The following is a 424,528-nucleotide window of genomic DNA, read 5'->3' as shown; positions in this document are numbered from 1 at the left end:
ATAGTGGCGTTTCCTATCAATTTATCCTTACTGCTTCTGTCTAGTTAGTTTAGCTCCCATAGGTAATCCCAATTAGAATTGATGAGTGGTACCTGATTACTGGCGCCGACTGTTCCAAAGAAGAGTACCTAACCTTAATAAGTACTGAGATAAAAAGTGGTTGTATACAAATTAATGTAAAATGTGTCCCGCAGTTATTGAGATTGTATACTTTTGGTTGGAACGTGTATATTTGTACTTTAGGGAAGGTTCGCAATAGAGCGCCTTGTAAATAATGTACAGATATCACAAACACGAATAATCATATTATAGTATGAAGCAGAAAAATATATAATAGAAAAGAATGGAAATTAGACTACTGGAATTGTTAAAACAGAATAAACGAGTCCAAAATTTTCTGTATTCAAATAGTTATAAACAAAAAAATTTAATATTACTACAACCGACTACAATACGAGGGCTGATTCTTTTGTTCTGCCTCTGACTCACTTGCAATTAAAAATTGGTAATTCTAATTCATCTCAAATGAAAGATCCTGAAACAACGAATAATATGACAACTGACAGAGTTCTTTCAGTACATTTCAGTAAGGGCTCCATATTGCGTAACGTCATAAGTATAAAATAAACCCTGAACATATGATACAAAGTAAATACGACAGTTAATCTAAAATAAGCGTAATTATTAAACTTTGATTAATCTAAAGCATGGTGTGTAAATTGTGTTTTGTGCCAGGATGTAGAGATACCACAACTAAAACACCTGATAAAATTTTTTAGGTGCTAAAAAATTCCAATATACAACAAAAATTGTTTGGAAGTGTTGGTCCTTTTAACAATCCTGAGAGATGTAATTATCTTTGTTGTCGGGATAATTTTAATGTAAGTAAGATTAAAATTTAACTTACTTTAATATTTTATTATAATTAAGTATATTATGCTTGGAACTTAACCTATAAAAATTTTATTCACTACATTCTTATATATAGAAAAGTGTTTGATTTATTAAAACCTGGTTGCCCTGATAGGACTCCTATTAGTATTCGTCAATTGCTCTTAGTTAGGTTGATACATTTTACAGATCTACTCTGATTATAGTTTCTTATAGTTTCCCAATAGAGTCTTTGCTTATCTCAGCCCCTGTAGGCTGTCCTAATAATTGATTATTCTCCTAATCTTCCGTGTTTTTCAATGCTTTTTCCATTGTTCTGTAACTGATACCACAGAAGGGTTCGGGTCCCATGAAGGGCTTGTCTGGCCCCGCTTTAGCGAGGTTATCAGCTATCTATTTTTCCATCACTCTGGTGTGTCCCGGAATCCATTGTAGTGTAATTTTATTTTTCATACCAAACTCGTTTAATTTTTCGTAATACTAAACGAGTATGGATGTTATGATATTGGAGCTTAAAGCTCTAATGGCTGCTTGACTATCGGACAGGATGAGGATCTCCTGTTTGCGATAGTTTGGTGCGCTACCCAGTCTTTCAGAGTGTTTGGTTCTGGGCCCGTACACTCTTATTCCAGTTCGGTCTGCTGTTTTTGATCCGCCCGTATATCATTTAATGGCATTTCTATTCATTTCTTCTATGGTGTTTTGATCCCGCTTGCTTTTATTATTGAGGTAAAGTTTTCCTCAAAGCTAAACTTTTCCGATGCAACGTCCTGAGGCATGACGAGGGGTTGGTCATTATTTAGGAACGGGTTTTCATCCTTAGTGATGTTTGATACGTAACTAGTAAGTAAAAACTGTTTTTTAATAGCTCACGCTACGTTGCTCATCAGGCAGACAACTGTTCAATGTTTTTATGAAACATATGACGTTACAACTAAAAACCAATGAGAATTGTTATCTTATGTAGTTAAAATAAATATTCTACTTTCCGACATAATTTCATATCAAGAACTTATAAAATAAGCAAAAAGTACATACTTTTTAAAAAATGCAACTACCCTGTTACAAATTTCAAAAAGCTTCTACATACGAATGATGGTATAATCATTGAAAATAAACAAGTACATAATGATAATTCTAGCAAAATCCCAAGCGATGAAGCAAACAAACATTTCAGTTTTGATGCTGGAGGTATGACACTGGTCATGCCTAGAATAAGGCACTTCTTTATGTCAAAACTGTATAAAACTGTATGTCGAAGCTACTCGAGACATATTATACTGGTCGTGTACTTTTTCGCTCCAGTGATCAGAATCGTATGATTTACACCACTAGGTTCCTTCTTATGGGATTAATCGAAGTCAACAAACCTACAATCCCTCAATTATTTCAGAATAAAAATAAACGCTATATCAACAAAATTCGGCTACAATTATGCAAAACAATCCTGTGAATTTTTTTATCGGTTTTTGGTGTAATAAATAATCATCAAAGTATTTCTGTTTGTAATTTTGTTTTCGATAATGAATTTACTTAATAACAAATTACCTTTCAAGGAGAATTATAAAAATCCTTTGCTAGTTGTGGAAATATGACGAACTAATTCTCGTATTAATGCTAATTTTTATTTGTTATTTTTGTTCTTGTTATTATCAAAATATGTTACCGGATTCTACCAATTAGTTGAATAGCTATGATTTTAGAGTTGAAATGCATTCAAAGAAATTATTTGTTTGTTTGTAGGGCTCTATGAACATATTGCCAAAGAAGATGACTGTGAATATTTATACATACACGCTATGCAAGACAATCCACAAAATTTATAAAAAATAAGTAAAGTTTATTATAACCATATGTACTTATAAATATTTCTTGCTTTTTAAGACTTATTATCATCCCTTCACACTTATTGAACATTCCTAAAATTAAAGAATACGTCAGAAAACAATATTACAAAAGTAACGTCAGCTGGTTTCAGCAATACAGGTTATATGTAGGTATATTTTGAGATACACGAAAACTACACTTTATTTAGGAAAATTATTTCATCTTAAAAACTTGAAGCCAGTAATCTTTTGGAAAACTCGCAGAAGGTTGATAATTTACTTTATCCATATCACCCTCCGTCGTGTAATTTTGACCACGGAAATGTTTCTTTAGGTTAAAGAGTAACTGGAAATCACACATTGCCAAATCAGGTGGATAGGGTGAGTATTTAATGATTAATACATTATTGTTACGTCAAAAATCAACTGTTGTGTGCGACGATGCAACAAAACAAACACCTACAAATATTAACTGACTAAAGACCTGCAGGTAAATATTTTGTGGTGTACCAGATTGCTAAAACGTACGTAGGAATATCATTAAATGGTATGTTTGTTTCATCACCTGTCACTATTTAAGAAATAACACGATCTTCACCATCTACTCGCACTGACTTTTCGAAATCGCTAAGATCATGTAAAATTGAATTTACTGTTGCGTATCTAACACCAAGAGCTACCTTATTCGTCTGATATCTGAAGAACAGGGCCTACCAGCATGTGCCTCATCACCGAATGATATCTACCATCTTTCAAATTATCTATAACAGCGAAACACAGTTGCTCGTGAAGGTCTTTCAACGCCAAATGCGTGTTGCAACCGTTAGGGATTTTGTGGTTCACTTAAAGCAACTTTGAAATTATGGCAATTCGCTCTGTGATAATAGCTCATCTAGTTAGAGCTTACAACTTAAGGATGGAGGTATTCAAAAAAGCAGTATTGCCAGCTCTAACTAATCTACTTTCGTGGCATCTCAAAATATAATCAGTGGCTTTCTTATCTTGAAAATTATTAAAACGGAAATAACTACTAACAAATTTCTCTTATTTAAAGCTTGAGAAGAAAATGACATATTTCTAGAAGAAATAGAAATTCATTTTTTCTCTCCAATGTATGTCATGAGCTATCGTAGGTTTTATCAAATTACAGATGGTCTAAATATTAAGTTCTTTCGTCGAAGTGGTGTAATTGTTTATTTCAATAAGCATATGAACCAAACTTTATTAACATAATAGAAGCTTCAATTATTTTTTTACTTCGTTACTAATATTTCGTAAATTTTGTGGATGATCATGTATATCACATACATTTCAAAGTTATAGTTAGAAAATACTGTAGAACTTAGATCAATGTAATTTATTATAATACATATTGAAAAGTAAGGAAAAATATTCAAAATGGGTGCGTTATTAATATTACTCTCAACATATTAAAGCTCATTGTATAATAATTATTATATTTTTGTTTTATTAACTTTCAAAAAAATTACAGTTTCAACTATATTGTAGCATAATGTATTATTGAATATAGAACATATTAGTTTAGAAAATTTTGTGATTCATGTGTCAATAACGGACTGAATAAAAAATAAATGAAAAAATTGTTTCAATCCTCCTTTCCTTTATGTCAATCTCAACGAACAAAGGAAAAATTACATTCTTCTGTCTATTATGCTTCGTTGTTTGTTTGTGACTGGATCCGCATTCTCACAATTTTAATTTGAATTTTAAGGTACTTCGTTCACTTCAAATCCTTCCCAAACTTGGAAGAATTAAATTAGATGTGTTTTTTTTGTTCCTGATATTCAATTTTGATTAGAAAAGTTAACTTTAGGAATAATTCATCGAAATAAGCACTTTCCATGTATAAATGAATATTTTTTTTGACACTTAATATAATATTCTCATTAGAAGGGCTGAAAAATCCGTAGGCTGACATATAGACGGCGCTACTAATAGTATTGAAGTCCATGTTATAGGAAAGTCCGGAGTGGTCGTTGTCGAGTTTTATGAAGGAAATAAAATTCATAGAAATGAAATTACGAAGAAAGACGAGTCAAATGTAAGTTTTGTTTACATTCACGACCGCCATTAATTTTTTGAAAAAAGAGAATAGAATAGGACAGAGTTCTCTATCTTACACATAGGTGTTATAGCTCATGCCCAGACTTTACTAGCTTTCCAGCATTGCTATTTGACAAAAAAAATATTATTGAAGCCAATTCTCGGCTTGATAAACATTATTCGGATGTTATCCCAGGAAAATCAACCGTTTAAAAAGTGTTTTGCTAAGTTTAAACGGGGTGAAATGAATGAGCGAATGAATATTTTGTTATGCGAAAGATCTGTTCACAATGCACTAAAATAACAAGGAATTGATGATTCTGAGCAGTGTTTATAGCTCTTCAATCGCAATCAACCCGAGTTTTTGAGACTATACGTGGCAATTAATTAATCTTGACACTATCATTACACCCTGGAGTCCAATCCACAGGCATCCAAGTGGACTGCACGTAATGAACCGACACCAAAGCGTGGAAAGACGCAAAAGTAACTGGTAAGGTTATGGCATCAGTATTTTGGGATACGCATGGTAAAAAGATAAAGACCATAAATAGCGACTATTAAGGTACCATTATTGGTGCGTTCAAAGGAAGAAATCGCGAAAAAACGACACCATATGTAAAAGAAGAAAGTTCTGTTTTATGAAAACAATGCTCCGTGTCACTAATCAATAAAAATTATAAGAAAATTGAATGAATTTTGCTTTGAATAGCTTCCGCATCCACCTTATTCTTAAGATCTGGCCCCTAGCGAGATTTTCCTGTTCATAGACCGACCGGCATCCACATGAATGCCCGCTAGAAGGGTTATCACCAAAACTCGAGCCTATCTTGATGCTAATGATCAATATATATATACATTGTGTACTTAACTGTATCTTAACATACGAAAAAAATCAATTTTACAAGGTGTCTTTTCAAAAAACTGAAGAAAGTTTAGTAAAATAAACGGAAACGGCACAAGTTTGATAAACCACCCCACAACGATTATCATTAAGCTATACAAAGACTATTGATATTACGAGAAATCGATTTATCACATATATTTTATGCGGAAACATTTACTTCCGGAGATACCGGAAGTGGCCATTATCTCAGGAAGGCTAACAGATATGGAACCATGGATAACTTTGTTCGATAGATCTCATCAAGATCTATCTGTGTGTAAAAAGTCATAATAATTGATGAGAAGTTTCTGTTCATCGTCGTGGGGTGGCTTATCATACTCTTACCTGAGAAAGAACAAAAAAACTTGCTAAATCAATAAAACACAAGAAATATATAATGAAAATTTATTAACAAACAATATAAATACTTTTACAATACGTATAAATTTGTGTTTAATCAGTAACTTTAAAATATTAAAAATATACTAAGTATAATAAATTCTACCGTCTATGAAAATAGTTTTTGAATGGATCAAATTGAAAAACTTGAACACAACATCTTAAATCTATTTCTAATTAATGTAATTAAGTATTTGATTCATTCATTTGAGCAGTTTAACATTCAATTTTTTAATCTATCCATAGGTACAAAGAAAAACTGTCACAATATAGTGAATTCAGAAGATACCATTCGTTTTCTTGAATATTTTCAGAATGTTTCTAGAGAAATAACTACCCATACTTCACAATGAAATCGTCACGGGCTGATATAATTATATAAATAATTTAAATATCTTTTGGCATAAAATATCATTCAAAACCGCAATAAAACTTTAAATATCGAAAACTTTACTATAAGTTTTTAGCTTTCTCTTCTGCAATATATTAGCTTTCGTTAAAATAATTTCAAAAATAATTATGACTACACTAGTATGTTTATAATAGGGATAAAAATATCATTTACCCAAGTATTAAAAGTACTAAAACAGAACAGTTATTATATCAAGCACATAAAAATGGAGATCAGGTCGTTGTCGGATTAAAAATTACATAAATATCAATAAAAACAATATCATTGATCAAGAATACTGACCAAAGCAACTGCTTTAATAGATTGGTGCACCAAAAATTTCAGACAGAATCAATTTAAACGAAACAGATATATCATATTAAAAATTAATTTGAAAGCAGTCAGAGCAACATAAAATAGACGAATTGTATGTAACAAAATTGAAAAATTTACTATTTATTCATACGAGGATGTATTGATGTCTAGTTAGCCTAGACCAGTTCCATACATAAACAAAATATTGCGTTACCATATCAACGAACAATAATATATTAGAAGTGTCAGTGTAAAGTATTTAAAAAAGTAAACCAATAAATTAAAAGAAAAAAGATGTCCACCGAAATTGTGGAAATAGAAAAATTGGTTTATCGAGCCATCATCAAGTACATGTATTTAAATGGGTTAAGCGGTAAGCAGATTTACGAAGATATGCTTATTACCCTTGGTGATCAATGTCCTTCGTATGGGACCGTGAAAAATTGGACTGGAAGCTTCAAAAGAGGTAAATTCTCCATTGAAGATGATAACCATTCGAGAGAGCCAATTTTTGTGTCAGTCCCCGAAAATATCGATGCAGTTCATGACATGATTTTATCAGACCGTCGAATTGGGCTAAAACGGATCTGAGCTGAAGCACTGAATATTTCATACGAACGCGTTCATCATATAGTTCACGTCATTTTGGAAATGAGAAAAATTGCTGCAAAATGGATCCCCAATTGTTTGAATATTGACCAAAAGCGTGCAAGGATAAAAGCATCGCGTTCGATCTGTGCTCAATTTGAAAACGATGTAGACTTCTTAAAGAGAATTGTTACTATGGATGAGACTTGGATACATTTCTACGATCCAGAAACAAAGCAACAATCGATAATATGGCGACACTCTGGTTTTTCAAGACCTGAGAAGTTTCATATCCAAAAATATGCTGGAAAAGTTCTTGCTTCAGTTTTTTGGGATTGCCATGGAGTAATCATGATTGATTTTTTGGAGATAACTGGAGATTACTATTCGACATTACTGACCACTCTACGGGAAAAAATTAGAGTAAAGACGCGTTAAGCTATCCAAAGGTGTTTTGTTTTTGCAGGACAATGCCCCTACACACAAATCTAATGTTGCCATGCAAAAAATTCGTGTTTTGGGGTTTGAATTACTAGAACACCCCTTTATTCACAAGATTTGGCTCCGCTCGACTATCATCTCTTTCCTCAACTAAAAAAGGCTTAAAAGGTCGTAAATTTTCTTCCAACGAGGAAATAATAAAAGCTGTGGGAGTCTAGTTTGCAGATCAAGAAGAGACATTTTTTTTAAAGGTCTAGAGACGTTGCAGGTTCGCTGTAATAAATGTATACAATTAAGAGGAGAATATGTTGATTAATAAACTATTTTGACATTGAAATTTTGTTGGTTCTATAGTAGGATAAGAATTTTTCAATATATCCTCGTAAGTAGCGACCTTAGATTTCTGGAGAAAGGTACCTTACAAGTTGGCACCTGTCATCATCATCGTCGATTACTTCGAACTGTGGTTCAAGTCGTCCTGCAAGGTGTCGAGTCGAAATATATTACGCATGAAGCTATTTGTCGAAGTCAAAATCCCACTTCAAACCGTTAAGAAGCTGGAACGCAATGAAAAGTGATGGGGTGTAATCATACTGCAATCAAAGCAGTATTAATGGAATCTATCAATGGTCAATGGTTCTTAGACTATTAAAGTTTTACGACTGCCACCGTATCATACAACTTATTTGGGATCAGACAAATAATTAGATAGCGCCACATTTGAAACTGCAGACGTGAATCATTTGATACGTAGTATTAGAAAGTTACTCTATTAGCTTGAAAAAATACTATAGAAGAAGAAAACCAAATGTTGGAATTGGATTTTCTGTTGGATATGTTATAAATCATATTTTTGTATAGGAAAACTGCATAGAATATCCTAGATTTATTTGGTAACATTTCCCTTTCTACCTTTGGTTAATAAAATATGGACAAATGGTCACAACTGCCGCCGTTCTTTATGGAAGGTCATATCTGAAGATATATATCTTATGTATAATTTTTTAAGACACTATTATGGCAGTTTTCCGTTAATTGTAGGAGATAACGCTTTGCCTATCTCTAAAATAAACATAAATCTAACAAAACCTTCAATGACAAAATTAATAATGAATAAATATAATGTCAATATAAAAAAGTAAATATTTAATGATATTTGTTAAATAAAAGGAAATGTTAATAACAGTAACAATAATTTTTGCGCGATATATTGGAGAGAACATATTTTTTTGAATATACCAGATAAGATATACGAACGATCTAGCTGCTATAGCTTTCATCTAAGTAAATCTTATTTAAATTATTCTGAATATACAGCACTGAAATCATAGTTCCATAGGGTTCAATCCAGATCCTTTCACTCAGACAAAAAATGATGTGCCTAAACTAATCCAGTAGAAAGGATCAGAAAAGACATATAACAATCCTATTCGACTCCCAATATTAAAATTACAAAAAAAAATTTCACTTATCCAAACACACAATTGAATAATGTGCACATGAGAAAAGAATGGCAACAAAGACTTATATTATGACAATATTCATATGTTTAAGATTTTAATTTAGTCAATTAGTTATCATACAGAGACAGAGTAAGAAAAAGCTGATCAATTTTCAAATGTTTCAGAAAATCTTCAATCAGCATTATGTATAAATTCATGTCAGCAGTTTCTACACCATCAATACTTCCATCATTTGCTGTTGTTCTCTTTGTCATAACAGCACTAATGACAGAGCCCCAAATTCCACAAATAGCTCCTGATACTTTAATACATCAATCCAAGTATTTTCAATTACATTTAAAAAAAAATTTCATTATAAGAAATTTTCAGACAATAACAATATCCCAAACAACAATATTTTGCTACAAGATGGTGCCCCACCTCACTATGCGTGTGTGGTGAAGTAATACCTAAATAATGTGTTTCCCAGAAGATGGGTTGGAAGGCGTGGTTTTATCGAATGGGCCTCGCAATTACCCGACATGAATCCTTTAGACTATTTCTTGTGAGGTCACTTAAGAAACATCGTTTATGAAACAAAGCCTGTCAATATTCAGGAATTAAAAGATAGGATTATCACAAAGATAAGAAGAATTGAGCAGTAAGGGATGTTGCAAGATGTATTGCAAAAGTTTTGAAAATCGCATGGCTTTTTGTATTGAAGTAAATAGACATTTTGAGCATCTGCTGTAATCGACTGTATATTTTCTAAAATTCGTAATTTTACTACTTCACAAATGTGGATCTAAGTCTAGCATGACACAAACATGTAAAGATTTGTCTTTAGTTGTTGTAGATTTTATGCGCCATGATTTGGATAAATATTTTACCGCGCCAGTTTCGTTAATATTTTTACTAATTTACTGACACAAGACCTTGTTTCGAGATTTGTATTAGCACATAAATTATTAAAGAATATTCAAATTAAACTAGTTTGGTCAATCGTAGCCATCTAAATGTACAATATTTATTGTAACTTTGGTGGAGATACTGTAAATGGAAATTGTGACATTTAATTATAGAGAATATTACATGAAAAATAATCAGTATTTCTAAAAACACAAAATATATAGGGAGATCCATGTGAAATAATAAAAAGCATTATTTTTCCGCAAAATGGAAAGACCTGACAACAATGTAGATACCGTACAAGCCGTTTCCGAGATAATTGAGGCATTCCATACGTAAAACTCACTCTGTATAGAATAATGAAAATAAAGAAGTGTTGAACGGCACTATATTTTTGCAATATAATGTAGTGTGTGGTGGTCTGTAAATGAACTAATTATAATAACAATTTTCCTTCGTGTCAAAATAATAAAGTATAATTTTATAGGAAGTCCAGGAATGTTGTTATTTAGATTGAAAAGTCTCATATCTAGATTCGAGAGCTTTCTGATCTATAATTTTCCACAAATTTCGTATGCAATGCAAGTGTCAAATCCAAAAATATATGTTGCAATACATTAAAGAAATCTCAATATAAAAAAACGAAAAATCTGACAACAATATCTGACCATATATCAAAAATGATGCGCATAAAATTTTAAAAAAATTATACAAGCCGTTTCAGAGATAATTGAAGCATTCTATACATAAAACTCATTGTGTATACAGCTATCTTTAATATTTATATCAACAGGCATTTATAAACTTGGATCAATATTTAAATATAGTATTCAACAAAATTTTGTTCACGTACTCAGGCCACTATATATTGAGATGAATCCAACAGATTAAAATGATTATTATTCACTTTTTTTGTTTTCCTACTGATTTGTGTTGAACTACATTGTAACAATAGCCTTATTAGAATCATAAATATTGAAAACGTAATAGATTTATATAATTCAGAATGAAAAGCACGTAACACCACTAATAAATGTTGGTAGTTCTGTAAACACTAAAACATGTCGGATATCTTACATATAAATTAAATTTGTTTCAAGTAATATTATATAAATTCAAATATACAATGTGTCCCATTGGATATAAAGACATTTCCATATTTTCGTTATTTTACAGAACGTCTGCGAACTATGTCTTGATTATCATAAAGTTGTTTATGTGATTATGATGTCGTTCTTCTTGGCTGTTTTTATACAGAGTTCCCGGTATGGATATTGATTGCTGACTTACCAAGGGGAATCAACTATATTCTTTGATATTCAGTTTTAGACTCTTTAAATGCAAGCAAGTTACTTTCACTAGTACGGCCCCAAAGTTGTATACTAGCCCCTTATTTTCAATAGTAAGTTGTGAGCTTCTTCTTAGCAACCAATTTAGTATTTTATATTTGAGTTGCAATTAATCTGCTTCATTTCTTAAATGTTCCTGCCACTTGAGTTTACCATCCAGATGTAGCCTAAATATTTGACAGTTCTCCATATGAGATAATCTTATTGTTAAATGTAACTGGGAGATTGTTTATATTTATAGTTAAAGACGATATGAGCAGATTATCCTAAACTGATGTTAATACTCCATTTGTTAGATAACTTTTTTTTTCAATGAATTTGGAATATTCTTGACCACCTCTCCAATTGATTTTCTAACAGCTAGTATTGCAGTGTCGTCTGCAAATATAGCCAATGCAACATTTTCCGTAACAAGGATGTCACAAGTATATAATAGATACAGTATTGGTCCCAAAACACTACCTTGAGGGAACACTGGTTCAGGACCAATTTTACAACTGGAGTTCAAACTATGGTTTAAACTCTAATTTGAACCAAAATGAAATTTTTTGCATTTTCTCTAGAAATGAAGTAGTGCTTTAGACTAACCTTGTGAAGAAATACAAAAGGAACAGTCGGATCCAAAAAAAGTGATGCGGTAACTTGGAAAGAGAAGGGAAAAGGTTGGGAGGAGTTTGCAAAGGGATTTAACGATGAAAATAACAAAATCTCTTATGTTCTCGATAAAATCAAAGCAAATTTAGAAAATAAATGGAACAATTGGACAAATAGAACGAATAACTTTTTGTTTTCCCGGCACGCCGACAATATTTATTTATTTCTTCATCGTCACCGTCGAGTTCATCAAATATAAAGTGCAAGTTTTCAATCATTTTACGGAAAACCTTCATAATATCGTAAAAATGTGAACAATTTAAAAAAGTTATGTTCGGATCCTACGTTTCATGTTAACGTTTAAACGTTAAAGTTTGTCGGTAAACACTATCTATAAAACGTGAAAAAAACGGTATCTATGGTTTGAAGTGACGTTTGAGGTTTGAATATCAGTTGTAAAATTTGGGCCTCAATCAACCGGAGCTCTAAATATTCGCTTTTTTGTCAACTTTGATATACTAGTCCCGTCAAATTAAACTAATAAAGCTACATAAATTCCCAGCTGTAAATCAGTGCAATTGTTTAAAATATAATTAAAAATGAAATTTGAAAATTCCCCATCATACAAACGTATGGAAAAGAATTTATTCAAGGTCAAAAGTCAAGAAAATGGTTTTTTTGCGATTTTCAGTAAAACGGTAAGTTTTATCATAAAAATAAATCAGACAAAAATTGTAGATCATAAAATTATTTACAAAGAACATATTAATATAGTTCTAAATGTTGTAATCGTCATAATATCCACGAGTACGCCACGTATATACATCTCTAGAGTTGTAATATATGTTGAAATATTTTTTTATCGGTCATTGTAACTTACACTTAAAATACAAATACAACTATTCTTGTTAGTGAAAATGTAGACTTACTCGTATTACTCACTGCTCTAGCTCCAACTGAAAAAACTATTTTCTTCTTAAGACCAGGAAAAGCTCAACATCAATCGGAAATTTATTCATCAAAGTTTATCTACTTTTGCAATGTATTGAAATCATGTACTATTTTTACACGCAATAATTGACTGTGACACGACATCAGCATTTTACAGGAAAGGTAAAATAACAGGTTTCAAAATGTTTGAAAAACAAGATTTAGTTCAATGTGCTAAAGTTTTTAAAAATAATAATTCAACTCGATAAGAAGGCAGTCGCTTTCTTCTTTCTATATACGGAGCTCCTTAAAAACCACCTGCATATAAAGTATCGATATACGTGTTTCGTAAAAATACTAAAAGTTCAATTGGCTTGTCTTCCTCCAACCTCAGTTGCTGCTCATCAACATCTGTTTCGGGTAGTTCAAGTATGGTTGGTTATCAGCTAGACCCTACAGAATGGGGTTGGAAGTTGGTCAACAATACATTAGAACCCATTGAAACTTTACTCCCACCTGTGCCACTGAACACAATTTTTTGCAAGTGCAAAAAAGGATGCAGTGCTAAATGTGGAGGATCGGTTTGATTCCGACATGAAATACATCGCTATTGACGCAATTTACATGCACTCAGAATGAAGATGGAGAGAAGAAGAATTTGAAAGCTACGACGATTAAATTTCACAACTTTTTTCAATTTAAATTGCTTTTATCTTTTCAATTTCTGATAATTTCCATTATTTTGCAGTAGTTTCAAGTTAAACATCACAACAGACGTGGAAAAGCTTACTCAGGAAACTACTACCTCATAGGTGGCGTGGAAACGTGTGCATATTATGACGATTACAACTTATACAACGTTTTGAATCATTATATCTCAGAAACAGTGGGTGGCTCGAAGGAAAAAAGTATTGATATGTTTTCAATTGATAATTTTATGATCTACAATTTTTGTCTAAGGTATAAACCGTTTTGCTGAAAATCGCGAAAAACTCATTTTTTTGACCTTTGACCTTGAATAAATGTGTAAATTGACCGGACTATACGGTCTTGCAGGTTAGATTGAACATAACAAGCATGTAAATATTTTCCGATTTTTAGTAACAATCTTTTATGTCACACCGTTGCCGGTTAATTAAGAAAATAAAATAATCCGATTATTTGTAGATCATGTTTGCCTTTGGGAAAGCAGGTATAATGAATTTCATCATAATTGTCAACCTAATCGAAAAAAATTTAAAAAAAATTATGCTTATTCATGGCGCTACATTTACTACTTATGGGGTTATATTGTCTCAAAGCTGGTTTACAGATAATTCCTCCCATTTGTATAAAAATTTTAAAAACCAATTCTCTCAGAATTAATATCTTGTGTGGACATCAAATAATATTCTTTAACGAATCATTGATCGTTTAATTATCTTTTTCGATGGTCAAACTGTGAGGTTTGCCCAAGTGTTCCAACCTCTTGGATATGAATACTAGGCATTCACCGATGAAATAGACTCTAGTTTCTTCCCCATCCATACTACAACAGTATTCCATATCGTTGGTGATGCCTATAGCATGGAGATGGCGTCTTAGATGACTGTGTTCAATTAAAAGGCGCTTGTATAAGTGAAGCAGTTGATTGGTAAAAGAGGTAAAAGATCTATCTATGTGTACCTTAGCTTATCTCATTCCAGGTGTTTCCATATATCTCCGCAGAATTTGTCTTACGAGCAGACTACTGAGAGATGTAATAGCTACACTTTAGGCTAGACCTAGCATAGATTCTGGACCCAAATAAGTCGTTTAATAGTTACAATATTATCATTTTTGTAAACTCATATTTAGAATGATTTGAAATTGAAAATTTTGATGGACTAAATTCTCCAGATAACGAAAATATGGAGGCATCTTATCTCTAACTCATAATTATGTAATGTTAAATGCTTCTCTCTAATTTTTCTGTATAATTCCGTTAATTACTATAGATCGATAATACAATCAGCTTTCAACCCCTGAAGCGTATTTGTTTGTGTAAAAAACGTTTCCTTCTTATATCGAAGAGTAAATATAGAAATTATTGTATAAATTGAAAGATTAAGAACAAAATCTATCTTTTAACATAACTACATAATTTTTTTTGAATAAAATTTCAAACAATATTAAAACCAAAGTATTTATCACAACAAAACATATCATAGATTCTCAATTTATTACATTGTCATACGTCAGTGCAAGAATCCATTTTTGTGTACTTTTTTTCGGTTCTTTCGAAGAAATGCATTTTACAAATCTGCAAGCATGTAGTACCATAAACCACAGCACCAAAGAACAGAACACTGCAAACTATAATAACTATAGTTTTCCAATTACTAGGTTCCTTATAGAACGGCGCTCCTGTAACAAAGATAATTACTATAATGTGGAAGATATTTACGATATAAAAGTTTATATTTCAGGATATGACATGTAATCACGTTTTTCACCAATGTATAGTTTTATAAATACAGCTACTTCTTGTACTATCCTAGAGTTGTAGTCTAGTCAAATACTAGATAAAGAACGAAAGGTTTTGAATTACTGAATCCTGATTTGAACTGAGGTTTCAATGAATTAAAAACTGTCAAAATGCTGTCACAAATATTCAATTGTGAGCTTCAAGAAAGAAAAAGTAGTAACTTTGTTTCAGGTTATACTCTTTTCATAACCCATATAAAACAATTCAATTTCTCGAGAAAAAAAAACTGTATTAAAAAGTGCATAAGTTGATTTAGTATTACTTGATATATGAGACTATTGAGTTTCGGGAATTTATTCATAAAAAGAATACAAAATTTAGTTATCAACCTGCACTACATTCAATCTACACGGCAATTTCAACGTTGCTTCCTCGATTCAAATCATCTTTGTTAGTCGTTTGAATTTAACTCGTTTGAGATCACGGTTAAAGTTTATTTTTATATTCTCTATAAACCATCATAATAAGTTCCTACAATGTGTAACATCATCTTGAGGTTTAGCGCGACATACTTGAAATGAATTCATTATCCTTCACTTCATATATTTATTTTTGAACGTTATCACTTTCCAGCTCCATATACTTTTCCCAGCGATCTACAATAAGTTCGATAATACTCGCCGTTGATAGTTTTTTCTTTTGCAAGATAATCAATGAAAATTATCCCATGCGCATCCCAAAAAACCGACGACATGACCTTGCCTGCAGATGGAACGGTCTTTGCCTTCTTTAGAGCCGGTTCTCCCTTTTAAGTCCATTGTTTTGATTGTTCTCTTGTTTCGGGTGTAAAGTGATGAAGTCACGTTTCATTCACCGCTATGAAACGGAGCAAAAAGTTTTCTGTGAAACATTACCAAACATTCGATGAAATCATCTTCAAGACGCCGTTGTTGTGAGCAAACGCGGCAACCATCTGGATCACAGATTTCTCATGTCCAAATTTTCAGTTAATATGCGATGTCCTGAACTGAAATGTCTGCTACTCGAGTACTTTCAGTTGACGATCATCCAGTACCTTCATGTGGATTTCTGGAGTCGTCACCTCATTTGGTCGACCACTGCGATGCTGGTCTTCGTAGGTCGTACGGCCTCGCTTAAACTCTGCTACCCAATATGTTGATAACGAAGGAGCAGTCTTACCCTGATCTTGTGACCTATCAAAATATATTTATGGTGTACAACGCTTCATAACTGAAGAAAACAATAAACATTGTCCTCACTTTGATTTTGGCAAGCTTTCAGGATGAATATGGAAGCTTGGGATCTATGAAGAAGGAAAATATGAAATGTCCAAAATTATAGAATTACGCCAAATCTCATCAACATACTTAGGTACAAGAAAAAACAGGAAATTTAAATCTAAAACTAATATACACATCGCGTTAGATATCCTTCGAAAATAAAAGGAATTGAACATTTGTATTCTTTCAGTAACATTGATTTTTGTTTCACAATACAAACTATTATGTTAACTACTTAAGATTCAATTTCTGCAACCTCCGGTATTACATGTGTTTAACTTCCGGGATAAATAACTAATACGAGTGGAAAATTTTTATTGTTGATTTAATTTTGGTAAAATCACTTTAAATCTTCGCATAAAGTGAAATATTGTGTAATTCGTATTAAATTATAATTATTTATAGAAGAGTGATTCAATCTTTTTATATGCTAGTAGCCAACACTGATAATTTTAATTAAATTTAGCTTTAATTATATACCTAAATAAACTTCATCAACTTTTTCTAATAAGGAATATTATGCCCCTAATCGAAAACATACCGATCCACGATCATCTTCCTAATTTCTCTAAGAAATTCAGCTGAAGCTTGCAAATAAGGCTTGAATTTTTTGCTGAAACTTTTCAAAAAAAATTTCGGTCGCATGACCTAACTGCGATATTAATAAGTGATAATTTCCCAGGCTTGACAGCTGTCACGTACGAATGTCATAATAGCAGAAGTATAAACGTTTTGAAATTCGATTTTTACTTACTTCTTTTTACGTTACAGGCGAATAAAGTAAGAAACCCTGAGTATTCTTTACAACCGATTCTTTGAAGTCCTCTGAATTTTTCTTTGTTATGTTAAATCCCAAATCTTTTAAGATTCTAGCGAGCTCTACTACAGATGTTTATTCTCCAATTATGTACTTTCGTTCTTCACAAAATGTCCAAAAATGTTTCCATACTGTTGATTTTGATTCCTTTGTATAGGACGGTAATAAGTTATCTACCTCAACTTTTATTTCTTCCAAACTTTGTTTTCAAAATGCAACATTTTCTTCTCACGAATAAGAATACAGCAAAAGAAAAGGTGATGTCATAACCACCTTAATTTATTAAGGCCAACCGCCCACGATGCAACTGTTTTGAAACAAAGGTTGCAAACCAGTTGATCTTGCAACAGTTTTGCAATCAAAATAAAACTTTTGAACGCGGATACAACTCGTAATCAGTATTAAATGAGTTGGTGCAGCAGTGAAACGTAATTTTTCATTATATTCAGACTCGAATGAGTAAGACATCATTGATTATTATCAATACCGCAGACAACGCAGGGTACAGAGAGAATATTGGATTCCTAAGTCAAAATGTGAACTCTAGACTGTTCGTAGCAGCATAAGAACTGTCTCGGATAGATAGAACGTTTCTGTATGGAACCATAATGTCTGACATTTGACAACTCACTATATGCAGATTGATAAATCTCAAGTTTTGTCACAAACTAAATTTCTGAACGCATCCACAATATTTGACATTTGACAACCAACTATTATGTCGATCCATCCTCTATGTCGATCAATATCTCAGACAAATAGTGCACCTTTCTATCTTTGTGAGTAACGATTACCGCTACGTGCGCGAGAACTTTCTTTACTTCAGTGATCCTTTGTGATAATACGATTTCAAGTTATGTGCTATTTTTGCAAGAAGATGAAACTGCAAGTGTGTTTGCGAAGCAGTTGTTAGACATTGGAAATAATAAAGTCGCAGTGGACACCTCGATCAGTTACCCACAGATTTCTGCCACATCACAGACTCAAAAGAGTAGCTTATTCAGCGTATTTTCCCAGATATAGCGCAACAGTTCAATAACCCTACTTGGCTGGGTGAACGAGCAATATTGGCGGCGAAAAATAAAGATGTCGAGAATCTCAATACGACCATTCAAAATTTTCTTCCGGGACAGTTGGTTTCCCTCAAATCAATCCACACCGTTATGAACCAAGATGAGGTAGTCAACTATCTCACAGAATTTTTAAATCCACTGGAATTGCTTAGATTACCACCTCACAATTTACAGTTAAAAGTAGGGTCAGTTGTCATCATACTGCTGTTTACAAATTTAGGTACGTCTGGCCTTTGCAATGACTATAAATAAATCACAAGGTCAGTCGTTGGAAGTTAGCGGAATCAGCTTGGAGTTTCCCTATTTCGCGCGTTGACAATTATACGCGCGTCGGAATACCGTCATCTTTATTTATTTACGCATCACAAAATAAAACAAAAAATACAGTTTATCAGAAAGCTTTAAATTTATTAACAGACTGTATCATAATTGTGTGTGTCTGTCTATCTCAAATTGAAACCTTCTAAATAGCCAGTATTTCAGATAAACTCTGTTTTGTAAGTAATTAATAAATCGAAAATGATAATAAAACTTTATTCATACTTTTTTTTAATTAAAAAAGGATTCCTTTTGTTTGTTTTAAGTAAATTTTATACAAAAGTTTAGTCAGAAATATAGAGAAAATGTTTCTAAAAAGTTGAGTGAGTATAATTAATTTTTCTTTCACGTCTTCTGATGTAGTATAATTCAATGCATATACCAGATAACTGCCCCTTTTTCAATGACCCTTTTTGCAAATCTATTTTCCGGCATCCTTTTAGTATGCTCCAACCATTTTCTATGTATCCATGCATCTTGTTATTCTTAGGTATCTATACAAATTCTCCAATACTTGGTTAGTTATTCTTCTCAGTTGACAGTTTCACTTCGATGATTTAGCATAACTTTAAACTTATAATTTTCTGAAATTATTTGTTTTATCCAAATTTTGTCTAAATTAATAAATAACAATGAATCTTATGCGTCGTCTAAAAAATGTTGTGTACGCCGCGGCTGAAATACTACTTTGTTGGACTCGTCTGTTGCTCGCCTCGCTTCGCGATTTTCGCAATTTTCAGACTCGTCCAAAAAAGTAGCACTTTCGAACAGAGAAAAAAACGTCTGAATGATCAGTGATTCAGTAATGTTTTTTAGTTAGATTAAAGGCAGAAAACGGAACCGCCAACACGGACTGCCGCGCACTACGGCAAAAATATTTAGTCTTTCATAGTGACCTCAATAAGGTGGAACTGTAATTCGTTATTACAAAAAAAGGACAGAAATAATGCTTGAGCAAGCGGCAGATCCCTTATTTGTCATATCAAAACAATTTCAATTTAATGGGCTCTTAATTAACTGATAACTATTTTCCATTTTTTTTTTTCATGAATACTATTGTCTTTAATATATTTGAATAACATTTTTCCGTTAATATCTTTAGAGAATTCTAAAAAACCTCAAATCGACATATTTCAATTTCGACTCTTAAACATTCTTAGTTTTTGAAATATTTCGATTTAATGATAAATATCCATCATGAATATACAAATATTTCCTGCTAGAAACTTCGTTCTCTGTTTATTTCTTTCAGAAAACATGATAGACCTGAAAATATTGTGTTCTAGAAATCAGGATAAATTCCAAATACAATGTTTCTTGGATCGTTTCCTCCTTTCTGCACCTTCAGATTTCATACATCAGGCCATTCAAGCAACGGAAAAAATTTATGACTGGACGATGAAAAGGAAATCGCAATCGTGTACTTGAAACGTCACCATAATATGGTTATATAATGATTTGTTTAAGCCGGCAGTTTTGAAAGGATACATGTAAACAGGGAATCCGCCATTCCCAAACAAAACTTTTCCTCAAGGTTGGGAAGGCAACAGGTACATTTTGAGGAAGCGTCTCAAAAAAACTAAAAAGAGAAAAGTTGAAGATCTACTCTCAAGACCTTCCGTTAGGTTAAGTTTCCCTGCTGAACTAACAAGGGAAAAGTTAAAACCAACTAAAATCGATTGATTGTCAATCAAATTTATCTCAGCTATGTCAACTGACCAGAGTGCGTCCACGAGCAATAAGTCAATATAAATTGTCCAATGTATTTTAATCAATTCATGTTTTCTGAATTTTATTTTTGTCATATTAATTATTATTTCGTAATTTCAAAAAAAACTTGATTTGTATACTAAATTTAATAGTTTCAAGTGATTAAAATTACTTTTGAACGCTCATGAAGAATGACTTTTGTCCAATTGCGTAGAGAGATTACCCAAGCAATTTGTACAAACTAAGCCTTCCCATCCATAGTAATAGTAGTAATACGATGGCGGAACTTAATAGGTAGTGGACTTTGTATAAAAACCCATGAAAATAGGAAATACCGTTACAGAAACCATTTAGTTTTCAACTCCCCAACAAGACAGTATGTCGAGGCAAAGTTAAATATAAATAACCAAGAAGGATGGATAGCACCTCATATTAGTAAGGCATGGAAAGTTATCCTGGATAATACACAGAAAAGAGCGTAAGAAAAGTAAAGAGTACATCATTAACTGATCAAGGAAGAACATAGCAGCTGTTAATTTGATAACGTAGAAATAATGGAATGAGGCAAAGCAAAAAAAAACAATACAAACATACCGCAATGAAAATATATTTGAGAAACATCAGTATAAAAACTTAATTCGAATCTACTTTTGAAATTTCAAAAGAAGAGCGTGGTCGGAATATTTTGAAATGTTACTTCAAAGTAGAAACAACTCAGAGATGGTAATGACGTAAAATCGAAATAGAATTCTTTTAGAATCATAATAACCATGGACTGATATATGTTTTCAACAAAAACTTCCACTCCTTATGGAAAGAATTGAAAGACTTATTAGGAACATATAGATAATATATAGTGGTTTGGAAAGCATACATGCAAAAGTATTGATTGTTCCAATTCAACTTAATAAAATTAGAACTTTCCTATAATTATTTGGCTACGACTTTAACAAACATCAAGTAACATACCGAATAGAACTGATTATAAGAATGGAATTCAATTTCTTGTCTTGCTTATAATTGAACTAGATAAATCTCTGCCAATTTTTTTCTAAAATGTATTGTAATAAAGATAAATGACATAGTAAATGACATGATTTCAAAATTTTGTAATAATCACAGGACAAACATACACCAAATTTGTTTGAATTGTTTGTTTTAGCAAAGTTTATGACTCGTTAATATCACTTATCATCGTTTGTTTGCTTTTTCTCGATAATTATCACGAATATCACTTACCTAACCTTACAATTTCCTCTCTTAAAACGCTCCTTTCGTATAGGTCATTTTTAACGTCAATCAGCCCCAGTTTTCCCTTCCCTTTAAGATAATAAAGTACCAATGATTTTCTTTCTCAATTTACCGCCTTCCAATTTTTTTAACATGACGAAACCATCAAAGTTTCTAGGAAGGCTCACATTTCAAATATCTTGAGTGTCCATATTTCGCTGCCACGTATTTTTTCCTTCTTAATAATTTCATTTCGTTACGTACATATTTCAGATTCAGTGTAAGTACAAACCCATTGCCTTGAAGTACCATATCTGGTACAATTTGTTTTATATACGGCACAACAATTCCGACAGGACTGTGGTGTCAATGTGCTAAGTTATATGTTGTTATGTGTTGAGATACTATGTAATTTGTAAGGGAAACTTTATTATGTATACGAGGTCTGGCTATTAAATAACGAGACTAGAAGGCGCCCTAGAGGGGTGGGGTAAAAAGCGAGTAGTGCGTTGGGTACCTAGATATCTTGTCTATGCACGTCCCAAAACACGTTTCCGTCACTATTACTATGATAAAGAGAAAAGTAGTTGTATCAGCGTTGTGATGGCGGAATAGTTATTAACCACTTTTTCACAATACCGTAGTTTTAGGTTAATTTTCCACAAGATTTATTGATTTATTGGGTTTAAATTGTCGAACACAAAATAAGCTACCACTAACTTCATAAAAGATTTGTGATTTTCAGACTACTGAATCTCGATCGGCAAACCGCGCTCAAGAACTGAAGTCAATCAAACGAGATGTACGAGGTGTGGCTATTAAATAACGAGACTGGGCGCCTAGAGGGCGCCCTAGACGGGTGGGGTAAAAAACGAGTAATGCGTTGGGTATCTAGATATGTGATAACGTGTGAATGCTTCAAGTATCTGTAAACAAATCAAATAGCACTCGTATGACTACACGTTCTGAGTATGTACACCATTAAAGATGTCAAACCTTAAGATGGCAATGTCAGATTTAACATATTCACATCAGTGATGCCATATCTCAAAAGTTAAGTAACAACCCTCGTACAATATAACCAACCTCAAAAATTACTTCAGACGAACCTTGATCATGAACTAAATCTAGTAAATACCAGTAAATAAATTACGAATGTGTAATAAAAAGAAATTGCTGACAGTTATTTTATGAACCATTTATAACCAAAGCGAGTTTTTGAAAGTATGAATAATGTATTGCACTATGAAAATTCTAGCATAACAATATTTTCTGTTATATATACAACTTGGTTTTTTAAGAATGAGGCAAAAGGTTGAAGAAGATCTAATTCTTTGTTATTGTTCACTTTTACCATATTTTCCGCTTCTTCAAGTAAGAATAGTACTACTTTACCAGCCAAATTAAATCTAGAATTATTTAGTGAACTATATAAAAAAATATACCTTATTAATCTACGTCTATGCACAGAGTTTCTGCATCAACAAAATTATAGAAAATATTAATTTAACGCTATCTACAAAACCTTGCTTTCAAAAACTGATACAGTTTCTTCACATATCGTATGAACAATTTATACATTAATATTCATAAGCATACTTATTATTCTACACATTAAAACACATACTGCGGTTAGGAAGCCCGTTATTCAAAGACGCATAATAAAGTGAGAATGTAAAGTAACTTTTTCTTGGTGTCCTAATAAAAAAAATGTTTTAATGATGGAAATAGCAAACAATATCAAAAGCCAACAAACAACAAATACGATCTTAACAGTATTATAACATATGGCAGCGAAGTGTGACAGATAAAACTATCAAATGACTTCTGAAGAAGAGCAGCGGGCAAATCCAGCAGGGATAAGATACGAAATGACAGAATAAGGAAGATAATGTGGGTCAAACACACATGAATCGATGACATCAAAACCAAACAACTAATCTGGTATGGTCATGTATAAAGAATGTTATACAACAGATCCTAAAGTGGAAACCACAAGCTAAAAAGAGAGTAAAGATAAGGAAATGCAGGAGAGAGGAAGGACTATATATATATATATATATATATATATATATATATATATATATTGGAACGAAGTCTTTGCCAACTAGATTATGAGCGTTTTCGTAGTGGGAATGTGCCACATTTTATCAAGAGTACAGTTGCTTTATTTTCTTTCAATTATTCTCTGTTTGTTTATTGACGATGTGTAGTATGGAATGCAATAAATATAAAATTCGTGCATTGTTAACATTATATTATTGGAAACGTTTGAAGCAGCCGTGGCAGCAAGAAAAATTAGAAGGGAAGACACAGTTACCGAGCGAATGGCACAGTGTTGGTTTAATCGTTTTAATAGTGGATATTTGGCGCTTGAAGGTCGTTCGTGCTCAGGTTGAGGTTAAAAGGGAAGGAGTAGAAAACCAACCTAGTACCTGCCGATTAACGGACTTTATTGTAGCTTCTAAAGATACCACACATTACCATTCAAAATTGTCAGTTTAGATCTATAAAAATTGCGATTGATGGATTTAACCAAACAACACCAACACGGAAAATCAATTTTTAAACTGAGGACAATCACCAGAGCACCTCACAAAGAGAGGTAGATTCTAGAAGAAAGTCTGGTGGAATTATGAATGTTTAGTGTACTTCCAGTTCATTTCAGATGATCGAGCTATGAATGCCGATGTAGCCAGTTAGCATCTGACGCGAATATATGAGATTTTCTGCAGTGCACCAATTTTTTGCACCTAAGATCAAAGAATAGTTTGACCGAGATCGCTGAACGTTGTGCTTAAACCATAGAATATGATGCGCTATATTACGAATATCAAGACTTTCGGTTTGTATGATTATTTATTAAACAAAACTAACATTAGTAAGCGTTATTATTTATGAGACACTATCTATTTATAACATCAACACCATTCCGTTTGAAGTTATCTCCATTATTTCGAGTATACTAATGTCTCCATTTTTTCTCTTCGCACTAATTTTTTTTCTCCTTGTAGATTTGTTATTATTAATATTTTAGAGAATCGAAAAATTGTAATACAATGACGTCGAATGGGTTTACATTTTCCATCACGTAATATATCCGTATTAACTGAGTAACCGAAATTATTACATATAATAAAACTCATGTTAAAGTAAACTAATCTTAATATGCCGCAATATAAACCTTGTCGATATAAACTATAAAGAAATTTATAGTTTCCTTATACCATTAAAATTCAATGGGATTTGTCCATGACATGTATGTTATAATAAATACCCCGAATGTCTTAATGCTTATTTTATAGAGATCATTTGGATATCAAATATGCCTCGTCCAAAATATTGTTACGAACAAGCTCGCGAAATGGGTCATTAGTCCGGCCCTGTCCAGCTACAATGGAATTTTAAAATTCGGCGAAGCGGCGCGGCGTCTTTCATCTGTTTTTTATAAATGGCGATCGCGCCTTTGATGAACTATTTATTATAGAAGGCGGTTTATTTACAGTATTTCCTCTGAATAATTTCTAGGAAAGTCTTTTTATTTATTTATTTCTTTTGGTTCTAGAACTTTATAGAATTTTATTCAGGTATATAAATGATTTGTGTGATTAGTGAAAATAATCGCAGAAATTATTTAAGTGATATTTATAAGTAAATAAGTAAATTATTATAAGTAAGTCTATTGTATAGTGTGTAAATTAATTAAGAACGTAAGATGGAAATAGTGTAAATAAATACGAAAAACATTACAGTATATTTTTTTACATTGAATTAGAATCGGGGCTATAGTAGATTCGGCCAGATAGCAGGTAGAGAACCTTTTGGTGTGCTGAATTTGCCCAGAGAAATTTGTGATACAAAGTTCGGCCAAAAAGCAAAAAAAAACTGAATATACAAAAATATGATTTAAGTATTCTTTTAAGTATACTATCATATTAAAATGTAAATTAGAGTGTACCGATTTAGTAAAAACCATTGTCCCTTTTCAATTAACGGATACTTACCTACCTCCTGTACTGAGATACCCGTGACGTTTTTAGGCCAAATTTACCACTGAATTTGAAACTGTAGGTCAGGTAAATGGAGATAAAAGACAAGTTACACACCGTGTATAGAATCAATTATTTACAATCGTCAAATTTTGGACAGTTGGATACAAATGTGGCCGTATCTGTTTGACTGACAATGAGCGTTCGGGATGGCCAAAAACTGCGAATGGTGCAACCGTTGAATTAAGATTAAAGAACTAGAAGAGGCTATTGGTATTTGCCATATACTGACTGAAGAATTATGCATGCGTACCTCTTCATGCGTTGGGTGCCGCATTTGTTCACTATGGGCCAAAAGCACAATCGAATGAACATATCCCAAACCGATAAAGGAAAAATGACTCAGAGTTTTTGCCTAATGAAAATGATAATAGTAAAAAAATGATTCTTACAGTATTAGAAATAGGAATACACCTCTTATTATAAACGAGAACGGTAAGTATCAAAACAAGAATATAGAGAACTGCTCCGAATACTTTGAAACGAAATATGTAGTTATCGTTGCTTTAAAGTACAAAGTAATGTTTCCAGAGGACGATATAGAATTTAGTGAAATTATGACAGAAAATTAAAGCGTCAAGGGAAAGTTTTTAAAGAAGACATTGTATACGGAAGAATGTACGTTCACAATTTTTTCATGTGAAAAGTGGAGATGCCTGTGGATATTGGTTTTGAACTTCAGTCGGTTGAAGTGTTCAGGAAAGACGTGCGTGGGTAGCTAATTCAACAGAATTGCAAAAGGAATCATGAACTGACTTTATGAGCATCTGCAAAGGAACTCTGTGTTCGTGAGCTATGTCTGCCTGTCAATTAGATCGTGCAAATATTGCTCTATGTATGATTAATGGGAAGTTAAATATACGATAAAACAGTCAGGTCAGAGACCCTTTCCCTGTACTCTGAAATGTCTACATTTCTGGTCAATTGCGGATCACCTTTAAGTCGAGTTTCTCTTTTCTGTATTGAGTCGAGCATCCTCAGGGTATACTTAGGGGCCGAAACGGAAGACAGGTAAACCTAAGGAAACGTGTATTAAAGACAATTAGAAAAGAGAGGGAAAACATGGCATCAAGAAACAACTATGGCAAAAAATAAGAATAAGCCAAGTTTATTCACAAAAAGAAAAAATAGAAGCGACTCGGCGCTACACCTGGATGGACAGCGTATGATTATTTGTCAGGAGAAATTGTAGATAAAAGTTCCTCAAGAATAAATATGTTCTTGTTGATTTAAAAGAAAACGGATACCGCTTGGAAATGAGGCACAACTGCTCTTCAGTTCCTGTTAATAGATTGAAACGTATGATCAAAGGAGATTCAAAATGCACCTATCAAACGATTGAGGCAACTCTTGGTGTGGGATCTGCAACAGTAAATTCAATTTTATATGATCATTTTCATATGAAAATGATCATATATCATATATGAAAATTGTTACTTATAGGGTGCTACAAGCGTTCAGCGATTTAAAAAAGGCAGAGCGAGTAAGAATCGCGCGGGATTACTGTAGCATCACAATAATGTATCGTGATACACTGCATAGTACATAGTTGAATTCTTATGTGAAAATAATCTAACAGTCAATGGGTATCCACCCACCCAATGCGCCATGTTTAATTTTTGGTTCTTCTTTAAGTAGCCGAAGTTTCACGAAGATGGGATACATGAAGACATTCATCAATTTTTTAATAGCATTGGTTTCAAACTTTTAAATTGTATCTCAAAATATATAGCGTGATTTATGTACTTATTAATATCTATAACTTAATTTTTTTGTCTTTCAATTCTGTTTAGTCTATATTATATATTAGCTTTGTTCGCGGGTCAAATTCCGAATCAGTTTAGGACCGATTGCAATTCAAAATTGTCGTTCGCCAGTCGATGACTTTACTCCCCGCTTCGGTTCTAAACTGATTCGGAATTAGACTCGCGAACGAATCTATTAGCAACAAACAAACTTCACGAACATTAAATTTCTAATTCTTTCGTACTACTTAATTATTGATCGAAGATAGTTGATTAACCTGTTACTATGCTATAGACATGAATAGTAAAAACTATTGATTTTTTATCGTTGCTTAATAATTGTAATCGAAGTGTTATACTGGGTGACCAGATATAATAGATAATCGCCTAGCTATTAACTAATTAGTTTTAACAAATACAGATGTCAATAATAATAATTCCTTGCAAGATCAGATTATTGCATAGACGAACATTGCACGTCGCTTGACATTATAGACCACTTGACATGATGCAATACAACGTGCAACGCAATGCAAGACGCAATATTTCTTGATAGAAAGCATGCGCAGATGAAATTCAACTGGTAGTTTCAAACAAAATCTCGCACTTGCAACATTCTCGATTTGATGCCATGTTTATTACGTGCGAATTGAAATTCTAGGGAGAAGTCTAGTTACTTTTCGCGTAACAACCATCCGGTCCATCAGGCTCAAAGAAGGAAACAGCGGCAGATATCATTATTGCCAATTAATCACTGACCACTTTTTTCTTGATCATTTCACTTTGCTTTGCTATTTTCATTTTTACCTGTCACAAAATATTAAATAAAAGTTGTCGTTAGGAATTTGTTTAATTTACTCATGGAATTTTTGGGTTAGAGTAGCGATGATGCAATAGTAAGAGACTTGAGTGACTTGTATAATGTCAAACGACGTGCAATCTTAATCTATGAAATATTTCGACTTTTGAAAAAATTGCATTCAATTTCTTGCAAGTAGTCCTGCATCATGTCAAGCTGCCTTATCCAAGTCTGTTGCCATTGCATCATGGCTGCCACTTACGAAAATTCCATAAAAAGTACTAACGTTTTATTTTGTTATCCAATATTTTGTGCATGCAGTTAAGAATGAAAATAACAAAGTTAAGTTTTACGAAATTCAGTTGTTTCGAGACTGGAATTTGGTAATTGTTAAGCCAAAAGTAACTAGTTTTCTCCCTAGAATTGTAGCTTGCACGCAATAAAAATGGCACAAAACCGATAATGTTGCAAGTGCGAGTCTTGCATGAAACAATCAGCTGAACTTCATCTGTTCATGCTTTTAATCAAGAAATATTGCGTGTTGCATTGCCTTGAGGTGGTTTGACATGATGAAATACAACGTGCAATGCAATGCAAGACGCAATATTTCTTATAAAAAGCGTATGTAAATGAAATTCAGTTGATTGTTTCATGCAATATCTCGCACTTGCAACATCATCGGTTCAGTTTTTATTTTCACTTCGGTACTTACCTACTTAGTTTGGCTATTATCGTTTTTAAACCGGTCACGAAATATTGAAACAAATTTTAGGTGAGGTATTTGTTTAATTCTCTTATGGAATTGATAGTGGCAACCATGATGCAATGACAAGAGACTTGCATAATATCAAGCGACGTGCAATATTCATCTATGCAGTATTATGACCTTGCAATAAATTGGTAGCAATTTCTTGCACGTTGTCCTGCACCATGTACAAACGGCCTATAGATCTAAAAATAACGCCTGCCAAGAAGGAGAGTTTTGTACATTAAATTTAGGTTTTTTTCCGTTGCTTTCATGTTAATGTAAGTTTTTTTCATCTGTGTTTCAACTACTTTAATGAAAAGAAATAAAATTCCATCATATAATTATAATAATGACCGTAATTAATTTTATGATGAATTTTCATATATCTACTTAATTCGTATGCTTACTTGACCCACTTTTCATTACACATCAATTAGTAAAGATTTCTTTTTGCACTACTTTAACTTTATATAATTTAAGCTGCCTGGTGTTAAGCGATAATATTACGGAAAATGTAGAGGAAGTGGTTAACAATATAACCAAATCCGAAATTTTTATTCACAGTGTATGTGATCACAGCTTCATTCGTTTTACACATAAAAATGTAGGAAAATGATAAGAATTAATTTGCTATATGTTACTTCAATTTAATTTTTTTTAATTAGTGATAATGTTAATTACTTATGATTAAAGCAGAATCGTGGAACACTAAAAAAGAGTTTATCAAATTGAAGGAAGAGCAAAAGACAACAGATAAATGAGATAAATGAGTCGGAGCAGTACAAGGTGTTGACTATGTGGACTATAAATTCGTTAAATATGTCGGGTAAACAAAAATGTCGATTTAAAATACATGCATTCATGAAGGCAATTACTAATAACGAAGAAGCCAAAAGACATACGGTTTCAAGGACCACGATTTTCATTGATGCACCAGGTATTACATATTTATTCTGTAAGGTGTTAACCATCTTGTACAAGATTTGAATACATGACATCAAGGAAGAAGGAAGCGTATTGCATATTACTATCAGGATTTCAAAAACGGTAAGGAGTCGATCTTTTACTATAATATAAGTATCTACAAATCAAGCTTTCTTATGGTATAATAAGAGAAAGTTCACAAATTGAGTGGTTAGTATTATAATGGGTGTATCATAAAGAGGTATGTTTCCAATCGTATTCTATGATTTTAACGGTCAGCAAGCTCATTAAGACCTTGGTAAAACCATTATTTGAGCTTGGATGCAAAAAACTGTCGTACTGAATTTCTTCTTCTTCTTTTGTTTTGAATTGTCCCCGCGCCATGAATCTGAATAAATAGTAATCTGACAGTGCTGGATGTGGAAGTTATTCTGCGTAAACTTTGGTTTAGCTTTGTCTTGTTGTAAAAGAACCTGCTATCGGTTAACTAAACCACATATATAGCATCAACTGTCAACTATATACCTCGGCATTGATAGCTCGACCATCAGGAATGATTACGAAGTACAATAACTATTCATTATACCACCAGACACACAACAATACTTTTCGCTCGGACCCACCTCTCTTTGAGACGGATTCTGATAATTGTCATTTGTAAACCAATCATTTTCCATGTTGGGGTTGTTTAAGGAAAACCATTTTTCATTGGCAGCCCAAGGAGCTGTTTACATGCCTCTACTTTACCTAATGATTTGAAATGGCGATAAATGGTATTTTTAGAAGGTCTGAGTCCGATAATCGGCGATTGCTCGTACTAGGTTGGTTAGTACTGCTTCCCTTATAAACTCAATATCCTATCGAAGTGGACGACCTGAGTACGAATAATCTTCAAGCATCAAATCTCCACTATCAAAAAAATTCAACCAATGCTGTGCCGTTCGCTCTTGAACGGTGTCTTTCCCTTCAATTTCACATGTTTTTTTGGCTGTCATGGCTGATTTAAAATTATGTTTCAAATAATAACCTAACAATTCACTCCATAAGAATTTTCACATCTAAATACCGACATTACTTATCTCAAATTTAAATAAACGGGACATGCATTTCGACGTACATCCGACTAGTGACATGACAATCGATTAAATCGAAAAACATGTTGACGGAAATTGAGTATCGTAATTGAATCCTGTTCAAATTACTGACAATAAATTGGCATATAAATTAAATGTGATATCTCAAAGGTCTATCTTAAATCCGGCCATGAAAAATCTTTCTACCGACTTGATTCCCGAGAGATTGATGAAAGTTAATATGGATTGTTATACATCAACGCACTTGGTCTAAATAATCGAATTAAGCTTGTCTGGGTACCTGGTCTAGAGTAAAGTTGGTGCGGAAAACTAGGTACTCCAGTCCATCTAATTCAGTCACTCGTGGCCACTGGTCCTTATCTTCCTCCATATCTTCGTACCACAACAACAGGTCACAACCTCACTCCAGAACTTTCTTCTGATAGCGCTAACGGTTATGATGAGTCAATTTCTCACTTTATCCTATCATAAAAGCCATACTTCATCAAACAATAATCACTAGCAATGCTCCAGGAATATCCTCTTTGGCTCGCATCACGTCGCCCTGCCGGGGCCTCGTGCACTCCAAGGATGTAAAAATGCTGGATTAGAACTTGAACAAGTAATGGACATTGCAACCCAAATAGATAGTGGGGTTGATCATAAATCTTTTGGTCAGGATATTTGTTACTCTACTTAATCAGGAAATTTCGTCTTAAGATCCCTTATATTTTTGCGCAATGGTGAAAGCAAAATACTGGATCCGCGTAAATATTTCGCGTGCATTTCCGGTGAGTTTATTTTCAAATGTCTGTAGTACGTCAACAGTTTATTGTGTTCATGCAAACAGGCGACAAACGTGAACCGCCTTTAACACGTGATTGCGAACTTTCTAAATTTAACATTCGTCAAACAAATAACTTTATTTTAAAATATTAGTAATTCATAAACATAAATGCAAATTTATTATGCTGCAGTCGTAAATGCAGTCGAACTGGAAGTAAACAATTACTGGGACTAAAATGTTCTATATTGAAACTATAAATTCGACTGGCTACTGTATATAATATTTTCATATTCAATGACTAACAGTATTTTTTTACTTTAATTACTTAGGAAAATAAAATTAAACCTAATTGAATATTTATTATATGCAAAATAAATGAAATAAAAGGAAAGAAACACAACATATTTATTGGTTATACAATAAAAATGGAATTATCTATTATATTGGAAATCTACGATTTTCTACCACGGAAAGGTTATAGTTACATTTAATAAATATGAGAATATGAGTGAAAAAATTCTAGAAAATTACTAAAAGTACATCGTTGAAATCAAATATTATGAATCTACTCAAACAACATACTTTGTTTGTTGCGAGGGATGAAATATTACATTTTGTGGAGAATTTGCATTAACCCAATTTGAAAACAGATATTGCTACTTGTACAGCTCGTATTCGTTTAGGTAGTAAAAGCTTCAAGACGGTTCAGGATTATTGAAATGACAAGATGCTTAGAAAATTATTCTCCTGTGAAAATCCGAGCCGTAAATTGACATTTAAAAACACCTTTTTAATTTAACACTTTAACGACTACAGCAGATGTATAAGCCCGCTCACTCATCCACCCAAGGGACCTCAGCGGGCGTATATTCTCGTCATTGAGATCAACAAACAAGTTCGTTCCATGAATCGATCAAATTCCAGATATGAGTGTAAATAGCTTTTGCTCAAGATTTAATTTTTGTGCCACTTTGGTCTTCATACGTCCATCAAAAATAGCACCCTGCACTACTTGTTATGGTAGTTTTGAATAAGGAAGGTAGCATATTTGCAAATATTATTCACAACTACACGATACACAAATGAATGAGACCACAAAAGTATGAGTTCAGATAGTAAAGATTTATTAACACTAGAAGGGTCGGCGAACATGCCATGTCTTCAAAGACCGCTACCGTCAGATTGACGGCGTTTGATGTTTATATAGATAATGTGATCAAAATATTAGAGGTTTGTGATTGAAGCAAAATTATGAATTTCAATTATTGTTTTTAATCATATGTGCAGTACAAACTCGATTATCCGGCCCTCAGTTATACGGATTAGCGATTATCTGGACTATGAACTGCGACCAATTAAGTAATATTGAGCCAAGTTACAAAATGTTTAAATATGTACTAAAAGTCGAATTTATAAAAGCACGAAGAAGTCGGAACTGGCATTATCACGCTCGCGCCCCACGGGATCACTGCCCCACGCGTTTCGTTATTCTTTTAGTTAGTTAGCAATTGTTATTCCGCTTTGATGTGCGGTACCAAGATTGTGATGATGATGATATCAAAGAGTGGGTCATTTGTGACAGTAATGGTCAAAACTTTCAGATTATGATGGATGACGAAATCGTAGAAAACATATTGGAGACAAATGAACAGCAGGAAATGCAAGAAGATGAAACAGAAGAAAATCTAGACGAGAGAAATGATGTAGGACCATCTCATGATGACGCACTTCAGGCTCTGGAAACAGCTCTCAAATGGTTTGACAAACAAATAGAGTGATACAGTGAGTTTACTACAGCTGAAACGAATTCTTGATATAGCAGCATTGAAGAAAAAAAGTAGCTTACGTCTAATGCCAATTACCAAATATTTTAAACCAGATTAAACTTATTATTATTTTTCATTAATAATATTTTTATTTATTAATACATATTACTATTATTAAACTTATTTTATTGCACAAAACGCGCTTTTCTTCATACACTCGATTATCCGGACTTTCAATTATCCGAATCCCTAACGACAACAATTAGTCCGGTTAATCGAGATCCACTGTACTTTAATTAGATGAAAAATTTAAGATAGTAAATTTTCTAAAAGCCTTGTTTTACGCATCAACAGGAAGTAGCATTTTGGCCATGGTGCAGTTCTCTTTTTACATTTTGAATTAATTTTCTGTTAACGTTTTTTTTTTTGATGTAGAACGCTGGTCTCAAGTAAAAACTGTAATATTATCTGAAGATAGAATGGTAATTGAACCCTATAACTACTACATAGGGAAAGGCGTCACCGCAAAAACTCGCACCACTTGACTCCTATAAACACTAAACACAAATACGCTCGTGCGCTGCCAAAAAAATGAGCGCAACGTTTTGTCTAATTCAACAGACGTTTTTGATGATGATGATGATGATGATACTGACATGTAGGTACGTATGTGTTGGAAACGAGCACTAGGGGCGTAGCTAGAACGTATCAGGAGCAAACAGAAAAAATAATACTACTGCCTGGTCTGGCCACTCTTGCGCCGCCCAGAATCTACGTCCTCTGTCTGGGCACCGGTGGCACCGCCCTATTTACGGCACTGGTTGTAGTCACAAAACATTAAGATGTAATAAAAATGTATGATAATTGTCAACGTCATTTGTCAAGATGAATAATCATTTGTTGGAAATTCCCAAACGCGTTCCTGATGTGTGTTTTAAATGGAATGAATTTTGTAAAATGCAATGCTCAACATCAAATTGCCGCTAATGTAAAAATCATTTCCTGGAAAATGATTTTACAAATTTCAATAGAAAACATTTGAAGTATAAAGCTATCCTACCTCTCATCTGCCTTCATTCCACAGAACTTTCTATAGAAGAGTCATTGCAGTTTTTAAGTGAATTTTCATACTCCATTGTTACAGAGAGAAAATTAGTACCTAGTTGTGACAAAGAAAAATCGGATTTTTTGACTGTAGCTAAAACTAGTAAGAACAATTTAACACATAGGGAAATGGTAATGTATCAAGTTCATCGGAATACAATCGCCAAAAATAGAGCAGTTAAAGACATTGAAGAAGATGTGTCAATTTGGAAAATGTGAGTATATGGAAAAAAGTAAATAATGTAACGAAAGAATTTATTAATTCACAGTTAAGAATCAGTCATAGACAGCAAAACCATTGACTATACAGGATAAAACCTTTGTTCGTTTTTATGTACAAAAGATGTCTCTACAACCTTTTATTTCAACTGTGATTCTGGTTAATATTAATTTACATATTACACTTTTCACTTTGTTTGTTGGAAAAATCTGTATTTTGTGAGTTTTCTTTTTTAAAGTGATATTGTAATCATGTCTCCTAATTTTACTTGGTTAGTTGAAAATGTATGTAAATATTATTTTGTAAATAAACGTATCCCAGTTCTAAGATGTTTATTTCATCGTGAATTTAGGAAAATGCAACAACATAGAATACAGTAGATATTCTTGGCTGTAAATTTAAATAAACCGCGAAAATAGATTAGTTCTGCCACGTACCATCGAGGGCACTAGCATAGAAAATTCGCCATGTTGTTTCCACTGAATAACAACTAAGTCCCAGACCCCTGCACACAAATCTCATTGTTGTCATGCAAAACATTCGTGATTTAGGGTTTGAATTACTAGAACACCCCCCTTATTCACCAGATTGGCTCCGTCCGACTATCATCTTTTTCCTCAACTGAAAAAAAGTTTAAAAGGTCGTAAATTTTCTTCCAACGAGGAGGTAATAAAAGCTGTGGAGGTCTGGTTTGCAGAGCAAGAAGAAACGTTTCTTTTTAAAGGCCTAGAGACGTTGCAGGTTATGGAATATGTTGAGTAATAAATTATGTTGACATTGAAATTTTGTTTGGTTTTATAGTAGGCTAAGAATTTTTCAATATATCCTCGTATGATACTTCACAACTTTTGCGAGAAAATACCAATTTGATCCAGGGATAAAGTTTCACTAGCTTAGTCGTTGAAGTGTTAAGCAAATGAACTTTGAAAATCTAGCATATCATGTATACCAAATAATTCACGGAAGTCTGTATATTATCACTTTTTCATATCAGTACCTGCGGCACATAAAAAAAAACAAAATATTTGAGCTATAAGTAGGGTTCACGCCAGCATGGCGACATAGCGACAATTGTCGCCAAATCATCAAGAAATGTCGCCAAAATCATACACATCGACGACAAATTTGTCGCCCAAAATATTTTTAAAAAAACCTGTTTTATATTTACTGTGCTGTTTTTGTATAAAAGAATTTATATATGCCGTAAAAATATGTATAAAAGTGTGTGTAGCATGCATATGTTAATTTTTTTACTTTTGTCTACCACGTTATATTTTTGGACCCCTAAATCATAACTTAGGTGGTCCTTTTGGACCACTAAATTTTCATTGCTAGTGTGAATCCTAGCTATAAGTCTATTGTTTCGACTGTATTTTTTGTTTCTGGGCTACAATAGTGTACCCGTTTCATCTACTGTGACATATTGATGGAAAAATCCATTTGGATTATATTTGAATTTTTAATGAGAGCGAGCTTTTTGTATCTTTGCATACATGAATGTAAATTAAAACTAGTCTTATATATCAGATCAAAGTAAAATGGCGGAAACTAACCGTAGTATTGTCATCTTTTGAAAAATAGCTTTTCCCTCAAATCGGCATCGTATATGAATGGGATCAATAAACCCTCTACGTATCTCTATATAACGACTGTCGAGGAAATAATTTTGAGAAAAATGTATTTTGTTTTAAAATAAATATTGAACTATACATTGAAAATGTATAGAGTGAATCATTTAAAAATAAAATTACGTCTTTCAAATTCTATAGAAATGATGCAATTCACACATTCAAACTAATTCGTATTTTATTACTAATATAAAAAATAAGATTAGTAATGCAAACAAAAAATCATTTATGACTTTGGCGGTAATTATTAACAGTAATTGAAATGAGACTGCTTAGCATAATATGGCAAATATTCAAATTATTTGGATAGAATATTGAAAATATACTTTAAATTAAAATTTGGCAGATTTTGATTTAATTACTTGAAAGTTATAAATATATGTACGTAATAGTGTATCAGATAAATGTATATATCCATAATTACAATACTTATTGAAACCATAAACTTTGATAACATTTAGGTGTGTTTCTAGCTGTGTAATATTTTTAATTTAAGACTTGATTTAAAAATCATTCTAAAACTGGAAATTCAAAACAAATTCATTCGATATTAATTAAATAGTGAATAATACTCACCGCTAAATTTACTGTGATTGTTATTTTTGTGGGATTTTGACTGTTGATAACTCAGATGAGGAAGAATAAGACCTAAAACATTTTTAAGTCAGGAAAAAAGTTGAAGAGGTGAGACGCAGGTGAAATTCGCAAAGCTTGTACCAGTTTTTTGTTTTTGACCAATGGCGATAAAAATTTGAATTTAGAGATGAAAAAGTTCCTAACCAAAAATTCACTAAATGGGAAGTTAGAGAAAGCATGAGATAACCCAATATTAATTTTGATGATCTAGAGCCGTTTCACACATTCATATTGTTTTTACCTAAATATGTGATGCAGTCGAAATAATAGTAAAGAAAAGGTGTAGAATTAATAAAAAGTATAATCAGAAAAAAATTATAAAATAGAATGGAAGAAATAGAGGAATATTGTAGCGAACGTACTTCAAATAGAATAATTTCTTACTACCATTTAAATTTATGTACCTTAATACTTGAAGGGCATCTCAAAATTCATACCAATATAATAATCAAATGAATTAGATGATAAATAAATAATAATGGTTTTTATACTCACAAAAAATTAAAAGAGTAGTTAGTTTATAATCCATCTTTGATTTAAAATATAATAATTCTATTCACAAAATTCACTTAAAACGTATTATTACTAAAGGACCAACCTGTTGCGTCCCTTGTAACTAACAAGGAGAACACCAATCGGCATCTGAAAAATAAGTTTACCACACCAATCTAGACATCGTAGGTCATAAATTTTATTCAAAACTTTTAAGCAACGTTGTCTCTTCAAAAAAAACGTATAAGAAACATTGAGAATTAAATCTAACCTAATACCGTATGTATTTTATCTTTTTTTTAATATGTAAATTTCATTTCACATACAGTCTCTATTCTTAATTTTCATAGCAGCCATTCTCCTCAAATTAGACGTTTACCTATGCGATAACGACCTCGTCTGATGAAAATCTCTCTCTTGAAAATAAAACTTCAAGGTTAGGAAACACTAAAGAGCCAATGAGGTGGCCATATCTGGTAATAACGGTGAATGATCAACCAATTCGAAAAGCAATGCATGAATTTCAGCCATGGCGATTACCGAAATGTGAGAAAGTGTATTGTCCTGGTGGAAAAGCACTTTCTTTGTCTTCAAATGCGGTTGATTTTTGGCACTTTCTTCCTTCACCTTATCAATCTATGATGAATGTACTCTCCTGTTGTTTTCCCTTTTTGAAGATAGTCGATGAACACAATCCCATTATATCTCATTAAACTTAATCCGACGGTTGTCCAGTGAACTTTTTCGATGATATCGCAGCTTGTCGCAATTTCTGGCCGTCTCCAAAGCTCGTCGCAAGTCTCTTTCAAAAACAAATATTTAATGACATCTTGATACTTATTTTTTCCATTTTCAAAAAAATCTTAACAACTACTCACTTATACTATTGTCAAAGAGAAGCTCAGCATCAAAAATGGCTGAAATTTTAGTGAGAATCTCTCAATGCACGCGCAAATATATATCCCAACTTATATTGATAAGTGCTGTCAGCTTCAGGTTAAAGTTGGAAATTTTGCAGGTAACCCTCGTATATAACAAATCATATACATCAACAAAATTGAATAAACCGAATACAGTCAAATGCAATTGTTGAAGAAACTAACTGGAAAAGTAAGAATAGAAGAAATTTTCATGGAATAAATATATGGAGATAGGAATAAGGACAATTGTTCCTAAACGAATAATTTTTAAAATAAAACGTTGCTGGATTTAGTATTTTCATAATAAGCTGAACAAAAAATAATTTTATTAAATATTTATGTTTTGCAGCATATTCCAATAAAGCATAGGCAAGCCGGCAACTATGCGAATTTATGACTAGAGAACGATAGATTATTCTGGTCAAAGCGCGCTGATGAATGCAACCAGCATTCCAGTCGATTCCACCGGATATTGGAGGATAAGGTACAGGGCTGTACTGTGAGAATTAAAAATTATATAAGGAGAAACAGATTTTAGGGATTTCAGTTATACTAATTGTACGAAACTATTATAGGGATTAAACGATCGGTCTGTTGGTTTCAAAAAAATTAGTCTCTATTTGGATTTGTTACAATTTAGAACATATAGGTATTTTTCATCCATTTTAGAAGGAATAATTAGGTTATGTTGGCCTCGTGCATATGAAGCATCGGTAAATAACGTAGGTGGTAGGTAAGGGGTCTTTAGTAATTTGAATTCATTTCCCTATACAAAAACCCCCAAGACGCCTTTGAATTAATTTTGTCACATTCTTCCGTAACTACTTCTTTTTCACAAAGCTTTGATAATACATTTCATAGTCTCATTTCAAGTATTTCTTCGATAATTTGTAATACTATTTTTTTGTTCATAATTTTTATTATTTTTAATTTGGTTCTCTTCTCCGCATCTTCCGGTTTCCTCCAATATTCCACTTTATATTCCACGTCTTTTTCAATTGGCAATGTATTAAAATTAATGTTAGAAGTCTATACATAACTAATAGTGAACAGCTATTTATTAGAAAAAATTTATTTTCCGAACACTGAAAATCGTTAAAAATGATATGAGTATGCACTCAATAAGAGACCACTATTTGTCTATTGGCAACATCATTGACGTACGACGTTTAAATATTGAATCTGTCAATTAAATATTGGTGTGTCTGTGTATCTTATCTAGTCTATTTGTACAAGTAATACTGGTAAGTATAATGTATATCAGTTGGGAGTAAAGGTTAGTAAAATGTTGTGTAACACTTTCATTTACATAATTTTGTAATAGGTTAGAAGAACCTCTAGGGAGCATTAACACCGATAATAAGCATGGCACCTCTAGCTCCAGCACCTCAAGTTGATGAGATTGCTGATGGGATTAAAGCTGTCTTATTAGGTCCTCCAGGTTCAGGTAAAGGAACTCAGGTAAATATGACACGAACAATCTTTCTCTATTCATGCTTTTAAATTAAACATTTTGTCATATCTAATGATTTAATTTTATTACAATTGAATTAAATGTGAAAATAATATACGATTTGTCTATTTAGGCACCACTTCTGAAAGAAAAATATTGTGTTTGCCACTTATCAACGGGAGATATGCTCAGAGCTGAGATTCAGTCTGGATCTGAACTAGGAAGTAAATTGAAAAAAGTTATGGATGAAGGTAAACTTGTTAGTGATGACCTTGTTGTAAATATGATTGACAAGAATTTAGATAAACCAGAGTGCAAGAATGGCTTCCTTCTGGATGGTTTCCCACGAACTGTGGTACAGGCTGAGAAGGTAGGAGTTCACTAAGTTCTAGTACATTGATCCTCCCTGTAACACTGCAGATTGGTTCAACATTGTAGGAAAATGCATTGCATATAAATTATCCATGTTTAATTTTTCTCGCTAGAGGGAGTTTAAATTAATTATGAAGAAAACACTATATTATAAACAAAATATGTAAGTTTCATTAAAATCAAATTAAACTAAGAACATTTTAAATAAAAAACTTTTATAACATGTTTATTTTGCTTTCAGATCTATCTAAAATAATGTTCCACTAACGTCTTCTTTTAATAGAATATCCAAACGTTTTACCCTTTGAATTTTTGTTATTTTCTAGATATTACAGCACTTCTAATTTTACTTTCAGTTTGTAAAATTGTTCATATTGTTGACTTAGCTTCAGATCCTTTGCTATTACTGTTGATTTTTTACCATTATTTATCTGATCCAAAATATCAATTTTTTTGTTGTAGAGAAATAATTTCCTTGGGTTTTGTTTCCTTTCCACTTTCATGGCTTAAAACTAAATATTTTTTTAAAAAAGAATTTGTCCTCCTTTTAATACACAATTTTTGTAAATCAATTTTATTTAATTTTATAACAACTCGTTTTACACATGTGCAAAACTATTTATGAACTGTACAAATCATTATAAATTTCACAGTACAAAATATAATGTTGGACATCCCCGTGTTATATGGGGGAATTCCTGTGTTATAAGGGGGATTACTGTATTACTAGTTAGGATCTACTATCAAGTTCACAGCTTAATGGCTAACGAAATCATACAAAAATTAAGTATTATTTATTTATTCATTTACTAGAGTGACATTACATTACAAGGTAATTACAAATCACCAAGTAATCTGACAGAGGAAAACGAGTTTTCTGTTCATCAGTCTGGAGATGCAAGACAAACATGACATGAATCTAAGCCATGCTTGTTCACCTTTTTTTATGAGAAGCATTTATACTTATATATAGTTCTTTCAGTTCATTGGGCAACTTATTAAATATTTATATTGCTTTAATTTTGTTTACTTACAGTTTTGTATGTTTTTGGAAGCTTTATTAATTTACCTCTTGTAGTATTGTTGGAGTTTATGTACATATTTTTAAAACGTTATAATTGTATTTGAGACTTTCTGATACAAGAATTTGTGCAAGATTTATTGATTTCTTTTTTGGAAAAGAATTTTTACTTTTTAGTATTCTGTTTTGGAGATTTTGTAGTAGTTGTAAATTGCTTTTATAACATGCAATATTGCCATAACTTATTTTACTATGAAAAAATTAGTAGTAGATTATTAATAGTGTATCTGTTGTCATAATATTCGATAATTTATTGTAAACAATAAGTAGATATCTTGTTTTATTGATAATATGCTTAATATGCTCATTCCATCTGTGATTAAAATCAAAAATGATATCTAAATATGCACATTTATCTACTTTTTATCTTTTCTTTATTTGTAGTTATATTTAATTCTTTTGAAACACTATCACCGTAGTTTCCAAAAGAAACATACCGTTTTTTTATATAATATACTATATTTTCAGGCATACTTATCAATAAATTTACATATATTATGAACAATAAAGATTGTACCTTACCTACCATAGGAGTACCTATGTCTATGTTTTAGAAATCGCCGACTTTTGCTTTCTACCATTAAGATAACTTAGCGTCTTTCGTCCCTTTATTTTTGATAAAGCCAAATTGTTTTTAACTCAGTTTTTTTGTTATAAAATCTGTTATTCTACCATAAATAATTTTTTCAAAAATTTTGGCATTATTGGATATCAATGAGATCGATCTATATCATCAATTTGACTATTAATAGATATTTTTTCACATTAGTCTATTTCGAAGCATACAGGGCTTTTAGTGAGGTCTCTAAAGTCCCCTTTTTCCATGTTTTGTCCGTAAAGTCCCTTTTTTGAAAAAGTTGTGTGCTAAGAGCCTTGATATTATTGAAAACAATTGATGGCCATATGCAAATTATTCAAAAAGCAATTCATAACTCTTAATGAGTAGTTCAAAGGAAATCAGATAATCTGCTCCTCGGTTATACAGATATGTGATTATGCCGACTACCATTACATCTTGAAATGACAATTACCCACTAATTTATGTTAAATAAACTACATAAATATTTACTTATATTATTTCAGGATTAAAGTTGAAGTATTTTAATAATTGAAGAAAATATGTCATATTCTAATAAAAAACATTGTTTTTTTTAATATGAAAAGCTGATTCATATTATTACATACCAATGGTACCCAACTGCAAGTTTTGGTCCCAAAAATTGTTGTACTAACCTTTTTAAATGCAGGCATTCATGTAATGGGGCACATATAATGTCAATTAATGGAATAACTTATCAATTAAGAAATATTGTGCTGACTGCTAGAGAAAGTTCCATTGTGTAAATGTGTGATCAGCACATGTTTAGTTTTTGATTATCTGACAAATTAGTAGTTGGTATATGATGATATATATGTATATATATATATATATATATATATATATATATATATATATATATATATCTTAGACCCGTTGATATGTTTATGTTTTCTAAATGTTCTTGATTTTAGGTCTCTTCTGTTTCAAACTTAGTTTTTTTAATACTTTTTAAAAGATAGATAAAATTTGACGTCTTTATCAAAATATTTTGATAGAGACTTGAAGAAAAGCGGATCAATGACAACTATTAGTCTCATATATGTATGTTTTCAGTTGGATGATCTTCTTGAGAAGCGTAATACTCAATTGGATGCAGTAATTGAATTTGGAATTGATGACAATCTCCTATTTAAAAGAATCACAGGTCGTTTAATCCATGCTACAAGTGGAAGATCATATCACGAAGAATTCAACCCACCAAAGAAACCAATGACTGATGATGTTACTGGGGAACCTCTAATTAGAAGATCAGATGATAATATTGAATCACTCAAGAAACGTCTTCATACATATCATTCTCTAACAAAACCCCTGGTGGATTACTACCAAATCAGAGGTATCCATCACTATGTAGATGCTTCCCTGTCTGCTGATAAAGTATTCAGCAATATTGATTCTATTTTCCAGAATCGCAAACGTGCAACTGCCAGACTTTAGAGAACTAATTGTTAGTACTCACTTGCATTTCAAAGTTTACTATGGTTTATCTATATTTTTGTATAACAGTTGTATTTTTGTATTGTTCAGTTTGATTGAAATTCCAACAATTTCTGACTTGTTATTTTGTTTTGAATAAAATTTTAAATGTACTTAAAGACTTTTAGTCATGAGTTTATACATAATTATGTAATTCATAGAGTAGCATTTAAAAAGTTATCTTTAGATGTCCAGTGTTAGTTACCCGAGTTCCAAGTATAATTGAGACTTTACTGTATCATTTACAATTTTTTATCATCCCCAATTTTTAAAATCCTGGAGTATCATTGCCACCACTCGAAAATATCAACCTTTCTTTAACCTGCCCACTTCCTTTGCCTTCTTCCCACCTTGGACCAAAAGTTTTCCCATAGTAGACACCTCACTTACCATTTACAATAAACATGAATTCCCTAGCGTCCTTGTAGGGAAAGCATTCCTAGAAATTCTGCATAAATAATCCGTCGACCTAATTCTCTATATGGATCCAAAACTAAATTCTGTGTCAATTGCGCAGTCACAAACCACGAACTCTTAAGTTTTTTCCGGTTACCTTCGATATGTAGTTTTTACACTGGTGAACTATACAGTATCCTTCAAGCTTTCAAATTTATCTCTCCTCCCCATAAATATATCTCCATATGTACTGACTCTCCTTCATCCATACAGTCAATCACAACCATATTCACCGACCATCCAATAGTCCAAAACATTCATGACATCTACCAAACTCTCATTGCTCTTGATATAACAGTCTCTCATTTGGCTTCCATTGCACACTGGAAACTAATCTGCACATCGCCATGGCAAAGAATCCTACTGAAATCCCAGTTCAGCTTGCTAATGATCTGAAGACTAACTTCAAAAATCTTGGCGTGACACAAGGAGCAAGAGTACTACAGCACTATACAATACCCACCTACCCCTAAACTTTTTGAATAGGAAAGAAGCTGTGACAATAAGAAGACTACAACACACAAAACTTACACCTTTTTTATGTCGTCAGAAAGTCACAAGTTAAGGTGGAATTTTTTGAACGTTGGTAATATTCATATTGAACACAGTGTTTACATCAACACTCACAATTATACTGACGCGCGTTTCAATAACCAAGCTATCGTCTTCAGAGACTGAAGGTAAACTAAAATCTCATGACTTCACTTACCTGTTTTATACTTAATTTTCCCACCAATAAACCTTCTCCCACGACAAATAATTCCATTAAACCTGATAATAAAGGCTCTCTTAGTCTGGCCAATATACTTTCCGTCACAATCACCACACTGACTACAGAGAATACTATACCACATACCAGCATTTTGATACGAAAACCAACCTCAAGGAGACACTTGAATGCCCGACAGAAATGAAAAAAAATCCTAGAGCTCTTAAAGCCACCAAGCTGTATGAGAGAATATGATTAATTTATGTATTTGTGTAATTGATTTTGTAACAGCCCTTTATTTAACTTGAGTATCATATGAATGTTTTTGTGTTCCAATGACCAGAACTGTCGTTAAACTGAAATAAAAAAAATTTACAATCCTAGAGTATTATTGCGTTTTTGTTGGGCAACAAGTATGGAAAGAAATCATTATTTTAAAATATCTCACATCAAGTTTATCACTGTGATACAGTGTTGGTATTTTTCTTTCTTACAAAAAATGGCACCATTTTTTTTATACCATATACCTATTGTATCTGTTCACTATAGTTCTCACTTCTATAGGATCTTCTAGGAATGTTTGGAAGTTTCATTAATATTAACCCCAATAGATATGCATCCCGCACAATTCCTATTTTTAATTTCATAAAAATTTATATTAGAACAAACCAATTAAATCAAGTACACAAAGACAACAAATTGACTACCACCCTAATGAAACAAAAGTTATTTTATTTAACGTTTATTTTGTTTTTTGCTCAACATGCTTATCACAGCAACTCAAGTGGACGTCTAATAGGGGTGCCAGATAGTAAGATTCTAAAAGCGTGAAAGTTCGAAACAAAGCTCCTGGAGTGGACACGAAATTTTATTTATCTACTTTCACAAAAATACGAACAATAAGTAGAGTTAACTCTTAGCACAAAATAAAATAAAAAATATCTAATAAAGGAGTGATGTATAAATAATGTAAATAAGAGATCTCATAAAATAAAATTATTCAGTCCGAATCTGCATCACTTTTATGGGGATACATTGCTCAGAATTTAATTTATCTCTAAATCTGTAGAAACATTAAAACTAAGTTTTTTGATGAAATGAACCCTTCCAACGTTGTGTTTGGACGATCATCAATAGTTCACACCATCACATGTAGATGATGTTCACATTTCGGAAAATATTATGTTATGGGATTCTATTCCTATTCTTGAATCTAGGAACGGCATTTCCTGTGTGATCAGTATTATTTGTTCTCTGTCAGGCAATTTAACGACAGCTCGCTTCAACTCTCGTATGGTACATTCTAATAAGCGTTCACGGCGCCAAAAATACCCTTTTGGGCGTTCCACATAGCGACTACGATCGTTCTGGTCGAGGCGAAAACATCATGACTAACTTTCACGACGATCCTTGTCATGAGGTGGGTCGAAATGAGCGTTGAAATAATTGGCGGAATTTTCAAAACTCAAGCAACGCAGATCGCAACCATGAATCTATCTCATTATTTGATGCGGTGTGGGATAGTAGGAGTACTTGTGACGCATCACCAAATATTTTAGGTACTATCGACACAAGATATATTTTACTTCAATGTAAATTAGTTAACCACTCCACTAAGAAATTCAATAACTTACAAATTATAACATAACCCCTTAAAGCTTTCGCTTTATCTTTTTTGTTTTGCCATTCGTTGATATGGATAGGCCCCATGGACTATTGGAAACTGAATTTTTCTCCTTGTACAGATAATATAATATTTTTAGTTTTGTTTTCATGTATTTATGTTAGTGTTGTTGAAGTATTATAGATATAATATGTATATTTTCAAAAATCACGAGAATAAGAACAAATATCGTGAGATTTCACTATAAATCGTGATCTCATAAGGCTGGTGTATCCCACAAATCACCTAAAATATGTGGTTTGTGGTTTAGCCTAACACAAGTAGTATACCATAAAACTAAATTAAAAAATGAGAATGTGCTAAGATTAGGCATTCATGAAATAATGGAGCCTTATTATTGACATTTTTTATATAATATTATTAGTATATTCCATATTATATAGACAATGTTACTGTAAACACTTAAGGAAACCAAATGTGGTCGGGTAGTATTAGATAGAGGGCAAAAAATTTTTAAAGAAGAAGAAAAAGAGAACATAACCATGTAAATAATGGTTTATTGAATCTTTAATTATATTTAATATTGTGATTGGTATAAGGTAAATACAATATGTATTCATTTTAATTTGAGAACAATTTTATTAGGACAGTATAAGAAGACATACTAAACCAATTCCCACTATAAGGACCAAAGTAAGTTTTTGATTGAAGAATGGTGTTTATATAAAGAATGTAATAAATTGCATAACAGTATTAGTTTCACGAGCTCTGCTTAATATTTCTAATTAAATGCCTACTCGATATAATTACATAGAATTTACTTGCTTATTCGCTATATAATTTGCATGTATATTATTAGGTCGCTATGGGTACATGGACATTAGAAGTTGCTAAAATGGCTCTATATGTTACATTTCCTGTGGCACTCTTCCATTATTTCAATCAACCGCAATATTTTGAAGAATGGGTGGTTAACACAAAACGAGAACTGTTTCCACCAGAAACTGAAGCAACAAAAAAATTTCAAGCAACACTTGAGGAGATTAAACGCAAACAAAATCTAATATCTGCAGAACAAATGGAGTCTGTAAATAAATAAAGTTTGTGATGTAACTTTATTGTCATCTTTGTTTAAAATATTGTTGATTTTTAGTATATTTGCAATTAATAAAGTGTTTTATGGATATCTTTTATTGATTTTTTGTCTCATCTTTGACCTTTCTCTATCTGTTTTAACTTTTACTTGAAACTCATATATATTAAAAACTTCAAAGTTCTTAGAATATGTGATACTCAAATGCTTCGAATAGAAACAATGTTTATAAGAATATATTTCATCTTCAGTCAAAATTCATTGTTTTTGGAATGGAAGAATTATGTGACACAGATATTTGAAAGCCATTTGGTGATTCTTCTTCTTATCATCCTAGAAGTTTTTCTGTTCCCAGATTTAACTTTATTTTATGAAGACTACTTGATTATCTAAACCTATATCAGATGGTGTGGATGTCTGTGTAGTGGTTGTGAATAGTTGGTAGATATTAGTTCTCTATCACCTTTGAGGAGTAATCCTGTTCCCATTTTCACTTTATTATTCAAAACATTGTCTTTAATTTAATAATGTATATATTTGTTCTTAGCATCGTCAATGTAAAATCAAATGAATCTAATACCCATTTGTAACTTATTGTTATGAGGATTTAAAATAAAACAATTATTTAAACCATCAACTGTTTATTTTTGGGGATTGAAGGAATTAAAAAAGGAATTTTATAAATATTTGAATGGATAAATTAAATAAAAAGCTACTGTAATTTTAATTACATCTAACAAGCTAACAATCACAGATCTTTGCAACATGGCCATTTTGCCAGTTTCTAGTTCATCTGTCCTAGCACCACACAAGTTAGTAACTATAACTATTCAAATTGTTATTGACTGTGCTGTAATACATTCTAGATCTCCATATATAATTTGTAGATTAATAATCATTACATTGACAAATTATATTTTATTTAAAAACAAGAAATAATATAATAAAGCTAGATAAACATTGTACAGTGCACATTAAGTTGTTCCCCTTTTCAATTTTTTAAACAGGAAGATAAACAATTGAAATTTGATAAGGAAGGATTTTTTATGTGTGCAAACATTGGTGTGTGTGTATAAGCTTTGTTTTTATACAAAATGTCGCACAATAATAAGAAATTGATAAGAAGCAGCAACATTAGTCACAAAAAGAAAATATAATTATTATGTTATGTTAAATAGGATTAAACCTACTATGTATTTAGGTTCACATATTTCCACGTATTTTTTAATAAGTAACTTCATATTTCTACTAATATACATTTCTTTGTAATATAAAGTACCATACTCGAAAGGTATTGACAGGCTTAAATAATTACATACTAAATGAATGTGGACAGGTTTCAAGAGAATAAGATTTTTTGAGTATTATTATCTTTTCAATAGATTACAATTTTTTTATAAAATGTCGGATGACCTACCACTAAGCTGCTCATATAGGTTATAATTATTAGTTACTACTTCAACACAAATCAATAAGAGGCCGCAATTGGTTATATTTTGGTGAATACTTTGGAATTAATTTTTATTTTCGAATAATAATTCACTAAACTGAAAAAAGTAACTGTTTATACAAGTCTCATTTAATTACACATTTACTTCAAAAAAATACCTATTGATGGTTAGTCCAGTGCTGAGATTGATAAATATCTATAAAAATTCTAGTTTTGAAACTTTTCAAAAAATAAGGCGAAGAAACTATTTAATATTTAAAATTTTTCTATTCAATTCGATGTGTTTTAGTTGACTATTCTGATATATTTAAGCTTTCCAATTAGTGTGATTCAATAGGGCCGGATTAAGCTAGTGGCTTGGGGGGGGGGCTATAGCCCCGGGCCCCATCATTTGGAAATCATTCTGTATTTTTTGATGTGTTGATACCACAAATCTAACGTATTGATATTATTTTGTGAATTTTTCCGGGGTTTCGAATTCCTTAAGGGTGCCCCGTCATTATTTTAGCCCCGGGCCTTATAAATCTTAATCCGGCCCTGGATTCAATCATATTCAAACAAGCCTTGAACGATTGCAATTAGGCTTCTAATCGTTTAGTATTTTACATCTCTTTGGAATATGTCTAAAAAACTTTTCTATATAGCGAGTCTAGATTTCTACTTCAAGAAAATCAATTAATCAACATTTTTGATTGCATTCATATTACAATTATAAAACGATACTCGCACAAAAATATAAAAAATCATTAGCACATCTACTGAAAAGATATTACCACAACACGTACTTCAAAAGTTATTAAGCAATATTACTTCAAAGCTTATTTTAACTGTTCACGCATAAAATCTTATGATTAGATTACAGTATTTCCCTTTTCGAGATTTTAAATAGAAAGTAGTATCCTGACTTATCTCAATCAACAGTCCTCAATTTTTATTCCCGCATTTGTTTTTTCAGTCGCCAAGAAACTATGTATTTATTAGGCCAGTGACTGCGAACCCATGACCCACCCAGGCTTTTTAAATATTCCACATTTTGATTTTTAAAAATTTATTTTTTATGTCAAAAAAGAATAAATACTCAAAAAACTGAAAAACTAAAATTTTTATATTTACAATCGAATTTATGAAAGAAAATTTTTCAACTGGACATTGTCTAGCTGATTTTTTATTTCTTCTGTTACTACTGTACCTGCGCAACTTGACGCATGCATATTCGTTGCATCGCAGGGTGGGGGGATGTACCAGTGCTAGACTAACAAATCATACTTTTGTTAAAGTATTATATGTAATATGTACATTAAGTAAGTTAATAAAAAAATCTCAAATTATTGCATTCTAAATATAAATACTTTTAATTGTAGCCCTGTACTATGACGGCATCTAAAAAATTAAAAACCTTATCAAACTGAATGGTTTGATAACTATGGTGTGATTGAAAGAAATAGAATGATTATATGTGTAATTTGTAATGAAAAAAAAAATAACTTCCAAGTATATATAATGTAAAAAGACACTTTGAGAAGTTTTATTCTAATCTCGGCGTGTCAACAGATGAAGAAAGAAAAACCTATTTGTTGCACAAAATAACATTACAGCTTCTAGTTTGCAAGTTGCGTATTGCATTGCTCGTCACGGGAAACGTCTTTCAGAAAGAGAATTTTTACGAAAAAAGCGTTTTTGGAATGTAATGCTACTTTGTTTGCTGATTTAAAAGAAAAAAACTTGATTACAAAGCGTATAAATGAGTTACTTATAAGTCGCAACACATTAAAGATCGAGTAATAGAATTAGAAAATATTTTTTCGCAAATACATAGTGACTTAAATTATGAAGAAATGTATTCAATTGCTTTAGAAGCCAGTAATGATATGAATGGTTATGCAAAATTAGCAATTTTTGTTCGGTATAAGTCAGGAAATATAATGAAAGAAGAGTTAATTAATAAAACAAGTAACGTTGAAAGGGAAGTGTATCGGTCTTGATATTTTTAAAGAAATTGACGCTGTATTTAAAGAAATGGATATTGACCTAGAGAAAGTAGTTTCTGTAATAACAGACGGTGCACCTTATATGATAGGAAAAACATTGTATTTATTTAGTATTTTAAGCTAAAAATTTCACATTTTCTTATTAAATTTCATTGTATAATACACCAAGTATAAGTTTTATGTGCGAAGCATGGTTTAAAAACATTTTCCGATGTAATATTAATTGTAATAAAAGTTATCAACATAAACTTAGGAGCTCTTAATAAACAACAATTGACACAATTCTTAGAAGAAATTGAATACCAGTATTCAGGGATTTTAACATACAACAACGTGTGATGGCTTAATTTCGATCAAGTCCTTAATCGCTTTGTAACATTATTAGTGGATATTAATATTTTGTTAATTGAAAAAGAGAACATGAATTTCCCAATATACAATGGTTAAATGATTCAATGTTTTTATGCGATATCACTCGGCATTTTAATGAACTGAATAAAAAAGTTCAAGGGCATGGACTGATTGTTTTAATTATGTTTGAAAATATTTATGACGAAACTTGATATCTCTACCAAAGATTTTTGGAAACACGGTTGACATTCAAGAAAATGCAATAAAAAATATTATTTAATGATTATGTAGGAAATAAAACACCATTTGAGGAGATATTCAATCAATTTAAAAAATTTTATTTTACATCCACACAGAATAGAACTTTAAACAATGGAGTTAGTTGAATTTCAAAACAGCGTAGTGTGGAAAACAAAATTTGAAGACTTCATTATGGAAGAGAAGGAAAAATGTCTGAAAGTAGTGTAAATAATAATGACTCCACAGTAAAAATTCAAAATATTATATTGAACGTATGAGATTTGTTACCAAATAATTTTGTATCAATGAAAAAAATTTCGAATGCTCTTTTAACGATGTTTTTGTCCACATATTCGTGTTGAAAATTGTTTTCGTCAAAGAACTTTATGAAATCTTTAAACAGATATAGACTTGATACTCAAGTTTAGTTTAAGGTTTATTTTAATTTTGGCTGCATAAACCATGCTATAGTGACCCACAGGCTAGATCTAAAAAATATTGATCAAAATTTCACCCACTTCTTCAAAAGGTTCGCCATCACTGGATTATGCCTTAACATTGTTTTAAATCCCGAAAGTTAGTGACAGCAGATAAAGCGGAATATAATACTTATGGAAATATTAACAAAATACCGTGGGTGACATAAGGGAGAACTACCACAATGTTCAACTAAACATTAACTATATACGTTTTGAAGCAATTGCAATTAAAACCTATGACTGTGACACAAACACATGCTGATGGATGCACACATAGGGGATATACTGACAGGTTTTTCACTAGAAGAGTAAGTTATAACACTCAACTTTCAATAACAATCATAATTCTAAATCCAGATCCATATATCCATACATATAGACTTTGATGTACGATTAACAGTGTATCCATAAAACGATTTAGGTACAATTTTTACAGTGGAACATGTAGAAGATAATTTCTTTGAAAATATTCTAGTGTTGACGTTACCTAGACATTTTTCAATATAATTGAAATTTTCTAACTATGGAGGTAACAATAGCCCCTTTAGAATGGGAATGTTGAAAACTATTTAAATTGTCGCATACTGTGATTAATATCCAATTAATCAAAAATAACTGAAAACAATACCACAAAATGGTATTGTAGTGAGAACGCTTTTTATATATTTTGGTTGATTTCATCAATAAATTACTTGAAAATTGGATTCACTTCATCGGAAATTCGGGAATTATTTATTATCCCAAACCAACCAAAATAATTCTATCGACATAATAAATTGATATTTTTTTATTAAAAATGAATATAATTCATTGAATCTCTGAGAATATTTTATGCAAAAATTCAAGTAAATATTATAAAAATTTTGAAGTATTTCCTTTGAAAAAATTGAGGATATTAGCTGTTCCATATTGCAGATCACAAACAAATTGCATTTTACGTACAATCAGAAAACAGCAATATTAATCTGAAGTTATTTTTATGTCCCCCTTCTTTATGAATCCAAATTCTATAAAAAATTGAATTTCTTACAAGGGCCAAAACAAAAAACTAATTTTTTATAAACAAAATTGTTCCAAATAATGATAGTATTCCTATTTTTAGGTTCATGTACAGTGCAATACTTTGAAGTAACTGCCATTTTTCAAAACTATTAGTTAAAAACTTCAAATTAGCTTGTACTTAAGTTGAAAAAGTCATTTTGAGAAAAACGCGTAGGAAAAACAACGGATATTCTGGCAATGGTCTACAATAAAATGACTGCTCCATAGAAAATGGTAGCTGGGTCAACAATCCTCCGCCCTACTGGTCAGGATCAGATTTTTATCTCCTACCTACCAAGGGCATCCCGTCCAATCCACTACATGTGAGAAAATGTAAGATGGGATGTGATTGTAACGAGTCTTTAAGCCATGTATTACAAAAATTGTCCTGCATCACATTAGTAACGACCAGCTCGTTACGCATACGCGAAAGATTGCCGAGAAAAAAGGAAGGGCAGTAGAAGTTGAACCTGAAGGAAAGCTACTCACTTTAATGGTTCTTACAACAGACCGAGTCGTAATTTCAATTTCAAATTTTGGAAATATATTTTTCAATAGTTTTACTAACAATTTAAAAATTCAAACAAATATCTTTGAACCGTCTAACCCTATTTCTCCCCTTGATATAGTATATTTGTAGCTCAAGATACTTCGGAAGTACATGTGTTCAAAAAAGGTATTAATAGTAAACCGTTTTTTAAATTTTCAAATGCTTATATTTTTCTGATGACATCCGAATACATGAATACCAGCTAACCGAGAGACCTCATGATGCCTTCACGATTTTACATATATAACCTACATTTGTTTACTTTTACGCTCAAAAAATTGTCACAAATTTGGAAAGTGTTTGTTTGGATCGCCGGAAGAACACCTTTTCATGTGCAACTGCTAGGCTAGGTTGTAACCACATTCAAAAACCGCGATAGGACGGAATATGACACTTAATCTCAGAGTTTGCATTACATTATGTCAAAACATGTTTCATGTTCTGAATTAAAGAAAAAGAGGTCTCGTTGACCCAATTTTGCCAACATCTGTATCAGTCCAGGCTTTTAACGAAAAAAATTCGCTTTTTGTTACAAGTAATTTTGTATGATTGAAGAAAATTGAAAGTTCGGCTAAACCTACTAAATATTAGTCAGAGTCATTTTCTTGTACTATTTAATGAAAATAACGAGTTTTTAATACGGCAATCAATCTAATTCAAAGAAATTATCTTATTCTTAAACATACATATGATAGAAATAGCAAATGTCGGTTTAGCGGATTTAATGTGTCCATGCAAGTTATTTTCATGTCACTCAGTTGCTCCAAAATGACAAGAAAACGTATTTAAATGTTTAGAGAATAAAGCTTGTATATTAGAACAGTAAGATTCTAAATAAACTACAATACATTTGCTGGCGAATAGTGCACTGAGGGGGACGTAGTAATCATAAATTTTTGAATTACTTTAGGCATAGAAAGGTCGTCAGAAAGCTATTTTAATATGGAATAAAAAAATTCTTGTCATTTGGTTATAGATGGGAAGATCAACCTGAAAAACTTCATTTCCAATATATTTAATAATAGACAATATGTATAGGGCATTATTTATTGTTTTATCTGCATTATGTCAAAATCTAATGCTTTCCATCGGAGGTTTCCTTGAGGTATTTTTTTGGATTGAATACTTAATCTTACTTAGAATTAATAATATTGCTTCTAATAGAAAAAATTTTAAGAATCTTTGTTTTTTGAAGTTTTTCATATCAATCTTCACATAAATCACCAATGCAATCCTTTCATTTTCATAAATCAACAGCTATGATCAAAACATTTTACGAATTTTACTAAATTTTTTGCTTTTAAAAATGCTGATTTCTGTAAGTTGGAACTTAAAAAAACTCAATACAACAAAATCTAGCAATAAAATATTTATTAAGTTACATATATTTATTAATATTAACCGAAAGAGATTTATCACAACCAACTCTGATATTTGCCAGAATATTCTGAAAAAAACACTTGAAATTCATAAACGACACCATGACAAAACAAACACAAGATAAAGCCACAGCAAATAAAAACAAGAGCATTTAGCCAGTTTATATGCATAGTACTAATGTATTATATAAACTATTTTACAGACTACTATATATAGAGAGGCCAATCACAATTTGGTAATACACAAATTTAAAAGGCGATTACTAGAAAATTGTTCACACTCAGGAATTCATAAAATTATTAAAAGGTTTTCAAAAAATACAGTTCAACATAACTTGACATTCTATATGATTAAGAATTTTTAAATTTAATTAGGGTTTAAAAAAATCTTGCACTTTTAGTAGAGATTGGACTTTACTTGAATATCACTTTCAAATTTGAAAATAAATAATGTATATATATATATATATATATATATATATATATATATATATATATATATATATATATGAAGAAATCAGCAAAAAGCTAGTTTTCTCGATTTAGTTTTCTTGTGCGGTTTTGTCATAATACGTTAATATAAATTTTTATTCGTGTTAACTGCTGTATCATTACATAGTCTTCTACTTTTTAATGTTACCTGGAGCTTTTTTTAACTTTTTAACTGAACTTTTGTTATATTTACGTGAAGAAAACTAAAACCAAATCGTATATGAAAATAAAAACATCTTTTTTGTGGAATCTAGTTTGATATGAAAATAATTGAAGAATAAATAACTATAATAAATTTACTCGAGGAAAATATAATACCAAAAAATTAAGGAACAAATTTTTTCAACTATCATTTAAATTGAATAATGGAAGTATAAACATATAAATAAAAAATGCAGAAGAAAATTCAACAATGATACTGCTTTTGCTATGTGGAACATTCGGAACTAGTAAATACTCAATAGTTAAAGAAACAGGTGAAAACTCCTCGATATATTCGAAAAATTTTATAAAGGATGTAAATAAATTCAATAATAAACATAAAAAACTTAGTCATAAAAAACAAGTGAGAATTCCTCGTATACATAACTGATGTAAATAATAATCATGAGAAAAATTTTGAAAACATTTGAATTACAATAAAACGTTAAGTAACTTATAATATTGGTTTTAACAGCAATAACTGTAAGAAATAATAATACAGAAAAGCTGTAAAATACCAAACAAATTAAAAAAAAGTGAAAACTCTTCAAACTATCAAAGGAATTATGTAACAGATATAAATATCTTCAATAATAGAAGAAAGAAATAGAACAAAGAATATAGGAAATTCTAATAAGCGTTAAATGAATAATAATTCTTTTAGCAACATGTGCTATAAGGAAAACTGGGAAAAACTAATGTACTAAGTAATTGAAAACAATTTATCTTCATTAAAGAAATTAACAAAAATTCAGAGAAAATTGAATAGGGAGGGAGGATAATATAATAGACCCCACATTCAAAAAATTAGTTATAGTTTGCAATCGAAATCAGTAACATCAAATAAGGAAATCTGTCATAATCCGACATAAATTAATGTTAATCCATATTACATTAAAAGAATAAAAATGTTATATATCAGCTACAATTTGACATTTTGATGTAAATATTAATTTTTATTGACTAGAAATCATATCAATAGTCTTCAATTTAACTTGTCTTTTTAAATGTTCAGATACTTATTACCAATGAAATCAGAAAAAGGGGTTTGCTTCACTCTATAAAACCAACACAAAATAACTCAATTTCCACCCGCCTCATAAGAAATATTGGATCGCCCTGTTTGTATAATATATGTATATATTCTTGTTAACAGTCAGTCTGTAAATAATCCATACAAATTATGTCAGTATTTGAAAAATGATTTTTATTTTCCAAAGAGCTCAACGGTATCTTGTATACCTTTATTTAATTATCCTGCATATTTTTTTCTTTAATGTTCATATCAATTCTTGTGATTGATATCAATTTAAAGTACATGTGTAGTTTAAAAAATACACTAGACGGAATACAAAGAAGGCGAAACGTAAAAAGAAAATGTGTTTTTGAGTCGTATAGGGGATAAAACTTCTATGTGGTGAAATAGTGTGGGTTAAAAGAATGAGATGGAATCCTATATGTAAAAGGAAACGTAAAATAACCATAACATTTATGGAAAAAAACGTAGATGTGAAATTTGAAGATAGTTGGGAGATGAAAGACGTTACCAACTGTAGAAACCCTACAACTGCCTTTATGAATTTAACAAGACTGTTAAATTCAAGACTAGTGCAATGAAATACAATGCGTCAAAATGTCAAAGTATTACTGTTTGTTGAGGTATCATTTCATATAATATTGGTGTTTTTGAATTTACCTTTCATATTTGATTTAAAAAAAACTCCATACTTTGTATGTTCGGGCTTCACATATTTCAAAGAAAAAGTAAGGAAGTTAATTAGATGGAACCAATGCGTTTCTTTAAATATAAGAAAAGCAATTGGAAAATTTCTAATGAAAAATTTTAGAGAACTTTTTTTTGATCGTTTTGAGAACCAGTTTTGGACAGGAGTTGAATCATCAGCATAAATGATATAAACTGACCCTCAATAGACGATTTTATATAAATGAGGAAGTTCTTAATTTAATGAATGAAAAAATAACGGCATTTTGACTCTGTTATAAATTAATGAAAATTACTGGCATTTTTTGCAATTTAAATATATACATAAAATATCAAAAATTTTCAATTACAAATCAATAACTTAAGTATTACCAATACACAAAAATTTCAGTATGCTTAATTCAATAATGCTATTTTGTACTAATACCTTCAGTTTATTATAGTTTCAGTGTATTCACTGTGCTTTTGTGAATTGGTTAGCATTTATTGAAAAAAAACTTACAAGGTTGTATTGATGTGTACAAATTTCGTATAGTAGTTAAAAAATATTGAACAAACTGTTTATTACCAATACACCAACAATTGGTTCTCCAAGGGCAATTGAAGTGTTTGTTTAGTTGTAGTAAAAGTATGGTCGGTATGAAATAACCATTTCAAAAAATCCGACAAGATAAAAAGCTGTACGGATGGGTGAAAATATGCCATTAAACAAAATTTGGTACAGGGGTAAGTAATTTCATGTCTTTGAAAATGGAAACTAGGATAATCAAAATTGACATAAGTAAGAAAGGCTTAGATGAATGGAAGAATAGATTTTTGAGAACATATTATTGATTCTTTGGTCTGAATTTAAGAGTGAGTTTTTTTGTAAAACATTTGCAGTACTGTGCGCACTAGCAAAACCTAAAGCTTTATCATCTTACCTTTACCATTGATAAAAAATGTGAGACTATTATTTTCCTTTATATGTCGACGATTGATAATTGATAACAAAATTTAATGATGTTGAGTTGATGGTATAGTATATGATAAAGGTAGTGAAGATGAACAAAAAAAAAATGAAGATAGTTATAAAACGAAAAAATATTATAAAAGTAATAAGAAAATAATTGGAAACATTGAGAAGACGACTAAAATTCAATTTAAAATAAAAAATTATCCACGTTGAGAAAATTTTTGCCAATATGTATATGTAAAGGCAAGGCTTTAAAAAAACAAATGGAAATAAACGCACACGAATTTTGTACAAAACCAGTAAAGGGTTGATTATAGACAGAAAAATTGTTTCGGCTATTTTTTCAATTCATTGTTTCAATATATATTCGAAGTTTTTTACTAGTTACCACAACTTTTTTGTCTTTTACAAGTCTTACATGGTTTTCTTATTAGAACTAAGGTTTCAATAAAAAACAAATATTCAATTCCTTTCACCCACTAAAAATTTTTTATAAAATAACTGAACTAACACATATTATACAATGAACAAGGTACATTCTGTTTAAAACGCTTGACAAAAAGTCCACAAATGAGCACCAAAATATATTTTATATACTTTGCATTTCAGTTTGCATTGAACAGCTAGAATATATAAACACGCACCCAAAACCGAAACGGGAACAAATAAAATTACAAAGCAATGCAATGAAAAGTCATTGTTGCTCACACTCTGTTGAGAAACTGGTTTGGAAATATCAACTAACAATATATACATTAATTATTCTACAAATAATTCGATAATAGCATATATCTCGACATATATTGTTCTGCTTCAGAATTCAGGAAAAACCTAAAAATAAAATCTATTAATGTAATCAAAATATCTTGGCATTCTAACTATATGTAAAGACTAATCTAAAAAGAATTCGAAATCTGAAAAATCTGAATCCTCTGAATCTGTAAAAAAAGAAACTAGATCCTCCAAATCATCTGCCAGAGATTGCCATGGAAAATCTCGTTCGTCGAGAAAATCCCATAGCATCACCTGCTGCAAAAATAAGCACATTTTAAATGCAAATAACAAAAAAATCTGAAATTCAGACGTGAAATCAAATAATAATTTAAAAACGATTTTACCTGAAGGACATCCATATCAGTGTCAGCATTTCTAGCACGCCTTTGTCTTGGTGGTGGCCCAACATCACATTTTCTGCCATCGGGGAAGGCGTGAAGGTAGAAACATTTGTTTCCAAATGGACAATTGCCTTGTCCCTTTTTAAAGTATTTGCAGTCTTTTTTTGCTAATGCCTTTTTATAATCTTCAATTAATTTATCTTTGTCTTCCTTGGTATCAACCCAATACATACTTGGACAGACAAAATCTGAAGTGACTCTACACTCAGGACAAGCTCTACAAAGTAATAGTGGTCAATTAGATACAGTGAAGACAATCAACGCAAATCTATCTAAACCGAGAGCCAGATACTCAAGTTTATACTATATCTAAATAAACAAAATATTTTTTTTATAAAACTGACGTTAAAAGTGACATTTTTAATTCTAACACTAGTGTTAAAATACCTTTATAAAAAATAAGATTTTTGAGAATTATTCACTTATTCTTCATTTAAAGTGAAATATGTAAGAACAAGGTTAATTAGTGGAGCATTAATTAGAAAATTTAGCACATTCTTTTATTTACTAAGTTTTAATAATATAATTCTCTTATTTGTATATATGTAGTAATACTTAGCAATAGTTGCTTATGCAGTGTTTCTATATGAAAATGACACTAGTGCTGTTTATCGCTATTTGAAGATGTTGCAACTGCTGATGCAATAAAAAGATCATCATGTAAATGAAATAGGAATAATGCTGCCAGCAATTTTATTCTTATTTACAATGGAGTCTCCTCAATGTACCCCTCAGTGACCATTGAGGACCTTGAGAAAGTAAAACGCTAACGATCTTCGATAGCAGTGTTCTATCCAACTGGTGCATTTATTGTTAACGTACTTTAAAAAAAATAGTCGACGAGAAATGCTAAGACAGTGTAATGCAGCATAATTGCGGTAATAACTGACGTAGTTTGATGGGATACGAAAACTGCGCTGGACTTTGGTTAAGTTATGTATTAGCAAAAATTTTTCCAATTCTTCTATTTCATCTAACTTCACACTGCATAACTCTTCACGGCGACATGCATCAAATATACCAACAATTATATATCACTTTCATCTTCAAATAATTGGTATCAGCAGCTTCATTTAAAAATTTGATTCCTTTGGATAGTTCCCCACATTTTGTGTCTACAGAAATGCAAGTGATTTGTGATCTTTGCTGCTTCTACATTATTTTAAATCAGCAAACTGGCTTTTATCATGGGATGGTTGGACCACATTGTTGAAGATTTCCACACCATCGATTTTTCCTCAAAAAAAGCCAAGAATACAGTTTCACTAAACTTTTATTCAGCTCGGTTTACACCATTGCATGAGTCTACTGTATGCAAAATCATTCATTCTCTGACTTTATTAAAAATTATTAAAAACAATGGATAAAAATAACATCTACTAATTTCGTTATTAGGTAATTCTTTTACCTAAATATCAAATTTTGTATTTTTCAGTTGATTGATTTTAGAAAGATCAAATGAAATATCACATCAATGGCTCCTAACTATTTTAATTAGTGTAAAAATGTTTTCTTGTAAGAAGAGTTTTATAAAAAATTATGTGATATATGTTAAAAGTGATTTTAATTTGTTCCTGGAGTTAAAAAACTCACTACGCTCGTGTTTTAATTATCTCCATTCACAAAATAAAATCTTACACCTTGTATCATAAACAATTCAACCCCACATTACAGTGAAATAATTTCAATGTGCCATTTCAGTTATCTCATAAAAATATGATTTTTGACAATCTGCTAGAAAAATGGATCTATTTTTTAATGAAAATAATTTGAATGTTTATTGAACAATCAATTTTCTACTATATAAATATATATATTATATAAGCATATCAAAAAAATCAAAATTCTATATCATTCAATCTAAACGTACAAATAATTATACCAAATGACAAATTTGATTATTAAATTACCTGATTATTTTATTTTCGAATTGACGAGCTTGTCTCCATTTTCGAATACAACTTAAGCAGAAACAGTGGTTACAGTTTGGCAGAATACCAAATCTTTGTTCTCCATTTGTTTTTTCCATAATAACTTCAAAGCATACACCACATGTTTTTTCTTGAGACCTTGCAACAGCAAAGGATAATTCCATGTTTCTTTCGTGTTGCTTTAAACATTCCTTAAAGAGAAGTATTCATAAGATAAAAATCAGTTTTTAACATAATGTAATGAAAAATATACCAACAATTTTCAATGTTATGGAAGCAGATAAATTACCAAAGAATGTTATGTTATATTATGTAGAAAACAGAACTTACTTGTCGATGCCTTTTCCGCTGTTCTTCATTATAAGGATGTAAAATAAGTCTTTCACACATATCACACATTTCCCCATGGATGTAGTTACAAACAGTCAAATTTTTACACAAGCCATCTTTGCTGAGATAAGGACACAGCTTTTTATTTGCATTATTTTCGGCAACTGATTCAGAACTGAGAGCTTCTGCATAACTTTTTGGTTTTGAACTTTTTGGCACAAATTCGGGGGCATTAACCCAAGAATCGTAAATATCAGTTAATGGCGGGGAAGCACAAGCACCTTCCTCTACTTTATCTCCATCAGGTTGAGGTTTATTGTCTTTATCTTTAATGCTAGATATAAATAATGTAATCAATACTTTTGTAAAGATGTAGAAAACTAATGCTAGTCTTTCATTTAATATATATGTGAATAATTACGAATTTTGTTGATAATATTAATTTGCAACAAGTATAGTGTTAACCACCTCTATACATTTGAAGGTAAATAAGTCTTTAAAGACTATAACTTTGTTATCAAAACATACATCACACATAGTAGTTTTATGGTAGAAGTGTGTTAAAGATGCTAACAAGGTTTTGTAGATGTACATAATTAATTTATTGGCAAGAGGAGCAGACACTGGACATTAGAAATATATTAGCTATAAAACATACATGCAATAAGGGATATTATATATCTCAAGTACTATTTGATGGTATACTTTATTCTTTTCAAATGAAGTAATACAGTAAAATTATCAAAATACCAAGCTTTAATATAGTTTACAAATTTGAAATAAAACTTTAATAAGAATAAATCTCTTCATCCTTAATTGAACTTTATATATATTATAGAATAAAACAATTAATTTGGTCAATGAAAATTTGATGCAAAAATTTAGTATAATGGCTTACTACCTCATTTAATCTGTGAATAGCAATAAATGGGAACTGAACCAGGTTTACATAATTTTACAAAGAATTTGAACATTTTTCAATACAGTTAGTGAACTTTCAGAAAATCTTACCAGGGTATAATTCTTTCTTTGTTTTGCAAATCTCTGCTATTATTTATGGAATTCTTATTTGTTACGGTTTCTGACTGGGATGTAGATGGCATGCAGTGAGCACTAAAAATTAATAGTACACTTTATTAATTACCAATAAAAAAACTTATGTTTATAATACAAATACAGATTTCAAATAGTTTCATTTTCAACAATAAAATTTGTGTGAGCAAAAGTTAATAACAGACAAATAGTTGATCACAACTTACTTTGCTCTTGGTGCTCTACTTGATCTTTCTATTCCTTTTTGTACACTAGGTATTTCATTAGTCATTTCATGACGATAACGACAATTCTCTTGATGGACACAATTACCTCTCAAAAAGAATCGACATATTCTGTGGTGTACTCTAATATGTCCCACAAAATATTCATTGCCTGGTGTGTAATGAATCTGTTCTACTTCAAATTGTCCTTTATGTGGATATGAACACTGATCACCATAAGGGCAATAGCTGCTGTTGAAATAGCTAAAGCAAAAGAACAAGTTAGTAAATTTTCACTTAAACTTTAAGGTACATTATTGAAATTTTAGCAAATTTATCAAAGCACACCTAAAACTCTTATTTATATCAAATGTATTTAACATTCAAGTATTTATAAATAATTTCATAAAAAAATATCAAATTAGAGACATCTCATAGCATAAATCACGTGAAAAGATTTATGATCAAAATTCAGCATTAAAAGCTCTCACAAGCTAATGTATTATTTAGTTAAATATTCTTGTTATAGAGTTCACATTTGATGTAGTATGGAAACTCTTTCATAGTTTGTACATGGAATCGAATGCTTATCATATCCAAAATCAGTAAAATGAAAAGAAATTGGTATCATTTGTGAAGAATATTAACATAAATGACAACTGGTCCCACCTGGATTAAAGAAATTTAAATAGAATATATACCTAAAAAATGTGTGGTTGAATACTCAATTGACATAATTTTTTGGACTAAAGTTAGAGGTGAGAAATGTGTAAAAACTAATATTTTAAACTATATATATAAATATATATAAATATAAGAACTGTATACCACATAAAACATGTATTAATGATGGAGAGTTCTTAAGAAACAAGTAAACAAATTAATTTAGAGAAGCAGCTTACAGATCTATTTTCTGAAAACCTTAGAAGTTTCAAACTAACATCTAATCACAATATTATCTTGTAAAAATGTCACAACGGATATCACTGACATATTTTTGCACTAATATACTGCAAATATTATATGTATGATAATCTTGAGAGCAGAGTATGTAGGAGACTCTGCATCTTTAACACCGAATCATAAATATTATTATATATTGTAAGCTATTTTCAATAAACTGTTTATTTAAATGTAGATTTATTAATTTAAGTATAAATATTGTACTTACTGAATGCAGAATTTGTCGAAAATATCATATACCTCCGCCATGTTGACAGATTGGAAATGTAACTAATTTGCTTTTTTGGTTAAAAAATACTTATGGCATTTCACTTATATTTTCACACATCCAAAAATATTCTAAGTTCTCCTAATCATTCAAACTTGTGATGGAATAAACGATTCGAAGCGGTTTAAATAAATACTTCGTTCAACATAAATTCAGTTTAAAATGACTATTCCATTTCGCCCATATCGAACTCCCAATTCTGAAATGACATCCCGCGCAACGACGCCAACAATGAAATAAAAAGTATAGACAGGGATTGTTTTAAATGGGTAGAAAGAAGAAGAGAGCAATCATAGAGACAGAGTATATGAGTAATTTATGTTTTTTGGGATATTAATAATTTGACTATTAGTTTATTATATGTCACTATGAAAAGTATCAAACAATGATATAATTAAAAGCTTAATATACCCGAAATTTAAGAGGAATTGACTTGAGCGTTGATAAACACCTATGCTAATTATCATTTGAAGTCACTGAAAGATATGGTATAATTGTGTTCAGGAAACTGTTATCCAGACATTTATATTATGGCGTATTTACTTAATGAAAAAATTTTAATATATTCATTAAACAAGTATTATTACATAGTAAAACTCAAAAACAGAAAAGGCGTTGATCTATAAAATAGAAAATTGTATATGAGAATTTGAATGTAATATTTAATTTAAAATTAGTTGCATGTCTTTACTTTTATTCTCTCTATGAATTCATTGAATTTTGACAAGATGACAATTACATAGCCTTGCAGCACTAAAAAAAGTTATGCTCGAATAAATTATAATGTATATAACAAACTAAGTTTATGAGAAATTTTTTTTAATATTATTACAAATATTGTATTATTGAATTGATAGCTCTTTATTTATTAATTGGTTGGTGGCTCCACCTTTGTAACAGTGTATAAACTTGACGTTGGAAAAATACGTCAACTCCTTGCCAATGAGGTCGGTAACCCTTTCATTATTCAGTTCTCTGAATGTAACATCATCTGGTGGTACAAATAGAAACTAATCCATTAGTTTGCATTCAGTGTCGGCATATCGGCAGTGAAAATATAGCTGCATCGATGTAATTTAGGAATATATAAATTGTTAGAGAACAGACACTCCCAAATGAATATTGAAAAGAAATAAAATATCTGCTGGAAATAAGTTGGTAAATAGAGTGAAGTTCATAGATGAGAAACTCGGAATGATGGCAAGGCACAAAGAAATCACGTTAGTAACTTTTCTCATAAAAGGTTTCAAAATGGAGTAGATATTCATTTGTTGTTGTTCTAATAAGACAACGTGTGTGTTTGTTTATAAGACTGCTGATAAAAAGTTGAGTACTTTTATTTATAAGACGTCCAATAGGTGAAGTATCTTTATAATTTGACGACAGTGTTATTGATGGTTTTGCAGTAAACATTTACTCAGCTATTTGGATGCTGGATCTATGTATGACCTTTGTGTATTTTCATTCACTCTTCACTTTAAGGTAAGAAAGCCATAAATATTTTTTGTTATTAATTTTGCATGTTAGTAATGCACGACAAACATTTTTAGATTATTAGGATTTGTGTTATTAATACAACTTTACATTAGGTAATTGAAATGTGAAGATTTATTGTTTACATAATATTTTATATTTTTATTGATTTGAATTATTAATATAGTATAAAATGAGAATACTTTATAAAAAATTTGAAGGGTTGAAAAATTTATACAAAAAAGTAACTATAAAATGAAATTAAGTCAGCTCAAGACCTTTTGATATGTCTATGTTTCAAAATCGTCTTGATTTTAGGTTTCTTCTGATTTTTTGATTTTTTGAAAGACATAAAAATTTGATGTTTCGACTATTTTCAGTCTTTTTCAAAATATGATTTGAGACTGACAATTTGTGTATTTATATTTATCAATAGATCACCTACATCATGAATATCAAAATAAACAGAAAATCAAAATAGAAATCTGTTTTAACAAGAAAAATTAATTTTTCCTTAGTTTTTAAATCTCAAAAATATGTAGCAGCCATCAATCAAATCATTTGTAGTTGTATTAAAATTTACAAAATAGAGCTATAAATTTTACTTGCATTATTTAGGTTTTTTTGTCATTTACAGCTTTTTCGTTTTTATGAATGTAATGCTGTCTAGATAGAGCAGATATCTCAGTATTTAGAGAACAGAATAAAAGATCATCAATATGATAAAAAAAAATAAAACTGAATTAACAAACCACGAAATATCAAAAAAAAATACAAATTCAAATATAAGGATTCAAAAATTATTGAAACCAAATCAAATACACAAAAAAAGAATTTTTAGAAATGGTTCACATTCATAAGAATGAAAAAGCTGTGAATGATAAAAAAGACCTAAATAATTAAAGTAAAATTTATAGCTCTATTTTGTAAATTTTAATACAACTACAAATAATTTGATTGATAGAATGTTTATTAGTGTCTATTCTTCTATACTAAAAATTTATCATAAAAAATTGCCCATGAAGAAAAAGTTCATTCATGAATTCAAATGCTTAAGGAGCTATTTAATTACTGAATAATTTGAATGAGGTACCTTTCCTGTTAGATTTTATTGACAATTATAATTCCAGATACACCTAGTCATTGCTAAATAGTTTTTTGACAGAGGCTATTCATCTTTCTTATATCTCATTATATTTTTCCTACTTCTAAGTTCCATTTCACTTTATACTATTTGTTTTACATCTCTACTCTTCTTGTTGCCTACAGTAAGTTCAACTAATAATACATATGAATGTATCCACAATTACATAATTCCTATTGAACCCAACTTAGATGATAATTTAATAATTATAACTCCTTTACATTTTGGAATTTCATGTTAAAGAATATCTATTTTGATTTTCTGAATATCTGTAAACGAATTATTGTTTTATTCATTACTGAAATTGAATTTTTCTCCTTGTAGAATCTACTCAGTTTTATTTAGCTATATGATAATAATACTTACCTTTAAACAATTATAAATATCAATTCTTTAGTAGCAAATATCTAATTATAATTTCTAATATTCAATTACAATATATTTTAGGTCCTATTAATTATATTGACATATTTTCTTTTCATTGTATGATTATGCAAATGAAAAAACAACTTTTGAATTTCAATGAGAATATATAAATTGAGTAGAATGTACTGTTGGATGTCTGGGACACTGGTTTTACTATCTTTTACTATCCCCTGTTGAGGTTTTGTCCAGTGATAATTCCTCTTTAACCATTTGTATCTGGGATAACCTCCAAGGACTAAAAGAGGATGTAACATATTTTCATAGTTATGTAACTGTTTATGGTATTTCCTGTTTTATTCTTGTATGATTTTGTTCATACAAGACTTTTAGATCTTCATGTAGTTGAGTTTGATGCATACTTCCATGCATCAGCTATATTCCAAAATATATTGGAATACTTTTGTGGATAATGGTTTAATTGGTTTAGACCACTTTCCTGAACTCGTTCGTAGTTTTATTATAGAAAAATAGCTCATATTCATAATTTAGTTGATTATCATATTTCTTGCTGTTGAGAAATAGCTAAGCAACATTTATCATCATCATTGTACTGTTTCATCTCTAGGATTATTGCTAGCCTTTGGAGTGCCTATATATCCCTTTATTGGGGTGGATAACTCCCTTGGTTTTTTTGTAATAGTTTTTTGTTTGTGCTAGCTTCGTTTGTTAGCTTTCTGCATTCTTTTCTATTTTTGCATTGAGCTTGCCAGTCTACTATTTCTAGGATTCTGATATCTTCTTCAATTTGATTTTTCCAGGTATCTCTTGTTCTGCCACTTGGCCATAGAGTTATCCATTGTGTTCTCTTCCTCACCATTTCTGTAGGTTTCCTTCTCATGATGTGTCCTGTCCAATTTAGTCTTTGTGCTTTTACATACTTTATTATATTTTCTCGTCCCAGTTCTTCTTTTATTTCTTTATTTATCTTCTCTCTCCATCTTCTGTAATATGTGTTCTGAGTATAGTTCTCAGTATTTTTCTCTTGATTATCTTCAGGTCTTCTTCTTTTATATATTTTTATTTTGTTCTTTTTTACCAATATTCTTGCTTTTGAGTAACTTTTTATTTTTTCCAAATGTTCGATACCTTTTTTGTATACAGATTGGATACAGTTTCAAATACATATTTCTGTGTCTTTAGGTGGTCTATTCCTCTTTCGTCTTGTTTTGCTGTCTTCATGTATTTGGTTTTTTCTTTGTTTATTTCTAGACCACCTTTTCCTGTTTTTGTTTCCAGTTTGTTGAATGCCTTTATTAGTTCTTCTCTTGTATTAGCCAAGTTTGTTACATCGTCTGCGTATGCTACTGCTTGTATTTGGTTTGTAATAATATTTTCATTATTTAATTTTGTTTTTCTCATTATGTTCTCGAAAATCATATTTATTAGGATTGGAGATATCATCACTTTGTTTGACTCCTTTGTTTATTTTTATTTCTTCTGTTAGTGTTTCCAGATATCTTACTTAGTCTTTTGTGTTTTGTTATATAATTTTTATTTATATCTTTAATTTTATGGCTATCTTTAGTGTTTCTAAATCATCTATCATTTTTTGACTATTTATTGAGTCAAAGGCGCTTTTAAAATCTATAAAGATTATTGTATTCCCATGTTCTTTGTATTATTTGGTCTATCGTGTGGATTGCATTGATTGTGGTGGTCTGAACTCATTTTGGTAGTCCGCCAGTATGCTATCTGTGTATGATTTTAGTTTGTTGAACTAAGCAACACAATGTATTGAAAAAAGTCGTCTAATTTAAAAACTTCTTGATTTTTTTCATTCCCTAAATACTAGACTGTTTACTTTAGGTTTTTTTCTTCAAAATTAATTTTCTTATAGACTGTTAGGTAAATTTTATTTTAATAATAATTTGATAAGATTAAAAACACTAAGTATATTGAAATCTTCAAGTACTGTTTAGAAGAGAGACCTCTTCAGTGCATGAAGAGCAATGATTCTATCATATTTTTTAATATAAACACTTCCAATCTCTTAAAAATTTACTTATTAGCTTTGACAATTATCACAATATTCCACTTTTGTAGTTCTTAGAAGACATTAATTGTTAGTATAATTCACAGCCTAATAAAATTTTATCATACCATATGGTTCCTGATTATACACATTGGAGTCTATAAAAATTTAATCACTTGCTTGAATATATAAATATGTAATGGAATTTAGGAATAGTGAAACTAAACTTGAGCTAAAAAATAAAATTGAAGATCAAATTTCCTGTTGATAAATTTTTAGTAAATTGTATCAATGTAACATAATCAGAAATTTATATTAACTTATTAAAACCCAGAGACAACTAATAAAAATAAAGTTAGTTTGAAAATAGAATTGAATATTAGATTTCCTGTTAATTAATTTTTAGTATATACTTTCAAAATCTGTTAATATATCATAAGAAATGCATATTAATCCAAGATTTTTTTTAAATGATTGTTATTAATAATATAGAAAAGTAGATCTAATTAATTACTTGAAATTGAGGTATGAATTTGTCAATATATCCTCGTAGGATTTTTTTGTTTATATCCAAGCTAAAATATAACTCGAAAGACGTAATTTACAATTATTCGAAAAAATACATAAAATAAAAGGAATGCCTTAATCTTTAGTGAAATTTTTTGACCAGTTTTGACCCGATAAAAATACCCACTTGGGGTGACACTGGGGAAAGACTTGTCTTAAGTGTTTAAATTCTTCACCTCCTTTATTTATAGCATTAATTAGTTCAATTTAAATATGAAGCAAAGACAAAAAGAGATTTTTTGGGTCTACAAGAGGAATGAATTTCTGCATTAAACTTTTTAATCAGTACATAACAAATTTTTCATATTGTAAAATGTATGAAATGCGGCATTTTTTATTCTAAAAGCTTTTAATTTTTTTCCTTGGCAAGTATATTCCACTTGTTAAGCGGGGAACTTAGAAATGATCAAAAAAGATCTGGATGGTGACTTAACCATAAAATCTTCACAAATATATAGAATTTTTCAGGGGAAATTCTACAATTGCTTGCCATTTTTGTTGTTAAAGATGCTATACAGAACCATTCACTATAAATCTAAAATGTAAACTAAATAGGCTTGGCCGGGGTAATTGTAAACTAGGAGTAAATATAAACAAAATTTCCATTTTCTTTTGAATAATGACGAGTGTTGGCAACATTGCAATATTTGACATATGTCCAGCACGATGTAAAAATACCGCGCTTAGCAAGGCTAAGAATACCACGTCAAGTGAAGATAATTTATGTTGTTACCAGCAAGCGAAGCATAAGCTTAACAGCACCAGCAATTCGCTTTGAGTAAACAAAACCCAAATTAAATATTTATCATTGACTACAGTCAAACTCTTGACTGAAAGACGTGAAGTTGTGTGGTCGTGTCGCAGTTCGAAAACCTTTGCTAATGCCTCAAAACAAGAAAAAACTGCTCTTGCCCATTAGGATTGGACTGAAGAGACTGATCCAAGATTGAGCTCCTCTGTTCAAAACTAATAATTTACATTCGACGCAGTGCCTAAGAAAAGATTATGCTGTGTAGTCCCAACAATCAAGCATGGTGGTGGCTCAATTATAGACTGGGGTTGCTTGTCTAGCTAGGGAACTGTCGATTTGTTTTGATCAAAATTGACGAATTTATGAAAAAGTAATAATACAAAAAAATTGAGAACAAAATGTCTTTCCTTCGGGTTTACAATTAATTGGAGATGGATGCATTTTCCAACAGGAGAATGATCCCAAGCATAGTTCCAAATTATATAGAGGATATTTGAAAAAAAAGAGGCACAAGAGGTGTTAACCCTCAGAGCTCGGATCTTAATCTCATTTACCTTTCGTCCAAAGAGCTTGATAGGCACGTCCGTAAATGTAGTCCATCCTCGCGAGAAGAAATGTGGAATGCTTCATGCGAAAGTTGGAGCAATTCGCTTTAAAAAAATTGATTGCTCGTATGCGAAGACTTGTGAAAAAAATCATAGAATGTATATATACATATACATTTGGGGTCTTTTATATACTGTGACCCAAAGGATCTATTCTATTGTACCCCCCTTTTTTGCTGCGATGCTGGAGAACTTTTAAAAAGTCTATAATATGGGATGGTTATGATTGCCAGAGATTTTCGTCTTCTATTTCAAGCGCTCCCATGTGCAACGCTTTGGAGTTCCTTAGTATTTCGCACTTTGAGAGAATGTGGATAGAGGTTTCGTCCTCTGTAAAACAAAATCTGCACGCCGCATTATTTACTAGGTCCAGCGTCTTCAGGTGTTTGTTGAGGTAACACTGCCACAATAGAACTCCTGTTAGTATTCGTAGATTGTTCTTACTTAGGTTGATATTTTCAGCATATCTTCTCTGGTTAGTTTCCCAGGTTTTCTTTGATGATTCCGTCTCTGAATATTTTAAGTGATGATCCCTCTGTCACGCTTTCCAGTACTATGGGGGAGGTGGGAGATTTAGAATTACTCCTAGTGTAGCTGTTCGACAAGATTTCGTGGTTTCAGTTGCACATAAGCAAGCCAGTCTTTGTAACCATAGAATGTAAAGGAGGATTTTAGTTTAGCTAACTATACCCTTTTTTTATGCATGGACTATTGATATTTCTTTAAGCTTTTTAAGCCTTAAAATGTGATTTAACAGTTTAACTGAATACTTAATATATTATTGGAGTTGTATTAAATTTTCCTACTTTAATTAAGGTGGTCTTGAACTTTTGGCATGCAGTGTATCTCCATTAGCTCAGGTGTACATCGAAGTTCCTTCCTAATATGTTGTTATTTCTTCTAATTATTAAAATTATATTTACACAACCATATGAAGGATTATTTCTAATCATAGGAAAATTGACAAGAAATAGACATAATTCGTATGACAGTAAATATTGATTTCCAAATGAAATAACCGTCTTTTTGTTTGGATTTCTTAAAATTATTTAGTATGTGGAACTCTTGTATATTATCGATCAAGTTGGATTGGAATTGCTTTGGTAAACAAAAGGCATACAAACAATATTAAAACAGGGGGAATTTTTAGGGCTCTTTATATTGTATATCAAAATACACAATAATATTAAAGCATAATTTGAAAATTATAATTTCAGCTGTATTGAAAAATATTTTTATACTTCTTTTATTAAGGATGGTTTTACAAAATCTGAAATAAGGAACGTATTTTTTACGAGAAAGTTATAAGACCAATTGTCACAAAAAATGAAGAATCTTCATAGTTACGAGAGTGGTCCCAGAAGTACCTGGCCCAACAAAGAAAACACAAACATTTTTAAGAAAAAATCATTTATTTTTAACGTTATCTCCTTTTAGCTCCATACACTTTTCCTAGAGATGTTCAATTAAGTTCGATACCCATTTTATAATAAGAATCGTCAAGCTCTTTAAAATAGCCATTGTTGGAAAATCTTTGACCTCCAAATCTGGCGAATAGGGTGCATGAGGTAGAAAGATAATAATTTAGATGTAAATAGTGTTAACAAAAGCCATATTAAACAAACTTTATCACAATACCTCGAGAAATACTCTTATGGGCATTTAAATAACATACTTTCAAGTACGTGACCTATTATCTACAGGGAACTTCTCATTTATATATTGAAATGCTTGTCGCACCACTTCAAACTCCTAATTCCGATGTACTTTTTTTATGTAAGCACCAGAGTTAACCCTATTACATTCGAATAGTTCGAGTGGTGCCTGCTGTATAGAGATGCCTGTGGATATTGATATTGGACTTCTGTAGGTTTTAGTGTTCGAGAAAGACGATTCTTGGTAGCTGACTCCACAGGCCTGCACTTCATTCCCATGATTTCGATGTACTATATAAGTATGTAAATAATACAACTAACAAATAGAATACCATCTGGATATTAAGTTGGAATTTCTGGAACAGTCAGTGGTATTCATACTGAACACTCTATTTACACTACCATTACACCAACACTCAAATTACACTGTCTGATGTGCCTTTCGATAACCAAATAATCGTCTTCAAAATGAATGTGAACTGTTTGTTGATGTAATGGTAGTGTAAACATGTCACTAAAGTTAGCAGAGCAATATGATCAGACATAGAAAACAATAAGCGGAATAGTGAATACACTGTTTACACCAAGACTCAAAATTACACTGTCTGGCGTGCGTTTCGAGAACCAAGTTATCGTCTTCAGAGACTGAAAGTAAACTGTTTACCTTCATCATTCCTTTGCACTAAGTATGCCTTAATCTGACGGTATGTCATATCACGATCTTGCAATATCAGTCTAGTACAACAGCCGATTTTGGACGACTTTCAAGAAATTCATCCTTTAGCGAAGTACGTCCACGATTGAATTTGGAAAATCAGCGAAACACGATTGAGATGGTGCTCCATCACCAAGAGTCGAAGCGAGTTGATCGGTACAGTGTTGTTGGTTTAATCCACGTCAAAAGTCGTGGAAAATCATCGCACGGAAATATTCGCCATTTAATTCCATTTTTTTACCAAGATGAATGTTTCAAGTATCTGTATAAAACTCAAATAACACTCGTATGACAACACGTTCTGAGTACGCTCACTATTAAAAATGTCGAACTTTCTGATGACAATGTCTGATTTGACATAATTAGATCAGTGCTGCCATATTTCAAAACTTAAGTAACAACCCTGGTAATAGAACAATAATGATATAAATTTTATGTATATTATTAAAGCTTTCCAAAGATTTTTGAATCTTTTTGTCCAGAACAATGGCTTTTGAAGAAATGTTTGGTAAGAGTTGATTGGTGAACCATTTTTAAAATAATGCCGTAGTCATTTACTCGTCGTAGTAAGCGTATGAAAGAAATTCATTTGATACAAAACCGGCTTTAGTTACTGCGGGAGTATTTAAGATACGATTACCAGAGTTATCGACGTAAACAGGTTTACTACGTCCTGTGTATCAAATCAGGTTTTGTTCAAATACACGATTCAATTAAGTTTTTTTTTACCAAGATGAATGTTTCAAGTATCTATATAAAACTCAAATAGCCCTCGTATGACAACTCGTTCTGAGTACGTTCACTATTAAAAATATCAAACTTTCTGATGAAAATGTCAGATTTGACATAATCACAACAGTGTTGCGATATTTCAAAACTTAAGTAACAACCCTCGTATTATGCTGCTAAGGGATGAAGTAATGTTATAGTGGAAACCCACTGTAAATACTGGACATAAATAACAAATGAATAATATAAAGCTGTATGCAGTTGTTATGAACACAAGCTTTTATTATCAAACTAATGCGCCCCGCCCTACATTTATATTTGAGAAAGTACATTCTCAGCTTATTTTTCATTCATTTCGAATCTTGAGGCTGTTAAATATTCAACAGGTGCGTCTTTATCCTCCCCAAATAGTCTAAAATCCCTAAGGTAGAATGTTTGCTTACTCTTTCGTCGTTCACCCTTTCGTTTCGCTACGTTTCGGAATTATAAAAAGGAAAGTGGGTCAGTGCCAGTGTAAGTGTCGTAATCCCTATCCCTACATTAATGCGTTAATTAACGCTATCAAGATAATAAAAATGAAAAATAGATGACGATTTTATAAGGCGCATTTTACAAATTTTAGTATTGCTTTTTGAATAGCTAAGCATCTAAATTCAGGATATAATAGTTGGATATATCTATCAGCCAAACTTATTATCACTTATTTTTTTGTGACATAGGATGACACGAATTGAAGTTCAAATATCTTGAGGACCAAGTTGGTTTCCTATACCATTCTGTTCTTATGTTTTTATCAATTTTTTATTTATTTATTTGAACAATGGTCAATTTGGCAACAAAATTTCTTCAGCACCTTCCATTCAACAAGTCAAGTTTAAGCTAGCATGTACTCAAAAAATTGTTGCTGTTCGGAAGGATTGGCCGATTTTTAGTTTCCATTTTATTACTTATTCTTTCATTCTCATTTGAACATTGTTCAATGTAGCAACTAAATGTCTCCATTTTCCGTGTAACAATTCGAATTCAAGCTAGCATGCACTAAAAAATTGTTGCTGATCGGAAGGATCGGCCGATTTTTATTGTCCATTTTGTTGTTTATTCTTTAGGCTCATTTGAACATTGTTCAATGTAGCAACAAAATTTCTTCGGCACCTTCCATTCAACAAGTCATGTTCAAGCTAGCATGTACTAAAAAAATTGTTGCTGATCGGAAGGATCGGCCGATTTTTATTGTCCATTTTGTTGTTTATTCTTAAGGCTCATTTGAACATTGTTCAATGTAGCAACAAAATTTCTTCGGCACCTTCCATTCAACTAGTCATGTTCAAGCTAGCATGTACTAAAAAAATTGTTGCTGATCGGAAGGATCGGCCGATTTTTATTGTCCATTTTGTTGTTTATTCTTAAGGCTCATTTGAACATTGTTCAATGTAGCAACAAAATTTCTTCGGCACCTTCCATTCAACAAGTCATGTTCAAGCTAGCATGTACTAAAAAAATTGTTGCTGATCGGAAGGATCGGCCGATTTTTATTGTACATTTTGTTGTTTATTCTTTAGGCTCATTTGAACATTGTTCAATGTAGCAACAAAATTTCTTCGGCACCTTCCATTCAACAAGTCATGTTCAAGCTAGCATGTACTAAAAAAATTGTTGCTGATCGGAAGGATCGGCCGATTTTTATTGTACATTTTGTTGTTTATTCTTAAGGCTCATTTGAACATTGTTCAATGTAGCAACAAAATTTCTTCGGCACCTTCCATTCAACAAGTCATGTTCAAGCTAGCATGTACTAAAAAAATTGTTGCTGATCGGAAGGATCGGCCGATTTTTATTGTACATTTTGTTGTTTATTCTTTAGGCTCATTTGAACATTGTTCAATGTAGCAACAAAATTTCTTCGGCACCTTCCATTCAACAAGTCATGTTCAAGCTAGCATGTACTAAAAAAATTGTTGCTGATCGGAAGGATCGGCCGATTTTTAGTTTCCATTTTATTACTTATTATTCAGGATCATTTGAGCATTGTTCAATTTATCAACTAAATTTCTCCATTTTCCGTATAACAAGTCGAGTTCAAGCTAGCATGTGTCAAATTGCCTTACTCAATTCAAATATTTTTATATTATCTAATTCAGTTGCTTTAGTTTTAAAATAGCACCCTAAAATTTGGACGAGTTTCCTTGTACAAATATATTACATCCCAAATTTCTTTGGTCGATTTTACTACAACAAAAGGTAATCTATGTGGCCGAAGTTACTACCGTCCTAAAAAGCTACTAAAATCGTGACAGTTTAATTACGCAATAGACATTTTATGATGATTGTAGCTTAGAACACAGTATGAGTAATTTTGAAATTAAGTAACCTATGACATATACGTCACTTTTCATGGTATTTATAGAAAAATTTATTTTTCGGGTGCATTTAGGCATTTCCATTACAATAAAATAGGAAAGCACATATAAGGACATCATATTGGAGTAAAACTTTCCTAGTATTCTCAAGAGAATTCTAAAATGGGGTGTCTAAATGGTGTGAGTGTAATAAAAATACTATAGTAGAGAGCTTTTTAAATTGTTTATTTTTCCGAGGATTCCAAGTATCTCTTTTTATATTCCTGTACTGCTATACGATTAAGATCCAATGGTGCGTGTTAAGTGCAGTTTTGTCGCATAAACCGATGTAATTGTTGGTATTTCCTTTAAAAGTATTCCTTTTCCCTTAACTCGAAATATGTGTCTTAGGTATAATATTATATTAGAAAACTTTACTCTGATACTTAGAAAATTTACGAAAAATAAATTGTTTTAGAAATTAAAAACTTAAATTATACAGGGTGTCCCACGACGAGTTAAAACTATCTGTATATGGCAAAATACTTAAAATCGTGAAAATTTCTACGTTTGAGTTTTCGGATACGATCTTTTTAACTAAAATATTTTGAAAGATGACCGACTTGCGGTTCTACCGGATTATACAGTAACTTTGTAATTTTAAATGGAACACCCTGTATATTAATACATTTATGAAATCTACGTAAAATTTTAGTTTACTTTTGTCTAAAAACTTTTTTCGAAAAATACATACTTTTTGAATTATTAATTTTTTTGTAAAAAATTTGACCATTGCAGACCCTTATAAATTATTTTTTACGAGAATACCCTTAAAGATATGAAAATGATTTCTGTTCGGTTGCTTTTAGAAAGTTTAGACGTATTTGAATCTATGTTGAAAATTTATTTATTTCATACAGGGTGTGTATAAAAAGTGTTGAAAGTTTAACTTCATAAATATCAAATATCGGCATTACTATTGTCAATAACTGGTTTAATTCGATTAACTTTTGATTCAAATGAACCGTGTAGCTTCAAATTGTTGAGGATCCTTTTAACTGTATGCGAATTTGGACGTGGTCTATCTGGATGTCTTGCAGCAAATAAAGTATATGTTCTTGTAACAACTTTGTCACATTCACCATGTATTAAAAGCAATTTTACATAATCTTCGTTATTAAATTGAGAATGAACCATTTTAACGATTTTCGAAAGCATCAACAATTGACTAATGGCAGTTGAATAAATGTCATTTGTTACAAAGCCTACTAAAAGTATACATAATAAATGTATGAGGTTAAACTTTGAAACTTTTTATACACACCCTGTAGGACATAAAAAAGTTTTCAACATAGATTCAAATACGTCTAAACTTTCTAAAAGCAACCGAACAGAAACTATTTTCATATCTTTAAGGGTATCCTCGTAAAAAAATAATTTATAAGGGTCTGTAGCGGTCAAATTTTTTACAGAAAAATTAATAACTCAAAAAGTATGCATTTTTCGAAAACAGTTTTCAGACATAACTATACTAAAATTTGATGTAAGTTTCAAAAATGTATTAATATTTAAAATAACAAAGTTACAGTCGACATCCGGTTCTACCTGAAATTTTCATGGTTTTTAATTGTTGGTTGTCTGGAGCACCAAAAAAAAACAGAAGGTAACATATCAACAAACAAACACAATGAAAACATTTTGGCGTTTAAGTGTTGCAAATTTAATTTTTGATAGGTTAACTTTAGTTATTCGTTGTTCGCCATAGGCACATGACAATTCAAAACTATGGAAATTTCAGTTATTCCAAGTTTCTACAAAAAGCGTTAATTCGAGATATATAAATTCACTAACGAAGTCCCCTGAATTTAAAGCGTAGAAACCAATGGTAAAGAGAAAAATAGGGGTTGCCATTTGAAAAAATTTTTTAGATAGCGAAATTCGGCACCATTTTCTGAACACCCTGTATAAATTTTTGTCAAGGTTTCCACAGATTTTGGAAGCTGTAAGTGTTATTTGTCCAAATTCCAAAAATATTTGACCTGACTCACTTAAATTTAGAAATATAATTTTTTTAGTGGCTTAGAGAGCTGCATGTGTCCAAAAATTTCGAAAATGTGAAATAATTAAAAAATGGTGGACTTTAGGCATACTACGTCTTATATAAAGTTATATTGAAATTTCGCGCTGATTCCAAAAATTTAATAAAAACCATAACATTCCGTTTAAAATTAGGAAGTTTGGGTCCACTCCCGGTATAAACGGAAGTTTTAGGAAACTAAAATTATTTTAGCTGAAACGAGCATTTCGGAAAACCCATACAAGCAAATTTGCAGAACACTAGTCGCAGTACTTTCCCATATACATATCGATTCAGTTCGTCGAGAAGGACCCTGTATATATGCTTATCTTAATTGAAAAAGCGTTTAGGGTTCTGGTGCATCTACGCCCCTTTTTTATATATAATCCTATGATAAATATGCGCTTAGGATATAACACCCTTAGAAATAACAACGACGCAAATAGGCAAAATATGAATGGCCAATGGAGATCCGTGATATCGAGAGGTAGAAAAAGTTTAATCCGGATTAAATTTTTGTAAAAAAAAAACTAAATCTCTATAACGGAACGAACTGTGAAAAGTGTATTACCCATTCCATTGCTGATCGCTACTTTATTTCCAACCTCGAATTTACGTCATTTGTAGAAGACAAATGGTAGTCAAACTCCACGTGAGAGAAAAGTTGAACCAACTTAGCGACAAAAAGAATTTCGACAATCTCTTTTATTGACTTTTTTATATGGTAACTTCCAGTTAACTAGCTAACTAACTGACGGTATGTATCACCTTTTTTCCGTTAATAATCTGACAAGACTGATGCATTACTGTTTAATATCTTAAGAACAAACTTTTATTGCTATTAGAAATGTGACATTAAATTCTTGGAATAAATGATTTGAAGATATTAAAAATATTTAAATGAATCAGAGCTTTTAGAGTATATTTGTTATAAATGGTTTTTAATAGTTGCTTGATTTTAATACATTTCATCTACCTTATTCCGTTATTTTGTTTGTATATTTAGTTGGAATTTTCCAATCAAATTCCAATAAATTTGAAGCAACCTTTTAAATAGGAATTTCGCATCCTTTATCGTTTCATATAAACTTTACAGAATTTTTAAATCTAACTTTAAAATTTTATTAATAGATAGCGCTACTAATTTCAAATTGATAATTATTAAGAAAATGGAAACAACGAAAAAAATTAATTTGATGGTATTGAGTCGATTTGAATTTGAAATATATTTTTTTACGTCTCCATTAGAGATTCTCACTAAAATTTCAGCAGTTTTAGACGCTTAGCTTTTTTTGACATTCTTATGAGCGAGTCATTGTGAAGATTTTTTTAAAAAAATTGCGTTGAGTCTTTTAATAATTAGTTTCGAAAGGAAATACGTAGACGTAGCCGTATCAGCTTGAATAAAGGCTGGGACACATGTATCATACACACTGCAATCTGGTTGTGCCCCTGAAAGCGGATAGCTGCGGGATTGAGATAATTGAGCACACATATTATACAAAATGTTAAAAAAAAATTAGTAATTGCAATGTAGCAATGATTGCACTGTGTTTGGAAGAGGAAGATGAGTAACATCGCAGAATTTTTGTTCAGGATACCAGAAAACGCGAATTTTGGATTTCTTCTGCTTGAAAAACAAGATCTACACAAGGAGAGTACTCCACATTCTTATCTCATTTGCTGGACGAAAAGTCAACATTTTTCCAGTCATATTAGAATGCAGCATCGACAAGAAAATCGCTCAGCGACACGCATTCCACGATACAACGAATAGACTGTACAATCGGACCATGATCGGAAGCAAGATAGGAGAAGGTGCGGAGTCGTAATGGAAAAATGTGAACTACACTGCTTCAACCCAAGTATATACCGGGACACACCTATCATGCATCCTTTCCATCCAACTACGATCATACGGACGAGTGTCTGAGAGCGAAATAAAATGAAGTTTGAACATCGTAGATCACAACTTTCCGACATGTGTCCGATCCCATTCCTACTCGAGATCGAAGATCATGCATCCGACCGTGCAGACTATTCGTTTAAGATCTGCAGGAAGCGCGCCTGTTGGAATTTGGAGTGTTTTTTTACTAAAATGGCAATAACATTAGGTATAAAACTGGAAAAGCTTGTTGAAGAAACAAGGGAGTATCCAGTACTGTAAGACCAGACAAACGAGCCATATCGAAACTCCGACTTCAAAGACATGATCTAGAAGGAAAGTTGAAAAGGAATTAAATGTCAAAGGTACACTTCAGATTGAAATATTATCCTTTCTTACTACATACAAAGTAAAGGCATAAACACAATTAATTTACAAAAATTTTATTGAATAGGCAGTACATTGTATATCTAATAAATCAGGACGATAATAAGAAAATAATAATGTACTCAAAACTTGCAGTTTCCTCCGTTCTATATGAAATGTCTGGTTGTCTTCATCTTCCTCTTCTAAACAAAGTGCTACTATGACTAAATTAGTTTCTAAAAATTTTTAACATTTCGCGCACAGAACCGCGATTTTAATTGAATCGAGACGGGCGAAAGTGGTGAATGTTTCGAGCCGGAGTTGGAAATCGTAAAGACCTCTGAAGCGTGTAGGACATGTGTGCTCAATCGTTCCGATCCCGCATTGATTTGTTCTGTGGAGGAAAATCGGATCGGAGTGGTATATGACAAGTGTGTCCCGGCCTTATAATTCACTTTTCACAAGGTGTGGTCGGAGTCGGGTTGGAAATATCTATGATATAAGTGTCTCAGCCTTAATCACGAACGTTCGGGACGGCTAAAAATTATGATAGCCAGTTATATCATCAAAAAAATGTACTCAATGGTACTGTGGACCATCGGATTCAGGGTAGAGAGATAGAAGAGGCTATCGGCATACCAGAAGAACGCATTTTCCTGTTATTGATGAAAGAATTATGCATGCGTAAGCTTTCCGTTTGTTGGGTGCCACATCTGCTCTCTTTGGTCTAAAATCACATTTGCTTCAACACTCACCGTATCCACCAAATCCCCAGTGACTTGCAGGAGAGATTTTCATCAGACGAGGACCTGTTTTGAGCAAAAAGACAGACTATGGCATGATGACTCTGTAAAACACGAATAAATGTCATCAAGGAAGATAATGACGACTATTTTTCGGGATATGCACCCTGAGCTTATCATTGATTTTCTCTTGTTTACTTTGGTTTTCCCATAAAATGTTTTTTCAAATTGTTATTTATATTTTAGCATTTTTCATCTTTTAGTTCGTCTGTGCAAATTCTCTATCTGTTTTCCACGAAATTGTTAATCAAAATCTCAACTGATGCAAAAAATTGGACTCCAATAAATGTATGCGGAATTATAATTTCACCCACCAATATCGCAATAAAACCTCAATTGAAATGAATGTGGGACCAAGAGGCCGAATTAAATATGTACCCCTTCATCAGACTCAATCAAATTCGCGCGGCTCTGTTTCATATTCTATAAAAGAAATTGATTGCATTTAAAAACATAGTTTAGTCACCCTATACATATGTCTATTAAATTATGTACCATTTGTTCTGTAATAAAATGTAATACTAACTAAACCCGAAGTCTTAAAACCCAGGTATATATCCCTATTTAATTAATTCACTGAACAGAGATAAACATATCTGAAATTATAAGTTTGTTTCAATTTGCTAGTCGGGACCGTACTTTGAACGGTTATCGAAAGCGTTTATAGATATTTTCTGCCCAATTTCCGGCTATGCACTATGTACTTGCTATCAAAAAATTATCGAAAAGACCGTCTCGGAAACGGATACCTAAGTCGGTTGGAACACAAATAAGAATCGTTTATATAACGGTAACCGCCCGGTTGGAACACGTAATCTATATTGCGCAGAATCGTCACTGTACCAAGGACGGTTTTTTGATGTGCTGGAACGAACCTATGATCATCTGAGATAACAGTCAACAAACCCCAACTCTTGATGGCCTTGAGCGTCACATGTTGAATATTTGAGTACGTAAAAAAATTATCCTGCTCATTGCTTAAGCCTATATCCAACTCCTCTTCAAAATATACATTCATTTATATAGGCGTACAATTGGAGGATTCAGTTCTATGTCAGTTGTTATTCTTATATATACATCCTTTATTTATCATTTTAACCTTTTTTTCGAAATTAGTCAATTATAATTTTATTCTGTTTGATAATACGGAATCATTATTATTTAAAAATTTATTTTTCCGAAATCAGCAGGAAAGTAAAATATTAATGCTGATTGGTAGATAGAAATAGGCAGAAAATCGCTTTTTAGTGCCTAGGCACTGAAGTAACTGAACTGTCATTAATACAAATAAATTAAAAGAAATAAGATTTTACAAAAATAATCACATTGCTACGAACAAGTCCGCCGATATGGGCCGTGGAGCCAGTCCTATCGGGTTGTAATGGAATTCTAAAATTCGGTGAGGCACGTTTGATATACCCGGAATTCGTTTGATATTAGTTTTTATATAATTTTTTATCATAGCAGGTGATTTGTTTACATTGCTCCTTTTGAACTAATTTCTACGAAGGCTTATTTATTTATTATTTTTGGTTCTTTATTTTCTAGAAATTTTGAGAATTTCGTTTGGATGTATAAATGTTTGTTTAGCGCAGTTAGTTTAGTTTATAATAGATAGTCATTATGAACAGAATGAAATAGAAAAATAACCGCAGAATTTAAATGAATTATGAGTGTTAGTGTTAAGTGAATTATGATAAGTTAGTTAAGTGTAGTGTATAGTGTTTAAATGAATTAAGAACGTAAGAGACAGTGTTTATTAATTCACGCTACGAATAGGAAATAGTGCAAATAAATAAGAAAAACATAACAATATTATTCAGCTGAGTAACTAAACGCGACACTCTTAACCTATTCAGCTCGCCTTAATTACAAATATTTTTGAATCTGGACGATTTCGAAAAAAAATATAATGTGTAACATTTTGGACAGCTTCGAGGAATGCTTGGGACCGTTGTCATCCTGAAAGATATTTTTTCTGCTGATCAGGCGCTGTCTAGAACGCACTACATTTTCCTTTGATTTCTTTCTTCAAAATCCCTTCAAATTTTACCAGGTCTCTAGTCGTTCTTTCTCTAAAACGTTCGCAAATTATTACTGAGCCTCCGCCGTTTTAACAGTCGGGATTACACATGGATCTAACATCCGTTCTTCCTTTGATCTGCGCACAAACATTCTTCTCTTAGACCTTAAAGAACCTCAAACTTTGTCCCATCCCAATCTTTAAGTGAATGATTTTTATGTTATTTAGTCCACTGCAACCTCGTAAGATTCTTTCACTGCCACCCTTCCAAAAAGGTCGGCTGGTCTCAATCTCCTTTCAAAATGAAAAAGAAATTTGTTAAAGTGTGTTATATATTATATTATGGGGTAGGCAAAAACTTTGGATCGGTAGTGCAGATCCACATAGTATATTTATAGAATTGGTTATGCCAACGATCAACCATTTTTTGTCCTCTGAAATATTTTAAATTCCGCAATTGGTGCATTTATGCATTTTTCGATCTCTCAAATAATATCGTTGAATGATTTGATGCAGTTGCCGGTTGGAACAATATTAGTCGATTCTGACCCACTTTTGATGGTACGTATCATAATTGTTGCCATTAAAATTTCCCGTATGGATTTTTAATGATATTACAACGTTACGCATTTGAAAATTGTGACGAACGTGGAAAACCTGGAATTTTATTTTCTGTTGTCAAATCAGGAAATTGCACGGAATACATTTGGATCTGGAGAAATAGGGTGTTTAGAATTTCACAATAAATCTACGTTTGATTTTATTCAAATGTCTTGAACAGGTTGTATTTTTAATTATTGATTTGATCTCGAACAAATCCAATTGTTTCGACATGATTAATTAGTATTCTGTCTAAAGTTCGCTTCTCCTATTTAGGATTGATTGGTTTTCAATCGCGTGAATGCACTGATTTTCCATTTACCGACAAACGAAAAACACTGTTTACATTGAGGATATTTGTGTTTTATAGTTTTTTGAAAAATGTAAGGCACTATCTTATACCTTGTGATCAAATTTGACACGAATAGATAAGAAAAACATTTATACGTTCATTCTCATTATATATACGGTCTTACATCCATTGTCAATGATAGGCGCTCTTTCAGGCTTTGTGGATTCATCTTTTGCGGTGAATCACTCCGCTTCGATTTTTTTCTTTACTTTACAGCCGGTTACAGCTTCTTGCTTGCTTCCCTCAATATCCTTCTTCCTATCCACATCTCCAATCTCTTTACTACAGGTTCAAATCATTCAAACCTTTGAAGCTTCATCATTTCCATAATTTTCTCCCACATCTCTTATCTATCACTCCCTCTATTGCGATGTTGATCAGAGTTGTTGATACCCAACACCCCTTTGTATTGGAAACACCTTTGTATATCTGTCCTTTGTCTATATTTTGACCTTAGAGTTTTTTCTCATCACCTGCTCTGTTGACGCTATAAAAATCTTTTTTAAAGTTTACAAACATCACATGCAGGTTCACTCCATTACATCTACTATCGATGTACCGGCTAGGAAACCCTGCTGATAGCCACCGAGTTTTTCTTCAACGTATCCCACTAGTCTATGTCTTATAAGAGTGGTTAGAATTTTTATAAGTTGTGTTTAGGTGTGTTATTGGTACATAACTGTCACAGAGCTTGGGGTCTTCCTTTCGAAGGATTGGAATGATCACTTCCATATTTCCTTGATAATGTCGTATATTTCTGTTATGAGACTTCTCCATTCTTTTTTAAATTATATCTCCTGGAGCTTTCCTTTGTCTCAAACGCTCAACTGCTTCAAGATATTTTTGATATGATTGTGCCTTTTGTTACACCTTCGTCGTTTCCTTCTAGATTATTTTCGTGTTGAAAACTCCTTCTTCTGACATCGGCTTCAAAGTATGTTCCCAATTTCTTTCTTCTACAACATTTTAGTGCTTCGTTCTTTTGTCTGTAACTCGCAAGCTCGTTTTCTTTTCTACCACAGCCATGCCTGTTTTATCTTCATCATTTGTGTCTTGCACTCTTTGCCAAATCTTGCTTAATGCTTAAAATGCTTAATCCAATTTTTCATACGCTTGTTATAAGTCTGGGCTGGAATGATCTCCAGTACCTTAATCGAATTACTTTTTTAACTTCAATAGACTTATCGTCCGTTTTTTAAGTTCCAAAAAGAGGAAAAGTCACAGGAACCCAAATTTGACGATTTAGCCATCTCGGTTCGTGATTAGTCAAAAAATCAGTCACAGTTATGTTGGAGACTGACGGAACATTACCAAAACAGCCAAGTAATTTTTTCAGTTTGGAGCGGCGCTGGTTAGATTGTTGGGCAATTCATAAACCCATATCTCATCACCAGTAATGATGCATTTGATGATTGTATGCATCTCTTATGGGTTTTCTAATAGACGTTGTTTTTGTAAAAAATTCAATTCTTTTAGTACGAATCGTGCATATCCAAAACATTAAACAAAATATGTTGAGTCGATCCAAATGAAATGCTTTGCTACCTCTCTGAAGACGATCAGCGAATTTTGAGCACCATTTCCCAATCTTCTGTTAAGATGGGTGGGCGACTTTAACTGAACTCTTTCTGCCACTCTGATACTTGCCTCCGTGATAAAGTGGACTCCAAAAATACATTTCCAACATTGTCAACGATTTCGCCGCCGTAAATTATTTTTTTTGAAAATCAATAACTTGTATTGTGAACATACAGCTGAAAAACAGACTAATTGAGATATAGCGCTCAAACTTCACACGCACATCAAAATATTTTATCAGATCCCTTATTACATTCTTAGTCAAACTTCTCAATAGTTTTCGTTTTAAGTAGAGAACATATGATTTTCCAAAGCTTGATTCTATTTTTCCTGTCAAGTGTAGTTGACGATCAAACAAAGAATTTGTTTCGAATCTTGTATTACTCATGAAATATTATGTACAGGGTGCAGCAAATAGAAAATAAATTAACAGTTATGTCTTAAGGCTACACAGAATTGGAACTCAATGGATATGTAGTACCTCACTCCGGCTCTGCAATAAACGATGTATTTCATAAATTTTTGATAAAATATAAACATAACCTATGAAAAAACTGCTCCCATTTCAGTAATATAGCTCTGGTCAACTTTTTCGTCAATCCCAAACTCCCAAGTATCATTTTTAAGCATCTGTTCTCAAACAGATGATCCGATTTTGGTCATTTTTTTTTATAATTTTCTTTGAACTATGGTGGATGGTTCGTACGGAGAGAAAAATTTCAAAAAATGCCTCTTCTATCCTCGATAATATAAGTGCTCGTGGAGAGGTTCAGAAAAGGCAGGGGTGGCGTTAGTATCAATCAATGTCAATATTTATACGATGGTAACAATACAAATTGTCCGTGGTAAAATGTCATTTGAAATGTAAACGTCTCTTTTATGTGCATCCATACCTAATATTACTAAATCTAAAAGCCACAAATTTCTATAAAATTAAAAAAAGTATTGTGTGTTTGTGACTTATTTATTCTCGACATTAACTAACTGCGACTTTGCAACGGCACACGATTAACGATAAAAAATTTACTGAATAACGTAATAGAAGCAATCATATTGAAAGGAAAATATAAAAAAGAAGACGTTTGGATACTCCGCATTCCAATGATTCCGACTGACGTACTATTTGAGTTTAAACGACTGCACTTTCCACTACGGCTTGCTTTCACTATATCTATAAACAAATCCCAGGGGCAGTCATTGAGTGTTCGTGGTATTAATCTAGAAAAGTCATGTTTCTCGCATGGTCAATTGTTAGTCCAGTCATTATAGTGGGTTGACCTATGAAAAGCGACATACCCAGAATATTACCACGTAAAAACTTGTATTTTGGCAACCTAAAACTATTCTCAAAATTCACGCAAGTTTTAAAGTCAGGGGTGAAAGGTCATATTTTGCAAATATTTCGTTTTCTATGAGTTTTACGCTATTTGTATTTATCATCAATATTGTAGAGAATTCAATTCTCTACAACTTTTGTATTTAACATTTTTTTATACCTCGAACTGTTTTCGAGATAGAGGGCGTAGAGCGTGCGGTCAGAGAATTATCTTAAATCAACCAGTAGTCCCAATTAAAAACTCGTAATATCAAGGTTATAATTAAATTAAATCTTTCTTTCTAATACTTCTAAAATTTATCAATTCAATAACACTCATCATCTCTTTCGGTAATTGAAAAATTACTAAGGGACATACTTCAATTACATTGTAATTATTTTCTCATTTACACTAATAGCATTTGAAGTAGAAAATAATTAAGTACTTCTTAAAAAATCCGTAAACTTGCTGTAGCATTTGAAGAAGGAAACTGTCCGGTTCACAGATTATTTGGAATGCAAACCTTATTAGCAGTTTATAATGCTCCGAAATCTGTAAATAGTATTGATCATCTCCATTATGCATTATACGTCAAGTCAACAAACTCGAATAAACCTGTGCAGTTATCAAATATTCCATCAACGAGTGGAGCAGCTCACCAACCAGGAGGTTGGATAATGCGTAACGAATTCCTGGAACCGATCATGACTATTTTACCACCTGCACCAGATGAATTACTCAATACAATATTTTGTAACTGCAAAAGCAGGATTGCAGTGCTCTTTAGCTTGCGGCCAGTATAACGGACAAGCTTGTCTCAATGCTGTCCAATGACTTGGAAGACAAATGTCGTTGAAGACGGTAATGAAGAGGAACTTGAAATTCTGCAGCAGAGAGGCAATGACGACGATGATGAAGAAAAAGAAAAAGGAGAAGAAGCTAATGATAATAAAGAAGATAATGATGATGAAGAAGAAGATAATTCAAATTAGAACCTGTTCTAGAAATTTATATTAATTTTGACAATGATAAATCTAAAATGACTTGTTTGTTAAAATTATTGATCAAAAGTTTATTGTTTCTCCTTTTTATTTATTTAGAAAATTATTGTTATAAATATATTAGAATTAAAATTCAATTTAAGTATTTTGTTAATTACATGGCGTTATAGGATAAATTGACACTTAATTAAAAATAGATAAGTAACCAAAAAAAATCAAGATAATTATACATTTAGCAATAAATTATAACCTTGATATTACGAGTTTTTGCTCAGGACTACCAGTTGACCTCAGATAATTCTCTAACCTCGCACTCTACGCCCTCTATCTCGAAAATAGTTCAATGTATAAAAAAATGTTAAATACAAAAGTTGTAGAGAATTGGATTCTCGACAATATTGATAATGGACACAAATAACGTGGCACCCGTAGAAAAACGAGATATTTGTGAAAAATTTAAAAAAAAATCGATGGTTGTAACCTTTCACCCCTGACTTTAAAACTTGCGACCATTCAATTATATGTGAATTTTGAGTATAGTTTTAGGACACCAAAATAAAAGTTTTTACGTGGTAGTATACTGGGTATGTCGATTTTCCAAGATATTCACTTAATTTGGCCTAAGATGACTGGACTATGTATGTTGTCCGTGTTGGAAAACAATCTGCTCTGTTTGCTTACACGCCAGGTAATCAAACAAAAAATATCACGTATCATAAATTACTACAATAAAAATAAAACTTAACTTGAAATAAGTAAGAATAATATGAAATATAATAAGTAGGCACCATAATTGAAAATATAAAGTCTAATTTTCATTGTCATTTTTTATTGACTATCAGAAGAATTTTACCTTTTTTATAAATTTTCATTTTGACATAATGTAATTGTTATTGTTCGCGAGATCGATTCCTAAAAATTCCTTAAAAAATGGTGTTTACGTTTTGAGCCGACAGCCCGTCCCTGTTTATTATTTTACACCCTTAGTCATTTATAATCTTGCTCTATCTACTAAAGTGGGTAGTTAAAATTTATTACCAGGATTAACTGACTACAATATTTTATCATGGAAATAATACCTTTTTACTTAATGAACTATAAGATAAGCCACAAAGAAAAAATGTTAGTAGGTAAACGACATTCTAAAATGTTGAGATTTTTCTAGGTTGCTATTTATTATTACAAGATTGTTAAACGCGTACAAAAGTCCATAATGAAAATGGCTCTATTCGATCGACAGCTGTTATTTTGCTCCATTTAATGTTGGAAAGATACATTGTAAGGAATCACGCAGGCCCGGTCCTAGGAGATAAGATGGCTGAAGGCTGCGAATACGCAGATATACACACATTCACTGAAACGTCCAGTACAGTAAAAACACATAAATAATTATTTTTCGCAATAGGAGAGATGCTCGTTGGGATTGATGTTTTTTTATATGCTTAGAAAACTTTCCTCTTCAGACAGAACGGCAGACACAATTGAATCAAATGCAGATTCTGCACTGCCATTTGTTAGATATATGAATCCATTAGGTTGCAGGAAAACCGCAAAAAACACCGAAGATTTACCTTATACCGATATGTAAATAGCTTAGAAAGGGTAGATAGTTTTCAGGAAGGTCGTGGTATACTTTTGCTGGCACTCAAAGGGGGATAAAGCAATTTACTGTTGGTGTTTTAGCGAGGTCTTTATCCTCATAAGTCGCATATAAATCAAGTTGCTCTCTTCTGTATTGAGTCGAACATCCTAAGGGTATGTTTGGTAGTCGATCACTAAATATGAGAGCAATACGCCAAAAATGGACGAATCCGAGCCTTGTAGAGGATTAGAAGCTGTTGCGGAGTATATACCTTTTTGGTTTTAAAGAGAGCTCTAAATTGTTGTGAAGCTGCCTCAGCTAATTCGGCCACGCGACTATGCCAGGACATATTTCACCCAAACTCAACTACCAAAAAGCCAGACCAGCAGCCTGGATCTTTGCTGCACTCAATGAGATTGATCCCTCTCCAATCCAGAATATTTTCGAGGTCGATAATGATGGTGGTAATCCGTTGTTGCCTTGATGTACAGGAGAAAGAGGGTAGAAGATAAGATGTATCCCTGGGGAACATCAGCGTTGACCTTAAATCTCTCTGAGGTGTGTCCATCCATAGCGACCTGAATGGGTCGATCTTTGAAAAAGCTACTAAGTCAGTCGATCAGTGAGGGCGACAAACCGTATGATCTTATCTTGTTTAGGAAGTTGGCATGCCAAACCCTGTCAGAAGCTTTCGATATAACCAGTGAGTGTGCTCTAGATTTCTCATATTTTTCTTTAGCTTCAGTCTATACATTGATGACAGGCCAAGAGATCCCCGGTTGACCTATGTTTATGATTGATGGTCGCTGATGATGTTAGCAGACTCAAAATATTTGAAGATTTGCTTGTTAACGACTTTCTGCATGAACTTGGCAATTGATGGGGCTAAATTAATCGGACGCTAGTTGTTGGGAACCGTCTTTACCCTTTTTTTTGTATGGGTCGAACAATTTTTGGGGCGTCTAGTGTTTGATTTTATGTTAGGGATATAAATAAAAATAAATGAGAGAAAGACAGCAATTTTTAGTTTTTAGTCCCCTCGAAAAAATTCAAGATACGGTGCCGAATACACATGAAAGACTCATTTTTATTTTATATTAGAAATGATTATTCTAGCAATTAATAACGTATATAAAAGTTTGACTTTCACGTTGATTAAAGAAACAACAAATATTGAGTTAGATTCTAATAAATCAATATCCAGTGGAGTGTTGATATCTTTGATTATGATTAATCAATATGAGATAGTCGAGTTACATCCTGTTGGATAAAAGGGATAAACGCAGTTATTGTTTTCCTTTAGGAAATTTATATTGAGGAGTTTCCCTTCAATTCTCCTGGCTTTTATTGAGTTGGGGAACTTAATGGAAATCGTAAACTTTTGAAAATTTCTGACAAGAATATTATTTGAACTTTATTAAATTCGATTCGATTTTTAATTATACTTTCTGCTTGTACAATAACAGTATAATAATAAAATAATTAAAGAATGTATATATTACCGTCTTTATATAAATTGGAACGAAGTCTTTGTCAACTAGTTAGTGAATATTTCTTTTTTTTGAGATTGTAGCAACCGTTTGAAAAGAATTCTATATAATACATTTGAGAGTTATTTGGCCATCAGACGAGGCTTGACGTCTAATACTAATTCTAACAATACTGTCGTACCTATTTATATACCTTATATATAAAATCAATTACCTCTAAATATTCTGGAATCTTTAAACAACTTTATATAAAGGTAACTTACATTCAAAACCTCACAATTAAATCTGTCTATGCTAAAATCAAATATCTCAATGAATTTTAAAAAATTTTTGTTTAAATTGTGATAAAAAATAGATTGGTCAATCTAAGCGGTCACTCATCAATCGGATAACCTCTCACAAGAGTGACAACCCTTACAGATGATCGTTTGTCGAACACGTTTGCTTTGCAGGTCATTTTATGATTTATAAATCTGCCAAATTTTCAACAACTAAAACCTGCAAACTAAGTTTTATTCTAGAAACAATATATATTGCCCATAATATCAGTATATTGATAAAAAAACTGATTTGAATAAGCTTATAATTTATGCATATTTTCTAGATTTTGAAAAAAAATTTATCGTCATCAGTAATCAACTAATTTTACCTAACCTATAAAAAATTTAACTTAATTCATAACGACACAATCTAATCTAACCTATAAAAAATTAAATGTCATTTATAATCTAACCTATGAAAAATTCAATGTCATTCATAATCTAACCTAAAAAAAGTCAATGGTCATAACAACTTAGCCTATCCTAAATTTTGACGTTTAAAAAAACAAATAAAAACAAGAATCAACAAACTCCAATCTATGTCATTTTAAATCAGATGAATTTAATACTTTATACAAAATTTCGAAACACCACAATCCTAAATTAATGTTTCCAATAATTCCTAAAATATGAATTCTGTAGTTGTCGGATGTTTGAAGGAAAAAGGTTCTTAATACACTTCTTTTAAGGATCAACCTTCGGGCTTAGAAAAAAAAGTGCACATAAGTTCCTTTATTTTTGACTTTCTGAACTACATTTTGTACATGAAATTTTAGTTAGAACTATTTAAATGTCAAATATTCCTAATTTCTTTAAATAGGTATTTATTTGAGAAGCTATCAGTGATAAATAAGTAGAAGAGTTTATTGGAGAATTAGTTGCTAAAGAAATATTTTGTTGCTTCAGTCGATTTTTCAAAAACGACATTATAGCAAATTGCTTCAAAAACAATATTTCTATGATTTTAAAGATATTCAAAATTATCTATGACGCTGGCAAGATATTTTTCTCAAAAAACATGTAGAATTTCCTATTTTGTTAATTACGAAGAAAGTTGAGAAAAGTTGTTATAGGAAAATGTTTGAGCTAGAAAAATTCAATTCTGATTCTGAAGCAAAACAATTCACATTTTGACATTTGATTAGCAACAAATTCTCCAGAAAGATTGTTTAAATGTTTTTTCTTTAGAATATGTAAGAAATATTTTCAATCCTTTGTCCAGTTAAATTTAAGAATATTTTTATTATGAGTTTTTGAAAATCAAATAATAATCTATTTTCCATTTTTTGTCCTAGAAGCATTTCACTCTGTTTTCTAATCGCGATATGAAAGTGCCAGGAAATTCCACTGAATGTACAAGCTGTTTACTCTTTTGTGGTGAATGTAAATGGGAAAATTGATTTTCTTGATCGTGCCTTTAGCCAAAGTTTCACTCGGATTTTAAGGGAGCTTGTTTGAAAATATTTTTTCTGTATAACATATAAGTACATAATTTCAAATAATATTTTGCATATATAACGCAGCTCTGTTCGCGTGTAATTTTCTGTTCCTCTTCAATCCTTTCATTCGCAAAGTTTCGAATCCTAGTTACATTACGACTTCCTCGGCAAAGATTAGATCGTGTTGGTCGCGGCATTTTTAATGGTCAACTCTCAATCATACTTGACCATAGATAACATTACGTTTAGCTGTCAGTTGCGTGTTGTTATTCCGTGACAGTTGAGTTTTGTTATACTATTTTAACAAAGGAACGGCTAGCCCATTGATTTCCAAACTTTTTTGTTCCATAGACCACTTTCAATCTTGGTGGATCCGGTGGACCCAGCTACAATAGATATATCTATGGAAACTTGCGCTGTTTGGCAGAGTTTCAACGACGAATTGACAGTTTTCGAAAAAAAAAAGTTAGAATTGATTGCTTGTCACGGCTAATTATTTGATGATAAAATCAACTGAACAAAGTTTAAATGAAATTTTTATTGATTGTGCTGTGAGTGGATATCAAAAAAGCAAAGTTGGCCAATAAAAAAAGTCAGTCCATCCAACTTTTTTGAAATTTATAGTGACTGACAGCACAAGAACCAATCAATTATCACAAATTTTACTTAGAAAACTTTCCATTTGGAGTGGTAAAAAGAAATATAGTATATTTTCTTGTGTTGTAGGTATTTATTCAAATATATTATTACTTAAATTAAACACTTAAACGTAATGTCTTCTTCTTACTCCATTTTAAGCAGATTGCCTGTTCACTCTTTGCAGTATGCCTATTGCCTCAATTGATTGTAAGGTTATCACTTCATCTTTTTCGTGGCCTTCCCATACTTCTTCTCCCCATGTCTCCATGTCGTCGCTACGTTCTCTGTGTAGAACCGTTTTTCCATCAATTTTTCGAAGAACTTTCATTTTACTTGTTTCCAGGAGCCTTTTTGTTTTTGCTGTATCAGGCCGAGTTTCTGCTGTGTACGTCATTATGGGTCTGATTACAGTTTTGTAGGTTCTTGACTTGGGCTCAATACTTAAGTATTTGTTTTTCCATATAGTGTCGTTCAGACATCCGGCTGGTCTTGCTGCTTTTATTGTTTGCTGGCTTACCTCTGTCTCAATATCACCATATCCGGATAGTTCTATACCAAGATATTTGAATTTCATTTCTTGCTGGATTATTTTGTCGTCTACGACCAGCTTGCATCTAAGAGGTATTTTTGATGTTGTCAGACTTTTTGTTTTGGAGGCAAAAACCATCATATTTAGAGATTTTGTTGTGCAATTGTAACTTAAAAGGTCACAGTTTGGGCTCCGACTAAGCTCATCATGTTAATGTGTGTTGTCAGGGTTCGTTGCAAGATTTTGCTGTGTTTAATATGTACAGAAATTTGGTATGTTTTCAAGTTCCAAATGGGTCGCCACTTTAACCTAAACTGAGAAAAGTATAGAAATAGGTTAAGGTATCTTTAGGAATAAAGATACTTGTTGAAAATAAAATACAATGATTTATATTTGAAATTATAAAAAAAACAGGTTAAAAAAGTTACCCGCAAAACTCATGAGTTTTGGTTTACAGGAAATAATGAAATAAATTTTACAAAAAAACTAATAAGAGTTGATCTGACCTTTAACAACACATGAGACTCCCTACTTGTCAGGAGAATACAAACAGAAGTTCATTCAGTCAATTTTCCCGGACTAGGTAGTTCCACGAGTCAAAGTTTGACGTTAAATCCAAATTAAGGTCGTCTAAGTTTTAAACCCCAATAAAGGTCCTGTGTCCAAAACTAGGTCCCTAATTAAATTAAAAAGAAAAAGGTACAGAATACAATCTGTGAAAAATTTCACCAATTTATAGACTACTAAAAGGAATAATTTATAAATTAATTTTATAACATTTTCTGAATGCAATAAAAAACGTAGTCTATAATTTGGAGCCTAACCTAGTTCATAAAACAGTAATTAGAACTATTTCTGCTTTTTCAAAAAAAAGGATCTTATCTTCCTTTTGAACGAAGGGAACTTATATCTACTTCTTCTTGGATGTCAATTAACAATTTAATAATCCAGAATTTTTGAAATCAGCGGAAGGCTCCTTTAGGCCGGCTAAATCCCGCTTTTCAAAAATCTCTGGAGAAATTGATCTTAACGCTACCATAGTCGCTGACCAAAAGAACAAGGTAACTACTCCGCCAATCGTCAAATTCTCAGTAGGAAATATTACGACTTCCGCAAATATAAAATTTGGAGCCCAAATTTTAAAAATTTATAATCAAATCCCTAATGAAAAATTCCACATCGGTTGACAGTGAAAAGGAAAATATGAATGAAGTTAGTAACAGACTTCTTGAGCAACATCGGATCACATGTCATGACGACAATCCAGACAGGTGCAAAAATAGCTCAATATCAAATACACCAGCTAACAAAACAACCTTTCAATGGACTGAGCAACCAAAAATCAATATCCCAAAAGTTATAAAATACTGCACGAATAACTTAATTCGTGAACAGTTAACTAGCTGTGGCTCTAACCTTCTAAGGGAAAGCAACTTGGTTTTTACAAGCAACATAATTCTGACCAAGACCTAGACTAAGACTTAACCTCGAAAGAAAATAAACCAAACATTCAATTTGTTTATATAAAAATAGTTCAACAAAAAGACAAATTAAACTGTGCTAAATTACTTAAATTCCAGGAACCCAATATGTCACCAACAAGTACATACAAAACTACAAAAGAGGTATGAAATATAATATATAAATATTTCTATTCAAAGATAATGTGACAAAATATCTTATAAAGAAAATTATTTACAAAAAGAAGTTGATAAGTATAGTATATAGTATAATGTTTATAACAACAAAAGTAACGCAAGCTGTGAGCAGTGAAAACGTTACACAATAAAAACGATATAGCAGCCTTTGGAGGTCGTCTTCGTTTTCTGCAACCAGCACAGCGTAAACGTAATGTAACTTAAACGTAAACCTAATGTAACTACAATGGTAATTTCAAAAAAATATAATTTTAATGAGAGGGATGTACTTGATGGATTGATAGCAAATTATCCATATTTGGCTTGAGATTTGTGAGGAATAACCCGTTTTGTGATATTAAATCTGCTCGCATTTTTTTTTGTTAATAAGTTTGTAAAGGCACTAAAACTTTTTTTCCGTTTAGGGAAATGCGATCAGAAACTGTTGCACAATTCCCCACAGTCGGATTTTGGTATTTCTACATGCAGCCAAAATTTTTGATACGCTCGTCATTAGTGTTAAACTCGAGTAGCTCCTCTTGTGATATCACATTATCCACTTCTTTTTCGTCAAATAGATTTATGATCCATGGTGTTATTTCCATCGGCAGAATATATTCAAATTCAAATACCTTATAGAAGTCTTTCCCTAGTTGAGTGATGCCAAATTAATGGAAGGTATTTTTATTGGGCCACAAATAAGAAAATTGCTGGACGATGACAATTTTGCGAAAAAGTTTACCAGACAGGAACTTGAAAGAGCATGGAAGGCATTTGTTAGTGTAGTGAGGGGATTTTTGGGCAACAATATGGATCCTTACTACCAAAAGTTAGTTGATGAACTTCTAGGCACATACAAATCCCTTGGTGCTCGATTGTCATTGAAAATTTATTTCCTCCATTACCATCTGACATTTTTTCCCAAAAATTTGGGAGCTGTCAGAGATGAGGAGGGTGAAAGGTTCCACCAAGATATTAGAACAATGGAAATTCGATATCAAGGACGATGGGATTCGGTCATGATGGTTTATTATTGTTGGTTTTTAAAAAGAGAAAGTACCATCCCTCATAAAAGGAAAAAATAGAAGTAATTGATATTTAAAATGATTTTTTTTTATGTTTTTGTTCTTAATAGATGTGAGGCATGTTTATTAGATGTTAACTATAAATATTGTCAATATATACGATTTAAAAAACGTGAAATTATTTTTTAATAAATATTAAATATTTTATCAATGAATATAGTTCTATAAATGTAAAATAAAAACCTTACGTGTTACAATTATTTTTGTCATATTTTCATTTTATCACAATATGCTGTTCATTCTTGTGTTACCACAAAAAATTTTTTTTATCGACCAGTGTTTTCAGCGAAATTGGTTCAGCGGTTTTTGAGTTACAAATGGTGTAAATAACATACATCTGTATCGGCGGAAAACTAAATCTATAAGTTGTTCGATGGTGAATACTTGATTTTGGACACTTTTGCGAAATCCACTTGTGCATCATTTAGTGTGTTCACTACTTTTTGTCTCAATTTGTTATGTCTTTAGATATAATTAAATAACTCAATTCACCAACTTGCTTTTTTGAAAAAAATTATTTAGTAAACTGAGGATTTAATAATTTAAAGTTACAAATAGTTACACCGATCTGACTGGCGTACTAGACGAATATTAAATTGCATGAACGAAGTATTAGTTTTACAGGCTTCTTGATATATTAGTATATTGTATTATATACAATAATAATTATAAAATTAGATAAATATATTTATGGTTCATTATAGTCACATTAATAATGAATAATTGAAGACAATACTTTAATGGGGTTGAAGTGGAATCTAGAAAACTGACAGACAGACTAAACACAGACAAATTTATAGCAACGATAACTTAATGGGATTAGAGTTCACAATAATAAATAAGTAATTGATGATGATGCGCCGCTGTGAAGAGGGTGGTTTTGGATTACTTAACTATATCTTCGCGGTATCCAAGCCTTGTTGTGTATTTTTGTGAATTAATCACCTATAGCTTTTGACATTTCAGGTGTTGTTTTGTGCCATCCCGCAGCTTTTCCATTTTTTAACCCTTTGATCGCTTCTATAACTTCTTCCTTCGTTATTTTTTTTAAAGATCCAAATGAAATTCAACTTAAAATAAGAACATAATATGAAGCTAAACCATAAATCGCAATATTTAAAAAAACAATAGTAGTAGTTCACTATCAAAACCTAGATTTGAACCTTTTAATGTCACTGGGAAAACTGTAACTTCTCATCTATAGCTACATGAAGAAAAGACTCTTGGCCCAACAATAGTGGTAATTTAATATAGAAGAAGCACGATATACGAATAAAAAGATGCTATGTTAAATTAAAAAACATTCATAAGAAGTATTATAAGAATTTCTCCTTTTTCGTTATAGAATCTGTTTGTTGTCTATCTACGTATACCTACCAGTGAGGTTTTATGAATTTTACTATCTCATCTTTCCATTATGCGTTGTGAATGGTATTTGAATATTTACCAGATCATCTGGGAACGTCAAGAAGGAATGAAACCAATGGTGCATGTCACTGGAATTTTATTACACTACTAATTAACACTTAAAATCCTTCTTAAACTTACACTTAATTACTTCTTATAATACTAATAACACGACTAAATTTAGTCAAGAGATCCCGAAGTACCGTTGCCTTCTCATTTGTGTTTTTGCACATTCAATAGCTGTATCCATGTGTATAAAAACAAGTTGTATATATTATTTTACGAACATGTATGTTGATAAACAATTCTCTTACGTTTTTTAGTCACATTTCTAATTATTAGTTTCCCATATTTTCTTTTTGTATAGAATAATTACTATTTACGGTAATCTTTCTCAGTCATGCACCGAAATCGTGACAAGGTTGAATACGTACTGAACACACTGTTTACACTACCACTAACACAAAACTCGCAATTACACTGTCTGACGCGCTTTTCGCATCTCTGAAGACAATAACTTGTTGATGAAACACACGTCAGACAACGTAATTGTGAGTGTCGGGTAGTGTAAACAGTGTGTTCATTATTAATAACCAAAGGTTCCACAAATTCCTAGTTAAGGTTGAATTTACGGATTCAATATCCGGTGAAGATTCTTATCAAGTTCGTTTCAACCCATGAAAAAACCGTCTTTGGTACGGTAATGATTTTGCCCAATAGAGATTAGGTGTTCCAACCGGGCGGTTACCGTTATACGAACGATTCTTATTCGTGTTCCAACCGATTCGTTTATTAACCGTTTCCGGGATAGTCTTTTCGATACTTGGTTGAAGTACTGTTACAAGAACCGTGCATAGCCGGAGTTTACGCAGAGAATATCTATTACATAACACTTCCGATAACTTTTCCAAGTACGGTCTCGACTAGCAGGTTGGAACAAACTTATCATCAATTTTCTACGCGAAGCACATGGTTTGTGCGGCATAATTGACAAAACACCTCTAATGACTGCTTTGTTAATGTTTTACTTGGTTTTGGTACTTAAGTTCTTGCTTCTTATAAATGTGTTGTGTTTCTAGTATGTTTGTTTGCATATATCGAGGGGGTTATTAATTTTAAAAACTGGGGAGTAACAATAAACAACCATAATGAACGAGGAGAGGAAATTCCGGTTTCTAATGCTCTGCAAAACATCAGTAGACGTACTAAAATGAAAATCTAAAAAAGAGCAGTAGCCAACAGTAACCTATGAAAAAGAAACGATGGTCGATGGAGAAAAACTTAACACCTTCGAAAGAAAAATTATAAGGAGAATTTATGAGCCAAAAAACTTAGGTGACGGACAATATAGAATATAGAAATCTGAAATTAGAGAAATCTTAAATAGAGAGACTATCATATAAAATAGCAGCAAATATAGGATACATAAAACGAATAAAAAATAATAGTGAAGTTGAAAAAATAACAGAATGGAAACATTGAGAAAACCGTTCCAGAGGGAGACCAACAAATCACTTGGCAAGTCAAGCTTCAAATGATCTGGGAGTCCGCGGATGGTGGAGTAGGACCCAGGACAGGAAAAAATGGTGAAAATTTCAGGAAAAGTGGAAACATGCAAGGAACTAGAGAAAAAAAACTAGGTGTACGGATTTAAGCGCGTTGGAATTTTGAAAATTCTTAACGTTTCGGCCCCCGTTGATTCCAAGGCTTTAATCTGAATACTCCTTGTAATTTCACCGAGGAAATGAAAAGCTGAAAAAAATATGAAATGATTAAAATAGAAAATGAAAATAATATGCTTACCATCGCGAACACTGTTGTTACTAACACAATCACTGCTGGTCTTGAGCTTACTCTGCGCTAACTAATTCTTTGCGTGGTGTAGGCAGATTGAGACCACGGAATCGGATCATTTCTTACAAACGAACGAATAACTACCCTTCTCTTCTCCAAAACGGGAGACGAAACGTCAAGAATTTTTAAAATTTCAACGCGGGTCAACCCGTGAACCAAGTTCTTTTGTTCATAATCCTGACCTGATGAAAATTTTTTATTTTATTATTTTATTTATTATTTCAATTTTGCCGCATTCCCAATGGGAAAACTTATATAAATAATATAATATATATATATATATATATAAATATATTTTGATTAAATATTTGGAAAGCTTCACTCTGTCAAAATTGTATTTTCCTCTTTTTATGGTGGTCCTATTTATTTTTTCTAGTGTTTATTTTTATTTTTTTATCATTTTTCCTATCCTGTTTTGTTTTTTCTAAGACTTGCAATTGCAGCCTCTTTTATTGCTCCCTCGAAAGCTATATCAAATAGGGTTTCCTACTCCTGGGTCCACGTCTGTCTGTCCTAACCTTATGTGGTTAGTACCTATATGATTCTGATCTTTTCATTGTCATCTGTGTTGATTCGATTAGTTTTATCGGCATTGAGGGTTTAACTACACCACATTGGGAATCACTAGAATATTTGAACAACCAAATAAATTCGTCACTACTCGAAACTACAAACAACTGCTTATGTGCCATGTTTATTTTTATTCGTAAATAAATAGATTGAACCACAAAGAGCTTAAATGAAAAATTATTTACAATAGCAGTTTCAATTTACTGAATACGAAGAGCTTCAAATTGCTGTTTTCTGTCCATCCTATCAATTTGGCATCACAGTTTTATGTTTGCAATTTATAATTTAAGCAAAAAATTTATATTATTCCTTCATCTAACCTTAAAAAGCAATTTCCTTAGTAACATAGGATTTTTACCTACATAAAACCAAAACATAACAAAACAGTTAATATCTTGGTAAATAACCTACAAACTTTAACATATCCTCGATTTATGCGGAATCTGGATGATATTGATCTTTTGGTTAACTTTTTCACACTATCTATCTGGTAAAGGAAAAAATACGGAGTACCGTAAAATGATTTTGTAGCGGACCAATAAACAAATTCAATATGAAACCTGATCTTCATCATCTCAACTATTCTCAACTCTATATACTCAACTATATAGGAAAAACACAGGGCGTAGTCCTAACGTACAGAGAAGAAGACAATGAAATCACAAACTTTTAAATCGATTTGCCCTCAAACTTATTTAGCAAACGGGACTTTTCTAAAAAATAAACATACGGGGGCCGTTTTATTCAACCTCCTACAGGCTATAAATGAAATTCATATAAAACTATAATTTTATTACCAAATTACCATTTTTATGTGGCTGTAGCACAACGCCGACTGACGCCTGAATGTCAACAATGGCGGAGTGTGTAGTGCGAGAGCTTCGCAGTCGCCTATAGCACATGCCCGCGTAGCGTCTGCACGAAGCAATTGAAGGTTGAAAAAAAACTGCCTTCGTAACTGGAAATTTGTTGGAAACATTTTATTTTTTCTATCGGCCCAATAGTTCTCTTTAAGAGATATTCGATAAAACTAATTACTTTTCAGGACCATTTCGGTAGGCGGATGCACCATGTTTCTTTACCATTTCTTTCGAATCCACGCACATATCCCTATGTTATTAACGTTAATGGCTGGTCAGGGTTCAATGTGATTCAATCTATTATTTTTGAATTTTGAAATTATTCGGGGAAATCTCGCTGGGGGATAGATCTGGTAAATATACTGGGTAGTCAATTTTTCGAAGTATAATTCGTGAATTTTAGCTATAGAAATCGCCAAGGTGTGAGAAAGGGTCGTTTTTTGCAATTTATTCTTCGCTTTACCTTATCGATGCAATGATCCTATTATTGTTGAACCTTTTTGAAAATATATTCGATGAACACAATCCCATGACTATCCCAAAAATAGGTCGTCTTCACTTTTCTGGCCGATGAAATCGTCTTTGCCTTTCGTTCTCTGCATTCCCTTCACTCGACCCTGTTTTCGTTTCGGGAGTAGAGTAAAATATTTAGGCTATATTTACAATTATCCATCGCCGCAAAAAAACGCTTCATTTTGCTTTAACAGCGGCAAGTTTTGGACATGTTCATTTGAATGCGTTTTTGGTTCAAAGTTAGCAAACGCGGCACCCAAAGCGCGCATAGTTTACGCATAGGGACGCAACCTCGTTCATAAAAAACATCGATCTTAGAAACATCCAAGATTATGAATGACTAGCTGAATTCGAATTGGTTTGGAATCGATAGGTGAAGCCGTTTAAAAGTTATTCCAAAAAAACCACATTAAAAAAAATTTCGTATTTATTTTTGTGATTTCTCATAATCTTCCGGTCCGAATCGGTCCAAATTGTATTCAAAATCTAATTTTGATCAAGCCCTTGCGTTATAAACAAATCTGGTGTGCTATAATGACGTACACATGCCATGCATCCTGAGCATATTCATGCATATGTCGCGGAATTCCGACGTATGTTGCTGTGTGATTTGTTGTTCTAACTACATTCTGTGCATTTCCATCAGCATTGATGGCATCTCGTAGATGAATGTATTCTTCAGAACCAGTTTTGCCTGGTACAACCTGATAAATGTCAATCGCTCACTTTCAACTTTCACGTACATATCCACAGCATATTAGTGGAAGAGCCTCATTTTCCCGAACCATCAGTCTGTATGAATAATAATTTCTTTTAATTTATCGCGTAACTTTGGTTTACTTTTTTGGCGTCAAATTTTATACTGACACTTCTAATAAGTTATTGTTCGTTGCTATGGTAACGCAATATTTTGTTTATGCATGGAAGTGGTCTAGACTAACTAGATATCAATACATCTTCGTATTTTATTCTTCATTATAACCGAAGTATATCACTTGTTGTGTTAGTAACGTTCAAGTTAGTCTATCCAAACTTACTGAAACTCCACATCAAATTGAACTTTTGATATTAGGCGTAATTGCTCTGAACTAACCGTGATGTACATTTAAAAATTCAGTTTTCTTACATCCTTTTTGTGGGAAATAATAAATTAATTATTTTACATGTATTTTTTATCAATAAAATAACTCCGATCGAAGCATTTGTTTTAAACATCCTCTTTGCAGCACGCATTCCGTCAATTCTATGTCAAACGTCTTAATGTTACATTAAAAAAGTTTATATTGTCCAAAGCGCTTAGGTTAGATTAGTAGTTAGTATTCTTGAATTTTCCGCGACATTTCAAATTTTTTCTTTCATAAGAACCTGCTCCTCACAGTAACCAGCACAATAAAAAAAATAATGTCCAGCCGTATAGATATATTTGATGATGTTTTTTAGTAGAAGTGAGAGACTATTTCATTTATATCCAGGAGTAGTTGGGATGCTTTAAAAATTATGGTTTTAACAATCTGGTGTCCAGTAATCGAATTTTCGCCTGGATGATAGTAGCTCCAGCAGAATAACTGCTCAGTAGATACCGAAGTTGCCAAGATAAATAGATTATCAAGCCTGGAAAATATCCCCATGTCATTCCACATCTTTTAACACATTTTCCTCTATAGTGGTAACAGTAGATGACAGGAACCTATGAAATTCTGTTTCTGCTCTAGTTTCATCTTGCGTACTTTTCCCACATGTTGAACATTATACTTTTTCTACAACTGCACAAATGGAACGAATAAAAATAATGGAATTTAATGTTTATTTTTATGATTAGTAAAACCAAAATAATACTAAAGTATCCTCTTAACTGTTGAATAATATTATTTAAAATAATAGTTGATTGTGAAATTTTCACAATTTTGTATAGTTAAACACGGAACGTCATTTCTTTTTATTAAATTTTCTGTTATGTTAATTTTAGATGTTGAGGGTTGATCGTTTATATACGGTGTATTATCTGTCTCCATTTCTGTAAAGGGATCGAGTGGATTTCCATTGGTTGACTATTTTATTAGCAACGTTAATTTTATTTTTTAAAGACTCTTAAACGTATCCTTCTGCCACGGTACTGGATTGCCATCCTCCATGGCGCTTCAGGGTTAATATGTCCCCTCCTGCATTTTATAAAATTGTTGGCAAAGAACTTATGAAACAGTGACCCGTGTATAGATGAGGGTTTTCTAATTTTAAAAAAATTTCAATTATCTTAGCCATACTACCGAATTTCTTAATGCCAACTATATGTCTACCACATTTTCTGTGCTCGTAATTTAAAAAGAAACGTTTTTCTGGCAAATCAATCGGTCGAAGAGTAGCATATTCTCCCTTTACAGTTCTTGCCTTTTTTGTTTTCGTGTTATCTAATTTCACAAGTAAAGCTGAATTTAAATCATCTAAATTATCGATTCTTAACTTCCACAACTCCTTTCTACGACATGCCCTTGCTACGCCTGCAAATAAAAAAACCAGAATTGAAATTTTACAAAAAATTCTTGCCATACTGAGTTCCATGCGGATTTTTAATGATTATTTGATTCTTTTTATTTACTGAAAAACCCACTAATTAGAAAAATGTATGTTAATTCAAGAAAATAATAAAATTAAATTCTAAAAATAGTTGCTTCTAATTAAATTTACCTTTATTAGTAGATATTCCTTGGAGCTTCGTTTAAATATCTCTGCAATGGGTCTGCTGTCAATATGTTTAATTTTTTGGGGACGTAATTGTCGGACTTTCTTTTCAAAAATTAACGTGGATATATCAATGTTATTTTTTATACTGATAATACTTCGCAACATTGAATATTGTGGCCAAAGTGTAGACGCCTTTAAAGTTTTCGACAACTCTTCTAAGTATACCAAAAGTACAGTTTCCGTTGTGTCAACTATTTAAAGTTGACAACAACCAACTAAGTTTTCGTCAATTTTTATTGATTCTCCATATAAATATATGTGGTGTGGGCAAAGTGCCGTAAGAAATGATTTTTCTCACAGTGCGAGCAATATGTGGTTTTGAAATTAAGTTAGATATGAGAAATACGTTACTTTTCTTAGCAGTTTTAGAAAAATGTTTTTCCTCATATTTACCTAACAACAAAAACATTCTTCTTATATGTGTATTGAAACTAATTTATTTGTCAAGTTTATGCATAATTTTGACAAATTACATCAGAAACGTCCCAGTTAAACCGCCCTCGTATTAAATAGTAATTTAAATTTGCATGTCTCGTATAAATTACTTAGTTACATTTTAAAACATGTAACTATTAATGACTTCTTCATGTAGTCATTCAAATATTAGTAGGAGTTGTGTAAAAACACTGTTTACGAACATTCGTATGTTTGATGAAATATTGCAGTCATAAAATTTTAAATACTTGTTAAACTGTAGCGAATTACCTCGTAAACGTATTTAATAATCCCAACTTAGCTGTAGATGTTCCTCAGATATTAACAATATCGGATTTTTATCAGTTATTTTTTCGACACAGGTCGTGAATACACAGTTTGTGTTTTACTGGTCATTTTCCAATTAATATTGACTCTGGAAAAACGTGTAATAGAATTTCAGATATAACAAGGGAGAAAATTGTTAAAATAATTGCTCTTATTGAAGACGAACACAGTCAGAAGTAAAGCATCATTCAATAATTCGTGTGACTGACACACAGATGGCGCTGCCATTGTCAAATCCATGTGAAATTCATGAAGTACCAACTTCCAAAAGACTATGTGTAAAACGTCATGACATTTCGATTAGTCATAGTGACTACAAAATCACAAAACAATTTTCGTGTGTTAATTTATCATTGCTTTTTGATGAAGAAAAACTGTACAAGCTCAGCAATGGCTTCAAAAGTGTTATCCGGAATCTGCTTCGTCAAAAAAAATCATTTGTTATTTTGGTTTGCTGAATTTAAACGTGGTCATACCGACACCGATGATGGTGAACGTTTTGATCGTCCAATTGAGGTGGTTGCTCTAGAAAACATCAAAAAAGTCTACAAACTGGTTATATCTAATCGTAAAATGAAATTGTGGGAGATAGCTGAGGCCATAAAGATATTAGAAGGCAGTGTGTTTACAATTATGCTTGAAATTTTAACCAAGAGAAAACTTTTTTCAAAGTGGGTGTCGCATTTACTCACAGTCGATCAAAAACAACAACGTGTTGATGATTCAGGTCAGTGTTTGGCAATGTTTACACGTAACAAATTAGATTTTTTACGTCGATATCTGACAATGGATCCATCACTTCACTCCGGAATCAAAACGATCATCATCTGAGTGGACTGCAGCCGGTGAACCATGTCCGAAGCGTCCAAAGGCATAACAGTCAGCTGGGAAGGTTATAGCTTATAGTATTTTGGGATGCGCTTGGAATATTGTTAATCGACAATCTCCAAAATGGAGAAACAAGTAATAGCGAATACTACATAGAATTGTTAGTTTGTTTGAATGCAAATATCAAGGAGAAACGGCCTCATATGTTGAAGATAAAACCACCGTTTCGCCAAGATAACGCACCGATTCAAAAGTCGATGGTAACGATGGTTGAATTGAACGAATCACACTTCGAATCGCTCCCTCCCTTTGAATACTTCTACAATAAAAGGACATTGAACGAAGCTGGCTTTAAGAGGTTGCAGTGGGCTAACGAACATAATAATTGGATGGATGAAGAGTGAGAGTTTTATGGAGTGATAAGTCATAGTTTGAGGTTTTTGGTTCTAAGAGAAGAGTGTTTGTGCGCAGGTCCAAGGAAGACAGGATGTTAGAACCACGATTAGTCTCGACTGTAAAAAACAGCGGAGGCTCGATGATGGTTTGAGGATGTTTTGGAGGAGGAGCGATTGGAGACAGCGTCTGATTTATATTCCAACATGACAACGATTCCAAGAATTCCTCGAAGCTGTGGAAAGAGTATTTCAAAAACAATTGGAAAGGAAAAATGAACTAAAAGTAATGATTTGGCCGTCACATTCGCCCGACCTCAACCCGATTGAGTTGTTGTGGGAAAAATTGGATAGGGAAGTCAGAAAACTTTAGAGTGGGCAAAAACTTTTGACCGGTAGTGTATATTTTAATATTGCGTACCTTATCTATACCATCACAGATCTTGTTTGGCATTTTTTGTCTCAAAATATAGAGAAAAATAGAACTTTCTTCAAGATTTTTGTCTTATGGTATTGAAATTGTCACTAGTCTTAATTTTCCTGGTGCATTGTCATAATTTCTCTAAAACACTTTCCATCAAAATACCCACGTACATACATATACAATATTCGATATTAGTGTCCTTAAAGTAGTTATTTCAAACTAGTTACGATTATCGAACATGTGAGTGAACTATTTTCAGAAATTCCCTGTGTAGTATGGGCTGTGCTTCAAATTAACTGCATTTGGCTGAAATATTCGAATTCGCAAGCTTTGAAATGCTTTGATTAAAACCTATTACGTTTCTATTAATACCAAATTTAAATTGAACGTAGTTATTTCAGGATTCTCAAACTCTCGTAGTACTAATCAATTGAGATTAATAATTAATTTTTTTTTCAACTCATGATCAACACGTTCTCGTTTTGATAATCTGAGAATAATATATTAACGACATTCGTGCTAAATATTATGTACTTGGATATAATAAACGTAGATATAAACAGAAAAAGCAGGAATTTAAAGTGAATTCGAGATTAAATCACGGACCCTGTTTAATTTATTTTGCGTCCTTGTCATGGGCTTTTGTCTGATCAGCTAAGCGAGGGTTAACAATTTGGTTGTGCCTTGATTGTTAAGTCTACATTTTATTGTGCGAGAGACCCCGTGGAGGTCAGTTTCCTAAACCCATTATTAGATTAAGATTTCGATCTAGACGTACATTCTAATTTGTTTGGTCGATTATATCTCTATCCTAGTTCTCCAATAAATTCTCTTCTTTTTCCACGTTTCACGTTATTCTGTTTCTGACTTTAGGATCATTTGATTATATAGACTTACGCAAAATGCTGGTGTTGAGTAGCTCAGAACAATTACAATACTTGGTTGAAAGCATGACCGTTGAAGAAAAAACAATTAGTGATCTTATAGGTGGTCAAAACTTCTCATCCCTTAGTATATTTCTCCCTGTAATGGAGAATGGGAAAAAAGGTCTTCGGTCAAGGCTATTTCTTTTTGAATCTTGTGTGTTATAGGGGTTTAGTGGCACACCGAATTATTATTTTTGATGAGCACTTTGCGAAGAATAGTGTACTAGTCTGAGATAGGTTAATGTACTATAAACTCCTTTTAATACAAGGTGTCTTAAAATGAAGTTTAAGTTTGTTTAGCTAACTGCGCTTGGGTATGCCAGTAGCTAGACTACTGGCATACTCTCAAATTCATCGTTTTACATAGACAGTGTTTAACTGTTTGGACTGATTAAAACATTCTGCAGTATTTGAAAAAGTCAAATTTACCTCTGATTTGGACTGAACATATAATAAATATTGCCGGTGCAAATAGTCGATTCGAAAGAACGCAAGTGCAAGAGATTTTTATCATCATATACCGTTTTGCATAAGGATTTAAAAGTGCAGAAATTCCGTTATTATAAAAATATAAACCACAGGATGGCATTGATAGGCTTTACTTTGTATATCAGTCAATTGAGTGCTTTCCGATCTTCAACAATGTCTTGTTTTCGAAGGCTCATTTTTACCTTAATAGGCAGCTACTCATTTGAAGTGCTTATATGAGCGCCGCGGAAGCTATTGAATCTTTATTTGTTTAATAATTAAGAAGACGTGCAGTTACTTCAAATTAAGAGCGTTTTGTAGAAATGAACGATTTCAGCGGAAATTCTCTAGTTATAATTAAGGAACATTATAGCCGCAGGATAAAGCCATCTCATACATATATTTCGTTCTATCTAGTAAACTGTTCTTCTGCAGAGACGTCATGAAACAGCCACCTTGGAGTCCTGATTCAACTTTTACAGACTTTTATTTATGAGATTATCTCACTGGCCCATTGAAAAGAAATTATTCCGAATGGCTGCCATCACAGAGTTGGTTCACATTTAGGCGATATTTGAAAAAAATAACTTAATAACAAATTTATTGTAATTTAATAAACATTTATTATAATATCGCTCTACAAAATATAAGCTTTCTCTTGACACACCTCATATAAACAGAACGAAAAGTAAATTACTCTGTAAGTGTAATTTTTCATTCATCTATTGCCAATTCACAATAAAAAAAAAATCGCGCAATAAAATTTCACTGATGCCCTTTTTGGCGCTTCTGTTGTAAGCTAAAAATTGTTCATCAAATTTATTTCCATTATAATTATGTCAAACTGCTTCCACTGCACCAACACTGACGCTTGTTTCAATAACCAAATTTGTGAAAATTTACATGATGTAACGGGTGCCATCTGACGGCGCCGGTCATAAGTTAATATAATGGGTGGCTCCATCTATTGTGATAGCATTGAACTATGTTTAGATGTTAGCTATTACTGGACACTCTAAAACCGTGTTCCCCAACGTGGAGCCCACGCACCACGTGGGGGCAATTCCGAAACACGACACGAGTTTAACCCTTTTGCTCTGGACCATTCAAATGCAATCCTAGACGGTACTGCCCAACAAAACAAAAAACGGTCATTTTTCCCGTCGCGTCGTCAAGTTAACCTTCCTTCGGCAGACGGCAGGCTCCGCGTAGACCCTCGGACCATTTAAAATCTCACTAAATAACGCAGTTGTTCGCATCGGAATAAAGAACTTCAATATGTGAAGAAGGTAGGTTGAAGCGACTCGTAAAGAATCTGTGGTTCGACTGTTAGGCGGTAGGAAGTTATGATATTTTACTTTAATCGCCGAAAATTTCCTCAAGTTATATTCAATAGCTTTCTTAAAATCATTTTTCGAATTTAGTACCAAAAATATACATGACGAACCTCAATCGCGACACGTTACAATACATTTTTGTTAAACCCTATATATTTACATATGTTCAATGAATTTGAAACTGTTTCTATTATATCACTGTTAACGGCCAGCTTTGAAGTCAGAATAATTACCACATACAAGTGTTGTAAAATGTAGGAATTCCTTATTGTTTATAGAGCTTGAAAAACAATGTAACATTTATTTGACATTTACTAAATCAATACATTTCAAAGAACCGCACGCGGTAAAACTCAAAACACAGTTTTTTATTGAGGAATATTTTTAACAAATTATCAATAATAGTATATTTTGCATGAGTTTTAATCATTTTACGTACAAGTAGAAAATACTATCTATACATCTACGTACTTTGTATATAGAGAAGCACTGATTGAGAACAAACGAAGATGTCAAAGTTGGCACTAAAGACGATGTTGATAGTTTTTTCTCGATATCCGAAGCATCGTTCATCGTGAATAAGGGTGTGGTGACAAAAAATCCGTAAATTTTCAGACAATTTAGCAAGTAAAGTAGGCATTGATTGAGATTAAGTTATTGTTTCTCGTACTTTGACAGTTATCAAAGTATAAACATTAAATAATTGCGTACTTGCTTCGGCAGTATATATATTAAAATTGGAACGATACAAAGAAGATTAGCATAGCACTTGCGCAAGAGTGATACGCAAAATCGTGAAGGTTCCATATTTTTTCAAACCATCAACCACTCCACCAATAAAACCCATTCCATTTATTTTATCAGATCTTCTCGACGGCACAGATCTCTCACAAACAAGCCCTTTTCCTATTCCCACTACCCCACCATGGGTCATTGACCTTCCTAAATAAAATTCATCCCTTACGAGATGTGACAAACACTTAGTTGTTGGAGTTGAGTTGTATTTGTTTGTGGTGTACCGGTTGGGTCCTTTGGGTGTGGTTGAACTCCCAACCTGGCAGCTGTAGAACTGCGGAATAATAAGGAAGGAAACGGGAACAGATGGAAATTACTTAAGAAGAAACGAGTAGGTAGAACAGATTTGAATAATAAAGAGCTTATGCTTTAACATATAAAAAAACTTAATTGATATTTCTAAAATATAACGAAGCAGAAACCTATTCTTTCTGTTTCCGAAATAAATAGAAAATACGAATTTACAAGGGAATTATTATACAAAATTTGTTCAAAACAAAATATTAATAAAGATAACTCTAATTTTGTGAGCGCTATATAAAAATCAACGATAAAAATATACAGTGCTTTTCAGATAAAAGTATCCACCTTTAATAACTTTTGTAATACTGGTATTTAGAAAAAATCCAAAAACACGTCAATTTATGTTTGAAGGGGCAAGCATTATGGCTTATTTAAACTTACTGGAAAAGCCACCCCCTCACCTCTAGCAGCATCCCCTTTATTTTTTTAAATTACTTCTCATATTTTTTATGTAAAATTTGGATACTCCTCTTTGAGCTGATTTCAAAAATATATAATACTTGTAGGTTAAAGTGGTTAGTTTATGAGATAAACAATTTTTCTTTTAAGAGCACAAATTTTACTTATTATTTACTTTCACCTTATTTGCCTGTACTAAAATGGGTTGTACAACAGTTCAAACCCTTTAATCTTTTTAACTGTGCTATTTATTATGAAGTTACAATAAGTGTTCAAAATGAGTACCATTCACTTCCATACAATGGTATAATCTATTTTGAAATGCCTCTCTGACATTGCTTAATACGGCTGGATTTAATTGTCGACATTCATTTTCTATCCTCTCTCGTAAATCATCCAGAGATTCTGGTTGGGTAGCATAAACTTTTGTTTTTAAATACCCCCATAAAAAGAAGTCTAGGGGTGTTAAATCCGGTGACCTAGGTGGCCACTCCATCATCTGCCCCCTTCTACCTATCCAACGAGCGGGGAATGTTTCGTTTAAAAATTGTCGGACAAGCATAGCATAGTGTGGGGGAGCTCCGTCTTGTTGAAATACCAGTAAATCTTCGGAAAGGTTATCATCATTTTCTATTATTGTTGTAATACGTGGGTCAACCCCTTCCCTAAGTAACTCAAGATATGATTCACCATTTAAATTTCCGTTGATGAAGAAAGGTCCGACAATGTGGTCACCTAGGATACCACACCAAACGTTTAACTTTTGGGGATGTTTTGTATGGAATTCACGCATAATATGTGGATCACTTTCAGCCCAATATCTACAATTATGCCTACTTACTAAGCCATTTAATGACCATGAGCATTCATCAGAAAAGCAAATATTGTTTAACAATTGTGGATTGTTATTGATAATTTGCGTCATTGATTCGCAAAACTCTAGACGACGATCAAAATCATCTTCATTCAACTCGTGCACCAACTTAACTTTCTTTGTATGGGTGGTACTTGAATTTATGTAGAACTCGGAAAACTGTAGAAGATGAAACACCGATCGCTCTACTTATTGTTGACAACGATTGGGGTTGTTGAGCCTCTAAGCTGACTTGCCCTAAAATTGCCACTTGGATTGCTTCATTATTTACGAGTTCCTCTCGCTTATGCACTTTATTGCAAACAGACCCTGTTGTGGTAAATTTCTCCATCAGTTGAATTACATACTTATGAGTTGCATGTCTTCCGTCATGTAATTCGTTAAATATTCTAGCAGCAGCTCTTGCACAATTATTATTTTGGTAGTATAAACCTACAATTTCAATTCTTTCTTGCAAAGAGTAAACCATTTCAGAGAAACTGTATGAAAATGTATCAAATTACACTATCAATAGTGACTACAAATTCTAGTTGACAATGTCAAACTTTAATAAAAAGTAGAGTTTTTTGTTAGGATTTTTTAAGTAGAATAAATAGCACAGTTAAAAAGATTAAAGAGTTTGAACTGTTGTACAACCCATTTTAGTGCAGGCCAATAAGGTGAAAATAAATAATAAGTAAAATTTGTGCTCTTAAAAGAGAAATTGTTTATCTTATAAACTAACCACTTTAACCTACAAGTATTATACATTTTTGAAATCAGCTCAAAGAGGAGTATCCAAATTTTACATAAAAAATATGAAAAGTAATTTAAAAAAATAAAGGGGATGCTGCTAGGGGTGAGGGGGTGGCTTTTCCAGTAAGTTTAAATAAGCCATAATGCTTGCACCTTCCAACATAAATTGACGTGTTTTTGGATTTTTTCTAAATACCAGTATTACAAAAGTTATTAAAGGTGGATACTTTTATCTGAAAAGCACTGTATAAGAAAAACTTACTAGCGAATATAATGTATAATATCATCACAAATTTTATTGAATTTACTTTTAGAGAGTAGGTATATAGAGGACGATTTAGCAATGAATTCTTCTAATGGAGTGGGAGGCCGATAACAAATTAATTTCTTGAAAAACTCGAATTTTAGAAATGATTACTGAGTCTATAGGAATATTCAAAAAAGAAAAACGTAACAAGCCGAATGGCATGTTACAAATCACACACTTTCAAATTACAATATCAATCTCCTCTCTGGAATTTTTTGCGTATTTCCAGCTAACCTCTTGTTGTGATCCAGATTTTATCTATAAATAGGCGTTAAGTTAAAGTATCGTCTTCTTCATATTTCATTCTCTTTTATTAGACAAAAGGTTTCCTCAAACATACGGTTTGAAGATTTATCCTTCTATAATGAATTTAGATCTAAATAAACGATACCCTACATTTCCTCGAATCCAAGACTGCTTACATTTCTTTTTAATCCAGTTTTTGGTTTCTCTTTTCGGTTGTATTCGTCCATTACACCGTCTGCTTTATTAGGCAAGACCACTGCTATTTGCACAGATTGATTTATCAGAGTATTCGATCTTCCAACATCCATTTGCCTTATATTTATGCTCATCTGGATAATATTAATTGTAGTTTCTTTTTATAGGATGCTTCATCTAATAGTAGTATTTATTTTGTGCCCGGGAAAAACGCATTGACTGTACCGGTATTTGATTATTTAAATATGTGGAGAGAAAGTTGAAAAGATATTGAATAATTAATACTAATTCGTTCTTCTCATTACGAGTATTTATTCAAAACTAAATGAACTCACACACACACACACACTTGCGCGTGAGAAAACCCGTGCCTCTAAGCATCCACCCCCGGATAAATCCACGGATGGGTGCGAAGAAGGACATTTCACCGACCCCCTGTCTTTTCGACAGGTCCTCATCCTCATTCGCGTCGCAGTTTCTCGCGTAGACTTCTTCCTCTCCCTTGAGTTCGTTGGGAGATTTTGGGATGTATAATCTTTTTGTTAAGATATTAGCCTGTTGGCTATACACCATTGGCTTCTTGTTCTGGACGTCTTAATGTGTGTGTTTCGCTGCCTCGGCTAAAACTTTTCCAACCGTCTTCGGCAAGAAGAAATCTAATTCGAGTGGTCCTTCGCCTTCTCTATACCTGTCCCCGATGTATAACTCTGCACTTGCTTATGAAATGCGGAGTTACCGTGTCGGGGGGTGTCTTCTTGTGGGGCTGTCTCTTGGTCGACCTAGAATCTTATAAAAATATTTTTTTATGTTTATAGAAATTTTCTACTAACTTAACTTAACCTAATGAACCTGTTCTCCTCCATTTTACTTTACCTGTTGGGCGATGAGTATTGCTATGAGAGTCTGCATATTCTGCAGCACACCCAATAGCTCGGGCGTTCCTTGGCCTGTCGTTTTCTTAGCAGCTAGTTGCGTCCTGCTTGTTTGGTGTTCGTGGCTGGTTTATTTTCCGTCTTCTTTGTTTAGTGTGCATTCCGCCGCTCTGTGCGCTCCCTTGCATCTTACGCAGTGCACGTCCACGTTGCACGTGCTTTGTCCGTGGTGGAATCCTTGGCATTGTACAGGTCCGTCATGCATTTCTTGTTCTATCACACTTATTTTGGTATGGCATAGGTATCTTAGCTTCTTGTATGCTTATTCCTCTGCGAGCTCTATTACTACAATGTATATCGGTAGTAATTTTTGAGTGTTGTCATCGTTTTTTGAGTACGGCTGTTAGTTGCCATACTCTTTTTCGTCTTAGTCCATTTTCCCTCAGCTCTGTTTCTACTTCCAACGCGGGGGTATTTACTGCCAGTCCTTTTATGACTATAGCTTCCTTTCCTTCTCTTCTTCCTCTTTATACTCGCTCAGGAGCATCTTCATTTTGTTGCCGTCGTTATTTTCCCTGTGTGTATTCCCATTTTACATTGAGCATCGATTTTCCTCTGCACTAGCTGCTTTCGACGTGATGTCCAGTGGGGACTTTAATATTATCGGAGGTGGCGTTCTCTCCGGCTTTGTCTGTTTTTTTTTGTTTTTCTCCTCCTATCTTTTCTAATTCTTCTGAAACTTGTTTCTCCGTTGTGTCTTCTTCCTTGGAGGATTGCCTCTCTGGTTTCTTCCTTTTTTCTTGTTTTTCACTTCTAAATAATCTCCTTCCATGGGACTGTTTTCAGTTTGTTTCTTTTCGATTACTCTGGGTTGATTTTTGGCTTCTCTACTTCTACTGTAGTAGGATTTGCGTTTCTGTTCGCCATGACTTCCATTTTCTTTCAAATATGTCTAATTTTGCATTCGTCCTTTGATTGCATTCTCCCAACCTTTGAGTTATGTCCATTAAGGTCTTAATTGTAGCCATTAGTTTTTCATTTTCGGCATTTACTTTCTTCTTTTCCTAATCTTTTCTTCTAATTTCCTCACTAAACTAACTACGTAACATTATGTACTTATGTAAGATAAGTCTAAGCAAATCTTGACACAGACAGAAAAGTCATTTTGATAATTGGCTTAGCACGAAGTTAAACAATAAATGCACATACATGTTTACTGTGAGATCATTAAAAACTTGCGCCACGCTACACTAAACAATCGCCGATAATTACTGTCAAAAGGTATTGTTTTTGTCAATGACTCATACTGTGAACGCAACAAAAAAAGTATAGGAATTTGACTGGGACGTGTTTGCTCATCCTCCATACGGACCTCTTTTCTTTCATCTCTTCTTACATCTAAAATATTTTCTTGATGATCAACACTGATTACTAGCGGAAAGAATATGGTGGAAAACACCTTTTATGAAAAAGGTATGCAAAAACTTGTGACACGCTATGGCAAGTGCTTAAAACATTTCGAAAGCTCTGTAGAAATTTAATTAAACGTTGTGTAGATTTTTTTACAATAAATATTTTTTCTGTGTCTGTACGCAATTTTTTCTATAACCAAACGGAATTTTGAGGATATACCACGTATTAAAAAAAACTATTTCGTGAATTATATAAATTCTGTTTTTTTTTACTAAAAGTAATATTTGCTTTTCTCAATACACTCAATACACTCCTCTTGTGTACTGTTCACTCTATCGAAACTAAAAATCTCCAAGCTCAGTTTCATTCACCTAAAATTATAATTGAATCCATTCATTTTCAACATCGGTGTACATAATCCACGTATTGTTTTTTAATTGGATTTCGTTGGTCTTTTGTTGTAAATCCTTCATGTATTTATTTATTAAATGAAGGCTCTACCGCATAATAGTGTACAAAACTGAGACTATTTAATTCTAGATAAAATAATATCAATTTCATTTTATACAATTTCGCATATTACAGAACATTTGTTGCCGAAGAAATGTTAACTGTGACTGACTACATATGATATGCTATTTTCAAAAATATAATTAGAATATTTTTATCAGCTCTAGTCTCTGGTATTCAGCTATGTAGGTGTAAAACAAAAAAAAATGTATTTATAATAACGAAAATTAATCATTGAGTTTACGAAAACTTCGTTTCTATGATGTGTGCATACGCTCTCCTCCTCTCCGGTCATATGTCCTAAATTTTCCGGAAACTTGTCTCCCATGGAGGAAGTGGAGTTTTATGCTCATATTGACCCCATACTTTTTAATTGTAACAGAAGGTCTTCTAGAAGCTTTATATAATTTTCAAAATTCTGCATCACAAAAACGAAAGCTGTCTAAGCCTTTAGTTGTAACTCAGTCATAGAACTAACCTGGACCCCGGACCTTGGTGTGCCAAAAAGCAACAGGCCGCGAGGAACGGGTGAGTTTGGAGAGGGGTGATTGGGGGCAGATAAATTCGGAGCGAGTAGATTAGGAACAACAAATACTACAGTAGTCTGGCTTTTAAATTATAAAATAAATGAAAATAAATAACTTTTGAAAGCATTCAGAACGTACTTTTTGCTCGAAAGAGGATATTTTTACATTAAATAACTAATTAAATCTTCAAACTATTATTAAATATTTTTTTTATTTTATAAATAATGAAAAACAACCGACAATTCTTTATGAAAAACATCAGATTATTCATGTATTCATCGTATGTTAAGTTACATTCCTCACAGAGTGATGAAGGTTATCAAAAATGGCTCATTTTGCTATAAAAATCTGTTTTTTCCAATATAATTTTGGAGTATAAGGCTAAATAAAAAGTCTTTTGTTTACTGAATTACAAGATTCATATTGAATTTGAAGTGATTTTAAACGAAGTATTTAACGCCATCTGTTCAATAAAGCGAATTTTGACCTAAGGTTTGATTATAACTTTAAGTATTGATATCTGCGGCGCCACGGAAATCGTACTCTCCCCAAATTTTTGACTAATGTAAGAAAATGAGTTTTCGTCTTTATCTAGTGATTTAACAAACTGGTTCATGATGCCCAGGTTTATATTAATGGTGGAAGGATGATAATTTTGTCAGGAGCTGCTAATAAATACCGAACTTATTTTAGTGTCTGAGAAAAGCAACTTTTTTTGTCACTCTTGATGCTAATAATTCTGAAGATTGTTTAGATAGATTTGAATCTCTTTCAAGATTATCTAACTCATTTTGGAAGAAGCATATTGGCTCATTTGACATACCTTTAAAACCAGAATCATTTTGTGATGAGCTTGGTCCTTCAATGTTTTGTTCAAATGGTTCAGATATATTTTTAGGCACTGGAGAGTCAGGTGAACGCTACATTGGACACGCTACACAACTAATACTTGGACTCCGCCATTTACCTCCATTGAGATGATTTCGTGGTTCTCACCAAATTGTGTTTCATATTTAATTCAAACAAAGTCTCATCTTAAAGCATCTCATAATACTCAAAATAGGTATTTTTTGACCAAATTTTCTACAGTCTTTAAACATATATTCTCTTATATACGAAACATGATCTAGATTGTTTAAAAAACGTCTTTTTGAACAACTCATGATGAGAAAACTTTAGAAACTAATCTTAACATAAAACAATATGCCTGTTATCGATTAATATGTAAGCTTAAATGATGGAAATCAAAAACAAATTAAGGTCGAAACGATGTCTTATGAACTAACAATATTAGTGTCTGTTATTTGTTTACTTTAAATGCGCGCTTGTTTATATTTTGTCCGTGAGTGCGACAATTTGAAACTTACAAGTACCGGCTGATTTGTTTATTATTCTTCAACTTTGAATTATTTTTACGGTACTATGATTTATACTTTTTGGGCCAAGACATCTTTTTGAGAAATTCGCACACGAATTGTTTTCGTTTGCGTAAATTCAGACTTAAAAGTCTTAAAATGGATAAAACCAAGGAACTATCCGTTTAAAGTCGTGCATTAATCGTATCTTTATAGTCTAGGCAAAAGTAACCATACTGAATACACTGCTCACACCAACACTCACCATTCCACTGTCTGACGCGCGTTTCGATAACCAGTCTTCAGAGACTCAAGCTAAACCGTACCATTGCCTCCGAATTGAAAATACCTCGTCTTATCATGGCCTACAACGTGAAAAAATATGGGCGGCCTCAAAAAATCACAACCGCTGAAGATGAACGTATTGTATTGATCAGTGATCGACGACTCACGGCCAAGGGATCAAATCAATAAATATACCGTTGAGTACTTCTACATTAAGGACATTGAGAGAAGCTAGCAGTGAAGAAACCTCTTTTAAGACATCAAAAGAAAATTAAGAGGAAGAATATAGAAATTGAACGCATGAAGAGTGGAAGATAGTGTTATGAAGTGATGTTGATGTTGAAGGAAGAACGGATGTTAGAACTATGTGTAATCCTTATAACAAACGGCGAAGGTCGGTGATGGTTTGGGAATGTTTTGGAGGAATGGACATTCCTGGAAGTTGTACAAACAGTATTTGAAAGCATCGGAAAGAAAGAATGTACTCAAAGTAATGATTTGGTCGTCACAGTCGCCTGACGTCAACCCGATTGAGTTGTAAGACAAATTTGACAGGAAGTCAGAAAACACTGTCCTACTTCCACTTCACATCTTCACATCTGGATTAACCTGAAAAAAGAATGGAACCAAATAGACAACGATTTTTTCCTGGAAATTGTTACAGAAAAAGCGAAAATTGTGCACTGAAATAGTAAAAGCAAATGCGGGTTATATCAGTTATTCAAATATGGACAAATTACAGACTTTAAAGTTTATCATTACTTTATTCTTATCTGTATATGTTCTTTAAAATATAAATATCAAATCACCACCCTTCAGGGCAAAAACTTTTGAGCGGTAGTATATATTAATGGTTCATTACTGTCTTCACTTATTCTATAATTCAAAATAATTATTCTTAGTGTTATGTTTGTTTGAATGAGTTTTAGCTCCATACAACAAAATAATTTGTGTTGCGAACAGTTTTATTATGATAAACTGGAGTTGAATCAGCTTTCAAGTAAAAAGGCTTTATAAATATATATATATATATATATATATATATATATATATATATATATACATCTGTTATTTTAACGACATTATAAATCAAGAGAATACCTCGCTCTCCAAGTCAGAATTATCAAAGATATTCGCCTCGCACGGAGCTAATGACGGATATGTGTATCACTGTAAATTTTTAGTACAAATGTGATCGGTTGTAAATATGCGACCGTAAAAAATTGTTAATGATTATAAAACCATTAACCAAAGGTGAATACCTCCTATAATAAAATTTTATTGAGTTAAACGCTTCAATAATCATGAATCACTCCAAGGTAGTTGAATCTGCAAATATCCGTAATTGCTAGATGTTGAGGAATGGTATTATAATAATCAATTAGAGGAAGGACAACATCAATTGCGATTGATGCTCTCAATTTTATAATTATTGTTTTATAATTCTAACGTTTATAATTCACTCACATAGCCAAAATTCTTGGACCTCCCCCGTAAATTTTAAAACAAATTGTTTACCGTCGCTCTTTTTTTGTACCTTCAAAAAAATGTATTGAAAAATTTTATTCCAAATAAAAAGTTCAAAAAATGATGTTTTTTGTGTACGGTCCATTGAACCTCTCTGGATCCTGGATGCCGATTTAGCGCTAAACTTCACCTGGGGCCCAGAGGAAACCTATGTACCGCACACAATAAATATCATTTTCTCGTACTGTTACTTTCAAATAAATGTTTCCTTTTTTTCCTTGGATCCACACTTCATATAGAGTGTAAAAACACAAACACAATTTTGGGCCCAGGGGAAAGTTTATCAATTTAGGTTGGGGCTCAATGTGTTAAGGGTTACTTCTAAAATATATAACCGCCCATGTACAGTGGGTATAGGTACACAGAGACTAACTTCTAGCTCAGTGGCCAAATGCTCTTTTTTTCAGAAGAAACCAGATTTGTTTTAGTTAGTAGTAATCGACGACACAGAGATTGGAGAGATCCAAGGCGGACAGAAAGACCATTTTTGGACAGAGAAGTTGTTCCATTCTAAGAAGGAATAGGAATGTTTACAGGAGGTATAATAGATGGTCGTTGTACGTAGCTTATTCTATTGAGCACATTTGCACATATTGATACATTTTCAATTTCGTTTTAACGTGATTTTCTCCTAGATTTCAAATTCTAGTACTCGTTTTATTGAGCACTATTTTTCGTTTGTATTTTTTTGTTCAATGTAAATTCAATTTAGTCAATTTGTAATAGATACTCCAGTGTGTCCCAGAAGGCAAGTTTATACTTCTTACCTTGCTCATTTAAATCAAGCACCAAGATATTAGTGCTCAAAGCTCTAATTGCAGCTTATTTATTGTGTAAGATGATAATCTCCTGTTAGCAATAATTAAATTGTATAAATTACCCAGTTGAATATATTTCTGCTTGAAACAGACTTATTGTATTGCCCATAAGTGTTCAGTTCAGTTGAAATTTCTGGAATCGTTGGCGATATTCATACTGAATATACTGTTTACACCACCACTACACCATTCGAGTTCTGTCGACTGGTTTGGAGCCATCCGTATTCCATTTCTAGTATTATTTTTTGATCCCATCTGCTTCTACAGCTCAGTTTCAAGATAATTTTTCTTTTATAGCTAAATTTTTCAGGTATTTCATCCTAAGGCATACTTTGCGGAGGAGTGAAAGATGTAGAGCCGTGGAACATGATCTCAAAACCCTGGTTGCACATATGCGAGCAATTCTTTTTTTTCCTTCGAGAGATTGTTTCCCGTGGTGTTCAGATCATTTCTAATACCCCAAATACATAATAATTGGTCTCACTTTGAAGGATCTTCCCCGCGAAGTTTCTGCATCCCATCAGGGTTTTACTGGTTATTATCTTCTCGTGTTTGTCCCAGAGGAGTTTACTATTGGATAAGTCTTGTTCGGGTTGACATTCAGTCCAACCGAGCAACACGACTTTTTGTATAGTTGAGTCTTTTTTGAACTGTGTTACAGAGTGTATTCTCAAAACTCTCCCTCGCATCAATTTCGTATAGTTCCATGTTTCACATGATTGGGGATGCCATTCTCCCTTGTGGACATCTTCTATTTGCGGTTATAGTTAAATTGTCTTGTTTATTGTTTACTCTTTTCGCATCTTGTGCTCTTTTGACAGCTTCATGTGGAGTATTGTCAAAAACGCTTTTTTTTAATCATAATTACACTGTCACTGTGTAAACACTATAATTGTGAATATTAGTGTAGTGGTAGCATTCAGTATTCTTCCCCGATAGACGCAAATATGTAAACAGTTTTTGTACGAGGATATATTGAACAGTTCTTGACCTACTATAGAACCAAACACAATTTCAATGTCAAAATTTCAAGTAGAGTGGTCAGTAATGTCGAATAGCAATCTCCAGTTATTGTCCAAAAAATCAATCATGATTACTCCAGGGCAATCCCAAAAAACTGAAGCAAAAACTTTTCCGGCAGATTTTTGGACACGAAATTTCTTAGGTCTGGGAGAACCAGATTGTAGCCATTCCATCGATTGTTGCTTTGTTTCTGAATCGTAGAAATGTATCCAGGTCTCATCTATAGTAACAATTCGGTTTCACATCGACTACAGATCGAACGCGATACTTCTGCCCTTGCACGCTTTTGGTCAACATTCAAACATTTGGGGATCCAAATATTCAGTGCTTCAGCTCAGATCCGTTTTAGCCCAATTCGACGGTCTGATAAAATCATGTCATGAACTGCATCGATATTTTCGGGGACTGACACAGAAACTGGCCTTCCCGATCGGTCATCATCTTCAATGGAAAATTTACCTCTTTTGAAACTTGCAGTCCAATTTTTCACGGTTGCATACGAAGAACATTGATCACCAAGGGTAATAAGCATATCTTCGTAAACCTGTTTACCTCTTAACCCTTCTAAATACAGGTACTTGATGATGACTCGATACTCCAATTTTTCGATTTTCACAATTTCGGTGGACATATTTTTTCTTTTAATTTATTGCGTAACTCTGGTTTACTTACAGAACCAGAACAACAAATGAAAAGTGGACTGAACCCATCTACTAAGCAGAATAAATACCCTGCATTAATGCATTTATTGTATGTGTAATTATTGAATTGGGAAACGGAAACTAATGAAATTTCAATATATAATCAATTTTTAATTAATAGAATATCGGCCGTATTATTATTTAATGTGTTTTTTTAAAGTTAAAATGTAATAAACGTTGTAATTGAATTAACTTTTGATGTTGCTGGTGACACAAGTTTCATTACTATTCATTGTGTACTGTTTGAAGCTGGTGACACGCCATGGGAGGCCCTCATTTAATTTAAAAAGAAAACGTTACATTTCTGAACCTTTATTAAAACTGTGTACTTTAATGTTTTTTGGGACAATGTAAACCGCAATAAACTTTTGTACGAGCCATTCGAATATATGAAGATTGTGGTAAATTTTTAATATTTGAATTTTAATAAACCGCTTAATTGAAGACACTCACAATAGAAAATAAATCAATATTCTGCTATAAAGTCACAGCATGTTATCAAAAAATGATTTCAAGTGTTTATCAAAAACCTTTCAATTGAAAACGTTCATACAGAAAAACATAACCTATATCTTTAAATTTTTATTTTATTACATATGGCTGATATGCTCCTAGAGGAACTACGTCTCTTCTTGGAGCTTTTTGTTTATTTTATTGCGGTGAATCACTCCGCATGATTAATTATGGTCTTTGATCTTTCTATAGATTTTTATGGTTTCTAGCTTCTTCCGTTATTCTGCTCCTTTATTATTATTCTTGTAGTTAACATTAAAATATTAATTTTTTTGATGTCCTCTCTCTTAATCTACCTTCCATTGATATCCAGTTTTTACCTTTTTTCATCCTGGGATCTGATTGCCGTCTCCATACGTGTTCATTCTATTCTACCCCATGGGATTTTATGATTTTGATTATGTCTTGTCCTTCTATCATATATTTCAGTTCATTATTCTCTAGCCTTTCGTGAAAGGGTTGTTCTTTCCTATTGTGGCAAACTTTTTGGAGATCAGTCTAAATATTTGATCCCTCAATTCGTATGTAAAACATGTTGCAAATTTGGTTCCAGTTTTGTGTAGTTTGGGAAGAATTACAAAACCATCATAAGAACTGCTAATTTGGCCATAAATAGACACCAAACGACACCGATATAGATTCTACATGAAGTTCAAAGAATTGATTCTGTTGAAGGCCGTTAATTTAACAACTTTGTAGTGCTCCAATCAAAAACAATTTATATGAAACCTGAATATCTTATTGAGTACTGAAATACGTGCATCCAGGTTAAAAAAATGAAGCTGAAAACAGTGTCCCAGAAAGTAGATTTGATTGATACAATCTAAGCGTTATTTTGGTTCCTACTGAAATATCGTCTCCTGTTTCTGAATTATCAACTACTGTATTAACTTCGAAACGCAACACACCACGAGATTCATGAGCGTCGAAATAAGTAGAAATAGGTTTTACAGCCTAGTCATAATGACCATTTTTTGAGATACACATTCACTATATTCAACAGGATGAATTAATCATTGACAAATACATGTCAACAAATTAGTCAAATTATTTACGATTTTAAAATAGAAAGGCATTTGGCACCAGTACAAAGCAAATATGCACGCAGTACAGTTTCTAAGACAAATATCCATGAAGTACTCCCTCAACCACCCTTTTCTCCGAACTTACCTCCAAGTCATTCTTTCCTATTTCGAACCTTAAATAAATGAGTTAGGTGGAAAGAGATTCGATTATCACGATGAAATCATACCTATTGTCATGATCTCAACAAAAAATCCGTTTTTCATTCAAAAAATTAGGAACTCACTGTTACGGGGGTTGCGTAAAAAGTTACCAAGCTAACAAAGAAACAACATAATTTTTCAATAATCATCTCTATTTTTCAACAAAATTTCTCCTTTTCTATATACTTAGTCTATTGGAGCTCCAACATTTTCAACCCTTTTAAATAATAGTTTCCTCAAAATGGGCGTTTAAATTTAACTCTCTCCTACAAGTGAAAATTTGGGGTTTCGAAACAAAAAATCGATGGGGGCCAATTCTGATGAATACATTGGGTGGTCAATCAATTGAAAATGGAATTCATGAATTTTAGCAAGGGGAATCGCCGAATTTTAAAGAGGTGCGATGTCCTTAAGGAAAAGCACTTTTTCTTTCTATTGCCATCGCTTTTTTGCGATTTTTGCAATGATACATACACTACCGATCAAAAGCTTTTGCCCAACCTATAGTTTGCGTGATACATCTAATAAATATGCCTCTCATCTATTAAAACCTAAAACTTTAAAAAAAATTACTGACAACTCCCAAATTTTCGGGAAAAAATGTCGGATGGAAATGGAGGAAATGAATTTTCAAAGACATTCGAGCACCAAGGGCGCGAATGTAGGCCAACTAACTGTTGGTATTTTGGATCCATATTGTTGCCCAGAAGTCCCCTCACTACACTGATAAATGCCTTCGCAAAATTGTCATCGACCAGCAATTATCTTATTTGTGGCCCAATAAAAATACCTTCCTTTAATTTGGACCAACCATAGCCTTTACAAAGTTTTTCCTCAATCCAAGTTCAATGTGAAGGGGGGGGCAAAAGGACATTTCTTTCATCTTCTCAGAATGAGCAACTGGTATAGAAGATTTTGAAGTTCAAGTAATAACACTGCTTTTAAATTGTATTTAGCCGAGTCAATAAATATGCGCCACTCACTGGGATTATGTTCAATATCAATTTCCTTCATTAGACCATCAATATCCGCACACGCACAAAACGAATTATCCATACTGTAGACTGCAGAAAATGTAGCATTTCTTTTTCTAAAGGTCGTAATTTTTGTCTCTTTGGCTGAAAAGTTCCATTCTAAAGCAAGAAATTCAGACTGTTGCTTTGATAACCCCAAATCACGTGCTAAATCATTTAACTCACTTTGAACAATCAAATGTGACTCACCGGCACTGGAACTTGTAGTAAAAATAGGGTTAGTATTATACCAGTATCTTCTAAAACAATATTTTGCGAATCTAAAGGCGCAATCGGTATTGGTAAATCTTCGTTTTGGGGAACAGGTCGTATAGCAGACGCAAATTTGGATACTCGATTTTATGCTTTTCTTTCTTAGAATAACCTTCAGTCTTTGTTAGACAAAAATAGCAGTCGTCAAAATGATGAGTAGGTTCCCGCCATACCAATGGAATTGCAAAAGGCATGCTTTTTTTCTTCCCATTCATCCACTGCACCAATGACACGCTACAACTAACACAGCACACGTGGGGGTCCCACTGCTTGTCTTGGTCTCCAATTAAAGTACTACAATATTTGAAATAGGCTTTTTTATTATTCTCCACAAATATAGCAAAATTTGTCAGAAGTTTTGCAACTGCGGCGCGTTTGACTCGATATTTTCGTCTTTTAATCAGTTTTTGCACTATGAAGTGAGAATCACTTACTATGAAAATCAACAGAATACTAATGTTTAATGTTATTTTTATGTTTATTATTCTGAATAATACAGTTCAGGTATCTCTTCGGCCATAAAATTTACCGATATTAGCCGCTCCTTTATAAAATTACCTACCTGCTAATGTAAACAGGGATAATTAAGCTATTGAAAAGTGGCACGTGTTTAGGGCTTAATAAATATTTATTCTATTATTGGAGGGGTATTTCCATTTTAAAAATAAAGGTCTCAACTGTGTTACGAAAATCCTGTCGGCCAGTGAATTTTAAAATATTTATATTACTCACACAAAACAAATCAATAAAAGTAAATGTTGAAATGAAAGAGAAATTGTATTTTTTCATATTAAAATCTTTCCTACAGCAAGCATTAGGTAAAATTGTATTGAAACAAATGTAATGTCAATGTAAAAAATGTTAAAGGTGCTTATAAATAACTTTCCACAATTACATGATATTTATAACATAACCTTACGAGCAACAATGTACTTATTCATCATTGTTACGACAACAAATCTATTTTAAGAAACTATTGATTAACTAGAATGGATTCGTTTTTATTGGGTGTGACATATGACAATGTTCATATCGTTTATTCATTGAATAGTTTACTCAATACTACGAATATTATTTGTTTTCAATAAAAAAATTTGATCAATATCAATAAAAGAAGAAAACAGAGTGTGTGAAAAAAAGTTTATTTGCTTTCTCGAGTAGAAACTAACAGAGCACTTTATATAGTAATATAGTTGCCTTCTAAGGGGTTACAACGATTTTTCGATACCCATTTTATAATACGTTTTGTATTTAGATTCAAAATAGGCTTCCGAGCATCCTTTTGATGTTTGAGAAAAGATCTGAAGAATATGGTGGATACGGAAGCATTCCGAGACTCAATTGATGCAATTTTGCCATAGTTTTCATGCATTAATTTGTGACACGAGACAGTTTTGATGAAACAGATATTGTAAAACTTAAACATCAATTTGAAATGCACACCTACTCGGTTAAAATTTTTGACTGCTGAGGTCCTTTATTAATTCATTTTTTCGAAATATTCGTTTTCAAACATATTTAATAAATTGCTTAATTACCTCGGTTTCACAGAGTTAAAAAAATTTTTCAGAAGATGGTCCTTCGATCTTACTTTCTTTCTCTAATCACCACTCTTTCCTTATTTGAGATCGAGTATGCTTTCTTCGTGAGACCATAATTATGCCTACCCTTCAACAAATACCATTAGTAAAGTACTTTTGTTCATACTCCGCCCCTATCTTCGACTCCTTTCTAATCTTAAAAAACCAAAAATAAAAACTTTGAAAGTAAAGCTAGAAATCACGAACACGATCGCATACCGCAGCTCTTTTTATCGTTCAAATTATACATATATTCATAACAATCTTTATAACTAATATTTTACTGGGAAAAATAGTGACTCAATATTAATTTGGTAACCTAAGGATTCTAGAGCTAATAAAGCTAGAAAGCCTTGGCAGACCAATGCATATCATGTTGGGCAACGATACCCCATTCGAAGTAGTAATTATCGACCGCCAATCATGGGTTAATAAAAATCTTCTGCAAGCTTGAAATATCTCTCTGTTATACATACGAATCGAGGCTAGCGCAAGGAGCTATACTGGGCATTTCTGAACCAAAATGCAATCTCTCCGTACCTCTAAGAACACCACTCACTATTTTTCAGGTAGAATTGCTAGCAATAAACCAAATGTACTTAAGAGGGTTTGTATAGAAACCTCTCTAAAAAGCACATATACATTCTCTCAGATAACCATGCGGCCTTGAAGGTCCTAAACGCTATTGAGTGCACATCAAAACTAGTGTGGGAGTATAATAATAATAATAATATGGTGGCTAAACACCCCAGATGGGGTAACGCCGCTCTTACGAGCTTTCTAGATCTTTTTTTTTTCTTTGTTTCGGGGTAGATCAGTCCCCATTCTCTTCTGTTTATATCTTGTGGCACATATCCTGCCAGGCTCGTCTATCTTTCGTTTTTTCTTGCCAGTTCCACATCCCAATTCTCTTAAGGTCGTCTTTTACCTCTTGCCACCATGTAGACCTTGGTCTTCCTCTTCTTCTAGCACTTCCAGGGGTCCAATCTAATATTGAGTACGCTACTGTTTCCTGTGTGGGAGTATAAACAAACTATAAAAGCACCAGCTAACAATAATAAAGTGATCCTAATGGGGCTTCCAAGCCACCAGGGTATACCAGGAAATGAGGGAGCAGACAGCGACGATTCCATACCTTGGACCAGAACTCTACTGTGGCATCACGATATGCCATATAAATAACGAACTGGACGAATGGCTAAGAATTAGATGGAGTCTTACTAAAGAAATCGAAAAAGTTCACAACCATATCAGCTAAGAAGTCTGAAGAATTTCTCATGATGACCAGAAACGACATGAAATTGGCGTTGGTCTTCTGATAGGTCAAATACCACCTTAAGACGATGTACTTGGCAGAGGACGAAGTTGATGATTAAAAACAATCATTGAAAACCGAACTTTTTCCCAATGCACATATGATGATAGTTAATCAAAACTATGTATCTATGTAAGCTAAATATAAAATTTGCTTTATGAAATATCTATTTTCAGTCGTATAGCTGCCGATGTCCGCTATCTCCCTTTATAAATATTCCTGGAAAATATTTATCATTATAAGTGAAATAAATGTATCCTCTTACTTTTTAATTTGGAAGCAGAAAAGCAAATTAATTCCTATATTTTTTTTAAATCAGTTACCTGACTGAAGCTAACGCATTAATATTTATTCCAGAATACTGCATTATAAAAAACACCAATTTTCAAAAAGATGAATAAAGTTATCTCCGTTATTCTCTTTGAAATGATAAATTCAAAAAGAAATAAGGATCCCTAAAGATAGTAGAATGATAACGTAAATGCCTAATAGTCTAAAATCCAGGAGCGGTTCAGGAAGTCAGGGTTCTAAACCCTGAACTAATACTATTTAGGGGACTACACTTGATATAATTTCATCGAATAAATGTTTTCACTTCTCTTGACTGTTCCCACGATTGCTCATTTTTTACAATATCGTCTATTAATTAAAATATTGATTTTTGTATCCACGGGACCAAAAAATCTCACATATAGATCCTCCTCTTCTAAAAATAAATTGAATAAACAATTCCTATAATTGATTAAAAACAATCGTAGAATTACTTTCTTGCCATTTATGTAGCATTAATTAGTATCTCCACTGACTGTGGTGGAGTGTTAGGTAAAAGCTGTTCATTAAACCACTTTTCAAATAATTCTGCTGTCACATCTTCATGATAATCAACTGCACAGTTCTCAATTTTTTTAGCACATATTAATAGGCACCGTCTTTGCTCAGTGTCAGATTACTGAATATTTTCATTTTTTAAACATTCGAATATATTTAAAATAACTTACTGTCTTTGTATATCTAAATCTTAATTATTAAAATCGTAACTGTCTTTATTCTCACTACACTGTGTAATTTCATTCTTCATTCGCCCATTTTTATTTATTTGAAGAAATTTATGAATCAAATTAATTTCACCAAGCTACGCCAATGCTTATCGCAGACATTCTGGCAGGAATATTTCGAAGAAATTGTGTACCGACAGCTTCGACCAATAGAAATGCATTTATGTTTACGATTCGATGTTTTCATTGGTAAACAGTGGAGATGATGAGTCCACGTGAACTGACGGTTTGTTAGATGTTTGCCGAATTTTAAACGGGGAGTAAACATTATTTTTCATTTCTAAATTTGGTATGAGTGCCGTGCGTATTTGTGAAATTTTGATTGTTCCTCGTATAGCTGCAATTGATATTGGAAGAACTATATCAACAGGCTAGTGAAAAGAAATGATCCAAGTCTAACCAATTAAACAGAAGTAGAAGTAAAGAAAGTATTCATTTATCTCTTTAATCATGCGTTTTAATGGAATGGTTATTTCAAAGTATATACTATTATCCGTACATTCGGTATAACGACTTTTCTAAGGTTGACCAGTTTTACGTAGTGAAATATATTTTTATAGCCCAATAAAGTTCTTTCTACCGTTATCGTCTTTATGACATGAAATCATCGAAAAATTATTCTTCTAGTACGTCTCATACATTTTGGATACAAAACTAACAGAGTGACTCTAAGTTTACTCTCGACGTTAAATCTCATTAAAGTTTGAGGACAGTATCTAAACTTTCATTATGAAGTTGTGCAAAATATAATAATTATAAAAACTAGCCTCTAGGTATTAGTAACTTTGAGTTTTACTATGTAACACCAAATTACTCTGGTTGCTAAGAAATTTTAAACAAAAAAACGGAATCAGCACACAACTTGCCAACAAAATTAAATTCCTATTATCATTTTCAATATATTCCTAATTTATTCATTTCGAGATTTTGTTTTTGTTGTTTCTATAGCCACAAAATTTTTTATCGGAATGATTCACATTCGTTGTTCAATAAAATCCAGTCGAGAATTGCGTGTTTCGCGATAAACACTTTTTTTAAAAAACAAATAACAACTTAATTAACACAAAAGTACAATAAAATATTAACTGAACAAAATTTACAAAATCCTTCTGCAAAGTCTTACATCAAAAGCTAAATCCAAAATGAAAATCTAAAATTCAAGTATATAATCAGTTTCATGCAAATGTTGGCCACGGCTCCACTTTAGATACTCCATGCGCAAGTTCCAATTTTGACACACTCTCTCCAACATATCGGCTGGTATTTCACGAATTAATGCTTCAAGATTGGCTTCCAGTGCGTCAATCGTTACTGATTTATCCTTGTAGACATAATCCTTAAAATGGCCCCACAAGAAATAGTCCAAAGGCGTTAAATTACACGATTTAGGCGGCCAATTGACGGGCCCTAAACGTGAGATGAGGTTTTCACCGAAAGCGGCTTTCAATTTGGCCATTGTTTCGCGTGCCGTGTAGCTTGTTGAAACCACATGTTCAATACTTACATTTTAGGCAAATAAAAATTGTCAATCATCACACGGTAGCGCTCGTCATTCACAGTAACGTTGCGACCATCGTCGCTTTTGAAGAAGCTCGATGATGCGGCAATTTTGCTTGTTTGACGTATCCATTCAACCAGAAATAAGCTTCGTCGCTGAACGCAATTTTTTGATAAAAAAGTGCATATCCGAACAACTTTGCCAGCGCCCAATCACCAAATGTCAATCGTTGTGGGAGGTCGTGTGGCTTCAATTCTTGCAGCAGCCGATTCTTATGAGGTTTTACATCCAAATTCTTTCGCAAAATTTTCCACGAAGTGGAGTAACGGATGCCCAATTGCATGTTAATGCAAACTGGGTTCAAAATTTAGTCACAAGCTTCCGAATGATCCCTCAGTAGGCCGACCAAACTGCCCATAAATTGGAAGAAATGCGCGATGCACTCTCCTAACCGAACATGAATTTTGATACAAAAATTCAATAATTTGCAAGCGTTGTTCGTTCGTAAGTCGATTCATGATTAAATTATAGACCAAACTAACTAGTTTGACAATGACACAAGATACGATTCAAACGTGATCTGTCAAAAACAGTGTTGCCAAAAAGATACCAGCAAAAAAAATCATTATAATGAAATGAATGCTGAGTTTACAAATGATTATTCTATAAAAGGTTAACAATTTCCAGGTCTGTAACTCGAGATTGTTGTTGAAAGCATTAATTTATACACGCGTAATCTATTCTCGACACTTTCGCTGACAATCTAACCTAACCAAACTATATTTGTTTACATGAATTGTTCTCGTAAGTTGAGTGTAGTAACGAGATTTTTAAAAAAGTCTAGAAGAGGTTCCGTCTTTTTGTAAATTATTTTGATTATGAATGTCTGTATAAGAAATGTAGTGGTTATATTGCGAACAATCTGACAACGTTGTGTCTTACCAGCCTATGCTAGAACGCTCTATTTTCCGTTCCACCTATTTTCAACCCCAGACAGATCAGTGATGTCCGCGATATTCTCGTTTGTGAAAATCTCGTTTCGCATTCGAGACGATACTCAAATTTTCCTTGCGGGGCAAGACGAAAAGACAAAAAGTTTGAGAAAAGAACCGTACTATTAGTAACTGAGAGATATAATATAACATACGATAATAGATTTTTTTTTCGGTATTTTGGTTTTTGTTTGTTGAAAGAAAAATTAGGAGTGATTTTATTCTTTTTTTTTTCATTTCACTTATCTGAGTTCAAATTTCGTTTATTTTTCTATTTTTTTTTTCTAGATTACTAGGTTTTTGTTAATAAAAATAACAATTTGAACTGATTTCATTGGTTTATTTTATTTAGATTGGAAACTTGCGAAACTTACACGACTTTTATTTGGAGACGAGAAAGGTGGGTTAATACATTTAAAAACATTTGTTTAAGGGAAACTAAAGTCAAAATATGTAACGTAGTGAATTATCAACAGTCTTACTCGTTAGTTTTCTTCTTCTAATAATTATTAATTCAAAATTCGTTAACCACCAGCATGTTGGTAATTTGTCATATTGCACCTGGCGGGTGAAATATTTTTTGATTTGCTTCCGTAGATGCTTGATATATATCCCGAATGAATGAATAATGTGTTGAAACGAATTCACTCTAGATTATTTGACGTTCTTTATAATGCGTTATGAAACTTGCCAGTCGATTAATCAAAAAGTAAAGTTAATCACAATTATTAAGGAAACATGTTCCTTTCCTTCAGACAAATGAGATTACTTTTTCATTACTACCAACTCTAGTTTACGAATGTATTGATTTTCACCGTAAATTTCATTGAATTATCAATCCAGACAGCAACTATGAACATTATTTTTATTCGGTCAGAATAAGACAGAATCCAATATTTCAAAATGACTTTACACGTCTTGGTGTTTGACAGAAAAAGTAACGAAAAAAAAATAACAAAAACTACACGAAATATCTTGATTACAATAAAAGCTGCAGAGTGTATATGCAGGAAAGTCAAATAACATCATCAAACTATTATGACCTATTTGAACATTCTATTGATCATTTCATTTAGTAACATCACTTGTGATAATTATAACCACCACGACGATGGTCCCAGAAGTACCTGGCCTGACCTAGAAATGGCGGTAGTTGCTAGAAAAATACCACTGTATTAGCTGTGTTAGAAAGTGCCCAATCTATACAGCATACGTTTCAAATTTGAAGACGCCACGTTGTTTAGCAGTCATCAAGAGTGAACGTTTTCAGTGAATTTGTAAGCATGGTAAAAATTGGTCATCGTTATGTGATACAATACTTTTATTTGAAAGGACTCAGCCCAACCAATATGAAAGCTGAACTAGATTCTACTCTAAGTGAGATTCTTCTCTGTACGACCTGTGAAGACCAGCTTCGCAGTGGTCGACCAAATGAGGTGACGACTCCACAAATTTTGAATAAAATCCACAAAGCAGTACTGGATGATCGTCAACTGCAAATGCGCAAGATAGCAGACACTTCAAAAAGTGTGGTAAATTGCATATTAGCTGAAAATTTGGAAACGAAAAAGCTGTGCGTAAGATGGGTGCCGCGTGTGTTCACAATGGAACAAACACAGCGTCGTCTTTCCATCGAGTGTTTGATAATGTTTTATAGAAATAAAGCCGAATTTTTTGCATCGTTTCATGACCATGGATGAAACATGGGTCCATCAATTCACACCCGAAACAAAAAAACAATCAAAACAATGGACTGAAAAGGTCATGGCGTCGGTTTTTTTGGGGTGCACGTGGAATAATTTGGTTAGGTGGACTATCTTAAAAAAGGAAAAACTGTCAATGACGAGTATTATGCGAACTTATTGTATCATTTGAGCGAAAAAATCAAGCAAAAACGCTAAGAAAAAAGTGTTTCGTCAAGACAATATACCAGCTCACACATCCGTTACTGCAATGGCCAAAATTGATGAATTGAAGTTTGAATTGGTATGTAATCACCAGATTTAGCACCCTAGGATTATTTTCTGTTCCCAAACTTGAAAAAATGGCTCTGTCGTCAAAGATTTTCCAACAGTGAAGAGGAGATGTCTGCAGTTAATGACTACTTTGAGGAGCTTGACGATTCTTATTATAAAAAGTGTATCGAACTTATTGAACATCGCTGGGAAAAGTGTATGTAGCTAAAAAGAGATAACGTTGAAAAATAAATATTCTTTTCCAAAATTTTTCTGTTTTCTTTGTTTTGCCAGGTACTTTCGAGATTATCGTCGTACATCAAACGCCCGCATTCTATAGGTCTACCATGTTCATTTGTTTTTAACTATTTTCTCAAATATAATGATTTTTCAATAATTTTAACTATTTCACATTGTATATCAGTAACCAAGACATTTTAATTTTAACTTTACTCAATAATAGATTATTAGAAAGATGTTGTTTTGATATGACCAACGTTTCATTTTTGTACACAATATACTCTTCCAAGTTATCACCATCAACATCCATTATTACATTATTCGTAAAGACTAATTGACCAAGTTAAGTAATGCCTAACATAGAAATAAATAAAACTGTGATTATTTTTCAATATATTCTCCCTTTATTTCCACTCACTTCTCAAAATATCTGGTCAAATTGTTTAGTTCCATCGTCGCTGTTAGATATTTCACCCCCTAAATCGGCCTTCACCTTTGCAAACAAAAAAGGACGAGGCTAGATCAGGGCTATATTGTGTGTGTTCAATCTCCGTGAAGCGATATTTGTGTACTTGGAAAGATAAACAGTCTAAACTGGAGCACTATCATGAAGCAAGCGCACACCTCGGCTGATTCTACCTCAGTAAGTTAGGGTAATATACCGCGTTCACGGTTCTTTTTGCTTCCCTAAAGCCAATCGAAGTTCCACAATATTGGAGCCATCACTTTTTCAGTGTTTTTCATAAACTTTGCTTTTTTTTTGGTACGGGCTCTCCTTTCCGATGCCACTACATGGAATCTATTCTAGATGTCGGATTATAGTAAAACACTCTAAACACGCTCACAACATTCTATTCAACGCTGTTTTTGTCATTTTCAAATGTTTTTAAACTTTTTTGGGATATGACAATCTGCGCATTTTTTTTTGTTTTTAGCGGTCGGTCGGTCGAACAATTTCTTCCACTAACTTAATGTTTTCTGGAGAAGTCACAGGATCTCCTGCACGACGGTGATATTCTAATGATTTTAGTCCCCAACGAAACAAATTTATGGATACAAGTCACCGTAAACAGCCTTCATTCTGTTTATGATTTGTGTTTTTGTTAATCTTTCTTTTGTCAAAATCTCAATTTTTTAAAACAACTTGACTTAGTGATCATTCGAACTCTACTCTTCTCTACAAAAAGTGCAACAGGTGCTGATTTTTATTTGTACTATCCAAAGATGTTTAAAATAGTGACCCGTCAGAAACTCTGTAAATGCGTAGGTTCTTCCTTCTTTTTCATTAGACTTTTCACGGTCATAGTATCTCTGGAAAACATAATAGATCTGGTTGAGTGAAGGGTGTCTAGGTTCTCCTTTTCAACAGATCATTCTCTTTTTAGTTCTGTTGTATACATCTATATAATGACATCCATATAAGGAGAACATTGTTCTCTTTGCCTAGAGCCATTTAGTGTTTTCAGGCATTCTACGATCAACTTAGACTGATTATTTGTGAGTTAATTGCCTTTGTAGTTGCTTGATTGCCGAAGAGTATTACATTGTCTCTTCTCCGGTAGTTTCTGTGCAAATTAAATTGTGCACACGTTGGGAAAGTGCTAGGATATATAAAAATAAAGAATCGAATAATTCTATATTTCAAAAATAAGGTAAAGCTATGAGAAATAGAAAAATGATAAAATGATAAAAATAATAAGGACAATCTTTACCCTATTTATATTCTATGTAACATTAATATTCTCTTTCTTTTCTGCGTCAACGGTAATGGACAGCTATTGGATAAAAAAAAATCAGCCAAGCTCTGAAAAAACTTTAATGCTAATGAAGTTTTGAATTGCTTAAAAATATACTCATTCGTTAAGGCAAGTAATTATTATGATCCATTATGGAATGTTAATTTTTGTATTTTCATTATTTCATGGGAAAATGGCCTTACTCTGACAAAAAAGCTTTAAACACAACGTAAGACACGAGACAAAAGACTCAGAACCACTTGAATATCTAATAACAAGGGATTTTGGAAATAAAAGGGCTTTACGCGTACTTGGGGTATGTTTTAAATATGTATCTACTATGTATAGTATGCGATAAAAATAAATCGGTTATATTTCTTCCCAAAATTGCTGTTGACGCAAGTTACTTTGTATTATTAGAAAATTTATTTCAAAATGTTTATGTCATACAATTTATTATACAGTATTGAAAAATTTTTTATCGAACATACGAATTTCCATGTGAATACTTTATCCAACTTACATCGAATCTGTTCCTCTTCACTCTTTGATACCCTATTTATTAGAATCGGGAAACTTTTAAAAATCCTTTTTAAATTCTAACAAATATTCTTATTACTGGATATAAAAAGGATGACTTATAAATAATATAATGTCGTTTTCTAATGTTCACTTTGTTTATTTATTAATCATACAAAAAGAAAAGCCTAATTTTCGAAGTGTAGCTACGAAGGTTGCTACTTAAGTTTTGAGGTATGGCAACACTGATGCAAATATGTCAAATCTGATATTGCCATAATAAAGTTTGACATGTCTAACGGTGAACGTACTCAGAACGTGTTGTCATACGAGTGCTATTGGAGTTGTTTACAGATACTTGAAACATTAATCTTGGTCAAAAAATGGTTTGAGGCATACTTGGGCATTAGTTGAATACTGTATAATTTGACAATCACTCAAACAACAGCTCGTGTTAATTGGTGCAAAAAGATGCTGAAAAAATTGAATCGCGGTTCTTCAAAAGACGTCTATAAGCTCGTGACAGGCGACGAATCATGGATCTATGCTTATTAGAGCACGTAGAACGGTCAATTCTGAATCGTACAACAGCCTTTGTTTGTGTTCGAAAAAATCAGGGAAACCAATCGAAGCAGACGTATCATTCTCCACCACTACAATGCACGCTGTCATCCGTTAATGGCCTTAATGGCCATTTTTGAAAATCACCTTGATAAATCTCTTACTGACACTTTAACGTGGCTTAAATTGAAAACTTACCTAAAATTCGTATTTGAGAACCCATTTCCTTACTATCAGATATATTTTGGACCAGAGAAAAGCAAAATTAAGTAATAAAAATATTCTAACAAATCAAATACAAGCAGCAGCATACGCACACGAAGAAACAATATTGGCGAATACAAGAGAAGATATAATAAAGGCAATCAACAAACTGGAAACACTAGCAGGAAAAGTCGGTCTAGAAACAAACCAAGAGAAAACCAAATACATGAAGACAAAAGAAGAGATGAATGGACTACCTAAGGACACAGAAATAAGACATCACTCAATAAGTCTGCCACACAGATGGTGCTGCTATTGTCAAATCCATGTGGACGTTTATGAAGTACCAACTTTTAAAAGACTATGTGTAAAATTGAAATCACAGCATTCTGTTATTTTCAAAACAATGGGTTCAAAACAATTTCGTGTGTTAATTTATCATTGCTTCTTGATGAAGAAAAACTGTACAAGCTCAGCAATGGCTTCAAAAGTGTTATCCGGACTCTGCTCGATCGAAAAGAACCATTAATGGTTATTAGTTTGCTGAATTTAAACGTGGTCCGTGGTATATATGATGGTGAACGTTCTGGTCGTCCAATTGATGTGGTTACTCTAGAAAACATCAAAAAAGTCCAAAATTGGTTATATTTAATCGTAAATTGAAATTGCGTTTGATAGCTGAGGCCGTAAAGATATCAGAAGGCAGTGTGTTAACAATTATGCATATATTTAACTATGAGAAAGCTTTTTAAAAGTAGGTCGCGTCATAGTCGATCAAAAACAACAACGTGTTGATGATTCAGATCAATGTTTGGCCATGTTTGCACGTAATAAATCAAATTTTTTGCGTCGATATGTGCCGATGGATCCATCACTTCACTCCGGAATCAAAACGATTATCATCTGAGTGAACTGCAGCCGGTGAACCACGTCCTAAGCTTTCAAAGGCATGAAAGTCAGCTGGGAAGATTATGGCTTCAGTATTTTGGGATAACGCATTGAATATTGTTTATCGACTATCTACAAAAAGGAGAGACAATCAATAGTGAATACTACATAGACTTGTTGGATCGTGTGATAGCAAAAATCAAGAAAAAACTGCTTCATATGTCGAAGAAAAAAACACTGTTTCAACAAGACAATGTTCATATCAAAAAGTCGATGGCAACGATGCTTAAATTGAACGAATTACACTTCGAATCGCTTCTTCATCCACCGTATAGTCCAGAGTGACTACTAGCAAATCGCTGATCTCAAAAAAATTCTCGCCAGTAAGAAATTCAGCTCAAATTAAGAAGCAAATGCTGAAACTGATGCTTATTTTGAGGCAAAAGACAAATCCTTCTTCAAGCACGAGATCGAGAAGTTAAGTTACATTAACGAATAAAATCGATTTTGGACAAAAAATTGTTTTTCTTCGTTAGTTACACGACTTATTGGGAGATGTTTTACGTATTTGAAACTGTATCCTCGTTCAATTATCTAGGAGTAATAATAGGACACTCATCTAAAGGAAAAATTAGAGAGAAAAGGAGAACTATACTCGGACCGAATATTAAAGGAGATGGAGAGAGAAGATTGAAGAAATAGAAGAAGAACTGAGAGAAGAAATATAATAAGGAATATAAACGTCCAAATACTAATTTGGGCAGGATACATCATGAGAAGGAAACCATAGTAGACTGGAAAGTAAAATTCAGAAACAGAAAAGAATGGAGAAAGCTGACAAACGAATCCAGGGCCAATAAAACTCACAAAAAGAGCAATGGGAGTAATCCACCCCAATAAAAGGCATTTGTAGGCGCACAAAGCGCTAACAATAATCCAAGGTATTGAACAGCATGATGAGGATTATGATATCGGACCAACGGAAAGTTGGTCTAACTATGGTTAGACTGAATTAAAATATCCATTGTGAATTTTAGAAATATTTTGCATACTCATTAAAAATCTTGTTTGATGAATGTCACAACTTGTAACGCAAATTAAATGAATAAGGAACTTCTAAAAAGGTACATTTCAAAGATTCAGTCAAACACATCCGTATTTGAAAATATACAATATTCCACTTTCATACTGGCTAGGTTTTCAAGAATTCGAGGGTTAATTCAACCCCTGTTTTTATTAATTACAATTAATTAGAAACCTCTACGTGGCATGGGTTGCTTACAGTTCACTATAATCAAATATATGTTACAGCAGTGCATATATAATTTAGTACAAACATCAATTTTCATTTATAAACGTTTGTTGTTTATTCATTTTTATTAATTGTTGTTAATTTTCAACGCGCAGAGTTACCCAAGAACGGGCAGTTATCATTTTCTCGATGTATTTCCACTGGTGGGTTGGTATGTACGTCAAAGTCTGTCGTTGGCGTCGATAGGGAACGTTAGAGAGCGGAAATATTGTGCGACACAAAATCAAAATACCGATCAGCTGTTACAGAGCGTTCCCATCTGCATGGTTGATAATAATTCGTTAAAAAGACTAGACTGAAGTTCAGATTTTATACAGTGTTCAGTACTTTTAGTTTTTTTTTTTTTAATTCTTAGTGTATAAACTGCGGGAAAATCGTATTCTCATATAGTAAGTAACTATTTTTATTAAAATATTCAGTTAAATCCCTTCAACTTCTTATTTTTAAGACCTTTTGGTATTTTTTTCTTGATAAATCGTCTTGATTTTAGGTCTACATTGATAGATAAATAGTTTCAAAAAACAGGCAAAAATTGACGTTTCGACTTTGATATTAACAACTTGCATACCTAAATATATTAATAAATAGTATAACGCCTATTCTGATGATAATATTTACTTCTTCTGTTTTTGGGTGTTTTAGATTTTAGTTTAGTGAAATATCACGATAATGTATTATGTACTTTATGACTTACTAATATAATATTTATTGGGTTAATATTATATATCGTGTACCTTGTAGTGATTGTAACGCTATTTACATAAGACAGACATCTCAATATATAGAACACAGACTGAAAGGTATATAAATAAAAATAAATAAAACAAATAAAAATTCAAAATTTCTTGAATCGAAAGAATCAAATAAAGTGAAAAGAGAATTTTTAGAAATAGTTCACAAGTTATCAATGATAAAAAAAAATTTAAAAATTTGAGTAAAATTTCAAGTTCTATTTTCCAAATTTTAATACAAATACGAATAAATCAATTGATGATAGTCAATTGAGGAAAAATTATTTTTATTTTCATTTTCATGATGTAGGTTATCTATTGATTAATATAAATACTCAAATTGTCAGTGTCGATATCACATTTTGATGATGATAGACCGAAATAGGTCGAAACGTGAATTTGTCTCTTTTTGAAACTAGTTATCTATCAAAATAGATCTAAAATCAAGACGATTTATTAGGAAAAAATATTCATTCATATACATAATTTTTTTAAAATCAGCAAATATTCAGGATTCATTCATACATTCATACGAACAAATTCAAAAGGTGTTTGCTCTTATAAAATTATGATGGGGGTCTTTCCTATAACATAATCTACTTTTTTGTAGATATCACCCCTGAAAGATGGTGACTAAAATTGAGTTTTTTCAAATTTGAATTAAGTTAGAATTATAGAATATTGTAAATTTAGTACAATCGCAAAGGTCTAACCACCTGTTACATTATAAGAGGGTTGAAATTAGCGACACTTTTATTTAAAATTTACTCAATAGATTATTCTCTATACACAGAGTGTTTCTAAATTCATGCGACAAACTTCAGGAGGTGATTGCTCGTATGAAATTGAGATTGTTCTTTCCTATAACAAAATTTTCTCATCCAATCTTTTTCTAAGATATCACCCTTAAAAGGTGGTGACTGAAAGTGTTTTTTTCAAATTTCAGTTATGCTAGAAATTCTACAATTTTCGTGCACTCGCAGAGGGGTAATTTCGAGTATTTTTTCAATATTCCTGTTACATTTTACGGAGATGAAATTAGCAACCCTTATTTTTAAACATTTATTATGAATCGCATTACATTCTATAGTTTTCCACTCAATTTATTGAAAAAAAATTTAAATTATGGTGTTAAGTTTTTGTCTCTGCAGCTAATGGTTTTGGGAAAAAAATTTAACAATAAAAAATATTTTTAAATAAAACAGTGATTTTAAATTATAATTTTATTTCATAAAAATTCATCTTGAAGAAAGTTATGATATGAAATAAAGTGAGGGTTGCTAATTTCAGCCCCGTAAAATGTAACAGGAATATTGAAAAAATACGCGTCCTAAGCGACTGCACGAAAATTACAGAATTTCAAGTTTCTAGCTTTACTGAAATTTTAGAAAAAAAATCAAAACTCAATTTTAGTCATCACCTTTTAAGGGTGATATTTCGGAAAGGGGTGGGCTGAGGAAATTTTGTTCTAGGAACGATTAATCTTAATCTCATACAAGCAATTACCTCCTGAATTTTGTCGCATGATTTTAGAAACACTCTGTATACATTATATATTTAAATTACCTCTAATAAAAATTTACGCCAAATTAAAGTAAAAACACTTTATTGATGAACTCAATGAACAAATTATTGACTTGAAAAAATAGAAAACTGGTTTACCGGAGTTTCCAAAAAGTCAGTACCTACCCGCAAAAGTAGCTATCAAAAGAATCAGTGACCTCAAGAAAGTCGAAGACATTGTGGGTGAATTTTATTCAAAAATTCATGACTGCCCAACTATCGGTTTAGTTGACATTAAACTGTTGAAAAAAACAATATTTGGAAATGTGTGCAGGATTTAAAAAATGAAAACTTATTAATAATTCGAATTATTTTACTTTTGAATTCATAGCAGGCAACATATCGTTTAATCCAGTGAGTCCTAAAGTGGACCAGGTCCAAAATTTCATTTTGGTAGAATGAAAATTATATGATGGTGAATTTTTGATTTCTTAAGTTTTCCAACCGCTTCAATTTTTTATATTTATTTCAAAACTGGTCATATAAAAAAATTTAAAAAAGTCAGACAAAACCATAATGTCTTCTTCTATAATTCTGATATTATAACGAATTAATTGAACATATTTGTCATATTAATTGAATTACCTACGAGGGTTGTCTATAAAATAAGGTTCCCAATGAGCTGCAGACGCTAAGAACGGCGGGATTTGGTGAGACTGGCGTGTAGCTTGGCTCCCTTTCTTGCAGTTCCCTCCCCGGCGAGCTGTCTACAACGTTCATTCTTGTCTCAGTAGACGTGAGAGATGGATCTACCATTTGATTTTCACACCAGGTGCGATTCGTATTTTGTATACAAAAAACCCTCCTCCGGCGGAGATTAATTGCCAACTGTCTGAGATTTATCGGGAAAAGCAAAGAAGGTGTGATCGGCCGGAAAACTGATGGCTTTCATTATTATTATTATTAAAAATTCCTTCATTTTCTGTTTTAATTCCTTAGTTACATTTCATCTAATAGATTTACAAATATACGTTGGCCGATGTTCTGGCGATCCGTAGATGACATGTCTGGATGCAATGTTGTGGTTCATTGCAAAGGGGCATTATACACAAATTTGATATAGATACAATTACTTTGTCCCTAGTATATAGTCGTGACTCTCAGAATCTTTCGGCTGAAATATCCCTGAAAAGCAGCTGAAAAACAGGGTTTCAAGTATCCATTGGGTTTTAGGTTTTCGAGAAGGCAACATGGTTGACGTTGATTATAATTCTTATTAATATGAGGAAGTTTTAATTTACGACGATTTTGGTATTAATTAAATTTGGAAGAATTTTTCAACCAAACTATGTGATTAGTGAAACATGGAGAAGCCTACACTCTGTCGTGGATACCTTCTGCGCGATTTGCGGCTTCAAGTTTTCCTCGAAGATCTTTTGGCCGACAATAATTGTAAAAGTTTGTTGAAATTTTTGTTACGAAATCTTTGACAGTGAGTATGTTGGCTATGTCATATAACCACGAAGTTATCGTCATTTTCGTATAGTCATGGGTTGTCCCTTGGATAATTTCAAAAAGGTGAAACAATAACAGGAAAGAAGTTCGCTTATTTGCTTGACGAAGTAAAATGAGAAATTTCAGAAAAGCGTCCGTATTTAAAGAAAAAGATAGTGATTTACCATCAGATCCACACATCGGTGATCGTCATGGATGAAATCTACAAATTGCATATGGAATTAGTTGACCACCAGATCTGGCGTCAATCGACTTTTTCCCGTTCCCTAATCTTCATGTTTCACTTGTGGGCGAGGGATTTTCGTCAGACGATGAAATTATCGCATACTTAAATGGCTATTTTCAGAAAAAAAAGTCTTGTTTCTTTGTTGGGTCAACCCTTGTCTATTGTTTAAACGAAATTTTTAAAATTTGTATATTATACAATAACAAAAAATGCAATCTTAGGAAAGGAAAACATCATGAAGCTGAATCGTCATTTATATTTTTTTATACTTCCTTTTTATTCCATTTTCAGGAGTCTCGATGGACATTCAAATAAAACTGTATTTAACTGAGCACTAAGCACATTTTATATAAAAATTAAAATGAAATGTATTTTTCAACACGCACGGCCTTGAATTCATTTCCCAAGTGTCGTAATGCCTCTCTGAAGTAAAAAATAAAAAATTCTCAACTGTTGGATCCTTCATGCTGTATCCGAGTAAGCGTGTAACTGTTGATTATATTTCCTGTATTTTCGGCTATACCTAAAAAGTAATTTATAACAGCTTGTGAAATCGGAGCTTTTAACACCTTGTTATTTGACGTCCGCTCAAACTTTTAGTGTTTCATTTACTGATGTATTTGTGGCCCAATAAATGTATCTTTGCCTGGCATTCTTTGATTTTATTAATAAATAACAAATGTCGAGCTCACATTATATATGATTTCTTTTTTTTTTAATATCTACATCCCATTTTATAATATAAAAAAAAATGTTTTAAGTTTTTCGTTAATAACTCGGAAAATATTGATATTTAAGGAATTTTGGAAAAAGCTCGTTAAAGAGGAAGAAATTTCCGATAAAATAGTCCTGACTTCCGGAACTCTATCTTCATTATTTATAATTATAAATTTAATAAATAAATAAAAAGTTATTCAGTTGTAACAAATTTTTTTCTAATATCTGTTGGCATAAATAATGGGATGAAAGGTATAAATAATTGGTAAATAATTGGCCTATAAATTTTAAACTTCATGGAACAATTTTGCTGTATATACTTCATAAGGTCCTGTGATAAATGTTATAAAAGTTTACTAATTTGTTAACTATGTTTTTTTATAACTATTCTTCTTCAGGTGCCATCTCCATTTAATGAAGGTTGGCGACAATTTCGGAATACTTATTTCGGTCCTGAATAGTGCGAATTAAAGATGTGTTCATACAAATCCAATCGCGTTTGTTTTTTAGCAATGAATGTTGTCTCCGACCAGGTCCAGGTTTTCCTTCAATTTTTCCTTCTATTTTTTATTTCAGTATATAGCCCAGATAAGCCGTCTTTCTTCTCTTCATTGTTATAAGTAACTCTCTTTCCTTTCCCATACGTTCAAGCTCTTCATCGTTAGGTATATGTTGAATTCATGATATTTTTAGTAGTCTAAGGAAGATCCACATTTCAAAAACCTCGAGTCTGTTCATGGTATCCACTTTTAATGTCCATGTTTCTGCTCAATACCAGAGAACTGAATTCACATACGCCATTTCAAAACGGTATCTTAAGTTTAAGTTCAAGGTTGCGTTACATAACAGGTTTTTCACCTTTAGCTTAGTCTTTACATGATTTTACTTGTTATGGCCATTATTTTTAGTTTTGTAACATTAATTTTCATTCTAGTTGATCTCCTACTTCTACAATTGTGTTGATTAGGCGTTAAAGTGTTTCTGGATTGTCTGCAATGATAACCGTGTCGTCTGCATAACGTATGTTGTTTAATGTCCTGCCGTTAATTTTTATTCCATCCTAGTCATCGCCAATTAATATGTGCGCTGAGTACATATTAAACAGTAATGGCGACAAAACGCAACCTTGTTGTACTCTCTTTTCTATACACACCGGTTCTGAGGTCCTTTGTCCATATCTCACCGTTGCTTCTTGGTTCCAATAAAGATTTCTAATAAACTCGATGTCTTGTTTGTCTGACCCTTTTTTATGTAGTAATATCAGAAGGATGGGATGGTGTAATTAACTCGAACGAAGGCTATAACTAATGCAAAATTAAATATCTAAAAAATGCTGATAATTTTTTTTTTCAAGTAATATTTAGCTATGCCTGTTTTCACATCAAACAATGGCAGTAATTAATATAGATTATGAATATTTGTTTATAAAATTTCTTTAATTAAGTAGAGAAATTCAATATTTTTAAATATTTTTTGGGTTATTTTGTTGTTCATAGAAAATTATGATTAAAAAAAATTCCTAATTTTAATTGTTAATTGTTTAAAATGTTTAAAATCGATTTTTTTATATTGCGATTGCTTGAATAATTAGATAAAAAATAATTTTGCTTTTAAAAATCATAATTTACACTTTTAAATAGTTTGACAAAAATTTTTTTTCTATGAATTATTTAATCGTTTATTGGTTTTTACAATTTGTTATAAACTGATCTTGTCCAACGCTATATTTTTTTCTGAAGCAAAAAAAAATTATGAAAATGTGCAAAAATAATTCTTTCAAATAACATATGATACGTTAATGGTAGTACCTACTTGTTCATTAAAAAAATTAATATGTCCAAACTGTTAATGATACGATAAAGGACATTATTTTTTTAGCGGCGGCGCGCGACTACTGTGAAAGCCGCGCGGAGCCCTATTTTCAACGTCAAAATTATAAATAATGGAGATAGAGTTCCGGAAGCTAGGACTTTTATATAGGAGATTTTCTCCTCTTCAACGAGTTTTCCAAAATTAAGATTTTGTTGTTATTTACGAAAAACTAAATACCATTTTTTTTCATCTCATTATGTTAATAACAATTGCAATCTTTTACCTGCACCAAAATCCTCCAAAAACATTTCTCTAGATGTGATTCATAATCGAATGAACTATCGCTGATATTTTTATATAGGACCTTTATCTCTATTTTTCACGTTTTTAACAACTTTCTACAAACTATAAGACTTTGGTAAAACGTTTCTTTGGTCTTAGATGCAAAAAATTAACGTACTACATCTTTAAGATCTCCTTTGGTTTCAACTTTTTTCTCAGAGAAGAATTTCGCCAAGGATCTGTATAAATAGTAATGTGACGGTGTAAAGTCTAAATGTTGGATGTGCTAGGACCTCAATCCCACCAAGTTCTTTGATCTTATTCGCAGTAAGTAGTTTGGCATTGTCTTGTTGTATTTCGGTTAACTAAAGTTTCTTTTTATCTTTGAGAGAGTAATAAAATGGCGAAGCATTGGTAAACCGGCGTACCACATTTCTTACTAGATAATCAAATAAAACGATCAGCAGGACGATAAGCTGTTTACACACCTCTACTGGAAGTTTCGTTTGAATCTTGGTTAATTAGTAATTTATAAATTATAACTTATAAATTTTACCTTATGATTTCAAAAGTCCGTTAATCGGCGAGTGCTGATTTTCTACAGCTTCCCTTGTAACCGCTGGTGGAAGATAATTTGACATTCAATTTGACATATTCACCTTGGTCCCCCGACTGCTTTAAATTTTGTTTTCCAATAATGCCGTGACAATTCACGATTTTAATATTTATCGCACTTCATACTTTTTATTATGAAAACGTACGGCGTCGTCAATGAACCAAGATTATTGATGAAAAGTAAAGCAAGGATTTAGACTAAATTTTCACATATGAAAACCGATTTAATTAAGAGACATCCTCTGTATTTATTATCCAATGGGTCTCTTAATGATGCATTTTTTATTCAATCAAAATGAACTATTTTCGTGATTTTAATGAAATCTAATGAAAAGCAAGTTCACAAAAGCGACTTAGTTTCAATGATGTTGGGGCTCCAGAACAAAACTAATAACATGAATCGCGAGTGACTAAGAAGATCAACTCAGGACTAATTCTGCATTCAATACTTCATTTGAATGTCGACGTCAAATAATAGTTTTGGAATTATTAAAACGACAGCGACAAATAAATAGATATACAAATTTTGTCAATTCTACGAGATATATAAAAACATCATTATATACATCTGATTGACAAGCAACTTGGTAATAAAAGAAAATCTTTTTGGGAAAGTGTCTCAATGGTATATTGTAACTTGAAGAGAAAGTACTGTAAGCATTGTAACTTGAATATTAGGTATGTTATGCTAAGAATTCATAGTTATGCATAAAATTGAAATTACCATTCCAAAAAAAAAAATTTTAAAAATGTTCAATTTTGTTTGAAGGCAAAAAATAATTAAGAAGCACTCTATAATACCATAATACCTTTAATATTATATAATACCATTTTACTTTACGTACAACTAGTTGTTGTGCTAGCATCCTAAGCCACTGTGCAATCCATACAAAAGATTATTTCATCGAAACTAATGATTAAACTTTGATAATTGTGGATTTCATAGGGGCAACAAAGTTTATCACCTTCGTACTCGACACAGGATTGTTTTATCGCAAAAGTTAACATTGTACTAGGTTGTGCTAGCATCCTAAGTCACTGTGCAGTCCGTACAAAAATTATTTCATTGAAATTAATGATTAAACTTTTATAATTGTGGATTTCATAGGGGCAACAAAGTTCCAACACCTTCATATTCGACACAGGATTGTTTTATCGGAAAAGTTTATTTAATAATATCGAATAAAACTTTTCGTTCTTATCTTCGCTTATCCTCATTGGTTTATTGTATATACAGCCAAGTGGACATCTATCTTATTCAGGCTAGATACTGTCTTTACAGGGATTTTCCTGAAGCCTCCATCAAAATATATCCTTACTACTTCTATTTTTACGTAGCTAGTGTTATGCCCGATACTGTTTTGGTGGAAGGATCCGTGAAATGCAATGATCCCGGCTACAGAATATTACTAAGTTTGGTTTTTTTCAGATACTTCGATCTTTTGTGACAAATCTTCCAGCGCCATTTCGGTGTTTTCGCCGATGTCTCGATATGTAGATGTGGACCGTCCACAACACTTTCCTGGTATAATGCTCTATAACTTCTTTTAGGTCTCTGAATCCATTCTCCCTTACTGTATTGGAGTTGAACGACAAAAAGGTGTTGCTCCTTCGCTTTTGGTCTTTACACATTCGGCAAATCTCGTTCCTTATAACGCTTAGACACTCTTTAAATAAAGCTTTGGCGAGATTGCCTACGTTGACCTCTGCATTTATCTTTATTATTTTCATCCTCGTTTCGGTCGTTTCGAAAATGGGCATACCCCTTATTAATGTCGTTTATAGAATCCCTTGTCAGGATTGCAGCAAGCAATACATTTGTCGAAGATTAGTATCTTCATCTAATAGAATCTTTTTAAACGAAACATCCTGAAAGTTGCATTGGGTTAGCATGTAAATTCTACCGATCATCCTTTGATTTTGCTTGAGAAATGTACCTCATAAAACCAATGGAACCTTCCTTAAAAGTCCCTACATCGCACAATTAGGTCATTGCAAATAAGAAACCTGATATTAACCATCCCAGTGAAAATCACTTTTTTTTATTATTAGATTCATTTAATAATTCTTGAATCTGCTATAATAATAAGTACAACGTTATCGAACATAACCTAATTGTTATGCTAAAGGACTGCTTGCATATTTCTATCGAATTTTATGGGTGGAGTGAATAGGAACTGAATAAATATATTATTATTGCACCCCGCTAATAAATATTGACGGTTACTTATCAAAAATTATTGAAAAAATTTGATGAATTTTTTATTTTGATAGAATGCCGTATTTATGAATTTTCTTTATGAAATTTTCATCAAAGTCCATTTAATTTTGATTGTATGCAATAGGTAATTTATCGGATATTAGTTTTAATTATTGTAAGCATGGTTTATTTAAGGTCCATACCATTAATTTATCAAATTACAAAATTAATGCCAAACTACCATACGAGCTCATTATTTACAGACTACCTAATTTTCGACTGTCATTTTCCTAATTTTATAATTAATTCATTAATTAGTTTGAATTAATCAGTTTCAAAAACAAAACGAATCGAACATTGTAGTGAAACATGTTTGAAATATTCGTATGCGGCGTTGTAAAATCAACATGTTACGTGTGAGAAAAATAAACATAAAATTTGATATACGGACAGAAACTAAAAAAGATAATTCGAAAAAAGACTTATCCAGTCAATATTTCTTGGTGTAATTCAATTATTTGTAAATTAAAAGTTTGCGTTTTTGAAAACAAAGTTTATTTCTTTATATGGTTACATTCTATGCAATTTCGAACGATCTGTCCTCTGTCGAGATTTGTCATTCCATCTTACAGATCTGATAACCCACTAACATAAACATCTAATTCGACTTCGGACTACCAATCTGATGTGTGGTTTGGACAGTCGATCAGATATTTTATAGTTGTTTAAAATCCGGACGGACGGAAGGACAGATCGTAACGACAGTTGTGTGACAAACTTGCAAATGGAGAAGAAACGAAAAGTGGCATTACTGGGTTTGTGCATGGTAGTAATTAATAAAAAAAAAACAGAACAAAATGGGTAAAGAAAATTGGTACGAGAAAGAAATCACTATGGACATATGAGGATGTATTGATATCTAGTTGCCTAGACCAGTTCCATGCATAAACAAAATATTGCGTTACCATAGCAACGAACAATAACTTATTAAAAGTGTCAGTGTGAAGTTTGACGTCAAAAAAGTTGAGCAATGAATTAAAAGAAAAAAGATGTCCACCGAAATTGTGAAAATCGAAAAATTGTGTCGAGTCATCATCAAGTACCTGTAATTAAAAGGGTAAAGAGATAAGAAGATTTACGAAGATATGCTTAATACCCTTAGTGACTAATGTTCTTCGTATGCGACCCTGAAAAACTGGACTGAAAGCTTCAAAAGAGGTAAATTTTCCATTGAAGATGATGACCGACAGGAGAGGCCAGTTTCTATGTTTGTTCCCGAAAATATCGATGCAGTTCATGACATGATTTTATCAGACCGTCGAATTGGGTTAAAACGGATCTGATCTGAAGCACTTGATATTTCATACGAACGCGTTCGTCATATAGTTCACGTCAATATTGACATGAGAAAAATTGCTGCAAAATGGTTCCTCAAATGTTTGAATGTTGACCAAAAGCGTGCAAGGGTAGAAGCATCGCGTTCGATCTGTGCTCGATTTGAAAACGATGTAGACTTCTTAAATCGAATTGTTACTATGGATGAGACTTGGGTACATTTCTACGATTCAAAAACAAAACAACAATCAATGGAATCGCGACACTCTGGTTCTCCAAGACCTTAGAAGTTTCGTATCCAAAAATCTGCTGGAAAAGTTCTTGCTTCAGTTTTTTGGGTTTGCCATGGAGTAATCATGTCCAACGGTGTTTTGTTTTTGCAGGATAACGCCCCTGCACACAAATCTCATGTTACCATGCAAAAAATTCGTGATTTAGGGTTTGAATTACTAGAACACCCCCCTTATTCACCAGATTTGGCTCTTTCCTTAACTGACAAAAAATTTAAAAGGTCGTAAATTTCCTTCCAACGACGAGATAATAAAAACTGTGGAGGTCTGGTTTGCAGAGCAAGAAGAAACATTTTTTTTTAAAGGTCTAAAGACGTTGCAGGTTCGCTGTAATAAATGTATCCAATTAAGAGGAGAATATGTTGAGTAATAAAATATTTTGACCTTTCAATTTTGTTTAATTCTATAGTAGGCTAAGAATTTTTCAATATATACTGGTATGTATTCACTTCGCGACCATGAAAAAGGGGATTTTATAAATTACCGGTAATTTAATTTATGGTTTCTACCCTAATGTATTTCTTAAATTCTGCAATTTTGTTTTCAATTTCTTGAAGAGATTTAGCTCTCAATAGTTTAAAATATCATTGTACGCTTGCGACTAGTTTTTATTAAGTTACATTTTATCTTTAATTTTCCGTAAACAAGGCATTTCTCTGTACAGTTCAATCACGTCAGTTATTATTTCTTTTGTCCACTCCATACTGATCTGATACTCTACGGATCATACACAATAAAAAGAATAAAAACAATTAGGAATCCAACCAAGCACACCACAAACCACATGGTTACTCATTACCGAAACGATAACTCGAGAGTAGAGAAGATAGATCTAGAGGAAATATTGCACTGATCTTGACTGTCGTTACGCATTAACGAGCAGATAATTTAAAAGAACTGATTGATGCGGGACCAGATCGTTGAAAAATCCTTTCCGTTAATGCCTAGCTATTGCTTAAGAAGACATCGCACCTTCTCACATTTCGGTTTCCGGATCAGTTGGTAAAGAATTTAGGACTGCTGTGATGCGCATTCTTGATTACGAACCTATTTACCGCGAACGATGAGCAATCGAGACTATGCACCATCATTTACAAACGTAAAATTTTGGGAAGCTGAATTTAAACGTGGCATTATCAGCTTGTCCTAACCCCAAAGTTTCACTTGCAGAAATTTTCATCAGACGAGGACATTATCGTAAACGTGAATGTATTTTGAGAAAAAAGACGGCGACTGTTATTTGGAAGAATTATAAAGGTTAGAGCATCGCTATACTAACGGTTTATAAGGATGATCCCTTAAGAACCTAACCCAAAAATTTTGGAAAAAAATCTTCTTACTTTTCAACTTTATCTTCTTCTAGCTTCATAAACTTTTCCAGCGATGTTCAATAAATTCGATACTCGTTTTTAAAAAATAATAGTCAAAACAACCAATATCTCCGATATAATCTCTTCATTGTTAGAAAATCTTCGACTGCCGAGCCATATTTTCAAGTCTGGAAACAAAAAGTAATCCGAGGGGGCTAAACCTGGCGAATAAGGTGCATGAGGTAGAAATTCAAGCTTTGATTCAATTATTTTGGCCATTGCGATACCGGATGTGTGAGCTGGTGCATTGTATTGATGAAAGAACACTTTCATCTTAGCCAAATGCGGCCGTTTTTTCTTGACATCTTCGCTCAAACGATACAATAAATTTTCATAATATTCGCCATTGATAGTTTTTCTTTTTCCAAGATAGTCAATGAAAATTATCCCACGCAAAGATGGAACAGTCTTTGCCTTCTTTGGAGCCGGTTCTTCCTTTTCAGCCCATTATTTGGACTTTTCTTTTGTTACGGGTGTGAAGTGATGAACAATTCTTAGAAACATTGCCGAACACTCGATGGAAACATCTTGACCACGCTGTTTTTGTTCCATTGTGAGCACTCGCAGCACCCATCTTGCGCCCAACTTTCGCATGTTCAAATTTTCAGTTAAAATGCGATGTGCCGCACTTTTTGAAATGTCTATTACGTCTACTAGTTTGCGCACTTTCAGTCAACGGTCATCCAGTAGCGCTTTGTGGATTTTCTTCAACGTTTCTGGATTCGTCACCTCATTTGGCCGGTCGTACGGCCTCGTTTAAACTCTGCTACCCAATAGTTTACTGTTGGACACGAAGAAGCAATGTCACCAGACTAAAATTTAGTTCAGCAGCTGTTATATTGGTTGTGCTAATGCCTTTCAAATAAAAGTATTGTATCACATAACGATGATAAATTTTTTCCATGTATACAAATTCACTGAAAACGTTGATGACTGCCAAACAAATACTAAACAACGTGGCGTCTTCAAATTGGAAACATGCTGTATAGATGGTGTACTTTCTAATACAGTGGTATTTTTCAAGCAACTACCGCCATCCTCGTAGATTCAAAAGGAAACTATGTTGAAAAAAAAATAATTATGAAAACATAAACTCTTGTTTCTTTGTTTGGAACTTTTGAGACAACCCTCGTTAATTAAATTTTCATGAATACTCGTCGGACAAGGTCTTGGTAGTATAAATACATAAAAATAATGAACTCTCCAAGTTGTAAAACCTCTATTTTTATTATAGAATAATTATCTAGTAATATTTCTACTAATATTGAGAATCGTATGGGAAAAAACTGTTAGACTGTTAATGTAATACGTTTCTTTTGTTGCAGGTATGTTCTTCACATCTGAATTAACTTACGTGAGTAATTTTACAATAACTTCATCATAATCTTTATCACTGACATCTTAATTATAAATTGCCTATGGTTGTCATTGGATCTACTGAATATAAACATTGAAAATTTTTTGCCAAACATATTTTTTTCACTTCTCCTTTCTATTAGAATCAAAATCGATAAGTATTAAAACGGCATTATGGCTTAAGCCGATTTCATGGAAGGGAAAGAAAAGATAGAAAAGTAGATGTTTTTTTTTTATTTTTTATAATGAAAGGAATACCGTTTTTCATTGATATTGATAATAAAACGATCGTCTTATTATTCACAAGAGGATCCACGTGTTAAATGTACAATCCTTACTACTGCGTACGGAAAAAATTCCCACATTTAGAAGACATTTTTAATTTGAATTTTTTAAAATAAACCTTTAAAAATTAATTTTTTGGCTATCAAATGACGAAAATGGTGATATATTTTATTGTGTTATTATGTATATTTATATATTATTATCTTCAATCTCTCCATGCTTCCATTGTTCGAAACAGTGCAGGAAATCTTTTTCTGTCTGTTTCAACAGGACGTAACCCGTTTCTTCTTTCACAGCTGCAACAGATTCAAATCTCGTTCCTTCTGATTCAGATTTGAATTTAGGAAAGAGGTTGAAGTCGCACGGTGCAAGATTCGGGAAATAAGGTGGTTGGTCTAACAGTGGGATGTTCTACTTAGAGTGCGGGATGAAACACCAGTTCAATAAGATATTCATCAATTAAAATATATTGTTCTTAGAGTTTCTTAGGTAGTATCTTATAGTGTACACTCGGGTTGTCTGTCTTCAAATTGACTGCCAAAATTTCTAATGATTAGAGTTTAGGTAACAATTTTTTTTTCTTTATAAGAAAATGGTTAATAAATAAATAAATAATGCTTTAACTATACTGGCTGGGGACGAAGACTCCTATTTCTTTATTTTCTATTCTAATACTACCTCTTCCAATAATATGTCTTTTAACCAGATGCCAATTTCAGCGGACGGCTCTTTCTCTATCAGGCTAAATAACTGACAGTTGTTAAACTTTGGCGTATGCGTACTTTTTCTGTAGCAGTGGTAGTCTCGTTACTTGATAGCTACCGTACACCACTTTTTTTTTCTATAGGCAATAATAACGATGATTGGGATTGTTAATTTATAGTGAATAATCCCGTACATTTTTGTATATTTAATCTAATCACTCCAGTCGATATAAAAATACTTAAACATAACATCCTGCTTGTAAGTATGACTTGAATACTAATATTCTTTGTTTTATTAATCGAGGAGAGAACGTTTTTTGCAATCCAATTCGTCATTAATATTTTTTTTCATTCTTGCTAGTACAATTTGTCACGTTACTTGGTCTCATAACCAAGAAATATTATTCCGAATGTTTTGATAAATATAGACCAGTGAGTATAATAAATCGAACAAAAGTAATAACTCATTAGAATCAGAACCAGACTTTCAATAGATAGTATATGCATAAAAAGGTAGAGGCATGTTACGAGATGACAAATTGCCAACACCTGTATAAAAATGACACCTCTTACTTATGTTATTTCAGTTTATTTCTACCTTCTGTACCATCAATTATAATTGAAAATATATATTTAAAACTACCGTATTTAAAATTATCTAATTTGTTTTGAGTCCCTCTTCTAGACAAATAGATCATCATAAAATGTTGATTCAAAATCCTTTATCATCGAAATAGGCGGTTACGTAGGCGATAACGAAAATCTGTCTTCTACATGTGAAAATTCAAGGTTGGGAAACAGGAAAAAGTCATTTGGGGCCAGATTTGGTAAATACGGTGGGTGACTAACCAAATTAGTGAAAGTAAAAGAACTTTATCTTTTTTGCAATTCACCTTTAGTTGGCAATCCACCTCTCAGGAAAAGATGCAGAGGCAGCTTCAGAATTAACAGATCGACAGATCTCCAAGAAGTAGAAGAAGAAGAAGCAATTCACCTTATAAAACAATGATGCGTGATACTTTTGCTATTGTTTCACCTTTTGAAGATTCCATGACTAGCCCAAAACGGTCACTGTTAATTTTCTAGTCGATGAAACCGTCTTTGTCTTTTTCGGAGCGAATTCCTTCAATGCAATCTGATTCTTCATATAAGGAATACTGTGGTGGATCCAGATTTCATGAAACGGTGCAAAAATGCGACTCATTTCGCTTAAATCGCATGAATAAAGCCTGGTAAATTCGAATGCACTTTTGGTACAACTTTAATGAAAGTAGCACCCAACCCGCTGATAGCTAACGTTATCTGACAACGGTCTAGTACCATTTGGTGAATTTTTCTGATTATATCTCCGATGTTCGCAGTTTCTAGCCGTCCCTAATACTCGTCAATCGAGGTGATGTATGGATTTTGGGGTATCGTATACACTGCAACTCAAAGGATTTATTGTGTCTCCGCCTTTTGCCGCGACCCTGGAGAACCCAGTATTTACAGTTGATCCGTTAATCCCACTCCTTTTAAAAAGTCTAGAATGTGGGATGGCTGTAATTGCCAGAGATCTTCGTCCTCTATTTCAAGCGCTCCCAGGTGTAGTGCTCTGGAGTTTCCTAGTGTTTCACACTTCGAGAGAATGTGGATAGAGGTTTCGTCCTCTGTGCAACCAAATCTGCACGTCGTATTATCTGCTAAGCCTAGAGACTTCAGGCGTTTGTTTTGGCGACACTGTTCCGATAGGACTCCTATTAGTATTTGTAGATTGTTTTTACTTAGGTTGATACATTCATCAGAATCTTTGCTAGTCTGGTCTTTGCCCTGTAGGTTGTGCACAATAATTGGTTTCATTCCTACCTACCTTCTTTTCCAGTGCTTTTTCTATTGCTCTGCAGCTAATACCATAGAAGGGCTCTGGTCCCATGAAGGGCTTGTCTGCCCTCGCTTTAGCGAGTTTATCAGCTATTTGATTCTCCTTCGCTCCTATGTTTCCCGGAATCCATTGTAGGGTAATTTTATTCGTTCTTAATTCAGTATGCGCATCACAGCGATTTGTTTTTGGTGAATATGAATCTTTTGGCAAGTGAAAACTTGAACTGCCAGGTTTACGAAAACGTAACACTCGATTTCTATTCCATCATTGGACAGTCATTTATTGGACACATTCTTTCAGCTGGGATAAGATCAGTTTTCCTATTATTGCGATTTTTCCAATGTAAAACTAAACAAAGTGTAAACTGTAAACTGCTGCAAATAATGCAATTTCTAACTGTCTAACAATGACCTTATATGTCGAAGTTATTTTTTTAATACTATTCCAAAAGTGTCGGTGCTTCATAATTATCTTTCAATTCATAATTGTCTTTCAATCTGCCTTGCATGGTCTATAAGTTGTTCGTAACGCGCTCAAGTTGCAACTTGGAAATGTTTACATTTCGTCTTGCGTTCTTTGACATAAGCTTTCAATGATGTAGAGCTTTAAATAGTAAGTGTTTTCATAACGTATGGATGTGTACTCGTAACAAAACAGTAATCTATAATTTCGTAACGATAAATCGTAAAGCCGGTCTTATCTCAGTCTGAAATACTAAGAACACAAGTGTGCCACTTGAGCTATTTCAATCAATCTTCTTCTGTTATTTCATTTCTATAAATTGATGTGAAAAGGTTATCGTAGTTGGTTACATAGATCAGCGTTTAGCTCTTCTCTTCATTAGTGTAAGTGTTATTTCTAATCTATAATTATATTTTTATTTATTGTTATACTTTCAAAATTAAAACTTTTATGACTCATGTATCAGTAGATGTAATAAAATGTTAGATTGACGATATTTCGAAGTTTTTATTATTTTTATTAATTAATATGGCCATTAACCATCTTATCAAACGCTACACTATTCATTTCACTGCTGTTGGATGTTTAGATTACCCTTTTTCAATTCTAAATTTGTCAACAGATTTTTTTACATTAGATTTCAAGGATCTTCCAATTTTTAAAGCCGATTCATCAACTTTTCGTATTTTTTTGGCGGGTGATGCTTGCCGTTTGACGTTCATAGCAAATTCTACTCCCTATTCATAAACTTGACTTTGCTGCCGTTAACCTAAAAATTTTGTTATTCTTTTTGACGTCTGTAGTGCTTTTTGTTGTGATATTTTTGTGTTGGGACGACGGGAAAAGATGAAATTCGTTTATGTTGAAAATCACCAACAGCAGACCGATCACCAAACAGCTACGTCAAACGGCAACTATGAATGGTTTTATGCATTTCAATGTTTTTAATTTCGTAGCAGCCAACGGAAAATCAAGTTTATGAATCGGCCATTTTATCATCAATCAAATCAAAAGTTCTGCCAACTCAGTAGAAATAATCGTTATGACTAATATTCCAATGGTCGGCCTTCTACGATTTGGTAATTAAATAAGAAATTAAACTTTTTAAATTGTTGGCATTTTATTGTGGTCTTTAACTCAATTCATGCGGTCTTTTTTTCAAAATTTGAACGTTTCTTTAAGAAAAAACATGGACAATAGTATTATTCAAAGTATTGCCCATCTGAAGCTATGACTTTTTCCCATCTTTCTAGCAATTTGTGGATCCCATCCCAAAAGAACTGCGCCGGCTTAACAGCCAAGAATTAATCGAGCCAATTTTTGAAATCTTGCTCTAGTATGGTAGTCAGAAGGAGCATGGTCTGGGCTATAAGGCGGGCGAGGTAAAACTTCTATCCACTGTTTTCCAAATAGTTCTTAACCGGAATAGCAACGTGGAGCCCAGCGTTGTCATGATGGAAAATTGCCAATTTCCTTGCTTTTGAATATATCCAGCTGCTTTTAACCGTTTTGAAATGGCTGCTTGAGTGACACCCAAATATTCTGAGAGCTTTTCTTGTGTTTGGCAACAATCTTCATAGAGTAATGCTGGCAGTTGTTCATTTTCAAACTTTTTTGGCTGCCCAGGACATTCATCGTCTTCCAAACCAAAATCACTTCCACCATAATACGATGACTTTCGGTAGCATTTTTCTTCATATTAAAGTAATGAAGAAGAACTAACTCCCCGCAAAAACACTTTTTCAGGAACAAACACATTTAAATATATAAAACATATTTAAATGAAAAATAATTATTGTTTTTAACGATGTAATATTATACAAGTTACTTGTATACTCTTATCAAACCGCTCGAATTAAGTAATATTTGAGTCATATTTATATGATTAACATCTACTTATTTAGAAAATTCTTTCGATAACAATATCAATATACTCGGTGAATGAGTTACAAAATCCAAAATTAACATTAGCGAAGCTGGCTTATTCCTGGAGATCTGATTTGGTGCAGAATGATTTGGATTTTATTTAAGGGGGCATCCATTAATTACGTGAGCTCAGAATGGGGGGAAGGGGTTCAATGGAATCTCACCAAATCTTATTTAAAACGGGTGGGGGATAATCGAAAATCTCACGTTAACTTCAAAAAATAGAAATAATTACAGATATTGAAAAAAATTATTTTAATTATCATGATGTCAGTTAAAATAAATCTCTTGGCTATTAAAATCATTCAGTTTGAGATTAATATATAAAATGATAAAGATAATAGATGTAAGATATGTGGCATTTATTTCGCTTCATGTAAAGTTCCGTAAAGCTGCAGAAATACAGATAAGCTTTTCATGCGGTTCGACGAAACTGTAGTCAGGATTCAACCAGTGCGCGTAGTCAAGCGTCGAGCTAAAGAGATGCTGTGCGTTGTGATTGAATGTTTGGAATGGATAGACGAAGAAAACGTAGACATTTCCCGTAACTATCTTCCAGCACTACCAGAAATCCCAGATGACATGTGTCCAATTATTTCAATCGAAAAAGTACACGAGTCTCCATGGATTGAGTAAAAATTTTGTTTTTACTTTGAATCTCATGTATTTCAAATAAATTAACTATAATATATCTGGACGGTTCATTATTTTTCCGAATAATAAAAAAATTTAGTATCTCATGTAAGGGGAGAGGGGGGTCAGGCAAATCTCACATAAGAGAGGGGGAGTCTAAACTAATCGAAAAATGGCTCACGTAATTAAGGTTCCTTTGGCATATATACATCTTTTATCTGCAAATATAACTTGTCTTGATAATATACTATTCCGATTTTTGCTATATTTGCAAAAAAATATGTTCTTAGGCTAACAATATTTGTTCGTTCTAAAAATGATCTTCTGTTGTTTTCTTTTTTAAATTTGAATCCCAATTGTTTAACCCACACCGATAAAAAGGTAATTCCAATGGAAAGAGTTTCCTTATCATTTAGTTCATTTTATTGTATGGACAGTAACATGTCTAATAGATGTTAATTATAGTTTAATACTTCCTAAACAGTTGAGAGAAGTTGAAAAGTTCCAAACATTCAATCAAATTTATAACAAACTCCTATGCTCGTGAGCTAAGCTGTTTTCCAGTCATTTTCTGAAAATAACTGAAATAACTGTTGGTTAATATAACTTTACAAGTATAATCCGGCATTTGTTTTGTCGCAATTTTAAAAAATTGAATTTTTATAAAGTTATAAACACTATTTCTCACTAATAAGTAGTAGAAGTTACATAAATATTGTAATTTTCCCTTCTTACGGCATTTTAAGTATTATGTCAGAAATTGACATGTTGCGATGTTAAATAGTCAAATTAGCTCTTGAAAGAACTGATTTTAATAATAAATACACGTCCAATTCAGAAAATAACAGTAAACAAGCTCACCTCAATTTCAACTTTTAGTACGGTCAGTTATTCACGTTACGTCAATCAAATCAATTAGTATTGATAGCAAAAAATAGTATGATGAAAATATGTGTTCGATAAATCGAAGATTGAGTCACGTGATGGAAACCTCCATCGTTTCTACTCTATAAATTTTTCAATATTTCATGATTAATCCAATTTTATCGTATTCACACCACATCACAATTTTAGTGCTTACGATCTGTTTTCCTTCTCATTCAAATATAGCGTTTATTTATACTTCTTTTGGATATGATAATTATATTTATTATTATATATTTTTTTAGTTTATTTTTTCCTCCCAATGCAATTTTTGCTTTTTCAAGAGCTAAGCATCAAGATCTGATAGTTGGATATATATATATATATATATATATATATATATATATATATATATATATATATATATATATATATTAATAATCGCTGTTTTTTTTTGTAAGTCTGTGTCGAATATATCCTTTGCAAATATATTGAGCCGTATTAGAGGCAACAGAGTAGAATTAATATAATTCTCTATACAATGATAATAATTTCCACTATTATGAATGCATTTTCATAAAAAGAAAACAGTTCGTATCTACTTTCCGCTTCTGTACCTTCAATTTTGAGTTAATTATATTAGTTATGGCTTTGAAACTTAATACATTCTATTTAGCAACGTCGATTATCGAACTATAGTTTAATCACAAATTATTCTAAGCTAACACTTATAGAAGTACTCTATGTGAATTCCATTAAAATAATATATAATAAACGTAACTAGATTTCCGAGTACGCTTCTCATTATAATCAAATCGATCGGCATCAAAACAAGATGTGTACATCGAAAACTACTCGGAATATTTTGAAACGAAATGATTTCAAGAAGATACAACTAAGGAAATATTTTTCGAAGATTGAAATTGGTCACATGTTTTAAATAAGAAAAAATTGGTCTACATTTTAGTTACTCCGTTTTAGGAAAATAAACAGTTGTACGGAAGTTTTGCTAAATCATAATATTCCCACAGTACTTTCTGTTAATTGTGAGGAGATTCGGTTCCAGCAAGATGATTGTCCTGCTCACAACAAACATGAGGTAAAAATTAGTTGGAAAGTGCTTCGTTTTTGAAGTGGTGCCATCAAGTAGCATTCCAGATTCCAGATTTATATGCAAAGGATTTTTTTCCTGGGATTATACAAAACAAAATATTCATCGACATAGTTTGAGAAAAAATAGTTGAGAGATATGAAACCAACTCCATATATCTAGATATTGTATAGCTAAAGGAGATGAATTATTTTAGACCTCATAAGACGATAAAACTTCTAACAATATTGTTTTTTATCGTTATTATCATTTCTACTTGGGTAATCCGATTAGTAATTAATTTACGAAACAGACATTTTTTTTATTTTTCTATATACTTCATCAGATGTCACTGATGATGAGTCAAACTTTAATTAAAGATTTTTAGTTTGACTCTTCTGTTGGATATATGTTTTAAAAATTTTACATTATTTATACGGTGGTGGGTCAAAAATAAACCGGTGTTGACACTGCGTAACCTCAATTTTTGCACCCGTGTTTATTATGTAGCGCATCATTATACGTTTTGTGGTCGAAGATTACGATATGGTATTCAGTATTCATGAACTGCTCAGTTCCTGCTGAATTTCAGTCAGGTGGGTGCCAGGATTTGAGCTAAAATTCAGAGGCTAGAAAGTTAGCACGCGTCTCCTGCAACGGTAGGAAGGAGAAAATTTATTGCACCAAATATTCCGGAGAGCAAACGAGCGTCTATGGAATAGAGAAATAACACGAAAAGGAAAAGGTTAAAGCGAAGGTAGTAGTTCAATTCCGCAAAGTGGGGCTTTTTTTCGTCAGTTCGGCATTGAGTAGTACAGTCTTGTGACCGTTATAACCTTCTCCAAGAAGTAATTGTAGATCACCATCTGTGAATCCCAGAACGTGGTGGCAATCACTTTGCCGGCAAAATTTCATACAGGATAGTTCATTCACACGTCAAAATCTGATATTTAAGCGATCCGTCGATTTTCCATCTTTAAACAAAATAGTAGAGTCTTCTCTGGAAACCTTACGTCTTTCGGATTCACAGAATATCTTAGACCATCAGTGCCATGTCTTCTAAGCAACTAACTTTTAAGTCTTTGAACAAAATAATACGTCTTCTGTACAAAACCGTATGACTTTTGGATTTACAGAATATCTTACAAAGTTAGTGTTCACGTCTTCTAAGCAAGTCCTTAACTAACTTTTAAGTCTTTAATCAAAATAATACGCCTTTTGGATTTACAGAATAACTCAAACAGTCAGTATTCATGTCTTCTAAGCAACTAACTCTTCTAATTATTATATTATATGACGCCTCTTCCAATGGGTTCGTCGCGATATTGTCGGCTGACGCAAAAAACTACTTGGGTACTTGATTAAAGCTAAGAGAATAGAGATGGGAGGAAACGAAAAACGATAACTAAGCGACAAAGAAACGAAACTAGAAATTTGAAAAATTTGGAAAAATATAATTCGCTACACTACTGTCACAGCTATCTCACGCACTTTTAATCTGCTGTGTGCCAATACCAGATCGTCGATTTTTGTCACGTTATCATCAGTAGGACTTATCGGACGCACACCTCTCCGTTCTTGTTTTGATATTGATAAATTTCGAATCTAATAAGTAGAATACTTAAAGACTGAAGTGAGAACCCAATGGAACATTCGAATTTATCATAATTTATCTCAACATTCTATTGAAATGTACACTGGTAGAGTGCGTTTGCGTTTATCTTAAAATTGAATGTGTTTCGTAGAGTAAGTACATTCAACTTCGATTCATCACTGAAATTCTAAGAATAATTATTTTGCTTGTGTTGCTTTCTACAATTTGCACAATCTGATTGAGTTTCATTATTAAACCATATTACGAGTATTCGATTTTTTAAAGGAAATGAAATTTTTTATACTGACATAGAAAAAGAGAATTCTCTGAAATAGTAACATTCGCAACAATAGTTTATAAATAGGAGAAAGTCTGCCATTTATTATTGATATTGAAACTACAATTTTCAAGAAAATTCATTTGTAACACATCTTTTGGGAAATCATATGTCTCCCTCTTCAAAAAAACAGCTGTAAATACCTCTCATGGATGGATTACATCGTCCTTGTACCGAATTTCCATTGTTCTGATATCTTGTTTGAACCTTTCACCTTACTCGTACAAAATAATAAGAGGGAATGAAGAAAATAAAGTTTGAATAAAATTCGGCAGCTAAGCAATTTATTGCCCAGCAACTTTGTATTTTGTAACCCAACAAAAATACCATTCTTTAGCTTTAGTTTTCAGAAAAAATTCATATCTGTACTCAGCTGTAGTGAGATTAAAACACTATACAAGAAATAAACAGAAATGCCATCAAATGGTACACGATGGTTCTGAAGCAGCATACAGAATTGGAATAAGAGTGTACAGGCCTAGAACCAAGCACTCTTGAAGCCTGGGCAAACCAGAACATAAAATTCAAACTAGTTTGGGAATACCTGAATAAGTTGAACGAGCTAGGGACTCTCCAATGGATTCCTAGACACACTGGAGTGGAGAGAAACAAAATAGCTGACAGACACGCTAAATTAGGGACAAAGGAATACTTTTGTGGTATCAGCTACAAAAAAATAGAGTAAACATTGGTAAAGAAGGTGGGTATGGGTGAATTTACAGGAACTGAAACAGACAATGACTGTACTAGTAAACTATAACCAGAGAAGATCTGCTGAATGTATAATTCTAAGTAAGAGCAACCTACGACTACTAAGATCAGGTACTGTTGCCTCGATAGTCACTCTATGGAACTCTACAGCACTAAACCCAGAAGTGTATAAAATAGTGAAGGAAGATCTGTCGCACCTACAGCCATTCCAAATTCTGAACTTCTTAAAAGGATTGAGGTTATTAGATCAGCTGTAAATACTGAGTTCCCCAGTATCGGAGCAAGCTTTTGCTTTTCAAACCAGACCTCCACAGCTTTTATTACCTCCTCGTTAGATGAAAATTTACGACCTTTTAAACTTTTTTCAGTTGAGGAAAGAGATGATAGTCTGGCGGAGCCAAATCTGGTGAATAAGGGGGGTGTTTGGTAATCCCAAAAAACTGAAGCAAGAACTTTTCCAGCAGATTTTTGGACACGAAACTTCTTAAGTCTTGAAGAACCAGAGTGTCGCCATTCCATCGATTGTTGCTTTGTTTCTGGATCGTAGAAATGTACCCAATTCTCATCCATAGTAACAATTCTGTTTAAGAAGTCTATATCGTGTTCAAATCGAGCACAGATCGAACGCGATGCTTCTACCCTTGCACGCTTTTGGTCAACAATCAAACATTTGAGGAACCATTTTGCAGCAATTTTTCTCATGTCAATATTGACGTGAACTATATGACGAACGCGTTCGTATGAAATATAAAGGGCTTCAGATATCCGTTTTAGCCCAATTAGCAACCTGAAAGATGTTACAAATAATATCTAAAATTTCATTGAAATTTTTTGCTGTCATACTTTATGCATGAGATAATGATCGTCTGGAGCTTGCAACAGAAACTTATTAATTTCTTCACGGGCAAATGTTTTAGCTTTTTTGGATCTATAGCCAACTGATTTATTTTTCAAATATGCAACGAGTTTCGAATAATTACCGATGTCTCGTTATTTACCATTAGGGTGCCTTTCAGTTTTGAATAAGTCGACCAAAGTGTTGAAGACTCCATGAAAAAATTATATTCCTTTAAATACTGTTCCCTGAATTTCTCAGGGAGAAGATTCATAGTCGCTGCAGTTGCCGATTCAACATCTTCTGGTGTGCAATTTAAACTTTCTTCACCATCACTCTCCATCACTAATAATAATACTACTCTTCTTTTAATTAGACACAAAACGGATTTTCTTGAACGAATATCAAGAAATAAAAGTGTGAGAGTTTATCGGAGAAACGAATTGACATGAGAAAGAAAGCGTTCAAAGCCCACTATTTTCATAATTTCATAAATGCGTTAAAAAATGACACGTTGCGGCACTTTTTTTAACGCAAAAGCGTAAAAAAATGAACTGGTATGAACGGTACTTTTTTTCACGCTTTTTGACCGATTCAGAAATTATATTCTTGTTTGAATTGTGTTAAAAAAATCGTCCAGACCAGGGTTACTGACAGCGGCATGCATTGATAGCATCCTTACAACTTTGTCTGCTTCGATAAAAAAATCTTTCAAATTTATTATCTACTTGGACCTATCCAATGAGTCGTAAAATTCTCCGCCATAGCTTGACAATCTTCACGTGAACCGGACAACCGTCTAACTGAAAATTTAAATTAATATTTTCCGCAAGTGACAGTTCATTTATTGCGTCCTATAATTTACGACTTTCATGTTTCCATCAAAAATGAATTTCCTCATTTTTATTTGGTATACCAAACCGTTCACTTTTGTCTAATACTGACTTTTGCAATTCATCACGTAATTTACTAACGCATTTTTCAAATAATGTATTTTCCCTCATCTACTAAATTCAGTTTATATTGTTTTATCGCCATTTTGTATAGCATACACGGTGTTTCAGGAATTGATGTAAAATAATGCTGGGGCATAAAAAAATCTCTAAAAAAGGCCTCGTTTCTGAGTTATAGGCTTTTAACGTTTAAAGCGAACTCGGAACTTATATTTAAGTATATTTTCTAAATTAACAACCCAAAGTTTTACAGGGACAACCTATACAATCTGAAGATAGCAAAAATGAATTTTTAATCGATTTTTTAACAAAAAGGTACTCTTTGCTTAGATCGATGTACATGCCAAGGAAACCGTTCGCCATAAATGACATTCCGTAGAAAATTATCAAAAATTGTAATAATTTATTGAAAATACTTACAGGAGATATTAAAACTCAATCAAATATTTCCAATTAAACTAATAATTTAGTTCAGCGACACTCAGAATTTCTCTAAAATGATTTCCCAGCCATGTTATGTGATTCCTCTAAACATTGTGGTCCATGCACGATGTAGCCTCTACCCACTTTCTAAATGATGTAAAAAATCTTCATCAAAAAGCTTCACAAATTCACTCTCTCCACATCTTATATATAAATCATTTACCCAATATTTTCATTTTTTCATAAGTATTAGATATTTCACTGTTCTCACATAACATAAATATAGTGACGTCCATTTTGTCAACTCCACATCGCGTACACGCATCTAATATAACGGCTTCATTCCAAAACTCTTGCGACTAAATTCCATCCGACCACGCACGAGTAAAAAAACGCACGGACCCACATCCAGTATAACCACGGCCAAAGTAAAGTTGCAATTAAATAGAAAAGAAAATGAAACTACCATGAATAATTAAAACAAAACTCGTATGGATCTGTGTTATACTGTAGTTCGGTGCATGAGTTCTCAGTCTAACATAGATTGAAAATTCACAAATAAAAAAAAATTGGATAATTTTCATTATTTTCTCCATTTATTTTCACACACTTGTCAGAATGTCTAACTAAAGCCTCTATACCACTATACACCATCTGTTTAATTTCATGTTGAATCTTTCACCCTTAACTTGGCCTTCAGCTTTGCGAACAAAAAATAGTCGGAGGGGGCCAGATCAGGGTTATATGATGAGAGTTCAATCTCTGTTAAGCCATATTCGTATACAGTAGCCTCGGAAAGCGAAGCAGTGTGGACTGGAGCATTGTCTTAATGGAAGCGCCCATTACTGACTGACTTTTTTGCGGTTATTTTTTGACACAACTCCCTTAGTAAATTAGAGTAATATGCCGCGTTCATGGTTGTATGTGTTTCCTTAAAGTCCATCAAAAGATACCTTCGCAGTCCCACAATATTGTAGCCATTGCTTTTTGATGCTTTTAGTAACCTTTGCTTTTTTGGCACGGGCTCTCCTTTCCGAAGCCACTCCTTGGAATCTCTTTTGGACATCAGATCATAGTTTCATCACCCGTTGCAATTGATCGAATTACACTTTCTTGGTCCTCGCGGCAAAGCTCTACAAATCGTTCACAACATTCTACTTGAAGATTATTTTGCAATGCACTGAGAATTCGACGTTGCACTAATTTTTGTCATATATAAATAATTATGTAGGATCCTTAGACCAATTGTTTTTGAAATTCCGATCTTTGTTGCAGTTTTTTTTTTGTTTTTTGGCGCCGATCATTTAGAACAATTCTTGATCCTGAACCACTAATTTAAGGCTTTCTGGAATAGTCACTGGGAAAGGACTTCTAGTACGTGGGTCATTTTCTTATGATACTCGTTCCCAGCAAAACAACTTAGACCAATGTTTAATTGTTAAAAATGAGAGACGTCATAAACAGCCTCCGTTCTTGATTTCTGTTGATGTAAATCCTTCTTTAGTTAAAGATTTTATAACAGCGTGAAACTCAATTCAAGACGTTATTCAAAACAACTTGACGGTGTGGTCGTTCGAGCTCTAATATAATAAAATGGTTAGTAAGTAGCAAGTTAAACGTTTAAAGTTTGGTAAGACTGTCACTGACGAGTGCATAAAGATTTTTGTGAACGTACTCTATTTACTGTATGAGGCCAAGAACTCATGAACCGTTACTACGTGTATGTTAAGTAATGAGAATGCACTGGTAATGTGTAGGTGCAAGTAACACGTATTTTATACCACATTTATTTGATTCATACTAAATAGAGTAATTCTGGGGATTAATTTCAAAGGGTACTGGGTGCAGCTGCGACCGCTTTACGTCTAATCATCCAGAAACTTTAAAATCATGTCCTAAAACATGCTTTTCAGCCACATTTAAAATTAAGCACTATTGCATTGTCGAAAAATACCAAACAAGCCACGTTTCCGAGAGGAAATTCCGCTTTTCTTTAAGTAGCAACCCTTTGAGAAAGCCTTTCGCAAAGAAACCGGTAATCATGAAGTTTAAAAACCAACAAATAAATCTGCACTTCTGCAAATCTGAGGCTTCCGGATAACTAAATTGACTTTTCACCTTGTAGATAAATTCATTTCATACAAATCATTTAGTCAGTGAAAAAACAAACATTTCCTCTTAATTTTGTGCGAAAGGTTCCAATTTACATTTGAACTCAAATATTTGTGTAACCTACACAAGTAATGAAAAATTTTCAATTTATTTTCCACTCCGGAAAAACTCAGTAAGCTTCCGGCGACAATTTCAATTCTTTAAAAATATGTAAAATTTATAAAAAGTAAACAGACTCTTTGCCTAACGTGAACCTGCTACTTGAATTTGCATACAATTTGGATTCTGCTGTATTGAATATTTCGCTTTGTCTCTTTCTCTTGCACGCATCTAATTAAATTTACCGTTATGTCTCTGATGTTGCTTCGCAGTGCTGTCGATTATATACAAAGCTTCCGATGTGACTATACTAAAGATGCGAAAGGTTATTCGGACGTCAAGGGTGGAGAAAATACATAACGATATGTTACATACAAAAATTTTACTTCTGTCGTTATAATTTTTGAGGCCGCTTGACATGTCGCGATCAAACCTGCAATGCAATGCAAGACGCAATATTTCTTGATCAAAAGCATGCGCAGATGAAGTTCACCTGATTGTTTTATCAAAGATCTCATGTTAGGTGCCATTTTTATCTACTGCTTATATTCCTCGGGAGTTTTTCAAATGTTTCTTCATCCATTCTCAACTATTTTTTCTTTGTTTTTCCATCTAATTCTCTAGCTAAACTGTCCCATCAGATGCCAAAAGCATGGGCAAGGCAGATATAATTATTTCCAGTGTTTGAGGAATTGCATACAATTATTTGCATGTTGTCTTGCATCATGTCAAGCGTCCTTTAGATAAACGTTAACCAGCTTTGTTACTGCGAATTGTGGCCAGCCAGTGAATGCCTGAAGCCTATTCTTTTGAAAGTGATATCAATCGCGTCTGTAGGCAAACCAGTGTAGCCGTGTCCTTCGTTTGTTTTTGGGCTTTTTTGTTTTGCTGTAAAAATGAAATTAAATAATTAAAATAATTGATAATTGTGGAATATAACATGAAACTTGGAAAAACTGCAACTAAAAGATAATTTATTGAAACAAGTGTACGACAGTGAATGTTTTTCGTGTCTACATGTTTTTGATTGGCTTAAGCGTTTTCAAGATGGCCTAGAAGATGTGGAGAAAGTCAAAAAGAGATGAAAATGATGAAAAAGTTCGATCTGACCGGCGTGCGATTGCTAAATCTATATAAATTGACGAATAATGTGTGCCGTAAATGTTCCAAAAACTTTTTATCATGCGAAAAGTGTGTGCAAATCTGGAGCCCCATTCCGCATCATCCGTCAAAAAGTTTCTAGCTAAAAACAACATCCCATTGTTAGACCAACCACCTCATTTCCCGGATCTTGCACCATACGATTTCTATCTGAAAATTGAAAAAAAATGTTTCATTTGTTGTTTACTGGAAAATAAATTTGAATTTTATAATAACGATCCAAGAATATTTGAATTGGCAGCATTTTTGATATTCAGACATGAAAAAAATCCATTGTCTGCCATTGTTGTTGATTGTTAAATTTTTTTTCGTAATCAGAAGGAAATTGATTGAATCTAGTGGAAAAGAAAAGATATCCAAGTGTATGAAGTTTGTAAAAGATTTGAGGGACTCAAATACCTCAAAATTCAAATGAAAAATGTGTCCCGAGATTGCGTATGTACTACTCACAAACAAACAACGAAACAAAGTTGAGTTAATAAAATATCTCTATCTAGATTAGTTCTTATACTTCTGTAACTGATATGGAATTAAACTGATGATTGTTATTCGTTGGGATTAATTGAACAAAGGTCAATATAATCTAAACTCACGAAAGTTACAACTTGATCAATCTCTTAGTAATATAATTGATTAAACAATTAGACAACACTGTTAAATCTGAACCAACTTTAATAATTGCCTTTCGAAATTGGAATACTTGGAACATTGACGGAATTACTAGAATTATTGCGGATAGCAAAATCTATATTTGTCTTGGTTGGGTTTTAAGATCTGTTTTGTTTTCTAACAATAAATTGTTATCCCAAGGACACCACACAAATATTTGTATTGGTTTAAATGTTATTTGACGAAGGCGTGAAAGCATTTCCTGTTAAGATAATTGCAAAAATAGGAAAATTCAAATACACACGTAAAAAAAATATTATCAATCACTTATTGTGGTAATTGATCCAAAAACATCATATTTGCGTTTTCGGAGGATGCTAGTAGAAACAAACGGCTTTTTGAGACAGTCACAAACTTTTTTTAAGGGATTGAGATCTGGGGGTCTATGACACCACCATGTCCATAAGTATAAAATTCTGGAACTCGATCGAGTTGAAATCGTCCTCTAGCTTTTATCCAAACTACGCGTCGTTAACATCAAATTTTTCCATTCAGTATCACATCCTACTCTACAAGTTAAGGGATTTACGAGGTGATCAACATTAAATGGTATTGTCTTGTCATGTTCCCAAGTTTATACTATGTAGTCGGTTGTTAACCATTCTGTATTTAATAGTAACAACACTAGCTCTTCATAAATCAGCAGCTATTAACTCGGCTGGTCTAATTCCATTTCTTCGACCGTGATAGTCATTAAGCAGTTTTGGCTTTTGGTAGTAGACCTTGGTTTTCTCTAATCCGAAAACCTCGCTAGTATTTATCTAATGCAAGTTGAAATATTTACTCGAACACTTCTTAATCTGTTTCAAGGCGTATAAACCAAATTTGTAGCAAAAAGTATGGAAAGAGATTTTTGAGGCGAGGCATGTGGCTAAGTATACAATCAACTGAGATTCTCACGCTTTTAGTACAATAATGAATACTTAAAATGTACGTCTCTTATTGATATAGTTTAAAAATACCTATGATTTTTTCTAAATTCATATATTTTGTTGGTTTTGGGTCATAAAACAATAAATTCCATTTTTTTAAGTTGATCGGAGTGTGTTTTAATTTCTTGTCAAGTTACATCCAAGTTTATTAGAATCCATTGCGTTCAGTTCATTATGATTTGTATTACCGTTTCACCTCCATTTTTTTCACATTCTTCCTCTCCCAAAGCTTCCTCATCTCGTTTAGAAGTGTCAATTTGAAAACTTTCCACCCTTATTATCTTCCAGTAAATAATCGAAAAATCAAGTCATTTTTCTTTTCATGAGTACACTTCAAAAAAAGTATTTGTAGCTCTCGGGCTCAATTTCCTACGAGGGTTGGATGTTACCCTTAAAATCTTAAATAGAAATGGGGATACGGAGGATGAAAAAATAATAAAAAGGGCTTAGCTTAACATTTTGTATTTTAAAGATTGGAAATAAATTTAAAATATATCTACAAAAAATTTTCGCCAAAATGTACTCTGTTCAAAATGCCATTTTTAGTGCTTGTTTTATCCATTTTTTTTTTCGTCTTATTCCATTTCGTTCAATATTCCTCTTTCCTACCGCTATTTCCATGTTTTTCTTGATCTTCCTTTTTGTTTCATTTTTACATCTCATGCTTCGTATAATCTCCTAACCATTTTTTTTCTCCCATTCTTGCAACATGTACAAACCATCTTAGGCTTGTTCTATTACAGTATCTAAAGTTTTTTTATTCCTAGACTTTTCCAGTTTGTATTATTCTTGTCCTGATTAATCTTGTTCCACATTCTATCTTAGATATTTCATCTTCATGCTCTGTATCTTACCTCTTTATCTTTGCGTTATGATGAACTTTCTGCCCCGAAAGTAAGTATATGGGTGATTACTTTTTTAAATTCGTGATTCTTTGCCAGAATGATATTTTAAATACAACCAAAGAGTCTTCCTGTTCTCCATGTTCTATACTTCATTTCATTCTCGGCTCTTCCATTTTCCGTTATCTGCGAGCGTAGGTATTTAAAATTATTTACTCCTTACAGTTTGGTTCCATTTAGGTATATTTCATGCAGCTTATAATCATTACCTGTTTTTTATTCTCACTTTACTTCATGCTCATGTTTTCTGTCGTAGTTCTTTTATCGTTAGCTACTAGTACCAAATTATCTTCCATCTTTCCGATACTTTGACCTTTTCCACATCCCAATGTCCCCCCTGTTTTCCCTTATCAAGAATATTCGAAAAGAGCAGTGGGCTTAGTACACATCCCTGTCTGACTCCTCGCGTTGCTCTGAATGTTTTTGATATTTCGTGTCTTTCTTAAAGCATTTCTCATTTTTTTATATAGTCCTTTGATTCCATTTATCGTTCTCTGATCTACGTCTCTATTTTTTAGGATCATCCATATGTTGAAAGCCTTCTCAAGGTCTATGAAACAAAGGTGCGTCTCTCCTGATTCTCTTTTTAGTTTTTTATTATTATATTACATCGTTCGCCTCTATTAACCCTCTATTTGAGCTGAAGACGTATTGAGTGATTATCTTCTAACGTTTCTTCAATTAATTTGCTCGGCTTTTTTCACATTATCTTTTTTTTTACAGTTTACAAACTGTACTGAGTAGTATAATGCCTCTATAATTTTTGCATTCCATTTTGTCTCCGTTCTTATATGTTGGAAATAATATGCTAGTTAGTTTGTCTGTCTTCTGGTTCTACCCAATAGAATTTTGAAAATTCCCGATGCTTCTTCTCCAACTTTAAAGCCATTATCAAAAGAATGGTGGTCTCAATTTGCCTAGTCGACGCAACGAATCGCCCCTTTTATGGGTTGATTCCAAGGCCTCAATGTACCTCAGTAAAATTCCAAGGAGTACGTATCCATGATTATTTTGGCTCTCCTCTCTTTCTTTTCTCCTGTGGTATCCATTTCATTGTTTTTTTTTGTAATATTTCCAGGTTCATTTGCTCTGTTGTGCCGTTTTTGATCCCATTTAACCTTGTCGTTTTATTTGTTCTTAAACTATTTCTGTGGCTCCTATTTTTCTTTAGTTATTTCTTTATTCTCCCTGTTTCCGATTCTCAGTCTTCTTTGTTCTCTTATTTCTATACTCCACAGTATTCCATTCGGTGATTTAGTTATTGTGCTTGCTCTGTTTAATCTACTCTAATTCCTAGATATATAGTTCCAACGTCTCAATATAATTGCGTTGGTTTCTAATTGTATGTTGATTGTGTCCTCTCCGATATCTATTTTCTACGTTCATCTGCAGTCCCCATTTTCCGCCTTCTTCCTTTAGTTTGCGTGCCAATGTTTTCCCTGGCATCTCTGTCGTATAATCTGATCATCTGCAAATTGAAGTTTATGTAACCAAGTGTCATTGTCGATTTGTATCCCTATTACTTTGCATTTCTTCTTCCAAATTTCTAGAGCTTTTAAAACATATATTTTGAAAGGTGAGATGCAGCATCCTTGTCTAAGACCTTTGTTGTTGGTGAAGGATTTTATTTCCGATTTTATCTGCAGACTTTATGTCTTTTTATATATAGTTTATATAAAAATATATTCTATTTAAACTGCTATCCATTGTTAGTGCATATTCATATGAATGGAAAAATTCGATTTTAGCGTTATTATGAATAATATAAAATAATAACCCCTGAGGTCATACAAAATGTTGTAGGAGAATTCCAAAATCGCCTCTGTTATTGTCAAGAAGTGGACATTTTGAACATTTTAGTTAATTGTAAAGTACATCGAAAAATACATTATAAATATTATTATATATAAATTAATATTATTATTATTGTCATTCTTAATAAAGTTTTGTGATGGAGACATTATCAAAATTTAACATCTTAAAAATCAATTTTCTCAGTTATGATTGCAACAAATTTAAAAAACTTTATATTGCTGAACAGAGGACTAGAATCCCCTTACAAGAAGGTGCCACACAACCCCCTTATATTATTTACAATTTTCGATGGAGTGCTTATAATTCAGAGGGGCTGTTGGAGCAGGATAATATTTTCATACTGTAAATTGTCAATTTAATAATAAAAATCGACCAGGTTTTTTTCACATGGTACATAATAACGCTAAAATTGAATTTTTCCATACATATGAATCGCATTTTATATACGAGTAAATAATTTTAAACTGAAACTTGGTTTATGTCCTATTTGCTCCAATCTAGAAAGGAGGGCAGATTATGCTGCGCTGATGTCGTCAAAATTAATAGAACCAATTTAATGGAGCAAGTTTGCAGTTAGGTGCTGGAAAATCAAAATTGTTCGACAATAACTATTAAATACGATGCATAATTCACTGGGTATATTGGAAACCGTGATCATTTTACGAAGTTCGAAATGACAAGTTTACTGGACTTTACTTCTTTAATGTAGACAAATAAAAAGAATAAAACTATTATGCAATTTTCAAAGTATGAATATAAGTACATTAACAAAATGTTATTGTTGTATACGAGGGTTATTCTAAATTTCAAATTACATTTTTATTTTCTCTTATATATAAGCGTATCTCGTCTGCTTTTTTAAAGATACATCGTCTGGAAAGCATATTGACCCACTTTGTGTATCTTAGAAAAACTGAATAATGTAGAAAAATTACTGAGGAAACGTTGCGAACAATTCGAGAAAAATTTGCAAATAGATTGTATTATTGATTACTGAACAATGGTACTTTCAATAGTTACACAACTTTATTTCAGACTTTGATCTAGTTTCATTCTGGTTATAAATGCAAATTACTTATATGATTGTAGTGAGAATTGTGACTTAGGGGGAACTCGCATGGTTTTATGTCATACCTTACCAACAAAAGTTAGGTTGTAAGGGTTGATACAACGGTGTCTTCTTGCAAGCCAATAGAATGTGGAGTACCCCAAGGCTCAGTATTAGGCCCTATTTTGTTTCTTCTGTTTATAAACGGCATCGCCTATTTCGACATTAGTGGTAAAATATATCTATTTGCAAACGACACTAGTTTCTTAGCAACCCTGATCTCAAGGCACTTCATATCTAGTGACCTAATCACTCTTAAATTATTTTAAATCTCTGTCTCAACGTTTCTAAAACCAAAGTTTTATCATGTAAAAATACATTGCCGCCTTTTTTATTGAATAACACCACCATTGACGTCGTTGTATCTGTAAAATTCTTAGGGCTTGTTGTGGACAATTCCTTGAAATGGGAGTTCTATATTGACAATTAATCTAAAAAATTAAGTTCCTCTTGTTTTGTACTGAGATCAGTTTCCAAAGTACTGAACTTATCCATCTCCTTAACGGTCTATTATGCCCTTATTGAGTCGCACCTCTGCTATGCCCTTTCCTTCTGGGGAATGTGTGGTGCGACTCAATTTGAGTGAATCCTCAAAATACAGAAGAGAGCTGTTAGATATTTACTCGGACTAAATAGCATGGCTCACTGCTGGGAATTCTTTAAAAGATTAAAAATTCTTACTCTTCCTTCCTTCTTCGTCTTTGAATCCGTTTGTCTAGTTCGTAAACACACTTCTCCAATTTTAGAAAGTACATTGCATTTCTACTTAGGAACACGGAGAACGATCTTTACATACCTACGTTTAGAATTAGATAAGGGTTCAATATTTTACAATGCAAAAAATATGCACAGTCACTTGCCAATTGAAATCAAAACGATATCTTTTTTTCTGCAATAATTCGAGGGTATATGCACAAATTGTAACACTTTTTTGACAATAAAGCATTTCTCTCTTCCCACTCGTATGGTGTATGATGTAAACACGATTTTTTGTTCTTTCTCACAGAAGTGGAATGGAAATTATTATTCTTAGAATTTAGTTAATTCTGTAATTTTTATAACCACTTGGTTGCGAGCAATTTTTCTACAATTCTCTAGGGATAATCTGCATATCCATTACTATTATACAGTTTTGAGGAAGAAGATCTATCATTTGTTCAAACTATTTTTTTAAAACATCAGCATGTATATCACCATGGTAGTCATCGAAACGAGTAGATTCAAAACTTAATTAACAACCTTTTACCAAACCTGTTGTCAGTCTGCGCCCTTTTCCTCTTGGTGGATTTAAACCAGTTAATAAATTATTTGGAAAACGCTGTCTTCGACTTGTAATAGTTTCATTTCACCAAAATTTATTTGGTGTATGTTCCTCATTCATCTAAATGAAATTATTTCTTTTTTGGTTTTTCATTTCTTTTATAGTTCTTAAGTAATTTCTTCTCCATACCACAATTTCGTTTCTTTTTATTGAAATAAACTTTCTGGAATGGTTTTATCCATCGAAAGTGTACTTCGACTCAGTTCTGGGTAATCCTTTACATCTTGGACCGTGACAAGAACTTTGTCTACTGTCTACTGTTTTTAAAAAGAACGAAATATTTATTCTGAATGATTTTCCATTTGAAATTTTGTTTTTCCTGAATCTTTACGTGGTGTTTAAAACTAGCCACATTTCTCTTTTTTAATAATCTGTAAATCATAGATTTCGCAACACCAAAGCGTATTACTAACTACGAGGATGGTCCCAAAAGTACCCAGCCTGACCTAGATATGTTATATAGTTATATAGTTATTTTAAAAAAACCACTTTATTTGGAAGTCACAATCTGTACAGCATATGTTTCAGGTTGAAAGCCGCCACGTTGTTTAGTATTTGCTTGGCAACCATTAATAGTGAATGTTTTCAGTGAACATGGAAAAAATTGGTCATCGTTATGTGCCCAACCAATATAAAAGCTGAACTAGATTCTACTCTGGGTGAGACTTAAACGAGGCCGTACAATCTGCGAAGACCACCATCGCAGTGGTCGACCAAATAAGGTGACGACTCCAGAAATGTTAAAAAATCCACAAAGTGGTACTGGTTGATCAACGACTCAAATCGCGCCAGCTAGCAGGCATAGTAGGCATTTCAAAAAGTGAGGTACATCGCATAATAACTGAAAATTTGGACCTGACAAAGCTGTGCGTAATATGGGTCCCGCGTTTGCTCAGAATGGAACAAAAACACCGTCGTGAAGATGTTTCCATCGAGTGTTTGGCAATGTTTTACAGTAATAAAGCCAGTCATGGATGAAACGTTGATCCATCACTCCACACCCGAAACAAAAGAACAACCAAAACAATGAACCGAAAAGGGAGACCCGACTACAAAGAAAGCAAAGACTGTTCAATCTGCAAGCAAGGTTATAGCATTGGTTTTTTGGGATGCGCGTGGGATAATTCTCATTGACTATCCTCAAAAATTTATTGCAACGTTTGAGCGAAGAAATGAAGCACAAACGGTAGAAGAAAATCCACAAAGTGGATAATTTTTCAATAATGCTAGTGTTCTACTGAGCAAATTCGGAAAAACTAATTTTTCCATACATCTGCACATATGCGACAAATTCATTTTTTCCACATCTTTAGACTAACATATACTTGTACCAGCCCTAACGGGGCCACGTGTATAATTCCTGGCCAATAATAGTGTTCCCCTGAGAAAACTCGGAAAAAGTCATTTGTAATGTTGGGCCATAACGAGGGGTAGAAATTAAACAGCAATTGAACTTCACCATTTTTCTATTGTCTTAATAGTTTGGAATTACCTTTTTACAATGAATGATGACACATAATATTGGCTCATAATTACGATATAGTTTACCTACGTAGACAGTAAATTGCAATCACCAAAACATAAGTGACCTGGTTATAAATAATTAACAGTTAATGTACAGGGTGTATACATAGATAGAGATATAAAAGAATAAAATAATTGACTTACAAGGGCACCACACATTATTTTCGTGACATATGAGAAAAATTAATCTTTTCCGTAGCATTTCATTAGCGTTTGTTGACCACTTAATTATTCAGGCCCTAACGAGGCCACAGAAGTATAATTCTTCACCAAAGATAGTGTTCTGCGAGAAAACTCAAAAAAAGTGATTTTTTCGTGATATCTGTGAAAAATTCGTCTTTTCCGAGCATTTCATTAGCATTTGTCGACCAATTAATTATTCAGGCTTTAAAGAGGTCACAGAAGTCTATAATTCTTCACTAAAGATAGATGATTCATCTTTTTCGTAGCATTTAATCAGCATTAGTGAAGCATTTAATTATTCGTTTGTTTTTGTAATTGTTTCCTCCACGAAAACAGAAATGAAAGTCATGCAAGAATAGTAAATTTCTTTTGGCAAAAAATTTTCTCAAGCATTGAACAACGGGGCATTTGATTAGCATTTAACTTCATTCTAAAGTTAACAGAACAGCCAATTTCTCAAACACTGGCACAGCGAAAAATTTCGTAATATGGCACTTAATTAGCACTTAATTTTCCGCTTATAGTTTTTCCTGTCTGCTCATATTGCTCTGCTAACTTTATTGACATTGGCAGATGATCGATTAATTCGAATAAAATTAGTATAAAATGAATAATATTCATATATAAAATAATTTGATGAGTATTGATATACGGACCAAAAGAATAGTTAATATAAACGCACCCTGTGATTTTAAAAACGGTGCTTTATTGTAAACAGTCGTTTCATGGCCAGGCTTTACTTCGTAAAGTTAAATTAAGGTCATCAAAATTATTCAAATTAGGAATCTCAGTTTTTAATAACCTCATATAATGAATTCCCGCTGTTAATCTAGACATCGAATATAGGCTCTTTGTTAAGTCGGGAAATTGATATTAAATTTATTTAATTGTTTTGGTTCCCAGAATAGCTGCGGTAGGGGACGGCAAAATCTTCCAAAATCGTTAATTTTCTCGTTCGAGGCATAAATTCACTGAAAACAAGATAAAAAAATTCATCATTATACCCGGGGTCCCAACGGTAAATACCTAAGTAATTGAGGAGACTATAAAATCTTAAAAAGAGGTGAAATTGATTTCAAGAAAGATACATTTCACCTGAAAGGGAGTATAGTTCTTTTAAAAGATCTTTGATCTAATTTTCCATAGAATTTATCAATAGTTTGGTAAGAATAACTGTTTTAATAACTTTTACGAGATGTCCTGGAAGGTTTTCCTTATTTATTTGTCATATATTAAGAGCGTTTGCGTACAAACTATTTTATTTCATAGACCACTTTCAAAATTTTACTTGATACGGTGGACCCCTGCAGCTACATTAGTACCAATTTCCAAATCTCGAAAAAAAGTGAAAATTAGATCTATCTATGGTAAATTGTAAAAGGTATTAGAAAAAAAAAGGTTAGAATTGTTTGCTTAACACGGCTAATTATTTGATAATAAAATCAATTAAACAAAGTTTCAATTAAATCCTAATTGATTGTCGTAATATAATCAATGTTAATTACAAAAAAATATAATTTTAATGACAGGGATGTACTTGATGGATTGACAGCAAATTATACATATTTGGCTTGAGTTTTGTAAGGAATAACCCGTTCTGTGATATTAAATCTGCTCGTATTTTTTTTGTTAATAAATTTGTAACAGCACAAAAACTTTTTTCGACAACAAGAGAGAAATGCAATCAGAAGCTTTTGCACAATTTCCCTCAGTCCAGGATAGTTTTTGAATATTCCCACCTGCAGCCTAAATTTTTGATACCCAACTCATTAGTGCTAAGCTCGAGTAGCTCCTGAAATTACACTCCTTGGTTTTATTAAATTGAGGCTGTTACCTTGTAATTATAAGATGAGGTTATTAAATTTTATAAGGAAGTCTGTCTGCTTTGAAACTGATCAGGTTTTTTTTTAAATTAGGATGTTTACGTCGAGTTTCCCATGAACCCCGGAAGGTCCATCGGGACCACTTTGGAAATCACGGGTGTACATTGAACATCAAGGCAGCAATATAAAAATTAGTTACAATAGAACAATTTACTGATGCTATGTGTGTTCTAGAATTTGACTTAGAACCGTCATTTCTTCGTAACAATTCGTAGACTATATCGAACCCATTATCACAAGAACAGCTGTTCACATCAAACTGAAAAGTGGTTGACGAATATTTTGAATCTAAAGATTTATCACATTTTATAGTGGCATAAAAGCTTTAGTCAGACGTTCTGAAAAGTGTGGGGATATAGGGGGAGAAGATATTGAAAAATAATCAAAGTTTGTTTTCTATTTATGATCTCCCTAGGTGCTTGACACTTTCTAATTCAATGACGAGGTGCAGTTTCTTTTAGAAGGCTTTGTGATTAAGGAAATGTTCCATTACTACTCGCAAGAAAAACACCGTAGGCGACTGTGCTGTTCCAGTGCGCCTCTAGATATATCGGACCTTTTAGTCTCCCAAATGCTACCGGTCCTACACTTGAGGTTACTGCTCCTGGATACATGGACATGTTGAAAAAGCGAGAACACTGAGAAGTCTTCAGAATTTTTGAACGTATATCAGCTAGCTACTCTGGAGTCCTTATCTAACTTTCATGGACTTTTTTTATACGGTTACACTATAAAAAGGGTATACAACACAACGAAAATAAAAAAAATTAAACCAATAGAGACGACGAATCCATGAAGAAATTGAGAATATTTCTCCAGACCTCTGTCGGCGACTAATTGCCCATTCACGGTACTGTCTTGACGAACGTTATTTCCCATAAATAATCAGTTTTTTGTAAAATAAAATGAGTTTCTCATAGATATATTTTTTATCTTAATCTATGAAGAATTGATATGCGAAAAACTTTTAGGATACCATGTATTTTAAAATAAAAACACGAAATGTTTATTTTTTTAACAAATTGTAGAATTACCCAAGTATACAACACTGGATAGCACACCAAATGATTGTTGTGATTACCCAAATTCTTAAAAGCATTCTTAGAGCACTTACCGTTTTTTTAACAAGTAGTGCCGCCATATTTTACCGTACCGCTCCTTCAATTTCTAAATAATCACTTTCCTTGTCGATGGATTGGAATGAGTCGACCTGTCATGGTCTGTTCGATCATTTGATTTAAACTCTCTCAGAAGTCTTTCTCTAGCTATTTTAATTGAAGGTATTTGCAACACAACCTTAATCTCTAGATCTAAAAGATGTAAGTTGAAGAATCGTTCGAGAAAACCGTTTACGGGCAGCAGACAGTCAATAAAGATCATTTTAAACAATACATACGATAATCTGATTATTTTTAAAATCTAAAATTATTAAAACAGTTATTTCTTCAAACCCAATATATTTGATAAAACATATAGCTGATAATAAAGAGAATTTTAATTTTTTTTTGAAGATGTTCTCCGTTTTTGAATTTCAAAGGAGGTGAGTATCTTGGACGTTATGCATATAAGTATTATGGTAAAATGTGCCCCTTGTGAAATCAAGGTCCACGTATTTCACATTTTTTTAGAAAGTTATTACCTCCGCAGTTATTTAGGTTGAGATTTATTAATACTATTTAATCTCTTGGGTACTCAGCTAACATTCTCGTCTTATGGGAATTACAACAATATTTTCCCGTTGTGGTATCTAGTCTAGTACTCTCCGAAGATTTCTTGCATTATCATATGTAATCTTCGTTAGTTGCTGATTGTATCCATTTTTTCCTAGTTTTGAACACTTGTTGGTTCTTCTCATTCCGGTTGCCATTTATTTTTTTATTCGTACCAAACTTCTACCCCATAAATTATTACACACTATACACCATATACGTAGTGCGTTACAGAAGTTCTTGGCATCATATAATGAATAGAGTGCGTTCACAAAAATCTTTATGCACTTGTCAGTGACAAGACTTAAAAAGCTTAGCACAAATGGTTTTGAAAAATGAATTTCGCGCTGTTATAAAATTTTGGAGTAAAGAAGGATTAACACCAACACAAATCAAAAACAGATTGGAGCTGTGTACGATGACTTGTGTCCATAATTTTCAAGAATTAAAAATTGTTTCACTGGACGGGAGAAATAATCTGAGTTTTATGCGGCAAAAACCCAGGCTGCTATTTTACAAAGAAGACTGGTATTCCAGCTCAGGATTTGGTCCTGACTGGACATAAAATATCACTATTACCGCGAATTCGCTTGTTGGATGTTAAGTTTGAAAGCTCAATTTAATCCTTTACAAGACATGATGCTTTTATTAGAATATCGGAATAGACGAATACACTGATGAACTCTTTAATGGCAACGTACAGAGGACACCTACGAAATAATCAAAATTCTTTGAAATCTGCGAAATAGTGGAAACTACTTCTAATGTGTCCATCCTGTTGGCGTTCGCCACCGCAACTGAACAGTCTAGAATGAACATGGTAGCACTCGTAGATGAGTCCATTGGACGAGAGCACTTAGCGAGGGTAGACGACAGCACCCGCTCGAGAGTGTACAACCGCCATTAAGCTAAGAACTACGTACTACGTATAAGTTTTTTCATTTAGTCTGACTGTATGTTCATCTCCTATAGATTATCATTTTAATTTCATTATTATTCTTTCCGCATGTTTGTATTATAATCCAATTGTGTCATTAATTATTTGTCACTACTAGGGCAAGCGCCAGAGCAAAAAAAGTGGGTTCATAACGCAAAGTTCTAGAGAATGGAATGTGGTGTTCCCTGAATGGAAATCCATGGAAAAACACTTTTTTCCAATATATCGCGAAACCCGAATCGTCCTACAAGAATAGTTTTATAGATAATAATTTTTGCCATCACCACAGGTTTTGTTGAACTATGTATTTAGCAAAAATCATATTGTGAAAAGTTTGGAGCGATTTAGTTAAAAACCTATGCGTTATACAAAAAAAAGTTTCAATAAAAAAGATGGCAAAAATTATTATCTATGAAAATGAATTCCACTATTTTTGTCGTACGATGCGCGGTTCGTGCGATATTCGTTAAAACGTGTTTTTCACGATGGCTGCTGACGCGGACACCCCCCCATGATGCTCACTTGGATTTACATTCCAAATAAAATCCTTTCTTTAGAACCTTGTAAAAAAATTATACCCACTATAATTTACTCATATTTTGACATATTCAGAGTTGATTCAACCATTTCATATTCTTGTTTACTTTTCGAAACTACATATAAGAGATAGTCTTCTGCTATTTATGCGATTTATTTGATTATTTGTGTTATCAAATTCGGCCTGATTAAAGTGTCATATCCCAGTCTTAGTCCCTTACTTAGTATATTTTAATGAAATTTTGATGTCATACTGTCTCAAAAGCCACATTTTTCTATGTTTCACGTTATCGTCGTAATAAGTAAACAAATATTGTGTACTCTTCAAACAGACGCGACCAGTATTTAGTAAATTTACAAATTTTACATACAAATGAACATTAACGCCTTTTTCAGTGACAGACTGAAGTACTAAAATAAACAGAAACGAGTATTAAGAAAATGTTTATTTATAATGTCGATAGTGAAACCGTCAACTTTCAAAAGCGCATAAAAGAACGAGTGTAAAAAAGAACGACTTAATGATATATACATTCTGACGTATATTTTCAATGAAATTGACCGCTCACGTATAGCAAAATATGAATCGTTCCTTGAAAATTCACTTTTTTATAAAAACTTTTATTGACTACACTTTTACAAGAAATTTAAAAGTATACACAATTGATAATATAACGAAATAAGACTGAAATCAGATTGAGTTGTATAATTATGTTTTGATTAATTTATATAAAAATACTGATAACTCGGCATCGAATGTTCCATCGAAAGTTTTGTCTAAATAAAGTTCTTTCACTTGGATGAATTAACAAAATTAGAAATTATTTATTTAATCTAACTAACAGCAATAATGTTTCAAATATACGAGGATATATTGATATCTAGTTAGCCTAGACCAGTTCCATGCATAAACAAAATATTGCGTTACCATAGCAACGAACAATAACTTATTCGAAGTGTTAGTGTAAAGTTTGATGTCAAAAAAGTAAACCAGAGTTTAAACGCAATAAATTTAAAGAAAAAAGATGTCCACCGAAATTGTGAAAATCGAAAAATTAGTATCGAGCCATCATCAAGTACCATCAATTATTTAAAAGGGTTAAGCGGTAAGCAGATTTACGAAGATATGCTTAATACCCTTAATGATCAATTTCCTTCGTATGCGACCGTGAAAAATTGGACTGCAAGCTTCAAAAGAGGTAAATTTTTCATTGAAGATGATGACCGATCGGGAAGGCCAGTTTCTGTGTCAGTCCCCGAAAATATCTGAAGCACTGAATATTTCATACGAACGCGTTCATCACATAGTTCACGTCAATTAGGACATTAGAAATGAGAAGCATCGCGTTCGATCTGTGCTGGATTTGAAAACGATGTAGACTTCTTAAATTTTTACTATGGATGAGACTTGGGTGCATTTCTACGATACATAAACAACGCAACAATTGATGGAATGGCGACACTCTGGTTCTCCAAGACCTAAGAAGTTTCGTGTCCAAAAATCTGGTGGAAAAGTTCTTGCTTCAGTTTTTTGGGATTGCCATGGAGTAATCATGATTGATTATTTGGATAAGTGTAGAATAATAACTGGAGATTACTTTTCGACATTACTGACAACTGTACGGGAAAAAAGGTCGTAAATTTTCTCCTCCTCCTCTATTACCTCCTCCAACGAGGAGGTAATAAATGCTGTGGAGGTCTGGTTTGCAGAGCAAGAAGAAACATTTTTTTTGTAAGGTCTAGAGACGTTGCAGGTTCGCTGCAATAAATGTATCCAATTAAAAGGAGAATATGTTGAGTAATAAAATTCATATTTTGACATTGAAATTTTGTTTGGTTCGATAGTAGGCTAAGAATTTTTCAATATATCCTCGTATTCTCTTTTTAAAATTTGTATAGTTAGCCCCAACCTGTTTAGTCCATATTGAAGAGGTTAAAAACTAGCATGTAGAATTAATAACACATTCTGTGTTCAGTTGTCACTCGCAATTTATACTAAAAATAAATTCCATAGCGCACTTGTGAAAGGAACACTCTAGAAATTTTACAAATCTTAATCCATTACATCGACAATCTACTCCGATGTCGGTTGCGCATTCGCTTTAAATTATAAGCTCCTTCCGGTTACTGTTACAGCATCCTTTAGGCTTTCAAATATATCTCCCACCCTCACAAACATTTCACCCTGTGTATTGATTTTTCTTCGTCCACTTAGTCCAATCGAGACCATTTTCACTGATCACTCAATAGACCACCAAACTCTCCTTACATGTGGTATAACTATCTCCCTTTTTTAAACTTTGGCTGACTGGGGTCACAATGCAGATCAAGATGCCAAAGGATTCTCTAAGAACCCTTCAGAAATGTTAGTTCAGTTTGCAAAATGTTCAACTTTATCAAAAAGGTTTAACGGCAGTTCACAACATCCATTCATTTACTTCTCACCTCTCCTTGACTTTTTTGAGTCAAAATTTTCGGTTAATATGTGACGCACTTCTTGAAATGCTTACTGTCTGCTAGCTTGTGCAGTTCCAATCGACGATAATCCAGTACCGCTTTGTGAGTTTTCTTAAACATTTCTGGAGTCTTCGCAGGTCGAACGGCCTCGTTTAAATTCCACTACTCAATATTTTACTGTTGGAATCGACTCATCCAGAGTAGAATCTAATTCATCTTTTATATTGGTTGCCTTCAAATGCCTTCAAAAAACAGTATTATATCACATAACATATACAAATTCACTGAACACGTTCACAATTGATGGCTGCCAAATAAATACTAAACAACTGGGTATTTTCAAACTTGAAACATATGCTGTATAGATTGTGTACTTTCAAATACAGTGGTATTTTTCAAACAACTACAGCCATCTCTAGGTCAGGGACATTCCTCGTATATACCACTATTTACTCTGAGATAGCAGTGACTCAACTGTAATTGGAGCTTGCTTATTAAGGATGATGATATTTTGAAATACAGTGTTGTCAACCTAACTCCTCTAGTTTTGTGGCATCTCACTATACAGTTTGGTCCTCGTAATTACATACTTTAGAATAGATTAGATGAGCTAGGATGTGAATCTACCTCACTAACACTTTGACTTAATGATCTATTGTGTAGACAACCGGAATGTTCTTGGCAAAGTGAGCTAACTCCCTTCTCCGATATTCTTCAGATGGTATTTCATAGAACAGTGTCCAGTGACCATACTAGGAAATCTCCTTAGATCATCTTTGTTCAATCAATGGGTCTTTTAAAACCAGTTGGTAGAATACGAAAGAGTCTCATTCCATGTTTCTCATTTCTTCTCGTTTTCCTACTTTTTATGACAATGACTTAATGGCATTGTGGGAAAACTATAAAAGGTTGTAGTCCTATGAAAGGCAATTTCCCGTGTTTTATTATCAGGTGGGCTCCCAGTGAGTTCACAGATTCGACGCAGTCTAATTCTAGTTTTGTCTCAATTTTATAAGAGTCAAGTGCTTATAGGACTGCTCTGCTAGCTGAAAAGAGAAAATTATTTACTTAGATTTATATATTTGTATTTTTAAACAAATAATAGAAATTCGCCTTGTAGATAATAAAACAACCATTGTTCACTATACTGTATCAAACAAGGGTTTTTTGCGCCGACTCATGATACTGACGGCTCACCAAATAGTGTCGCAGCTCAAACACCTCACCTCCGAACGTGAGTTTATACAGTTGAACTTCGTGAATTCGGAGTTCTAAAACGCGACATATCTAAAATCGGGACTGACTCATTCGTATTCTAATTTTTAGCTTCTATATTTGACACTAGATGGCGACATAACGATAGCATGAAGTAAGTATCAGAATATTTCTCCTTTCCAGTTATGATTTTTTTATTTATTGTTTGTTCACTATTTAATATTTTCTCTCCCTCTGTTTACATTATTATGTAGTGCGATATGATTTCTCGTTAGCGCGATAGATGGCGCCATCATAAATGCATTCAAATCAAATCTAAAATCCGGAACCAATCCTTTCCCAGCGATTCCGAATTTACGATGTTTTACTGTATGTACCCACATGCCTAATAGCCGTTTGTTCAGGATTTTTATTTACTGGGAGTATTAAATTTTTAAGAAACTCGGTATGAAATGATAGTTTAACGCATTTCAGTGAATATTTCTTCTGCCTTTCATTTCATGTGTAAAACTCCATGAAGCCCTGTTAATCATGCCGTTAATTTTTCTTGGAGATTTCGTTCAGAAATTTAGGAATTATGCATTAGGTCCGTTTTTAATAGTTAATGGACTCTGGTTTACATAAAATGTTCACCACATTACGTTTGTGTTCGTTAGAAGATTTCAATCTATCGGCATCGCCCCTCTATCCATTTCACATTGCCGCATTAGTACTCCTCTTGTCACTATCAAGCACTATAGTACATTATGTGCTTCACGCGGTTCACTCAACTTCTCCCTTCATAAGCTGTTTCGATGTAGGGGCGTTTCTGTCTTTATGCAAGCTCCTTTATTTCAGTATTGTTTAGAGAGAGGTATTATTAGATCTAATTATGTTTTTGTAATTCACGGGTATTTTTTGCTCATTGCATGCTTCATTTGATAAACTCAATCACCATTATTTTTTTTTATATTAATAGTTCGTGTATTTCTGTTGTCCGTTTGAATCGGTAGATTTGCAGTTGAATGAAGAAAAAAATTGGGGATTACTGAAAGGCATTGAAAACTATATATTAGTGTGGTTCAAGATTCTCATAAACGTTGGTTTTTTAGGAAGTGATAATCCGAAAATATTCAAATTTTAAAGCCAATAAAACACTTATGAATCTGATATTTTAATACATTGACTACTCTTTTTATCAAAACTGATAGACTATTAATACGCCGTGTAAGATTTTACACAACTCTATTTTTCCATTTGGGAGTGTATCGAAAATATACAAACAATAAATCATTTGCAAAATTACAAATTGTAACATCACTCAATAAGTCGTGTGACTGACACACAGATAGCGTTGCCATTGTCAAACCCATATGACGTTGTTAAGTACCAACTCAAAAATGTGAAATTTTACGTACTCAGAACTCTTTAAAAAAAATTTTGTATTTACAGGTTTGATAAGCACATTATAATGGTCAAAAAATCACATTCGCATATCTCCGCCCCTAGCTGCTTCTGCAATTTTATATTCCATATTTAGACTACTCACCTAACTCCATCTTACTTACCAAACCGCACTACCATCTGTCAGTAAAATGAGAGAGTAATAGAAGAGAGCTAGATCAGTGTTTTTAAAGAGATAAAATTTCGAAAATTACGCGACACACACGTTTGTCTCTACCATCATTTGTCTGAAATAGCTTTCCTTCTAGTTTGGAAACAGATAAGAATCGAAGGGAATCGAATCAGGTGACTATGGCGAATGAAGTAATAAATTGTGATGCTTTTTGAATAATTTGATAATTTGAACAAATGCGCTCTCGTGTAGGAACAAAACTCTTTTCTTCATTACATGAGATGGTTTTTTCATGAGCTCGGCATCAAAATAAACAGAATATTGGTCATTTCTTCAGTTTTCTCAATTATTATGATAACAACTTTGGAATACCAAGTGTGGTAGTGATCTCATTGGCCTAATAAACTAAATCGTCCATTGTTTTGATTGTTTTTTCCATTGAGGATATAGCTGTATTCTAAAGTTCCATTTACTGTGACATACATGACACGTGACTTGGAAAAAATAGTTTTGAATTAGGTTTGAGGATATGCAAACTTTCGCGATAGCTATATCAGCTACTTTTACTTAACAATCGCTAAATACAACAGCACGGAGTTTATGTACCCTTTCTAGGGTAGTTACATCAAATTACTGTAGGTACCAGGACGTTCAGTATTCTCCGTGTTCGTATGGAAGCTTATAATGAATAGAGTTAAAAAAAACTAATGCACATCGAATTGAAGAGTTGAAATATATTTTAAGATAAGCTTAATAATTAAAATGAAAAATGCTCGTATTAATGTGGATAAGCGTCGAGTATGAAACAAAGCGATGTGCGAGAAATATGGAACAAAGCGATGTTTTAGAAATATGGAACAAAACGATGTACAAGAAATATGGAACAAAGCGAAGTTTAAGAAATATGAAACAAAGCGATGTACGAGAAATATAAATCAAAGCGATGTACTAGAAATATGGAACAAAGCGATGTATGAGAAATATGGATCAAAGCGATGTAAGAGAAATATGGAACAAAGCGGTGTTTGAGAAATAAGGAACAATGCGATGTACAAGAAATATGAAACAAAGCGATGTACGAGAAATATGGAACAAAGCGAAGTTTAAGGAATATGGAATAAAGCGATGTGCGAGAAATATGGAACAAAGCGATGTACGAGAAATATGGAACAAAGCGATGTTTGAGAAATAAGGAACCATGCGATGTACAAGAAATATGAAACAAAGCGATGTACGAGAAATATGGAACAAAGCGATGTATGAGAAATATGGAATAAAGCGATGTGCTAGAAATATGGAACAAAGCGATGTACGAGATATATGGAAAAAAGCGCCACACAGTTTTTTCACAACTATACTAGTATTTTTCATTCATTATTGTTTGAGGCTTATTTTGAAAATTATTTTCAATTTTTTAGTTTGATCTGTATAATAGAGTGTTTTCTGGTTTTTTAAAACTATATTTATTTTCCACTTCTTAGTTCGATTTAGTTTGGAAAATTTTTCTTTAAGTTCTAGTCTTTGGTATTGTAAATCTCCCAACAGAGGATGTACGGATGTAAATTCTTTTTGAGCAACGTAATCAAATTCAAGGTGGTAAATTGTAAAGTAATACTGATGTTGATGCTAATATAGTAAATCTCAAACAGAAGGCAGACAGTTTAAAATTTGTCTCGATGTAAAAAGAAAATTTGCAGTGATAATTTCTAAAAAAATGGACCAAAAACAAATTTTGCTCTTAATCCAAACAAGCTTACAAATCCACGTCCAAGCGAAGCTGAGAAAAGTGTGTTAAAAACAGAGAACCATTTAAAAATCATTTATTTTCTCGGGGTTTCTAATTGTAAAAAATGTATATTTAACATTCAAGATGCTTTTCTCTCCCTATTTACCCAATAATGGAAACAATTTTCTTTATATAAGTATAAAACTATTCTATCTGTCAGATTTATGTGAAATTTTGACAGATCATATCGGAATGGAGTCAACTAACACTATAATCACCGTAGCGAAAGTATAATCAACCTCTGTCACTTGTCACTCTATATAATCGACACTAACACTAATATGTAAAATGGGACACTTTGCTATGCTTATACACTAAGCACTTAGATAACTAATTCAAAGAGCTTCGTCCTCTTCAATCTTCACTCTTGGTTCGTTTTGTCGAGGAACTGTATAGCCTCGACGTTCACATGTTTCAAGAGCTGCCGTTTGTAACTTTCCAAATTTAGTGGATACCTGCCTTTCTGTGTCTATCTCCAGGTCTCCATAAAGATCGTTATTTCGAAAGTACCAGGATGCTCCTTAGCACTTTATTTTGAAATCTTTGGATTATTTGGGTGTTGCTTTTGCTTGCACATCTCCATAGTTGAATCCCGTAAGTCCATACCGGTTTCAGGATTTGTTCGTATACAAGTAGTTTATTATAAATTGACAAAGTGGGTTGTCTTCTGGGCTTTCTTGTATCTTATACCTAGTTCTTTTCGTTCCTTTTTTATTTGAGGTTTTCAGCGTAACTTCGCATCTAGTGCTAGACCCAGATATTTTGCTGTATTAGCATGTGGTACCTATTCATCGTTATTTTTATTGGTACATATTTGTGAAATTTACATGCACCGATTTTTTTTTATATTCAAACTTATCCTCTATAATCAATTTTATCAATTGATGTCTGTAGGTTATTTACTGCTTCTTCGTGGGAATCGCCTACGGTCAAAATAGCAATGTCATCTGCAACGTGGATATGGTGTAGTTTTCTAATTGAGGGATGTCAGTGGTGTATAAGAGGTGAAAGACCGACCCAAGAACACTACTTAGTGGTACATCCACATTGATTTTCTTTAAGTCTGAGTAAGCACCTTCTTGCTTTATTCTGAAGGATCGTTCTTTTATATAGGACTCTAACAGTTTTGCATATTGGTTAGGTAAGAGTTTTATTGAGTTTATATTTGAGCCCTTCATGCCAGACTTTGTCAAGTGCCTGAGTCACGTCTAAGAAAACAGAGGAGCAGACTTTGTACATAGTATATAGACATCGGTTATCCTGTGTACTTGATGGTCTATGGTGGAGTGGTTTGCCCTGAAGCCGAACTGATGTGAAGATATTTGTTTTCTTTCTTCAAGTATAGGGCTTAATCTTTTTAGTAGTATGCTCTCGGATAGCTTTGATATCATTGGTAATAGTATTATTGGTCTGCAGGTTTGGCTTCCATAAAATAAAAATAAATTTGTTTACTCCAAAACATACTTTTATTTTAATAATTAGTCTGTTTAAAATCAAGAATCCTTGTTAAAAACTTTACCCATAGGATTACTTCATATAAAAATAAATTGTGATGCTGGAAATGAATTTTATAAACATTAGTATACCTGTTGTTTATTACATTAGGTAATTGAGTAATCTCCTTTCAGCAAGATTAATGCTTAATCTTTTGTTTTCATTTTGATGGTTTTCTTTATAATTTATATTTAGCGGATTCTATTGTATACTATAAAAAGAAAAACATGCTTTTCGCTGAAATGTACATTAAGTAATATAAAAGAATGTTTCTTCCGAGAACGTATATTGATTAAACACAGAAATGTCGGTATTTTTATTAAAACACTTTCCTTCTAAAGTTGAATGGTGAAAAGAATTAATATAGAACATCGTTATTTTCCTCATATTTTTATTTGCTCTACAAAAAGATGCCACGCAACGTAACAAGAGAATGAAAATGCACTTTCATTTGTTCAACCCAATGCAAAAGTTTACCTCAAACAAGTTCACTCTTTAATTTTTTCCCGTAGAGTAGTCAGTAATGTCGAATAGTAATTTCCACTTATGGTTCTACCCTTATCCAAAAAATTAATCACGATTACTCCATGGCAATCCCAAAAAACTGAAGTAAGAACTTTTCCAGCAGATTTTTGGACACGAAACTTCTTAGGTCTTGGAGAACCATAGTGTCGCCATTCCATCGATTGTTGCTTTGTTTATGGATCGTAGAAATGTACCCAAGTCTCATCCATAGTAACAATTCGGTTTAAGATGTCTACATCTTTTTTAAATCGAGCACAGATCGAACGCGATGCTTCTACCCTTGCACGCTTTTGGTCAACATTCAAACATTTAGGGATCCATTTTGCAGCAATTTTTCTCATGTCCAAATTGATGTGAACTATATGGTGAACGGATTCGTATGAAATATTAACTGCTTCAAATATCCATTTAGCCCAATTCGACAGTCTGATAAAATCATGTTATGAACTGCATCGATATTTTCGGGGACTGACACAGAAACTGGCCTTTCCTATCGGTCATCATCTTTAATCTGCTTATCTCTCAACCCTTCCAAATACAGATAGTTGATGATGGCTCAATACTCCAATTTTTCGATTTTCACAATTTTTTCTTTTAATTTATTGCGTAACTCTGGTTTACTTTTTTGACGTCAAACTTTACACTGGTACTTCTAATAAGTTATTGTTCGTTGCTATGGTATCGCAATATTTTGTTTATGCATGGAACTGATCTATGCTAACTAGAAATCAATACATCCTCGTATACGTGGAAAATTTTGATGAAGATTGGAGATTTAGATTCACTTCTAGTGCAGCTGTTGGGCATGATTTCATGGCCTCGGTTGCACACATGTAAGCTAGTCTTTGTACCTTCGGGAGATTGTTCCTCGTGGTATTCAAACTAGTTCTAGTACCCCAAACCACTGCCCCATATGTGATTATTGATCTCACATTTGCGTGTATATCCATAGTAGGATCTTTGAGTTACAACCCTAATTCCTCCCCGCAAAGTTTCTGCACAATTACAGCTTTTTGTGACTTTAGTGGTTAGCTCCTGTTCGTTTTTGTTTCAGAGAAGTTTTCTATCTAGTGTGAGCCCCAGATAATTCATCTCTATTGTCCACTATATAACTTGCACATCTAGCAAGCGAGTTTTTTCGTCCTAGTGAAAAAAATTTGGTAGGTATGTCACGAGTGTATTCTAAAAGCATCCTCCACGTCTTATGCCGAGTTCAGTCAGTCTGCATAAGAGCTTCTCTACTACACCTTGTGGACATCCCCTATTACCAGTAATTGAAATCCATCTGGATGTTGTTTCCAGTGGTAAATTGTACCAGTGCTTGTCTCCCTAGTTTTTCCTATTTGGTAGTCGAATTAACACGAATAGAGAGGTTTCCACTTCAAAATCTCTGGTCTAGAGTTTAAGTAGAAACGACGTGAGGCTGATTGGTCTATGGCAGGATATCCTCCTAATCTCCTTGAAGGAGAACTGGGAAGATTCCGTCCACTCCCGGCGACTTTAACGTTTGAAAGGTGTTTAAATACCAATTTAATTCGTTCACTGTCTTATACTTGTTTTGAAATTGTTGCAGTTTTTCTCGTAGCTTTGCTTTTATCATTTTGCTGCCATACGGTTTCCTCAGTGGTATAGTTGCATTGATTTTACTCTTCGCCAAGACCTTGTGAAATCTTGAAACCGGATGCGTAAAGTCAATATCTTCGCAGAATTTTCTGAAGCTTTGCTTTTCTACTTTTTTCTTTATACACAGTAAGTTTTCTGGTGTAGCTCTGTTGAAGAGGTGCCGTGTTCAGGTTGTTAACTTGGACAGATGATCATTTAAACAAAAATTTTCCTTCTTGTAGCGACGATAAAATAAAGGCAGGTGTTGAACCCGACATCAAAAATTAATGGAAGATCAGGCATTCATTACCACTATAAATGCGTAAGAAAGAGAAGCTTGGATGGCGTTTGTCAAAGTTACTAAAAACATTTTGGGTAATTATAGATCTCCTCAATATTCTGGCATCATAAAAAAATGCTTTATGCATATTATAAATTGGGAAAATACACTTAGCAATGCTTAGTCTTTAATCGGAGACTTTAAACTCCGAATATAGAAGACAAATGAAATGGTTTAAGAAAACATCCTCTTTCAGTGCTGATAATAAACTGGAGTTCAATAAATACTTGAGATTTTTCAAAACAATAAATTTATTTCTCACAAAAACGTTATGTCACTCCAACTTTGTTCACCTTTCTTATTTATTTTTTCTATGAGAAAAACATATTCAAATAGTTTTATCCACGAAGAAAAAATTGATAACGTTATTGTTGTCTAGAGTTAAAGTGATCTATTTTCATCAGAATAGACCCTTTCACTGCACTTTGGTCGAGAGCCCGCTTCTTTCAGTGCACCGTTTTCCTTGCGTTTCGAGTCTACTAGCCTGGAGCAGTATAGTGCAAACCGATATGAGTTTTGCTTTAAAAAATGCTCAAATTTCTTTATTTTTGCTAACAGAGAATATCATAATCATTTCGAGTGTTTCTTTGTATAGCCGGCAAGAAGTTTTCCCCACGATCGTTACGTAAATTCACCACATGATAGTTTGGTAGTAATTTTTGGCATTTTTATGCGTCGTTTCAAAGTTTCACAATCATTGATTTTCTTTTTGCGTAGAGCATTAAATAAGTTGGAGCTTGTATACCAATTATCTATATATGAGATGTATTCTTTCTCTACATAAGGTTCGAGAAAAGTTTTGTAGGCCAAAATATAGTTCTATATCTGCAGCACGTTCATATTGATTTTTTAAATTTTCAGTATCCGATGGTTTGACATCTGAAGAAGGCGGCTCATATTCTTGATCCCTGTCATTGCTTCTAGCTAGAATTCCTTCAAACTTTCAAATTAGATATTTTGTTGACATAATTCATAAATACACTGCAAAATGCAATGAAAATACTCAAACGATTTAGAATGCAATGTTTTCGCGAAAGGTCTTGTTTACCTTATCAACTGTATAGCAGCATTGCCACCACAGCTAATTTTTCGCTTCGTTTGGCAAGTAGAAATTACGATCGCGAGCATATTTGGCTGGAGCAGTCAGATCCTATTTCATTTTCGAAGTTATCTCGTTTCGAGCAGTATACTCATGATAGAGAATATTCTTCTTGAGCAGTGAAATGCTCAAGTTTCTCGTGAATTATCGGCTTATTTTGGTACTTTATTCATAAGCTCAATTTTAATTCAATAATTGAAAAAAAAAATAGTTTATTTTAATATTAAGAAGTGGTTCTTTGTGCCACTCTCAATAAAGTTTCCGTTAAAAGCTGTTAGTTTTTTCCTACAGAGACGAGACGTAGTGCAAAAAATGATTGTGGATTTTTATTTTATCGTATTTCAAGTTAATGAGACATTAAGAACGACTAAATTATCACTTAAGAGTCTGCGTTTAATTTATCTGTTATGTAGTTTTTACATTGTATTTTGTACAATACATTTTGTTATACGTTCTTTAAGGGAATAATAAAATAGCTACTAGTTTCAGAGATAGTTCTCAGAAACTGAGTGAAACAGAGGGCACAATAGATCTTTTAAACTCTTAGTGAACCGTCGCCCAATTAAACATACACTATCAGTCAAAAGTTTTTGCCCACCCTATACTTTGTGTGATAAACAACAAATAAAAATAATACGGTCGATTTTGATATTTATATTTTAAAAAACATTATATTTGTCCTACATCTCAATTGGGTTGAGGTCGGGCGATTGTGACGACCAAATCATTACTTTCAGTACATTCTTTTCCAATTCTTCCAAATACTCTTTGCACAGGTTCGAGGGATGCTTGGATCGTTTCCATGCTGGAAAATGAATTTTCCACCGATCAGGCGCATACTACAATTTCCTTTAATATTTTTTATAGCCTTCTTTCTTCAAAATACCCTCAATTTTCACCAGGTCTCCTTCAAAACTACTCCAAACCATCGCCAAGCCTCCGCCGTGCTTTGCAGTCGGGATTTCACATGAATATATCGTCCGTTCTTCCTTTAACATGCGCATAAACACTCCTCTCTTAGACCCAAAAACCTCAAACTTTGACTCATCACTCTATAAGACTCTCTCCCACTCTTTGTGAGTTTTTAGCCCACTGTAATCTCTTAATTTTATTTGGACGTCTTAAACAAGGTTTCTTAAGTTCCATCCTTCCATAATGCTAGCTCCTCTCAATCTTATTTTCACTGTGGACGTAGGTACTCAAAGACAGATCCCTAGATTCATTGATGTGAGCTGCTATCTCTGGTCCACTGAGTCGTCGATCACGCTAACCGTTCAATAAAATAAATTTATCTTCAGTCCATCCTGAACGTTTTCTTTCGCAAAGCTCCTGGAGGATGCATATTTTTTTAACGTTGTAGTCCACGCTACGTCGAGGTATTTTTAATTCGTCGACAACGGTACAGTTTATTTTGCTTAAACTATGAAGATTTGTAATTAATATACGAGTTTCAACCGATAGTTTCTTGGTTTTATTCATTTTAAAACTTACAAGTTTGAATTTGCGAGAACAAAAACAATTCGTATATGAACTTCACAAAAATATGTCTTGGTACAAAAAGTATAAATTACAGCACGTTCTTGCGTCTTACAGGGCTAATTGGGACTGTATTACAATCATAAACTTCCTGTTATAATAATAATAAACAAATCAGCCGATACTAAAAAAATAACATACACTATTATTTTTGGTTTGTAAGATACCGTTTCGACCTTCTCTTGACAACATGAAAGAGAAATTGGTTAAAGTGTATAAATTTGAAATTTGATGAGTGGATTATGGCGAGGGAAAAAACTTTTGTTCAGTAGTAGTAGAAGTATCTATACATAGTTTTGTTTTTATAAACAAAAAAAGATAATTGCTATCAATACAATTTATATATGACCCTTTTATGTACAAACTCATGCTTAACTTGTTGAAGCGTGCCTACAGTAGAAGCCTCAATTCGAGTCAAATCTCACAAAATTGATAATGTTGAGCTCAGCAACAGCTCCAACAGGCTTCTAATAAGTTGAGCATCTGCCATATTCCTCCAGGTTCTGCCTTCAGCAGTTACTAGCTGTTTCCAAAACTTGAAAAGCCTTTCGTGGTAAACGATTATCTTACAATTACATTTCAATCTTCTGTTTCCAGATTTCATAGATTTCCACCAAATAAAGAAATTTTTTCAATTTTTCTGGGGTTTTTATATCCGAAGATGTTAATACTACGCCTTCGTATTTTGGTAAAATGGACAGGACATTCACAGAGTAGTTGCTCGGCTGTTTCCATCGTAGAATCTGCAGTTGTCGTTCTATAGTCTTAAGATAGTATTTTAAAGTGACCTTTCAGAAGACCGACCACAAATTTAATGTTGATGTCTGGTCATCTCGGGAAGCTCGTCAGACTTTTTAGTTAATATGGTTATGAATCTCAAATCTGGAGTGTTTCTCTAGTGAGACTTTATCTGGTTATTTAGCTGTTCAGTTCGTTATTGATGTAGGCCTCTGGTCCAAAATATGGAGTCGTTGCTCCTTACTGCCTTATTGTCTGGTAGTCACATTTGCGTTACTTGTTTCTATTAGCCAGAGCTTTTAGATTTTATTTGCACTCCCAAACTATATTAGACATGCACTTGATATGTTTCAATCTCCATCTGATTATTTGGCTCTAGTCCAAAATATAGAGTCGTTGCCCCTTTTTGGCAAGGCTTTGTGCTTCTTTATTGCCTGGCATACTCTGGTGACCTGGTTTAGATTTTATTTGCACTCTCAAACTGGATTGGACATGCACTTAATATGTTTAAACCTTAATACAGAAGCTCTATTGTGAATTAATAATGATATATTTGCTAATATGGACCGTAATTTTTCAACCCATAAATTTATTATTTAATAGATTTATTTTTTTTTTCTATTTTTGATAAGAAACTGCCAACTGGGTCTGTTATCGCTTAATTCCCATATTTATTAGGGTTGCTAAGTAAATACTATGTTGCAATATTAAGAACTGCCTTTATCTGTGAAAGACCGTTTAATATGCAAATAAGGAAATATTCAATAGCTCTACTTAAATAATGCGGGGTAAATGGTAGTAGAAAATTTAACCGATTTTGTACATTATGTCGTAAACATAACACTAAAACGTTTTATTGGAATAGGCTCCGTTAAAGAAGATAGTCGACACAATTAATGCCTTACAATTTGGTATCATAATAGATTTTTGAATGTTTAAGTTGGAATCATCTGAAATATATTTATAAATTGAAGTGTACTATCCAAAGAAGTGATTATAATGTCACAATTCAGCCATTTTGACAATAGTAAAGTCTCAACCTAACCTAACCGGAAAATTGGGAACCAAACGCTACGAGGGTTGATCAGAAAGTAAGGCCGGTAAGCGCGGTGATCACGTTTGCTTCAATTTTAAAATTTGCGCTGCAATTGAAAATTTCGCCATTTGTGAAGTGTCTTCTATGATACGGTTTTTATTGGCAAAAACTTCAAAATTATGGAAATTTATCAACGAATGTGTGTACGGCAACAACGTAATAAATGAAACTCACATCCGGAAATGTTTTATTCAGTTTAAAAGTGGTCGAACTAACGTGTACGATAAAGACAAGAGTAGTTGCATCAGCGTTGTGACTGGCGGAATAGTTATTAACCTGTTTTTCACAATACCGTAGTCTTAGGTTAATTTTCCACAAGATTAATTGATTAATTGTCCAACACAAACTAAGCTACTACAAATTACATAAAAGATTGGTTGCTTACAGACTACTGAATCTCGATCGTCCAACCGCGCTCAAGAACTGAAGTCATTAAAATGACATGTTCGAGGTGTGGCTATTAAATCATGAGACTGCGCGCCTAGAGGGCGCCCTAGACGGATGGGGTACAAAACGACTAGTGGGTACCTAGATATCTTGTCCAAGCACGTCCCAAAACACGTTTCCGTCACTATTATAGTATTTGTGCAGTAGCGGTTTAAAACGAACGTGTTTTTTTCTCGTATCGAAAACTATGTGTGACGAAAAACAGGAGCAACGTATCAATCTTTCTCGTTAAATTGAAAAAAAAAATCCGACTGAGTGCTATAAATTGTTGTAAGAGGCCTATGGGGACAATTCTCTATCTCGTGCGTATGTTTTTGAATGGTGTAAGCGCTTTAGTGAGGGCCGAGAGAGCACTGAAAGTGACCAGCGCCCAGGTCGCCCTGTGACTGTTTCAACTCCGGAAACAGTGACCAAAATCAACCAAATTGTGAGTGCAGAAACGGTTAAAAAAATTTTACACGAGAAATTACACATGACAAAAGTCTGTGCGAAGCTGGTGCCTGACTTCTGAACAAAAGCTCTTGCGTCAACGGGTCTGCTCAGATTTCCTTAGAAAAATATCTGTTTTGAAAGGGACCCGGTTTGAGTCGATGGAAGCGGTAAAGCAAAAAAACGGCAGAGCTCCTAAAGGCTCCCACCACCTTCGATCAATGGAAAAAACGTATGGAAAAGTGTATGGCGAAGGAAGAGGAATATATTGAAGGGGAGCCTTCGAATGTAGAATAATTTTTATAATAAAACCCTTTTGCGTAACCAGTCTCGTTATTTACTAGCCAAACATGATATTCTATCATCCGTACTATAGTACCGATCATGCACCTAGCAATTTTCACTCGTTTCCAATAATTAAAAACTTCATATCGCTTTGTATCTATGTATCTATCTATCTAATGGGATCTTTTATACACTGTGACCCAAAAGATCTATTCTGTTGTACCCCCCTTTTTTTGCTGCGATGCTGGAGAACCCAGTATTTACAGCTGATCCGTTAATCCCATTCCTTTTAAAAAGTCTAGAATGTGAGATTGCTCTAATTTCCAGAGATCCCTAGTGTTCCACACTAGGTTTCGTTCTTTGTGCAACAAAACCTGTACGTCACAATATCTGCTAAATCTAGCGACTTCAGGTGTCTATTGAGGCGACAATGCCTCGATAGAACTCCTGTTAGTATTCTTAATTGTTCTTACTTAGGCTGATATATTTAGCAGATCTACTCTGGTTATAGTTTCCCAGAAGAGTCTGTGTATAAATAATTGGTACTCAGATAGGGTGAACAATTTATATTAAATTGGACGCCACCAGCTTTTTAAGGAACGACTTTAAAGTTAATAAAAAAGACGGAAAAGCTGGAAACACCTTATGAATTGAATTAAAAATGAAAATTAAACAATCTAAAACCATCCCTGTACACGATTATCCAAATTAATATTTATTATCAAGAACGATAAGAGAAAAGCTCAAGCAATAAATAAATTTATTGAAGAAATTGAAGGTAAACCTTTGTCTGAAGACGAAAACTTGGTTATCGAAACGCGAATCAGATAATGTAATTGATTACTGACTATATTATTAACTTTTATTAATTTGATTTTCATCACTTTGAAAAGTATCAAAATAAGACACTAGAACTTTTTATTTATTAATCTTTTGGTATTTTCAAATCGACAGGTTTATTTCCAAATTAAATCCATGTGCATAAACTTATTTTATTTGGTAAACAAAATGATCTTCAAAGTTTGTTTATCCATCTCCGAAGTTTATTTGTATGTACGGTAAATTGATAATAAAATGTACTCAAAGATACACTAATAACTATTTATTTTTTAAGCCCATCACCTCTTAAGTATATTTTCTATAATAATCAGTAAATTAAATAAGACAATTGGTAAACGAATATGTCATACGACATATTAATGATTCATCGAATCACACAAGTTCTTGTCGAAATCCAAATGTAATGTGACATTGGTTGGCCTCTTATTGGATTTATCATTATTCTTAGCCATCTCCATTTCTAAGAGGAGTATGATTAATATATCAGCTATAGACACTGAGCATACCCAGTATCACCGCAAAAAGGAGGACACAATAGATCCATATATGTCGCGGGGTATATGATATGATATCCTAATATACACATACATTATTATTGTCAATGCTGCTTCAAGTGATTTGGGCCAATATCAAAGTCGTATAATTACATTAGATGTGATAAAAACACAACTATCCCTTTTTTGGGCATATTGACACTTTTAGCCCATGGTTCATAATCATTTTTCCTTATTGGCAGTGCGGATATCTTAGTTTTTTTATATTCTTTATTGACTTTGTAATGAAATCATCTGTTCTGGAAAGTTTGGAAACATTTTTTTTTAAATTGAGTATCTTTTATTTCGTTGAGCTATTTTGATGCTACGACTATACCGATTAATAATATTTTTGTCCTTAGGAATATGACTTCATAGTCATCTTAGTCTTTTTATTTCAAGTGATATGTTCTTTTTACTTTCTTTTGTTGTATAATAGGTGTCTCAATTTGAGCTACCTGCTGTAGTTTTGAAGTAGTAAATTGTGTGTGTTGTCTCTTCATTTCTTCTGTTTCTTCCTAAGGTCACCATTTTTGTTAATCGTATTACGGTATTCTTCTCAATTTGTCTTTTTTACAGCCTTGGTGTCAAGTCATAACTGAATAGATTAAGATTAATTTTAGTTCACATTAAATATCGTTTTTTTTTATAATATATTTCTTTATTTTAGGGATGAAGATCTGGAGAAGTGAAGCGGTGCACGGCTTCTCCTGCTCCAGGAGTATGCACTTGAAGTCTTCATGGTGATAAAAATCGTTCATGTTGGAACGGTGGGCAGCACCGTGGCAGGCATTTGGCTGCTGCTACTGGCGGGGCTGTGGGGGCGCGCTTCTGCAGGTATCCTGCTGGCGCAGTACCCTGGCCCCGATGATCTCCCTGAGCGCTTTTGGCATATGGCAATCGATCAAAAAACTCAGAGAGTCTTCGTGGGCGGCACGAATCGCCTTTTGCAACTTGATGGAAATCTCCGCCTCGAACAAGTGGTGACTACCGGCCCCAAAAACGACAGTCCTTCCTGCCACGCTACTGGATGTAATGACCCTAATATACCCCTGTCTTTAATGGATAATTACAATAAAATATTACTTATAGAACCGGACTCAAGAGTCTTAATATCTTGCGGTTCTTTGTCCCAAGGTGCTTGCTATAAATATAAACTTAGTAATATAAGTGCAGAATCCCAGTTTATTCCTATAAGTATAGCTGCAAACGATGCAAATGCATCTACGTATGCATATATAGGCCCTAAGAAATACAATCTATGGGGTCGTTCGAATATTCTTTATGTAGGGACAACGTTTACAAACAACGGAGACTTTCGACATGATGTACCAGCAATAGCTAGTCGTGATCTGGAGACGTTAGATATTGCGGAGTTAACATTTAGTAAACAATCTCTGTTAAGTATTGACGTTAAATACAGAGATCATTTTATTGTACAGTACGTATACGGTTTTAATGCTAGTGAATACGCCTACTTTGTTATTGTTCAAAAACAATCGCATTTGCCCGGACAGGAGGAACAGGGATACGTCTCACGACTTTCAAGAACTTGTATAAATGATCCAAATTATGACAGCTATACAGAAGTTACGTTACAGTGTATAGACGGAGATACGAAATATAATCTAGTACAAGATGCAAAAATCGCTTTTGCCAAAGAAGAACTCGCTTCGGCTTTAGGCATAACCGTAGGCTCTCCGGTTTTGGTAGCTATCTTCAGACCCTCAAAAAGTATAACAAATGAACCTCAAAATCACTCGGCGTTGTGTCTTTATCCCTTACGTGACATAGAAGGGAAATTTATTGAAAATATCCATATGTGTTTCAACGGCAGCGTTAAAGATAGAAATATGGGCTATGTATCTGGACCTATTTTGGATGGGAAATGTCCTAGCAGCGGATCTGCTGGTAATATTCCAAACTTCTGTGAAGTTGGATTGAAAATCAGTGGTCTCACACCTTTGGTAACTACTGCATCACTTGTATTCCCTAATATATCCTTATCAGCAGTTACAACCGGATCAACAGGACGACACGTATTGGCATTCCTTGGAACTACAGATGGTAGAATCAAAAAAGTTTTGTTATCTGGACCGGAACCACCAGAATATGAGGAAGTTTTTGTTGATGACGGGAACCCAATTTTACCAGATACAACTATATCTCCATCTGGTGATTTTCTCTACGTCTTATCGACAGCAAAAGTAAGTAGAAAAAAAATTTCTAATTTAAATATATAATTGTTTCACTTATTTTTATAAAATGTGCAGGCAGTTATGAAAATTATTATTCAGAGAAACTAACATCATCTATCAATATTCAAAATAATTAATTAGTTCACACTTTGCACGTTTTTCAACAGTGCATTGATAAATGTGATGCATTCTTAAAAATCTGAGATTTTGATAGTCATGAAAGCTAAAATTTAAAAAAAAAATGTAAGCCGTCACTGGACGACTGGCAAATGTAAAACATCGAAATTATTTTGAACAAGTTAAATGCTTAAAAGAACAGATTACGTATGGTGTCAGATATGGCATAATGAATATATGAAGCCTCACAAATTTGTTCAATAAAATAATGACTGTTCATTACATAAAAATCCATTTTTATTAATTAGAAAAATTTAAAAGTTTATTTTCATCAGTGACTTCGGGAATAGTTATGGTTCTTCCAATATCAATTGCAGATTATAAAAACTCTTGCAGACAATCCATAAATTGGACGGCATTATACGCCGTTATTTAGACAGATGCAGTTAATTGTAGTCTTGCTACAACTTAATATTACATTATTAAACGAAATTAGACGAGTAAATTGTACCTACCTGTAAGGACGTTTGGTTTAAACAGGGTGCCAGACATGAACTGAGCCCTTTTTGTACCCCAATCGTTTTTTATTCTGCAAAACCATAAAGGAAATTGAATTCTTTGAAAATAAAACAAAAGAAAAAAAAACATTTCGATTCCAAAGTATTTTTATAAATAATCATGGTAGTCAGAATTGTCTGAACTTCATTTGATTGAATTATGATGGGTTGTAAAAAGGGTGATAACATGTTAAACACAGTTTTTCCAAAGCTTTTAGAAGTCTGTTGCTAGAACTTTCTTTACGAGTTCTACAACCTATTTACTCAGTTCTGGAGACTGATTACATTTTCGTAATTCTGATTTTACGTTTGCCCATATTAACCCCATAGGGTTAAATATGCAATAATAAGGAGGTAGACTGAGAAGATTAAGACTCTGTTATTTATACAGCTTGTCAATATAATAAATTTTCTCTAACTTTAGACTTTTAATAACAGTAAGTAATTCTTTGTTTGTTAGGTCTTTTGATCGCCTACAGGAATAGCAATATTTTTTTCAGACATATATGTTAAAATTTGGGCTTTGTTAGTACTACTATTCGTTATCTTAAGGAGTAGCCGCGAGTGGTAGGATGCATTGTCAATAACGATTACTGACTATAGTGGAATGTTAGGTAAAAACTTTTCATTGAACCACTTTCCAAATAATTCTGCTGTCTTATCTTCATAATAATTAGCTGCACAGTTTTTAATTGTTTTAGGAGATATTAATAAAGCATTATGCAGGAAACCGTCTTTGTTTCCAAAGTGTACTATTTTAATGCGTTTCCCTTTAGAACATGGCCCATTCAAACAGCAATTTTTACTATTGTCAACCCAACCAAAATTTACTACATCGTAACTGTCAAATCATGTTTCATCTAGATAAATTATTTGTCTATTAGACCTTCAGTAGTCTTTTAATTGACGCAAATAATCTTGTCGTCATCGAACTATCCTTGACGATTCGGTTATTGCCATCCGTTCCGCATGGTCTAAAAAACGCCATATTTCTATTTACTTGAAGAAATTTGGCAGGAATATTTCTAAGAAATTGTGTACCGATAGATTCGGTCAATAGAAATGCATTTATGTTTAAGATTCGATATTTTCATTAGTAAACAGTGGAGATGATGAGTCCACGTGGACTGACGGTTTGTTAGATATTTGCCGAATTTTATACGAGGAGTAAACATTATTTTTCATTTCTAAATTTGGTATGAGTGCCGTGCGTATTTATAAAATATTGATTGATCCTCCCTTAACAGTCTTCTGCAATTGATATTGGAAGAACTATACATTCGATGTTGTCTCTGACACTATTACTGTGGCAATTTATCGATGATAACTGAAGTATGGAAAAGTATTAGACATAACATTATCAATATATAATTTCGAATGGAGTTATGGCTTGAGGACTCAAAATAAAACTGTCCAAGAGTTTTTTAAAATGCCAACGTTTCATTCTTTTATTTAATCTTTTGCAAGGTTAAAAACATATGGTACATTATAACAAAAATATTTTGAGTCCTCAATCCGCAACACTATTCGAAATTGTATTGTATTTATTTAGCATTAAAATCCCATGAAATGTAAGAGTAATTCTCAATTTCCTTTCAAATTAAAACTGGGGGCTGCTACATCTACCCCAACACTCAGACAATTACATTGTCCGGTTCCTTGAGTCTCCTAAAGTTAGTTGGCTTGCAAGACCAGACAGCGTAATTGAGTGTTCCAATAACTCTATTTTCTTTTCATTCCAAAAACATATGGAGTTCTATTACATTTAGGTATGAAATATCGGTATTCCAAACTCTGTCAAACGCTTGCTTTACATCTAAAAATTCATATGTGCTATAATGGCTTCAGATTTTTGATTTATTGTAAGTAAGTTATTCTGTTAACTTCCTAAATCCAATCTGGTGAAATATTTGAGTTTATTCTAACAGTAAACTTAACAATTAATATCAAGTTGGTAAAGATCAATATGTAAACAAAAAATTTTGAAATTAATAAACCACTATATTAATTAATTAATCTTTGGCAAACCATTTAGAAATTGGAGGTTTTACCATTATCAAGGTCACGGGAAAATGCTTGGATATGTAGTTGAATGAATTTTGTTAACATAGAAAAATCATTGGGTCACAATATAAATATGGCATTTTTTGATCATTGGGACAACTTTGAAAGACAAACTGAAAAGAACATATAACTTCTCCTGAATTTTGTTCATAGACTTCACTTGTTGATTTGTCTCGGCATATCTCTTGTCTGAGTTATATGTATTGGTAGAAAGTATGAATTCTATCTAGATCCGTATCCCATTTTAATCTTATTCAATATTTTTGATGTTACAACTTTCAGACCAATTCTCAATTGATTGGTTCATTATAGTTAACATTATTATTTACCTAATATTTTTACCTGATCTGATTCTGTCTCTGTATTTTCAGTTTGAAAGCTATGGCCATGTCTTATATTATCAAGTGTGTGAACTCTGATTTATGCTTTATTAATAGTTCTACGAAGATTTTGTCATTGATGATAATATCAAAGTTAATATTTCTCATCATCCACCAAAATATCATGACGACTTTCTTAGTATTATTTCCAGAACTTGAGTAGTTTTAGCAGGCTCTATTATTTTATTAATCATCAGTCAGTTGCTGATGTTTTCCCTCACTCAACTATTATTTGCTCTTGTTTGTTAACTGTTAGATGTCTAGGCATTTCTAAAAATATGAGAATACACAAAAAATGGGGAAACATTTAGAAGGACGCATATCCCATCACTAATTCTGAAGAGAGTGAAAGTTAAAAAAATTAACCTGTCTACTATAAATGGAGACCTTTTATAATAAGCAATGCTCTTATTAGTAGTCATGAATGAAGGTATCTACACTCAGAATTTCTGCACTCGAATTTAAAGTGTCCCATCTTGCCACAGATAAAGCATTTCTTCTTAACTTCTTTGTTTTAATGTTTTTTAATTGGCACATAACTAAGGCAAGAGTTTCATTATCTTCCTTGTTCAATGTTTGATTATCTGGATCAATAATTTTCCCTGCTGAATAAAATTGTTTGTGCTTCTCTAGTAGCGACAAAATAATTTTAGTTTTCTCCATTTTCCTTGTAATTTCTTCATCCAGTTGTTTCAATTTGTTCCTTTCGAATAAAACTATTTATGATAACATTTTAAAACTTTGAATGATTAAATTTTCCATCTAGTAAATGGGTACTATCTGTCTTTTCCTAGAAAATGTTTTCTAATTTATTCCACATATTCTTAGCACTTCAACTTGGCACAATAGATTTAATAATTTTATCCTCCATTCTTACGACCAGAACTTCTTGAGCACGTGCATCTCATAATACCCTTTTTGCTATTTTATCTTCATCCCGTTCAGGCTCAACCTCATTTCCACAAGTAATTTCGAATAAGCCTTTGGTGATCAACACTACTTTAATTTGGAATTCCCTCACATTCCATTTCGAATGGTTTAATTTGCCAATTGTTGACTCTATCTTGAATAGACACAAATGTCACTCTATTTACTACACTCACAGATTAAAATTTTTTCCACTTTCCACTTTGACGCTTTGGCTCGAATTACTACTATTTTATTCAGCCCTGCCAATAACTTCTCGTGCTGCCTTATTAGTAGTAATAAATAAAAGTAGTAATTGTAATATATAACTTTATTCTATTAGTCGAAAACAGATTGGATGAAACAATGAACATACAAATAAACTTCAAACCTTTAACACAGTATAAGTCAGTAGCTACACTTTCGATAAGATAATGCTTTAAGTTTCAATAGCCTTGCGCCATGTTCGTGGTTGTTTTCAGAACGAAATTTAAACGCACGGGTAATAATAGTAAAGGTTTCGTAAAAAGCAAAATGTATCTAATTTTACTTGTAGTTAAATTTATAATAAGTATTCGAATAGAAATTAAAGAATCAAACAATCGTGATATGCAGGTGATATAATTAAATAACTGAATTCATAACTTGTTTTTTAAAATCAATTTATTTAGCTAACTGAGGATTTAATAATTTAAAGTTACAAGTGGTTACACCGATCTGACTGGTGTACTAGACGAATATCAAATTGAATGAACGAAGTATTAGTTTTACAGGCTTCTTTATATATTAGCTCTTATCTTATACAATAATAATTATAAAATTAGATAAATATATTTATGGTTCATTATAGTCACATTAATAATGAATAATTGAAGACGATACTTTAATGGGGTTGAAGTGGAATCTAGAAAATTGACAGACAGACTAAACATAGACAAATTTATAGCAACGATAACTTAATGAGGCTAAGGTTCATAATAATAAATAAGTAATTGATGATGATGCGCCGAGGGTTGTTTTTGATTATTTATCTATATCTCTACCATTTTCAATTACTCTGATCCCTTTCAGCAACAACAATATATGCAGTACCCATTGCTTCTGACGGTAGTGCACCCAGGCTCACGTATGTATTTAGACCTTCTGCTACTGTAGCACTCAACACTTGTGTAGCTAATTTGACCCGCATTTTTTCAAAATTGCTTTGAAATATGTGTGAATCGGTTAATTTTGGGGATAGTCTGAATTGTAATTTTTTATCTGCATTGTAGAAATCTTCAATATATTTTCAAGAGCCCGTTTTCTCGTTGAATGTAAATGTATGTGCCATGAAGTTGTATTAGATGTGATGGGTCAAAAACATACCAAACTTTAGACTCCTTTACCTTGAAGAAAGGATATCTCTCTGTCACACCTAATAGATATGCTATTTGTATAAAATTTATTCCCATATCAGAAACCAATATTTTCGGTTTTAAACCTCTTCTAACCTCTTCAAATTTGTCAATGCAATCATAGTTTTCTCTTTTTACATCACTTGCTTTCATTGTTGAATGCAAAAAAAGAAGCCTATTGGAAGTTTCCAAGCTAGCCCAGGTATCATAAATGTAGCTACATACGCAGCTGGTTTTCTTGTTTTACCTCTTCCATAATCTTCTAACCCAATAAATTAATCTTTAAAGATATGAAAAAAAAGGTTTGACATTTCATCAATGCATAAAATACAATATCTGTCTAATTCATTCAATGCCTAAATTTTGGGTTTTATACTCTCGAATAACTATTCATTTAAACCAACATTCATAGGCATGTTTTGTGTCATTATCTGCAGTGATCTCTTCGTAGGCAGTAAGAAGATTTTGCTCAATGCCTTATATGCTTTAGGGCTTACAATATACAATGACAAGCACAATTGTTTAAATTCATCAGAATAACTTCTCTATTTTGGCATTCTCATATGAAGATTTGCCTGCATTTCCACAAACTTAGCAAATGCTGGTGGTAGTAATTTTTTTAATAAACACTTAAATTATGTTAAGATTTGTTTGCGTGACAAAAATTTATTTTTTGGGGTTGAACTCCTTAAATTTATGCTCAGTGCAGTAATCTTCATTCTTAATTTGCTCTTTCTCGGTGTATTATAACTTAAAATATTCTTCTATTTGAATACCCTGCTGTAATGAAGGTCATAGAAATGTTTCAATAACTGGATCTGTTGTCGATGTCGATGGCCTGGGATCACAATCTAAAAAACTGTAGTAATTAGTATCATTTTCAATAGATATTAGACAAATATTACCAAGTCCAGATATACCAGTACTTGTTATCTGGATAGAAGAATCTAATTTTCTTCTTTTTGGGTCCCTTATTTCGATTGCTTCAGGAACAGCATGTTGTTGTGGACGATTTCTTAAATCATTTACACCTGCAACACATAAATGCATTACCAATTTTAAATAACAAAGTGAGTTGGTTTAGTTATTACAAACCTGTTAATATCCTTCGGGAACCTGAAAAAGCTTAGGTGTTTATCTTCATGTCCTGTGCTACTGCTATTTCTGAATGCACAGTAGACACCTCCATGTTTCCCTTTATTCATTGCTGCAATTTGAATCTGTATTCAAATAGTTTTTATCTTCAATTATGTAAGTAGATATTATAATAAGAATTCTTCTCGTACCAATACAATTTTTAAAGTCTATTAACTTCTTACACACTAACTTATCTATTTAATCTCAACACTATTCCCTAACTATTATAAAATAATTAAAACAAAACAGTTTCAACTAACAAATCACCTTATGCCACATTTATACACACTTTTTGTTTAAAAACATCGCCATTTTGCTTATTGTGCAAATTGGCGCATGCGTACAAAACTTTTTTCAGCGAGTGAAAAGGAAGTAGTTGTATAAGGAAAGTTCTAGAAGGTAGAGGGTGAAGATAAAACATTAGTTTAGTTTTACTCATATGATTAATTTAAATCAATCAATCATAATATTACATCACACCAACATACAGTCCACTAACCAAATCAACTTATCCAAATTGTTTATCAGAATCAAATTTTGACGTTTCGACTTTTCTTTAAGTCTTTATCAAAATATAATATTGACACTGAATGATGAAGACCTATATACACATATTGTTCTCCATGTCCCTAACTTCCATAATTAAAACCACATATGTAATACTCCTTTATGGATAGATTCTATAAGTAAAAGGTGTTCCGACTAAGTGAAACAAATAGTGTATCCTTCTCTCTCCTCTGGGCGCTTCAGTTCTGAGCATCTTTTGCGCGCATGAAGCATGCGCAGTATAGATAAAGTGTCCAATAAATAATGACATTTGACATAACGTCATTCCACAACTGCGCCTCTAGTGATTATTTCAAACGCTGCAACCCTCATTCTGTTTGTTCGCCGTTGTCGTACCCAATGGTTCACGAAACACGATTTCTGCGTTCATTTTTGTTAGAAATTAACTAATAGTTCTCAAGAATACTAATTATTACTTTCCATATAGTAAATTTAATTGTTTTGTATACAAGGATGCCATTGATTTTTATGGATTATAAGAGTTTACGGTAAGAACAAATATTGAAACTAGAATAGAATTGGACTATATAACTGTAAAATATGTGACAAAATTTGTTTTTCAGGTATCAAAAATAAATGTAGAACATTGTAGTACATATACTAATTGTTCATCGTGTTTGGAATCTAAGGATCCATATTGTGGTTGGTGCTCTCTAGAAAAGAGGTTAGTATACATTACATAATACAAAGCTCTAGTTTCAATAGATGATTTCGTAACTTGAGTATTAATGTACCTCTCAAATAATGTAATTACACCGAACCACAAAGCTATATTCGGTGATATATAAATCACATATATTTTTCTTTTATGGAAATGATTATTTTTTTATTGCATCTTATCAGTTTTAATCATAATCAGAAACAAATCAGAAAGGGAGTTTCTCTTCAACATTTTTGTATAAAATGGATTACTTTACATTATTTGTAGCTAATCCAAGTAAATTTGCAATTTGCTCCTTTCTGGAAATCATAAAAACATTTTCATTTGTCTTAAGTTTATTTCATATAATTTATTATGAGGGTGCATCGTTTATAATGTATGTTGAAAGGTAATTTTTTTATAATGTCACCGAGTGAAAAGGAAGTAGTTGTATAAAGAAAGTTCTAGAAGATAGAAGGTGAAGTTGAAAAATTAGTTTAGTTTTACTCATATGATTAATTCAAATCCATCAATCATAATATTACATCACACCAACATACAGTCCACTAACCAAATCAACTCATCCAAATTGATTATCAGAATCAAATTTTCACTATTCTTCTCCACTACTTTGGTACTTGGCTATATATATTTCTCCATTCCTACCACATATCATGATGTAAAGACTAGGTGTGTTCTTCCCGAGGGCTCATTTTCGACTCGTTCTGCGCATATCTTTGGGAGCGAATTCTCATCGGCTACTTCCCAGCTGGTGCGCTATAGCACACCTTGTAGTCTTTACATCATGTATTCAATTCAAATGTTTCAAATTGGCGCGTCGTTTTGGGAGCGAATTCTCATTGGCTACTTCCCAGCTGGTGCACTATAGCACACCTTGTAGTCTTTACATCATGGCACATATATATCCCGCTTAACTTCTTTGAGTGTCCTCTTTTCCAACTTTCCAGTACCATTCACACAATTCTCTGCTGTGACATTCTAACAGTAAGTTCTAAGTATTTGACTATTTTGCTCTAAATATATGTGTTATTTCCAGGCTCTTGTTCTCAAATACCTTTTGTCATTTTGACATAACCATATATTTTTAAGGTATTTTTCTTTACCATAATTAAAGTTTAATCTCATATTTCTTTGTCATTGTCCATGTTTATGATATATAAAGAACTGGTGAACTCATTGTTTCAAACTTTCTGATTTTGACTGCCCTTGGAAGGTTTTTTGCTTTCAGTATTTTTGATAGTGATCTCACCGTTCTGTTACTTTTCAGTATTCTCTTATTCATCCCATTTTCTTGTAGATTTGTAGATATTAAGTTACGCACGGAGAATCAAATTGGTTAACATTTTCGAAATTTTATTCTTTTCCATTTGCTAACCATTTATATTTGTTTTTATCTGTGTCTTCATTAAAAACTTTTTTCATTTCTCCCTTCTATCTTGATTTGAAATGTTAATACAAATTTATTATCATATTGTAATGTGTCAATTATCATGCTTATTATTATTTTTATTATAGATGTACAGTTCGTAGTGCCTGTCAAAAAGCATCCCACAGTGCTCCCCGTTGGGTATCTTTAGGAACAGGACAGCAATGTATAGATTTTGAACAAGTATTTCCCGAAAGAATACCCATCAATCAAATGACAAATGTACGCCTTACTATCAGAACCCTTCCTGCACTTCCTCCAGGTGCTAAGTATAAATGCGTGTTTGGTAATGCAGAACCTATAGATGCAGAAATGACAGAAAATGGTCTGTCTTGCTTCACTCCTGAAATATCCAGACGTCCAAGGATACCTCCAAAAATGGACCACGTATTGGTACCGCTCAGTGTTAGGTCATCAGAAACTAACAAAGACTTCGTGTCTAGGAATTTTGCTTATTACGATTGTGGAAAACACACCACTTGTGGAGAATGTGTTCGATCAAAATGGGCATGTAACTGGTGTGTTTATGAGAATAAATGTACTCATAATATATCCATGTGTCAAAGAAGTATTATTAGTGGAGAAAACGTAAGTACATTCAAATCATACTGAAAATATTGTTATGAAAATCGGACCAATCATTTGAATGGTAATTTTATTTGTTTTCTAGAATCCCACTCGTCTAAATCGACACGGATTTGCCTTTTGTCCCCAGTTTAAACGAAAAAGCGAGGTGATTTTGTTGCCGAACAACGTTTTGAAAAAAATTGTCTTTGAAGTTATTAATCTTCCTGAACCATCACCCGTACACACTGGTTTTCAGTGTATAATAGTCATAGAAGGTGCTACCATGCTTGTTCCAGCTACAGTAGAAGGCAAAAATATTGTCTGCGATAAAACAACAGTAAGTAAAATCTCAACCTTTACGAAAATGTCTTAAATCAGCTGATTTTCTTTGATTCAAATAACACATATTTTTATATTAATTCTCTTTTTCAGTACTCATATGAAGCCAATGAAGGGGAATATGAGGCAAGTGTGAAAGTTGTGTGGAATCACAAACATCACGTAGATTCGATTAATGTAACTCTGTACAAATGTGATATACTAGGATCTCACAGAGAACATGCAGACTGTTCGCTGTGTGTGACCAGAAACTCAAAATATAATTGCACTTGGTGCGGTAATTCTTGTCAATATTCAGAATCATGTCAACATACTCCTCATATTGAATGCCCAAGACCTAGAATTGATATGATCAAACCATTAAGTGGTCCTATCGAAGGTGGCACTTTAGTAACTATTGAGGGTAGTAATCTCGGACTTAAAAAAGAAGATGTTCAAGGGAAAATTAAAATAGGTGCCATTCCTTGCGAATTAGTTAATTATGAAGTTTCTGTTCGTATTCAGTGCGTCACAGGGCCTTCTGGGGTTGAAATGACTGCCCCAATTCGAGTAGGAAATGAAGCTGGATACACAAAATCCTCAGTAGAGTTTAGTTACAAAGATATAAGGTTATCTGGTATATTTCCGTCAATCGGACCGCAATCTGGAGGTACCCAGTTAGCTATTACAGGACAATATTTAAATGTAGGCTCAGAAATAACAGCATACTTAGACGAGTATGTGTGTCAAGTAAATATAACTCAAGCATCTAGTGGAAGACTTACTTGCATAACATCTAGATCTCACAAACCAACAAATATTGTTAGATTAACACTCAGTATAGATGGCGCTAACAGAACTTTAGAAGGCAATCCGTTCAATTATACACAAGATCCTACTATTATGGAAATAAAACCATTGAACAGTTTTATGTCTGGAGGAAAAATGATCTTTGTACACGGTACAAATTTAGATAGTATTCAGAAGCCAGAAATGGAAGTTTATTCAGTGGAAGAACCTAATGTTCCCATTAATAGAACATTGTGCTCTGTACTAAGCAGTACACAGATGGAATGTCCTAGTCCTCCAGTTAATAAGCAGTTTAGTATTTATAGCAATAGACGACCAAGATCTGTAAGAAAACCTGCAGCTATAAAGGTATGTCAGCATAGAACTTTATTTTTTGGTTTGATATAACTACAACTTTTCTTTTAGATGAAAGAACCTAAACTGAATTTGAGGATAGGATTTATCATGGATAACGTACTTTCTGTTAGAGACTTGGAAAAGCATTTTCCAAACCTAAGATCTCAACTGATGTACGTAGAAGATCCAAAATTTTTCCAGTTTCCCAATCAAATTAAGTTATATCAGGGTGATAGGCTAGTGATAGAAGGGGAAAATTTGAACGCAGCTAGTGAAGAGTCTGACGTTGTTGTTACAATTGGTACTAAGTCATGTAATGTCACAGGCCTGGCAATGATACAACTTGTTTGTGTTCCACCAGAACATCAGCCTCCAGGGACTGACGAAAATGGCTTCAAGGTAAATAATATTTATCAGTTCTGCTTAAGAATTAACCAGTTTTCACTTCATATTTTAGACTGAAAACAACCTTCCATTAGTAGTAGTTAGAGTAGGAAAAAGTTTAAGATTCCCTATTGGATATTTGCAATATGATATTTTCAAGTCTTTCACATTTCCACCTGAAGCAATCATTATGATTGCAGTCGGGACGATATTATTTATTTTGTTCTTTGTTGCTGTACTATTTGTTTACCGAAGAAAATCCACTCAAGCTGAAAGAGAATATAAAAGGATACAGATCCAAATGGATACTCTAGAGAGTAACGTTAGATCTGAATGTAAATTAGGTAAGTTATTTGCCAAAATTAATAATAATATCACATAATCAGCTTTAAAAAATGTGAAATGTCAAATATTACATTTTCTTGACACTATAATCTACTTTCTATTTTTTCAGATTTCATTAATTCTACATCTTAATGAAGTTTATTAAAATATCCATAATATTTTTTACTGTTCGACTTTTTCAAGATTCTTTATTGACTAAATTTATGGTCATAATTTTTTTAACAAAAATATTCCGATGTTACCAGTTCCTAACATATTTTTTATTCCTTAACAATACATAACAATTTTTTTTCTGAAAATAAAAATAAAAATGTTTATACACAAAAATTAGCTATGTGTTTCAAAATGCAAATATGAAAGCTATCTTTTAATTATTCATTAGTTTTCAACTATGCTTTGAAAGCTGCTTATTTGATATAAATTTTTCCTTTTAAGCTAGATTTAAGTCACTCTAGTTCAAAATTAATAAATGAAATGTTAGGAATAAATATGCTTTTAGCGTTTGCTGAACTCCAAACTGATATGACTGATCTAACTGCCGATTTAGAAAATTCTGGTATACCCACTTTAGACCACACCAGTTACATAATGAAAGTATTCTTTCCTGGCGTCAGCGATCATCCTATTTTGAACGCACCCAAGGTAATTAATTGAAAAAAATTGATTTATTGAGAATTTTATCTACAATAATAACTACAAAAAAGATGAAAACACTGGACCATACATTAGTAATTTTTTTCCATTTTTAGGTACGATTAAATGGTCCTAGAACAAATTATGATACAGCGATGCTACAATTTGAGCAATTGATAAATAATAAACACTTTATACTTACATTTATAGATATATTGGAGTCTCAAAAGTCTTTTAATATTAGAAATAAGTAAGTATGCACTCTATATTTGGATATTCCTCTTTATAATATGAATTCAACACAATTAATACTTCATAACATTAATTAACTGGAGAGATACAGGTAATAATGTTTTTTCAGAGTTAACGTAGCGTCCTTACTAATGGTAGTTTTAATGGGGAAAATGGAATATGCAACAGATATTCTAAAAAGTTTATTATTACGTTTAATCGAAAAATCTGTAAATACAAAACATCCACAATTGATGTTAAGACGAACTGAAAGCGTTGTAGAAAAAATGTTAACAAATTGGATGGCTTTGTGTATGTATCACTATCTGAAAGAATATGCTGGCTCTTCGCTCTTTTTGTTATTTAAAGCTATCAAACATCAAATAGAAAAAGGGCTAGTTGATGCAATTACTCATGATGCCAGATACTCATTATCCGAGGAAAGACTTTTAAGAGAAAATGTAGAATACAGTGTTGTGGTAAGACAAAAAAAATTATTTGCTAGTAGTTAACTTGAAAAAATATACATAAATATACAAAATCATCTCTACTCTTCTTTTAAATACCTTCATATTTTTTTTCATAATTCTTACTATATTTTATGTATTGTCTTATTTAGGAATTAAAAGTAGCCTTTATTTCAGACATTGCACATTGTCCAAGACGATCTTGACGAAAAAATTCAATGCAAAGTTTTAGATTGTGATACTATCAGTCAAGTAAAATCGAAAATACTAGACGCCCTTTTCAAAAACACTCCTTTTTCATTAAGACCCTCGATCTATGAGGTAGATTTAGAGTGGAGACATGGAAGAGGGGGCCATTTAACTTTACAAGATGAAGATTTGACAACGAAAACGATATGTGGTTGGAAAAAACTGAATACTTTAGCTCATTATGGAGTTAAAGAAAGTGCTGTAATGTCTTTAATATCGAGACAAAATGATAGTTTTAACAATTGTAAACAACCCTGCCATAACTGTGTCACTGGAATGTATCTGAATAATTCTCACTCACCTATTATAACAACAAATGGTGATATCGAAGCAGCTAATAACCCAAGAATATATCACTTGATCAAGCCCATCGATGATCACCAATTCCCTAATAACAAAATGGTCGAAAGAACTCATAAAGCTATTCCAGAAATATTTTTAACAAGGCTATTATCTACGAAGGGCACTATTCAGAAATTTGTCGACGATTTCTTTATGACAATTCTAACTGTGAACGAAGCTTTGCCTCCGGCAGTAAAATGGTTGTTTGACTTACTAGATGATGCTGCTAGAAAACATGGCATTCAAGATCCAGAAGTGGTACATGCTTGGAAATCCAACAGTCTTCCTCTGAGGTTTTGGGTTAACTTTATTAAAAATCCCGATTTCATTTTCGATATCAACAAAACTACAACTTTAGATTCTTGTCTGTCTGTTATTGCCCAGACGTTTATGGATTCTTGCTCTACTACTGAACATAGATTAGGAAAAGACTCGCCATCCAATAAATTACTGTTTGCCAAGGTAATTTCACTGTTCCCACTAAGCTTAATTATATACAGTCGTTTTGATCTTCCCCTGACGTCAATTAAAAACACAAACAAGTAATGACATTTATGTTTTTTGGGATACCTTATTAGAACCTAATTATTTTGGAAAGTGATAATGACTAACAATCTTTTTTTTGAGCTACTGTTATATCAGTTTTCTTTTTACTGTTAATGTAACTTTATCCATAAAGTGTCTTTTATTGACGAAATAACATTAATTACAAATATTTAAAATAATATCGTAAGTTATTGAAATATTGACGCACATGAAAAAGTAATAGTAGCCATTACCTTTTGATTTCCTAACGTTTTTATTATTTTTTTGTGTATTCGGTATGAGTCAGGCTAAAGATCATTTTGATGGACCGTAGCATAGGCAGTTACAATTTTTGTAATAAAAGAATGAGTATATTTTAATTGAATTTGTTAATTTAATATTTAGTTCACATTAGTTGCATTCCTTCTGCATGAAATCTAAGATAATTTGAACTCCTTTAAGTGTAGCTTATTCATTTCTACTTCCCATTTAATTTTACTCAAATCAGATGTATTGAGATAGGTATTTACCTCACCACACTAACTTTTGTTTTACTGAACTGAATGTCTCAATTTGTCATTCCATTTGACCCACCATATCAAAGTGAGTACAGTAAGTTGATAACATCAGCTCAATTTGGAAAAAAATCACATCATTCGCAAAAGAAAAGCTATAATTCTAGTAGATTTGCTACATTTTCAGGATATACCAAGGTATAGAGAAATGGTTTCTCAGTTCTATAATGATGTTGCTATGTTGCCAGTAATAACAGATCAAGAAATGGGATCTGCTATGCAGCAATTATCTGCACAACAAGCAGAGGAATTCGATACCGTAGCGGCTTTAAAAGAACTTTACATATATGTTACTAAATATAGAGAACCAGTGAGTATATTAATATTAAGTTTTTTTCTAAGAACATAGTGTTTACCTGAAAATAACTATAGACAGTTAAACCATTATTGAATTTTCAAATAGTTTTCCGTTTAATCTATATAATGTCTTCTTAAATGTCTGTTACCCAGATATAATTATTATTGGACTGGATACTGGTTAATAATTTATTTATTTGGAATTTTTTCTTGTTTTATTCTATCTGCTACTTAATATTTATGATGAAGAAGAGTTAAGTGGCTATTGATAAATTTCAGGAAAATGACTTACAATTCACGAACTTTCATAATTTCAGATTCTAGAAGCATTTAGCACAGATCTTAATTGCCGGCGTCAACATCTGGCACAAAAACTGGAAAACGTTGCTTATACATTAGGAGGGGATGAAAATTCAACTTGCTGACCTCAACGGTCACCTGATCCTCTGCTGCCTAGAACCTTGGCGCCCTGATTCCAAGCATAAGTTCACATGCATGCTTTTCGCTAACCAAAATAATTGACCAAACAAAAACACAAGATTAAATTCAATTGAACAAATAAGTATATGAAATTGAATTTTTTATTTGATTGTGTAGCTTTTAAACTAAAGTGAAAGTTATTTTCTCTAGTATATTTGTTTGGTCTAAAACCAAAAGTCAATTCCAAAAGGTTTGTGCTGCTGTCTAATAAATAATTATTTTTTTAACGTTTTTACGATGCTTCGAGTTATTTTTTACAATATTTAGAGGATTTTGAATGCTTAAAAGTTCCTATGTGTTAAAGAGAAGTTACTTTTTGCACCTAAATATGTAAACACAAAAACTTATGAATGGATACAACTACAGTTCTTAATTTAATAAATGTATGAGGTCTGATATATTTAAATATATTTTATCTGTCACATTTCACAGCCGTTCGTTCCATTTCATATGTTATGTTGTAAGGGTTATATTGTTCATTTTTTACTAGATCATAATTATAATTGCAATTCTCACTCACTAACAACATTGTTAGAACCCACAGTGAATTATAAAAGTTAACATATTTAGATCTTTGAAAATAATTTCTAATTAAATAATTAGAAAATATATAACCTGTAACCGTATATAAGAACCTATAAAAGTGTTGGTATCAGGTACAGTATTATTTCACATTTTTAAGAAACTTTTTATGTTGCTAATTGATGAAGTTGGATGAAGGTAACAATAATATGGAAACTCTTAAAGTGAGGTTTTTCTGTTCATTGAAAAATTTAATTTTAATGAGATAAAACACCAGATAGATCTCAACAATCAAATCGATGTAAGAATATTACCAATAATTGATCGCTATAAATTCGTTATCGCAAAATATGAGACTTTTCGTAAGTCTCTGATGGGTGTGATTTCAACATTGTCTTCTGTTTGAATACTTTCTTTCTGATCTATTATATAACATAAGCATTCCTGTATAATTCCACCTTTAACTTACACACTTGCTAAGTTAGTTTTGTAGATATGTGAGTCTATGAATATTTGTAACATGAGTTTTCTGATTTAATTAAAAAAATCCCTATAATCATTTCAGTGGAAAAAAACTTTCAAAATCCAAACTGCTGTTATATCTCATATGTTAAAGGCCCATATGTAACCTTATCTTCAATAAATTTTCTAAATTTTTTCTCTTAGTTTAATAAAGAACGTTTTTATTATAGTTATTTTTTTATATTTCTATTATGAAAATATTAATATAGTAATTTTTAAAAAATGTGAGATTTTCTTTATATGGATAAAGTTTAGAACATCACTTAGTAACATTTCTTTTTTGACATCAACAATGAGTTTTCTATAACTATCCCTTCAGGGTTAACAATTATTATAGCTCTTTATAAAGGTTCAAAATTTTAATAGATCACATTGAAAGATTCACATATCTCAAAGACAAAGTCTCCTATTCAAAGAAAGTATATTCTTTCCCTAGATTTACTTCTACTTAATGTCTCTGTTATGTATAATTTATGAGTATAGAGTCAACTGAACAGCCCAGAATATTTGTATCCATTTGTGGAAACTGTTTAAAATGTTTGCGGAAAAATTTTATTTCAGTGGGGGGTAAAACACCTGGTAGCTCTCTCCACAATCATATGGATAAAAGTTTCAACAAATCTTCATTCTCATATCTTAGTAAAAAGCGATCTAAGTTTAGACAATTCTCTATGATAACTTCACCTATATCAAAGACAAAGTCTCTTATTCAAAGAAACTATATTCTTTCCATAGATTTACTTCCACTTAATTGCTCTGTTATATATAATTTATGAATATAAATAGAGTCAACTGAACAGCCCAGAATATTTGTATCCATTTGTGGAAACTGATTAAAATATTTGCGGAGTTGTATTTTGGTGGGGGTAAAAAACTTGTTTGCTCTTCACATTCATATGGATAAATGTTCATTTTTATATATGACAATTTCAATTCATTAGAGATATAACAGTAGTTCAGTTTTTGATTTAGATTGCAATGTATTCATTATTCCATTTTCAGTATTCATTCAAAGAAACATATCAAAAAATCTTTCATATGCTATACTGAATTTCTCAATTCGAAATTTAAAAGTGAATGAATATAGTATGATTGCATATTAATCTTGTTACCTTGATGCAACTGGTGTATTAGTTAAATATAAGAATTTTCTGCTTGTGTGAAACATCGATAGAGATATCTGAAAACACATTTTTTTCTGACGAGATCAAATTAGAACCATATTTATACCGAGTATTCTAAAAAAACTTTTTATAGAATTTTTTTAGTTTTCTAGAAATTTTGTCACTTTCGTAGCTCTAAACTTTGTGAATAGCATGGCCAATAAAAATTAATATTGGTCGCGAATTATTGCTAGAAACTAACTTGTTGGACCGCCGAACTCCAAAGAAAAGTTAAAAAAGATTTTAAACTTCAACTTTGCGTTGCATTTAAAAAAAATTAAAGGTGATAATAAGCTTCTCATTTTTTAATAACATCGCTAGAGTGTTGGCTTTCTAACGGTATGTAGTTTGTTTCGATATCTTTTTTCTAACTGGAGTTAGTTTTTTACGTAGTGGGACCTTTTCGACGAAATTCGACTTCATGTAAAGTTACAGATTTTTCCTAAAATCAATACAAGTATTAAAATAATTAAAGAAACCTTAAAATCATCATTTGATTTAAATTTTGTTCAAATTGGCGCCCCTCATTGGTTATCTCTGCATCGTTTGCGTATTTTCACTGTAGTAGTCCGCAACAACATCTCTTGTTTCATTGTTTCGAATGCAGCGTCAATCCGATGAATTAATTATTCACGGCTTGTGACAACTGTGGTGTATACTAAATCTTTGGCCCTTCCCCAGACACATAAAATCGATAGGGGTGAGGTTGGGCGATCGCGGGGGCCAAGGAATTGGACCACCCCTACCAATCCACGAGTTGGGGAAGGCGTTGTTCAATAATTCCCTCATATTCAAGCTCCAATGAGCCGGGCAGCCGTCATGTTGGAATACAATTCGCGCATCTTCCTGAAATACTTCTTCCACTAACTCAGGTAGGTCATTCATCAGAAATTCTAAGTAGTTCTATCCATTCAAATTGTCCAGTAAATAATGCGGCCCTATTAACCGGTTGCCGATCACACCTGCCCAAACATTTACGCTAAATCTTCTTTGGAAAGCCCTATGTCTCTGGACGCGTGGGTTTGCGAGTTTTGGTGCCCAGTAGAGTGTAAATTGGGCTCGTAGTACTCCAAAAGTAAAAGAGAAAAAATATACACCCCACAAAAATTATCGCATAACTCATTATTTTTTAAATATTTTAAATGTGTTTAATCTACAGAGGACAAAAAGTTTGATTTACCAAAACAGAAAATATCAAAAAAAAAAATGTACAAAACATCTATAAAAAAAATGAACTAAAATCAGCCAATTAATTTCTAATAGCGTGTGTTGCCGCCTCTCGCTCTAATTACAGCTTCCATTAGTCTCGGAAGGTTTCTAAACAGGTTCTGAACTTATCCTTGCGGCATGTTTTTCCAGATGGTGAAAAGAACATTTTGAAGATCATCTAGTGTTCTTATTGGTGCCGGATGTTGCTGAATTTGCCATCCTAGACAAGCTCTATTCGGTTAAGGTCCGGGCTACGTGCAGGCCAATTCAAGGTGGGTATCTCGACCTCTTCTAAGTACTGCCGAACCACCCTAGCAGCGTGTAGTCAAGCATTATCGTGCATTAGCACAGAGTTGTTACCGATATGAGGCATATAGGGCAGTACATGGGGTTCTAGAATATTGGTTATGTACCTATCAGCATCTAGCCTTCCATCATTCACTGGTACTAACTCCGTGCGACCCTCGAAAGAAATTCCTCCCCAAACCATGATGGAGCCACCACCAAAGCTTTCAGTTTGAAATTTGAAAATTAACCTGATCACCACGTCGCCTATATACTGGGGCACGCCTTTCTGATGAATACAGACAAAATCTTGATTCATCTTGCTACTCGATGTTCTCTGGTAAGACGTGGACCTCTAGCTGGCACTCTGGCACGTATACCTGCTTCTCTCAGCATATTTCGAACTGTTTGTAGGTTTATTTGGACATTACGAGCAGCCAACAGATCTATTTGCAGCCTTCGAGCGGTGGTATGCCTAATTTTTAACGCCGTTAACTACCGAAGTCACCCTTCCGCAGCCTTGTCCGGATCTTCTGGTTAGCTGCCCTGTTTCTTGGTAGCAAATAACAACTTTGCTTTGTTGAGCTCCAATTACCCCGGCGACGTATCTTTCACTGCGACCATCTTGTATGATCCCGATGATTCTAGCGGCTTCTTCATTCGTCACAGGTTTTGTTAAACGTTGAGGCACATCCATTATTAACAAAATAAATTTAAATTTTCACTATACAATAACACAATTTGCTTAGAAAGTTCTCGATCTCAATGCATTTTCCAAGACAGAAATGCTTTTAAAAAAATTTGTAAGAAATTGTGATATTTTTTTGCCCATGATAAGAAACCAGAAATATGTATTAAGTTAATACATATACAGATTGTCCCAAAAAACTAAAATTAAGTATTAAAAATATCCTAAAATACCAGTGATGCGATAATTTTTGTGGGGTGTATATATAATAATAAGCGTGCTAGAGTGAAACACTACCATTATTACCAGTTTAATTTTTATTGGCCATGCCATTCACAAAGTTTATAGCTACGAAAGTGACAAAATTTCTAAAAAAAAATCTATAAAAAGTTTTTTAAGACCTGGATTTAAGATATTAAATGACCCCTTCCAACGATCTGCCGAACACCCTGTATTTTCTAATCATTTAATTGACATTGGAAATGAACTAATAAACTGTTCATATATAGTTCAAACAATGTTATTTAATTAAAAATTGTTGTCAAAGATCAGAAAGAAACTATTCAAACAAAAGACAATATTGAAATCACATTTATCACAGAATTATGAAATATTTTGGAAAACGAAGAAAATTCTCCTAAATAACGAATTTATAATGACCAATTATCACTTTGGTTAATTTTTTTGTGATATTTTTTTATCCATTTGATTTTTGAGAGATACCTGGCGTTTTACCTCCATTAATATAGTATTTCAGTGAACACAGTTTCCACAACAAAATACAATTATTCTATGTCTCTATGTGGATCCTATGCAAATATCATATTAATATAAGCTCAAAAAATCTCTGGTGTACATCTTCAGGATAAAGGAGAAGAAACTTTCATGTTAAATCATAATCATTTTAATAGAAAATCAAATTATATATAATATTGAGGATGTGTTGAAACGTTTATCCATATAATTATGGAGAGCTATCAAGTGTTTTACCCCCCATTGAAATACAATTTTTCCTCAAACATTTTAAACAGTTTCCACAAATGAATACAAATATTCTGGGCTGTTCAGTTGACTCTATTTATATTCATAAATTATATATAACAGAGCAATTAAGTGGAAGTAAATCTATGGAAAGAATATAGTTTCTTTGAATAAGAGACTTTGTCTTTGATATAGGTGAAGTTATCATAGAGAATTGTCTAAACTTAGATCACTTTTTACTAAGATATGAGAATGAAGATTTGTTGAAACATTTATCCATATGATTGTGGAGTGAGCTACCAGGTGTTTTACCCCCCACTGAAATAAAATTTTTCCGCAAACATTTTAAACAGTTTCCACAAATTGATACAAATATTCTGGGCTGTTCAGTTGACTCTATTTATACTCATAAATTATATATAACAGACATTAAGTAGAAGTAAATCTAGGGAAAGAATATACTTTCTTTGAATAGGAGACTTTGTCTTTGAGATATGTGAATCTTTCAATGTGATCTATTAAAATTTTGAACCTTCATAAAGAGCTATAATAATTATTAACCTTGAAGGGATAGTTATAGAAAACTCATTGTTGATGTCAAAAAAGAAATGTTACTAAGTGATGTTCTAAACTTTATCCATATAAAGGCAATTTCACATTGGATTTTTTTTTAAATTACAATATTAATGTTTTCATGATAGAAATTGGAAAAAAATAACTATAAAAGAATAAGTTATCCACTGCAAATAAACAAAAAATATAAATTCACGATTTTATGTATTAAAAGACTTTAATGTAATTGTGAGTGAGAAATGTTAATATGTGTACTCCATGAGTTTTGGAATTTCATCTTTAGCAAACATGATTGTTTCAAATTGAAAATGTTACTATGAAATACAATGTGAAAAACATTGATTTCAAACTGAAAGAAAAACGTCACTAAAGGAATTGAATTTTTTTTATACAAAAACTAAGTATCCTAAAACATAACTGGTATATTAGACACTTCTGGATTACACATTGAATTTTATATCTGCCAATAAAGCTGACAGCAAATCAGTTATTTTTTGAAACATACCAAGAAAAAGTCCTAATTTTAGCATGATTTTTAAGATTACCACCCATTATTGCCTAGTAATAGCAGCAAGAGCCTTTTTTCTTTAGTATTTTTAATTACTTAATTGTACTTAGTGAAAAGATACATACATCTTACATTTTTGTAAATAGACTCTTATTTTGTGACGAATCAGGGACACAAACTTCGCTGTGGTCTCTTCAATATTTTTACGTATTCTGATTAGTTTACCTCGGTATATCTTGTGTTTCAGTGGCTTCTCTTCTGTGTGAATTGTTAACAGCAGATTAAAATTATAACTGATTTGATATTGTCTGATTTATCTATTTAATTTAGTTACTAGCTGTAGTATACTTGTTATACGTTGTTATTATATACATAATAAAATAAAACCAGATAATAGAGAAAAGCATGTTTGTGTTTTTGAGCGTGTTATACTGTGATATGGCGCATGATCAGGTGACTGTGATTGGATGCGTACTTACCCTCCAGCGGCTGCTAGTTTCCTTTATTCGAGTGCCTCGCTACGCTGATGGGACGTGACAAGGACAGTGTATACTCGCAATGGCGCAAAATCCTTTTGCGCACTTCTGTTCGGTCCGGTTAGCCTAGTTAAGTAGAAATTTATAGAAATTTTCTTCAACATGTAATGGACTGACTGTAAGTTGTTGATGATATTTTTTTTAATAATATAGACCATCCAAAAAAGTAACTATGAATTTGAAGTTGTAAAAATTATTATCAAATAAAGAATATTTTTCCAAAAAACTCCTGAGCACTAAAAATTTAGGTATAGAAAAATCTAGAAAAAGGCAGATTATTAAAGCACACATTTTTATTTGATGCTTTTTAAAATACTGTAATGTTGTAGATCATTTTGAAAGCACTGTAATTTATAAATTTCTCTCGAATCCTATTATTTACCTATACCCGACTTCTACATATCTTAAAATTACAGTTTACTTAATTTCCAGTTAATTAATAAATTGCAGTTGTATTATATATTCTATATACATATTTTCATTATTAGTAATATAAAATGTCCCCCAACGTATTTCTCATGAATGTTGGTGGGGCATTCTAATAATATCAAGCCCTAGTAATCTCAAAATTGCTCTCTTTTCAATTTTAGTGATATCAACTTGAGAAAATTATTTTTTATTGAACAGTTCTAGTTTGAACGTTTTGATATAATGATAATGAATACTTACAAATAATGAGTAGACTTCATTAGTATTCCAAGTAAGAAAATGGCAAAGTCTAGCTTTAAATATAATCTAATGTTTGATAATTTTTATTTAATCTGTTTAACGCAATTTCTTATGATATCTGACTAGTTAGTTCATTTGTTATTTGTAAATGTTCTGTATTATATGTAATGTTAGAGTTCAATCAATTAAATCTAGTTTCATTTCCAGAACTTGGTTCTGTTATTTTTTAAAAATGTAAGTTGTGGTTGACAATGCTGAGCCAAAAAACAAAAGTGGGTCGAAATTTATAAATAATGTGCAATATTTGACTAGACAAATGAAGGTCAAATATATGAGGAATTGTTTCATATATCATAGATTTGATAAAAATTTGGACACATCGTGATATGAAACTAGGAAATTAAACAGACTTCCTTACACTAATGGTCCAGGAGGAATCGGCGCACGAGTACCAAAAACTATTCCACCTCAATTCTTTTGTGCTATCCCCTTCAAATTCCCTACTGATGATATAAATGCAACCCTGTGGCAAATTGCTTAAACCGAAATTGTTTAAACAATGCAAGGAATTGTTATTTTTCAACCGGACAAATTTTTTTATTGAAATACAAAAATATTAACTTTAACGTGAAAAGTCATAGGACCTTTATTTTTATTTATATTTCAATAACAAATATAAAAAAATTTGTCCGACTGAAAAATAACAATTTCTTGCAATTGTTTCAACAATTTCGATTTAAACAATATTCCACACGCACTTATATGAAAAAAATTTAGGTGGAATAGTTTTCGGTACTCACGCGCCGATTTCTCCTAGACTATAAGTCAGAATAGTGAATTTTTAGAAATCTGCAATTGAAATTTTTTTGTTTTTATTATGCTTGCATTTGAATATAACAGGAAGTATGCATTTTAAACTTTTCCACCTATTTTTTAATGAAGTATTCTAAAAGATCTGTACAAGGAAGTATAATTTCGAAATTTTTGAAGAAAAAAACGCGTGTTTCACAAAATACTATATAAAAACGGGAGAAATAAAAGGCAGCTCTAGGAATGAACCAAAACTAGACTAGACATATTTTCATTAGTTTTCTTTCTCGCTACTTTCGTTGATATCTGGTAAGGTAATTGGTTCACGACTTCTATTAGTTCTTATAGAAGTCGTGAAATGTGTCGGAAATCTAAGGCATAACTTTAAATTCTTTTTTTTTTTTCACTATTGACGGGATTGGAGCCATTGTATCACAATGTTATTTGTTGGCCACGATTTAGCTTTTCTCAAGAAGTCAACCATTTTATTTTTCAATTCTTCCAAAATGGTATTACATTCAAGAATACCGGGATTTTGAGACACCATTCATGATAGTTTTTTCCCTTGTCAGTAACGTTTCTTTATTATAAAGAGTTTTATACAAAGTTTGAAATTAAAAAAAAATTAACTAGAAAAGGCTTTGCATTCCCACACAAGCGGACCAAATTAACTAGTTTAGCGATTCCTCTATTGGACAAAGATATCGTGTCTTTTTCTTCTCTATAATTGAGTGTGTCCAGGAATGTGAAATTTAAGGATAATGGAATATATATTGGGATTATTTTTTTAAAACCATCAAATACATGGTTGGTAAAAACGAATTTTTTTTGACCAGCACGCCCAAATTTGAGATTTTCGAACCTTTCAAAATTCATATCTCTAAAAATATTAACTTTATTGTGAAAAAAATTGGCCGCTTGAAAAATAACATTCCTTGAAATTGTTTAAATAATTTTGGTTTAAGCAATATGGCACGGAGTTGCCCAATTTATCACTAGAGCAATTTGAATAGGATCATATAAAAAAATTGAGGTGAAATAGTTTTTGGTACTCATGCGCCGATTCCTCTTGCGCTATTAGTCAAAGGAAGTTATCAAACTACTGAATTTCCTAGTTCCATTTCACGATGTATCCAGTGATTTGCCCAGCAGTCATGTATGGAACATAACAGTTATTGTGTAGTTATATTATAAATCCGTGTGGACTTTCTATAGCTTGACTTCGATATTCTGACGTGAGACTTCATGAATATTTTGGATTATGGGAGCGGGGAAAGTTTAGGTCTTCCACAAACATTACTTAAGTCATTGATAACTTCAACATTCAGCACCTCCATTGAAGGAAAAAGAAAACTAAGTTCTAGTTTTATGACATATTTTAAAAGTGGTTTATAAGAGTTAACAATATACAGTCAGTAGTTTATATGGGAAATAGTGATCTATGCCGGAACTTTATTTAATGTGAAATAGTCTTCAAGTCCAGTGATTTGTACGTTACTATTTAAATTTTGTTCAATATAAATTAATGCAATGTATCTTAATATTTTTTTGTAAATATAATATAAATTGTGCATATAGATTATTAACGGATTTATAAAAGTGTTTATAATTAGGCGTACATTCATCGATAATATATTATTAGTAGGCTAGTACTTTTCAGGAGAAAACCATTTGTCACATTAGTGATTATAAAAAAATTGATTTATTAAAAAAACGATCAGATTTAAAGACACCGAATAGAATATAGTGATTATCAATATTATCTCATAATAGTTATACAATACTTTTAATTCTTATTATTGAAATATTTCACTAAAAATTGCGGCTCTTACCTGGATCCATGTTTCCGTCCATTTTCACTTTGCAACACTCCACTAAAGCTATAATATTTACCTTTTCGGATTACCCATTACATGTTCCAATTTTCTTTTACTCATATGTATTCCATTTTTTTGTCACTATTTTGCAAGTTAAATGACCTAGCTTAGCACAATTGGAATGAAATTTAAATAACAGATGGTCGAATACAAAATAAATATTTTTTGCAATTACATTTTTATAATCTGGACTAAAAGGCAATGTCTGAAGAGAGCCTTGAAAGTATAAATGTATATTATAAATCTCAGAAAAACTTGTGTGTTTGTGTTGTAAATATTGTGACATATTATGATTTTTTTCTCGAAAGGCACGAGCTTAATTATTAGATTGTGTTAGGTATAATTTTTTATTGTAAACAATTTTTACAAATCCTATACATGTAGTAAACCGCTTGTTTATAATGTGGCTACCGAGAAATGATATATAATATCCATACTATTTTTATTGCAACCTATCTATTTAAATTTGAGATATTTTAATAGCAGACACATTCTAAATGAGCCTTGATAAATTTTTATAATTAAAATATGGATGTCTCAATTTTCAAATTTAATGATACAAAATGTTAGTGAAAATACAGTTATTTATATGCATTTTACTTGTTTTTTTTTAAATTCTATTTTTTACTTACTGATTTCATTGTAATATATTCCTTTCAAGCAGCTTAAAAATTTCTTATACTTTTTGTTAAAGTGATCGTGAATTAAAGCTTTTTATATAAAAGTGTATTGTTTAGTGATATTTTTTTACTCTATTAAACATGTATTCCATAATTTAATTTTTTATTTATTTTCTAACCACTTTTTTCACACATTTAACACTATTCCTCCGATAACAAAAGCAGAATGATGAATAATTTGTGCAAAACTGTATCAAGAAGTGTACTTACCTTCAATTAGGTACTTTCCAATTTAGATACTGAATTAAGGCCCAATTACACCTACAGAGTATTCGGCCGAGCTACTTCGATGCGGCAAGTAGGTGATTAAATTCCATCTGATCAGGGTGACACTGTTGTGTTCTGCAATGTTAACATGTCCCCGCGAATAAGAGAAAAAGGGAGAGAAAGTTTTTAAATGCTACTGTAATTTGCTTATACTTGCATTAATGGAAAAAATTCAACATATGTATGAAAAAAAAAAAAACCAATATAGACAAGACCGTGGCTATTGAAGATACATGAAAGGAGGAATTGCAACAGTGTTGAACAAATTCGAAACTCAAGATCTTAAAGAATATAGATCATTTATGAGAATGGAAGTGCAACAGTTTGATCGTTTACGTGAGCTGTTACAATTCCAAAACAGGTACTGTTTTGCGACTTGCAATTCCAGCAAAAGTGTCTATATTTAAAATCTCACAAACCCTATTGAGATTTGTACCCTTCGATAAACTTAATTGTAGTTTCACTTGTCCACTTCCAATTTTTCAAAACCAATTGGAAAAAATAGGATAAGAAAGAAAATATAACTTGGTTAATTCACTGACTCGATCGATTACATAGTGGCTTACTGGGCCGAATACGCTATCTTGGCCAAACACTATGAAGATGTAAATGAACCATTACAATTTAAATGGGATGAATTCGAAACCACTGGTCTCTAAATAAAACAGCTTTGAATAATTATAATTATAATAAATAATAACATATCGTATAAAATCTTCAAAAATATATAAAAAGGCTAGATTTGTGCGAATAATGTACTCATTTATTATGTAATACATTAAAATTCACGACTATGTTTTTAATTAAACAAGAGGACATCACTCATTTGTATACATTATACACTAACTTAAAAAGTTTTAGACAGTTGATTTAAAATTGATAATCCAATGTTTCGCCCAGATCTAACCTATTGATAACACTATATAAAAGTTATTTAAATTCATTTTAATATCAAATTAGATATCATTTTTAACATAATTTTAAAGTGTTGAAAAACCCAATATACAGGGTGTCCCAGAAATTGCACGCCAGGCTGACACGGGAGGTAGATCAGCTTTAGATCTATCAAATAAAAGCAACATGACCTCAGTAAAAGTTTTTTAGTTTTCGAGATATTAATACTTTTAGGTTTTTTCAGAAAATCTCTACTTTTTGCCCTATTTTTGTCTGTTATGGGCATAAAAAACCTCTAATTTATAATTCTTTTTTTTCTGGGCTACCACTAATAGTTGGTTGAGACAACCCAGTATTCATTTTAATAAAAAGTAGCACGACATTAACAAAAAAAAACAACTCAATCTTACCTTGTTTCAAAGCGAAAACCTTAACTAAAGTTTGGTTAGCGACTGTGAAAAAAAATGTACCAGACTGAGTCAGAAAATGTTCTTAAAAACTAGCCTGCTTAATGCTCCTTCCAAAATGGTACAACATTTATAGTTTTTTTTTACTAAAAATTGAATACCACGTTTTGTCATTGAAGTCGTAATTCTTCGAAATTAAGAAACTAAAAAAATAATCGTTTTAATTGAATATGCAGGTTTCTTTTGTCTCCATATCACTGAGAAACTGAATGACCTTAAACATTTATTGACTATCTCGCTCACACTCATTGTTCGGTCGGTAACGACGTTACGAAGAGGATCAGAGGTAATACCTGCGCACTGCACCGCAGGGTAAATTTAGTACTGCTCCTTGTGTTTAGTGCTACACACGTGTTCATTAATTCCTTCTTCTCGAAGTTTCGGTTTGCATTTTTACGATAACTTCGCATTAATTTAGATTCCGTTTTGCTATTGTCGGAATTAGTTTATTGGATACAGTTTCATAACGACGACTTAGCGCTCTTAGTGGACTCGATTTACTTTGTGATTTGGACTGCTTTTAAGATGGCAAATGAACAACCTGTGCTTTTCACCTCTAGTGAGTACACAGACATGTTGTTAATTTATGGTGAGACAAGAAGCGTTTCTTCACGTGCTAACGTGAGTTATAACGCAAGATTGGCAGCGAGATTGTACTCGGAAAGATACCCTAACCGCAGGCGAGCATCCCATGAGATTATTCTTCGCACTGTCAATGCCTGCCGAGAAGGCAGAATCCCTGGCCAAAGAAGTTCTCAAGGAAGACCACGTAGTACTCAAGAGGATGAGGTTGTACTAGAACAAGTATCGGAGGACCCATCTACTTCATTAAGGGTAATCGAACGACGTACTGGCGTTTCTAAATCGCAAGCGCAACGAATTTTGAAGAGGTATGAATACCACCCATTCGAACTCCCTGCTACCCTTAATGCAGCAATGTATTTAGAATTTTTACAAAATGATCTACCCATTCTTTTGGAAGATGTGTCTCTTGAGACAAGAAGAAGAAGAATGTGGCTGCAGAATGATGGGTGCCCTGCTCACTATGCCCGCGCAGTTAAAGCTTATCTGGATGACACATACCCAAGAAGATGGATTGGCCGGCTAGGACCAATTTTGTGGCCCCCACGCTCCCCAGACCTAAACCCACTGGACTTTTTCTACTGGGGATGTTTAAAAGATAAAGTGTGCAGTCAACCAATTCGATTGGTCGATGAATTGCGGCAACGAATCAATGAAGCAGCTCGCGAAATTACTAATTTAAGTTTAAGAAGATGCAGGTTATGCATAAGAGCAGGTGGCAGAAATTTTGAAAATCTGCTATAATAGTTTATTCAATGTAAATTCTGAATGGTAAATATTTATTTGAATGTTGTAATTGTAAAATCTAATGAAAATAAAAAAAATACAACCCTATGTTCTGTACCCAAATTATTTTGATGCCAGCCTTCAACAACAATTATAAAAGGATAATGGATAACTCTATTAGACATTGCTAAACTAAAAAGCGATTACAGTAACTAAAAAGTTGTAAGTTGAAGACAAAAGTCGGCTTAACTTTGTATTACGTATTATTTTTTATTTGAAGTATTGCGAAAGTAGTACGACTTCAATGACTATACTTGATATTATTTAATTTTTAGTAAAAAAAAGCTATGAATATTTTACCATTTTTTAAAGAGCACTAAGTAGGCTAGTTTTTAAGAACATTTTCTGACTCAGTCTGGTACATTTTTTTTTTCACAGTCGCTAACCAAACTTTAGTTAAGGTTTTCGCTTTGAAACAAAAGGTAAGATTGAGTTGTTTTTTTTGTTAATGTCGTGCTACTTTTTATTAAAATGAATACTGGGTTGTCTCAACCAACTATTAGTGGTAGCCCAGAAAAAAAAGAATTATAAATTAGAGGTTTTTTATGCCCATAACAGACAAAAATAGGGCAAAAAGTAGAGATTTTCTGAAAAAACCTAAAAGTGTTAATATCTCGAAAACTAAAAAACTTTTACTGAGGTCATATTGCTTTTATTTGATAGATCTAAAGCTGATCTACCTCCCGTGTCAGCCTGGCGTGCAATTTCTGGGACACCCAGTAGAAATATATATGTAAAAATCAGTTATAAAGTATAAACTATCATTATCATGCATAAGTAAAGAAGGTATTGAGTATACAGCATCATCCAATCAAAATTACCAATAAGCAAGAATCGACACATTGTAAAAAGTTTTAATATGCGATGCAAAGTCGATGCTTGGTCAATCAGAGATATTAGCTCTTTTCGCGTATTTTGCAATAGAATTTCGATCATATCATTCTGTTCAAAATAAAATCTAGTAGAATTTAAACTGTCAAATACATACAACCGCTACATAAGGATATAACTAAAATTTAACTATACACTTCCAACATTCTCTAATGCAGACGATGATAGCGAGTTACACCATTTTACACCTTTCAAAAACTCGATGTGTTGCAGTCACGAATAATATTTTTGATAGTGTAACAATAAAACCAAAATAAAAAAATTGGTCCCTCTAATTTTGGCCTTTTAATAGATTATCAGTTTTCACCACTTTTAAGGTCTCTCACTACTTTGTATCTATTGGTTTATAATATTAAGTTATACCTGTTATTGTGGTCATTTTATGATTAGTAAATATTACTATTATGATGAAAAGAAACTGAGTATCAAAATAATGACTATGATTGTTTAGTCTGGGACATCCTATATTTTTTCTTAAATTATAGCTGAGCTTTCATGAACGGTTTCAAGAACTCTTTGAATGACTTATTTACTGGCTCAGCATTGAGTGGACTCTTCCGAGTTTCTTCAAATAATCTTTCATAAACGTTACCATCATAAGCTCCTAAAGCTGAAGAAAGAACTTCATCTCTGAAATCGAAACTGTCCACAAGCCCTACAGCATTTGGCCTTATCAATATTAAAAGTTCTTCTAGCCAACTTTGAAGTACTTCTACATCTTTTCCTTGAAGCTCAGTGAACTACAACAAAAAATAACATTCAGAACATAAATGAATTTATTTCGCCCAAAAAAATAGTTTAATCATTGTCACGATTTATTAGTCCATTCTTTATCTGAGATTAAAAATAGTAATTTAGTCTCTTTTTAGGAAATTTTTGATGTGCATTGCATTATAGGTAGATAAGAGTACTTCATAACGCTGCCACCAAATATACATCCTCACCACTGCCACCAAATTTCAAAATATGTTTCCGCTTTCACATCACTTCTTTTTGTCAGTTCTAGATCAGGTGGAATTTCAACCCTTATTGTTCAAAATAAGGGTTGAAATTGCATCATCGGTATTTAATTATCTCCCCCTTTTTTGTATTTTCAAAACTAGTGTCCTCCTGGGTAATTGCCCATTATACTAGTAATAAAAACGGAGAGCATTTGAGTAGTCATTGAAATTTTATTGAATTTACCTTGAGCACGTCTCCAGTGAGTTTCAAAATAGTATTTACTGCATATAATTGGAGAAGCTGATCTAGAACTATCCATAATTCTTGAGAGACTTGAGATTTAAACTTTTGAACAGAAATGATGAAAGTGTTTACTAAGAATACTCGACCGTGCATATCAGCAGCTTGTACCAACTCAATCGAAGTCATATTCCAAGCATCCTCATATGCCATACCTTTTTTCACTCTCTCATTGATATGTTTGTTCGCCAGGTCAAGTTTACTAAAAATGAAAATGTATTATTTAGTTTATAGAGTTCTAACAAGTACGACTTCAATTTATAAAATTAAATTAGGAAAATGGTAATGACTACCTAGGTATATAATCTAATATCTAAAAACTCATTCATATGGGGTAAATACGTAATAATATGTTGCTGTGTATTTTTCCACAGAAGTCAGAAAATTATTTTCATTGACATATTTATATAAAAAATGGTGTCAGTACCTTAAGGCCGCTTGACATGGCAATAAAAAAAATGCAAGAAACTTACAAGGTCAAAATATCGAATATGATTGCATTTTTTCGATAATAGCCAATTGCATCATGGCTGAAACCAACAAGAAACCTTTTTTTTCTACTACTTATACGTTACTTTTTTATCCTTGGCCATAATAAAAAAAACAAAATTAAAAAAATATTAGCAAAAATTATCACTAATCAAGGTTAGATTTACCATTAAATTTGAGGTTGGTTTTCACAAAAGTGTTCTAATCAATATATCAAGTCAAAAGTAAATTAGATTTCTCCCTAAAATTGCAACTTCCAAGCAATAAAAATTACACCAAACCGGAAAAAGTGAAAACTTACAGGAATTGATCAGCTGAGCTTCATTTGTGCATTGTTGTGACCAAGACATATATTATATCTGTCTCAATCCATGTCAATCGGTCTTTAGAATGGAAAGTTACAGCATAATATAAATTGTATTTTTTATGTCCAATATATTTGTTTTTGATAAAAAATGATTGAAAATATTATTGATCAATGGTTAATTATTACCCTGCTGCTGTTTTTTGTAAAGCTGTCAGTATCCAATTAACAGATTTCTGGAAAGGTGCTTGAACTCGCAATGCATCTTGTAAATATTTCATTGTAGGTAACATTGGTTTATTTTGTTCGTTTTGTAAAATTTTTATTAGAAACCTTGCCGTTTGTAAGAGAAGTACAGTGTTTTCACCTTCATATGTACACATGGCAGTAACTAATCCATAAGTAGCTGGTAGGTTTGAAGCTGCCATATATCCATGACCTCCACAAGCCAGCCTTAAGGTTTCTACACCACGACTACATTCTTCTGTGCATACTGCTTTTAGAACACAGGCTGTTGCATGTAGCTGAAAATAGTAAAATAATATAGTAAAAAGAGGTTTTCTTTGGAAATTAAAATTGTGAGAAAGAAGAATCAAGTTTACTTACTTCAGGTAAATTGTCAAACTGACCAGTTTCTAATTCACTACTAACAGAGTTGTACGTATCCCAAATCAATGCAGCAGCATATTGGAATGCAAAACAAGATGCAATATAAGGAAATATTTTGTATTGCTGTGTGAGAAAATCTAAAATTTGGACTTCCGGTTCTCTGAAAACAATGAAAAATATTTTAGTATGTAACATAATAGATACATCTGATTTTTTACTTACGAGGGTTTTATTTGCGACTGGTGGCGAACAGCACTGTATCTGGTTGCAATTGTACAAACTTTTTTCAAATATGTAGCACAGTCTTGTACTAAAACTACTCTCACAAATATCATAGTGCCATATGTTAGTTTACTGCTAGGTGACTCAACATAAGTACCATCCTGAAATATAAATACAAATTTGTTAATGTGTGGATCAAATACAAGGTTCTTTAAGACATATAGAATAAGAGTGATATTGCATTTGAACCTAAGATTTATTATTCCCCCTATCAGAGCTGTTTTCTACATCAACAGTGCTGGAGGTTATTTTTTCACTTTTATACATTTCTCTTACACAAGACATGATTAGAATAATAAATCCAACATAAAGTAGCAGTAGAAATACCTTTTTTTATTCATTAATCAATATTTACAAATATGAGAATTTCACAAATCAGTTTATTTTATTGACAATTGTGACATCTGGTATAAACCTTGTAAAAGATAAGATAGTCTAAAATTTAAAAACAAAACTAATGATACAAATATATTTCCTCTATTATGTCAGATATTGAATATTTTGCAATTTGCAATAAAGAAATCAAATTTATGACTAACACATACAATTTTTTTCTTAATAATTATATAAATAATCGATTTCATAATAGATATACACATACAACTTACAGGTAATACTCTGGTATTCTTCATTAACATATTAGTTCTAGGTATTCTAACATTTTCAAAACCTAAATATCCGTTGTTAGTACTATTCATTCCTAGCTTACATCCTATTTCCCCGATTTTAATTCCAGGTAGGGGCATGTGTGTTTCCTCATCTCTTAATTGAACTATAAATGGGTGAATTCCGTGGTTCTTTCCCAAAGTATACAATTGAGCAACAACAATAGCATAATTTGCAGAGTGTCCCACTAAAAATTGAATTAATATTATATGTTTCTCATTGATGTTAGCAAAATTCTTGGATAAATTATGATGAATAATTTAAATTTTTATGCTTTGAAATGTTTTTGATTTTAGGTCTCTTCTGATTTAAAATTAGTTTCTTTTATAATTTTTTAAAGAGAGATGAAAGTTAAAGAAATCTAAATTTTTGTATGTGAAAAGGGTTCATTCGCCACAAATTTGATTCATTGCAACCAAATATTATCCATTGAATGGTTTGAAAATACAATGATATGGGCTTATATCTTATTTTTTTTAGAAAATGGATAATTAAATCATACTTTTAATTGACCTGAGAGGAAATTTGAATCTCAATAACAAAAAGTTGTAGGAATTAATCATTAAAAATATCTTCCTCATTGTTATGGAATCAGTCGATTTTTTTTGTTATTTTTGGTGTCATGTTCTATGTTTCCTAAATACATAACTAAATATTTAGCTTTACAGTTATATTAAGAAAGTATTTAGGGAAACTTGATGACAAATTATTTTATCAAATCTACAATAGAATCTGAGGCTTTATAGTGAACATAAACTTGGTGAATGATCTCATTAAAAAAAAATAATCTTTTTGGTACTTATATATTCTATGCAAGAAATATTTGATATCTATGCTGTTAAATTTACATGAAATTGCTTAATGTTAAGAATGTTGTGGTAGAGGGATATGAAATTACAATTATATAGAAATATTTTAGGGATGTAACTAGATAAATTAAGAAGTAAAATTAATGATTAATATTATTTGTAATATAAACTTACGTCCTCCGGGCCACCATTTGTATGCTGTAATTGACGGAGAATTCAAAACAAATTCTTCAGTTTTTGGATCATAAGTAGCAGTAGTTTCAAGTCCTCTAATAAATGTACCATGTCCTAGCTCTGTCTAAAAAATAAAATTGTTTTTTATGTTTTCTTTTAATTACAAAACTGGCCCTAATTACCGAGTTTTCTACTTTAAGATAAAAATGTTATAGGGATTGTGATATTAATTAATAATTCAGCATTATCATGTTATAAACTTACTTGTGCATATGTACCAATTATATCACATGTCCATGCTTTTTGTATCCATTTTGTTTGTTGTTCAAGAGAAGCTTGTCCCATTAATGTTGGTATAAACATTACATAATGTAAAGTCAGGGGATTTCCATCTTTCAAAATTGCAGAGCCCAGTTGTCCACCTAAAATTTCCCTAAGAAAATATAGATAAAAATACAAATTATACTTTCCTTAATGATATAAATATGTACAAAAATTTTATCTGAATGCTTGTAGAGAGAGTTTATTATGAAAGATAAATTCACTCAACTTAAAAAAAAAATACAAAAAGATACAAGAATGTTAAGTACACTAGTGAGCATAAAAATCGATTCAGGCGACACCTCTCCAATTGCAAGTTATTGGCAAAAGAAACTGAGCACAAAATTCTATTTTTCTCAGTAAAATTTTAAAACTAATAGCATTAGCTCCAAATTATATAAAATATGGTAATTTTTTTGGACGTAAGCCACAGGTTAATGCCCAATCATTTTGATCGGCAGTGACCAAATGACGCCTGCGACCGTTGATAATAAGGGTTTGGAGGCACACATTACTGAGCGGGAGCAGTGGAATGGTGACTTCAAGTCCGCTATATTGGATATTGGAGCCACCTAGTAAACAGACAGCTCCAGGAGGAATGGCTTGGTCAGAGCAGGCTTCTGCTGTGGACACCCCAAAATAAGCAAATCTCTTTCGCTTTGGGTAAACGCCATCGTCTTCCAACCCGGCGTATTCGCTGTGATAGAATTCGGGCGCGCGATACTCAATCGACGCCACAGGAACAGAGTAATAAAAATCTGCTCAGACAGTAGAGCAACAATACAAGCCATAACGATTGAAAAGGTGTGTTCTAGGCTAGTCCTGGAGTGCAAAATCTGGTGAGTAATGGCTGCAAGGTCCGGCACGTTTGAGTACCTGGTTATTCGGGCAACAAAGGCAACTCACTTGCTAGACTGCGATCGGTGAACTCACCTATGGGCCCAGAACCCATCCTTTCTATGGCTAAAAGCGTGTCTCTAAACGGTCTACTCGCAAAGCGGACTCGGCAGAGATGGATAGAGACACCTGGCATGAGACAAGTGAAGGCACATATAGATGGACCTCGTGTGTCCCACACCAAACTACTGCTCCAGTGCAGTCTGTTGTTTTCGGAGTTTACCATTGTTATCAAGAGACTTCCATCAAAGACATATCAGAGAAAGATTCATTGTAAATACGTCACTGAGAAATCCGACTCTTACTCGTGTTCAAGTCCAACAAGAACTCAAAGAAATACGAGGAGTCGCTGGACAGTCAGACAGAATACTTAAAGACAGCTAAACTTCAGTCAAAAAGGCCAGCTACTGGACCCAAATTAACCCTAGCCAGAAAACATGTTAATTGGACGAGTGTGTCTGCATGGTAGTGGTAGAAGAGGACGAGTCTACAGAAGACCTGGTGAAATATTCGCGCATTTTTGCATAAAAGAAAACGTGGATTCTTGAGGAGATTCCTGGATGGTGTGGGCGGGCATTTTAATGGAAGCAAAAAACCTGTACCAGCCACAAAATTGGACCTCAAAACGGCGCTCACTAAAAAATGGGATAGCATAAAAAAGATTGAGTGAAGAGGTATCAGGGATCAGGGAAGACACATGAAATATTGATAGGTTAATTTCAAATAAATCATTATTTTAACAAATTTAAGCTTGTATTTTCTTTACTGTTAGTTATAACCTTTTTGGATTGTTTAAGATTCCTTTTTGGTTTGATATTTTTTCTTTATCAAAAAAAAAAATAGCGCATTAACATAGACCAGTCAATATAAAGCAAAGACTAATGGCTTTGTTTCATAACTTCTGTTGTCTCCTTTTAGGTTGTCTTTTTAATGTAGCTTTTGCATAGAAACATATACACACATTAGCCTAGTTACTAATAGTTTCAACTTATAATTATTGTCACCAATATTTTGATGGAAAAAAACAAAAATGATTACTTGAATATATTTTTGAAAAATATAAATACATCCTAGATTGTGTTGTCGTTATCATGGATTGTTATTTAAATTTAAATAATAATTTCATTTAACTTCCACTCTGTGTGTTATGTATTAATTATATTGTAAGACGTAAAAAATATGAGTGTTTCAAAGGTTACTAATTGTATAATGTAACCAAAGTTCATTTTAAGCACTTGTATATTGTAGTTATATATTAATAACCATGACATGATTTTGTTATTTAATGAAATTCTATATATTATTACCATTAATATAAAAAAAACTTTTTTGGAGCATAAATGAGAACTGTATTATGCAAATTGAATCAATTCTTTTTTATTTATTTCAACATATTTTTATTATTTTATTTTATTTATTAAGGAAATGAAAATTTTAAGTTTTATACAAAAGTGAAACAATATTGAAAAATGCCTAGTAACAAAACCTCCTTTATCCAGTCATTAACCCAGACATTTTAAAATTGTCTGAAATAACTGGTTTTAAGTGTGCCATTTAATATTAATTCAGCATTATAAAATCAAGAAGCTACTTGTAAAGTGAAAGCTGAAATTCATATGCAAACATTGGAATTTATTACATTTACTTTGCTAAAATTTTAAATTGGTTACATGTGATCAAATGTTTTTGTAATTAGATTTTCACTAGAAAAATATATGAATTTGAACAGGCAGTAATACATTATTTCCATCACTAAAATGGATGATTCCAATCTGTGATAATTTATCTACTGGAGTTTTGATGCATTGAGAAAATTTAAACATAAAAAGTGGAAAGGAAACTATACCATAAAGTGCTATATAGATGGCTAACCATCAGTTAATTTAGTGGTGTTACTGTATTTATATGGGAACAAATTAAAATATAATCTAAAGCACATTTCAAACTATTTAGCGTACAAATTCATTAATTGCCTTATTTTTATATAGCACCAATTTTCTGGCATTAAAATTAATCATTATTATTGGATTGAATTGAAATATTAGATTATCTGAATAAGTTTTGAACCGTTCAGTAAAAATATTTTAACTTATATACATATTTATATGAACAACTATGAGTTTGAATATTTTAATCAGTTTTATTTATTGGATCAAACCCAATTAAGTACTTTTTTTTTAAAGTGATTAAATAATTATACAAAGTCTACATAGATTAGATAATGAGGAACAAGTGTGAATGATTGCTTTCTTAAAGAATAAATTCAAAAATATTGATATTTTTCACATTCTGCAATTTTTTATCAGAAAAATATTTCTGATAATAATAATTATTTGGATTCTACAATATCAGACTCTTCTGATTACATAATGTGGATCATTTTTTCCACAACAAATTACATAGTATGAAGCAATACATTTATTATGATATGGAAAATATTTATGGAAGATAATATTGTTTTTGGTAGAACTGTTTGGTGTGAGCAAGTTACAACCTTGTTATCAAGGATAACAAGATTATTTTGTCTCTCACAAGGAGAGACATTTTCAATTTTTTTTGGAGTTCAACACTTTTACACAAGTTAATTATAAAAATGATATTCAACCTACTAAAACCATATCTTAGTTATGAGAACAGAAAACAAGGCAACAATGAGCACAAAAAATGAAGGTCTATTGCCAGAAATATTCTGTGGTATTTGAATAATCAAAATAGGTACCTGAAATTATCCATTCCACCCTTTCCTTCACTTTGAAGTTGGTTAACTTTTTTAAAAAGTAAGCAGGCCTTTCGTACAGCTTCTTCATATTTTTCTTTATGGCTTAAATATTCCAAAGGTATTTTTGATTGTAACTCTTCATCATCCAAGAAAAAATTTTCTGTAAACATTGTGAAAACAAATTTCTCTAAATATTGTTTTGAATAAATATAATACTACAGAATTATCAAATAGTCAATTGCACTTTTTCGCTATTCGATTTAATAAAAAACGTATATTCATATTACCTCTGCTTTTTCTTTCAATTGTTTTTTGTACACCGCCATCTAATAAATGAGTTAATTCTAAGGTATTGAATGAACACTTTTTTCTTTCTTTCACAAGATCGGGGTTGATTTTTTTGTTAGAGGACGGCATATTTCTACTTCTACAGTATTTTCAGTTTTGTCGTGGTAATTCAGGATATCTTACTTTTGACTACACGTAACATATACTATACTGTTTTGGTTAAACACTTAAAAGTTTTTATATAATCTAAATACTCATCCTTGAACTTTGACGATATTATACATGCGTATAATAAATAAATCATTTAAGTCATTGAACACGTCCCGATATATACTAAATAATACTATTGGATTTTTCAGAAAATATGATCGAACCCAACGTCCGATCATGATCGGAATGTTCGGAAAGTAATCTGTTTTACCTTCACGAAACTGAACGAAGTGAACGTGTAATAGTCATATAATGAACCCTCGTTACCTTAGTTGCGATCAGTTGATTTGTTATTAGGGCTATTTGGAACCTATGATTCGGGATCAAGTCATAGAGTTATATTAAAGGTAGAAATAAAGAGAGAGTGAGGCATGGGAGCTTGTTCAAATTGATATGAACTCATGATAGAGAGAGAGAATATCCTTAGACAAGGATAGACTAATTTCCTTGTCCAAGGTTATAACACACACTTTCTCACTCTCTCTACTCAATTCAGATTGGATCGTCATATAAAGTCGAAGTTTCAAGTGATGGGAATGGCAGAAGAACAGAGGATAACTAATTTTAATTCTAATAGCTCTTTCTGTCTCTCCCAATACTACAGATCTACCTTCATTCACTCTCTCTATCTTTAATATTAGCTCTATGGATCAAGTAAATCACTTATTAGCTGATTGCCGATCCTAGCTCAGAACGAATTTTAATCAGAGTTTGTGAACATCGTGTTCTATTTGCAGTGATCATTTCAAATTTAAAAGTCAATCTACAAAAAGTTATTAGTTATCAACGATTGACGAAAAGACACGAATTTTACAACAAATTTATATACCAGAAGGCTATTTTTACGTTGAAAAGTCATATAATTACGAAAATAGTAAGCAGTAGTAACTGTCAATTATGCTGCCTATCAGAATTATTCATAGATAACGTTATAATTGGAATTAATAATTTTTAATTAGTTCGGACTCTGCCTTTGTAAATATATTCAAGTTAAATACATTTATTAAGTTTATGGCTATGGCCCTATTACTTCTAACCTACTTAACCAGTTCATAGTTCTGAAAAGTACTATCACTTCCCCGTACGGTCTATTTTGCTGAAGCTTGAGATTTTTCTAAGACACCTGTCTACTGTAAAAATGAATAAATTTCTATAAATAAGTAAATAGAAACACAAAATTATAGTAATAAAAATAGATTTTTGCGGGTTACGTTTTAGACAGCACAATCATTTATAAGTCACGAACCGTCAGTTATCACATATGAATCTTCTAAAGCCCTCTTTCAGTCAAACAAACCCAAATATTTGCTTCCCTTGTAAAAATTAAGCCGTTATAAACGTTTTAAAAAAATAGAAATGTGAAACACTCGCAGTTGAATGCAATTATGCTGTAGATATCAATATTTATAGATAGAAAACAAAGAGAGGAACGGAGCTAGTTAATTGATTGGTGCAGTTGGAACGGTGATGTAAGAGATGTATGATCGATGAATATGCCTTTAACCATTGCTCAAATGTCAAAATTCTAAATTCACGATGAGACTCCCGCATGCGTATATGTAAAGCGTTTGCGTGCAGATAACTGGTGTAAATATGGCGTCACAAGAGGACGATAACAAAATAGAGTGCATTTCAAACATAAACAAACAGCAAGAAAGATCCTTCTTAAATGTTTATAAGGTGAAAAACACAATTATCGTGCTTATAGTTCATTAGTTTATATAATTTTCGCATGATTATTGTGACGGCAAGTGTGTAGTTATTCATTCGCATGGCCGCCATGTTCCATCGGTGATATGTACAGAAAATAGAAGAATGTGGCCATCTTAAATAAACCACAACAATTTCGTCAAGTGGAGTTTTGGCTCGATTGTGTAGACTGAGTTTTATTAAAGTGCCTCAATTGATATGTCATCTTGGTATCCTCCTATTCGAAACAATCATTTATAGTTGTTTGTTTTAATTGCTTGATTCTACGTTACATCAAGATGAATTTTGTACAAGGAAACCAAGATTATTTTGCACCCTTCAAAGCACGTATCTCTTACTTTTGTATTTTTTTTAGTTTAGTGCCAAAGTGATTTCAAAGGGAATTAAAGCCTGTCAATTTGTTAGGCTAAAATTCAAACTAGTTTATTTGGTTACTGTTAGAATTTATCTCTATTTTGCGTTGGCATGCTTCTTTTCGCTTTGATATTTTTAAATTATATTTCACTGATTGAGAGTAGTTTTAAAATTGGATCAGATAGGGGTTTTGGTTTTTAGTGAAATCACTTGGCATTTAGGTAATATTTTATAGCTATAAAATGCATAATAATTATATCTTAATTGTTAAATGTTGTATGATATTGCTATAAGTATATTGCATTTATACTTACTTTTCTTTTGAATCAATTATATGCCATTATTAGAAATATTCTTTTACAGAAACATGAATATATATTAAACAATAAAAGTGATTCTTTTGAAAACAAAATTGAATCCTTAATAGATGTTTGGAAAAGCATTGGAGAACTGAACTTATCTCAGTTTGATCTTCGTCATGTTATCCAGATTATGGATTGGGCAAAACTACATGCTTTAAATATTGTTCTTACAGCAGAATGGAATCATTTTAAGGGTGAGTTTGAAATAGAGTATATATGCCCTTTTTCTCTTTTAAAGAAATATCGAATGCTACAACATAAAAGTTGATTAATCTGGGGTTTGTTGAACATGATATAGTGGACCATCATTATAAGTTGTTTTTATATCAATATATTCCAATTGCTTTGTATATAGAGGTTATTTTGGAAACAAAAACATATGTAGACAAGTGCAAAGACCAGAATACTCACTTATATGATGTATTATAAGTATAGTGTTGAAAAGAACAAATTAGAATATACATTAATTATCACTGCTTCTATTCTACAAATATTTTCAAACTCAAGCCAAAAGAGTATATTGGTGAATATATAACATGCTATTAAGATCACAGCATTTAGTAGCAATAATAGAAAAACTACATTCTAATGTGTGTTATTTCTAAAATTTGCTTAAAACCAAATGCATTTAGTAATTTGATGTTGGAGTATGGGCCTAGCTACATTGAGCATATATTCAATTCACTAGTAATATCTCAGATATTAAGGGGACTTCACTATTAGGATATTTAAATTTATCAGGCAAATGTATTCTTATATAAGTGTATCACAAAATATTTACATTGCTTTGTTATTTTCTTATAATGCAACTATTTTGCAATTATTGTTATTACATTAGAAGGATGGTACATATTTTGTATTAAATGGATTTTTCACATAACAGTGGAAGCTTGAATTTTTGTAAATATGTCTATCTAAAGTTCTTTTTTAATCGATTTCTTTTTAAAACCTTTTGTAAATATTTCATAACAACATTTATGAGTCCAGTAATTTTAAGCAAACATATATTAAAATGTTTAATTAAACTAAATTGTTGTTAAGTCTAGATAATAATATTTGCATTATTATGTCTGCATAAAAATAGACTAAAATTTTTTTAGTTATGTGTGTTACTCTATATAACTTTATAAAAATTGATTATTTTTGAGTTCTTCTAAACGATAGGTAATGACTGTCGATTTTTTATATGGTGTTTGTACCAAAATATTCTAGTCACTAATTTATGTGATTTAATTATTGTGTTCCCTTTGAAATGCATGGGAGACAAATCATATTAATAGTATTGTTTATGATACACAGCAAATTCTGTACAGTAGTCTACTTAAAACCTGGTATATCCTGGAATTAATTAGTCACTACTTATACAAATGTCTATTAATATGAAATCAAAAACATTTGTACATATTTCTGTGTGGATAAATTTCATTTTGTTCCAATCCACTGAATCTTTTCATCAGTTCTTATCTTGTTGTTAGTTTCAAATACTTTAGACTCTTAGTTTTTGTTCATTTCTTTTTAAGCTCTTCCATATGTACTCTCTTTTTACTATGTTGGACGTTTTTCCTTCGTCTATGGAGCATAAATATATTTTTTTGTTTCTTTAACTTTTTTAAAATTTCTTCTTGTATTGGTGAATAAATTGCCTAGTCTGTTAATATTGTTTCTTCTTTTGGTGCTTTTCCTGTTTTTGTTTCATTTATTACTTCCTCTAATGTCTTTACCAGATGTTATTTCTTTCTTGTTATTGTTTCAATTTAGAATGCTTTGTCTTATTATATGTTATGTTGTGTATTATGCAATCAATTACATGTTTTATCACATTCTTAGGAGAAAACTAATGTATGTATCTGATTATAAAATTGTATGTCTTTGATCATAAAATTTTTCACTTGCTCTTACAGTGAATATTTATGTTGTTTAACTTTTGTTGTCATTTTAAAATAATCTGTACAAAAACTTGAATATTTTATAGCAAGACTGAATTTTGTAAATCATAAAAAGATAAGATATTCCATTATATTAAAAATGTGGAACTTAATCTTAATTATATATTTGAAAAGTTTATAACTTTACAATACCTTTCTTCAAAATTAATCATTGAATGAAAACCCCGTTGTCTTCCTTATATTTTATAGGACTGTTAATTTAATTCATTAATTATAAGGTTGATGTTCTAGCTTATGAAAAACTAAGGTGGAATATGAAAATGTTTGTTGATCTTCCGAACTTATTGGAAAAGTCACTTCTGTTTAGATGATCACAAATAAAATGAGAGATCTAGAGGATTGTGAAAAATAGACTGAGTATATTAAATTTCAATTGAATATCACAATGTTATGAGTAAATAGAGCGAGGCAATAGAAACATGTGGGTTTTGGAGCTATTGCCTTTGTTGGCTTTAACCTTCAGTAATTTGTTAGACCTGAATTTCAAATGAGAACTGAACTTTTATAATATACTATCAGTACAGGTTAAGGGGAAATTAATTAATCAACAAAGATTATGGAAATAAATGATTCAATAAACTTTTCAACATTTTAGGTTTTGTTGTGCTATAACATGGCTTATTTTATATACAAATTTTCTCTCAAAAAGTTAATTGTGCACGTTTATCATGGATTATATCTCCTCGTCGCTGTCAGCCTCATACATAGCAGCAACATATTAAAGTTTTTTTACTTGTCTACATTATGAAAAAATTAAATTAACAGTTTTAGCAGGAAGTGATAATATATTTTTATTTCTATTTTCAGTATTTAAAGATTCTGCTCACTGGTCATAATCAGCAAAATAAATCAAAACTATGATAGTAGTATAATATTACTATTTTGACTATTGAAAAAATAGATATTTCAGACATTATTTGACTCTTATGTTTTATAAAAAATACTTTTGTGTGGTCTAATTTGTAATGAATAATATGAAATTTCAGCAACTTACCAGTCCAAACTGTTGGAAGAAATAGAAAAGGCACAGAATGAATTACTTAAGCTAAATAGTGCATTTGCTACCCGTTGTAAAAAATTAGCAGATGTAGTGAGAAATCCTTGGGAGGATCCCATTCTAATGAACCTTATGAAAACAAAGGACTCAGAAATTGGAGTTGAAGGTATTTTTTTACTTAATTAAGTCTGTATTTTTACAAGATATTAATTTAACCCAAAGTAGAATGTCTTTGTTTTATAGCAAATTTTTTGCACTGTGGCAAAACAGTATGAAGAAGTATATTTAAATTTAAAAAATATTGAAAGGACTTATATCCCCTTTAGCTATTGATTATAGTTTGAAAGCATCTAGACTCATTTAGAATCTCATTTTTAATTCTCTTTCTCCTACAAGGCAACGAATATGTGGTTCTAATCAGTCAACACGGTACCTGAGTGTATTAAGGAGACCTCTTTCAATGATCACCATGACATTCCTCCTACACAATTACTGGTCTATCGTTGATTATTGTCATAAGAGCAAAATATGGACTCATTTCAGAATACTACATTGGAACACTGATGGTCTTTCCAGTCTGAACACCCAAGCTCTGTGATATACTAGGATTTGCAGAAGTGCATTTGCCAGGCACTCTGGACCTCAAATTGAAAGTCGTTCCCTTGTCATATTTTGTCAATTTATTTTAGGTAGAAATATTGGGTGCACATAGTAGTGTAATATATAAAAGTGTATAAATTATAATTTTACCCAAAATATATTATTGAAAATTTACTTATTTTATTTTTTTTAGAAATCGAATTTTTTTGTGTAGAAACAGCTTATTTGATATCAGTTCGATTGAAGAAACTTTGTGAATCCCATTGTGAAGATTTAGCTCTAAATTTGGTTACTGCTTTTATGAACTGTAATAAGTTATCGAAGACTCAAAATTTCAGCCTTAATGCTACAGAGACTCAAATGTGGTTCATTTTTGATATTTATATTGCATTGTTATACAAATTTCAAGATAAACATAAAATTGTAGTTCTGGTAAGTATAAATGAGGAGGGCGTTAGTTATATTTTTGTTTTATTTGTGGGTATTTTAAGATTATTTGGCTAATTCCATTACTTGTAATAGAAAACAGTAAGTTATAAAGTTTTTTTTTTCTATTAATATATTTTTCTTGAAATACTTTACGCTTATTGCAATATGTGTTTTCATTCCAGTTGAAAGAACTGACTTTTGGTGAAGGACTTCAGCTGGTGAATAGATTTGCTAAAAAACGTGTCAAAATATCAAAAATTTGGAAAAATTGTCATCGGGTTGCTATATTAGCGGTGCAAATGTATATTTCCCAGGCCGTTGTTAAATATACCGAAGAATTGAAAGAATTCCTTGAAAGTTATTTAGAAGTTTATATATCTCTTTGTAATTCAGATGAGCTGTTACAAGACTTCTCGTCATCTATCCGCCGTATTAGCAATTTGGCAGATGCTGCTGGGTTATATGTATTCTGTGCAGTTATTCAAAAAAGGGTAAGCTTATATTGAAATTTAAAAAAAACTGTCACCCTTCTTTAATGTCTTTATAATATCTGAATATTAGTAAGCTTATTAGTTTGTTACCTAGTATCACCTGGCTGATTTCCTTCCTCCTTTGAATGTTTTTCTCTTCCTGACCAAAAATTTAAAAGCTTGAATGTAGATAAGACAACAAAACAATTGATATTCTTTATATTTTTTTTATTTGATCCAACTACTAAGCCTATTATCAATTTCAGTTTCAAATATTTTGGATCAAATTATATCTTCAACTACAATAAAAAGATTAGAACCATTAATTCCAGATACAACTTTTTAAAAATATTATAAATGTCATGAATAATAAAGATAATGATAATTTTTTTTTGCAGGCTGGACAGAAGTTGAAACCTTTTGTAATTGAAATGTACATACGAGCCTTAACGACTGATATGAATGAATTAGAGCGTCAAAAAGATGCCAATGAAGTAGAGAAAGTAGCTGCAATTACCTCTAGATTGGCGGCAGCGTTTTGTAATCTAGCGAATTTTTTATCAGAACATGTAAAAGTGGCGAGGGAATGTGTGCTTACTGCTTTTAGTTTAGAACCAACAAAAGAGAGGCTCTCTAATATTGAACTGTTAGCAAAGAAAAGTGGATTTCAAGTGTTAGATACAGGTCAAGAATGGAAATGTAAATTGCATCCACCGGTTTTACCATCAGATGAAATCACTTGGATGTGCCCTGAATGTGGAGAATGGATGTCAAAACCCGAATTTAATGTGCCTATTAAGATCAATATGGCCCTTAATGAAGCACTCCAGAACTCAATATTAGGAATTTCTGAAGCTTTGTGTGATGATCTGGTTGTATGCTTGTCAAATCCTAGATACCAAATACTGAGTTGGTTTATGCCATGGGAAGAGTTACACAGACTTTGTTTGATGTATTTACAAGATCCACAAGCTACAAAAAACATAGTTACTGAATTGAAATTTATTGACATAGATTATTCAATATTCAAAGGTATCAAACAGGAACCTCTAGACGAATTAGATGGAATTGAAAGAGGATATGAACAATATTTGGATCAAGATTTTGTTTCTGATGAAGAGACAAGTTCAAATAGCGAAGATTCAATGTCCCAAGATTCAAGACCTTACAGTCTTGGAAGTGATGGAGCAGGTGAAGGTCCGTATTTGCCTATGCTTCCAACTCAAACAAAGTCAGATCCAAATACTCTCAAAAGCCTACGAATGTTTAGACCTAATCTTAAAAGAACTCGGGAAAAAGAAACATGCCTTGAGACACCTGAGAAGCGTTTCAAAGCAGATTCCAATATTCCAAATATTACTCCTGATGTTATGAAGTCGGTTGATTCTTTAAAAGTGGAAAATACATCAGCTAATTTAAATAAAAATAACATTGCACCTAAGTTTGCTGCTATACAATATCCGAAACCATTTCCCACGACGATTGATACTGCCAGTACTACCAATATGACTAAAACATATGATTCTGATTTTAGTTCAAAAAACGTAAAGACTGCCACGTTGCCTCTACTTGGTGGGCAAGTGGCGAAGAAGGAAAACACATTAATCCAAGTAAACAATCAACAGCAAAAGATTCTATTTCCACTCTTAAAAAATGCGTTAATGATAAAAAAGTGTCAACAAACAGAAATACACAACAAGTACACGATTGGTTCGAAAGAAAACAACAAATGCAAATTGACCGATCACAAAGTTCAGGATTTTCGTCTTCCTTCACCGGATCTCAAAGTTCACAACAATCCAACGAGTTCTACAAAAAACCACACAATTCTGCTATTACCAACAATTCTGCTCTCAGAATACAAACAGGTTCATCCAGTTATCAACAAGGACAATTTCAAAGATGTGATGCAAGAACAATTAGTTCGGGAACATCAACAACCTCAACAATCCAAGCCAAATCTTCATCAGTTTCAGATTTCGAATCAAACACATTCCTCATCCAATCCAAATCACAAAACAGAGCAACAGTCAGCTCTTCAATCTCAATTGCCTCTAGCAATCAGTCAAAGTCAAGTACTATTCAAAACCCATCTATCAAAGAAATTGGCGTCCAACCACAACAAGGAACAATCAGAAACATTACAAGCCAATCTTCCTCCTCACATACAAACATCTTCATCGGATCTCTTAACCAACCCAAGCAATACTTTAACAAACAGTCAAGAGCCAGCCAGTTCCGCTCTGCCTCAAACCCAAACAAAGGAGATAAAATTGAAAAACAGTCTAACCAATTTGATTCCATTACCAAACCTAATAACCAGTATGAATCAGGAATTTATTCCATTGATAAAAATAGACAAGTTGCAAACCAGTCTGGAACAAGATGCAAAAATGTTATCCAACCAAGATCAGAAACAAATCAAAAACAATTGTATAAATTCCCAAGTAGCCAACCCAGTGAATCACAGCAACTTGCCGAACTCCTTTTATCAATGTCTCAATCTAAAAGTATCGAAACAGTACCAAATTCAAAAGCAAGAGGTTTTATCGAGTCCACATCAGGACAAATTCAACAACCATTCAATCCAGACACCACATGTAAAGCAGAAGAGCAACAAAAACGAAACACCGGAAACGAAACAATCAGAGAAATTTTCCAATCAAAATCCCATTGCTCTCCAAAAGGAACAGCTGCTAGAACAGTCCCCGCAACAAATAATACCACTCAAACAGGAGCAACCTACTCTCTTGAATTTATTAACGCACCACAAGCTCCAGTCAACATTCTTGCTTATCCCAAATTCCGATCCCTCATCACCACTTCTCAAATCAAACAGCAACAGTCTTCAGTCATTACCACATCTCCAGTCCATCACTCCTCAGTTGAAGTCAGTTCCCAACTCAAACAATTCATTCAAGGGGCCAACAGTAGTCAAATTAAACAGTCAAACTTTACAGGAACAAGTAACTTGCAACCCAAAAAATCAAACTATTCAAATGTCAGCAGTTTCCACGTCATTCAGCACCAAACAAACGTCAAATCAAATCAGAATGTCTCACAATACAAACAAAATTTTGCAGCCGGCAACAGCTCCACAACAAAACCAAGTACCTCTGGTGTCAATTTTGAAATTCAACTCCCAGGCACCACAATCACCCAAGTTAGACAGCGAAACGTGTCAGATACCAATAATTTCCAAGTCAAACGGCCCGTTACGAGCACCCACACCTCTCAACACAAGCAACACTTCACAGTCACTCTGTACGATACTAGTGACCAAATTGGAAAATCCTCAAGTCAATTGCCCCTTGTCACCAGTCAGAAGTCAAAAACAGGATCAAGTCAAAGAGATTCAGGAGGAAACAACCAATACCACGCCTCTTCAAAATCTGTCTGCACATCAAAACAACTCACAAAATCAACAACCTCAGTCAACCCAATTTACCAGCCAACAAGTTCAAAGCAGTATACAAACACAACCATTTCAACGGGAACAACAATTAATGACCAACAAAGAAAAATTGCAACAATTAACCCTCAACGAACAACAAAGGCACAACAGCAGCCCATCAATGAATGTACAAAATCAAAACAAGAACAAGGGCGAAAACAATCAAGCCAATCCATCAACCATCAAGAGCTTATTGCGCAACAACTTCTACAATTTGCTCAAAGTACCCAATCATTATCCCAGTTCAGAGAAGTTGCTGATTTCACAAGTCAATCCACAGGTAACAATTCACAAACCAGAAGAACTTACGGACCGAGTGGATCTCAAAAAAAGTATAGTTGTACCTCAACATCACAAAGTATCAACAATGTACCCACCACAAATTCCTATCAATATGGAAACAAACTGTGTTCTTTTGGAGAAGGAACCAGTTTTGGTCAATATAGACCATCAAACAGTCAAGATGAAACAGGAAATACAACAAAAGAGCAACAAGAAAATTCGATCTCACAAAAAAACATCCCGAATCGAGAAGAAAAGAAATCGCAAGCAAGTTTGTCAGACGCCGAAGAATTCTTGCAATTCATTGGATACTATACTAAACAAAAATTGTAACAATGATAAGGCTGATGAGTCAAAAACATCAAATGATGATTTGAAGTGCAATAAAGACGCTAGTATTTCTAGGGTTAATGTGATTTCGATTAATGATAATAGTAATGAAGGAAATAATAATTATAACGCCATTAAGAACCAAAATTCCAGAACCACTGCTCAATGTAACTCTAATGCTATAGATGACTCTATTACTGACAGCAGTATTTTTTCAGATAATTTTGAAAGGCGTCCTGAAGAACTTTTATGTCACACACGTAATTGTTCTGCATTAGAGAAAAAAGAATTTCTCGAAAATGATGACCCTCACGAAATTTTACCAAAGATAAACTTGACTGAAAATATTAGAACATACACAAAAAAGTCAAAAAGAAAAATATTAGTTGAAACTAAAGACTGTGTTAAAACACCACCCGGTGTTGATGTATTAGAAGATTGTAAAAATGTATATAATGAAAATAGTACTGAAAATCTACATTCCACTGTACAAAATTCCCTGATCGATAGTAAAGAATTGCAAATTATTCTATGCCACCTACCTTCTAATAAGAAAATTGGAGGAAAGTGTGCAGGTAATAAGGAAGAATATTCTATTATCAAACAAAAATGTGATAGAGGAAAGACTCCTCCAAAAAATTCTAGAAAACGTAAAAGTTCTGACAAATCTGAAAATAAGGTTGGAAAAGCACCAAATTTAGTACAAAGTCACATTCTTTCGCCATTACAAGACGTGAATCTACGTGTTAATTCTCAGATAAATACGAAGGTTTGTTGCGATTTTAATAAAGAGGATAAAGCTCCAGAGAAAAGATCAGCGCTAAAATCTGTTTTATCCAATATTCCAGGTCTTAATGATTTTCAAATGATAAGACCGTTGGGCGTTAATCCAGTGGTAAATGTTGTGCAAGTTTCGGGGGGAAGATCAACTCAAAGTGTTTCAATTCAGAATTCTCAAACAAGTACACAAGTTACACCTCACATTCAACGTATTGGCCAACCGAGAGCTAATGATCAGAAACCTGAACATTCCAATTCGGTTACTTCTACAACCCAAACACCGACTACTACAAGTGCTACTTCAAGAACTACAACTTCCCAACCATCTACGCTTATCAACATTCTTTCCCAGCAAATAGTTAGACCAGTTTCAAATCAGACGAATACCGTTCGGCGTCAGGGACCTTTGATTAACATCTTGTCTCAACAGGTTATCAGACCTCCTAAAACGGCAGTCAACAGTATTACGCCTACCACAGAAGCGATTCAGGTAAGGTTACAATTCTTTATAAGCATGTCATTATCACTATACTAACAGGTCTAAGGTATAATCAAGATCAGGATGTTGCAGATTATAAGTCATTGACACATTTTAGAGTAGAAAAGGAGTAGCTTAATTGAAATTTTAACACTAGTTTCCAGATTTCCATTCAATATTCAAAAGTATTTAATTTATATTTACGTGAAGTCCAATTCTCTAGTAGCAACCAATTGAGAAATTTTGGATTTTGCTTTAATTAGATTTTTAAGAAAACCGTTTGTCAAGATTAAATATGGTTTTAAAATATTACAGGGTACTAAACTTGATCTCGACATGTATTTTTTACGAGGTTTTATTCAACTTCATAGTTTATAAAATTTGGAGACCAATATCAACAATAAACACTCGTGAGCAAAAAAATCGACTCAATTCGCACGCTTGCGGTAAAAAATCTCTAGTAGAAAAGTCTGTAGCTTCCATTCTTTTTCTGATTTTAGTATCTTAAGTGTTAGCTTTATAATGAGTGGTCTACGTCAGTGATTCCCAACCGGTGGTTCGTGAATCCCTGGGGGTTCGCAGTGTTTGCAGAAGGGACTCGCAAAAATAATATTGTAATAGCGGATTTTTTAAAACTCCATTAAAATCAAAAGCCAGACAAAAACAAAAATTAAATAACACACCCACTGTAAAACAGATTGTTCGCTGCCTGTTGGTTAAGAAATCTGTAATAAATTTCAATGTTTTCGTTTCTTTTTTTCTTATTTGTTTTTCAATGTTACTCCATCAATATCAAATTATATCAACAATTTCATATATTACAATTTATGACAAACAATTTATTTATATTTGAAACATTTTATCGATGTGATTAGTAATATGTAAGGAAGTTCTTGCCAACAGCAGTTTATAATAATCACTTCTTCGTAAGCATACATATTGAAATAAAACATCCAAAATTCTTCTTTCTTGGCTTCAAACGAAGATGGTAAAATGGCCCTTGCAGAATAATTTTGAGTAAGTGATAAAATTGCAAGATCTGGACAAGCGCATACAATAGCAAAAAATTTTAATTGGACCATGTGCGAAAGATATCGCCAAATATACGCTCGGAGAAGAGGCAGCAAAGGAAAGGCTAGATCCCTTATCAAACAACACGGTGTTGCGTAGAATTAATGACTTGTCTAATTATTTGGAGAACGAACTTATAAAAAGAATAAAATTTAATTGTTTTGCAATTCAATTTGAAGAATCGACGGATGTAACAAATGCCACAGTCTTGCTTGTCTACGTTAGATTTATTTTTACGAATATTGTTTTATCTATTTGCAAAACCTTTGAAAACCTTCACAACCGGAGAAGCGATTTTCTATATAACCAATGGGTATTTTGAAAAGAATGGTTTTATTGTGTGAGGTATGTACAGATAGTGCGAAATTAATGACAGGAAGATTTTTTGGTTTTGTGTTACGGGTGAAGAAGATCAACGAGAAAAGCGTTTTCCTACAGCGTTATCTACTACTTTAAGTGATGCTATAGATATTGAGAACGTTATAAAATCGTGTGCTTCAAATTGCCGTCTATTCCGTACGTGAGGATTTTGGAAGTTACCACGTTTCTTTACTACTTATATCATCTAGACTATCATCTAAATATTTTGTACTATTTTATGTTGGAATCCAAACTAGAAAAAATCACCTAAAAGAGAAAATTTTTGTCCAAAAATAACACAAAAGGCAGGATAATAAAATATAAAAAAATAAAGAATCAAAATTGTCTTTGACATGAAATTACTTATGATACGTATAATTTTACGTCCTTCGTTTAATGTTGCAGTTCATAAGTCAAAAAAATCACTCCAATGAGAAAATTTTTATACAAAAAGAACACAAATGACAGGATTGGAAACATTTTGACAAAAAAAAATAAAATTTATGAGGTAATTAAAAGAAAATAAAATTAATATATATATATATATATATATATATATATATATATATATATATATATATAATATATAATATAAAATAATATAATATATATAATATACATTCAAAGTACCTTACCGGTTGAACCTCTGGCATTTATTTGCACGTCCCCCAAATTATTCAAAAAGTATAGTTTGGCTAAAGCAGGCATCAAATTCATTATAAGATGATAATCGGCTAAATTTTTACTGTACATTTCCAATCTTTTCAAATCGTATTTCATAACATTAATATCCAATTCCGTTTTAGTTAAATCTGAGCAATAATTTATAAAAAAATTTACAACCCGAAAAAAAATTTCACTAACCTTTAGTTTTCAATTTGATGTTTTTATTCGATAGCACCCCCAAAGCTAAACTAGGTGAAAATTTACTAAACTGATAAGCCAACAAATTGTTTGGTTGAATTGAAGTCTGAAGTTCAAGCATTTTTTATTCTTTATCTGTTTAATTTGTCTTCTTGTATATCCGATGTTCTTTGGCTGCAAAAGCTTGCGTATTTAGCTGACATTTTTTGTAAACTGAATGAATTAAATATGTCCTTACAAGGCGAGGGTGTCACCATTTCAAGTATACAAGATAGAATTGAGGCTGTGTGAAAAAGATAAGTAATTTAAACTCAAAATCACAAATTTTTTGCATGGCAACATGAGATTTGTGTGCAGGGGCGTTGTCTTGCAAAAACAAAACACCTTTGGATAGCTTTCCGCATCTTTTCTCTTTAATTTTTTCTCGTAAAGTGGTCAGTAATGTCGAATAGTAATCTCCAATTATTGTTCTACCTTTATCCAAAAAATCAATCATAATTACTTCATGGCAATCCCAAAAAAATTAAGCAAGAACTTTTTCAGCAGATTTTTGGACACGAAACTTATTAGGTCTTGGAGAACCAGAGTGTCGCCATTCCGTCGATTGTTGCTTTGTTTCTGGATCGAAGAAATGTACCCAAGTCTCATCCATAGTAACAATTCGGTTTAAGAAGTCTACATCGTTTTCAAATCGAGCACAGATCGATGCTTCTACCCTTGCACGCTTTTGGTCGACATTCAAACATTTGGGTATCCATTTTGCAGGAATTGTTCTTATGTCCAAATTGACGTGAACTATATGATGAACGCGTTCGTATGAAATATTCAGTGCTTCAGATATTTTTGGGGACTGACACAGAAACTGGTCTTCCCGATTGGTCGTCATCTTTCATTGAAAATTTACCTCTTTTGAAGCTTGCAGTCCAATTTTTCATGGTCCCATACGAAGGAAATTGTTCACCAAGGGTATTAAGCATATCTTCGTAAATCTGCTTACCTCTTAACCCTTTTAAATAATTGATGGTACTTGATGATGGCTCAATACTCCAATTTTTCGATTTTCACAATTTCGGTGGACATCTTTTTGCTTTTAATTTATTGCGTTTAAACTCTGGTTTACTTTTTTGACGTCAAACTTTACACTGACACTTCTAATAAGTTATTGTTCATTGCTATGGTAACGCAATATTTTGTTTGTGCATGAAACTGGTCTAGGCTAACTAGATATCAATACATCCTCGTATTTTCCCAATAGATGCAATATATCCATCTCAAACAACTAGATACGTAATCCATTTCAAGGAAATATAAGTTCGGAAATCTCTCTAGATATATTGGAAAAAGAAAAACTTATAGAGTTATCTTGTCACAGTTCTCTGGAAGCAATTTTTAAAGATAACTCTTCAATTGATTCTGGCTCAGTATACAAAATGAATATCCTGTTTTGTTAAATAAAGCCATTGAAGTTCTATTATCATTTGTACAACATATCTATGAGAAAAAGGATTTTCAATATATACTTATCTGAAAGATAAATACAGAAACAGTTAAATGCAGAACCTGATATAAGACTGAAATTGTCAGATATTGAGCTTAACTTTGAATTGCTCTACCACCGTTTCAATAGTTTTTACTTTCATTGAATATCCAAACCATCCAAGGACTCCGAAAGCCACGTTTTCGTTTATGAAACCCTGCGTGAATATTTCACCAGGTCTTCTATAGTCTCGTCCTCTTCCATCGTTACTATGCAAGCACACTCTGCTTTTGGATCAAGGTTAGCTGCCTTAAGTCTTCTTCAGACTGTCCAGCCACTCATAGCCACTCCTCGTGTTTCTCTGAGCTCTGGTTGGACTTGAACACCAGTTAGGGGCGAATTTCTCAATGATGTATTGATAATGAATCGGTCATCTTTCTCAGATGTGCATTTCTCTTTCTGGAACCGCGTCTTCGATGAAAGTTACCAGACTCTTGGTAATGACGGCAAACTCTGGAAACAGCACACTGACTTATGGCCACTTGTCGCAATAAGGTAAACGCTTGAGCGGCTTTATCACTTGTTGTGTCCATTTTCAGGTAGAATTCTTATTTGTTTTAAACAAAGATGTGCATCAGTTGACGTTTGATAGCTAACTGATAGTGGTGGGTCAGGTAGATAACCTTTTATAAAGTTAATTTGCCCCTAATTAGCATTATTGTAAACAAACATATATATTTCATGTCATTTTGAAGCTAATACTCTTAGCTTTAAGGTTTTACTAAGAAAAAATACAATTTTGTGTTCAGTTTTTTTTGCAAGTGACTTGCGATTGAGTTGATATTACTTGGTCACGAGTGTAGTTTAAAAAATTCATTTTTAATTATTATGTAATTTAATTACTTTTTAAATAAATTTCTGTATCCTGTATTCAGGTATCACGGTTGATTTTGGCAACATTTCACATAGAGGAGTTGAAATTCGATATTTACAAATTAATTATGATTACTTTCAAATGTAACCTTTCTTTAAAATTCATATTTACATTTATTTCTTTTTCTAAATACTGGCGTATAAAAAATACTTCACAAAAAATTTTAAAGCGACATTGTCTAATAAAAGGAAACAAAGTGTTTAAATTCATTTATTTCACTTACAGTTTACCATTTCTGGGAGAAAAAAAATATACTCTAAGCAATAGTATTCTTATAAATAGAAATTAAAAGAAAGTTTTTGAACGCCAGTGTAATTAAATGTAGTATAAACAAGTAAAAGTTACTAAATACTTTAGTAAAACCATTGCACAAAAAGTACCCGACATAATCAAATATTCTATTACATTTAAAGAATGTGGATGTTATTTTTGTATTATAATGATTGAAATGTTTGAAGAGTATTGAAAACTTTTACCAAATAATGCACGCTACTTCTGTTTCATCTTGAAATAGTTATTATAGCTTTTGTTGCTTTTTTGCTTCCGGTTTCAGAATTAAGGTTATGCTTAACTATGTAAACTAACAATTTCGACTTTTTTGAAATAACTCAATCTTCAAATATTGCAATTAAAAAGAATCGATTAACAGATTAATAAAATTGTGCACCATTAAGATAAAAATTTTGCTATAGGGAGGCGCAATAGAACGTGCATTTATTAAGTATAGGGTAAAAATACATAAGATATTGTTGAAATAAACTATTTGATGATTAGGTAATTAAATGAAGTTTATTTTTTTAAAATAACATCTAAATGACGGCCTTCTCGAAGATGGCACTCCTCTAAACGCGGACGCAGATTTGTGAAAACTCTCGTCAATAAATCTGGGGTGATTGTTGCCATTCCCTTGCTGATATTTTCCTTGGCTGACTGATGTCCCTCGGATTGTTCATGTAGACTTTATGTTTGAGGGGTCCCCACAAAAAAATAAATCAGGGCTACGTGGGGACCAAGGGATATCACCTCTTTTGGAAATAAGTCTTGCAGGAAACATCTGTCTCACAGTCTCACAGCCGGCGTAGAGTCATTTGGAGTCAAATATCGATCTAACATTGCAACATAGCGGTCGGTGTTAACGATGATGTTTCGTCCTCCTGAATCTTCAAAGAAGAAAGGGCCAATAATTACTTTGCTTGAGATTGCTGCCCATACCGTTCCTTTCGGGCTATGTAGTAGTTTTTGATGTTTCATTTTTGGATTTTTTTCGGTCCAATGACGAAAATTTCTTCGGTTTACGGACCCATTTAAATGAAAATGAGCCACATCTGAGAAAAAGATGTGGTCAAAAGTGAAAAATCGACTAAGCATTTCTTCAGTGAATGCCAACCTTGCTCCAAAGTCGGTATCTTTTGATTCCTGTGTTAACTGGATGTTTAAGGATGCAGTTTACTTCAAAATTCGCTGTAAACTTCGTCGCTACAAGTTTAAAGCCGCCGATCGCTTCCAAGTAGACACGGATTTTCTCGTACCGACTCCTTCACCCTATCAATATTGTCTGTGGTCCTAGACGTTCTTGGACGACCTTTTGCTGGCGGTTTAAACGTGGAACACTTAATCCATATTTTAATTAAATTTGCACCCGGAGTTTCATAAATGTGTCTTAATCCATACTCTGAACGATACAGTCGCCTTGTCAAGACGTATGATCGACCTTTCTCGTAAAATATGCGAACAAAAAAGCGCGACGCTTTCCGTCCAAGCTACTAAAACTCCACGAGTGCAACTATCCAACCACGCTAGGCTGCTCCCCTCGCTCACGCATCGTTTACTTCGCGAAAAAAGATGATGCAGTTTGTACGTTGTATTGCGCCACCCTGTATCATTAACACACGATATTATCAATACTTATTTAGTATAGTGAAGGTATAAAAAATTGTTGTTTATGCTATTAACATATCATAAAAGGTTTTTTGATAAGAAATTGAAATTGGTGGTTAAATAAATATGTGTTGTATATTGATCGATTGTTCGATAATTATTCAGGGAGGAATTATGGTACAGCAATTTAACCTACTTATAGGTTTCAAAATATTACTCAGATATAAATGATTAGGTCATAATGTTTCATATTGTTTGGTGTGAGTAGTTTTGAGTACTACAGTTGGCATTCAATAATCCCCAATTACGGGACCTACTGATTATCAGATTACCAAAAAACGTCAGATTATCAAATATTGTATTTTTTTTGACCGATTGCAGCCGTGTACATATTTGAGAAAAATCTACTACAGTCTACTACTACATTAAGTGTTGATCAATTATTATTTATTAACTGCTATTTTATAACAATGTCAAAAGTTTAGAGGTACATACATGTATTCATAATGTGAATTAATCCTTCGAAAGAACTCTGTTATACTGGTTTGCTTCAAAGCACATTGCTGCTGCTCAATAACTTTCGTTTTGTAGACAGAAGCTTTGTAAGTTATCGAATGAAGATATTGATTCCTTAACTGACACACACCTCTGCCAAGGGGTTCTAATGTATTGTCCTCATCTTCATCGTTACTTTATTGAACCTGAGACAGCAAAATCGTAATCCACTTGAACAAATTATGAATGATTCCTTGGTCCAATGGTTGCAATTTAGAAGTTGTATTTGGCGGATAAAACTAGAGTTCCACGTTGGCCAATGTAGGAGTACTGTTGTGGACAGTGCAATTGTGTAAAAATACTAAGCTTCCGTCGTTTCATCTCCCCATCAACCCATTGATAAAAAGTTTTGTCGTCATCCAAGATTTTTTGTTAGCATGATAATCAGTAGGAAGGGATTTCATTTCTTTTAAATGTCGCGGCTTCATTGCTTTTCGTAAGCGTCTTGTCCGGTAAACATTTGAAAAATAGGCCAGTTTCATCAGTATTAAAAATGTCTCGGGCATCATAGTTTTCAATCAAGGTCTTCAATTTACCGTGCCAATCTAAGAAAACTGCATCATCAGCACTTCCTCTTTCAAACTTTTTCCAAACTTTTTTAAACACAACTCCATTTCTCTTTTTGAAATTTGTAAGCCAACCTTCACTTACCGCAAAGTTTTTGTGTAATAGACACGAACTCTTTTGTTTTTCCTTCAAAAAGTTTCCGCTAATAGACACATTTTGTCCTCTACATTGTCTTAGCCAAATGACCAGGCTTTCTTCCAGACGAGGAAATTCACCTTCAGTAGGTGAAATAGAATTTGTTATATTAACAGCTAGAATAAAGAAACATACTTAAAAACCAATAAAAAACACAAAACCCTGAATTTTGACTCAATTAGCGTGACGTCGGATTACTGAGTGTGTCGGACTAAGGAGTTGTCAGATTATCGAGTGTCCTCTGTAATTATATTCATAATACTCTGTTTTATCATTAGATGATGTCAGTGGTTTAATAAATGAGATTCGAGATAATTTGCTTGGTAGTAATCACAATTATAATATGTACAAAGTTTTTCATTATAAACTACTCACCCCCTCATCATCGTTGTTGTTGCAAATAGACAAAAAAATGTTTTTTCAATGCAATACCCTATATATTTTAAAATTTTTAAAATATAAGTTATCTCTACTGTTTTTGAAAAAAGATTATATTAACGTAAGCTATGAATATTATAATTAATATTACGAGGATGGTACAAGAAGTACCTGGCCCAACAAAGAAAACTCAAAAATGTTGGGAAAAGAATCTTTTATTTTTCAACATAATCTCCTTTTAGCTCCATACACAATTCCTGTCAATCTCCTTAAAATAGCCATTAACTGCCAACATCACCCCTTCATTGTTGGAAAATGTTTGACCCCAGAGCCGTTTTTTCAAGTCTGGGAACGGAAAATAATCCGAGGGGGTTAAATCTGGGGAATAATAGCAATTTAAACTTTAATTCATTAATTTTGGCCATTGCAATGACGGATATGTCAGATGGTACATTGTTTTGATGAAACAACAAACGTTGCAATAAGTTCTCATAATACTCGCCATTGATCCATTGATAGTTTTTTTTTCAAGATAGTCAATGAATATTATCCCAGTCGCATCCCAAAAAAAGTGACGCCAGGACCTTGTCTGCAATTGGACCGGTCTTTGTCTTCTTTGGAGCCGGTTCTCTCTTTTCAGTAGATTGGTCTTTTGTTTCTTGTGTGAATTGGTAGATCTACGTTTTATCAATGATTATGAAACGGCACAAAAATTTGGTTTTGTTTCTGTGAAATATTGCCAAGCACTCGATGGAAATATCTTCACGACGCTTTTTTGTTCCATTTGTGATCAAACACAGCACCAATCTTGCGCATAGCTTTCTTATGTCCAAATTTTCAGTTAATATGCGGTGTATCGCATTTTTTGAAGTCGACTATCATCCAGTACCGCTTTGTGGATTTTATCCAACATTTCTGGAGTCGTCACCTCATTTGATCGACAACTGCGATGCTGGTCTTCGCAGGTCGTACGGCGTCATTTAACATCTGCTACCCAATATTTTACTATTAATAACATAACGAAGGAGCAGTTTCACCCAGATCTAGTTCAGCTTTTCTATTGGTGGTTCTAATGCCTTTCAAATAACATAACAATGACCAATTTTTTCCATGTTCCCAAATTCACTGAAAATGTTCACTATTGAATCTTCAAACTTGAAACATATGTTGTATACATTGTGTACTTTCTAATACGGTGGTATGTTTCAAGCAACTACCTCCATCTCTAGGTCACGCCGGGTTCTTCTGGGACCATCCTCATATAATTGACATGTTTAGTGATGAAATGATTGAAATGGTTAACAATAAGAAAGAAAAATTATAATTTTCATATAAATTCAAAGATGTGCATCCTACTGAATTTTTAATATATTAATATATTAATAAACAAACATTTAACTCCATTCAAAATTTTTTTAAGCGGCCAATTATAATAATTATAAAGGGTGTGTGATTTATAATGTATAAAATAGTAAATCCAACACGTTGGAAGACCTTGAGAAACTTTTTGTGCATATTTGAATTCTACTCTATATATACATACTAATCAATTACACACCATCTAATTCAATTTGTTCATCCTTCCTATTAACTGATATATGTATACAATGTAGGCACAAAATATTTGAGCACACATTGATGTCAAAAATTGTAAATTTTTTGAAAATATGAGTTTGCAAAATTTTGTTATACTAATTTGGACAAAATTTCTATTTTATTTTGTAAAAAATATTTAAAATATTGCTATTGAGATAAATAGTGTCTACATAGTGTATTCTACTTGGTATTCATCATGCTCTAATACTATATGGTTTTATACAAGTACTAGATCGAAATTTAAATTCCATTTCACATATCTAACAAAAAAAAAATTATTATTTCCTCATTTAAAAACACAAATTGAATTATAAACATTAATTATTTGTATTAACTGTGTAGTAATGAAAAATCGATTCATACAAATATGTCACGAACGCGTTTAGTTCTGGTAATGTGGTGAAAGGATGCTTTAAATCACAAATCTGCATCTTAATATTTCCGCTTTAGAAGTGTCTTTATAAAAACTCGCTTAAAAAACACTAGTGCTCCTACATAACATGGAAAACGGAGGATTTTTGCATTTTTCTATTTGGAGAGGATGAAGACAATAAATACAAGAACAACATATCTTTTTGTTTGTTAATTCTGGTAATGAATTGGATTTTATAAGAAAAATTGGACAGTCAAACGTTTAGATCAAAGTAAATAATATGGAACCAACGATTTTTATCGATTCTAGCTACTAAATACAGTGGGCGATCGAATTATTACGAATACTGACATTATTCTAGTGTACCAAAGAGTTATGATTTGTTTTTAAACGTATTTCTCCTTACCTATATGAGGTATTAAAACAGAAATTTTGCAAAATGGCGGTCACTTTTGAGTGCAGCATAGCTATATATAATAATTTTATCATCCACTGTGGTATTGCTGAAAATAGTAAATAAACATTGACTGCTGCTGCAAACACACATTAGCGACTTTATAGATACCACGTTTAAACGATTGCAACTAACAAGAGAAACAGTAGAATTGATGTAAAAATTGCCCTCCTGGAGTAAGAACGGAGGGTGTTGGCGTATTATAAGAGCTTACACTATCATCCAAAAGTTTGGAATCTACAAGGTAACCTTAACTAAATCAAAACAATGCATCTATATGATTTTTTTTCTTCTATTGCTATTTCCATATTCTGGGTATTTCACTTTCGAAAATAATCTAATTTTATTTTATAAGTTTATCATAAGTTGGTTTTAAAGATATTTTATTCAAAAAGTTTCCTCGCCGTCTCTCGGTACATTGGGTTGTACAGAATGTAGTTTAGTTTTTTGTTTATCCTCAGAAGACAACCAAGTTTACATTTCTACGATTGAGGGTCTTTCTATCGACCACTTCGCAAGATCTTATTTCATCTAAAGTAGATATCTGGTGGATGTTCTTCGTATACTGTATATTTATGTACTGGATTTTGATGTACGATATTGTTTTCTATTTTCATTTCCCCCGCATTTTATTTCCTTTACTAGAAAACTTAGTTATATTTTCACTGCATGTTCATACAGAGTATTAACGACTTAAACTTACAAATTAGATAATTTTTTTTGTCCATTTCCTCGAATTATTCCAAACTTTTCGAAGGTAGTGTACATATAGGTCATGGCATCAAAAACTTTAGATTTGTATTTTTCTCTAATTTATCTCAACTTGTTTTTGTTCTGGTAAAACGTGAACATTATACACACCACTGATCAAAAGTTATTGCCCACCCTATAGTTTGCGTGATAAACAACTAACAAAAACAATACGATCGATTTTGATATTCCAATGAGCGTATATAGATAAGAATATGAATGTAATAAAACTACAATCTGTAATTGTTTAATATTCAAATTTTTGATTTATCGATGTAGCCCAATTTTGCTTTTGGTGCATAATTTTGGCATTTTATGTAAAAATTTCGACAAATAAACGTTGTCTATTTGGTTGTTTTTCAGGATATTCCAAAGGTTTCTTTCCTGCAACCTTTCTAAACAGACTTGCTTCTGTCAATCTCCTTTTCAATGTGGAAGTACTCAAAGACAGATCTCTAGATTCATTGATTTGAGTTGCTATCTCTGAGCCCGTGACTCGTCGATCACGTTCACTGATAATACAATACGTTTATCTTCAGCGGTTTGCTTCCTGAACGTTTTCTATCGCCAAAACTTCCTGGTGGATCCATATTTTTTTAACGTTGTAGTCCACGAGTTATTTTTAATTCGTCGGAAACGGTACAGTTTCTTTTGCAATTAATGCACAAGTTTCAACCGATAGTTTCTTGGCTTTACTCATTTCAAAACTCAGTCTGAATTTGCAAGAACAAAAACAATTCGTATGCAAAGTTCACAAAAATATATCTTGGTCCAAAAAGTATAAATCGCAGTACGTTCTTGCGTCTCACATATGTAACTGCCATCATAAACACCAAAGAAATAATTCGCACTTTTTTTTGGGTTTGTAATATACCATTTCGACCTCAATGATTGTTTTATGGGGTGGGCAAAAACTTTTGACTAGTAGTATATAACATCTTGTGTTAAATATGACATGTGGAGCTTCGCCTTGTATAATGGTTATTAATGATTATATCGGTATTCACATTTTATTGAAGTAAAAGTTACCAAGTCTGCATTATTTTTTTCATTATATTCAAAAATATTTATGGATATTATTGAAATTACTTATGATATATTCATTGAAATTTCACAAAATGTCACAAGTTCAGTATAAGAAACAATTACGTAGTTCTTAGAGTAGATTATGTAATTTTTTGAATCATAATATTTTTATATACTAACTTTTTCTTCTACTGAAAGGTATGTGCATTATTTCATAATTGCCTGGTATTTAGTGCCTTTATTTTTAAAATTTATGAAATGCTTATCTAAAATAACGAACTAATTAAAAATGCATGCAAAGTTTTATTAAAAATTGTTATTCACCATTTAATTGTTCGATATAAAAAATTTTAACCTCGCAGTTCATGCATTTTTAAAATAATAACTTATGAGCATGATATCAATAAAAAGTGAATGCTCTACATTATTTTTTCTTGTCGTGACTTCGATAAAATTATTTCACGCTTTATTTCACATTCTTTAGATTTGGATTAGGGGTATATTACCTCGTATATGTAATCGTAGATATTGGTGAGGTATAAATACATGTAAACTATATTTATAAGGGGCTAATATTTCATTTATTCTTTGTTTTTAAAATATTATGAATGCGATTGAAATTTACCGAGCTAATACTTGGAGGTCGCTTGTCGTGGAGCAAGCAACGTGCAATGCAATGCACATTTGTTTTTACCATAAGTATGCGCAGATAACGGTTCAGCTGTTCGATTCCCGCAAAATTTCTCACTTGCAACTTTATCGGTTTGGAACCATTTCTATTGATTACAATTTAAACAACCAAAAGTGTTTCGAACCAAATCAAAATTGGTTAATGATAGCCATAAAAAATGGCTGCATAAAGGCAAATGCAGCAAGATAACATGCAAGGAATTGCTTGCAATCTCTTGGTAGATCAAAATATGATGAGTCTTCTACGACGTGTGACAATATTCAAGGCTCTTGCCATCATGACTGCCACTGCCCAAATATCTCTTCTGTGTGTATCCTCTAAAAGTAAAAGTAAATAAATATCAGCAACAAAAATCACGTCTCGATATGAAGGTTTGATTTACCACAGGAGTTCTGTGGTAAATCTTTATTAGAAAGTACACAATCTATAAAGCATATGTTTCAACTTTGAAGACACACGTTGTTTATTATTTGTTTGGCAGCCATCAATAGTGAAGGTTTTCAGTGAATTTCTAAATATGGAAGAAATTGGTCATCGTTATGTTATTTGAAAGGCATTAGCACAACCAACATTAAAGCTGAACTGGTTATACTCTGAGTGAGACTGCTCCTTTGTTATTAACAGTAAAATATTGGGTAGCAGAGGTTAAATTTGCCGTACGACTTGCGAAGACCAGCATCGCAGTGGTCGACCAAATGAGGTGACGACTCCAGAAATATTGAAGAAAATCTACAAAACGTTACTGGATGATCGTCGATTGAAAGTGCGCGAGCTAGTAGATATAGTAGACATTTCAAAAAGTACGATACATCGCATATTAGCTGAAAATTTGGACAAAAGAAAACTGTGCGCAAGGTGGGTGCCGCGTTTGCTCACAATGAAACAAAATCAGCGCGCTGCAGCGTCGTGAAGATGTTTCCTTCGAGTATTTGGCAATTTTTCACAGAAATAAAGCCGAATTTATGCGCCGTTTCGTAAACATGGGTCCATCATTTCACACCCTAAACAAAGGACAATTAAAATAATGGACTGAAAATGGAGAACCGGCTCCAAAGAAGGCAAAGACCGTTCCATCTACGGGCAAGGTCATGGTGTCTTGTCTATCTTGAAAAAGTAAAAATCAACGTTTGAGCGAAGAAATCCAGCAAAAAAGGCCGCATGTGGCTAAGAAGAAAGTTTTGTTTCATCAAAACAATATACCAGGTCATACATCCGTTATTGCAATGGCCTAAATTAATGAATTAAAGTTTGACTTGCTATCTAATCACCAGATTTAGCCTCATCGGATCATTTTCTGTTCCGAGACTTGAAAAAATAGCTCGTTGGTCAAAGATTTTCCAACAATGGAGAGGAGATGTCGGCATCAGTTCGTAGACAGTCGTAGATCAGTTTATCTGGCTGTATTTGGTTGATTGTTAAACCAAAAGTAATGCAATAAAAATCGCACCAAATCGATAAAGTTCAAATTGCGAGATTTTGTAGGAATCCGATTTTATCCGCGCGTGATTATGAACAAGATATAACTCCTCTTACATTGCTTTGAACTTTGTATTGTCCCACTTGGCTTTTGATATAATCACCACTAATATTTTCGATATAAAAAATATCAAATTTTATAGTTTTCTCATTAATTTCTTTGATTTCCATTAGTTCAGCCATATTTAACAATTTAACTCTTTAGTATGTTCTTCCATTCATAAGTTTTTGAACATACAAAGGGGTAGTTATTCAATAAATTTGATTATAAAGAAAGGATTGGCATTAATTATTTTTACTATACAGGGTGTGATAGAGTTCAGTGCCTCCTTTGTCCTTTGAGATATCAAATTGAAAATTTGAGGGACTATAACCATTAGCAGTCTTCACATTTTAGAGTTATTCACAATCTTACAGGGTGTTCCAGAATGTTCTGCCGCATCAAAGTTATATTCTTTTTAATGGAACACCCTATATTTTATTGTATATTTGGAATCAGCTTGACTTCCCCGTTAAAATCCAAATCCTAGAGGGTTGTGATGTGTTCTACGGGTATTTAAAAAGTTATAATCAATTTTCCATAAAAATCGTAATACCCTATACAATGTAAGAGAGATTGAAAATAGTGGTCAAAATTCTGGAAACTTATTTATTTCGTTAATATTCATTAAATTTGATACAGGGAGAATTAGAATACTAATACGTTATTTTCTCGGTTTTTTCAAATGAATAATCCTGTATTTTATGTGAGTATCGAAAATACTTTTTTAACAAGAATTCTCTATACCTAAAATTATAAATTCTTGAGATATTTTGATTTTTCTTATCATTGCTTTTTGGTACTGTAGAGGTTGAATTGCAAATACAAAAATATAAGAACGAAATAGTAAAAAAACTATCTTATTAACTACAGTATATGTACACGTCTTGATTATCACAATAGGTGTTCGAAATGACCTCCAACTATACATCAATGCATACTTGAAAACAATAATTGGAAGAGTTATTCACATTCCGAAGAATTTCTATAGAAACAATCTAAAATTCATCATGTATTTTCTGCATCATTTTATCTCTTGTTGGAGTGAGTCGTCCATTTCATTGGAATCTGGTGAGCTTGGTGGTCACTGTACTGGACCATTTCTTCCCATCCATCTTCCAGAAAGTAGTTCATTCAGATTACCATTAATTAAGCAGGTGCACCATCATGCAAAAACCACATTCTTTGAACGTGTACGAAATGGAACTTCTTCCAATAAAAGAGGTTATTGGTTTATAAGAATCCTTCTCAACGTTCAATGTTTTTCAGAAAAATATGGTACTAGTACATATTCACCAACAATACCTCCCCACACATTCTACGACCCTCTAGTTTGACGATGTGATATGGATTAGTTGATGAATAATAGTGAAAGTTTTGCTAGTTAACACAATCATTTTTATTGAGCGTGGCTTCATCTCCAAATAGAACATTGTCCGAAAAGTCTCTCTTTTAAATAACTTTTCATAAAGCCGGCATAAAAAGTTCTAATTTTTTTTCAAAATCAACTTCAGCTAAGTAAATGTGGCAAGGGTGCATTTTGTTTATGTTAAAAACTATTTGCACACCGTAGTAGTTGAATTCTTGTTCGCTGGAAATATTTTTCACACTTGTGTGTGAGTTTTTGGTAATTGCCCGCAAAACATAAATTTTATTCTATCAAAGAAGTTTTTAATCATACATGTTTTTCATAAAGAACTGAACCCGTGCCATTAAACTACTCAATCTCTCGGAGCTTGCTTTGTAAGCTTTGTAGGTGCCGCCTTCCGGGGAAACGTTCATGATATACTTTTGCTGATAAAGTAGAAGTATTTCTACTCGCAATCTCGCAATATCCAGATTATATCAATCATTTCATCACTAGTGCCTTAGTTCAAATTCTTTAAAACACCAAAAATTGAATCAAACTTAATTAAAATAAAATGATATACTTATTGTCATGTCAGGTCATTGTCAAATATTAGTTTTTGACGAATAAATCATAGCCAATTCACAATTAATAAATTAAATTATTAGATAATGATACATAATCATTGTTTTCCACAGAAAAATCAAAACATCTCAAGAACTAATAATTTTAGGTATAGGAAATGCTTGATAAAAAGAGTATGTTGGTAGTACTTTACGATACTCAGATAAACTACAGGATGATCCATTTTAAAAAATAATGTATTCCTATTTTGATTCATCCTGTATCAGATTCAATGAATATTAACGAAATAAATAATTTTCCAGAATTTTGACTTCGAATGCTTTGGACGCAACAGATCTTCATTCTTGAATTTATTTGACATTGTACATGGTATTGAGCTTGTTACGATTTTTATGGAAAATTTAACTCTTTAAATACCCCGTAGAACATTATAACACTATACTATTGTAATAGAGAAGTCAAGCTGATCCCAAATATGCAATACAAATACTGTAACTTTGATATGGCAGAGTATTCTGGGATACATATAGAAAAAAGTACAATTTGGTGTTTGATCGCCACAGTTCCACAATATAATATAACAAGATTGTAAATAATTTCAAAATGTGAAGACTAATGATGGCTATAATATAAATTTTCAAATTTATATCTAAAGGATGAAGGAGGCCATTGAGTTTATAACTTATCAATCACCCTGTATATATTAGTTTTTTTGGTAGATGAAGGGAAAGCACTGCAAATTTCACAACTCTTTCATCGGTTGGTGTATATTTTATGGAGAAGAAATAAACAAAACATATGATTTTGCCTCTGAAGCATAAAATAAAATATTTTACATGAAAAAGTTGTTTTTCAAAATCTGTGGTAGTTATTGATGAAACTATTCAAATAAATTATTTTCTTATCAAAATAACTTACAAAAAAGTGGAAAATAATTTAAGTGCACGCGTTTACTTTCTCTCATATGTTCGTAATTATTTATATAAACTCTAAATATTGTCCTCCTACTGGTTTCTATTGTATTGGCATATATAACGTTGTTGAAGCACATAATGTCCTAATGAAAACATTTTTCTTACTCTTCCAGATTGTTTTTAAAATCTTCATGGACATGCAGCATATATTATTTCAATGACATCCTGTAGTCTGTGGCCTAAAACTCAAACTGCTGATTTAAAACTCTTTTAACTCGCTGTTCTGTACGATTTGAAACCGTTCTTCATCCATTTTTTTAACAAATTGTTTCATCGGCCCTAACATAATGTACAGAGGTGATATTACCACTTTTTCCGCTTCAACAGTCGGCTCAAATTTGAAGTTTTGTTTTCCGACACAAAGTTTTATTCCTACAAGCCATGAGCGTTGAATATAGAGCTGCGTTGCCATTCTTCTATTCCATAAGCACAGTTAACACGGATACTTCATATATCCGCTTTATAGTCTTATTAAAAATCCCACCAGTTTAAATTTTCTCCAATCAGTTGCCAGTTATCTCGCGATACTTTACAGATTCAAGCAAGATTTTAACACTGTCATAATTTTCGTTAAGGTATACTGATTGAGCGATTGGAAGAGATAGGAATCTCAATTTCTATGAACATACCTTTTATGTCATTGCTAAAACAAAGTCTATGCTCTTTATGAAAAACGTTGGATATAAAAAATCTGCTTTATTTTTTTTACCAATTTAAGTCTTAAAATCTTCTGTAGTAATAAGATGGCGATTTCTTTGTTTCGGTGTAGGTAGGTAAAACCCCTTATCGGAATTTCTACTTTCTTGCGATACTTTTTTTTGGTTGCTCAATTATCGGTCGTGTGCAATTGAAGCACAAAATCAAAATCAGAATATTCGATATGCTTTGCATTTGTACTTCTACATCTTATACTATGGACGTGGTATTTTGGTTTTTCGCCAGATCCGACCTCTTTCCATACAAAAGTAAAATGTAGAAATAAAAACAATATGTTCAATATATTTGATTCACCGTATAATTAAAAACGAAATGCATCAGCATCAACGACATTTTAAGTTTTTTATTTCTTCTATCACTCGAGTTTCATCTAGTAGCACCAATATATCATATACAGTGCGGTCGTAAAGTATGGAATAAATTCAATAATTTCTAATCCAAGAGATATTTTCAAAAACCCTCGGACACGTCAATTTTATTTTTCGACGAGGATTTTTTTGAAGAAAAAATTAATATACAGGGTGTTCTCAAAAAAGCTGGGCAGGTAGCAACTTTGTTTTTTTAAATAGACACCCCCAATTTTTTTACATTTTCGGATTCCTTGTAAAATTCTAAGCATTTTTCATGTAACACTCCCTATACCTAACTTTAACCGTTTTGAAATTAAAGGAATGAACAATTTACTATTAAATTATAAGTAGGCTATGACTTTTTGACACAAAACAGCACTTTATTTCATTTTGCTTTTAATTCGATATTGCCTAAAGTGTTCTTCGATTTTTAAATATCTATCAAAGTATCTTATTGCATGGTCGCAATAGTTTTTTCTTTTTGAAAAAACATTTTTATAATTAATTTTATTATCAAGATGCGGCTTACTGAGACGCAAAGGATAGAAGTTTTAATCATGATTGGCTATGGGAATAGAACCAGAACGCAACAGGAAGTATGCGAGTTATTTAACCAAAAATATCCCGATCGGACTCCAATTTCGCAATCAACAGTAAGTAAGATTAAAAAAAATTTCGAGAAATTGGTCATGTAAGAGATGCTCCAAAGTCTGGTAGACCATCTGTCTCAGAAGAAACACAATTGGATGTTTTATTAAGTGTCCAAGAACGGCCGCATGTTACAACTAGAGAACTGGCCTTAGAATTAAATGTTAGTAAAACAGCAGTGATCAAAATATTACATAAAAGCAAATACCACCCTTACAAAATGCAAGTCCTTCAAGAATTTTATGAAGGCGATTATGACAGACGTCTCGAGTTCTGCGAATGTTTACAAGGTATGTGCCTTGAGAATGAAAACTTTGTGAAAATATTGTGTTTTCGGACGAGGCTACGTTTAATTTAAATGGAGAAGTAAACACGCAAAACTACAGTTATTGGTCGGACGTAAATCCGCATTGGATGCGCGAAGGCCATACTCAGTATAGGGAAAAAATTAACGTATGGGCGGGTATTGTAGGAAACAGTATTGTTGGGCCCTTTTTCATTGAAGAAAGTTTAACTGGTGAAAGGTATTTGCAGCTTTTACATAACGATGTTCTACCAGCCCTAGCAACGTTATATCCGGGAGAGGATTTACTTAATGTAAACCTTTGGTTCCAACAGGATGGCGCCCCGCCACATTACCATGCACAAGTTCGCGCATATTTAGATCAAATTTTGCCGAATAGGTGGATTGGAAGAAGGGGGGCGATCGAATGGGCTCCAAGATCCCCGGATTTAACCCCCTTAGACTTTTTTCTGTGGGATTACATAAAAGGAAAAGTTTTTAAAACAAAACCTGCAGATATGGAAGAATTAAAAAATCGTATTACTCAAGAAATGCGACGTATCACACCACAAGTTATTAATAGTGTCCAGAATGAATTGATTAATCGGTTAGGTTATTGCCAGTTAACAAATGGAAGACATTTTCAACATTTGTTAAAATCAAATTATGTAAACTAGGTATTAGAGTTAAAATGTCGTGTAAAAATCGTAATTTTTAAAAAATGTTACCTGAAAACCCGTGGATTCTATTAATTTCGTATAAATTTTTCTCTTGTTCGCAGCAGCTCATGGCCTACTTTGACTTAAATGTAATATCGAGGCGAATCTTTTTTTAACAGGCTCTAATTTCAAAACAGTTAAAGTTAGGTATAGGGAATGTTACATGAAAAATGCTTAGAATTTTACAAGGAATCCGAAAATGTAAAAAAATTGGGGGTGTCTATTTAAAAAACAAAGTTGCTACCTGCCCAGCTTTTTTGAGAACACCCAGTATATTAATTTTTTCTTCAAAAAAATCCTCATCGAAAAATAAATTTGACGTATCCGAGGGTTTTTGAAAATATCTCTTGGATTAGAAATTATTGAATTTATTCCATACTTTACGACCGCACTGTAGATTACCTCACTCTGATCGTGCAGTCTTTTTGAATGTAATAGAATTTGGGAAAAAACGAAATGGGTATTTTCCATACCACAATTATCACAAACTAAATAAAGAAAAGTAGTTTCTTTTGCGCAATCAACTGAAAAAGTCGTGCTATCTAACAACTTATAAAAACCTGAAAGTCTCTTAATGTGAACATAAGCACATGTGAACAGAGGATGAATTCCGTTGTAGAAATTAAAAATTAACTGGTTTTATTAGAAAAATCTAAATTTCTAGTGTCACTATATGTCATTTTTATTTTAAAACTTCCTAGTCCTGCTATGTCTAAACAAAATATATCACATAATATCAGTTTTATTGATCATTCTTCAACACTTTCCTTTTTGGTAGTGGAGGTAAATTTTTTCATGCTTCAGCTTCCTTCATCTACAATCCCAAAAGTATTTAGATTGGTGGTGGTATAGGTCTTTTAAGGTGACTAGCTGATATATTTCCTCATTGTCTTGGTATATCCTACTCAGTAACGTACCGATAATCACGTAGAAAATATGTTTGACAATGCCAAGTTTGCAGTGCTGTCCCAATTATTTGAAATAATTTTATATTGTGTTTCAGTAATATAAGAACTTGAAAAACCAGTTTCGATTTCTGTATTATGAATATGTAAATATGTAATCAGCTAACGCTTAACGAATGCTTTACTAATGGGTCATAGGTCACTAATCCACTCATGGCTAATACAGAGTGAATTACGAGGAAATTATCTACTTCTGTTAATTTTGAGATAATATGATCACTACGATATACAATTAAAGTATTTTGTATCAATCAAATTGATAGATATTTTGTACTATTTTTGCAACATTGTTAACGAAAGAGAACACCCTTTAAATATATGTTCAATCGTTTTTTGATCATCTGATCTTTTATTAAATCTTTCTTTACACTGTATTGTCACTATAACTAATAAAAAAAATTCCTTCACACACAGAAATGCTTTTATAAAAAAATTTAGATGACGTTTATACGTTTTCCAAAATGTGGTCTTAAGGATGGAAGAAATTATAAAAATTGCAGAAATAGAAAAATTTGGCTGCTTTTGAAGAAATTGGCACCGCTATATTGGAATATACTACCATGCCTAAAATATCCTCTTGTTGCTTTTTATTCTTCTGTAGTTCTCGTTAAAATATAATCCTACCTGGCATCTGAAGACACGTAATGATGTATGTTGTGATAAATGGTGCCATGTACACTGTGACCCAAAGGATTTATTGTGACCTTTGCTGTGGTACTGGAGAAACTTTATGTTTACAGATTAACTGCCAGAGATCTTCATCTTATATTACGTATGCTCCCAGGTGTAATGCTCTGTTCAAACCCTGTAGATTGTTACAGTGATTAGTTTTTTTCCCTATCTACCTTATTTTGTGTTTTTTTTCTATTGTCCTGTACCCGATTCCACAAAAAATGTTCAGGTCCTATGAAGGGTTTAACCGTCCGTATTTTGAGCTATAAGGACACATTTTCTTATTTTATAAATTGAATTTACAAAATCTGGATGATCTAAACACGCATATTTAATTGGTATAGAGGGATAAGAACTAACTAATGACACAATTTTCTTTTTTTGAAATCAAGCTCCACCTCCTTAGTTTCCTCTAAGGAATCACTTGATATTGAGTCTAGCAGAGTAGATTCTGCAGAGAAGAAACTCCAGTTCACATAGTTTTAGAATGCTTCGCTATTTCAGGAATATTTGACAAATACTTTAAATTTGAAAAAATCAAGCTATACTTTCTTGGTACTACTGCCTCAGGTATCACTTGGTAATATTAGGTCTAACAGAAACTCACGGAGTAGTTTCTACAGGAAAGAAACTCCACTTCACCTAGTTTTAGAATGCTTCGCTGTTGCTGGAATATGACAGGATAAGAACTTTGGTGCTGAATATACCAAAGACAGATCTAATTGAGGTCACAATAATGATCTAAACGTAAATTTAGTCAGTGGAAAAGCAGTGGCGTAGCGTATATTAATTTAGACGTTGGCAAAGTGAGGTCCTTATGATGTTCCTCGACGTTTTTTTTCTAGCAAGGTTAAATGCTTCGATTCGGAGTATTGCTAAACCAGACGTTACTGCTTCATATTGTTTCTTAAGTAGTTTTTAATGATTTCAACTGGCGAAGACCTCCTGAGAGCATGGTCGAGGGCGAGCGCCCACTGCGATCTCTTCAAACTACGCGACTGTACAAAAGAATTGAAAATAACGATTTTTTCTCATTTTCTGTTGTCAATTTGATCTGATTCAATTAATCGGATATAATATTTACAGCAAAGGAAACTCGAATTCATAAACAAATGTTGCTAAAAATATGAAACACTTTTTGTAATTTTATTTGGACAACTCTTATAACAGAAGTATGGTAATTTTTTTGTATCTCACTCTGAAATTCAGCGTTAAAATGTTTTTTTAGGTTCAGAACAAATTTAAGTGGTATCTCAATGCAATTGGACATAAGATGACGGTCTTGATGAAAACTTATTTAATATTTCTTAATGGTTAGCATTCTAGTGTTAAATTATTTTATTATTAAAAATATGTGCGAATTTCAACGTAAAACGTGACTTTTTTAGAATAATTTACTGTTTCACACAGACACAAAATTAAATTTTTCAGGATTGTTTTTGAAGTTGTAATATTTATAGTTATTACATATTACATTTAAATATATGCAGTTTGATGAAAAAATATCAAATCCAATTTGTTGACCTCACACATATTCAGAAGTACTATTCTTATAATGCAACAGCATTTGTTAAGCATGTACCCATAAAATTGTTGTTGGAAATTGTTAATGCGAGGATCGTCCCAGAAGTACCTGGCTCAACAAAGAAAACACAACAATTTTGAAAAAAAAATATATTTATTTTTCAACGTAATCTTCTCTTAGCTCTATACACTTTTCTCAGCGATGTTCAATAACTTCGATACACTTTTTATAATAAAAATCGTCAAGCTCCTCAAAGTACCCATTAACTGCCGACATGACCTCTACATTGTTGGAAAATCTTTGACCAACGAGCTATTTTTCAAGTCTCGGAACAGAAAATTATCCGATGAGGTTAAATCTGGTGATTAGATAGCAATTCAAATTTATTAATTTAGGCCATTGCAATAACGGATGTGTGAGCTAGTTTATTGTTTTGATGAAACAACACTCTCTTCCTAGCCAAATCCGGCCGTTTTTGAGTGATTATTTTGCTCAAACGTTGCAATAAGTTCGGATAATACTCGCCGTTGATAGTTTTTTTTTCAAGATAGTGAATGAAAATTACCCCACACGCATCCCAAAAAAAAGCGACGTGTGGAAGGTGGAACGGTCTTTGCCTTCTTTGGAGCCGGTTCTCCCTTTTCATTCCATTGTTTTGATTGTTCTTTTGTTTAGCGCGTGAAGTGGTGAATCCACGTTTTATCCATGTTTATGAAACTGCACAAAAATTTTACTCTATTCTTCACGACGCTGTTTTTGTTCACTTGTGGGAAAACGAGGCACTTATCTTGCGCACAGCCTTCTCATGTCCAAATTTTCAGTTAATATGCGATGTACCTCACTTTTGGAAATGCCTACTATGTCTACCAGCTCGCACACTTTCAATCGACGATCATCCAGTAACGTTTTGTGGTTTTTTTTAACATTTCTGGAGTCATTTCATTTGATCGACCATTGCGATGCTGGTCTTCGCAGGTCGTACGGCCTCGTTTAAACTCTGCTACCCAATATTTTACTGTTGATAACGAAGGAGCAGTCCCACCCAGAGTAGACTCTAGTTCAGCTTTTATATTGGTTGTGCTGATGATTTTTAAATAAAAGTATTGTATCACTTAACGATGACCAATTTTTTCCATGTTTATAAATTCACTGAAAACGTTTACTACTGATGGTTGCTAAACAAATTATAAACAATGTGGCGTCTTCAAACTTGAAACTTATGCTGTATAGATTGTGTACTTTCTAATACAGTGGCGTTTTTCAAGCACTACCACCATCTCTAGGTCAGTGCAGGTACTTCTGATATCATCCTCGTACAAATAGGAGAAACTTTAAAAATGAAAAGTTGAATATCTATAAAATCTTTTCCGAAGTTTAAGTATATAGAATTTGGTAGGTATTTTTATAATATCAAAAGAAATTCTTCCTGTTTTATAAATAACTCAAGTGGGATTGCCCTCGACCTGACAAAAATTTGACAAACTTTATTTGAAACTCCCGAAGGAAAAGAAACATCTAAATAGAAATAGAGAAAAAAATCAGAAGTGGTGGATATTCAATCCACCAATGATTGAGTCACTGTTGGAAATAACATGATGCATAACATGGAGGGTCTAAAGTATCTGATGGCGACAGAAGTCTTGAACGAGACAGCAATGACCCATTCATAAAAATTTATACTACTTTACAGAAATACATGAGACATTTGTAGCGTGATTTGAAACAATTCCGGGGGGGGGGTCGTTTAATTTCTTTTGAATCCAAAAGCACAAATGTAAAAAATTGAATAATTTGAATTTTACATCTCATTTTACTACTTATTGAAAATATAATTAATTGTAAATAACAAAATAAACTTGGAAAATAAACAGTAACTTTATAGAAACTACTAAGAAAATGATGAAAAAATGGGTAACTAAGAGAAAATCAAGAAAACCGTGTGTGCTTGTTACGTGAACGTTGACCAAAATTTGACAACTCTGTTGGAGATGAAAACAGACTTGATCACGATAATTCTACTCAGTTATTAAATTACAAAAATGTATTTTTCGTCAACTGCAATTTGTTTAAATATTGGTCTGTGCTAGATTTATTTGGTTTTTACAATAATTAGAATAGTTTATATCATTATTTATATAAATTACGGAACTGTCCGTCATAAGACAGAATGTATATTATTAAGTACGGTTATTTATGTCGCAAATTTATTCGTAAGTTAATTTTCTCTGTACATTGTTTTATGCTTAATAAGTATGGAAAATGTAATTGTGTATATATAAAATTTAACAGCATAGTAAATTGTTTTTTTTTATTTTTTTCCCCAACTGTATGTGTATGTCCACCTACCTGTGACTTGTATAATTTTTTTTGCTAATAAATGTACCTCTTCAAGAGTTGTATGTTTTTTATTTTCATTTCATTAAGTTGTGTTTGAAAACTATGAAACAGAAGCTTTTAAAATAAATGTTATATTTTATTGTTAAGTATGTGTATGTTCAATTTCAAGTACTACACGTAATTTACACAAATAACGTCCATATTTTCATTGTCATGTGTGAATAAAGTTTACAAATTCACATTTTATATGAGGTGTGATGAAAATTATAATAAATATTTTTTTAAAAACAAATAAGTTTTTAGGGTACCCCTTGGCCTGCAATATATTTATGATTCCACGGCTGGCAGTATTTCTAGAAGGCTTCTCTTGGAGTTTGGAGTGATATTCTCAATGTTAGGAGTTGTGTGAAACTAGCCACTTGTGTCATATCGTTTCACAAACTTTCCCTTGTTAAATTAGGAGTTTTCAGTTATGTTCCTATGCCCTCACAGAAATTAATGAGACTATACTTCCAAATCTGTCCAGTTTAGTATCATAATAAAAACACGTTAGTTCAAAGTTTTATGGTTTCTGATTGTAGAAAATTGATACTATTTGCCAATAATTGAATTGGAATTGAAATGGAAAATATTTGTTTTTGTTATTCAACTTTTATTTATATTCGAATTGGGAACTGCCTCTCGTTGCTTTTAAGCATACTTGGAAACATTTTCTGGTTAAGTTTACTTTAACTTCGATTAGGTTTGTTTTACTTTAAGTTAGATTAGGTTAACTGGTCGATACCTCGGGAAAAATATTTTTCTATGCAACGCAATATGTTTTTATAATAAAGAAAAACTGCTGTTTCGTGTAATTAGGAAACCCAGTTCAAAAAGCCGAAATTGAATCCAGTCAATCCAATTATTTGTAAAACCACTCATTTCGGACCTTAGTTATCTGGATAATGGATTTTGCCTCGAATATGCCAAGTGAGCGTGTTTTAGTATAATTCTAAACCGGAAAGATACGGAAGTATTTCCAACAATTACGACCTTGATAGAATTTGTGAACGTATTTAATTAAACGACAGTGTATGACGTATAAATAAATAAATTTATTTCGTATAGAGCAAACTCGGTGTATTTCTTGATAGAATATTAGTGGGGCCAGTTATTATGTATACAGAGATGTGAAGTGAAAGTAGGTCACTGCTTTCTAACTTCCCTGTCCAATTTGTACCACAACTCAACTGAGTTGAGGTCGGGCGACTGTGGCAGCTAAATCGTTGCTTTCAGTACATTGTTTCTTGCCAATTTTTTCAAATACTCTTTCATGGAATGATTGGGATCGTTGTCATGCTAGAAAATAAATTTTCTACCGATGAGGCGCTGTGCATAATGTACTACATTTTGCTTTAATGCTTTTTACCTAAAAATCCCGCAATTAACCCCCCCTTTTTTCAAGTAAAAACAGATACATTTCAGTTAGCAAGGTAACATAACTTTTTTTCTACCTTAATAGCTTCGGCGAAAAGAGATTTTTCAACACTGAGTAAAAACCACGTGTAAAACAAACAGACTCTAAGTGACTAGTGATTCATTTATTTTAGTCTCTCTGTCCCAACGAAGCTTAGAAAACAATCACGTGAAACGAAGCGGACGGCGTTGACCTTAGAGACCTGTTTTTTTGTCGGTGAATGAAATAGTGAAAGTTACATTACCGGCGCGCATGCAATACCGTATATACGGGGATTATATTCGAGATACTAGAATGATTTCAATTTCGGCGATAAAAGGGGTGGGGTTATATTCGGTATTCCTTTTTTCTTCAAAAAACCTTCATATTTTACCAGGTTTCCAGTCGCCATACACACCCATCATCACCGAGCCTCCGCCGTGCTTTACAATCGGGATTACACATGGATCTAACATCCGCACTTCCTTAGACCTACGTTCAACCACTGTTTTCTTAGACCCAAAAACCTCAAACTGTGATTCATCAATCCATAAATCTCTCTTCCACTCTTAATGGGTCCAATTTTTATGTTATTTAGTGTGCTGCAATCTCTTAATTTTATTTGGGCGTATTAAAACAGGTCGGTCACGTTTATTGGTCAATAAAATACGTTTACCATTAGGGGTTGTGGTCTTTCGAGGCCGCTCTGAACGTTTTCTATAGCCAACGCTCCTGGTGGATGCATATTTTTTCACGGTGCAATGGTACGGTTACTTTTGCTTGGACTATGAAGACTTTCGATTAATGCACCAGTTTCAACCGATAGTTCCTTGATTTCATTTTTTTCGAAACTCCAAGTCTGAATTCGTATACAAACTTGCGTCTCGTAGGGCTTACTAGGATTGAGCTACAATCATAAACACCAAAGAAATAATTCACAGTTGAAGAATAATTAACAAAATTAAAAACAAAACCAAAGTTTCAAGTGTCGCACTCACCGATAAAATATAAATATACTCTCGTATAAAGTAAAAAAATAACGGACACTATTATTTAATAACGGATGCTATTATTTTTGGTTTATAAGACTTTTCACTTGACATTGTGAAAGGTAAATTTGCTGAAGTACCTATATTATTTTCAAAATTTAATAAGTGGATTATGGGGTGGGCAAAAACTTTTGACCGGGAGCGGAAGTTCAATCAACCATATTTAGTTTTGTCATTGTTTCGCCTTTTCGATATAGTTTAATAACTGTGTGTCAATTATTGGTTACAATTTTGATTCTACCTTTGCTGTGAGAACAATCGAAATATCAATACATACTGTACTTCAACCTTATTTTTTATAGGCGAAAGTTGCGGTTACAACGGAACCGACAATATTAAATAGCACAATAAAATCCACAAACTCCGTTGTCAAGAATACAAATACTGTAACAACCGGACAAGGTGGTACAATTCTCCAGTTTATTTGCAAATCAGCTTTACCGAAATTTCAGCAAGCCTTCGGAAAAACTGTCTACCAAAATAATACAGAAACAGCAGATTCGCCAACTACAACAGAAGTGTCGAATAATGGAAGTACTGATAGTAAGAAAACTACAACAACAACAACCACAACAACAACAACAACAACAACAACTAAAACTGTTCCGGTGAATGTTCAACCGATCCAAGGTAGTGTTATATACAGCAGACAGGTACCCGTGGGCCAGACTATAAGTCTAATACCTCCTGGAGGAACTACTCGACAAGTTTTTCGAATTGCTACTTCGAATCCTGAACAAATAAGTCTTGTTAAAGATAGCGTTATACATAGCAAAATGAGTGCGCTGTTAGCTGCTGCACTACAAGGGCGACCAAAAAATGCCGATGGAGAGATCCAAGTTAACTGCGAAGAGGTCAAAGGTGCTGTTACTCGACCTACACTTGTACAAGGTGCTAGAATTGTAAAGCCAGTTCAGTTACAATTACCTTCTAACGTTGTTAGGGCCAGTCCTCAACCAAATCTAAGTTCAACTACTCTAGAACAACTGAGAGAATTTGATATGGTTTATAAACAGATAAAGGAGAGAAGTAACACTAGTACATCTGAAACTAGTACCAATTCGGGAGATACTCCAGAAGCAACGCCACAGAGAATAAGTGTAACGTACGTTAATCAATTGCAGAAATACACTCAGTTATCTCCAGTTGTTGTTGTTAGTTCATATAATAATTTACAACCTGCTGCATCACCAGCATTAAGCGTAACTTCCCAAGGTAGCTCAAGTCCTTGTGTGACGCCTGCTTCAACTCCGACTCTTCCAAAGATTGCCACTAAAAACTCAAAAGGAAAAACTTTGAAAACGACGTCCAACAATACTACTACTACCACTACAAAGTCTTCACCGCTCCCAAAACCGCAACAGAAACCACAAGAAGACGAACATACTACTCAAAGGATATTTGATATACTGGCAGAATATGCAGAACAATTGAGAAACTCTCCTGATTTAAATAACAAACCAGCACCGCGAAGAAGATCTAATCCACCAACGAATCCTAGTCAAAACGCCAAAAGGAAAAAGAACTCATCTGGTGTTAAAAAAACAGGACAGTCGAGCAGTACCCTAGAAATGGATACTGATGATTTAACAATTGGCAGCGAAGACAGTTCAGGAGGAGGTATTGTTCAGTTATCAGTAACAGATGATGAACAATCTCAAGCTTCAGCGTCAGTTACAACCACTGAATCCACCGACAATGCAAGTCCATCCAGTACTAGACCCGTTATATTTGCAGAAGGTGGTACCTGTTCTAACCAATCTCGAAATCTCATTATTGCCGATTCCAGTGTTGGTGAAGCTTTGAAAATGCCAAATACAGCTGTGATCGTACCCGGTAGCTATATTATGCCAGTTTCTATGATGAAAGGTTAGTAGTGTTCGTACTGATAAGAATATTTCATTTAGCTGTAAGTAGATGAAATGTAGAGTAGGGTGATTTAAACAGAATTAAAAGATTTATTTTGGTGTAGAAAATCAGTCCGCTTCGCACTTTCTTATTTTTCATGAGAATAACCGATTTTATTTTGCATTTCATGATTTTTGTTTGTAATATATGGGAAATATTTGATATTTTTTGCTAAAACTACTGATTTGAAGACATTTGAGTTCAATATGTCGTTAAAAATAATGAACATCATTTGTTATTATTGCCTAGAACATTCAATACAATCCGAAACTAAAAGGGTGTTGTAGAATGCGCACATCAATTTGTTTATGCGATCCTCTTCAAATTGCCCTTCTGATCGAATAAATGCATATTGCCATGGGGCAAACCCGTGCTATATTGTTTAAACTGAAATTGTTTAAACAGAAATTGTTTAAACAATATTCTTATTTTTCAACCGGTCCTATGAATTTTCAAGATAAAGTTAATATTTTTAGAAATATGAATTTTTGAAGGTTCGAAAAAACTTGAATTTGAGTACTTTTGACTTATGAAAAATATATTGAAAAAAAATACAGATATTTTTCATACAATAGTTAGTAATATTCTTGATAGAGATTTGAAAAACATCATTGTTTCATACCTGTTTTTAATTGTTAATTTCGCGAGCTCACAAGTATACTACGCTTACCTTTTATTATTTGTATTTAATTGTGATTCCAAAAAATGTACAAATACCATTATATCTTATTATTGTTGGTATAAATTCATAAATTACTATGATAATAACAAAAAAAGTGATTTAAACTGATAAAAAGTTAATTTTAATTATATGTTCTGAGTCATGCTTATATAACTTTTCTAAAATTGTTTCCAGAAAAAAAATTGTTAAATTGTAGATAATTTAATTATTAATAACATTGCACTCATTAACAATTTTCATGGAGTTAATAGTTTTTAAGATAAACGATAAATAATGATTCAGGACAGAGAGAAACCGATGCAACACATGAGTCATAAAGAGACGGCGATACGACGACGACGACAGACGGTAAGCGACGTATATACCTATACCTAAAACATGTCTCCCCCGCATTCAAACGTGTTTTTTTCGATGAAACCCCATAAACATGTCTCCCCTCACCATTGATGATCTAATTCTACCAAAAAAAGGGTTCCAGGTGGGGAAAAATTTTTTGAACGACCTGAACTAACCTGAAAATTGTGCTTTTTTCTCCATGAAATTCCATAAAACATGTCCCCCCGCATTCAATTATCTAATTGTCCTTAAAAAAATAGTTTCCATGTGGGGAAAAATGTTTTGGAGCGATTTTTGCCCGGAGCCCCAAGTCTAAATAATTACCATTACTTCCATTTATTCTCACTTTTAGATTTTCTTAAATTCGCGTTAAAATTTTGTTCTTAGTTCGGCTCAGTGGAAATTTTTTTTGCTTGCCCTTATCACTTTTACAATCCATTATTTGTTCATATTAGTTTTTATTATATTATTTTACAGCGGAAATAATATATGTTGTATTTTTTCTTTAAATTACTGATTGATAAGGATACTTAAGGTTATTTCTTAACAATTTTGTATCAATTTAATGCTGTAACTACTTTTAAGTTGTAACATAAATCAAATTTGGCCTCGAATAACTTTACTGGTTTTTATCAGTTTTTTTCCTTTTGGAAGTTTGTGAAGAATGTAGTTATGGGGTTGAACCAGTAGACTTATCAAAAAATCTTGACAAGAAAATTCCCATCTTATTACGGAATGAGAAAGGCGATCGGACGATCATATTAATAGGAGTTAAAATTTTATTTTGATGTGTTTTCACCATAAGACTGTTTTTTCTTACACTAGTAGAGTGTTTTTTTGGCTAGTTTTATGAGAAGAATTTATGTTTTATTGTGTGAAAAAATTGTGTTTTAGTTTTGTTTCGGTGAGAAAATTCCTACATTAAATAAGTGTATGAATAGACTTTAGACAGTTTGATAACTGTCACTCTAGGCTGTTATGTCAAAAAATGTTTTTGAATACATTTCGACAAATAATTTATTTAGTCATTGAATGGTGCTATAAGACATTATAATGTTTATTTTTCAAATTTACCATGTTTATTCCTCTTATTCAATAAACAGGACATATGAGTAATACTTAGTACTAGTTCCGTTTAAAAACAATAAAAACACGCTAATATGACATTTTCGAGCAGAATCCATTTATCGGGGTTTAGAAGTTGGAAATTAGTACTTTCGAATTTACGAATACAATAGTTTTGGTTGACTTGTGATTCGGTGTTATTGACTAAATTTATGAATTACACGAAACGACAGTTTCTCTTAATTCTCAGAATCTTGTACGATTCCCTTCCACTCTTTCCTATTTTCAGCTTTCGTTTTACAGTCCTGAATTTCCTATACGTATCATCTTTTACTTGGTCATCCTGTTTTTCCTTGTCCCTCCTTGTTCTATGTCCATCATTTTTTTTATTGCTCTAAAATTTAACATTCTCTGTATTTGACCCAGCCATTCTATTATCTTATTATTTTGCTTAGTTCTGTCTCTCCACATAAGTTCTATATTTCGTTAATTTTTATTCTTAGCCATAATTCTCCCTTCTTTTTACCCCCTAGTATCTTCTTGAGTATTTTCCTTTTCCATATATCTTGCTTCTCTTTCTATGCAGAGTTAAGAATCCACGTTTCGCATTTGTAGTTCACTTTGGTCTTATTGTTTTGTACAGGTGTAGCATTGTCTTTCTGGAGATTTTTTTAGTATCCAATGCTTCCAATTGTTCACTTTCCTTAGTCATCCTTGCTTCTAGATTTTCTCCTCGTCATCGTCGTCCTTAATAACCACCCCAAGATATATATAACTTGTTCTAAGCTCATCACTTTTTCTTCATTCAGTTGTATTGACAAACTTCTCATTGCTCTTTTCCTTTGTGGTGTTGTCATTATCATGAACTGAGATTTATCTTTGTTAAATCGTAGATTCACTATCTCTGCAAATTTCGTTAAGCTAATTTTTCGATGTTGAAAGGATGACCACATCGTCTGCGTATGCCAGTAGTTGTTTTGTCCTTGTTGTGTTCAAACAGATTTTACGTACATTCTAATACTATATTAAACAACTTAGAGAATAGCGGATCTCCCTGTTCTAATCCTGTGGAAATCTGGAAACTTTTTGATTCTTGTTGGTTCGCATTTATCATTTTTATCGTATGTTCGAGTGTCATTTTCGTAAGAGTGGCTTCTTTGGAATGTTAAGATCGTTCATAATGTTGCACAAATAATTTCTATTGACAGTGTCGTAAGCTTTTGAGAAATCTATTAAAGTTGAGTAGAGTGGCAGATCATTTTCATTCTTCATTTATAAAAACGTCGTATTTCATAGGAAAATATATTTTATATAGGCTAAAATAAAACTAACCTTCTCTAATTGAAGCTAAATATATCTAACCTCACCTGAAAATGTTTATCGGTCTGCTTAACAAGTTCAACACCGTTTTCAATAGATCGTGAACAAATATTTTTGACTTTTTCTTAAGTCTTTCTCCTCTCCAATTAAACCCCTATATCTTAAAATAATCCCTCCAAAATAAATCCTTTCGTTTAATTCATAAATTCAGTTAAGCAAGCCGAACCGGAAATCAACCAATCCATTTATTGGTAAAACCAAAATGTACTAATTTCTGACATCTGGGGGACATCAATAAATGGATTCTGCGACCTCGAAAACGTTATACTAACCGGATTTTCATTATTCGATTGAATGAAAATATTTGAGATTGATCTATTAGTGAATCACCGATTTTCGAATTGCTTGAGGAGTTTTATTTATTATTTTATTATATTTTTATGTTTTTTTATATGGATTACAAATCCCTATATGTAGTTTTATTCTAATATTTCAGTTTTATGATTTTATTTTTATCTTATATGGTACAGTCATTTAAGGTTTTATCTGCGGAAAAATTCCTAGTGAGGTGAATTTTTGTATACACCTTTATCACGGTGCTGTGATGTAAAAAATAGACATCGATACCTTGCCGGCTAAAAAGTTATAAAGGTCATAAGGTCACGAAAATCAGTTTTTCGCAAATATATCACGATCTATTGGTCGGAGGTCAAAAGCGGTTATTTTAAAAATTGTTTAAAAAAAAATGTCTCGTGCGTTTTTTTATAAAATTAACCTTTTTCGAAGCAGAGCGATAAGAAAGCGACTATATGACGACGATGCACTCGTTTCCTCACCATCCACGAGGTAGAATGCAAGGCGCGTTTTTTTCACATAGTTTCTCCCGTTGGAATAATCTATAATATCAAATAAAATATTCAATTCTTCAAGAATAAATAGTTTTTTATTGGAACTCGGTGTAATACAAAACAAATATACTTTAGTATATAATTTTTTTTATTCATTGTCTGTCTTTTGTTTTTCCTTATAGTTCCTAATATAGTTAAATTATAAGGCTCGTTCATCAGCTCTTCCGCTAATTCACCAGACGTAAACCAGTTTATTTCCTAAATATGGCTCGGCATTTATCATATAATTTGTCGAGGAATCACAAGTCATTACAAACTTCAGTCCATACTAATTGTTCATCAACACTGCAGTAGTCGCACCTCTGTATGGAGCATAAGTAGTCGCATGTCATCTGTGCGATGCCTTTTCTATTTTGTCCAATTATACTTGCAATACTACTTTAACATTATAGAAAATTTGTGAAGAAATATAAAAATATATCAATAAGCAAACGTGTTGAATGTATAAAATAATGAAGAGAAAGGTGAATACAAATATTTTACAAAACATTTCAAAGACAAAATAAAAATTAATATAAAGTATAAAGGCTTTTATGTCTATATATTTTATTTACATTGCAAACTGATTACCAATAATTTTTTTTTCGTAAAAAAAATTTTATCAGTCTTTATCGAACTACATCCATCGGCACAAATAAAGGAACAATGTGCACCTAAGCATAAATATTGCCCACAATTTTCAAATCTGTACTGGGTGTACCTTTTTTTATCTTTTTAACATGGTGTATCATCTGCAATCTGCTCGACATTGCAGGGGGAAGAGTTAGTGTTTTTCTTCTCTTCTGAAGCTACTCTTCTAATAATTCTCTCCCCAGTCGTCGGAGAAAAAGTCGCCTAACTGGTACCTCATTTCCAACTGATTATCAAATTAAAGACTAGTAAAACAAAATTAGTCAATACTTACAATAGTAGTCGCGTAGGATCTCAAAGATGATTCACCTTGTAACTTGACATCACTTGTCCAGAAGGAAACAAACACAACACTGGCATGTGGCTGCTACTAGGATAGGAGGATAGAAGGAGGAAGGGGTTCGCATGTTTGAACATGCTCTGGCCACGCCCACAAATGTTTCTCTGGAATCCCTCAGAAGACATGCGACTACTGGAGTGTTAATTGAAATGTAGGATGTTGGTATCCCAAATTTGTCTAACTGGCCCAAATAGATTGAATTGTAATATTTCTGTGCCAGTAAGTTTGTTGTCAAACCGTAAGCAATCTAAGAAAACCCGAAGACGAGAGCTACTCATTGTTGTCCTGTAGAAACTTCCCGAAAGATTGCGGTCAAATAACTGCTTGGCATTCATATGATTTTTTTCCATAGCAGCTGTAAGAATCAATAAACCCAAAAGAGTCAGAATTTCTTCTTTAGATATTTCTGAAGTTGTTGAATATTTTTGTTGTATTTGGCTGCTTTACGCGAAATTTCTTGATTTTTAATTTCAATTATTTTTTCAACATTTATAAAATGCAAAATTCTTTAGGATGCAAAAGATTTTTAGCTGCACCCTGCTATTTCTTTTTGATTGTGACGGTGGTGTTGTTGACCATCTATGCTTATTTTTACCCTCCAATTGTGTTTTGCCAGGTCTTATTATCGTAGATTTCTTGACAAGGCGATACAATGGATTATTATCCTCTTCATTTCTATAATTTAATTTTTTGCAGTATCCTCTTCATCTACATTTAATTCTACAATTTCATTGTTCAAATTATCCTCTTCATCACCGTTGGACTCTACAGTTTCATTATTTGAATCAATCACCTCATTTTCATCTTGAATAAAGTCATCCATGTCCGATTTGATCCGATATTATTGTCTTCTAAATCATTATTATCCTCAGAATCATTTATTGAATCATCATCCCCACCATTCATTATTTTTTCGACTTCTGTTGCAATTTCTGTAAGAGTTCGATTATCTCCATATTTTAATGTGGACGCCATTTTTTGCAGCTCACTTGGAAAAAAGTAATATTATACTCCTCACGCCAAAATGCAAAAGAAACACTCACTCTTTTACTAAAACAACAAAAAAAAGTGTTACCTACACACCAGACCGTCGTAATATTTACGAGGAATAGTCAAAGAAGCTACTGAAACCAGCAGGCTGCTGCGATAAATAAGTTCGTAGATATTACGACGGTCTGCTACTTTAGGGTTGAAAAGCAATACAGTTTACGCCTTGGTGTACGGTATACAATACCGTATGTGAGACCATTCTGGTCACTTTTCCAGGGATCTACTCCGAAAACGGTTGCGTTTACCGAAAATTGCAAGAGACCTTCATAACTTTTTTAGCCGACACGACATCGATGTTAATTTTTCACATTTTCATTACAGTACCGTAATAAAGGTGTATACAAAAATTCAGCTTACTAGGAATTTTTCCGCAGATTGAGAATGGCTAAAATGACTGAACTAATATTTCACGGGTTTTTCAAGTACATATACAGTACCTATGAATGAAAATTTTCAGAAATGAATACATTATTTTAAAATAGAATAAATCTTATTTTTTGAAATTCGGACTTTTTTTGAGATTGATATTAATTCTAATAACTTTTCTTGTATACTTTTTGCAATACGCCACGTTAAATTCAAACACATTGATTAAAAATATCGACGAAGTACGACGAAAGAGCGTAAGCGGCATTCATGATTTATTACAGGAGATACAAAAAACCTGCCAAAGCCGTAATTTCCAAATTTTTTACGTAATTTTATTTCGGATATTCACCAAAATTTTTTTTTGGTAATTCTTGACTACAACATGTATATTTTTATCGTTTTTTCGATGAATTTCGCAGTTACGCCTTTTATGTTTTTCTATTAGCTCTTACGCCTTTTTCAATGACGTTTACTTCTTTTCGCTTTTATCATGTTTTTACCATTGTCATTATATTTCTTTTGCGCCTTCTAATTTTGCAATAGGGAAAAAATGATACATTCTTTGGTAGAAAAATTAAATTAATAAATTAAAAATTGTTTCTTGTGGACTTGATAATAAATATTCATTCTATAAAGATTTGCAATGCTTTTGGTTTCTGATGGTAATATAAATTGGTGCTTGATCCTCACATGGGACAAGACTGCAGAACATTTTTCGATAAAATCGTTAAATGCTGTCATTTGTTTTGTGGTAACTTCATGTTTTGACACATCTATTTTTATCTATATCATCTATATTTAAGGCTTATCTTATCAACTTCTTCTCTCTACGTTTATACAACCATTGATAAAGTTTTTCCTTCTAAGTATCTCGCTAATCTCTGGAACTTTTTGAAAATATTTGCTTCTCTCTTTCTTCTTCATTGAAGTTGTTACATAGATTTACACATTTTTGCTGAGGCACGGATGAGGAAGAAGTTTTTTCCATCAATACGTCCTTTTTCTTAGTTCATTATATATTTTATCCTATTATTCACTTCTTCTCCCATTCTACTTGGTTTTCTTTTTTCTTCAGTTTCCGTTCTATTTCTAAGCTTGTAGAAGAATAATCACTAACAAAACTTTTTCTAGAGCTCTGACTGTAAATAAAGTTTAATGATTGTCTTCATTGTTACTTGCTTCAAGATTAAAATCAGTTGATCCAGATTTAGAATTCGTGTGGAAGTTATTGCCACTGTAATGTAAATTGCTTTGATCAGTTTCACCGTCGAAATAATTCTCGCTGTATGAGTAATCTATAAAGCTTTTTATCACAAGTTGAGGGTAGATCAGTCTCTTTGGTATTTTAGTTGTTTATACTTGTTAGGGATATAATGATATTATCATCACTTCCTTCAATTGGTGTTTGTTGATTAGTTTATTCTTATAATGCAAAATAACTATCATCTTCAGAATTGTGACAGTTTGTCAACTTTTGTATAACATTCTGACCGGTCATTGTTCAAGGCTTCCATTAGAACGTTGTTTTAATCACTAGAATTATCTTCCTGATTCAAATCTTGTTAAGATAGATTCCTTATCTTCGCTCCTTGAGACAATATCAAAAAGAATTAACAAGGCATTAAGCGACATGATCGAAACCAATTTTTGGATAATGATTGAAAACAATTGAAAAGTGCGATTAAATTCCAATATATTGAACGGTGCAAAATACAGCTGAGACTATCTAATTCAAAAACAATAAAAAGGCGTAATCGAAAATTAACAATATGTACTACAAAAATCAACAAAAGGATTTAATTCGATAATGCACAAAAAATACGATTGAATATGATTATTACTTAGTTACAGGCAAGTGAACGTTTCTAGTGATGGGCGTTGGAGTGATCTCACTCGGGTTACGAATTTTTATCGCAAGAATCCTTTTTCCTAATAATAGGCTTTGATTTTGTTATACCTACACAATATGGAATAAATTCAATTTTAGCGTTATTCTGAACTATATGAAAAAAACCTGAAACAGGTCGATTTTTATTCTAAAATTGACAATTTACAGTATGAAGATATCATCCTCCTCCAGTACCCCCTCGAAAATTTTAAATGAGTCGTGTGGCACCTTGTTGGAAACGGATTTTAGTCCTCTATTCGGCAATATAAAGTTTTTTAAATTTGGTGCAATCATAACTGAGAAAATTGATTTTTAAGATGTAAAATTTGTTGCGTAATATTTAGAATGTATTTTTCAATGTACTTTACAATTTAATTAAATATTCAAAATTCACTTCTTGACCATACAGAGGCAATTTTGGAATTCTCGTACATTTCGTATGACCACAGAGGTTATTTATTGTCTGGTCTATTGAAATATACTTTTGATTTTAAATAACCCCATAAGAAATAATCGAGAGGAGTCAAATCGGGGGATCTAACCGGCCAATCGATAATTCCACGTCTTGGGAAATACCTCGTTTAACTAATTTCTAACTGTACGTGCAATATACGGTGGAGCTCCGTCTTGTTGGTAGTAAATAAATCGATCTATCTCATTTGGATGATAAACATAAGGAAAAGAAAAAAATAATGGCCATTAATTTTATTGTTAATAATACCAGCCCTGCTCCAATATCTACAGTTCTGTTTGTGAACTGTTCCGTTTAAATGAAACATCGCTTTACCAGAAAAAACTATTTTGTTCATGAATTGCGAATCTGTGTTCATTCTCTCCATCATCAATTCACAGAATTATTGCCTAGCAAGATAATCTTCCTTTAATTCCGGAACTAACTGAACTTTGTAAGGGTGGTATTTGTTGGCCGCAAGTTTTCGAGTTGTCTTAAGCGGATCTTCCTCAATCTCTAGACGTACATCTAACTTTTTTTCATCAGTAAATTGAACATTTTTACCTGGTTTTTCAAAAATTTTTACATGCCCAATTTCTCGAAACTTTTGTCAATTTTGTTAATTGTAGACTACGAAACGGGTTGACCAGGGTATTAATTATTAAAAATTTCAAAAATCTCCTTTTGAGCTCTTGTTTTGTTACACAACCAATCATAATTAAAATGTCTATTCTTTTAATCTCGGATAAATCTTCAAAGATTTTTTCCTGATGTTCCGCAGAACAGATACGAAAATACCTGATTATTTCTAAAGAATTTTTCAATAGATCAGACAATATTGCTGATTTAAAAGTAAGAATAACGGAAGAAATGAACAAAATAACCCCTGAGGTTATACAAAATGTTGTATGAGAATTCCTCGGTTATTGTCAAAAAGTGAATGGTTGTCATTTTGAACATCAAAATTTTACATTTGAAAAATTAATTTTCTCAGTTATGATTGCACCAAATTTAAAAAACTTTATATTGTCGAACAGAGGACTAATATCCACACTACCCCATTTCTGATTCAAATTTTTCGACGGAGTGCTTATAATTCAGAGGGGCTGCTGGAGCGGGATAATATTTTCATACTGTAAATTGTCAATTTAATAATAAAAATCGACCTGTTTCATGTTTTTTTCACATAGTACATAATAACGCTAAAATTAAATTTATTTCATACATAATATTGTATACTGATACGCGAATTTTTATTTTTGACATTTTGGTGCTTACGCATTTTTGTCGTAACCACATCGATATCTAAAAAAATCTTTTATTTTTTGTTTTTAGTATGCTATCTGTAATAGTCCGGAGCCGGCAATATTAAAACCCTGTGATTGGAAATACCGAAAGTTTTTTTTAAAAAGTTTTTATAAAAATTGTTTTAGCGCCTTCATAAATATTTGGAACTAGGTTCTACTTGTCCTCTATTTTTCTACCCCGTTGCCCCATTTGTATAAAAAAATTAATTTCACAAGGTTCACAATCCTGCTGGCTCCTCCTCGCCTATAAGCACTTGTGAATTTTTATAGTTTTGCTTTTGTTGTTGTCAAATTTAGTCCAGCTGTTTTTATAGATTGAAACCGTTTTATCTACAAATATTGTTTATTTTTTATTTATTTATTTATTTATTTTTCATTTTTGTATGAATTACTTTGTTTTCGTCAATTTTTTATATACAATTATACACAAGCTGCTTGTGTATAGTCTGTGTATTTTATAAAAATAATAAATTGTGTTTTTTAATTTGCTTTTTTTATTTAGTTTCCTTATTTTCCTTTTATTTGTGTGCACAGCTTTTTAGTACTTCGTGATTTTTGAAATAAGTATAGTTTTCATTGAAACAAAAAGCAGCAAACATATTTAATTCTAAATAGACCAGAAACCAGTTGAATTTTGTTAATCGACGTCGATTTTTATGAAAATTCAGATTTAAGCTGAAGGGTGCTTTTTAATTTTTATGGGTGAAAACTACCGCTTATCGTATAAAATTTATAAATCTTCGATTTTAACATGTATTTGAATAAAATACAGTTTCATTGAATTCAGACTCATGCAACCCCTCCAAAAATTCTATAAGGGTAGTAAAATTAAAAGGTTTTTTAAAGACACTTATTATAATCCCGATTTTCATGAAAATTCTTCCCTGTGCCGAACCGGGATTTTTATATTTTGGGGGGGTGTAAAATCTCAGATTTTATGCATGTTTCGGGTAAAATGAAGTTTAGATATATTATTCGTAAATCTGTTCACATTCCCAAACACGTTTATGATCGATCAGATTCATGTAACCCTTCCAAATCATCCCCTAATCATATAAAAAATCTTAAAGATTCTATTATAATTAAAAATTATTCCAAAGTGTATTTATATTGAATTGAGAACAGTATTTTTAAGAATTATTGCTTCTTGCTCCAAGTTTCTCTATTTCGACAATTAGCTAAATTTTCAAACTAGAAACTTTTTTAAAAAACCATTTTGTATGGGATTCAAAGCACTTCAACGTCATTTCAATCAAAACTTTTTTCAATCGCCGTGAATGCAAATGTATCTTCTTCAATTTTTATGATTCATTGACTTGAAAAAGCTCAAAAAACTTCAAAAACCCTACAATGAATATTTGAAACATTTTCTCATGAATAGTTTTTAGTTTATTTAAAAAAATTCTTATTTTCAAGATTACGGGAATGCAGTTTTCAATTTAATCAATTCTTTTTTCTAAATCAAGCATTCAAAAACGGTCAAATCACATGGATCATATCAACAATACATAAATAAAGATAATTAAGTGGATTACGGTTAATTTCAATTAAGGTGGTAATGGCGAGCGTATAATTATTACATTTTTTTTAAAAAAGAAGAAACCTTATAACAGTCTTGTTTAATTAAATGCACACCAATGGCTCCTTGATTATCAAGATATTAAACATTTGAATATAAAACTTAGCTCCTGAAACTTTGTATTGTGCTCTCCTCGAAGAGCAGCTGAAAAAAATCTAAAAGGCAGTGCCTGCCTACAGTAGAAGTTTGATTTCGAAAGTGAGGCCTCATTATTAAAATGTATCGATTCGAGAAATGCGCAGTTATTAAATAAGTGCGTTTAAAAAAGTACACTCCAGCGCAAATTCACACAGATTTCATGGATACATTAAGGGAATCTGCAGTCTCAAATATGTAATAGAGAAAAGCAGTGAGGCATAATGGCGGAAAAAATTCAGTATCTCGAGAACAGATTAACATGAAACCTGGAGTTGGTCTCATTCGACTTAGAGCAAAATAATACATATGGTTAAATTGTTTTCATTTGAATTTCGAGGGAAATTAAAGAACTGATGAGGAATAGAAAACACTTGACAAGATAATTTTTTTTAAATTTTCACAGTTCAAAATTCAATGAAACTGTTGAATTTTTTGTAAATAATGAAAGTAGGGATTCAAAGTAAAAAATTATTCAATTTGAAGAGAAACGTACGCTTTCAAATTCAAGTAATTTCGATTAACAGTACCCCAGCCGCATCACTGATTTCCAGGTGTTTTTTCTCTGGTTCGGGTTCCATGTTCGTACTAAAACTATCTGAAGTCTTGTGGAACATGTCTTCATTGGCAGATATACGAGGATATATTGAAAAATTCTTATCCTACTATAGAACCAACAAAATTTCAATGGCAAAATATTTTATTTCTCAACATATTCTCCTCTTAATTGGATACATTTATTACAACGAACCTGTAACGTCTCTAGACCTTTCAAAAAAAATGTTTCTTCTTGCTCTGCAAACCAGACTCCCACAGCTTTTATTACCTCTTCGTTGGAAGAAAATTGACGACCTTTTCAACTTTTTTTCAGTTGAGGAAAGAGATGATAGTCGGACAGAGCCAAATCTGGTGAATAAGGAGGGTGTTCTAGTAATTCAAACCCTAAATCACGATTTTTTTGTATGGCAACATAAGATTTGTGTGAATAAAACACCTTTGGATAGCTTTCCGCGTCTTTCCTCTTCAATTTTTTCCCGAAGAGTGGTCAGTAATATCGAATAGTAATCTCCAGTTACTGTTCTACCCTTATCCAAAAAATCAATTATGATTACTCCATGGCAATCCCAAATAACTGAAGCAAGAACTTTTCCAGCAGATTTTTGGACACGAAACTTCCTAGGTTTTGGAGAAGCAGAGGGTCGCCATTCTATCGATTGTTGCTTTGTTTTTGGATCGTAGAAATGTACCCAAGTCTCATCCATAGGAACAATTTGGTTTAAGAAGTCTACATCGTCAATCAAGCATAGATCGAACGCGATGCTTCTACCCTTGCACGCTTTTGGTCAAACATTTGGGGATCCATTTTGCAGCAATTTTTCTCATGTCCAAATTGACGTGAAATATATGATAAACGAGTTCGTATGAAATATTCAGTGTCTCAGATATCCGTTTTAGCCCAATTCGACGGTCTGATGAAATCATGTCATGAACTGCATCCACATTTTCGGGGACTGACACAGAAATTGGCCTTTCCGATCGGTCATCATCTTCAATGGAAAATTTACCTCTTTTGAAGCTTGCAGTCCAATTTTTCGGAGTCGCATACGAAGGACATTGATCACCAAGGGTATTAAGCATATTTTCGTAAATCCGCTTACCTCTTAACCCTTTTAAATACAGGTACTTGATGATGGCTCGATACTGCAATTTTTCGATTTTCACAATTTCGGTGGACATCTTTTTTCTTTTAATTTATTGCGTACCTCTGGTTTACTTTTTTGACGTCAAACTTTACACTGACACTTTTAATAAGTTATTGTTCGTTGATATGGTAACGCAATATTTTGTTTATGCATGGAACTGGTCTAGGCTAACTAGATATCAATACATCCTCGTACGAGACATTTTCCTAATACTCAAAGACTTGTAATCCTTATTCTTACCTTCCTGAGCCTCTTTCGACAATATCCCGACTAGGAGAACAAGCTTTTGCACTATTTCAACACCATGCAATCAAATTTTATGCACCGATGATGGCATGGCCATGGATATTTCTCTGCTGCTTCTTTTGAAAAAAGTTGGAATTTTTCTGGGTCGATCATTGCTTTGCTATTTATGATTTTTAGGATGGTAGAAATGCACTGTTTAAACCAATTGGGTGTACAAGGTAGAGCAACCAACAAAGGCGTACTCAAATTTTTTTCTTTTTTTGCGGTGTTATGATCGGATAGGCAGATGATTTTTGTTCCAATCTAGTTTGAAAAGTCACCTTACACATTTCGGAGAAAGCCGGAGTTGTTTTTGTAATCATAGCTGTTGCTCATTGCTTCGAGCATAATATCTACTTCACTTGATAACCTTAATAATTACTTTGTGAATGTAACCAAACATTTATCAAATTCTATAACTTCTTCTTATGTTCCGCCTTATTTAAAAAATTGAGTTCCTCCTGTTTTACGCTAACATCAGTTTCCAAAGAACTGAACTTATCCACCTCCTTAACAGTTTATTATGCCCTTATTGAGTTGCATCTTCGATATGTCCTTTCCTTCTGGGGTACGTGTGGTGCGATTCATCTTTGAATCCGTTTGCCTAATTCGTAAGCACGCTTCTCCAATTTCAGAAAGTTCGTTACACGCGGAGCACGACATTTACCTACCTACTCCAAGTTCAGAATTAGTTAAGGGCTTAATATTTTCCAATGCAAAAAAATGCCCAATCACTTGCCATTTGAAATTGAATCCATATCATGTTTTCCCGCATTTCGTAATAATTTGAGGGCATATTTACTGGAAAGTGCATTCTACTCTGTAAACGAATTCTAATAATAATACGATTTAATTTCGGACATGCTGCATACTGGTTTAATTTTTGGTATGGACTTATATATGACTTATATACTAATTATTATACACTTACCTATAATTTTGTTACTAATTGTGGTTTTCTTCTGTATATTGAAATTTTATTTGATTTGTGTCTTCATTTAGTTATTTTTATGTTTGTTTATTAGTTTTTACATGCTTTTGTCTACAAATTGTAATAATTTTTGACAATAAAGCATTTCTCTCTCTATTTAAAATTTGTAACTTATAACGTTTTAAAGCGCCCCAGTTTTTTGGTTACCCAGTGTGATGTATTGCTTAGTCGACCATCGTGACTAGGGAAAAAATTTGATAATTTTTCTCTCCTTCTGGTACATTTATATATCACTTATTTAGAGTAGTGTGTAATTTGGTCAAATTTCCAATATATTGAAAGTGAGCCTAAATTATTGGAAATACCTCTCGAAACAGGGACAAAAATAATGCTGTTCCTAGATCCTCTAGCTTATATAGTGTGAGAAGCACAAAGTATCTAATCGAAAATCCAATTTTTTTCGCTCTGGCACCACTATGCGTCGCGCCTTGACAGAATTTCTAACTGTGTCCACTTGCATGGTTGCAACACAGACACGGTACGATAACGGCAACGTGTGAAACTTCAGATAAACTGCTATAGATTAGTGCACCGACATGGAACCGTTTATACGGAAACCGCCTATGTGTAAAAAGGGCCTTAGAATGTTAAGTGCAGACCAGAATGATCATTTCCACTACTGTAGAATTTAAGTCTTTTATTTTTGTCATCTAGCAAACCAGGTTCATTCAAATGTATTGAATTCTTCACAATGGGGTCATTGATGTTAGCATATTAGCTTCGGTTAAAACGTGGATAGAAGTTAAATATGTTAAGTTAATAACCCTTTTTAAATAGAAAAAACTCATCAAAACTGTAATATGTGGTTCATTCACCAACTAATGTAGAAATTTTATCGTTTGGTGGGAGTAAGAACTTTTTGATTTGCTTTTATGAAGTAAATAAGCCTTTTGATGCTGCATCGAATAGAATAAATAATTTTGATTGTTAGTTTTTTTTCTTTTTATTTTGGTTATAAAGAATAGCATTTAGGTTTGTATTATAGTATTTGAAGATATACCATTTTACTTTATATAATTTGTTAAAATCTTCCAAAAGTAATTTAAATTCTTGATTCGACTAATAGATTTCAATAGAAATGTGTCTGAATCAATGATTATGACATACGAGAACATTCCGATAAGTATTTAGCTTCACCACTATTTAGCATTCAAAGAGCGTTTGAGTGCTGTCTATGGTGACTCCTTCGATGTCGACAGAAAAAAATTGATTTAACAAGTTGCAACGTAGTCGCATGTCCGTATTCGATGAACCACGTCCAGGTGTCCTAAAAACGTTTAACACATTTACAACAAATTTACGATCTGCTATTAGCAAACCGCCTATCGGAGGTGCATGAAATAGCTGTGACTGACAGATTTTGTGGATCATATCCTGCATGAAATTTTGTATATGAGAAAGCGACACGAATCCCTAGTACACACGAGAGACCAAGGAACAGTCGAAACAGAGCCTGTGAATGTGCTTTAAAGAAGGCGAAGACTGCCTTATCAATCGGAAAGGTGTTGCCAACTACATGGAGAAGTACGAAGCGGTAAAGGGGGTACCGAGTTATTGGACTGACTCACTGTCTAATTGAAGATAAAACTACCACTCCGTTCTTACCACGGCCAAATTGAGCTATAAACATGCCCCTTCCACCGTATTAACCAGATTTGGCCACGTGAAACTTCCTTTTGTTCCCAAACTTGAAAAAGTCAGTTACTGGATAGAATGAGAAGGTTATAGCCGCCATGGGGGCGTACTTTGCAGACCTCGAGAAAATTTATTTTTCATACGGATTAAAGAAGCTGGAGCGTCGCTGGATCAAGTGACTATTCGAAAATAAATCACCATTTCTCTGAAATTTTCTTTTGTTCGCTAACCTCTTAACGGATCACTCTCGTAAGTCATAACTGTTGGCAACATGGGAAATAAAAATAGTAAAATCATTTAAAATTTTAATCTAAACAATTTCCTATCCTGCTTTTGTTTCAATATAATGGATTTTTTTTAAATGGTAAGTTTAATTTGTTTCGCAAATTTTTTAATCTCGCCCAACTTTTATCATGATGATTTTTTTTTGTATGAAGGTGGTCAACAAATAGCGGTCGTATCAGGTGGAAGTAAGATTCTAGCAACAGTACCGGCAAGATCAGGCCAGAACATGCTGTTATTCCAGAGTTTTACAAACCAAAATAGGAAAGGAGCTATTTCTGCAGTGAAATATTCAACAATTCAACCCATTTCCTCACAAACTTTAACTGGCGTTAACCAACAACCTGTAATTCTACCGTCAAATTCTGTTGCTACCGCTGTAGCACTTGGTCAGCCTCTAACTCTCAAAAAAATAGGAGACGACAGAGAAAGTAATGAATTACTTTTAACAATTTCCCATCCAAAGGAAGAACCCAAAGATAATAGCGATATTACACAACCTGATAGTAGCACAAGTATTTCTAGTGATAGTGTTGATATTAAAATAGAAGAGTCTCCGCAATCTGATAATTCAAATGAAAAAATATATCAAACGTATCAAAAAACCGTCATCAACTCTGTAGAAACTTCGGTTATTGCTACTACTTCATCCACCATCAAACAAGAAGGAACTACTCCAGAACAAACTATCATCAATGTAACATCTGCAACTAACTTGAAAGGTAAGTATGGGCGCGAGGGCAAAAATCCGTTTTATTTTAATTTAATTATTTGCAAAATGGTTCAAACACATGTTATATAACTGAATAAGCACCCAGTCGGCTCGCTTTCCTAATTTTTGTTTTTAATTGTTGCAATAAATTATAAAATACTGAATCTGAAGTTTGCTCATAGTTCAGTTTTTTAATGCTTCATGTATAATTGCTTCCCAACCTTCAGAATATACGTTTCCTTTTAAATTTCGCCAAAAACGATCAATTGGCCTGAGTGCCTGAGTTGAGCCACTGTGCAATCATAACAGAAAATAAATTTTTAAGATGTAATAATGTCTCTATCACAAAACTTTACGTGGAATGAAGATAATAATGTCGCATAATATTCAGAATGTATTTTTCAATGTACCTTACAATTGAATAAATTGTTCAAAATTCACTTCTCGGCTATAACAGAGGCAATTTTGGAATTTTCGTACATTTCGTATGACCACAGAGGTTATTTTGTTAATGTCTTCCGTTATTTATAACTTTTAAATCAGCAATATTGTCTGGTCTATTAAAATATACTTTAGATTGTAAATAACCCCATAAGAAGTAATTCAGAGGAGTCAAATCGGAGGATCTAGCTGGCTATTCGATGCGATGGAGCTTCGTCTTGTTCGTAGTGAATAGATCGTTCACGTTCACTTTTTTTGACATTGAATGGAGTCTCACACATCCAGTGAGAATTTTCTCTGCTCCAATATCTACAGTTCTGTTTGTGAACTGTTCCGTTTAAATGAAACATCGCTTTACCAGAAAAAACTATTTTGTTTATGAATGAATGCAAATCTGCGTTCAATCTGTCCATCATCAGTTCACAGAATTCTTGCTTTCTATCAGGATCATCTTCTTCCAACTCCTGAACTATGTAAGGGTGGTATTTTTCTTTATGCATAACAAAATAGATGATTTACTTACATCGTCGGCGGCAAGTTATCGAGTTGTCTTATGCGAATTTTCCTCAATCTCTAGACGTACATCTAACTTTTTTTCATCAGTAAATTGAACATTTCAAAAATTTTTACATGCCCAATTTCTCGAAACTTTTGTCAATTTTGCTAACTGTAGACTACGAAACGTGTTGACCAGGGTATTTATTATTAAAAATTTCACAAACCTCCTTTTGAGCTCTTGTTTTGTTACACAACCAATCATAATTAAAATGTCTATTCTTTTAATCTCGGATAAATCTTCAAAGATTTTTTCCTGATGTTCCGCAGAAAAGATACGAAAATACCTGATTATTTCTAAAGAATTTTTCAATAGATCAGACAATATTGCTGATTTCAAAGTAAGGATAACGGAAGAAATGAACAAAATAACCCCTGAGGTCATACAAAATGTTGTATGAGAATTCCTCGGTTATTGTCAAAAAGTGAATGGTTGTCATTTTGAACATCAAAATTTTACATTTGAAAAATTAATTTTCTTAGTTATGATTGCACCAAATTTAAAAAACTTTATATTGCCGAACAGAGGACTAATATCCACATTACCCCATTTCTGATTCAAATTTTTCGAATTATAAGCACGGAGTGCTTATAATTCAGAGGGGCTGCTGGAGGAGGATAATATTCTATACTGTAAATTGTCAATTTAATAATAAAAATCGACCTGTTTCATGTTTTTTTCACATAGTAAAAAATAACACAAAAATTGAATTTATTCCATACATATGGACCGACGCTTCATTTCCATCAAAAGTAAAATATGACTTGTAGTTGATAGTGATTTTCAAACCTTTAGCGGGCGAAAACTCGTCACTGAGATATCTGAATTTTGATTTATGTTCCATTTGTTGCTTCTCAGAATATTTGTGTGCCGATTTTCTTGATTTTTAAAACTACATTCTCTTCCTTTAAAGTGTTACTTACATATTTCTTAATGATTTTCTTATCCTAGTTTTAAGTGAGCAACTTTAACCAAAGCTTCTCTTTTTTGCAATTTTTTGCTTTTCTGTCTGATTCAGACTTTCCTTCAATCGAAATATCAATCTCAACATGCAGATATATATCGTAAGTGTGCACTCACATTGGCAACGCTCAAGCGAGGAGCGTTGAGCGATGCCGCTCCAGCGGTGTTAAGAAATCTTTCTGGTTATAGACTTTAAATGAATGTGTTCACATTGCAAAAGACTATCGCTCAACGCATCGTGCCGCTCGAGCTTCGGTCTTGTTTGTTTTTTTGAGCGGCATCGCCTTTGTGGTGCGCTCATGTTTATATTTTTATTCAGTATGGAGTCGAAGTGCGACCAATATATACGTTCTAGTTTTAATAAAATGACTCGTGACTTATTAATATCGGAAATTCAAACCAGGCCAACCCTTTGGAATGTCTACTTCTATTACGTTCATGAACGCCTTGTATTTTTTTGCTTAGTTTAGGGTAGGTTAGGTTACCTTTTCTTTAAAATTAGCCTTCGCAGTCGTGTACTTTCTATAAGTAATAATCGTTTGGATACCAAATTCATTATGCGCGCGTTGACATCGCAAAAGCGGCATCGTTCGACGCTCACCGCTTGAGCATCGCCAATGTAAACGCACACTAAGTTATTTGTCTGGCTATTCCCATTCTTACATAGTAATTAACCGTGATCGATTTGTTCAGATCTTGATTTTGTTCATAAAACTTGATAATTATTTTTTCTACGACCGTGCGTTTTAACCCACTTTCCCGCACGCATTTTAGTTTTGAAAGTGTCACTTTCTTGCACTAGTGCGGGAAAGTAAAATTAAGCAAAATTTGACCTTATTAGATATTTTTTTACTTCGGAGGTAATAACTATTGTTACTACAGGTAAATAAATATTTACGAAATAGTCCATCAAATAAAATTTAAACCTTTTCTAGCTTTTGGTAGTATTTTCAATTTTTTGAAAATATAAAATAATAAAGATATTTTTTATATAACCTTGTACATTCTTCAGAGGAGTGTCAAAATAACTATCAAACCACCCGGGTTTGATATCAGTTGCTATGACAACCCAGGCGTGTAATTGTTACTAAAACGTCAAAGTTGTTCAAAACGTCTTGGAAGTGACCGAATAAGTACAATCTTCTTCTAAATTAAACCACATTAAACCAAATACAGTCTACAGAATGCAACGAATTCAATATTAATATTTATAATACTAAGTAGTTTTTAGTTTTATATATTATTATGTTTGTTGGAATAAAATAATTTTTGAAAAATGGTATATACGGTCGTAGAAAAAATAATGTTCCTAACTAATGCGTAAAGTATCTTTACGCACTTGACCGCTTGCCCGAACTCCGCTCCGCGTCGTTCGGAATAACTGCAGTCGCGTGCGGGAAAGTATCACTTTCCGCACTTGTTAGGAAAATAACTTGGTGCATTTGACAAGGAGAAACATAAACATTCTTTGTCAACGTCTACTTTACTTAAGCTAAGCTGTCTAAAGATGTACGTATTTTTTGTCCCCACACCCTAAATGCAATGTTTACCCTAAATCAATTATTACAGTGATAATGAAATCAGCTCGTACTCTAAACAAATATATATATATATATATATATATATATATATATATATATATATATATATATATATATATATATATATATATATATATATTCACCTAGTTTGCAGTACTATTTTTCATTTCACTTACAGAAGCAAAACGTTGCGAGAGGATGCAATCCGTATTGGTAACTGCATGCTCTTCAAATGGTCCGATGCTTTCACATACAACCCCCAGATACCGTAAATCTTCAGATACTACAAGGTCGCATACTTCAGAGCTGCCAGTTAATAAAGAAGATTTTCTGCATAACGGGGAAAAGGTAAAGATAGTGATAGAGACTAACAAATCAGTAGAAAAAGGATCTTGCAGGATATTACAATAAAAAATTATATCACATTTAGCTGAATATCTAATTAATTTTTCAAGTCATCTTCCATGTACTAAAGCTATTCAAAAATTAGAAAATTTGAGTTTCGTTGAAAAACCACGGAGATACAGACCGGAAAAGTGAAAAAAATCATAATTTTTTATTTAAAGTACTATCATTACATGAAAAATCACATATCTTGTGGAAATCCATCCTTGATAAAAATTAACAAAAGACAGCGGAGCACTCGATTTTCCTCGATCGGGCGCGGCGGCGTGGTGGGGATAGTTGATTCAAGCGCGGTAACAAATGGTTTCGAGCGTTCAAATTCGACCGCGAATGTTTAGCCGTACTTTTCCCGGGGACTAAATGGGATAAAAGGATGATTTTTGGGCTATCTCGCTTGGACAATGAGTACATAGTCAATGAACGAATGACTGACAAGTTTTGAAATTTCTTACTACGTTATCCGACAATATAAGAGTGCACGGCAGTCAACAAGGTGATCACCTGGTGAAAAAGGGCGGGGTAAGCCCTTTTGTAGGATAACGACTTTTTATAGATTTCCCAAAAGGTCATCAATCCGTGATCGTAAAAAAATGGAAATTAGTAATTATGACTCTAGGTCTGAAACGATCTAAGTAGTCCTCTCATTAGGCAAAGTAGATCACGTTTATTAAGGACCGGTGAGCAGATAGATCAATCTTTAGGACAACTCTTCCCTCGTTCAATCGACTTATTTGGATATTGGAGATCCAAAAAGTTTTGATGATCCAAACATTAATCTTAAATTTACGTTGGAAATATAAAGGATTTTTATTACATGAGGGTTTTCATCTGATGATGGTAGTTATGCATATTCCTACGAGTAAAACAAGTGAGGAATTTTTGGACTGTATTGTCACTGGGGATAAGACGTGGATCCACTACTGTCTTGCTGAAGCCGGAGAAGCTTAAGTAAATTCTTGCAAAAAGATGACGAGAGTCTTTTGGCACAGGAAAAAGTTATTGTTGTGCAAATTCCTGCCTACAGGCACAACAATTAATGGGATTCACTACTGTAAGACGTTGAAGAACTTTTGGTGCGCGATTCAAAATAAGAGGAGAGGTATGCTACGAATGGAGTGCATCCGTTCACCGTCCGTATCACACTGATCTCAAATTTGGACGGAATACTGTCTCACATCCCCATACTTGGCACCCAGTGATTACTATATCTTTATGAATTAAAGAAGCACTTGGTAGGTACGCATTTCACTATTTTCGCGGTGCGACAGTGGACTTCTACGACTAAGGCATAAAGAAGTTGGTATACCGTATGAAAAAATGCATTGGTCTGAACGACGATTATGTCTAAAAATAGAAGGAAATCTAAGCTTTCCAAACATGTATTATTCAATTTCAATTAACATGTTTTTCATTGTGAAACTTCTGTATTCTATGGACAAGCCTCGTATAAATTCATAGTCAACTCTTAACTTTTTTTAACTTTATTGGAAACATTTCTTTAGTTACTAGATTTTACTTAAAAAAAATGTAAGAGTAAAAATAGTTTTCAACTCAAATTATCCATGGTAAGAAAATGATATTGACAGATGAAAAATTTGTGTGAAACTCTAAGGTTCTCAACAGTCTCATACAGTGTACCAAATTTGGTATTTTTAAATTAAAGGATTGCAAATAAATAAATTTTTTTCCGAAATTTTGGGTCCTACTTTGAGGCTCTATAACTCATCAGGAATGCAACTTGGTATAGAGGTAAATTTCCCTGAATTGTCAAATTTTGGGCTTGCCTATACGCTTCTACTCTGTATCGGCTCTTATGCGGGACACCCTTAGTAATATCTGCATCTTTATCTGTATTTTCTACGAGGACCTCCGATAGGCTTTAAATAAAAGACAAGTTCATATAAAACAATAATTTTATTACCAAAAGATTGGTACACTTACGGTTACTTTTCGTCATAATAACCGAAGAGATTGAGACATTTGTCATATCTGTGGACAAGCTTTTCAATACTCTCTTCAAAGAAAGCTGCCGCCAATGTATTCTAACCGTTCAGTAATAATAGAGTACAAAACAGACCTTGAAACTTCTGGAAATTCCGAAACAAAGCAGTAATGGTAAATCTGCAGTTTTCTTTAACCATTCTGTCAACTCGTTGAACTAAGTCATCTGAAACGACAGATTTGCGTCCTTGGCTCCCTTAATCAAGCACATCTTTAAACTTTCGACACCATTCACTCTTGAAGTTTCCCCATCCACACGACTCATTCTCCGATGGATTTATGCAGCACTATCGCTTTTTGCCTGTAGAAAACGAATCACACTTCGCAATGCATCAATAATGGAGGACAAGTTAACGTGACTAGCACAATGCCGACTGACGCCTGAATGTCAACAATGGCGGAGTGCATAGTGCGAGAACTTCGCAGTCGCGCATGCCTGCTTTCTTCCGACCGCCTATCTTCTGCACGGAGCGATCGGAGGTTGAAGAACGGTTGAAAACGGCTCTCGTATTTCCATTCCAAGTTATTTAAATGTGGTCACCGGCTTAAAACTCTATATTTATTTTTTGAGTACTATAATTGCAGTCATTTGTTAATTAATCTATTTAATTTCATATTGTTATTAATGTATTATGTAATTATTAAATACTGTGCTAAGAAAATATATATATATATATATATATATATATATATAATTTTTATTAATGTGACATTTTGTTTTCAGCCTATTAGTGACCAAAAGAATTTTCGGGGTACCACCACGTATTACGTGAATAAAACCAAAAAAGTCGTGTCGGAATCGCAGAAAATGGATAGCGATATGCAGAAACAAGCGGCAATAGAAAGAGAGTTGAGACTTCAAAAATCTCTTTCTGAAGAATGCGAGGATTTGGGAGTGGACGAACCTAGCGCAAGTGACCTGTTTCCCGAGGCTGATCTTTTATTCGATTCAAACCATTCCCCATCGTTTGATCAAACTTCTCAAGACATAATTAAAAGGGAAGCACCAGATGTTAAAGAAGAAGTAAAAGAAACGATGAATTTGTTTAGTGACGACGACAATTCAAGTTCTCTTCGTGCAGATTTGTTTGAATACGTTGAATATCAACCCGTTGAAACCGCTTTGGAATACCAATCGAGACAAATGAACGGCAACACCACAGAAACAACTTCCTGCGAGGATAACACTCTCCTACCGAAATGCGCCACAATGTCTGAAGTGACTCTTAATTCGCCCATATCACCCGAAATGTATCAAGAAGCTAACATGCATAAATACAAGTTCAAATATAGCAATAGAAAAAAAGGCGAAAGGATCAAATCTAATGAATATGTTGGAGAACTTGTATCGAGCTCAGAAGATACTATAGTTTGTACTGAGCTGACTAAGGGTAATTGCGAAGAAGAGAACTACAAAGTGTTGCACATAAATAAAACTGACCATGCCAAAGAAGATGAAAAATGTGAATTGCATTGCGATGAAGATGTAGATTCTCCTAGCGGCAGAGGTGCCAGGAGAAGTGTTAGAAAACTATGTTCTTGTTGTAACGGTTCGCAGGATAGTAACTTGGCAAAAAAGAGACCGCATACTTCAAGACCACACACACCAGCAACACCGCACAAAAAAGCCTTTTTGAACAAGAAAAGATAGTGCACCTGTACATTTTAGCAAGTTTTAACTAGTTGTTGGTTGTTTTGTTAATGAGTTGGGTCGCTAGTCACATTTTAGTACAAATAATTTATTGTATTGACGGCTGGTGTATTAGTGTCTGAGAAACTCTGATTACTTGTATAGTAATTGCTACGTTTGCAATCTTTTAATACCTCTAATTGTAAATTTTCCTCGTATATGTAATATATTTAAATTATATGTGCAGTTTGTCGTTGTATATAATTAATTTAATAGATAATTTATCACATAGGCGGACCTTGTCCGTTTAATAAGCATATAATATTGCTCTACATTTAAACGCAATAAGTTTCACATTTCATGTGTGCAACTTCACTATTGGAAATTGTAATGTAATTATTTATGTTAGAGTAAATTCATCTGAATCAATTCTTTTTTACTTTTAATTAAACCGCTATAAAATATACTGCCCGCTTAACAAATTTCGTACTACCTATTTATTTTTTTTGTATTCTAATCAACCATTCCATTGAAATCCACTACCAAATGCACATTTTCTACTTTACTCTTACTGTTGTGTGATTAACAACGCCAGTTATTGTGTTTCCATATCTTTATTAATTAATAGTAAATTATAATAACTTATTAAACATAAAATCATAATTCTCGTGTATGTTACATCACAATCATGAATACTTATATCGTCATTTGATTTCAAGAGATTTTTCAGAATACCCATTTGAAACAGATGCTAGTAATTTGAGTAAGGAGCAAAACCATAAATTTTGTTAGCCACTTGAAATTTTACTTTACTAAAGATAAAACTGCTGAAACTGAACTAAGTACATTCAAATCATCTTTCTCTAGATTTTGGATTCAACCAAAGTATTATCTAACAAAATGCCTTAACAATCTCAATTATGTAGAGACTCTACTTGGTCGGTGAACTTTCAATTTTTGAGTTCAAGTTTTAGTCACTCTTGATTTAACGGGCTAGCAAAAAGGGCTGTTCAAACGTCGAAGAATATGTTTAGGATATAAGAATAGTCCAGTATTAGATATAGACAAAACTCTAGTGCAGATTGTTCAGTCCGATTGCTTTGGTCCCATCCATTGTCATGGTCTTGGAGAAAGTCGTTAACCAGCAAATCTTGGATTATCCCGAGTCTGCTAATATCAGCGACCATCAATAACAGCTTCCATAAAAATGGATCAACCGGGATCTCCTGGCTTATGTCACCAACTGAAGATATAAGAAATATGGGAAATCCAGAGCAATCGCACTGAACATATCAAAAGCTTTTGATAGGGTTTGACATGACAACCTTCTAAATAAGATCGTACGGTTTAACGTCCCCTCTCATCGACTGGGTTAGAAGCTTTCTCGAAGACCGTTTCAAGCAGATCGTTATCGATGGAAAAATCTTAGAATAAAATATCACCATTACCTCAAATTCACTTTGGGTGTTTATGTTGCCCTGGCATAGTCGCGTTGCCTAAATAGCTAAGGCAGTTTCACAAAAACGTGGAGCCCTCTTTAAGGCCAAAGAGCTATATACTCCGCAACAGCTTCTTATCCTCTACAAGGCCCAGGTTCGTCCATATTTGGAGTATTGCTCACACATTTGGAGCTCGGTTCCCAACATACCCTGAGGATGCTCGACTCAATACAGAAGACAGCAATTCGGCTATTTTCTATGTACATGAGAGCCTCAGAGAGAACCCCGACCTCCCAAATCACGTTCCAAGCTAGAGAACATTGCTTTCCTGTGTGCCACCAATTCAAATATCTTGGGGCCTTGATAACTGAAGCTAATGACGTGACAATACAGATCAAGGCAAAAGCTGCTTCTGGGCAGTCCAGAGAGCGCTCAAGTTTAGAGGACTCTCACGAAAGTCAAAGCTTACAATTTACAAGACAATTACCCGTCGCGTAGCCACATACGGATGCGAGAAGTGGACTATAACGACAAGTGAGCGGATTTTGAACTGCTGGGAACGTAAAATCCTACGAAAGATTTCTGGCCCTGTTTGCGAGAACGATGCGTGGATGATCCGGAGGAATGCTGAGCTGAGTCAGATGTATGGCGAGCCAGATTTGGCAGCGTTCATCCGAGGGACGCGTCTGAGGTGGCTAGGACACATGGAGATGATGCCTTTTGATCAATATCCGTTGCAGAGCTATATATGGAGGCACCGTGCTCAGGACAGAAAGGATTGGCAGTCAACTGTTAAGAAGGCACTGGTCTCGAAGAACCGTAGCGATGGTACCAGAAGAAGAAGACCTAAAAGCTATATACTCCGCAATAGCTTCTTATTCTCTATAAGGCCCAGATTCGTCTATCTAAAGCATACCCTGAGGATTTTCGACTTAATATAGAAGACAGCAATTCGACTTTTGGGCGATCCAGAGTTGACCAAAAACTTGGACGGCTTAGAGAATAAAATAAAGGTCGCTGATTCTGTTTGACCGCAGATGCTCTTCCGAGCTATCCAACATAATTCCACCACCAACAACATAACAAAAACAATGGCAATGTATAATAAGTAGTTTCTGGTATCATCAGCGTGGCACTGTCATCTTAATTCGAGAAGCGTATTTTCTCAACATTATTCGAAAAGTACTTTTACTTACTTAATCCTGATGTCTTTCTACCTTGTCAAGTGTGAGCTTTGTTGGAGTCTTGTATAGACTCCGTTTACCACAGCTGTTTCCATTCTCTCCTATTATTTATCTTTCGTTTTATTTCCTGCCATCTTATATTTATTCGATCTTCTTGCCATATTTTTGTAAACTCATGCTTTATACGAATCGTTCTTCTTCCATTCTTATGACATCTCATTTGTCCTACAATTTTGTTTTGAATAGGGTATAGGATAGATAGAATAGGGCATTTTTTAAAAAGTATTTATTTTTTTGTTTATTTTATTCTTGATGACCTTCTTGATATAAAATAATGTCAGAAAGTAAAATATTTAATCAAAAGGAAAAAAATAATATCTAAATGTTTAATTAAAAATCGCAAAAATTTCAATTTCAAATTTAGCTACATAAGTAAACGTTTCTAAATCTTTTTCAGTTGTGACGTTATAGATTTAATAAAAACATTGAGCAGTTGTCTGCTTGATGATAACGAGGTTATCGTTGCCGGTAACATAGCGTTTGCTGTTATACTATAGTTTTTATTTATTAGTTATGTATGAATGAAATATTTTCCTATATATAAGAATATAGTGTATAAACCTTTTATAGGTTAAGTTCTTACACTATTACATAATCACGTTAAAAATTATGAGCATAATAAACTAATTTACTATAAAATATTAAAATAAGTTAAATTTGAATCTTACTAGCCAAAAAATGATCCTGGCAATAAAAATAATAACATCTCGCAGAATCGTCAAAACGATCAAAACACAACAAAGGTGTTTTAGTCATGGTATTTTTACATAATGGCACAAAACACAATTTATATAGCATTTTTAAGATTCATCAAAGTTTAATAGTAACGTTTATTTTAGAATAATCGAGATAATAACTGCCGTATTGGCTTTGTATCATATGTTCAGTTTTTATTTTATACCTATGACGTCACGCAATATAACGGCCTTATTGAAATGTTTAAACTACCGAAAAATTTTTTGAATTTTAAATTATTTTTTCTCTATAAATATTGATCAAAGAATAAAAAAAATATAATAATAAAAGTTGTATATAAACTATTTTTTTCTCACACCATGCAAGTATCCTATTAGTTTTTAGAGTGATAAGTTATATAATCGTAAATTGCCGCATTTATAATCCCTTTTAAGATTTGCTTGTCTTATAATCATCAAAATATTTTTAAATTGTAATGCGTAGATGTATCTTACAGTTCAATTTCTTTCTGCAAATATATTTGTAACATATTTTGCATTTTTCTATATATGTTACCTTTTATTTGATGAAAATAGGTTGAGTTACAGTATTTGTTAAGCGAGGAATTTAAGAGTTTGTAAGCTGTAAGCCCTAGACAAGCGAAGATTTTTGTAAAACTTTTAGTATGACGAATATAACAGTGCAATAAAAATATGTAATTCTTTCAAAATATATGATAAATTCGAGTATAGAGGTGGTTGAGACTGAAATAATTGGGAGTGCTTCCTTTTTACTTATGTACCGTGGGTACTAGGTTAGGTTAAGTCATACTGTAGTTTTACTTTACTATGAGTAAGAAAGTAAAATTTTATTATATGAACATTTTTCATTTAAATAAACGGAAATATATTTTGACACTTAATAATTAGTTTATATACACAAACATCTAATTCTAAAAATCACTGCAGTCAACACTGGATGTATGAATTTAATTTATTTTTTTTATTTATTTACCAGAGTATTACGTTATGTTCCAAGTTTATTTTCTTATATGATATAGATATTGTCCAATAATTAACGTTTAGCAGCGATAAAGAGTAACTTAAAAATGTCTGTATTAAAATGACATTTTCATTAACATATCATATGCCCCCTCGTGAGGTTACTAATAGTCTAAGATCCGGCTGCAGTATTAGTGCCCTCACCCGTTTTTTGTTAAAACTCAAATTTTCATACAAATTTATAATTAGGAAAATATACTTACCAGGTTGTTTAAGAGAATTTGGCCGCTACTATTTTTAATTTATTTTTGGGGAAAAATTTCGTTCACCTGTCCGCACGTCTCCGCAGTCAAGTTTAAACAGGAATGATTTCGATACATTTATAAGTTCATAACGTACATTTATTAATTATATTATATTATTGGCTGGCGACAAAGTATTTTCGGTTTTGTAGTATAAAATAAAACTCTTTTTTAACAAAGAAGTTCAGCAAGTTTCTGGTCCTTATCAGCAAAAAAACTGAACTAGGTGCGATTGAAGGTCATCGTCATTTGACCATCCAAAGAAATCTGCAAACTTCTATATAAATGGTAATCATATGGTACCAGATCAATACTGTATGGGGATGTCTCATCACTTCTCAGCCAAGCTCCAATAGTTTCCCACGAGTTGCCAAAGATATGTGAGGGCTTGTATTAACATGGTGGAACACTAAACCTTTCCGATTAGACAATTGTTTTTTTTTGAATGCTTCATCCAGTTTCATTAATTGTTGACAGTAAACATCAGAATTGATCGTTTTGTTCCTTGGAAGCAGCTCAAAAAACACCTTTGTAATCCCACCTAACTGACAGCACGAGGTTTTTTTGTTGTTTTTCAGTTTTCAATGTGGTTCAACGTGTTTGCTCCATGATAGTTTTCGAACTATCTTACTGTACATGACCCAGTTTTCATCACCAGTGATGATTCTTTTCAAGAAAGGGTCTGGTTCATTTCGTTTAAGCTGCATATCGCAAATGTTGATTCTTTGTATTAAATGAATTTCTTCCAATTCGTGAGGTACCCAAATATCAAGCTTCTTAACTAGCAAAAAACATTTTAAGTGTTTTTCAATTGTTGTGTGCGATGCAGCCTCTTCGCAACCTCTCCAACACTTATGTGACGATCCTCTTGAATTTTGACTTTGATTTGGTTATCATCAACTTCAGTAGGCCGACTAGAATGTCGCTCATCTCCAGAACAGAATTTTTTATACTAATTCTGAGTGCTTTGTTAAGCCAACATCACCATAAACTCATATTTATTTGGAGCCGCAGCAGCTTCTTTCCTTTACAGAAATAAAAAAGTAAAATATGCTGAAAATGTTCGCTTCTGCACCACAACTAACTAGCTTTATTTAAAATCACGCACTGCTTGCTTCTAAAGTTACGTCAATGTGACCAGTATCACGTGAGAATCGATAAAGTACAGCACTAATATAATTTATTCAAAAAATAAAGCGAAGCTCTCTATCAGTAAAAATCGAAAATACTTAGCTGCAAACCCATATGTAATACTCCTATATGTACAGTTTGTATGGGGAAAAACGTCTCTACGTTACGGTGCGACAATCTTTATTTTCTCTCTCGTTCGAGACACTTTATTTATACTGCGCATGCTAGAGAATGCGCAGAACCGAGCTGGAACCTCGGAGGATAGAGAAATCGTTGCCATTCTGTCTGCCTTAGTCGGAATCACTTCCACTGATAGAAATTGTCCATATAGAAGTATTACATATATGTACAAGTCTTATATATCAAATGAAAGCAAAGTTATTTCTATTTATTATCATATATGGTTGCCTAATTGAATCCGGCTGCAAATAATGGTTGTTGGCTGTTAAGGATGATAAATATTTCAGGTGGAGTGAAAAAGAGTAGCGCGTAGTATCATCTGTTAGACGAGGATACCTGCTTTGCGACGTTTTTAAGCCATAGTGCATGCGTCGAATGCAAGTGTTCTCAATCACTGAGGAGTAATAAAATAGAAAAGAAACATCTTCCTTTCCAAAATGATAAATTTAAAAATCACAACAAAAAAAAACATAAATTTTTTAATTCGTTAATTAAAAAAAAGATTCACTAATTGTATTTTCAAAAAAGGGCATTAATCAATTTTTAAAAGTATTAATTATTTGAAAAGTGTGTTAATTTCATTTTTTGACAAATTCATTTTCATAAAAATAAATTATAGAAATAATTTATCACAAAAAAAATTAGCACTCTGTCATTCATATTGTAATTATTATAACCCATATTATTTTCAAGTTATGGTTTGTGTCCTGTAAAAACCTTCAGCTTATTTTTCATCTTTTCGCTTTAGAACTACGTTTTTTAGACACTCTGTATGTTATCCTAAATCATTAGTAGATACAATTGTTAATAAAATGTCATGATATTTATTTTTTTTACGACGGAACATTAACATTAGCGAGCATTTTTGGATTTTTTTTCGTTACACAGACAACCCAGCTTAAAAGTGTCACACAGTAAGTAATCGCTGTCTTCGTTAGAGAAATGAAACTACGCGCTAACTCTTTTTCACTCTAACTTCAATATTTATCATCTTTAACAGCGAGCAATCCTTATTTGCGGCCGGATTTAATTATTATTTAATTAATATATATGATAATAAACAGAAAAAAAATTAGCTACGAAGTGGTGCGTAATGGCAACTGGGATTTTTTAGGATATTTATATAAATTGCCGTGATGTAGATGAAATTTTATTTAAAAATAATTGAACGAAATTTTCCGAAAATAAATTAAAAATAATTTAATAAGAAATTCTAGCTGTCAAATTTTTATAGGCAACCTGGTAAATATATATTTTCCTAATTATAAATTTGCAGAAAAATTTGGATTTTAGCAAAAAAACTGGTGAGCGCACTAACCCTGCAGCCGGAACTATAGACTATAAAATTTGATCATCAGGGAACTGGGTGCTACATTATTATTTAGAAACATATTTACTGCACTCTATCTTATTAACTGAAAATATTTTTCTAAGGAAATAGTTTGGTAACAAGAATGTTTTAAAATCTATATTTAACTATTAAGTGCCTTTTCTTGACACTATTTTTTTCTGGCTTACAATGGCGAATTATTTGTAATCAATATTTCCATTTTCTGAGAAACAAATAGATTCGAACTTAGAGCAGGTGACCTAAAATTAATGAAGAGTTGATTTAGGATGTATTTACTCATGTGTTATTATTCAAATAGTTTTGTTTATACATTTGTTTTATTTTCTAATTTATTCGAAAAATTTAATACATTAGCTTATGCAATGTAATTTTGTAGGGAATATTATTTGGTAATGTATTAGTGACTTTTGAATTACATAACATTTTATACTATTTGACTGTAGTTTATATACGTTTAGTTGAGACAATATAAATAAATATTGTATATTGTAAAACAATTTATCAAAATCCATTTTTATGAAACTATTGGGATTGTTCTAATCAACATTTTTCTCTTACTCTTTTTGGCCTGTACTCCTACTTTTTAATTAAGAACATATTTAACTGTTGAGTTTTTAAAAATTAAACTTGACTTAGTGTGTAGTACCAGGTTTCCTTCCTTTTTCGAAGTTCATCAAATAATAGGAGAATTGGCTCAATTTCTGGGTAGGTATTTGAGACGAGCTGAAAACTTAATCCACATACCTCTCCTATTATACCCTAACTCGAATCTGCAGACCTGGTTGGTGAGTGAAATGAACCCCTGAAAATTTTTAAAAATAATAATAAATTTTTTTCCATAAATATGTTTGAGGCAATATGCAATTTTTATATGTTGTAGTTTTATGTTTCAATAATAAAAAATACTTCAAGACTCTTTTTGATAGATTTCTCCACAAAAGCAATCACTCTATCATAATTTTTTTGCAAATGACACAAACTAACTTTTCACTAGAGATGTTAAAATTATTAAAGTTATAATGGCCACTTGCACAGTAAGGTTAAAAATGGTTTAAATATCAACACTACCTTAATTCTGTTTAAAAGTCTTTTAATTATCATTAAATTAAACCCCAGAAATCGAGGGCATAAACCGATTTGATCTTCTGTTTCTAACCTACAATTCAGGTTATTTTGTGTTGACAAACACAATAGGTATTACACAATATTATTGTCCCTGATTTCATAAGGAACAAAACATTCTTTTGGTTTACTGTGTTGAAATTATTCAAAAAATGGCTAGACATATATTTATGAAGATGATCTTGATTTTCTGAAGATTGAGTTGAGGATAGGCTCATATCAGTGTCACTTCTTCCAGTTACCATGGATAAACTTCCTTATTATATTTTAATATATGTTGCTTGACTGGATCAAACCCTTACTATGATGGAATGTACGTTTAAAATCACTTTGTTTTTGAATGATTACGGTAAGACCCCGCTTAGCGCGTTGGATACGATCCATGAAGTAGAGCGTAGTGCAAAACAGAGCCAAACGAGGATATCTTAACATGAAAATAATGGAGTAAGGGGAAGATGGATAGAAAATTGGTTATGTATCAAATTTAAGATTTATGGTTTTTAATTAAAACCAAATATTTATCTTACAAAAATAAAAACAATGTAAATGAATATACTTATAAAAACAAATAGCCATACAGATTATTCAGGGTATTCCGTGTTTCCAATTTTCTGACTTTTTGTTAAAAAGGCATCTAATGTAGTTTGCGTTTGCATTTTGCGTTCTATTAGAAGTTGTTGATAAATAATTTATAAAACCCCGTCTCGCTTTCCAATTGGTCCATAATTTCAGTTATAGTGGTCAAACTCCTTTTTACGAATGCCATAGAAAGTTTTTGCTCTTCTTCGTAATCACTACTATCAATATTTTTATTTTCCTCTTGCCAAGTTAATTCCTTGAGCTCATCATTAGAAAAACTAGCTGCTGTTTCTTAAACTATTTCTTCGGCGTCTTTCACATTTACAACATATAAACCGGTTTGTTTCGCTAATTACACGATTTCATCCATATCAACAGAGCGTCAAATATCTTTGATTTTACTTAAATTTTCCATACTCATTCAAAAGATCTTTCTGTTATCTCATTCCAAGAGAGGTTTAAGTTTCCTACAGCATTCATGATATGTTCCAAAACTCTTTTATTGTTTGCTTTTCTTCTCCGTCTGTTTTCTCAAAAATCTGCTAAAATGTTCGCCGCAAGTACTAAGTCTTGAAATTGGATATAACTCCTTGGTCCATTGGTTGGATTAAGGCATTTGTGTTAGGCGGCAGGAAAACCACTTCGATTGGAATGCTTGTTAAGTCCGATAAATTTCATAATAACGTTCAACAGACGGACGGAAATGTTTAGTGAACCTATCCTGGAAAATTTTCATCGCTGTTGGGTTTTTGGAGTGATAAACTAATAGTGGTTTTAATTTGAAAATTCCGTTTGCGTTACCACATAGTAGAAGTGTTTAGCGATCTTTTGCAGCTTTAAACCCTGGTGCTCGTTTCTCTTCATGAGGTAGAAATGCACCGTATCAAACAAGAAATACAACTACATATCTGGAAACCTAGTGCAGCGCACAATTTGGGGGAATCCCCGGCTTGAAATAAAACTCGCTAAACCGAAATAGCAAAAGAGCTGTATTATCGGAAAAACTTACTAGTGGTTGATCCGTGTAGATTTAGTATACAGAATAGGGACTTATTCTAAGGAAGTAGCTAGATAATTTGATTGAATTATAAAGACCTCCACTACAACTTTTTTATGTTAAATTAAAATTAAATTAAAATACCCTCCTATATCTCATGCTTTTAACTTTTTGTCGAGGAACTGTTATTGCCTTGTTCTTTACCACAATTGGATAACTCAATGACGAGACAATAAAAAAATGAAAAAAAATCAAATAATCGATAATTAAGTAGTTTCAATCATTTTGTTTTTAATCTATATTAAAATTTATTAAATAGTCTACTTACTTCTTCGTTAGACTCAAGTACTGTATGATTGAAGGGATTTCTAATGACTGGAGAGTTTCTATTGGATATATATATATATATATATATATATATATATATATATATATATATATATATATATATATCGTCAAAAACATGTATTAAAGAGGCTTATTTTGGGTTTATGCAGCAAAAAAAAAGAATAAAATATAGGTAATCATAATTGTATTTTCTAATCAGCTGGTTTTCTTTATTATTATGTTAGTTTTTAGTTTTTCCTTTTATGGTGCCATTTCTGCCATGGTATGTAGACATCAAATGTTTAAAAAGTGAAGTCTCTGATATTAATTGTATTTTTTCATCTAAAGAAAAATTTTATGACCTTACACGGTTTGCACTCTTTGTATTACGTGAATATCACAAAAAACTCTTAAAATAGAAAAAAAACTGCTTGTATAACCTTAAAATGTATGATTTGAAGATGGGTGTTTGCGCCAATTCATTCAATCTCCCCAGATCGGTGCCATAACCTTAACTTGAATCGCATAAAATACAGTGCAAGCGATTGTGATTCAAACAGCTGCTTAATTGGAATTTAATACGATTTCGAAATTTCGACTAGAAACCTAATGGCTCTTGTAATTCACGTGACTTCGTCAGAGCCAATAGTAACACGGCAAGCACGAACGCAGACAGCTGCCGATAAACGTTCTCTCTCACACTACGGGTTGCCTATAGCGCAAGGCACTAGAAAGTCCCACCAAAATGATCTGTCTTTTTGAAAATGTTATTTTAGTTAAATAATACCCGATAAAAATTTTAATTGTCTAAAATATATTTTTTATATTTTTTTGTAACATATTTTGTACGCGACTAGCTATGTAAAAACATCGACCAAATCGTCTGGTTTAATTTTTTGTTTAATTTTTCAATATAAAACCACAACATATAAAAATTGCATATTGCCTCCAACATATTCTTAGAAAAAATTTCTAAAAATGTAGGGGTTCATTTAGCCCTGCTACTCACACAGCCAGGTCTGCAGTTTCGAGTTGGGGTATAATAGGAGAGGTATGAACCATGGTATCAGCTTGCCTCAAATACAACTGATAAATTAATGCAATATTCCGGTTGTTTAACGGTTTTTGGGAAATATTAATTTCTTCACGTTAGTTATTGTGTAGTATCGATTTTATTGTGATTTACTTAACTCTTTAAAAGATTTTGATTTTGTTTAGAAATTTATTTTCATTTATGTTCACCCAACTGAAAGATTTTTTGCAATAATACTGTTATAGTGGTTTTTAGTAGAGATTTTATCTTTATAATGACATTCTGAAGGTTTCTGTTTGACAGAGACTTTCATCTAATTGTGAGAACTTTTCGGAAACTGTAAAGTTGGATTTATAAACTCTTACGTTCGCGTTCGCGCTGACGCTCTTGTTCACGTTACTTTCCAGATAGAGTTCATCAAACTGAAAGATTATTTGTAATAATACTATTATAGTGGTTTTCAGTAGAGATGTTATCTTTATTATGACATCTTACTGACATCTTCATTTAATAGTGAGGAATTTTCTGAAACGTTACGTTCGAGTTAAATTTCGCCTTGGAAACTATTTATAAAGTTTTTGACTTTCCTTTGTATCATTTCACAAAACAAAACAAAATATTTTTCGTATTTAGAAGAAAAATCTCGTCTCGTTTCATTTGTTTCAAGTTCCAGCATCTTTTAATGTTATTTCTGTCATAGTTATAGTTGCATTTGGTACTGTACTTTGAAAGCTTGTTTTTTAGTTTTTTTTAACTGTGTATATTTTTCACTTTATAGTTTTTTAATTGATATCACGTATAATGGAATATCTGCTTATATACTTACATCTCGTCGAAACTTTTATTGAGTCGTATTGGTGTATTAGGTAAGGTTGTCGAAATGGTTGATTACAAACACGGATATCGGAGGTTCAAATCCTCTGTCGAACGAAAGTTTTATTAAATAAGCCACATGTTCTTAGTCCAAACGAGAGTTACAACAAACAAGCTTACAAACAAACAAACCCTCATACAGGTGAAGCTAATATAAGCGCGTTAAAAAAAGCACAGCTGCTTGAATTCTCTCTTAACAACGTTTCACTGTAGTTTTATACAGTAAAAACATATATTTTGTCGTGTAATGGTAATTGTATTAAAACTACGTATTTATTTATACCTTTTTGATTTCAGGACAGTAGCTACACTACTACTACTTAAGCTAAAAACTTTCTCTTTAAATGTAATTTTTTATCATAAAGAACTTTCATTAATTTGTGATATGTTAGGAGTTGAATCATATTTTCACTTCTTATTTCGGTTTGTAGGAAATAGTATGGCTTACCAGAAAAAAGATCTGGCATTACCATAGGAGTACAGGCTTTCAATTAGCTTCTGCTGTCTTCCGTATACCCTACTTTTATTTTATATTGGTCGTAATTACTATGGAAAATTGCCAAATACATTTTAACATCATATTACGCTAAACTTGTCTTTAGGTGTTCATTAGAAGTAAGTCAGTGCAGTCTGCTTTTTAACGTGCAGTGTTCTAGCAGGTAGCATATAATATAAATGATAATAACAGTTCTCATGTGAATTATTTATTTTTAAGTAGAAGAGAAATAATCGAGGATCTAGAATTGTCTCAATATTTATTGTTATCAGACTGTCAGAATTTTGAAAATACTGGGCTAAACAATTGTAAATATCACATAATTACGGTACCATAAAGCAATTAGGAAGATTGTTTATAAAAATATTCATTTACCCAGTTATAACTAATTTGGAATCTTTAGAACCCTTGGTGATATTCATACGGAACACACTGTTTACACTACCACTACACCAACACTCACAATTACACTATTTGTTGCGCGTTATTTTGGTTATCATCGGTTATCGAAACGCACGTCAAGCAGTGTAATTGTGTGTGTTTGGTGTAGTGGTAGTGTAAACAGTGTCTTCAGTATCTAGATATATCCTGATAAAATTTTAAAAAATATACGATGTCAAACATAACAAATATAGGTTAACAAAAATAAAATAAAATCTAATTTTATATGTAGGTTCCAAATAATATATTTTTTTTTATTGTATAAAGCTTTTCTAAATATATTTTATAAAAAAGTCTGTAACTTGCGGATCTATTTTCATCTCCGATGTCTTAAATTGAACAACTGCGAGTAGGTACCTAAACAATTGTATGGAAGCTGTTTCTATTTGTACAATAGCTTACCATGCATAGACAATTATTGTTTTGGTTTAAAATGTCAATCATTCAATTTCATGTATTAGTACACTTTAGTGATGGACTTCTTAACTTCTTTGAATCTGGATGAAATGTACTTTACGCACAAATTTCCGTCACTCTTCTTCTCTATTTCTATCCTTTTCCATACCATTTTTTCCTTTTTAATTTGTTGGCAATTTTGTTTTTTCAAGATTTCTTCGGACGACCTCATTTCCTCTATTCCACTTTTATGGCTTGCTAATTTCTTTTTGTCGGTTTCCATTCTACAAAGATGTCTAAATCACATAAATTGTGGTTCAATTATTTTAATTATATGCCCCATATTCTTTCCTTATTGTTTCTTATCTTATTAGATCCTTTCTGGCGACACATTCATTTCGGAGCTTTCTGTTATTTATTTTCTTCCCAAAGAGATTCGGTTAAACGTATAAGAAAGTTTGATTCTTTCTTATTTCAACTGCATTCTATCCATTCAAATTTTAATAGTCTCCTCTTCTTTTTCCACTACCATTATTTTGTCTACTCCATATTGCTATTCATGGTCCTTAATTGTAATGCCTGTTTCCATGTTAATAAATTATGCTATTCTAACTATTTCCATATTTTGGTATCTTATTTAAATCTGTTTCACATTTCTTTCACTTCTTTCAATATATCATCCATTATCATTGATCCTTCTTTCGTTGTGAAATCATCGGAGCTCATGTCATTATTTTCGTTACCTGATTTCTTGTGGGTTCATATATACTTTTCATATTGTTTCTAAATTTGACTCAAATTTCTCTTTGTTGTAGTTCAGAAGATCCCAAACTTTTTTTTTCTCATAAACTACTTTCAAAATAGTTATTACTAGTGTTAGTTCATACATTTACACCATATTCCGAACTCGTCAAAATATTAGATCTAACTATGGAAATTCAAGTACATTCCTGTTGTAGAGCTTCCCGTGGACCTCTGGGGGTACACTTGGACCACTTTGGGAATCATGTTGTAGCCTGTATAATTTCTTATTTGTTTTCAGTTTTTTTTTGTATTGTCTGTCTCAATTTGAACATGTTGTTGTGTACTTCTTCATTTTCTAAAGCTGCCTTACAGCTCGTATAATTGGTTGTTTAACATTTTTCTCTGTTCTCTAAGATAGCTCACGCACTATCAGTACAGTTGTACCTCTATAATTATTGGAGACTTCTTTGTCACCTTTTTTAAAAAGTGATAAAATGATACCTATTTTCCAATCTTTATACCAATGTGGTAGACTGCAATATAACAAATAACTCGGATAAAAAACTTTTGATGAAAATAGATGTAGTTGTGGATAGTTTAAAAGATCTATAAACTGGTGATAAAAAACACCTTCATCTACAAAATTAGATGAGCAGCTCAAACCTAAAAGTGAAGATACAACGACAAAGAGATAAGACTATAGTTAAAATTAACCTTAGACGGTATTACCAAGGAGAAAAATGGATTTTCAAGGGAAGCTGATTTAATACCTGATGAGGAAAATACAATTCATACTAAATTTCATGAAACAACAGATTTTGAAGAAATTGAAACAGATAAAGACTCTGGTGAAGTGAATTATACGGATATATGAAAAACGTGTGGACAACTCCACACACCGAGTACAAAATAATTTCGGAAAAAGAAAAAGTTATTACATTGTGTGAAACTGTCACAGATATTGATAAATCTTCAGTACATTCACAAAAGAAGATTTGAAAAAGACTCTAAAGGAAACTACAGGGAAACTATCAGATCAATGTGGTTATCAGTCTCATAAAATTCACCTTTTTATTAAATCATTGTACTAATAAAAATTGTTGATGGACATAATTTATTTTCGTTGTTTTATATCAATTTTCGAAAATATTTTACAATTTAAATTACTTATATACAGGGTGCGGCAGCATAACTTCCTTTTTTCAAAAGTTAATAAAACTTATTGTATGAATCAGAAAATTTTTATTCGTTTTTTATAATACAGGCACATACATAAAGTTTTGTTTTACTGAGTTTTGAAGATCAAATCAGTTAGGTGACGTCCCCCATTCTCCATACACTGAGTAAACCGATTTCTGGCGTTTGTCATGACTCTTGCCAGCATAGCAGGCGTTATGTTGGCAATTTCTTCCTGGATGTTCGTCTTCAAATCTTGTAGGGTCCTTGGACGGTTCACATACACACGGGATTTCAAAAAACCCCATAGGAAATAATCACAAGGGGTCAAATTGGGAGAGCGGGCTGGCCACTCCAAATCGCCCCTAATTAAGATAAGGCGCTCTGGGAAGTGTTCCCTCAAAACAGCCATCGATGTTCTTGAAGTGTGTGCCGTTGCTCCGTCTTGTTGGAACCAAGTGTCCCCTAAGTCCAACTCATCTAGCCGTGGGGAAAAAAATTCCTGTAACATGTTTACATACCGGTGCGAATTCACTGTCACTGTGACTTCATTTTCCTCAAAGAACCAGGGACCAATAATTCCACGTGAGTAAATTGCACACCACACTGTGACTTTAGGTGAATGCAAAGGCCGTTGATGCAATTGTCGAGGATTGGTATCAGCCCAGTAGCGCATGTTTTGTTTGTTTACGGATCCACACAAATGAAAATGGGCTTCATCACTAAAAAAAACAATAGCGTCCTCAGGAACGACTTCCAGAAAAACCTCACACGCGTTCCTCCGAGAATTGAAGTCACGTTCAGAAAGTTCCTGCACAATTGCCATCTTGTATGGATGAAAATGAAGATCATCATGAAGTATTCTCCTCACAGAACGATCGGAAAGTCCAAGGGCAGACGCATGTTTGCGCGCAGAACGCCGTGGTGATCGCAACACTGAAGTTCTAACTAACTCAATGTTCTCCGGTGATCTAATGGGCCGAGGGACTCCAGTTCTTCGTCTTGTCACACTTGCAGTTTGTCTGAACGTAGTGACCCACGTAACAATTGATTTCCGGTCCGGGACAGGGGCCAAGGGGGCTAAATTAAAGCGATTCCGAAAGGCGCGCTGGGTTGCGATCACAGAACATCCGCTCGAAAAGTAAACCTCAACGGCAAACGCACGCTCCTCACTGTTCCAACGCATGATGGCGACTGAACTGTGCCGGGACAAAACTTTATAGTCCCCCCTCTCGAACGAGACCACTAGCACTCCGTTACGACATCTACCGACTAAATGGCGAACTTTTTAAAAAAGGAAGTTATGCTGCCGCACCCTGTAGTATTGTCAATAGTAATAACTACTTGTTGCTCAGTTTTTTCTCAATTTCAGTATCAGGTCTGTACTAAACTTTTAAATAATCTACTTTTGGCACCGTATCGTTTTGAATTTTTCTTAATATTGTATAGATCTAGTTAAAACTTTTTTATCAGTCTTGAAAGTATGAAAATGTGCCAATTTAATTTGTAGAGTAGATAGTGGTTTAGGTATATGAATTTTGAAAGAATAAAAACTTTAAAAAATACACACAATTTCAAATTGTATATAATACTTACGTTAATATTAAGCTTGTGCATCATCTTCACGAGAATTATTGACGATAATGCATAATATTAGAAATGAATCTTCCCAATGATTATAATAACGGAAATTCTTTTATTTTAAATTATTAAAAATTGGGAAACAATTGGAGTTAATAGTTTTCGACTATTTACAAATGACCCATATGTCAAATATAGTTTTCTATTTGCATTTCTAATATCTGTCGTTTATCATTATCTGTTGCAAGTTTAGCCATGTATTTGTGACTTCATTCAAAATTAATAGAGGTTACGTATATATACAACATCTATTATTTTTTTGTATTTACAAACTATCACCACGCAGTAGTCGAATCCTGGATCGTTTTTTTACTTTTTGGAATTATAGCCAATTATAGTCAAATCATCATCTTGAACTCATCTACAACATTGTAAATCTTATTTCGCCAACTAATTTCTTGTACTTGCTAAATATCTTAATTGTCACATTTTGGATGACGATTTTGCTTTGCCTCTAAGTAACAGATCTGTTCAACTTGCTTAATTTCTTTTGTAATGAGCTTGGTATTGATTCTTCGATACCTCTGGATGACAACCCAGTTGTTGACGACGCCTTCTCTTCATTCCATCGCCTTTCTCTGGATATCTGTATTTTTTTCATATATTGGGTTGATAGAAATTAAAATTTGGTCAATTGATCTTTCCTTTTCAATGGAAGTTTTTATTTTGTATTCAAAAAGTTTTTAGAAGCTTATATGTGATTTATTTGTAAATAGTTAATTATATAATAATAAAAAACAATTATTAGTGTGATCTTTATTATATCTTGAAGATGTAGAATTCCTTTCAGTATTTATATGGTACTTCAAATGTGTATTTTAAATACTTTTTAATAGGAAGTTTAACTGAAAAGTTTGCCTTAGCAGTTTAGAGTAGAGGTGCTCACGAAATTTACTTTTTGACTCGAATTATTGGAATTTTTCTTTCTCACACTATCTTTTTGCACTTTAAATGCAATTTTGTACACATACAGCAAATTTCAATCAAAAATTTTAGAATGGTGTTGCAAATTATGCTCTTCTATTAAGGACGATTGAATCTGTGTTACCTTTTTCTTAAAACTTTCAATTAGAAAATATTTTTCATAGTCATTGGTTATTTATATGTTCAGGATTTCTGTTATATTGGTAATAAAACCAATTCAGTTCATACCAATCACCAAGGATGGCCAGTAGGGTAGGCCAAAAAAACTTTTTTTTTTAAATTTTAATGTATTTCAACAAACTATTGTGTAGTTAAAAAGAGATGTTTTTGTAGGAAATTAATCGGCTTACAAAAAAGGTATGAAATAATTTTTGGCTAAGTCAACTCGATTAAAAGTTATTCGCAGTTCAGCCTAAAATAATATATGGAGACTTTCACAATATTTTATAGTTTTCTACAAAAAATGTCTTAAAAACATAAAACAACATATTTTTCGTGTTTTTCCTCATTTTTACTTCCCAAATTTATTAAAAAAACTTAGGTTATTCAGCAGGTTTCGAATGAAAGCGTTGAAAACTGATTCCAATATAATTGAATTCAAATAACAAATAATTAGAAAATAGACATAATAGCATTAAAAATCTTTACAGTACTTCCGACTACATTGAAATCCGTTTTCAACGCTTTCATATGAATTGTGCTGATTAACCTAAGGTTTTTTTCAATAATTTTGGGAAGTAAAAATAAGGAAAATCGCAAAAAATATATTGTTTTATGTTTTTAAGTCATTTTTTGTACAAAACTATAAAATATAGTGAAATTCATCTTGTATTATTTAGATTGGTTAGATTTTGATTGAATAGATTTAGATTCACTACAAAATAATTCGTTGAAATTCATTTGAATTCGAAAAAAAAGATTCCCGTGTAATTTAAATGAGAAATCAAAAATCACGATGCAGAACCACTAAATATTGATATTTCTTCAATTTCTTATTTCTTAGACCTTTTGATATATTAATGCTCCTAAATGTTCTTGATTTTAGGTATTTTCTGTTTTAAAATTAATTATTTTTCGATAATTTTATTATATATGTATATAATTTTCGATAATTCTAAAAATACTCTTTTTCGTCTATTAGATTCCGTTCCAAGAATTTTTGAAACTTGAATATTGAATATAATTGAATTTAAGTTTTTTTGATATTTCATGGTTCGTTAAAGCAGTTTTATTTTTTTTATCGTGTTGAGGACCTTTTAGTCCATTTTTTAAATACTGAGATGTCTGCCCTATGTAGACAGCGACACAATTAGTACAAGTCTCTTGATATATACTTCTTTTGTTTTTTGGTGTTTTAGATTTTAATTTAGTGAAATATTTGGATAATGTATTATATCCTTTATGACTTATAATAATATTATATTTGTTGAAATAATTCGATAGTTGTTGAGAAAGTCCTTGTACATTTGACGAGGAAAAAGTTTTATGTTTTGATGTTTCGATTCTGATTTGTGTCTTAATTGATTATAGTATCTGTTTATCCTTTTCTTGAATATGTTGTTTATCATTTTTTTCCGGATAATTATGCAGTTTTTGCTTTTTGAATAGCCAAATCTCTAAATTCAGGATCTGATAGCTGGATAAATGTATGAGTCAAACTTATTATCTTTTTTGTGATATAGGATGACACAAATTGAAGTTCAAATATCTTGACGACCAAGTTGGTTTCGTATACCATTCTGTCCCTATGTTATTGTTAATTTTATATAATGTGACATTAAGAAAATTGATTTTATTGTTTTGTTACATGGCGATTTTGAATTGACATATTCAAGAGACCTAAAATCAAGAACATTTAGAAGCATTATTATTGATCTCAATTTAGAGCTCAAACTTTACAAAAATGTTTTTTCCTCATCCTGAACAATATTTTAGTAGTAGCTGAAAAACAAAAATCAGAATTTTTTTTAGCCCACCCTAATGGTCAGGTCCATTATTTTTATTAAAGTTATCTATTTTTTGTAATTTTAAAACTAAAATAATTGGGTTGTGAGAAGAAAAATCCAAATTATTACCTAACATTATTTTTTCTGCAAGTTATTGTTGAAATATACCAAAAATTATTTTGTCAAATATAACTCGCTAAATATATATTCTAATTGGATTTCATGTCCTTTTCTGCCCACTTTTCATGCATCAGTTTGGGATGTCGTATCCTTCTTCACCCTTTTTTTTCAAATATTTCAAACCAATTGCTTCAATATTGGTTTCATAGATTCACTGGATTCCCCAATTTCTTGTTCGTATGTTAATGTGGGGATAGTTATTATATTACGTATTCTTTTTTCATTGTTTCAGATTTACAAAAATTTAAAATGTGCCTAATCTTTTTAAGTATACAATAATTCTGCTACAGTTAGATGTGATATTCTGGAATGTGATACTTTTCAGTTAAATATCCTATACATCATGTATAATATGTTATGTATGATCAAAACTGCCATTGTAGAACAAAGTTTTGATATACCTGGTTGAACAACTAGTGAAAATTCTTTACTTCAATTTTTATTCAAATTGTTCGTTGTTTAAAATTATGAAATACAGAATGGTGGCTGAGTATTGAAATATTTACTTAGAAAAGGCAAAAAGTAAAAAACACCTTTATAAAAATTCTGTATATTGAGTAAAAACGCAAAAAATATGAATTACTTGGATGGTGAAACAGAAATGAAGAATAGTTGATACTTAATAGGTTATTAGAATTTGTTACAGATTCAAAAATGATGTGTTTTGATCAAATTTCATTGGAAGATTTTATTTTATAAATTGCATTTTTTGTATTTTTTTTAACTTAACCACCTTTCTATTTTTTATATTCAGTAGAAGTTGATAAATCACTGATATACTTTCTGTTTTCACTTACTAAAATGGCGGCAGGTACCGACAGTTTCTAGTTTTGGTACACTTCTTTTAGTTACGCTTAAGATATTTTTTTGAAAGTAGAGTATTCTACAAGTATAACATAGTGATAATGTAATAGAATGAAACTTATTATTTCACGTATTTGGTTCACGTGTGCAAATTTTGTCATATTTTAGAATTTCTGATATTTTAAATATTTTATTTGTAAATCTGATCTATGTATACTCATTCATCTATTGTATGCAAATTGGGAATTATATTTATATAAGACAAAACTTTGTATGTTTTTTTATTACAATATTTTTTCCAATAAATGTTCTTACAAAACATTTACAATTTTTTATTGATACAAGCGTTCCTTTATTTGGAATCTTTAAAATGATTTACCGAAAATAAGAATAAAACTATATCTTTAAGCTTAAATAAGTCAAATAATTATCAGTTCAAATAGAACGAGATAATTATATCAAATATTTAGTCAAAAAAACTTTATTTTTTATTCAGTGTCTCATATTTCCCATATCCTACAAACCAAATAAATAATTTATAATTTTTTAAAATATATAATTGATTTTGTGATACAAAATTAAATTTTTAATACAAAAGCTAATATCATCATCATTTAAACTGAATTGGAATTTTGTAAAACAAAACAGTATTCAAAATACAAAATATAATGATGGTTCATTTAAATGGGTACCATTTGATAAGATGTATATAATTAAACAATCATTTCATTATTTTCTAAAGTTAAATATGTTACGTTTAAACTAATGTCAAGTCATAATCTTGCAAAAACTTTTAGTCAAAAGTATAAATGTGAAGGTGTTTTTGAGAAAAGACACGAGCTTATTTTCAAATTTTTGCATGGATATAGTGATATAACAAAGATAAAGTTATGAGCTCAATTATGGAAAATACGTTTAAACTCTAATATTGAAATCCTTAATTAATTCCTATCAAATGTGCTCTGTATTATCGCAGATAATTTCAATATTTTTTCATTAATGTGATTATGTGGTATCTACAAAAACCATTCTATTGAAATTATTTTCAACGACTGAATTAATTACTCCTATAAACCTATTTCTATAATGACATTTCGAACCGTTACTGTAGTTATAATTTTGCGTCTCTAGTTATAGTTAATGTTTTATTGTACTTGTAAATAGAAGGAGAATACCGTTGTTTAAAATTTTACAACTAATTTTCAAAGTTCAATAATATTGTTGGATGTTCCAAGTAACTTTATTCTGAGTTTTATAATGGTTGTAAACATTTCTGTATACGAGCACCAAACAAAATTTCAATGTAAAAATATTTTATTACACAACATATTCTCCTCTTAATTGGATACATTTATTACATCGAACCTGCAACGTCTCTAGACCTTTTAAAAAAAATGTTTCTTCTTGTTCTGAAAACCAGACTTCCACAGCTTTTATTACCTCCTCGTTCGAAGACAATTTACGACCTTTTAAACTTTTTTTCAGTTGAGGAAAGAGATGATAGTCGAACGGAGCCAAATCTGGTGAATAAGGGGGGTGTTGTAGTAAATCAAACCCGAAATCACGAATTTTTTGCATGACAACATGATATTTGTGTGTAGGGGCGTTATCCTGCAAAAACAAAACACCTTTGGATAGCTTTCCGCGTCTTTTCTCTTTAATTTTTTCCCGTAGAGTGGTCAGTAATATCGAATAGTAATCTCCACTTATTGTTCTACCCTTATCCAAAAATCAATCATGACTACTCCATAGCAATCCCAAATAACTGAAGCAAGAACTTTTCCAGCAGATTTTTGGACACAAAACTTCCTAGGTTTTGAAGAAGCAGAGGGTCGCCATTCTATCGATTGTTGTTTTGTTTCTGGATCGTAGAAATGTACCCAAGTCTCATCCATAGTAACAAGTCTACATCGTTTTCAAATCGAGCACAGATCGAACGCGATGCTTCTACCCTTACACGCTTTTGGTCATCATTCAAACATTTGAGGATCCATTTTGCAGCAATTTTCCTTATGTTCAAATTGACGTGAACTATATAATGAACGCGTTCTTATGAAATATTCAGTGCTTCAGATCAGATCCGTTTTAACCCAATTCGACGGTCTGATAAAATCATATCATGAACTGCATCGATATTTTCGGGGACTGACACAGATACTGGCCTTCCCGATCGGTCATCATCTTCAATGAAAAATTTACCTCTTTTGAAGCTTGCAGTCCAATTTTTACACGGTCGCATAAGAAGGACATTGATCACCAAGGGTATTAAACATATCTTCGTAAATCTGCTTACCTTTTAACCCGTATGTTGAGTAATAAAATATTTTGACATTGAAATTTTGTTAGACGTTTTTATTTGTTTTTCGTGATGATTTATCCTGATTTTAAATTCAGTTCAAAGTACCAGACAAAATTTGACGTTTCGATCAAAATATTGATGAAGACCGAAGAAGGTCGAAACTTCCAATTCTTACTTGTTATTTTGAATTCATTTTTTATCAAAAGAGACCTAAAATCTGGCATTTTATAAATACCTACTTCATTATATCATTTCAAATGAAATAGACTTCGATTCATCTAGTTGCATGAAAAATATAATTGATTAAATGGTTGTCGGATAAGTTGGATAAAAGTCTTGTCTAAAATCTAAAGAAAAATCGAGATTTAGTTAAATTAGGATAATGCATAATTGCCATGGAGTCAAAGTTTTTATTTTTTGCAAGTTTTTTGTGTAATTATTGTGTTTGCAAGGTAATAAATGACACAAAATCTTCGTAACTGATATATTTACACTTATGAAAAATCACAATAATTAAGGTAGGTAATGATGTTTAGGATTCTTCTGCTTCTTCTCTGAAGAGATACGTAGACCAATATATTACATTAAAAAGCGCAAAGACTAGCGGAAATGTTATTCTTGAGATAACGTCGATGCGCTTTGATCTGGTAGGGAACTTGGATAGCCACGACCTACAGCAATTGGGGCGTTTTGGTTGCATGTGGATCTCACATTGACGAATCTTTTCAAGGCTCATTGGATCGCCTGGGTGTCGTACTAGGGGTTTCTGGAACAAAATTATTTTTAAAAATTTAATACACTATTCATTAAGACTAAAACATATTTGTTTTTAATAGTAGTAAAATATTCCATTCCGTATTATAGGGCTGATCATTAATAGCTATAAAAAATTTCAAACACATTCTATTACTTATATTCTATTCATTCTGTAAATAATAATAATATAGAATCAAGAATGTTGCATATTGACTTAGAGTAGTCTCGTATGCTAAAGGATAATTCAACATATTCAAAAATATCAAATGTTTGAAATTATTTGTAATTATTAAGCATAAAATTAATTAATAAGCAAACAAATATCGGTCACAAAATCCATCATTTCAATCCATATGTGCTTATGGCTGATCATTATCAACCATCTCTATTGGAAATGTATATAAAGTTGTAAAGATAGGAACTTACCATCGCAAACGTAGCGTTACTTTCTGTGTCAATGAGGTCAGATGTAGCATCCAGAGAAGCAGCATGTTCAAGTTCACATTGTCGCCTTTGTTTTTTCATATTTTCACGGTGCATATCGGATCGTGAAGCATAATTTACAAGTGCAAACTCTAACAATGCTCCAAATACGAAAGTTAGGCATACTCCTGTCCAGACGTCGATGGCTTTGGTGTATGAGACCGGCGGTAAAGATGCGTTGATCCCTGACGTTTGGGTCGCCATAGTCAATAAGGTTGTTACACCTGTAATTAATATGTTTAAGTCATATATAAATTTACGGAATTGTCATAACAACATAATTTTTCACGTTAAAAAATGTAAAGATACGCACATGTTTAGTTCCCGTGACAGAAAACTATGAATCCAAGTCCAAGTGTTTCCCAAAGAAACGGCTGGACAGACAGAGATTTGACTCATCATTTCACAAATATCTATTTTGATGACGTCCACAAATATTTTGTTGAATCAATAAACAATTGGAGAAACGAAGAAACTGAGAAACATAGAGCTCAAAGAAAATTTGGGATTTATTACTTCAAACAAGGATATCTTCAGAACTCTGTGTATAAAGTAGATATCCAAATATATATACCTTATTCTTATTGCATATTTCCTCTTATGAATAATATGCAGCAATTTCATATGATAATAGAGCAATTAACAAAAAGGGGTAAAAGTTTTCATAATAAGAGACTGTGCGCAAATTACAATAAGTTGATAAATAAAGATGGTATTAAACAGTTTTCTGAATATCTTTGTACTGATTACATCAGACAAAATTATCACACAACTTCACTAAATATCAATCCAATTAGTCAACTATTCAACATGTCTTAATACGATCTTGATTCATGCTATGGTTCTTCAAATATGTCTGAACATAGTAGCGAAACTTTCTGTCAATCTTCAATGACAACTTCCATGAGTTAATTATGATTCCGATTAATTAGTTCCAAGATATTCTATAAGATGCACAATGGGACTATTCAGTAGAACTCTAATAACAGAATATGAAAGGATTGTATATTCGCTATTAATTAACGAGACTAGCGCTGCTACAGAATAAGTTCGCATGCGCCAAAGATTACCAACTGTCAGCTGTTTATCCTGAAGCCTTCTCTTTCGAATGCGTGTCTACCGTGTCTGTAGACAAACTAGTGTAGCCGTTGTCTTCGTTTGTATTGCTATTTTTTTGGTTTGTCTACGTCCACATGTTTTTTAGTAGTTTAAGCATTTTCAAGATGGTCGAGAACATTTTGAGGATGATTCACGTTCAGGTCGTCCTTTCACGTCAAAAATGGATGAGAATATAAAAAAAATTAGTAATCTTGTTCGATCTGACCATCGGCTAATTGCTGAATCTATAGGAATTGACATAGATTGTGTATGACAAATTTTACATGAAAATTTTACCATTTTAACTCAATTCGCACGTGAAGAGTTTTCTAGTCATGTATAATATTTCAGTGTTAGACCACACACCTAAGGTCACATCTGCATTGAGAGCAACAAGATTTGAGTCTATTGAGGCTATGAGAAAAAGTAGCTCGCGTTCTAGAGGACCCGGAAGAAAAAGACTTCCTGTACAGTTTTGAACAATCGAAGATTTGCATGGAGCTATGTAGCGATAGAAGAGTGGTATACGTTGAATGTGATAATGAATAATTATACATAATATCAAAATAAAATATTTTATATTAACGTTATTTAATAGCCACAAGTCGTATGGAACATTATGTCCAACAAACAACTTTTTCAGACTAGTTTAGAATTTTTTGTTTGAAACGAAATTGGTTAGTAATTAATTTGTTATCGTTAACTGACATTTGTCACTGTCAAATAAGTATCATGGTATTTTTGTTGAATTTTTATGGCATTCATTGTATTTGCCGCAGAATTGAATTTATCTCTTTTGTATGTGAAAATTGTAACTTACCTAATGATACACGAGCTGGTACAGCTCCTTGGTCCAACCAGAAGGATACCCAAGATACTATAACTAGCATACAACAGGGTATATAAATTTGGATTAAATAGTAACTAAACTCTCGCTTGAATAGTAAATCTACTTTCAAACAACTGTATTCACCTAAAAAAATATAACAGCTTCAAGAATTCTGTAAATATTAACCTACATAATTGTTTATTAACACACTTCAATTAATTATTTTAACAATGCTAATATATCTTTCTAATGATCAAAATGTTTAGAAAGATCCAATAGTTTCTGATTTAGTATGATTATCGAATTTTTCATGCATTGAGGTAGATGAATTTGAAACCAAAAAGATAAACTAAAATTGAATATGCATGTTTTATGTACTGAATAAAGGGATAAAGTCCGATAAAGTCACCACCCAGGCTATTCGTAAGCTCTTTTCCTAGAGATGTAGTCGTTACGAATTTTCGTTTTCCATAAATTGCTCTATTCCTACCTTTTTCAATGACTTGATTTTCCAGATTAGAAAAAGTAATAGGCGGTTAGATCTGGTAGACTACGTACTAGATATGGCGATCTGAAATCGATTAATCGAAGAATCGATTCTTACCAAATAAATCGATCTTTCAAAACGATATGTTGTACTCGATTTATTCAGTTAATTGATATTTCACACTTAAAAATCGACATTCGATCTTTTTGTAAAAACAATGAAATTATTTAGAATTAGCTGAATATACTCGTAATATTAGAGAGTTAAATGGTTAATTATTCAAAAACAAGCGAGATGGCAGTTAGTTCCCGTTGCTTGTCTAACAGCAACCTTCATACATGTAATACAGTTGCAATTGAAATGGCTTAAACGGAGAAGTGAAACATTATTTATAGCAGACACCTAAATTTTTATCCCATACAAACTATATTCGTTACTATGTTGATTCAATAACCGTAGTATATATGAGTAACGTGGAATCATCTGTTTTTTGTGAGCGCCTCTTTTCGATTGCCTTGGGAAAAAGCGATTTTTTAAAATCGATCTTTCGAACCTCGTTTTTTTTAATCGATTCATCAGGTTGCTACTCGAATCGAAATAAAAATCGATCTTTTTTGGACAGAATATCTAATACGTGCTGCTTAATTGAGCTCGGTAAGATCGTTCTGCAGTTTAATTTAAGAGGCTCGTGTTGGTTGTATTACAAACTATTATTTCCGTTATTTCTACGTCACATCTCGCACTTCGTAAATATCTTGAGAAGGTTTTTTGTCTCTTTTACATCAATTAAAGGATTAATTTGACATTTCGATGACCTAATTTAACAATTAACTACGGAATGCTATAATAATCTAAGTATATTATTGTGAATTCCCTAGTCGAATTTATTAAAGTGATTCTCAAAAGTTTGCTTTCAATGTAAACATATCAAACAACTTAAAAGATTAAATTATGAAATGGGAAACTTTTTACGACTACTTCTAGTTGTTTAACCCGCCCTTTAAGAAGCCGGGAGCCAGTAGTCTAAACAATAGAATAATATCACATTTCAAAAAGCTTTTAATGGAAAAAAGGCCAAGCATTTACTAAATAATAGCGAAATATGGATGGGAAAGTTTTTTCACTTTATATTTTCTTTCTAAACAATCCACGTATTAAAATTGTTTTACCTGTATTTGTTTTACTGTTACAATAGTCAGTCAAAAATTTTTCTAGAGTAAATCTGGGTAAATGTAAATTCTTAACTACTTGTACAGGATCTCCTTGTTTCCATAGAAAAACCAGGTCATCTGTAGTCCATCCATCTGAAATAGGATGATTCGTTTTTAAGATTTCAGAAAAATGTTTAAATACGTCAGTCGGTAATTCACATTGTAGGTTTCCCATAGATTACAGACACCCTAGATACATATATTAAAGACTCCCTAGATACACACCGTTGATGGGGAGTCAAATGTCTCTAGCACCCGCGAGGAAAATATTTTATTCCAGGTTCAAACTAATTTGTAATGTTTCACGCTTACAAATCACCTATTTTATAGACGGTTTATGCAGATGAATTTAGGTCAAGTTAATTTTTAATTTCAATTAAGATGAGCATAAATAAAGTCGCCAGAAATTACGTTGACATTGGTTGTCGATTCGTAATAATTGTGCAGTTAAAAGTTAGTTATGCTTTTCATGTTATATGAACCTTTTTGGACAATCCTACCGATCACTAATTATATTGATAATTTGTTTAGTAATGTTTTGAGAATAAATGTTTCCCTTTGGGAGTCCATCAATGTAATGCATTTATTCTCATATCCTCATTAATATTTAAAATGTTTGACAATTGGATATAGACAATACTAGAGTTAAGGTCATTTTTGTATGCAACCTTGTATTTGGAAATGGATTTTGTTACATTTTATTTTTGCCTTTTATAATTAATAGGAACATTAATCATTGGTTATTATTAAAATTTATTAGAATCATTGTTAAAAACCCCTAACTTCTCTTAAGGATGGCAATAAATGCTTTTATGAAATTTCAAAATCATTACTAAAATTCAACTTTTTTGCTATTTAGTTCTTAAAAGTAAATTGCTTTGAGGACAATATACCTTAGAAACAAGCTTGAAATACATTTTAAATAAAAAAGATAAACTTAAATATTCATTGAGTACTTGTTAAAAGTTAGTGGTATGAACTAAATAAAAAAAAAGAAAAAATCTTCGCACAGTTGATTTGATTTGAATTTCTCACTATTTTATGATAGATGTCAAATTAGTAGTAAAGGTTTAGTTACCTAGATGGCGTCTATTTAATCAGATCAAATAAAACTTTCGTGAACCATTTAAGAATAAGTGATCTATGTTTACTTTGTTCTGTTAGTTCTACTTTACAGTGTTGCCTATCTGTATGAGTAACATATTTATCTATTCTTTCAAAATGGATATTATCAGTTTCAATTTTTTAAATATAGTCTTATGAGTGTATTGCACGTTTTCTGCACAACGTTAGTTTGAAGTTAAATTTTTGATTGTAATTTTGAAATAATGATTATTTGTATCGAAGCTCTACGGACACTTTTTTTTAATAAAAGGTCGTTAAAATCCATTTCTATTGTCCGATTTCACGAGAATTTCTAGAGAGAGACGGTAATAGGTAGTAGGTTGTTTGCTAATATACTAACAGTACCTAATATGAAGGAGTATATGGCTGGAATTATAAAAAAGTATGCTTAATTTCAAAATTTGAACCAAACAACGTCATCACCTTCAAAATACTTTCCATTACAATTGATTCATTTGTTCAATCAATGATACACTGTATGAAACATCTGTAGAAATGGCCAGCCTTTGCCTTGACCTCTTCAATGTTGTATAATTTCATGCTTTTTTTCATCCGTGAAAATAAGAAAAAGTCACACGGGATCAGACTGGACGAGTAAAGTACTAAGCCATGCTATTTTTAGCTATTTCTTGCCAAAAATGTTGAACGGATATGGTTGTGTGTGCAAGTGCATTGCCATGTTGGAAAAATCAATCTTCTGTCTGCCATAAATCGGGTATTTGTGGAGGAATATTTCTAAATAAAATGTTTACTTGACGCTCTGATCCTAGGGAATAAACTTTGCATGAGCTACGCCAATGACATAAAAGAAGTGAAAGAGCATTTTTTGATGTTTGATTTGATTTGACAAGCTTTATTTGAACGCTGTGAAGACGGCGTCCTCTATTGATTTAATTGTTGCTTTGATTCTGGGTTATAACCATAGCACCATAACTCGCCACCAATAATGACCTTAAAGTCTGAATCAGTGTTACGTTGACAGAGGATGAACAAATTTTTCAACGCTATTTAACGTCTCGTGGTGAAAATTCGTACTACAAAAACTCCGCCCACGGTAATGCTTTTCTGGTTAGTATTGAGTCCTCGTGGTACACTAGAAAACAACTGAAATTTGTGTTTGGTCAACTTAGCCTCCCTATGTCGAACATAAAGTTATAGAAATCTGTACAATAATTGAATTTACGACGGATCCAAGATCCTATGTTCATTGTAATGACGTATAATTCATCAGCCGATTGCAACCAACCATAACTTTCTACCAAATATAAATATAACAGAAAACATACATCGAATTACATAATTCAAAGAATAAAATTTTTTCTCAGATGATTCTTTTTATTTGCGATGAAGATTTTGATGCGTAAATAGCATTTGTAAATTGCTAAGCAATAAAGCAAATACTAAATAAAGAAAGCGGCATTTTACTTTTCTATATAAGCTACCTTTGAATCAGTTTGAATGAAAACGTTAAATTTAAAACTGTGTTTTATGATTGTCGTTTCCCTTGTGATGTAATTTCGTTTCATTTTCATGTTATTCGTTACTTTGAAAATTTAATTTGATACTTGACATTCTGAGTATTTCATTGTATAGAATCGAAATTTAATATTGTTGGGTGGTTTGAAAAATGTGGAGGAAATGTAAATTTTTCTTCGTATTTATTGGGATAATTTCATTATAATATGGTCCTTTTTATAATTTTTCTCACTTATGATTTAACATCATGTCGAGTTTATCTACGAAATGTTGTGTTTCAGCTTTGTTGTGTAGTACGAATTTGTTTTTGGAGTTGTAACCGATAATGATTTTTTATACATCATATTGTTGTCTCGATTGATACATAATATTATATAAATCTTTTATATGGACGAATTGGAAAAGTTTTGGTTCATTAATTCTTGAAATTTTTACCGTAAAGTTTTGTCACAATATCAGCAGCGACCTAAAAAACCGGAGAAAACTTTTTTGTTGACAGTCTAATTATCCCAATATTAATAAGATCTGAAGTTGTTTGTCAGATTAAATACTTTGAGGCAAATTAGACTGAGAAATTGAATGTATTTTTTTGGTTGCAAACATTTTTGGAATAAATTATTGTTTTTTTCCCAAATAAGAAAAAAATCGTACTTCTGCTATAGTCTATTTTTTAAACGTGTGGCAAGTGAAAGCAATAGAAATAATGTTAATATTCTTAAGCCATAACAATCCCTTTCAATAATATACAGTGTAATATTCGAATCCTATGAATAAAAAGTTGTGGGAATCGACAAAAAGCTATTGAACACATAATTCGGAAGGAAAAATTGATGTTGGCAGCTTGACAATGTGGTAGAAGAAACGTTTTTTTATTACAAAATTCGCATCAACCGCTTTAGTGATTAAATTTTTTTTAATAGTACAAGTTAAATGTTAATATTACATAGATATTTGTTGAATTAAGTTTTTGATCGAGATCTGCCTGAGGTAGTTTTTGAGGTTAGTAATATTGTATTTAGGTTCTAAAATTTCAGATATTGTTCGTGGTAGATTTGATCATTTTGCATTAAAAGACACTTTGCGATTATGTGTTTTATAGTCAAATTGCAATTGGAGTTGTTACATTGAGGGTTTAGCATCAAATAATTAGCTATAGGTCAGTCGCGTATGGCCTAGACGGAGATGCGTTAGAAGAACTTCATCTCTTCAATTTTTCGGTAGCACTGGTCATGGTTTCACTTCACGACGTTGACCATTTGTTCTCCCATTCATTGAGCACTTTATGTTTACGTACTCGGCACTAGTTAAAAAGTTCACACACTCCGCACTATCACTATTTACAGCTTCCTTAGCGACCATGTCTACCTCTTCGTTTCTTTTTATTCTTTTATGTGAGAGGATCCAATAAAACGCATTTTTTTGTTGTCATCTTTCATGTTTTGCAGTTACTGCTTGATTTGGATTGAGGGAATCTGTGAGTATGAGGTGATTAGGTTTCTCTGACAAAGCAGCGATGTGTGTAGCTCGAGACAAGGGCGTCGTCAGCTTATGACTAAGGGGGGACAATGGAGTAATATTATAGAGGATAAAAAATGTGAACGCCTGGTACAGTCGAGAGCATGAAGCGTTACACTTTGGAAGTCTCTGCCTCGATGACGATTGTAATAAGAACGATTCTAATATCAATATCGATGTATAAAACTTCACAAGCCCTCGATAGCACCAGAGGCAACGTAAAGCGTGGGCGGTGTGGGCCACCTCCCACAGCCTCGCGGTGCCAAGAGCCACGAGCCTCACAGCCGAAAATAAATTTAAAAAAGTATGGAGAATCCAAAAGTACACGCCACAAGGTTTTTCTTATTCTAGAGTATCTGGTAAATACTCGGCATCAAGCACACATTCGCCCCACTACCGCCGAGCCACCAGACTACTATATATGCGAATAATCTTGTGTGACGTGATTAGAAAATCTTTGGATCCAATATCTCTGTAATGACTGCATATTATGCGTTCATATTTTACAGGTAATCAATATCGAAAATAAGCTTTTGACCGTAAAAAAAAATTCCAAGTTACAGCAAACGCTGGAAAATAATCAAAGGTTAGTATGAAGTCTTTATCAGACACAAGGTGGGAAAGCAAAATCCAGGAGGTGAAGGCTGTATTATTGCAATTTGATAATGTTGTTGAATGCATAGAAAACTTAAAATGCCAAACTGAACAATCGGACACACTCAGTGAATGCGATTTCGTCTTAAACGAAATGTTTAGCTTAGAATTTATGTATGAGTTGTTAACGCGTGTCAATACCATTAGTATATTACGGCAATCTGCACAAGTTCATTTAGACATTACTCTTACAATATTTGTGTACATTTTGTGACTGGATCAAAGAATATCGACAAACTGGATTAAAAAAATGCTTGTCGGACGCTCGTCAGTTTGTTTAGAAAAGCAGTTATGGTTTGCCAAAAGATTTTAAAAATAAAAGGGTAGCCAAAAATAGAAGAATGTTTGATAATGAAGGCAGCGATCAACCTATAGAGACTGTTAAAAGCCGGTATGAAACAGACTTTTTTATCACCATGATTGGTTCTGTGATAAGTAACATGGAATCGAGATTTATGTCTTTATATAAACATTTTGAAAATTTTGGTTTTCTCTATGACTTAAACAAGTTAAAAAAATTCCAAAAGAGGAAATACTCCATCAAAGACGTGAAGCATCTTCGCCAATATATCATAGATAACGATTTGAAATAATTTTACCCAATTATTAACATTGTCATTAGAATTTTGTTAACAATACCTGTAAGTACTGCTTCCGATGAAAGAAGCTTTTCAAAATTAAAACTAATTAAAAATTATTTAAGAAATCCTATGATTCAAGAAAGACTTTCAGTTTTGGGAGTTTTATCTATTAAAGCAGATATAGCGTCTGTTTCTTTAATTATTTCTTTTTTTAATTTTTTTTCCAAAGAAGTATGAGTGAAAATTAAGTTTTTTTCTTAATCAATGGAAAACTGCTAAATTCAAGTGATTTTTATTTTATATTTCATCCTTCTTGCACCATCAGAGGGCCTCGCGAAATGTATCTTGCCCACATTAAGTTTAGGTCTTGCGCCGCCACTGGACAGCACAATAACTAAATAAAACTTTTAAACACAGTAATAATCATTTATTTCAACAAAAATAATATTTAATAAAAAATAACCTGCGGGGATATTTTGCAAAAATTTCAACCACTTTATCATTAAAATTATTTACGTTTTTATTGGCCAGACCATTAAGGCGATCCTCTGCCATGGTGCTTCTTAGCCATTTTTTAGTATTCTAGGGCTGCTAAAGGATCGCTCTACTGTATACGTCGTGCATGGTACGAATTGGCAAAAATTTTCCGTTTCGGGAAAGAAAAAATTTCTTTCTTTTAGGATATCAAGAATTGTTATATTTGTTAGATTAAGTCTATCGTGTCACAATTACTGCTAAGGTTCGATTTCATTCTTTATGTTTGGTAAATCATAAAACTGAGCAATAGATTCACAAATTTGTTTCACATTTTCAGTTGTCATCTTTTGCATCTGCGCCGGGTGTAACTTAGATAATGCGAATTATGGCGTGTTTTCTTCAGCAAAACGTACTTCTAGGGAGGTGATAATTGAATCCAAGTATGGTATTACTAAAAACCTCTTCCAGTATTCTGAAGGGCTTTCTGCTGGATGATTGCTTCTATGACGTTGTTTCCCCCTAATACGCGGCATTGATGTAATGTCCTCCACCATTCCGACTTTCACTGCAACAACAGCAGCTTGCTTTATAATTGCGTCTGTCTGTGGTTTTTAATTAAAAGTAAAATCCTTTTAACATGTTCCGAGGCTTTGACCACGTCCAAAGCTACAGATTGGAGTACGTTGACAACGGGCTCCATCAAAGCCGAGTATTTGGCTACCAATATAATCCCGATAATGAAGGAAATTCTGAAAGTGGCCGTTTTACAAGAATTGGTGTCCATTTATTCAACTGTCTGTAGGTGTTTCTTATGAACACTTACAGATGGCATTGTTCACAAAACCAATTAAAATTGTATGTTCGTAACAATAACTTGTAATTTAGGTATGCAGCACAAAAATTATACAAAACTAACGTGAATGCTGGTGAACGGCTGTCGTAGAAAGAAGTACAATGCACATACACACACACATACAACATACCTACCTACATATTTTTACACTGTTTAATGGCCTTGCGTTTTTGCAAATCTGATATAGTCGTGAAAAATGATGGCGATTTTAAAAACGGATTTCAAAACCTCAATGTTACTCTGAATATTTAAATACTTTCTACAATATACGTTAACCCTTAATTTGTCATGCGATGCGGAAGTTATTAATAGGTTAGGAAGTCAATTATTCGCACGGCCTTTGGTCGCTTTGCGGCTAGCTACATTTGATCTTTAGGAGGGGGGCAACTGTACCTCCCTGCCCCCCCTGGTGACGCCCTTGGCTCGATATAATGCATATAATTCAGCAGTGAAAATGAATGAAGTTGGAAGAGCTCTTAGCATATATTTGGAGGTTAGTGTAATGATAGCGATACCCGTACCCATCTTGAAATCTCGATGCGTCAGTGTAAATATGTACAAAGTTTTTCTATTCATCGAGTATGTTATTCTTTGTAAACTTTTATCTTTTATATGTATTATTCACGAGTTATTATATTATTCACCCAAAATGTTACAGATTCATTAAGATTCAAGGTGGTCAAGCTGAAATATTATACTCGTAAAACTATATAAACAGAGTTATACAGATAGCCACACAATGCTGCATTATTATTGCTTTTAGTCAGATAAATTGCTATTCTCGCTAATCGAATGAAGTATAAGTTAATTCATATTTACGCTCAACATGTTGACTGCGATGTAATTAAACATATTGTTGAAATTTAGCTGTTTGATGCATATTGGCACCATAAGCAAGACAAGCCGTTTATTATTTGGTGGCTGGCTTATCAATAACAGAAGCATCAATTTTTCATATTTAAATGGCGGATTGAGTTAATATAGGAGAGTGTATCGAAACGTAAACATGTTTTACCTTGAAATTTCTGCTTTAGTTTCGGCATCGTTACCTTTTTTTTCATGTATTACGAGATAAAATAAACAGTTTTTTGATTGTAGAACATGTGCTACATACAAATATAAAAAACCGGTAAATTTAGATAATATGAAATTATCGGAACGACGATTTTAGTAACCGACTTAATTTGTGACGTTCTGAAAGCTACACACGCTCACAAGGTGCCATTAATAGAACGCTTTTAATTAAGTTAGTGCCATCTTTTAATAAAGGAAGGCACTAACTTCATTGAAATCGGCTTCATGGCTCTTCTTTTTCTTTTTTAATAGGTCTCTATATGACTTATGCGTTTTCAGAAAGATAAAAGAATATCGGTTTTAATACATAACCAAATTCCCGGTGTTCGTTGTATTGTTTAGTTTTTTTTCATTTTGATTTGTATTCGAAGTCCAAATCCGAAAGATTTCGTTTCCGCTCTGAGGACGATATTTTGTTTTTAGAGAAAATCTGTCTAATAACTACCATCACATTATAAAAAAATTCTGGTTAGGTTAGGTAACCTAACCAACTATGCAACGAAAGCGACAATTTTCCAATAACTATATTTTCAAATTCGACTTTTTTAAAATTGAAAGCGGCTTTAATAAAACTACCATTCTTTCGATATATACCTAAAACTAAAATAGAAAATGAAGTCTAGATGCAACTCAGCCGATCTTAAGAATTTGAAATGTGTGTCCACTGTTTGCTTACTATTAAAATCAGCGGTACTACACATAAGTAATCCATTATTAGGATGCCACGTGTATTAGAAGTCGTAGAGGTATTAATTCCCCATCATGGTATTGCCAAAGTATTAAAATGTTTTAATATTTGAATAATTTCAAATAATGTAACATTGATTTATTGTGCTAGCTAGTGCCACCTAGCATATTGGGAACACTGAACTTTATGATTTGGAAATACAATTCAGCGTCCCAAGAAAATTTTTCACGCTATTTAAAATGGAACTAATGCATATATGATTTTAATTTTGTTCTAGTGGATACTAAAAATTATGGAAATTGATATAAATAACAGTATGTATTTGAATTGTACAATATACTTACAACTAGCCATTCGCAAGGAACATATTTGTCGATCCAATGGGTAGAGCTTTAGATTCATTGGACAAGAAAGAGTGAGCGAAATTCTGAAACATAATCACTATTAGAATAAGTACAAACATAATTTATATACATTACCCTTGCTAGTTTTATTGTTAATAGTTTTTACTACAAATTAATTAAAAACCAATATTGTCAATGGTTTTATTTTGACAAAACATGGTTTTTAACGGTTCCAAATTCAATTATCAGATTTTTATTTTTTATCAAAAATAATCTGAACTAAACATATTTTCTTCATTAGTCAGCGAGCACATTCTTTTTTATTATCATAAAAAATATAATGCACAAATCGAACAGAATTTATAAAAAAAAATAAAATAAAATTGATGCTTTTATTTACAGAACCAATTTATACAAATTTACAAATGAGTAGAAATAAATATGTGTATTTGTATGAATCAAATGATAAAAGTAATAATTAGAGTAACATGTTGACATCTTAGGTTAAATAGAAACTAGAAAACAAGTCTTGTAGTGATTAGAATGAAAATTTAATATGAAGTTAATTATAGAAAATTTTTTTTATTTCCATTTTTGAGGTGCTAAACTAAAATATGATACTTAACAAGTTGTATCACCTACTTTTTTTACGCAAACAGTTGAAATAACGGAGCGAATTTAAAAAACTCAAAGAAGAGGAAGGTGGGTATTCGACTAGTAGGACAAGTCGTAGATTTACCGTTCCTTTAACCATCAGATTCCTTAAATTCCATCATACTCATTTACAATTGGAATTAGGTGAGCTAGATGAGGAAATCTGATGTATTACAAAAATGCCTAAATTGTTTCAGCTTAGCGGCTTGTTTGTAAATTGGGCTTAAGGAAAGAGGATGTTGAAATTGTAGGCTTTTGGTACCAGAATTTGTGTGTAGGAGAGAGAGCAGCTGAACAAAATGATTTAATGTACTGCTCAGAATCCAATACAAGTTTAAAGGCTGTTTCTATGGTAAATCTCTCCATTTACTCCATTACTCCATTTACTCCTGTTTTTCTTTTTGAACATTTGAAAGAAAATGATAAAAAGTGTTAAATATACTATTCTGCTTGAACTGGACATATATATTGAGATTAAGAAATAGCTTGTAATAGTTTTACCAATTTTTTTTACGTTCACCGTAAATGGGGTAGTAGGCTAGAGAAGATATTGAAGATATGCCTGATGACATGGTTTGTAGAAGAACTACTCGAAGCTAAACTAAAAATAAGGCGTCTATGTTTGGATCTGATATTGGAACAATATTTGTCGTTAAATCCACAATAACTTCAAATTAGAAATAAGCGTACGTATTATCCAAGGAATGTTACCAGTGTTAGAAACGTTCAAAATGATTGGTATAATTATTGAAATTGTTTCCAAAAATTGCCACCTGTCAGTTTTATAATTAAATTGGGTTCGACAAACTGATTATATACAATTAATTTTCTTGAAAATTATTATGTTCTTTGATAGATTGAGAGACGGTACATTGATTTGAATTAGAATTAAAATGTTGTAGGAGAAACAGGTTCAATATTTTAGAAAGGATTTTGTATTTAATGAAGAAAGTAATAATAATAAAATAGTTATCCAAAAAGAATTCACGTGAAGTACTAGGAGAGCCAAGTTTAATGTTGACATAAAAAAATTGAATTGCTTGTCTTTATATAATACTAAATTTTTTTCTATTAGCGCATTATGTAAGTGGTATTCATGAAAAAATGAAAAATAAGGCCAAGATAGGGACGGTGGCCGACAAGGTTGGTATCTATGACGTCAGAAGTTGGTAATTGTGGAGTTTAACAATTTATTATAACAACACCAAAAGTGTGGGCACTTTATAGGAAGATACAATACACCATCTGACGGCACGGCAGTGCCCCCGCCAAGTCGAGCAAAAAAAATCGGAACGGCCGTATCATCTTATTCTCGAAGCAGTTCAGGTCATTTTCGATCCCCTATAATTTCGGTGTGGAGTAAACTAGAAGCCTGTATATCTAGTAACCAAGCAAGCATTGCATAGTCACTGTATATTTCAAATTTCATCCAATTTGAATCAGTAGCTTATAACAAATTATACCTAGTCAAAGTTCTTAATTGTGTCACTCACTGACTGACCGTAGACACAGAAGCTTCAAGTTTTGAATACAATTAGTGTTCAGTGTATAAATCACGAAGAAACTAAAATATTTTTCAATGTCAGTCCAGCTTTCTAGACATACCAACTGGATAAATAACTGAAATCTCATATGATATATAAAAATAAGATTAAATGTTAATGATTCTATCGGTATAGTGCAAAAAGTGAAAATTAATCCGGAAAATTCAAAAATATATATTACATTAAATGGGATTACGAGCTTGGTCCGGTCAAAACTAAATTTAAATTATTTCTTTAATTTCTTATTTGTTAGACCTTTTGAGATATTGATGCATAATGTTATTGATTTTAGGTCTCTTCTGTTTTAAAATACGACGCTCTTTGACGTTGTCTTCAGTTCTGATGAGACGTAATAACGTCGAAACTAGTCAGCTATTGCGCCCTCTCCTTGCAATTGCCAGCCATTAGGGATGCTAATATCGACAAAAAGGTTGATTTACATCACGCTCTTCAGAGGAGTTGTAATTCAATATTCGTCGAGTCATTAACCAGGAAAGTAGTTGTTTTCTCCTTTGAAGAACGGCAGAAAACACTTCCGAAATTATTTCAGAGGTGAATAGTAGAAATCTCTTTTACATTTTACACACGTCATTTACCATCGAAATCTATATTATCGGCGACTACGCTACATTTCTATCTGACCAATGGTTCGCAGTTGGAAGTGAGGATGGGGCCACTTAGCGTTCGCTGGGAAATGTTTAACTACATGTACCAAATGCGACGCTCTTTGACGTTGTCTACAGTTCGGGTCTCAAGCTCGAACGAGGGGTGTCGAACTGCTCTGATAAGACATAATAACTTCGTATCCAGTCAGTAGTTGATGAAAATATTTATATTTTGATAAAGACCGAAGTTAAGTAGAAATTAATTTAAATTATTAATAGAGCTTTTGTTTATCGCGAACAGTTTCCCATAAGTATAACAAATGCTATAACTATACATAAAAGTCAGAGCCTAAGTCTCGATAATACGCTGATGGATATCGGTTCTGCAGTATTCACATCCCGTTAATTAAGGGCGACTTTGGAAGTATTGAAACACAGGAATCCTTAATTTGTGAATACAATAGAGTAAGAAGCATTCATCAACCAAATTGGTAAAAATTGTAACATCAAAGCCTCCAAGAAAAACTCATAGAAACAGGGAGTGTGCTTTAAGAAAAGCTGTAGCTGAAGCCCAAGAAGTACTACTGGAAAAGAAAAAGAGGAAGACTACCTACAAAAATTAGAAAACAAAAAAATAGTTCTAGCTACAAAAAGATATGAAAATTCCATCAAAAACCAAACTTGTAAAAAAAACCAAGTCTCGCAATTCAGTTCTTCTACCATAAAAAGTTGTGAGATCCATGTAATACCATGTCGGTTGATTTATATTCAGTCCCTACTTAAGGGACCTCCTGTCTTAAGTTATTACGGAATTAGCTAATCTCACAACATCTTATAGTGACCACACAAATATTAAAAAATTTTTATGTTTAAATAAAATAGATGGACTTGGCCATTGCATGACAACACAATGTCATCAAAAACAAAACAAGTCTCGCAGCTTAGGCCCATTTCGCACCAAGTCCAGTCCGTTCGCGTCTAGTCAAGTTTTTGCTTTCGCACTGAATATGTCACTTGTTGAGTCTGAGTCAGTCAGTGTTGTGAAGAATATGTGACAAGATGGATGCTCTTCTGCAAGCCATAATTTTACTCCGATTATACAGAAGAAGGAAGATGAAGGAAAGACTAAATTTCTGTTGGGTTCATCCCATACATTAAATAAGACCAGTGGTCGGTTCTTTCAATCACCTCTTTCCGGATCTACTCGATGACTCCAATTAACAGAGTATTTCATGTCACCAGAAGGTTCTGTACCATGGCAAAACGAGAAATGTCGGGATGTTTTGTAGACAAATCTGTACCTCTTTTCACGAAAATATACTATAAATAAAAACCTAGTTACTTACCAGTTGTGTTCAATTCTATAGCTATGCTTTTCCATGCTGCAGCAATAAAATCCTGATTTCTGTGCTTTGGGTGTTTAGGATCGTATATTGATTTTTTCGCTTGCACTAATGCTTCTATATCCCTTTTCTCCGTACAACTGTCACGACTGATTGATTCTTAAAATTTTCGACCGGCTGAGTCGCAATAAGTCTTAGCAAGTCTTGACGCGTTGGGACTTGACGGGACGCGCTTAGTATGAAACCAGATTTAGACATGCTCTTTGTTTTAATGGTAAGTTAATATTTCCAATTCAAAAGCGTCCGACTTGATTGGATGCGAATGGACTAGACTGGCTTGGTGCGAAATGTGCCTTAGTCAGCGCGAGTTTGCAATCGCATTAAACGATCTTATTTACTATAATATGTATTGCTTGTGGTATACAAGACAGAAGGTCTTTTATGTAGGGACTGAATAAATCTACTAACTTGGTATTAAATGGGTCTTACAACTACGTTAGAAGAACTGAATTGCGAGACTTGGTTTTTTAACAATTTTTGTTTTTGATGGCATATACTCGTACTATTCTTGAAAGAGATAACATTTTTATAAAATTTGAGCGCTCACATTTTTGGTATTGTTTCAATAAATTGGTAATTTTATTTTCTATTATTACCAACTGACGTCATATGCACCAACCTTGTCCACTAGTGTGGCTTATGAAAAAGTTTTTTTTTTTTAAATATATTGATATTTACTTTTAAGTCCTGTAGTTGTTATTGTATTAGTAAAATTCTGTAATCAATATTTTGAATATTTTCCATGTTCTATTAATCATTTACTTCAGAAACTATATTGCAAAAATATAGACCCTTTACGTTCCAAGACTATATCAATTTGGTCATGTCTTATCCGTAATTTATTTGAAAACGCTATATAATTGAAATTTGACATTTAGTCAAGATCTTTCAACTTTATACCAGGGTAGGGAGGGTAGAGGCGAGAAGAACCACCTTTAATGGCTGGAAAGCTAAAAAAGTGTCTATCTGTAAACAAATTATTGTTCGAAGAATCACCAAAATAGCACTAGTGTAGCAAACAGTGTTAAACAGAGTGAAGTGTGCTAAGTTGAAAAATTTTATAGTTCACTTAACTTGTGTAGTCGAAAAATATACAGTCTTTAAAGTGTCAACTACTCACGTAATCAAAAAGAATTTGGTGATTATAACCTCTAAAATTCTTCAAAAACGTGGATAGTGATTCGATGTTAGAACTTTTTTTATAAACCTTGGTTATTATATTGCTGTAAATTTCGTGATTTTATTATTGTTTCTACTTGCTACTAAAGCGTCACATTAATTTGTTCCCTTTCAACACTTTTTGATACACTGAGATGGTTCTCTTTACCTCTAGACTTCATACACCAGGGTTCTAAGTCTTTCCACCTCAGCTGACGCTTCGTTGTTTGCACGGCTTCTTTCCTGTTATTTTTGAGCAATTACTTATATCAAAAGAGATTATTAAAAATATTTTAATTGAAGTTTATATTTCAATTAATAATATTAATAGCGCCATCTATTGTAATCTTTATTGAAAGTATAATTGTAACTATCGCTATCTATTGGTGAAATCATAAACAAATTTCCACTTATAAAATATTCATTTAATTAATTACTAATTACTTGGATAATTACTTTTTAATTTTTTAATTGATTTTTGTATTTACATCGGAAGTTAGTAAGCATGTGTAATTTCACCGAGAAGTTAGTTGAATATTTATTACAAAATTTGTAAAATATTACCAGTTTGAGTTTTGAGAATAAAGTGTGGTAAAAATGTACACACTGACACAAAACTAAATGGAGAGAATTATAATTAGTGAAATGAATTACAATGCTATTAATCAATAATTATTTGATGATCAAAAATTGAAAAATTTTGTTCTCGATATTAGCTGTAAATTTAAAAGATGAATAAACTACTGAAAACCAAAGTTATTAAAAATAATTTTCGACTCAAACATTTCCAATTCAATGAATAATTTAAATTGAATACCCTCAAAACAAGTTGAAATATCCATTGGCACGGAAAATGCTTCAAAAGAATCGCAAATCGCTGGATTAAACCCTTAAACTCTGTAATTAATGATTGTCGGAACAGTTTGGCGGAGAGCGTGAGACATGCAGATCATAGAATTTTAGTTTGTGAAATGCTTACATGGCATATTAAGACAGGAAATCTTCAAGTTGGTATTAAGTCAGCTTTCTGCATTGTAATGGTTGGAGCAAAGGAGCTTTTCATGTTATTACGTGAGATTAACCAAAATAATCATCATGCTCTATTTAATTTCAGAGCTATTTGATTGCTAAATAATAATTTTGAAAATATGTAGACGAGTAATGGCAAAAAAATATTCATGTTTAAATTCGATCATGATTTTATTTTTAGATGGAGTATCACAAATAATCACTACAAATAATTATATGAGACTAGGCTGTACTCTAAGTACGATTCTATATTATAGTCCATTGCTAACTGAAATTTGTTTGTAGCTGTTAATTCAGGTTAAACATTATTTGTACTATTAATTATACAGTGACGTTTTTCATGAAGATGTAGTTTGTAAACAAGTTATACCAGCTTTCAGTAGATATTCATAAACGTCATTTGTCAATATTCAATAATAATCGTTCTCCAAATGATACAGTGACCCTCCTTTGATTATTTTCGGAGTAGCGATTACAATAAGTATTAATAGAGACTTAAGATTCATCAAATGTCAGCTAATAGTAGAGACGCACTATAAATGAACTGCAATGTATAAAAGTTATCTAGAGGAACTAAAAACGTAAAGCACTATGAGCAGAAAAAGTTTTTGCTCCAATATTTTGGGATCTTTGATGATGTTGACCACAAATAATAAAAAAACTGCTATTTCCGAGTAAAATATTTTTGATATAGTACGGATGGAACTCTAACTCTGTAGTTTTTAGCTCGCAATGTTTTACCAGTACTGCAGAACTTCCAAATAAATTGAGAACTGAAAACATAATTTAAATAATAACAATAATAATTTGAACCAATACAAAATTATTTTCTTCTAATTGTCACAAGAAAATTTGTAATACTAGCAGCTATCTTGTGATACCTTGATAAACAACTCAGTGGAATAATCCACCTGCTTTCGATTCACGCTATTCCAGTAGTATTATTCATCTAGGATACACGAACATGTTCAGCGCGCTCTTTCATGAACTACGAGGATTCATGTAATAGTCACTGCGGGTAAGCGTAATTTTGTATAGTGTATGGAAGTTTTTTTGGGTTAATAAATACCGAAGACATTTTGTGTATATTCATACGAAGAAAAAACGGAAGGTACACCATTAACAAATGTAAATGTAGAAAGTACTGTTATAAGTAGAGGAATAAGCTACACAAGAAAATTTACTTAAAATAATTCTGAAAAAAGTGATTGAATTGTGGTTGTAATCGAAAAATCTATAGAGAGGAATAATGAGAATGTATCAAAGAATAGGTGTAGGTATATTTTCAAAAATCATTAACTGTATTAAATTGTGTAGGATATTTGAATTGCCCTTTCAGAAAGCTATATTTGGGATATTAGATGCAACTCTGAGTGAGTCCCTAAACATAATCCTTATATATGGTTTAGTTAATGGAAGTGTTAAATTGTTCAGAACATTTTTGAAAATTGAAACGATTATTTTTTTAATGACAATGAAAGTAAAGTCTAGTAAAGACCTAGATAGAGACGTAAAGTATGTCTTGGTGATTTACATTTTTATTGTGTGGCAACATGCCCAAGAAATCAATGGACAAATACAATAGAAATCACACAAGTTGAGTTTTCTACCAAATTCTACCACTGGGTCTCACTCTTATACAGGGGTGGAAGTCGTCGGTTTAATTCGCAAACTCTATAGCACTAAATTTTACAGGAAACACAAAAAACTTAACGATGGAAAGATAAAATAAAGTGTTAACATGTTTTATTTTATAAAGGATTGAAATCGTGGCCAGATATCAAATTTTTAGAAAATAATTGAAGAAAAACAGTACAAGCAAATTAACACGGATTGCGGTTAGCTTTAAACAAAATGGAGGTGCGAGATTCATATATCTATTCAGACTTTTAAATTGTATCGGATTTTTGTGAGCCGTCACGAGTTTTTCTATTAGATACATTCGTAAATTCTGTATCTAATGATATTAAAATCCAAGAAAGAAAAGATGTACGTGGTTTGCGACCTAAACTGACGTTATGCAGAGTCTGTTTTCCCGTCCGTCGATTTGTTCGCATAATATTCACATCCTTAACTATAAGACTTAGTAACCAAGTAATAACATGTTTTTAATCAGCTTAAAAAACTCAGGATAAACTAAGTTTTGGTCCTTGACACTTCCCGTTTCTGACTATTGTATATCGAAACATTCCATTATGACAAGTTTGATATTCGTGTGATAGTTCCATCATCAATTAATGGTATCTTTAGTAAGTAAAATTATTACATATTCATGACTAGTTATGACGAAGTCATTCAGATGAAATTTCATTCTGATCAATAGAAAATGTTTTAAAACATCTTTAATAATAATACAAATTGTAGGCGATTCCAATGTTATAATTTCAACCTCAATACTTTCATGTTCATTCAACCTTTTATCATGAAAATCAACAGTGAATTTACTATTGTCAATTCTTTCCTCTTCTTTGTAATTTGATTAAATATTTTTCAACAAACTGTACGTGATGCTTATTATGTCACTTTTCAATTTGGTGTGGAAAATTATATCGTTTTTGTTTTGAATATCAATATCACTTGTAGTTAATATTCTGTTCTGTGTACCAGTTCAAAATATATACTTCTCGTTGGCTCTAATGCTCTAATACTCCAATAAAATATTCAATGAACAAATAACCGCTTTCCCTATCAAATTATGACAGAAATCCGGCTTTGTTCTAACCCACTGAGTACTAATCGAAGCATGTGATCTTTAACACCTTATACAGTTGAGTGCAGTCATATTTGAGTGAATGGGATGCTATTTTAGATATTCTGGCTGTTATTTCGAACCTCCGCAAATGAGTAGACGCAAATCAAAATATGACTTATATAAAAGTCATTTTGAACAAATTATTTACTGATCTTTTCCATTTTTATACTGCAAAATATCAATGTACTATAACTATAAACTTTTGAGAAGTTAGTAATAGAAGCAGTATAATAAGGTTTTAAAAAGTTATTATTAATTCTGTTGTAAATTGTTGGCCATAGCTTGGCGGCAATTCATGATTTATTAAAAACTGGTTTCGTATAACTATTTATTCTTTGATTAGTTCTACTTATGCACTATATTGTACAGACCTTATACTATATAATACTGATCCAGTAGGAAAAATGCGAATGTAGACATTTGGCATGATGATATTATGAAAATGGCCCTCTTTTTCGTTTGAGAAAAACAGATCCGGCATCCAGACTCTGTTTGCCTCTGTGAGCGTTAAATATTTTAATCGTCCTCCGAAATCATTAAATTTGAGCCTCTCATCCAACCATTGCTCTCGAAAAGTGAGCTGTACACTGTATTCCTGAAAATTTTAGCCGTAGTTTCAGTATTTATTTGAGAAAATATTTCAACACCGTTTGATGAAAATGCTGTGACCTCGAACATGCGTACTTTCATGCAAATATAAAACATACATTTTAAAAAAGTTATATTACATAAAAAACTCCGAATCCATGATTATTTTTTTTTATTTATATTGCCCATTCAACATGGGAATTGTAAAAAATGGGTCTTTTTCGTTTGCAAAGTATTTTATTATTTCAAATCAGTGTAAGAGTGAGGTCAAGTAAACAAAAATAGCGTTTTGGCTATAGTATATTAATAATAAAGGGTAACCAAACACATAAGGCATGGCGTGAATAGAATACTGCAGGTATATTTGCAGGACCGTATTCAGGACTTGTTAGTTATTTCAAATTACGAGTTTTATTTTGATGATTTATAGTTAATTCTATACAAAATATACTTATACATACACACTAATATATTTTTTTCAAGTATTCTAATTAGAATACTTGTTGGCACCTTAAAATATTACGTTCATTAATGTTGGACCTCCAATCAAATATTTTTTATTGTGACTTGATGAATCAATTATTTTCCCTACGTTCCCATGACCATCACATATTTTGTGACTGATTTGGAATATAATATAGTTTTCAGGTATAGACATGGTACTTTCTACTTGCAACTTTGTTAGTTCAAAAACAATTTGACCCTTTTGGGATCTTATTTCTACCATTATAAAGTACTATTCCTACCTTTTACGAATTATCTACGTTATCTTAATCATTTAATACCATATTCATTAAACATTTTCGTAAGACTTTGTGTTTTGGAAATTTTTACTAAGAGAATTTTGAGGCCACTACATACCAATTGAAATGGATCCTTATTATAACGGATCCGAATCTAAAACTTCCAAAACCCAATTAAAGATATAACCACTTTAGACGAAATTAATAAAAGTACAAACATCACAAAATCGTTTTCCAAGTGGTATAATTATTCATAAATTAACTTGAAATCACTTTCATAATTGAATCAAATTTCATAAATTATATTGTCTCTCTTAAATTTAAAGTCATATGGCATTTATTGTGGAACTGTCGCTTGAGTCCAATAGAATTGTGTAAATGGACCTCATTTAGTAAACATACAATATAGTTCGTATAGAGTGTGGTTTCCTTTGACTCCTGCATTAAACACCAAATCAATGGGGGGTAACATAAGGCAATCGCGTTCTGTCGCATTTGTATCTATTGTACGCGAACAACGTTATAGTTTATTATGTCAAATCGGTTCCACATCATATGACGTTCAGCAAAAGCGAAATAAGGACATATTATTTGGTCAGCGTCGTTGAATTTTTCGAGTGAAATCATCCATACTATGTAGAGCACCTTGCTTGGAGCTTTAGTTCCCTCTTTTTATATTATATAGATTATTGATATACTGAGTTTGTAATTGATTCTGAGTCCTATCAATTTTTTGACGTTTTCGACAGCAACTTACAGAAATTACAGAAGCGAGTAGATGTAAACTTTTACTAAAGGAAAAATTTCGTATTTGGTTAATTTTGCTATGAATCTTCTTGCAGGCGCAGTTTCTACGGGGTGGGGTCACGGCGGTCATGACCGTCTCAAATCATCTTACTTTCTGGAAAAATTTCAGAGAAGCATCAAAGCTTCGGTACATTTTGTGCGAAATTAAAGGTAGACAACTAACCAATTGGCCAGGCAATCATAGGTTTGAAAGGTAATTATTGGATAAAATAGGGCGACATAAGGCACGTGAAGGTGATAGCATACAAAACGAAGCTTTCCAACTTTACGATGGTTAAAAAATTCCCTTTGAGCATCTATGGGAGAAAAACGCTCGACTTTTCAAATCTTCATGGAGATATTGATGTTAAAGCAGATAGATAGATAGATTTTAAAAATATTGAAAATATATTTGTTTTATTTCCTCATATGGATTTACTAGTTTTCAGTCAAGAAAATTCACCTATAGAACGTTCTGATCACAGTTTCGAGGTCGAGATCATCAGCAGTTTTTACAAATTATGCAGGCAACAACCATGCAGTACATAACACATTTCATGCAGTGTATAAAAAGGATAATTGACGTGGGAAATTAGGTTGTTCGTAATAGTTTTTATATTAGAAATAAGCATAACCCTGGCAGTTATTCAAAATTTGAATGAATATCATATGATTAAGATTTTAAATTATGAATGACCATTGGAATTGGTAAATTTTCATACTTCATTTTCATACTGATTAGATTACAGATGTTTGCAATAGCAACTTTGATATATTATCTAAAATTGAAATAAAAAATTTCGTTACTACACGAATAGTTTTGATTCATTTTGGATAAAAATATCGAATTATAACAACCCAATTTCTCCTGTGGCAACTATACAATCAGAAAGAATTGATTATTTTAAATCCAGATTTGAAGAATTATTGACATCATTTTGTCGTTAAGTTGCGGTGATGACAAATTTTTACATCACACTCTTCATAAAAGCAGATGAAATGTACGTGTCTATTTATTGAAGAAAAATAGTAAACCAAAACATATCAGGGTTGAAAACGCTAAAGCCGAACATGCAACCGTACTTGATAAATAATTTATAGTTTCATACAGCAGATTGATAATACAAAGTATGAATTATCATGGACAATTATTATTACAAAAATATACAATGTAAACGAGAAGTTTGGAATAGATACAAAGTGAACGGCAAAAAATAAGGAACACATTCGTTTAAAAATTTCAAAATATGGATTGAAATATAAAAATGAAATCTTCATATTCTACCTCAATAAAACATTTCCTTATTCCCTGTCAGATGACATCGAGCTTCACTGTAATCAACAATTATAATAAGGAGCTCAACTTGCACATCAATGACAATGTCTATATTCCACATTTTGGTTTCGACCTTTTCCAAGACATATTGAATACACTTTTAACGTCAGAAAATTTAAATGTTTTATCTAGGTAAACACTTTGCCGTTTTGGAAATAACGTCATCAATAGCCTTGACATCATTTATCTCCATGTTAAACATATTTAAAAAAATTACGCAACAGACAAATATAAACACTGCAGTATGATAATAAGATGCCGGCCCTGTACTACACCAGATTTAACGGCTTCTTTAACGATGTGGCGCTCGTCCCTCTCACGCGGCTTTTTACTTGTGGTTTATTACGGTACCACTGCTTTGGATTAATAACGATGCCGTTCCACGATTCTTCTGTTCAAGTGTTGATCACCCACTGATCATTGTTTTGTTTAACTATTTTAATTAATAAATAGACTTTAGGCTAATTGCTCTTCAGTGGTAGTGATACATCACATTGAATTAGTCATTTAAAATCCAAATTTAAGTATAATTGCAAGATAATTCACGGTTATCCGGTTAGTCAGGTCATCGCAATTGTTAAGCTATTTTACGATCAATCAAGAATTGTTAATCATTAATATTGTGTAGAGAAATTCTGAAATTATTACAAACAGCTTACATTAAATTGTCTTTATCCTGTGGTATATTATGGAAGTATTTGAAATCTGATTGATAATTTGTCTAGCTTTTTAACTATATGTGGCTCTATAAGAAAGTGGTCGTAGACAATATATTCCTCTTATATTGCTTCGATACACATTTTTCACTTACTTTTAGGCAATAAACGACAAAGAACTATTGATTCTTGTCAATTTTTGACAAAATTGTCAATTTATTAATTCTTGACATATTGTAAAGCAATTTCGAAATTATACATATACTTTACCCTGTTAAGAGAGAGAGATTATTTCAGGAACAGCGCTTCCTATAGCAACATTGCTTATTATAATCTTTCTTCTTTCAATTTTCACGTTCCATCAGGTACTTCTTCACGTGTCTCATTTAAAAAATATTATAATTTCAAAAGTTTCTTTGATTGAACACTCTAAATTAATTTCTGTATTTATAGTACTAATTTCAATATTTTTTGGGAAGTTTCCGGAAATTTTTATGTACAACATATTCCTTATTCCAAAAAAAGCACAACGGAATTACATAGCTTTTAATTTATGAACATTTGTAGTTAGAGCCATGGGTAATTTTTCAAAATATAATATACAAAAAAATTTGGAAGTAGATGACGTGAAAATAATGCTGTGCTATGAGATAAAAATTCTCATACGTCCCTCATTTCTGAGTTATAGGCCCTCAAAGTTGGGAAATCAGGACTTACATTTAAATATATTTTCTAAATTATACATTCGAACATTATGAATTTTGAATGGATGATTACGTATAGCCATGTAGCGTATCTGACGGTATAAAGAATTCTACACACTATCTGAAGGCCAGGGGCGGCTTATGTCCAATGGTTGACAATCCGTAACTTTTACAGGGACAATCTAAAGATGGAAAAATGAATTTTTCAATTAAATTTCTAACAAAAAGGTTTTCTTTGTTCAACTCAATACCTTTTGTAAGTATTTTCAATAAATAATTACAATTTATGATAAATTTCTTCAGAATGTCGAACGGTTTTCTTGGCATGTACAACGATCTAAAAATTTTCATATCTCCTATACCATAAATTCTATCGAGTTAATCAAAGAGTACTTTTTCGTTGAAAAATTCATTATGACTGTCTGTAGATTGTACAGATTATTAATCATTTCATAATTTAAAAAATATACTTAAATATAAACTTTGATTTCACAACTTTAAAAAACTATAACGCGGAAACGAGGAGTCGTATTAGAATTTTTTTATAATGTTACAGCATTACTTTTACGTCATCTACATACTTCGGTAAATTTTTTGCATCCAGTTTCGAAAATTGTATAGCATCAGAATTTCACCCAAAATCTATTTCAATTTTGACTCATAACGATGTATTAGATTCTCTCAAGAGAAGAATATTTGCCAAAATGTAAATTAATTTCTGGAAAAACATAGTTCTATGTATTTTTATTTTAAAGAAAGTTAAAATTCAACATTACTGTTGGGAAAATCAAGTACAAACACTAAACTTCGTTTATTGATCAACTTGTTAAAATTACTTATTAAATTTAGATGTCGAGCAACTTCCTATTGTCTGTTAAACAATATTGTTCTGCTCCTTCAACCCCATGATTGACACTGGTTTATACCAGACATAAGTTTGTATCAAACTCCAATTTCATGGGGTGTAATTGGGAGCTACTTCGACTAATCTTGAATATAACGATTTCGACATAATGAACTTGTGTATGTTTCGTAACATTAATAAGGAAAGTTGTTGTCGATTTGCTAAATTCGTTGTGGTGAAGTTGTTGGATTAGTCATTTACAAATAAAGTAGTATTGTTGATTATAATGAGAGAAATTTAAAGGTCACGCATTTAGTCGAGGTCTAGATTATCTACAAAAGTTTAATTGCTCATTCAATGAGTATTTAACAGTTCTTTATATATTGTGTTTTATTACTCATAAATTAAGTGTATCGTTAAGTATCTGCAAAAAATCGTAATTGAAAAATGAGATGAAATCAATTCATCAGAAAGTTGTTTAGGTAAGTTGTGGGGCCTAAGGTACTCAACACTACATATTGTATGTACATGTACCTGCAAACTCCTTCGATTTAACTTGAAAATAATGACAATTACCATCGCCTTCCTAATCCACCTTTTAACGCATCAATACAACAATACGATTCGAATTAAATTCATAAAAATAAGATAGAATCGGATGGAACTTTAGAAATTGAGGTAAGCAAACTGGATAAAAAACAAATCACCGCAATTCTGGAAAATTTAGCTCGGAAATTATGAATATATTTATCATGATGTAATTTGAGAAATATATTGGGAGAATCGGATAGTAAAGTGTAAAAATATCGATATTTGTTTGGAAATCGTGTCAAAGTTATTATGACTTGTGCTATTTTAAATAATGAATTACGAGACTTTTTTCCAATTTGGGATAAAATCATCCAAAATCAGATGAGCTTACCTGAAATTAAATGATTTTTATGTTTCGCAACAGTTGCGACCACAAACATTTGCGAGATTTATAGTGTATTTAAGTGCATTAGATCTCTTGGTTCAGATTCCATAATTTTAATACTTCTGACTTCTATTGATCAACAAGACCATCGATATTATACAACGAAATGCTAAGGGAAGAAGTAGTAGCACATCCATATCAGAAAATGTAGGAATTCTCAAACACCCTTAACCAACCGTGATCGACCATCCAAGATGATTTAATTGTACAAAACAAAACAATTCATGAATTGGGGTGGGAGGTACTGTCTCATTCATCATACTGGTCCTCGAATGTCCATTTATTCCGATCGTTACAACATTTTCTTGGTGGGAGAAGAGTTTGTCCAAAATTCCAGCACAATAGATGGCAAAATGTTCTACATAATGAAGGTAATTACATTATAGATTAAAAAATAAAACCTTTCCGGTCCATCTTTTTTACTTAGAAGATCGAGAATGACTAGCTCGAAGCACCGTCATATTAAAAGAAGCTAGATAATAAATGCATTGAAAAGAACTATTGAAAGTAGTGTGGTCTATAAGCTCTTGACCAAAAATTTGATTGACTTTAAGCAATCAAATACAATCATTAATGCGGAATATTACTTCGATTTACTAAGGTATGTGCTTGCTTCTTGACACTGCTCCAGTCCACACTTCTTCGCTTTCCAAGGCTGCTGTACACGTGGCTTCACAGAGATCGAACAACGTATTTTTTATGATTAAACGCTATTGAATTTTTCGTATGTTGTATTTATACTATATTGTATTCATATTATATTTGAATATTAATTTCATAAATATCAAATGTGTGCCAACTGAAGTAAGCGAGGAGCTAAATGTAATGAAAATTAATTCAATACTAACAAATCGTATTCCTTCAGATTATTCTAAGTCCTAAAGGCTAAGATAGCAGATTATGGAGATCTTTTATCAGGGACTAAGTCTACAAATATTCCATTATACTTCAAAAGTAGCATAGAGTGGAATGAAAAAACAAGCCTTACTTACTTTGATGGCATCTTATCATAAAAACGGGAAACGAATATATGAATGGACAATTATTCTTTGGTAAGTGACGCACGAAATGTAATATTAGTACCTCATTGCTGACAAAATATTGGGAAAATATATTTAACAAGTATTTCCAACTTTATTTTCCATTTGTGAAATATTTCAGTACATTGCTATAGATTCATTTCTTTGAAATATCCTTAAAATATCAATCAATCAATCCATATCAAGGGCATCGCCAGGGGGGACAGGGGGAGCAGTTGCCACCCCTAGAGATCAAATGTAGCTAGCCGCAAAACGACCAAAGTCCTAAGGCCGTTCGATCAATTGACTTCCTTACCTATTGATAAATTCCGCATTGCATGACAAATTAAGGTTTAATGTATATTGTAGAAAATATTGAAATATTCAGAAAAACATTTCAGTTTTTGACATCCGTTTTTAAAATCGTCTTCATTTTCATCACAACTATATCAGATTTGCAAAAACGCAAGGCAACGCATGCTACCGTTCAGTGGATATTCAAAATGAAGTTATTGGTATTTGTGGAAGCGTTATTAAAGCTGATATTATGACAAAAATGGAAGAAGCAACAGCATATAGTGCTAGCAGACGAAACAGCTGATATTTCTGGCACTGAACAACTATCGATTGGAATGCGATATTTTGATGAAGAAACACAGGAAGTCCAAGAAATGTTTACTGGATTCTTTGAGCTAAAATATTTGGATGCGAAATCGATTGCACATAGCATAGATGAGTTTTTGACAAAAGAAGATCTGAATACAAATAAATGCATTGGTTTTGGTTTTGATAGTTTTTTAATTTTTAACAATGCCAGAAAAAGATGGAGGGGTACAACAAGCGATCTTACGCAAAAAGTACTATAAACTTTTTTCGGGAATCAGTTTTGAGGAGGAAGCTGATACCTAATATTTCCATACTTTGCGAGACAAAATGGAGTGAGAAACATAAAACTATCAGAGTATTTCTGAAAGCCTTACAAACATTATTTCAGAAAGAAAATAGTTCAACTCGCAAAAGTGCCTTCCAACTGCATGCGGCTACTTCCAGAATTTCTTTCATTATCGAGATTATGTTGGTAGCCAAATACTCGGCTTTGATGGAACCCGTTGTCAACGTACTCCAAACTGTAGCTTTGGACGTGGTCAAAGCCTCGGAACACGATAAAAGGATTTTACTTTTAATCAAAAACCACAGTAAAAATCTGAAAAAAGTGACAGACGAAATTATAAAGGAAGCTGCTGTTGTTGCAGAGTAAGTCGGACTGAAGGAGGACATTACATCAATGCTGTGTGTTACGGGGAAACAACGTCATAGAAACAATCATTCAACAGAAAGCCCTTCAGAATACTGGAAAAGGTCTTTAGTAATACCATACTTGGATTCAATTCCCTTGAAGTACGTTTTGCTTTCTAAGATACACTTGGCGCAGATGCAAAAGATGGCAACTGAAAATCTGAAACAAACTCGTGAATCTATTGCCCAGTTTTATGATTTACCAAACATAAAGAATGGGATCGAACTTTGACAGTAATTGTGGTACAATAGGCTTAATCTAACAAGCTAGCTGCCTTAGAAGACTAAAAACATGGCTAAGAAGCACCATGGCAGAGGTTCGCCTTAATGGTCTGGCCAATAAAAACCTAAATAATTTTAATGATAAAGTGGTTGAAAGTTCTGCAAAAATACCCTTAGGTAATGTTTTAATTAAAATTTTTGTTAAAATAAATAATTATTACTGTGCTTTAATTAGTCATTGTGCTATCGAGGGCTTGTGAAGTTTTATATATTGATATTGATATTGTAACCGTTCTTATTACAATCGTCATCGAAGCAGAGACTTCCAAAGTGTAACGCTTCATGCTCTCGACTATGGAGTGTAGAGAAGGAGTAACATCTCTTATGGACGGTACGTTTAAAATATGGTCTGAATTCTGTAGGGATAATACGTGGCGCTGATTGTACTATGGGATTGAGATCTGAAGTTAAACACTTACTATATCTGAAACTAGCTTCAGATGCTATAAACTAACGAAAACAGAATATTATGTAGGTGGTGAAAAGAATTAAACAACGTTTAAAAATATTTAAAAAATAGTAAAAAAAGAATACAAAAAATCATGGTGAAAACTTGTTGTATTTCTGGATGTATAAGTGGTTCTTTAAAAGATCGTGGAATTCGTTCATCTCAAAATATAAAACAAGCAAGTCTCTTTGGAATACCAAAGGTAATTCATGTTTGAATCTGTTAGAAAGAAAAATTCATTCAAAATTGATATTTTTATATGACTATAACTATTATATTAGTTGCTAATGAAGTTCAATATTTTATTTTTATGAACCGAAATATTTTTTATTATTCTATTATTTTTATTGATCTAATTATATTGCTATAATTATTATATTAGTTACGGATAAAATTCAATATTTTATTTTAATCAACCAAAATGTTTTTTTTTAAACTATTTCATTATTGTTACATGATTCTACTTTTTTTTCATATTAGAATATATGTATTATCTAAACCAAATAAATAGCTAAATAATAAAGTTAATTTAACGAGATTCTGTTTTGTTAATCGTTTCATTATTTTAATACTACTAATTTCATTATCACGGTGCATTATTACTATACAGTTATTTTCAAATCAGCGCGTAAAATTCAAGCGAATACCCTCTATAATCAGCGCCACCTATTTTCCCATCAAAAATCAGCTCACATTTTTTAACCCAGAGATGTTCCTCCTTCTCTACACTCCATACTCTCGACTGTACCAGGAATTAGATTTTTCATCCTCCATAATATTGCCCTATTGCCCCCCTCCTTAGTCATAAGCTGATGACGCCCTTGCTTGGTATCGGTCATAAAGAGACTTATTTCTTACGGTAATATTCATCAATGTTTATATTGAGTATGGAGCAAAAATTTCAAAGTGACACAATTCCTCAACTTTCTAGTATGCAAACTGGCTACATTATTGGTTCTGAAAACTAGTTTATGAAAATATATTGAAAATTGTTCAAATATCGAATGTATATGTATTCATAATGAGAATACTCTTATATGCTGCTATGCTGCATAAATTTGTTTTGATTCAGAATACTGGAATTTAATTATCAAGAGACTTTACTATTAAACCGATGATGTAAACATCATATTTTGCTTGTTCCATTAATGATTAATGATTTTTTAGTCCTTTCATTACTTAGATATTTAGCTTTTATAACATTCAGTCATTTTATTTGAACTCTTGACATAATGAATTTTCAGAAATTTGAAAAATTTTATAATTGAAAGATATTTCATGGAATAAAATTGAAAAATACGAATATTAATCGAATTCTCAATGTTATATACTCAGTTATTTCACGTATTTCCAAGAAATGAATCAAAATTGGAAAACGTTGCAATATGCTTGTATTTCTTGATGATTAATTGAATAATTTGTTTTAACGAATAGTGAATTTGTAGTTACAAGTCCTAATTTCTTTATTGTCTGCTATTTCATTTAAATTCAAATAAAATCAGCCAAGCCTCTGCAATACCGAATGCATTAGAACGAGTTTTTATTTTCAGCTTGACAATAAGACTTATTATGTATGCAGTAATGCAATCATATAGCATCACACTGAATTTTGCTGAATTCAATTTATTTCGACTTTATTATACACCTTTCGAGTGCTTATTATGATAACTCGGTTTTTAATAATGGTTTCCATTATTTCATAGAGGATTATATAAAGTGAGTTTGAATAAAATATTCATGATTAGTATAACCCACGTCGAGTTCAATTTTCAACCCAATAATAATACTAAAATTCACCTTGGTTATAAAGAGATAGGAAAAGAAAATGGCTATGAAATAGGCCGTTTAAAAGTGAAGTAAGCGATAAAAGCTATGATTGAATAAATCCCCAGAATAGCACTACGAGGATATAGCATTTTCCTAATACCCTACAAGAATTGTCAGATTAAGGAAACGCAAAATGATTGAGTTTTGTCAATCGTATGTTAACAACAAATATTACGCTAATATATCACTCAAAAAAGTAGCACTGAATCTGATAATGGTTTTGTTTTTTTTTCTAATGTAGCGGTGAATATAAATTTTACAAACAAAATGTAGCAAATATAGTTAAGTATAGTTATAGTAAGCTCAATTAGACCTAAGAGCTTTGGAGCTAAGTAACATATCACAACATAGCACCTATCCAAAGATTTTCAAACATAGTACTATGTATTACGGATACTCCATACCATATTCACAATGCAAATTTGTACAGAGACCTTAATATAATTACAGTTAAAGCAAAGATCGGAAGATATACCCAGGATCATGAAAATAACCTTCGTAATCATGTTCAAATCGACATGCTACTAAATCAAGACGAATGGTGTAGGGGTAATGTGGAAGTGTTAGGATCAAAGCACAGCGATAAGTTAAGACTACGAAGATGTATTGATATCTAGTTAGCCTAGACCAGTTCCATACATAAACAAAGTATTGCGTTACCATAGCAACGAACAATAATTTATTAGAAGTGTCGGTGTAAAGTTTAACGTCAAAAAAGTAAACCAATAAATTAAAAGAAAAATGTCCACCGAAATTGTGAAAATCGAAAAATTGGAGTATAGAACCATCATCAAGTACCTCTATTTAAAATGTCCTTCTTATGCGACCGTGTAAAAATTGGACTGCAAGCTTCAAAAGAGGTAAATTTTTCATTGAAGATGATGACCGATCGGGAAGGCCAGTTTATGTGTCAGGGTCCGAAAATATTGATGCAGTTAGTTCATGACGGGATATTATCAAACCGTCGAATTGGGCTAAAACGGATATCTGAAGCACTGAATATTTCATACGAACGCCTTCATCATATAGTTCACGTCAATTTGGACATGAGAAAAATTGCTGCAAAATGGATCCCCAAATGTTTGAATGTTGACCAAAAGCGTGCAAGGGTAGAAGCATCGCGTTCGATCTGTGCTCGATCTGAGAACGATGTAGACTTCTTAAACCGAATTGTTACTATCGATGAGACTTGGGTACATTTCTACGATCCAGAAACAAAGCAACAATTGATGGAATGGCGACACTCTGGTTCTCCCAGACCTAAGAAATTTCGTGTCCAAAAATCTGCTGGAAAAGTTCTTGCTTCAGTTTTTTGGGAATGCCATGAAGTAATCATGATGATTTTTTGGATAAGGGTAGAACAGTAACTGGAGATTACTATTCGACATTACTAATCACTCTTCGGGAAAAAATTGGAGAGAAAAGACGCGGAAAGCTATCCAAAGGTATTTATTTTTGCAGGACAACGCCCCTGCACACAAATCTTATGTTGCCATACAAAAAATTCGTGATTTAGGGTTTGAATTACTAGAACACCTCTCTTATTCACCAAATTTGGCTCCGTCCGACTATCATCTCTATCCTCAACTGAAAAAAAGTTTAGAAGGTCGTCAATTTTCTACCAACGAGGAGGTAATAAAAGTTGTGGAGGTCTGGTTTGCAGAGCAAGAAGAAACATTTTTTTGAAAGGTCTAGAGACGTTGCAGGTTCGCTGTAATAAATGTATCCAAAGAGGAGAGTAATAAAATATTTTGACATGAAATTTTGTTTGGTTCTATAGTAGACTAGGAATTTTTTGATATATCCTCGTAAATAGTATAAAATTAGTAGCACCAATTGACTTAATTTTGAAAATCGTACCCTTTACCTATAGTTCGTTGGTTGATCTCGGCCAGGTGTAATATAACTTTCTTTATAAAAATTAACAGCTATCCAGAAAAAATGATTCATCAGAGATGAACTTTCCAACAATGAATATAGATTTCCTCACATCTAATTTTGTAACAACATATTTATATTAAAAATAATAGGTAAACGGTAAATTTTATGTGCACTCCAATCCACAGTTGATTTTTATTATTAATAGTAGATTTCTCATACGTGGCTTCTGGTTTATTCTATTGCTACCTTTTCAGATCTGTGGTGATCTTAAATCTAGAGCAAGTTAGTTCTATTAACTTGGGGACTCAATTCTCTAACCAAAATTCGAATGTTTGTTAAACTGTCACCCTAAAATAAAATGGGCGCTAATCGAAATAATCTACATATGGACCAAATTATAGATATTTATTCATACTACAATGCCCTGTTAACACACTCATAATAGTTTTGACCATTTTCCTATCTTTACCTCAGTCAGTTGCTTGGCCATTTCATTGTTCTTATAATCCTCTTGGATTGGCTACTATGACTCAACTATGACTACACGGCGTATTCACAATATATAGACAATTCCATACTTGCTTGGATTTGATCTTTATGGTATCAAATCCTTTAGTGTCTGTGAAGATACCAATTGAATGATATGTTCTTTTCTGTTTTTGATTTTTTCCATAAAATTAGTCAATTCGTTGTCATCACTCCTGCTCCTACACAAATGTGTATTAAGGTTGGTTTCGTCTGTATATATCTCTCTTTTCCTTTCTCGAGCCTGGTGTAATTATTTGAATGTGTTGTTATGTTCTTGTGATTGTTACAATGCCCAATTACATTGTACGCTTCTAAATTTGAGCCCTTCTAGTAAAAAATGGCCTAACACGATTACAAGAATCACTAAGACAAAGCTATACATTGAACTGGGATGTTCTCTCACAAGCTGCACATTCTCCAGATTTCGTTCCATTCGATTAGTGTTTGTTTCCTTCCTCAGAAAATGAAGAATTACTTAAAACTGACCGAAAATTTTGTACTAAAATCACAAGCATTTCACGATAAGGGGATTAAGATTCTACCAGATTGTTGTGCATAAGTAGTTGAATACAGTGGCGACTATATCGTTAATATAGTAGTTTTTTTTTTATTTAAATACATCAGTTGGAACAATATTAATTTCTAGACTGACATATAAATTAGTTATTTATTAAATATTTATTACGCACACAAAAAATATGCCAGCAACAAAAAAAAGTTGTCCAAAATATTTACACAGTTGACGATGTCGATGGTGCTCCATTCAATGACTTGTTTTTATATTTTATGTACAATTCCAAGGGACAAAGTGATTATGCCAGGGAAAATGCGTTGCTTACATCGATTTTTTACATATACATCCATATCATTTCCTTTAGAAAAAACCAATTCGTACTGAAAGAGAACTATTCCAGATCTCACATAATAAAAAATGATGTAATTGATGTAATTTGTTATTAGTCCATGTATTTAGTCCACTTCAGTACGCACTAGCTTTGTCAATTGACAATAGAAAAAAGAGACAGAAAAAAACAAGCAAAAAAGAATTATTCACAGTGAGTGATACGAAATGCCAATTTAACAATTATATGTCAAGCACGAAGCTCTTAACTACCCTAAATATCCAATTTTCATAACTCATAACGCTGTGTTATATTAACACTGATACTTTTCATTAACTCTTAGATGACACACACATTTTGTTAAATAATGACCTTTTTACTGTTGCGATCTAGTTATAAATTTATTGATGATATTCTAATTCATTTATATCAAAAGAAACATTAAGTACTTAATAAAATTAAAATATGAAAAATTAAATGCAAAAGAATGTTTCAGAAAGTTGGTTTAGTATTTTTGTGGTGATTGTACTAATATCTGCATAAATAACTCTAATTGATAATTTTCAATGCCTTAATGGGATTGTTTAACTTCCTTTGTTGTCAAATTGGCAAGAGTTTAGAACCACATGTGATATTTAACTTGCCTGGAGTAATTTATTTTGTTAGTGAATCTCAACACTCACGAAAGACTTGATTTTTAGAAAAAACTATTATACAATCTCGCAAAGCTGTTGATAAATCAAAAAATATCGAATAACCAACGTAATCTCTGAGGTGACTTCGGCAGGCTTCTCCCTGTTTCCGTGGCGATGATTAAAGTGGATTTTTCATGTGTGTGTTGGAAATTTTTGGAAAAATTATACATATTTTGTAAACTAGTACTTTTTTATGTTCAAATCTCCCTTTCTGTAAACGAGGAAAAATATGAGAGTGACAAAACTGCAGGCGATCTGGTGTGCTAGACCGTTTTATTCATATCTGTGTCTTCGACTAATACATTTTTTCTAACAGGGCAATCAGTGAAGTTGTGTATTACAAAAATTGGGCATCGGAATTTAGAGTAAAGTTCTGCAATCAAGTTTTTTGAAATCATTTTTGAATTGCAAAGAAGAGTTTGAAGACTTTCATCTATAAAGAAGAAAAGTAAATAGTTAAATTTAAACAATTTCACTGTATATAGAATTTTGACAGACGATTCGTGCCGAAAACCCTCGCAACTGAACCGAAGGACTTCGTATAATATCAGCAACCGCAAGAAATAGATCTGCTCAGTTTGCAATTAATTAAAATTTTGAAAATTGATTGACAGTCTTGTGACTAATGAGATGTTGTAGCATTTATATCGTTGTGATAATGTGCGGATTAATTGTCGTTGATTAATATATCAAGAAACAATTGATTTACAGTGATAAGGTTGAGTAATTGTTACATAATTACTGGATCCTGAAACAGATAACTGAAACCATAATATAGTTATGGAATTGTGATAGCCTACTTTTGAGGCTAAGATTTATTGGGAGGTGTGGTAATATGTTCAAAATAAATTAAAACGACTTTAATTATAGTCGGTAACACTCAATATTATAATATTGTAAATAAAACAAAATATATCTGGTAAATTTTGATGATTTTATTCTTATGGAAAGTGTTAGATAGAGGTAAGAGTTTTCGACAATATTTTTCCGATTTAGCATTGTAAACAAAGAGAAATCCAGGTTCATGAAAATGACGCATCTCAAAACGCATGAAACATAGAGAAATCTTAGAGTAGAATTACGTGAAAAATAATTGAATTCGATCAAATTAATACATAGTTATTTCTACCTTCAAACACTTATCAAAGACAATTGGGATGAGGAAGAAAGCATAGAAGCACGTTTAACTTGACAAGGCAAACAGCAGGAACAATAAACAAAATACTGATTTACAAGAACACATTCTTGAAAACTTAGTCCATCCATATCACACAGTCATCAGACCGACAGTAGTTTATGCAAGTGAAACGTGGATACCAAAAACAAACGAGGAAAAGAAATTAGGAGAGAGAGATTCGGAGAGGAAATTAGGCAAATATAAAGAAGGACAAACCAGGAAATGAAAAACCTGTATGATGAACAATATATTAGCAAAATTATAAAATCCCGAAGATCAGTATGATTGGAACATGTAGAATGAATGCCGAAATCAAGAACGGCAAAGAAAATGATTGATTCGAATTTGGCAGGAACACAAAAAAAGGAAAGACTCAAAAGGAAATCCTATGCGGCATAAGGGATAAGAAGTTCGAGACTGGAAAGTGAAAACCAGAAATACAGGGTGAGTCGGGAGGAGCTCACCAAACTCTAGGAGTGTATTATACACGTGAAAATATTGTAAAATAATTCATATGTTCTTATCCGATTTTCATTTGTTTCCAAGTTATAGCATATTAACAAATAAAAAAAATTATCACATAAAAATTTTCTTAATCATAGCGTTCTTTCAATAAATGGTCTAAAATATCGCCATTGACTTCTAAATATTTTCTGTTTCGTCTACGAAGAGTGTTTGTTGCTCTTTCAATTGATTCATTTCTTTCTTCTTTAATATGGGCTGCAGTATTCTCAATTTTTCTAATTAGTGCATCCCGTGTGTACACTTTTGTTTTGTAGACTTCATTTCTCATCCAGCCCCATAAACAAAAATCTAGTGGTGTGAGGTCTGGAGGTCTTGCAGGCTAATTAATGGGACCTTCACGACCAATCCAATGCCCTGAAAAACGTTCGTCTAAATGTTGCTTGACCTGACGAGTGACATGTGCAGGAGCTCCATCGTGCTGATAGTACATCTGCATTTTAACATCCTCTAGTAGGCCTTGTAATTCATTTTGTAAAAAATTTAGGCATTTGTCTCCTATGAGACGATTTTCCAAAATGAAAGGACCATTTAAATAACTGTCAACCATACCACACCACACGTTTACAGAAAACCGATGTTGAAAATTGCTTTCGACTGTTGCGTGGGGATTTTCGACTGACCATACATGATAGTTACTAGTATTATTAATGCCATCACGGGTAAATGTAGCTTCATCTGTAAAGAGTTTACTCGATACAACACGATAATTATTATTTATCCACCGACAAAACTTCATACGGTTCGCGTAATCCTCTGGTTGTAGGTGCTGTACTCTCGGTACGTAATTAGGATATAAGCCTTGTTCGTGGAGTGTGTTTATCACCCTTTTTTTTGGAATTCCCAATTCTTCTACTACATAGATGCAGAATATTTTTTACTTCTACCAAATCATATTGAGTAGCGCGTTCAGATCACATGTTAGCACTGGGAAGCTTACCAGTCTCGCACAATTTGTTAAAAACTCTAATAAATACGTTTTTATCAGGATATCTTTGGTGTGGAAAAGTTGACAATATTCTTCAGCAACAGCTGTAGCATTTCCATTACAGAAACCATAAATAAACACCATATTTGCATATTCTAAATTTGAATAAGTATCTGATATTTTGCACTGGGAAGCTTACCAGTCTCGCACAATTTGTTAAAAACTCTAATAAATACGTTTTTATCAGGATATCTTTGGTGTGGAAAAGTTGATAATATTCTCCAGCAACAGCTGTAGCATTTCCATTACAGAAACCATAAATAAACACCATATTTGCATATTCTAAGTTTGAATAAGTATCTGATATTTTGCACTGGGAAGCTTACCAGTCTCGCACAATTTGTTAAAAACTCTAATAAATAAGTTTTTATCAGGATATCTTTGGTGTGGGAAAGTTGACAATATTCTCCAGCAACAGCTGTAGCATTTCCATTACAGAAACCATAAATAAACACCATATTTGCATATTCTAAATTTGAATAAGTATCTGATATTTTGCACTGGGAAGCTTACCAGTCTCGCACAATTTGTTAAAAACTCTAATAAATACGTTTTTATCAGGATATCTTTGGTGTGGAAAAGTTGACAATATTCTTCAGCAACAGCTGTAGCATTTCCATTACAGAAACCATAAATAAACACCATATTTGCATATTCTAAATTTGAATAAGTATCTGATATTTTGCACTGGGAAGCTTACCAGTCTCGCACAATTTGTTAAAAACTCTAATAAATACGTTTTTATCAGGATATCTTTGGTGTGGAAAAGTTGACAATATTCTTCAGCAACAGCTGTAGCATTTCCATTACAGAAACCATAAATAAACACCATATTTGCATATTCTAAATTTGAATAAGTATCTGATATTTTGCACTGGGAAGCTTACCAGTCTCGCACAATTTGTTAAAAACTCTAATAAATAAGTTTTTATCAGGATATCTTTGGTGTGGGAAAGTTGACAATATTCTCCAGCAACAGCTGTAGCATTTCCATTACAGAAACCATAAATAAACACCATATTTGCATATTCTAAATTTGAATAAGTATCTGATATTTTGCACTGGGAAGCTTACCAGTCTCGCACAATTTGTTAAAAACTCTAATAAATACGTTTTTATCAGGATATCTTTGGTGTGGAAAAGTTGACAATATTCTTCAGCAACAGCTGTAGCATTTCCATTACAGAAACCATAAATAAACACCATATTTGCATATTCTAAATTTGAATAAATATCTGATATTTTGCACTGGGAAGCTTACCAGTCTCGCACAATTTGTTAAAAACTCTAATAAATACGTTTTTATCAGGATATCTTTGGTGTGGAAAAGTTGACAATATTCTTCAGCAACAGCTGTAGCATTTCCATTACAGAAACCATAAATAAACACCATATTTGCATATTCTAAATTTGAATAAGTATCTGATATTTTGCACTGGGAAGCTTACCAGTCTCGCACAATTTGTTAAAAACTCTAATAAATACGTTTTTATCAGGATATCTTTGGTGTGGAAAAGTTGACAATATTCTTCAGCAACAGCTGTAGCATTTCCATTACAGAAACCATAAATAAACACCATATTTGCATATTCTAAATTTGAATAAGTATCTGATATTTTGCACTGGGAAGCTTACCAGTCTCGCACAATTTGTTAAAAACTCTAATAAATACGTTTTTATCAGGATATCTTTGGTGTGGAAAAGTTGACAATATTCTTCAGCAACAGCTGTAGCATTTCCATTACAGAAACCATAAATAAACACCATATTTGCATATTCTAAATTTGAATAAGTATCTGATATTTTGCACTGGGAAGCTTACCAGTCTCGCACAATTTGTTAAAAACTCTAATAAATAAGTTTTTATCAGGATATCTTTGGTGTGGGAAAGTTGACAATATTCTCCAGCAACAGCTGTAGCATTTCCATTACAGAAACCATAAATAAACACCATATTTGCATATTCTAAGTTTGAATAAGTATCTGATATTTTGCACTGGGAAGCTTACCAGTCTCGCACAATTTGTTAAAAACTCTAATAAATACGTTTTTATCAGGATATCTTTGGTGTGGAAAAGTTGACAATATTCTTCAGCAACAGCTGTAGCATTTCCATTACAGAAACCATAAATAAACACCATATTTGCATATTCTAAATTTGAATAAGTATCTGATATTTTGCAACACTAATAATCACACAAATTCGAAATTAAACGTTCAATTACCACTGTATAGTGACAGTTCATCAAAACGTCAGAATTATCAAATACATTTGAGCCTCGAACAAGGAATACTTTGATAATGTTAAAATTCAGATATAAGTTGAAAGCTAGATGAACATTTTTAATTACTCCATAACTTGAAAACAAATGAAAATAGGATAAGAACATATATTTTTTTAACATTATTTTCACTTGTATAATACACTCCTAGAGTTTGGTGCGCTCCTCCCGACTCACCCTTAGAAAAGTATATATATGAAGTAATGTATGTAATCGAATATTCTTCATAAACTATTTTGATAAATCGAGAGATTCTTAGGTCATTATCAAACACATTTATTTAGTTATCAATTTTCATCAGATAAATAACAATTCGAAAACTACTTTAATAAGTTTTTAGTAACTCTTAAAGGCATGGGTACAAATTTTCTATGCGCTTTGTTAAAATTTGCAAATAATATATTTTGAAACGAAACGGACTCCCACTTAAAGCACGTTTAACAAAATAACACAAAAACACAGAAAGATTCATAAGAAGATCAATCTCAGCTAATAGAATGTTCCCTTGAGGATACGATTTTTCATATAAATACATTAATGTGTGAAGTTGTGTCTGTAAAAGTATATGTGACTACCTTATCTATATATTTTTCTGTCTATATTTTAACAAATATGTTCAGTATTCAATTGATTCAATTGATTATTTTTGTTATCTTCTCTTCTAGCGATCTCACTTAACATTTAGAAGATTAATACTTTATCAATGTTTGTGTGTAAGTAATTTACCTGAAGCATTTTTTTAGAATTTTACCGCAGCAAGGCGTCTACTTTTCAATGTAATATGTGTTAATTTTGGATAATAAAGTAATGGGCAAACTCCCATCCATCTTAAATTGTCGAATATTTAATTCATATAGACACGAAACATCTATTCCAGGAATAATCTCATCTTGTAAATTACAAAAATCATATGCAGTAAGTCCTTTTAAGGAATGGCATATTATTGATTGAAAAGCAAAATAAAATTTGCCGTGTTTATTTCTCAATTATTACCCTGAGATGAGTAATATGAAAGGTATTTAGTTTTGTACAAGTCCGGTCCAGTATTGAAATTTGTTTTCATAATTATGTATAAAGGTAAAATGTTGTAAAGCAATTTGTATTACATTATACGAAACGTTTCTTTAAAATGATGTTACAAGTGCTGCTTTATGCTTTCAATGTATGTACATAAAAGCTAAAACTATTTATGCTTTTGAGAAAGCTCCTTTTGAATCACAGCTTGAAAGCACTTAATGATATTAGGACAGAGCTGGCTTTATATTTTGCAAACAATAAAACTAGTTTCTCAACTCAAATTTTTTATTAAAAGCTTTAGCTGTTGTATGATCTACATCAAAACTATAAAAATAAATAGGACAAGGAAAATTTTGAAATATTTAAGGATAGTTTAATTTTCAATTTAAAATCACTTCTTGTTACATTTTCTGTTCTTTTGGGAGGACTAAATTCTTTTTGTGCTAAAAATTTTGTATTTTGTACAACTGTTGAATTTGTAATTAAAATCTATGAATACAACCTACCCTAAGATTCAAGAACATTAAGCATGAAAATTCTCTTACAAATTAACACAATTTCATTCTAATGTAGTGAATAATTAGTTTGACATACATCAAAATATGATATTGGAGAGAAATAATGGAACCAAATAATGGTAGTTGCAAAAAACTTCGCCGACAGATGGTGCATTACTTTATATAATTAGCAGAGATTAAAAAAAAGTAATTATTTATTAACGGTAGCAATATCTATGGAAATAAGATATGAAAATATCTTTACATAAGTTACCAAAAAGAATGATTTTCTTTCAGATTTAAAAAGACGTTTTGTCTATTTTAAGCTATTCTTTTGAATCAAAGTTCATACATTTTTTAATACTAGAAATGTGTTTGTAGCGAATCGAAAAAAATTTATTACATAACAATGAAAATCGATAGAAATATAATATGAAAGCGATCCCAAAAATTGGATTCTTTGAATTTTTGGTATCTCGTTTAAAGTTGCTTTTATCTTTATTTTGTTCGAATTGAATATTACCATTGCAACATTAATTAATTATATCTAATGATGTAAAATGAACTACTATTTGATTCAATTGATCAATTTGAAAAAGTCACATCCCGGATTTAAAGGCTAACTTTTTATCTGTGTGCTCGTCTTCGAACAGTAGTGAAGCTGAAAATAAAAAAACTCATAGATTTGAGAGGAATACTTTTAACCAAAAACAGATAAGAAACTTATATTATGTATGAAATAACAAAATAACTAAAAACTTCCCTTTGTTGACTTGGAATGTTGTTTTGAATCATACGCTGTTTTCAATCCTAATTCAAACATATTTTACATATTTCTAGCGAGAGTTTCAGGTCGTTAAAACGACGGAATTGCAGAAAAATAAATAAACATAAGGTTATCTTTGATCAGTTAATAATTCTGGATAGTATATTGGAAAATATGTCAAGAGACAGTAAAATAACTAACGATAAGTAACTAATTTCATGATATGAGCTATTTAATTCATGTTACTGACATGTTGAAATGTGGATAAGTATCATTTGTATTTGTATACTCGTATGTATATGAAAAGCAATCATGATTGTATCTTTTAAGAGATATAAAAATCTGTCTAATCTTATACTCTATATGATGCCGAAATAATACAACACTCTGTTGGTCACGCACCTTGCTGTATGTTTCTAGGTTCCATCGAAATTATTAGAGTAATACCCTTGAAATTTTAACTGTGTATCGTTGGTCCATGACCTTCCAAACCCCAGACGTTTCAACCAGCGTCAGTATTCGAGTAAATGTATTTTTTCTGTCTTTTCCCATATTCAGTGATTGTTATATCATGTGTTATATAAAAATATGTCAATAAAAGAAGATGGAATGTAGCCTAACTTTTTACGTAAGAAGATACAATTAGTTGATTCGATTATTTATTTTTTGAATGTAGCGTGAGTGGAACTGAATTTTGTTTACATAAGATCTGAATTAAGGTATTATTTAATATGATTGATTTTGTTATATAGCTACCAATTTGAAGTTCATATTTTGTATACAAAACCGTTTTTATTAACGAAACATAATTGTCCAGTTAATTGAAAAGTCTGAGATGTATGCGACTTAAGGTCAAGGGAAATATTAGTTGAGATGGACTGTGGAAATATAGTATAGTTGATAAGAAGAGAAGAAGTCTAATTCATGCAAAATAAAACATGCAAAACTAAAAAAACACAGAAAAACATAAGCAAAAGTGATCTACTGAGCATATAATCACCGGGGCTGCAGCGAGAGCGAGCGCCACAATCTCTGCATGCTCGCGCTGGTGCTGGTGCCCTCATTGCAACATCACCAATCATTCACCATCAGACTCAGTTGACTGTTGGCTCTGTGCAAGTGAATGTAATGGCAATGGCCGAGTAATAACACAGTAATTGCAACACAGTTGATATACATTTACACCCATCATCCAATACTCGACATGACTGATAGACCGCGCACTCACCATTTTGTAATCATCAATTTTGCTGATAGAACGTAGAAAGAAGTTGATGTTTACTATGGTCGGCCCGTCCGTCCGTCCTACTGCGTGTGAAAAAAAGGTTAAAAATTTTAGATAAGAAATAAAATAAGTTTAGATGCAATTTTTAGAGAGATATACATTTAAGCGGTGCGGGCCACGGCCACGCCAATCACATCTCTTATTGGCCATCTCGCATGCAGTACGCGGCGCGTCGCCCGCCACCCTGAATACACGAAAAGCATCACACGCAGGCAACGGCTCCGGAAAGGAATACAAAAAGTATATAACTTACAGAGTGATCACTTCAAATGGTACCTACATTGGAATATCGGATACGATAAGAGATGCGTTTTTAGGTTAAATAAGAAAATGGTCATTTTCTGTGAATATACTCCGAACAATTAGGTCGCTACTACAATTTTTTCAAATAATTAATCCTGGATTTCCATGATATCAGTTATAAAAATAAATTTAGATCAGTTTGAATTTTGATTAAGTGAAAATAAGTTCTACGATGTGATGGTCTTCTAGTTTTTAGAAATAAATAATTTATTTAGTCGGAAAAAAGTTTAATTGATGACTGATGTTAAGTTAAGATTGACTTCTTTAAAAAAATTACCTTTACATTGGTAACAAAATGCTGACTTGAGATTCAAAATGTGGGAATTGGAATTTGTTTTTGTGTTGAAGAGAAACTTTCTAAATCAATCAAAGCTTCCATAATAAATGTAACTTTGTACTGGATCAACTTACCTGACTTTTATAAATATTATTTATGGATGATATTGAAGAAAGCAAACGATAAAATACATCTACTTTAAAATCCAGGTAAATACCGCATCTCTTATGTTTCATTTTATGTTGGTACCACAAAAAATACTAGAATGTGTTCTCAAGAAAACAAATGAATTTAACAGCTTGAAAAGTCCAATTCAATGACAACAGAATTTATGAAAAGATCTATATTGTGCTGACATTATTTGTGAATAAAAACGATATTTTGACAGCAAAAAACATAATTTACAATTGACTGACAATGAAAATTAATTTTTAATTTCGTTTAAAGATACTTGTCACATAATAAGGCGAAACGTCATGCTACAAAACCTAAAGACCATGCATTAATAGTACAAAAAAGAAGGATGATATTGATTGTTATCAAGTTCACACAGTTCAAATATAATCAATAAATTGTATTTTGAAATTATTTTCTTGTCATATTTTGATTGATTGACGCAAAAATTTTCTTATTTAATCTATTATAAGTTTCTTACGGTTTCCAATATAATAATGTAGGTACAACTTTAATTGATCAACTGTATTGGCATTATTTTTACATCTCGTATCACATCTCTGAATAGAAACTATGCTACCATCCAAGACTACATAAACAGAGATGTTCCATTCCCTGATCCATACCACTTACCATTGTCACGTCATCTATCTTTGAGATACTTCTCACAAATATGTTGACCTTGACAATTGCCGGACCATCTGGCGGTTGAGACAAAAAAAACAAAAACGGCTTAATTAGTGAACATCATCACCTGAGCTATCGATCTATGCTAATCGATCGATGCAATGGCAATGAGGCACCTGCACCCGCACTTGCGCGTCGGCACCTGCTGTGCCCTAGAACCCTAGGCCTTAGCCTACTCGTAAAACTGCATTCAGCAATCAAACCCTAACCTACAAGCTAGACGGGGTCAGCGATTGGGTGATTTTTTTTATCGATTGCAACAGTTCTTTCGTTATTAAATCATCACATAGTCTATATTCTATATTATATTAATTGGATTGCTGTTCTTATTTGATTAGATTTTTTAAATAGGTAATAAGAGAGGGTTGATGGAATTCTAAACAACATCGAAAATATAGTGTTTAAAAGCCAAATGATATAAATTCATTATTTAGGTTACTATGCACATATTCATGAAAAATATTAAAAAGCACGTTGAATTTAAATGATAAATTGACATTTTTCAATTCCCTCCAAAGATTTTAAATGGTTACGGAGATCAAACCCGAACACAACATAAAGTAACTCGCCTATTTCATGAAAAATTTCCTAGATCTCAAGAAATAGTTAATTACTATATATATATATATATATATATATATATATATATATATATATATATATATATATATTCAATAGTTCAAGGTGAACTCAAATACAGAGCAGACAAACATACTCCATTCAATGTTAACAGTACATCAATAGTAAAGATATTAAAAGAAGATAGATAGAGGTATAAGGAAGATGATTTTGTTAGAACTTTGTGAGCATGGACATTTTGGTTTACAAGATTACAATATTATCCAATTAGAAGACGTTGTGTTTTCTCATAATGAAAATCTTCAAGATTCTCACCACTGGTCAACGAAAAATCCTCACTGGATGAGAGAAAAGCACACGCAATACTCTCGAAAACTCAATGTTTGGACAGGGATTTTGATAAACGATATCATTGTGGTGATATTTGAATGACGATCACTATTTAGAACAACTTCAAAATGATTCCAAATTCCAATGTTGTATCATTTATATCATGATCAAGGAAACTTTCAGATTTCTTTGTATGTGGGGGAAGCAAGGATCAATAGATCGGTCAGCTCATTCCCCTCATTATACAATATTATATGTTGTTTTATGGGTGAAGGGCATTGTGTACAAAACTATACCAATTAATTTGAATGACTGAAAAAAAAAACAAATAACGAACGATTAACGCGAACATGCCCGATATGTTAAATGAAGTTTCCTGTGATCATTTTGAACATCTACTTGATTGACATCCATAGTTCTTTTTAATGTTTCACATTTTATCACATGCTGCAGTTTTTGATTGTACGAGGGTTGCTACTTACGTTTTGAAATATGTATTGATGTGAATATGTCAAATCTGACAGTGCCATCATAAAGTTTGATATTTTTAATGGTGAACGTACTCAGAACGTGTTATCATACAAGTGCTATTCGAGTTGTTTACAGATTCTTGAAACATTCATCTTGATTAAATCGCGTGCGATGATTTTCTACGACTTTCGACATGGATTAAACCAACATCAGTGTGTCGCTCAACTCGCTCCGACTTTTAGTGATGGAGCACCATCTCGAGCCACCGTGTTAAGCTGGTTTCACAAATTCAATCGTGGTCGCGCTTTGGTACACGATGAATTTTATTTAAAATCAGTTGTTGCCTCAGAAAACATCGATGCTGTACGTAAACTGCTATTTCAAGATTGTCATGTGACATACCGTGAGAGTGAGGCATACTTGGGCATCAATTCCACTCCTATATATTCAATATTGCATGAACATTTGGCTGTCAAAAAGATTTGTTCGTGTTGAATACCACATAATTTGGCAATGGCCGCAATGGCCCAAAAAAATCTCGTGTCGATCGGTGCAAAGAAATGCTGTAAAAATTCAGAACGTTAACATTTTTGGATAGAGAATTCGATGGAGATTGATCACAGAATTTCAATTTACAATTTAAATTTTAGATGTTTCGGGATTTTTCATAAATATGTAAAGTGGCCGAAATTATGAATTTATTTCATTTGGTTTTCCACTTGCATTACTTAGCTTAAGAGGATTAGATGCTCAGTTCATATAATAAACTTGCGCATTGTGTGTCAAGTATTCAATAACCTTCTGGATGTTGGAGGAGGTGTTTTTTGACGATGGTTTCGCTCAGGGTCTTAGGTACAACGCTGGTTTCTGACATAATATCTGGAATGATTTCCTCATGTGCGCTGTACCACATCTGTTAAATTTCAATTGCGAGATCAGCGTACTTAGACAGTTTTGCGAGGTGTTTGTTCGGTATGGCTACGTCGACGATGACTGAATTGACTCTGCTATCAACCGCTACGATGTCAAGTCTTTTATACGTCACCTGTCTATCGGTGATCATTTTCAAGCACCTTTTGTGGCTGGTACTTTTAGTATTGGGTATAGATATTGAGAAGACTGAACTTATTGGCCAGTTTCTGGTGTTGCAAACTTTTTTATGTCTCTGATATTTTCAATGGTGTTTGGATAATACAAATATGATTGTTGAAGAATAATTTCTCGAGAAATGTTTAATTTGTAACTGTTGGATTCATAATTGTTTCAAAAAATTTAGGGGATCACAATTTGAAAGAAAATTGCAAATAGGATGAAGGCCGTTTATACGTGAAGTAGATAAAGACAATGATGCCAGTTAGTCAGTAGTATGGCTGAAATATTACTAAACAGATCCGTATTATATAGGAGTGATCTTATGCAAAACTCAATATACAGTAGACAGAGAAATTTCAGTTTTTCAGTTTTTCAATCTGTAGTTCTTTATTGAAGTGAATCATTGACATTTTTTAGTCTCCTCCATTAGTCAACATGATATCTCAGTAGATACTCTTCAATTCTACTGGATATTATTATATATTATATTTTTTCAATTTATTTGCACTTAAAATCAATGTGATGGATACACTTCAATGTTGTCCTACTTCATATAATCCCGATTTTTATCTTGCGTATCCTTTTTATTGAAGTATCCAATCCCCAATATCCTGTAAATAATGTACAAATAGAGTTGTTTGCAATTTTTGATACAGTTGAGTTTGGTTTTTTCGATAATACATTTAGTCACAATTCACCTGTTTTTGAATACTAGAGATTATACAAACTGATAATGTGAAAACGTACCACCTTCTTTATTTTGCTCAATATTTGCTTTAATTAATAATAGGGGCATATTAACCAGCAAATTTGTCACTACTGGAGTGATGAAAAACGCGACTTTTTGCGGCATATAATATCCAAAGAAATTGAAGTTTAGATTGGGAAAAATCTGATATCCAAGAAGTGATAAACCTCTTAATAAAAACTAATTTGGAAAATCAAATTGATGCGACATGATTACGAAAAAAATCTTAATTCATCGAGATTGTGCCAAGAAACATATGAGGCAAACTAAAAGATCTCTTAATGATCGGATTAAAGAGCATCTAGCTCATTTGAAATGTGGACAGACGCGCGCTGTCATTCATAGCCAAGGAATACAAATGAATAATTTAAAATTGTTGGAAAATGTATCCAACAATAAATTTATTGATATTGAGATGAAAGGATTGTGTGAAATAAAGTGACTATTTATCACAGTTCACTCTATAGTTTATTAGTTAGAGCATTAATCTGAACTGAATAAGGTTTCCCACTGGAATTATCTCAAGCAAAATTCAAGTTCATTGGCGAGAAAATTTAGTATATATACGAGGATGGTCCCAGAAGAACCTGGCGGTAGTTGCTTGAAAAATATCACTGTATTAGAAAGTAAAGAATTTATACAGTATGTTTTTCAAGTTTGAAGTTCAGAATTTGTTTGGCAGCCACCAATAGTAAACGTTTTCAGTGAATTTGTGAACATGGAAAAAATTAGTTATCATTATGTGATACAATACTTTTATTTGAAAGGCCTTAACCCAAAGAATATAAGAGCTGAACTGGAGTCTACTCTGGTTGGGACTGCTCCTTCGTTATAAACAGTAAAATATTGGGTAGCAAAGTTTAAACGAGGCCGTACGACGTGCGAAGATCAGCATCGCAATGGTCGATCAAAGTATTTCAGAAAAAATATACAGTTCGAAATGAAGTACACGTGGATGACAAACAATAAAAGACTTCTCCACATTTTCCATGAAAACTCCAGAAATGTTAATAAAAATCCACAAAGCGTTAATGGATGATCATCGACTGAAAGTGTGCGAGCTAGCAGACATAGTAGGCATTTCCAAAAGTGCGGTATATCGCATATTAACTGAAAATTTGAACATAAGAAAACTATGCTCAAGATGGGTACCGCGTGTGCTCACAATGGAACAAAAACAGCACCGTAAAGATGTTTCCATCGAGTGTTTAGAAATGTTTTACAAAAATAAAACCGAATTTTTGTGCCGCTTCAGAACTATGGATGAAACGTGGGTCCATCACTTCACACCCGTAACAAAAAAACAATCAAAACAATAGAGTGAAAAGGGAGAATCGACTCCAAAGAAGGCACAGACAAGGTCATTTATCAAAGGAAAAACTATCTACGGCGAGTATTATACGAACTTCGAGCAACGTTTGAGCGAAAAAATCAAGCAAAAACGGCCACATTTGGCTAAGAAGAAAGTGTTTTTTCATCAAAACAATGCACCAGCTCACATATTATTGCAATAGCCAGAATTAATGAATTAAAGTTTGAATTGCTACATCATGCACCTCGTTTCGCCAAATTTAGCATTTTCGGACTATTTTCTGTTTCCAGATTGGAAAAAATGTCTCGGTGATCTAAGATTTTCCAACAATGAAGAGGTGATGTCGGGCTATATTGAGGAGCTTGACGATTTTTATTATAAAATGGGTATCGAACTTATTGAACATCTCTGGGAAAAGTGTATGGACCTAAAAGGAGATAACATTGAAAAATAAATGATGTTAGTAAATTTCAGTTTACTTTCGGTCTTTGAAGACGATAAGTTTGATATTCCTGTTTTATTCTAGATGTTTATACATAATGGCGCCGTATTTAGAACCGCTCCTAATTAACTTAGTACTACATACCCCACATAGACGCAACAGTAGTAACGAGTTTTTGGTCTATTTTCATCCCTTGAAATGGTTATAATAAATATATATAATCTACTTTAATTTAAATGATTGATACATATTTTGCATTCTATATCCCAATTCCGGTAAAGTTGTGATATAGTTCGACATACTCGTATTTATTGATTATGCTCTTCAATATAAGGAAAAGTAAACAAATTTTTTCTAAGTTTATTCTACAGTTAAAGAAAATTTAGTGAAGTAGATTGCGTCTATGTAAAATGAATCTTTGGGACGGCCTATTTATTTTTACGTGTCGAAGTTAAAGTACTTTTTTAAAAGTATTTCAGAAAAAATATACAGTTCGAAATGAAGTACACGTGGATGACAAACAATAAAAGACTTCTCCACATTTTCCATAAAAACTCATGCCTTTGTTTAAGAAGTCCCTTTTTAACTCATGATTGATAGCTGCTGTTTATATTGTACAAAACCCTCTCAGTATTTTCCTTCCTTTCACTTTCATCTTCATTTTATCTCAAGTCTCCCGCTATTTTTACGGTATTATCTGATACTACTACATTGTTGATGAAATCTTTTAAAACTTTCACCAGTTTAATAGCTTGGTTTATTAGACCATTTATATATTTCAATTTCTTCTATTTACACCCCAATAATTCATGGAATTTTGTTAAAATAAAATCTCTTGGCGTTAAATCTACATGAAACAATTCAAAATAAAAGCAAACAAATCGAGAAAATTCTATTTTTTTAATGAGAATAAAAACAGAAAACAAAGAAAATGTTTCGAGAATGATAAATTATATTTACGTTATAAGTAACGTTAAGTTTGTTTTTTCGCGTGAAAAAATATCATAATGAACAATGAAGTTGAATGTTACGAAGTAATGGCCAGAACATCAAACAAAGCCATATTTTGATTCAATATAAAAATATAAAACCATTAGTGAAGCTTTCGATTTAAATTGTAATGGAAGAAAAATTGTTTCATTCCTAAAATTGCTCCACCAGGCTGCTCCTGATATACATTATTCTTATTTATAACAATGAACCAGCTCAAATTATATTTTTTTGTAAAAATTCAATCTATCTTTCATTCGGCATCATTTATCATTGTGAACGGAAAATATGTATTGGTTGGAATCACATATATATATATATATATATATATATATATATATATATATATATATATATATATATATATTATGAGACTTACTGAACACTTACAACATCAAAATTTAGTTTTCCTACAAAGGTATTTCCTCAATTTTGCCCCGTCATTTTGTTTATTCCTGCATCGGCGTACGAAATCATAATATAGTGATTATCTTTCATTGATCTAAGAATTGTTATCATCAGAGTAAATATACTGTTTACAGCTTACTACTGTTTCCTCTATTGTAGTCTTATTTTCAGTCATCACCATCTAATGATTTAGATCGAATCTTTTACTTCTCCTCATTTTCGTTATATTTCTTAACACACATGGAAATCATCCCATTATGTAGAAAATTCTGGAATAACTAGTCATCCATATAGAAAAGTAACTGATGAATTACTGTCGAACCAGTTCTGATAATAATCGTTGCTGTGAAATCAAAGGTTTATTGATACAAGGTATTCTCTGTGAAATGCAGTAGATCTGAGTCTTAACCAAAGATTCCATGCGCACTTAGAGCTACTCCCCCCAAAGCCACAAATAGAAGCTTAGTGGCAATAGGTTTTCGCTATTGGTACCGAGCTCAAAACAACGACTGGTGATACCACCATGCCTGTCAGGCTTGATGGTCGAATGTTAAGTGGGCGCACATACGTCAATTTGTAATTTACTACTCAAGCCTTTGCATTAAATCTCAATCTTACTGTCGAATGTTTTTCGATAAATTGGGTATGAGAAGAGAAATTTAATTTATGTTACTGGTGATTGCAATGTTTCATGTATCTATTATGAAGGATTGAGAAATCTTTGAGCTTTTGTGAAGGTATCGATTGATTCATAATATGTGCCGACAACATAGTCATTTTGTGTGAAATTCCATCGTTTTATAGTGTATCATAGAAGTATTGAATTGAAGCAATAGCACCTATAAGTAGACGTTACTACTGTTAAAAACATCCTCATATTTTTGTTTTCGATGTAGTGAATGTAAAACATTTTTTTTTTGACTTTAACGCGAATTTAAACAAAACTTTTTAACTCAGTAAACCTCTCGATATTTATTTCGTTTATGCTTTGAAAACTCAGATTCATTTCTCTCTCTACATATAGTACGGGGGCTGGGTTGCTACTTAAGTTTTGAGATATGGCAACACTGGTGTGGATATATAAAATCTGACATTGCCTATTTTAGTTGTATATAGATACTTGAAACATTAATTAATAAAAAAATTAACAATATCGTGCGATAATTTTTTATGAGTTCGGCGTGAATTAAACCAACAGTAGTGTGCTAATCAACTCGCTTCAACTTTTGGTGATGAAGCACAATCTTGAGCAACCGTGTTTCACTGGTTTTCATCAGAGATTGAAAGATACTTGGACATCAGTACCACTCGTGTACATTCAATATTGTATGGACATTTGGCTTTCGAAAAGATTTGTTCGCGTTGTATACGACGTAATTTGACAATTGCCAAAAAAGCTCGTGTCGATTGATGCAGCGGAATGCTGAAAAAATTCAAACACGGTGCTTGAAAAGATGTCTAGACGATCGTGACCGGTGTCGAATCATGGATCTATGCACATGAATACGAAACTAAACAACAATCGACTGTGTGGGTCTTTCAAGACGATCGAGATGCAAAATTTGTTCGCGCACGAAACTCTTCAAAGCAAATGGTCGCATGTTTTTTCGGAATAACTGGACGTGTTTATTCTAAATGGTCTATATTCTATTGGAGTAAAGTAGTAAATTCTGAATGGTACATCAGCATTTGTTGGTCAGGAGTGTTCGAAAAAATCAATCAAACAAAAACGTTTTTAAGCACTCATAACATTGAATTTATGGGTCATCTGCCGTACATGTTTGACACCCAATGATTTCTTCTTAGTGTTCGAAAAAATCTGGGAAACCAATCGCAATAGACGAAACATTCTCCACCACGACAATGCGAGCCCCGCACATCAGTTTGAACAAAAACCGTATTGAACAGTCATCATATCGAATTGAGGGGTCATCTGCCGTATAGTCCTTATTCCCGCAGATCAAGAATAAATTGCGAGGTCAACGTTTTTCTACACTTGAAGTAGCGGTTGACGCGTTCAAATCACATGTTTTGGTGGTACATACCTCAATCGAAATGCAAAAAGTGCTTCGATAATTGATAAAAAAGTATATTGATCTTAATGGAGATTAATTTTAAAAACAATAAATCCACATCCAATTATAAATATTTGTTTTTATTAGTCTATCTCAAAACTTAAGTAGCAACCCTCGTAGATTAAAGAAATTGAAATTTTCTGATCTACTTGATAAATATTTAATTCTCAATTAGAAGGAATTTCAAAGGATTTTTCAAATAGCTACTTTTCTGTAAGAAATACACAGAATGGGAAAATTTCGTTTTGATGTAATTAATTAATTAGACTAATGAGCTCTTGATGTGTATTCGAAATTTGTGAATCTAACAAATAATAGGCTTATTATGTAGGAAAAATAAAATTCAGAAAGTGTTTCATTTAAATTTATTCACTCAGTTCAATGTATTGATTGCTTTTCATGAAATTTGTCACTTATTTATTAATATATTATATATTATAATTAAATTGTAAATAAAAGGGAAGACATTTTTCTCAATCCTAATACTTTTATTTTCTTTCCATGTTTTTTAGGTTTAATCCAAACTGCACTGAGAGGAGTGAAAATTATAACTTGAATGAAGACAATATATTATTATAAGATGTTTCCTAATTTGCATGATATATTATTATTGAATTATATGTTTGAGTTGATATAAAGCATAACAAAAATCCTCATAATTTAAGTTTACTTTTTTCTGATGAAATCTTTAGTTTCTTCTCTTTTGTTCGTTCCAAACTTTGTTTTCAGCCAAAATATTGATATCCCATACTCCTTGGAGGATATATCTCGATATCTCAGATAACCTGTTGGAATCGCTTATCTGTTATTTCCCAAATATTCAGAAATATAGTTAAAATGGGAACGTTAAAAATGAACAATTGAGATCATTTTGCACCCTTTCTTGATACGCTGTCAGTATGTGGTTTACAATGTTTTCCTTGACGAAATACTTTAACAATATATAACGTAACATATATTTTTTGTCATTTGTTTTCAATTCATATGCTATAGATAAAAGTAGTGTGAAAACTTCAATTTTGCAATATTTTCGGGAATTTTGATCATATGTATTAAGGAGGCTATCTAGCCTCCTCTAAAACAATTCTCCTCTTTTTGCAGTGATTTCATGAAATGTTACTGTCCTAATTTAATAAAAAAGAAAACTTATTTTGATGAAATTCTTCTCAACGAGTTTGCGGTTTCTCGTAGTGATCAGCCAATTTGTCCAATGTTCATCCCTGACTCTACTATATCACAAACAAAGAAAACGGCTGATACGCACTGCTGACCTCATAACATGGCTAGTAAATACTCAAATACCATCCACTTTGAATATCGTTACAATAAACTAGAAGAAGGTTTTCCTTCTTAGTCTTAAACCTAGCAATTCCTTTGGAAGACTTGAATCTCTCACTAGGTCCTTGGTTATTCTCAAAAAAAGTTGAGGATTGAGATTAAAAGAAAAATCTTAACTTGTCCAAGAGAGGTAATCCCGTAATTTTTTATGTTTATTATTTACTTTCATACAACAATATTAATGATTTTATTTCTGTGTCTTTATTAAAACTTCTGCATTTTCTTTATAGATTATTCAAATGACGAGAAATCAACTCGATATTCCACAAATCGACCGGATGCAGCATTTTTCTTCGCAGTTGTTTATTCTGCAGATCTTGCAATTTTCATCGCTATCTTGTATCATATTTTCACGATATTGTGTTGGTTGGCCACATCATCTTTTTGTACAACTATTTATTCTAGTTTTGGATTACATGAACTATTGATTTCACAGGATTCAAAAATTTTTTCCCTTATGTTATATGCTCGATCCTCTATCTTATGTACACATCTGATATTTCCTCACATAACAACGTAACTATCGTAACATATGCGGACACTGCTTTTCCTGCTCTTGGTTTCCAAATATTGCAAACAAACTTATACCCCTTTTTCCCGTGGCCAAAAACATGGATAAACCAAGTGAATGAAAACAAATCTGTTCTTGTTACGTACATCTAACGAGGAGGGAATTGTCCAATTGTCCAATTGTGGTGTTAAACAGCTATTAACCAAGAGAAAGAAATTAGGCACAAAACTCAGTAATCGGACTGGTTGATAGATCCAAGATCCCAACTAACAAACAACAAGCTATTACTATATAAAGTCACAATGAAACACACAAAGAGCTATGGGAGTGAGTGATAGGGCACTATATACAACTCAAATATACCAATTCTGTGCAAAATTTCAAGGAATTCCTCTGGACAGACGACTAATCTAGAGATCACACACATATACTAACCAAGAGAAAGCAATTTGGCCCAAAACCAAGTAAACTGTACTGGTTAGTAGGTCGAAGATTCCAACTAACAAGCAACAACGTATGAAGTTACGGTATGCAACTAAGAGGCATGGCACCTAATTCAAAAATAGCAATTCATTAAAAAATACTCTGATATTCTAGTAAGCAATCCATTACCCATACTCAATAACATTGTGACCTTCAACTGAAGTAAGTTTAAGGAGAAATATCCTATTTCTTCCAGAAGTATCTTCACCGCATTGAAAATCATCCCAACGCATTGGCTCATCCTCTAATGAGACCTCTCAACCAGTTAAAGCTAACAAGGTGTCTTTCGAGTGACCTGCTTGACATTTTAGTGCCGTGTATATATTGTGTAGTTATCCCTTAATCAAATTAAATTATTTTCAAAAGGAAGAAAATCGTCATTGAGCAATTTTCCTCCAATTAATTATATATTGCTTTCAACCATTTGCTCATTGTAAGTGTTACACACTGCAAATAGAAAGGGGTTGTTAAACAAATATTTTTACAATGCTCTGTTGGAAGTTATGTTGAAAATTCTAATTTATAATTCATAAATACAGCATTATACAGATTGTTCTTTGAAACACCGATTCTGCCACTTGTCCAGACCTCATTTTAAATAGATATTAAATATACCATATCAAGCATATCATTACAAATATATCCAGATGAAGTATTCAGATGTAATGATCATCAATAATGGTTTTCGATATTTATTTGTTGCACTCATTCTAGTCTAGTCTAGTCTTGATCCTACGCTAACACATTGCGCAAGTGAAATCAAATTGGTTCGTGGGATTACCTGAATTGTGAACGTTACTTGGATTTCACAAAAATGTCAGAATCACTTATTTTCGTAGGTTGGGTTGGGTTAGGTTACATTTGGTTAAATTAAATTGCTTCTACTCAATGTACAAGTTATATTTGTACCTAATTTATAAGCCCCCTCGCTCCTTTTGTTTGGTTGAATCGTCTCTCAATCAACTCCCATTCACTTTTACCGCCTTGTAGGTTTCCTTTTTATTCCTCGGATGGTTTCTACTTTGAATTTAAGAATGAAATTGATTACTTACAACAATGGATGTCTTTCTTCATTCTATACTGTTCGGGTGCCACCTATATACTACACAAGGTTAGTTCCAACCTGCTAGTCTGGACCGTTCTTGGAATGGTTATTGGAAGCGTTCATCGATATTTTCTGCGCCATCTCCGGCTAGGCACGGTTCTTGTAAAAGTACTTGCTATCAACCAAGTATCGAAAAGACCGTCCCGGAAACAGTTCACAAAGATACATAAGTCGGTTGAAACGCAAAATAGACTCGTTCGTATAACAGTAACTGCCCGACATAATCTCTATTGCGCAAAATCATTACCGTACCAAGGACAGTTTTTTGATGGATTGATGTGAACCCATAGACAAATATACACCTATTTTATGCTTCTTAATTTAGGGCTTCTAAGGTTTCTTACAATTTACTAATATAGCCCGTTCTTAGAAGCGTTTAAATAATATTTTCTGCGCAATCTTCGGCTATGCACGGTCGTTGGTTGGAACGCTTAATCTAATTACGCAGAATCGTTACCGTACCAAGGAAGGTTTTTTGATGGGTTAGAACGAACTTCTAGTTAGTACAATGAATTATTTATTATAATAGTGAGTTGAAAAATTCTGATGACGTACCATAGAAGGTATCGTGATCTCAAGAACCAATCAGATTCCACTTGTGGATGTTGTAGAATAAGATTGAGGTGTCTTTCTTTGTATCCTATAACATTCTCATGTTATTCCGTGTATCAAATAATAATAATAATAATATCTATCAATAGTGTAGATTAGAAACGATTTGCAGATGTATTGTGTTATTGAAATACTTTTACTGTATTATTCAATACCTAATGACCTAATTTTTCTTTTATTTTTCCATTAATTTGTTCTAGTGCTTAGTAATTTCTTCATAAATAATAATTTTCATAGCTGGAAGCAGCATTTAAAAATAATATTATTACAGTTATTAAGATTTTAAGCGAAAGAAATTGAGAAAGTACAAAGGTGAGTTGAAAACAGAATTTAGTTTGTTCGAGACATCGACGATCGTGTTTAGCTTCTAAAAATGGATAATCAACAGTGGGATATCTAGCGCCAGCATCTTCATATAGGAACGTATGTAGGGCGAGGTTATTATTCATGTATTCGAGTAAAGTTTGAGTTCAGGTGTCATTTATTTAGCTGACTTAATTTTATTGATTAAATTTCTCAAATATCAAAGCACTTGGTTACTGGATACTTGCTTGGTTAGATAAAATATTTGGATATACCTAATGTTCAATAATTAAGTGAAATATATGCTTCGAAGTTACCACTTTTTGGAAAGAACTGTTGCTTATTTCGCGAAATAGTAATCACCAATTGCTGCCACCCCATGCTGGCTCGTATAGCACGTGGAGCACCTCTACACTAACCTACTCAATATTTCTGGTCCTCCACTTACCATCTTGATGTCGCTTATTGTCGCTATGCTCCGTACAAACAGGTTTACTTGAACAATAGCGGGTCCATCTGAAGGTATGAGTATAATGTGTTACATTTATATATATGTGGATCATACATGTTATAGTCACATCTCCCGTTTTACCGTCGCATCTACGTCTGTTTGGCCGCATTTTAATGATATTTTAAGTAGTGTTTACTTACCGGTGCCGTTTACACCAGATGGTCGGATTCTAGCATCGTATCTGCCGGGTCCTAGAATTTGATCCAGTACTTCCTTCTCTTTTTCTCGAAAGTTGATTTTGACATTTGTACAACTAAGATAACAGAAAGGAAAGTAATTATCATCAAATATGTAGCAGATAATTTACTTAATAATTTACAGAAAGTGAAAGAAGAATGTCAAAAATTTGGCTTACAATCAAACAACAACTTTTTTTCTATTATTTTATTTCTTTTACTTTCCGATATAATTCTATTATTTTTATATATTTTATGAATAAATTTGCAAATATGGGTCATTTATCTTCAAATCTTTAGCATGTGAGTTGTGTTGGATGAAATTTAACAAAATTTCTCAATAAAAATGGCCCGAGGCCAAGTTTCGAAACAAACTTGGAATAGAAGCAATCGTTTTCACTTTTTGAAAATATATGTAACTAGATATTAATAGATAGTTTATTTTTCAAGAGTTTTTATTGTTTAAAAATAAAAACAGTCTAGTTAATGCTTCAACTATTTTGAAAAGTGTCGTTATGAAAATATGAATTTGGAGTAGTTATACGTTTCAAAAGTAATGAGCCCACCTTCATATTTCATATCAATCGACCTTTTCAGAGCATGGGCGTTTTCCAGAAGTATTCAAGTAACTTGTTGGTATATGTAGGTACCGACTGGTTAGGTCGTGAAGTTTTTCTTGAATCTGGGCACAAATTAACTAGATAATTTTAGAGTTTTCTTTATATTATTAGCTCGACTTCACTAATTTTTTTTATATCTATCTTCACTTCTTCCCATTTCTTCATTGGTCATCTTTTTTTCTTTTTTTAATTATTTCGGTATTCTATAATTATTCATTCGGGAGACGAGCCCCAGTCATCTAACTAGTAGTGTCCTTAAAACCTGGGTGTTTTATGGTTGATCACAAACGGCGGTTATTTTTTCATTTGTTCTACTTCTTCTGACGATACTGTTTTGTAAACTCTAGCTTTCACTGATTTTGATAATTTTTTGAAATTCAACACTACTATATTGCTGTTCTTTCCATTTCTTCATCCAACCTAGCTAGGGTGCTGCGCATTTCTATTTTTGATCTAGTGGAAAGTATTAAATCGTCCGCATTAGCAATACATTAATGTTTTTGTTGATAAATAGTACCTATATTATTTATATGACTTTTCTCTGTAATAACTTCCAATATTATGTTGAGCGACATTAAGAGTGGGTCATCTTTTCCTAATCCTCTGTTTACATTGAAAGCTTCTGATATTCGACCATCTACCGTTACTTTTCTTGTAGTTTTGTTTTCAAAGTCATGCTTACTAACTTGATTCTTTTGATCGGTAGTCCAAGGTATTTCATTACTTCATACTATCATACGCTTGCTCAAAATCAATCCAGAACATGTATCGGGTGTCCCAATAAGAATGGCTCTCGGCCATATCTCGGGAACCGTTTATAGTACAGCTTCGGGAAAAAAAAATTATAAAAAAAATGACCTCGAGAAAAACCTGGAAATTATTTAAAGAGTTTTAGGTCAACCGCCAGAGGGCGTAGTTAAATACCAAAAATTATAAAATGAATAATTTACAAATTTTGCCAAATTAAGATGCTTTTCATTCTCATTCGGGTAGCCGACGAGTGCACACGCATATTGTTCTATCTGGATAAATATTGTTATCTTCGTGCTAATTTCATATTAACGTTTTTATTCTACTGAAATCTATTAAAAACCAAATATCAACATGTGATCATTAAAATTCAATTTGCGACCGTTTATTTATTTTATTTTGTGAAACTATTGACTGCAAATAAAACAAGAAATCCACCAGTGTCGTAGGAGTGCAAAAGGTAACTGTTATTTTTCCTACTATTTATTCTACAGGGTCCTTCTCGTACGCCTATTCCTTTCTGAACCTGAAACTTGTAGCTTTGGTATCCAGAGCTACTAGCAAAAATGACTACATTGAATAAAATAACCCAATCATCTTTATCTTATCTAAACTCATCTCATGGTCCAAAATCATATGTTGATGCAACGTTAACAAAGCCTCCTCCCCTTACTTTTCCTAAACGCGAGCAAGCAATTATTATGCATTCTATCCCCAACACCGTTTTATTCGAATACATAAAATCTATAGGAGATATCGTTTCCCCAAAAAACATTACATTCGCATCAAGAATTTCTAACAACCGTATTTGCATATATCTCTCCTCAATAGCAATTTTAGATGATCTTCTCAAAAGTCACCAGAACATTTGCATCAACTCTACAATAATTCCTATTCGAAGACTAATTTCACCAGCTAAACGCATTTTAATATCGAATGTATCCCCTACTATCCCACACTCTGTTATCGAAAATGCTCTCAAGGACATCGGACTGCAAATAGCTTCTCCTGTTTCATTTGTGAAATGTGGCGCGCAAGGAGATGAATATGCTCATATCATGAGTTTCCGTAGAATTACTTACGTCATCCCTGAAAATGATAACTTTAGCATAGAAACCTCGATTCTGATTACTCACGATGGTACCCCGTATCGTATATTTGTCTCTACTGATAAATTGGTGTGTTTTCTCTGTAAACAGAGTGGACATACTGCTGACTCTTGCACCAATCCCACACCATCTGAACCTCAAAATGACATATCCTGCCACTCTCCTTCACTACCACAATTACCAGCTTCTACTTCACTCAGCGGTACCTCTTCTTCCCCCCTGTTATCTTCTGAACCTCTGTCGAATAATTTATCAATATCTGATCAAACTAATGCTGAATCACCATCTAACCCTACACTCCCTCACTCATCTCATGGCCAAAAAAGAGCTATATCCTCTGACAGTAATGTTGACACCCCCAGCCAGCTATCCCCCACAGAATCTCCATTACCAACAGACAACCAAATGCCCCCCCCCATCATATAAAACATCACACAACACAACTAAGCCTTGTAAGAAAAAACCTAAAACGCTAGTCACCGAAAATCCTAAACTCACTCTCAATTCTCAAATCTCTATTCAGAACGTTTATAAGAACAATCCGTCCAATCTCACGCTCTCTGAAATCCAGTTAACGGCATTTTTAGAAAACTCGTACGGTAGTTCTGATCCTCTCAACGATGCTTTAGAATTTACTCCTAATATCCAAGGACTGTTAAATGATTTATCACTTCTTTATGCCGAAACAAAAGAGCGATCTCTGAAAAACCGTCTCACTCGACTCCAGAAAAAACTTAAGAGACAACTTAATCCTGAGGATCTATCTGATAACAAAAGCGTTTCTTCGGATAATCAAACAGATGATGAACACCCTAAACTATTAACTCCCTAAGTCCCCATTCAAAATTATTCAATGGAATTGTGATGGGTTTTTTCCTCGCCTGGAAAGAATCCAACAATTAATATCAGATATGCGCCCTGAAATCTTGTGTTTACAAGAAACCAACTCTAAAATAGATAAACTCCCTAAATTAAAAAACTATGAAGGATATCATTATATTCGCACCAACTGCGCGAGAGCTAGCGGTGGCACCTCTATTTTCATTTCTAGTGAACTATTTTCCTCCCCTCTCCAAATCGCTACAGATCTTGAGGCTATTGCAGTTTCCACCTGGTGCCCAAATAATCTTACTATTTGCAACTTATATATTCCTCCTAATTATCCTTTAAAAGAAATAGAACTTTTCAACCTAATCTCTCAACTCCCCCAACCATACATTCTTGTAGGTGACTTTAACGCCCATAATACAATGTGGGGATCCAATATTACCATGGGAAAGGGAAAAACCATCGAAAACGTGATCAATTGTACTGGCTCATGCTTGCTAAATACTGGATCAAATACACACTTGAATTTCTCATCTGGCACCTTCTCATGTATTGATCTTAGCTTTAGTGACCCCAAACTTGCCCCTTCACTAAATCGGCATACCGCTAATGATCTATATGATAGCAATCATTATCCTATTATCATATCCTCCAGTATCCCTAACCAAAGTGATACTTTATCCAGAAGGTATTGGCGCTTAAACTCTGCCGACTGGACTAGTTATACGTCTCAAACGAAGTCCAACCTATCGGAATTATCTCTCACAGATGATATAAACAATAACATACTGAGGATTACAGATGCTATACTTTCAGCTGCTCATCAGCACATTGGTAAAAATAATATCTGTCCTAAACAAAAAACTGTCCCTTGGTGGAACTCCAGATGTGAAAGTGCTATAAAACAACAAAAAATAGCACTTAATTTTTATCGTAGTCATAAAACACAAGAGAACCTTATCAATCTGAAGAGAACCAGAGCCAAGGCTAGATATATTATAAAGCAAAGTAAAAAATGTTCCTGGAGAAACTATGTGTCTTCCATAAATGTTAATACAAGTCCCACCCAACTTTGGAATAAAATAAGACAAATTCAAGGTAACAATTCCAATTTAAAAATTCCGACTCTCTTATATAACAATAAAATAGTAAGTGAAAATGAAGAAATCAGCAACATTCTGGCCAAAACCTTTGAATCAAAATTTAAATGTAAAGTTAACATCACATCACCCTCTATAGACAAAACTACCTACCCATGCTCTACGACTATAACGCAAGATATCACCTCTCTTAACTGCGCATTCTCCTTCTTAGAGCTTACCTCAGCCCTCAGTAGCTGCAAAAATACTGCCTCCGGTCCCGATGACATCCCGTACATATTTCTTAAAAAACTCTCCAATACAGGTTTACGCAAGCTTCTAGAAATTTACAATTTTATATGGATCACCAATCAATTCCCTAGCCAATGGCGTACTTCTACGATAATTCCTATTAAAAAGCCTGAGCAAAATGTTACCTCCCCGAACTCTTTCCGGCCCATATCACTTACTTGTACCATGTGCAAATTATTAGAAAAGATGGTTAATAAGCGGCTTCTATGGTTCCTCGATAAACATAATTTATTCTCAAAAGAACAGTCGGGATTCCGAAAACATAGATCGACCCAAGACAATCTGGTTCTTCTCCAATCCCATATTTCTGTTGCCCTTAATAAAAAACAAGAGGTCATTGCAGCTATATTTGATATCGACGGTGCTTTTGATTCTGTCAGTAGACAGTCAATTCTAAATAAACTAACTTCACTAAATATCTCCGGACATATATTTCATTTTATTCGGAATTTCTTAACTTCAAGGACATTCAAAGTCTTTGCTAATGGAATTTTCTCGTCAACCTGTGCCCAGACTGATGGTGTTCCTCAAGGATCGGTTATAAGCCCCACTTTATTCAATCTAGCAATAAACGATATTTGCTCTGATCTCCTGCCTCCCATCAAGTATGCTTTATATGCAGACGACTTGTTTATTTACTGTCCTGGCACGTCTACTCCTACTACAACTAATCTAATTCAGTCAGCAGTAAACACCCTAAGTAAAAATATAACTCGCTTAGGATTAACTTTTTCACAAACAAAATCCAGAATTATTAAATTTAGTAGACGACCATCTACATTATCTCCTACTATCCTCATTAACAATGACCGCCTTCCTGTTGTTGATCACTGTAAAATACTTGGTCTAACATTCGACTCTCGGCTCACCTGGAAACAACATATTCGAGAAATCAAAGGCGAATGCGGCAAAAGATTAAACCTTATTAAAATCCTTTCGCATTACCACTGGGGAGCAGACGAAAACTCCCTTATCAAAATTTATAGGGCCATCATTCGCTCGAAATTAGATTATGGCTGTCACATATATATCTCGGCCACAAAATCTGATCTCGATCTCCTGAACTCGGTGCATAATACAGCTTTACGCCTCTGTTTAGGTGCTTTTCGATCTAGTCCTGCAGAAAGCATTTACTGCGAAGCTAATGAGCCCCCTCTTTGGATCAGACGGCAGCAAATTCTGCTTTCTTACGCAGCCTCCGTATCGGCTAACCCCCTCAATCCTGTCTACTCGCTTTTCACATCAAATTCTAACACGTTACACAACTCCTCAGCCTTGCCATTATTAAAACCTATCCCTTTAATTTTATCCCAGCTGCTTGACGGCGTCAACCTCAAACAAACTAGCCCCCTTCCTATCCCCTCTACTCCCCCATGGACTATCAACATTCCTAAATTCAACACATCCCTTATGAGATACAATAAGCATGCAACACCCAAACAATTAATTATAAATGATTTTAATGACATAATAATGAATAACCACTTTGATTTAGTGTTATACACAGATGCATCCAAAAATGAAACAGGAGTAGGCTGCTCTGTTACAACGTCACAAATTGCAATAAAATCTTCCCTTATCCCATCAACCTGTAACGTTCACACAGGTGAACTATTCAGCATTCTACAGGCCATCAATTCAATCTCTCCACCTTATAAGCTCGTCGCCATATGTACAGACTCACTTGCCTCTATTTTATCCATCCAAAATATATTTACCGAACATCCTATTGTCCAATCAATACATGACTCCTATCAGCTTATCTCATCCCAAGGAATAGCAGTTACTTTAATTTGGATACCTTCCCACATTGGCATCGAAGGCAACGAACTAGCAGACAAACAGGCAAAAATTGCAGCTACATATACCGTCACCGACAATGTAATTATTGGAAAGGATTTAAAATCACAGTTCAAAAGAAAATCCAGAGTTACTTGGCAGCAGCATTGGGACACTATTAACACATCCCTACGTCAAATACAGCGTTCAATTGGTAACCAACCTATTATCTTCGCTGGTCTCTCAAGGCAAGACTTAACTGCGATTAGAAGAGTAAGAATTGGCCATTCAAGACTTACTCATGGATATCTTATGACTACTACTGCCAGACCATTTTGCTCCAGCTGCAACTCGTACCTAACCATGAAGCATATTTTGACCGAGTGTCGCAAATATACCGTCGAAAGACAACAGTTTCGGCTTAGCCAGAACTACAATGAAGTCCTTAACAACTCGGAATAAATTACCTCTCTACTTCAGTTTCTCAAAGATGTACAGCTGTACCACCAACTATAGAACAATTGTGTTACTGTGTATTCATATTGTATACTTGTATCAATGAACCATTTCATATTTAATGTATTATAACCGCTCCCGTGCAAGTGGCCATAGTAGCCGAGCACGTTAATTTTAAATAAAAAAAAAAAAGATGCATTTAAACTATGATTATCGTTATCTTCAAGAAATTCAGCTTATATTTCATTTCACAAGTTTTAGTCTATCTCTTCAAATAAGAGGTGGGGGGAAGCGGGAACTTTATTATGAAAAAACGCCTGTAAGTCCAGTTCTACTTAACCTATCTATGCAAACTTAGTCTTTTTGAAGAGAGCTCCTTTCTACCAATGTAAGAGTTATAACTTCCAAGCAACCTAATGAGTAACGTATACGCTAGAGGGCGCTATTTATTTATTTTTTAAATCTAGCTATCCTTAAAAAATGTTAAATAGAAACATGCAGTTTTAATTAAATAATATAAAAATAGATCAAATTAGCAACAGAATAGCGAAAACATGTCGATATCTTTTTCGTATTACAAGATATCTTAAGAAATGTATAAATTTTAAGCATTTTCCTTTAAATATAAATTACTCCAGTTTGACTGAACGGATTTTAACATTTGTTCTATTAATAATAGTTCCAATTATTATGTCAAATTACTTATGCTGTCACCGGGAAACTGCGTTATGGAAGTTAAAATGGAAATATAACTCAAGGTACCTCGCTTAGTGACGAACTGAATATTCAAATTGTCCCCCATCATTTTCGATACAAGCGTTTATTCTTTGAAGAGTGGATTGAACAGCAATCTCAATTTCTGCTCTCGAAATACTCTGAATGGTGTTTCGTATTCTCTCCATCATGTTATCTCTAGTAGTGGGTCTAATTGCACAAACAAGGTCTTTAATCCGACTCCTGAGATAGAAATCTAAGACGTCCTATCCACCTATCAGGGTAAATCTATATATATAAATATCTAAAAATTCTCTAACATGTCTGAAGAAATGCGCCGGACACCCATCGTGCTGAAACAAGATAGACCTACGAGTTGCTAGTGATATATATTTTAAAAGAAGTGGGAATTCATCCCTTATAAAATTTAGGTAGCGTTCCTTGTTAACTGCGTTGTCAAAAATAAGAGGTCCAATTATCTGACCATCTACAATACCACACCATACATTCACCGACCATCGCCCCTGGTACTGAACTTCTTCCATCCAGCGTGGATTATTCTGTGACCAATAGTTATGCCGGTTAACCGTACCATCACTACTAAATGTATCTTCGTCTGACCACAAAATACGTGACAGTAATTGAAGGTTGTCATATAACATATGTACTCGTAGTAAACAGTTGCAATAATCCAACCTTCTGTTGTAATCACGATCAACCAATTGTTGATGCAGTACTATATCATATGGATGAAATCTAAAAGAAATATAATGTCCTATCAAATATCTTTCCGGAATGATAAATAAATTATTATGTTAACATATAATCATGCCCGCAAATAATATTATGCGGGTATTTTTTGTTTAAGAAAAATATCTTTTTACATCATAATTTACCTGTGTCCTGTCAAAATACGTTGAACGGTGGTTCTGCTTATTCTCAAGTCTCTACTTATTGCTCTAATATCTACTTAAATGCGGATTAAATTGCACATATGCCAAAACATTTATTGTGTTTTGTAACATTTTTCAAGGATAGCTATACGTATACGCCCTCTAGCGTATACGTTACTCATTAGGTTGTTTCAAAATTATAACTCTTACATTGGTAGAAAGGAGCTTTTTTCAAAAAGATCAAGTTTGCATAGATAGGTTAGGTAAAACTGGACTTACAGGCGTTTTTTCATAATAAAGTTCCCGCTTCCTCCCACCTCTTATTTGAAGAGATAGACTAAAACTTGTCGGATCAAATATACGCTAAATTTCTTGAGGAATACGATAATCATAGTTTAAATGCATCTTAATTATGCAAAATTTGTAAATTATTCATTTTATAATTTTTGGTATTTAATTACGCCCTCTGGCGGTGGACCTACAACTCTGTAAATAATTTCCAGGTTTTTCTCGAGGTCACTTTTGTTATAAATTTTTTTTCCCGAAGCTGTACTATAAACGGTTCCCGAGATATGACCGGGAGCCATTCTTATTGGGACACCCGGTACATCTGTAGATTCTACTCGAACTAATACATTGTAGTTGCATTATCATCTGTGGCACTTCTGCCTTGTCTAAACCCCGTTTAATACTATTTTATACAACTATTTTAGTTTCAGTTAATGGAAAATTTGTCAACAATAGACGTTACACTGATGGTACTGTTTCAGTAACCAGCTCGTTTGAAAAGAGGCTCACAGACCTTCTTGTTGTAGACTGCCAGAAATACAGACGAGAGCTTAATATAAAGAGGTCATAACTAAATAACAAAATGTACTAGAAGGAAAAATCAATGTTATTAACGTATAAATAAATCAAATACAATAATTGACGTACCCGGGAAACATAATGTACAATAAATGATATCCTAGCGTGCAGATACGAGCAAGAATAGTCAAAGTGAGAGGAAGGTTTATAAAACTCAAAAAATTCTTCCCAGCCATGATCTTAACTTTGTTTTGATTATTAGGATGACACGATGTTAAGTCTTTCCTGTACTCTTATACGACACAGAGGCATGGATGAAAATCTGCTCGTTCGAAATGGAACGTGAGATTTTGGTTTATCACCATATTTTAAAGATAATTTAGGTCAATTGTATTATAAACCTCGAGCACGTAGAAATAGTCTAATAAAATCCGGATCAAAGTTTTTCCTACTAGATCATTACTGGTGATAAACTGGCTATGATTCTAAATTTCCAATACCAAAATGGAGTTTTCAATTCGTTCAAGTGAAACAGCTCCACCAAACTTCCTAGTTTCCTATGACCTTTGGATCCTTTCCAGATTGAATATAGGCTCAGAGGATATCGAGAGACAGTTGAAACTAATGTGATGAATATGGAGAAGGCAATTTTGACAACTGATTTTCAGAGCTGCTTCAGGAGTGGAAAACCAATGAGTACGTGTACGTATAACCTTCTAGTAAACGTTTCAATTTTGACAATTTAATTAACTGTCAATTTCACACCCACTGTTCATATATGTAAAATATTCGAAATAATACAGGGTGCTCCAGGACTTTATGCAAAAATTCGAGAGTGAGTAGATGACGAAAAAATTATACCATGACAAAAAAATTCTCATACGACCTCTCGTTGCTATTTTAGAACTTATAGTATATTTTCTAAATTATAGATACAAATAGTATGAATTTTTAATGGATTATTAGGTATGTCCATGTAGTGTGTTTTGACGGAATAAATAATTCTACAGTACTATCTGAAGGCCAGGGGTAACTCATGCCCAATGGTTAACAATTCGTAACTTTTACAGGGACAACCTATACAATCTAAAAATAGCTAAAATGATTTTTTTAACGAAAAGGTACTCTCTGTTTAACTCGATAAAATTTATGCTTTAGGAGATATGTAGATTTTAAGATCTTTGTACTTGCCAAGGAAACTGTTCGCCATGAAAAAGAATTCTGAAGAAAATTATCATAAATTGTAATTATCTTTTGAAAATACTCACAAGAGGTATTAAAACACCCGAAAAGCGTTCAGTATACAACCTTCTGGCTTCTGAGGAGTTACTAGAACTCAAACTATACATCAAATGCATGTCGGCATATTTGCAAAAAGCATTTGACCGGGTTCAGTTGGAGGATGTTGTACATTTACTCTACGACAAACAAGTAGCCCATACCTTAATCAAAGTCATAGAGAATCGATACAGCTCAATCAAAATTCAGGCCAAGATCAACGGAGAGCTCACCAAACCAATCCCCGTGGAAAGAGGAATACGAGAGGGTGACTCAATGAGTCCACTCTTTTTCAACATAATTATAGATGAAATAAAGCAAGTACGCAGATTGAACGGATACAAAATGGGTGACCGCAATCCTGCGCTATGCTGACGATGCTGTGCTGGTTGCAAAAAACGAAGACGACCTCCAAAGGCAGCTATATCGCTTAAATTGCACAGAAAAATCTCTAAATATGATGATTTCTACCTCAAAAACAAAAATCCTGATAACATCAAAAATACCTCTTAGATGCAAGCTGGTCGACAAAATAATCCAGCAAAAAATGAAATTCAAATATCTGGGTATAGAACTATCCGGATATAGTGATATTGAGACAGAGGTAAGGCAGTAAACAATAAAAGCAGCAAGACCAGCCGGATGTCTGAACGACACTATATGGAAAAACAAATACTTAAGTATTGAGCCCAAGTCAAGAACCTACAAAATTGTAATCAAACCCACAATGACGTACACCGCAGAAGCTCGGCCTGATACAGCAAAAACAAAAAGGCTCCTGGAAACAAGCGAAATGAAAGTCCTTCGAAAAATTGATGGAAAAACGCTCCTAGCCAGGGAACGTAGCGGTGACATAAGGTAACAATGCAGAGTGGAAAATATTAACGAATGGGTACTGAGCAGAAAGCGCGAAGGGGACGAATACATAAGTAGAATGAGCGAGGAAAGAATAGTAAGGATAGCACGAGAAAACTCACCACTGGGGAGAAGAAGTATGGGAAGGTCACGAAAAAGATGGAGTGATAATCTTACTATCAATTGAGACAATAGGCATGCTGCGAAGAATGAACAGGCAATCTGCCTAAAATGAAGTAGAAAGAAGAAGATGAAGAAGGTATTGACCAGATTGACAGCAAACTGACATTAACAAATCAAGTCGCTTGTAATTTCTAATTGAATATCACGTAGTAGCTTATTTCATAGTAGCCTACTGGATGAAAAATAATTTTTAATCTCTTTTCCTTATGCCAGTAGTATGATGTTCGATAGTATGTAGTACAAATATTTATTTATTTATTCATTAGTTCTTCAAGCAATATTTGAATTTGATTTAATACCTCCTGTGAGTATTCTCAATAAATAATTACAATTTATGATAATTTTCTTCAGAATTTTTTTTCATGGCGAACGGTTTCCTTGGCAATTACAAAGATCTAAAAGCTACATATCTCCTAAAGCATAAATTTTATCGAGTTAAACAGAGAGTACCTTTTCGTTAAAAAATTAATTTTTGTGATCTTTAGATTGTAAAGGTTGTCACTGTAAAAGTTATGGATTGTTAACCATTAGGCATGAGCCGCCCCTGACCTTCAGATAGTAGTGTAGAATTATTTATTCCGTCAACACAAAACATACGTAATCATCCATTAAAAATTCATAATGTTCCAATGTATAGTGTATATTGATCGTATGAAAAATTTTTTATGACACAGTATTATTTGAAATTATCTAGTCATTCTCGAATATTTTGCATCAAGTCCTGTATATCTCCAATTGCCTATATGACTATTTTTTTCTATAAAGCGGCAAAATTTCGTTTAGAAAATATTTTTATTCAAACTACAAGAGTTATTAATCCTCAAAGTATGTCATTATTCCACAATAAACGCAGTAAAAATAATTTACATCTAGTAAAACATTATTAAAAAGTCATAAATTCAAACTTTCATCGTGTAAATTTTTGTTCTAGCCAATTATTTAACGAGATACATAGGTTGCATATTTCGTTTTCAGCACGTGTAATGTAGGGAACGTAAAATATTAGGTCATATTTTAAGTACTAGAAACTTGCTTAGACTATCAGTTCTTTATTCCAAATATTGTTTTTGGCATATTTATTGATGATTTTATGGTGTAATTTTGACGGTCTCAACTCTTCTCTTTTATCTCTGCTTATCCAGGCACCACCTACACGCACAATTTAGGCGATAATTTTATGTTCAGGTCAAGAGCGTCACGCAGAACATTGATAGAGGGCAAACGTTGAAATCTCTTTAGATGAGAACACTAGAAAACCTTTTTATAGAATTTACAGACACTTACTAATATAAAGGAAGCTTTTCTCGAAAAGCTTCTTAACGTTTTCTTCTGAGTATTGCGAACACAACGTGCCAATATAGTTTAAGCCCGAAAAATTTTTTTTGTTAAAACCTACAAATTCGATTTCTTTCCATACATACTTCAGATTCTATTTATAAATATACATTATTGTATTTATTTTTCAATTCTACTTATTCTAATGTTCGACTTGTCTCCATATTTTAACTTGGAAAGTTTCGAAACAAAACTTATACTGTACACTATCAATTATCAAACACAAACTTAGGAAACTCTGATATTTATTTTCTCTTGACAGTATCCCTAGAGAGATGTGAAAGGGTCTTGTACGAACAGGAACATTAGGAACACATTGTAACTTAACAAAGAAGATGTAACTCTTAACACTTTTGTTCAAGGTGGTCATATTTTGACATAATACCGATTATTCATTTTAATGTTTAAACGTAATTAATAGTAATAATTAGTATTGTTGTTCATCAGGGAAACTCATAAGCTTCGAAATTTTTTTACTCAAAGAAGAACAATGGCTGTTTATTTTAATGATTAGATTATTAAAAGTACAGAAAAATATTGTCAAACACATATCATCAAATTTGGAAATAAGAACTCTTCATGGAACTATAATTCCAAGCTTTCGTGGAATATTCTTCCCATCATCAGGGAAACTACAATATATAATCAATACAATGAGTTAAAATTTATTATTGTAATCTATTGCTTGTATAAAACCTATCGATTCTAGTATGAATATGAAAGAATTCTGTTACTAAGATACATGATTGATGAGAGTAACGAGTAATCATTATTCCATATTAAGTAGAGTTAATTGCTCATTAATATGGATTAAATATTGAAATAAATTGATGAAATTGGTTGAATTTAACTAAATTTTATGTGATGTCAATGTTTTAACAAATGTAATTAAATGAGAACCTAAAAAATGACATTAGCTTGGGACTAATTAAAATATGTTTATGGATTTCAAACGAGCGGTTGGCAAATCGATCACAATGAAATAAAACCCAACAAAAGGGATCTCACTTTAGTTTTTTAACTTCCGTCTCCAGTGATCCAGCGATCAGAAAACGGTTTTGTATGGTGCCGTTGAAGCAATACGTTGCATGAGATGGATCGATTGGCTTTGTCCTCTTTGGACAGATTTTTCCAATCTGTGGAAAATGTTCTTTAATGGTTAACCGGATGGTTAAAGATGTTGGGAATTCCTGGAAGGATTTATATGGATTTGCTTCCACTTCTGCCATTAGCAGTTATGGTCTTCCTGATCCATAGGAGTCAGAGATATCATACATAATGAGCTGAAAAATGACCATCAAATATCGACATGTGCTTTCCCATTCTCCTAATAATGTTTTAAAAAATACAATGACTAAGACTTTCAGATTACATTACTGAAATATTTTATCTCCTCAATTCTGTTTTCCTACAAATATTGCTGTACGTATAACTGTGCAGCTGCCGTTAATTGAAAAATTTTCTTTGTATAATTCATTGTCTTCGTACATAAATCATTATTTTATCATGGTTTGTGGGATATCGCGAATTTTTTTTAAGATTCAAGAAATTGTGAATTATGCATGAAGCTGCAAATCATATTTAAGCTAGTTGTTAAACAGTTAGGCCTCACTTATATCTTATTCTACGGTGAAGTATTTTTACAGTCTTATCGAAGCTACGTACGCGAACTTTATAAATAGAGCCTTCTACAAGTTAGTGGTCCTTTCTACTTCTAAAGTGAGTTTAATTATTGTACCTATTACTACATTGATAAAATATTGCAGAAATTTTAAGATCTTGTGGTTATTGTTAATGGAACTGTAGGTTTATAACTGTTTGGTGACCGAACGACAGCTCCAGATGATCTATCACTGAGATCTTTCTACGTTTTTGTTCTGTATGCGTGTTTGAAAAAAAAATCTGGAATTTCTGATAATATTGAATGAAAAACTAAGTTGCCAATGCTTTAAAACAATATAATTATGAATATCTCCACGCGGTTTTATTTAGTAAGAAGGTGGATAATCAATAATTAAAAAATATCACGATTCAATTAAAACTGTAGTATATATATACATGAAACTTGATGTAATGCTTTCCAGACTCACACTTCGAGATAATGTCCTTAGTATCATCAGTTGTCCCTTAAGACGACATGTACTACAAGACTCCTATCCATTTCGTGAATTAATCTTACTAAACAGATCTATGGTTATAGGTTCCCCGATGTATCTTTGACTGTCTCAACTGCTGCAGATTTCGTCTATTTTTCTGTAGCAGAATCAACAGAAGGATTTATATCCTACAAAAGTGTTTATTAACCCCTACTTTAGCAAGTATGTCTGCTGTTTCTCATTACTTCATTGTATTCCGGAACCCATTAGAGGAAAACTTAATCTTTTTGCCTAGTTCTTTTAAATTATCCAGACATTGCCAAACCAGCTCAATTTTATGAGATCAGAGCTTAGAGCGCTAATGGTGGCTTGGTTATCGAACACGATACTGCACACTTTCTTCCATTGCATATTTTTCTACTTGAGAAATGCTTGGTGTAATGCCCTAGCTTCCAGAATATTTAGTTCTAGGCTCTAACATCTACGAGTACTCCAGTTGTATTTGTTATTTTGGAGCCATCACTATAGCACCGTCAATCAACCTGTGCCATTCTATATCAGAAAATTCAGTTAATTGTTAAATTCTGGATGTCTCAAAAACCAGGGTCTGTACCAGTTAAAAGATATTTAAATTGGTACACGTAAAGAGAGGAGTACCACAAAACCTAATAACTAAAACCAAAAAACATAAGAAAAGAAAGAAAGGAAGACGCTGGAAAACTTGGTTACAACAAGTAGCACAGGATTGATAAAGAACGGGAAAAACAATACAACAAAAGAATAAGTAGGAAAGGATTGGAAACAGTAGAAAAATGGATAAAAGGAGAATTAAAACTAAAATCTCAATACTCTGACGATCGAAAGGGCATGAAGAGTTCTAGAGAGAAAGAACAAGAAGAATTAGCATTATTCAGAGACATTCAAAATTTTCAATGCACGCTAATTTTAATCTTATACATTAACGAAAATGTATGTTGTTTGCATTGATGAGATTAAAAATATTAGTTGTACTTAAACTGAGTATTTGTCCATTATATTCCACAACAACGGGTCCTGTTGGTAGATTTTGAGAAATTTCCAATATTTTTCAAGTTCCACTTCCTATTTCGACACTACAGAACAAACACATCTAGATGTAGTGGGCTACTGAGCGAGTGGTGTCAATATCACTTTCCTACAAACTGACAAACTTAATAGATTGACCCTTTATTGGAGTGATTTCTAACTAAACTAGTATCAAGGGTATATTACATAAGTAAATTGGTAAGTTACTTCCATATTAAGCAATATTATTAGTACATTTTCATGACCATTGATTATCCTCTATTTTTTATAATCACAATAGATTCTTGTTTGTGAATTTTGAAAATCTATTCTTTTGTATTTGAATTCAATATAGATATACCTTTTTCGTATACCCGATCAAATCGGGAAGCAATATTCCTATATTTCCAAGTCTACAAATTTACGTTTAAGAAATTCAACATTTTTCCTACTGACGAGATGACTTCATAATACGAATTCCTGAAACGTTCATATTCCAATCAATAGAAAATGAAATTTCTCGATATACCAAATATTTCTAACAAAAATTCAAATATTTCTACCTCTTAAATGCATAAATATAAATCAATTTGAATAGTTTTGATCGAAAAGTAAGATTGCTTATTGAAATCATCGATTACACATTGGAACATTTACTCGTGAAATAATATTCCAGGAAATGTCTAGGGTGTCATAATCACGGAGAAATAAATCACTTCAGTTATTCACTAAGTGCAGAAAACACATAAAAAGTCCAATTATACCTACCAGGTAGATTCACCGAGCTTCAATGCCGTGTACACGGCCAAGTTATTTAATAGGTGAGTAGGTGATTATTCTTCTGCCATGGCTATTATGAGGTAGTATGTGATCCGCGTTAAAAATTTAGACAAAATTGAAATGATCGTCCAAAATCGGCTCGCATACATTCAATATTGCATGAACATTTGGCTGTCGAAAAGATTTTGTTCACGTTAGATACCGCATGATTTGACAATCGTTAAAAAAAGCTCGTGTCGATTGGTGTGAAGAAATGCAGAGAAAATTCAATCGCGGTGCTTCAAAAGAACGTGGCAGGCAAATCATGGATCTATGCATTTGAACCCGGAACTAAACAACAATCGACTTTATGGGTCTTTCAAGACGAGTCAAATCGAACAAAAGTTGTTTGCGCTCGAAGCAAATGGTCGCCTCTTTTTTCGGAATAACCGGAAATGCCACCGTTCGTGGCACCCAATGATTTCTTCTCATTCTCCCAGATCAAGAATAAATTGTAAGGTCAACATTCCTCTATGCCTGAAGAAGCGGTTGATGCGGTCAAATCGGAAATTGCAACAATATTTCGAAAATCGGTTCAAACGCTTGTAAATGTGTATTTATTTCAATGGATATTTGAAAAACAATAATTACATCCAATGATAAATATTTGTTTTTATCTGTCGTAAAACTCTATAATTTAGGAAATATGAATCTCTATTCTGAATAATCATTAAAACAATTAATATTTATGGTATAAATATTGATAATTAAGCAATTTTTTTATTATAGAATATAAAAGTGTCTTGAATCCAATTTCTTCACAAATATATATCATACAATACCAAATAGTTCCCTTTGAGAAATTGCAATCATAAAATCTTTATTTACATCTTGGCCAATCTCTATCTCAACTATCTAGAGAAATAAGGCTGGTGTTATTTGTTGATCATTGATAGACAAATCTTAAAATGAATTTTTTTCCTGCTTTTTTCAGTTTTTGAATGATAGTTCAAGTAGAAATTTTATTACTCCTGCAGTTTCCGAGCTTTTTATTTAGATAGGGTTTGATGTGTCATGTAGTTTTCTAACGCTTTAAAGCTTTTGTTTAATTTTCTAATAATATTGCTCTCACGTATCGAATAATACAGATAACCACAGCAACTTCAAATATTGTGCGCACCAAACTGAAATGCCATGAATAAAGTAATTATTGATTGAACGTAGCCTAAAGGAAAACTCACTTTATACGAGCCACCTATGGCTGATGAGAGTGAATATTAATATTCTCTTTAATAATAATGTGAGTTCAAGGTTATTTCAAATTTGTATGTCAATAATTTTTCAAGTTTTCCATCTTTATAAGTTTAAGTGATTGAAAAAATAATTCACTTCCTGATGTATAGAGATTAGACATTAATTAAATATTTGAAGTTGCCGTCAGAACGCAGCATAAATTATTATGTGGGGATAGAAAAGAAAATATAAACCTACGAATAATTGCTTGAACTCGCAGCGTTAAATATTCGAGAAAATTAAGAGAGTTTTGACTGATTCGAAGGAAAGCAAACTTGCGGAACGGGAAATAACAGATCTAGAATACAATTTCCCATTCCCTCAGCCTTTAGGACAGGACCCAGACACAGGCCTGAGGAAATTATTGATCGGTGATTTAATGAACAGGAGAACGATTTATTGCTCCAACAACTCTGAAAATTGCTTTTTGCCTTCATTTTGAAAATTCGAATGAAAAATTATGATGTATCATATTTTTAAAATTGAAGTTTGCGAACGTAGACTATTTTTATAGTTTGTTACCCAAAAAATGTTGTAAGATGCAAAGCAGCAAAAATAGTATTGGAAACGATTGATATAATATAAGGTGTGTACTGAGTATTTCTAACCTAATTTACTTTCATCGAAAAGTCATGATTAAAATGATGCTGTTAAGTTGGTTTTTAGACGGAGTACCAAGGGTAATAATATGGGAAAGTTTAGAAAGAAACAAATAGATGTCGCCTCATGAAATGCAATCATGAGCTTATATAAAAGAAATGTAAACCATGTGAGGCTTTCCTAACCACAAAAGGAGTAAGACAAGATGGGAGATTAAGTCTATTACTTTTCAACATATTTCTAGATGATGCAATAAATATCGGCACTGCCAATCAAGGAAAATGTGCGTTGGATAGAAAAACCTGCAAATAGTGTAAATATCTTAAGGAACATATGCTAATGATAATGATAATGATAATAGTTTTTAAAGCAGAAAACAACCGAGATCTACAGACAAACATTTGGAACAACACACTGAAGCAATTTGGCATGAAAAGACTGCAGTAATGGCACTCAAACAACAATTGATAAACATAGAAATAGAGGGACGGTGAGAAGATTTGAATACCTTGGAATAGAAATAGAAAACACAGGCAATTAAGACTCAGAAATTGCCAAAAGAATTCAAAATGCCTTAAGCACATAATACGGCATATATAACTGCCTAATGATTAAAAGAGAAGTCTCAAGAAGTACAAAACTAAAAGTTTATAAAGTAATTTGCCGACCAATATTAACTTATGGCTGCGAAACATGGACTCTCACTAGTAAACAAAAAAGTGCATCGCAAGCAGCGGAGAAGAAATATTTGAGGCGTGTGAGAGGTGTAAGAAAAAATGGTACGTTAACACATGAACAAATACGGAAAGATCTGGAAATTATGTCACTTATAGAATTCATTGAACAAAGACAGTTGGATTGGTTGGGTCATGTTCAAAGAATGGAGTAGTCAAGACCAGTGAAGAGAGTGTTGGAAGCAAAAGTACCGTTATCTAAAAACGTCTTCCATACGCTCATGTACGTACAAGGGATAATTTGTTTATGTAGTAGTTCTTGACAAATATCTTACTAAAAAGATGAAATTAAAAAAATTTCATCTATTTAGTACTTATAGAATTATTTAATTAATTACTGAACGATCTTCATCGTACCTAGTAAATTTACCTATAACCTATGATATGAAATATGATTTTTTAATGAAAAATGTATAGTTTGTATGATTATACAATGTACCAGAGCTCTTATACAAGTTAGTTTAAGCGGACATGTCTAAAATCATCTTATATATGTGATTTGCGCTTGGTAAGAGAATTTTGGGACACACTGTATATACATTAGTATCTACGTTATAATAATTTAATACTATCACTACGGCTGATAGTAATTGAAATAAACTGGAATAAGAGAAATCTCCACAGCACACACATTTAGTAGGAATACCAATTTCTTGTAAAAAACCTTTTCAATACATCTGGTCATTTATATAAAAATGAAGATAATTCATCTCTTCATAAAATGATATTATTTAGAAATAGCTCTCGAATTGTTATTCTATTAATGAAATTCCCGTGCAACTAAGACATAAAAGCGTAAAAGATAAGATAGTTCATCCGTCTTGGGATGTCAGTGAAAACATACCTCATATTAATAAAATGAGCGGTTACAAATAATAAAACATTGGGGTGATAGTCATATAAGAGATTCCACATATTTTTCATCTAAATTCGTCGATATTGAACATGTTCAGAAAATCGTTTGAAAATGAATTCAAATACACCCTGCCAAAGAACTACCGCATCATTATGATTTCTGATCATTGTAATGAGATGGAATGACTATTATTATTTATTTAAATATTTTCAGATAGTCTTAACGGTTTTTTCTATTAATATAATATATGAATAACAAATACAAAGTGATATAGTAGTAATGTATTATATATATGTTAGTTAAGGGAACTCAGAAATCGAAAAAAACCGTACAGAATAATTATTTTCAAACTAATTAAATTAAAGTTAGTAACGGGTGTTGCATCCTCAAGATCTAATCACATTATGACAACGCCGTGGCATATCTCCGATCAAATCCTCCAAGTATTTTTTTGAAGGTAAGCTGATATTAAATCTACCTGCTCAAGTCTGAGCTATCTGCAGGCCAGTCTAAAACTACATTGTCATTGTCTATGAAAAGGGCACGATAAGCCTCTGAAATCTCAGTAATGTACCTATAAAAAATTATTCCTTAACCTAACAGCACGGTATTTCCAGGTTAGCTGCTCTGGATCTAATTGCAGGACATCTCGAAACATTTTTCAGGGTTTGTTAAGTGCCACTTATATTTCGAGCTTCAGCCATTTCTTATTGAAGCCTTCTTGCCGTTGCATTTCTTGGAGTCTCAAAAATCTATTGTCTGCAGAAGTAGTTGCCGACGGCCGACCCTGCATTGGCCTCCTATAATATTCTCCGGTCTCTCGTTATCTCACAACTACCCGGGACACAGTTGACTTATTAATTTTCAGTATATTGATAACGTACCTTCAACTGCATCTGTATTAAATAGGAGTAATAATTTTAACTGTTTGCTTCCTTCTTACGAGTAAATCTAAATTTCTGTTTATACACTCTTCCATAGTCAATATTAATTTAAAAATGGTGAATAGAACATAAACTGTCGATATGTGATGAACAAAAACTCATATAAGTATATTTCATACATAATTTTTAAATTATTCAAGTTATAATTTACAAAATTAAAATAACAGCATGAGTAGATTTATTTTGAAAATGTAAAACTTCGTATTCCTTCAATTTCAAATTGTTAATTCATCTTAATCTTAATTAATTTCACCAGGCCAGGTTATGATATAGAAATTTTCTGGTGATTTATAGATTCATCTCTATTAATATTTCTCACTATACAACAATTTTTCTTAGTCTTTCGAATATCCAATTGTTTCTATTGAATATTTTCAATTTATGCCATTATTTTTGTAACTAAATATATTAATTTTTTTCTCCTCATTTTAAGAGTTCTTTTTATCAAATTCCATATAAACTACTCGACCTTATTTCGAGAAAATTGAATATCATGGCTTATATTTACAGAAGAATAGTTGTTATTTCTTCGATTTTGGCCTTGTTCAAGTGAAAAAGTGGAATTGCTACTATTCTGATATTTCTTTTATTGGAGTGGTACACTCACATTTTCCAAACTCATTTTCTACTTTCTCGCTGATTTAGTTTCCATTAGTTGTTATTAATTTTATGAAATGCATACAATAGTCAATATTTTTCGAAGTAGATATAAATTAGTAGAAGGTTTGCATAAGCATACTCGTTCGGAAAAATTGTGGACAATAAAATATTAAATATATTAAAATTTTCTGGGCATGCGTTAATAATTTTTCGGGTATATTATATCACACACATTATTTTTCATTTTTTTGGATTATTCAGAACATTACAACTTATTTTATTTCTTTATTCATATAAAATTAATATATAACGGCCTGAAATAAACTCTTCCAGCAATTTTTGTCTAAAATAATACTGTAAAACAGAGTTTTTTTACAACTTTGAGCCTAAAGTACATTTTTGAAATGTCTATAAAGTGTTATTCATGTGAAGTAATTCATTTCAAATAAAGGAAAATGTTTCCACTTAAGCTTCTAATGTCACGTAAATTCGTATAGGAATCGTACTATTTTCATGCGCTCTCGCCAAAAATTAGAATTTGTGTGCCACCAAAAAAAGGTTTATTAGAAAAATCAATTATTTTATATGTACCATATTTGATGTTATTCATATAAAATAAATCCTGTTATCGGTATTGTATATTTGGAAATATATTTATTATTCTTTTTTTATTATAAGTTAATTTTGTTAACCTTTAGTTTTATATTTTTAATCGGTTTATATTGTAAAGAAGTTTGTGAGGAAACTCATCAGAAACTTTTCAGGGATAAAAAATTTAAAATGAAGTTCAATCCTAAAATAATAGAATTGGAATATATACATTTTGTTATTTCCAATTTATATATGCTGCTTATTTCAACTTTGAATTCAATTTATCATTTTTGTTAATTCTTTTCAAATATTTTGTTTGAAAATTATAACAAAACAAAATTGTTCAAATTTCAATATGATTATTCCGAAATTTATGTAATAATTATGATAACACAGTAATTTGTGTTTTTTTTATGAAAAACTTGCCGATATAATCATAGATACTGTATGTAATGAAATGATTATGAAAATTATCCAGTTTTTGAATTATGAGTGAAATTATAAAAACATGAAAATACGCCCTATAAAGTTTTACGTTCCTGGGAAGACCGTATCAATCATTCACCCTGTTTTAGATTATATAACAGACCTACATTTGAATACAATAATGGAAACTATGAAAACGATAAAGCGCAACGAATTTATGTAGAATAGCTTAAAAGTGCAGTCATTATATGTTTTAACAGTTCTTTGTTGATATATTTAATATATCGGTCAATGACCTGATTTCATTACATGTGACTATTACTACATTTTCAAAATACTACGACTACACATTTGGAAGGAAGCATGCTTTTTTGAATAAATAATCATTAGTTGTCAAAAGAAAGTTGGTTAATTAGTTGATAATATGAGTATTTTATCTACAAAATTTGTAACTTACCAAATCCTTGGGATCACTTTAAGTATTATATATATTTTTTAAATAAAATGGTTAAGAAAAATCTTGTTTTGAAGTTTTGTTTACTTGCCAACCAAAATTGGTGGAAATTGGGAAAACATATTTATTAAATTTGAGGATAATGACCCATAGAAAATAATAAAATATATAAACTTACAATGAAAAATGGGTAACATGAATAAAAAGTGCAAAAAGGGTGTGTACTCTCATTGCATTAATTATCATCACTCGGAAAAATAAAAATAAAAAAATTAAAACGTGTTACTTTGAAAGCCAACACAAAATTAGGTGAAATTTAATTCACCAAAAAGTAATAAGTCCAAATGAAACATAGGTTTACTAGTTTTCTTTCACCAACATTCACAAGATCACCACCCGATCCGGGCTTTCACAGTTTTGAGAATATAATGGCTAGTATCAGCGGTGCTCGTGCTTGCTGGAGACTCGTAGCAGCTGAGGTTGCGGTGAGGGGGATATTATATTGATCCGCTCTTTCTACACTGCGCCGACGATCGAATATAGCTCACTGTTTGTGTTACTCGTAAAATTTACCAGTCCTGGAAAATATGGAATTTTCTTCTTTCACGTGGAAAAATTGACACTAACTTAATATCTAACGCCAAACCGCATTTAACACAAAACTTGTTACAAGATTTGGCAGCGAATTCCAATTTTACACCCTTCGTGCAATGAAACTCTTTACCATTATTATCGAATCATAAAAAGTTTCGCCAAACTTAATTCAAATTTCATAAAAACCGTTACGCCACATGCCGATAAAAATAAAGTAACTGACTCGCGTAGCTTTACAATAACATCGAAATTGACAAACATCACTTAATGTCTTAACAGATAGTATCAAGGAAATGATTTGAAAAAAAAATAAGTATATTTGATAGAATTTGTGATAACTGATTATTTTATTATTACTATTATTATAACCTTCTCTTATTTGAGGTATTCTTCACATATTCGCAATTGTTTTTTGTTGTTTAAATATATTTTTCATTGTATTCCAATTAAAAAAACAAGCAAGCACAACAATAATACTGAAAAAGATAGAAAAATATATTCACGATAATTTCGAATTCCAATGATACTTTATGGAATTATTGAATAATTATCGAGAAGAAAGTCTTAATATTCGAATTGTAGACCATCTTCTTCTTCTCATGTTGTCTTCTTATTGAAGGTTGGCGATCACGTTTTTAAATGTGTCTCTGTCTCTCGCAACATGAAACATTTCTCCAACGCTGAGATTTATCCATTCTCTCATATTACGGAGCCAGAATTGTTTTTTCCTGCTGATGCCTTTCTTTTCAACCACTCTGCCCTGCATTATGTTCTGTAGCAGTAGGTATTTGTTGTTGCGTAAAATGTGTCGTCCTATGCAAGATGTTTTTCTTATCTTAATAATTGTCAAAAGCTTTCTTTTGCAACCAATGCGTCTTAGTACTTCGTCGTTGGTGATTCTGTCAGTCCAGGGTATCTTCAGGATGTCAAAAGTTCAAGTTTCCACTCCGTACAGCAATACTCTGACCACACATAAAATTCCATGAATCCTATTCTGACGTGGAGGAGTATTTGACAAACGCCTTTCGATCCATTTCAATTCTGATCTTGATTTCTTCGTCTGGATTCATTTGAGCATTTATGACTGAACCAAGATACTTGTATTTTTGCACCCATTCTATTTGTTTTCCATTCAGTGTGAGAATGGGGATAATATTAATATTTTGGTTTTTACTTATAACCACGATTTTAGTTTTTTAAATATCCTACATTTTCACATTCTCGGTTGATTCTCTTTAATAAGATTTGAGGATCTTCTTCGCTATCAGCCAGTATAGCAGTATCATCGGCGAATCTTGAGTTGTTGATTAATCTTTCTCCGATACTCACCCCCTCATATTTCTTCTCTAACACGAAACACAAAATGAGAAAGAACGCAGCCTTGGCGAACTCCCTTTTGAATTTCGATTTCGTCTGTCTCCATGTCCTGAACACGCACTACTGCCGTTTGATAGTAATAGATATTTTTGATTAATCGTATATCGCTTAGATCTAAGCTAATACTTGTTAAATACTCTCTAAGTTTATCGTGTTGGAATTTATCAAATACCTTCTAGAAATTAATGAGACATATACATTTTTGTTGTATTCTCTGCACTTCTGTAGTAGTACTGTGATAGCGAATAATCCTTCTCTAGTTCCTAATCCTTCTCTAAAAGCAAACTGCGTTTCATCTAGTTGTTCTTCACATTTCCGATATATTATCTGCTGGATTATTTTCAAGAATACTTTTAGTGTGTGGCTTATGAAACTGATTATCCGATATTAATCACAGTGCTTTTCTTTTTAGGCAATGGAATGAATACTGATTTAATCCAGTCTTCCGGAATTTCCTCTGTTTTATAGATTTAGTTGAACAATTTTTTAAGATGTTTCAAGTTCTTATCGTCCAAAGCCTTCAAACATTCTATTGCAATGTTGTCGGGTCCGATTGCTTTCCTGGTTTTTTAAGGCATGCTTCACTTCGGACTTAAGAATACATAGTTCTTCCGTCTGTCCGCTCTCTTATCCTGCGTCATCTCGCTCTGCTGCAAATAGGCGCTTGATGTAATCTTCCGAAATCCGTTTTTTGTCAACTTCTGTCAACTGGATTTCTCCTTCGGTGTTCCTTGTGATCATTGGTATCTTTTGCATTGTATTTCCAGTTAAGTCATTCAGTTTTTTATGTATATTAAAGTAATCAAGTTTATTGTTCAATTCTCCCATTTCACGACAGCTCTTTTCCATTCATATTCCTTTGGCCTCTCTTATGCGGTGTTCTACTTGTTTCTTTAATTGTATATATTTTTGTGTAATGTAATGTTCTTAGAGTTGCGCTTTTCCTCTATAAGGTTAATAATTTCTTTGCTCATCCATGGTTTCTTCGCAATATGCTCTTTATTGCGGCAATCAGAATCGTAGATTCAATTTTATTCCAGGCAGTGCCGATATTCGCCGTTGTTGCTTCGGAAAAATCATTTGCAATTGAGTCGTTAAATTTTGCTTGATATTGCTGTTCTTTGAGCTTCTCTATGTTTAATATTTTCAGTTGTAGCCTTCTTAGACTTACTTTTACATTGGCTGCAAGTAGATCATGGTCGGTGTCGGCTTCTGCACTTGGGTATGTCTTAACGCTTTTAATGCTATTCCTAAACCGCCTGTTGATACAAATGAAATCAATTTGGTTCCTCATGATCTTGTCTTCATTATTTCGTAGTGATGTCCAGGTGTAGAGACTCCGAAGAGGTAGCTCATAGAAAGTATTAGTGACTCTCTTAATTCTATGGTTTTAACCCAACGTTCAGCCAGATCCTTGAGACCTTGCTGCTACGGCTGCTTTAAATTTTTGTACCCATTAATGTCTTAGCAATAAACAAAGAGATAATGGTTGGAAGAACGTGAAGCAATTGGACACTTCATGACTACAAGACTAGTTATAAGAAGTTTCAGGATAACCAGCATGTCACTTTACAAAAAGCTTCGAAATCCAAGATTCTAGACATTTTCCTTATTTCTTAAAGTTGTCATGCATTTATCTAATATTGTTTATTTCACCATTTCACGTCCACTTTTTGTTGATTATTAATAATTTATTTATTTTCCAATAGAGAGAGAAAGAGAGATGTTTCAAGGCTACTCGAAGTGTATGAGCGATACGATCAGAACAAGTAACAAGGTAGTGTTATAAATCAACGCCGTCACTAGTGACATTTTCCAGAAGGTTTGGAAACAAATAGAATACAGAAAAACTACTAAAAAATTTCAGCACCAAAAATTCAGCAAAGAAGTAAAAAAAACTCGAGAAATCTGGAAAGTTCGGCAATTATACAGGGTGTCTCCCTCAGGAAGAATATCATGAGGCAACTAAAAAGTGTCAACCCCTCTTTATTAAGGTTGATTTGTGAAATTGACCATAAATTTTAATTGGCTACAACTTTTACAAAGCTCTTTTGATTTTTTGATTTTTTTATGATGCATTAGACTATTAACAATTATTCGACTGGTATTGGCTAAACTTAGAAATTCCAGGACCGGTATTGGAAAAATCGATTTAAGTGATTTCCAATCTATGATCTAATCTTATTAAACATTGATCAACCATAACGACGTATCACATAATAAGGTATTAATTTAAACAAATTTTATAAATTTCGAGTATTTTAAAACGAGTACATACAATATAATCTAATATCTACGAGATCTGTCTATTAAATAACGAGACTGCGCACCTAGAGGGCGCCCTAGAAGGGTGGGGTAAAAAACGAGTAGTGCGTTGGGTATCCAGATATCTTGTCTATGCACGACCCAAAACACATTTCCGTAACTATTAGAGTATTTGTGCAGTAGCGGTTTGAAACGAACGTGTTTTTTTCTCGTGCCGAAAACCATGTGTGACGAAAAACAGGAGCAAAATATCAATCTCAAATTTCTCGTTAAATTGCAAGAGGCCTATGGGGACAATACTCTATCTCGTGTGCGTGTTTGTGAGTAGTGTAAGCGCTTGAGTGAGGGCTGAGAGAGCACTGAAGATGATCAGCGCCCAGGTCGCCCTGTGACTGTTTGAACTCCAGAAACAGGGACCAAAATCAACCGAATTGTGCATGCAGATCATCGAATAAGCATCCAGATGATTTCCAAGGATTAAAACGCCGATAAAGAAACGGTTAGGAAAATTTTACACGGGGAATTACACACGACAAAAGTCTGTGCGAAGTTGGTGCTAAAAATCTGACTCCTGACCA

At 32.5% G+C, this 424,528-nt stretch overlaps 7 protein-coding genes, 1 long non-coding RNA gene and 1 other non-coding gene across 13 annotated transcripts; 5 read left to right on the top strand and 4 right to left on the bottom strand.

The window, feature by feature from the left end:
• Nucleotides 1–6,058: 6,058 nt before the first annotated feature.
• Nucleotides 6,059–38,043, bottom strand: LOC130451395 (uncharacterized). The gene is made up of 3 exons (XR_008910718.1): nt 37,895–38,043; nt 37,340–37,411; nt 6,059–15,410 (listed from the first exon to the last, which is right to left on the bottom strand). It is a non-coding gene; the product is annotated as an uncharacterized LOC130451395 (long non-coding RNA).
• A 1,936-nt stretch (nt 38,044–39,979) lies between these two features.
• Nucleotides 39,980–44,800, top strand: LOC130451199 (adenylate kinase). Of its 2 annotated transcripts, XM_056790063.1 has the most exons (4): nt 39,980–40,055; nt 40,136–40,272; nt 40,398–40,634; nt 43,372–44,800. In XM_056790063.1, exons 2-4 carry the CDS (start codon nt 40,177–40,179, stop codon nt 43,753–43,755), a joined length of 717 nt encoding a protein of 238 aa, XP_056646041.1. In that variant the 5' UTR covers nt 39,980–40,055; nt 40,136–40,176; the 3' UTR covers nt 43,756–44,800. The 2 variants fall into 2 exon arrangements, with proteins under 2 accessions (XP_056646041.1, XP_056646040.1); XM_056790062.1 differs by lacking the exon at nt 39,980–40,055 and having other exon boundaries at nt 40,070–40,272; nt 43,372–43,902.
• A 2,297-nt stretch (nt 44,801–47,097) lies between these two features.
• Nucleotides 47,098–48,276, top strand: LOC130451140 (protein PET100 homolog, mitochondrial). The gene is made up of 2 exons (XM_056789958.1): nt 47,098–47,276; nt 47,443–48,276. The coding sequence occupies exon 2, from the start codon at nt 47,449–47,451 to the stop codon at nt 47,680–47,682; it is 234 nt and encodes a 77-aa protein (XP_056645936.1). The 5' UTR covers nt 47,098–47,276; nt 47,443–47,448; the 3' UTR covers nt 47,683–48,276.
• A 24-nt stretch (nt 48,277–48,300) lies between these two features.
• On the bottom strand, nt 48,301–64,672 carry LOC130451138 (probable E3 ubiquitin-protein ligase makorin-1). 2 transcript variants are annotated; one of them, XM_056789956.1, is made up of 7 exons: nt 64,389–64,672; nt 63,221–63,481; nt 62,973–63,074; nt 61,962–62,295; nt 61,611–61,822; nt 59,644–59,917; nt 48,301–59,554 (listed from the first exon to the last, which is right to left on the bottom strand). In XM_056789956.1, the coding sequence occupies exons 1-7, from the start codon at nt 64,427–64,429 to the stop codon at nt 59,417–59,419; spliced, it is 1,362 nt and encodes a 453-aa protein (XP_056645934.1). In that variant the 5' UTR covers nt 64,430–64,672; the 3' UTR covers nt 48,301–59,416. The 2 variants fall into 2 exon arrangements, with proteins under 2 accessions (XP_056645934.1, XP_056645935.1); XM_056789957.1 differs by having other exon boundaries at nt 48,301–59,551.
• A 796-nt stretch (nt 64,673–65,468) lies between these two features.
• LOC130450716 (plexin-B) lies at nt 65,469–230,969 on the top strand. The gene is made up of 14 exons (XM_056789299.1): nt 65,469–65,930; nt 202,558–204,094; nt 211,771–211,871; nt 213,384–213,882; nt 213,965–214,198; nt 214,294–215,337; nt 215,395–215,724; nt 215,783–216,053; nt 216,554–216,696; nt 216,804–216,937; nt 217,049–217,397; nt 217,563–218,438; nt 219,204–219,386; nt 219,691–230,969. Exons 2-14 carry the CDS (start codon nt 202,628–202,630, stop codon nt 219,796–219,798), a joined length of 5,739 nt encoding a protein of 1,912 aa, XP_056645277.1. The 5' UTR covers nt 65,469–65,930; nt 202,558–202,627; the 3' UTR covers nt 219,799–230,969.
• On the top strand, nt 111,331–111,437 carry LOC130451875 (U6 spliceosomal RNA). The gene has a single exon (XR_008910804.1). It is a non-coding gene; the product is annotated as a U6 spliceosomal RNA (small nuclear RNA).
• A 2,873-nt stretch (nt 230,970–233,842) lies between the features above and the next one.
• LOC130450715 (probable peroxisomal acyl-coenzyme A oxidase 1) lies at nt 233,843–243,967 on the bottom strand. The gene is made up of 10 exons (XM_056789297.1): nt 243,563–243,967; nt 243,276–243,435; nt 239,603–239,771; nt 239,339–239,462; nt 238,298–238,542; nt 237,630–237,790; nt 237,405–237,567; nt 236,988–237,322; nt 235,949–236,207; nt 233,843–235,503 (listed from the first exon to the last, which is right to left on the bottom strand). The coding sequence occupies exons 1-10, from the start codon at nt 243,690–243,692 to the stop codon at nt 235,243–235,245; spliced, it is 2,007 nt and encodes a 668-aa protein (XP_056645275.1). The 5' UTR covers nt 243,693–243,967; the 3' UTR covers nt 233,843–235,242.
• On the top strand, nt 243,951–311,650 carry LOC130451063 (uncharacterized). The gene is made up of 14 exons (XM_056789862.1): nt 243,951–243,970; nt 245,339–245,453; nt 246,201–246,393; nt 249,132–249,308; nt 249,936–250,174; nt 250,354–250,662; nt 251,040–255,977; nt 275,083–275,217; nt 275,274–275,502; nt 275,580–275,860; nt 284,500–286,066; nt 303,217–303,783; nt 307,453–307,622; nt 310,405–311,650. Exons 1-14 carry the CDS (start codon nt 243,951–243,953, stop codon nt 311,329–311,331), a joined length of 9,867 nt encoding a protein of 3,288 aa, XP_056645840.1. The 3' UTR covers nt 311,332–311,650.
• A 23,431-nt stretch (nt 311,651–335,081) lies between these two features.
• LOC130450714 (glutamate-gated chloride channel) lies at nt 335,082–420,190 on the bottom strand. 3 transcript variants are annotated; one of them, XM_056789296.1, is made up of 9 exons: nt 419,893–420,190; nt 396,284–396,396; nt 382,780–382,847; nt 357,779–358,002; nt 348,263–348,345; nt 339,434–339,568; nt 337,769–337,921; nt 335,794–336,074; nt 335,082–335,377 (listed from the first exon to the last, which is right to left on the bottom strand). In XM_056789296.1, the coding sequence occupies exons 1-9, from the start codon at nt 419,958–419,960 to the stop codon at nt 335,144–335,146; spliced, it is 1,359 nt and encodes a 452-aa protein (XP_056645274.1). In that variant the 5' UTR covers nt 419,961–420,190; the 3' UTR covers nt 335,082–335,143. The 3 variants fall into 3 exon arrangements, with proteins under 3 accessions (XP_056645274.1, XP_056645272.1, XP_056645273.1); XM_056789294.1 differs by lacking the exon at nt 382,780–382,847 and adding an exon at nt 381,336–381,415; XM_056789295.1 differs by lacking the exon at nt 382,780–382,847 and adding an exon at nt 396,081–396,148 and having other exon boundaries at nt 419,893–420,183.
• Between the last annotated feature and the right edge of the window lie 4,338 nt (nt 420,191–424,528).

The sequence above is a fragment of the Diorhabda sublineata genome, chromosome X, assembly GCF_026230105.1.
Source record: "Diorhabda sublineata isolate icDioSubl1.1 chromosome X, icDioSubl1.1, whole genome shotgun sequence".
In the NCBI taxonomy this organism is placed as follows: domain Eukaryota; kingdom Metazoa; phylum Arthropoda; class Insecta; order Coleoptera; family Chrysomelidae; genus Diorhabda; species Diorhabda sublineata.
Note: the sequence above shows the minus strand (reverse complement) of the source record. Positions and strands in the feature narration are given on the sequence as shown.

Coding starts and splice junctions, on each gene's coding strand:
- LOC130451138 (XM_056789956.1), bottom strand. CDS start 64,429: ATGGCGGAGGTATATGATATTTTCGACAAATTCTGCATTCA. Junction 63,075..63,220: donor AGTAGAGCACCAAGAGCAAA/GTAAGTTGTGAT, acceptor ATTAATTTTTAG/TGCTCACTGCATGCCATCTA. Junction 59,918..61,610: donor TTCGAAAATAAAATAATCAG/GTAATTTAATAA, acceptor ATTACTTTGTAG/AGCTTGTCCTGAGTGTAGAG.
- LOC130451063 (XM_056789862.1), top strand. CDS start 243,951: ATGATCGGAATGTTCGGAAA. Junction 245,454..246,200: donor CCTTCTTAAATGTTTATAAG/GTGAAAAACACA, acceptor ATTCTTTTACAG/AAACATGAATATATATTAAA. Junction 286,067..303,216: donor GCCAGTTTCTATGATGAAAG/GTTAGTAGTGTT, acceptor TTTTGTATGAAG/GTGGTCAACAAATAGCGGTC.
- LOC130450716 (XM_056789299.1), top strand. CDS start 202,628: ATGGTGATAAAAATCGTTCATGTTGGAACGGTGGGCAGCACCGTGGCA. Junction 204,095..211,770: donor ACGTCTTATCGACAGCAAAA/GTAAGTAGAAAA, acceptor TTTGTTTTTCAG/GTATCAAAAATAAATGTAGA. Junction 215,725..215,782: donor CTGACGAAAATGGCTTCAAG/GTAAATAATATT, acceptor TTCATATTTTAG/ACTGAAAACAACCTTCCATT.
- LOC130450714 (XM_056789294.1), bottom strand. CDS start 419,960: ATGATAATTAATGCAATGAGAGTACACACCCTTTTTGCACTTTTTATT. Junction 339,569..348,262: donor TTCCTTGCGAATGGCTAGTT/GTAAGTATATTG, acceptor ATCCTATTTCAG/ATGGATGGACTACAGATGAC. Junction 335,378..335,793: donor GTAACGCTACGTTTGCGATG/GTAAGTTCCTAT, acceptor ATTTTGTTCCAG/AAACCCCTAGTACGACACCC.
- LOC130450715 (XM_056789297.1), bottom strand. CDS start 243,692: ATGCCGTCCTCTAACAAAAAAATCAACCCCGATCTTGTGAAAGAAAGA. Junction 243,436..243,562: donor AATTGAAAGAAAAAGCAGAG/GTAATATGAATA, acceptor CAATGTTTACAG/AAAATTTTTTCTTGGATGAT. Junction 238,543..239,338: donor CAAATGGTGGCCCGGAGGAC/GTAAGTTTATAT, acceptor TTCAATTTTTAG/TGGGACACTCTGCAAATTAT.
- LOC130451199 (XM_056790063.1), top strand. CDS start 40,177: ATGGCACCTCTAGCTCCAGCACCTCAAGTTGATGAGATTGCTGATGGG. Junction 40,273..40,397: donor GTTCAGGTAAAGGAACTCAG/GTAAATATGACA, acceptor TTGTCTATTTAG/GCACCACTTCTGAAAGAAAA. Junction 40,635..43,371: donor CTGTGGTACAGGCTGAGAAG/GTAGGAGTTCAC, acceptor GTATGTTTTCAG/TTGGATGATCTTCTTGAGAA.
- LOC130451140 (XM_056789958.1), top strand. CDS start 47,449: ATGGGTACATGGACATTAGAAGTTGCTAAAATGGCTCTATATGTTACA.